The sequence below is a fragment of the Muntiacus reevesi genome, chromosome 6, assembly GCF_963930625.1.
Source record: "Muntiacus reevesi chromosome 6, mMunRee1.1, whole genome shotgun sequence".
Lineage (NCBI taxonomy): Eukaryota > Metazoa > Chordata > Mammalia > Artiodactyla > Cervidae > Muntiacus > Muntiacus reevesi.
The window spans coordinates 45,829,533-46,406,248 of NC_089254.1; the positions used below are offsets into that span (position 1 = coordinate 45,829,533).

At 38.2% G+C, this 576,716-nt stretch overlaps 8 protein-coding genes, 1 non-coding gene and 1 pseudogene across 18 annotated transcripts; 8 read left to right on the forward strand and 2 right to left on the reverse strand.

The window, feature by feature from the left end:
- Positions 1–5,550: 5,550 nt before the first annotated feature.
- Positions 5,551–35,173, forward strand: HBP1 (HMG-box transcription factor 1). Of its 2 annotated transcripts, none has more exons than XM_065939838.1 (11): positions 5,551–5,593; positions 15,414–15,597; positions 17,665–17,893; positions 20,656–20,791; positions 21,136–21,247; positions 21,336–21,448; positions 23,562–23,718; positions 24,389–24,533; positions 30,527–30,844; positions 33,078–33,219; positions 34,087–35,173. In XM_065939838.1, exons 1-11 carry the CDS (start codon positions 5,579–5,581, stop codon positions 34,102–34,104), a joined length of 1,569 nt encoding a protein of 522 aa, XP_065795910.1. In that variant the 5' UTR covers positions 5,551–5,578; the 3' UTR covers positions 34,105–35,173. The 2 variants fall into 2 exon arrangements, with proteins under 2 accessions (XP_065795910.1, XP_065795911.1); XM_065939839.1 differs by lacking the exon at positions 5,551–5,593 and adding an exon at positions 5,629–5,751.
- A 231-nt stretch (positions 35,174–35,404) lies between these two features.
- On the reverse strand, positions 35,405–311,438 carry COG5 (component of oligomeric golgi complex 5). Of its 2 annotated transcripts, XM_065939836.1 has the most exons (22): positions 311,287–311,438; positions 304,646–304,785; positions 301,722–301,779; positions 295,700–295,754; positions 295,531–295,600; positions 279,402–279,522; positions 186,481–186,611; positions 161,097–161,262; positions 147,928–148,040; positions 147,383–147,460; positions 126,923–127,004; positions 107,815–108,019; positions 100,494–100,655; positions 98,077–98,176; positions 77,773–77,883; positions 76,317–76,379; positions 68,891–68,994; positions 65,594–65,831; positions 57,594–57,670; positions 44,973–45,099; positions 44,399–44,478; positions 35,405–36,164 (listed from the first exon to the last, which is right to left on the reverse strand). In XM_065939836.1, exons 1-22 carry the CDS (start codon positions 311,378–311,380, stop codon positions 36,050–36,052), a joined length of 2,490 nt encoding a protein of 829 aa, XP_065795908.1. In that variant the 5' UTR covers positions 311,381–311,438; the 3' UTR covers positions 35,405–36,049. The 2 variants fall into 2 exon arrangements, with proteins under 2 accessions (XP_065795908.1, XP_065795909.1); XM_065939837.1 differs by lacking the exons at positions 301,722–301,779; positions 304,646–304,785; positions 311,287–311,438 and adding an exon at positions 299,646–299,723.
- On the forward strand, positions 196,833–196,915 carry LOC136171334 (U4 spliceosomal RNA; annotated as a pseudogene).
- On the forward strand, positions 239,264–242,261 carry GPR22 (G protein-coupled receptor 22). Of its 2 annotated transcripts, XM_065939932.1 has the most exons (3): positions 239,264–239,335; positions 240,409–240,420; positions 240,947–242,261. In XM_065939932.1, the coding sequence occupies exon 3, from the start codon at positions 240,960–240,962 to the stop codon at positions 242,259–242,261; it is 1,302 nt and encodes a 433-aa protein (XP_065796004.1). In that variant the 5' UTR covers positions 239,264–239,335; positions 240,409–240,420; positions 240,947–240,959. The 2 variants fall into 2 exon arrangements, with proteins under 2 accessions (XP_065796004.1, XP_065796002.1); XM_065939930.1 differs by lacking the exon at positions 240,409–240,420 and having other exon boundaries at positions 239,264–239,339; positions 240,936–242,261.
- A 20-nt stretch (positions 311,439–311,458) lies between the features above and the next one.
- On the forward strand, positions 311,459–327,833 carry DUS4L (dihydrouridine synthase 4 like). 2 transcript variants are annotated; one of them, XM_065939841.1, is made up of 7 exons: positions 311,459–311,662; positions 316,911–317,047; positions 321,683–321,804; positions 324,067–324,184; positions 325,236–325,358; positions 326,338–326,564; positions 327,256–327,833. In XM_065939841.1, exons 2-7 carry the CDS (start codon positions 316,932–316,934, stop codon positions 327,513–327,515), a joined length of 966 nt encoding a protein of 321 aa, XP_065795913.1. In that variant the 5' UTR covers positions 311,459–311,662; positions 316,911–316,931; the 3' UTR covers positions 327,516–327,833. The 2 variants fall into 2 exon arrangements, with proteins under 2 accessions (XP_065795913.1, XP_065795914.1); XM_065939842.1 differs by lacking the exon at positions 325,236–325,358.
- Positions 327,834–330,595: 2,762 nt separating this feature from the next.
- On the forward strand, positions 330,596–381,054 carry LOC136171141 (B-cell receptor-associated protein 29). 2 transcript variants are annotated; one of them, XM_065939844.1, is made up of 8 exons: positions 330,596–330,741; positions 331,202–331,308; positions 336,323–336,423; positions 345,034–345,184; positions 346,608–346,743; positions 351,169–351,277; positions 371,740–371,840; positions 379,297–381,054. In XM_065939844.1, the coding sequence occupies exons 2-8, from the start codon at positions 331,217–331,219 to the stop codon at positions 379,327–379,329; spliced, it is 723 nt and encodes a 240-aa protein (XP_065795916.1). In that variant the 5' UTR covers positions 330,596–330,741; positions 331,202–331,216; the 3' UTR covers positions 379,330–381,054. The 2 variants fall into 2 exon arrangements, with proteins under 2 accessions (XP_065795916.1, XP_065795917.1); XM_065939845.1 differs by lacking the exon at positions 371,740–371,840.
- On the forward strand, positions 354,189–354,312 carry LOC136171313 (small nucleolar RNA U109). The gene has a single exon (XR_010663852.1). It is a non-coding gene; the product is annotated as a small nucleolar RNA U109 (small nucleolar RNA).
- Positions 381,055–411,404: 30,350 nt separating the features above from the next.
- Positions 411,405–465,250, forward strand: SLC26A4 (solute carrier family 26 member 4). Of its 2 annotated transcripts, XM_065938752.1 has the most exons (20): positions 411,405–411,569; positions 413,315–413,454; positions 421,499–421,609; positions 423,305–423,489; positions 424,028–424,192; positions 430,942–431,094; positions 431,199–431,281; positions 434,734–434,881; positions 436,751–436,864; positions 440,537–440,614; positions 440,752–440,847; positions 442,201–442,307; positions 444,330–444,399; positions 450,099–450,191; positions 451,228–451,323; positions 451,957–452,187; positions 453,928–453,982; positions 457,294–457,439; positions 459,590–459,673; positions 461,484–465,250. In XM_065938752.1, the coding sequence occupies exons 1-20, from the start codon at positions 411,406–411,408 to the stop codon at positions 461,505–461,507; spliced, it is 2,343 nt and encodes a 780-aa protein (XP_065794824.1). In that variant the 5' UTR covers position 411,405; the 3' UTR covers positions 461,508–465,250. The 2 variants fall into 2 exon arrangements, with proteins under 2 accessions (XP_065794824.1, XP_065794826.1); XM_065938754.1 differs by lacking the exons at positions 453,928–453,982; positions 459,590–459,673; positions 461,484–465,250 and having other exon boundaries at positions 457,294–457,433.
- A 19,660-nt stretch (positions 465,251–484,910) lies between these two features.
- On the forward strand, positions 484,911–503,046 carry CBLL1 (Cbl proto-oncogene like 1). Of its 3 annotated transcripts, none has more exons than XM_065938683.1 (6): positions 484,911–486,953; positions 491,728–491,895; positions 494,797–494,894; positions 495,294–495,377; positions 496,378–496,451; positions 498,774–503,046. In XM_065938683.1, exons 1-6 carry the CDS (start codon positions 486,941–486,943, stop codon positions 499,810–499,812), a joined length of 1,476 nt encoding a protein of 491 aa, XP_065794755.1. In that variant the 5' UTR covers positions 484,911–486,940; the 3' UTR covers positions 499,813–503,046. The 3 variants fall into 3 exon arrangements, with proteins under 3 accessions (XP_065794755.1, XP_065794754.1, XP_065794756.1); XM_065938682.1 differs by having other exon boundaries at positions 484,913–486,953; positions 494,794–494,894; XM_065938684.1 differs by lacking the exon at positions 484,911–486,953 and adding an exon at positions 490,487–490,632 and having other exon boundaries at positions 494,794–494,894.
- Positions 503,047–504,079: 1,033 nt separating this feature from the next.
- SLC26A3 (solute carrier family 26 member 3) lies at positions 504,080–533,247 on the reverse strand. 2 transcript variants are annotated; one of them, XM_065938715.1, is made up of 20 exons: positions 533,117–533,247; positions 532,499–532,638; positions 531,171–531,281; positions 530,510–530,679; positions 528,560–528,724; positions 526,878–527,030; positions 526,059–526,141; positions 522,434–522,581; positions 522,210–522,323; positions 522,025–522,102; positions 518,796–518,891; positions 517,489–517,595; positions 516,150–516,219; positions 515,969–516,061; positions 514,295–514,390; positions 513,746–513,979; positions 512,193–512,247; positions 509,415–509,557; positions 509,223–509,291; positions 504,080–507,486 (listed from the first exon to the last, which is right to left on the reverse strand). In XM_065938715.1, exons 1-20 carry the CDS (start codon positions 533,245–533,247, stop codon positions 507,463–507,465), a joined length of 2,280 nt encoding a protein of 759 aa, XP_065794787.1. In that variant the 3' UTR covers positions 504,080–507,462. The 2 variants fall into 2 exon arrangements, with proteins under 2 accessions (XP_065794787.1, XP_065794786.1); XM_065938714.1 differs by having other exon boundaries at positions 504,080–509,291.
- Positions 533,248–576,716: the final 43,469 nt, after the last annotated feature.

The window sequence follows — 576,716 nt, forward strand, 5'->3', positions numbered from 1 at the left end:
AACCTTTCTGTGTCCTGTTTCTTGTTTGTAGGAAAAAGCTTCAGCTTCCTAGACCTTTCCTGATTTTCAGAGGGCAGATTCAAAGTTACTCATGAGGGAAACAAAGGAATGCCAAAAGAAGGGAAAAGCAGTGAAGAAATAACAGTGCAGAGGAAGGGCAGGATTGTGGTTTCCCTTGAAGAGATACATTCATAACCATCTGATCCATCTCTTGAGTTCTGCAGGAACTAGGGCTCCCACGCAGGGGGAGGATGGTAACTTCAGGCTGAACCCAAGATTCCTGTTACCTCACCGCCAGCAAATCAGTGGAAAGTCACACACCCTGTGTCCTCACCCCACATCTTGCCCTTAGAGACTCTTCCCTGAACCCCACCAGGGAGTCTGGGGCTCTTTGAACATGAGGTGCCCATTCTCCTTGCTTGGCCTGCAGTAAATCTAAACCTTTCTCTGCTCCCAGCCCCTCTGGTCTCACTGTGCATCAGGCACTTGCCTTTGGGAAAAACTGGAAAAAATGGTTTTATTCCCCAGGCACCAGGGGGTTAGGGTGGTTTAGTTGTTAAGTCTTGTCTGACTCTTGTGACCCCATAGACTGTAGCCCGCCAGGCTCCTCTGTCCATGAGATTTCTCAAGCAAGAAAACTGGAATGGGTTGCCATTTCCTTCTCTGGATCATCTTCCTGACCCAGGATCAAACTTGGGTCTCCAGCATTGCAAGTGGACTCTTTACCTACTGAGCCACCAGGGAAGCTCAATGAGTTGGAAATGGACTCTGAAATAACAAAAGCTGCCTTTACTTTTGACTGTAACCACCCAGAAATGGAACCCTCATTGTCTTATATTTCACATGATAAAAGCTTACCAAGTAGAACCTCTGAATGAGTTCATGAGTGGTAAATATGCTCAGGCACAACCTTGATAAAGTTGCTGCTAACTGCTGATTTTCCATCTCTGCCCTAAACCTTACCACGATCACAGTCCTGCTGAGGAACAAGAGAGTGAGTCCTGGACCCCTGGAGCTGCACTGCCGCTTTTAGGTGGAAGGCTGACATTTAATACAAGTGAATCTCTCATTACAAAATGACTGTATTCTTGAAATGTATACAAATGACATTTTTAAAAGTCAAATAATTAGGAGAGGTGCTCACTATAAAGACATCTTTGACAAGTCTTTTCTTTCTTAATTGCTTTTCAAAGTTGAACCGAAATATCCTCCACTTTTTTACTATAGTGCACATTATGATATGCTATGTAATTTGAAGGAACTGGAGTGTATTAATTAGACAAATATTGCCTGCTTTGTGTGACTGGTACATAAGGGAATCAAAACAAATTACAAGATCGTTCTTATGAGAGTAAGATGATATCTGTTCTCAAAAAAATGGTGATGAGTGGACACAGCAAGTGACACAAAGCATATGGAAACTATATTTAATGGGGTCAGTGTTCAAAACAACTTATGACATACAAAATAACATATATTAATAAAATGTATCTTCTTATTTCCTTTTATTCATCTGTTCAGCAGGTATCTATAATATTTATTGACTGCCTGGGCAAAACGATGCATATGATGTGGACCGACAAAAAGATACATAAGAAATATAGAAGAAATAATGTGAATTTGGAGGGAGGTAAATCTAAGAAAAAAAGGTTACGTGTAGCACATTTAAATGGCTTGCTAGGTGGCTCAGTGTAGTTGTAAAGAATCTGCCCATCAATGCAGGAGACAAGAGAGACACAGGTTCAATCCATGGGTCAGGAAGATCCCTTGGAGGAGGAAGTGGCACCCCATTCCAGTATTCTTGCCTGGGAATCCTACAGACAGAGGAGCCTGGTGGGCTACAGTTCACGGGGCTGCAAAGAATCAGACTGAGCACTGAGCACACACCACACATTTAAGTACATGTTACTCTGTGATCTCAATGGCTTTTTATCTAAAATTAGCTACCTTGGACTGGTAACTAAAAGAAAATACACAGAGAAAGGCCTAGCATACCAAACAGACATGAGAGAAAATGTGTTGAAATTTGTGTTCCATTTCCTAATTTGAGTACTTGACTTCATTTGCTTGCTTACCTTCTAACATTTTGAACAGCAATATTTTAAATATTTAAGCAATGCCATGTACTTTAACTTCTACGTTTCTTAGCCCAGTAGTCATTGGTATGCCAACTGTGTTGGAATACAGTAATTTCACCCCTAAATAAGCTTTATCAAGTTTTTAAAAAACAGAAATGGATGTTTCCTTATGAAAACAGAAGTATTTTACAAATTGCTGAAGACATTTTTATCTTGGATGACAACTCTTGACATATTTGGGCATAGTGTATGTGGAATATGTATGTGTGTATATGGTATTTGCACTGACCAGAAGTATATTTAAAGAAAACTTTATTTTTGAACTTTCTTTTGGTTACAGCTTGTAGGATTTTCATTCCCTGACCAGGAACTGAACCCACACCCTTGGCAGTGAGAGCTTTGAGTCCTAACCAGTGGACTGCCAGGGAATTCCTAAAATTGATTTTTTAATGTCAGTTTTATCATGGAAGTATGTTATGAACAAATGTTCTTTAGTATATAAAAATCCCTTACAGGTTCAGTTGTGTCCAATTCTGCAAACCTATGAACTGTAGCCCATCAGGCTCCTCTGATCATGAGACTTCCCAGGCAAGAATATTGGAGTAGGTTGTCATTTCCTTCTCCAGGGGGGCTTCCTGACCTAGGGATGGAACCTATGTCTCCTGCGTCCCCTGCATTGGCAAGCAGATTCTTTACCAGCCCAAATATTTTATATTATATAAAATATAAATGTCATTTTATATTTTATCATATACAAGTAAGTAATTGGTACAAAAATTATATATATTTCAGTGAAGTAGAATTTATATATGTAAAGAATTCTGAGGCGATCTTACTGGTTTTGTACTTTGATCTTTGTTCTGGCTAAGTTGGCTGGTATTCTTAGTCACCCAAAAATGAATAGTGAGGTTCCTGTTAAATATACATAAGGTGCACAAGGTAAGCATTTAGCTTCCCAGGGGAGTCCAAAGATGGACTAATTGTCCACTTAAAGGTACAGAGATTCTAACACTGACATTTAATCAGTTATGACTGAACTAACTCAGAATTTTACTCTTCTTTTTAATGACATGGACAAAAATGAGAGTAGGTGAAAATATTTTATATCTTTGTATCCATATGAATTAGCACAGTGGTCAACCAATAGTAGGAACTAAATAGGTATTTCTGAATGAATGGATAGGAAAACCTTTATAGTGCTAATAAGAGATCATCTTTTCTAATAATGTAATAATAATAATGCTCGATCTGAAGGTGCTATTCTTCCTACCACTGTGTTGACAAAAAAAAAAAATTCTCCACTAAGGCTTTTAGTAAACGCTTTGAAATAGAATAGAAAACCTTTTAAAATAAGTTAAGGTTCAGCCAAAACCAGATCTCATGGTTCATGCAGTGTGTGTGCGCTAGGGGGTTGGGGGCGGGGGGAGTGGTACCAGCTCTTGAGAGTTCATTTTTTGGGTGGTAGGAAAGGTTTTTAGTTTCCTGGAGGGAGCTAGTCATTAATAGCTCAGATTTTAGTTTTCAATGATCAAGTGAATTCCACGGATTTTTCTTTTTGTCAGGAAATTAAACACTGGAGAGTTCATATTTTCAATTTTTCAATCTGAGGCGCAATGAACCTCCACTATAAAAAAAAAAAAAGTGAAGAAAGAAAATAAAAATACACAAAAGAGCAGGGCCACAGTTGAGTCTTGGGGTCACTCCATTAATCTCTGAACTAAGATAAATACAAATATTGTCCTTTTTACTTGGGGAAAAATTCAGGCATTTTATTGGCCCTCTGGATTATTTTTAAGAAACAAAAGAATAATTTGATTGCTATTTGTGAATACAGAATGTGCATCTTTGATCACATGGTAGGGAGGACTATTCTATAAATAATTCCCTTTAAGGATTCAAACAGGGAATCCATAAAACAATTTGAAAACTTGATTCAGTACCAGAAAGTTACTTTGGATTTCCATATTTGTTCCGTGGGTTTCAGATTTAAAAATTCAAGAAAAGTAGGGATTTTTAAAGGAATCACCAGCAAGGATTTAAGGCTCCTTTCCAAAAGTTTGACTTTATAGATTTCTCTCTAGTATGTCTTCCTCCTCTTAAACATACATATAGTGATCTAAAGGTATAAAACCTAAAACATAGCTTAAATGACTAAACACTAAAAGTTCAAAGGGGAAGAAGCTTAATAATGCCTTTGTAATGAGAATGGTAAAAACATCAATTATAGATTAGGAACTGGACAGCCTTGTTTAAAATGAAGGTAACTATAAAGCCAGAAAAGCCATCCTCCTCCCCTGAGTCAGAGAATTCATAACTTAAGGAGGAACTCCTAGTTGGAAACGAAGTAGGAAGACATTCTTTCATCAATGGGAAGACCTCTGGAAGAGGAAAAATGGTTAAACAGCAACTCACCAGAGAAACCCTGATAACGATTCACAAATTACATCAGTTTACGTCACACATTATACCCCTCCGTATTACCTTAAACAACGAGTAAGCTGGTCAATATAGAAAACATCTTTTTGCCTTTCCTCAATTCCAACGTCAACAGTAATGACCCCACCTCCCGCTTCACAGTTTTGTAAATTGTCCAGACCCTCGAGCTTCTCTCTCATTGTTCACCCCCAAGCTTCTCGGTGCCTGGCACGCAGCCGGCATTCAAAAAATCTCGGGTGAACTGAACAGAGTCGGCAGAGAAATTTCAAGCTGTTGTCTAGGGAGGGGTGAAGCCAGGCTCAGGATAAAGGAATGTTAAGTCTTCCCACTGGACTCCAGCACCACCTTTATTATCCCTATCATGCCTGGGGCCGTGATTTCTGGGTGACTGGGTCCCCCTCGAAGCACTGCTTCCGCTTGTGCAGTCATCTCCTTCCCCTCGCACTAAAACAATACCTTGGCCTCTTGCCAAAATCTGAGCCGCAAGCGACTCTGGCTGTTTATGGCCCGGAATGGGTGCTGCGAGAGGCTTGAGGCTGCTCTGAGTGCTAGCACAGGCCCAAAGGAAGAGAAGAGGCAAAAGCTTTAAAACACTCCCTTCCTCCGCCCCCTCCTTTTTGTCCCAGACACCAAAACAAACGAGCTGATACACGTGTCCCTATGACTCTTGTTTACTATCAAGACTGCACCGTGCACGCACTTCTGGGATACGTAGTCCAACTCGTTCCTCCGACGTGCAATCTCGGAGAGAAACATAGCCAGACCCAGACTACGAACCCACAATCCATTTCGGAGGCAATGTTTGGCTGGGGTCCCGGGAGTCTCGGCAGCAATCCAATCCGAAGCGCTCATCCTGGTGATTGACACCCCGTCTTCCCCAATAAATACAACACAAAAGTCAACACAAGCCCGCCCACCGAGACGGACCACGGTACCACCCAATAGGAAGGAGAAATGAACGAATGGCAGTGCCGCAGGCCAATAAGAAGGCGAAGGAGCAGGGCGGAGGCTCAACCCCCCGGGGGTTTGAGGGGAGGGGGAAGACGAAGCTTGAAAGATTGGTAATGGCGACGGGTTTGGTAAGTAGGAAAGTTTCGGTGGAGGGCTAAGAGCGGCGGCAGGAGCAGTAACGCGCCCCGGGGAGGCCGGCGTCAGTTGGAGAGGGGATACGCGAGTTGCTGGTGGTGTTGTCGCGGCCGGGGTGGCCCGCGCCGGGGCAACTTACACTCCGCGGCGGGTTTGTTGTCTTTCTGTTCGGGAAGGGGTGGGGGTGGGGAAGGGAGGGGCAGGATCCCGAGGGTATCTGGCGACCGGGTGAACTCGGGTCGGCTCTCCTCTTCCTGACGGCGGGGGCAGTTAACCGTCCGATACCGGCCTGCGGCGAACCCACCGGACTGGCGCTTCCCGCGAGCTCACCTGGGCTTCGCGTTGGCGCGGTCCGTGGGGGTCTTGGGGCGGGGGCTTGGGAGGCGTCGGCGAGGACGGCGCTCTGGGCCGGGTGGCGCGGTGGGTGGCCGGGCCGGGTGAGGAGATGGGGCGGGCCTGAGCGGGGGGAAGGGGGCCGACGCGACTCTGGGGCTGCCCAGGAAAGTTTGACTTCAACTCCCCGCGAGTGGGCGGAGGGTCGGAGGTTGGCCCGGGGTGGGCGGCCGGCCGCGGGTGGAGGACTCCTGTGAGGCGCCGCCTCTTTGGGGGCCGAGAGGGGCTCGGGCCGAACTGGGAAGCTCGCGGAGCCCTTGGGCCCCGGGGCTCATTGTTACGCAGTTCGAATGAATGGACTCCTTGGCGCCTGCGCGGTGGAGTTGAGCCGAGGGGAAAAACAAGCCTGGAGTCCAGGCTGCGGTCACATGATGGGGGGAGGGGAGGGGAACGCTATGAATGGCGAAAGAGGGTGGGGGATGGACTTGGCGTGAACCGGGAGGCACTGCCTCTGTGTGACCGAGATCGAGGCTTGGCAGGCGGTTTCAGTCTCCGCCTTCCAGCCTATGCTGCTGCCCCAGGCGGATTAAAACAAAAAAGACAACTAGCGAAATCGACTGTCGGGGCCGGGTTTTTGTAGTTCCTTCAAACGCTGCCTGCTGTCTAGGGGAGTTCGCTCGCCGCCGTGCATTCTTTTGAACACATCACCTAGAGTGAATTCTTTAGTAGGAGTTTTCAGCAAGAATCTTTTGTAAAGGGAGCTCTGACTGCGGGGAAACACTCGAGAGTCTTTAATTCTGGGAGCCAATGATGCTAAAGGGAGGAGGTTAAAAGTCAGTTGTGTATATACCAGGAAGTGTTGGAGTCCTACCAGCAATTCCGACTGAGTGTATAGATTTATTTCCCTCTAACTAGCAGTAACAGGTGATTCCTAACAATGATTTAGTGAAATTAAAGTTACTTTTGGATAATTAGAATAGTTGTAACATTTGTAAATATTTTCCTATTTCTTTCTATTGATAATGATCTACATTTGTGATGTACTGCTAGTTCTTTCAGTCTCTGCTTTTTGTTGTTACTGTTTCTGCTGTTTTCCGATTTAACTTGCTGAGTACTAGGGTCAACTGTTGAATTTCCACGATTGAACTACTCAGTTCTTGCTGAGTAGGTAATATTTGACACAGTTTTAAGGAAATTTGAATTATAGTCAAAAGAATTCAATACACCCAATGTATTTTGGAGCTTTTATACTTTTGAGAAAGCCAAAACAAAATATTTAAATTATAAATTGACAGTACATTATTTATAGAGTGAAATTTTGATTTCACTTCCTGGTTTTCATTTTACTTAGTTTTATAAGCGCATTTACTTATTAAAAAATTCAAAGATTTTATTTATTTGGCTCCCTGGCCAGGCCAACCAGGGAACAAACCCTTGCCCCTTGCAGAGGAAGTGCGGAGCCGGAACCACTGGTCCCCCAGTTACCTTTTTCAACTTAGAAAAATCTTCCCCTTAGTTCAAAGTTACCTTCTCCCGGGATTTCCCACAATTTTCCATGTTTCACAATGCCTGCTTCTCAGACTTCAAAAATGGTACTAACACTTTAAGAGTTGTTTCCTCCACTGTATTTTAATTTTTTCGGACCGTTTCCCCATTACCCAAATGACCAGTGATGTAGGCAAATATCCTGGGATTTATGAGGGAGGAGCTAGCTGGTCTCCTGTATTTCTGTTTGAAATGAAAATATTAGTACTTTTTTTTCTGCCGTAAATTATCATGTTAATGAAACGATACCAGGTATTTTACATGTATTATCTTTTAAGTATGAAAGTGAATATTTCCCTGGAATGAGAAAATAAATCACACCAGATATTTTTAAGTTGACAAATACTTTATATATCACAAAATTCAGGAAAAATGATTTTCTTTTATATTCTTGTTTGTGCCTAACTCATCAACAGTAATCATATACCTTCATATTTTGACCTGCATTTACTTTGGTATTTCATATCATAGTTTAAACTGTCATTTTCTGTAAATAGAAAAAATAACTTTCTCCTCTAAAGTTACTGGTAGTTTAGAGAAGCTTTTCTCACAGGGTGTTAGACGTGAGGTGAAGATTCCCGTGATTCACACAGTGACTTGTTTGCGTACTGTCTGCGCTGACGGCGCTCTTCAGCAGGTTACAGACGGCTTTAGTGGTGTGTGCGGTGTTCTCTTCAGGTGGCAGTATTTTGGGTCAGATCAGCAGAAAACGAATACGAACGTCTATAGATGTATTTAGCACTGGGCAGCAGTGACTGAGGAGAAGGCATTGGCAGCCCACTCCAGTGTCCTTGCCTGGAGAATCCCAGGGACGCGGGAGCCTGGTGGGCTGCCGTCTATGGGGTCGCACAGAGTCGGACACGACTGAAGCGACTTAGCAGCAGCAGTGACTGATAAGTTAAGGGAATGCTTTGGAACCATTAAGAGGGTGTGTCACATAGTGTCTTTAATACTTCTGATAATTTTGATATAGGTAGATACAGGTAGACAGGTAGACTGGTCCCATTTTACAAAAAAGAAAACTGAGGCATAGAAGTTAAACTGTTCATAGTCATATAACTTTTCTAAACTACTACCAGTTAACTGTAAAATATTCAACCAATTAGGGAAGAAAATTATTTTTTCTATTTTATATGTAGAAATGACAGTATAAGCAAGTGATACTCTACAATAACATTTTATGGAAAGAATACTACCCACTATTGGGATGTGCTTTTTTTTTTCCCCTATTAACATCACGGCAAACTACAGTTGTAGAAATCTCTCTGAAAGAACTGCATAGAGGCCCTCAACTGCTTTTGGTGTCGTTTGTGTTTAATCTAGTTTGTTATGGAGGTTCATTTTAGCTTGCAATTGCGTAAAGTAAATAAAGTTGCTCAGTCGTGTCCGACTCTTTGCGACCCCATGGACTGTAGCCTGCCAGGCTCCTCTGTCCATGGGATTTTCCAGGTAAGAATACTGGAGTGGGTTGCCATTTCCTTCTCCAGGGGATCTTCGCGACCCAGGGGTTGAACCCAGGTCTCCAGCATTACAGACAGACGCTTTACCGTCTGAGCCACCAAGTAATACATTTTAAATACCACTTCAGTTTCTCCTGTTAGAGATGTAACATAATTGCAAATTATCATTTCTTCACCTCCTTCCCCCAAACAGTTGGCGCTTCATACAGAAGTCCTTCGGGATTATGGGAGGCCCAGAGAAGATCCTTTTCCTTTTTCCATAATGAGGATGAAAAGATAAAGATTCAGGGAAGGCCAGGCACTTGAATGTAATTGAAATTAGATGTCTAATCTGTGTTGGTCTATATCTTTTGTCCTTTTTCTCATTTTGGGGAGTGGGAGGCAGGGAAAATGGTCTGATTCAATCATCAGAGCCCTGTTTTCCTCATCCAGAATATTACTGTTTTGAGGGGGTTACACCGCACACCATGTGAGATCTTAGTTCCCCGACCAGGCGTTGAACCCTTGCCCCCTGCAGTGGGAGCACAGAAGTCTTAACTCAGCCACTGGATTGCCAGGGAAGTCCCTCCTCATCCAGAACAGTACTTTGTTCTGAGCTTTATATGATTTGAAGTTTATACAAAATTAGATGAAGTATGTGGAAATGCTTGGCAAATAGCAGGTAGGCATTTTGTAAAACCTAATTTCCTCTTTCATTCACTGAAACTCGGTTATTTCTAGTCATCTCTTCTTTTCCTTTTATTGAGATTTTGTGGATATTTACTTCTGAAAGTTTGCAAAACAGATGGAATAGGGCTGTCTCATCTCCAGCCAGTAAAAATTTGTAACATTGACCATGACATTTCAGAGTACAACTGCTGGAGAATTTTAGTCTTTTTGAAAATCACCAGTCTAGTGAGAATTGACATGTGCAGAGATAACTAAAATACAGTATGTGAAGTCGCTCAGTCGTGTCCAACTCTTTGCGACCCCATGGACAGTAGCCTGCACCAGGCTTCTCCGTCCATGAGATTTTCTAGGCAAGAGTACTGGAGTGGGCTGCCATTTCCTTCTCCAGGGAATCTTCCCAACCCAGGGATCGTACCCAGGTCTCCCGCATAGTAGACAGACGCTTTACCTCTAAGCCACCAGTGAAGCCCTAAAACACAGTATGAGCTATGTCAAATCCTATAATACCAAAGCAGTATACAATAGCATGAATGAGCAATAGTGTTAGCTCTACCAGGAAAAAGTTGAAAGAGAAGCTTGTTTCTCAAAATGAATGTTTAATTGGTGTGATGTATGTGAGGAGTTATTTTGAATATGGATTCTCTGGTGTTCCTTTACTGTATCAGAGACTTTGTTTCTCCCAAATAGTTTGCCAAAAACAGGCAAAAAACTTACATTTGGTTTGAATTTTGATTTCGTGTGTGTGTGTGTTTCCCTCGAAATAGCTCTTGTGAAATCAGTAGAGGTACCTTGAGATTAAGCGACCTACCTCAGATTACCTTTTTCTCATTTTTCTTTTTTTTAAGAGAAAATGGTCTGATTTTCAAGTCTGTTGCTCCTGTTTACTGTACAGGTTTAGAGAAGGAGAATCTCCACTATCTCAAGACCAAACTTTTGATAGCTCTGAGCAATAAGAGGTACAAACAGTGAGAGGTACAAACACAAAGAACGCAAGTTCAACAAATATATATTTGATACTTTTGTTGTTTTGAAACCAAAATGTTTTTTCCAACTTCATTTAAGGTGTGTTGTGATGGGATGTTGGTAGATTACTAAGAGTGCTGAAGAGATGCTAGAAGTTGCAAGGAGATGTGAGTGCCCTCTGAATGGTAACTGGGCACTTGGGACCTGCTGAGGGAGAGAACAGACCTAGCTGGGAAGAGTTCTGCAGGTGGTGGGACACAGCAAACTAACTGCGGCTCTGCTGAGGAGGTATACATGTCCAGAGCAACTCTGGGAAAAAGAAATTTTTCATGTTTGAGATGGCAGCTTGGACTGATTTATGCTGATCATGTCTGTGTGTGAAACATGTCCAGTAGATGTTCATATGAAATTTGAGTCATTAAATTAAATCGTGTTGTGTATCCTTAGGATGTCAGAAAGTTTTCTATGGAAAGGGTTAAAATCAGCTAAACTTAATATTAGCTGTGCCAAGAACCCACATAGAATAACTAGTTCTTATTGGGGCATTACTAAATGAGGAATCTGCACTGATACTACCAGTTAGTTATTTCATGGGGTAGGGGGAGCACCTTGCTGCTTTTCTGGAGGGAACTTTCATTGGGGGGCCTTATTTCGCCTGTTTTTTTTTTGGTGGGGGGGTGGCCTTGCCCTATAGCTTGTGGGATCTTAGTTCCCTGACCAGGGATTGAACCCATGCTCCCTGTAGAGGAAGCATTGTCTTAACCACTGGACCACCAGGGAAGTCCCTCATGCGGACTCTTGCAAAGGAAGCTGGGAGTGAGTAGCATAGACAGAAACTGGGAATGTGAATATATTATGCTCTCAAAACACTCTCCCTTAAGGATTTATTATAGATGTTCTTGCATACTCATTGTGTTTCAGTATGATTTTTTAAAATAGACAAAAAATGTTTGAAGTATAGTTCTGATTATGTTAGACTTCTGTTCAAAAATTTGCAGTGGTTCCCATTGTTTGCTAGTCACTATGAAAATACTGGCCACTCTACATTGAGAGTTTGCTCTTTTAGGTACCATTATAAGCTTTTGACATTTATGAGCTCACTGAGTTTTTACAACAACCTATGTAGGTGCTTTTATTATTTCTATTTTATGAATAGGGCATGAAGATTTTAAATTGTCTAGGGCACGTAGCTGGCAGGTAGCAAATATATAAACTCAGGAGCCTAGTTTCAAAAAAAAAAAAAAAAAGCGGCAAACCAGTTTTCCTAAACTAGAATTGAAGATTGTGACCTAAACTAGAATTGAAGATTCTACCTTACAGTCTTATTATTGACAACCAGGAGATATCCTAGCCTCTGGCTTCTATGTTCTTCTGATTTTATCCAGTACTTTGCTAATTCTGAGTTTGCTCATGTGAGTTTCTCTCATTAGGAGCCTCCCTTCCTTCCTTTTTTACCCATTCATAGCCAAGCCCTGGCTCCATAGAACTGCAGTCGTTTGCTTCTGTCTTTCTACTCAAGTGTAGGTTCCATGAGATTCATGATAAACTGTTCATCATTGAGTTTCAACATTATACCTAGTAGAGTACCTTGTACATAATATGTATTAAGTGACTGAATATATTATACATATATACACACACATTCACACATATGTTTAGATAAAAAAGGAATATGGCAATCATTTTTAGCCTGCTGGTTCTCCCAGTGCACCAGGAGTTTGTTTGAATGAAAACAGGTAAAAACCAGTGCACAGGATTGTATCTCAGCTCAAATAAATCACATGCTCTGGAAGGCAGGGCCTGGACATCATTGGTTTGAAGCAGACATGGTCCTGTGTGCCTCCAGGGTTGCAGATCACAGATCAAGCTAAGTTTGCTGAGCTTTTGCAATGAGAAAGTGGAGGCTCAGAATCAGGATTTGGCCACATATGCTTGAGAAGTCAATTTGCGTTACTAGCCACATCTCTTGTGGCCACCAATTTTGCAGGAAGCTATTTGTTATACACTAGCATATTTGCTGTAATTATATCATAAGACTGTGATTATTACATAATAGATTGTACTTAATTTAAAAGTGTTCATTTCTTGGGAATGCCTCAGACATCTTTTAGATAAACTGTTATTTGCTTAATGGTATGATCTGTGACTTTTACTGAGATGTGTTGGATAATTTATCATATTTTGCAGGGAGGAAATTACCAAACTGAATAGCTAGCTGTCTGGCTCCTATTGTTAATTATTTTCAGTAACTGTTCTGTTTAGGACATTAAGTATCCAAAGTATGTGTAATATTGCCCTATGTCAGTCTAGGGATAAAAATTTTTTAAAGATCATTTTACTTTTTTTTTTGGCTCACTTTGTTTCATCTTTACAACTGCTCTGGGAAGAAGAGAGAATAGGTGTCATGAGCCCTGTTTGCATATGGAGATACTGAATTAGTGAGAAGCTCAGTCATTTAGGTCATAGATTTAGTAAAGTGATCAAGCTGGAATCAAACCCATGTTTCCTTACACCTAGCCCAGTGCCCTCTTCACTACTCCATAGTACGTCTTACAGTTTATGTTGTGTAAGTCTCCAAGTGTCCAGGAAATGAGTCATATTTGAGGAGTACAGGCAGCAAGCTGAAATAAAACACTGGAAATAAAGTAAGGCAATGGTCAGTTCAGCTGTATGTGTCAAAAGCCTTCAGTTCAGTCGCTCATTCGTGTCCGACTCTTTGCGACCCCATGGACTGCAGCATGCCAGGCCTCCCTGTCCATCACCAACTCCCAGAGTTTACCCAAACTCATGTCCATTGAGTCGGTGGTGCCATCCAGCCATCTCATCCTCTGTCATCCCCTTCTCCTGCCTTCAATCTTTCCCAGCATCAGGGTCTTTGCAGATGAGTCAGCTCTTCGCATCAGGTGGCCAAAGTATTGGGAGTTTCAGCTTTAGCATCAGTCCTTCCAGTAAATACCCAGAACTTCCTTGCAGTCCAAGGAACTCTCAAGAGTCTTCTCCAACACCACAGTTCAAAAGCATCCATTCTTCAGAGCCCAGCTTTCTTTATAGTCCAACTCTTATATTCATACATAACTACTGGAAAAAACAAAGCCTAGACTAGACGGACCTTTGTTGGCGAAGTAATGTCTCTGCTTTTTAATATACTGTCTAGGTTTGTCATAACTTTCCTTCCAAGGAGTAAGCCTTAGAAGATGTTTAATTGCCATCCAACCACTAATCTGTCTCCTGGAAGTTTAAAGAAATAACCAGATGTAAACAAATACTTAAAAAAAAAAAAGAATGTATAAAGTAAGAGTGCAGAAACTGGGAACATGTTTAGTAGTAGGAGGGATAAGTAAATTTTGATAATTCCTGTGATTATACATAATTTTTAAAAATAGATCTTTGAAAGAATTAATGCTTATGAACAGGCAAATGCTTATGAACTTAATGTTAAGAAAAGGTCTCATTTATATATAATATGACGTATGAAGAAAAATAAATGATTTTGTTTAGGTAAAATGTAGATGTCTGTGTGAAAAAAAGATTGGATTATTAGATAGTAACATCAAAATGTCCCAGTAACTTAGGTTGGTGGAATTAGAAATAATTACTGTATTCCTTCCTTCTTTGCTAAGAAAAGCTTTTATCTCCACCCCCCCCCCCCACAGTGATCGTATGTTTTATAGTCAGGATAATGTTTCATAATAAAAAGAAAATTCGTGAAAAAAAGCCTTTGTAGAAAAAAATGTCAGTGTGTGTTGGTGATTGTGTCATGACTTAGCTTTTGGTTTAAATATTTTTTCACTGCATTTTTTGATTAGCCTGGGCTATGGTACTTGACTTTTAGTTCCTGTTTTTTTTTTGGCCATGCCACGTGTGATTTGTGGGGTCTTAGTTCCTTGACTAATGATTGGACCCAGGCTCCTGGCAGTGAAAACACCGACTCCTAACACTGAACCAGCAGGGAATTCCCAACTTTATTTTTTTAAGTGACTTTTAACAGCAGTATATTTTATTGTTTTATTTTGAGGAAAAAACTATGTTATGTTAGAATTTTGTGTGTTGGTATATTTCATTAGAACTTTTAAAAATGAAATTTGGGGTAGAGCCTGAGAAATCAGGAAATCTTCCTGCTGCTGTCACTCATATTAAATAACTAATTTGATCATTGTTCAAAGGCAAGAATGTAAAAGGTATAACCACATTTTAGTTTCGTAACAATTTAATTGGTAGACATAGTTGAGAAATTATTTAGGTGTATCAGTTTATATTGTTTTCTTCATTGTTTCAATTTTGTAAGCTTGAGATAATGTTATATTTACTGTTTGTTTAGCTAAATTTCCCATTATTATTATATATCTTTGTAAAAATAGTAGCCTTTTTATTTTGATTAGATTCCAAATTCTCATTAAGAAAACATTTTTATTTTTATGAGAAGTATAATATATGTCCACTTTAAGAAACTCTGTTTTACTTTATGTTTTTGTTTTGGCCACGAGATCTTAGATCCCCAACCAGAGACTGAACTTGTGACCCTGCAACGGGAGCGTGGAGTCTTACCCACTGGAAGTCCCGAGAAACTCTTTCTTAAATGTTCTTCAGAGACTGTAGCATTACACTTGTTCACTTTCAGAAGATGAGAAAACAAAATAGTGAACACAACTGATAGAGAAATTAGAATCTTCCAAAAAAGGTGCCAAAGAGAGTGGACCTTTAGTCGTCCCATGTGTAGCAGTTTTGAGGGGGATACAGATAGCAATATATGATTAAAGATAACAACTTTGTGATGTCTCTGATTTTATACTTTCGTTATTCCAGATCACATGACTTAACTGTTTTCTCTTGTATTATTTTTAAGTCGGAGCACCATAACATGGTGTGGGAAGTGAAGACAAATCAGATGCCTAATGCAGTACAGAAACTCCTGCTAGTAATGGACAAGAGAGCTTCAGGAATGAATGACTCATTGGAGTTGCTGCAGTGTAATGAAAATTTGCCATCCTCACCTGGATACAACTCTTGTGATGAACACATGGAACTTGGTAAACAAAATTAAGTTTTTAGGGATCTTCACTGAGATTCAGATTAATTTTCATGTTTAGCTAACTTTTCCACCCACCTTGAATTGCTAAAAAGTATGTTAAGTTTTGTACACTAGGAATTTTCAGTGTTCTCTTGTTACTGCTTGTAAAGTATTATTTAAACCAACATAACTTTGGGCTATTTATGGTTATCATAGAGATTCATTTACAAATTCAAACTCAGCTGTCTTTGTGGGTAAAGATGAGCCTTTAAACACCTTATGAAAACCTATGGTGTGGCTTTTCAAAAGATGTTACTTTTGAAATATCCTTGTAAGCTCAGCAAATTATGCTGGCTATGCCTTTATGCCTGGTTTGTTGGTATGATGGGGGAAATTCCAGTGGACACTTGAAACTGGAGGATTAGACATTTGTAATTATCAGTACTCTAAACATGCATGATGTGTAGAACTGTGTAGGTTTGTTGAGATATGACTTTGAATGTTACTGCTTTGAGGTAAGTGTTGAAGAGAATAAACAGCCGATGAGTGAGCTTGTCTTGCTGCCCACTTTTCACCTTGGCTTTGTCCCCATTTAACATGAGTTTTCCCCTGATGTTCACAAAATCCGAGATGTGATTGTCCTCATTTTATAAATGATGAAATAAAGGAAGTTATATGGTAGAGTCTTTGGGAATTTGAAGATCTTAAATGTCTTGAGAAATAACCTGTTGGCATGCTAAGGGTTTGCTGAGCTCAAAATACTTATTGAATGGTGGTTACTGTTGAGTAGGAAAGTATCATTTCAATCAAGTACTTGGTTCTCCATTGTTACATTTTAGTTGGTTTCAGAAGGAAATCAGGAACCTAGGGCTCAGGAGGCCAAAAACTTTTACAGCCCCTCATGACTTCAGTTTAAAAGTAGATTCCTTAACTTGAAAGACAGATATGAACCCTTCACTGTAAATACAGAGGTGATAGTCTAAGAATGATGTTGGCAATGAGGGAAGGAAAATAGCTCCACCACCATGGGCATTACAGAGTGGAATTATCTTAAGTTGATGTACTTTGGCTTCTTTGGGAAGGGAGGGATACCTTCTAGTAGGTTTTATGAATGGATATCCTGAATCAGGACTTGGCAGACATTTCTGTTTTAGTGAGTTATTCTGGGATGTTTCATGAATAGGAATGAGTATGTGCTTTTACTGTGACAGTGTAGGAGAGCTCTCAAGTCTACAAGAGCTTCTGGGTTTATATATTGAAGAGACCCATTGGATCCATAGAGTTTACAGGCGTGTGGTTTCACAAAGGGATTTTGTTGTTTTTAAGGCCTGCAAGAGGCTTTTTTTCCCAGTTCAGTTTTTTAGAATTCAGTCTACCTTACAGTGTAGTTTTGGCATGAACGAGAGTGGTCCTTGGGCACTCTTTCTGGTTTTCTTTCTTGGGTAGCTTAAAGTCTGTCATGAACTACCTTTTGAGAACATACTTTTGGAAAATAATAAATATTACTGAGTTTAGACTATCTCATTAAAAAGAAATAATCTGGTGTCGATAAAGTTGAATAAGTAGTACCTAAAAATTCCTATGATCTAAGTTTCATCTTTGAAAATTGTTGTTTTCATTTATTGTAGTAATCTTGTTTAACAGATTCAGGTGTTATGAACAATAAGTACATATATGCACCCATAAAATGCCTTTTTCCTCATTAGCGTGGTAACATAAAAATGTCTGAGTAGCATATGGAGTATTCCCAGGGGAACCTGTGAAAAACTGGGGGTGGGGAGTCAGAAAACACAAACAGAAAGTTTGTGAACAGTTGTGGTAAATACATGATTTATATAGTAAAGTCATTAGTCCATTTACATTTAAGTTTACTTTCCTATTAGGCTTTGTTGACCCTTAAATGTATAAGATGTCATTGTTTTTTCAGTTGAAACTTGTTTATTTCAAGAAAACATTTTGAATTTACAATTTTCCTCTCACAAAATTAACTAGCTAAATTTGAGGCCCTCTTTTCCAGCAGTGATTACAGTATTGTCCCCTGTATTAGTAATTTCCTTCTGATAATCTTGAGCATGCTTATTTGCAGATGATCTTCCTGAACTTCAGGCTGTTCAGAGTGATCCTACTCAATCTGCCATATACCAACTAAGTTCAGATGTGTCGCATCAAGAATACCCAAGACCATCTTGGAACCAAAATACCTCAGAAATATCAGAAAACACTTACCGTGAAAATGAAGTGGATTGGCTGACAGAACTGGCAAATATCGCCACCAGCCCACAGAGCCCACTCATGCAGTGCTCGTTTTACAACAGGTGGGGCGCTGGCTGTGTTTAACTGAAAACTTCGTCATCACAAAACACTTTCCTCCCTAGTTTTTAAAAGTAATAATGCTGTTGATCATCTAAATAAATATTTTTTTTATTAAAGTCCTTAAAATTAAGCTCTTTAATCTTAAAATGATCAAAGAGGTATTTAACCCTGTGTCGTCATTTCATACTTTGAGGATTAGATAAAAGTAATATGAGAACAGAGTCTTAAATGGTTTAAAGTCATCAAGAAATACATCAGACCAAGAATACTTAAATTTTTTAATTAGAGAAATGAAAGTTTTCTAAAGAGCCATAATTAAAATAAACATTATATTTTAAACTTAGTCAACCTTGAATTTGGTTCCTTTTGGTCTAATAAGTTTATTTTTCTTTTTCACAGTGTCTGTGGCCTTATGTTATGTGTATGTTTGCTGATACTGAAATCTTGAATTTCTCAAAGTAGACTCCCATTGGTAAAAAAAAAAACCCACTGTTTCGTATACCCAGACCAGAGTTTAAGAAAATGTTATTGTGCTATAAAATTATGGAATCTTCCAACTAATATTCCTAGAGAGACCTAAATGGATAACATTTTATTAATTATCCCTCAGATTATAAAGTTGACTATTTAAAAAGACATAGATAAAAAGATAGTTTATAAGGAAGAGAAGTAACCCAGATTTGCACTCATGTGGGTGGGTAGACCAGGGTCCATATACAGTGATGTAGGAATAACTGAATTTTGGTAGTGTTTGTAAGTTAATGTAATTCTTTGCTAAAAAATAAACTTATTAGGTGTGGAGCCTTGGTTTTCTTGCATCCCGGCAAGTTATACTGCTTTTCTTCTATTCTGCAGGATATTGATCTTGATTAGAGCAAATTCAATTTAATTAACTTTAGTTTAAGTCCATGAAAATTTCCACAAGGATGAAAAGTTAGACTTTTCAAAGTATTTCTTCCTTTATTGTCCCAGTTTTTATTTTATTAAGTAATCTTTAATAGTCAAAAAATGAAAAATTCTTTTATAATTAAAAGAAAATCCAGATTTTACTATTGGACTTCCTTTTGTTAGTTGAGATGGTAATTTTCATTTTTCACAACAAACTCAAGGCTTAATAATTCATGGAAAGCTGAGTAAAGTCCTCAGAAGAAAATTAATGTTAAAAAAAAATAACTAAAGGAGTAGCTCCTTAAAGGTGTGAATTACCCACCGCATTTTCTGTGCTTCCCTTCTTCCTTGGGAAGAAGACAAGGTAACGCTCTGCTGTTTTGCCTGGCTTCTAACCCCATCAGTGGTCCATGGCTATTCTCTACAACTTCCTGTGGATTGTCAGACTGTTAGTGACTGAGCTTTTGGGTGTCTGAAGTTGTAACTGTATAAGAGTGTCAAGGGGTTGAGGACAGATGAGATTTATATTATGCTTGCATAGATAGAGGGATGAAGAGACCATGGTGTTAGTCGTTCAGACACATCTAGCATGTTAATTTTTATAGAGCATTTAGGTCATACACATTTTAGAACATTACGTTGTTCTCTCTTAAATGGTTATACAGAAGAACTGATAAACTTAATTTTCTTTTAAGGAAGCAGGGACAAGCTTAATGAATTTTTAACAGTTTGGCCACTCAATAAATATGTAAATGTGTAATAAAAGGAAGAAATAAAAGATGAAACATTTAAGTATTTATACTTTGAAAATTGGTTGGAGAGCATGCTAAAATACATGAAAACTAACTTGGGTTTTTACTTAAGTGATGAAAACAAAGTATAGTTTTATATAGAGAGTAATTTCTGCAAAGGTATAATAAAAATGTTAATTAAGATTAGAAAAATCAAGAGACTAATAGATTTTTTAATGGAGTAAGGGCAGAATTGGAAAGTAAGATGCCCTCCTCTTGTTAGAAAGAGGATTAGTACAGACACTGTAAACATTTTTCTGTTAAAGACCAAATCCCTAGTTGACATGGAGAATTGTCCTGATTTGGGACCTTCAGTTGAGCCTAAGTCTTCGCTGCTGCTTTCCAGTCTCCTGAGTCGGTGCACATTAGCGCCTGCCCTTTATGGGCCTGCTGCTTATTCCTACCCCTCCCATAGGTTTGTGGGGGAAGGATCTTGGTGTGTCCTTGAGAGCCCCATGTACTCTGAGGGGAGTGCTGCCTGGGAAAGAGACCTTTGACAGGAAAGGGGGGGAAGAGGTAGCTTACTTTTTAAGGTGATCCTGGGGGTTGAAGTAGCTGGCTTTATGTGTAGATGCTTTGCAAATAGGCTGTTTTCTACTATAATAAGTTTAAACATTTCAGCTTCAGGTAATTCATTGAATCTGCAGGTGGTTGGTAGCTAAAGAGTTCCGAGTTTGTCACATAGAGCTTGGAGGCCCTGTTCAGATTGAGATTTAGTGACCACATCACAGTAAAACAGAAAGGGACAGACAGCCCTGCATGAGGGGACATCATCCTTCATGAAAGAAACTGTATATTTGTTTGTATTTAGTGATACAAAAATGAGTGAATAAATAAAGGAAACAGTAATTTGGAATTTAAAGTATGTTATCTCATCTGAAAAAAAGTGTTTAAAATGTGTGAAGAGGGAAAGAAGTTATACAACAACATACTATAGATGAAATTTTTGTATCTTCACCAGTGTTTCCCATAGGTGTCTTACACGTGATAACACTGGTGTGGTGAATGTGAAGTTCTTTTCATCAAAAGGAAAGCCCTAGTTTAAGGACCTTTGCTTTGTAATTAAAGTGCCTGATTTATTTTAGATCATCTCCTGTACACATCATAGCTACTAGCAAAAGTTTACATTCCTACGCACGCCCTCCACCGGTGGCCTCTTCTAAGGGTGAGCCGGCCTTCCCTCATCACTGGAAGGAGCAAACACCAGTCAGACATGAAAGGGTAAGTTCATTCATGAAATTAAACTTTCATGACACTTGCACAGCAGCTGGAAAACATTAACTTTTCCCTCACAAAGAGTGTCTTCTGAAGTACATACAGATGGGAAATAGTCTGTCTCATTTTTCTGCTAGTGATCTGAGTTCGATTTTATATGTACAGCTCTAATAACTGTTAGAAAAATTCATTACTAGTAAGAAAATGCATTTAACTAAACTTCGCAAAACTTCAGAAGGCAGTTTTTTCTCCCACAGTTTAAAATAAGTAAGTTACCTACTAATAAAGTCTGAAGACACTTTAACAAAATACATTGAAAATAAAAAAGTTTGTAATACTTTTTTCCACAGGCAAACAGTGAGTCGGAATCTGGCATTTTCTGCATGTCCTCCCTCTCAGATGATGACGACTTGGGGTGGTGCAATTCCTGGCCTTCAACTGCGTGGCACTGTTTTTTGAAAGGTTAAAAAGGGGCTTGAATTCTTGAGTTTACTTGTGTAGCAGACACACTGATCACATATCTAATATTTGTTTTTTACTTCAACTTTAGGCACACGACTGTGCTTTCATAAGGGAAGCAATAAAGAATGGCAGAATGTGGAAGATTTTGCTAGAACCGAAGGCTGTGATAATGAGGACGATCTTCAGATGGGCACTCACAAGGTTGATTTAAAATTCTTTAAACCTTTCCAAGTCTTTCAAAGGGAGCACAGGTTTTTTATTAATCTACAGACGTATCCTCCACTTGCTTTATGTTAAATGGCATCCTGTGTTTTGGGAGGAGCTTTTGTGAATCCTCTTGGTGAGAACAACAGTGACTTGAGATCTTACCTTGATAATGAAGCTTTCTTAGATGGGAAAAAGAGTATTTCTTAGCACTTTTTACACATTGCATTTTGGGGAAAACTAAACTGGCATTAAACATAAAATGAATAAATAAACTACAGCCTTATCTTATGTAATCTACAAAGTGGTTAATTCCCCCGTGGATAGAGAGTTGTTACTTTTAAAATGACCCAATAAAATGCTGGTATTTTCTGAGTCGGTAAGCAAAGGCAGTAATGGGTAGCAGCGGATAACCGGTGAATCCTTTATCTTTGAAATCTTCAATTTCTTCATCTCCACTTTGGGCAGAGAAAATGGGCCTGTTAAGTGTGCTTGTTTAAAAATTCCTCTTTTGATCCTGCTGTCTGTTCCTGTTGAGTCCTTGGGAAAGACAGTCTTGCAGCCTTCAGTTTTCCCTCATGCTGTAGGCACTGGATAGTAAAGTTCGCTGTAGTCTTTCTTTGGCCTCTGTAGCTCTACTAAAATTGTGTCAAAGGTTACTAGCTTCTTTCTGATTAGAAATCTGCTTGTTCTGCTTGTAATTTCTGCAGCATTCTGCACAGTGGATTGTCTTCTTTTGATTTGTGTAGCATGGTACTGCCTTGATTTTCCTTCTGATGTCTTGGGGTTTTTTTTGCTATTAACTTGTCTGCCCGTGATGTTGAATGTTAGATAAGGTTCTACCCCTCCTCACTCTATTTACCACTTCCTCACTGATGATAATGTTCAAAGCAGTTCCTTGCAGCCCGTGGAAACTGCCCTGGTCTTGGAGTCAGGAGAGCTGTGCTCTTCTTTTTTGCTCTGCCAGCAGCTATTAACATTTGCATGACTGGCTTTGGGCAGTTTGTCTGCCCCACTGGGTGTTGGCTTCCTGTTTTGTAAGAAGGAATTGGATTGATTTTAAGTTCTTATAGCTCTAAGAATCAGAAGATTCTTTAATCTAGTTATTAGTATAACCAACACTGAACTGCCTTTTTCTTCCCCTCCTTTCTTTTCCTCCTTTCTTTTAGGAGTATTATTATCTTTTCTTGATTGCCAGATTCAAAATCTTTCTTGGTTGCTTCATTCAAAACATCAAGTTGACTATTTCCTTTCCTCCCTTCCTATTCAATTGATCCATTCTATTTCCTTTAAGATTTTTTACGTTTATCACTTTCTTTCATCAGTAACTTTGACTGGATATTATAGCTAGCCATTGGCATGTCTGTCTCCTTTGTCTTCTGTGAATTTAAGGGTGGGGATCATGTGTTTTCAGAGCCTAGCACCTAGCATCTACTACACACTCAATAAATACTGGTTGAATTTAAATTTAGCCCAGTTCTACCACCATTGCAGTTGTCAATTCAAGACTGTAGTGGGTTTCTCCTGTGAATCTTCAAATACATTGCCTGCTAAAGATAGCTTTTATCTGTAGTCTTTGTTATCATCATAAAATTGAGTCATTAATAAAAATACTTTCATTGACTTCCCAGTTCCTTCTCAAAGAAAAACTTGAGCACTTTGCCAGTCTTTAAGACCCCTTTACTTACTTACTAACTGGGCCCTTCTTTGCAGCCTTATTTGCCCCAACTCTGAATTCATCTTGTATTTTTAGCAAATACTCGGCAATCTCCAGAGAAGTTGCTAGTTAAAACTTTTCCTGGTGTAAGGAGAGTGCTTCTAGATTCCATTTCACATGGGAATTGAAAGCCCCCTTAATCTCTTGGAGTTAATATCTCCCTTTAAACTCCATATGGCACTACTTATTTTTACATTGAAGCACTGATTCCAGTCTGCTTTATATTGTAGTAATTTATATATCTGCCTTTCTTCACTACTGGGTTGATAGCTCCTCAATGGCAGGAATCCATCTTATTTTTACCTTCTCTACAAAGTCTTACACGTAATAGGAACATCACTCCATGTTGAACTGAACATTGCCAATTTATTTGCTCTATGCGTGTATTTCCAGGGCTATGGTTCTGATGGTCTAAAGTTGTTATCACATGAAGAAAGTGTATCATTTGGTGAGTCTGTACTGAAGTTGACTTTTGATCCTGGTACAGTGGAAGATGGTTTACTTACTGTAGAGTGTAAACTGGACCACCCTTTCTATGTTAAAAATAAAGGTAGGGCTTCAATTTGAATTTGTCATAACTTTTAAAGAAAGCTTCTTAAATCTATAATTATGTCTTATGGCGTGATTTTTGATGATTAAGAAAAAACTTTTGAAGGGAAATCTTCTTTCACACTAATACTACCGTAGGAAATGCCTTATAATACCTACTGATGTTTAAATCTCTTGGCAGTAGTCAGGTGGAGCTCTACTTCCTGTGGGTATGAACTTGTGGATTCATGTAGTATATACTATAATAAGCTCTGTATTGTCTTGATATAATTTGGAGAATGAAATATTCTGGTAATTGAAATTTGGTTTAGGCCAAATATGCTTTATATCTGAGTCACATTAATACACTCAAATGTAATGATTCAGAGACTCTTTCATGGTCTCAATCATCATCATTTATCGCTTACTATCTTGTAGGTAGACGGAGTACTGATTGATAGAATTGATACATTAGTAAAATGCTGAATTAAACTAGTTTTGGAGGGCTTTTTGCATTGCTTAAATAAAATATTTGAGTTTGTTTTATGGCAAAGATACATGACTTGTGTTATAAATCTCTGAAATACTAACTTTTTATTTTTAAGACTCAGAGGTAACATGTCTAAGAAATAACTTGGGTGCTTTCTGTCTGTCTCTGTCCTTTATGTAATGATCGTTTGATTTAACTTTAGGTTGGTCATCATTTTATCCAAGCTTGACTGTGGTTCAGCATGGCATTCCATGTTGTGAAATTCACATTGGTGATGTATGTCTACCTCCTGGACACCCCGATGCCATTAATTTTGATGATTCAGGTGTTTTTGATACATTTAAAAGGTAATAGTAAATCTTTTTTTTCCTCTGTTAAAGCTAACTCTTAATCTCCCTAATGATTGCTGTTTAGGAGGTTAAACCTGTAAAGATGTGAGAATTAAAAAGGACTACTTAGAAGAAGTATGTACAGTCAACCTTGAACAGCACAAGTGTTAGGGACGTTGACCCCACACAGTTGAAAATCCACATATAACTTATAGCCAGCTTTTCATGTAGGCAAATTCAACCAACCATGGACTGAGTAGTAGTTACTATTGAAAAAAATAAATCCATGTTTAAGTGGACCCATGCAGTTCAAACCCACATTGTTCAAGGGTCAACTGTATAAGAATAAATGAAAAGATACTTGGTAATTAAAGTAAAATAGTAATTCTAGAGAAGTTTTACAAAGGATGAAAAATGCCATTTGGAGCAACATGGATGGACGCAGAGATGATTATACTAAGTGAAGTAAGTGAAAGACAAATACCATATGATATCACTTATATGTGGAATCTTTAGGAAGAAAAGATACAAATGAACTTATTACAAAACAGATAGACTTACAGACTGAAAAACTTACAGTTAGTTACCTGAGGGGGATGGGGAGAGATAAATTAGGATTTTGGGATTAGCAGATACAAACTATATACATCTAATAGATAAACAACAAGGTCCTACTGAAATAGATCAGCTTTGATAGTTAAAAAAAAAAATTTGTTAAATCTGACCAGTTGTTTTGAACTGGTTCATTAATCTGTTAATTGTATCCTTTTTCCTTTAGTTAACTCTTTAATACTCAATTTGACCAAGGTCTTTAGTTGTATGGATTAACAATTGTGAGAACAGCAAAAATGTTGATATTTGGAAAGACTTGAAGAAAGTGATTTTTTCCTGAGATCACCTTGTTTAATAAGTTGTAGAATAGGATAAGAACCCACATGTGCTGACACTCAAGAAGGTTGACCAACTGCCTGAACTTTTGTGGCACTTTTCTGGTTTTAGCACTGAAAGTCCTGCATCCCTGGAAACCCCTCAGTCTTGGGAAGACGGGGGCAGTTGGGTCACCCTTCTCCCAGAAGGAATGCAGAGAAAGTCTGAATATAATATCTAGGATTTTAAGACCCGTTGTTTCTTTGTGATAATTATCAAATTCATAAGCATTTAAGTAGAGAATTCTGACGAGTTTTTGCTGGGCTGACGATTTTATTTCATTCAGTTTAATATAAGATTAATGTTTTTATTTCGAAAGCATAAGTGAGACTGTCAAAAAGGAAAAAAAAGGTAACCAGCACAGGGCCAGGCCCAGGCCCAGGCTGTATGCTCATTAAACGTCCCTAAGATTGGAATCTAAATGCTGTTTGATTCTTTCATATACAGTCTTTGAAAAATGAGGCAGTGTTAAGGTCTGATACTCAGTATTCTTAGGATGTAGATTCATGATACTTCTAATGTTTTGGTGAGAGTGTAAACTGATATAAAAATTTTGGAAGATAATTTGGCTTTATTGTCAGCCACTGAATATCAGCAGTTCCATTCCTCTGTATGTACACCAAAGAGAGTAAATGCTTGTAGACGTGTACTAGGAGATGTGTGAAGCTCATAACTGTGTTGCTCATGATAGCAAAAACATGGACTCAGTACTCATTTACTGGAAACTGGATGTGATATATTCATGCAATGGAATTCTTTTTGTCAGTGGAAAAGAAATGAATCTTGTGTGTGCTCATTCGTGTCTGACTCTTTTGCGACCTCCTGGACTGTAGCCTGCCAGGCTCCTCTGTCCATGGATTTCCCAGGCAAGAATACTGGAATGGGTTGCCATTTCCTTCTCCAGGGGATCTTCCCAACACAGGCATTGAACCAGCTCACTAGTGCCACCTTAGACATACATTTTTAAACATGGATCAACTTTAGAAATGTTAAGTAAAAATTTATATAATCTTTCTATGACTCAGATGGTAAAGAATGTGCCTGCAATGCAGGAGACCCAGGCTCAGTCCCTGGGTCAGGAAGATCACCTGGAGAAGGAAATGGCAATCCACTCGAGTATTCTTGCCTGGAGAATCTCATAGACAGAGGAAGCTGGCTGGCTACTGTCCATGGGGTCACAAAGAGTTGGACGCCACTAAGTGACTGACACATTGTATATAAAATACACATTATACAGTTGGGTTAGGGATCCTCAAGTTCACCCCCAGGTTCAGTGTCTTACCAGGAGGACTCACAGGATTCAGTACTGAGTCACAAGCACAGTTGTGATTTCTTACAGTGAAGGGATATGAAGCAAAATTGTGAAAAGGAAAGGCGTGGGCTGAAGTCTCGTGAAGCCTGGTTTCCAGGAGTCCTCTCCCTGTGGAGTCACACAGGACAAGCTTATTTCCCTCAGCAGGGAGTTAGGACAACACGTAGGAATTGTCATCTGCCAGGAAGCTTATTAGACATGCAACACTAGAGGTTTTATTGGGAACTGGTTGCACAGGCTGTCTCTGCCTGGCATGTACCAAAAGCTTCCAGAACAAAAGCAGGTATTTAGGGTAAACTGTATTTTCAGTACCCACAGTTTAGGAACAGTGAGCCACTTTACCAGTTGTGGGAATGAGGGGAACCCTCTTGAAATCCTAATTCCAAATGCTAGTCATTGCCAGGCTGTAAGTAACACTTTGAAAGGACAGCAAGCCTGTGATGTTCCTTTTTCTGCACAATGAAACATTCTAAGTAACATCACATGTTAATATAGTTGCTGTTTTAACAGTGTTGTTATAGTTTTATTGTTTATGAATGTATTTTATAATAAAATTACTGGAAGGGGGAATGATAAACAGTTCAGGAGAGTGGTTATCTCTGGGGGTGGCCAATGTAGAACTTCAGTAATATTAGAAATATCCTATTTCTTTGTTACTAGTACCCAGCTAGACATTGCTGGCAACACAATAGGTGCTTTTGGGTCATGCTTGTTCGGGAAGGGCATTTAAGTCGATGTTAGCTTGCAGAGGAACAGAAGTCAGCAATAAACTGATGAGCTCTTAAACAAGTTTGTGGCTTTATTGTAGAAAGGAAGCTTCCAGAGAACTTGAAGAAGCCCATTTGAGAATTGCTGGCACACAGTAGGTGCTCTAGGGTCATGCTGGTCGGGGAAGGGCATTTGAGTAGATGTTAGCTTGCTGAGGATCAGAAGTCATCAATAAACTGATGAGCTCTTAAACACAATTTGTGGCTCTGCTGTAGAAAGGAAGCTTCCAAGTGAGAATTTGATTTGAAGCAGCCCATCTGAAACAGTTGGGCATTGAGGCCAATCTTCTAGCATCCCTGGGCAGGTTTCAATAATAACTGATACTTCACTTGAGTACCTGTGAACTTGCCTCTGTCTTAAATAGTCTGTTCTTCCAACTGTGCGGCCTTGCCCAGCATGTACTATCTTCATTTTAGAGACGAGCAAACAGGCTACAGGATTGCCTGCCCAAGGTTGTATTACTGGTAAGTGGCAGAGATGGGCTTTGAGCCCAATTAAAATTTTATATTATTACGTTCTCCAGATTTGTTTATTTTACTGTCTTGGTCAGTCATCAGACATTTTGAGAGCCTAGAATATGCTGGCATTGGGGACTTTAAAATCAGTTAGAATATAAGCTTGCCTTTCTGCGTCCAGTCTAAAGACAGAAGCGGATGAATGGGTCCACGTGTGTGGTGTGTGATGTGCTGGTTGAGAGGCAGCATAGTCTGGTAGCAGCTTGGTTCTGGAGCTGACTGCCAGGAATCAGGTCCTCGCTTTGTGATAGATTTGCTGTGGAAATTGGGGTAAGTTAATTTTTGTGTGGGTCTTTGAAAAAAGAAAAAAAAGCTGTAAAAGGGTTAAGTGAGTTAATATTTGTGGTTTGCTTAACATACACTACAATATTGTGGAGTTTTTCTTTAATAGACAATGATGGTGGGAAAGAGGACATTGTAAGCTTGAATGGCATGTAAAAAAAAGGTGTGAAATAAAAGCATATTTTAGGAACTACACATCATGAAGGCAGTGAATGTTCAGTAGAGCAAAAAAATTAAACTTGAGATTGATTTTATGTAATATTGTAATGCTATGGTCATAACAAAATCTGAATTCTGTGATTGAATATTTCAAACTACAGATTTTATCCATAATGGAAATGGATGGTTGGTTGTACCACTAGATGGTGGTATTTTCAAATTTCAGTTGTCAGTTAGCTTACCCTATTTTTAAATCTCTTGGTATTTCAAATTGTAATTAAATATTTTCCTTGAGTTAGGGATTTGATACCTGGGATGGGAAGATTGCCCTGAAGGGAGGGCATGGCAACCCGCTCCAGTATTCTTGCCTGGAGAATCCCATGGACAAAGGAGCCTGGTGGGCTACAGGCCCTGGGACCCCTAAGAATCGAACATGACTGAAGCGACTTAGCACACAAGCACACATAATTTTGTGTCAGGTTCATTTACAATGGTTAGGTTTGCTGTTTTAAGAGGGGATTAAGGTAGCAAAAATTATTTCTCTGGCATAATACTGACTGCTAAGCATTTATCGGATGATTTTGGAGTCATACTTCTTCAAGTACACTTATTTCATGTAATACTTTTTATTTCCTTAATATATTTTATTGAGGTACAGTGATTTATAATGTTTCAGGTACACAACAAAATGATTCAGTTATATACTTATTTTTCAAATTATTTTCCATTATAGGTTATTATAAGATATTGACTAGTTCCCTGTGCTATACAGTAAACCTTTGTTGCTTGTTGTAATACCTTTTAAAACAAATGTTGTGATAAATGGTAAAAGTAATTTTTATTGTGTACAGTGAATGGTGTGGACCTCACTCATGTAGCTTTCCATCTGTGTCTAGAATCATCTATAATCTCATTGTTTTACCTATAGACAGATACTGTTCCTGTAGCTCATATCAACCTGTTGATGTATTGCCAGAATTTATGTTTTCAGGGGGAGAGAGAGTTGGGTTTAGAGTAAAAGATTTTCTGCTAAGATTAAAAATGTAAGTGGTAAGTTAAACTTTACACAGTTGGAACGAGAGAGTTCTTTTGATGTTATCTTTAGGCTATGGTCCTCATTATCTCTAATTTTCAGACAATGTTTTCAGTAAATCTGATGATTATTCACCTTGAGGTTTGCAAACAATGGTACAGAGTACTGTGGTATTGCTGAGGCAACCTGGGGCTTTGGAGACGGACAAACATGAGGATTTAGAGCTAATAGCTGCAAGGCTGTGGGTGAATGATACTTTACCTTTTTTAAGCCTGTTTCTTCATATAGAAAGGATAATAATCACCAAGCAAGCTTGGTAAGAAAGTAAGAGATAATATGGAGAACTTACTTTGATACCTGTATGAACTGAATATATCAGACGAAATGTAGCCTTTCTGACAAATGTGGATGTTTTAAGTTTTAGGCTGTGTTATGTGGATCGCCTTTAGGGGAGATTTATGCATGTATGACTGCTTATACCTAAACAAGTGATTGGGCTACTGTGCATTTTAAGTTCCTTTAGCTACATTTAACCAATTCTCCCTGTCCTTAGCCAACACCTTATCTTCTGTAGCAGTTAGTCCTTAGGTCTGGTATATATGCCTGCTACTGTTTAAATTTTTTTAGTTTCAGGCTTCTGTAGGTCAACAAAATAGATTATCAAATTTGTCCAAAAAGTAGGAATAAGTGAGTTGTATGGGATCTGAAGGAAGTGTTTTTTATGAATAAAGTATGTGGATTATAATAAATTCCTTTGGGGTAGGGAGGGGTGAAGTACTTTTAAAAAAAAACAACTTTTTGTATTCTCAAGATTAAAAGAACCAATTTCAGTAAATGCACAGATAAACTTTCATCTTATAAGCAACTGTCAAAGGTGAAGTTGTTAAAGTAGTGTTGGTAGTATTTAAGGTAAAATACACTTTTAAGTTTCCAATCAGGTCTTAAGGATACTTTTTTTTTAATCCTGTTTTTACAAATCAGATAATTGTACTGAATTAAACTTATTTATTTATAGCTATGATTTCACGCCTATGGATTCTTCTGCCGTTTACGTGCTAAGTAGTATGGCTCGTCAGCGTCGTGCGTCTTTGTCTTGTGGAGGACCTGGAGGTCAAGACTTTGAAAGATCTGGATTCAGTAAAAACTGTGGCTCACCAGGATCATCACAGCTCTCTTCCAGTTCTTTGTATGCTAAAGCTGTCAAAACCCACGGCTCAGGGACTGTGAGTGCCACTTCTCCTAACAAGTGCAAAAGACCAATGAATGCCTTCATGCTTTTTGCCAAAAAATACAGAGTTGAATATACTCAGATGTATCCAGGGAAAGATAACAGGTAAAAATAGTGATGATTCTGACTGTGATAATTGAATAATACTTCTATGGAGTTCACAGGAACTGGAATAATTAAATCAACTTATTCTTCAGTAGCTTTCATTATTGAATTCTGTTGTACAGGTTGGCTTTAAAGTAAAAGTTAAGACATAATTAGGTTACCTAAGAGGTAACGGTCTGCCTTCTAAAATAATATTAAATGTCACTTGCCTGTTAGAGGACTTAGTTTTAACAGCTGTTCCACTTCTATAGGAAAGACTAGCACCTTTTGTCAGACCTCAAGGAGGTACCTCACAACTGTGTCATACCATGGAGTGTGCAGGCGTCGGCAGTTTCTAATGACTGCCAGATTTGCCAGAAGACTAAACGCAGAGGTATCCCCAGTGGAGCTCAGGAATAAAAGTTAATGCTGGTCCTTCCTACTGCTCCCTTGTACCCTTACCTCATCTTGGAATCCTCTACTAGTCACTTCCTCAAACCAAGGTCTCCACAAATTTTGTTTCCCATTCTTTCCTAGTTCCCTTACCCATATTAATATGACAAAAGTCAAATGATTATGCGCATAGAATAATTCAGCTTTGAATCAGGTTTGAATGACTCATCTCTTTTTATAGACATATATTTGAGATGCTACTGACATATTACATACTAAGTTTCAGGTGTATAGCATAATGCTTTGCTATTTGCATATAATAAAATGATAGCAACAATAAGTCTAATTAATATACATCACCATGATTAGGAACTTTTTTTCTTGTGATGAGAACTTTTAAGATCAGCTTTCTTAGCAGTTTTCAAATACACCACAGTATTTATTACTCACTGTGCTCACCCTTCTGTACATTATAGCCCATCACTTATTTTATATCTGGAAGTTTGTACCTGTTGAGCAGCTTCACCCATTTTGCCCATCCCAAATACTTTTATTTTTATTAAAAAGAGAAGCTTCTTCTACCAAATATATCTGTGACTTGGGAACTGATACATATGTGAATACTTTGTAATCAAGTAGTACATGTATCAACCATTATATGGTACCTTTAACCCAGAGACTAAAAATTTGTTTTTATTTTAATCAAAGACACAGTGTTTAATTGCATCAACTTATTAAAAAATCCATACATTTAAAACATTTTAAATTTCAAGGAGTAGAGCATCTGTGGTGACCGTTTTTCTAAAGCTTAGAGGCCAGTTTTCCAGCCTCCACATCAGCCATTGTGAAATCTTTTGTATGTACTACACACAGTCACTGCAGACTTCTTTTTCATGTGAATGTCATGAAATTGAGAGTTAACTAAGGGTTAAGCTCTTCACAGAAGGAAAATAGTTACGCCTGCTTGTCCTGGATGAGACTATTATAGTAGGTTTGGGAGCAGATTAGTAAGTGAAAGTGTTCGTCGCTCAGTTGTGCCCCACTCTTCTCGACCCCATTTACAAGACTCCTCTGTCCATGAGCGTCTCCGGGCAGGAATCCTGGCGTGGGCTGCCGTTCCCTTCTCCAGGGGCTCTTCCCCACCCAGAGACTGGACCTGGGCCTCCTGCACTGCGGGCAGGTCCTTTAGCATCTGAGCCACCGGGGAAGCCCTTTGATGAGTAAATAGGAAACAGCTTCAGATTTCAATCCTGATGTCTTACCAGTTTGATTTTTTCCTCCTTGAATTTATCCATTTTAAAGTACAAATGATGCCTAAGGTTTATTTAGTGGTATCTTTAGGAGATAAGCAGTAAGTGCATAGTTAATGCCATTCTATTTTCACTATGGTTGCAGGAAAGGAAAAAGACTACCTGAGGGATTAGGGCACAAAGAAAAGAAGAGCTTTTAATAGAAGGTGGCTACTTTATGCTGCTGATACCGAACACTGCCTTAATACCTCAAACATTTTTGAGAAACTGATGTACCCAATGATAATTTAAACTGTTTCTTTGAAATACTTTTTTTCTTCGTCAAATCAAGCTGTATAAAATACCCAATTTTAAGCCATTTTAGATGTTCTCTGACAATCGGAAATATTGTTCCTACTCCAGGAGGCTTTAACTGCCAAGATTATGATGAATGGACCATATGACTTAGGATTTTACTGGAAATGACTACTACAGTCTTGACCTTTCCTATTCTCTGTGTTGGACAAGATTTTTGTTTTTCAACTTTGTATTTCTTCTTGAAGTAGGAGCACTTGACATGAGTTTTCTGAAAAATTCTTGCCTTCAACATTGTGTAAATGTTTATTTTATAGAGCCATAAGTGTGATCCTTGGTGACAGGTGGAAGAAAATGAAGAATGAAGAGAGGAGGATGTATACATTAGAAGCAAAGGCTTTGGCTGAAGAACAAAAACGTTTAAATCCTGACTGTTGGAAAAGGAAAAGAACCAATTCAGTATGTTTCAACAAGTAGTTCCTTAAAGTGATCCTGACTTACCTGTAAAACTGTACTATCATATTGGAGCATTTGTTAGAACCTTTAAAAGGGTGTTAAAGCTGTTTCTCAGCCTTTATATCTTTCAGAGCCTAATAATGTTTGCCTATCACCATGTAAGGCAGGCTGCCTTTCATCATTAGTGCCATTCACTCTTTTAGCATGGAAAGTTAAAATGTTTGCTGGAGATGCCGAAGTGGAAAGATTTGGAATGTATTTCTAGTTGGGTTGAAAGATAAGGATTATTAATTCGTTAATATCACAGCAGAAAATTTCTCTAATTTGGGGTGGTATGTCTCAACAGCTTTTCTTAGTTGGTGATGGGTAAGGACGGTGGAGGTAGAGATAAGTTAACCAGCTTTCATAGGGACTTCTGACATTTGCAAGGGACAACAGTATTTTGCAGCAGGAGTGCTGGCCAAGGATGTTCTAATTCATCCCGTGTATCTGTCTATTTCTGTTATAGTAACACGTAGTTCACATCCACTTAAGAATTCTTTTTAAAAAGTAGTCAGATTCCAATATAAGACGATGACTGGACTGGGTTTTTTAAGTTATTACCTTAGGATTCCATGTGGTAGAACTTTGCCTGGATCCCTTTTCATTTCTGCTCATCCTAGTCCATCTCTTGCGTCTCATTTTCATAAATTTTCTGGTTGCTTGGACCACTGGGTATTAGCAAACTTTAAAAAATCTACCACTTTTGAGAAAGCAATCTTTTTTAATAGTATGGTTATTAATATGTGTTATCCATCTTAGTTTTCATTTGTAAAATTAATTATGTATTGATTTGTAAACATTCACTGAGTTTTAATTTTATCTCCACAGGGCTCACAACAACATTAAACAGGATGCTTATGTTCTTAAGTCTGTATTTGCTTAAACATTGACTGTTGATGGAAAGATTTAAGAAGATGAAGATCTCACCATTTGTCCTGAATCCGTGTGACCATAAGATACCGATAGCATTGAGTCTTGAAATGATTTGATAATATGAGTGAGGATTTGCTTTCTCCATTAGAGCATTAAGTAAGCTAAAACTATCAACATTGTAAACCAAATTGCCTTATTTTTCTTCCAAACTTCATATATGTCTATCAGGTAATATAGGCTTGAAAATTGATATCCTGTGGTGCTAAAGTACAGTAGAAAAGAGAGGAGAAGTGTATACATGTTTTATTTTAAATTGTACAAAAGGGGAATTTAAAAATATGTAACTGCTGTTTATACATTGGCTCCTTACTGCTTATTAATCTGTATTGTACACATAATGGGTTGAAGCGGAAGCCGGGAGTTGGCCTTCCTTGAGCAACCACCACATGGCCCCGCATCTGTGCCAAACATGGGGGCTCCTAGTCTGGCCAGTGCCAAGAGGCTGCCAGGACACAGGGCGGCGGGCGGTGTCAGCGCAGCCTGAGGGCCAGCGCCGGGGCTCCTGGAGCTCGCTGCGTTGGACACACCCACCCTGTACTTCAGTGGAGACCTAGCCCAGGCCAAGGTAAAGTTAGTTAATAGCATTGGGATATAGTCACTGTAATGGTGCTATTAACAGTTGACACCATTGTATTTTTAATTTTGTGTCCTATATCTCCTCAGCCACGTATCTTAATATCGTTATTTGTCATCGTATCTATGGTGGGGGCGGACTTTGCACTTAAGCGGTGCAACACTTGCACTTTACTTTCCTCCAGCTGTCTACAATGAGAGCAAACACATTGGCAATAGAGCTGCTTTTGCTCTGAGCTACAATCATGGCTTTTCATGTTACTTACCAAGTGGTGTTTCTGGTTAGGAATCACAGCTATAAGATTGATTTCAGTTCATTACACTTCTTCATGATGTTGCCCCTAAATTTTGCACACTATATTCTTGTATATTATTTCAAATAAAATGAAAAAAAATTGTTTATCCCTGACTTCTGGTTTATCCTGACTGAACTTTATGAACGAGTCATCAGAATAATAGATTGAGGAAATGGAAAATATTTTACAAGTGGCTTGTGGGATTTTAAACTTTAAAATGTTAAGGCAAGGGCAATAGAAAGAAGGACCCAGATTACTATTTATAAGACTCCTTTCAGAGTAAAAGTTAATTTTTTTAACTTGACATCTCTGTTATAAAGTAGAACAGCCCCCAAAGTCTGCTCTTAGAGCAAGTATGTCACTTTATTATTATTAAAGATACAGTAAGACGCGGTTAAACAGCATTGAGCCCTACATCTCAGCTTCGGGATATGCCAGCGGTTCCCAAACTGTTGCACATTGGAAACATTTCAGGATATTAAAAATAATGCATGGTTCCTACCCCCATACATGTTAATATGGAGTACAAATTGGGCATTAGGATTATTTAAAGCTACCAGTGATTCTAATGTGCAGCCAAATAATGGAAATTACTGGGTTAACTACTTATCCAGCAAGAAAGAATGCCAGTTGGGGAGAAGCAGCATATTTACTATATAACTTGACCCTATCCCTTAAGCTGTGGGGGCTCCGTGATGGGAAAGAAGTTTTAGACAGGCTCATAGAAAAACCTGATGGGAGAGAAGAGTTTGGTATCTTTTTGGAAAAATAAGCTATGCAGAGTTTAAAGGTGGTGATCACGAATCTATTTTGACATTTTATGCTACTTAAGGTAGAAGGGCTTATTAAGAGGTAAAGAGGTCAATAAGGAAATAGAGAAAAGTCAATTACATTCATGAAACAGTAGATGGTAGCTGTCTTTTAGAGTATGTATTTGCCACCCCTGGATGGGTTAGCACAAAATGGAGATTAAGAAATACTTCACATTCTTACTGAAGAGCAGACATAGCTTTCTGAAGCAGCTGAACCATAATTGGATAAACCGGTGCAAATTCTTTGCCTTCTCTGCTTCTTACTGATTGAACATAAGCTTCCAGGGCACCCCTGAAAACCAAAGGAAAACAATGTCAGAAGGCTATACAAATGAAACAAAACAGCTTGGAGGATGCCAGCGTTTAAAAGAAGCTCATTTCTGCTTTGTTCAGTCAACCAATGACCCTCAAAACGTTTGTCAGTAGGGTCCCTGTGGTTAAGGTGCAGAGTTGTGCACAATTTTCAACCTGCATTGCACTTAGTGGTCTAATCACACAATCGGAGACTCTGGCAGCTAAGATTCCTACTGCAGACTTCTGTGTCTGCACAGAGCTCACGGGGGCGCCCTGCACCGCGGAGTGGACTGCACTGGGTGGGGGGGGTGCCCTCACTGCACACTAATGCTGCGGGGGCTTTATATTCCGTTACTTAAAGAATGTGAACCCACAAATAGGGTAAACTGTTTGTATTTTCCAGTTGTTGGCAGATTGTGATAAGACAGCCTGAATTTAGCAACAGGTATGATAATGTTCTCAATTAGATCAGGGGGTCAGCAAACTATAGCACAGATCAAGTCCAGCCCTATGCTTGTTCATTTATGCATACTTTTCATTATTGGTCTATTTAAGTTCCAAGTAAAACACTCAAATTTTTGTTATAATCATGAAATCGCACACTCCAGAGCATTTCCATAGCTATCATAGCTCACATACTCTCTCATCTAATACGTAATTCTGACCTGTTTTATTTGCTCCCAAACACTGAAAAAAATAGTCCTCTGTCAGGTTTGGTCATTATTTTCATTCAACCACAGGGACTATATTTGATGGGAGTGTGGCCAGTTCAGTGCTCAGGCCCTGGCACCCCTCAACCTCGCTACCCACTGTCATGGTTTTATATGGAACTGAATTAAGAGATTGGAGGATCTCTTAATTTCCTGTCCTGACCAACCTCCTCATCTCTGCATTCTGGACATCTTTATCTGATTCCTGCCAGGATTCTCAGACTCACCTGTCAGAAACCTCGGGCCATCCAAACCCACAAGATGCACACCACCAAGAGGGGACCCCAGTGTCAGCTGTGGACCCCAGATGACAGTGTCAGCATGGGTTCAGCAGCCGTAACATGAAGGCCACTGGAGGGTGCTGATAATGGAGGAAGCCGTGCATGTAGGGGTAGGGGGCATATGGGAAAAATCTCTACCTTATCAAATTGGCTGGGAACCTGAACCTGCCCTAAAAAACAAAATGCCATAAAAAGGAAAAAACACAAACCTCTGGTAAAAAACCTACACGAAGAGTAGTATTTACCCCCTTACTATTTCAGTAAAGTGACCATCATCTCCCCATAGTCTATATCTAAAACTGTTTCAGTCCTACAAATAACCAGTTTTCAAGTTCTATTAATTTACATATTACCACCTTACCTGTCTCCTGAGAAACCTGTATGCAGGTCAGGAAGCAACAGAACTGGACATGGAACAAAGGACTGGTTCAAAATTGGGAAAGGAGTGTGTCAAAAGCTGTATCTTGTTACCCTGCTTATTTAACTTACAGCCAGAGTATATTATGCAAAACACTAGGCTACATGAATCACAAGCTGAAAGCAAGACTGCTGCGAGAAATATCAACAATCTCAGACATGCAGATGATACCACTCTAATGGCAGAAAGCAAAGAGAAACTAATGAGCTTCTTGATAAAAGAGGAGAGTGAAAAAGGTGGATTAAAACTCAATATTCAAGACAAACTAAAATGGCATCCAGTCCCATCACTTCATGGCAAATAGATGGGGAAAAGTGGAAACTGGCAGATTTTATTTTCTTGGTCTCCAAAATCACTGCGAGTGGTGACCAGCAGCCAACACTTGCTCCTTGGAAGGAAATCTATGACAAACCTAGATGTATTAAAAAGCACAGCCATCACTTGCCCAAAAAAGGTCTGTATAGTCAAAGCTATGGCTTTTCCAGTAGTCACGTATAGATGCGACTTTATGGACCATAAAGAAGGTTGAGCACCCGAGCACCCAAGAACTGACGCTTTCGAATTGTGCTGGAGATCAAACCAGTCAGTCCTAAAGGAAATCAATCCTCAACATTCACTGGAAGGACTGATGCTGAAGCTGAAGCTCCCATACTTTGGCCACCTGATGAGAAGAACCCGCTCATTGGAAAAGACCCTGATGCTGGGAGAGACTGAGGGCAGGAGGAGAGGGGTGATGGGATGAGATGGCTGGATGGCATCACTGACTCGGCAGACAGGCGTTTGAGCAAACTGAGGGAGATGGTGAAGGGCAGAGGAGCCTGGTGTGCTGCAGTCGGTGGGGAAACAGAGTCGGACATGACCTAGCAACTGAACATGTTACCACATCTGGTCCATCCTCTCACCTCATCTTCAGTCTGAATCCTGCCGTTTCGTGCCCTAATACTGGCGTAGCCTTGTGGGTGGTGGTCACCCCAGTGCCATCAGCCCTGCGCTAGAGGACCTGCCACACTATAGCCAGGGCGGCCGCCCGTGGTCCACCACCTGCCGCGCCCTCCTGCTCCCAGGACAGTGTCTACGTTCACAACCCCACTGCACACCAGCTTCGTCGTCAGCCTTCCCCAACTGTGTCACTGCTGGGTCCCAGACTCTGCTGTACCTAAAAAGACCCTCAAATCATTAAGTTCTGTGGTCTGTGGTCTCGACACAGCAGAGCCCAACCCCCACGGCCACCCACTGAGAGACTGGGAGCCTGTGCAAATACTCTAAAATAAAGCTCCCAAAAGAGGCCTGTTTCCCTTCATCCACACTATCTCATTGTTAGTGAGAGTCAGTCTTCAAGTTAGGGAGAGCCCTCCTCGGGACCGGCTGTCCTTATCTTTGGAATGCCAACACACACCACCCCTCCATCCCCCCATCCCACCCCCACTTCTTCCTTGTAGAGCTTTTACTTAGGACCAGCTCAAGTGCCTTGTTTTTGATAGCCTTTCCTAACTCCAGGCAGTGCAAAACAAACCACCCTGGAGTCACAAGAAGTGAAAAAGTCCAGGACTTCTGCTCCAATAGCACAGCTTAGCAGGACCCCCGCATTTGGGGGTGGCTCTCTGAAAGCCGGCTTCATACTTCACTACTCACAATAAAGTAAGCAACCCAGAAACCAACAGCGCAGGGCGTGGGGGCGGGCAGGAGTGGAAGCCTGGCAGGCACAGCTGGGGACTTCCCTGGAGGCCCAGTGGTTACGGATCTATCTGCCAGCGCAGATGCGGGTTCCATCCCTGGTCCGGAGGATCCCACGTGCCGCGGGGCAACCCCGCCTGTGTGCCACGGCTACTGAGTTTGCACTAGAGTCAGCGGGCCACGACGAGAAGCCGCAGCATTGAGAAGCCCAGGCACCGCAGCTAGAGGGCAGTCCCTGCTCGCCACAACTACAGAAAGCCCAGGCACAACAATAAAGACCCAGCCCCTGCCATAAATAATTTTTTTAAAAAAAGCACAGCTGGTACATTAGGCTCTGCCCCCCGACCAAGCTGTGTGATCTAGACCATGTCTTGAGCCTGTCCATCGGCGAAGTGGGAAGAATACCCACAAGTTTTAGTTAGCAGTAAAGGCTTGTCCTGTGAGGTACACCTCTGAACCCATGCAGCCCTCCAACACGGTTTTCCCCACTGCACTTCTGCATTGGGAGCTCAGAGTCTTAGCCACTGGACCACCAGGGAGGTCCCCCCACTGGACTTCTGATGGCCTCAGATTCTCTATGCCAAGAGCAGGTCTTTACCCTTCTGCCCACACGATCACACTGCACTGTAAGGATCTCTGTGCTGGGGAGTTTCGCTCTTACGATGTAACAACTGCTTCATGCATGAATGTAGCCCCAGGACTAGTGCTTGACAAATGCACAGTGAATGAATTTTTAAAATGAATTAGATACAGGAAGATAGGACTATGATGAAAAGGGCAAAAGCACTGAAGAAAGTAAATATAAGAGAAGCAGGAGTGTAGGGGATCCTCAAAAGTACATGCATGCAAAATGGAATCTACTGAATGCCCTTAGAGAACAACGTTCTGTGAGATGCCTTATTCATGTCAGAGCTGAGGCTTAAAGGAAGCTGTTTCTCTGTGAGGAAAACGTGCTTCTTTTAGTGATACTATTCAAGTTGCCATGGCATCCCAGGCACTTGGCCCACTCCCACCATGCAGGCCCTGCAGACTGGCACACAGCAGAGAAACCCCCAAAGGCCCACTGTCTTTGAAACAATGGTGTGACTGTATCAGTCTAAGATATCACAGCACTGAAATTCACAGAAACTGTCATCATTCTGCAGTGATAGGTTAGAGGGTTAGAGTCACTTTAATATTTGGACAAAAATCCATGCAGCAGTTTCATCTGCTTTCAGAGCAGTAAGACATTACATAAAACCCACACAGTACGTGGAAGAACAGAAATCTGTGTGGTTAGTGCTTTTGGTTTTGTTCATCAAAAACTATGAGAAATATGGAGAGAAAAAGGACTAAAGCTGCCCTCCCACGTAAAATCAGAGCAAGATTTTCAAGCAATTATTATATTACTTCATTTGCCTGAGCAAAAAACATCAGCTTTCTTGGAAATTGGGCCAAACATTATGTAAGACTCTCAACTCTGGTTTGTATCCAAAATAGGAAGATTATTAAAGCTATCCTTATTGAAAAAAAAGTAGCATAGGAATTCTGCAAACATTTAGTAGAGGAAGGGGTTGTGTTGACAACACTGCATTGTGGTATAAATGGAGGTTTTTATAGAAAACAAAACTGATTTTTGTCAGCCATGAAATATCAGTGTGCTTAATACTAAAACACACACGACTTAAAAAACTACCAGTGCCTTCACAGGCTCTCCCTTGGCTCCATCCACCCCAGGATCTCATCTTAGGCACCCAGTTCCCAGAATGGTTAGGGATCTCGTGCCACCAGATCATCAGCTCCTATGAGACCAAACTTCACCTTCCATCCATAGGGGTCCTGTGGTCCTACAGAAGTGGAGGATCTGAGGGAATGGTTCCCAGTCTGTGGGTCCTGCATGCCTGTGGGAGGGTGCCGGGGTGGGGGGTGGTAGTGCTCCAAGGATGCACTTGGCACAAAGAACTGTCTGACGATTGTACAGATGCAAAGTATCAATCAGCAAATAAAGTCTGTAAACAGTTGTGACACCATAAAGGTGCTCTCCTACTGAAACTCAAGAGGAGCAAAAGCGAGGAGGCCACAGTCAGAAGAATTGCTGCCCCACTGCCAGTATCAAGAGTTGGTGGGTTTGCAGCCAATCCTACCTCTTCTGCAGAGCTTGAGGAATCTACATTAAAACCTCAACCTTCATCTTTGCAGAGAATACAGGCAACCCTTGCAGGCTCTCCCGCTGCCGCCCTCCCCCCAAGAGCACACGTGCCTGCCTGCTGGGGGCTGGGGAGGTGCCATCTTCCCCACTTTCCCCGTTTACCCCACATGGCCCCAGGAGTCACTGGTTTCTTAAGTTGACTAGGATTCATTCAAGCTCTAGAGAAATATCTGGCGTCAAAAAGAAGCAGAAAGGAAGGCAGAAGAGAGGTCATTACTTGCCATTAGTTCTGCAGTAGTTGCTGTACCCTCGATCTGCCCTACTTATGAGAACCCAACACACTGAGCCGGGAGCAGCAGATGAGTCTACAGCAAGGTCTGCCCCAAAGCTAAAACAAATTTACCGACATTTAAAGGACAGTACTCGCCCTGAGCTTATCTACAGGGGCAAGAAATTCACCCAGTGGTGCTTCGGTATGCAGGGACGAAACCAGTTTTGCAATGACAGACAAGAGTGTACTCTAGGACAAAGCGCCCCTCCCTGCCGTTGGCCGGGGCCAGAGGAGAAGCAGTGTTCTGAAACCCCTCAGGAGGGCTTCGTGCCCCGCTCAGGGTGCAAGGGGCTACTAGCAGCCATGTGTGCAGTGATGGGCAGGCTTCTTCAGAAAGCATGACAGTATTTCTGAGCGTGATTTTCGGTTGCTAAACATAGGCTTAGCAACAGCACTGCTGATGATATCACTCAGGAGACATTTTTAAAAAGAAGCAAAAGAAAACAGATCTGTGATGTGCCCACAGCAGGACAACTGTTGCAGACGAACTCCATCCAACTCTTTAAGGAGACAAAAATGCACCCTGCCCACTAACTGAGTCCTGCGTCCTCTTCTATCAGCTGGTGCGCGGCAGCTGGGCGAGTCTGTGGGCCTCAGGGGAGACTCACAGACATCACAACCTCCACGGCAGCCCCAAGCAGAGTTCCACCGGAAGCCTTTTCTGAAACCAGTTTAACCAGACACCACGCTGACACTGACAGGACCACCGCACGTCCTGCCCGGTTTCTGGATCAGATGCTCTTAGCTGAGAGGGTAACTAACAGACCAGCAAGGAAGAAGAGCAGGTGCGGGCCAACCTCCACTTTATCCACACAGGCGCTGGCGGGGGGCTCCCCTGGGCTCCAGTCATCATGCTTGAGCTCGGTTCCCCTCCCAGGACCTGGCGGGCTGACGTTTCCTCCCGTGACCTCCCACAGCTCCCTTCCTCCGTGGGGTCTCTCACCTGGCAACTTGGTTTTAGTCCTGGCTATGCTGTAAAGAGCTGCCCAGCCACTTTAAGAAACCCTGATGCCAGGGCCCAACCCCGGAGATTCTGAGGGAGTTGAGGGTGTGGTCTCAACACCAGGATTTTTCAAAGCTCTGTAAATGACTCTCAGGTGCAAACACAGTTGAGAATCGCTTCATACATGAGCCCCACACTGCCCTTGGACAACCCAACTCACCCCGAGTTCAGGCCTAAGCAAACGTGTTCGGTGCTGTTCCCCAGACCAGCAGCATTAGGAGCCCTTCGAAGAGCTGAGGATGGCTCCCAGAGTGATTTAAGAGGTACAGCTGACGGGCTTTGAAGAATGAGGGTGACCAAGGAGGTGAATGATGGCTTAAAGGTTTTCTAACTTGGCTGACTACAGGTGACAGTGATACCCCAACCAAGACAGTGAGTCTAGGAAAATGAGCAGGTTTGAGAGGAAAAAAGATATAACATTTTGGGGTTGAGATTTCTGTGGGATTCTGAGTGGTGACATGTAACAGCAAGTTTGCCGGCCTGAGACCCTGAGTATTCAAGGTGAGCCACAGGCCCAGGGTCACAGGACAGAAGAGTCACTAGTCACTGTCTGAGTGAGCTCACCGGGGAACCGAATACAGACTGAACAATGAAGGAATAGGGGCCAGGGATACACTGGGGGAAGCGATGGCATTCAAGGAGTGGACAGAAGACAACTCAGCAAACGAGACTGAGGGAAAAACAGTCACAGAGGTCAGAGCAGGAACAAATGGCCCAGGGGTCAGGGAAGACCCGAGAAGGCGGGGCCTGTCTCGGCTGCTTTGTGTCCTAAGGGCCGTGCACACGGTGGGCATTCATAAAAATGTGTGGAGTTGGTCAGGGGATGAGTTTTAAGAAGGAAGTGGTGGTCACTTTCAGCTCAAGCTGCAGAGTGATACTGAGAGAACAGAAACATTGGGATTTGGTGGCTAAGAGATCTCGGCAGGTCCTGGTGAGAGAAATGTCAAAGGAGCGGCACTGGTGCGAGAGAGAGATGCTTAGTAAGTTACATGTGACAGTGGAAGCGTCCCTCCCTGGGCATGGTGTGTGTGTGTGTGTGTGTGTGTGTGTGTGTGTGTGTGTGTGTGTGTGTGTGTGTGTGTGTGTGTGTGTGTGTGTGTGTGTGTGTGTGTGTGTGTGTGTGTGTGTGTGTGTGTGTGTGTGTGCGCGCGTGCGCGCGCGCGCTCATAGAGTGTGTGCGCACACACATGCAGGGGCGTGCGGTATCTGTGTATACGTGACAGTGGAAACATCCCTCCCTGAGCATGGCAGGTGTGCATGCGGGGTGTGTGTGTCTGCATGTGCCTGCTCATGTGCATAAATACAGCTGAGAGGCACCAGGCTACTGGGTGTCTACTAACAACCGCACCACATTTACTCACATCTGTACTCCACCACTTCAGTAACTGCCCCACGTGGAAATGAAACAGAAAATGTAGAGCCAAGGCCAGGAGTTGTTTCATAGCTGAGGATGGTTTTCAAAGTGCAAGGTTCTTGGGTCTGCATCAGACACAGGACAGCACTAGCAGATGCAAGGGACCCAGAAAGCAAACCCTGACGGGCCCACCAGCTCCCCTGGCGGCGCTCTGGCAGGTGAGGCCCGGGGGTGCACCATGGGCACACACCTACCTGGGCCCCACTGCTCCCCAGCGCCCCAAGGCCCTGGGCTTCGAGAACACCCAGGTGCGCCTGCCACCGGTGGCCTTACCTGATGAGGAGGAGCCTGTCCTTTTCAGAAGGGTGATCATCCAGCCACTGGGAGAAGCGTGCGTGGGACCACTCCGCCCTCTGTGGATGGAAACACAGTCAGAGGAGCGGGGCTACACCCCGTCCTGTTCTGTGGGCGTTTGCGGATTTGGAGAGCATCTCTGGGACTCCTGGGGTCAGAGGACCCCAGACAACGGCCCCAGAGGCGGGCAGCACGGCCCCTGGTGCACCTTCCCAACCCCAGGGAGCCATTCGGGTCTGTCAATTGAAGGTGGGTCGGCAAAAGAAATGGGGCCTCTGTCAAAAAAGCTTTATGAACATAAATTACTCGCGTCACTGTTATTTAAAGGGCTAATTCTAGATGCGGCAGGTGATCTATACATTGATGAGAAAGTAGGGCCTGGGTAGTGGGAATCTTCCCTCCTGAATCATTCACTACTAAGACACAAATTCATGACTTCTCTCGGCAGAACGTCAGAACCTTCAGTGAGTTAGAGGTGGGGTGGGGGGAGTCCCCCACATTCACTGAGTTCAGAAGGAAGACGAGTAAGAGGATTCTGACTTCACCTCCTTACCTGGAAAGGGGATTTCAGCTCAGGGGGTGCTCTTGTGAACAAAAACTGAATAATGATGCTGAATGGAATTATGTCCCCCAGCGCAGGGCTGCTGGCCACATGTTCACTTGTCTGGAAGAGCAGGGGTCTAAATGAAGGAAATGCAGAAGTCATTTAATGCTGTTCAATATGGAAAGAGGTGATTCAATAGAAGAATCATAATAGCATATTAGCATTAGTGTAATAGCATAATACATAATAGAATGAATAATAGCAGTCTTCCTAGGCTGGATAATTCTTAACCATTTCTTAGCCTCACACACACACACACACACACACACACACGTAGGCTGACCCTCCCTTCAGCTCCTTCCTTGGCCCCCAGCTCACTGCCTTTGGGTCTGACTTTACTTCAAAGTGATTCAGCAAAACCTCCTCTTAAAGCTCATCTGAAAGGCTAAAATGAAAGCACATAGTTAAAGCCTTCAAGCAGTTCTAACTAAAAGATTCTAATGGTGGCCAAAACTTTCAGCTTTTAGTTTGTATATAATCCTTCCATGGACTATAAGCTAATATGGATAAATTCAACCATTTTCTATGCAGCTTTTCAAAGAGCAATTATATCCTTATATATATGAAATTATTACCTCCTGGACATCCCTCTCTTGAAAACACCGTGTGTCTAGGTGTCACCATCCAAGATAGGCTTGTCTCATTTTACTGTGCTTCACAGATTTGGTGGGGGTTTTTTTTGTTAGCTTTTTTTTTTTAACAAACTGAAGGTTTGTGCAACCCTGCTCTGTGGTGTCAGATGATGGTTAGCATCTTTTTTTAGCAATATTTTAAATTAAGATATGTACTATTTTTTTGGCATAATGTTACTACATCCTTAATTAACTAGAGGATAGTTTAAACATAGCTTTAATATGCACTGGGAAGCCAAATAATTCATGTGATTGGCTTTACTCTGAGAGTTGCTGTGAGGCAGTGGGCTGGAACCAAACCTGTAATATCTCCAGTGTATGCCTGCTTGCATTTTACAGGAAACTGCAGGCAAATCTACCCTGTTAGTAACCATCTACTACTTTGTCAAAATGCTGGCAAAAATAATTTGAAATTTTCACTGACTCCTCCTTGGCTTTGGGCTCGGATAAAGGCCAAGCTGTAGAGACTGAATCTCAAGAGGTAAGATGGCAACATCTGACTGAGCAGAGATTCTGAATCCTGTACACTAGCCCTGTATCCTGGCCTCACACTTCACCCCATGCTATTTACTCCAGTCTACAGCTGAGGGCCTGCACAAAGCAGGACGAGCTTCTTCACCACTCTGACGGCTCACTCAAGAGTCAGGAGAGCTCTCACCAGACAGCTGGTTCTGGCTGGGTCCAGAATATTAGTGGAAAGAATGTCTTTATATTAAATATTCTGTAAGTAAAATCTGGGGCTTCCAAGGCAGCTCAGAGGCAAAGAATACGCCTGCCAACCAGGAGACATGAGTTCAATCCCTCAGTGGGGCAGATCTCCTGGAGAAGGAAATGGCAACCCACTCCAGTATTCTTGCCTGGGAAATCCCATGGACAGAGGAGCCTGGTGGGCTATAGTCCATGGGGTCCCAAAAGAGCCAGACATGACTGACTAAACAATCAGAGTGACTAAACAAGTAAAATTTATCCCTTGTAGGAATTTTTCTAATTTCAACTGTTCTATAAAAATAACTTCATTCTGTAATTTATAGTCTTTAGCTACTCTTCACTTCACTTGTGCTGTTAGCAGACATCCATGAAGCTCTGAACCAGGTCCTCCGTGGGAGTAGGACTAGGGTCTTCCCACGGCCTCGGGCAGTACGCTCACCTCAGAGATTCTCAAGGTCAATCATCTCACAGGGTTCTATGCTGCAAAGCTGTAGGCAACACATTCAGCACCTACTCAGGTATGAAAATGTTGCTGCAGGGACTTTTGGTTTGCCCGCAGGCGTTCCTGTAAGCTGTTCTCTTGTATATGGAAGATCCCATCTCCATAGGAACAAAGCTCCCAGTTTTAACTACATAGAGCACTTATGAAAAGCTTTATAAATGTGAATGCGTTTATTCCTCCAAACAACCCTATGAGGAGGCACTGTTACATCCCCACTTTACAGAAAAGTAAACTCGGAGGCAGAGAGCAAGTAAACGCCAGGAAAGGGTGGAACACAGACTCAAACATCTTCATTTTGCTAGGCAGCCTCTTTCAGTACATCAACTGGAACGGCTATGCCTCTATTTTTATTTTTTTATTTTTATTTATTTATTTATTTTTTTTAAATATTATTTTATTAGTTGGAGGCCAATCACTTTACAACATTTCAGTGGGTTTTGTCATACATTGACATGAATCAGCCATATAGTTACACGTATTCCCCATCCCGATCCCCCCTCCCACCTCCCTCCCCACCCGACTCCTCAGGGTCCTCCCAGTGCACCCAGGCCCGAGCACCTGACTCATGTATCCCACATGGACTGGTGGTCCGTTTCACCATAGATAATATACATGCTGTTCTTTCAAAACATCCCACCCTCACCTTCTCCCACAGAGTTCAAAAGTCTGTTCTGTACTTCTGCGTCTCTTCTTCTGCCCTGCATATAGGGCCATCATTACCATCTTTCTAAATTCCGTATATATGTGTTAGTATACTGTAATGTTCTTTATCTTTCTGGCTTACTTCACTCTGTATAATGGGCTCCAGTTTCATCCATCTCATTAGAACTGATTCAAATGAATTCTTTTTAACGGCTGAGTAATATTCCATGGTGTATATGTACCACAGCTTCCCTATCCATTCATCTGCTGATGGGCATCTGGGTTGCTTCCATGTCCTGGCTATTATAAACAGTGCTGCAATGAACATTGGGGTGCACGTGTCTCTTTCAGATCTGGATTCCTCAGTGTGTATGCCTAGAAGTGGTATTGCTGGGTCATATGGCAGTTCTATTTCCAGTTTTTTAAGAAATCTCCACACTGTTTTCCATAGTGGCTGTACTAGTTTGCATTCCCACCAACAGTGTAAGAGGGTTCCCTTTTCTCCACACCCTCTCCAGCATTTATTGCTTGTAGACTTTTGGATAGCAGCCATCCTGACTGGCGTGTAATGGTACCTCATTGTGGTTTTGATTTGCATTTCTCTGATGATGAGTGATGTTGAGCATCTTTTCATGTGTTTGTTAGCCATCTGTATGTCTTCTTTGGAGAAATGTCTGTTTAGTTCTTTGGCCCATTTTTTGATTGGGTCGTTTATTTTTCTGGAATTGAGCTTCAGGAGTTGCTTGTATATTTTTGAGATTAATCCTTTGTCTGTTTCCTCATTTGTTATTATTTTCTCCCAATCTGAGGGCTGTCTTTTCACCTTACTTATAGTTTCCTTTGTTGTGCAAAAGCTTTTAATTTTCATTAGGTCCCATTTGTTTATTTTTGCTTTTATTTCCAATATTCTGGGAGGTGGGTCATAGAAGATCTTGCTGTGATTTATGTCGGAGAGTGTTTTGCCTATGTTCTCCTCTAGGAGTTTTATAGTTTCTGGTCTTACATTTAGATCTTTAATCCATTTTGAGTTTATTTTTGTGTATGGTGTTAGAAAGTGTTCGAGTTTCATTCTTTTACAAGTGGTTGACCAGTTTTCCCAGCACCACTTGTTAAAGAGATTGTCTTTTTTCCATTGTATATCCTTGCCTCCTTTGTCAAAGATGAGGTGTCCATAGGTTCGTGGATTTATCTCTGGGCTTTCTATTCTATTCCATTGATCTATATTTCTGTCTTTGTGCCAGTACCATACTGTCTTGATGACTGTGGCTTTGTAGTAGAGTCTGAAGTCAGGTAGGTTGATTCCTCCAGTTCCATTCTTCTTTCTCAAGATTACTTTGGCTATTCGAGGTTTTTTGTATTTCCATACAAATTGTGAAATTATTTGTTCTAGTTCTGTGAAAAATACCGTTGGTAACTTGATAGGGATTGCATTGAATCTATAGATTGCTTTGGGTAGAATAGCCATTTTGATAATATTGATTCTTCCAATCCATGAGCACGGTATGTTTCTCCATCTGTTTGTGTCCTCTTTGATTTCTTTCATCAGTGTTTTATAGCCTCTATTTTTAGAATGGACTTATTCTCAGAGAGAAACAAAGACCCCTGGAGAAAGCACAACTTCAAACTGCCAACAGCTCCTATGCGATAACCTGAGCAAATGAATGTTTCCAGTACATTGTCTAAAGGCTGTGCAGTTAGTATCTATTTAGGAACCCCAGATTCTCTCTATGGGTCAAAGTGGATCTCCAGTCACCCACCTACTAGAACCATCTCATCACACTCTCTCATGGAATTATTTTCAGCTGGCATGACCTGAAGGTCCTGTGGGGTGATGACTGGCATGGTCTCAGAGGTCTCTGAGGCTGACTCTGGGTAGAGGGGATGACACTGCCCCAGAGCTCCACTCCTTACAGCCGGCAGGCCCCTGTTCTGGCAGGGGAAGCTGAAAACACCTCATAGCCTGAGGTCCTCGGGTGCTGAGCAGTTGACACTCCCATCCTCCAAGTCCAGCCAGGAGTCAAGAGCACCACTGACGTGACTGCTTCCAGGTTAGAACTAAACAGGGGGAAGAGCCAGTCGGGAGGGACTCCTCTACTGGGTCATGGGCTCACCCTGCAGGTCCGGCACACGTGAAAGGCCACCCAGAGCCATGTGCCGAGACAGGGGAGTTCATGCCTCCCCCTCTCTCTAGCCGCCCCTGGTCCGGTGAGGGCCCTCCCCTGCCCCAGTAACGCCTGCTCTTTGCTATGGCATGTGACACGGTAGGATTCACCCAGAACCCTGGGTGATGACGGAGAACCAGGGCAGAGGCCAGTCCTCAACTCGCTGAAAAGCAGCCAGATGGAATCCTTTCTGCCACTGTGACAGGAAGATGGCCAGGCATTTTGGTCCTCAGTCCCTCTCGGAGCTATCTGAAGCCTCACGTACAAATGGTTTAGGATGAAACACTAAGAAACACGGAACTGTTTTCCAAAGAGCTGATACATTTTCCTCTTTCCGGAAATGAGAATTACATAGCTGATTCTGTTCCTCTTTTATCTTCGGCTTCAGGAAATTTAAAGTCAAATTTGAAACTTATCTACAGCAATTAAATTAGTTTTGCAATTTGAATATCTGTGTTCGTACACACACACACACTGGCTGGGCCATGTGGCTTGCAGGATCTTCGTTCCCTGACCAGGGATTGAGCCCAGGCCCAGAGCAGTGGCAGTGCTGAGTCCTGACCACTGGACCGCCAGCGACGTCGCATCCCTCAGTACAGACACTACAAGGGCGGAAAGGGAATACGGTGAGCAGGGGAGTGGGAAGGAGGCAGGGAGGGAGAAACAATCTGAAACGCGCCCCGTCCAGCAGCCCAGCAGAGCTATGCACCGTGGCTGCTGTTGGTGACACCAGCATAGGGCAAAGCCTGGGAGAAATCAGCTCGTTTTGAAATAGCATCTTTTGGTCAATCATCTGTCCCTTTGGAGCTCTGAGTCACAGATGTTCTTTTTCTGCCAAGACCAAATGTAGCCACTAACAGGACTGCCAAAAAAGCCATGGGAAGCAAAACTGGATTTGATTTGGTATTATGCCTCACTGACACAATTACTTGTAAACACTGACCGCAGACATTTTGTTTCTGGTGCTTGTTTTAAGAAGCCAAAAGAACAGAGCATGAAAAGCCCCATCCTCCCTGACTGCAGGTGGGATCTGAAATACCAGGGAGTTCAAGAAATGCATCACCGTCTGAGGTGACACAAGGAACAAACGGAAACAAATTAAGGTGTTACAGAATGCAGACAGCCCGATGCCACAAAATCATTCTAAGAAAAAATACTCCAAATAGCAGTGCTTTCAAGGTTAAACTTCAAAGGCAGCTAGTAGTCTTAATTAATCAAGCATTAGGTTAATTAGAAAAATTAATTATGCTTCTAGTAGAGATCTCCACATTTAAGGGATCTGTGCAGCTGTCAGTCTTCTGAAAAGTCCACTTCAGAAAGTGGAGTAAGACCCACGTCCTCCTGCTAGCCTGTCCACAGCCAGTGTCCGAGGTGGTCTGTGCTGCATGCTGCCTGCCGCTGCCCCCACTCCAAAGCTGCTTTTGGTGAGGGGCCAGGAAGGAGGCCAGACTCCTGAGATTCGGAATCAGCAGAGAAATGAGGCGGCAGGGAGGACACAGGCCTTCTCCCTGCACTGGACATGGTGGGGGTTTCAGAGACGGGAAGAGATCCACATATGGTGGCTGGAGGGGCCATGTGTGTCCCAGGAGAGAACAAAGCAGGAGGCTGACGCCTGGGGGTGAGTCAGGGCTCAGAGCAGAGAGGTGAGAGGCCCCCCAGGTTCCTGTTTTGGAGGTCAAGGTTGTCTGTCCCAGGGGACTAGGATGGAAAGGAGGCAGGGATTTCAGACATTCTCTAGGAATAAAAGTGCATACATGGATCAAGGCTCCTGAGGCATCTCCTGGCAGGCTGTCTGCGGCGGAAGTCAGGGAGACAGGGGATTTCAGATTAGGAGGGCACGGCCAGAGTGGGGAGTCTAGATGGTCTGTAACACTTTCCCATGTTTTCCTGGATGTTTCACATCCAGGACCATCCCCGTGAGAACGAATGAGAACTTCTGGAATAAGACGTGGGGCATGGTGGCTGTGAGCATGGGCGGGAGTCTTAAATCCAGCCCCAAAGCTCACAGCTCTCACACGCGCAATCTGAAAACTGACCCCTCAGAACTGAATGAGCCCCCAACTCTCAACTGTTGTCCTGAAGATGGAAAGAGAAAATCCCAGGACAACGCTCAGCACAGGCTAACATACAATAACGACGAAACAACGACTGCTAGAATGAAGACGACAAAAATGAAACGTCCAGCCCTGCATGTTCACCCGGGAGCTCCCGGCACTGCTGAAGTACTGGCAGACAGCAAAGCAAACGAAGCCCCAGATGTGGCTGCCTTCTGGCTTCAACGCTGACATTAGAAACTTGGAATTAAGAACCCAGAAACCATGCGGAAATCGTGACTGCAGAGCGTGGCCCAAGTGGAAAGGAGGAACAGAACCCATCTGGGGTCCTGGGTCTGGGAGCGCTCATCCTGGAGGCTGTGGAGACAGCCACCCTCGGGTCTGCAGACTCACAGGCCAGGCGCTGCTCTGAATCTCAAGCATCAGGTGATCAGGGAGGTAAAGTGTAGCCATGGGAACCCCTCACCACCACTCCAGCTGAAGACAGCTGACGTGAACGCTATACCATCAGAGTTACTGACGGTCTCCCTTCTCCAGCGCCCCGCGTGCTCACAGACCCATCAGAACAGCCCCTATCTCCTGACAGCTCTCATTGCTTTTTCATTAAACCTGAGGAGGCTTTCAGCAGAGCGAGCTGTGGATGTAATTCAGGGACCAGGCTGTTCCCTGGGGAGTGGGGACGCTGGGGCCTGCTAGAAGGCAGGGTCTTTAGTGGTCTGCATGGACAGGCCCCTGGGCAGGAGGAGGGAAGGTAACCTCCCGCACGAACGCCACTTGGGGGACACACCATGCTGCAGAGGGATGGACGGAGATGGGGGCTCACGTGTCCTGTGTGCACCTACAACGCAAACACCCAGGGGCACGTCCCTAATGTCAGCAGCGTTCTGAGGCAGCCTTCTCTCTGGGGTAAAAGATTGCTGCTGCCTGAGAAACTCTGATGCAGACAGGAAAATGCAAATGCATGCAAGAAGCTGGCCGGCCTAATTAAAGAATCCACTAATATCACCATCAAGGAGGATGCCCTGAGGCAGATGGCGGCCTGATGGGGGAAGGGGGTGCTTGCCCAGACCAGGGCGTCTGGGGAGGGGGAGGGAAGGCTGCACCTGAGGTCCGGACTGGCAGCCCGGCTCTGTCACCCTCCCTGGCACTGCGCCTGCTGCCCCTCTTGTGGGTGTCTGGCTGTCTTTCTTGCCCCCCAACCCCCTACTATATAATATTTTAGTATATTTTATGTTATTTTTAGGCTCACTTGTTATTTTTAAATGGGAGAAATACTGTAAGAGGAATTTTTAAATATACTTGTTGACACTTCTAACTACAAATATACAAGAACCAAAGCAAAAAATTTGAAAAATTTAAGAAATTTCTTTTTAAAAAAACCACTAGAAACAATGCTACTCTCCAAAGGTAATAGTTTGATGCTCGTCCTTGACTTCTCCTCTCCAAAGCCACAGGTCATTATTTTTAAAACAGTAGGGATGCCTATTGTATATACTGGTGAGTAGACTGTTTTTTCATTTTGTGATACATCAGGAAGTATTTTTCTTTTTCTTGGACATTAACTAACAGTATAAATTTTTAATTGGCTGCATATATTTGATCCGATGAATGTGGCCTGTTTTAGCCAGTTTCCTACTGATGGCCACTGAGCTGGTTCGGATATGACTTAGAACCTTCAGTCCGGGAACAACAGTCCAGATCAATTATGGAAATGACCACTAGATGATGCCTTTTCCTTGTCATAGCAGAGACAAGAAGATGAACAAGAGTGGGCTCTGCCACTGCAACTGCTCAAGACTAAATTCTGCAGACGAGATGGACCTCTCAACAAGTTTTTGCAGGAAGCAAGAGGAGGCCCTAGAAGTGAGTTACTGGAATAAAGACGACTCTGTACTGACTGACTCCTCTCTAGGAAGGGCCTCTGTGGGACTTCCACATGGGCATGCTGTCCTAAGTCAACTCCCCTCTCAGGAAAACTGCAGAGAAACTGGCAGGGCCAGGGCCTTGCCCAACCACGTTTATAGGCAGAGGCAGCAGAACTGGCATCTCTCTTCTCCAAAGACAGGTCCTAAAATCCTTCCAGCCAGGTTTAGATTTGAACCCCAAAGTATACTATGCTTTCACTTTATTTCCTGTTCCACTTAATCCTAAAATCTTTATCAAACGGTGTCCAAACCGCCCAAACAACTGAGAAAGCACTAGAATCAATCCAAAAGATTTCTGTAGGTTCAATATATCTGTAGGAATCAGTTCAGCTCAGTCGCTTTGGCCATGTCTGACTCTTTGTGACCCCATGGACTGCAGCACATCAGGCTTCCCTGTCCATCCCAACTCCAGGAGTTTACTCAAACTCATGTCCATTGAGTCGGAGATGCCATCCAACCATCTTAGCAACTGTCGTCCCCTTCTCCTCCTGCCTTCAATCTTTGCCAGCATCAGGGTCTTTTCCAAGGAGTCAGTTCTTCGCATCAGGGGGCCAAAGTATTGGAGCTTCAGCTTTAGCATCAGTCCTTCCAATGAATATTCCGGGCTGATTTCCTTGAGGGTGGACTGGTTTGATATCCCTGCAGTCCAAGGGACTCTCAAGAGTCTTTTCCAAACCACAGTTCAAAAATATCAATTCTTTGGTGCTCAGCTTTCTTTATAGTCCAACTCTGCCATCCATACATGACTACTGGAAAAACTATAGCTTTGATTAGATGGACCTTTGTTTGCAAAGTAATGTCTCTGCTTTTTAATATGTTGTCTAGGTTGGTCATAACTTTTCTTCCAAGGAGCAAGCATCTTCTAATTTCATGGCTGTAGTCACCATCTGCAGTGATTTTGGAGCCCCCCAAAATAAAGTCTATCACTGTTTCCATTTTTTTCCCAATTATTTGTCATGAAGTGATGGGACCAGATGCCATGATCTTAGTTTTCTGAATGTTGAGATTTAAGCCAACAACTGTAGGAATACACTGGTAGGTAAGTCCATTTTAGAATTTTTCAATGAATTAAAGATATAGAGAAGCCTCCATAGGCAAGATTCAACTACTCTGATTATATCTGTGCCAATGCCTTGGGAGCTGAGGAATCTGTGGGAGGAAGCTCAGGTACCATCATTCCAGGAGAAAAGGGCGCACATCTTTATAGATGGAGAAAGGAACAAAACTCAGCCCCTACCACTGGAACAGCTCAAGTATAAGAATAGAGGGCCCTGAGAGAAGGGTGAGAAACCACTGGATGCAAAACATTAGTGCATCATGAAACCAATTAAATGGGTTAAAATAACCAAATGCAAAAGAAACCAGAGAATATCACACGAAGGAAGAGTTAATTTGTTTCATGGCACACGTTTGTGTGCATGTTTGTATGCATGGTTTTGAGGGTGCTTGCATGCAAGTATATGCTAGATGGTAACATAAAATCTCTCTTATTGTCAGTCAGGGTTGAAGTTTTGAAACACATCTAGATTGACCATTGCCGCATGACAGAAGGTAGCTATAAAAAATCCAGGATTTAAAAAAATTATACACTAATCAATCATTAAATTTTTATTCCCTAAGTAGATAGTAGAAGGTGTTACTATTCAAACTTTAAACACTCCTTTAAAGATTCTTTTTCTCATGTGGAAACTGGGGTGGGTTGACAGAAAATCTTAAATGACTTAAAAAAGAACTGTTCTTATATGAAACCCTCAGAACATGTATCTCCATGCTGTGACAGAACTTTAAAAGCACTTGGATAGGGACTTCCTTGCTGACCCAGCAGCTAAGACTGCACTTCCATTGTAGGGTGTACAGGTTCGATCCCTGGTTGGGAAATAAAGTTCCCACACGCTGCGCAGTACGGCCAAAAAGTTAAAAAAAAAAAAAAAAAAAAAAAGCAAGCACCTGGATAAAGGTTGTCTTGCATTAGCAAATAGGAAGATAAGCACTGTCTTAATACATGCACATGGAATAAACAACCAAATATGGGAGGTAGGACTATCAAAAATATTTATCTAATCTTAAACTAGCAAATTCCAAATCATGGTTTTTCCCATGCCTTTTAAAATGAGTAGTTGGTTAATGTCCTCTAGCATGCTAAGATTCTGTGACTCAGGGCAGCATTTTATCATCCAACTGGGACTGCTGTGTTTCCATCTTACTCAGAGTAAGTAACTTTCAGTTCAGTTCAGTTCAGTCGCTCAGTTGTGTCCGACTCTTTGTGACCCCATGGACTGCAGCACGCCAGGCCTCCCTGTCCATCACCAACTCCCGGAGTTTACCCAAACTCAAGTCCATCTTTGTGACCCCATGGACTGCAGCATGCCAGGCCTCCCTGTCTGTCACCAACTCCCAGAGTTTACCTAAACTCATGTCCATTGAGTCAGTGATGCCATCCAACCACCTTTTTATAGGAGTTTTATTAAGGTTGTTTTTAATGGTACATAGAGATAACTGGAAGATCAGTAAGTTCAGTGCCTCTTAATCTCTCAACTTGTCCATATTTAGTAGTGCCAAACCCAAAGGCTTCCAAAATATTTAAATACTTATAAAAGGTTTGAGCTAATCCAAAGAAGGTATCTGAAACACTTGTGACCCCACTTTTTCTGCAATCCAACTTTGTACACATAAGGCATTTGAGAAAAATACAAATTCAGGCTCTTGTGTTGGCATTAAAAATATCTTTGCCAAGTACACATAGGTAAAGTAAAGGATAAGCCTCCTCTTTCAATCAACAACCTTAGGTTTATGATATCTCAAGTGCTATTATACCTGAATTTTCTACAAAGATCTTGCGTGACATAAGAGAGTGAAGCAACCTTTTAAAGAACATACTACTTATTGATTACTCGAGTTTCTAGCACTGAGTCAGTTTATAGAAAGTCACATGCCTGGACTCTCTCACCTATCTTTAGAAAGAAATATTAGAAAACATCACGCTTCAGGATATTATGGATAGCTGACATCAAGGCTTCCCATCTGGCATGCTTCAGTCACAAGTTGTAACTATTACGTTGATCCCCTTGGCTCTCAGGGTTGGTCATCTTTTTTGTACATATATGTTTTCTGTGTGCCATGATGTGAAAAGTTTGGGAAGTCTGGCTTGAATAAACAGCCATATGCACAACTTCTTTTTATTTTCTAAAATCTGATACTTAAGACCTATACATTAAACTATTCAATGGTCCTTAAAATTTGAGTTGGTAAAAGGTCTACCTAAGCATTTAGCACTAAAAAGGATTTTCCTGTTAAATTGATACATTCTTAGATCACGGGTTTGAATTAACTCATTTTTATTTTTGAATTGATTTCTAGGAAGCTCAATTCCCAAATTTTGTGCTCAATTGCATTAGCCATGGTTACCTTAAAGTATCTACTACATTTACAGTCATTCTCTGCATTTCAACACTAAACTCGGTCCTTCAAATACTCTATTTAATAGTTTGTTTTTGTTTCTTTAATGGCATGCAACCTATGACCTTTTCAGAAGTAGACTGGGTTGGAAATGATAAATGAACTAATAACATGTTCAGAAAAAGATGTCTATATAGTTATGAACTGCCTGGTGTTATTCCATATACTTCTGTAAGAATGGAGAATTTTAAAAATTACCCTAGAAAGAGCATAATAAAAAATTTAACAGCTCAGTCTGGTGAACTGCAACTAAATTGCAATACACACACACACACACACACACACACACACACACATTATTGCATATAACATTATAAATTTCTGGTTTGGATAACTTTCAAGATGAACCATATGAAAATGCCATTGTTTGTTGTATATCACAAAATGGTTGAATAATGGCAATTTCATGTAGATCAACATGAATAAGAAAGGATTTATCTGCTAACAAGGTATGGTTATATTAACAGTGATAACAGAATTATGCCTCACCTGAATGACCTCAGCATTCGATAGGACTTTCCCAAATCAGATACTCTTCGGCAGAATGGACCCACAGCCAACTCCATCTGAAATATTAAAAGATATCCCATAGTTTTTTATATCAGAATCTTGACGTGTACTGGGGACCCACTTGGATCACAGAAAGTTGTAGCTTGAAGTAAACTTAATTGGATCTGCACTGTAAGGCAGTTTTGAATGTCAAGTTTATTAAAAGGCAAGAACTTAGATAGCTTTTGCATTTATTTACTAAAAAGGTCACAAGATAATTCCTTCAAGAATAGAAAAGCAGTTTTTGTGGTATATAAGGAGGTTTAGATTTTTTTTTCTCCATTGAAAAATAAGAAAAAGAAATGTTTTCAAGACTGCCTATGTGTCTGTACTTTAAGCTAGCATCACAGGTCTTTTTCTATTAAACAGAAATGATGACCGTTTTCACCAAGCTGAAAAGTGATTAAAAGCACTGACTCTGGAGGCAGCACATGTGTGTCAGTTTCTGATCTCCAGTGACTAGTTGTGTGGCTCTGGGCTTAACCTCTTTATGTTCCAAGTTCTGCATCTGTCAAAAACAGATAATACCCATCATAAAATTATGCAAACAAAATAGATAATTTCACAAAGCACTATGTGCACAACATATAGTAAGTGCTTATTAAGTGTCAGCAATTACTATCATTTTTTAAAAAAATTCCCCCCCTTTAAATTATTAGTTAATGGATTAATTTGCTTCCTGACTGAAGAATTCAGCAACTACTACTTCTCTTTATTTTCCTCCTTTGACTGGAAATTTTGTCATTAATTGGAGTTTTAGGTTACCTGTTCTTTATCTACCAAGTGCATACGCAAAGTTTTTGCATATATGGCAGATGATAAGCCATTTCACTATACTCGCTATGAACAGAGCCCTGGTAAAGAACAGTTTAGAAAATTTCTGAGAAAAGCCTGCTCCCTGGTAAATCAACATCTTTCTTCAAGATAAACATATGAACGAAAAATGGGGTATCTGTCTTGCTGGCCATCTTTCTGAGAAACTGTTCTAATCTTCTTGCCACTGGAAGACCATGGAGACGTAATCACTCATTTGAGAAACATTTTTTACTCCCTACTAACTGTCAGGCACCAAACTAGACACGGAGATAAGAAGATGAATTAGATGGTCTTACCTCTGAGGAGCTCTCAAATTTATTGAAGAGGATACATATTTATTTAAATACTATAATCTTCACTAATCTAGCTTATGAGAGATCTCTGTGTGTAAACAGAGACACACACACATGTTGATTATTATTAAGAGAAACAACAAGTGTGAAATCAACTGTGTGAACTGAGTGTCAGGGGAGAATTACAAAGCAGTTTCCTTTCTTCAGATGGTCTTGAGGGTGACTCATGACTGGTGGATTTCTCTCTGAGCATACAGAGGAGACAGAGTATACTGTATGTCCTGAGGGAAACCGTACATGGTCAGCAAACTTTCTAAAACACAAAAGAGTAAGTAAATAAAAAGAGAAATCTGAGGAAGAAAAGTCAGATTCTTTCCAATGTTACAAAAGAGAGCAGTTTCAAGCCAATGTTCTTGAAGACAGTGGGCGATGGGCTGTTCCTTCGGACCTATTTAGTTTACTCACTAGATAGGAGTCTCTGGTTTCCTACAGAAGGTAGTACTTATTTTACAGTGAGCACAAAGTAAAAAGGTGATTAACATGTACCTATGCCTGTCTGTTTCTCTGTGGATGTGCATTTATAAAGGTTAATTACACACTGAAATTATATAAAGTATTTTTATGAAATATTTTTGTCAATTTTTTTTCAGTTACCCCAGTGGGCTTTATCATTTTCAAAGATGACAGCAAACAGCCTTTGCCTTAGCACTTGAGCAGGACTGAATGTTAAATAAAACAGCTAGGAGAAAATTACAGTATGAGAATATGACCTCGAATGGCTGTGTCATCTCTGATGACTGCAGGAGATTTCTATGCCATACGACCATTTCAAAATGTTAAATGTTTAACATAAATTTTTCATCCATGAAGGACCCCTAGGGTACTAAAAACCATCTTCTTCTGCCAGAGTTCCACTAAACAATAAAGGCCATGCTTCTGAAGGGCAGGCGTGTTCCTTTTAGAGGAGATGACTCTGCCATTAGCTGTGATACAAAACAGCACCTGCAACTGCCTCTCTTCAGCTCTCCTGTTTGGAGGCAACAAACAGTTAGCAGCAGGCACGGTTAACTAATTACATAGCTGCTCCATGCCCACCGCAGACATCTGGCTGACCACAGGGCATCTTCAGATACTCCTGGGCATTCCTGCCCTGACACAGTTCAGAAGAAAAGGCAACAGGAATTAGAATCTTGATTATTTGTGGATTTTCCCCCTAAATTTATAATTTTCAGGCAAAAAGCAAGAGAGAGGTATGTTTAAAGGAAACCAGAAATAAACAGAAACTGCTCAGAGTGCCAATGAGCAAATAATTTAATGCTAATGTGAAAAGTCATCCTTCTTTAGGAATTCCCTGGTGGCTTGGTGGTTAAGAATTTGTGTGCCACAATCAGAGCAGAAAAAGAAGTAAAAGGAATCCAGATAGGAAAAGAAGAAGTGAAACTCTCACTGTTTGCAGATGACATGATCCTCTACACAGAAAACCCTAAAGACTCTACCAGAAAATTACTAAAGCTAATCAGCGAATATAGTAAAGTTGCAGGATATAAAATTAACACACAGAAATCCCTTGCATTCCTATACACTAACAATGAGAAAACAGAAAGAGAAATTAAGGAAACAATACCATTCACCATTGCAACAAAAAGAATAAAATACTTAGTAGTATATCTACCTAAAGAAACAAAAGACCTTTACATAGAAAACTATAAAACACTGATGAAAGAAATCAAAGAAGACACAAACAGATGGAGAAACATACCGTGTTCATGGAGTGGAAGAATCAATATTGTCAAAATGGCTATACTACCCAAAGCAGTCTATAGATTCAATGCAATCCTTATCAAGCTACTAACGGTATTTTTCACAGAACTAGAACAAATAATTTCACAATTTGTATGGAAATACAAAAAACCTCGAATAGCCAAAGTAATCTTGAGAAAGAAGAATGGAACAGGAGGAATCAACCTACCTGACTTCAGACTCTACTACAAAGCCACAGTCATCAAGACAGTATGGTACTGGCACAAAGACAGAAATATAGATCAATGGAACAGAATAGAAAGCCCAGAGATAAATCCACGAACCTATGGACACCTTATCTTCGACAAAGGAGGCAAGGATATACAATGGAAAAAAGACAACCTCTTTAACAAGTGGTGCTGGGAAAACTGGTCAACCACTTGTAAAAGAATGAAACTAGAACACTTTCTAACACCATACACAAAAATAAACTCAAAATGGATTAAAGATCTAAATGTAAGACCAGAAACTATAAAACTCCTAGAGGAGAACATAGGCAAAACACTCTCCGACATGAATCACAGCAGGATCCTCTATGACCCACCTCCCAGAATATTGGAAATAAAAGCAAAAATAAACAAATGGGACCTAATGAAACTTAAAAGCTTTTGCACAACAAAGGAAACTATAAGTAAGGTGAAAAGACAGCCCTCAGATTGGGAGAAAATAATAGCAAAGAAAGCAACAGACAAAGGATTAATCTCAAAAATATACAAGCAACTCCTGCAGCTCAATTCCAGAAAATTAAATGACCAAATCAAAAAATGGGCCAAAGAACTAAACAGACATTTCTCCAAAGAAGACATACAGATGGCTAAAAAACACATGAAAAGATGCTCAACATCACTCATTATCAGAGAAATGCAAATCAAAACCACAATGAGGTACCATTACACGCCAGTCAGGATGGCTGCTATCCAAAAGTCTACAAGCAATAAATGCTGGAGAGGGTGTGGAGAAAAGGGAACCCTCTTACACTGTTGGTGGGAATGCAAACTAGTACAGCCGCTATGGAGAACAGTGTGGAGATTCCCTAAAAAACTGGAAATAGAACTGCCAAATGACCCAGCAATCCCACTGCTGGGCATACACACCGAGGAAACCAGATCTGAAAGAGACACATGCACCCCAATGTTCATCGCAGCACTGTTTATCACAGCCAGGACATGGAAGCAACCTAGATGCCCATCAGCAGATGAATGGATAAGGAAGCTGTGGTACATATACACCATGGAATATTACTCAGCCGTTAGAAAGAATTCATTTGAATCAGTTCTAATGAGATGGATGAAACTGGAGCCCATTATACAGAGTGAAGTAAGCCAGAAAGATAAAGAACATTACAGTATACTAACACATATATATGGGATTTAGAAAGATGGTAACAATAACCCTATATGCAAAACAGAAAGAGAGACACAGATGTACAGAACAGACTTTTGGACTCTGTGGGAGAAGGCGAGGGTGGGATGTTTCGAGAGAACAGCATCGAAACATGTATATTATCTATGGTGAAACAGATCACCCAGTTCAGGTTGGGTGCATGAGACAAGTGCTCGTGCCTGGTGCACTGGGAAGACCCAGAGGGATCGGGTGGAGAGGGAGGTGGGAGGGGGGATCGGGATGGGGAATACATGTAACTCCATGGCTGATTCATGTCAATGTATGACAAAGACCACTACAATATTGTAAAGTAATTAGCCTCCAACTAATAAAAATAAATGGGAAAAAAAAAAAGGGATTTGTGTGCCAATGCAGGAGACACAGGCTCAATCCCTGATCTGGGAAGATTCCACATGCCACGGAACAACTAAGCCCATGCCACAACCATTGACCCTGTGCTCTAGAGCCTGGGAGTCACAACTTTTGATCCCACAAGCTGTATAGCCTGTGCTCTGAAGTAAGAGAAGCCACCAAAATGAGAAGCACAGCAATTAGAGAGAAGCCCCCGCTCAACACAACTAGAGAAAAGCCTGTGCAGCAACAAAGACCTACCACAGCCAAAAACAAACAAATAAAATGTTAATGTTTTAAAAAAACAGCATCCTTCTCTCTGGGAAAGAAACACAACTGAAGAGCAGAGGGGAATGTGTGGTTCAAAGGACAGTGTGGACAGGTCCCCAGAGAGATTCTGAATCAGCAGAACCCCAGTGGCTTGGACAAGCCTAGTGCTTGAGGACTGCTGTGTGATTAGTGTAAACCCAGAGACCATGTGGCCACAGTAGGGAATTAATTACCATGAGGAAAACACCTCATGCCGATGACCTGATTCCTAAGGGGCCATGCGCTGGGCACGTTCCTCAACATGAACCCACCAGATGGCTCCCTGAAAACATTTTCTCTTTCACCTGTGTAATGTTGCCAGTGAGGAGTTAGGATTCCTACATAAATCTTTAAAAATATATCATTATCTGCCTTTGCAAACTGGACTTGACAACAAATAATCAGTAATCCCCAACTACTCTCTTCTGAATCCTTTCTCTTTCTGTTATTTATGCCAGAATAGCAGGCACTTTTATCACAAGAATTTTTTTTGAAACCCATGAAGGATAAGTGTGTTCTTGATTCCAACAGTCGCTATGGTTTTGTTTAATTTTGAATACAAGTTGATAGAACTTTCAGTAATGAGGCAGCCAAAAGGCTTTCTAGTTCCAGGTGATGCCTGTCGTGAATATAAATGTCAGGGTAATGGCATCTAAGTGTTTTGACTTACCTCAGAAAAATGCTTCCAACCAAGTACAAAAGCTGAGGTAGAATACCACATAATTGTAGTTGTGGTAAGAAACTACATTAAATGAAATGAAAGCCCCAAACTCACTTTAATATTTTTAAAATATAGGGGAAGATACAATCACTGGACAATATTTGCCAAAGCTACCAGCCACACCCATGACTAACTTCCAAAGTGCCTATGCCTATCATTCCACTGCCCACGACCCACCGGGCTGCGAAGAAGCCGCACAGTGAGGGGCAGGGTGTTGTGAAGCAGGGACACCGTCCAGGAGTAAAGGAATCAGCCCACAGAAGGTGCAGCCACCAGTGTCACTGCAGGGCTGGAAAACATACTCTAACACCGAGTAAGAGATGGAAAACAGAAGTGACCTTGGTCATAATGAGTTAGTATATAACAATGATTGATGAGTTTCATTTACCATAAGAGAAGGGACCTGGGAAGAGGTCTGATTTATAGGCAACATGTCTTCAGAAAGAAGGAAATGCCAAATAAAATTCTGAATGTGTGGTTCTAAGGAAGGTAGACACTCAATCCTGCCCCTGGAAGCTAGGCATTTTAAGCAGGTGCCGGCTGCGATAGCAAGGGTCACAGGATAGCACTCGCCAGCTCTCAGGACTCATAAGGGGATATATCATTAAAATAAAAAACAAAAAGCCTTCTTCCCGCACCACTCTCATGTCGGCCATCTCCTGCTCGTTTGCCACTCTAATTGGACTTGAAGTGCTGCCTCCAGGAAAGTGACTCAAGAACCAGCTGGAGCAGAATGCAAATAAACCAGTGGGGGAGGGAGCCCAGGAGAGAGAAGAGGACAGGGAAAGAAAAACAAAATGAAGGAGGAAAGGGGGAAAGAAGAACAGACACTCACTGGGGTACAGCTCACAGTGTTTTTAACAAGTAAGAGCAGGTCTTGGTACATCACTGTGCTTTCATTTGCTAATCAGCCTGTAATCCCTGTAACCCCAATAAACTTGTCATACCCACAAGTATGACACAACATATAACTCTCTTTAAGCTGACGTTTACCTGTAACAATAAAATGTACAGGTGCCTAAGAATTAAGTTGACAAAAATGGGAAGGATAAAAGGAGCCACACAAATGGTGATATTTGTAAGTATTCTCACGCTGAGGCTACTAAAGGCATATTTCACAAAGGAAGGCTTCTTACTCTGACTTAGTGGTCTTGGGCATATCATTTGGGGATGAAAATGACTAACTCTAGACCAATTAACATGCAGAAAGCCTGGTTCTTGAAACAACAGGCTATGTACCTTATTGTAACTGCTGGTGTGGAGGAGCCTCTACAACCCCTGCCTGGTGTAAGTAGCCCACCACACTCTTTCCTGGGAGCAGGAATGATGAACCAAGACTTGCTTCCAGATACACACAGGAATAAAGAGGAGGGACATTACAACTTGTCTACCTTTATAAACCAGGAGGATGGGGCACACCACTGGGAATAATCCATTTGGATTACTGTTTAGACCAGTAGGGCTAACAGCTTTCAAAGGCTTAAAAAATGAGTTCACCTTTGACATGCTATGTAAATACGAATTATTTGTTTCTGAATTTTTTCTTTAATGAAAGTAGATGTGTGAGGTAGTTCTTATCTACTTCTGATACTATATTTATAAGGCTTTATAAAAGTCTGTCTAAAGGACAAAGGGAAAAAAAACCTTTCTGTGAGAGCTGATTATTGTTTTGCTATTTTAATGTGACTCTACTTCATTCACGTCAGATAGCGTGGAATGACTTTCAGACTGGCCGTGCGTAAGAAAGGTATTCTTATTTAACAGACGAGGATCAAACAATCTACCTGGATCTCTGTACATGTAAATGAATTAGAACCTGCCCTGGAATGCTGAGCTGACCCTGGAGGACCACACATGTGTTGGAGCTCCTCTTTACATGAGAGCAGATTGCCCTTTCCCACTCTTTGAAGGATAAATTTCATTCTCTTCATTCTTTTCCAACAAGGTTAATCAGTTATTCTTATCATTACTGACCTGGTAGGATAATAAAATTGTGAGAAAGACCCATATTATGAAAAATGGGAAATGCTACTCTACTGTGGAATGAGCTACTTAATGTACCTTGAACTATCAAAGAGGAGTGACGACTCTTTTGTTAAAGTAAAAAAATATCTTGTAAGAAAGTACCTTTAAGTTCTTTCCTTTTTTACCTATTAGGTTTAGGTTTACTTTTCTTCATGTTTCAACTCTTTAAAACACTGAATAATACACAGATGGTCTTTTATTTAAATGGATAATATTGAGGTTGAAATATTTTCCCTTTTTACCTGGGCAAAATCAGCAGCAAGTCGCATTTTCCCACCTTCACCAAGAGGTCTAATGAGACTGGCGTTGCGGATAAAAAGTTCGATGGCTCTTTGGGCAATAGCTTCAGTGTTGTCAAAGACAAAATCCGAGCATTCAAAGTGTTTAAAGTAGTCACTCATAACTCTGGCAATGAAACCTTGAAGCTCCTTCATGTAGAGAGAACAGGGAACATCAGGCTTTCCTGAACTGGGTAATGATCTGCAAAAGAAAAAAAAAAATCAGCCAGTTCACTAAAAGGCACTGTTGGACATTTCCTTTCCCCCACTGCCTGCTATTTCACTCCTAAGCAATTTTTTTCCATAATGGTAGAAAAGGCATTGTTTATTTTTGTTAAGAGTTAAAAAGCATCATACAATGTTTAAATCATATTTTAAAGACTGATTTAGGATGCTAGGAAGATGACTGAAGGAATCTTTGAATCTGTTTACTGAAAGACTATGAAGAATGAAACCAACAACCATCTGTCTTGGATGATTCACAGAATGCCTTATGTACTCTGACCTCTCAAGGACTCTTCCAGCTTTACAATTCTCCATCCACTCACATGGTTTGCCTGATTAGTGAATAAATCAATATTAGGTACTGAAACAGGATTTTACACTCAGTAGCAACAGAAAACACTGCCTTCCCCAAACAAATTCTTGGCAAAAATATCTCTGCTCTTGTGCTATTTAATCCAATCAGTCCAATAGTAGAATTCTGACTGTGGAACTGGTTATGTAACAATACACATGGTATGCAATTTTTTCCTCCCAGAAGATGTTTGGAAAGGCTTTAATTTGGATCAACAGATGATGCCAGCTGATGCTCCATGAAATACTATTTATAATTCATAAGTGTTTATAATTGCTCTTTAAAGAATATATGAAAAGAATGTGCAATATTTATAGGAAAGAAGAGTTATGCCAAAATTAGAAATCACCTGATATTAATTAGAGAACCAATGAGATCACTGGCTATATAATGCTGAATCTTTTTCAAAAAATAAATCATATTCTGAGAATGATGTAGCGAAATTGGAAAGGTTTTGGGAAGAACAACAGACATGATTCAAACGCCGAGAACAAGAGAATGAGGTGAACTTAATTATTTTAAAATACAACAATGGTTATTGTAAGTGGAATGCTAACCGAAGGTCTTGCACTTCCAGAAAACAGATAAAAATAGAGCAAACAGGCTAGGTTCTAGCAGGAAGAGATTTTCTTTGGGTTTAAGAAACAGCATCCTAACTATGGCAAGGCCACGGAAGGGGCCCAGTACAACACTGGTGTTAGCAGTATCACAGGCAGAGTGCTGCTTGGAACACAGCAAAGGGGCAGCTCCAGTAGGTGACGGCAACCTTCACATGGGGTTCGGTTTTGCCAGACTCAGACCACCATGGCCTATCTTTATTCAGATTTTGTCAGTCTAAAAGGCTATGTTGGGGGCTGGGGGGAAGGCACCAAATCTCTTTGAACCTTCTTAAGCATTATCAAAAGCGCTGTCATTATCTTGGTACTACTCTGGAGGACTGCTTGAAGAATTTTAATCTGGCCAGGTGATATGATTTCCTTGAGGATTAGAAAATAACTCACTAAAACAAGTTTCATAAACATGTGTCAATATATGTAAAATGCTCTATTAGACAAAATCGTGAAATATGTTATCACCAATTTTCAATGTGGATTAGAAACCTGATTTAGATTTAAATTTAATAGAATATAAACCTTGCCTGGAGATTGCTAAAACTCAGTTTTCCCATTATGTTAAAATTTTTTGTAAGAGGTTCTGAAGTAATGAAGTGCAGCAGAAAGGTGAGCAGCAACGTCAGGGTCCTTGCAGTAAGAGCCCGCACACGAGGCAGAAGGCAGAAGGCCTCTAAACAAGTGCATGCCTGAGGAGCAGCGCCATCATTCTGGGGTCTGTGTGTGCTCTCCCTCCTGCGAGGTGCCTGTCCAGCACGCCAAGGACCTAGGGTCCGCCTAGGGGCTGTCAGTTAAAGGGCCAATCTGGTTTACTGGTATTTAAGCAAACTAATAAAAACATATCTCTTTGGGAAACCAACTCTTAATGTCTAATCAGTTATCCACAGGCTCCAGCCGTGGCTCATCAACACAATTACTGAAGGAAGTATCTAACCACTCTTATTAGAACAAGCCTTTAAAAATTACTTCAGTTTGCTTCCTTTTCAGAGGCAATGATGACTGGTCTAACTGGGATATTTCAGATCACTTTGAAACAAAAATCATTTATTTCCAAATACTAGTAATCAGTAGTTTCATATTTCTGTATCCAAATATTACAGCATTTTTGTGTAGAACCCACTTTACCTTTCTGTGCTTCATATTATTATTAAAAAGACTGACCTTTTCACCTTTCAAAAGATACTTTCTTAATGAAATAAGAAGTGATCTGAAAAACTAAAAGACAGTGCAACAGTCACATAATTTTTCTATAAACAGATAAACCAGTGGCTTGAAATTCAGTGAAGTAGATACTCTATTAAACAACATGAATATAAAGAAACAGGGCAATTTAAAAAAATTAACTATAAACTAGAAATAATAATATATATCTACATACAAAATACATGAATGCTTAGTTCTAAAGCATGTTTTTTTTAATCACTTTGAGCATGTGCAAACTGTTTCAAATTCTCCAGTTTTCTAAAACACTAAGTCAAAACCATTTTACTTAAAAAAATTTCAGTAAACACTAAGCTAGGAACTATGATTTTTATTCTCAAAACACATAGATATGGATAATAAGCAGTTCACATATGAAATAGCTATGGAATAATACCAGTGTTTATGGCTAGGAGTGATATGATCAGATTAGACTGCACTGAGGGTTGGGCAGGACCTTGCCTTCAAAGGAATCAGACTAGCACAGCGAAAGAGACAGGACATTTTATACAAGGATTGCCATACCAACACCAAAGGCTCAAGTACAGAGAAGTAAGGAAAAAAATATAATTGCAAAAGCAAGATGGTACCGAATGTCCTGAAGTATTAATAACAAGCTGAGTCCCACAGATGTTAATGGTTCCATGTCTGAATAACAGGAGACGAATGATGACAAGAAGGACTGAAAAAAATCAGTTAATGGTGGCCAACGAATAAAGTAGGATAAGGGTGGAGGCCAACTCCACCACAAGAGGAACAAGGTTTAAAAGTTTAGATGGTTTAGATGGTAGAGACTTAGAGAGTAGAGGTGGAGGCGGGAATGAAAAACAAATGCTATGAAGGTTAGCAAAGCCTTTGGCTGGAAGTCATTACCCAGAAAAATCTTCTTGATGCATAGTGATGATGATAGCCTCAATGGCATCACCCACGGAAGTCAGCAAGGGTTGCACAGCATTTCCCATAAGAACACAGATTGCCTGAAAAGAAGATTAAAAAGAGGCAAAATTTAAATAGATCAAACACAAGGAAATCTGAGATGTGAGAAGCATTTTGACTAAAAGTTTTCACATTATATCAAATTCAGACTATATACAGTTTAACTATAATAACCCAACAGAAGTTTGCTCTTCTCATAACTGTTGTCAGTAATGATTTTTAAAGTTTAAAATATGTGGAACATGGCACTGAAAAATTTCAACTCCCCCACTTATCTCATATTTTCAAAAAGTTTAACACTCAAATGAGCCTCTGGAGAAAGGAGAAGAGAGGGGTAATGTCACTTATGAAGCAAAGATAATATGAACACATTTTTTAAAGTTTCTGGAAAGACTGAGGCAAGACCAAAAGTAATTCTTCAAAACTGGAGCAACATCATATGCTTTAGACCAAACTGGATATAATAAATATATTAGTGACTCTCAAAGGGCAGAAGAAGAGTTAGGCATTTCGTAGATCAGATTTCTATTTAGAGTTTGACAGCAGTGAGTCTCAACTGGGGGCAATTTTGCTCCCCAGAGAACACCTGGCAATGTTTACAGACATTTCTGATTGTCATGTCTGGGGTGGGGGAGGGGTATGCTTCCAGCATCCAGAGGACATGAGACACTGCTAACCACCTTACAATGCAACAGACAGTCCCCCATGACAAAGAACCATCCAGTCAAAAACATCAATGGTGCTAAGGTTGAGAAACTGTTCTACTGCGAAGTATACTCATCAGTTATGTTATGATGCTAGGCCACAGTTATGGTTTTTATGTGAAAATATGACTGGGCCTCAGTAAACTCAAAGTCTAAATTTTAAATATATTATATATGCTTCAATCATGATTACATACAAGGAAGATGGATGACTTTGGCTCATACAAATAATTGAAATCAATGAAAAAAGGTTATTCATTAGATTCCTAAATGTTATCTCAAGCCTTAATTTGCTGATAAAAATAAAGATATGTATACAGGATTGACAGAGACATGGGGTGTGTGTTTTCTCTCTAAGCCTTCTGCCCCACAATCCCTTGGCTCTCCTTTCGGAAATAAAGGATGAAAATGAAACAAGATAAAAGAGAGAGTGTGTGTGTGTACACACACATACAGCGTGTGCTCAGGGAGCTCACAATCTAGTGACAACAGGTAAGCTGTGGTGATATCAGTGCTCTGAGAGTTAGGGAACACGGGGGAGACACCCAAATTATACTTAGAGGATTAAGAAACAAAAGGTGTTGGTGAACTTAATTTCAAAGGTTAAAATAGGTTAAAAGCCAAGTGTATGTGCTGGGAGGGAGGGTGTGAGACTGGGGGGGGAGCATACGTCAAGAGCACAGGAGCCTGGGGAAGGTTATACATTTGGGGAACTGTAAGGAGTTTATGGCAACCCACTCCAGCATTCTTGCCTGGAAAATCCCATGGACAGAGGAACCTGGTAGGCTATATTCCATGGGGTCGCAAAGAGTCGGACAAGACTGAGCGATTTCACTTTCAACTTTCAACTTTTCAAGGAGTTTAACAGAGTATGCGGTGGCTGCCGATGTGGAAGAGAGACAGAGCAGATGTACTCTGTGCAGGCTGCTAAGGAGATAGGAACATATCCTGAAGGGACTGGGAAACCAACGATGGGTTTTAAGCAATGGGGAAAAAAAAAAAAAAAACCTGGTTAAAGATTTGAATTTGGGAAAAATCATGCTGGGACAGCAGACTGGGTAAACTAGATTAAAGGCAAGAGGACACAGTAGCATGCAAAGTGGTGAGTGCCTGAACCAAATCAGAGGCAGCAAGAACAGAGATGAGGAGATGAGGTAGAGACACTGGGAAAGGAGAACAGATGTGAGAAATACGGAATGGAAAGACAGAAGGGTACACTCAGATTTTTTTCTCCTTTAATGACTTGGTGGCATTATCAACTGAATGTGTAAATGCACAAGCAGCTGGTTGATTTAGGGATGGAGGAAGGAAATACTGAGCTCAGTTTTGGACACAAGTTGGAAGGACTTACGGGGAAACCCACATGGGCTCTCCAGCAGGGACTGAGGGCTTCACAGTTGTAGTTTCTAACACGTTTTAACCAGATATGGTTGTCTTTGGCTTTTAAGAGAGAAGACAAAGCCAAATGAGTCACTGAGATCCCAGAGGACAGTTCATAGAGTAAGGAATTCCATTTTCATGTCATGCAGAAGAGGGGCCCTTGACAGATTAAGAGGGGTAGTGGTACTTACTTAGTACATGTCACGTGCTGGCTACTGTGCTTTGGTTTCATAGGCAACCATGCCACTGAAAACTCAATTGTTCCTTCCTCTAAGAATCCAGAGAATCTCTAACTTACTGGTGTGGAATTTAAAGTAATTTGTAGACAGGGAAACTAAAGTCAAGTTAAGAAGGTTGTCCAAAGCTATCAAGTGGAAAAGCTGGGTTTTTCTAGGTGCAATTGACTCCAATGAGCTTTTGGTTATTCTTTGCCACTGGGCAGAGAAGTAAGAAGAGATCCTGGAATATAGTGAAAATAAATAGACAGAGGAGATTTCAAGAAGGAAGGGCAAGTTTTCTACACAGTATGAAGGAGTGAGTGCCTAACTACAGATCCTCCTACACATAATTGTGGAAAAATACCAAAAAAAAAAAAAAAAAAAAAAACCCTACTGGAGGCTTCTGGAGATGGCAAAAAAGCAAACAGTTTTAGAGAAGTGTGGAAATACATAACAATCAGAAGAGAGTGAGTTTTCCTTTTTTGTGCCTCTGCAATGAGAGTGATTTTAGTCATGGTAGTGGCAAGCCTAGGTGGCTAAAATTCTGAGAGAAAAATAAAACCAAACCTGCAGTCTTTCAGGTCAAAGGAACAGGGGAAGGGGCCCTGGTTCAACCAGGGCTGCTGAGAGTAAGGGGGGAACTTCAGAGATGAGAGAGCCAGAGAAGAAACAAGCCTATTTTTCCATGTGTGAACTCAGCACTAGTCTTCAGCTAATTCAAACATGTGTGTGCAAAGCAAACAAGTGGCTTGCAACTAAGGCTGAAAGAACTGAGATCTTCGACATGGTCAACTGCAGGTCTGACAGTGTACAATTTGAATCTCAACAAGCTACTTATCTGCTAAAGAAATGGTCAACATATTTATAGGAGCAATATATAAAAATACTGAGTCTACAAAACATAATGTTTACATTGGCTAGGATATATGAAAATGACTAAATAACAAAAAGCTAGATGGTTGGATGGTATCACCAACTCCATGGACATGAGTTTGAGCAAGCTCCAGGAGCTGGTGAAAGACAGGGAGGCCTGGTGTGCTGCAGTCTATGGGGTTGCAAAGAGTCAGACACGACTGAGCGACTGAACTGAACTGAGGAGATGTTATCAGTTCTAAAGGGAAAAGACAATCAATAGCTGCCAATTCTGAAATGATCCACTCTACAGTTGTCAGGCAAGAACCTCAATGAGATAAAGAAAAAAATGCCCATCATAAATAACAGGAAATCTCCACAGAGTGACTTAAAATGTAAAAAAGAACCAACATGGAAATTTTAAAATAAAAAAATGATACTCCATGCAAGTAGATGTAAATGTACTTCAATTAATGCAAAGTTTCTAGATTTTACATGACACCGTACAATATTAACTCTAAAAGACTGTGGGAAGTTAAGAATGCATATATACACAGAAGAACAATGGGGGAAAAATCACAAAGAAATATAGACAAAGATTTAAGAAATACATTTAAGTGAAATTCAAAAAAAATAACAATCAAATAATCCAAAAGGTGGCAGAAAAGGAGGAAAAGAGGAAATAAAAAAACAAAGAGAACAAATAAAAAACAATAAAACTATACACCTAAATAAAACCTTATTGATAACTGTATTATGTTAACAGACTAAACACTCCAATTCAAAGGCAGAGATTATGGGAACAGACAAAGGCAAGACCCAACCCTATACTACCTAAAAGAAATGCATTTAAAACTAAAGACACAGAGGAGTTGAAAGTAAATGGGCAAAAGAAGATACATCTTCTTCTGTAAACATTAAGAATAAAAGAGACTGGAGTAATTTAATATCAGATAAAATAATGCATGACAATAAGTATTAACAAAGCTAAAGAAGGATATCTCATAATGACAAAAGGGTCGGTTCATCAGAAGGCATAAAATGATAAATACTTACAGAACAGAGTCTCAGCACAATTGGTTATATAGCTTCAAAACGGAAGAGTCAAGAATCAACAGAATAGAAGGGAGATATAATCAAGTCCACAATCATGGAAAATTGTAACTCCTATCTTTCAGCAAGTGATAGAACAACTATAAAAATATCAGTAGAGGCACCTGAAATCTGAACACATCACTACACTTTGACTTAATGGATATTTACAAATATGATACTAAACAACTGAGGATTACAAGTTTTTATCAAGCATACATGGTTCGTTCACTGACAGACCACATGCTAGACCATAATACTTAATAAATTTAAAAGGACTGAAATCATACAGAATATGTTTCCTGATGATAACAGAATTAAATCAGAAATCAATATCACAGATCAACTATACTTCAATAAAAAAAATGATAAGCAAGAAATCAGTAAGATATCTAGAAATACCACAAATAATTAGAAATTTTAAAAAATGAATCACAGAAGAAATCACAAAGGAAATAAAAAATATTTCAAAATGAATGAAGATGAAAGCATGCCATATCAAAATTAAAGTTCGAGGGAAGTTTACAACTTTAAATTTAGAGGATGGGAGGGGTCTAAAAATCAATGGTATATGGTCTCCAAAAACCAAACCACCAAAGGCAAAGAAAATTCAAAATAAGAAGGAAATTAAAAAACCTAAAATCAGAAATCAGGGAAATAGAAAGACAAACAGTAGAGAAAATTAATAAAGCCCAAAGATGTTTCTTTAAAAAGATTATGAAATTGTTAAACCCATGACTAAACTGATTAAAAGAAGATAAGAGAACACAAATCATCAGTAAGAAAAAGAGGTTATCACTATAGGTCCCATAGACTTTAACTAGACAGTTAGAGAATATCATATACAGCTTTATTCTGACAAATTAGGTAATTTAGATGAACAGACAAATACCTAAATCACAAAGAATCAAAGCTCAATCCAGAAAAAAAACAAACATTATCTGAATAGCCTTCTATCTACTAAACAAATTAAATTTGTAGTTATAAACTTCCTACAGAAAAAAACCTACAGGCCCAGATGACTTCACTGGAGAACTGTATTAAGCATTCAAGGAGAAAACAATACAAATTCTACACAAATTCTTTCAGAAAATAGAAAAGGAGGAAACAGTTTCAAAACCAGACAAAGAATTACAAAAAAGAAACCTATATACCAGTATCACTTATGATTACAGATACAGACATCTTCAACACAAATTAAGTAAATCAAATCCAGAAATAAATACATAAAGAGGGTAATACATCATGATCAAAGTTGGTTTGATATTTGAAAATAAATTCAGTATTTTATTAACAGAATAAAGAGGTAAAACCATGTGATCATTTTATACAGAAAAGGCTGTTTGATGAAACACCACCACTTATAACGTTAAAAAAATCTCATTAAATCAGGAATAAAAAAGAAACTGTTTAATCTCATAAAAGCCATCTAAGCAAATATCCTACTTCAAATAGTAAAATAAATACTCAGTGCTTTTCCCCACATTAGAAACAAACAGACAAGTCCACTCTCACCAGTTCTAGGCAACATGGTACTAGGTGTTCTAGGAGGTGAAAAAAGCGTGGAAAGTAGGCATCAAGATCAGAAAAGAAGAAATAAAACTGCCTCTATCTGTATTATAATATGATGGTGTACAGTCAGGCGAGGTTTCCAACTCATGGAAAACAGAAAACAGAGAAGACAGCATTATTGAGAATGCCTTCATGGAAAGGATGGGTACAGGACTGATAACTGCCAGAGGAAACTGAGAAAGGATGCTAGATTATATTTCACAAGCTCTTTACAAAACAGTGCTTTTTTTGGTAAGCGAAGTACTTACCTAAAATAACTAAGATTACAAAAATACTGAAGTCTCGACAATGCAAAATATTTCAATATAAAGAATATCAAGCCCACACAATAAAAACTTATATAAACAACAACAACAACAAAACTTTATTAACTTAGTAACATACTATCTGTGCAAGATGATCTCAGTAATAAATGTATCAGAACTATTGGCCTAAGGTGTTTAAATGCTACTTATAGCTGAGGTGGTTATAATGAAATGACTTTAAATGTATAATCATTAATTATATCATTCATGACATAGGAGTTAATGCTGGTAATATGAGATGATGAACTCTGAACCTAAAATAACATTTAATTTTGGATAAAATCTCAACAAGAGAGAGAAGACTACTATGTGTCTTTATATTCTGTAGTAAGTAAAAAAGTATGTTTAATATCTTTCCTGTCAAATAATAAAAGCATGGAGATTTTTCATCCTTGGGTTGCGTTTATGCACCATAACATCCTAAATCAAAGTGACGTAGTAAGCTTCCTACAGTCTTAGGAAAATTCAAGATTCTCTTTTTCCATTTGAGTCAGAGGATTCTGTTTGTTCTTCACTTATTATGCCATAAAGATTTTTAATGAGCTTTAATTAAAAAGCAAGGCCAAAACTGTTTCACGGAGGCCTGTTAACAAAAGCAATTCAGTCCATATTTGGCAGGGTCACTGCAGGAAGGCTTTGGACTGACTGCATCTTCTCTGACTCTTCTCAAGGCAAAACTTACATTAGTACATTAAAAAGTGGGAATGTGCGCTGGTGTCACGCCTCACAGGTACACAGTAGAGTCTCCCAGCCGTGGCATCGCTGAGATATGGGGCATGGTAATTCTCTGTTATGGGGACTGTGCACTGCAGGATGCCAGACAGAATCCCTGGCACGAGAGGCCAGTAGCACCCTGCTCCCAGTCAAAATTGTCCAGATATCACTCAATGCCCCGAGGGGACAAAATTGCCTTGATGGAGAACCACTGCTTTGTTGGGATAATACCGGGCAGCACTGCCCTAAGACACAGTGAATATTTATAAGACTCTTGCTTCTCTTGCTTATGATACAATTATCATAACTGGAACACAATCTGTAGACACCGACAGGGTCTATTTTTGAATTCTAGAAAATATAAACACACAAGTAGCCTCTCTCATTAGGATAATCATCAACATGCTACTTTTGGCATATGGAGAAGATTCTAAATTATTTTTAAATGTGACATCTCCCACTCATCCAAACAATTCTAAAACTGACTCTGATCTACAGAGTCAAAGATTAAATTAAATTCTTTTACCTTTAGGGCTGAAATTATAGTCTGCTCAGCTGCTGGTGGGAATGAGTTCTGACTGGAAACCACCTAGAACAAATTCAGTTATATTTTGAGTAAGTTATCTATTTTTATAAATAATTTTGATCATAACATGATAAAACTGTTTTCACATTATTGTTACTTTAGAGTAGCATCTCTTACATGTTTTAAAAGTCCATTAGTATGCAGTAGATAGGTTTTAAAATGTTTTCCTGTATAAAGCAATTATCTACTTAAAATAATTAAAACATTTAGGAATTCTAAAAGCTAGCTTTCCTTAATGATATAGTTTTAACTTGAAAAGATCAGTTTAAAGCCATATTTATTTATTTTTAAAAAAATCACCTTTTCTAAGTTGCCTATAATTTTTAACAAGTCAAATGTCAAATGTTTCTACAAATCAATACCAACACTATGAAAATTCTGAAAGTATCAATGAAGACATTTAAATCAGGCTAAATAAATACAACTTTTCATTGCTTGTGAGTTTGTAGAGTAATAATGAAAGGAAATGGAAAATACATATTCTTTTTATTTACTTTTGTTCTTTACTTTTCTGACATTTACCTGTTGTTAACTCTTTAAAAATACATTTTGCTTAGCAATGACTTGCTAAAAAATTTAAGTAAATGGAAAATATACTTACAAGTAAGTCATTACAAGTACTCTAAAATACAGTCTAGCATATAAGAGCTCATACTAGAGGTCAAGTTTTTAGGAATATCAACTAACCTTTGGCTTCTTTATGTCTTCTAACTATCTCTCTACTTACCAAATGTTTTGAAAATCATTAGTAGAGTAAACACAAGTGACTCAAGAATCAAAAGATGGGGTTGAAAAGGTTGCTTTCCTAATACTTAATTATGTTTATAGTTCATCTTAGACATAATACATGATGGCCAACAAGTTAAAGTTCAGTCATTTTTTAAAAAGTGTTAGTAGAACAATAGCAACATTTTTTTTCTACTCACAAGTAGTCTTCAGTGATTATATATCAGAAGATTATATATCACTGTTTTTAATGCATCTTCTCCCTCATTTTTTGGGCAAAGATAGAAGTTTTCTGACATGTTAGGGAGCATATGAGTTCTTATATTGTTACTACCTTTGCTATAATTTGCTACCACCCATATGGTATCAAATTACATTTTAGTAGGTATAAAACACATAAAATTTACCCTTAAATCAACTGTTCAATAAACTTGACTATATCAAGCAACCTTGAGTGCCTCATGTATTTTATACTAACTGTACAGACAAATAATAAAGGCCAGGATCGAAGACTGTTTAGAAAGAATTCAGTCCTCAGCTTTGTTTACAATCACATTTTCACTGTATTCCTTGGCAAAAAACTAAATAATAATCCATGATTGTCTAAATTCGAGGAAAGAAGAAAGAACTTGAAATTAAGTCAATGGAGCTTAATTAAAATAAAGGTTACCTTTGTTACTGACTGGTGCAACTTATATAGTGAATTTACTACTGCCACATTTCTTCTCTGTCCTTCGGTAAGAGGTCCAATCACCTGACTTGCATCCCCTTGTGTGGAGAGCTGTAAGAATTCAACACAAAAAGAAATTACCAAAATGACAGCTCATATATAACCAGGGGGAAGTTTATGGTCCTCTGTCTGACGAAGCAAATGTTAACTGAAAATATTCAAGTCAAGCTCTGGACTTCAGGCATAGCCAGGAACCTCTGTAGAGATAACATGATGAGCCTAGAAGCCTAATTAGTCTCACACAGGAAGAACACCCTTCATCAGTCCTTCATAGCTGGTGGACTCCTCAGGCAAGTGTGACCCAAAAGTCCAGGATGCGCTGTTATTCTGATACATCAGCATAGTGTTTCTAGGGAACACCTTCTGTCAACCATCTTTTTTTCTATTCAAAAACTCAGAAAAAAAACCCATCCTCCAAAAAAAGAAAAAAGAAAGGAGATAGGGTGGGAGTAACAAAAACAAACCTACATCCTATTTGACATTTGACAGTCATAATAGTCTAATGAAATGAGAGATAAACAGAGAGCATTACACTCTTTATTTTGTAGATTAAAAAGAAAGTTGTGTAGGATTATACTGTGTATGGATAATCAGTAGAATTGGTACTAGTACATGCATATTAGGGAAAAGGACATGAAATTTTTATCGAATCAAATCTAAAACTATTATAGTCCCATAAAAAGCCCACGTATAACCATTCTCATATTAATGGGATTTTAATCCAATCCCCTTTAACAATTATTAAAGGTCAATTAAACTTGATTATGAAAATAAAACATGAGGAAATAAGTATATAGGTGGATGCACATATCAAATATGAAAAACTGACCTTTTAGGAAACATGAAACTAAGATCATCTTCCCTTTGTTAAACTGAGACAAATAAAATATGAGTGAAAGAAACACTACTGTTTTTTCTATTCTCTTTGATACTCACACATACATTTTTCAAAATTCAATTCAATTCCCACTTTTACAATTCCTACTTATGGCAATAATATTCAATTCCAAAACATAAAAACTCCAATTAGAATAAGAGAATGATCCTTCATTAAAGTTTTAATCCACAATGATGGTTTAAGTCAACATAAAGCTTTCTGACATTAGGTTAAATAGTTTCAACTTATTTTGCCTTTCTTCATGGACAAATAGTTATCAAATTATAATCAAGTTGTGTTCTAAACAATCACTTGTAAGTTGATGGGCTGAAAAAAAAAATGTCGTATTTTCCCTGTAGAAACCATGCTAAAAATCAATGGTTAGACCTCAGATGAACTCAGTTTAGTCCAGTTTAATCTATAGTGTGGTGAACTAATCCTAACAGAAGCTCTGAGCTCCCAGAAGAAGGCAGATGATAGGCTCCATGCTATGGCGAGGGTGAGGAAGGACACCCAAAACCACTGTGGAGACTTCAGTGGCAGCGGTATTAATGTTTACAACAGACTCAGGGCTTAGATGCTAAATATGTATTTGATTATAACAGGCATTTAAAATCCGTGAGTTCTAGCTCTACAATTTTTAAAACTCTAATCTCTGTTCTCTTGAGATTTTCTCCAAATAATTTTGAAATACTAACAAAGAAATGGGAAAAGAATTTCTCTGATATTATCCTATTTCCACTTATTATATGTATTCCATATTTAATAAAGACGCTCACTGCTAGAAATGGGTGGAGACCATTTTATTACTACTAAGACCTAATCATACTCATACGGTTTAAAAATTGAGAGAGGCCCACTTTATACCTATTAGGATGCTTTAACAAAAAAAGACAGATAATAACAAATGTTGGCCATGAAATTGGAAACTCGTATGCATTGATAGTGGGAATTTAAAATGGAGTAAAGGCTCTGGAAAACACCCTGGCCATTCCTCAAAGGTAAACAGAAGTGAAAATATACCCAGCAATTCAACTCTTAGATATATATACACAAAGAAATAAAAAGCACATCACACAAAAATGTGTACACAACTCTTCACAGAATCATTATTCCACAGCATAACAGCCTCAAAATGGAAACAACGCACATGTCAACTAAAGATGGATAAATGAGATTAGTATATCCATACAATGGAACATCCCTCAGCAAAAAAAAAAAAAACATTACTCCAACTAAAAATCAGTCCCTAGCTAAGTAGATCACCTGAGTTTCCCTCCCGCACCACTCCTGTCTAATCTTTTGGGGGAAAGTAATTTCAAACTTACAAAATGTTATAAAAATAAAAATAGTGTAAGGAACACACATTTATGCTTTACTCAGATTTACCTGTTGCTAACATTTTATCTCATTTGCTTTATTATTTGTAGTCTCTTTCCCCCTTTCATACACATATACACACATGTGCGAGGATAATTTTTTCTGAATCATACATACATTATGACCCTTTGTCCCTAGCACAAGCTGGAATCAAGATTGCTGGGAGAAATATCAATAACCCCAGACATGCAGATGACACCACCCTTATGGCAGAAAGTGAAGAGGAACTAAAAAGCCTCTTGATGAAAGTGAAAGAGGAGAGTGAAAAAGTTGGCTTAGAGCTCAACATTCAGAAAACTAAGATCATGGCATCTGGTCTGGGAAACAGATGGGCAAACAGTGGAAACAGTGTCAGACTTTATTTTTGGGGGCTCCAAAATCATTACAGATGGTGATTGCAGCCATGAAATTAAAAGCGCTTACTCCTTGGAAGGAAAGTTATGACCAATCTAGATAGCATATTAAAAAGCAGAGACATTACTTAACCAACAAGGGTCCGTCTAGTCAAAGCTATGGTTTTTCCAGTGGTCATGTATGGATGTGAGAGTTGGATTGTGAGGAAAGCTGAGTGCCGAAGAATTGATGCTTTTGAACTGTGGTGTTGGAGAAGACTCTTGAGAGTCCCTTGGACTGCAAGGAGATCCAACCAGTCCATCCTAAAGATCAGTCCTGGGTGTTTATGGGAAGGACTGATGCTGAAGTTGAAACTCCAATACTTTGGCCACCTCATGAGAAGTGTTGACTCATTGGAAAAGACTCTGATGCTGGGATGGACATGAGTTTGAATAAACTCTGGGAGTTGGTGATGGACAGGGAGGCCATCACCAGGTGCTGGGGTTAGGGTTAGGGTTAGGGTTAGGGTTAGGGCTGCGATTCATGGGTCGCAAAGAGTCGGACATGACTGAGCAACTCAACTGAACTGAACTGAAGCATAGTAATATTCTATTATAAAACCTCAGTTCAAAAAAAAAAAAAAAACTCAGTTCAGTCATCAATTTCTTAAGTTTACACTGATACAATTCTTCTATCTGTAATCTGCCATGTTTTCAAGAAATTCTGGTTTCTTTTAGTGAGAAGTGGTATTAGAGACCAAGATCTGGGCCCTGGGTGTGTTCATTGCTACTTACTGCTGCAATAACTCTTAATTCAATATTTACAAAAAGTGATTACTTAGGTCCTTGTCTTCTTCTCCATCAGATAAGAACTATACAGTAAATTCCCATATACTAATAAACTAGACTTCACAATTAACATTCTACAATTTGTTTTATATCACATGTGTGCGTGCTAAAACATTTCAGTTGTGTCTGATTCTTAGCGACCCTGTGGACAGTAGCCCGCCAAGCTCCTCTGTCCATGGGATTCTCCAGGCAAGAATACTGGAGTGGATTGCTGTGCCCTCCTTCAGGGGATCTTCCCAACCCAGGAAATGAATTCACGTCTCAGACATTGGCAGGCGGGTTCTTTACCACTAGCGCCACCTGGGAAGTCCTTTATATCACATACCTATCACCTATCCTCAACTCATTTTTTAGACATCAGTATACCTCACCCCTAAACATTTATGCGTGCATATAATTAATTGGAATTCAATATTTACTTTCAGGCTTCTTTTTACTTTTAAGGTAAAATTTATATGATGTAATGTAGACAGAGTGTCATTAGTTTTAATAAATTGCTTTATTTGTGTAAAACTAACCACGTCATTCCAGGAGGGTCTTTCATCCCAATTTCCACTCAACACCACTCTTCTGGCGTGGTAAGTCTTAACTTTTAAGTGGGGCTACATTCACAGACAATATGGAAGTATATCTTTAATGAGTTCCAAAGATATATTTCACATATCAGCCAGTATTTTACCAGTTCCTGCTACCTCCTGTGTATTTTTCTTGGGGAAAAATTTTATTTTTACTAACACATATTATTTTCAAAACCACTAAAAGTAATGAAAAACTTTTTTCTAACATTTTATTATGAACATTTAAAGACTTGTACAATGAACACCAGTATACTTACTAATTAGATTCTATAACAGCATTTTATAAACTTGTTTATCTTATTCATGTCTCCATCCATTTTATATATTTGATGCATCTCAAAACAGTTTATAGGCATCATTATATTTGTTACCAATGATTTCATCTCACTGATCACTTTTGTCTATTCTATATCTTTATAAAAAGTTTTTGTGTATATAAGTATAAAGCTTCTTTCAGCATAGTATTACTGGTTTTCATCCATTTTTGTTCCTATCTATTGCTGTGTGCTATTCCACTATACGAATTTATCTGATTTTATTTTACCCATTCTCTTACTGTTTCTAAAATGTTTACAATAAAATGAACACTAGACTTAGGAAGGTGGTTCATTGGTAAAGAATCCCCCTGCAATGTGGGAGACGTGAGGTCAGGTTCGACCCCTGGGTCAGGAAGATCCCCTGGAGAAGGAAATGGCAAGAATACTGGAGTATTCTTGAGATCCATGGACAGAGATCCCATGGACAGAGGAGGGACAGAGAAGCCTGGTGGGCTACAGTCCATGGGGCTGCAGAGTTGGACATGAGTTAGCAACTATATAACAACAACAGACTTAAGGCATCTAGACTTATTTCTACCACTTGCTAGCTCAATATATGGCTTCAATTTCTTCACTGTAACATGAAACTAACAAACTGGTCAATACCAAAGTATGCTTTGTAAACCGTAAAGTGTCTTAACAATGTGAGGCATTACCACTTTTATCTGCAGACAGTTCTGTCTTGTTCTCATTTCCTCCTCACCTGTCCTGTGCTTAGTCCTTTCCTCCACAACCCACTCCTCCAAGCTCTACATATCTCAGTACTGGCAAGGGACCACAGGCACACACTAGGGTTGAGGAATCAGAACCAAAAGTCAATGAAACTGTCTGGAAGTACAGACTGAATTAAATTATTCTGCTTCCTTTTTGGTTGTGGTAACAAAGTATCTTGTACAAAGCAGACATTCTCTATTTCAGAAGCCTCCACTCATCTTAAGCCCTTTTAATTTTCATTCTTTCAAACTATTTCCTTCAGGTGATCTCCTTAAAATTCACTTTTCAGGAATGTAGAAGATGCTTGGTAGGTATCTGTTGAACAACTGAAGGGTCAGAGTAATGGTTTCTCATTGTTGCTTTTTCAAAGTCCACCTTATTTGAGGTGGATAAAATCGTATGGAGGTGCCAAAACACAGTTTTGGCTGTGAAGCATTAGGAATTAGGGAACTAGAAAGGTAAACACAATAAAAGAGTCAATATTCTAAACTATGAGAAATGTACATACCACTGCATTAAGTTATACTATTTAATACAGTCTGGAAAGATGCAAGGAAGCAAAAGAGCAGCATCTGAGTTTTAAAAATCACATACACACAATGGAAAGAAAGGGAATTCAAAGGCTAAAGGAATTCTTAATAAATAAAATGATTCCTATGTGCTAATGACAAGATTTATTATTTCTTTTTAACTATCTGAAGAAAATATTTTTCAGAAATTCTGTAATATGCTCACTAGAAACTTTGTGTGAATTCAATGAAATGAATTCACTGAAACAATGATAAGTTATGTTAACATGAAGAATATTTTTATATCATTTTTAACTTGTAGACGAAATGATCCCAAGACTGCCCTATGATCACAGTTGAGGGCTATAAGTAAAAGAAAGAAAACTGACAATTCAAGAGATGAGTTGGATGAGAGCTTTAAATTTCTTTCAGATAATGTACTCTTTTGGGGCATTATAACATTGGTGACTTAGAAGAATGTCTAAAAAGAACAAGGAAATATATTATGGATTAGTTATGAATTTCATACAGTTAAGTTACTTTCCAGATATTCTATCGTTCTAGTGTTCTTTTCATCTGTCATTTCTATTACTGTTAAGGATATGTCAAGGGTTCAGGATAACTTTTTTTTAAAATATGGGTTTGGTCATAATAATTTAAAATATTTCTTTGAAATCACATGTAAAACAAATGAGGAAAATACGGTATTAGAATTTCACAGACTTAGAACAATGCAAAATGTATACTAATCTACAATGCTTCCTGAGTGAAAAAAAAGTCAAAACATTTTTATATTAAATCAGATATTTTTAACAAAAACCTGAAACAAGTTCTGATGAACCTTCAGTTATAGTTACATCTACACTAGTTATTCTGAAAGTGGTGAATGTACTTGGATTACAATTTCCAAATTTAAAATTTAATGTGAAATTTATATTAAAACACATTCTCAAATTCTCTTGAATTTGCTTTTTATCCAATTTTGGAGTTCACAGCACACACAAAAAATTTTTTTAATTACACACAAAATTATAAGTATCATATGCTATTGCTTATGTGGGATCTATAAAAAGGGTACAAATGAACTTATCTACAAAACAGAAATATAGTCACAGAGGTAGAAAACAAACTTACAGTTACCAGGAAGACAGCGAAGAGAGATAAAGTGGGAGACGGGGGTTGACACAGAAACGCTACTATATATAAACGAGATAACTAATAAACAGCTACTGTACAGCAAAAGGAGCTCGACTCGATGTTTTGTAAAGACTTGTAAGGAAAAGAACCTTAGAAGAGTGAAAACAAGTATATAAGCGTAACTGATTCACTTCGCTGTATGCCTGAAATCAAGACAAAAACTATACCTCAATAAAATTTTTTTTAAAGAAGGAAAAAAAAACTCACAAAAGGCAAAGTATTATTACTACTGATATTTTTAACAACAACAACAAAAAATGGAGTGTATAAAGGGCAAATGTCTTGCTCTCAGATTGTTACTCCCCACTCCCACACAGAGAAGACATTAGCAATTAACTGTGGTCCTGTTATGACCTTGTAACACAATGTTCCAGCCAGTCACTACAGATCTCTTAGACACAGGAGATGAAATCTATCTGTAATCCCTGAATGATGTCATATCAGTTTTTCTGGATATATGGAACAGTGAGTCTAAGTGTATCCTATGGTTCATCCAAACACTTTTGAGGTTAAAAGATGCTGATGAGCAATATATTCCAAGAGTCTCAAAACTGCTGTGACCCTTCATAGCCCACTATTAAACGCATCCCAAGAAAATAATACAACTGTATGCAAAAGGATGATGTTATTTTTAAAACAGAAAAACTAGAAAGCCCTACACGTCTAAGAATAAGAGAACAGTTGGGTGTATCAAGCAATTCACAAGCTGGAAAAAATAACAATGGAAGATACTTACATTATAGTGTTAACTGTATAAAACAAACAAAAACAAAGATCTGTCTGTGTAGCAGTTTGCTCTCACAAACACACACACAAAAAAAACTGGAAAGAAATAAAGCAAAAATGTTAAACAGTAGCATGAGGGATTATATAATGTTTAAGGTTACCATATAGTAGTAAAAGGCACTATGGAATTTCATAGAGTATCTAAAAGCTTAATTTACAGAACACACTTCAAAATTGTCACACAATTTCCTCCACTGTAAAAACGAAAGATGTACAATTCCATTCCTGAAAGATTTAATATAATAGAAAATAAACTGCTTTGGTTACTGTTTACTTCCCCAGAAGGTTTTTGGGAAAGATAATCTCATTTGATCTACTTATCTGTGACGCAGATTAAAATAACTAATTTTTATTTATATTTACTTATCAAATGCTTTCATTATAATTACCTGGTTTAGAATAAAGAAGAATCATAATTAAATATCACTAAGCTTATTACAACATGCCAATTATCTTATTAAAAATCTATACACAGATGCACATTCAAAATTAAATTATCTAACATCCCTAATACTACATAGCTTGTAATATATTAGAAACTGTATTGTATTTGAAATTCAGAGATAGGGCATGTTTCTGCAATGTATACAGAAAAGGACAAACCCACAGGTTTACACAGCAATTCTTCACTTTCCTGGCACGTCAACCGAACTGAACTTGTTAGACAAATAAAATTAATTTTCTTAGGTGTTAAAACTATCAGAAAATATTTTCATGAAAATCTTGCCACACTTTCTGGTTTCATAAATAAGACGGGACCATATACCTTAAGAAGGCAAATTCTACTTTCCCTTTCTGTACGTTCACTAGTGACTGGTATTTTTGTGCTATTACACATCTTTGTTTTAAAAGTGACTCTATCAGATCTTCATAGGGTCTATATGGCTGCTTGCCTCTTCACTCATTAAACAGCTTTAGGCTATTACATCTTTTGAGATTTTGTGTTTCTTTTTCCTTTTAATTTGATGATTTTACAAATCCTTCTCTTACTCTTAAGATGTAAGTTTCCTCTTTTTGGTCCTCTCTCCCCTCCTCTTGGTCTAACTTGCTTTAAATTGGGAAGCAAGAGGACAGACTACACACAACCTGAGAGACTTCTCCATGAAGTAAGTTTATACTTTACTGCAAGAACATTGTGACATCAATTCTAGAAGTTCAGAGGATGGTTTTAGTTCTTTCCTGGTTCTTTTATTTCAGACTACTGAATTTTTCAAATATCTGACTACTTGATTAAAAAAAAACAATTACTACACATCTGTTTAGCTAAAAATAAGAACAAGTCTATTCAACTACAGAATAGATTCAATGGTAATGTTACATCGTGACATCAGACTAGAAGGTCACACAGATCTGATAGCAAAGAAATGACAACTTGAGATGGGTTCCCTTTTGGACAGTTAACATATAACTAAAAAGCTGGAAATCAAATCTTGTTTATAGATGAGTAAAACCAGCACACAGGAATCAATCATAGCTTTGTAATTCAAAGCTGCATTGCTCAGACACTCTGGATTACTTTAAGACCCTTTTACCAATCTACCTTTCTCATCAACCTCCTCTAGATCTGCTCCCATGCTCCTGTCCTTTTAAGTCAAAACCTTCACCCAACACATGGGATTTTGTAACTACAGCAGGTCGGGAAGACAAACACAATTTGCTAGGAATGGATCACTTGGAACTTTTACTTTATTTTTCTTCAAAGAACCTTATGCTTTTGAACAACAGATGGAGTTTCCACCTACCCATGCCCAATCACTGGCTCCTAAAGCACTGGCTTTGCTAATTAAATTTAGAGTTATAAGTCTTAATATTTTTAATTCTTTGAAGAATAGAAAACAGTTTACTGTCAGTTATACTGAGCTTTTTCCACTTTCCAATAATAAATACTAAGACTAATTTATTAATTGACAGAAAACCTCTTTGAATATATAAAGTATAGAGAATAAGATCTCTTTGATTTACGGTAGTTTAGGTTTAGTACAGACTGAAATTCAAACCACAGAATTTCTAATAAAATGTATTACCCTTAGGGATATAGGAAAACTAAAATTTCAGCATCCAGCTATTAAGACCTAAGCAGCTGCTGCTGCTGCTAAGTCACTTCAGTCGTGTCCGACTCTGTGCGACCCCATAGACGGCAGCCCACCAGGCTCCCCCGTCCCTGGGATTCTCCAGGTGAGAACACTGGAGTGCGTTGCCATTTCCTTCTCCAACGCATGAAAGTGAAAAGTGAAAGTGAAGTCGCTCAGTCCTGTCCAACTCTTGGTGACCTCATAGGCTGCAGCCCACCAGGCTCCTCTGTCCATGGGATTTTTCAGGCAAGAGTACTGGAGTGGGGTGCCATTACCTTCTCCAAAGACCTAAGTTAGTCACTAAGATTTTTAAAATAATTAGTTTATTTATTTGTATATTATAGACTACTATTTTCACAGTTTTTGACAGATATAAAGCCTAATTAAACCTATAATCTTATATGCATTATTAATTTTCATAGCAAAAAGTTCTTTATATGGTCTACAGATAACTTTCAATTTAACTGAAGCCTTAGTAGTAAAAAAAAATTGTATTACTGAGCTCCAAGCTAATGAGGCTCTCTCTGAATATTAATCTTAATAGCAGTGTTTATAATGTCAAACCAGAAAAATTAAGTTTAATTACCTGACTGAGGTAATTATATTTACTGTGATCAATGATACAGTTAGAATTCATCTTACTATGAACTTTCATATGACTTTTTCTTTTTGCTTTTTATTGTTTACTTTTCAGCATTTTACTGAACTGGTATTTGTCTTTATATACATTTTTTCCATCAATTATCTCTGAAGATACACATTCTATTTCTATGTCTTCAGTAGGCATAATTAAACTGTTAATATTCATGCTCAACTTAGGTCAATGTATCTATAGACTTATAGTCCTCCTAAATAACACAAACATTTAGAATGCTTTCAAACTCATTATCTCTTCACCACTATAAACTTTAATGTGAATTTGTCTTTTAGGGGTTTTGTTTCCATGTCCCAAATTAGTCACTATTATTTCTCAGTTCATGCAATTAAGGCTTAGATTTACCTATATATTTACCAAGTGTGCTTACTATTCCTTCTTGCATTTCAAACCTTCCTTTACAGTTAGATTTCCTCCTTCAGGGTTCAACCATTACAGGGCTTCCCTCTCACTCATAGGCAAAACAATAAACAACAGAACTACCATATGATTCAGCAATCTGAAGAAAATGCAATCACTAACTGGAAAAGACCTATGCACCACAGTGTTCACTGCAGCATGATTTAATCTAGCTAAGACATGGAAACCACCCAAGGGTCCATGAACAAATGAAAGGATAGGGGAAAGGTGTGCATACGTATCATGGAATATCATTCAACTGCAAAAAAAGCAGGAAATCCTGCCATGTGTGACAACATGGATGGACCTTGAGGGCATTATGCTAAGTAAAATAAGTCAGATAGAGAAAAACAAATACCACGTGATTTCACTTATATGCAGAATCCAAAAAGTCGAATTGATAGATACAAAGAACAGATTGGTGGTTACTAGAGATGAGGTGTAAGGGATGCGGTAAATGGGTAAAGACTGTCAAAATGTAAAAACTTCCAGTTATAAGATAAGTAAGTCTGGGGATCTAATGTACACTAGGGGGGCTACAGCTAACAAAACTGAATTGTATTAGCTCAGTTCAGTAGCTCAGTCCTGTCCGACTCTTTGCAACCCCATGGACTGGAGCACACCAGCCTTTCCTGTCCAACAGCAACTCCCAGAGCTTACTCAGACTCAAGTCCATCGAGTCAGTGATGCCATCCAACCATCTCAACCTGTCGTCCCCTTCTCCTCCCACCTTCAATCTTTCACAGCATCAGGGTCTTTTGTATCAGGCGGCCAAATTATTGGAGTTTCAGCTTCAGCATCAGTCCTTCCAATGAATATTCAGGACTGATTTCCTTTAGGATGGCTGGTTGGATCTCCATGCAGTCCAAGGGACTCTCAAGAGTCTTCTCCAGCACCACAGTTCAAAAGTATCAATTTTCTGGTACTCAGCTTTCTTTATAGTCCGACTCACATCCATACATGACTACTAGAAAAACCGTACCTTTGACGAGACAGATCTTTGTTGGCAAAGTAATGTCTCTGCTTTTTAATATAGCTTTTCTTCCAAGGAGCAAGTGTCTTTTAATTTCATGGCTGCAGTCACCATCTGCAGTGATTTTGGAGCCCCCCAAAATAGTCTATCACTGTTTCCACTGTTTCCCTATCTATTTGCCATGAAGTGATGGGACCAGATGCCATGATCTTAGTTTTCTGAATGTTGAGTTTTAAGCCAGCTTTTTAATTTTCCTCTTTCACTTTCATCAAGTGGCTCTTTAGTTCTTCTTCGCTTTCTGCCACAAGTGTGGTGTCATCTGCATATTTGAGGTTATTGATATTTCTTCCAGCAGTCTTATTTCCAGCTTGTGCTTCATCCAGCTCAGCATTTCGCATGATGTAGTCTGCATAAAAGTTAAACAAGCAGGGTGACAATATACAACCTTGACGTACTCCTTTCCCAATTTGGAACCAGTCTGTTCTCCATGTCCAGTTCTGTTGCTTCTTGACATGCATACAGATTTCTGAAGAGGCAGGTCAGGTGGTCTGGTACTCCCATCTCTTAAAGAATTTTCCACAGTTTTTTGTGATCCACACAGTCAAAGGCTTTGGTGTAGTCAATAAAGCAGAAGTAGATGTTTTTCCGGAACTCTTGCTTTTTCGATGGTCCAATGGATGTTGGCAATTTGATCTCTGATTCCTCTGCCTTTTCTAAATCCAGCTTGAACATTTGGAAGTTCACAACTCATGTACTATTGAAGCCTGGCTTGGAGAATTTTGAGCATTACTTTGCTAGCGTGTGAGATGAGTGCAATAGTGCGGTAGTTTGAACATTCTTTGGCATTGCCTTTCTTTGAGACTGGAATGAAAACTGACCTTTTCCAGTCCTGTGGCCACTGCTGAGTTTTCCAGACTTGCTGGCATATTGGGTGCAGCACTTTCATGGCATCATCTTTCAGGATTTGAAATAGCTCAACTGGAATTCCATCACCTCCACTAGCTTTGTTCATAGTGATGTTTCCTAAGACCCACTTGACTTTGCATTCCAGGATCTCTGGCCCTAGGTGAGTGATCACACCATTGTGGTTATCAGGGTCATGAAGATCTTTTTTGCATAGTTATTCTGTGTATTCTTGCCACCTCTTCTTAATATCTTCTGCTTCTGTTAGGTCCATACCTTTTCTGTCCTTTCCTGTGCCCATCTTTGCATGAAATGTTCCCTTGGTATCTCTAGTTTTCTTGAAGACATCTCTAGTCTTTCCCATTCGGTTGTTTTCCTCTATTTCTTTGCAATGATCGCTGAGGAAGGCCTTCTTATCTCTTCTTGCTATTCTTTGGAACTCTGCATTCAAATGGGTATATCTTTCCTTTTCTCCTTCGCCTTTATCTTCTCTTCTCTTCTCAGCTATTTGTAGGCCTCCTCAGACAATCACTTTGCCTTTTTGTGTTTCTTTCTCTTGGGGCTGGTCTTGATCACTACCTCCTGTACCATATCGTGAACCTCCGTACGTAGTTAGTTCTTCAGACACTCTGTCTACCAGATCTAATCCCTTGAATCTATTTGTCACTTGCACTGTATAATCGTAAGGGATGTGATTTAGGTCATACCTGAGTGTGGCAGGTTTTTTGTTGTTAAAAGAGTAAATCTTGAAAGTTCCCATCACAAAAAAAAAAAAAAAAAATTATGTTCTGCTCCTTAAAGTAACATAATGTTATATGTCAATTATATCCCAATACATACATACATGGTATCCTAAAAATGTAATACACATTACTAGGATTCAAGTAGGGAGATTCGGCAATTGGTGATTAAAAAAGAAAAGTTAATGAACTCTCTTTTTCTTGCCAAGTTGCCAATCTCGCTTTGTGATAAGACAACATAACTGGCCCTCCATAACCCTCCATCTCCTCCTGCATCCACATCCTGTGCTGTCTGATACTGCACCTTGGCTGGGTGGCTTTGGTGAGCCAGACTTCGGGGGCTCCTTTCTCTCTTGTGCCTCTGCCTTCACCATGCGATCAAGATCAGAAAAGCCTGCTTCAGGATCAGACACGTGAAGAACAGAGGATTAACTATGGTTAAAGCCAGCCTGATCAGCAGCCAGTCTGCTCTGGAGTAAACCCAGCCAAAACTGGCAAAGCCATCTAGCTGCCGCTCATTGGTCCCAGGATGTGTGAGCAGTAGATGCTTCCTACATGCCACTCAGATTTTGGGGCTGTCTCTCACGCAACATTTTTGTGGCAACAGATAATGCAGACTTTCAGACTTTAAGAGACAACTGAATTGCTTACTTTCTCCTGAAAATATTTCCTAATTACAATAACCATTACTTGATATTTGTCTCTGTCTTCACCATGCATGGCCGACTGAATCTTAGACAACTTGACCATTTACTACTGATCTGCCACAGCCCCAGAAAATCAAGGTCTTACAAGTCTGGGAAGCAGGTCAGAAGGCTACCTTAAAGAAAAGAAGTCCAACATAAGAACAGAGGTAGAAAAGAGCGGAAAGCTGTCTAAAGAATAAGAAGCCCAAAGGGATCAGTGTATTTGTATCACAGCTAAACTATATTTGGTCCAAGAGAATCTACTGGTATGTTTCCTGTTGGCACATAATATGAAAACTCTTTCAACCAAGTGATTTTCTATTTTAAAAAATCTTTTACTTGAATGTTAATAACATAGGCTACTACCATATGAAGGCTATATGGAGCAGTACCCAGGTATGTCATCCTTTTGAATCTAAAATAGTTAAACTCCTATGCTTCTATATCATGTAGACTTTCTTTCATTATAAAAATGTCAAGTATCCAAACAAGTTATTAACTATACAAAGAATAAAGCATATATTTACGAAGCTTTTAAAAAACCCTACTGCCATCTAGAGCTACTGACCTCATCATACACAGCTACTGACCCAGACTGAAGTTGAAACCTCCCCTTAAATGTCATTCCTATTACTGTTTCAAATGGTCTGTAGCTTAATTAAATGCCAATCTACTTTTTTACAGTTTGTAACATTTGACATTTACACTAAGATTCTATATGTCATTTTTGGAAACTATCAGATAATAGTTATCACTGGAAAATGCCCTAACAATTTACCTTTTAAAAACAATGTTTGCCTATAATTTTGTTATCACAATAGTTTGTAAGTCTATAAATTATCAAGGTGCCATAAAAATTCCTTGTAAACTAATATTCTAATTTCCTTTAAACATAACATGATTCAAACTTGAGATAGCAAGGTCTAGTGACATTTTCTACTAATGGTCACACTTCAGACCTATATAAGTTATCGCTACATTACCATTAAAGAATCAATTTGTTCAAATCAACCATAAGATATAATATAAACATATACAGGTGTGTGTAAATTTGGAACATAAAATTCTACTTAGATTAATAAATTAATTATAACTTCATAACTGCTGTCAAGACAAATGAATAAGAATTTTTAAATGAAGACAATTTAAAACACTGATCTCATTTTCACAAAAGAGCACCTTAAAGGCTGATACAGTGGGCTACAGTCCCAGGTGTGTCAAAAAGAGTCACGGCTGACTGACTAAGCACCCACGCAATTCACATGTTGAAACCTAATGCCCCAAGGTGGTGGAATTTATCAGGAGGTGGAGTCTTTGAGAAGTGACTAGGACTTGAAGGCAGAGCACTCATGAATGGGATTAGTGACCTTATAAAAGAGGCTTAAGACAGCCACGTTTGCCCTTTCCACCCTGTGAGCTTACAGAAAAAAAGACAGGCATCTATGAATCAGGAAGGGGTCCTTGTCAAATACCAAATCTGTTGGTGCCTTGATCTTGGACTTGCCAGCCTCCAAAACGGTGAGAAATAAACTGCTGTTGTCTACAAGTCACGCAGTTTATGGCATTTTGCTATAGCAGGCCAAAAGGCCTAAGACACTATCCATTAAGAATGAAGAAAAACAACTGAAGCGACTTAGCAGCAGCAGACTCAAATGTGAGTCTGATGCTAGTTTCAAGACTTGCTAGCTGGCACTGTTTTTTTAGCAGTCTATAGTGGGCAGGCTACAACACTTTCTCAGCCTCAATTTCCACATTTTGCTGTGACAGATACTTTCATTTCAAGGGTTGTTGTAAAATAAATGGCACAATCCAAGACACTGTAGATGTCTAATAATGGCAGTTATTTTTATGGCCCAACTCTAACTGTAAAAAATGAATTCTCTGGTATCATTTAAGAGTCAGAAAAAAGGATGTAAGAAATTGTCCCTATAGAACTTTAGGTTCTTATAACACATAACTCTGGTGATTAGTAAAAAAGAAGGTTTAGAAAAAAAAATAACACATCCGTAATGATAAAAAAATTTCATATTATTATAAGCAAATACATGTACTAAGCATATAATCCATACATGATATATTCTATTATATCCTAAAACATTCAAACGATAAGGTTGATAAGAAACAACATATAGCTTTTTTAGGCATATGGAAAAATATATCCAAATACACATAGTGAGTTTGCTGCTGCTAAGTCGCTTCAGTCGTGTCCGACTCTGTGCGACCCCATAGACGGCAGCCCACCAGGTTCCCCCGTCCCTAGGATTCTCCAGGCAAGAACACTGGAGTGGGTTGCCATTTCCTTCTCATGAAAGTGAAAAGTGAAAGTGAAATCGCTCAGCCGTGCCCGACTCTTAGCGACCCCATGGCCCGCAGCCTACCAGGCTCCTCCATCCATGGGATTTGCCAGGCAAGGGTACTGGAGTGGGGTGCCACTGCCTTCTCCACATAGTGAGTTTAAGTAAGTAAAGTTGCTCAGTCGTGTCTGACTTTTTGCGACCCCATGGACTGTAGCCTACCAGTCTCCTCTGTCCATGGGATTTTCCAGGCAAGAACACTGGAGTGGGTTGCCTTTTCCTTCTCCAGGGGATCTTCCCGACCCAGGGATTGAACCCGGGTCTCCAGCATTGCAGACACTTTACCATCTGAGCCACCAGGGAAGCCCAATAGTGAGTTTAGATAACCATAAATATGGTCCACAGAAAGGACCAACTTGAAAAATCATTTCATGATTCTTTCTCCTGTTGTGAATTAAGGCTATGGTTAAGCATACTAAAATGTTCTGATAGCCAAGAAACTTCCACAACTAACCTTTAGGAAAATAAACTTAGGATCCTGGAAAGCTGTTCATTTTACATTTCAAGTTTTGTATTTTCAAGTCACCCTTTTTGGAAACACACTGTCATTAAAATTCTAGCTTTCCTTTATCTATCTCAACACTTAACCATTTATTAATGATCTAATTTTTGTCTCTTTCAACCTTGTGGACTTGAGGCCTAAATATCTCATCTATAAAAAGAATTCTCCATTTATAGACTTAGTTATACTAAATTTCAAGTTGACATTTCCACTTATAGATAGATATTCTACTTTAAAATCTGTTTCAATTTTTCTCCCACGAAAGATTTAATACTTGTCTATTTTCTGCTAAACGTTTTCAGTGAAATACTTATAAAGAGAAATATGGCAAGATCAAAGAATAAAACCTGTCAAATTTAAAAGCACAGAGGACACAGACCACGTAATACAGACCATCTGTAGACTGAGCACAGCAGCACAGTGCAGACAGGACAGTGGGAGGGGCCTGAGTCTAAGAACATGCACTTGGTTAAGATGACTTTCTTCTGTTTTACTGAGGGTGAATAACAATGCAAAGGACGTCCTCAAGTTCAAGGATATAGTGAGTGGTTGAGAAAAATAAATTACTTAACTGAAATGCTGGGCTGGATAAAGTACTAGCTGGAAATAAGATTGCTGGGAAAAATATCAATAACCTCAAATATGCAGATGACACCACATTTATGGCAGAAAGTGAAGAACTAAAGAGCCTCTTGATGAAAGTGAAAGAGGACAGTGAAAGAGCTGGCTTAAAACTCAACATTCAGAAAACTAAGACCATGGCATCTGGTCCCATCACTTCATGGCAAATATGGGGAAACAATGAAAACAGAGACAGACTTTATTTTGGGGGGCTCCAAAATCATTGCAGATGGTGACTGCAGCCACGAAATTAAAAGACGCTTGCTTCTTGGAAGAAAAGCTATGACCAACCTAGACAGCATACTAAAAAGCAGAGACATTACTTTGCCAACAAAGATCCATCTCGTCAAAGCTATGGTTTTTCCAGAAGTCATGTATGGATGTGAGAGTTGGACTATAAGGAAAGCTGAGCACTGAAGAATTGATGCTTTTGAACTGTGGTGTTGGAAAAGACTCTTGAGAGTCCCTTGGACAGCAAGAAGATCCAACCAGTCCATCCTAAAGGAAACCAGTCTTGAATATTCATTGGAAGGACTGATGCTGAAGCTGAAACTCCAATACTCTGGCCACCTGATGCGAAGAACTGACTCATTTGAAAAGACCCTGATACTGGGAATGATTGAAGGTGGGAGCAAAAGGGGATGACAGAGGATGAGATGGTTGGACGGCATTCACTGACTCAATGGACATGAGTTTGAGTAAGCTCTGGGAGTTGGTGATGGACAGGGAAGCCTGGCGTTCTGTGGTTCACGGGGTTGCAAAGAGTCAGACACAATTGAATGACTGAACCGATACTGAAATAAATAAAAACATAAAGGAGTGGCAGAAATAATGTTATTATCAGCCAAAAAATAAGAGATGAACATTAAAATGTTATTTGTCAATGCTCAATAGCATTAAAAAAAAATAAAACAAATGATGTTCTTTGTACTATTAAGTAATATTTAAGCTTTTTTAAAAAACTAAAATGAAAGTAGAAAAGTAAAACTACTTTAAAAAAAAAACCAGAAAAAATTAACTTAAAAAATTTTAATTCAGTGACTTTCTCTTACCCTTAGTTTAGCACTTTAGGATGGTAGGCCTCAGTAACTTAGGATCACACACAATCTGGCCAAAAACATCAACTCAATCAAAAGTTTTTGATATATTTTAATTTTTTTAAAGCTTTTTGTCATTACTGCCTTAACTGAAGTCATATGTTCCATTTACTACTGCTCTTGCCTGACATGGAAAAGTGAAATATTTTCTATGTATATGTTGGCTGTTCCTTATGTTATCTTCAGGTGGGATCATCTCGTGAGGTTATTTTTTTTCTGACACTTTTAGTAATTACATTGAATTCTATTGGATATAATACTGAATTTCATTTATAATAATAAACCATATTTTTTAAAGTAATAAACATCATAATAAGGCTTTTATAGCAATGACTGAAAGAAAAATTAACGATCTAATTACCTACAAAGAGCTTCTATGGTCTGTGGGGCTAGTTCTCAATAAACAATGTTTAAAAAAAATGCTTGTAAATTATCTGTCAAGGTTGCAAGAATAACTGAATAGAAGACAACATCATATTAACATGCAAACACAATGGGGCCACCCACTGGAACTGAAAGTAGGAAGCCTCAGGATATGACTGTTAGCACCAAGGATCATTCTATGCAAATTCCTTCAGTTCAATCTGTTACCAACCAACTCTAAAAATTATACCAGAACCAACTGAACCACTTGGATATAGATAAAACTGGACTACAGTTGATCCCTGAACATTTGAACTGCAATAGTCTACCGACATGCAGATTTTGTTCAATAGTAAATACTATGGTACTTAGTAAATACTAAATACTAAGTACTAGTAAATAGTAAATACTACACACTCCATAGTTGGTTGACTCCACTGAAGTAGCAGGGATGATAAGGAGGAACAATGAAAATGTTATAAATTATATGTGGATTTTTTTTATTGCAGGGAGTGTAGGTGCCCCAAACCCCCAAGCTGTTTAAAAGGTCAACTGTACTTCATTTTACCATGTTTCAATTGGATCAGTAAGGGAAGCCACACACAAAAAAAAAACATAGTTGGTGATCCCTACAATGACAGTAGAGATATCACATTTCGGCACATTATCTAAAATTCTTCCGTCAATGACAGTTAAAGATATACTAAAGTCTTATTCCTTGGATTTCAATTAGCATACATACCTACTAGCTAAATATGTGTAGTTAACTTTAAAACATTAATGTAGAGAATTAAGATTATGATTCAGTCATGCAGTTATTATTTTAAATACATGCAATCATCTATCTCAAATAGAGTAATTTTAGAGTTAAACTTTCACAGTCTAGAAACTTTAGAAAGTAAATCAATATTTTTCTTTTACAGTTTAAGCACTTAACATCCTCCAATCATTTTCTAATGGTTCAACTTAATTTCACACTAGTAACAGTATATAAATGATACCTGGAGTGAGTGATCACAGAAGAGGATATTGACCAATTTGAAATAATTATTAATATACTTAAAAGTATACATAATTTAACTCATAAAGTGGCACATAGATTTCTTAAAAAGTCTTGCAAAATCTGCCTGCATTCTGTAAGTGTAGCAATGATAGGAGAGCCATTTTTTAATAGATGTAATACTTTTTTCTGATTTAAATTCATAAGAAAGTTTCAAAATTTCACTTTAAAATTTTACAGTAAATTACTATTCAGTCAATTCAATATTTATAGTCAAGTACTGTATAATTAGTTATCTGAAACAAAATCATGAAGGTTTACAGAAGTGATTATCACTTACCAGCTGCTCTGATTTTACCCCATACAACTGGATGGTCTTTGCCACATTTTTTGATACAGCTAATGTGAGGTTTGAATCAACAGCAGCTACATTTAGTTCACTGAAGAAAACAAAAACAGCCTTTACCATTACAGTTTATCAACAAAGACAAGTATATGAACTTAAACCCACTAAACAACAAGGTGATTCTTTTTATAGATTTCCCTGGTTGCCTCCAAGAATTGATCAGATTATTTCACTTTCCCTCCTAAATTCAGCATTAAAAAAAAGTGCCCTGAGATGGTTTGGTTAAAGATCAGCTTCTCATTAATAAAAGCATGTCATGTGTGGGTTCAGGCTGTGATTAAGAAGAGTAAATTGTGTACAGATTTTTCAAGTAGCACTCTTGTTCATACTGATAAGTACAATTAGAGACACTGCATATCACAGACATCTGCAAGGAAATGACAGCTCTTGAATGGAAATGATGACCTTGGAAGGACATAGGCTAAAAATATAAATTACACGATATATCAAGATACTAAGTTTCTGTAGAAATTATGCCAATTCACGTTGTTTTGACAGCATAGCTTTTTTATATCAAAAGCACAACAAGGATTTAAGTGGAAATTTAAAAAATCTAGATTCCTAAAGTATTTCTTTGCCATGCTTATTTTCAATTTTTTACACTGGATTATTTGGGACACTTCTGCTGACTGCTCCAAAAAAAGTAATTATAAAGAGCATGTAAAGTATACCAGCAGTTAAAAATGGCATGAAAATGCATATACAAGTAGAAAGCAAGAAAAGTAATTATTGTCTCTGAAGTAGCAGAAAGAATCTTGGTATTTCCCAGATTCCCTTTATGAAGAAAGCAAAAGACTTTAACATTAGTGTTTACTATGTGCATCAAAAATGCCCCTTCATTTAACAGTGAGACATAATCTTATTAACCCTGGTATTCACATTCTATTGAACAGTGGCATAAGTATGGTTTTTTTTTTCTTTTTTTTTTTTCATTTATTTCTATTAGTTGGAGGCTAATTACTTTACAATATTGTAGTGGGTTTTGTCATACATTGACATGAATCAGCCATGGAGTTACATGTATTCCCCACCCTGGTCCCCCCTCCCACCTCCCTCTCTACCCGATCCCTCTGGGTCTTCCCAGTGCACCAGGCCCGAGCACTTGTCTCATGCATCCAACCTGGGCTGGTGATCTGTTTCACCCTAGATAATATACATGTTTCAATGCTGTTCTCTCAAAACATCCCACCCTCGCCTTCTCCCACAAAGTCCAAAAGTCTGTTCTGTACATCTGTGTCTCTTTTTCTGTTTTGCATATAGGGTTATCATTACCATCATTCAAGTCCCACCTTACAACTGATCACAGTGTGGTCAAGTTGCACAGGGGAAAAGGAGTTACTTCTTTAATATTTTCATAAAGGTCAGAGATCAAGATGAATTCATGACTGGTTTGATCACAACTATACTAAACAAATAATGGAGATAAAATCAGGGTTTAACAATCCAAAGTCAGGCCTTTGAAAGCCAAAGTAACCGTAGAGAGATTTAGGATCAGGATTCTAGGCTCTCTAAACACTGCATACATAGGAGATGTGCCTCTGCAGATTATACCTGTGGCTTTCTAGTCTTACTCTCACATGCCTCAGAACCATTATCTGATGTATAATCTAAAAGAATTTAGACTTCTATACCCTGGTCCTATATGGCCTAACAACTAGTTTTACTCATAAAATGTTCACCTATAAATGTACAGACTTACTGTTATGACAACTTATATACTATGACAGGAACCAAGAGTCTCAATTGCAGACTGGGTCACCTGGGTGACCATAAAATGTCTAAAGACAACAGTATAACTACATTGTCTGCAAGCATTCAAGTGGCACCTCTGCTAGGATATCTTCCCTTTTAAGAGTTTTAAAAGCTGTCACATTCAACTTAGAAAGCTTAAAATAGCAAACACGAGTAGACTAATCAGGATTGTGATACTTGTACACCATGATGTACCTTCTGCATTTAAGATTAAAAAAAAAAATTACTCTCCACGTTTTAGCTTCTCAATCTGTAAAATCAATTTTATATTTACTGTCCTACGTACGTAATACCAAAAATTTTGGTACGTAATACCAAAAAATTTACTATGGCATAAAGAATTAGGTTGGTTTACTCTGCATCCTTGACAAGATAAAGAACAATTATAACTGACTATTTTTAGACTGTATTTAAATGGTTTTATTAACTGGAATCTCAAGTACTTAGGACATGTGCACTCATTCACTGCAAAACTCTTGATTTAATTGCTGGACTAATTACTTGAACAACTGAAGATAAATTTAAAACGTATTGCCATCGGACATCACTAACAAATGTGGTGGGCATTTTATGGCATGCCATTATATAAAAACACATACCTTGCTATAGTTTTAATGATACCTTCAAGTTCATCAGCAGAAGGAGGATTACGCCCACCAGGGGGGAAAACCAAGTTGATAGGATCAAAGAGTCGAGATAATGATTTTGATAGATACGCAGCCTCGTAGGGTTGTAGTGAGTCTTTCAAAGCCTTTTCTGGACTGTAGGGACAAAGTTTAATAAAAAATGACTTAAATTATACAAGACTAAACACTATGGTATCTATCAGGTTGTAAATACCTTTCTTAACAATATATCCTCCATAAGACTCAAGAAAAAGGGAGATATATATATACTTATGACTGATTCACATTGCTGTACAACAGAAACCAACACAACATTGTAAATTATCCTCCAATTAAAAATAAAAATAAATTAAAAACACATCTCCTCTATAGAAGGTAACTTTATATGGACAAAAGAAAATTTTGTTTAAAAACGTATAAAAAAATGTATAAATACATTTATATACACTTGATAGTTAAAAGTTTATTAACAATTAAACATTTTAATTTATACATAATTCCTGGGTATAAATGTAAAATAATATGCCCCAGTACAACTATAGTAAGTTTGTCACTTGAAACTATAAGAGTAACGCTGTAAAATCTTATTAATTCTAATGGGGCCATGTCTTCACTTAGCATGTTTCTACACAACGTACAAAAGAGGCAAGTCTGCAAAGACTGGCTCCCACCAGTCCACCAGTTCAACCCTTTTCACACATAGATGCACTCTCATAAGCTCAGCGTCTGAGAGGGAAGTATATAAATGTAGGTTTTTATCAGCTTTCTGATACCTAAACTGATACTAGCAAGAATGAGGATAAAATAAAAAGTGTTTGTACAAGTCCCACAAAATCACGAAAAATCTCCCAACTGGAGTTCTTACTTTTATAACATTCTTCACAAACTAAAATTTAACCTACTAAACATTTCTTTCTCCCCCAGACCTCCAATGTTTTCAGTTATTTTTGTTGATTTTCATTTAGTTGTTCAATTATTGGACCTTATATTTTACCTCTGAAAATTATCAAATGTCTATAACCATATAATTAACTCTGTGTATTCTCATATCACCCCTGATTATGATCCTTCTACTAACCTTTCCATTATCTTAAAAAAAAAAACATCAACACACAAATCCCCCTAAATTCATCTTAAATGTTCATCTTGAAAACATCAGACCTGCTCCTTTGGTATCAGAAACTTGGCTTTCTCCTTTTCCACCCTTGTTGGTCAAATGACAAGACCTAGAGGTCAGAACGCTCTTGGCTCCTACATCATAATTCCACAGTTATCTCTCAACACGTTCTCATTCATTGTTAAGTATTTCAGTCAACACATAGTTCCTGAGAATCCTATGTACCAGCCCTTGTTAAGTGCTATGAAGTAAGAGATGAAATTTGCTTTACAGCCCAGTGAAGAAATGTGCAGGTGGAGTGCTAACTATAATAATTTTTATAATAGATGGTGAAAGAGCTCAGTAGGAACAGGGAAGAACTAGTGCCTAAATCTCTCTGAGTCAGTCCTCTACTGAGGTCCACACCAGCTATTTAAACGTCTTCCCTAATTCTGCTCTGATCATTTACTGCCCTTAAGAAGCCTCTTCCTTCTTCCGCAGAAATTTCAGCACTAAATTATAAGTACTGACATTCTTCTTGTTCTCCAAGGATTCACCCAGAAGGCCCTACAGTTTTACTCCAGAAACAAAGCTGCCAGGGCTTAGGTGGCTATCCGCCAGCAGCGGATCTGTGAGTGGCCACGCAGGAGAAGCAGCTCTGTGCTCTATGTCTGAGAGGCTGGCGAGAGGGAGAGCAAGGCCAAGGCCTGTGGTCGCTGCAGGAAACCAACCACTGGCACAGAGATGTGACAGAAGAGCGATGTGACAGGGCCCAGCCCCATGTGGAGGCAGAAGCCGAGCCTCACCCTGGCCCTGCTACCAAGGCAGCCTGCCTCCCCTGCTCCCTACCCTATTCCACCCTGACAGTTTTGGAAAAACTGAAGAACTAGGCATGGGCGGGGTGGGGGGGGAATGTAGGATCCTTGGTGATTATGTCAAAACAGACAGCTTTTCTAAAACTTATCCTGTGCTTGCATGTGTGCTAAATCACTTCAGTTGTGTCAACTCTTTGTGACCCTGTGGACTGTAGCCCACCAGGTTCCTCTGTCCATAGGATTCTCCAGGCAAGAACACTGGAGTGGGTTGCCACTCCCTCCTCCAGGGGATCATCTCGACCCAGGGATCAAACCCGTGTCTCCTGCATTTCAGGAGGATTCTTAACCACTGAGCCACCCAAGAAGCCCGTCCTATACTAGACATCTACTTTTATTTTAGCTTTATTATGGAGTTTCCATATTGGAGTCATCATTTTGAACTGCTCCACCTCCAAGGTCTCCAAGCTTGAAGACAACTTTCCATACCTCCACTTGCCCCTAACCCCTTCCCTCCTACAAATTCTCTTTAATGTGTACAATTTGCCAGGTACTTCCTGGAAGTGAGGAATGTAGCAATGAAGCTACAAAAAATTTCCTGCCCTCTTAAAGAGATGACACACAAAAGAAGAAATAAAACTTTTAAATGACTTAATTGTGGAATATAAGGAAGAGTAATAAATTCTAAGAGAAGAAGGAAGCAAAGAAGCCAGACAGCAGTTTTTATCCAACTTTAGACAGAGTGAGGCAAGGCAAGGCTTCCTGGGAAGATATGAGGAAAAAGGAGGGAGCAAGTTACATAGATTTCCAGAGTAGGCACTTTTATGAGGAGAGAAGTACAAAGGCCCTGAGAGGGGACTTATACCTGGCTGAGTTTGCCAAAGAGTGAGAGGAGCAGAGGACTTAAGTGACAGGAGAACAGTACAAAACGAGGTCTAAGAGAAAACAGATGGAACAAAACATGCTGGGGTTTTGTGTATCAATAAAAGTGCTAGATTTTACTCAAAAGAAAGTGCTCTTTGACTGACTGTGATCAGTGGTGTGAAATCCTTTCCTGTGCTCATCCTCCATCAGCCCAGCATTTCAAGGTGCTCTCACGAGCATCCTGATTTTTCTAATTTACCTTCCTTTCAAAACTGTAAGAAATTTCTCATTTAGATGGTCTCTGTACCTGCTGCTAAGCTGCCCAAGCATTCCAGAGAAAAAGGAAATTGTTTCTATTGAACACTGATACAAACCCCTTGATTTCAAGAGACCTGAAGCTCAAGGTATTAAAACCCTTCTTTGCAGTCCTTCAATTTCTATAGCGGATCATTTGTTTCTACACGAAGACCAAAACTACTGCAATGATCTTTGTCAACTTGATACCAGCTTTTCTTTTTCCTTTGTAATTTCATTTACATCTGATTTTCTTCTTATCCCAAAGAAAAAGTAGCTTTATTCCTTTGTTGATATCAAAACCTCTCAAGATGAATTGAACCTACCTCCTCCTTTCCTATTCTTTTTTAGAAAACTGTTTTATCAAGATTTACATTCAATTCAACCATTTAAAGTGTATAACTTGATGGTTTTCAGTATATTCATGGGTATGTGCCACCATCACCACGCTCAAACCTAGAACATTTTTATCATCCTCAAAAGAAACCTCAAACCCTTCACCTTTAAAACCTTTACCCTCCTCACCCCATTCCTAGCTCTATGTAACCATCAATAGGCTTTTTATCTCTAGAGATTTGCTGTTCTTGATTTTCATATGGATAAGATCATACAGTATATGCATTTGTATCTGGACTTTTTCACTTAGCATAACTTTTTCAAAGTTCAGGCATGCTGTAACAAGTGTTAGTACTTCACTCCTTTTTATGGCTGAATAGTATTCCACTGTATGGATATATCACATTTAGTTATCCATTTGTCTGCTGATGGACATTTGGCTTGTTTCTATCATTTGGTAACTATGAATACTGCTATAAACATTCATTAAAAATTGTGTGTGAACATACTTTAAAAAATTCACTTTATGTGCCTTGTTTTTATTGTGATAACATACATAATACATGAGTATTGTGCACAATAAGGAAGCACCCACATATTGATCTCATTTGTCTGACACCTGGCTTCAGCTCACTGGCAGCTGAGAGCAGCATGAGGAATGCTGCAGTGCTCTTCTTCTTAGGCAGAAAGCCCTCTGGTTGGAAATGGTGGGAGAGGGAGCCCTTGGTTCTTGGCTGCCCCAATTTGGAGCAGAGATTGTGCCTTGCTGAGGTGGGAAGAGGAAGGGAGGAAACAACTGTCCTGGTTTTAGTATCACAGACTCTAATGAAATTCTTTCTACCAAATTTTAACTTTTTTGCATTGATGGTTTTTTACTTACTGTTTGCTTTTAAAATCGTTTCCAGAGGCATTGAGTTGTTTGGTTTTTGTTGTAATAGTTTACACCAGATTCATTGGGGATGGGTCAGCAGAGTGGGGAGTGCTGTCGTCCCAGAAGTCAATCTCCTCCCATTCTGCCTTTCATCAATTCTAATAATGCTCTTGTATCCACCATTCCACACTAGGCCTTGAACCTAAGTGTTTTTGCTATAGCAAGAGGTCAATTCTCAGTCCTAAGTTTCTTCAGCTTTTCAACAGCATGTTACACAGTTAACCATTCTTCCTCTGACTTAGATGAACTCATTCCTTAGAGTTTCACACAACTTTGAGTTGTCCTCCTATCTTACCATTTTTTTTCTGTCTCAGTCCTGCAGGCTGCCAATCCTCCAATAAAGTTATAAATTCTGGAGTGCATACATTGGGCCAAAGTTCCCTTTTCTCTTTATTTATGTCTCCCCTATAGAATCTCCTCCAGACTCATGATTTTTAAAGATCTGCATAGTGATGATTCTCAAATATGCATTTCTAGTCCTGATTCACAGTCAACTACCTTTTCAAAAAGTCTATAACATCTCCATTTGCATCTTTGATTCAACAGTTTCAAAAGAAAAACCTTTGTTTAACGCTACTTCATGAGACAATGGCTTCCAATCTTTGGTCTCCTCCCAACTTGTCCACACATATCCTTGATTCTTCTTTTCCTCTCAAATCCAATTCTACTAGCAAGTATATCTCGAATCAACCTGGCCAGTTCTCACCACCTCATCCACTCATCTTGTTTTAGGCCATTGTCATTTCTTGTCTGGATAAACAAAACAGCTTCCATTTCCCACTTCTCTTTCCCTGTGGTGATGCTTTCCCTAGTTGTCCACATTGAAGCCCTAGTGTTAATTTTAAAGTGTTTATCAGTTCATATCATTCCTCTGTTTAAAAGCAATGGTTTGGAGTTTTGAATAAACTCCAAATCCCATACCATAATGAATAAAGTCTTACATAATCTTACACTTTCCTCCCTCTTTGAGCCAATTTTATAGCCCCCACTCTCCCTCTTTCACTGTGTTCCAGCTTTCTATTCCTCAACATCTCCATCTTAGTTTTCTCAAAGACTCTACATCTGCTGTTCTCTCCGCCTGCAGAAATCTCACTCCAAATCTTCCATGGCTGATTTCTTCCTGAGGTCTTGAGTCAAAGTTATCTTCTCATAGAGGTCTTTCCTCACCACCTCATATAAGGCACTCTATCATGTTGTCTTGTCTTTTTTTTTTTTTGGGGGGGGGGGAGGAGGCGTGAGGGGGCATGGTTGTAGGACCTTAGTTCCCCAACCAGGGATTATAGCCAGGTTCCAGCAGTGAAAGCACTGAGTCACAACAACTGGACCATCAGGGAATTCCCTTGTTTTATTTCTTCATAACAAGAACAGCTCTCGAATTCAGCATGAATACTTAAAAGATGAAAAATGCTAACCAGGTTATTTGTGCCTTGATTCTACTCAGATTCTTCCAAGATCTTGTTCATTACCTCTTGCTCTCTCCACTGGCTACTTCTATCTATAAACACTCTCAGTTTTCCCTCTATAATAAAAAACAACAAAAAAACCTTCCTTTGGCTCAGCTACCATGGTCAAATTTATGTTTGACTCTTTGCCTCACTCCTCAAAAGAATATGTAAAACATAATTGCTCCTTACTATTCTCATTATTTTTTGGTTTCTTATGGTACAGGCCACAACTCCTCTTCCACATCAACTATTTTACTGAAGTTAGTCTCCAAAATGTGACAATGATATCCCACTAGTCAAAATAAAAGGTTTTTTTCATTCTGATTTTTTTCTCTACATTGAATTTACTGTCTTTCCTCTACCCCCATGAGTAACATATGCTCATTTTAAATAAAAGCAGGAATACAAAATAAAAACTCTACCTATTGGAGATAAAGCATTACTGCTTTTTGCTATGTATGTTTCCAGAGCTTTTCAGTACAAGCATATGAATTTAAAAATAAAACTAAGCCAGGAATAGAATGATACTATATATTTTACTTCATATACTTTAAAGAAAAAAATCTTAATATATTGGACTGGCCAAAAAGCATGTTCGGGTTTACTTCATGTTTAATGTTAAAGAGTAACTGAAGAAACAAAGTCCCTTCTATCACTTCAGCCTACTCTTAGGCCACTTACTCTACCAGTCAAAACTTATACAATCTGTATTTTACCAGTCAGAACTTCTTACTACAGTGGATACAATTCAACTATAAGTATTCAGGAAAAAAAAAAAAGTTGAAACAAACATTAAAAAAGCACTCATAAATCTATCATTTTTCTTAGAAGGTAGGTGATAAGAATCTGAGTCAATCTCATCACAATAAAAGATTCAAGTGTTTCAAGGAAGTGTGCAAACCAATCAATTGATTTGGTACTTGTAGAGAAATATGAAAACAGTACTTCTTTTCTATTTAGGAGGAAAGCTGGCAGGTTTAAACTTATTGAGTTGGTACATTGTTTTCCAATGTGGCTTATAAATATCACTACATATACTATACTTCATGACTCATCTAAGAGACTTTCAGGTTTAATTTCGACAGTACTTAGTTTTTGCCCACCAGACTGAGAACCTACCCCAGCATGAGATTTGTTTCCACTATAGTTCCTGAACATACCAATCCCTTTTATATCACATTTATGCCAGTAGCCCATCAATAATGATGCTATATAATTACAAATATAGTATCAATTGAAGGTCATTGACTACACATGCTCATCTCTTAGCTTCTATTCACCTTACTTGTTGATATCCTTTAAGACAAATTCTCAGTAGAAATCAGGCTGCTCAACTAAGGATAAAAGTTCGACTCCTTAAGTTAAAAGTATTGTGAAATCTTTTGGGTAAACAAATAAATAATAATCATTACAAATACTGAGAAAGATTAACATTTCCCCAATTTCTAACGTGTAATAAAAATAAAGGAAAAAATCCTTAACATGCCAACAAACAGATTTGATTACACAAACATACTCATAATCTGGCTTCTTTGGTATGAATACATCTTGTGTATCATCTTCCATGTGTTGTAAGTCAGCATAGAGGTCTGCAGTTCCACTTGAATTAAAATTTCCTTGAATATTTTGGCTGTACTGTTGAAGACGCTTCCATAAGTCATTATAAAGCCGCAATAATTTTGGGTATTCTCCTTCAAATGCCTGTTTCAAAAACATAGAAGCTGCCGAGCAAAACAAGAAAATGGATTAGATAAATGATAAAACAATAAAATGTAGCAAATAAAAGTTTCTTTTGTACATGAAAACGGTGCTACAAATAGCCTATACGGCAGGACAAAACAAAGGTGTGTTTTAATAAGGTTTTTCAAAATAATGCCGGTAACAGCAATTTTCCTCCCAGACTATTTACTGCATTTGATATATGTACCATTTATTGGGTTGGCCACAAAGTTACTTTGGTTTTTGAAACTTAATCTATAAGGAAACAACACATTGATGAATAAAGTTGAAGACTAATTTTTTCTTTCAAAAACTGATAAAATATATAGAAAATCAGGAAGCATAAAAAAACCCGACCACCACCCATGATTTACTTAAATTGACATTTATAGAATACTTCATCCAAAACAGCAAAGTAGCCACTGTTCTCAAGTACACATGAAATATTTACCAAAAATGACAACTGTTGATGCCATGAAATCATCTGAATAAATTTGAAAGGTTTCAAATCATACAAAGTATGAAAACCAAAATAGTTTTAGATAAGGAATCATAACAGAAAGATATATTTAAATGATCCTGGATATAAATCCTAAAGTAGAATTGTTACATCAGTTCTATATTTAATTTTCTGAGAAACCTCCATACTGTTCTTCATAGTGACTGCATTAGTTTATTATATTCCCACTAAGAAGGTACAAAGGTTCCCTTTTCACTACAATCTCACCAGCACTTATTATTTCTTTTCTTTTTAATACTAGTCATTCTAACAGGTGTGAGATGATATCTAACTGTGTTTTTTATCTGCATTTTGCTGATGATTAGTTATGCTAAGCATCTTTTCATATACTGTTGGTCTTCTATATGTTGTCTATAGAAAAATGTCTACTTAGATCCTCTCCATTTTGTTTTACTGGATACTCTGTTTTTTTGCTACTGAGTTGTATGAGTTCTATATACATTTTGGATATTAATCCCTTATCAGGTATGTAATTTTCAAATATTTTTTCCCATTTAGTAGGCTGTCCTCTCATTTTGTTGATAGTTTCCTTTGATGTATAGAGGTTTTTTGTTTGATATAGTCCCACTTGTTTAATTTTCCTTTTGTTGCCTTTGCTTTTGAAGTCAAATTTTAAAAATCATAATGAAATATGACTATATACCTGTTAGACTGACTAAAATTACAAAAATCAAATGTTGGTGAGTACAGAGATACTAAAACTCTTATATACTGTTGGTAGAAAAGAAAAACTTATCATTTTGCAAAGAAGTCTGGCATTTTCTTAAACTGTTAAAGATATACCTACCATATGGTCAAACCATTCCTCTTCTACATGTTTATCCAACAGAAATAAAAATATATGTCCATATAAAGACTTATATATGAACACTCAAAGCACCTTGATTTGTAATAGCCAAAAACTGGAAACAACCCAAACTGTCCATCCACAAGTGAACGCATGTACAAACTGTAGTATACTTGCACAACGGAGTACCACACAGAAGTACACATTACAATATGGATGATTCTAAATGCAATCATGCTGCATGAAAGGCAAATAAGAATCCATAATACATGCTGTATCATTCAATCTGTACATAGTTCCAGGAAAAGTAAACTAGCTCAAAGTGACAAAAAGCTTGTCAGAATTTGCCTGGGGAAAGAGAAAGGAGACGGCAGGGAGAGGAATTATAAAAGGGTACATGAAAACTTTTGCTGATGACAAGTATATTCACTGATCTTCACTGCTGCGATGCTTTCATGGTGTGCACATATATCAAAACCTAACAAAACTGTGCATATTAATTATGTTCAGGTTATTGTATACCAATTATACTCTAGCAAAAAAACTGTTCAAAAAAATCTCAGTGAGGACTTCTTTGAAATCCCTCCTCCCCAATGAAGAAGCCATTCACCATGGCCCGGAGTGTTCCCACATATGCTTGCAGGGTATGTCAACAATGAGAGGCCCTAGTTGCTCTTTATCCAGGCCATTTATCTGTAGCAAGGTTTGCATCTGTAGCAAGCAGCCTTGAAAGATGAAGTAACTTCGTCAGCACACAAAGAGCAGGCTTGCTTACTGCTTACAGCAAAATTGGCAGATTCTCCCAGCTTAAGGGAGACAAACTCACGGCATACTTCCCACTGAACTGCGTCTCCTGTGAGACCTGGAGGTGTGGGAAGCCAACAAACAAAGAGACCAATGCTCACGCAGCTTGGTATGCTGTGAGTAACAAAGTCCTTCTGCTCTGACCCAGGAGTCTCACGTCTTCTGACAATACCCAAAGCACTTCGGCAGGCTACCCTTTCTAAGTAGGGTAAATATCTCAGATCTTTCACAGTTCTTGAGCTCCTCAAAGCTAAATCATATTCCTTTCATTACAGGAATGTGCTTTTTGCCTTCCCATTTACCACAATGTCCAATTTTATTTATGTACCGTATGTTTCCCATACTGGACTATAAACTCGATGAGAAAAGGATGACACTTTGTTTTCTTCAATGCATATGTGGTACTCAACACAGTGCTTGACATAGTAGAAATCAAGTTAGTATCTCTTAATGACAGAATAAATTAAGTTTTGCTTTTCAATGGACAGTATGCTCACTTTGATAGAAATCTTATCTATGCAGAACAATCCACTGTTGAGGGTTTCAGAAAGACAAACTTTGACTATATTATCTCAGTAAATGTGTCTGACTCATCGATTCTAAGTTACTTAAATACATTTAAATACATTTAAAGTTTACAAATAAATAGTGTGTGGTAATTCCTGAAGTTAAATTCTACTTTAATTTCTTTTATAAGTAGGTTTAAAATGTTCACATCAATTACCTATAAACTTGATTACAATAAATTATTTATTTGATAAATGTCTGTAGAACTTAACTGCATATCTTAATAATCTAACAAATCATTTACAGATAGAAAATGACAGGTTACTAATTCCCAGTTACTAAGTAATTCATTACTCAGATCATGCCTTCACATGAGCAACTGAGCAATATTGCTCAATTCTTTTTGAGCAATAACTAGTGACTCCAACATAGACACTAACATGGAGAGGAAACTCATCTTTATTTCAGTACCTTGTTTTATGAAGATTTCTTCATAGCAATGAACACTCTAAGAAATTATTTATTAGTTTGTGTTGACTGTCTATGTTCCCTCTTCAGAATGCAAGTTTAATGAGACAGGGATACTATTTGATTTGTCTCTGTATTTCCTTTACCTAGAATAACACCAGGCATTGAATTACTGAATGAACAAACTGAAAAAAGAATGAAGAAGGACCTAGGTATGGAATTAAATCTTTTCCCTAGATTCTAATAGTCTAGACTTCATTACCTCACTCCTTCTAGACCCCCTGGTTTATCCCAGAGCTGCCGCTCTCACAGATCCTGGCCTTAGTCTTGAGTGGCCGTGCTAAATCTCAGCCTGTGTGTCCGACTCTGCCAGCACATCTTCCTGTGTGAAGATGCAACACCTCATCTCTCAGCGGTTGACTGGAGTCCTGACCAAAAAAGGACATCACTCCTGAAAACTCCCATCAATCTCCAGACAACCAAATCCTAATCAGTGATGAAATCTGGAAGGTAAACTAATCAACTAAACAAGTATTTGCTGATCATTTACTATATGACAAATGCTGTTGCAAATGGTGCATATGCAGTAGTGAACAAAAGAAGCAAAGTTCCTACCCACGAGAAGCTTACGCTCCAATGAAGGAGAAAGACAGTAAACAAATTAGAATGTAACATAATATCAAGGTTAGTGAATAGTGATGTTGTTGTTCAGTTGCCCAGTCATGTCTGACTCTGCAGCCCCATGGACTGCAGCATGCCAGGCCTTCCTGTCCTTCATCATCTCCCAAAGTTTGCCCAAGTTCATGTCCACTGCATTGGTAATGCCATCCAGCCATCTCATCCTCTGATGCCCCCTTTTCCTTCTGCCCTTGATCTTTCCCAGCATCAGGGACTTTTCCAATGAGTCAGCTGTTCACATCAGATGATCAAAATACTGGCGCTTCAGCTTCAGCATCAGTCCTTCCAACAAGTATTCAGGACTGACTTCCCTTGAGATTGACTGGTTTCATCTCCTTTTGGTCCAAGGAACTCTTAGGAGTCTTCTCCAGCACCACAGTTTGAAGGCATCTATTTTTTGGCATTCTGCCTTCTTCATGGTCCAGCTTTCATAACCGTACGTGACACTGGGAAGACCATAGCCTTGACTATATGGGTCTCTGTCAGCAGAGTAATGTCTCTGCTTTTCAACATACTGTCTAGGTCTGTCATCGCTTTCTTGCTAAGAAGCAATTGTCTTCTGATTTCATGACTGCAGTCACTGTCCACGGTGATTTTGGAGCCCAAGAAAAGGAAAACTGTCACTACTTTAATCTTTTTCCCTTCTATTTGCCATGCAGTAATGGGGCCGGATGCCATGATCTTAGTTTTTTAAATATTTAGTTTTAAGCTGGCTCTTTTACTCTCCCCCTTCACCCTCAACAAGAGGCTCTTTAGTTCCTCTTCACTTTCTGCCATTAGAGTGGTATCATCGGTGTATCTGAGGTTGCTGTTTCTCCTGCCTATTCTGATTCCAGCTTGTAACTCATCCAGCTCGGCATTTCTTATAATGTGCTCACGTACAGATTAAACAAACAGGGTGACAGGAGACAGCCCTGTTATACTCCTCTCTCAATCTTGAACCAGTCAGTTGTTCCATACAGGGTTCTAACTGTTGTTTCTTAACCCACATACAGGTTTCTCAGGAGACAGGTATTGGTCTGGTATTGCCATCTCTTTAAGAACTTTTCACAGTTTGTTATGATCCACACAGTCAAAGGCTTTAGCCTTTGTAGTCGATGAAACATAAGTAGATGCTTTTGTGGAATTCCCTTGCTTTCTCTATGATCAAGTGAATGTTGGCAATTTGATCTATGGTTCCTGTGCCTTTTCTAAACTCAACTTGTACATCTGGAAGTTCTTGGTTCACATAAATCTGATGCTGAGCTAGCAAGATTTTAAGCATGACCTTACTATTACGGAGATGAGTGTAGTTGTCCAATGGTTAGCACATTCTTTAGTACTACCCTTCTTAGGAACTGGGAAGAGGACTGACCTTTTCAAGTCCTATGACCACTGATGGGTCTTCCAGATTTGCTAACATTTTGAATGCAACAGGTTGATGGCATCATCCTTTTGGTTCTGAATAGCTTTACTGGAATTCCACAGCACCCACTAGCTTTATTAACAGCAGTGCTTCCTAAGGCCCACTTGACTTCATACTCCAGAATGTCTGACTCTGGGTGGCTGACCACACCATCATGGTAATCTGGAGATAGGCAGCAGCATTTTATTTACTGACGACAGGGAGGGCCTCTCTGAGTGAAGTACGGATGTGATCCATTTGGATGCCTGGGGAAAGACTGATTCGGATGGAAGAAATAGTAAATGCAAAAGATGTGAGGTAGACAATCCCAGCAGAGGTTGCTGCTCTTATTTTAAAAACCTGTCATGCTCTTGACCTGAGAGAGTGAGTCTCCATAGCTAAGTTAAGTCTCTCCTTTTTAAGTACACTGCTACTCATTTCTAGTTCATTCCTTTCCTAATAGGCTCAGTTCCCAAAACCTGTCTTGCACCTAAATCATCTAGTACTATGAAAGTAAAGGAGGGTTTGGTATGTCTTGGAAAGTATTTTCTGTTTCATAGTTGCATTAGATATATATTGCTACACAATAAACTGCCACAAATGTAGCTGCTTATTTTAAAAAACATACATTTATTATCTCACAGTTTCTATGAGTCAGACATGCCAGGTCCTCTGCTTCAGGGTCTCTCATAAGACTCCAATCAAGCTGTCAGCCATGGCTGGAGTCTCATCAGAAGGCTTAACTCGGGGAGAAGATACCAAGCTCATGTGGTTGTTGTCAGGATATAGTTCCTGATGAACTGAACTGGATTGAGGGTCTCAGTTCCTAGTTTGCTGTTGGCAAGGGGTCAACCATACAAGTGGACCACTCCAATATGACTGCTTATTTTATCAAAGCTTGTAATCCAAGAAGGCAATAGAGTGTGCTTGCTAGTAAAATGGAAATTACACTCTTATGTTACCTAATCATACAAGGGACCTCTTCTTTGCATGATCTATAGATTATAAACAAGTTGTACCTGTCAAGGGGAAAACATTACACAAGGGTCTAAATATCAGGAGGGAGGGATCAATGGGAGCCATCTTACAATCTATCTGCCCCGATAAAATAAACGATACTTCATTCACATCAATAAAAATTATAAAAAGGCAAATGCTGAGGGCCACCAGCAGTCTGACAAAGACCTACTTTTCAAATACAGATACATTATAGACCTGGTGGCTCAGGAAGTAAAGAGCCGCCTACAATGTGGGAGACCTGGGTTCAATTTCTGGGTCAGGAAGATCCCCTGGAGAAGGGAATAAAAACCCACTCCAGTATTCTTGCCTGATGATTTCCATGGAGAGAGGATCCTGGTGGCTACAGTTCATGGGGTCGCATGGACCCCATGGTTAGTTAGTCGACTGAGCAACTAACACAAACTATATTACTCTTTCCTAATTAACAGTTTTATATAAAAAATCGTTTACAGTATTGTTGAAAAATAGACCAAATATACTACAGAAATAGTTCCAGAATAAAATAATGGTAAGTCAATTGCACCCAAGGTAATGAATTTTCCCATTACTCATAAAAAGAACTTTTCCTTCTAAGTTCCAGAAATGTATGGTCCAAGTTATATATTAAAAGCAATCAATGTTTATATGACCTAAAACTAATTATAAATGCATTTTATTGAGGATTAATATGTCTTTTGATTTAATTTTAAAGTTATGATTTAATAAAACTAAAATCAGAATAGAAAACAGACCTTTTTAAAGCTCAGAGAAGCCCTATTCAAGATAAACAGATATTAAAATGAAAGCTTTAGATGGAAAATCTGACCAAAGCCTAAAACATTAAGCTTTGAATGAAGAAACTGAGTTTAAAAAAAGCACACACAATCTAATATTAGCCACTTGCACAAACTATACTACACACACACACACACACACACACACACACACACACACACACACACACACACAATTAAGATGCAATAATGTCTGAAATATCTGTCTGCCTGAAAATATCCAGATACAGCGCCAACGAGATTTTTTTAAGATTTTGTTTTTTCATAATAACAGCAATACAAAGTATGGTATCCAATACCAACTGGGTATGTATTCTATACCATACCCTTCCCTTTTAACAGGAATACAAAGCATACACATTCTTCTCCAAACTCTTAATTAGTTAACTTTGAATCCATTTATGATATGAAGATGACCACCCTCATTATCTCACAATAAAAGGTGCAACAAAAATAAAGGTCACCTTCAACTTCTTACATTCTTCCACTATTCCCCTAAAAATGTTTGACTTTAATTTTCTTCATAGGAACAAGTGTCCATTCTATACATGACCAATTATTCAACTTCCACACTTAATCTCATTCTATTTCAGCTCCTCCTCTATTACTCTCCCCTGTATTTTCAGCCTCCAATTAATTTTTTATAAAAAGACTGAACAATCTCTGATTGTATAAAAAATCAAAAATACAAATAATATGGCAAACACTTCCCCTTGACCTTCCAACAGTTAATGAGTAGCCACTGTCCTGTCACTGCTTATAATCATAGTCTACATACATCTTCTTGCCTCCTCCAGGCTATAACCCAACTTCCAACTGCCACAATGCCACTGAAACTATTTTGGTTAAAGTCACAGTATCAAATGAACCTATCTACAAAACAGAAACAGACTCACAGACATAGACAACAGACTTGCAGGTGCCAAGGGGGAGCAGGGAAGGAGAGGGATAGACTGTGTGTCTGGGGTTATCACCACTTACCAGCTTGATGCTGTTTTATCTATCATAACCCTAGCCAATTTTCCTTGACTGCTGCCAGTTACTTTGGAGCAAATGACAACATCGTATTATTTCATCCATAAATACTTCAGCATGTATCTCTGATAGTAAAGACTATTTTAAAAAAGTAACCATAGTTCTCTTATCACACTTTACAAAATTAACAATCAGTGACAGCATCTGTATGACTGACCTGTGATTTTTTTTTTTTAGCTTGTTTATTTAGGACCCATAAATAGTCCATATATTATAATTATCTGATATATCATCAAGCCCCATCTATAGTTCCTCTCTTTTTTATTCCTTTTAATTCTTTATTTAAGAAATTGGGTCATATATCCTCCAGAGCTTCCCAGTCTGAATTTTGCTTACTGCACACCTTGGATCCCTGTATTTCCTGTAAATTACCAGCTGAATCTAAAACAATACATTTCAACCTTGGCTGCACACTGAAACAACTTTGGAAGCCTAAAAAAAGTCCGTATGCTTGGGTCTCAACTCAAGAGGCGTTAATGCAATTGCAGCATAGACTGTGAGATTTTTAAATACTCTTTAAGTGATTCTAATATGCAACTAAGTTGAAAACCACTGCAGCAGTTAAGAGATTTGATCTGTTTCCACAGTCTATAATTTCTGATAAGCCTACTACATATGTATCATATGAATTTGTATGGCAATATGATGTGTACTCAGTTGTGTCCGACTCTTTGTGACCCCATGGACTATACAGTCCATGGAATTCTCCAGGCCTTAATACTGGAGTGGGTAGCCTTTCCCTTCTCCAGGGGATCTTCCCAACTCAGGGATGAACCCAGGTCTCCCGTATTGCAGGCGGATTCTTTACCAGCTGAGCCACAAGGGACACCAAGCAACTGCTTATATAATTTTGTAGGTCCTTATCTATTTTGTTAGATAATTTTGTTAGAAATTCTTCTCAGGTTTGGATGCTAATGAATAATGTGTGAGAGTGACTATTTCCATACAGGCTTGCCAGCAGAGTGTGTTATCAAACTTCTTTTTACTTATGGCTAATTTGATGGGGTCACAAAGAGTAGGACACAACTGAGCGACTGAACAATTGATAGATGAGAAATGGTGTTTCTGTATACTTTTATTTTGCATTTTTCTATATATGATAACACTGAGAATCTTCTACAAACAAGATGTATTTATACTATTTTGGTAGGGTTGTTGGTCTTTTTTCTTATTTTAGAAGATTTTTTATGTACTAACTCTTTTTCATTGAGGTAAGTTATATTTTTCTCATTTGTTATTTTATTTTGCTTAAGAGTTTTTTGGTCATGTGAAATTTTTAACACAGTCAAATTATCAATTTTCTCATCATTGCTTCCAGAAATTAAATCAGAGAAATTTCCCCTAGACCTAGCTTGCTCACTTGTGTTTCTGTTAGCATTTGAATAGCTTTATATTTTACATTTAATTCTTTGGTCTACTTGAAATTTACCCTGCTATGTGAGGTAAAGTGGGGATTTTCTCCTCTGAGCTCTTTTTTATCTCAATCTACTCTTCAACCCTGAGCACTTCACTCATTTCCATAACTACAGGATCACACTTATCCATTCAACAAATTTTTATGGAAGATTTAATTAAGTAGCCTAGCCTTGTTTTAGCTCAATGAAAACTGTTTCGCATTTTATAACTAATGATATAAAGTACTTTAAAATATCAAATAAATGAAGGAATAAGGAAAAAAGTAAAAAAATATCCTATAATAATCATGCTTTTGTATCCCTGTTTACCCCATATACATACTGTTTGTTTTCTAAAAGTATTTCATATTTTAGGGTCTCATTTACCTTATATGTGCTATTTTTTTAATGAAAAGTATTTCTATTTTACTGTTTGCATTTTCCTCAGATTTCCTAACACATAAAGCCTTTACTCTTAAAGTAACACTTTAGGAATCCATTTCAACAGGATTCTATTTTGTATTGAGCACTGTGCCATGTGAGTGACAGGAATATAACATGGAACAGAGGCACAGAGAGATGGTTTCTCTACAGCCTAGCAGGAGATACGGACAAGCAAGGAGGTTAGCCATAACAATGTGGTGAGATAAGGATTAAAACTGGGAACATGTTAGAGTTTTGTGGGAGCAGACAGAGGATGCCATACCCATATTTGAGTGCAATGATGAAGAGGGAAGAATCAGGAACACTGAAAAGATGAATGTGAATTATCCAGATAAAGAGGAGGATTACAGACAGGTGCTTCAGTATTGGTAAATACTGAGAAGAAAGAGGGTGATTCATTCAAGAACTAAAGGTCCAGGACGAAATTTTTTTTAAAAATTAGAAGGGAGAAAAATAGTGCTAAGCGGATAGGAAGGAACCAAAAAGAACATCACGTTGGGACTGTATCCTGAGGGAGACAGGCAAGAAGAGCAGCGACAGACCAGTGCTCCCAAGGTAACAACTAAAGAAGGCAGACATATTTTTAAAAAGTCAAGCTTGCCCCATACAGAGAACCTTTGCTGGAGAAGACGAAAACAGGAAAGGCTTTTGGTGATTTATGAGACTGGAATGAACATTTTGAAACTTAACAAGTCTCAACCTGAGTAGCTTATAGAAGACCTACTCAGTTATATAGTTGCAAGCGAGGTTAGGGAACTAGGTCCAAAGCTTCAAAGAAAAGAAGTTAAAATATCCTTCATATTTGTGGAAACATATCATAGGAAACCTAAGATGAGAGAACACGCCTACCAACAGAGAGAGGCAGATCTTCCTTGCCATGAAGACATCCAACAGATTCTGGTGGGAACCTAAACAGCTTGTCTGGAAACCTCTGGAGAACAGAACTATATCAACTTTAATATTTCAGGGCTGAGGGGACAAAGACCCTCCAATCTCCCAATTAAAAGCCTGGGACAAGGGACTTCCCTCACAATCCAGTGGTAAGACTTCACATTCCACAGCATGGGGAGGGAGTTTCATCCCTGGTTTGATAAATCACAGCCAAAAAACCAAAACATAAAACAGAAGCAATACTGTAACAAAGTCAATGAAGACTTCTAAAATTGTCAAAAAAACAATCTTAAAAAGAAAATTTTAAAAAACTTGGGAGAAGCATGCCTAAGTAAAGGGGAGAATTAGAGACAGACTGTCTCATTAAAACAGCAATTACCTGTCAGCCAAAGGGAGAGAAAAGAAACAAACAAAATATTTCATAATATGTAAATGAAACCCTATAAATCAGTTAAGACAGATAATGCTATAGAAAATAACATTTTTAAAACAGTATATGCAGATGGCCAATGTACATATGGAAAAGTGAGTAATATCATTAATCACAAGGAAATAAAAATTAAAGCACAATGTGATTTGACTCAACATCCACCAGAATGGTCAACAAAACACAGAAAATACAGATGGCCAACAAACACTTGAAAAGATGCTCAATATCTCTCATTATTAGAGAAATGCAAATCAAAACTACAATAAGGTACCACCTCACAGTGCTAAGAATGGCCATCGTCAAAAAATCTACAAACAATAAATATTGAAGAAGGTGTGGAGAAAAGGGAGCTCTCTTGCACTCTCGGTAGAACTGTAAAATGATGCAGCCAGTATGGAGAACAGTATGGAGGTATCTTAAAAAACTAAAATTAGAACTACCATATGATCCAGCAATCCCACTACTGGGCATATACCCTGAGAAAACCATAATTCAAAAAGACACATGTATCTCAAAATTCACTGCAGCACTATTTACAATAGCCAGGACATGGAAGCATTCTAAACGTCCACTGACAGATGAATGGATAAAGAAGATGTGGTACATACATACAATGGAATATTAGTCATAAAATGGAAAGAAACTGGGTCATTTGTAGTGACGTGGATAGACCTAGAGTCTGTCCTATAGACTGAAGTCAGAAAGAGAAAAACACTGTATATTAATGCATATATATGGAATCTAGAAAAAAACAGTATAGATAAATCTATTTGCATGGCAGGAATAGAGAGGCAGACATAGAGATGGACATGTAGACACAGTGGGGTAGGCACAGGTGGGACAAATTGGGAAAACATTCTAACATTTTTTAAATCTACATTAAATAAAGTATTTATAAATGCATAGCTTGTTTATCCCTCTATTTCCTGGCAAGATTATACTCCTGATTTATTACTGTGTTTTTTAAAAGTAAAGGTAATGAGTTTTAGCACACATTTTAAGTCTGAAAGCTTCCTAAATCTTCAAATGTGCATATCTCCTAAAGTATCTCTCCAATTTACGTATGATTTTCCAAAGCACTAGAAATATATACTGTGTAGTTCTCTTAATTCTATGACACAAGTCTTTCAGTTGCTAAAGACTTCTATTTTTTTTTTTTTTTTTTTTTTTGCTTAAGACTTCTGAGAGACTAAAACTGCACAAAGGGCTTTAAATATTTTAAAACAGAGTTACTTGCCAGAAGATTTTAAGCATATTTCAAAAAATCTTTTAAAGGTTTTATAAAAGGGCACTAGCATCTTTTCGAAGTAATATTTATTTTGCTTGCTTCTAATGAGGCTTGAAAATATGTGTACCATAACCCAACAGGCTGGTAAACAACCGTTATTATCTGGAAACTACAATAGAGAGGTAACAGACATAAATCTTAGAAATCATCTTGGAAATAACTACCAGCCATAGACAATTAAAGCTGCACATGTCTGGCAGAAGCTATTCTGAATCTTCTTAATCACAAATTCAGGCCCCTTTCCTTTTTAAAAAAGTAAATTCATTGTCAAACCCATAGATATATCTTATTATATCAAGTAGAAATTCTTTTTACTAAGCATGAACATTTATAATCAGAAAGAACATGTTCCTAACTAGGAAATTTTTCCTCTAGGTATTTTCTGCCAAAATCTTACTTACTTATACAATCTGTTAAATTGTGTATAATATTCAACTCTGCAGATGGTTGCATTTTCTTAATATTGCCTGTCTATAATTTTAACAATTACTACATTACATTTCACGGACTGTTTGTGCTATATAAACAGACTCCAGCTCTCTCTTTAGTCTTAAAACTAAGCAAGCACAGGCCTTGTAGGCCTGCAGGGTGCAGCCCAACAGCTTCTTAGGTGTTTCTCACTTTATTTTAATTTTGTAATATTTTCCTCAAACTTTTATTTTGAAAAAGTTTTTTTAAACTTATTTTGTGTTGTGTTAGTTGCTCAGTTAAGTCTGACTCTTTGCAACCCAGGGACTGTACTCTAACAGGCTCCTCTGTTCATGGGATTTCCCAGGCAAGAATATTGGAGTAGGTAGCCATTCCCTTCTCCAGGGGATCTTCCCAAACCACAAATAGATCGAACCTGAGTCTCCTGCACTGCAGATAGATTCTTTACCCTCTGAGTCACTAAGAGTTCTCCCAAAGGAAGTTATTACAGTAATAATGTTAATAGAAGCAACTAACTACTCCGAATGTAAATATTAATGGGGTTTTCTGCCTAAAATATTGTATTTCCTCTCACTAACTTCTTTGACTACACAAGTCAGATAGGTTCCATAGGATAAGAAGTGAAACATATCCACTGGATTTGGTAATTAAGAGATAGGTCATTGCTTGCTTCATTGAGAGCAATTTCAGTAGAATGCAAGAGTTCACCAAGTTGAGAAATCAATGGAATAAAACTGAAGACAAAAAATGTAAACTACTCTTTTGAGAAGTTTGACTAAAAGAGGAGAGATTAGACAGAAACCAAAAAGAAACTCTATAGCTTTAATTAGATTAGAGCACTGAAATAGGTTTATATCAAAGGGGGAAAGATCAAAAGAAAAGTGGAAATGCAAAATCAAAAAAAGAATAATGCCACTGAGAGGACGGGTTTAAACAAAGGATCAGGTGTCCATCAGTAAATGGGTGGCTTTGAAGAAGAAAGTTATCTTACTCTTCAAGGCCCACAGAGAGGAAATCAGGCTTTTCTTTGGAGGACAGTTACAGACTTCTGAGTTTCTTAATGACATTAATTGTCCTGCTGACCCAGGAGAAAAGGTTAGTTACTCAAAGTGAGCACTGGGGAAAAGGAGGGCATGTGGAAAGAGCCAAGGGTTTGTAATGGTTACAGAAAATAAGAAAGCAGATGACCAAAGATAAGTAGATAATGGTACCATTAAGTGTGCGTGCACACACACACACACACACCCTACGTAATATTGGGTTGGCCAAAAAAGTTCATTTGGGTTTTTCCATAACTTCTTAAGGAAAACCCGAATGAACTTTCCGGCCAACTCGGTATTTTGAAATGCACTTATAAAAACTGTTCTTAAAGCTAGATGACAGACTTCTGCTGCTGGTAAGATGTGGTAACATGAACGAGAATTACTCTCCTCTCTGAAATAACCAAAAGACAAACAAGGTGATGATATGATATGATATAATGATTTTTAAAACACTGAACACAATGTGATCCTTGAGAAACAGGAAACAAACGAGTGGACCCTGTGACTACTGGCAGTTGTTTCCAGGCTATGGCACAGGAAAGTGGAAGCAATCTTTCTCCCTCTATGGTCCTCAAGACCAAGAAGACAATGAGAATTCACAAGACAACATGCCAGAGAGAGCTGCACAAAAAGAGAACCGCAAAGATCTGCAAATGATTCACCCTGAGTATTCAGCAAAACACTAATCAGTATACGTGAGAGAAAACTTCCAGAGTTTGGGGGTAAAAACAAGCATAAAGATTAAAGAGAATATACCTGCTCCTCATGCAAGACTGAGAAGAGTGCCTGTTCCCTAATGCCAAACTGAAAAACCAAAACTATTTGGTAGAGTAATACAAGTCTAGCCTCAGCAGTGGGAAATAATTAGTAAACACTGCTCAGGTTTTGCCAATAAATCTAAAAAGCAAGACTCAAAGGGATCAAAATTATTTTTCAGCAAATTGACAGTATCCAAGAGTAAGAATATTGACTGGAAGACAAATGTATCTAGTACCAAACGAGGTAAAATTCATGTCTGATACTCAATCACAAATTATTAGATATACAAAAAAGTAGAGAAAAATATCAGTGATGAGAAGAAAATTCAATCAACCAGACCCAGAAATGACACAGGACTGAATTATAGACAAGGGCATTTCCATTCCAGTTCCACTCCCTAGAGTTGAAAATGAGCAGAAGCATGTGGGGCTCCAACGCACGGAAGACTTTGGATCCCGCATTCTGTGTTTGTAGGGAGCAGACTCCTGCTTTTCTGACCTTCCCTGAGTTCCAAAGGGTGGATCTGAACAGTGGCTAATCAGGAAAGGGAGAAGATGCAGAGACAAAGGAGGAGCTTCCAAGAAACAAACATGCACATGTGAAGCATGGTCTGCTTTAAAAATCATACATGTAACAGTATCTTTGAACTCTTCTACAGAACTAAAACACCCCAAAAATGGAAGATGAACTACTCGATGAAGCATTCTTCATTGCAGAAAGGTCACAATTTGATAACCTCAAGAACCACAGCTTAGGACTTCCCTGGTGGTCCAGTGGTTAAGAATCCACCTGCCAATGCTGGGGACATGCATTTGATTCCTGGCTGGGGAAGATTCCACATGTTGCAGGATAGCTAAACATGCCCACCACACATGTAACAGTGAAGACCCAGTGCAACCAGAAAATAAACAACAACAAAAAAGAACCATATCTTATGGGGAGACCACCTGAGACCACCATATTAAAGGAATCCAGGCCCTGCACATACCCTGACCCTTACCAGCAACCCTGCTCTCTTGAACCACTGCTATAAAAACTCCTCACCAAGTCCCTCCAGGTCGGGACACAAAGTTTCTCAGGGTATGAGCCCACTGTGTTGCCCTTTGTCGGACAAAGTAACAATGCTATTCTTTCCTACTTCACCCCAAATTCTGTCTCTCACATTTGATTCAGTACAGGTGTACAGAGGCTGAATTTTCAGCATCAGAGTTACACTCTCTTAGTATTTGTGTGATTTTTGAGATGACGCTTACCTTATACAGTTTCTACTAAAAATGTGATAAGTAAACCAATTATAAACAATACTGGAAGATGTAATGATTAAAGGTATGAAATTTTTCAATAATGCTAAGGTTATTTCTTTGGTACACTCATTCCATATTGAGAGAAAAAGTATTATAAATGAAATTTAAATTTACTCATTAAATAAAGAAAGTAAAATACAGTCTACAACAACTCCAAGGTTTCTGTAAAGGCTTTAAAGTGATAAAGTACATTTTCAGTGAATGCCTGAAAGCAGAAATATTGTAATAGCCATAAATGAGCTTTTACATTAGCCTTCTTTTATTCTGAAAACCAAGATTTTAACAAATTTTGTAATTATTATTACATATTTTGTAGGTAGATTTACATCTTTGTGTTTCCATACTGGTATGTAAGTATTAATAAATGTATTTCTTTAAACATAATTGGCTTACAGTGTAAAAGTATTAAAGAAAATTTCATGATGATATTTGGTTTCATGAAAAACAGTTTCTTTCATGCATGGAGTAAGAAACTAGAATAACCAAAACTATTAAGTAAATAAATAAAGATAATTTCTACTTTAGTGACTGAAAATCATATGTTATTTATACAAAAATGGATGTGCATTAAAAAAAAAAAACAAAGCAGGGCCAAAAACAGTCTTACACATATATAACCACATGACGTCCAACTAAAGTGCCAGGAAGGTCAACAGGCAAAGCGTAGCATTACAGATCCACATGCAAAGAAATAAACCTTGACCATGATCTCATACCACACACAAAAATTAACTCCAAATGAATCTAGTAAAACTTCTACAATAAAATACAGGAGGAAGTACTTACAGCGTTAGGTTAAACAAAGATTTCTTAGGTCAAAAAATCCTCCAAAAGTTATAAAAGAAAAACTGATGTTATACTGGTTCAAAAATAAAACTTTTGTCATTTGGAAGATACCGTTAAGAAAATGAAAAGGCAAACACAGACAGATGTATTTGCAAAACAAGCATCTGAGAAAGGACTCTGAATCCAGATATATGAAATTATCTTAAGACTTAATAATTAGAAGACAGTGAAAGTGAAAGTGTTAGTCACAGTCGAGTAACTCTTTGTGACCCCATGGACTATAGCCCACCAGGTTACTCTGTCCATGGAATTCTCCAGGCAAGAGTACTGAAGTGGGTTGCCATTTCCTCCTCCAAGGGATGTTTCCAACCCAGGGATCGAACCCGGGTCTCCTAAATTGCAGGCAGATTCTTTATCATTGTGCCACCAGGGAAGTGTGAAGAAGAGGACAAGCAATAAGCTAAAAAATTAAATAAAGCTAAGAAGTCAATACTTTTTAGAAACACTTGATTAATAAAGATATACAGATGGAAAATAAATGTGAAAATATGGTTATCACTAGTCTTTAGGCCAGTGGAAGTTAAAACCACAATGAAAATCTACTAAACACAAGAATGGCTAAAAGTAAAATAACAATAACATGGATTGATAAAAAGGTAGAGGAATTATCATACATTGTTGATGTGGATGAAAAATCATACATTCATCTTAGGAAACAGTTCAGCAGTTATTTGAAGGTAAACATATACATATCAAATGATAAGGAAATTCCACTCAACCATTTACCCAAGAGAATGAAGACATATGTCTACAAAAGATCTGTATGTAAAGGATTACAGTAGCTTTACTCATAATAACCTCAAACTTTAATAACCCAGTTATCCTCCAACTGGGGAATAGACAAATAGCATATATCTATACAATGAAAGTTTAGTCAGAAATAAAAATAGACTCCTGGAACATCCAACAACATGAATAAATCTTAAAATAACTGTACATTGCTATAAAAGTTCTCATACTGCATGAGTCCAGTTTTATCAAAATCTATGAAAAGCTAACTTTTACTGACAGAAAACTTACCATTAGCTGCCAGGAGCCAAGACACAGGAATAAGAAATTGACTATGAGTACATGAAGGACATTTGGGGGTGATGAAAATGTTCTATGTCTTATAATGGCAATTATAAGGATGTGAACACTTGTCAAAAACTCATAGAATCCTCTGCTCAAAGTTGATAAATACATGTAAACTACATATTAAAAAAGATGACCAAACAGATACATAAAGCAGAGAAAAGCACAGTGTTCCCGGAGTAGAGTGATTTGTAGGAGAAAATGGAGAGAATCAGTCCTAAATAAACCCTCTGCATAAGTTCTCTCCGGCCACACAGGGATGAAGACCTCTGTGGTCTCTACCTTGCTGCACAGTTCTTTGCAAATAGAAGCAGGAAAGCAGGTCCTGCGGTTACTCAGCCAGGACTGCCGGGGACTCAGTAATGCTTACGTATACTAGTATTCAGTAAATGTTTGTGAATAAAATTTAACTACACACAAACTCTCAAGTCTTCTAAAAAGTCTCCATACACTTAATGCTCTTACACTCAGTGATTAGACAAAAACACTTCCATGATATTAGCTAGTTTGTATATTTCACTGTTTAGAACTACCTTGTGCCATTATTTCATGACAAAAAGAAACTGAGAGAAAATTTTTGGATCATATTTGGTTAAGTAACTTTTAACTCGTGGGCATTTCATCTGTTCATTCATCAAATCTTCATTTTTACAAAAAGAAAAAAACTATAAGGTCTCTGTGTCTTAATATCTCTTAGTTAGGAACTAAAATACTCTAATTAAAATACTCTACAAGCATTAATAAAATTCTTCAACATCAAACATCCTTTCACACACAAAAAATTCAGAGTTCCCCTGGTTGAATTATGGAGAATTAACTTATTCTTCTGAAGAATTTCATTTCATATTCTAAGTATTTTAAAAGTAAAGAAAAGAACTTATTGCTTATATAACTGAACATACAGGTAACATAAGTGACAATTACCCAGAAGTTTCTGAAAGCTATGTTCTATAAACCAATAGATCAAAACTTCTTGAAGTAACTGAAAAACTTTTAAATCAATTTGCAAAATAAATACTATACTTACAATTTGTTGCTGTCTGAAATTGAGAAGAAAGTGCTTGAGTAACTGAATTCCAAAATGTATATAAAATTTCAGGCTGTCCATCCTGTGGCCCAAAAAAAGGGGGGTGTATTATTTTTTTAATGATAATGGATAAGATATAGCATTGACAATGTATTAAAAATGTATTTAAGTCAAAATTCCTAAGACATCTATCAAACAATGAAATTATTAAGTAACTACATAGAAATGTATACATGATTCAAATCACGACTCATGTTCAGATAATCAGTCACCATCCTTCTCTGCTACTTACTAGCTGTGTGAGCTTGAGCAAGTTGCTAAATCATTGTATGACTATGGTAACAGTACCTACACTGCAGAATTATTAAGAGGATTTTTAAAGTTTTTAAAAGTGAACTCTTGGGAGGGGGGATCGGGATGGGGAATACATGTAAATCCATGGCTGATTCATGTCAATGTATGACAAAAACCACTACAATATTGTAAAGTAATTACCCTCCAACTAATAAAAATAAATGAAAAAAAAAAACTTAATGGGGAAGAAATTCAAAGGAAAGAAAATATTTCTATATTTATCAAATTTAAGTTCACATTTAATATATTCAGCAACATTTGACTTGTACTCATGTTGGTGCCATTTACTACTTAATTTAGATAAAAATTGTTACTTAGAAGAGTTAAATAAATTTTCATATGTTTTTAATAAACTAGTGGTCCTCACCCCTAAAAGTTAAAAAAAAAAAAAGTGAACTCTTGGGACAGTTCTTAACATGTAATAAACCCTCAGTGAATGTTAGTTATTACTATAACAATTATCATCATCATTTTATATACAAAAGGTAATTTGTGTGACCATAAGAAAATGAGGAACAAGCATACTTAGATTAAGACTGACCAGCAGGATATAATTCACCAACTACAAAAGAGAACTGCCTGAATAATAGATATAATTTTGTGTTTTCTTTTTTAAGTCACAGAAATTACTATTTGGAATAAGAAATGGCAACCCACTCCAGTATTCTTGCTGGGACAATTTCATGGACAGAGGAGCCTGGCAGGTTACAGTCCATGGGGTCACAAGAGTAGGATACGACTGAGTACAAATTACTATTACTTGGCCTAGCAGGATACTATCATTCAACTGTTAACGCATATTTTAGAAAGTAATTAGTACAAGAAAGGATAAACATTAGTTTAAGTATCATTTGTTAAAATAAGAAAGCATTTTAATACTGTTAAAGCAAAATGGCACTTCTAGAAATTTTACCAAGTCCTTTAATGTACTTCTACATGTATGGTATATAATGTCAAATTGCTGATATTCTATTTTTGAAGTACAAGAATGCCAATTTCACATGGCTCACTTTAATCACATAAATATATATAATGCTCAAATATCAATACTCTCATAAAAAAGAATAATTAAGAAATTCATTAATTCTGTTTTAGTTTTGCACTTGCAAAAATGAAATTCTACTTTTCAAGGTTATAAAGAAAATGAACTATGAAAAATACTGATTTCTCACTTCTATATCTACACATGTATCTATTTTTCCTTGTTATTTGTTTCTTTAATAAGTCTTTTGTTTTGATTTCAAATGGGTATTGTGTATCAGAAAAATAGGAAAATCAAATAATTGCTAGTTTCTTACTCAGGGATCAGAAAGCAGATTCAGATCACCAAGATTTTATGCAATATGTATATTGTATGTGTGCATGCTCAGTTGCTCAGTGGGGTCCGACTCTGCAACCCTACGGACTGCAGTCTGTCAGGCTCCTCTGTCCATGGAATGTTCCAGGCAAGAATACTGGAATGGGTTGCCATTTCCTCCTCCAGGGGATCTTCCGGACCCAGAGATTGAACCTGCATCTCTTATGTCTCCTGCATTGGTAAGCAGATGCATTGTATATCATACAGCCTAAAATGGATGTTTTTCCAACAAGGACCTATAATAGCACAAGGAATTACATTCAATATCTTGTAATAACTTCTAATGGAAAAGAATATGGAGAAGTATCTATATATACTATATATAAAACTATAACTGAATCACTTTGCTGTACTGTAACTAATGCAACATTGTAAATGATTATAAACTTTAGTTTAAAAAACTTTTTCATCAAATTAAAGAATCACTATAATACATCACATTAACCAAATGAAGGACAAAACCACATGATCATCTCAACTGATAGACAAAATAGCATTAGACAAAGTTCAACACACTTTCATGATAAAACCACTCAACAAGCTAGGAAATTATCACAACATAATAAAGGCCATATATGACAAGTCCACAAGTAACATCATAATGGTAAAAATCTGAAAGCTAAGATGCAGAACATTTGATGACTATATATATATATATATATATATATATATATATACACACACATACACGAGCATATATATATATATGCTTCTATACACACACACACACTTAAATAAGAAAATAGGTCAATCTTGCTTAAGCATACAAATACAAAATTCTCAGATATAATAGTAAATTGACTTTGTTTTTTGAATTATCTACCTAAACAAGTTGGATTTATGTCAGCAATGTATCATTAAATATGATGAAATGTATTAATGCAATAGCCCAATGTTTCCAATAAGGAAATCTACAGAATCATGTAGCTGAGTGAATAAAAGGCAATTAATGACCTTCATTTAAATTAACAAAATACTTAATATCCAGCTCTCATTTTTTAAAAAAATTCATAGAAAACAATGCATAAAATGATTCCTATCCTTTTAAAATTGCAGTTAAAAAACACAAATTTACCATCTTAGCCACTTTGCGGATGACAGTAGTGTTAATTCCATGTACATTGTTGTGCAACAGATCTCTGCAACTTTGCCACTTGCAAATCTGAAACTCTATAACTAATGAACTACTCCCATTTTCATTCTCCCCCAGCCCTTGCGAACTACTTATCTACTTTCCAAGAATGTAACTATATAAAATATGTGTGTTTTTTGTGATCAGACTGTTTCGTTTAGCATGATGTCAAGTTTCAACCATCTTTAGCATCTTGTTTAAGACTAAACAATATTCCATTGCATGTATGTACACATGTATGTCTGTGCCTGTAACATATTTTCTTTTTTTTTAAGCAACATTTTTTTTTTAATTTATTTGTTTTAATTGGAGGCTACTTACTTTACAATATTGTAGTGGTTTTTGCCATACATTCACATGAATCAGCCATGGGTGTACATGTGTTTCCCATCCTGAACCCCCCTCCCAACGCGCTCCCCATCCCATCCCTCAGGGTCATCCCAGTGTACCAGCCCTGAGCACCCTGTCTCATGCATCAAACCTGGACTGCCAATCTGTTTCACATATGAAAATATATATGTTTCAATGCTATTCTCTCAAATCATCCACCCTTGCCTTCTCCCACATAATCCAAAAGATAGATCTATACATCTGTGTCTCTTTTGCTGTCTCGCATATAGGGTCATTGTTACCATCTTTCTAAATTCCATATATATGTGTTAGTATACTGTATTGGTATTTTTCTTTCTGACCTTCACTCTGTATAATAGGCTCCAGTTTCATCCACCTCATTAGAACTGATTCAAATGTATTCTTTTTAATGGCTGAGAAATATTCCATTGTGTATATGTACCACACCTTTCTTATCTGTTTGTCTGACGATGGACATCTGGGTTGCGTCCATGTCGTTGCTATTATAAACAGTGCTGCGATGAACACTGGGGTAGACATGTCTCTTTCAATTCTGGTTTCCTCGGTATGTATGCCCAGCAGTGGGAATGCTGGGTCATCAGTTCAGTTCAGTCGTTCAGCCGTGTCCAACTCTCTGCGACCACACGAACCGCAGTATGCCAGGCCTCCCTGTCTATCACCAACTCCCGGAGTCCACCCAAACACCATGTCCATTGAGTCGGTGATGCAATCTAACCATCTCATCTTCTGTCTTCACCTTCTCCTCCTGCCCTCAATCTTTCCTAGCATCAGGGTCTTTTCCAATGAGTCAGCTCTCCACATCAGATGGGCAAAGTATTGGAGTTTCAGCTTCAACATCAGTCCTTCCAATGAACACCCAGAACTGATCTCCTTTAGGATGGACTGGTTGGATCTCCTTGCAGTCCAAGGGACTCTCAAGAGTCTTCTCCAACAACACAGTTCAAAAGAATCAATTTTTTGGTGCTCAGCTTTCTTTATAGTCCAACTCTCACATTCACACATGACCACTGGAAAAATCATAGCCTTGACCAGACAGACCTTTGTTGACAAAGCAATGTCTCTGCTTTTTAGTATGCTGTATGACCAATAGGTTGGTCATAACTTTCCTTCCAAGGAGCAAGCGCCTTTTAATTTCATGGATGCAGTCACTATCTGCAGTGATTTTGGAGCCCAGGAAAATAAAGTCAGCCACTGTTTTCACTGTTTCCCCATCTATTTGCCATGAAGTGATGGGACCGGATACCATGATCTTAGTTTTCTGAATGCTGAGCTTTAAGTCGACTTTTTCACTCTCCTCTTTCATCAAGAGGCTCTTTAGTTCCTCTTCACTTTCTGCCATAAGGGTGGTATCATCTGCATATCTGAGGTTATTGATATTTCTCTCAGCAATCTTGATTCCAGCCTGTGCTTCCTCCAGCCCAGAGTTTCTCATGATGTAACTCTGCATATAAATTAAATAAGCAGGGTGACAATATGCAGCCTTGATGTACTCCTTTTCCTATTTGGAACCAGTCTGTTTTTCCATGTCCAGTTCTAACTGTTGCTTCCTGACCTGCATACATGTTTCTCAAGAGGCAGGTCAGGTGGTCTGGTATTCCCATCTCTTTCAGAATTTTCCACAGTTTATTGTGATCCACACAGTCAAAGGCTTTGGCATAGTCAATAAAGCAGATATAGATGTTTTCTGGAACTCTCTTGCTTTTTCGAGGATCCAGCGGATGTTGGCAATTTGATCTCTGGTTCCTCTGCCTTTTCTAAAAGCAGCTTGAACATCTGAACATTCATGGTTCATGTACTGCTGAGGCCTGGCTTGGAGAATTTTGAGCATTACTTTACTAGCGTGTGAGATGAGTGCAATTGTGTGGTAGTTTGAGCATTCTTTGGCATTGCCTTTCTTTGGCAATGGAATGAAAACTGACCTTTTCCAGTCCTGTGGCCACTGCTGAGTTTTCCAAATTTGCTGACATATTGAGTGCAGCACTTTCACAGCATCATCTTATAGGATTTGAAATAGCTCAACTGGAATTCCATCACCTCCACTAGCTTTGTTTGTAGTGATGCTTCCTAAGGCCCACTTGACTTCACATTCCAGGTTGTCTGGCTCTAGGTGAGTGATCACACCATTGTGATTATCTGGGTCATGAAGATCTTTTTTGGACAGTTCTTCTGTGTATTCTTGCCACCTCTTCTTGGTATCTTCTGCTTCTGTTAGGCCCCTACCATTTATGTCCTTTATTGAGCTCATCTTTGCATGAAATGTTCCCTTGGTATCTCTAATTTTCTTGATTTCATATGGCAGTTCTATTTCCAGTTTTTTAAGGAATCTCCTACGGTTCTCCATGGTGGTTGTACTAGTTTGCATTCCCACCAACAGTGTAAGAGGGTTCCCTTTTCTTCGTGCCCTCTCTAGCATTTATTGTTTGTAGACCTTTGGTTAACAGCCATTCTGACCGCTTGAGATGGTACCTCATTGTGGTTTTGATTTGCATTTCTCTGATCATGAGTCAAGTTGAGCATCTTTTCATGTGTTTGTTAGCCATCTGTATGTCTTCTTTGGAGAAATGTCTGTTTAGTTCCTTGGCCTAGTTTTTGATTGAGTCGTTTATTTTTCTGTAATTGAGCTGCAGGAGAGGCTTGTATATTTTGGAGATTAACTCTTTTTTAGTTGCTTCGTTTGCTATTATTTTCTCCTGATCTGAAGGCTCTCTTTTCACCTTGCTTATAGTTTCCTTTGTTGTGCAAAAGCTTTTAAGTTTAATTAAGTTTAATTAATTTGCTTATTTTTGCTTTTATTTCCATTACTCTGGGAGGTGGGTCATAGAGGATCTTGCTATGATTTACATCAGAGATTGTTTTGCCTATGTTCTCCTCTAGCAGTTTTATAGTTTCTGGTCTTACATTTAGATCTTTAATCCATTTTGAGTTTATTTTTGTGTATGGTGTTAAAAAGTGTTCTAGTTTCATCTTTTACAAGTGGTTGAGCAGTTTTCCCAGCACCACTTGTTAAAGAAGTTGTCTTTTCTCCATTGTATATCTTTGCCTCCTTTGTCGAAGATAAGGTGTCCATAGGTGCATGGATTTATCTCTGGGCTTTCTATTTTGTTCCATTAATCTGTATTTCTGTCTTTGTGCCAGTACCATACTGTCTTGATGACTGTGGCTTTGTAGTAGAGCCTGAAGTCAGGCAGGTTGATTCCTCCAGGTCCATTCTTCTTTCTCAAGATTGCTTTGGCTATTTGAGGTTTTCTGTATTTCCATACAAATTGTGAAATTATTTGTTCTAGTTCTGTGAAAAATACCGTTGGTGGCTTGACAGGGATTGCATTGAATCTACAGATTGCTTTGGGTAGTATACTCATTTTCACTATATTGATTCTTCTGATCCATGAACACTGTATATTTCTCCATCTATTTGTGTCATTTTTTATTTCTTTCATCAGTGTTTTATAGCTTTCTATATATAGGTCTTTTGTCTCTTTAGGTCAGACAGTTTGATTGCTTCTATATCTTGGCTATTACGAATAATGCTGCAATGAACATGACAGGGTAAATCTCTCTTTAAGATCCTGTTTACAATTCTTTTGGATCTCTATCTCCAGAAGTGAGAGTGCTGAATTATACATTAATTCTATTTTTACTTTTTTTGAGAAAACTCTACACTGTTTTTCTTAGCAACTGCACCATTTTACATTCCTAATAACGATGTACAAGGGTTCTGATTTCTCCACATCCTCACCAACACTTGTTTTCTGTTTTGAAAAGTCATGCTAACCAGTGCATGTGATATCTCATTATGATTTTGATTTGTAGTTCCCGATGATTAGTGGTGCTGATGATCTTTTAATTTGCTTGTTGGTCATTTGCATGTCTTCTTTGAAGAAATGTCTACTTGTATGTCTATTCAAATCTTTCACACATTTTTTTAGTTGAGTTACCTGGCTTTTTGTTACTGTTGCTGAGTTGTAGGAGTTCTTTATATATTATGAACATCAATCCGTTACGAAATAAATAGCTTGCAAATATTTTCACTCATTCTGTGGGTTGCCTTTTCATTCTATTGTTTCCTTTGTCACAGAGAAGTTTCAAAGTTTGATGTAGTCCTATATTTGCTTTTCTAGCCTGTGATTTTGGTGTTACATCCATTAAATCACTGCCAAGTGCAATGTTATGAAGATTTCCCCCTGTTTTCTACTATGAGTTTTAAAATTTTAGTTCCTATATTTAGGATTTTAATTCATTTTGAATTCATTTTTTAATACAGTAGGGTTTTAATTCATTTTGAATTGATGTTTTAATACAGTTTAAGGTAAGGGTCTAATTTCTTTATTTTGCACATGAACATACAATTTTCCAGCATCATTTCTAGAAGAGACTAGTAATAAAAAGTCTGTATGACCCGCTTTATTCTACATACCAATATTTGTCTTTTTTTAATCTGAAATTAATACTGTCACTATTGCTTTCATTTGAGAAATGTTTATCAATCCATTTATTTTATTCTTTCAAGTTGTTTGTTTTTTGGTGTGACTCTTATAAATCTATTTTATTTTTAAACATTGTTTTGTCTTTTAATAAGGAAACTACAAACCAAATATGTTTAACTAATAGGTAAATATGTTTAACTAATAGGTTGTTTCAGCTTTTATCATCTCATTGTGTTTCCTTTGTCTTCTCTGTTTGTTCTGTGGGTTATTTTTGTTTGCTTTTATCTTCTCTAGAGGCTTTTCATTTATTCATTTTGGATGCGTCATTATCTATTCCTACAACTAACCATAAATTTCTTTGAGGCAACTCATCTCTATAATTCTACAGAATTACTGAAATAGATTCCTAGAAATAACAGGAAATCTTCAAGGCTTTTTAGAATTGCCAAAGTAAACAAGAAAATTCTAAGACACAGACATGCCATTTTAAAAGAAAACATAGGGTCCCGGATAATCTGGCTACTTCTTTCTTTTTAGTGACAAGTCACTTAAAACTTCAAAGCCAGAAAGCATGTACTTTTAATTTATTCAGAGAACTCAAAGTGTCCATACTTAGAATGTGTGTGAACCTTGGCTAAGAAATTAATGTTTTCTGAATATCCATTATGTAACAGGCATTGCTGAATGTTATCTCACTTAAATCTTACAACAACCACTAGAGTATAAGCTCCACAATAGTAGAGGTCTCATTTTGTCTTTTTTACCATTCTAATTATAACATTGAGAATGTGACCTGGACATAAAGGCACACAATAAATATTTATTTTGAGAATGAGCGGATGACATTTTTATGTCCCTTTTCAGAGTAAAAATAAAGGTAAAAGAGAAAACGTGACTTGCTTAGAATTACACAGAAAGTGGTAGAGCTGGGATTTGATCTAAAGTCTGTTTGGTTGAAAGTGTTGTGTGTGCTAAGTCAGTTCAGTCAGTCATGCCCGATTCTGTGCAACCCCATGGGCTGCAGCCTGCCAGAATCCTCCATCCATGGGATTCTCCAGTCAAGAACACTGGAGTGGGTTGCCATGCCCTCCTCCAGGGGATCTTCCTGACCCAGGGATCAAACTCACGTCTCTCATGTCTCCTGCATTGGTAGGTGAGTTCTTTACCACTAGTGCCACCTGGGAAGCCCCTATTAAAGTATTAGTCGCCTTTAACTTGACTTCCAAAACCTTATATGGTATGATTGTGAGAGAGTCAACTCCTAGGTAGATTGATAAGAAGTCCAAGGGTCCCAAGGGGAGAGGGGTCTGGAATTCTCAAGGAGGAGAAAAGGACAAACTTTTTTTTCCCTCTACTTTCCTTAGTCTTAGGCACATAAAAGCTTTTTATCTTTAAGCCTGGAACTGATGATTACACAACTAACAACTGGGTTTGGACTAAGGATTATATAGCAGGGATGTATCCTGCTTGAGGACAGTTTCTCCTTCCTGAGGGCCTTCTGGCTAATCCTGTTATCTTGAAATGTGGATTGTGGGAGTGGGTCTCTTTGCAACCTCTGGACATTCTTTTGACTCACTGTAATAACTAATTGGAGAGTATATAACTCCATTGCTAATACTAGCAAGGGGGCACTCTTTCTGCCCCCTTCTGATGTCTATGTCAGAAGCTTTCTCTATCCCTTTTATCTTTAATAAAACTCTATTGCACAAAAGCTCTGAGTGATCAAGCTTCGTCTCTGATCCCGGATTTAATTTTTCTCTTCCGGAGGCCAAGAATCCCAGCATCTTTTCATGGGTCAACAATAAGCTTTCAATTGTCCCAGTCTATTTCTCTTGTTACACCCCACTGAGATCAAAGATTCAACCACAGTCCAATTCTTTCAGGTTCTTGAAGGTTCTTTTGTAGTTTCTCCCAGTTATTAGCCTTTAAACTAGAACCTTCATCAGTTAATTTAGGTATCATTTCTCTTGGTTACTCTATGTTTGGTGTGCTCTATTAAATATATCTATTGCACCCCACATTCCCCATCATAATTACATTTTCCCATTTAAATAAAGGAACAGAGCAGTGGTCAAGAAGAGGAAGCCTGAAAGTAGGGTATTAAAGTTCAAATCCAGACTCTACCACCTCTACTGATAGAACTTGTGGGGCATCTGAGTGAAGATGATCTAGGACATGGAAAAGATACAATTCTCTTGCTTAAGAATAAAATCTAAGCTGGAGAAAGAAATTTAGGTGTTATCACCATTTGAAGGTTGTAGAAACTATTAGAATGTGTGAACTTTTCTATAGATTGTATATGGCAAAAGAAGAAAAGGATAGGACCCAGAGGAACAATACTACTTAAAGGTTGGGAAATAAATAATTTAGAGTGGAGAAAGAGAAGTGGGTAGAGCTCGGGTACAAGTTAGTGATTGATGAAACTAAATGATAGATACATAGGGAGTCACTGCCCTATTTTAGGTTCTATTTTAGCTTTTGTTTGAAATGTTAATAATAAAATGTTTTTAAAAGAAGGGCAGGTGGAGGTAGACGAACTGATGAAGGATTCTGAAAAGATGCAGTATTTGTGAAAGGGGAAAGCAGAAGTCATTACTACCTCAAAGGAACAAAGTGGAGTGAGCATAAGGATCTGATAGTTGGGGCATTATAATTCTTTTAATAAGAACTGTTTCAGTGGAGCAGAAGCTTGATTTCAATGATTTGGAACAAAACAAGTAAGAAATAGAGATACCAAGTAGTTGATGGAAATCTTGGCATGAAGGGAAGAAATGCTTACAGAGAGGTAGAGGACCAAGGATTTTGCTCCGGTTTTGGGTTTAAATGGTAGGTCCTTGGGAGGACGTAAGTGGGAAAGGTGGATATTGGAGAAAGCAGAGAATGCGCCAGACACAGATAAAATGTAGAAAGCAAACAAAAGTAGAGGGACAAATCTGAGAAAAGAGAAGATACAACCAACAACCTAATACAATTCAAAGAAGATGATACAATCTTTGGTACAGAAACGGAAGGCAAGGAACAATTCAGGGAGATTTTTTAAAGACAGTAAACTCTAGTTCATAGGGTCACAAAGAGTCAGACATAACTGAAGCGATTTAGGACAGACGGACAGATGAACTGGATGAGACAAGGTGAGAGGGAACCAGGGGTAATTAAGTTATAATCAAAGGACAAGAGGAAGTCAAAGGTTTGGCAACAAGTCTGTGCCAGAGACTTCTGTGGAGAGATCACATTGTAAGAAAGCCTGAAGACTCGATTAAAAAAACCAAACAGATATGAGTTTTATATTAGCTCTTAACCATCTTCTGGGTGAAAGCAGAGGGAGCCTAGAGAAGCAAATATAAAGCAAAGAAAAAAGTTATATTTACTGGAAAAGAGCCTTCAGGAAGCAACATTTTGCTCTGATTACAAAAAAGTAAAGTATAGAAATTCAGTAGGGGCTTTAAGATGAACACCAAAAAGCAAAATGAGAACACCTATGCAACCAAAAGAATTCCACTTAAAATCAAAATGTTGGCTTTTATATGCATATTGTTCTAAAATAAAAGAATATCTGTGGTCAAATCTACTTGCTGTTTTAAGAAATGGGGGCTTAGATAAGGTGGCAGTGGGAGAAGTGAAAAGTAGACAGATTTCAGTTAACTTCTGATGACTGAACAGACAGGACTTGTTAAAATGTATGAAAATGTAGAGCTAAATAAAAAAACATACACAAAATGTTAACATAAGTTATCTCTGGGTGACAGGCTTAAACATGATGCTTCCTTTATTCTTTTTAATTTCTTGGAGGAGTAATTATGATAAACTAACTTAAACTCCGGGAGTTGGTGATGGACAGGGAGGCCTGGTGTGCTGCGATTCATGGGGTCGCAAACAGTTGGACATGACTAAGCGACTGAACTGAACTGAACTTAATTCTAAAGGCAAGAATAAATTCTTGATGTAAAAAATTCAGTACTGAAATACACATGGCAAAAACTTAAAGTTCCTCTTCAAATTCAAATCCCTTATCCCACACTTTTCCTCTAGAGATCATCAAGTTAAAGAGTTTTAAAGTTATAGGAGCTAAAAATAAAATAAAATAAAGGGTTTTAAAACCCTTTCCACATAGTTTACTGTAGTGTTTCTCAACCTTTCTTTTCATTATTTCCCCTCCAAAATGGAAACTAATTATACATATGTAATATATATTATACTAAAATTATTATACAATGTAACTGAACTTAATTTAAATTTAACTTAGTCTTTCCCTAATGACAGATACTAAATACTAAGGAACAAGATTTGGTGCAGTAGAATTGAACTCTGGAGGGCACTCAAAACCATTGTAATATATGATTATGTTTATCCTTTTCCCCAAAAAAACAGAACCATTTCTTCCTCTTGGGGTCAATACTGCCCTTGTTGAGAATGCATGGTGGACCGGTGTTTAAATAGACTGTCAGTCAAATTAGATTTAGTATGAACCATATTCTCCTTCAAACTTTTCCCTTGGCTTCCTTTATCATATTCCATTTGACTTCATTCTCTTGAGGTACTCCCTGTGGCCTCTTCTGTTATGTTTCCTAAACTTAGTGAATGTAAATATTTTTAAATACACACTCTAATATATGTTTACTTATTTGTTTAAAATTATATATCTGTTGTTGTTGTTTAGTTACCACATCATGTCCAATTCTTTGCGACCCCATGCACTATAGCCCACCAGGCTTTCTTGTTCATGGGATTTTCCAGCCAAGAATACTGAAGTGGGCTGACATTTCCGTCTCCAAAATTATAAATACTACTATATTAATAAGATATGTGCAATATAAAATGTACAAAAAATAGTTTAAAGGATGAAACTTAAAAAAAGGATGGGTAGAAATTATAACTGTCTTTTTCCATGTAAAACTGTATACACACTTTGGAAAAAACAGAGCTCTATATAAATTTTATACATTGCATTTTCAAGGTACATTTCTTTTCTCTCCATAGCCAATTCTACCTATTACTATGGCTTTGACCACCATCTATGAGGTTTAGTTCAGTTCAGTCACTCAGTCGTATCTGACTCTTCGTGAACCCATGGATTGCAGCACACCAGGCTTCCCTGTCCATCACCAACTCCCGGAGCTTACTCAAACTGAGGTGAGCCATCCAACCATCTCACCCTCTGTCATCCCTTTCTCCTCCTGCCTTCAATCTTTCCCATCATCAAGGTCTTTTCCAGTGAGTCAGTTCTTCGCATCAGGTGGCCAAAGCATTGGAGTTTCAGCTTCAACATCAGTCCTTCCAATGAATATTCAGGACTGATTTCCTTTAGGATGGACTGGTGGATCTCCTTGCAGTCCAAGGGACTATCAAGAGTTTTCTTAAACACTACAGTTCAAAAGTGTCAATTCTTCAGCACTCAGCTTTCTTTATAGCCTAACTCTCACATCCATACATGACTACTGGAAAAACGATAGCTTTGACTAGATGGAACTTTGTTGGCAAAATAATGTCTTTTTAACATGCTGTCTAGGTTGGTCTAGGCTGGTCTAGGTTTTCTTCCAAGGAGTAAGCGTCTTTTAATTTCATGGCTGCAGTCACCATCTGCAGTGATTTTGGAGCCCAAAAAAATAAAGTCAGCCACTGTTTCCATCGTTTCTCCATCTATTTGCCATGAAGTGATGGGACCAGATGCCATGATCTTAGTTTTTAGAATGCTGAGTTTTAAGCCAACATTTTCACTCTCCTCTTATACTCTCATCAAGAGGATCTTTAGTTCTTCTTCACTTTCTGCCATAAGGGCGGCATCATCTGCATATCTGAGGTTATTGAGTTTTCCCAGCAATCTTGATTCAAGCTTGTACTTCATCTAGCCCACCATTTCTCGTGATGTAACTCTGCATATAAGTTAAATAAGCAGGGACATCTCCCAAATTTATGTCTCCAGTGGATGCCTCTTCTGAGCTCCAGACTCATATGCTAAATTGTCTAACTGAATCTTCCCTTGAATGTGGCATGAGCACCTGAATATCGAACATATCTTCCTCCTTCTCTATCTCACCACTTCTAATCTATGACTAAGATGTGTCGGTATTATCTCCTGAATAATTCTCAAATCAATGCAACTGTCTCCATTTTCACTGGCATCAATGTAAATTATTGCTGTAGGCTATTTAGTCTTGACAAAATTAATATGTTGAAGTCCTAACTGAAACCACCCATACATGAAAACATAATCATATTTGGAGATTGGGTCTTTAAAGAAGTAATTAAGTTAAAACAGAGTCATTAGGGTGTCTTTATAAGAAGAGGAAATCTGAAACACAGACACATACAGAAGGAAAATGATGTAAAGACACAAGGAGAAGACAGCTCTATGGACATTTGCCTACAAGTCTTTGGATATATTCTTTCATTTCTCTTGGATTAATAACAAGGAGCATATTGCTAAGTCATATAATACATGTATGTTTAACTTTTTAAGGAAAAGAGAAATTGTTTTCTAAAGTGGTTTTCTAAATGTAAAATTTTCTAAAATTTTACATTTTCCTTCAGCAGTATATGAGTTACAATTGCTCCATATCCTCACCAACACATGGTATGTTTAGGTCTTTCAACTTTTAGATATGTACTTAAATGACAAAGACCATTTTAACTTTTTACTTCCCAACTGGAAGCTTTTATTTCTTCTTCTTTATCATTGCACTAGTTAAGAAAATGTTAAGCAGAAGCAGTGAGAGCACAAAGAATACTTGTCCTCCTACCTGATCATTTCTTAATGGCCACTTCTCATTTTTTTATTCCATCTTTATTTCTAAAACCTATGCAGGTACTCTAGATTCTTTATCAATTAATTCTAACATCTGAAGTCCATAGCATCCTTGAGAAGCTCTTTAGGAGTCTAAAACCTGTTTTGCATTGTGTTTATTTTTCCTGCTAACTCTCAATCACAGATTCTAGTCTATTTATATGACTGGTGATTATCAACTATGAGTTCATAGTTGGATGACCTTAACATGTAGAGAATTCTGACAGCTTAAACTAGAAATGCTTTCCTCTACAGAGGATCTGCACTTGCTTTATGTGATAGTAGGTACTGTTACCAACCAAGGAACATGTTAGCCACAGTCACATGTCTCAAGATCTCAGGAGCTTTAATGCAAGGTTCATTCTCCCACCATGCTAGAGACCCAGAGCTTAGTGGACGGACCCCATCATTGACATGAACATTTGACTGCAGAGCAACTTCAGCATTTGCAATGACTTAGAGCTCACACATCTCCACTACAGTTTCAACTACTTTATCTGCTTATGTGTATCTGTATATGCATATGCCCCTCAGAGATTCTCTTACATTTTAAAAGTTATGCTTTTCTAACACCTAAAATTTATTTTAGCAGGGAGAGGGCTCTTAAAAATAACTCATCCTCCATGGAAGCAACCTAGATGTCCATCGGCAGATGAAGGGATAAGAAAGCTGTGGTACATATACACAATGGAATATTACTCAGCCATTAAAAAGAATACATTCAAATCAGTTCTAATGAGGTGGATGAAACTGGAGCCTATTATACAGAGTGAAGTAATTCAGAAAGAAAAACACCAATACAGTATATTAACACATATATATGGAATTTAGAAGATGGTAATGATGACCCTATATGCAAGACAGCAAAAGAGATGCAGATGCAAAGAACAGACATCTGTACTCTGTGGGAGAAGGCGAGGGTAGAATGATTTGAGAGAATAGCATTGAAACATGTATATTATCACATGTGAAACAGATCACCAGTCCAGGTTCAATGCATGAGACGGGGTGCTCAGGGCTGGTGCACTGGGATGACCCGAAGGGATGGGATGGGGAGGGAGATGGGAGGAAAGGTCAAGATGGGGAACACATGTATACCCATGGCTGATTCATGTGAATGTATGGCTAAAACCACCACAATATTGTAAAGTAATTAGCCTCCAATTAAAAAATTTTTTTAAAGTAAAAAAAAAATGTATTTATATCATGAAAAAATAAATAAAAAATAACTCATCCTCAAGCTAGTAAAGCAAAAATCTTCTAAACCTTTACAGATAAGAGTATTTATTGATAATAAATGACTTAGACATGTAAATTGGCTTACTGCCACCTGTTTTTTTAATCAAATTGGGATGCCATTGATAAATGAGTTAAACATTTTGCTCATTTTTCTCTCTAAAATATTTCATATTTGGGTGTCCTAAAATTTTTTTGAGCCTTAAATGCTATTATCAAATCATTTAATACATTAAAAAGGGCAAAAGAAAATACTCTTTTTCATAGTTAAAATCCTTGGTAGTACTACAGCTGCTAAAAATGCTGAATACATTCCAAATATAGCCTAGTGCATCCTACACACATGATTATAAGATTCTGTTCAATGATTTTAAAAAAATGCTGGCTTAGAAAATGAAGGTATCATACCTACACCCTCACATACAGCTAAACTGGTTTAATACTGCAGATAACAATCTGTAACCTGTTTGCTACTGTTTGGATCCTGAATAATTTGTCAATATCTTGGTACACTCACTTTCAAACAAAGTGCTACATATAATATTGATGAGTATACAATGATACTAGAACTTTTTAACTTTAAAAGTTTTAAAAGTTTTTAAAAAGTTGTCAAAATTGGATTTTTGATGTCTAATCAACAGTCTAGAAGTCTTACTTGAACTGAGAAGATATATCCATTCAACTAACCTTTGGAAATAAAAATAATAAGAGGAAAGAAGCATTTTCCACAATTAAGTCATAAATAATTAATACGACTGTAAGTATAAATGTCTTTTCAAATTTACAGAATGAACTGAAATTAACAGGCTAATTTTAAAGTTAACCAGAACATTCATTAAATTAAGCAGAAGCAGAATTAGTTATCTTAATTAAGGAAAAGTATTCAAAAGGCTCTACATTAACTATATATTCTTAAGATTCGTTATACCTGATATAATTGGCCCAATTTTATTTTATACTCAATATGTTTATGCCCTTTTTGACACTATGATGTATTATTTATAGCATGATGAACATTTACTGCAAAACATTCTGAACTAATAAAGCATTCCAGAAACTATGTACAGGTCTATCAACTGAAATCAGATAGCATAGCAAACAACAAAGCACATTTGGCAATATTACCTTCAAAACTTAAAGTTTTAAAAGTAAACCCTTTTTTGGGTTTTTTGCCTAATAAAATATAAACAGTTTAATAATTCTCACAATATCTCACAGAACTGAATGAAGGAAAATCATCACCACTCTTTCTACAACTACAGAATTACCAAATGTTAGATCATCAACTCATGATTCTTTAGTAAAGTGAGGCATGTAATCATGACACATTTATAGTGAATCCTTGCTATTGTCTTATTTAAGGAAGCAATATTTCTTAAATTTCTGACACTCAGCATAAACTAATATACTTGCATATCATGTTATCAGAACTGTTAAAAAAAAAAACCTGACCTTCTTGCACACTAGAGTTCTTTGTTACCATGCACATAGGAAATGTCTAACCCCTAAATAATTTAACTTTTAAAGTTTAAAAAAGACTGAAATAATAATCAGGATAGCAAATTATTGAGCCAATCTCTGAATTAAGTCTACATTATCTAATTTTCCCTCAGAAAACCTCAGCTCAATGGGTAATATTATCACCCTCATTTGAAATCTGACATTCTGAAATATTATAAGACCCACCCAAAGTTGCATAATCAACAAAGGAAATCTTAGTTCTGTCTGATACTAAAGTCCAAGGACCCAGTTCTTAATCACTGTATGATCCTGCCTTTAACATTATTTGACTAGATGTTCAGAAAGGTAAACTTTAAATTAAATATCTGGCTACTCAAATGATTTTAAAAAAAACTATACTTAATCCAATAAAAATTATTTTAGAAAATTTTAAGATTTTTAACCACTTGTATTGACTATAAGAGATAAATTCTAAATAATGAACATGGCAATGCAGTTCATTTTTCTTCAGATAAAGTCTTAGAAACTTAACTAATCAAGTTTTTCCTATAAATATAATCTTTTTAAAATTCATAGGAAATACAAAATAAATCAATGGCATACCACTACACACCTACTAAAATAGCTAAAATCCAAAACACTGACAATATCAAATGCTGACGAAGATGTGGAGCAATAGGAACTTTGTTTCTTTGCTAATAGGTATGTAAAATAATACAGCCACAATGACAGATAGCTTGGCAGTTTCTTACAAAGCTAAAAATACTATAATATACAGCAATCATGTGCTTTGGTATTTACTCAAATCAGCTAAAGTTTATATGCACACAAAAATCTGCACATGAAGGTTTATAACAATTTAAATCATAATTGTCAAAAAAATGGAAGCGACAACATGTCCTTCAATAGGTGAATGGGTAAATAAACTAGGTCTATGTACAAAGTAAAATATTATTCAGTGACTAAAAGAAATGAGCAATCAAGCAACAAAGACATGAAGAAACCTTAAGTGCATGTTACTAACAGAAACCAGTATGAAAAGGCAACCTACTGTATGATTCTAATTATATGATATTCTATAAAAGATAAAACTCTAAAGACAGAAAAAAAAATCAGTGGGTATCAGGGGTTAAGAGAGAAGTGTGGAAAGGATGCAAAGTTGCAGCACTGAGTATTTTTAAGTGTACCTTTTTTGTATGATACTATACACCCACTAGATCATAAAAAAGCAAAAAACATCTACTTCTGCTTCATTGACTACACTAAAGCCTTTGACTATGTGGATCACAACAAGCTGTGGGAGATTCTTAAAGAAATGGGAATACCAGACCACCTTACCTGTCTCTTGAGAAACATATATGCAGGAAAGAAGCACCAGTTAGAACTGGACATGGAACAATGGATTGGTTCAAAATTGGGCACCGTATATATCAAGGCTGTATACTGTCACCCTGCTTATTTAATGTACATGCAGGATACATTCTGTGAAATGCCAGGCTGGGTGACTCACAAGCTGGAATCAAGACTGCAGGAAGAAATATCAACAACCTCATATATGCAGATGATACCACTTTAATGGTAGAAAGCAAAGAGGGACTAAAGAGACTCTTGATGAAGGTGAAAGAGAAGAGTGACAAAGGTGGCTTAAAACTCAACATTTGGGTGGAGAGGGAGGTGGGAGAGGGGATCGGGATGGGGAATACATGTAAATCCATGGCTGATTCATGTCAATGTATGACAAAAACCACTACAATATTGTAAAGTAATTAGCCTCCAACTAATAAAAATAAATGAAAAAAAAAAAAAACTCAACATTAAAAAAACAAAGATCACGGCATCTGGTCCCATCACTTCATGGCAAAATAGATGCGGAAAAAGTGGAAACATTGACAGATTTTTCTTTTCTTGGGCTCCAAAATCACTGTGGATGGTGACGGCAGCCATGAAATTAAAGGATGCTTGCTGGGCTTCCCTGGTAGCTCAGTGGTAAAGAACGTGCCTGCCAAAGCAGGAGATACAGGTTCAATCCCTGATCCGGGAAGATCTCACAGGCAGTTGGACTTGTGCCACAACTACTAAGCTTATGCTCTAGAGTGCGGGAGCTTCAACAACTGAAGCACATGTGCCTAGAACCCGTGCTCCACAACAAGAGGAGCCACTGCAATGAGCAGCTCACTGCATCACAGGAGAGTAGCCCCCGCTCGCCACAACTAGAGGAAAGCCTGTGCAATAAAGACGTAGCACAGCCAAAAATAAAAAAATAAAATTATTTGTTTTTAAAAATGATGCTTGCTCCTTGGAAGAAAAGCTGTGACAAACCTAGACAGTGTATTCAAAAGCAGAGACATCACTTATCCAACAAAGGTCTGTAGTCAAAGCTATGGTTTGCAGTAATCATGTACAGAGGGGAGAGTTGAACCATAAAGAAGGCTGAGCACCAAAGAATTGATGCTTTCAACTGCTGTGCTGGAGAAGACTCTTGAGAGTCCCTTGGACAGCAAAGAGATCAAACCAGTCAATCCTAAAGGAAATCAATCCTGAATATTCATTGGAAGAACTAATGCTGAAGCTGAAGCTCCAATAATTTGGCCACTTGATACGAAGACCTGACTCACTGGAAAAGACCCTGATGCTGGGAAAGACTGAAGGCAAGAGGAAAAGAAGGCAACAGAGAGTGAGATGGTTGGATGGCGTCACTGACTCAATGAACATGAGTTTGAGCAAACTCAGGGAGCTAGTGAAGGACAGGGAAGCCTGGCGTGCTGCAGTCCATGGGTCAGCAAAGAGTCAGACATGACTTAGCAACTGAACAATGAACAACAGTAATGAACAATAATAAATAATAATGGTGGAGACAGGAAATTACATATTTGCATAATGCCTTATGCATCCTGCATTGGTGTGGTGCATTTGTTACAACTGATGTCTATGAAGCCAGGAGAATGACAACTGACAGAGGAAACTTTACAATATGAAAATATAATACATTAATGTGCTTCATAGGAAAAACCAACAACTGAATGGATCATACCATATTCAGAGAAGGCATTATATGACAGTTTAATAACCTCTAATTAAATCTCTCATACACCAAAAATTTTCATCTTAGTCTCTATCAGGACTTTGAAAACTTTTTAATTAATTAATTAATTTAATTGGAGGCTAATTACTTTACAGTATTGTGGTGTTTTTTGCCATACAATGACATAAAATCAGCCACGTGTGTTCATGTGCCCCCATCTGACATGTAGTCTCTCTGTAAGACAGGAATACAAATAATACTGGCTCATTGTCTTCCAGTATTCCTTAATAAAGAGACAAAAATACTTTCATTTAGACATACCTTAACTATTTCTTCAATGAAACAAATGTGAGAGACAGGATCCCTCTTCTTGGCTAATATTTTTTGTAGATGTTGCACCTAAAAGGAAGGAAAAGAGGGAAAACATACATAACTCAGTATTTTCAAATGAAACAAGCATAGAGTACAGGTACTAGAAACAGTAAGGGAAGGAAAAAGGCATTTTGCTAGAGCCCTTATATACATTATAATTAGTTAAGGAGGTATTTTGAACTTTCAGAGATTTTAAGAAAGCTGCCCAAGATCACACAACTTTGAATAACTAAGAACTAATCCACAGCTCAGCAGGCAGATTCTGCCTGCAAGTGCAGGAGACACAGGAGACGCAGGTTCAACCCCTGGGTCAGGAAGATCCCTGAAGGAGGAAATGACAACGCAATCCAGTATTCTTGACTGAAAAAAAGCCTCCTGTGGACAGAGGAGTCTACTGCACTGTAATCCAAAGGGTTGCAAACAGTCGGACACAGCTAAGCACATAGCACGCTAACCCATAATTCATGCTATTTTTCATTCTCTCAAATACTTACCTGACCACAAACAGTAAAAATATGATCCACAAGTTTCTCCATATTGGTCCAGAGGGAAGCACGAAAAGCTGCAGTGTTCCCTGGGGTTGGCATGGTAGATCGTCCAGGTCCCCCTGTTATGAGAGACAAAAAAACAAGCAAAATAAAATGCTTCAAATTTAACAAAATGTATGTTATTATGAAAAGCACATATATGCTAACAAATGAGAAGTTTCTTTATGAAGAAACAATAATTTATCATGAGTGATATAAAAAAGAATCTTAACCTTTTGTGTTTAAGAAAGGAAATAAAATCACACACGCATGCACACACACAGACACACCCCACACACACACCCAACAAAGATAATACACAAAATAAGAATTCCCTGGAGAAGGAAATGGCACCCACTCCAGTATTCTTGCTTGGGAAACCGTTATGGACAGAGGAGCCTGGAGGGTTACAGTCCAAGGGGTCACAAAGAGTCAGACACGACTGAATACACATTCACTAACACTCTCCACAAAAAGAACAAGATACTGCAGCTTAGATATCTCATTTGTTAAAGGAAAGTATTAATCTTGACTCTATAAATTACTTGATAAATGTAACATTCTATAAATATTTTTAATTTGAATATAGTTGATTTATTCTATAATTCTTTATAGCAGTTTTTTCCCCCAATCAGAATAGCCATCCATTACAAAATACTCTTAAAAGGAATCGTAAAACCCCTGCAAATTAAGACGATGCTCCCATTTTCTGTAACTTCTCCTGTTTCCTCTTACCTGACATCCCATGAAGGGATATGACATATCTGATTTTCTGCTTAATTTCAGATAATGTCATCTCACTGTTTTCCACTCACAAATGGGTTGAAGCCTTGCGGATCTGAAGTGTAATCAGTAGAAATATATTGGTACTTACTCAAAATAAAGGAAGGTATTAAAAGCCACAAAAGCTATAAAATAAATAAGAATTTTCGATAGCTGTTTTTTTCTTCTTTGGGATCTTCTGGCCTTTAACATAAACACTGAACAAACCAGAATCTTAAAAGTTTAGAGGAAGAGAAAATTTTTTAGTAAAACAAGTGAGAAGATCGCTATCACGGGTGAGAGAGTTTTAAATATAAGTTTGCATTGCCAAAGCCATAGATATATAATAACTTCATGAAAATGTGACCAAGGATACTAGCAGTGGTATCAGCCTCCAACACATGTGAGTGAAAACTTATCACGTATTTTTTTAATCCATTTGAATATGCCCCAGCTCACCATTCTGTCATGTCAAAGAAACAAAAACTCAGTAACACTGATAGAGAACATTTTCCATTCCATGATATTCTACAGGAGCCATTAATTTCTACTATTCAAAAATTTGGGAAACCACCTCTCGTGTTTAGTTCTCCATCATACCAGGTTCCTTGTTATTTAGAAGCATGCTTGTTTTACACATATACATACATACATAAACAAAAATAAATATGTGTATATGTATAACTAAGTCAACTTGTTGTGCATCTGAAACACTGTAAGTCAACCACACTTCCATAAAATATATACATTTATAAAAAGAAACGATCTTGGACACAGGCGGATTCAAGTCACCAAGTATAGTTCTAGCCTTCTCAGAAGCTATCTTACTTGAGCTATGTTCTTTATTTGTGCTTGACCTAAAAGTGCAAAGTACAGGGACAGCAAGTATGGCACATTAATCAAGTGAGTTTGGTTTCAGGTTATTACCTGCTGAATTTGTATGTGGTTAGTTCTACTATTCAGTATGTTGCTGGTATGAGGAAGAAGTCCCTTAATGAAGTCATGTAGGAATGAAAGATGCCCTTGCCATTATGTTCTTAGAAGGAATATTTCCATATTTGTTCAGACTTCAGTTATGTTCTACGTACAACACACACCTATAGTTTCAAAAATGCAGATTTTTCTTTGTATTTTGTCTTTATAGAAAGGAAATAACTTACTAAATCACATAAATTGATATACTGTGTGTCTAACAAATGCAGAAAATATTTCTTTACCCCCATTCAAAAAAAAAGGAAATAATAAAAATGGTTTCCTAGAGGGGGCAGTCGCAGTGGCAGGAAGTAGGACCAGGTGAGAAGAATAGAGATGGAAGCAGTGAGTCTCTGTGAATCAGACAATGATTTAACATGTTTCAAAGTGAATTTAAATTTACAGGAATGAAAAAAGCAAACACAAACAAATACAGAAACACATAAAACTAATGGTACGTCAAATTAGTAAGATAACCATACAAAGGAAATTAATTATTTCAAGGAATTTTTAATTACAGCACTCTGACTTTAATAAGATACATTTTAGGGGCAAAAAGAGTTGCATGTCTATTTGCTTAACAGATGTGTTACTTCACTGATCGATGAGGAAGACTTTCTTATCTCTCCTTGCTATTCTTTGGAACTCTGCATTCAGAAGCTTGTATCTTTCCTTTTCTCCTTTGTTTTTCACTTCTCTTCTTTTCACAGATATTTGTAAGGCCTCCTCAGACAGCCATTTTGCTTTTTTGCATTTCTTTTTCTTTGGGATAGTCTTGATCCCTATCTCCTGTACAATGTCACAAACCTCCATCCATAATTCATCAGGCACTCTGTTTATCAGATCTAGTCCCTTAAATCTATTTCTCACTTCCACTGTATAATCATAACGGATTTGATTTAGGTCATATCTGAATGGTCTAGCAGTTTCCCCCACTTTCTTCAATTTAAGTCTGAATTTGGCAATAAGGAGTTCATGATCTGAGCCACAGTCAGCTCCCAGTCTTGTTTTTGCTGACTGTATAGAGCTTCTACATCTTTGGCTGCAAAGAATATAATAAATCTGATTTCAGTGTTGACCATCTGGTGATTTCCCTGTATAGAGTCTTCTCTTGTGTTGTTGGAAGAGGGTGTTTGCAGTGACCAGTGGGTTCTCTTGGCAAAACTCTATTAGCCTTTGCCCTGCTTCATTCTGTACTCCAAGGCCAAATTTGCCTGTTACTCCAGGTCTTTCCTGACTTCCTACTTTTGCATTCCAGTCCCCTATAATGAAAAGGACATCTTTTGGGGGTGTTAGTTCTAAATGGTCTTGTAGGAAGGTCTTCAAAGAACCATCTGACTTCAGCATCTTCAGCATTACTGGCTGGGGCATAGGCTTGGATTATTGTGATACTGAATGGTTTACCTTGGAAACAAACAGAGATCATTCTGTCATTTTTGAGATTGCGTCCAAGTACTGCATTTCGGACTCTTCTATTGACGATAAATGGCTACTCCATTTCTTCTAAGGGATTCCTGCCCACAGTAGTAGTTACAATGATCATCTGAGTTAAATTCACCCATTCCAGTGCATCTTAGTTCACTGATTCCTAGAATGTTGACGCTTACTCTTGCCATCTCCTGTTTGACCACTTCCAATTTGCCTTGATTCATGGACCTAACATTCCAGGTTCATATGCAATATTGCTCTTTACAGCATCAGACCTTGCTTCTATCACCAGTCCCATCCGCAACTGGGCAGAGTTCCAAAGAATAGCAAGGAGAGATAAGAAAGCCTTCCTCAGCAATCAATGCAAACAAATAGAGGAAAACAATAGAATGGGAAAGACTAGAGATCTCTTCAAGAAAATTAGAGATACCAAGGGAACATTTCATGCAAAGATGGGCTCAATAAAGGACATAAATGGTATGGATCTAACAGAGGCAGAAGATACTAAGAAGAGGTGGTAAGAATACACAGAAGAACTGTACAAAAGAGATCTTCATGACCCAGAAAATCACAATGGTGTGATCACTCACCTAGAGCCAGACAACCTGGAATGTGAAGTGGGCCTTAGGAAGCATCACTACGAACAAAGCTAGTGGAGGTGATGGAATTCCAGTTGAGCTATTTCAAATCCTATAAGATGATGCTGTGAAAGTGCTGCACTCAATATGTCAGCAAATTTGGAAAACTCAGCAGTGGCCACAGGACTGGAAAAGGTCCGTTTTCATTCCAATCCCAAAAAAAGGCAATGCCAAAGAATGCTCAAACTACCACACAATTGTACTCATCTCACACGCTAGTAAAGTAATACTCAAAATTCTCCAAGCCAGGCTTCCGCAATACATGTACCGTGAACTTCCAGATGTTCAAGCTGCTTTTAGAAAAGGCAGAGGAACCAAAGATCAAATTGCCAACATCCACTGGATCATCGAAAAAGCAAGAGAGTTCCAGAAAACATCTATATCTGCTTTATTGACTATGCCAAAGCCTTTGACTGTGTGGATCACAATAAACTGTGGAAAATTCTGAAAGAGATGGGAACACCAGACCACTTGACCTGCCTCTTGAGAAACCTGTATGCAGGTCAGGAAGCAACAGTTAGAACTGGACATGGAACAACGACTGGTTCCAAGTAGGAAAAGGAGTACATCAAGTCTGCGTATATTGTCACACTGCTTATTTAACTTATATGCAGAGTACATCGTGAGGAACACTGGGCTAGATGATGCAAAAGCTGGAATCAAGACTGCCAGGAGAAATATCAATAACCGTAGCTATGCAGATGGCACCACCCTTATGACAGAAAGCAAAGAGAAACTAAAGAGCCTCTTGATGAAAGTAAAAGAGGAGAGTGAAAAGGCTGGCTTAAAACTCAACATTCTAAAAACTAAGATCATGGCATCTGGTTCCATCACTTCATGGCAAAGAGATGGGGAAACAATGGAAATAGTGACAGACTTTAATTTCTTGGGCTCCAAAATCACTGCAGATGGTGACTGCAGTCATGAAATTAAAAGACGCTTACTCCTTGGAAGAAAAGCTATGACCAACCTAGACAGCATATTAAAAAGCAGAGACATTACTTTGCCAGCAAAGGTCTGTCTAGTCAAGGCTATGGTTTTTCCAGTAGTCATGTGTGGATGTGAGAGTTGGACTGTTAAGAAAGCTGAGCGCTGAAGAATTGATGCTTTTGAACTGTGTTGTTGGAGAAGACTCTTGAGAGTGCCTTCCTTGGACTGCAAGGAAATCCAACCAGTCCATCCTAAAGGAGATCAGTCCTGGGTGTTCATTGGAAGGACTGATGCTGAAGTTGAAACTCCAATACTTTGGCCACCTGATGTGAAAAGCTGGCTCATTTGAAAGGACCATGATGCTGGGAAAGATTGAGGGCAGGAGGAGAAGGAGACGACAGAGGATGAGGTGGTTGTATGGCATCACTAACTTGATGTACATGAGTTTGGGTAAACTCCGGGAGTTGGTGATGGACAGGGAAGCCTGGCGTGCTACAGTTCCCAGGGTCGCAAAGAGTTGGACACAACTGAGTGACTGAACTGAAATGAACTGTGTTGCTTCATAGCAATAATGAAACTAGATGTATTTTAGGATGGTGCAAATGAAGGTTCTCTCCATAAACAGAACAAAGACAGGTGTGTAATCGGAATTAGAGGTCTTTCCTACTGCTGCTCAGTAAAGGAGAGAGGTAAGACAACTCCTCACTAGAAATGAACATGTCTGAGACTCAAATTCTCATCTCTATGCAACAATCCTCAATAAAAGAATACAAGACTTATTGAATAAAAAAGCAATTCTGTACCCAGAGCAGTTAAAATAGAAGGTCAACCTGGAGCACAATGGGCCAGAGAGCAAAAAAGTGTCTAAAGACCAACGGAGATTAGGAAGCTTCCACAAAACAAATCTGAGAGTATCTGATGAGTCAAAATAATACCAATGATAATAGTTTCTAAAACATTGATTTAAAAAAATATTCCCTGAGCTCAGAGTTAAAAACTCAAATGTTTAAAAGGGCTGGGAACTGCTGTTTAAAGAAGACTGTCAGTTAATAAGTGCAAAAGAAATGATAATGTTATGGAAAAAAAATCACTATTTTGCAAATACCAACTAGTAAAATAATGAAATGAGGGAATGTTTATCAGTGGGTAAAATGTTATGGGGAACAGGATATTTCACATGGTGCAAAGTATGCACCCAAAGTTACTCACTAATTACTAAGAAAAGAGTACTTTTACAAGCAGCAATCTGGCATACACTATAATAACAAACAAGCAACAATGAGACAGACTGACATAATTCTGGTGCTTCCTGATATGATGTAATGGGAAATACACATCATCTTACCAATTTTTTACCTTGAATGTAATAATGAAGAAACAAACAGACAAATTCTGAGTGTGGGGTTTGCTGAACATGTTAATGCCTTTATCCCCCCCATAATAACAAACATAATAAATATAATAAATAAATATAATAAAAATATAAAATATATTTTTATTTTATATTTTATTTTTATATTTTATTTTTATATTTTATTTAAATATACAAATAAAAATATAAAAAATAAAAATAAATAAATATAAATAAACATAATAAAAAATAACCAACTAAACATAGAATAGCTGCATAAAGGGAGCAAGAATAACTAAAACGAAAAACTAATGCCATTATCCACTAGCTTTATGAACCTCAAAAAACAAAATTAAGTGTTTTAAACTAAGTTTTATTAATGTGATAGAAGAAACTAAGAGGTACTCAAAGAAACAATACTTGAGTAACTTCTAGTTAATGGAATAAAATCATTTTCTTGCCTTTGTCCCTTAAAGGGCAATGGAAAGAAGAAAAAAACGGTAGGAAAAAAATGTCAATTTCAAAGATACAAAAAAATCCATTAAAAACTTCAAACTTAAGATTATGAAGCATATATGCCAAATGCTATAGATAAATCAAAATGAACAAGGAAGCAGATAGCTGATATCCTGGATCATTAGCAAGGAACAATCTGCTCCTAAAATCAACTGTAAGAATTTAGATAAGCTATCCAACTGATTCTCTGCTTACAGTGAAAAGGGACAGACATAGATGGGACAGGAGAGAAGCCAGAAAAATGCTCAATGTTGCAGAATGGTGAAGAGAGAAAAGCAGGAGGAGAAACCATTATAAAATGACATTTACAGTGTATGAGAATTATGCATGAAGCAGGGCACCCAAAGCCAGTGCTCTGGGACAACCTAGAGATATAGGGTTGGGAGCGACAAGGGAGAGCAGTTCAGATTGGGGGGACAGATGTATACCTGTGGCCAATTCATGTTGATACATGGCGAAAACCATCACAATGTAGCAATTATCCTCCAATTAATATAAATTAATTAATTAAAAAAAGAATTAGCCCTCTAGCATAAGGAAACTGAGCTATTTAAAATTCTAAAAGATGGTATTGTTAAAGTACTGTACTCTATATGTCAGCAAATTTGGAAAACTTAGCAGTGGCCACAGGACTGGAAAAGGTCAGTTTTCATTCTAATCCCAAACAAGAGCAATGCCAATGAATGATCAAACTACCATACAATTGCCCTCCTTTCACATGCTAGCAACGTTATGCTCAAAATCCTCCAAGCTAGGCTTTAACAGTATGTGAACTGAAATCTTCCAGATGTATAAGCTGGGTTTTTAAGAGGCAGAAGAACCAGAGATCAAATTGACAACATTTGCTGAATCATGAAGAAACCAAGGGAATTCCAGAAAAACATCTACTTCTGCTTCACTGACTTTATGAAATACTGACTGTGTGGATCACAACAAACTTCAGAAAATTCTTAAAGAGATGAGAATAGCAGACGCTTTACCTGTCTCCTGAGAAATCTGTATGTGAGTGAAGAAGCAAAGTTAGAAATAGACATGGAACGATGCATTAGTTCAAAATTGGGGAAGGAATAATACAAGGCTGTATACTGTCACTCTGCTAATTTAACTTACATGCAGAGTACACTATGCAAAGTGCCAGGCTGGACGAATCACAAGCTGGAATCAAGATTGGCAGGAAAAATATCAACAACCTCAGATATGCAGATGATATCACTCTAACGGCAGAAAGTGAAGAGGAACTAAAGAGCTTCTTGATAAGGGTGACAGAGGAGAGTGAAAAATCTGGCTTAAGATTCAACATTAAAAAAACTAAGATCATGGCATCCGGTCCCATCAGTAAGTCAATAAGTGTTAGTCATTCAGTCGTATCTGACTCTTTGCAATCCTATGGATGGTAGCCTACCAGGCTCCTCTGTCCATGGGATTTCCCAGGCAGGAATACTGGGGTGGGTTTCCATTCTCTTCTCCAGGGGATTTTCCCAGCCAAGGGATAGAACCCAGGTCTCCTACATTGCAGGTATATTCTTTCCCATCTAAGTCACCAAGAAAGCCCTGATTCCATCACTTCATGGCAAATAGATGAGGAAAAAGTGAAAGCAGTAACAGATTTTCTTTTCCTGGGCTCCAAAATCACAGTGGACAGTGACTGTAACCATGAAATTAAAAGACGCTTGCACCTTGGAAGTAAAGCTATGACAAATCTGGAGAGCATGTTAAAAAGCAGAGACATCACTTTGCTGGCAAAGGTCTGTATAGTCAAAGCTTTGGTTTCTCCAGCAATCACGTACAGATATGAGAGTTGGATCATGAAGACTGAGTGCTGAAGAATTGACACTTTCAAATTGTGTTTGGAGAAGACTCTTGAGAGTACCTCGGACTGCAAGGAGACCAAACCAGTCAATCCTAAAGGAAATCAATCCTGAATATCAATTGGAAAAACTACTGCTGAAGCTCCAATAATTTGGCTACATGATGTGACGAGCCGATCACTGGAAAATATCCTGATGCTGGGAAAGACTGAAGACAAAAGGAGAAGGAGGCAGCAGAGGATGAGATGGTTAAATAGCATCACAGACTCAATGAACACAAATCTGAGCAAACTCCAACAGACAGTGGAGAACAGAGGAGCCTGGCAAGCTACAGTCCATGAGGTGGCAAAGAGCTGGATGTGACTTTGCAACTCTACAACAACAAGGTAGGAAAACTATGAGAGATAAAATGAGGTGAAAGAGGAAAGAAAGAAAAGAATGTAAGGTTTCCACAAGAAACTGTCTGAATGGCTTTACTGAGAATCACAATAAGCTCTAGAATGGTTCAAAATTTGAGGCAAGAAGCACTCCAAAAGTAGTAGAAAATGACAAGATGGTAAACTGTTATTCTAGACAATAAAGATATTACAAAAAAATAAAACTAGAGACCACTGTCTAGTGGTCTGTCTGAGTTTTACAGATGTAAAACTCAACAAAATACTAGCAATTAAAACCCAAGAATGCTTAAAAAGAATTTTATACTATAATCAACTGGGATTGAAAGACTCAGGAAGAATAGGCCAAAGAGGTCCTGGAATTAATCAATTATTATACCAAGGTTGTAAGAGACAAGATTCATAAATATAAGTCAACTGTTTTCATATATACCAACAATGAACAAGGGGAACTTGAATTTGATAACAAAATGCCATTTACATTACTCCCTGTTCCAAATGAAATACCTAAGTATAAATAAACCTAACAAAATACGGACAAAAACTATATGAGGAAAACTAGAGAACTCTGATGATAAAAATCAAAGAGGAACTAAATATATAGAGAGATATTCCATGTTCATAGACTGAAGAGTCAATATTGTGAAGATGTCAGTTCTTTCCAATTGGATCTATAGATTCAATGCAATCAAAATCCGAATTCTAGAAAAAACATTTTCTTATATTAACAAACTGATTCTAAAGTTTATATAGAGAGGAAAAAGAATCAAAACAGCTAACACAATATTGAAGAAAAAGAACAAACTTGGAAGACTGACTAGCCAACTTCAAGACATTCTATAAAGCTTCAGTAATCAACACAATGAGGTGGTATTGGCAAAAGAAGAGACAAATAGATCAATGCAACAGAACAGTCAGTTCACAAATATACCCACATAAAGACAGTCAAATGCCCTTTTACAAAGAAGCAAAGGCAATAAATTAGGCAAAGGAAGAATCTTCAACAAATGATGTTGGAATAAAAGGATAACTGCATGCAAAAAAATGAAATCCAGACACAAAGACTAGACACAAACTAAGATCATGGCATCCAGTCCTATCACTTTATGGCAAATAGATGGGAAAAATATGGAAACAGTGTCAGATTTCATTTTCTTGGGCTCCAAAATCAATGCAAACAGTGACTGCAGTCACGAAATTAAAAGACACCGGATCATTTGGAAGAAAAGCTATGACAAAACTAGACAGTGTATTAAAAAGCACTTTACTGACAAAGGTTCATATAGCCAAAACTATGGTTTTTCTAGTAGTTAAGTATGGATGTGAGAGTTGGACCATAAAGAAGGCTGAGTGCTGAACACCTGATGCTTTCAACTGTGGTGCTGGAGAAGACTCTTGAGAGTCCCTTGGACAGCAAAGAGATCAAACCAGTCAATCCTAAAGGAAATCAATCCTGAATATTCTTTGGAAGGACTGATGCTGAAGCTGAAACTCCAATACTTTGGCCACCTGATATAAAGAGCTGACTCGTTGGAAAAGACCCTGAGGCTGGAAAAGACTAAGGGCAAGAGGAAAAGAGGGCAACAGGATGAGATGGTTGGATGGCATCACTGACTCAATGGACATGAGTTTGAGCAAACTCAGGGAGTTAGTGAAGAACAGAAAACCCTGGCATGCTGCAGTTCATGGGCTCGCAAACAGCTGGACATGACTTAGCGACTGAACAAGACAACACAGACCTCACATACCTCACCAAAATTAACTCAAAACGGATCACAGACCTAAAAGTAAAAATGTAAAACTGTAACATGCCTAGAAGATAACATATGAGAAGACCTAGATGACCTTGGGTATGGCAATGACTTTCTGGATACAATACCAAAGACATGATATGAAGGAAATAACTGATAAGCTAGACTTAATTAAAAACCTCTATTCTGGAAGATACAAATAATCAAATCTGCAACTTGATTTTCAATATAAGGATGCTGAGAATTATCTATATTGATAAATTTATTACCATAAATATTATATAGTAGTCTAATTAATAAATAAGCCAGCTTATTCATTTCCCAATGAAAGAGAGACTGTTTCCATTGTTTAACTATTATGAATAACAATAAGATAAAAATTCTTATACATATGTGACAGAGTTTCTTTAGGGTATACTCTTACAAAGCCAATTATAAGATCATATAAGGTACACCCATTTTTAACCTTAGGATCAGTATGATAAAACTAAATAAAGTGGTTGAAACATTTTCTTCTACAATCAGAGTATAATAGTTTCTGCTCTCATTGGATATTTAGTTCTGGTCTTAGATTTTGCCAATCTCACAGAGAAATAAAATCTTGAATCATTTGTATTTCTCTAATAATTAGTTCACATCCTCTAAAAAGACGCTAAACATCTTTTCATGTTTATTGGATGTGTTCTTCTGTGATTTGCCTGTTCATATTCATTATCTATTTTTCAACTGAGTTACTTATCTTTTTCTTAGTGGATTACAAACTTTCAGGTACATCTTGGGTAGCATATTTTCCCATGTAATTATAATAATGTTATTTTTTAAATTTTGAAACAATCTTAAACATACAGAAAATTTGAAACTATAGTAAACATTTTTTTTGAATCATTAGGGAATAAGTTACTGACATGATGCACTATCACCCCTGAAGGTTTTAAATGTGTATTTCCAACAAAAATGACATTGCTGTACATAATCTCAATAGAACCAACAAGATTAGGCAATTAATATTAACCCTGCCAATGTAATATCTTTAAAAATAACAGTGATTATTCTTTTAAAAACAATAAAGACTAGGATTTCTACACTAAATCATGGTATTCACTCTTCAACAGATGACAATAAGACTTGAAAACACTTCATTCTTTCCAAAAAGGGGAGCATACATTAGGACAAACAGCAAGTGAATAATTGCTTTCATCTTTTTTCCCCCATTCTTGACAACACAATAGAGAATGAGATTAAACTCCTTCTGGAAATTTAAACATTAGATCAAACTTTCTGAGAATAATTGCTGGGAAAAGCTGAGAGGGGAATCTCCTCTGGCAATTTCTTTTCAAAGCTGTTCTCCTGGGATGGTCTTAATACAGACCTATTCAGAGGCTAGGGCTAACCTTTAAAAATCCCTTTAAGATCAAAGATTCTTTTATCTCTTTTTATCTTGTACAAATTATTTATGAGGGACACACTCTGTTATTTAAAGTTATGTTTATATAGCAAACATAAAAATAATAATCAATGGCTGAAAATGTTTTAGTATTAGCTCTGCATCAAGAACTGTTATTAAGTTTATACGGAAAACTATGATACTAGAGTATCCTGTTCAATACAAAAACGGGAAGAGGAGAAAACTTTTTTAATAGACATTAAAAAACATTCTGGGGAATTTTTTCAATAGTCTGAATAAAATAAGGCAGTAAAATTGAAGAAAGAAATGGAGTCAAGACAGATTTGTTGGTCTTTAAGTAGAAGAAAGTAAATAGTATGATTGTATGTGATGGGAAAGAGATACAATGAAAAACTGATGATGTGGTAGAGAGAAGGGATCTATGAAAGCAATGCCTTTCTTTGAGTGATGGGATCTAAGGCAAAAGTAGAGTATTTGCCTCTGTTAGGAGCAAGTACAGTTCATCCATATTAACAGGAAAGACAAAAGATTTTAAGGAGAGAAATGCAAAGTTAGGATTGCTTAGAAAAATGAGAGGCACCCAGAACATGCAGTTTCTTCCCTCTATGAAGTGTGTTATATACATGAATGTCACCATCAGGCATGGTTTTACAGGAAAAGGGTCGGGGACTGTTGTCTTGAATCAACCTGCTTGGGTTTTCCTTAGATTTCGATATAGTTGTAATGTTCCCAAACCTTTATGAGCATCTACCTATCTCCACACTCAGCTGTTATTGCTCCTGAGTACCAGAATTATACATGCCCAGAAAGATAAAGTATAATAGAGATTGTATTTCCTTAAAAACTATTTTCTGCCTCAATAAGAAGTACATGTGAGGATAAGAATTTCAGAAAGAAAAATATGTTCCTTTTTTTCCCTTGCATCTGTTTCCTCTGAACTAAATAAAGCCACAGTTTATAGTTTTTATCTAGAAGTTCTGAATATACCAATTGGCCAGTTCAACTCACTGATTAGACAAAAGTTATAAATAAATTCTAAAACAAAATTTCTTCTCTCATTTTCTGTCTACTAAAAAGTGAGTCATTAGATTACTTTGAAACTTGAATGCTTCACATACTATTCAAAGGACTTTTCAGTTATAAATAAATAAATGAAGCTAAATATAAGCCACATTCATACCTCTCACAGCTGACTGAGAAGGCTGAGTCAAAACTTTGATATCTAATGCACTGTTGATATTTTCTTCTATTGCAGCACAATATCCATCCACAACATTGGTAATAGTGTCCTTCAAAGTTCCAAGATTATGGAAAACCTGAAGAGCAGTTCCGACCTGGGTTGGATTCTTTAAAGAGGTGGTGGTGGGGTGGGGTGGGAAAAGATAAAATAAATAGGAAAAGAAACAAAATAAATATAAATCTACAAATCTAAGTGGTACTTGAACAGTTACTATAATGTTTTTTTAATTATTACAAACAAGAACAAAAATAATGCATCTGGAACAAGTATTATTTTTAGTTATTACTTATAAGACAAAGTTAAATATCATGTGTATGATTTCCTCCCTTTCCCTTTTCCTCCTCCTTTAAAGGATAATCACAAAATAAAGAATCTTTATATTATTGGAGCTTACTTGAAATTCCCCATTAATCTCTATGAAGAGAGCCATGTAAGAACTAACAACCCTATATTTGTTTAGAAAGAAATAAATAGTGCAGAGTAAACTGTGGGCTAAGCCTTGTGAACTGATACTACTATTCATTGTATTATCTTCCTTCATTCATTCACCGAAACTACGAATATACATATAGAGTGCCCACTACGGGGTCTATCTTGCTTCTATCTGCTACAACTATAATAGTAAATAAAACCAGTTGAGTTTCTGCCCTTATGGAACTTATATTTACTGAGACATATATAAACAACAAATATAAGAGAGTATCAGGTAGTGATAAATGCTATAATAAAGAAAGCAGGGAATAAAAATAGAGAATGATGTGTATTATTATAGAGGGAAGAGTCAGAGAATGCATCTCAAAGGTAGTATTTAAACAGAGATCAACATCTGGGAAATCTAGGGAAATACAGATCTGGGCAGGGGCATCAACAAAAGAACCGAGGTGGAAATGTGCTCGGTAGCTAGTGAAAGAGCAATCAGGCCATGGTGGTGGCTGGAGTAGACAGGGGGAAGCAACGAGGGGGAAGCAGAAACGCTACCGGTGAGTAGATTCAGTCTAAAGTGATATAAATAAGCTGCTGGATTTGTCATTAAGTAAATGACTGAATTAACAAGGTAGATCTACATCAACATAGTTATAGGTCCAAATAGCTGAAATTCCTCTTTCATTTATGACTCAGCATCTGTCATTAAAGGCACACAGCTAAAAAGTGAGATTATTTCATTAACATTTTCTTGACTGTTGAGTATATATAACACAAAATGTTATTTCTTAAGTCTACTGGTGATAGCAAGAACATGTAGCACACACACTCAGCAGCAGGGTAGGGTCGTTTAGAGACAAGATCAGGAAACACGGCTGGTGAACACCCATTTTAGATCGTTTTGTAATTAAACAAGAACGAGTAGCAAATGGACAGTGTTTCATATTAAAACATGCTTTTGCTTTTAGTAGATATCAAGGATGAAAATTAGGCGGCTGTAAAGACATTTCCCTTATCACTATTCAAAAGTCTATATAATCTAAGAAAGCCTACCTGACCAATGTCAAAGAATATCTTCACCTTAGAAACTAGAATACAGACACATATTATAACATTATACTTATTGCCTTTATTATCCTCAAAGGATCCAAATATCAGTTTCTCAACATACAGGTTTTCAGTAACTTACAACAATTATGTAACTTCAACAGCTTACAAAGAATGTACATTGAAAGTTATATGCATATGTTAACTGAAAACATTTGGAGTCTTATTTTACTTGAGAGATCTAGTCAAAATTGGCCTTCTTAAGTTTCTACTCCAAAAATTAACTACCAAAAATTTTCAAAACAGTAACATGTACAGGGCAACATTAAAGAAGCATCTAGTATCAGAATGGTTATCATCAAAAAGACAACAAATAAGTGTTGGCAAGGATGTGGAAAAAGGGGAACCTTCATGCACTGTTGCTGAGAATGTAAATTAGTGCAGCCACTATGAAAAACACTATGGGGGTTCCTCAAAAAATTATGTAACTCTTGAGGAACTCAGCTCTCCCCTCTGTATCCTGAATTCATAAATTTTAAAATGATAAGGATAGATAGATTTCCAAAGATGGCTGAAGTTCCTTTTTTTTTTTTAATAAAAATGTAGCCAACAAGATCCCAACTCTAAAATTCTGATTCACCTGGATCAGACTGAGGCCTGGTTATTATATTTTAAAGCTCTTCAGATGCAGCCACCTGGGAACCAACATTTGGAAACCACTTGACTAGATGACTCTGCCAGACTTTGAAAAATGAGAATCATTTGTTCATGTGAAAGATAGGATTTTCTGGTAAAAAGAACCAAATACACAGAGAAATGACAGAGGAAAATTACCGAGTATGCTGAAGGAGTGGTACATAGATTTTACTACCAGAAATTCTGCATATGTGGGGGGAAGAAAAGATAACCTTGAACAGGCAAATAAGGGTCTGGTCACTGACAACCTTGAACTGCATTCTGTGAAATTTCTATTTAATATTACTGGTAACAGAAAAATGATTCATTTAATAAAATTATCATAATCTAAGATGTTTGAGGAAATAAAAATAATTATATCAACTCTGGCAATAGTTTTTAAAAAAAGAAAAGAAGGAAAAATAGCTTGGACTAGGGAGGTGCAATGAAAAACAAAGGACAGGACAGACAGGAGAGATTCTGAAACACTGAAAAGAAACTGTCTACTGACTGACTATGATGGACAAGAGGGAAGGAAGAGTCTACCATATATGGAAGTTTCTTCAAGTGTGGGGGCCTGAAAGGACAGAAAAAGAAAAAAGAAAATCAAAAGAAGATCATTTGGGCAAGTGGGTGGAGGAGTGGTGGGATGAGAGGCTGAACGGCTGTTGTTAATGAAGTGCTCACTGTGAGACATGCGGAGTCTCAGGTGCCAACGGGGCGTTCTCAGTTGGAGATGAGAACACTTTTGAACTGGATAATCATAGGAACCTAGACTGAGTAGCAAGCTAAATTGATGTAATAAATAATAAAATACAGCATGTTGGAAACTTTTAATCACAAAGGGAATAAAGAACAGAATTGGTGAGAGTGAGAGAATAGAAATGGGGTGATAGAATACTCTTAAGCAGAATAACAACTCGAACATTAGAAAAACTGGGAATGAAATCATTTCGTCTAGCTATGATTCCAGCAAAGAATACCTCCTAAATATAATAAACATTAGTGTTCTTTTCTCATCATTCTCTCTCATCGCAGACAAATACCATATATTTTGACCAGTAGGTTTTTCTAGGTTCTTATTAGTAATAAACATCAGACTTTCAGTTCCCTCATCTGTAAAATGAGGGGACTGGACTAGATGAATTCTAGTACCCTTGCCAATACTAACACATGATTGTACGATCATTCAGTGTACATAATTTACTCATGCTAGCACTGGGCAAGGTACTGGGGATTTAAAAAAACTGAAGCAAATACTGGACCGTCTGACCTTTCAATATCTATGGTCTGATGGGCGATAAAGACAATTAAAGCAGCAATTAGAATGTACCATGATAAATTAGAGGAGAAATGGATAGTTTAATAGGAGAGGTGATTAACTTAGAATTGGGGAGGTAAAGAGGGATAGAGAAGTCAGGAAATTCTCCTTAAAGGAAGAAGGCCCAGCCAAGACCCAAAGTGAAGTTGTCATGGGAAGGTGTTGGGAGCCGGAGATGAGGAGGAGTTGAAGATCTACAGAAGGAGTCAGGAAAGCAAAAGGAAAACAACTCCAAGCAGAGGAATAGCACATACAAAAGTCTGTGAATGAGCACACTGTGGAAATTAAATCGACTAATATAATATCTGATAGGTAAGAGAACTACACAAATACCTAAACCAATGCAGGTGCCCCTATCAGTCAATCTCAAACTTTTGGTACATAAAAGAACTACCTGAGGGAGCTTGTTAACTAAAAAGGGACACATAAGGAAGACCTGAGATTGCTGGTAAGTTTTCATTTTTTTAATCTGAATGCTGGTTATGTATGTTTGTTCACTTTGTGAAAAATTCATTGAGCTGTCCTCTTATGAGGTATGTACTTTTCTGTTAATTACATTTTCACCATACAGTCTAAAAGAAGAGGGTTAAGAGCATCAGGAAAAAAAATGCACATGCTTCCAACCCACGTGTCCACGGAATGGATGAAGAAAATGTGTTATTCAGATAATGAAATAATATTCAGTCTTAAAAAGAAATCCTGTCACATGCTATCACATGGGTGAACATATCAAGCTATGCAAAATAAACCAGTCACAAAAAATTACTGTGTGGCTACATATTATGAAGATAATATTATTATATAAAAAGCAGAGATATTACATTGCCAACAAAGGTCTGTCTAGTCAAGTCTATGGTTTTTCCAGTGGTCATGTATGGATGTGAGAGTTGGGACTCTGAAGAAAGCTGAGCTCTGAAGAACTGATGGTTCCGAACTGTGGTGTTGGAGAAGACTCTTGAGAGTCCCCTGGACTGCAAGGAGATCCAACCAGTCCATCCTGGAGGAGATCAGTCCTGGGTGTTCATTGGAAGGACTGATACTGAAGCTGAAACTCCAATACTTTGGCCACCTCATGCAAAGAGTTGACATTGGAAAAGACCCTGATGCTGGGAGGGATTGGGGGCAGGAGGAGAAGGGGACGACAGAGGATGAGATGGCTGGATGGCATCACCGACTTGATGGACATGAGTTTGAGTAGACTCTGGGAGTTGGTGATGGACAGGGAGGCCTGGCGTGCTGCAACTCATGGGGTCGCAAAGAGTCGGACACGACTGAGCGACTGAACTGAACTGAACTGATATGAAGACTGTACATATACAGACAAATTCATAGACAGTAGAACAGTGGTTACCAGGGACTCAGGGATAGAGAGGGATAAGAGTTGTCAAATAGACACAGTTTCAGTCCAGTGAGACTTCTGGAGACTGGATGTGTGACATGAACTAACATGAACATACCTAATGCTACTGAACGCTGATGGTGATTGATTTCACTTTACGTGTATTTCATTGAAATTTAAATATACATATGCTTGGATCTCAACTTCAGATACGCTAATTTGATAGGTTTAGGAATGAGGTCAAGGAATCTGGATAATTATGATAAATCTAATTTTTCCACTGCAGTCATCCAGTAAGGCCTTATTATGAACCAAGCATTATTTTAGGGGCTTTTACACATGTGAGATCTAATCCTCTCCAACAAAATATTCAAAGTAGCTGTACTGTTCTCTACTGAAAGAGAGGGAAACTGAGGAATAGAGAAGTCAGCAGAAGCTCCAAGATAACAAAGAATAAATGGCAGAGCAGGGATTCAAACATTAAAACGTATGGATTTTAAAGTTCATGCTTTTTGCAAATAACTTTAGTACCAACTAAAGTTTGACTTTCCTTCGGTTCAGTTCAGTTACTCAGTCATGTCCGACTCTTTGCGACCACGTGAATCGCAGCATGCCAGGCCTCCCCTGTCCATCACCATCTCCCGGAGTCTACTCAAACTCATGTCCATCAAGTCGGTGATGCCATCCAGTCATCTCATCCTCTGTCGTCCCCTTCTCCTCCTGCCCCCAATCCCTCCCAGCATCAGGGTCTTTTCCAATGAGTCAACTCTTCACACGAGGTGGTCAAAGTATTGGAGTTTCAGCTTCAGCATCAGTCCTTCCAATGAACACCCAGGACTGATCTCCTTCAGGATGGACTGGTTGGATCTCCTTGCAGTCCAAGGGACTCTCAAGAGTCTTCTCCAACATCATAGTTCAAAAGCATCAATTCTTCGGCACTCAGCTTTTTTCACAGTCCAACTCACATCCATACATGACCACTGGAAAAACCATAGACTTGACTAGACGAACCTTTGCTGGCAAAGTAATGTCTCTGGCCTTTTAATATGCTATCTAGAATGGCCATAACTTTCCTTCCAAGACTTTCTTTAAGCAGTAAAATAAAATTTGAAAGTAACTAACGAAAATGGCCAATAAGTGCTGTTACTTTGCTAAGTAAGTGAAAGTTGCTTAGTTGTGTCCAAGACTTTTTGCAATCCCATGGATTGTAGCCTGCCAGGCTCCTCTGTCCATGGAATTCTCCAGGCCAGAAAACTGCAATGGGTTGCCATGCCCTCTTCCAGGAGATCTTCCCAACCCAGCGATCGAACCCAGGTCTCCCGGATTGCAGGCTGAACCACTAAGGAAACCCAAGAATACTGGAGTGGATAGTCTACCCCTTCTCCAGGGGATCTTCCCAATCCAGGAATCGAACTGGGGTCTTCTTGCACTGCTTGCTAAGTAAGGACATTTTAAAAAACTTTACTATCTACTATCATCACTTTATAAAAGAAAGTTTGTTTAAATAACAAGGAAAATAAAGGGAAATTCTCAGAGTAAGCAGTTGCCTTGTTTTCACTTTGAATTTTAATGGGAACTGATAAAACCTCAGCATGACTGCTACCAATACCTACAGTGTTTGGAAATCAGTACCTCTGTTATCTTTCTGTACAAATAAGCAGGTTAGCCAACCTTGCTTGCATACAATATCCTCAAGTTTCAAGTTTCCCTGAAAATTGCTCATAAAAAAATTCCTTCTTTCCTAGTACCCAGGGCCACTGTGTTCTCTGTGAAGTTTGATAGTTTAAATACCACTTCTGGGCATACACACTGAGGAATCCAGATCTGAAAGAGACACGTGCACCCCAATGTTCATCGCAGCACTGTTTATAATAGCCAGGACATGGAAGCAACCTAGATGCCCATCGGCAGATGAATGGATAAGGAAGCTGTGGTACATATACACCATGGAATATTACTCAGCCGTTAAAAAGAATTCATTTGAATCAGTTCTAATGAGATGGATGAAACTGGAGCCCATTATACAGAGTGAGGTGAGCCAGAAACATAAAGAACATTACAGTATACTAACACATATATACGGAGTTTAGAAAGATGGTAACGATGGCCCTATATGCAGGGCAGAAGAAGAGACGCAGAAGTACAGAACAGACTTTTGAACTCTGTGGGAGAAGGGGAGGGTGGGATGTTTCGAAAGAACAGCATGTATATTATCTGTGGTGAAACAGACCACCAGCCCAGGTGGGAGGCATGAGTCAAGTGCTCGGGCCTGTTGGGCTGGGAAGATCCAGAGGAATCGGGTGGAGAGGGAGGTGGGATGGGAGACCAGGATGGGGAATTCGTGTAACTCTATGGCTGATTCATATCAATGTATGACAAAACCCACTGAAAAAAATAAAAAGAAAAAAAAGAAAAAAAAAAAAATTCAGTGGCAAACAGTTAACTCCTTGCCACACTCACCTGGCTCCCCATGCTCTGCTGCAAATTGCAACTTCAACAAAGTTGAAATCAGTAAAATCATAATATGATTTTATGACACCTTTAAATCATGATTTTTTTTATTTCTGGTCAGCTCAAGAGGCACCCACTTACCAAGTTTTTTCACCTTTCCAATTTGCTTCAAATGCCAAATGATCATAGAACTGTGGACATTGAGTTCTTAGGCAACACTTTCTCATCCCATAGGCAAACTGTGCAAACACAACATGAACAATTCACTGCTCATCTCGGAGCTGCCTATTCTTTGGGCCTATTTTCCCAATGTTCCAAGATTAGCTCTAGGACTTCTCTGTTTCCTTACACCATCTACCCAAATCCCTCTTTACAAAATCAGACCCATTCCTGGTATTTCTTAGGAGGTCTATATTCATTCATTGCCAGGTTCCACCCTGATCTGTGGAAATAGTATACTACATGAAGATGCCTTCTCCCCTAGTAATGTTTAAAGGTATTAATGTTTAAATGTTTAAAGGTAGTAATGTTTAAAATGGCCTCCATATCCACTTATTTTCTTTTGTCAACACAACATAAGTAGAATAAATATTACAAAGCTCATTTTACAGTTAGGTAACTAAGGTAGTAAGAAGACAGAACCAAAGTGGCTTACTAGCAGGCCAATTTTAGGCCTCAGTCCCTTCACTTCCTATTCTATACTCTTTCACAGCTCACCCTGTCGCCATCTGACTCTAGACCTCCAGATATACCAGTTTTTTGGCTTTTGTAAGAGATCTCAAAATAAAATGAACACCTTTGCAAAATACCATGCTTTCTAGAAAGAAATAAGCTACTGACAAGGAGGAATATCTCCTATTAGGTACAAAAGTAATTGCAGTTTTGGACCGTGAATTTTAAATCATTAAAACTAGGCTCAAACATATCTTTACTAATCAACACATTTTTGCCAATGAGAAATAAGTTGATTTATTCCTGCAGTATAAAAATCCATGCTTCAGGACTCGAAGAACTCTTGGAAAGTATTTTCTGTCTCCTACCGGTTGAGGAAGCGTTTTCCCTGCAAGAAGTTGTCAAGATGCTTGAAGAAGTGATCAGGTATATATGGCAGATGAGTCAAAACTTCATTGCCCAATTCATTCAATGTTTGAAGTGTCATGTGACATGTGGCCAGGCACTGTCATGCAGAAGAATCATGCCCTTACTGCTGACCAATGGCATCTGCAGGTGTTGCCACATTCAATGCATCTCATCCATCGGCAGAGTATATTTCTCAGATGTAATGGTTTCTCCAGGATTCAGAAAGTTATAGTGGATCAGAGAGGCAGCAAACCACCAAACAGTGTCCATGACCTTTTTTTGGTACAAGTTTGGCTTTGGGAAGTGCTTTGGAGCTTCTTCTCTCCCTAGCCACTAAGCTGGTCATTGATGACTGTTACATAAAATCCACTTTTCGTCGCACTTCACAACCTGATCAAGAAATGGTTCGCTGTTGTTGCACACAATAAGAGAAGATGACACCTTTAACTAATGATTTTTTTTATTTCTGGTCAGCTCAAGAGGCACCCACTTACCAAGTTTTTTCACCTTTCCAATTTGCTTCAAATGCCAAATGATCATAGAACTGTGGACATTGAGTTCTTAGGCAATTTCTCATGTAGTGTAAGAGGATCAGCTTCAGTGATGGCTCGCAGTTGGCCACTGTCAACTTCTGATGGCCAGCAGCTACACTCCTCACCGTCAAGGCTTTCCCTTTCTTTGCACAGTACATTTGTTAGCAGTTCCTGGGCCAAATGCATTGCTGAGGTTACACGTTGTCTCTGATTCTTTACGATCCATTTTGAAGTAAAAAAAAAAAAGCTCGAATTTGCTTTTTGGCTAACCTCATTTCTAATAGTCTAAAATAAATATAAAATAAATAGCAAATAATAAGTCATGAGCAAAAAACAAAGTGAGAAATGCACATTAAAATGATAAATAGCATAACCATATTTATCTAAGAATGTACTCTAATATCAAGTGGCCAAGTTCAACAACACAAAATTGCAATTACTTTTGCACCAACCTAATAGACAATGTCTTCTCTTTAAATGGGAGTCAATATTCTAAGAGTAATTTTCTATAAATTGTCAGTGTGACCTTCAATAAATCACTTAACCATGTATGAAATTTTCCAACTTCATAAACTGTAATACAAAATGAGCTGAAAGACAATATAATAAACTAGATCTATTTCAGAAGTAGATCAAAACAGATTTCTACCTTTTCAAAAACATTTCAGAAGATTGCATTTTCTTATTAAACTAAAATTATTTCTTCTGCTTTGGAAACAAATACATATGATGTAAGTTTTTTTCTTTCTTTTTCAACATCTCCATAGCATTATATGGGAGAAAAAAAAAACCCACAAGAATACAATCAGAAAAGAAGCATAGTTGTTTAGGATCCCTAAAAATCTTGCCAAAACAGGAACATTGCAACCAAAGTAACAGCTGGTGCTGAGCTAATGGAATGGAGAGATAGCAAGACTGCTGCAAAGATTGTGCCATAAAATAGCAAGCAACGTTCTCGTGTTAACTAAACTATAGATAATACGAGATGACCTCTGTGAACATAAATACAGTATTAAATCAAAAGTACAACAGGATTTTAAAAGCTTCATACAACTGAAATTAGAAATGGAAAAGGTGACAGAGCTTTATTTATCTGAAAACAAAATGGAAAAATCATATAACCAGGATTTCACTCTGCAAGAATCAAATAATCCTTGTGCCAAAAAGACTAACCATCACATTTTACTTTTTTCCCTAATGAACTAACTCTTTAGCAGTTAACTTCTCTTTCTTTAGGTTTCATATAATTAATAGATGTGTTTAGTTACTCAGTAGTGTCTGACTCTTGGCGACCCCATGAACTGTAGCCTGCCAGGCTCCTCTGTCCATGGGGATTCTCCAGGCAAGAATACTGGAGTGGGTTGCCATGCCCTCCTTCAGGGGATCTTTCCAGCCCAGAAATCAGATCAAACCCAGGCATCCCACACTGCAGGCAGATTCTTTACTGTCTCAGCCACAGGTTTAATATATAAAAAAATACAATCAGCCAAGCGAAGGAAAAGGACAAATAAAGAAAATAAAATTTCCCGCTGCTATTCTGTTTTGGTTATTAGTGTGGTTTCAGGACTACAGGATTTCCTCAAAGTTTCATTAATAAGCCATCTCATGCTTAACTAAAATAAGACAAAAATAGGAACTCCCAGAATCACATTTGAAAGGGGGAGTGAAATAGAAAGGTGGGGAGGGAGGTGGGGAGGGAAATCATCAACATGTCCCCAGTCTCTGAAAAACACAGAGGTTATAGTGAGAAAAATGCAAAGCCAGTTCAAGCAAAAATTTAAAGAACAAGTATTTTCCACTATATAGAAAATCCTTACTGCTGGAAAAAAAAAAGTTTATTATTTTATTTTTATAGCATAGAAAGGATACAAATTTAAGAATTTTTATCGCTAAGCAGATAATTCTTTAAACCACTCCCTCAGTAGAATACGTATTTAATAGAAGTAGGCTAGTTTTCAGATAACTTTAATACAGTAAAAAGCACAGCAACTTAATCATGCACAATAACTGAGGAATTCTAAAATCCAAATATTTTCTCAAGACTAATGTTAATAAATTCACAACACTTTATACATAATAAGTGTATAGCAGGTCAAAATATTTATAGCGATTTATAATATCTCTATATCCTAACATGATACATACATTGGATACTTTTTTGAAGCTATGGCTATAACACTGAAGACTTAATGGAGCCCCAAGGGAGATTACAAGTATTGAAGGAAGAGAGAATCACATTAAATAATGCAATTTAAAGGCAAGAATTATATTAACTATCTCGGTTGTGATCCAGAGCTTACCAGAGGCTTTTCTGATTCAGTAGCATGCAGTCCACTAATGCTTGATATGTACTTCTCAACTAACCTAATATAATTATTTCAGAACCTGTTAACAATCAGCAGTCAACAGTGCATAACCCAAATGAAATTAAGAAACTAAGAAGAACACTTAATAGTGCAGTATGATCTTATCAACCAAAAATCAACTTTATTCTAGCCTTTTTTGAGAAGCAGCAGGGAAAAAGGACTGGGGAAAATAAGCATAAGAAGAAAAAGGAGAAAAAAGAATGAAAGTGAACATGCACTGGAAGAGGAAGGTTCTACAAAAAAGAATAACACAGAGAGGGCCTTAAAAAATGGAGAAGGCAAATCAATATACAAAAAAAGGTCCTTTTAATTTTCAGATTTTTTTTATCAAATGAATCTGGAGTGCACAGTCCACACTAATTATAGTTTGGCATTAAGTAAAAGTTTTAAAGTGATGCCAGTACTCAGAAAAATATTCTCATCACATTAAATAATAGCAAATAATATTTCAAGGACACTAAAAATGTGTTCAATAATAAAATGAATTTTATAATAGGAAAACAAAAGCAATCATGAGACATTAATGCTGCAAGCACCCAAATCTTACTCAAACACAAATTTTTAACTTAAATATGCATATGTGGCTTACTTTTAAATAAAGCAATACAATATAATAATTCTAGTCATTCCTTATTTTACCAAATATATTTATGGCAGCCATTATTAGGTATTCCCTAAAAATTCCTTCCCTCCTTCTTTCTTATTATTGAAACCTAATTTTCTCCATGGATGTCAACGTGCACACACTTCATGAGTAGCTTAAGCCAACACCGACAATTTTGTTCCTCTTTGTCAGGTTCTTGTTTTCATAGTCCTCCTGACACTTGGGGTGACTGTGAGACCTATCTGGTCAATGAGACATAACAAAACATCTGCTGAGGCAATTTTGAAAAAAGATTCTGTAACATGCCTTTGGGCTGGCAGTTGACACTGCTCCGTCTCCACACTGTGAACATGGATTACTGCCTGCAGTGTGACAGCTATCTTGTGACCATGATATGACAAGCAAGGGGACACTAAGGAAGGCAGAATGGAAAGAGAGACTGGCATGCTTGTGAAGTAGCTGAAACAATGTCAGCACCACCCACATCCACACAAACCCCTGTTTAAAACACTGTTGGTCAAGTTTGTTGCTACAGTACTCTCAAGCTTCATCCAGCACCAAATTGATGAAAACACAATACATAAAAACACATGAATCCATATAATACTTTAAAAAAAAATAAAAGAAAAACAGAAGAGAACAAAGTTATACCCCATTTACTACCAGGAAGGTGACTTAATATATAAACTCCTTACTCTGTAAGTTGGTAATAAAAGTGCAAAATCTAAATATTTACCCATCATTTTAAAAAGTAACTGCAGTTCAAGGTAACCAAGTGCCCTTTCAATTAGTGAGAAAAAATTCTTCTTTACAAAAGAATCACAACTAACAAGTACAAACTAATAATAAAAACAGAATATCACTCTTTCACAATCTCTACTGAAAAAAATAAAAAGATTTGGGCAAAAATCATCAATAGATATTAAAACCATTAGCAGAAAGACTGTGAATTAAATGTTCTCAAGGTGCCAAAATACGTTCAAATTCACAATGAAGTAGTTCAGTGGAAGAAAAAAAATAACCTTTTTCAACAAAAGGTGCTCAAACAACTGTGTATGTCTGTAAGAAAAAATTAACCCTTAAGCACTGTACATAAAAATTAAACTTAAAACAAAAAATTATAAACTTCTAAAAGAAAACACAGGAGGAAAGCTTTCCAATATTAGAGTAGGCAAAAATTTCTTATATAACATGCAAATGAAAGCATGGGTAAACTGGCTTTTATCAAAACTAAAAAAATTTGCTCTTTATAAAAGATTAAATCTTTTAGAAAAAAAAAGTTAATAAAAGCCTGATCAAGTAGGCCTGATCAAGAAAGAGGAAATAGCAACAAGGATATACTATACAGAATAGGGGAAAATAGTCACTATTTTACAATAAATCTAAATCAAGTATAATCTATAAAAATACTGAACCACTGTGTTGTATGCCTGAAACCAATACAATATTATAAATCAACTATACTTCAATTTTTAAAATATTTTTAAAAAGAAACAGCATGAGAAATGCTGGGCTGGAAGAAGCACAAGCTGGAATCAAGATTGCTAGGAGAAATATCAATAACCTCAGCTAAGCAGACGACACCACCCTTATGGCAGAAAGTGAAGAGGAACTAAAAAGCCTCTTGATGAAAGTGAAGGAGGAGAGTGAAACAGTTGGCTTAAAGCTCAACATTCAGAAAACAAAGATCATGGCATCTGGTCCCATCACTTCATGGTGAATAGATGGGGAAACAATGGAAACAGTGTAAGACTTTATTTTTGGGGGCTTCCAAAATCACTGCAGATGGTGATTGCAGCCATGAAATTAAAAAACGCTTACTCCTTGGAAGGAAAGTTGTGACCAACCTAGACAGCATACTAAAAAGCAGAGACATTACTTTGCCAACAAAGGTCCGTCAAGGCTATGGTTTTTCCAGTGGTCATGTATGGATTTAAGAATTGGACTGTGAAGAAAGTTGAGCGCCGAAAAATTGATGCTTTTGAACTGTGTTGCTGGAGAAGACTCCTGAGAGTGCCTTGGACTGCAATGAGATCCAATCAGTCCATCCTAATGGAGATCAGACCTGGGTGTTCACTGGAAGGACTGACGCTGAAGCTGAAACTCCAGTACTTTGGCTACCTCATGCGAAGAGTTGACTCATTGGAAAAGACTCTAATGTTGGGAAGGACTGGGGGCAGGAGGAGAAGCGGACGACAGAGGATGAGATGGCTGGATGGCATCACTAACTCGATGGACATGGGTTTGGGTAAATTCCCAGAGTTGGTGATGGACAGGGAGGCCTGGCGTGCTGCAACTCATGGGGTCGCAAAGAGTCGGACACAACTGAGCGACTGAACTGAACTGAACTGAAAAAGAAACAAGAAACAGGGACTTCCCTGGCGGTCCAGTGGTTAAGAATCTGCCTTGCAATGCAGGGGACACAAGCTCGTTCTCTGCTCTGGGAACTAAGCCTTAGGGTCTGCATATCTCAACTACTGAGCCCAATGCAGCCAAAATAAATAAATATTTTTAAATAAGAAGAAGAAACAAGACACAATCCAAATTAAAAAAATAAAAGATGATGTCAAGGGGAAAAACAAGACAGCATTATTCTTAACAGCCCAAAAGTGTAAGAATTACTCAGCAGTAAAAAGGAGTACTTACACATGCAACAGTGGGAAAGAACTGTGGCTCAGGTGGTTAAGAATTCATCTGCAATACAGAGGACCTGGGTTTGATCCCTGGGTTGGGAAGATCCCCCTGGAGAAGGAAAGAGCAAACCACTCCAGTATTCCTGGCTGGGAAATTCCATGGACAGAGGAGTCTGGCGGGCTACAGTCCATGGGGTCACAAGAGTTAAACATGACTTAGCAACTAAACCACCACCACCATACATGCAACAACATAGATGAAGCTATATAAACATACTAAGTGAAACAAGCTAGATACATAAGATGACCTACTGTATCGTTCCATTTGTATGACACTTTTAGAAAATGGCAACTATGTAGAGAGACAGAAAGCAAATCAGTGATTCCCTGGGCTTGGGGACAGGAGGAAGAACTGACCACAAACAGTCATGAGGGAACTACTTGGTGGTGACAGTAGCTTAAGAAAAAAAATATACCTGAACTGTGAAATAGTTGCACAAATGCAAAAATTTAGTAATCCATCAAACTATATGTTTAAGTGCACAAATGTTATGAAATATAAATTATACCTTAATAACAATGTTAAAAGAAAAAAGGCAAGCCAAAGGATGGGAGAAAATATTTACAGTTCACATGTATGACAAAAGACTGGTACCCAGAATACATTAAGAATTCTTACAAATCAATAAGAAGACAATAAAGTCTTTAAATGTTAGGCAAATACCTTTCACTGTTAGGCATTTGAAAAGTTGGTTACATTATCAATTAAGAAAAGGCAAATTAAAACTACAGTGAGAATCTTATACCTCCATTAAGATGGCTAAAATTTAAAAAGACTGCCAGCATAAAACTTTGGTGACCATCTAGAGGAACAGAAATTCTAACCTCCTTATGAGGGGCTGTAAAATGATGGAACCACTTTGGAAACCTAGCAGTCTCTATAGAAAGTAAACATATCATTCCTTGCAAAATCCCAATCATTTTGCCTTAGATGTTTACTCAAGGAAAAGGAAACATGCTGACACAAAGACATGCACCTGACTATACATGGCCACTGTGTGTGCAGCAGCCCGAAACCAGAAATTACCCAGTGCCTGTCAGTAAGTGAATAGATAAACGTAACTTAAACACAATGCAATGTTAATTAGCAACAAAAATAACACAAAACTACCAATATACACAACAGGAATCAATCTCAAAATAAAAATATTGAATGGATAGAACCAGACACAAGAAAGAACACACTGTAGGCCTCCAGTTATATAAAACTATGGACAATGCAAATTAATCCACAGTGATGCAAAATGGTTATCTGGTTCTGGTTCTTTGTAGTTTCCAAACTACAAAATAAAAACTTTAGTATTTACAACTCTAATAAAAAGTCAGCATAAGACTGTTTAAATTGAGTAAAATAAAATAGAGCTATCCAAGTACAAAAATTCTGAATTTTTGAAGAATAGACAATTACACATAAAGAGTGATTACCAAATTTTAAGCAGAGTAGTGATAGAATTCCATATGAAATACAATAAAAATTCAGGTAGTTATTGAAAAAAATTATTCAGTTTAGTCAACTGAAAAACTATGGAAAGCAATAACACCAAAAGACCTTAAGGCTGAAAGCAGTTAGTTAGATATGAATCTACACTGCAAAATAGCAGTAAAATAACAAAGTAACCAATGTTACTGTGGGTTGTTCATGACAAGAGATTATATCAAAGAATAAGAAAAGAACATGACTGAAAAATATAAAAATAAGAAAAATACTACCACTTTACATTTGACAGAAAACAAAAACAGAGAAATATCATGTGATAATTAAAATATTGTAAAAGAGGAAACAGAGTTGGAAGGATGTAAGGACGGAACATGATAAAGCACCCAGCATGAAGATAAGATAACCATTTAAAGCAGGGATCAGCACACACTTAAGGTCCTCAAAAGGCAAGACAGCAAACAGTTCATGTTTTGGCGGCCACACATGCCACATACAGTCACTGCTGTATATTGTTCTTTCATTTTTTCCCCCAACCATACAAAAATGTAAGAACAATTAGCACTTGACAATACAAAGACGGTAGTTTCACCAACCCTTGATTTAGAAAGTTAAGAGTTCAAGTTAGTGTCCACTCAAATTTAAGGATAAAATAGCAAATATACACTAAACAAGACTTATTAAGCTTTAGGGAAAAAATTTAGATGATGAGTTTAAACCCTAAGGAGAGCTTACAGTGATAGGAGCTAACAGATGAGATGGGGTGGCAATTTATCCATTGTGGCTGGTAAAATAAAGAAAATAAATGAAATCTTTGGATCTGTGTAACTTGAAAAGCTCTTACTGTAATCATATCTTATATATTTTTTAATTTGATATATAACTGCCATACATTAGTTTCATGTATATAACATAATTTGATAATTGTGTATATTGCAAAATGATTACCACAATAAGTCTAGTTAACATGTTACCATACATAGTTAACAAAAATGCTTTTTCTTGTGGTGAAAACATTTAAGATCTTAGCAACTTTCAAATATACAACACAGTATTAACCACAGGTGCCATGCTGTACATTATATTCTGACTTGTCTATTTTATAACTAGAAGTTTTTGGCCCCCTTCACCCATCTCATCCATTCCCTCAAACTGTTTATCGTGTGTCAAGAAAAATGCTTCATACATTTTTGAAAAATTACTGGAACTGTATATTTAGCAAACAGCAAAAACATTGGGACCAAATATACAAAAGGAGCTCCAGTAAATTCAAATAATGAGATCTGTTCTGGAATTCACGTGACCAGCCAGGAAAACTAGCAACAGTAGGAAAGCTAGCCCTCGCTTTTTTTTTTTTTTTCCATTTATTTTTATTAGTTGGAGGCTAATTACTTTAAAATATTGTAGTGGGTTCTGTCATACATTGACATGAATCAGCCATGGAGTTACATGTATTCCCCATCCCGATCCCCACTCCCACCTCCCTCTACCCGCTCCCTCTGGGTCTTCCCAGTGCACCAGGCCCGAGCACTTGTCTCATGCATCCAACCTGGGCTGGTGATCTGTTTCATTATAGATAATATATATGTTTTGATGCTGTTCTCTCGAAACATCCCACCCTCGCCTTCTCTCATAGAGTCCAAAAGTCTGTTCTCTACATTTGTGTCTCTTTTTCTGTTTTGCATATAGGGTTATCATTACCATCTTTCTAAATCCCATATATATGTGTTAGTATGCTGTAATGGTCTTTATCTTTCTGGCTTACTTCACTCTGTATAATGGGCTCCAGTTTCATCCATCTCATTAGAACTGACAAATGAATTCTTTTTAATGGCTGAATAATATTCCATGGTGTATATGTACCACAGCGTCCTTATCCATTCGTCTGCTGATGGGCATCTAGGTTGCTTCCATGTCCTGGCTATTATAAACAGTGCTGCGATGAACACTGGGGTGCGTGTGTCTCTTTCAGATCTGGTTTCCTCGGTGTGTATGCCCAGAAGTGGGATTGCTGGGTCATATGGCAGTTCTATTTCCAGTTTTTTAGGGAATCTCCACACTGTTCTCCATAGCGGCTGTACTAGTTTGCATTCCCACCAACAGTGTAAGAGGGTTCCCTTTTCTCCACACCCTTTCCAGCATTTATTGCTTGTAGACTTTTGGATAGCAGCCATCCTGACTGGCATGTAATGGTACTTCGTTGTGGTTTTGATTTGCATTTCTCTGATAATGAGTGATGTTGAACATCTTTTCATGTGTCTGTTAGCCATCTGTATGTCTTCTTTGGAGAAATGTCTGTTTAGTTCTTTGGCCCATTTTTTGATTGGGTCATTTACTTTTCTGGAATTGAGCTGCAGGAGATGCTAGTATATTTTTGAGATTAATCCTTTGTCTGTTGCTTCGTTTGCTATTATTTTCTCCCAATCTGAGGGCTGTCTTTTCACCTTACTTATAGTTTCCTTTGTTGTGCAAAAGCTTTTAAGTTTCATTAGGTCCCATTTGTTTATTTTTGCTTTTGTTTCCATTACGCTGGGAGGTGGGTCATAGAGGATCCTGCTGTGATTTATGTCAGAGTGTTTTGTCTATGTTCTCCTCTAGGAGTTTTATAGTTTCTGGTCTTACATTTAGATCTTTAATCCATTTTGAGTTTATTTTTGTGTGTGGTGTTAGAAAGTGTTCTAGTTTCATTCCTTCACAAGTGGTTGACCAGTTTTCCCAGCACCACTTGTTAAAGAGGTTGTCTTTTTTCCATTGTATATCCTTGCCTCCTTTGTCAAAGATAAGGTGTCCATAGGTTCGTGGATTTATCTCTGGGCTTTCTATTCTGTTCCATTGATCTATATTTCTGTCTTTGTGCCAGTACCATACTGTCTTGATGACTGTGGCTTTGTAGTAGAGTCTGAAGTCAGGCAGGTTGATTCCTCCAGTTCCATTCTTCTTTCTCAAGATTACTTTGGCTATTCGAGGTTTTTTGTATTTCCATACAAATTGTGAAATTATTTGTTCTAGTTCTGTGAAAAATACCGTTGGTAGCTTGATAGGGATTGCATTGAATCTATAGATTGCTTTGGGTAGTATAGCCATTTTGACAATATTGATTCTTCCAATCCATGAACATGGTACGTTTCTCCAACTGTTTGTGTCCTCTTTGATTTCTTTCATCAGTGTTTTATAGTTTTCTATGTATAGGTCTTTTGTTTCTTTAGGTAGATATACTCCTAAGTATTTTATTCTTTTTGTTGCAATGGTGAATGGTATTGTTTCCTTAATTTCTCTTTCTGTTTTCTCATTGTTAGTGTATAGGAATGCAAGGGATTTCTGTGTGTTAATTTTATATCTTGCAACTTTACTATATTCGTTGATTAGCTCTAGTAATTTTCTGGTAGAATCTTTAGGGTTTTCTATGTAGAGGATCATGTCATCTGCAAACAGCGAGAGTTTCACTTCTTCTTTTCCTATCTGGATTCCTTTTACTTCTTTTTCTGCTCTGATTGCTGTGGCCAAAACTTCCAAAACAATGTTGAATAGTAGTGGTGAGAGTGGGCACCCCTGTCTTGTTCCTGATTTTAGGGGAAATGGAAAGCTAGCCCATAAAGCAGGTATTCAGCTTGACTCAGCTGACACTGAGTCAACTATGGTGTTTGTTGGGCACACAGAGAAGAAAAGAATAATAATAATAAAAAACCGGTTGCAAACTGAACTCCCATAATTAATTATGATAGTAGTCAATGAGTTCAACTTTGCCAAAAAGTTCCTTTTGTAGCTTAGAAAAATGGTTAACTTCCATAAATCTTCAACACAATACATCTGAATTGGCAGCCTCTTTGTGCTGGAAGGGGCTTTCCTGGTAGCTTAGTTGGTAAAGAATCCACCTTCAATGCAGGAGACTCCAGTTCGATTCCTGAGTTGGGAAGATCCCCTGGAGAAGGGATAGGCTACCCACTCCAGCCTTCTTGGGCTTCTCTGGTGGCTCAGATGGTAAAGAATCCACCTGCAATGTAGGAGACGTGGGTTTGAACCCTGGGATGGGAAGAGCCCCTGGAGGAGGGCACAACAGCCCACTTTAGTACTCTTGCCTAGAGAATTCCATGGACAGAGGACCCTGGTAGGCTACAGTCCATGGGGTCGCACAGAGTTGTACACAACTGAAGTGACTATGCAGCAGCAACAGCTGTGCTGGAAACACTTCAGAATTTTTAACAATGTAAGTTAAAAGGGTTCATAACATCATTATCAGTTACTGTATGCTATGTAGATATTTATTTAGTGAACTTCAATTCCACATTGTCCTCTTAGAGAGACTTTGTCTGGATCATGCTGTCATGGTACTTTTAGCTGACAACTGATAAGCACCAGTACTTTGTGTGGACCTGACCAAGGAGGCTTTCTGACTCAGAGAAAAGGCAGATTGTGGATGTTACCTCCTAGTACTGGCAACAATTACCACAGGGGAGATTCCAGCCTGGCATCGAGCTGAGAGACTCTTCCTGATAATCTTAAAGACAAGTTAAGCACATGATCCCGTTCCACCCTAGAACCTCGAGAAAGCCCTGCACTTGTTTACTGGAAAAGCTTGCAATTCACAAGCTAAAGCCATCTTTCTAATTAAAATGTCATCATTTCACTGTGGGGGCCTAGTATCTATGGTGATGCAGGAACTCATCCAGATCAAAATCTCTGTCACCTATTTTGAAAGCTAGTTATAGCTTGAGATAATGGAGTCTGTTACAATCCTGAAAATACCATAAGGTTCTCTTCTTCTTTGTCTGGCTTCTTTCAACGAAAGATTTTCAGGATCAGTAACAAAGAGAAACAGGAGTCAAGGAGGAGCTGCAGATGGCCGTTTACCTAGCCCCACATTTGGAACAAAAACTGCCTGTCAAAATGAAGAATGTTCTTTCTTGTGTGGTGATAATGGTATGCTTCACCAGAAGAAGTACTCTGGGTCATCAGTCCTAAACACTGCAGAAAAGAATGTGGCAGTGGTATCACTACGAATCCTTTCCATACAGAAATAGCATGACTTTGTGAGGTCACCAGTTTACAGTTTTGTACTGTAAGAAGAAAACACTGTTCCTTAGTATGTAAATAATTATTTAGTTTATGTCTTCCAAGACAAACATTTTGTAATACTGTAGTAGAGACTTGTAACACCACAAAGCTATTAAAACCTACAAATGAATACAGAATAATTAAGCAATTAACTAAGGAAAAACAGTAATGATCAAAAAGAGGTCACCTGCATTTATTTTAAAAATTTTGGTTTCAGAAAAAGAATGCTACAAAAAGAAATTACCCTAATTTTCTTTTAGTAAATTTAACTTTTACAGTTAATTGATATTAAAAATGATGGCCACCAACTATATACTCAATAAAAGAAGATAGCTAACTTTTCTGAGGAACCAAATTAATGTCAGAAGTTGATTATTAAATGCGAGTAATGACACATGTTTACTGAACACCTTGATTCAGGTTATGAGCCCATAAACTAAGTAACAGTTCAGGTATGCAGTATTACATCAATATTAAAATGCTGTAGTTATTTCAGTCTATGTTTGTAATAAATATTAACAATAAATTTAACTATTTCAATGATTTCTTATAGATGGGAAAATATATTTTGAGAATCCAATATATATAACCTGCAGCATCTGTTTTAATGGGAAGTAGAAAGAGTGTTCCAGGCATAAAAAGAACTCGAAATCCCTAGAGGAGGAAGGAAAACGCACATGTGGAAAACTAAAGAAAGCTTTTGAGACTGAAAGACAGAGAAAACAGGGGAGAGTGGCATAAAAGGAGTAAAATTAAATGCTGATGAGAAGAAATAGAGTAAAAAACAACAAAGACACGAGAGACAGAAATATAAAGGAGATAGGTTTCCCAAGAAAATGGGATCCAAAAAATAGTATATAGAGAGGCACCTCTGTGAAGCAGAAATTAAGAGCATCTGCCTTAGTTGGTGTGTGGGGTGAGAGGGGAAGGTTGACAGAAAATGGAGAATCTAAAATAGTCATTTCAGAGAATGGAAAAAAGAGAGCTGGCCAGAGAAAAACAAAAGTTCTGAGGAGTTGGTTTAGATGAGTCATTCCATGGAGGCTTCCCAAAGAAACTTTAACACTATAAAAATTACTGTTTTTATATAAATTGCTTCACAAATTGTCAGATGATTTAAAATGTAATTATTTAACATAATTGGAATAAACTGCTTGGTCCTATTGAAGAAAGAGGAAAAGCAGTGACCCCAGACCATGACTCTACTACTTAATAGCTGACTCATCTGCAGCTAATTTCCTAACCTTTCCAGGCCTTTGTTTCCTTAACTTAAAAAGTCGATAATTATGTCTTCCTCACGTATTTGTTACTGTGGTTGAGATAACAAATCTAAAGTGACTAACACAAAGCCTGGCAGAGAAGGAGCATTCAATAAAGGTTAGTTTCACCCTGAATTCCTAAACTGCCTGCTGGGACAGCTGTAGGACACCTCTGACTTGCTGCTTTCTAAAAGGAAAAGGAAAGAGGCTCCAAAACACAGGCACTTTCTGCTAAGACATCCTGGTTCCTGAGAACATTATCTCAGGGACACTGTTACTGATAAGGGTATCATCCTGCTAAGCCAGAAATCTGACTTTGTAAAAATAACCCAGAGGACCCAGGTCTGAGGGAGACAGACACACATGAATAAATTCAAACATAAATAATGCTATAAATACAAATATCAATTTACACATGAGGAATGTTGTAAAACAGAGAAGGCAATGGAGGGCCATTCCAATACTCTTGCCTGGAAAATCCCATGGACGGAGGAGACTGGTAGGCTACAGTCCATGGGGTCCCTAAGAGTCAGACACGACTGAGCGACTTCACTTTCACTTTCATGCACTGGAGAAGGAAATGGCAACCCACTCCAGTGTTCTTGCCTGGAGAATCCCAGGGGCGGGGGAGCCTGGTGGGCTGCCATCTATGGGGTCGCAGAGAGTCGGACACAACTGAAGCAACTTAGCAGCAGCAGCAGCAATGTTGTAAAAGTTGTGAAATGAACCAGAATGTTAATAATGGCAAGACAGTATATTTTCTTCCTTTAGGAAAATTATGGAGAAGGCCAAATTATACTCAGAAGGTTACTTTATATCTATGGAATTTAACAAGAAAAAATGAATTAAAAAATATTAATGGTTAATGTCAGCAAACTATAACATAATTGGTGGCTCATATGGTAAAGAGCCTGCTTGCTATGCGGGAGACCTGGGTTCAATCCCTGGGTCAGAAAGATCCCCTGGAGGAGGGCATGGCAACCCACTCCAGTATTCTTGCCTGGAGAATCCCCATGGACAAAGGAGCCTGGAGGGCTACAGTTCACAGGGTCGCAAAGAGTCGGATGTGACAGAGGGAGTAAGCACAGCACAGACTTAACAAAGAGACAATATTCCCATCCACTAAGCAGAATCTATTTTCTTCCAAATCACACTGAAACATACAGCAAAATTATAGTTCTTTAGTTCCATGCAGATCATTCCACATCTACCCATGTAGATGCACAACATTTAAAAATATTTTCTTCTTTATCCTCGTAAGTTCATTGATTAGATGTAGGCAATTGGCCAAACAACAATATTTACCCACTTAAATATCTTTTGATTAACTCCATAAATCTGCATATTTAACACTACCAATATTTAAGGAATATTAATTTCTTAAAGTTGATCAGTTTAACTTCAATGTGATTTAAAAACTGAAGCAAAGTCATATTTGACAATTATTAAAATGGACATAAAGTAACAACATACATAAAATTGAGTTTGCTTAGGAACTACTATCCTAGAAAATATTTTCCTGCTTTAAATATATGAGAATATAATAAAACAAATTAGTCTTTAAATGATAATCATTTCCCCCATCTCTATTAAAAACAGCATTTGAGTTCTACAAACTGTGATACTATTTCCTTTCTACCATAAATCAGAGACATGCATACATATACAGATATATATAGCAATAAAAACTTCACAGGTAAAAAATATTAAGCAGTACATATAAATAAAGGTTTGATCTCTGATGTAGTGATATTATGACCATTAGAGGAATACAAAAATTCTGTGACTCTGTCCTTTCTGAAATGTTAGATTACTTCCTTTCTTGTAACTAAATGAGCTGGGCCAGCACCAATTTTCTATAGAAATATTCATGTTAATTCAAAACTGACTTGGAATTCCTTGAATATTTCTTTAAGAATGAGGCATCCTCTCTTATATGATGCAGACAAGTATTTTTCAACAGTATGAGCATTTTATCTTCATAGTGAGACCAAGAGTTAACACATAATTGGTGGCAGATAAAACTAAACTCCAGGGTTAGAAGTTAGAATCAAAGTTATCTGTAGGAAAGGAGAGAGTAGTGATTGTGAGTGAGAGTGAAGAGACACCAGGAGTGCTGGTAATGTCCCATATCTTGACCTGTGTTTTGATTTCACAAGTGTGCTCACTTTGAAGTATTTCATTCTACCTGTGTGTCTATGATTTGTTCACTTTTCATTATACATATATGATAATCAACTTTAAAAGTTCATTTAAACATAAAACTACAAGAGCTGAGAATCAGAAATCAAATATTCCCTGATTTAGAGACTGAAGAACTGAATATTTATAAAATTAGTTCTGTCCAATACAAATGCACAAAATGAAATTTTTTTTTCAAAATGAAACTTTGGGTTTAAAGAATATGAATTAAAAATTTGGGTCCAGTACAAATGGAGCAACTATCTGGATGCGATACAAATACAGAACTGAGATTTATATTTAATTTTCTGATTTTACGACATCAATACCATTAGGCTCTTCTAATTCAGAAAATTAAGCATCAGGAAAATGGTATCTTAGAAATCTCGAGAAGTTTCTTAAAAAATTTCTGGCACTGTGATTATAAGAGTGGCAAACTAAACCATTTACCAGATGTATGACCTCTGACCAATTATTAAGCTTTCAGTTTCCCCATTTGTAAAATGGAAATAGCAATAATATCATACTAACTGGGTCACTGAAAAGCTTAAATGAGTATCAGTGACTTGGACAAAGGAAGCCTACTCAATATCTGTTAACCGTCTATCTACATATACATATGATATTTAAAATACAATCCACACTATATATAATACACATTAGAAATCTTAAAATCTATTTTAAGTAGAATTAAATAAACATACTTTTAAATTTTTTCTTGTACTTACATTATGCCTACTCTCGAATTAAAACCATAGACATAGTTCTTCAGTAATAAAGACAAACATTATTTTAAACACGAAATCAAATGTTCATCTATATTACGACATTTTTCACATTACAAAAGTAATACTATTTTTATTACCTGAGTCTCCACACCCTGCTCCAGTAAGCGCTTAGCTTGATTTTCCACTTCAAGTCGAGCTCTTGCAACAAAAAGTAGATCATTTTCTATCACTTCTATTCCAGAAAGGTCTATTCCTTGAGAAAGATAATCTATTTAAAAAAATACACACATTTAAATATTTCAATACTGAATAAATATAAAGGTATCAAACCATCATGTCTAACTTCTGCAAAATGTTAAAAACTTGCTGTTGAACACTATTCCCTTTTAAAATCTGTATTTTAAGAAACAGAATTATCCAAACATTCTCTACCTAATGAGAACTTTACTCTGGAGGAAAATGTTTCAAACATTATAGAATTGGTAAAGCAAGAATTGAATTATGATTATTATAAATTCAAAATAATGTCAACAGGTTACCAAAAAACTGTGCCAAATTACTATAAATAAATATCCTGATGAACTTTGAAATTTCTCAAGTTGCAAGACAGGGAATGGCTACCCACTTCAGTTTTCTTGCCTGCAGAATTCCATGGACAGCTACAGTCCATGGGGTCACAAAGAGTTGGACACAAATGGACAACTAACACTTTTCACTTTCATTCTAAGTTTAATAAATTTTTTGAAAAAGTAACATGTAAAAGTTTTAAAATACATAAAATGTGCTAAAATGCCAAATTTTCAAATATGAGACCACTACTCACACCTACCAATTAAACCTTAATTAAGTGTGGAAATAGAAAGCCAGAACTACCTTTCTAGCCGCTTAGATTGAATCGTTATATGTACCAAGAATATATGTGAGAAAACACAAGTGATCTACTTGGGTTTAACATATTTATCCTCTCTTTAGTAAGAAAATGATAAGACTAGCAATTTTAGCAGAAAAGAAATGATACTACTCAACTCTATGTTTACTTAAATTGAGAAAATCTAATTAAAAGACTAAAGAAAAAGAGATTCAACTGAATGACCTAACATAGGTATCAAAAAAATGAATAAGACTTTTATTTAATATAGTTTGGAGGTCTATCCATAGCAATCAGAGAAGAAAAATAAAAGGAATTCAAATTGGAAAGGAAGAAGTAAAAATGTCACTGTCTGCCAGTGACATGATACTATACATAGAAAACCCTAAAGATGCTACCAGAAAACTACAAGAGGTTATCAATGATTTTGGTAAAGTTTCAGGATACAAAATTAACATACACAAATCTGTATTAACCAATGATGAACTATCAAAACAGGAAATAAGGAAACAATCCCATTTACCACGGCACCAAAAAGAATAAAATACCTAGGAATAAATCTACCTAAGGACACAAAAGAGCTAAACTCCAAAAACTGTAAGATGCTGGTAAAATAAATTGAAAGATGTATGGAAAATAGATGGAAAGATATACCGTATCCTTGAATTGGAAAAATCAATATTGTTAGAAACTATACTATCCAAGGCAATCTACAGGTTCAAGGCAATCTCTATGAAATCACCAACGGCATTTTTCACAGAACTAGAAGAAAAAAATTTTTAATTTGTATGGAAACACAGAAGACCCTGAATACCAAACAATCTTAAGAAAGAAGAATGGAACTAGAGGAATCATACTCTCTGACTTCAGATTATACTACAAGGTCATAGTAACCGAAACAGTTTATGTATGCATGCCTGCTCATTCGTGTTCAACACTTGCAACCCCGTGGACTGCAGTCCACCAGGCTCCTCTATCCATGGAATTTTCTAGGCAATAACACTGGAGGGGGCTGCTATTTCCTTCTCCAGGGGATCTTCGCAACCTAGGGAGCAAACCCTTGTCTCTTGTGTCACCTGCATTGCCAGGAGAGAACACTTAACCATTGAGCCATCTGGGAAGTCCAGTATAGTTCTGGTACAAAACAGACACATAGATCAGTAGAACAGGATAGGTAGCCCAGAAATAAAACCACACACTTATGGTGAATTACCCTACAACAAGAAAGAAAAATGTACAAAGAGGAAAAGACAGTCTCTTCAAAAAGTGATGCTGGGGAAACTGGACAGTTACATGTAAAGGAATGACATCAGAACATTCTCTAACATATTTGAAAATAAACTAAAAATGGCTTAAAGACCTAAATGTAAGACACGACAACATAAAACTTCTAGGAGAGGACAGAATCAAGATGTTCTTTGACATAAATCATAGTAATAGTTTCCTAGATAAGTCTCCCAAGGCAAAATAAATAGAAGCAAAAATAAACAAAGGGGATCTAATCAAACTTACAAGCTCTGTCCAGAAAAGGGACCATCAACAAATGAAAAGAAAACCTACAGACCAAGAGAAAATATTTGGAAACAATAACCAACAAGGTATTAATATCCAGAATAGATGAACAGCTCAAACAACTCAGTACTGTAAAAACATACAAACCAATAAAAAAATTGGCAGAATACCTAAATCAACATTTCTCTAATGAAGACATACAGGTGGTCAACAAGCACATGATAAGATGCCTCAACATCACTAATTATTAGAGAAATGGAAATCAAAACACAATGAGGTACTTTTTGATGGTTAGTCATTCTTACTCATCTTGTTCCACTCCCATTTAAGGAATCTATGGCTTCCTTAGTGACTAGTATTATCTCCTTCCACAAATCCTCCTCTGCAATACAAATCCCCTCTAAGATTTCAAAATTCTTACTGCTTCTTCTTTTACTAGCATCCTCCTCTGTTTAAAAGAAAACAAAAATTAGGGTGATGGTGGCCTCATAGAATGAGTTTGCAAGTTTACCTTCTTCTGCAATTTTCTGGAAGAGTTTGAGTAAGATAGGTGTTAGCTCTTCTCTAAATTTTTGGTAGAATTCAGCTGTGAAGCCATCTGGTCCTGGGCTTTTGTTTGCTGGAAGATTTCTGATTACAGTTTCAATTTCCTTGCTTGTGATGACTCTGTTAAGATCTTCTATTTCTTCCTGCTTCAGTTTTGGAAAGTTATACTTTTCTAAGAATTTGTCCATTTCATCCAAGTTGTCCATTTTATTGGCATAGAGCTGCTGGTAGTAGTCTCTTATGATCCTTTGGATTTCAGTGTTGTCTGTTGTGATCTCACCCTTTTCATTTCTTATTTTGTTAATTTGGTTCTTCTCTCTTTGTTTCTTAATGAGTCTTGCTAATGGTTTGTCAATTTTGTTTATTTTTTCAAAAAACCAGCTTTTAGCTTTGTTGATTTTTGCTATGGTCTCTTTAGTTTCTTTCGCATTTATTTCTGCCCTAATTTTTAAGATTTCTTTCCTTCTGCTAACCCTGGGGTTCAACTATATGGCTGATTCATGTCAATGTATGACAAAACCCACTGAAATGTTGTAAAGTGATTGGCCTCCAACTAATAAAATAATATTTAAAAAAAAAAAAAAAAAAAAAAAAAAGAAGAGAAATTATAGTTTGCTAAATAACTCAGCTATGCATTTACTTTTCCTAATAATGTTAGCACTTGGGATAAAAGAGATGAGGGAAGAGTACACATGTGAAGTTTGGATGGTGCAGGAAGCTGGAAGAAATAAAGGAGGCTAAATTTTCATGTTTTAAAGTGGGAAGCCAAAGAAGATAAAAATTAAGAAGTGGAAATACAGGCAGGTGATTTAGAGCTATGGAGGTAAATACCAAAAAATCAGCAAAAATGCTGAAAATGGTGGCCTCCAGGGAAAAGTAAACGGGGCAGAAACAAGACAAGGGATAGCTATTTTTAACAATAAATTTTGTAGAATTATTTGAGTATGTTACACATGCATAACTTTCATAACAAATAAAACATGTTAAGAGTACATGGTAAGTCAAGAAAAACAGAACTTTAAAAAAGAGGGCTAGTTAATAAAAAAAATGTACCCTCTAAATTAATGATTCTGTTTCTAAAATAAATAATATTTAAAAAGAAGAAAAAAGTGAATTTAGACAAAAGATGTTTTCTACTATGTTAACTGCAACCATAAATATATACATACATATATGTGCACATGCATGTGTAAATGTGTGTGTGTGTATATATATACATATATATATATATATATATATATATATATATATATATACGTGAGTGTATATACATATAAAAAGAAACATTGTAAATGAGATAAAACCACTTTGGAAATCAACCTGGATAATCTAGTAAGATTCCATATGATTCCAATCTAGTAAGAATCCATAAGATTCCATATGATTCCACTCCAGTAAGAATCCATAAGATTCTAGTAATTCCATTACTAAAATATACAATTCCTAAGCTCATTCTATGTAACTCAGAGAAATTCTTAGATTTGTACACTGGAAAACAAGTACAAGAATATTCATAACAGCACTGTCAAAACAAAACAAAGTTACATATAACTGAAATGGAAATAATGAATATGTACTGAGATAATGTGTATAACTGAAATCAATTGGAGAACGAACAAAAGCATTCCTTCAAAATACTACTACAGAAGAGTAAAACCAACGACAAGTATATACGTCAATGTGTCTCTCAATAACATAATATTAAGAAAGAAGAAAACATTTCAGAAGAATACACATAGCCAGAGGTAATTTACAGTAAAATATGTATGATTAAACAATATACTATATACACATACAAACAACAACATTTAGAAAAGTTACAGAGATAGATGATACAACATGCTTATAATATTCTAAAATAAACTTAATATGTAGTATTTGTATTTTGTACATGTTAAGTGTTTTTTGCATTTTTACATTTTTCTATTGAATATTAAAATACATGAACCAACGGCACAGATTACAGTACAACAAACAAGAACTTAGAAGAGTTATAACTGTATTTCATGTATTCAAAACAGAAAAGACTAAACATGTTAGTAAAAACACAGGTAATAAAGTAAGGCGCAAACTGAACTTCTAGAGATAAGTTCAAATTCTAGAGGAGATTAATGGCATATGAGACACTGTAAGAAAAACAGAATATACTGTCTCATGAAGAAGAGTTTGATGCTACAATACCTAACTGATAACTGAAAAAAGGGTTTTCTTTTCCTTTAAAAATAACATGCTCTTGAAAGAATTTTTGAAAATCAGGAAACTATTTCAAAAGGGGGAAATTACATAACCCCAGAACACAGAGGCCACAACTGCCAAGTGGATTATTGGAATATACATGAATATGTCTGAGAAATTTATGAATCCTCAAATTCTCCAGCAGCATTAAAATAGCATATATCCTCCCCCCAGGATATTTATGTAAAAAAGAGCAGAAAAAGCAAAACTTGACATACAGGGACTGGGTAGCTGGCTACACTGATGAAAGTGACTCCCTCCTACACACCAACTTTACAAAGAGCACAGTGCAGATAAGTGCCTCAGAGAAATTTCAAGCAACCTTCAGATGTTCCTAAAATACTTAAAATCTTATTTGTGCTTAAAATAAAAGGTCTACTATATTCCTTTAAATTCTTACCCTACTTTTTAAACCACCCACAAGTTATTGTGTTCCTGTTTTTATCTGTAATTATATTTATTTACAATGTCTTTATTAACAATGTTATAAACATTCACCCATAATATGATAATACTTATAAATATCAGCTCTTAATGACTGCCCAATATCTCGTCAAACAAATGATCAAAAATTACTTAATCATCTTCCTAAATGTAATAATTATTTATAATAAATACATACAAAAACTTTAAATATCTATAATTATTTCCTTGGGAAACGAAAAAGAATTAATGGATCAAAGTAACAATTTTAAGCCTGTTGACACAAATTATCAAACTACTTCTCAAAATGACTGTACTTCTTCAAACATTCTCCCAATAATCTATGGGAGTTACTTAATCATGGATGGCACTGGATATTACCACTGTATTGAGTATTTCATATGCTGCTGGAAGGTTCTTATTGATGGTCTGACATGAATTTCTAAATGATAAGGCTGAGTATCTTTTACTATCTGTATTTTCTTTGGGGAATCTCTATGTAATCTTTACTCCCTATCTTTTTATATTACATCACTGAATATTAATTACATAATATTCGCTGTCTGCCTATGATATTTGCTATAAATATGTTCCCAGCCTGTTGGCAACATGTTAATTTATTTATTTATATGTTACTTCCGAACACCATTTCCAGAACACAGTCATTCAATTGTATTATCTAAAAAGCTCTGCATTAGATTTTTTTACAGAGCCCTGATTATTTAGAAACTTCAGATTAAAGCCTGTCTTTTACAAAAGCAAACAGCAACATGTAAAGCTATGATTTATAAAGAGTTATCCAGCACACTGATGAATAATACTCTGGAGAAGAAAGCTGTCATTGTAGACTCCATTCAACAAAAAGTTTATCTTTAAATTAAAATAAATAGTATTGTAAGATCAGGGCTTATTACAACTACATTTTAACTTGTTCTGTTAAAAACACAGTTCTTAGAGAATACTGAGTTCAATAACAAATTTAAATTAACACAAAATAAACAACCTCCACAAAACACTGAACAATATGGATGCTGCAGGGTTACAATATTAATAAAATTAACTTGTCCAAACAATAATGAGACCTACTGTCCAGTTAATGAGACCTACTGTCCAGTTACTGAAGGTATCATCACCATCATCATAATAAACACAACATCATCATCTTCATCACAAAGTACTAGTATTTCACTTGTTACAAATGGCTAAGTCTAAGATAGGGTTGTTTTAAAAGTTGCTCCCTCCTTAATTAAGAAAAAATCTTTCACTAAAGAATCTTAGAAAAGACATAAAATTAGAGGAAAAAGTAAAAAACTCCAACTAAACTTCAACAATGACATCTACATACACATATTGATTTTCATTGATTTGTTTATATTTGATGTATTTTAATCATATTTGCTTACATCATGAATCTGATGACAAAACAGGTCTACAAGAAAAATTATTTTCAATAAAAATGTTTAATACATACATACACAGTGATTTCAATAATGTGTGATATTATATTATTATGATATATTATTATATATCACTATATCATTAATATGATATATTATCATGGTTTCAATAATATGTGAAAACATAATTATATCAAAATATGAAATATCTGAATATATGAAAATATAATTGAAATTATAAAGCAAAATTTTTCAAAAGTAATGTGGGATTTGCATAAAAGTAAAACTGACAGAACAGACAACAAAATAACACAGGTTTAAAGGTATAAGATTTTAATATATAATAACCAAAATACAACTAAACAGATAGGGAAATTTAATTTTAAAATTTATTTTTAAAAAGTTATCTCACAATATATAACACCAATCATAGAAAAAAAAATTTAAATAATTTAAAATATTTGCTTCTATTATAGAGGAAAGTAATTACTGAACCAAACAAATTACAAGAGAAACTTTACAAATACTAACATATACATTTTCTAACTTTTTCTAATATAAAAATAAAATCAGAAAAAGAATAAAAATAATTTGAAATCAACACATAAAGGTAAAAACATGTAAGAAGTCATAGTTATCTATGGGCAAATAATCGAAGGATATCTAAAAACAAGTTCATGTAAGAGAAAATTCAGGATGAGGTCAATGTCTGAAAATTTATTAAACCTTTCTAATCATCTCTGAAATTTATTCTTATGTAAAATTAAATATTATAATACATGATCATTGGAGTACATATAAAATCAATATAATATAAAATATAAATAAAACATACTTTAAGTAAAGTCAGTTCTATTCAAGAAAACAGATATATCCTTTCAAAGGCAGAGTATCACAGAAAGAAGGCTAATTAGGAATGAGAATATCTTAATTTTACTCTACCCATTTTTATGACCTGAGGAAACAATCACTTAACCTTTTTGAGATTCCAAAATTAAAGAATAAAGAACCTGTGTTACAAATCTCACAGAGCTGTATGAATCGAATGAGATAATTGTAAACCACCAAAAACATGTAAATATTGATAACTTATTATTTGCATAAATGGGGTGTTAGTCACTAATCTCTTTTTTTCTTTTTAAAATGAAGGGGAAAAGGCCTTGAGAAACATAATCTAAAGTTTGGTATTACCCCAAAAAAAAAAAACCAACTCACCGAAAAACATAAATGAGAAATTTATATGTTTCTAACGAATCCTCAATGCAGACTACTGCTTGAACTATGCACAAAATAAGTCTCACGCTTAAGTAAAGGTGAAATCTTTCTACTTTAAGTCCAAAGCACTTCTCAGGGCACATTGATCTTTCTTATTCTTCAAAGCTTCAGGAAAATTTATTATCAAATGCCTTATTTTTGTTCTGGCTCTCACTTTAGGGTGGAGGAAAACCTTATTATTAAAATGGGGATTGGTTTTTCCCTTTCAAAGTCCTACCCCTCTTTTCAGCTAGCACCAAAAAATTGCTCAGGGCCTAAGTAAATAAATAAGACAGTATATTATCTTTCTTTTGGACATAGTCTCTTTTTTTTTCTTTTTCCCTTCCCCTGACTTTCTAACCATGATGCTCTTGATATGGTGTTAGAATTTTAAAACAAGGATTTATAGAAAACTAACCTTTTTTTTTTTCCCTTCCAGAAAGGTATTTCAGGTGTTATATTTACTGCCTACCTTCCAATCAGTATCTAACCAGAGGTAAGATTCAATACCTCTCCCTCAACAACTGAGAAGCACTAGACAAAATCAACAAGGAACAGAAAAAATGACCACCATAAACCAAGGGAATCTAATAACACCAACAGTGCATTCCAACCAATAAAAACAGAATATACATTCTGTTCAACTACACACGGAACATGAATCAAAGCATGTCCTAGGTCACAAAACAAACATTTTAAATTTAAAAGAACTGAAATCATACACCCAATTGATCATAATACAATCAAACTAAGAATCAGTAATAGAAAAATACCTATAAATTTCCCAAACATTTTGAAATCGAACAACACATTTCCAAATAATCAAGGGACCCCAAAGGCTCTCAGAGGAAATTTTCTTTAATATTTACCTACATGCAAATGAAAAATCAACATTGAAATCTCTGGGATTCAACTAAAGTGGAGTTGAAAGAAATTTAATAATAAAGGTATTCTTAGAAAAAGATTTATTATTAGGGGAAAAAATTCTCAAAAATGCAATTATTTATTTCCTTAAACTAGAAAATGGAAACAACATGAAAACAGGAGTAGCAATACTCATATCAGACAAAACAAACTTTAAAACAAAGGCTATAAAGACAGACAAGGAAGGGTACTATAGACTGATAAAGGGATCAACACAAGAAAAGAATACTTCTTGACATATATACACCCAATACAGAGCACCTAAATTTATAAGGCAAATACTAACAGACATAAAGGGAAAGATCAACAATAATACAATAACAGCAGGAGACTACACTCCATTGACATCAATGGACATACAGACATAAAATCAATAAGGCAACAGAGGTTCTAAATGACACAGATATGTTGTATTTCATTGATATGTCCAGGACACAACATAAAAAAAAAAAAAAAGCAGAATATACATTCTTCTTAAGGATGCATAAAACATTCTTTAGGATAGATCACACACATGGTCACAAAGCAAGCCTCAACAAATTTAAAAGGATATAAATTATTTCAACCTACTTTTCTGATCACAAAAGTATGAAATCAGAAATCAACCACAGGAAAAAAAAATGAAGAATGAACAAACACACAGAGACTAAACAACACACTACTAAGAAACAATGGGTCAATGACAAAATCAAAGAATAAACCAGAAAATATCTTAAAAAAATGAAAATGAAGACACAACTTTACAAAATCTCTGGAATACATCGAAAGTAATTCTAAGAGGGAAGTTCATAGTGATACAGGCCTTCCTCAAGAAACAAGAAAAATGACAAATAACCATCAGTTCAGAGAATTACAAAACAAAGTCCAAACTCAGCAGAAGGAAGGAAATAATAAAGAGTAGAGAGAAATGAATTTTTAAAAAAGTAGAAATGATCAATAAATCAGGAGCTGGTCTTTTAAAAAGATAAACAAAACTGACAAATTTCTAGCTAGACTCACCAAGAGAGAATCCAAATAAACAAAATAAGAAATGAAAGAGGAGAAAAATCAACTAATACCACAGATATAAAATATCATAAGAGAATACTATAAACAGTTATATGCCAACAAACTGAACAACCTAGAAGAAGTGAAAAGGTTCTAGAAACACAGTCTGCCAACAGTGGGTTACAAAGAAAACAGATAATGTGAACAGACCAATCACTAAAAGTGAAATAGAATCTGTAAACAAACTTCCTGCAAACAAAAGTCTAGGACTGGATGCCTTTATTGGAGAATTCTATGAAACATATAAATAAGAACTTGTAACTATCTTTCTCAAAACTATTCCAGCTTTGCACAGGGGCAGTATCGTAGCCAATGAGGTTTATCCAAGTCATGATTATTGCTAATTGAAAACTTTTCTCAAAACTATTCCAAAAAATTAAGTCACTGAGGCCACTATCATCCTGATAGAAAAGTCAGACAAAGACACTATTAAGAAAATAAAACTACAGGCCAGTTATCTTTGATGAATAGAGATACAAACCTTAGTAAAATATTAGCAAACTGAATCCAACAATACATAAAAAGGATCACACAACATAATCAAGTTGTATTTATTCCAGGGTCACAAGAATGGCTCAACTATGCAAATCAGTCAATGTGACACACAACAATAACAAAAAAAAGACAAAAACCACATGATTATTTCAATAGATACAGGAAAAGCATTTCACAAAAATCAACACCCATTCATGACAAAACACTAACCAAAGTGGAAAGAGAGGCCATATCTCAACACAACAAAGACCATTTATGACAAACCCACAGCCAATATAACACACAACAGCAAAAAGCTTCAAGTCTTCCTGCTAAACTCACAAACAATACAAAGATGTCTCACTGCTACTATTCAACACAGTATTGGAAGTCCGAACCACAGCAATCAGAGAAGAAAAATAAAACAAAACAAAAAAGGAATTCAAATTGAAAAGGAAGAAGTAAAACTGTCACTCTTGGCAGATGACATAATAATGTATACAGAGAATCCCAGAATCTCCACACAAAAACTAGAAGAACTAATAAATGAATCATCAAGGTTGCAAAATACAAGATTAAAATACAGAATCCAGTATACTTCTACACACTAAAAATGAAATATCAGAAAGTGAAAGTTAAAAAACACATGCATATAAAATTGTGGGAAAAAAAACCCAGGAATAAACTTCACTATGGAAGTGGAAGACCCATACTGTAAAAACTATAAAGCACTGATAAAGGAAACTGAAGATGATTCAAAGCTCATACTCTTAGATTGCAACAATACTGTCAAAAGGGACACACTACCCAAGGAAATCTACAGATTTAGTGCAATCCATACCAAAACAGGACATATTTTTTATAGAACTAGAATAATCCTAACATTTATATGGAATCACAGAATACCCAGACTTACCAAAACAAACCTAAGAAAATACAACAAAGGGAGGCATAAGCCTTCAAGACTTTAGATTATCCTATAAAGCTACAGTAACCAAACAGTATGGTACTGGTACAAAAACAGACACAACAGATCAATGGACTAGAATAGAGAGTGCAGAGGTAAACCAATACAATCACAGTTAATCTATGACAAAGGCAGCAAGAATATACAATGGAGAAAAGAGTCTCTTCAACAAATGGTGTTAGCAATGCTAGACAGCTACATGTAAAGCAATGAGTTTAGAACATTCCCTCATGCAATATAAAAAAATAAACCCAAAATGGTTTAAAGACATAAATGTTAGCCATAACACTATAAAAGTTCTAGAAGGGAACATAAAATATAGGCAAGACATTCTTTGACATAAATCACAGCAATATTTTCCTACATCTGTTCCCCAAGGCAAAGGAAATAAACACAAAAATAAACAAAGAGGATTTAATCAAACTTAAAAGCTTTTATACAGCAAAGGGCAAACTCCAGGAGAAGGTGAGGAAAGGGAAGCCTGGTATGCTGTAGTCCATGGGATTGCAAAGAGTCTGACATGACTAGGCAACTGACAACAACAACAATAAAAGCAAAGGAAACAAAGTAAAAAGACAACCTACAAACTGAGAGAAAAACATCTGCAAATAATGCAACTGACAAAGGATTAATATTTAAAATATACAAACAGCTCATACAACTCAATATCAGGGGGGAAGAAAAACATACAATCCAATCAAAAAAATGGGTAGAAGACCTAGAGAAACGTTTCTCTAAAAAAAACACACAAATAACCAAAAGGCACATGAAAAGATGCTCTGGTTATTTTACATCAATTATATCACAATAAAGCTATGTTGTTGTTTTTTAATGAAGAAAAACTGCAACAGAAATACATCAAACAGAATTAAAGGGCTTATTCAACAGCCAAAAAAATCATTTCCTACCTTCATCTTACTTATGAAAGACATCAAGAACTATCTATACGACTTTGATTTTTTTTCCTCTCAAACTGCCATCTAAATGATTCCTATGTGGTAAGTTTTGCATACACATAGAAAACAGACACTAATCCTACCTTCAAAACATTTACATTATAGCTTTGCTGACAAACTCCAAAACAGAACTACAATCCAGGCAGTTCACTTAACCAAAAAGTTTAACAATAAACTTACACGTTAGAAGGATTTTTCCCCAGAGAGCTAAAAATAATTACATAATTCCTAATTATGGATATAAGAGGTACTACTTCTCTAGGGCCCTGGGACTCCAAAAGATCAAATGTTTGGTGTACAGTGACTTCACTATATTAGTAGATGTTATGATACATTTAGGAAATACTGAGTTAAAAGCAAAATAAAGTTGGCTTCTTCACTACACTGTTCCTTGTAACTATTCATATGTACTAAGTCATCCGAAAGAGGCATATACAATAATATATAATATTCCCCAATCTATTTGTTTCTCATCCCCCGCCCCCCAAATTACATAAGATCTAGTAGGACTAGCACTCACAGAACACACTTAAGAAAATACAGTAACTTGACCATAGTGGTTTGGGTACAATACTAAAGAAACAAAATCCATCTAAATCTACTGATAGAACTTTTTCATTCACCCTTTAAAAATCTCAGTAAAGGACCTTATTTACACTGTATAAAGCACAAAGAAGCAATAATATAAATAAGGATGATACATAACCATGTATTCTATTCTTGTATGACTAGAGTATCCATTAAATACTCTAGTAGGGGAGAGGCATATAACATTCTTCCCTCAAAGTCCTAGTAAGAAATGATGAAGGAAAAGATCAGGGTGATGCTTCCACAAGCCAAAGAACACTAAAGATTGCCATAAACCACCATAAGTAGGGGAGAGGCACATAACATTCTTCCTTCAAAGTCCTAGTAAGAAATGAACCCTACCAACATCCTGATTTTGGACTCTCAGAGGGACCAGAACTCGTGATCCCAAAATGTGCCACCAGGCATGTGGATCATTTTGAGCTGAAGGTGAACAAGACCTAACAGACTAGGGAAGAGTTTATTTTACCCTTCCCTTAACCACCTCAAAGGATTTAGGCAGAGAGTCTGTACCCAGAAGAGAGTTAAAACCAGACATAACATTTTACATCAGAAGGACTTACCTGCATGGCATGGGAAACATTTATTTGGCAAACATTTGCTCTTCCCATCCTCCTATTAACTGCCTTCCTCCTGTGAAGTCTCAGACCTCTACTCTCTCTCCTCCTTAGCTAACAATGGCATATAAGCCTCAACTGCCTGATTTAGAGCCTCATACCTTTGAGGGTCTCTTATATATGAAATTAAATCTTTCTCCTATAAATCCCCTGTTCTATGCTAATTTAATTGTTAGACCAGCCATAGAACCCAAAATGAGAAGGGAAAAATTTCTCTCTCCTACAACTTCTAGCCTCCAGATCTGTGAGACAATAAATTTCTGTTGTGTAAGCCACCCAGTCTGCAATACTGCTAAGGTAGCTCTAGCGCAGCAACATACGATACCAGGCGTCCAGACACTGTTACAGGAACTTGTATATTGCTCATTTAATGCAACAATCCTCCAGTTAGGGATCTTCATCTATCTCACTTTATAGACATCAAAACTGAGACACAGAGCAGTTAACTATCTTGCCCAAGTTCACATTTATTAGGTTTCAAACGCAGGATTAGGGAAGTAACACAAATGGCGGTGTCCTGTAGCATAGCAGAATATTTCAACTCTCTGGCTAACAACATCAAAGTTCGAATCTCTAGCCCTCTAAAGCTTTGTTCTCGTAATATACTCTCTAAAATCTTCTAATTATTACTTTCTACTTAAAAGAGTAGGAGTAGATTCAGTTGGCTTCAAAAGGAACCCTAACTGATAGATAAGGAGACTTCCATTAGGAACTGGAGTGACAGTGAAAGCTGAATTACTTAGAAAATCTGGCAGTGGTCACAGACTCAAAAATTATCCAAATGATTTCTAACTACAACTTGTCATATAGGTTTTGAGTTTTGCAATGAGGTAGCAAAGGGCCTATCTGACAAACCTGGCCACAAAAATTAGTTCCTCATAAGACATCTTAACAACCCAGATAATCACGATAGTGTGATCACTCACCTAGAGCCAGACATCCTGAAGAGCGAGGTCAAGTGGGCCTTAGGAAGCATCACTATGAACAAAGCTAGAGGAGGTGATGCAATTTCAGTTGACTATTTCAGATCCTGAAAGATGATGCTGTGAAAGTGCTGCACTCAATATACCAGCAAATTTGGAAAACTCAGCAGTGGCCACAGGACTGGAAAAGGTCCGTTTTCATTCCAATCCCAAAGAAAGGCAACGCCAAAGAATGTTTAAACTACCACACAATTGCACTCATCTCACACACTACCAAAGTAATGCCCCAAATTCTCCAAGCTAGGCTTCAAAAGTACATGAACCGAGAACTTTCAGATGTACAAGCTGGATTTAGAAAAGGCAGAGGAACCAGAGATTAAATTGTCAACATCCGTTGGATCATCAAAAAAGCAAGAGAATTCCAGAAAAACATCTACTTCTGCTTCACTGACTATGCTAAAGCCTTTGACTGTATGGATCATGACAAACTGGAAAATTCTTAAAGAGACGGGAATACCAGACACTTTACGTGCCTCCTGAGACATCTGTATGCAGGTCAAGAAGCAACAGTTAGAACCAGATGTGAAACAACAGACTGGTTCCAAATTGGGAAAGTAGTATGTCAAGGCTGTATATTGTCACCCTGCTTATTTAACTTATATGCAGAGTACATCGTGAGGAACACTGTGCTGGATGATGCACAAGCTGGAATCAAGACTGCCAGGAGAAATATCAATAACCTAAGCTATGCAGATGGCACCACCCTTATGACAGAAAGCAAAGAGAAACTAAAGAGCCTCTTGATGAAAGTAAAAGAGGAGAGTGAAAAGGCTGGCTTAAAACTCAACATTCTAAAAACTAAGATCATGGCATCTGGTCCCATCACTTCATGGCAAAGAGATGGGGAAACAATGGAAACAGTGACAGACTTTAATTTCTTGGGCTCCAAAATCACTGCAGATGGTGACTGCAGTCATGAAATTAAAAGACGCTTACTCCTTGGAAGAAAAGCTATGACCAACCTAGACAGCATATTAAAAAGCAGAGACATTACTTTGCCAACAAAGGTCCATCTAGTCAAAGCTATGGTTTTTCCAGTACTCATGTATGGATGTGAGAGTTGGACCATAAAGAAAGCTGAGCACCAAAGAATTGATGGTTTTGAAATGTGGTGTTGGAGAAGACTCTTGAGAGTACCCTGGACTGCAAGGAGATTAAACCAGTCCATCCTAAAGGAAACCAGTCCTGAATATTCATTGGAAGGACTGATGCTGAAGCTGAAGCTCCAATACTTTGGCCACTTGAAGTGAAGAACTGACTGACTGGAAAAGACCCTGATGCTGGGAAAGATTGAAGGCAGGAGGAGAAGGTGACGACAAAGGATGAGATGGTTGTATGGCATCACCAACTTGATGAACATGAGTTTGAGCAAGCTCTGGGACCTGGTGATGGACAGGGAAGCCTGGTGTGCTGCAGTCCATGTGGTCACAAACAGCTGGACACAACTGAGCAACTGAACTGAACTGACTGACTGACTGACTGACTGATCTTAAAGCACTTCATCTATTTTGACCATAAACACTAGATATCTCTTTAAAAGCAAGACTATATATACATAGACCAATTGAGAGGAGGAGGGTAGGGAGCAATAGAGAATAATGGAGAGTTTCACACTACCAGGGGAGACTAAAGATCAGTGTTACAGCTTGGCTTTTCCTATACAGCAAAGTTGACAATGGCCCAAAGTTGATAATTTCTTCTCTTTTTTGTCTTAAATGCTCTTAATCTAATTCACTTCATGTTAACTCCCTGTGAAAACACTGTGCCCACAAATTAGCTCACAACTTGACAGTTAAATATATTTTAAAACAAAACACATTATTCCATTATAGTTTGAATTATGTCCCACAAAAAGACATGTTAAAATCTTAGCCCACAGTACCTATAAATGTGACCTTATTCAGAAACAGGTTCTCTGCAGATGTAATCAAGTTAAGACAAGGTCACAACGGATTAGGATACGCTCCACTCCGATGACCAGAATCCTTCTAAAATAAGGGGAATTCAGACACAGACACACAGAAAGGAAAATGCCACATTAATACAAAGACCCACAGGGAAGAGGTCATGTGAAGACAGAGGCAACGAAGAGAATGACACATTTATTAACCAGGCAAAACCAAGGGTTTCCAGCACCAACCAAAAACTAGAAAAGGTAAGGAAGAATCTTCAGAGACAGTGTAACCATGTAAATAGCCTTGATTTCAGACTTTTAGCTTCCAGAAGTCTGAGAGAATAATTTTCTGTTGTTTTAAGTCACTTGGTTTGTGGTAATTTGTTAGAGTAGCCCTAGGCATCTAATACATCTTCTCTCCAATATATTCACTTTTTCTCATCTTTAATCAAGCCTCAATTTAGGCCTGAAGCTATAGACCTAACAAGTTAATTAAGAACTGAAGTCAACGAAGGTTTCACAAGCAAAGCAGCTGCAGGATGAGCCATTTAATCTTCTACACAACGTTCACTGGCCCATTACCAGCAAGTTCCCGTATTCTTAGTTTAAGAGCTCTTGAGCTACTGAATACAATTTTCACAATGAATGAATTATGCTTGTAAAAAGGAGTTAGGAAAATGGAACAGAAAACTGTTTAGGCTTAAAACACAAAATATCAGACACTTTGCTACATAAAATGGAGATCATGATCTCAATTCCACTACTAGTGTTTCTTGTCCATCTGCTTCATACTGCAAGAAAATATTCAACAATTATGCATAAAAAACCAACTGGAACAATGACAGATACTAAGTACTAGAATATACTACTAAATGCATGCCATGCATGTTAAGTCACTTTAGCAGCAGAATGTTTCTAATTACAAAAGTCCTGAATTAGTCCTCCAATAGTCCCAGGAAATAGATGATACATTAAACCATGATCATATCAAGTAAACTATGTATACAAGTTGTTATCCATTATAAGAGGTAAAGAAAATTCAAAAACCAAAATATTCTAATGATTCCTCCACTTTAAGAATGAGCATAGTAAGATTTAAAATGGATAACCAATAAGGATCTACTGCATAGCACATGGAATTCTGCTCAGTGTTATATAGCAGCCTGGATGGGAGGGGAATTTCAGGGTGAGCGGGTGTATATACACACACACACACGTATGGCTGAGTTCCTTCACTGTTCACCTGAAACTATTATTAACAACATTATTAACTGGCTATACCCAGTACAAAATGAAAAGTTTGAAATAAAAAACAAAAAAAATGAGTAAAGTAATGGTACAGTTTCCAGATGATTTTATAAAATAATCTCTCAGGTATCTTTGGTTTTGTTTTTCCTATTTATTGAGATTTATGTCACAAACCATCAAATTCACCCATGTAAACGATATGTGTGTATATATAACACAGAGACTATATATCCAATATTTACATATTCAGAGCTGTATAACCATCACCACAATCTAATTTTAGAACATTGCTATCACCTCCAAAAACAAACTCCATGTCGATTATCAGTCACTTCCTATTTCTGCTTTCCCTCCAACCTACTCTGCCCCAACCTGAAACAATCTACTTTCTGTTCTTATGGATTTTCCTATTCTGGATATTTCATATAAATAGAATGATACAATTTGGTCTTTTATGATTGGCTTCTTTTACTAAGCATAATGTTTTCAAGGTTTATCCACAAGGCAGCATATATCTGTACTTCATTTCTTTTTACTGCCAAATAATATTCCACATATGAATGTAACATGTTTCTTTATTTACCATTTGATGTACATTTAGACTGTTTCTAATTTGGGACCATTATGAATAAAGCTGCTATGAATATTCATGTATAAGTTTTTGTGCAGACTTACGCTTTCATTTCTCTTAGGTACTATGAATGGAACTGACAAGATGTATGGTTACTTATGTTTAGCATCTTGAGAAACAAGCAAACTCTTCTCCAAGTGGGTGTACCATCTAACACTCCCATCAGCAGGATACGAGAGTGCCAATTTCTTCACATTCTCACCAACACTTACTAGAGTATGTCTTTTTAATTTTGGCCATTCCAGGGAGTATGAAATGGTATTCTATATGGCTTTGATTTGCATTTCCCTAATGACTAATATTGGCTAATGTCAGCTAATTGGCTAATATTGGCTAATGACTAATATTGGCTAATTCCCTAATGACTAATAATGGCTGGATGGCATCATCGACTTGATGGGCATGAGTTTGAGTAAACTCCGGGAGTTGATGATGGACAGGGAGGCCTGGCGTGCTGCGATTCATGGGGTTGCAAGGAGTCGGACACGACTGATCGACTGAACTGAACTGAACGACTAATAATGTTGAGCATTTTTTCATGTGCTTATTGGCCATTTGTGTATCTTCTTTCAAGAAACATCAGGTCCTTTGGCCATTTTTTAGTTAGATTCTCCTTTTTAACTTTTGAGTTGAAAGGCTCTTTATATTTTCTGCATACAAGTTCCTTGTCAGACATATGATTTATAAATATTATATCACATTCTATGTGCTGTTCACACTTTCTTTTTTTAATTAATTAATTTATTTTAATTGGAGGCTAATTACTTTACAATATTGTAGTGGTTTCTGCTATACATTGACATGAATCAACCATGGGTATACATGTGTCCCCCATCCTGAACCCCCTTCCCACCTTCCTCCCCATCCCATCCCTCAGGGTCATCCCAGTGCACCAGCCCTGAGTGCCCTGTCTCATGCATCAAACCTGGACTGGTGATCTGTTTCACATATGGTAATATACATGTTTCAATGCTATTCTCTCAAGTCATCCCACCCTCACCTTCTCCCACAGAGTCCAAAGGTCAGTTCTTTATCCCTGTGTCTCTTTTGCTGTCTCACATATAGGGTCATCATTACCATCTTTCTAAATTCCACATATATGCGTTACTATACTGTATTGGTGTTTTTCTTTCTGACTTACTTCTCGCTGTATTATAGGCTCCAGTTTCATCCACCTCATTACAACTGATTCAAATGCATTCTATTTAATAGCTCAGTAATATTCCATTGTGTGTACGTACCACAGCTTCCTTATCCATTCATCTGCCGATGGACATCTAGGTTGCTTCCATGTCCTGGCTATTGTAAACAGTGCTGCGATGAACACTGGGGTACACGTGTCTCTTTCAACTCTGGTTTCCTCGGTGTGTATGCCCAGGAGTGGGATTGGTGGGTCATATGGAAGTTCTATTTCCAGGTTTTTAAGGAATTTCCACTGTTCTCCATAGTAGCTGCACTAGTTTGCATTCCCACCAACAGCGTAGGAGGGTTCCTTTTTCTCCGCACCCTCTCCAGCATTTATTGTTTGTAGACATTTTGATAGCAGCCATTCTGACCAGCATGAGATGGTACCTCACTGTTGTTTTGATTTGCATTTCCCTGATAATGAGTGATGTTGAGCATCTTTTCATGTGTTTGTTAGCCATCTGTATGTCTTCTTTGGAGAAATGTCTGTTTAGTTCTTTGGCCCATTTTTTGATTGGGTTGTTTATTTTTCTGGAATTGAGCTGCAGGAGCTACTTGTATATTTTGGAGATTAATTCTTTGTCAGTTGCTTCGTTTGTTATTATTTTCTCCATATTCTGAAGGCTGTCTTTTCACCTCGCTTATAGTTTCCTTCGTTGTGCTTTTAAGTTTAACTAGGTCCCATTTGTTTATTTTTGCTTTTATTTCCATTACCCTGGGAAGTGGGTCATACAGGATCCTGCTGTAATTTATGTCAGAGACATAAATTTATGTCAGAGATCCTGTGTAATTTATGTAATTTATGTCAGTGTTTTGCCTATGTTTTCCTCTAGGAATTTCATAATTTCTGGTTTTACATTTAGCTCTTTAATCCATTTTGAATTTCTGTGAACAGTGTTAGAAGATGTTCTAGTTTCATTCCTTCACAAGTGGTTGACCAGTTTTCCCAGCACCACTTGTTATGTTTATCCTTTCTTAATGGTGTCTCATGTTTTCTGTTCCTTGATGCTATCCTTTGATGGACAGAGGTTTTTAATTTTGATGAAGCATAATTTCTCTATTTTTTATTTTTTCATTAACCTCTTGGTATCTCATCTAAGAAACTAAGGTCATGACAATTTACTTCTGTTTTCTTCTAAAAGTTTTTGGCTTTAACTCTTATATTTAGGTATATGATATATTTTGAGTTCCTTTTTTGCATGGTATAAGAAAGAAGTACATATTTGCTTGTTTGCATAGAGATATCCATTTATCCTTGGTGGCAAATGGTGACTATCCAACAGTCCTTGGTAAAGAGACTATTCATTACCCATCGAATTGTCTTTACAGCTTTGTAAGAAATCTGTAAATGTAAGAGTTTGCTTCTGGACTTTAAATTCTACTTTACTGATCTGGAGTTCTATCCTTATGTGCCAAACTATCTTAATTACTGTAACTCTGAAGTAGGTTTTTAAGTCAGAAAGCTCAGGTTCCCCAACATTGTCCTTTTTCAAGTTTATTTTGACTATTCTTTTTCAAACTTGTTTTACCTATTCTGGGTTGCTTGCATTTCAATATGAATTTCAGGATTATTCTGTCAATTTCTGCAAAAACATCAGCTGGGATTTTGATACAGATTGCATTTAATCTGTCAATTAATTTGGAGAGTTTGACCATCAGTGGTGTCTTAAAGATATCCATATCCTAATCCTCACAATTTGTAAATATGCCACTTTCCACAATAAAAGGGACTGTGCAGGTAACTGTGATAAATTAAGAACCTTGAGATGGGGAGATTATCTTGATTATCTGGGTGACCCCATGGTAAACACAAGTGTCCTTATGAGAGGGAGGCAAAGGGAGATTTGACTATAGAAGGTAATGTGAGAATGGAAGCAAGGGGAAGCAAAGGTGATGGGAAGCACTTTGATGAGCTAAGGAAAGAAGAGAGCCTCCAGAAACTTGAAAAGACAAGAAAACGGAGTCTCTCCTTTAGCATGTAGAAAGAACTAGCAGCTAAAACTTTTAGTTTCGTAACACTCATTTTCAGCTTCTTCAGAATTGTAATAAATTGGTGTTGCTTTAACCCACAAAATTTGTGATAATTTGTTACAGCAGCCCTAAAAAACTAATACACCTAACATACTCCAAATGTTTTTGCACATAAGAGTTCAATATACATGTAACCAAAACTAATAAAAAAAACTACAGCTATACTTAGATGTTCCTATATCCTTTTCTCAGTAAGTGATTGACCAGGCAAATGGAAAATCAGTAAGGATATCTATAGAGAGAGAGACAATACAAACATTGTCAATTTTTTATAATTGGTAAATCCAGGTTATTAATAATAAAGGCAAAAATATAAACCAAATATTAACTATAAAGGGGACAAACCTGACAGATATCATCTTAATCTCATGATCAAGGTTAACGTTACCAGTAATTAGATGGCAAATAGTTGGGGAAATAATGGAAACAGCGACAGACTTTAATTTCGTGGGCTCCAAACAAAATCATTGTGGACGGTGACTGCAGTCAAGAAATTAAAAGACGCTTGCTTGCTCCTTGGAAGAAAACCTTTGATCAACCCAGACAGCATATTAAAATGCAGAGATGTTATTTTGCTGAAAAAGGTCTGTACAGTCAAAGCTATGGTTTTTCCAGTACTCATGTATGGATGTGAGAGTTGGACTATAAAGAAAGCTGAGCACCAAGAATTGAGGCTTTTGAACTATGGTGTTGCAGAAGACTCTTGAGAGTCCCTTGGACTGCAAGGAAGATCAAACCAGTCAATCCTAAAGGAAATCAGTCCTGAATATTCATTGGAAGGACTGATGTTGAAGCTGAAACTCCAATACTTTGGCCACCTGATGTGAAGAACTGACTCACTGGAAAAGACCCTGATGCTGGGAAAGATTGAAGGCAGGAGGAGAAGGGGAAGAGAGAGGATGAGATGGTTGGATGGCATCACCGACTCAACGGATATGAGTTTGAGCAAACTCCAGGAGCTGGTGATGGACAGGGAAGCCTGGTGTGCTGCAGTTCATGTGGTCACAAACAGTTGGATACAACTGAGCAACTGAACTGAACTCAACTGAAATCCAGGTTATAAAATAAGGGGACTCATTTTATCATTTCCTCAATTTTGCTCTAGTTTGAAAACTTTCAGAACAGTACAATGAAAAACATTCACTGAATTAAAGAGAATATAATATATAAAAGACAGCCTACTTTCATTTTGAGCAACATCAAACTCAATTATCTTACCACTGAGGTATTGTTATTTACTATAAAAGTCCTACTATTTGCTATACTAATTTTTAAACAAGGTTCAGCTTCCAAACAAAATCTAAAGAAGTGCTATTTTGGACAGCAATTTGGTGGATTTTAACACTTTATCATGAAAATTCTTAAAAAGAAGAGAAAATGGTATAACAAGCCCCCTGTTTCAGCAACTCTCATTATCTAACCAATTTCATTTTGTCCATATCCCCGCTCCATTATTTGCTTTGCTGAAGCATTTTAAGCAAATCTAAGAAAGCAAGTTATTTCTCCCATATATACTTCAGCGTAAGCATTAAATATTATGTACAAAAAGAATTATCAAGAAGAATATGTCAAGTGAAAAGCCCAAAGTATGCTATAAAACTAGTTGTTTTTTAGTCAAAGAAAGTTGAAAAGTTAAGCACAAGGAGAGCAGGCAAAAAACACTGCTAGAAGAAAATAAAATTAAAGCTGATAAAATACACCATGCCAGGAAACATTATGTCAGTTCAAAACTGACATATCACACACACACGTGCACATATGGAGTAAACAAGATGGAACCATCAAATGCACTAGGGGTATAATCTTAGAATACTAAAATAATATAACTGGAAGATAGCCCAGAAGGCAAATACTATAATACACATACTAAAATGCAAGAATTTCAGTGTACATATCTCAAGTTAATCAAGAATTACTCTCAAAAAAGATATACAGGCTCCTCTGTCCATGGGATTTCTTCTTTCTCCATGGCAAGAATACTGGAGTGGGTTGTCATTTCCTTCTCCTGGGGGATCTTCCCGATCCAGGGACTGAACCAGTGGCTCCTGCATTGCAAGTGGATTCTTTACCATCTGAGCCACCAGGGAAGCCCAGAGAAAGAACAGTCTTCACAGTAAATGAAACTGGGAACACTGGACATTTACATGAATGATGAAGCCAGTCCCTGATCTTACATGATACACAAAAATTATCTCCAAATGGATTAAAAACCTAAAGGTATGAGCTAAAACTATAAAAACTCCTAAAAGAAAAGAAAGAATAAAGCTTCACGACACTGGATTTGACAATGATTTCTAAGATATGGCACCAAAAACAGAGGCAAGTAAGAATAAAACTGGACTACATCAAAAATAAAAACTTCTATGCATTAAAGGACACAATGAACTAAGTGTAAAGGCAACCTACAGAATGGGAGAAAATATTTGTAAATCCTGTATCTGATAAGGAATTATTATTTTAAATTGGTAAAGAACTCCTACAACTGAACAACAGTAACCAAAAGATACTCAATTTTAAAAAGGACAAAGGACTTAAGTAGACACCTCTCCAAAGATGATATATAGATGGCCAACAAGCATATATAAGGATGTTCAACATTATTAACCATTAGATGACTATAAATCAAAACTACAATGAGATATCACCTTATATTCATTACAATGGTCACTATCAAAAAACAGAAAATAAGTGTTGGCAAGTACGTGAAGAAATTGGAAACCTTGTGCACCATTACTGGGAATGTAAAATGGGCTGCCGCAATGGAAAATGGTACAGAAGAGCCAAAGAAAAATTAAAAATATAATTACCATATGATCCAGTAATCTAATTTCTGGAAATATATCCAAAAAATTGAAAACAAAATCTAGAAAACAAAATCTAGAAAACATATTTGCAAACTCATATTCACTACAGCCTTATTCACAATAACCAAGAGGTAGAAGCAATTCAAGTATTCACTGATGGATGAATGGATAAAGGAAATGTATTTACATATACTAAAATATAAAACAGACTTTAAAAAAAAATGAAGGAATTCCTGTCGCATGCTACAACATGGATATAGTTTGAACATTAAGACACAAAAAGACAAAAGCTGTATGATTTCACTTACAGTTAAAAATCATAGAAACAGAAAGAAGAATGGTGGTTGAAACAGAAAGAAGAATGGTGGTTGCCAGGAGGCTGGTAGGCTGAAATAAGCTGTTTAATGGGTATGGAATTTTATTTTGCACAACACTGAGAACACAATTAACACTACTAAACTATAAACTTTAAAATGATGATGATGGTAAATTTTGTGTTACCTGTTTTTTATGACAACTTTGAAAGAAAAAAAAACAGAAAATAACAATTGTTGGAGAGGATATGGAAAAACTGCAACTCTTCTACATTGCTGGTGGGAATACAAACTGGGGAAGCCTCTGTGGAAGATAGCACAGCAGTTTCTCATAAGACTAAACATAAAATTACCACATAATTGACCAACTATAGTATAAACCCAGAAGATTCTAAAGCAGAAACCTGAACAAGTATTTGTATACTTATGCTCACAGCAGCATTATTTACAATATTTAAATAGTGAAGCGACCCAAATGTTCAAAAAGATAAAGGAATAAAGAAAATGTGGTATGTGCATAAATATTATTCAGCCTTAAAAAGGAAGGGTGAGATGTATGGAGAGAGTAACATGGAAACTTACATTACCACATGTAAAACAGATAGTCAAGGGGAATTTGTTATATAACTCAGGGAACTCAAACAGGGGCTCTGTAATAACCTCGAGGGGTGGGATGGGGAGGGGGGTGGGAGGGACGTTCAAGAGGGAGGGGACAAATGTATACCTATGGCTAATTCATGTTGATGTTTGGGAGAAACCAACAAAATTTTGTAAATCAATTATGTTTCAATTAAAAAATAAATCAATTTTTAAAAAATTTTCAAAAAGGAAATTCTTACCCACACCCAATGTGAATGAACAGAAATGAATATGTCTTTCCTTTCGCAGGATAGCCACTGTGTAAACACTGCAACTCCAGATCTCACTGTTGAGATGGAAGCTGTAAGGTTTTAACATGATTTTATATGCCTGTTTTCTTTCTTTATCATGTCTTAAATATTATATATTAGATTAAAAGCTTCATTTTAACATGTATCCTAAAATGCTTTGTTTAAAATAATAACAGAATCAGATATTCCTCATGGAAATGACAATTCCTATTTTCCCATAATAGTAGTATACTAAGTATTGATTTCTGTTAACTGCAGTCACTGCAGGTTGCCAAAGCAATATCTACTTTTCCTTTCTTCATTACTAACAGAACTTCAGTTTTGTTCAGGGCAGTGAGTTACCCAATCTGTTAAAGATTTCTGGGCAAGTTTTACTTCCTCAGATAGACTATATACCTTTTCCTTTGTAAACTTCTTTTTTCCTGCCTGGAACAAAGATGTGATATTTGGAATTGCAGTAATCTTACTGAGGGCTTAAGGATAAAAATAAGAATGGTGGAATAGAAAAGCAGAAGAAACTTGGTTCCTTGACATTATCCACAGTTGCTTTACACCACTTTTGAACTACATGAAAATGATGCACCTGTTACTTTTAAGCCATGGTATGTATGGCTAATGTTCAAAATCCTTCAAGATAGGCTTCAACAGTATGTGAACTGAGAACTTCCAGATGTACAAGCTGGCTTTAGAAAAGGCAGAGGAACAGGAGATCAAATTGCCAACATCAGCAGAATCATCAAAAAAGCAAGGAATTCCAGGAAAACATCTACTTCTGTTTCATTGACTACACTAAAGCCTTTGACTGTGTGGATGACAACAAACTGTGGAAAATCTTAGAGAGATGGGCATACCAGACCATCTTACCTGCCTCCTAAGAAACCTGTATGCAGGTCAAGAAGCAACAGTTAGAACCTTACATGGAACAATGGACTGGTTCCAAATTGGGAAAGGAGTATGTCAAGGCTGTATATTGTCACCCTGCTTATTTAACTTATATGCAGAGTACATCATGCAAAATGCCAGGCTGGATGACGCATAAATTGTAATCAAGATCACCAGGAGAAATATCAATAACCTCAGATATGCAGATGACACCACCCAAACGGCAGAAAGCAAAGAGGAATTAGTCTCTTGATGAAAGTGAAAGAGGAGAGTGAAAGGCTGGCTAAAAACTCAACATTCAAAAAACTAAGATCATGGCATCCAGTCCCATCACTTCACGGCAAACAGAGGGGGCAACAATGGAAACAGTGACAAAGTTTATTTTCTTAGGCTCCAAAATCACTGCAGACAGTAGCTGCAGTCATGAAGTAGCTTGCTCCTTTTAGAAGAAAAGCTATGACAAAACTAGACAGCATATAAAAAAAAGCAGAGACATTACTTTGTTGACAAAGTTCCATCTAGTGCAAGCTATGGTTTTTCCAATATTCATGTATGGATATGACAGTTGGACCAGAAAGAAAGCTGAGTGCTAAAGAAAGATGCTTTTGAACTCTAGTGTTGGAGAAGACTCTTGAGAGTCCCTTGGACTGCAAGGAGATCAAACCAGTAAATCCTAAAGGAAATCAGTCTTGAACATTCATTGAAAGGACTGATGCTGAAAGTGAAGTTCTACTACTACCTGATGCAAAGAGCCAACTCATTGGAAAACGCTCTGATGATGGAAAGATTAAAGGCAGGAGGAGAAGGGGACAACAGAGGACAAGATAGCTGAATGGCATCACTGACTCAGTGGATATGAGTTTGAGCAAACTCCGGGAGTTGGTGATGGACAGGGTAGGGTGGCGAGCTGCAGTCCATGGGGTTGCAAAGAGTCAGACTTGACTGAGCAACTAACTGAACAACAACAATGTCAAGGTGTATGTTATCCAGAGCCAAACAAAGTGTTGAGTGCATATATATTTATAATTGTTATATCTTCTTCTTGGATTGATCCTTTGATCATTATGTAGTGTCCTTCTTTGTCTCTTTTCACATCCTTTATTTGAAAGTCTATTTTATCTGATATGAGTATTGCGACTCCTGCTTTCTTTTGGTCTCCGTTTGCAGAAATCCCTTGCATTCCTATATACTAACAATGAAAAATCAGAAAGAGAAATTAAGGAAACAATACCATTCACCATTGCAACAAAAAGAATAAAATACTTAGGAGTATATCTACCTAAAGAAACAAAAGACCTATACACAGAAAACTATAAAACATTGATGAAAGAAATCAAAGAGGACACAAACAGATGGAGAAACATACCGTGTTCATGGATTGGAAGAATCAATATTGTCAAAATGGCTATTCTACCCAAAGCAATCTATAGATTCAATGCAATCCCTATCAAGCTACCAACGGTATTTTTCACAGAACTAGAACAAATAATTTCACAATTTGTATGGAAATACAAAAAACCTCGAATAGCCAAAGTAATCTTGAGAAAGAAGAATGGAACTGGAGGAATCAACCTGCCTGACTTCAGGCTCTACTACAAAGCCACAGTCATCAAGACAGTATGGTACTGGCACAAAGACAGAAATATAGATCAATGGAACAGAATAGAAAGCCCAGAGATAAATCCATGAACCTATGGACACCTTATCTTTGACAAAGGAGGCAAGGATATACAATGGAAAAAAGACAACCTCTTTAACAAGTGGTGCTGGGAAAACTGGTCAACCACTTGTAAAAGAATGAAACTAGAACACTTCCTAACACCATACACAAAAATAAACTCAAAATGGATTAAAGATCTAAATGTAAGACCAGAAACTATAAAACTCCTAGAGGAGAACATAGGCAAAACACTCTCTGACATAAATCACAGCAAGATCTTCTATGACCCACCTCCCAGAATATTGGAAATAAAAGCAAAAATAAACAAATGGGACCTAATGAAAATTAAAAGCTTTTGCACAACAAAGGAAACTATAAGTAAGGTGAAAAGACAGACCTCAGATTGGGAGAAAATAATAGCAAATGAGGAAACAGACAAAGGATTAATCTCAAAAATATACAAGCAACTCCTGAAGCTCAATTCCAGAAAAATAAATGACCCAATCAAAAAATGGGCCAAAGAACTAAACAGACATTTCTCCAGAGAAGACATACAGATGGCTAACAAACACATGAAAAGATGCTCCACATCACTCATTATCAGAGAAATGCAAATCAAAACCACAATGAGGTACCATTACACGCCAGTCAGGATGGCTGCTATCCAAAAGTCTACAAGCAATAAATGCTGGAGAGGGTGTGGAGAAAAGGGAACCCTCTTACACTGTTGGTGGGAATGCAAACTAGTACAGCCACTATGGAAAACAGTGTGGAGATTTCTTAAAAAACTGGAAATAGAACTACCATATGACCCAGCAATACCACTTCTGGGCATACACACCGAGGAATCCAGATCTGAAAGAGACACGTGCACCCCAATGTTCATCGCAGCACTGTTTATAATAGCCAGGACATGGAAGCAACCTAGATGCCCATCAGCAGATGAATGGATAAGGAAGCTGTGGTACATATACACCATGGAATATTACTCAGCCGTTAAAAAGAATTCATTTGAATCAGTTCTAATGAGATGGATGAAACTGGAGCCCATTATACAGAGTGAGGTGAGCCAGAAACATAAAGAACATTACAGTATACTAACACATATATACGGAGTTTAGAAAGATGGTAACGATGGCCCTATATGCAGGGCAGAAGAAGAGACGCAGAAGTACAGAACAGACTTTTGAACTCTGTGGGAGAAGGGGAGGGTGGGATGTTTCAAAAGAACAGCATGTATATTATCTATGGTGAAACAGACCACCAGCCCAGGTGGGAGGCATGAGTCAAGTACTCGGGCCTGTTGGGCTGGAAAGATCCAGAGGAATCGGGTGGAGAGGGAGGTGGGATGGGAGACTGGGATGGGGAATTCGTGTAACTCTATGGCTGATTCATATCAATGTATGACAAAACCCACTGAAAAATAAAAAAATTAAAAAAACAAACAAACAAAGTGTTGATACACGGTACTGACAAATGAGTAATTACAAACTATGACTTAAGTACTTGAAAAGACCATGAGAGGAAATAGAGAGTCACAAACTGTATGAAGAAAAAAATTTATACCTTATTATTCCAACTGAAACTTAGCTCTCCTCCCATTTGTTTTACAGATATTCATCATAGATTAAGGACGCCCCATACTATTTCTTGTTACCATAACTTTTTATTTTAAGATGCTAATATATTGAATAGTTTTTCTCCATCTATATAACGTTTTACTTTGTCATTTTAATTGTTAGATGTAATGAACTGATTATTCCCAAACTGAATTAAATTCACAGTCCTCAAACTCAACTTTCCTGTGATGATGCTATGTCCTTTTTAAACACTGCTAGATGCCCCACTATTCCCCTCTCACTCCCAAAGCCACAGTTTCCAAGATTTCTAACCCAAGGAGAGAGTTTTCTGGGCTATCAAGTATCCATAAGGCATCCAATACAGGCAGAATGTTTTATTCCTTTCCTTTATCCACAAGGTTTCCAGAAAGTAGAGGCTTACAGTATTGAGGCCAGAGAAAATGTCATTCTAAACTCAAGGCATTAATTAAATCACAATGGGTTTCCCAAGTGGCTCAGGGTTAAAGAATCTGCCTGCCAATGCAGAAGAGCAGAGACATGGGTTCAATTCCTGGGTCGGAAAGATTCCTTGGAGAAGGACATGTCAATCCGCTCCAGTATTCTTGTCTGGAAAATTTTCATGGACAGAGAAGCCTGGAAGACTACAGTCCATGGCGTTGTGAAGAGTCAGACACAACTGAGCACACACACGGTGGTAACAGGTTGGAGATTATGAGGCACGGGATCCTGCATGGGGGAGTAGTCAGAATGGGTTGTACTTTACCAGAATCTAAAAAACTGAGCAAGAGAGGAAGTGTGCCAAAATGATTTCAAAATGAGATAGGCTGGAAACGAGGAGGAGAGGGGAAGGGGAGGAGGAGGAAGAGCAGAAAGAGGAGGCTGATGGGAAGCAAAGGAGCAGCAGTCCTAGTTTGGCCAAGTGAGCTGTAAAGGGGAGAGACCACGGACATGGGGACCAGAAAAGAGACCTAAGCTCTTGCTGGGGAAGAGCTCAGCTTCCAGGATCATTACCATCCACACACCACCGACCCTAAATTTATATTCTCAGCTCAAAGCTCCCCACTGAATTCCCTTACTGAATCATCTCCTCTTGGGTAGCTAAAAGGTATTCCAAATTTAATTACGTCTAAGATGAACTGTCATTTCCCCATACATCTGCTCCTCCCTCAGTATTCCCCATATCAGTAAAAAGCACCACACTGTATTATTTACTTATCAAACTGCCCCATATATCATGCCTGTAATCCCCTTGAGAGTAGAAATGTGGCTGTGATATTCCTAGTTATGTTAGTCGCTCAACCAAGTCCAACTCTTTGTAACCCCAGGGACTGTAGCCTTCCAGGCTCCTATGTCTATGGAATTCTCCAGACAAGAATACTGGAGTGGGTAGCCATTCCCTTCTCCAGGGGATCTTCCTGCCCCAGGGACCAAACCTGGGTCTCCTGCATTGCAGGCGAATTCTTTACTGTCTGAGCCACCAGAGTATTCCCAGAGGTTAGGACTGTATCTAAGAGAACTTTGATAAATACTTGTTTAAATTAATTACTAGATTAATTCTGGTAAGAATTAATTCTAAACTCTTCCACAGAAATCAGTAAAGGAATTAAAACTTCTGGAAGCTACAAGATAGACAAGTTTTAGTTCTTCCTTCTGGTAAAAGAAGCAAAGAAGAATGTGTATGCATATGCTCAATATGAAGCAGAGAGGAAAACAGGGTAGAAAAGTATGAAGAAAATAGAAGTTTCCTTTATTACACACGCACGTGCACACACACACACCCCATCTCTTTCCTACACATCTCTCTCAGACATACACACTTATAAAGTGACTGAAATATATTTGTGGCCATTATCATGATGGATGAGCCCAGAACTGCTTTAACAAGATTATAGTCTTACAACACACAATTAGAGAGGAGACTTACCATGCAAACACTTTATTCAATGCAGATTCTGGTAAGAAGAAAACCCAGGGCTAAAACCAAGAGGGCTTCGCCATTAAGGAAGAGAAATGATTTACCCACAGGGAACTAAAGAGTGCCAGATGCTACTTCATTTTCTTTTATCTTCCCTAGATTTAGAGCCACCATCCTATTTTGCATCCCGGGTAGCTCAGCTGGTAAAGAATCTGCCTGCAGTGCAGGAGAGGTGGATTCAATCCCTGGGTTGGGAAGATCCCCTGGGGGAGGGCATGGCAACCCGTTAAAGTATTCTTGCCTGGAGAATTCCCATGGACAAAGGTACCTGGCAGGCTACAGACCATAAGGTCACAAAGAGTCATACACGACTGAGCAACTAAGCATACAACATACCTATTTTGCAGTTTTCCCATATCTGTCCTGATGACTTTCAAATAACCATACGAATGGATCTTAGGGAATGTTTAGTTTTGCTAATGAAAGGGAATATTACTAGTCAATGCACCTATTTTCCAACACCAAACTGCTTTTCTCTAAGTTTTAAGTGGTGACTTATAAAAAATTCAACATAGCCCCTTCTTTCTAGTCCCACCATCCCTCACTCCATCCTCAAGAGCTAGGTCATGTCTAATCCTGAGTCTCGCAGATTTCTGTGGGTTGACAAGCTTCTTCCGGGCTTCATCCTTTGCAGGTATTTACATTTCCACTTTATACCCTTTAAAAATTCAATCACCCCTCAGCTATCTGATTTTCATACTTCAAAATTCTTTAATTTCTCTCTATGGTATCACTTTTTGCATGCCTTGTCCTTGTGAGTTTATTTCTTTTTAGTCCTTTATTGACATTTTAATGAATTTTAAGGAGGAGGCAGAAATAGGGGGGCACATTCAATCCACTATCTTTAACCAGTAATCTAGAGATTACATTTTGTTCAAACTAGAATACTAAACACTCTAACCCTAAATGCTTACATCTTTCCAATTTCCAAAATCCTGATAAAATCCTATCTTTGGTGTTAACTACACATATCTTTTCTACTCTCCTAAACTGTAAATAATTTATCTTCTGAATTTTCACAGCATATTACTTGTATTTCTTCTGGCATTTACTTAAAACCATATGTGCTAAATTTTAATGACTAATGCTGAAAAATCTCCCCCATTGCCCAAAGTTATTCACTCACTAAAACATTTTAAATTCCATCAGTCAGAAATTTACTTAGTAAAATAAGTGAACTTCTAAAAATTCAAAATACTCCTCAAAATGGTATCTACCATTATATTAATTTAATAAGACTCTTTCCCTCTACATCAAACTATGACCCATGATCTGAGCAAATGTGTTATCCGACATGTAAAGAAAAGAAATTTTGCACAATTTCAAGGATTAAGTCTCTGAAAAATGAAGAAGCAGGACATGGATAATTTAGAATCTCTACTGACTCCAGATGGGACAGGTTCTTCACTTTTAAGGGTTCATGTATTAAACTGAGTCTGTCCAGATAATCCAGGATAATCTTTCCGTCTCAATGTCAATAATCTTATGCATATTTGCAAAGTCTCTTTTACTAGGTAATGTAATATATTCACAGGTTTTGTGAAATATAACATGAACATCTTTCAGGGGCCGTTATTCTGCCTACCACATCCCCAGAAACAGAGTGATTTGATAAATGTTGATGGTTTTAAACTTTTAGCTAATTTATTACACAACAGAAAACAGAGAAAAGTACCCTGAAATTACTAACCAGTATATATGATTACATGTAAGGTGGTCAATATATCACATATTTACATACACACATATACAACTGGTCAGGCATTATGCTAACTATTTTTTCATATATTATTTAACTTATGTCAATAATCATATATTATTATCTATAAAACAAGTCTCAGTCATTGGTAGGGTTAGATTAAATTTCAGTTATTACAAATCCAAATTGTATTTATGACATCTATATGTCTTTTGTAAAGTTTTAAATTTGATCATTTCAAGAATCAGATTTTTATTCTAAGTACAAAGTCTTCAAAAATAATTTTCCATAAACTTACTTTATTCTGACACCACTCATGAAATGCTTTACAGCTGCACTTGACAACTGAAATGACTCTTCCACTGAAAGGATCATATGGAAGTTATGAAGTTATGCTTCCACCAGAGTTCAACTGACCTCATGCCTGTGCCTTCTAAGTGCCTCTGTTTCCTCTGTTGTCTTCTGTTCCTATATCCACCCCTTACATACTATAATTTCTCAGAGGTGTGGCTTACTTCCACTTCCTCTGGGGGATCCAACTCCACACCTCTTCATATTCAATCACCAGCTATATGTAGAATTAACTTTCAGATCTGTGCCTTATGCCCTCCCCCTCCCCGCCCCTGGGCTTCAAATCCACACATAGGATTCCCTATTGGATACCTACATTTGGATGTCCAACAAGCACCTCAAATTTAGCAAGTTCCAATGTACACTTAAAATTACCCCTCAAAAAACCAAGAGTCACAACTGAGTGAGTAGCCCTACTACCCAGTTAACTTGGCAAGATAGCCCTACTCCTCTCACTAAATCTCAATGCTTCTATGTCTCCTTAAAATGGATCCTATTACTTTGTTCCACCTTTAATACTCCAATAATTCTTACCACCGTCAACTCCTGCCTAACATACTACATCTCCCTGTCTCTAATTACACTCCCAATCTTCACCTTCTTATTCACTTGACATTGCCATCTAAAATCCAAGTCTGACCACGTTATTCTTTTTTTGTCGTGTTATATTAATACTTAGAGGCCTTTACTGAAGTCCACTGTTCTCCTGTAGAAGTTCAAATTCAAGGCTTGCAGTTTACATGACCATTTACTTCTATCTGGCGTTATCTCTCACCACCTTCCTCTTCCTCTCCTCTTCCTTTGTCTTCTCTTCCTCTAACCTCTTCTAGGAAAGGCTGTCTCTTTTGTCTGGTATGCTTTCACTAATCTGGACCAGTACCCACTGCCTTGATCTGACTAACACCTGAATATCCTATGTCAGCTTATCCACTGCCTCTGGAAAGCTTTCTCTAATCATCTTCCACCATATCACCACCCCCCTTATGATTCCACAGTACCTCACACTGGAACTTTAGCACTACACGTACTTTGTACCATCATGGTGTATTTTATTTGTCTTTCTTACTAAACTACAAACTTCTTATTGCTTCCCTAGAACTTTATGTACTATTTGACAGACAGAAGGTACTAAATAATATTTGTTAAATGTCTAGCTGAGTTATCAGACTTTCCTATGGTGATTTTGAAATCATTTAAAATAACCTCATGAACAACAGTCCAGTCCAGTATCCATGAATAAAAGTAATAATTATAGCTCAAAGTACAGGAGTAAAATCTCTCTTATTAATATAGTACATTCAAAAGATATAAATGATAGGAACTTTAAGAAGTCCCTAGTTTTTTAAATATGACTCTTAGGAGAGTTACTACATATAATATCATTAATGAAAATTAGACAAACATAAAGAACTAACCAAGATGAGACTGGGTAGGAAGGCAGGGCTAGGCTCGCATATTAACTGAAGTGCCTTCCAGGTGGCACCAGTGGTAAAGAACCCACCTGCCAATGCAGGAGACGCACACATATTAATAACAAATGACTCCCCGAACGTCAGGAACTCCAACATGTGTTTCATACACTTGTCTCAATAAAGAAACAAATCAGTTTAAAGTCAACGAATCTTCCAAGACAAGTAAAAAACATTTACAACCTAATGTGTTAAGACATCTAATGTTCTCACAGAGCAATTTCCCCCAGGTAACTTAAGCCTTTTACTGGTTTCCTTTTGAAAACTAGTGAAGACAACCATATTTTTAACTTAATCTGAAATATCTTCAGTACCTCACATGTTCAAAAAAAGAGCATAACAGCATGGCACACATTTTGATTCTACTAGTTTAAGAGCGCATCTGTGAGTCAACAGATTTAAATATCTGACACATCTATTACAATATTGGTAAATGTGTTTCTTTATTCTAGGCTCAAATACTCTCAAATCCAAGAGTAAGGTCAAACATGCATTTTAAAACATTAAATTATTATCTTATGATTCCTTTCATGTCACTCAACACTTATCTTTAATTTTTAATAACTTGGAGTTATATTTACATACCTAAAACATCTAATTCAAAGCAAATTTTAGAAATTTACTCAAATATATAAAATATTCATAAACAATGCTATTATCCATCCATTAAAGAAAAATACAATCAAATAAGACAAAAGCAAGCCATCAAAATTGAAAAGACACAAAGCATTGCCAAACTGTAGTATATATGACTGCAAAAGATGACGAATAACTACACCTGACAAACACAAAATCTTACTACAAAGTATAAATAATCACTCTATGAGGTAGTCACTTAAGACAACAACCTAACATAAATACAGCCCTTGAAAGCTTAAGATGATTTCAAATTTTAATTTAACACAAAAAAAATGACATGAAATCTGAAAAGTAACATCTACAGATGGAAGTCTAGTACTGTGTGTTTTACCTCTGGGAGTTGCAGGCTGAACCACGATTCTATTCTTACATTACAAATCTGTTGTGTGGGGAGCGGGGGAGGAGTAACTGTGTTACAGAAAAAAGAATAGAACAAATTGTTGTAAGAACATGTAGTTTTTAAATGTGTCTTCATTCTTTATAAGCAACCTTATTCTTTAATGTTTATTCTTTACATTAATGGACTCATGTATATTTAAAACACCTAATGCCCTTCATGTTTCTTAGCATAAGAATGAGCTGCTAATTAACTCACATTACTATTTTTCTAAAACCTGTAGTATCATAAGAAAAATGAGGAAGGGATTCTTCTGTATTTTTTCTTTCCCTATCATAAAAACACCAATGCAATCTACTACCAAGAAGAGGGAAGAAGAGAAACTGGTGGGGACAGCAGCTGTGTTGAATCTCAGAAAGGACATGCGTTGGCAGATTTGTGAGGTGATGCTTGCAACACAATGTGCCTAGATCTAGTCTGATTTCAAATTTTTTTAATAAAAAATTCTGTACTTGATGTTTTGCTTTTTAAAGAACTATATCCCTACCCATAACAGAACATTTTTGCTTGAGATGTTCTAATCTATTAGTCTTATGTTGTCACTGGGGGAGCAGGGAGGAGCTGTTAATTTACAAAATGAAGAAAAACATGGTCAAAATCAGCCCAGAAATGAGTATGTATCATAAAAACACCTTATATCTATATACATTTTTACCATGTAAAAGCAAGTTTTTTATATTTTCAATTTAAGTTCAACTAAAAGTACCTAAGATAAACTGTTTCAATGGTTTGGATTTTTCCCTTAAAAATCAACATTTTTAGTATATAAATTCAAAACAGCAGGATAGATAGCAAATATGCACATACTGATTAAGTACAATTGGAAGAATGAGGGAAGATAACATATATGAGAGCAAGATGGAACAAGATATAAATGAACTTGGAAGAGGATCAAACAGGAACCCACATAGTAGGTTTAGGCTTAGTAATAATAGCATAATTATTCTTCGTTTGACACAGAATGAAAGGTAGACAAATAACTGAAGATCTAGGAAGGCTTTTAGATGGATGGAAGAAGGTGACAAAGTTCAAGTCTCCTTTTTTTTTTTCCAGTGAAGAAGTAAGGTCTTTTGGTAAAAAATGAGGCAGAGGGAAAAGTTTCTTGAACAAAGTTGTGGTGGTCCATGTCCAGAGTGATCAAACTAACACCCATGGGCCAAACATATAAGCTAAGTTTTTACATCTTTAAAGAGGCAGCAAGAAAAAAAGAATACACATTACAGACTGTATGCGGCTCCAAAAGCCTAAAATATTTACCATCTGGCCCTTTACAGAAAAAGTATCAATCCCTGGTCTATCTAACAGTACCTGTGAAAGCAGGGAAATGACTAGAGATTAGAAGACAGAAATCTGCAAAAGCATCAATCTCTATAGCTTTGTGATCTCTTTTCCAGCAGTGTTATCTTCTTCTCCAACAGTGAAAAAAATTAACAGAGGCACTTATGAAATAAAACTGTGCAGGAGAGATACCTTAAATGGAAAGAATCTGAATTACATGATACAAAATATTATCAGCCTATAATTTAGAATATAATTTAAGAAATTAAGCATGAAAGTAAAAATCAAAGATTTTAATAATTTTAAGACCGTGATAAAAAGAATGCCACAAGACAGTTCATAACCAATTACTAAAAGAAAAATTCCATGATAATTAACATTAAAACAAATTTGGAACTTCTGCTTGCAAGCTAAAGAGTAATTAGTACAAGGATTACCCTAGCAACTAGAAAACAGGACAAAATTTATGAAAATACTATCTTCAGATATTGGACAACAGCAAATGCAAGACTATACTTCCTGGAAACAAATGAAGTGAAACTATAATGATCGAGCCTTTCTGCCTAAATACACTTCCCTCTACAACACAAGAGAAAACCCTAGTGGAGTACATTGGGTCTAGAGGAGTTGAAGGGACGAATCTGAGTTAAGGAAGGCTGAGGCAGCCAGAAGCTGAGGCAGAAAAAAATAAGCTAAGCAGAGAGACAGCTCCAGAAATTTCTATATAGGGCTTCTTGAATATTCAAAGGAATATTATGCTATGAATATATATGGTAAGACTCAAAAAGGTCAAGTGAAGAACTATTAGAAAATTTGCAAACCGATCAACTCTACGGGCTCAAAGAGATATTTGAGCAAGATATTCCAGCTTGGAAAGCCAAAATGAAAAGACATCACTGAATACAGAGAAATTCATTACAAAGCTATGAAGGATTATGCCTTAGTGGTAAGGCTAAACAAATTACCAATACTGGTAATGAAAGAGAAAGTATCAGTACGATCCTACAAATACTAAAATATGAGAAAACGTTCCTCATATGCTCCTCAAATGTTCCTTTAAAAGTTCCTCTAAATGTTCCTTTAAAGGTTCTCAAATATTTCTTTAAAGGTTGCTCTAAAACTGCCTCAGTATAGCTTAAAAACAAACCTCTAAAGAATTAAGTTGATCCATAAATAACTTGACTACCTGAAAGAACAAAATATACCATTCACTAAAAGAAAACAAAATCCATTTACAGTGTTCAAACACAATGGCCAGTATCCAATCAAAAATTATTCGAAATACCAAGATGCAAAGGAATGGCGAAATTAAGTGATAAAAGATCTTAACATATCTATTATAATTATGTCCACAGGTTTTTTTTAAAAAAAATATGAACACAATGAAGAGAAAATGGAAACTATAAGCATTGATCAAATAAAACTTTTAGAGCTGGAAAAAACAGTATCTGAACTGAAAAATTCACTAGAAGAGCTCAGCACAGATCAGACACTACCAGAGAGGAGACCACTGAAACTAAAATCAGAGCCAATAAAACCACCAAAACTAAAGCTGCAAAATACAAGCGAACAGAACCTTAATAACATGTGGAACACCAGTACACTTGCCTGGAGAATCCCCATCGACAGAGGAGCCTGGCGGACTACAGTCCACAGGGTCGCAAACAGTTGGACACGACTGAGCGACTAACACACACACCAAGAGCCAAAAATCACGTTATAAGAGTCCCAGAAGAAAAGAAAAGATATAAAAAAGAAAAAGTACTTGAAGACTGGATTTTTTTCAAATCTGATGAAAAAACAACAAAGAGCAAAAACAGCAGCAACAACACAAAGCCAAGAATATAAGCAAACCCAAAAGAAGGTAAACGCAAAGAAACTACACCAACATAAATCACAGTGAAACTATGGAAACAATGAGATAAAAAGAAAATCTTAAAAATGGCCAGAGGAAAAAAGACAAATTAATAACAATGTACAAAGGTAAGATCCATCATAGACCTCTCATCAGAAACTATGCCTACAGAAAAGAAACTTTTTTTAATGACAAAAGAAAAAAAGTCAGTATAGCTCTCTATGTAAAATGAAAATATGTAAAAAATGAGGACAGAATAAGAACCATAAGAACACTATTCATTAAGAAAATGAAGCCAAAAGCTGGTTATTGAAAAGATTAAGCAAAACTGATAAACTTCTAGGCAAACTGACCAAGAAAAAAGAAGATACAAAATTTCAATATTGGTAATGAAAGGGAAGGTAGCAGTACAATGGTACAAATATTAAAATATGAGAAAAACAAATCAATGTCAATAAATTTGACAAATCAAATGATACAATAAGTTACTTGAAAGATACTTATCACCAAAACAGACAAAAGAAAAATAGAAAATCTGTATCTATTACCTATTAAATCACTTGCATTTATAATTAAAATCTTTAAACAACATAAAACCTCCTGGCTCGTATGTTTTCTTTGTTTTGTTCAGTCACGAAGTTGTGTCTGATTCTTTGCCACCCCATGGACTGCAGCACGCCAGACTCCTCTGTGTTCCACCATCTCCCGGAATTTGCTCAAATCCTTGTCCATTGAGTTGGTGATGCTGTCTAACCATGTCATCTTCTGCCACCCCCTTCTCCCTTTGCCTTCAGTCTTTCCCAGGATCAGGGTCTTTTCCTGTGAGTCGGCTCACATTAGGTGGCCACAGTACTGGAGCTTCAGCTTCATCATCAGTCCTTCCAGGGAATATTAAGAGTTGATTTCCTTTAGGATTGTCTTCTCTATTGAATTCTATTAAACAATTAAGGGAAGACTAGCACTGATCTTACATAAATGTTTCTAAAACTAAAGGTAAAGGAAACATTTTTCAACTCATTATGAACCCAACATTAAGTCCTGATTCCAAAACCAGACAAAAAAATACAATAAAAGAAAAAAACAAACCAATAAACCTTATGAATGTCCAGGCAAAATACCTTGTCCAAGTAACTATAAATAAAATCATGCAATATCTAAAAGAGTAATCTACCAAGTACAGTCATTAAGTTAATCTATATCATCATGGTAAGTAGCTGCCAGGAGAGCTGAGGTAACAAGGTAACCAACAAACCAACCCACCCAAACTCTAAGGAAAAACAGGTGCCTTGTAGAATAAATGTTAACATGAGCACTTGAGTACCTCGGGAAGACAATCCTGGACACCATTAAGAATAATTCAGCTAAAGTTGTTAATAAATTCCTAAAGGCTGAGTGTGTGCCAGCAAGAAAACACAGTCAGAACCCATGGAGGCCACAACTCGTTCACAGGTTCTTCAGAGCCTCACCAGGTTTGCATCAAAAAAAAAAAAAAGAAAAGACCAGGTGCAGAGTGAGAGGCCTAAGAAAGCATCCCTCATGCTTGGAATGACAAGAGCAGCTAATGAGAGAAAGGCATGAAGTTCAGCCTTGATCCTTTCTTCCATCTCTAATATAAGGGAGAATAAGCACCTAAAACCATTGAGGTACAAAAAACCTCTCATTTCCTGAACATTGTTGAAAACACATTCGAGACAGGAAAAGGAAATAGCAAAAAAAATAAAATAAAATAAAATAAACCCACTATTTTCCTAGGAGAGGAAAAAGCAGATATCTTGCTGTTTCTGATAACAGATCCAAGTGGAAATGACAGCTATTGGGATGTACACACTCCAGTGACCAAAACTGACTGGTGGTTGCAATTTGTTTCCATAGTTTGCAGTCCCAAAGAAAGATGCTTTTAACCTATCTTCCAAGTGGTGCACCTGAAGACTATGCTATAGGCAACAGTCCATGAGTCAGTAAAAATACAACATTAATCAAGAGGAGCACTGGTCAGAGCTATGAGAATGGAATAGAGAGGTCATATCCAGTCTCAGTTTTCTGGAGCTGGCACTGAGGTTAAACAGCTGCAGCAGCACGATGAATATCATCAGCTTATAACTTGGCCAAACTTTCAGTGAGACAGGCCCATGTACTTACAGGAACTTCTGTGCATCAAGGGCCCCAGGGAACAAGTGCTTTGCTTCAGGTGGTGGAATGAAAGAAAAGGTTTCCCCCAAAAGGGTTCACTTCTATTCCTTTATGTAAAACCAAAAGTACACTAAGACCAGGCCAGCTGCACCCGTGAACAAACCACTTTCATTTGTTTCTTTCAGTTAAGTCTACTGGACCTTGTTAGCTGTCAAGTCTGAGTTAACCTACCCCCTAATGGTGACACTGGACCAGAGAGTCACAAGGCAACTATGAGTCAAGCATCTGGTTTTAACAAGACCTTAAGCAGTAGGCCTGTTCGAAAGAGATGCGCTTGGCAGCTGGGTCAGGCAGCTGGCACCGCTGTGCTGAGAAATGGCCTGAGCACTTTAGCAGCCTCAAATTCTTAAACTAAAGCCAAGGTTTTTTCCCCTCCTCCTAGGATGATACATTGTGCCAGATCACCAGGGAGGGCACCGTGCAGGAGTCCATGAATGGATCAATCTCCTATGAATTTATAATCACTCACAACATAAGGATGTAAAAAATGTTCATAACAAATACACATTTGGCACAGGGAGCCAGAACAACAGTACACTAAATAAGACCAGAGGCTCCACCCACACTTTAGCTTTCCTTCAATTTGAGTGTCGTCGTGCCCCCCTACACACACTCAGCACCGTGCAGGAACACAAACCAAGGAATTAAACACATACACAAAAGAGACTACAGCCTCAGCTGCCAGGAGACAACACTACCTTCTGACCAGGAGCAGGCAAAGTGCAGGGCAGGGGAGGAAGCAAGCTTGTAGAAGCAGCCTGAGCTGGTGGGAGGCTTTTCTTCTGCTTGGCTCCTCACCCCAGAGTCAAGGCCGCCTCCTCCCACCTACCTCCAAACTCTTTTAAGCCCCTGAGCCTAGGGGCTGTTAATCCGCCCAGGTGCACACTGCGACAGCTCCACCCTGCAGTTCTCAATGCTTTCAGCCTCCCTGCCACCTACTGTACTTTCTCCCCCACAGGACCGGGCTGGAAAGTGCTTGCCACCTCTATCCAACAGAGCTATGAAAGTCTGAATCTCTCCCCTCTCCCTGAGATCCCTGCCACGCTTGGTGTCTACTTTAAGCAGCTGAGGTTGGAGTCGAGGCGGGAGACGAATCGAAGAACACAAAGGGAAAAAGTAGCTCTGCCCCCTAAGACTTCACAGCTACATTCAATTTCAAGTAGCTGCCTACCTAGACTCAACAAATGAACTTAAAATGTATTAAGTCTACCCAAAGCTCTGTTCTCACTGCTGGCACCTTTTATTTTAGCTCTAGGGAGCCCTTAATCAGCAGCTACAGCTATATTGCCTTTTGTCTAGGCCAAGAGGCTTGCGGCCTCATTGATATAATACTATTCTTTCTTCCTACAGCCTAGAGCCTGAGCAAAAACCAAAGTACCATTTAGGCAGCTTTGTTTAGTTCTCTCACTGCTTAGCCTCTAAAAACTCATTAACAGGTAAGACAGTAGGGGCTAACCCACCACTTAAACAAGAGCATTTGCTACCAGATCTCATACTCTCTCAACCAGCCACAAGGGCCCTTGTCTTCTCTTTTGTAGGAAGCCATGTTTCAGTCAACATTATGCTCTTGTTCCCAAAACTGTCAAACACCATGCAGGGTCTAGATTTTACCCTATTTGCAAGCTATGAAAGCTAGCTTGTTTCTGTCATGTATGCTGGCAGAAAACTTCAGATGCCTGGATCAGACACAAATGACTCAAAACACAGCAAGAAGCATGAGCGACCATGTCACTGACAGTTTACCTTCCCATCCAACTCTTCCTGCCAGAGGAGCCTAGGCAGATACTCTGGATACAGTGGCTTTGCATCACAGCCAAAGAACACGAAGCTGGACAATGTACCATTTTTATAACAAGCAGAAGAAAGTCTGCTGTTTGCGGAGTTATTATTGCATCGCTTAAGGATGCCAGCTTCTGTGGTACATATACACCATGGAATATTACTCAGCCGTTAAAAAGAATTCATTTGAATCAGTTCTAATGAGATGGATGAAACTGGAGCCCATTATACAGAGTGAGGTGAGCCAGAAACATAAAGAACATTACAGTATACTAACACATATATACGGAACTTAGAAAGATGGTAACGATGGCCCTATATGCAGGGCAGAAGAAGAGACGCAGAAGTACAGAACAGACTTTTGAACTCTGTGGGAGAAGGGGAGGGTGGGATGTTTCGAAAGAACAGCATGTATATTATCTGTGGTGAAACAGACCACCAGCCCAGGTGGGAGGCATGAGTCAAGTGCTCGGGCCTGTTGGGCTGGGAAGATCCAGAGGAATCGGGTGGAGAGGGAGGTGGGATGGGAGACCGGGATGGGGAATTCGTGTAACTCTATGGCTGATTCATATCAATGTATGACAAAACCCACTGAAAAATAAAAAAAATAAATAAATAAAATAAAAATTAAAAAAAAAAAAAAAAAAAAAAAAAGGATGCCAGCTTCGAACACAACTCCTTGATCCTTGAGAAATGGATCAAGGAAAGAACAGTCAAGTCTTTTCATTCTTAGTATGCCCAGCAACATCAGCATGTCTTAGGACCTTCAGGAATGCTCAGAGCCCATGGCAGAGTCCTTCTCCTAATATACTTTTATAAATCCTAGTAACAGATGTCCTACACAGCATAAGGCAAGATAAGAAATAAAAGTTATACATAGTTCAAAAGGGAGTCAACTTCCTCCATTTGCAAATGATGCTGTCTGTATAGAAAATACCATGCAATTCACAAAATAATTTCTCAAGACTAATATATGAGTTTAGTAAATTTGCAGGACACAAGGTCAATATACAAAAAATAACTACATTTCTCCATACTAAAAAAAAAAAGAAGACGAAATAAGCAAAGGACCCATAACAGCACAGAAGAGGGGATCTGCCATAGCTCTGCTAAATATAGCATCTAGTTAATCAACTGACTTGGTTTCAGAACACAGAAATGAATTTGATTCTGCATAACCTACAGAATTACAAGAATATGTGAAGCAGCAACAGGGAAGAAAAAAGAAAGACAAAAACCGAAGTGAAAAAAAGCACAAATATGTAATTCTTTGATTGAAATACAAGAGAAAAATGTCAACAAAATCCATAATATTTAAAGCGGCAAAAAGGGATACAGGCAGTGAAAAGAGTAAGCCAGAAAACTGGGTCAGAGGTGGTAATGATTTGGACAAGGCCTCCAAAACAACATGCCAACAGTAGGACAACAGACGGAGATTAAAAAGTAGTAATAATCACAGGGTCCAAAATCAAGGTTTGGATAAGAAAAACAAAAAGAAATGCCACATATTTATTTTTATAATAAATGCTGGCAAATGACTTACATATTGTGAAAACTAAAAATGAAAAATTGAAATGCCCAACTTAGGTGAGGTAGGGAAGGAGGGGAAAGAAGGCTTTGTGGAGTTTTTCAGTTCAGATATATAATTCTGATACATATACTTTATTCAATTATAATCAGTTTTCAATTATCCTCCTTTGTAAGTAATGAATCACCAATATTGTTGACTTTCTACTACCCTGGTTACTTCTCATTTGATGGGGAGTTTTCAGCAGATGGTCTATTTCTATTTTTCTGATAAAACATTTGCTGTGAAAGAAATTTAAAGTTGAGAAGTCAAATGAAAATTTTGAATTAGCTGTATATACTGAAATAATTCTTTCTACCTTGGCCTCCAATATTAGAGAGTTGAGAGTTAGCTACATTAAGTATTCACTGAAAAGTAACCTTGAAACAATACAACTTAAAAGTGATTTTTCAGCAATTAGAAACTGCTATGCATACATAAACAAAGGCCACAGTGACATCAAGTCCTGTGAAAGGCAAGGGGAAAGTGGGTCACCCCATAGCTTCAAAGGCTCAAAGGAAAAGATGACTCCTCCCAAAGAAGAAGATGAGGAACCAGAAAGTCCTCTGGAGGAGAAAACATCTTCAAGCGCTACACCTGAGAAATCTGGGGATGAAGGGTCTGAAGATGAAGCCCAGTCTGGGGAATATTAAAAGTGATGATGGTTTGGGGAGAGATTTTATTTAAAAAGAGAGAGAGAGAGAAAAGGAAAAAGAAAAAAAAGAGGGAAAAAGAAAGAAAAGCTACTTAAGATAGAATATGGTTTGACTCATGGGCTTTCAATGCTTTTTTCCTCTCTTGTTGAAAATAACACTTTTTTCTTAAAGAAAACCACTGTGTGTTTACTTTTTGTCTATTGGTCTCCTCTTTGTCAGGACCCCCGCATCCCTCTCCCCCCTTTTCTCAATGAAAGCCATGTTAATCACTGGATTGACTGCTTCATCTTTTTTTTTTTAATGGACAGTATGCCACAGTTGTAAAGCAGTAAGATCTGAAGTAAACACTATGAAATTTTGTTTTTTGCTAAATGGTAGCAAGTTGGATGGCAATCAAAAAATGTAGACAGTTTTAGTTAAAAGTTATTGCTTCTTTCTCTACCTGAATTTTAAAAAAAATCAGATGTCATCTAATACAAGTTTATATTCTATATACAAAAATATGGATGTCTAAAAAAAATCATGTCTTTAAACTTCCACTGATGGGGCAAGCAAGATAAAAGATGAATTCTGAACTGCTACTAAAGGTACTCATGTTTTTTTACTGTAGGGCAGGGCAGGGAATTGAGGTTACTTGACCTTGTTTGGGGATGTGGATTTATTTGTTTTTAGTTTCATCACTTGTAATCTCTAGGAGACTCAGAGCCAGTGATCCTTTTATTCTGCTACAGTCTTTAAAGAATTTAAAAAAAAAAAAAAAAAGCAAGGGCCGCCAAAACTTAAATCCTTCTTGATTTCCTATTTCATTCTCTAGTGGTTCATGTTTTTAAATATATGTAAGTATCTATTCTGTTTCTTGGATGAAAAATTTTACCAAGGATCAAAAGAAGAAACCCTAGAATTAAAACAGGGAGATCTATATATCACAGTGGATTTCTTCTCAAACTGACAATGTTTAGGTTTTAAGCAAAATAAAGTGCCAGTTAATCTGAAATTCAATCACAAAGACTTGAGATTTTTGCTTTATGAAATCAGAGAACTGAAATACCTTTACACCATAAATGTGCATTCAGAGTCCATGAACCACGCTGTTTTTACCTAGGGACAGAATGTTTCCCTGTCAGACCCCGTTCTCCTCCCTTCCTGGTAGAAACATGGCATGGTGTGCATCTCGTGACTTCCCGCCAGGGCACAGGGCGCGCTGCACAGCCCGCTCGCAGTGCCCCCAGCCCTGCTCCAGGACATGATTCCTCCTGGCTCTCCTCTTCACTGACTTCACACCCTGTGCTTGATGGGAGTATGTGAAATGCTGCTCTGACACTATTCAATTAGCGTTGGTCTTTATACCGGTGCCTTGCTTACTGCATGTGTTGCTTACAGCAGCAGTTTAAGGGGCTCTGCAGGGCTGGAGAAACCATGCCTTCAGGAGGCCTGTGTGCAGTTGATAACAGACCAGTTACATGCCTTATGAAGGTAGTCAGGAGACAGATCTATAGGCTTGCTTCTCTATATTCTGATACCATGAGCTAATGGAAATAAGGTTTAGGGGGTCTCAATGTGCTAATGGGTCTCCCAGGTGGCTCAGTGGGTAAAGAAACTGCCTACAAATGCAGGAGACGCCGGAGATATGGGTTCAATTCCTGGGCTGGGAAGATCCCCTGGAGGAGGGCATGGCAACCCACTCCAGTATTCTTGCCTGGAGAATCCCATGGACAGAGGAGCCTGGCGGGCAACAGTCCATAGGTTGCAAAGAGTCAGACACAACTGAAGCGACTGAGCATAGCACATTGCATACATACTTTGCAAACAGTTTCAAAGCACCATCAGTTGTGGTTAATTCCAACATTTCACAAAACTGAGTTTTTTATTTATAATTTCAAAATCATCAAAAATTCTGCAGCATCAGAACCAGACAGAAGCTAGATAAGAATGATCTGATATGAACAGTAAATTTAAATGTGAACAGTAAATTACTCTCTCATACTCAAAGTTGTCCAAACTTAAGGAGGCAAATATATAAAACTAGAAATCAAAGACTCTCATATCAGGAATTTTAGTTCCTAAACTAAATAAAAATCAAAATGCTTTTAAGCAAAAGAAAAATACAACTTGTGAAAAAGGATTTTAATAGAACTATTTCAAGGTTAGATTCATATCTGTTGCTTAGTTATTATTAGGAAAGTTAAACTGCTTTCCAAGGTTATTAATTAACTAAGTAATCTATAAAATGATTTTTACAAAATTTTACAAATTTTATATTTGGTGTTAAATCACTAATTGCAGCATTTTTCAAAATTAGTATCCTATATGAACACAAAAATATTAAAAATAAAACTGAAAGTCTGCTGCTATGGAAATAAGAATCCTGTAAATTCTGACATTTATAATTTGATGTTCATTTTATTCATGAAAAAAATAAATCTGATTCTCAATTCAGGAGTTTAGATATTTTCTCCTTTGTTAAAAACAAAGGAACTTAGAATTATCCTGCTAAGAAATCAGAGAAACTTATATTCAACAAACCAATTTGTAGTTTTTAAAAAGAAAACTATAGGGGAGTTTTCTGGTGGCTTAGTGGTCACAATTTCGGCCTTCACTGTCCTGGCCCAGGTTCAGTCTCTGGTAGAGGAACTGAAATGCCACAAGCTGTGGGACACAGCCAAAAAATAAAATAAGAAACAAAAAGAAAAGTATACCAAGTAATGTATGCAGTAAGAAGTAATGATTATTTGTAGTATCTTGTATATCCCTAACCACAAGTCATAGGGAATAAAAAGTGTTGTCTAGACCTGAACTTTCTTGCTGCCACTATGTCTTAGCAAGATTCCAGAATTTATTTTTTTCAAAATAGTCTGAGTGTAACTTAGAAATACTGTCTCATAGAGAGCTAAACAAAGCACATAAATAAACATTAATTTAAAAAGTAAAAGCTATATGGTGACACAGAGAATATGACTTGAAAGTCATGTAACTATTCAGTAGTAACTGAACCCAAATCATCCAATTTTAAGCCAAAAGAACCCTCATAATTTTCCAAAGAGAGAAGGCCAGCTATATTCAGTTAGAGGGGGGTTTGCAGAGTTCTAACATCAGCTCTATTACTAACTTTCCTTTCATGTCATTAAATTTCTCTATGCCTTTGTTTCCTCTACTTCATGGTGATATTGTGAGGATACATATAAACAAATACTTCAATTCTCTGGCAGGAAAGCACTATATGTATTCCAGTATGTTAGTAAACTTCTTAGCTCTACTGTAAGTTTCAACTGATGCTACCTTTTCCATGGTTTTAGGTTTAAGCTTCAAACAACATTGCCCGTTTATGTGCACTCCTGCACAACCTTTCAACATGGCTGTCTTTCTAAGATCCTTTTCTCCATCTTTCAAAATGCACAAAGTGGCACAATATTTTAATTTTTATCATTATCAAAGTTCTGCCACCCAAAGCTGTGCAGAAAACTTTAGAAATTCACAGCAAGATTTTCTACCACATTACTCTCAACTTCTATGGAAATCCAACTCACAATCCACATATTATTTAGCCAGCTCCATATGCAGCTTAAACACTAGCAGTGGAAGATTATTAAAATGTACACTGACTTTTAAAATTATAAAGAATAATTTCAATTATAAATTAAAAACCTAGTACACATTTTTTTTTAATGTAGATCATTAACATTCCTAAAATAATGGAAGCAGGTAATCAATATTCTGATAATTCAATGATTTGAAACATGCCTTCTGTCTTATTGAGATACATAATCCAGCCATATTATATATTCAAGACTAAAAAATAGTTTTCCTCAATAAAATATGTTCAATATTGAAAATAGAAAGTTATTCAGTCTGACACGTCTTTGCAACTGAACAACCAAAACTAATATAAATTTAAATATTTTAAGTTACTTACATCTTTTGATAGAATATCCTAAAAATAATTTAGCTTTGTAACTTATGAAGATACGTAATTAATTTCCTTTACCAATATGTTCACCCAATAACTTTAACATGCAGCTGCATATAATACTAAGGTACAGCAATCCACTAAAAGAACACATGTTAAAAACAGAAACAACCAGCTGAAATAAAGTACAATGGCACATGACCAGTATGTATCTAATGAGCAAAATGGGTTACCAGAGGTGAAGGCTGAGTAGTAATAACAAAAGTAATGCCTGGGATTAAATCTTTACATATTTTTTAAAATAGCAATGGAATTTTAAAGAATATTTGTAGGGTATAACAACCTTTAATCAAGTTTTATTGATAATTTGAACGAATGAATGAAATGAATGAATACCTCAATGAAATGAATGAATACCTGAATGAATGACTGCTGCAGTCATAATAATGTTTAACACCTTGAGATGTTCACAAAAATTTGGAATACACAGAGAAAATGACTTGAATACAAACAAACTAGTTGAAATTCAATGTGGTTCACAGTAAAGATGCAAAGGCTTTCTATTTGTAGAACAAAGAATCTCAACCTAAAACATATATACAACTAAAATATTTTCAAGTGCAATTATCCAAGGCTTTAAAAAGAATACATACATTTTACTATGTAATTCTTTCTTACCCCCTCCCCCTGCCACCTCCCTATATTTTTTAATGTTTGGCATAAGTGAACAACAAACCAGAAAGGAATATGCATTTTTAAAGACTGATTTACTCATGTTCTTTTAAGAGCAACACACAACCATTTATAAATATAGCCTTTTAAAAAAGCACCCTTATATAAAACAGTGGGGGATGAAAAATCCCTGCTATACATATGAAGCACAATTTAAGCCCAATACAACTGACCAATCAAAATTAGTGAATGCACTGCATCTCTCTGCAGTGGAGAGAAGCGACAAGGTAGGCTGTCATTCTGCAAAAGCTGCCCAGAACAGGCTTTCCTCTGAAAAGCAGTGCCATTCCTTTTTAGAAAGACTGAATCTAAGTGTTGTCTCTGGAGACAAGAAGCCTTCAGTATGTTAAATTACTTTCATTATGTATTTTCAGATGCTTATTGACTCCACAGTAGGAAGAGTGAGAGACTGCAGCAGCCTCCAAGCAGCACTACATGCTCCATACATTAGCAGCACTGCTGAAACAATGGCATGGTACAGACACACATCTTCATTAAGGTCTCTTCCAAAGAGGTGTTTATGACCCTCTTTCCCGGTCCTCTACTAACCAGTGAACAAAATGAATCAATCAACACTGGAAACGCTTCAACTACATCAAGAATCTTTCAAATCTTTAGCAGAGGTAAGCTGTGCTCCTTATTATAGTACTCGGCTGCTTTTGAACCAGCATAGTGGGGTAAAATTACTTTGAAAAATTTCAGCATAAATTTTAAGAGTTTATTTGCTTAATTCTACTTATTGCTAAGCATGTATCTTTTAGATCTATTTAAGATATGGTATGTTTTAAATGTAATTTTTTAGGATGGTATGTTAAATATAAAGAATAGTCTTTGTTGAATCACGATGAAAATACCAGCTTTTTAAGTCACTTCAGACTACTAAGTATCCTAATGTCATTACTAGTCTTTCTCAAGTGTTCAAAAAATTATCATATTTCTTGAAAGAATCAGGTTTATTATTTAGCTATTGTTACTCAATTTTAGGTTAAGTTTATTACTGGGCATGTTCACTGAAAATTATTTAATTTGCAGTTACATTTTATATCACCCTTTATATTTCAACCACATGAACAGTTCAAGGAAATTTATAGTATTTATCATGCAATTTGTTTTAACCAGTTAAAATTCAAACCCTGTGCTAATAATTAAACAAGCTATAATATTTTACAGCAGGAAATACTGTTAAATTATTATAAAGACAAAAAGGAATGACAGTACTTTCAATGTATGCTAATTGCTCATAATCTCTAAAATACACGTTAACTTCTAAAATGAGAGCAGAAATTGGTTTAAAAAACACAATGTCTGTAATATTAACTGTTACTGAATAACATAATATTTAGTCTTCGTTAGGAAGAGAGAATATTTTTATTTAAAGAAATCTTTAAATTTATGCATAAGCTATGGCTCTAATAATACATACAGTTTCCTTACTTTGATAACAAATACTGTGTATGGTGTTAAATAAGCACAACTAAAGTAACTTTCAATTAATTGAAAATTATTAGGAACCCTATTGCTTAACTACTTTTTTCTTTTTCACAAGGGCTCAAAGCAGCTAATTCAGTATTTACAACTGACAATATGAAGAATGCATCTGATCCATCATCTCCCTAGCTGTCTGAACCATAAACTGCAGGATATTCTTGCAACACATGATTTTAAGACATTAAAGAGTTAAAACCGGAGAATAGAGGTCTACACGACTGCTGGGATTATAACACATCAATAATAATAATCCTAAGAAGATGCCATATAAAACAGCCACAAAATGAAAAGCAATTTAACTGAAAAACCCTGAAAACAAAATGGTGAGCATTTTTAAAGGAGAATTTTATACTATAACATTACCAGAATCGTGGAGCCACCAATTCTTGAAGAAACAATGAAACATGGATTGCCAAAAGAAATGACATACATTACCAGCAAGCTAATGAAGCTTTACCAAGTATTTTTCTGCATTAAATATTCAGATATTCATATCAATTAATATTACTAAAGAATTTTTCCATCTGAGTTTCATGACCAATTATGTGTCCTCTTCTAATGAAAACAAACCAAATTAAATAGCAGATGGTTTTTATCAAGAGAACATGGACTGGACTTACAAAGCAAGTTATGTGACCAAGAAATCGTTTCAAAGTAATAAGGACTGCTATAGAAACAGATTTACATTTGTAACAAAAGGATGTCTAAAAACATTTTAGAAGCTAGAAACTTTATGTTTCCTTTTTGTTTTCACATGTTCTGGAAAATAAAGAAACATCATCATAAACTCTCTCAATGGGAAACGTAACACCTACCATTTGAGGAAGTTTCTCTCGGTTGTGACTTTTTAAGGTAAAACAAACACAAGTATTTTGTACTGGTCTTTAGAAATCCATCAGTCAACTAAATCTTACAATTCATGCAGCTGAAGTACTGAAGAGAAAAATGAAAGAATTCCTACAAGACATGAAATAAAACACAGCTACTTCACTGTTGTCAGGTAAAAAAAAAAATCATGTCCAAATCTGTCAATGACATCATGTTATCATATTGTGGAAAACTGCTATAGTGAGCCAAAAGGCCCATAAGGCAACAACAAACAGGTAGGTCAGAAGATGCATGCAGCCCACAGCACTGTTTAACATTTACAAGAGAAAAGAATCTTGATCTACAGTTCAATGTATTTCCCTCAGTTATTGTCTAAAACTGACACTTCTAAATGCTATGACAAAGGTCTGATGTTTTAATCTGTCAGTTCTGAAAATCTGGCACACTTTAAAATTTCTCATTTTTATAGGATTTCAATGCTGGCTAAGACTTTCACTTACTCAAATATATGCCTTTAGTAATACTTTATATCAAGCTCAAAAGAAATTAATAATGTTATCGGCATTTGTATTTCTGAAATACTACCTCTAAAATAATATGCATAAATAAAACTGTATTCTAAAACTTGTCAAAGGTTACAAGTGAAAAGCTAACAAGTTCTGAAAATTGTTAGCTTTTATAATTTGTTATGATTTTACAGGCAAAATGTTGTATTTGAAATGTGAAATACAGTTGGTTGTATCATTTATATTTTAATATACAAATTACTGACATTTTAGCCCAGCAAATCAGACATTATTTTTATAAATTACTCTAAACTTCTATATTAAAACATAAATATGCATGAATTAGCAAGAGTTGTTTTTTTCCTTAATTTTCCTCAAAATGATATATACTGGGTGATTTATACAAAAGGTTTCATAAGGAATGTGTAAATTTAATAGATTCCTCAGAAAATGGGCTTCAGATACTCCTTCTTCCCTAAAATTTCATTTTTTGTTTAAAAAAAATCTGCTTAATAAAATCAATTGATATATTCTTTTAAACCCTCACAAAAATGGCTATTTCTTAAGTGATATTAAATTTCCATTTTCTCCTTCTACATGATATGAAAGGGTGTGGTCACAAAATAAATCATTCATTCATAGGAGTGATTAGTGCTCTTTAACCAAGGTTTGTGGTGTTTTATTTCAAAATACTGTCCCTTTTCTTTCAATTTTTGCTCGTAAAGTTCAATGAGCACTTTCACTGCAAAATATGAAATATTTATCATTTTCCTATTTCGGTGGGAGAAAACTCCAGATATCCCCAAGCACACTATAGACTTCTGAATGTGAATTTCAATCAGGAAAAGGACAAAGTGATTTAAAACAAACTAGGGCTCTGTGCCATTTATCATTTTAAATGAACATTTGTCCTGTTCACTTGAAAGCTCATGGGAATAATTACACCTACACTAATTGTGCCACAACATGTTAAAACAGCATTTATTTTCCACCTACTCACAACATTTAAAATTAAATCTTAAAACACTGGGCTAAAATTACTTTTGCATACTGGGTAGTTTTATTATACAAAAATACACTGTATATCAAATAATAACCTTGAAAAACCCTAATAAGGAAAACCTTTTTAGTTTATTAAATAATTTCAAACCATATAGAAGCAATCCCCAATAGTTATTTCTTCAAATGGGCCAATTTCCTTTTACATCAAAACAATGTAATCTTGATGTTTCTACATTTTCCATTAACAGTTTATAAATTTAAAAATTAAACTAAGTACACAATAAAAAATTTTTTCACAATGAACACAGGTTTTGTACGTCATTTAAATTGCTGAATATCAAATAGTTTATTCTATTTCACTTTCTAGGGGAAAAACAGCTGCTCCAAAAGAATGTGTTTTTCTCCCATTCTGGAAATCAACATGCAGTCTGAATCTAACATTACAGTGCGAGATGACATTGATGACATCAACACCAATATGTACCAACCACTATCATATCCATTAAGTTTTCAAGTGTCTCTCACCGGATTTCTTATGTTAGAAATTGTTTTGGGACTTGGCAGCAACCTCACCGTATTGGTACTTTACTGCATGAAATCCAACTTAATCAACTCTGTCAGTAACATTATAACAATGAATCTTCATGTACTTGATGTAATCATTTGTGTGGGATGTATTCCTCTAACTATAGTTATCCTTCTGCTTTCACTGGAGAGTAACACTGCTCTCATCTGCTGTTTCCATGAGGCCTGTGTATCTTTTGCAAGTGTCTCAACAGCAATCAACGTTTTCGCTATCACTTTGGACAGATACGACATCTCTGTAAAGCCTGCAAACCGAATTCTGACAATGGGCAGAGCTGCAATGCTAATGATATCCATTTGGATTTTTTCTTTTTTCTCCTTCCTGATTCCCTTTATTGAGGTAAATTTTTTCAGCCTTCAAAGTGGAAATACATGGGAAAACAAGACACTTTTGTGTGTCAGCACAGATGAATACTACACTGAACTGGGAATGTATTATCACCTGCTAGTACAGATTCCAATATTCTTTTTCACTGTCATAGTGATGTTAATCACATACAGCAAAATACTTCAGGCTCTCAATATTCGAATAGGCACAAGATTCTCAACAGGGCAGAAGAAGAAAGCAAGAAAGAAAAAGACAATTTCTCTAACCACACAACATGAGACTACAGACATGTCACAGGGCAGTGGTGGGAGAAATGTAGTCTTTGGTGTTAGAACTTCAGTGTCTGTAATAATTGCTCTCCGGCGAGCTATGAAACGACACCGTGAACGACGAGAAAGGCAAAAAAGAGTCTTCAAAATGTCTTTATTGATTATTTCTACATTTCTTCTCTGCTGGACACCAATTTCTGTTTTAAATACCACCATTTTATGTTTAGGCCCAAGTGACCTTTTAGTAAAATTAAGGTTGTGTTTTCTAGTCATGGGTTATGGAACAACTATATTTCACCCTCTATTATATGCATTTACTAGACAAAAATTCCAAAAGGTCTTAAAAAGTAAAATGAAAAAGCGAGTTGTTTCCATAGTAGAAGCTGATCCCATGCCTAATAATGCTGTAATACACAACTCTTGGATAGATCCTAAAAGAAACAAAAAAATCACCTTTGAAGACAGTGAAATAAGAGAAAAATGTTTAGTACCTCAGGTTGTCACAGACTAGGGAAAGTCTAAGTTTCACCAAACCCACATTCAAAATTTTTAAATTGTAAAAAATGAATTACTGCCAAATATAAGAAAAACAATTTAAGTATAGGTTATGTTGTAAACTTTCAATGTAAATGTCAAGATTAAATTAGGTCATATATATTCAATTTCTTCATTACTTAATGTATCTGTTGCATGGCAGTTTGTTAAGGTAATATCATGTGTATATTTTGTCAATATTATGTCCATCAGAAGATATTCATGTAAGTCATATTTTCTAAAGAATAAATACATAGCCTTAAAACACTGTATAACTTTAAAATATAACTGATACAGATATCCTTGCATTTTTTTATAAAGTGTATTGTTTCTAAGCCACAAGCTATAGATATATTTATATGTTAATAACTGGAATAGCAGTTTTAACATAGAAACCAAAATTATGGGTTCCAAACAATCAAAACAACCCAGGATTTTCTATACTGCTATATTATGTTTTCTAACATAGTCTACTTGCTATAATGTTTGATGCATCAAAAATAATGACCTATATATGAAACTTTATCCTTTTTGGAATGTAGGAAATTGCAGGATTTATTAGGATTTTAAAATTCAAAAAGCAAAAAACAAACAACTCTATATGTACATCAAGACAGGGAAGCTTTTGAAATTTAAAATTTATTATGAAGAAAAGTTTGATTTTTTTAAGATCAAGGGCACTATACCTACAATATACAAACAAACTGACAATAAAAAGGAGGAAGAAAACCAAAGCTTCTTTCTTCCTTCCTCACTTTGGTTGAGTTAAACAAAATGCTCTGGATTAATACAGTATACAGGCAAAAACCAGTACATTAAAACAAACTGATATCCTAATTTTATATTCAAGTTGGACTTTTTGTATAACAGAAATTAACTACTGAAATCTGAATTCTAGGAATGAGGGAAAAAAGACTTTATGTCATTATAGAAAAGTCACCAACTTATAATTTTAGATACATAGCAACTTTAGAAGTAATAAAATTTATACAATGTTCCTACACTATCAGAACTCCCAAGTGTTTCAAAATACCCTAGTTCTTTTCAACTCTGAAAATCATTAAAGTGGCAATAAATCTTGTGAATGTTTTTTACTCTACAACACATAAACTTAAAAGCATTTGCCTCCAATCCTCAATTCATATTAGGAAACTATGAAATTACTAATCCCAACTATAGATATCAGGTTTGAGAATCTTATATCAAACAAGGATTTTCCAATTGTTATAATCTAATAATCTATCAGTAAGTGCTAATTATCACTGTATATGAAAACTAGCAATAAGTTATTTAAAGTAGGCAAATATAGGCAAATACTTGCTACCTTGTAATTGGTTAACTGGACAATTCTTTATTCTGTTTTTTCATACTGTATTCACTAAATCAAGTAGCAACTCATTTTTAAATAAAAAAATTTTGTCAAACAATTCAATAATAATCTCTCATTGAAAGAAACTGTTTTCATCAGGTGGTCTTCTATAATTAAAAATTAAATGTTGGACTGTTAAGGAAAAAAACAGTGATACACCACTTTTGTGTAAATAAATGAAATTCACCCAATCTAGTTTACTGAACTATCTTATACACTGGGGAAATGAGCACCATGCAATAGCTTGAATTCACTGAGATTACATGAGAAATTTAATAGTGATATATTTCTGATAATAATTTTGACATAATGTCAAATCTTAGAAAAGGAACAGTTTCCTTCTGCCTTACTTTGTACTTTTTAATAGAATTAAAGAAATGTCTCAATTTGACAATATGAAGCATAAACAAGGAGGACTAATATTTTGAAACTCTAAAGAGATATCAGGATTTCATAAAGACATCAAGAAAATTTTTGTTAGATAAGTATATCTAGCACAGAGTATCTTCTAACATACTCTTTAAAATTTTTAAACTAATTTTATACTTGGATTTCTGAGCATAAATATTTTAATATCGAGTTTTTAACCTAAGTGAAAATCAGATTATTTTTGAAGTTTTCATATTAAGAAAAACCCTTTATGTTTTAAATATTTTTCATCTTCAAGTCTATAAACATGCCAAAAAACTCAGTTAAAAACCATTTTTCTAATAAATCTGTCTAAACTGCCTTATTGCCTTCTTGTTCTCTGTAATAAGAAAACAACAAAATAAGAAATACACAGCAAATATTACGTTTCTCTCTAAACTATTACTATTTCTACACTTGACACGACAACAACTAACAAGCATTTCTGCCCACCTGTATTAATCTTTCAGATATATAGAAGTATACCCAATGATCTATAATCAAGAATATTCATATTTACCAGATAACCTCTGATAGCTTGTTAGTGTTAAATAATATGTAACTTGTAAACTACAATAATATTCATGTTAAAACTTCAGTTTTTAAAAACAAGTCACAAATATGTTTGCAACAGCTGATCTCAGCTTAAAAAGAAAGAATGAGAAGCTTAGACAACCTTTTTTTAAATGCTTATTCAACGAAAAGGTGAATTATTTTTATTCTTCTTACAATGGCTCTTACCATAACATGTAAATTTTTTACTTTACTTCAAATAATTTTATTTTTAAAAACATTAATGCAAATTTTTCATGTTAGAATGAAGTTTTAAATGCAAAAGCAATAAAGGTAACAATAATTTCAATATGGGATCTTCTTAAAATCAAATTTTTTTTACCCACTTGCCACAAATCACATTCACAGGTATCAATTTCTATACAGCTAACTGTGTTAGTTCTTAAAAACTACAGAAACAACTATTATTTTAAAAACTAACTAAAGAAGAGCACTCAACAAGATATGGAACTACTGCTTTTTGATTTGTTTCCTAATTTAAGGTCATTGTTATTCTACCAACTTGTACTCAACAGATGTTCAAACATATTAAAAAAGAATTAACAATAATGCTTTAATTAAAAATGCCTTTCATAATAATTCTGTACTTCTCACTCATAATAAGTCAATCTTTAGGTATGTGGTCTGTTTTTTTAATCCCCCAAATAAAGTTATAGCAAAAATCAGCTCTCTGGACATTAAAAAATCAGACTCGTGAGATTTCACTGAGATTAGACTTTTAAATGCAAAAACCTAAAAGTATAAGAAAGCAAGTGCTTTATTCGTAGGGCTTTCTTCAACATGTAACTTCTAGACTACTTTCCAAAGCCAATAAAACTTTTGGCTTTATTATATTTTATGACTATACATTCAAGTAAGCTTTGTAATTCAATTAACATTTGAATCCTTACAAAGTAGAAGGCATTATGGAAGATACTTATATGGCAGAAACTTATGTATTACCCTCAGAGCTTAAAAAATAGAATCAAGATAGTAAAAAGTATGAAAAACCTATAAAAAAATCAGAATGTGATATTTTAAAAGAGTCAAATTCTTAATAAGAAAAGAGTTATGTTGGCTTTAAGAACAGTATAAATAAAAGGATTGTTGAGGAAAGCTACTAAAGCATATACTGGAAACAGAAAATACAGTTCCCTGTAGAAGAAAAGTAATACAGCAGTGAGAACTTATCTGGTAAGTTAAATTAGAACCAAAAGATAGAGGTCTTCAATGCCAGCAGAGAAATCTGAGCAGGGGAATAATGCAGTAGGCAGTGAGCTACAAAAACCAAACAGCAACAACAAAAAGCACTATGTAGAAGAGCTGCTGAAGACACAGCAATGGGAAACCGAAAAACCAAGTGGCTGGGTAAAACAGAGGGGAGGAAGCGGCTGCATCATCTTGACAGGTAAGGAAAGGCCTGGCAAAAAGTGCTGGCAGCTCTGCAAAGGAGCAGATACATGTGACAGGCAACATAAAGGCAGAATCAGTGAAGTATCCAACTGACTAGAAAGCCAACTGGTACAAGAGACTGAAGAATTAAAAATGATGGCCGTAAGAACGACCACAAGAAATGAGATTTCCTCAATGATCTAAGAACTTTTTAAACTAGGCTTTGAATAAAGCATTAATACATAGGTAACAAGGACAAAAACAAGAATTTCTGGAAAAGCAGAAAATTCAATTAAGTAAAATAAATAATATTATTCAAGAATGTTCTAGTTATTATAAATATTAAAAATGAAAACTCCAATTCAATGTTTTATATTATCTACTTTGTATTTTTCACATATTGGTTTATTGAGTTTTTCCATTAAACATTGTCTTCTTCTTTGGTAGTTTTTTTAATTAAAAAAAATTTTAAACACTGGCAAAATTTGACATATACAAAGTAAAGAATATAAATATGATCCTTTGTGTCTTTCCTAATAATTTATTATAAATTATCCATCCAACTCATTATATACATATCACCTTCATTCTTCGTTAATGGCTACATAAAAATAATTTTTAAAAATAAAAAAAAATCATATAAGCAAGGTTTCTGAAAAATATTGATAAAATATCAAGTACTTAAAAACTTTTTATAATATAATAAAACAGCTTCAAGTTATATTTCAAAAAGTAAAAAAGATAACTTAACAAATTGTGGAACAGCTTAGTTTTCTAAATGGAAGTTAAAACCAAGGGAAAAACACATAAAATAATCTATTTCTTTTCTTCATTTCTACTCTGTAAGGTAAGAAATATAAAAACCAGAGAAAACTTTTGGCAGTTATTTTTTTTACATTTCAGAGATGGACACCCATATATACCCCTTCTGAATGACAGCTGCCTATGGGACCGAAGTGAACTCAAAGAAAGCTAAACGTAAGATGACAAACAATAAATGTTAGGGAAGAGAGAAGCTCAGATCCTATTATAAATTAGAAATACAAGGAGATAATTAAACTCAGAAAAACTAGGAAAAAGATCCAAAAAAACTCAGAGATGCTTCACTCTTAGAGAAATACAAAGAGAACATAGAATTATAGATTCAAGTTCACAAAGGACAATTAATTTGAAGACGTTTTCTAAAAAGCATTCAAAACAGTGAAAGAATTAAAATGCAGTCAATAGACTAGACAGATCAGTAGTAATATGATAACTTATACTACATTATAATAAGTAGAATGAAAGAATATTGTAACAATTCACAAACATCTGGAAAAAAATAGCACTGAGATGTAGAAACAAAAGGAACACTGGGTTCGTCATTTATACGAAAGCTATCACCTTCTAAAGAATACTCATTTTTGTGAGAGAAAAAGATGAGCAAATTTAACACAGTAATATTTCTCCCCTGGCCCATGATAAAATAACGTGTGAAAATAACCCTAAGTATCTCTACCCTTCTATTCACACTTCTCTTTTTTTAACAGACCTCTATACGCTATATCTATGGCTTTCAAGGATGACAGCTTTTTATTTACACCAACAAGTGGTAAAAAGTGCTGTCACTCCTGTCAGGGCCACCAATATTAACTTCATACCAGTATCAAACCCTGAAGCATCAAGTAAGATAGAAACGGAGAGCTGAGTTTGTCTGGGATTGAGGTCATTTTCCTCACCCTGCTTCCATGTAAGCAATTATTTAATGTCATATGTTTCTGAGAGGCATTCAGCAAGGCAGACTACCAAAACACATCACCAACTTTTCAGAGAGAAAAGAAAAATGGAACAAGAGAAGATAATAAGGTTATGAGGAATCACTTTCCACAGAGACAGTTTAGGACGTACAATACTAGTAGGTAATGCAAAATGAAAACATATTAACATAAAATTTTTTTAATGTTAATACTAATAACTCAGAGTTCGGGCCATATGAGACACAGACTGTAGGAATGAGAAATATATTAATATATGGAACTGACACATATACACAGCAGCCATTAATATTACACACAATCCCACATATCATACTATTTGTGGAATACTGATTGGGTAGAGAAGAAACAAAGATATGTATTTCACTGTAATATTGTTAATACCACACTCAGGGCAGGCTGAAATGTAAAAAAATCAAACTATATGTCTACACTTTAAGAATTTTCTTTCCAATTCTTAAAAACCTTCGGTCTCATTTGCTATTAAATTTCTTCAAAGCATCCCTTCTTACAAACAACAAAATGCTAGCAAACTGTAGCTACCTAACTTTATAAACTGTCTTTAACTCACATAATAGAATAACAGTCTGTAACACTAATGTAACCTTTCCTAATGCTTGCCTAGAAAAAGTGACTGATATACCAATGGATAAATAAATATTTGAGAAATTGAAAGAACAACTTTTAAACTTATTAATCTTGTTTCAGTTTCAGTTCAGTTCAGTCACTCCGTCGTGTCCAACTCTGCAACCCCATGGACTGCAGCACGTCAAGCTTCCCTGTCCATCTTGTTTAGAAGAGAGTTTCTCAAAATACAGCCTCCTTTATCAGAATTTCCATGGTGTTTATCGGAATACTCCAATTACTGGGCCCTACTTTTACTTAATAAAGCAGAACCTCTAAGGCTGCACCCAAATAACAAGTTTTAATAAGTTCTCTTAGATGATTTGTGTGTTAAAGATTAAGAATCATTACTTTACATACTAGAAGATAGACTATCACGCATCATTACTTTATATACTAGAAGATAGACTATCACAGCGACAGACATTCAAATGACTATTATACGAAAAGATACAGAAGCAACTCTGAACTCAATTCAGGCCACAGTGCCTTAAGGAAAAAAAAGTTAAGCACACTTCATTTTACCTTATAAAATTCTTAGCTGGACCTATATACAGTTAGGGGAAGCCCACTGACTGAAACTGCCCACCCTGGCCAGGCACCATAGTACCCATTTGCAAGAGGTCCTGGTAAGGAACGCGGAACTAATAAGCCACCACCAACTGGACAAGTTCAGGGAAGGTCAGAAGGAGACACCACATGTCTGACCACCTCCCAGAATCCTTCTCTCTTGCATCCATCTTGGCTGAACAAGGCGTGTACCACCAGGAAGGACTCTGATCAGAATAATTGGCTAAAGACAACCCAGAAACTAATCCCATCACCATAAAACCCTAGACTGTGAGCCACTTGGCAGAGCTGTTCTCTTGGGTTCCCTTACCCTCCTATTGCTCTCCACCCGGGTGCCCTTTCCCAATAAAATCTCTTGCTTTGTCGGCACATGTGAGAGTGTCGTCGGATAATTCATTTTTGAGTGTTAGACAAGAGTCAAGTTTCTTGGAAGGGGTCCCTTTTCCTGCGACAATACTACAGTTCACCAGGACATTTGATTCCTTAAGAACTAAAATGTGGGAATTCCCTAGCGGATCAGTGGTAGGACTTTGTGCTAACACTGCTGTGGGTTCAGGTTGAATCCCTGGGGCAGGAACTAAGATCCTGCAAACCGCGCTGCATGACCAAGGGGGAAAAAATTTATTTTCTTTTTTTTTTTTTTTTTTTTATTTTTTATTTTTTTAAATATTATTTTATTAGTTGGAGGCCAATCACTTTACAACATTTCAGTGGGTTTTGTCATACATTGACATGAATCAGCCATATAGTTACACGTATTCCCCATCCCGATCCCCCCTCCCACCTCCCTCCCCACCCGACTCCTCAGGGTCCTCCCAGTGCACCAGGCAAGAGCACCTGACTCATGCATCCCACCTGGGCTGGTGGTCCGTTTCACCATAGATAGTATACATGCTGTTCTTTCAAAACATCCCACCCTCACGTTCTCCCCCAGAGTTCAAAAGTCTGTTCTGTACTTCTGTGTCTCTTTTTCTGTTTTGCATATAGGGTTATCGCCACCATCTATCTAAATTCCGTATATATGTGTTAGTATACTGTAATGTTCTTTATCTTTCTGGCTTACTTCACTCTGTATAATGGGCTCCAGTTTCATCCATCTCATTAGAACTGATTCAAATGAATTCTTTTTAACGGCTGAGTAATATTCCATGGTGTATATGTACCACAGCTTCCTTATCCATTCATCTGTTGATGGGCATCTGGGTTGCTTCCATGTCCTGGCTATTATAAACAGTGCTGCGATGAACACTGGGGTGCACGTGTCTCTTTCAGATCTGGATTCCTCAGTGTGTATGCCTAGAAGTGGTATTGCTGGGTCATATGGCAGTTCTATTTCCAGTTTTTTAAGAAATCTCCACACTGTTTTCCATAGTGGCTGTACTAGTTTGCATTCCCACCAACAGTGTAAGAGGGTTCCCTTTTCTCCACACCCTCTCCAGCATTTATTGCTTGTAGACTTTTGGATAGCAGCCATCCTGACTGGCGTGTAATGGTACCTCATTGTGGTTTTGATTTGCATTTCTCTGATGATGAGTGATGTTGAGCATCTTTTCATGTGTTTGTTAGCCATCTGTATGTCTTCTTTGGAGAAATGTCTGTTTAGTTCTTTGGCCCATTTTTTGATTGGGTCGTTTATTTTTCTGGAATTGAGCTTCAGGAGTTGCTTGTATATTTTTGAGATTAATCCTTTGTCTGTTTCCTCATTTGTTATTATTTTCTCCCAATCTGAGGTCTGTCTTTTCACCTTACTTATAGTTTCCTTTGTTGTGCAAAAGCTTTTAATTTTCATTAGGTCCCATTTGTTTATTTTTGCTTTTATTTCCAATATTCTGGGAGGTGGGTCATAGAAGATCTTGCTGTGATTTATGTCGGAGAGTGTTTTGCCTATGTTCTCCTCTAGGAGTTTTATAGTTTCTGGTCTTACATTTAGATCTTTAATCCATTTTGAGTTTATTTTTGTGTATGGTGTTAGAAAGTGTTCTAGTTTCACTCTTTTACAAGTGGTTGACCAGTTTTCCCAGCACCACTTGTTAAAGAGATTGTCTTTTTTCCATTGTATATCCTTGTCTCCTTTGTCAAAGATGAGGTGTCCATAGGTTCGTGGATTTATCTCTGGGCTTTCTATTCTGTTCCATTGATCTATATTTCTGTCTTTGTGCCAGTACCATACTGTCTTGATGACTGTGGCTTTGTAGTAGAGTCTGAAGTCAGGCAGGTTGATTCCTCCATTTCCTTTCTTCTTTCTCAAGATTACTTTGGCTATTCGAGGTTTTTTGTATTTCCATACAAATTGTGAAATTATTTGTTCTAGTTCTGTGAAAAATACCGTTGGTAGCTTGATAGGGATTGCATTGAATCTATAGATTGCTTTGGGTAGAATAGCCATTTTGACAATATTGATTCTTCCAATCCATGAACACGGTATGTTTCTCCATCTGTTTGTGTCCTCTTTGATTTCTTTCATCAGTGTTTTATAGTTTTCTATGTATAGGTCTTTTGTTTCTTTAGGTAGATATACTCCTAAGTATTTTATTGTTTTTGTTGCAATGGTGAATGGTATTGTTTCCTTAATTTCTCTTTCTGTTTTTTCATTGTTAGTGTATAGGAATGCAAGGGATTTCTGTGTGTTAATTTTATATCCTGCAACTTTACTATATTCATTGATTAGCTCTAGTAATTTTCTGGAAGAGTCTTTAGGGTTTTCTATGTAGAGGATCATGTCATCTGCAAACAGCGAGAGTTTCACTTCTTCTTTTCCTATCTGGATTCCTTTTATGTCTTTTTCTGCTCTGATTGCTGTGGCCAAAACTTCCAACACTATGTTGAATAGTAGTGGTGAGAGTGGGCATCCTTGTCTTGTTCCTGATTTCAGAGGAAATGCTTTCAATTTTTCACCATTGAGGGTGATGCTTGCTGTGGGTTTGTCATATATAGCTTTTATTATGTTGAGGTATGTTCCTTCTATTCCTGCTTTCTGGAGAGTTTTAATCATAAATGAGTGTTGAATTTTGTCAAAGGCTTTCTCTGCATCTATTGAGATAATCATATGGTTTTTATCTTTCAATTTGTTAATGTGGTGTATTACGTTGATTGATTTGCGGATATTAAAGAATCCTTGCATTCCTGGGATAAAGCCCACTTGGTCATGGTGTATGATTTTTTTAATATGTTGTTGGATTCTGTTTGCTAGAATTTTGTTAAGGATTTTTGCATCTATGTTCATCAGTGATATTGGCCTGTAGTTTTCTTTTTTTGGAAAAAATTTTTATTTTCTAAAAAGAAGTTTTCTAGGCAACATGTGCATACGTGCTTAGTCATGTCCAACTCTTCGTGACCCACTGGACTGTAGCCCACCAGGCTCCTCTGCCTGCGGGATTTTTCAAGCAAGAATACTGGACTGGGTTGCCATGTCCTCCTCCAGAGGATTTTCCTTAAAAAATCATACACTCAGAAGATAAAAGAATACCAAACACAAAGAAGACAATGTAAAGTATGACTTCATTCAGCCATTATACTCAGTTAATTACAAATCGCACAATTACTGTCATAATGTTACCTTATTCTGACCAGAAGGTAAGCATTATACTTGCATGTTTTTACTCATTTCAATACAAAATTTATTACTTCTAAAATAAGTTCACAAGAAAATACTAAAAAATTCATCTTGTGTATCTTTTGAACAGATGTAATTCAAATTAGGTAGATGGTTTCAGTCAAATATTTTTCCTTTATTATTGAAATTTCCTGTGTTTGTACCATCAACACAATTTAGGATATATCAGCTACTCTTTGGTACTTTATGACAACTTTAATTTCCTATTTGGTTCTATAACAGTTTAAATAACACTGGTAACCAGTGTTATTCAAATATTTCAAAGAGTAGAACAAAAACTACTCTGGGAACTTTTCTTATTAACCTTACACTAAGAATTCTGTCCAAAAACTCTGATATTATCTACTGCTATAATTCTTTTGCTTTTTAGCACTTTCAGTGAATCACAGAACTCCAGAGCAAGGTAGCATTACTGAAAATGGGCTGCTAATGAATACAATTTAAATATACAAAGAAAGTTCAGGTGACTGAACATAGCCACCATACAGAAAAACATCTCCCAAAAAAATACATTTCAGATAAACAATGACTTTGGTGCAGGATTTCCTGGAGTCTCTTAAGTCCCTTGAAATTGTGTGCAAAATTTAATAGGCATATGTATGCATATGTTTCTCTGGAATAAATCTCTACAAACTCAAAAAGATTCTCACAAAAGCAAGTGACCCAAAACTAAAACTATGCTTAAAGTCAGTTCAGTTCAGTTCAGTCACTCAGTCGTATCCTACTCCTTGCGACCACGTGAATTGCTGCATGCCAGGCCTCCCTGTCCATCACCAACTCCTGGAGTTTACTCAAACTCATGCCCATCGAGTCGGTGATGCCATCCAGCAATCTCATCCTCTGTCGCCCTCTTCTCCTCCTGCCCCCAATCCCTCCCAGCATCAGGGTCTTTTTCAATGAGTCTCAACTCTTCGCATAAGGTGGCCAAAGTATTGGAGTTTCAGCTTCAGCATCAGTCCTTCCAATGAACACCCAGGACTGATCTCCTTTAGGATGGACTGGTTGGATCTCCTTGCAGTCCAAGGGACTCTCAAGAGTCTTCTCCAACACCACAGTTCAAAAGCATCAATTTTTCGGCACTCAGCTTTCCTCACAGTCCAACTCTCACATCCATACATGACCACTGGAGAAACCATAGCCTTGACTTGATGGACCTTTGCTGGCAAAGTAGTCTCTGCTTTTTAACATGCTATCTAGGTTGGTCATAACTTTCCTTCCAAGAAGTAAGCTTAAAGTTAGGAAGTAAGAAAGGAAAATTGGTAAATATTTATATCCTATGTCATCCTAAGGAAAATACAAGACAAATTTTAAAGCATCCAACTTTAGATACAATTAAATGAGGAAATAAAAATCAGAGCAAACAGAATGAAAAAAGTTAAATTAAAATTAATCCTGGTATAAAATAAAAATGCAAAACACTAATCATTAAGTCTTGCATTCTTACAAGAGGTGGGTAAAAGGTTGTTCCCTTTATTTCCCATTAGGTCAGATAAGAGAGAAAAGGGTTCAATTACTTAAATCAAATCCCATACGATTATACAGTGGAAGTGACAAGTAGATTCAAGGGATAAGATCTGATAGAGTGCCTGAAGAACGATGAAGGAAGGTTTGTGACACTGTATAGGAGACAGTGATCAAAATCATCCCCAAGAAAAAGAAATTCAAAAAGGCAAGAATGGTTGTCTGAGGAGATCTTACAAACAGCTGAAAAAAGAAGAAAAGTGAAAGGCAAAGGAGAAAAGGAAAAATACACCCATCTGAATGCAGAGTTCCAAAGAAAAGCAGGAGAGATACGAAAGCCTAAATGATTAATGCAAAGAAATAGAAGAAAACAACAGAATGGGAAAGACTAGAGATCTCTTCAAGAAAATTAGAGACACCAAGGGAACATTTCCTGCAAAGATGGGCAAAATAAAGGACAGAAACGGTATGGACCTAACAGAAGCAGAAGATAGTAAGAAGAGGTGGCAAGAATACACAGAAGTACTATACAAAAAAGATCTAATGATCCAGGTAACCATGATGGTGTGATCACTCACCTAGAGCCAGACATCCTGGAGTGTGAAGTCAAGTGGTCCTTAGGCAGCATCACTACGAACAAAGCTAATGGAGGTGATGGAATTCCAGTTGAGCTATTTTAAATCCTAAAAGATGATACTGTGAAAGTGCTGCACTCAATATGCCAGCAAACTTGAAAAACTCAGCAGTGGCCATAGGACTGGAAAAGGTCAGTTTCATTTCAATCCCAAAGAAAGTTCAAACTACCACAAAATTGCATTCATTTCACATGCTAGCAAAGTAACACTCAAAATTCACCAAGATAAGTTTCAACAGCACAAGAACTAAGAGCTCCCAGATGTTCAAGCTGGATTAAGAAAAGGCAGATGACCAGAGATCAAATTGCCAATATCCATTAGATCATAGAAAAAGCAAGAGAGTACCAAAAAAAAAACATCCACTTCTGCTTTACTGACTACACCAAAGCTTTTGATTATATGGATCACAATAAACTGTGGAAAATTCTTCAAGAGATGGGAATACCAGACACCTGACCTGCCTCCTGAGAAATATGTATGCAGGTCAAGAAGCAACAGTTAGAACCAGACATGGAACAATGGACTGGTTCCAAATTGGAAAAGGGGTACGTCAAGGCTGTATATTGTCACCCTGCTTATTTAACTTCTATGCAGAGTACATCATGCGAAATGCCGGGCTGGATGAAGCACAAGCTGGAATCAAGATTGCTGGGAAAAATATCAATAACCTCAGATATGCAGATGACACCACCCTTATGGCAGAAAGCGAAGAGGGACTAAAGAATCTCTAGATGAAAGTGAAAGATAAGTGTGAAAAGATTGGCTTAAAACTTAACATTCTAAAAACTAAGATCATGGCATTCAGTCCCATCATGTCATGGCAAATAGAAGGGGAAACAATGGAAACAGTGAGAGACTTTATTTTCTTGGGCTCCAAAATGCAGCCATGAAATTGAGATGCTCGCTCCTTGAACGAAAAGCTATGACCAACCTAGACAGCATGTTAAAAGCAGAGACATTACTTTGCCAACAAAGGTCCGTCTAGTCAGCTACAGTTTTTCCAATAGACATGTATGGATGTGTGTTGGACCTTAAGGAAAGCTGAGAGCTGAAGAATTGATGTTTTTGAACTGCAGTGTTGGAGAAGACGCCTGAGAGTCCCTTGGACTGCAAGGAGCTCAAACCAATCCATCCTAAAGAGAATCAGTCCTGAATATTCATTGGAAGAACTGATGCTGAAGCTGAAAGTCCAATACTTTGGCCACCTGGTGCGAAGAACTGACTCACTGGAAAAGATCCTGATGCTGGGGAAGATTGAAGGCAGGAGGAGAAGGGGATGACAGAGGATGACAAGTTGTATGGCATCACCAACTCGACGGACATGAGTTTGAGCAAGCCCTGGGAGTTGGTGATACACAAGGAAGCCCAGAATGCTGCAGTCCATGGGGGTCGCAAAGAGTCAGACATGTCTTAGTTACTGAACAATAACAACAATGGAGCCGATCAGACCAGCTGGAAGAGAAAGATGGCACCTCCAACTGATAAGAAAACAGATATTCTTAAAAACAAAAACAAAACAAAAAGGCACCCCGGTAATTATGATGTACTTATTCCTTTCATCCTCACTTCACAACTTTCAAAGATTCACTGATTAAGAGAAATGGAAAAGCCATTAACCTTCAGAAAAATCTTTCATAAATATTCTCTCTCAACAAAGTTCTAGAAAAACCCGGTGGCAGAAAAATGGTTATTTGCAAAACCACAAACCAAAAGAGCCACCTGAGCTAAGGCAAAGACTAACATCAGGAGAATGATACTTAGCAGAGATGGTTGCTAGAAAATTCCAAAATGAAGAGTTAATAAACTGAACTTTCATCAACTAAGTTTAAGATACATCTATTTTACCCAAAATTTCTAGTCCTAATTAAAACATCTTACCTATCAATGATTCAAAGATACAATATGAATAATCACAATGAACTAAAAAAAAAAACAAAAATAAAACTGCACTTTGAACACACAATAAAGGACACCATTAAATATTTTATTACTGTTGTTGAATCCAAGAAAGAAGATGAGAAGCTTTTACTTCTTTTCTTCTATCACTATCATTTATATTAACAAATAGACTTACTGGTTCCACAACACAACCAACTTCTCAAACTACATAAACGTTTTTAAAATCTTAATGAGTAACATATGTTACAGGATCTAGTAGACAGGTCATAAAATGCCCAGTCAAAATTGGCAAGCAGCAATAGCCATAAAATCCTAGTTGCCATGATAAATAAGTCACCTATCTTGTAAGCATTTTTTTTTAATCATAAAAGCACTTTTATAAGGCTCATTATAATAGCACTTAGCCCTCACTTGCCCAAACATTTCGTAAAAGGTTAGGGTTGCAGGCACTTACAAAAGTAGTGGCCATAAGACTAAACTGTCAGCATTAATATCACAAGGCAAAATATAACTACAGAGGGCGCAAACGGGACTCCCTTGGTGGAGCAATGGATAAGAATCCACCTGCCAATGCAGGGGACCTGGGCTCAATCCCTGGTCTCGGAAGACCCCACAAGTCTCAGAGCAACTCCACTGGTGCACCACAGCTACTAACTCACACTGCAGAGCCAGTGAGCCGCAACTACCAAACCTGGGTGTTGCAACTACTGAAGCCCATCTAGGGTCCATCAGCCGCGACTGCTGAGTCTGTGTGCACAATAACTGAAGCCTGCATACCCTAGAGCCCACAGGCTGCAATGTCTAAAGCCTGCAAGCCCAGAGCCCATGCTCCACTACGAGAGAAACCGCCGCAATGAGAAGCCCACACAGGACAACGAGAAGCAGACCCCACTGCTTCCAACTAGAAAAAGCCTGTGCAAAGGAACAAAGACTCAGTGCAGCCAAAAATGAAAACAAATAATTTTTTTTTAAAGAGCGCAAACGAAGAACAATGGAGCACATGTCCCTGGACAAGCAGCAGAAAGGAAACAGCCTTGAAATAACTGACGAATAAGACTGGCTGATAGACAGTAACAGGTGTAACTATAAAGTTGTAAAAATTATACTTAAAAAGAGGAAAGAGTAGGATAAACTGGAAAATATACTTATAATCTATAAAGCAGAGCAATTTTACCTATATTTCGTAAAGAATACATGTCTACAAACCAATACAGCAACAGGAAAACAGGCCAGTAACAACTAATTCATCAATGAAAAGCAAATGACAAACACAGCAAAAACAAAATGCAAACTAGAATAAGTTAAAAAATAAGTTAATATACTGTTTTTCACATATGTGACTGGCAAATAATCTTTAAATGTTAATGTCTATCAATGATGACAAAGTTATAAGTATATTCTCTCACATTAGTTCAAGAAAGAAGTTTCATTTTGAAACATTAAGCAAAAACTTTAAACATAACCTCTGACCAGGAATTCAACTTCTTAAATTTATCCTAACAATGAAATAATTGTGCAAAAATATATCTCCAAGCATGGTCATCAAAGGATAGTTATACCAGTAAATAATATTAAAATGACCAAAGCAGTTAACAGTAATAGACTATTTACAGAAATTTTTAGAAAGTTTTCATCTGAATATTACTTAGCAATAAAATGATATATTTATGTTTATTAACATGGAAGTAATATAATATTAATATAAAAGAATATATATAATAGATGTTGTAATGTACAAGGAAATAGTTGGGAGATTTCCCAAAATGAATTCCTAGGTGGTATCTACCTATACATTCTAGTTTTTCAGAAATTAACATATACTTGAACTTTCTGGTTTTCACAAATAACATAGTATAACTTTAAAGATTCAAAAATTATTCTACTAAACCATTGATAGTAGTATGACAGTAGAACTTAGTTTTTTAAATAACACTAGAATTGAGCTGATTATTCTGAAAAAAATAAAAATATATAGCCTATGGCAGGCCTTATCAAAATTCCTTCCTCAGTCAAATTTAGGAACTTAACAGTCACCAAGCGTAAGTATAAAATCACATTACTGCGTCGTGGAGCAATTAAGCCTGTGCCCCACAACTACTGAGGTTGTGCTCTACAGTCCGGGGAACCACAACTTCTAACCCCACACACCTGCACCCGGCGCTCCGCAACAAGAGAAGCCCGTGCGGCACACCTGGAGAGGAGCCCTGCTCTCCACAACCAGAGGGAAGCCTGCGCAGCAATGAAGACCCAGCATATCCAGAAATAAATGAACAAAAATAATAAAATTATTTTTTAAATATTATTAAATGAAACTTATACAAGTAAAATTGAGACTATGAAAGTCAAATTAATTGGTCATTAGGATGTATTAAAAATAGTCTTCACAAAGGTACTATGCAGATTGAGACTGCTTTTTTAATATTCAGATCTTGTTTCTCTTCAGCTTTATGTTACCTTAATTTACGAGCATACTTTATAAAATACTCCTACATTTAAAACAACCTATTTTCCCAAATTTAAAATGTTCAATATATGAAACATGTTTCATTTTTAAAATTCTGAGCAAATCCATAAACATTGCACATTAATTGCAATTTCTCCAGCCTTTGGTATGTTCCTTTTATAAGTTTTCTGATATTACCCTGTATTTTTAATTAGGTCAGGCTATCGAATCTAAAAAAATTCATTAAAGTGTATACTTTGTGCATCTTTTTTATACTTTAATAAAATGTTAAAAATAAAACCGAGATCTCTTTAAATGATGCCTCTTTTACGTTCTTAAATGTTCTCTAGAATAACCAGAAGCAAAAGACAAACCCCTAGGATATATTTTTGTTTTCTTAGAATACTCAGAATGAACACATTTAAATCCCAGATCAATCTCATATCTCAAAAGAAAAACGTAGGCAGCATCAATGAAGAAGAGGGACCATTCCATTAAAACTCTTTAAGTTGTTTTTAAGCTGTGAACGCCCTTCAACTTCTACTCACAAACAATATTGTAAAGCTGCTGCCCAACGGTGCTAGGAAATCAAACCAGCCAATCCTAAAGGAAATCAGTCCTAAATATTCATTGGAAGGACTGATGCTGAAGCACCAATACTTTGGCCACCTGATGCAAAGAACTGACTCACTGGAAAGACCCCAATGCTGGGAAAGATTGAAGGCAGCAGAAGAAGGGGACAACAGAGGATGAGATGGTTGGATGGCAACCCCGACTTGATGGGCATGAGTCTGAGCAAGCCCCGGGAGTTGGTGATAAACAGGGAGGCCTGGCATGCTGGAGTCCAAGGGGTCACAAAGAGTTGGACACAACTGAGCAACTGAACTAAGCCTGTAACCCAAAATTTACAAAAGTCCCAACTTGACAAATTTCTTTTGTCTTATAGCACTGTGGTTCTCATTAGCACCTCCACCAGAGAACAAGTAGAAAAAACAAATAGGTGAAAGTCGAAATCCTCTTCTTACTAGCTGTGTGATCCTAGAAATGCCACTTAATCTCATCGAGGCTCTGTTTGCCCATCTGCAAAATGATAGAATCTACCTTATCTCACTGAGGTTTCTCAACCTCAGTGAGATAAAGTATATATAATAGTTAGTTTAGCACAGTACTTGCCCCAAGCAGTCAATGACAGCTTTTATCATTTTTCTGAAATTTTATTTTTTAATGTGTTTTCAATTATGTGATGTATTACAGTTGTAAAAAAAAAAAAAAAAAAACTATGTATTGATTAGTCTAGTTACTCAAAAAAATACTTTTTCTCATCTCAGTATATGAGACTTAATGTGTTTAGATATGTTTATTCACCACATCAGTGGTGCTAGTGATAAAGAATCTGCCTGACAATGCAGGAGACCCAAAAGAGGCAGGTTTGATTCCTATGTTGAGAAAATCCCCCAGAACAGGAAATGACAACCCATTCTAGCATTCTTGCCTGGAAAATTCCATGCACAGAGGAGCCTGGTAGACCACTGTCCATGGGGTCACAAAGAGTAAGACACAACTGATCACACAAACACATAGAGACATACAGCCCATCCTCAACTTGAAACGTTTTATAGTAATGCTTCACTATTTTGTTAACAAAAAAATGCATAAGAAATGTATATTCTGTGATTTTTTAAATGAATGAAAAAGATGGCACTTTTGAACATGTAAAAGTGGAACACAAAACCACAGATAATGATGAATAACCAATGTGACTTCAAAATATATATTAAATTCATCCTTTAGTCCTATTTCTAAAGAAAGAAGGATAAAAGGAAAGCAATACTGGGGGGCCTGCTATATGCTAGGCAAGGTCGAAGACAATCTATAAATGTGTCTCATTAAATCTACCCAACAGTCCTTTGAAAACTGAGAGAGAATTTACCTTGTCAAAACTAACATAGTTAGCAAGAGGGATGGAAATGGGATTTAAATCAAGCTCTAGATGGCTTCAAGGCCTACATTCTCTTGTCTCTTAATCATGAACTATATACATAGCAGAAACAATTATGTTATTTTATGGTACAATTTTAGGATGTTTTGAAGCCTCTAAAGTGTCAGTAAAGAGAATATTACTATGATGAAAGGAAAGCCTGTGAACACTATGTTGTTCCAGTTACTACATTAAAAGAACTAGCCTCCAAGTGCCCATTCAGTAAGATTTGTTCTCAAGTCATTTATCCTCAGAAGAAGTCTTCCCAGCTACTTCTTTTCAGTTTTTATTTTCATTGCTATCCACTCTGGAATATTACTTTCATTTCTTTGTTTTAGGTAGAAAGTCTCTACATCAAATAAATGACTATTCTTAAGCACCACCAAACTTTTTTAAAACAAAAAATACCTCTCTTCCTCCTCCACCCTCTGTCCAGCAATTACCACAACTCAGCATTTATGGAGAAGACCAAGCACAATTCCTCATTTCATAGTTTAAAAGCAAACAAGATTTCAAACTGCTAACTTTACTAGGAAATTAATTCTATGCAAAATGCCTTGTTCATTGCATTGAGATCCTGACTAAACGTTATTCTTATTTCTGTTAGAAGTAACTATGTCACATAACCAGGCTCCATCATGTGCCTATAATCAGATCTGGAATAACATCCTACAAGTATCCCAAAGACCAAGAATGGATTTATTAATCAGTGCAATAACTCTAAACAGTCTTAGAGGCAAGCACATATTAAAACATTTATCAGTATAGAATTGATTATGTAAGCCTGTATGTGTTGTGTGTATGTGTTAAGTTGTGTCCAACTCTTTGCAACCCATGGACTGTAGCCCACCAGGCTTCTCTGTCCACGGGATTTTCCCTGCAAGAATACTGGAGTGGGTTGCCGTATTCTCCTCAAGGGTATCTTCACCACCCAGGGATCAAACTCACATCTCCTGCATTGCAGGCAGATTCTTTACTGCTGAGACATAAGGGAAGCCATTCATAAGCTTGATTAGAATAATAGTAGCTTTCTTTTACACCCAAATTATTTACCTATAAAATCTTTAATGTGGCCTGAGGCCATTATTTGTTTCTTAAGAGCAACAGGGAAAAAGATGTATCATTAGCCATGATATCAGAAGAATATGCAGGATATTTTACAACCCCTATTCCATTACAGCTGTTAACTGCAACATCAGTTAATATTTCATATCTATGTATAAAGAAAGTACCTGTTTCCTGTCAATAAAAAGTTATATAGTTTGGCACTTCTGTGCTTGTATGTGTATTTTATTTTGTTTTGACTCTAAGGTCTTCCTAGTTCAGAACTTCACAGATCAGCCACTCTCTTTCCTACAATACACAAATAATCCTTCATCCAGGCAGCTGATATTGTACAGATGCATTTGCTTTTTATTTGCTACCAGAACAAGTTACCACAAACTTAGAAGGCTGAAAACTACAAATTTATTATCTTCCAGTTCTGAAGGTTAGAAGTTCAAAATGAGTCTCAATGGGAGAAAAATCAAGGTGTTACCATAGCTACATTCCTTTCTGGAAGGAGCTATCCCTCCTCTTGTTCATTCATTATGTTGGCAGAATTTAATTCCTTCAGGTTGTAGCACTGAGGTTCCCATTTCCTTGTCATTCGGGGACAGTTCCCAGCTACTAGAGGACATCTGCATGTCCATGCCTCCCTTCCTTTAACTTCAAAGCCACCTATGGTAGGTTAAGTACTTTCACACTTCAAATCTCTCCAGCCTCCTCTTCTAGTGGGTTAAGTACTTTCATGCTTCAAATCTCTCCACCCTCCTCTTCTACCATTCCATTTCTCTGGCTCACTCTTCTGCTTTCCACTTTCACGTTCAAAAACTCACATATTTAGAATGGTCCCATCTGGATAATCAGAATAATCTCATCTCAAGGTCCACAAGAAACTATATTTGCGAAGTTCCTTCTGCCATATAAGGTACCATATTCATATGTTCTAGTGAGTAAGATAAAACTATCTTAGAGGAGACACATTATTGTGCCTACCATACAATGGGTTTCCCTGGTGGCTCAGAGGGTAAAAAATTTGCCTGCAATGCAGGAGACCTGGGTTAGATCCCTGGGTTAGGAGGATCCCACGGAGAAGGAAATGGCAACCCACCCAATATTCCTGCCTAGAAAATCCCATGGACAGAGGAGCCTGGAGGGCTACAGTCCATGGGGTCACAAAGAGTCGAACACGAACGAGCAACTAGCACTTTCCCTTTCACCATACGACACCATACTTGTTGAACTGCACTGACTTAAAGCAAGGAACAAAACAGCATGTACCCATCCTCTGGCTAAATGAAAAACTTCCCAGACTAAAATACAGAGTTCAAAACACTCAGCAATCTTCATCAAATACTACCACTATCGAAGAATCCATCAACTTGGACAGACATTATCACTACATCCCTACCTCTGCTTAAATGGAAAACTCTAAGTATCTCAACAACTCAACAACAAAATATCTAAGTATCTTAACAACTTACTCAAGGCTAACTATAGTTCTCACTGTGAAATAGCACTGGTTTCTACCACTGGCACTAGTTTCTACCACTCTCTGTCTTCACTCTGTTCCACAAATCTTTATCTGGAAGAAAGCTTCCCATAAAGCTAAAGATACCCTGAAAGACACACAGAGTTGAATGAGAACTTCTGGAAAGCATAACACTTTTCATAGCACAGAAACAAAAATCAATTTGTTAAAATAGTGATAAGACCCATCAGTGCAAGACACAACCATCCAAAAACTTAGAATCCTCATATTAAATATATCTGAAGACTAGAGAAAGGGTATTGCTGCTTTTAAACTAGCTTTGGCTAAAAGGAAGAATAACTTCTATGGGTATAGTTCTCCTGTTTCTCTTCTAAGTAAACAAAAGACTTGTCTCAGAGAACTTGCCTTAGAGAACTAACTTGTCTTAGTTAAAAAGACAGAAAAAAGATCCCATAAAACCTTAGGTAAAAATTTTCACAAAATATGTCATCCTTTCAAAACAGAGTAATAACTTTTAATAGCAGTAGACTCCAAAAGGCACAGTAAAGATAAAATGATTTGGCAACTTTATTGTTCTATATCTGCACATTACTTAACACTCCATGAATCATTCTTGTATCCATTCACTCTTTGGGAATACAGAGATTTTGTATACATAAAATTCAAGTCTGCACTGAACATTAATTCTAGTCATAATAAAAAACTAATATTAATGCATGGATTCTCAACCTACAGAGATTTTTAGCAAAGTGATTCAAATTTACAAAGTTCATTTGACTTTATGGACTTTGACTGCATATGCGTAAAAGGCAAATACAAATTATTTTAGTCTAGCTTTCACTAATGGCAGAGCAAATTGGTCAAGTATAGTTTCCTACAGATAATTTCTAAATTTAGATAAGCCATTTTATGTCTTTATTTTGTAATTGGAAGAAAACTGCTCTACAATGTCGTGTTGGTTTCTGCTATACAACACAAACCAGCCATAACCATCCACATATCCTCTCCCTCCCGAGCCTCCCGCTCCTCTTCCCGTCCCACCCCTCTAGGTCATAACAGTGCTATACAGCAACTTTTCTCCAGCTATCTATTTTACACATGAGAGTGTACAGATGTTGATGCTATTTTCTCCATTCATCCTACTCTCTCCTTCCCCTACCGTGTCCACAAGTTCATTCTCTACATCTGCATCTCTATTCTTTCCCTGCAAACAGGTTCATCAATACCACTTTTCTAGACTCCAGATATATATGACTTAATATATGGTATTTGTTTTTCTCTTTCTGACTTACTTCACTCTGCATTAACAGGCTCTAGATTCATCCACCTCACTAGAACTGACTCAAATGCATTCTTTTTTATGGCTGAGTAGTATTCCACCACTATTGAGCTATTCCAAATCCTAAAAGATGAAGCTGTGAAAGTGCTGCACTCAATATGCCAGCAAAACTGGAAAACTCAGCAGTGGCCACAGGACTGGAAAATGTCAGTTTTCACTCCAATCCCAAAGAAAGGCAATCCCAAAGAATGTTCAAACAACTGCAAAATTGCATTCATCTCACATGCTAGCAAAGTAATGCTCAAAATTCTCCAAACCAGGCTTCAACAGTATGTGAACTGAAGACTTCCAAATGTTCAAGCTGGATTTCGAAAAGGCAGAGGAACCAGAGATTAAATTGCCAACATCCACTGGATCATCAAAAAAGCAAAAGAGTTCCAGAAAAATATCTACTTCTGCTTTATTGACTACATCAAAGCCTCTGACTGTGTGGATCACAACAAACTGTGGAAAATTCTTCAAGAGATGGGAATACCAGACCACCTGACCTGCCTCTTGAGAAATCTGTATGCAGGTCAAGAAGCAACAGTTAAAACTGGACATGGAACAACAGACTGGTTCCAAATTGGGAAAGGAGTACTTGAAGGCTGTATATTGTCACCCGGCTTATATGCAGAGTACACCATGAGAAAGCTGAGCTGCAGGAAGCACAAGCTGGACTCAAGACTGCTGAGAGAAATATCAATAACCTCAGATATGCAGATGACACCACCCTTATGGCAGAAAGTGAAGGTGAACTAAAGAGCCTCCTGATGAAAGTGAAAGAAGAGAGTGAAAAAGTTGGCTTAAAATTCAACATTCAGAAAACTAAGATCATGGCATCTTGTCCCATCACTTCATGGCAAATAGACGGGGAAACAATGGAAACAGTGACAGACTTTATTTTTGGGGGCTCCAAAATCACTGCGGATGGTGACTGCAGCCATGAAATTAAAAGATGCTTGCTCTTTGGAAGAAAAGTTATGACCAACCTAGACAGCATATTGAAAAGCAGACTCTACTTTGCCAACAAAGGTCTGTCTAGTCAAAGCTATGGTTTTTCCAGTAGTCATGTGTGGATGTGAGAGTTAGACCATAAAGAAAGCTGAGCACCAAAGAATTGATGGTTTTGAACTGTGGTGTTGGAGAAGACTCTTGAGAGTCCCTTGGACTGCAAGTAGATCAAACCAGTCAATCCTAAAGAAAATCAGTCCTGAATATTCATTGGAAGAACTGATGCTGAAACTGAAACTCCAATACTTTGGCCACCTGATGCGAAGAGTTGACTCATTTAAAAAGACCCTGATGCTGGGAAAGATTGAGGGCGGGAGGAGAAGGGAACGACAGAGGATAAGATGGTTAGATGGCATCACCGACTCGATGGACATGAGTTTAAGTAAGCTCTAGGAGTTGGTGATGGACAGGGATGCCTGGTGTGCTGCAGTCCATGGGGTCGCAAAAAGTCAGACACGACTGAACGACTGAACTGACTGAATATCCCACTGCATACTGTATCACATCTTCTTTATCCATTCACCTGTAGATGAACTCTAGGTTGTTTCCATGTCCTGGATATTGTAAATAGTGTTGTAGTGAACACTGGGGTACATGTATCTTCTAGAATCGCAGCTTTCTCAGGGTATATAACCAGTAGTGGATTGTTGGGTCATGTGGTAGGTTTATTCCTAGTTTTTTAAGGAAGCTCCATACTATTCTCCATAAAGACTATTTCAGTTTGCATTCTTACCAACAGTGTAAGGGGGTTCCCTTTTCACCACATCCTCTCCAGCATTTATTGTTTATTTTTTGATGATGGTCATTCTGACTGATGCAAGGTAATACCTCATTTTAGTTCTGATTTGCATTTCTCTAATAGTGATGTTGAACATCTTTTCGTGTGTTTATTGGTCTAGATAAGCCATTTTAAAAAACACTTCTTTGAAGGCCCTGGAAAGAAACCAAAGGCAGGAACATACCAAAGGAAGGGTTACATTTAAAGTACATAAATTGCAAAGGATAAGAGTTCTAAGTTTGGGCTTTTTTGCCTAACAGCACTGACTGGCATTACTGCCATCAACTCCCATTCCAAAGCCCATAGCTCTTGCAGCAGAAAAATACATGTTAACAGTCCAGAGATGGTAGAGAACGAGAATTAAGGTAAACAGATTAACTATAAATTTAGAAACAAAAATCCTAAAAAGAACAGACCCACAGCAGAAGCAAGACCCAAATCCCTCTTAATAGCTTACCATTAAAATAACACATGTGGGCGAGAAGGATCCAGGAGGATGCAGGGAAAAGCAAGCAAAAGTCAGAGGGATGTGTACCCTTTAAAGATAGGCAAGACATGTGAGTTTACTCCATCTTTTAGACAGATCATTCATGCCATGTGCTCAGTCCAGAGATGGTAGTCGCAAAAAGTCAGACATGACTGAACGACTCCATCATGTCTGACTCTTTGCAACCCTATGGACCACAGCCCACCAGGCTCCTCTGTCCATGGGATTTCCCAGGCAAGATAACTGGAGGTTGTCATGCCCTCCTCCAGGGGATCTTCTCAACCCAGGGATTGAACCCATGTCTGTTGCATCTTCTGCATTGCCATATAGGTTCTTTACCACTAGCACCATTTTGGAAGCCCCTTTTTAGACTGACGGTTGTCTCCAAACACTACATGGCTCAAGCAGCAAACCTGGAACCTTACTATAACTTGAGGTATTACAGGACAGAGCTCAGAGCTGAAAGAGCAGCTGGAAATTTAGGAAGGAAACTTTGAAGGAAAAAAAAGAAACAAAAAAGTTGAGGTCCATGATCTTAGTATCAACTCTGCCAAAATTCTTGGTGACATCTAAATAGAGGTACAAGGGAGACCTGTAAGGTACCAAGTTAATAAAGCAATAGCTATAAACCAAAAGAACACAGCAGAGATGAAGATCACAGTACAGAAAGAAGACTGTGTAGTTTGAGATCAACAAGTTAACTGCCAGTTGTAAGAATAACAACAACTTAAAAAGCAATCCTCACAGAACATGACAGAATCTAAAGTGACAAATGTATTATCCACAATGTCTAGTTTTCAACCAAAAATTACTCCATATGTTGGGTTAATGGTACAAAACAGACAGTCCAGAAATAAATCCACATATCTATTTTTGACAAAGGAGATAAGAACACACAATGGGAAAAAACAGCTTCTTCAGCAAGTGGTTGGGGAACGCTGGACAACTGCACGTAAATAAATGTAGAATACCTTGTATCGTATACAAAAATAAGTTCAAAATGGCTTGAAGAAAAATATAAGACACTATACCATAAAACTCCTAGAAGAGAACATAGGCAAAACACTCTGACATAAATTGTACCAGTGTCTTCTTAGGTCTGTCTCCCAATGCAACAGAAATAAAAGCAAAAACAGGGGCTTCTCTGGTGGTTCAGTGAAGAATTTGCATACCAATGCAGGAGGCACAGGTTTGATCCCTGATTTGGAAGGATTCTACATGCCACAGAGCAATTGAGACCATGGACCACAACTACTGAGCCTATGCTCGAAAGCCCAGGTGTGGTAACTACTGAAGCCCCCATATCCTTGAGTCCATGCTCTGCAACAAGAGAAGTCACCGCATTAAGAAGCCTACACACAGCAACTAGAGGGTAGCCCCTGCTCTCCACAACTAGAGAAAAGCCCACACAGTAATGAAGATCCAGTACAGTCAAAGAAATGAGTTTTTAAAAAATGAACAAATGGAAAATAAACAGTTAAGCTTTTGCACAGCAAAGGAAACCAAAAGACAACCTACAAATTGGAAAAAAATATTTGCGAACAATGTGACCGACCAGGGCTTAATTTCCAAGATATACAAACAGCTCATATAACTCAAAAACAAAAACCCAAACAATCCAATCAAAAAATAAGCAGAAGACTTAAACACAATTCTCCAAAGAAGACATACAACTGGCCAACAGGCACATGAAAAGATGCTCAACATTACTAATTAATTTAAAAAAAGAGAGAGAAATGTAAATCAAAACTACAATGACGTATTACCTCACACTGGTCAGAGGGGCCATCATTAAAAAGTCTACAAGTTAAAAAAAAAAAAAAAAAGTCTACAAGTAACAAATACAGGAGAGGGTGTGGAGAAAAGGAATCCTCCTACACTGTTGATGGGAATGTGAACTGGTACAACCACTATGGAGAATTGCTTAGAGGTTCCTTAAGAAACTAAAGTTACCATATGATCCAGCAATCCCACTCCTGGGTATTCATTCAAAGAAAAGTATCATTAAAAAGGAACACGCACCCCAATGTTCACGGCAGCACTATGTACAACAGCCAAGACATGGGAGCAGCCCAGATGTCCCCTGACAGAGGAATGGATAAAGATGGGGTGTGTATATGCCCAATGAAACAATACTGGGTAAAGAAAAAAAGAAAGAAAGCCATTTGCAGCAATACAGATGGACCTAAAGAATACCATACTAAGTGAAGTCAAAAAGAAAAAGATAAACACTGTGTCACTTATATTCAGAATCTGAAACACAACACAAATGGATTCATTTAGAAAACAGAAACAGCCTTGCAGACACAGAAAACAAACTAATGGTGACCAAAAGGGAAAGGGGAGGGCAGAGGGGTAAAGTAGGAGTTTGGTATTAGCAGATATAAACTACTATATATAAAATATATCGCTAGCAAGGGCCTACAACATAGCACAGGGGACTATATTCAGCATCCTGTAATAAACCACAACGCAAAAGAACATTAAAAAGAATATATTTTATATACATATAAAACTGAATCATTTCTCTGTACATCAGACACTAACACAATATTGTAAATCAACTATATTTCAATTTAAAAAATTACTCCACATGCAAAGAAATGGGTGTACATAACCCATACTCATGGGGAAAAAAATTAAAAGGCAGACCATAGGAATTGACTCTGCAAGTGGACTCACACAAGAGATTTAGTAGACAATGACTTCAAAACACCTGATTTCCCCTGAAGTAATTCAACATAAAGTAGATTGTGCTAAATTAAAGATGCATGTTGTAATCCCTAGAGAAATTCCTACAAAAAAATAACGCAAACCTATAGCTAAAAAGTTCAGAGAAAAACTAAAACGGAATATACAAAGCTATCTGATGAGCGCACACACACAAAAAAAAACCCAAGAAATTCCAACAAAGAAAAGCCCAGGACCAGACAGTTGCACTGATGAATTCTAAAAAACATCTGAAGAAGAATAAAAAACAAAAACTTCTCAAACTGTTCTAAAAACTGAAGAGAAGGTAATACTTCCAAATATCAAAGCCAAACAGAGATACTACAAGAAAAGAAAACTGCAGGCCAATATCTCTAATAAGTACAGATGTGGGAATTCCCTGGTAGTTCAGTGGTTAGGACTCCACAATTTTACCTGGGGCAGGGGGGGAGATGGGGGGTATGTTTGATCCCTGGTCGGGGAACTAAGGTACTGCAAGCTGCACAAGGCAGTCAAAAAAGGGGGGGGGGGGGGGGGCAGGGAAAAAGAGGAAAGAATAGACTGGGAAACCTGGAAAGAAGGGGGAAAATAAGGATGATGAGAGAAGAAAAGAGAAATGAAAGAAGGGAGAAAATTTGGTAAGACTACATGAGCGAACATATGAAGATCATACCAATATAAAGTATTACTATTATTAATAACATATCCAGAAGATTTTTTTATTTTTCTTAAGTTTGTGAAATAAAGTGAGAGAATTGAATGAAATCGTAAAGAGATCTGGAAATTATTTGGTGCAAATAGTTAAGGAGAATATCTCAACTTTTAAGTTTAGAAACAGGAATAGTGTCTAGTCTCCACCTAGTTCCTCCTTTTCATCTGCATTTACTTGCACAGGAAACCTTTCCAAAAAGTTTGGAACTTTTCAGTTCACTTTCCTCAAGTCTCCTCAGCCCAGATGAGGCCACATGTCTACATCTAAACAATAACAGAAAAGAATGAAACTATCAGGACCAATCATGATTTAAGTCCTGGAGCAGGGGGGTAGTCCCATCCTCGTTGTCAGTGTTACCAAGAAGATGAAAACTCAACAAGTACTGAACTCTGCCAGAAAGGATGAATGAGAAAGAAACTGGGAAGTCCACCAGTAGTGTTATGTTAGACTGACCAAGTGTAGATTCATACACTTTGGAAACCAAATTAAAATGTAAGGGCTGATACGCTGCTTTGAAAAATAAAGATCCTATCCAATTGTTCTTTCCTGCAATATATGAAGGAAGTCTTCAGTTGCTGATAAATTCAGCATTGTCTTCAGGAAGCTGCTCTGGATAAACTTGAGAAGTGATGCAGAACATATAGACATGGAGATTTTTCAAAGCAGACTGAATGTTATCAATCCTTATAAACGCTGCAGGAAATTCTTTGTAAATCTCTATGTATCACCTCATTCTGACCATCATGATTTTCTGATGTACTCACCAGAATAAACTAGCCATATACATAAGATATATCCCTAGATAACTAACTTGGCCTTTTTGAGCTATATGCTGTAATTCACCTGGATTTTAGAGAACGATTTGCCAGATAGAATGACTTGGGAATTCCTTTTCCTCAAAGGGAAATTATTTCAGTTTTAATATAATTAATATGAAAATAATACAGATCATCACCACTTACCTCTGAATATATTCCTAATTGTGATAATAAAAGTGTACTATCAGCATTATCTTCTATTTAGATACGGTTAAAAAATATATATTTCTAACTTGTTGAAACAGGTTTCAAGTCCCTAACCAAAAATTAAAACAAATGACTAAAACTGTATCCTGTCCTGCCAAACATGTCTCTCAAAAGATCATACCTGCCTACCTGCCCTGTTGTTTACATGGTATTAAAATGAAGAACTCTAGAAGTATAACTATGATCATACAAATACATTGAACCTCTAAATTCGCCTAAAGCCAATGTCAATTTACTAAACCTAAGATTGATAAAACCTGTTTACCATAGTTCTTAGAATTTTTATATATAAAGCAATCAAGTATAATGGAAATGAAAAGTAGAACAGCTCACCTAATGTTCTCCCAAAATATCAGATTTAGACATTCAAAGCTGAAATTCACTAGAAGCAGGCTGACGCCATTTTTAAGGAACAATCAATAAAATAATCAATAAAAAGGAACTGTCAATAGAATAAGATGTCGGTATTTGGGGCATTGTTTATATTCATTTAAGATACACTGCCATTTAAAAAATTTATATACTGTGGTTTAAACATCCAAATAGGAAATAAATCCCTAAAGAACAAAAAAATAAAAAATTTAGTACAAAAATTTTACCCATTGAAGAATTTTACACTAAATTAATTTTTCTCAAACAATGATGAATATTCCAACATGGGGTGACAAATAATAAGGCAAACTACAGTTTCCATAAGCATTACTTGACCATATGAAATAAATTATACCCCCAAAAATACTACTTTGAAATGCACAGAAGCTTTGAAATGTTACAAATAACATACTAAAGTTTACAAAAACTAAGCTGCCGTTTTTGTCTGGATGTAATTCTTGTTTTTTGACACTATGTGATGAAAGATAAAACTAGTAAAATAAGATATTAAAATGCTGTATGGGTATTATCTGTTAAATATAAATTTGACTAACATTAAATTCAATTAGTTAAAAAATGAGGGTTTATCGATGTGTAATTTTATTGATAACACGCATATGTCTTCACTACTGGCAACCCTAGACATCAGCATAAACCCATGATTCTGGATTTAAGCACAGCGTCACCCCCATCTGGGGGTAGCTGAATCCAGTCACATATGGGAGTATTTTCCCTGGTGGCTCAGACATTAAAGAATCTGGCTGCAATGCAGGAGACCTGGGTTGGACCCCTGGGTCAGGAGGATCCCCTGAAGAAAGGAATGGCTACCCACTCCAGTATTCTTGCCTGGAGAATTCCACGCACAGAGGAGCCTAGAGGGCTACAGTCCGTGTGGTCACAAAGAGTTGGACACAACTGAGTAACTAACACTTTCACATTCAGAGACCATCTAAATCATTGGAAAAGACCCTGATGCTAGAAAAGACTGACGGTAAAAGAAGGGAGCAGCAGAGGATGAAACAGTGGATAGCATCACCAACTCAATGGACATCAATCTGAGCAAACAACAGGAGACAGTGGAGGAGAGAGGGGCCTGGTGTGCAGCAGCCTGTGGGGTCACAAAGAGTCAGACACAACCGAGTGATCCAAAAACAATAAATCAAACACAGTTACTGAAGACATCTGTCATCATATGTGACTAACACTGTAGGTTTAAAAAGGCATTTATTGAATTTGCTATGTTGAAGCTATATATGCTTTAAATGCATTTCAGATATCATCTCACCTAAAGATTATCATATTAAGTGAATTAAGTCAGAAAGAGAAAGACAAATATCATTTGATATCATTGAGAGGTTAAATCTAAAATATGGCACAATGATCTTAGCTATGAAACAGAAACACACTCACAGACATAGAGAACAAACACTGTTATCAAACCGGAAAGGGGATGAGGGAGGGATAAAGTAGGAGTTTGGGGTGAGCAGATACAAACTACTACATATAAAATAGATAAACAACAAGGTCCTTCTGTGTGTAGCATAGGGAACTATATTCAATAAACCATGATGAAATAAATCATGATGGAAAAGCATATTAAAAAGAACACGTGTGTGTGTGTATGTATAACTCAGTCACTTTGCTATACAACAGAAACTAACACAACATTGTAAAACAACTATTTGTTGTTGTTGTTGTTGTTCAGTCACTAAGTCATATCCAACTCTTCTGCCATCCAATGGACTACAGTCTGCCAGGTTCCTTTGTCTATGGGATTTCCCAGGCAAACCAACTATAGTGAGTGAAGTTGCTCAGTTGTGTCCGACTCTTTGCGACCCCGTGGACTGTAGCCTACCAGGCTCCTCCGACCATGGGATTCTCCAGGCAAGAACACTGGAGTGGGTTGCCATTTCCTTCTCCAGGGGATCTTTCCAACCCAGGGATTGAACCCGCGTCTCCCACATTGGAAGCAGACGCTTTAACCTCTGAGCCACCAGGGAAGCCATCTTAGATCTAATTTAATCCTGGAAACAGTTACACGGACTGCTTACAAATTTCCCACTAATAAACAATTTTTAAAAACCTGAAATAAAACTCCCTAAAATTTTCAGCAACTACATCATCTTACAGACATCTCAAAAAAATTAATTAGTTCATTAATCACCTATTATGTGACAAGACCATATAAAACACTTTTTCCCACCTATGAATAAATCAAAAATGTTTGCATATAAGTACTGTTTTATCAGATCGAGAAAGTATCAGTTATAATAAGAATATTAATTGATAAAATAAACTTAGACTATCTGTTCCTTCCATAATAAATATTTCATAAAATGCTTGTGATAAATTTGGTTTTAAGAATATTTTCTCATGATATATGGTGCTAATATGCTGCAATTTAGCAACAAAATTATAAAACTCAGAAAACAAACCAGACACAATGAAAATTAATGGAGGATATACTTTCTTTTTTTGGCTGTGCCACACAGCATAAAATACATTCACTGTATAAACATGGTATATCTTAAATGTGATTTAAGTGTATTGCCTTAACTAATGCTCAAAAAAAGACCTAAATTATCTACTCCCAAGACTTGTCCTGAAGAAATCACAAATTATTGTGATACAATTTAATCCTGAAATCTGCACTATGTAGTTTTTTTTAACCATACATAATAATCTGAATGTTTAGTCTGCACTAAACAAATTCTGCTTATTCTGTCAATAAGTTACCAGTTTGAGTTTAATTTTTACTTCCCTAAGGCCTAATGATGTTGAGTATTTTATATGCATATTTTCCATTCAGATACATTCTTTGATGAAGTGTCTGTTCAAAAATTTGCCTATTTTTTAATTGGGTTGTTTATGTTCTTAGCAATGTGCAAAGTTTTTCATATATTCTAGACACAAGTCCTTTATCAAATATATACTCTGCAAACATTTTCTGTCTATGGCTTGTCATTTCATTCCTCTAACAGAATCACTCATAGAAGTTTTAAAATTTGATAACATCTAATTTACCAATTTGTGTGTGGTGGTGGGGGGAGGGGACTGTACTTTTGGTTATACATCTATGAAATCATTTTCTAATCAAAGTCATAAAAATGTCCTATGTTTCCTTTCAGAACTTTTATAGTTTTAAGTTTTACATTTAGGACTATGATCCATTTTCAGTTTTGCTTTATTTTTTAATATGAAGTAAGGTCTGAATACAAGTTCCCTGTTTTACATATGGCTATCCAATTGTTCCAGTACCATCTATTGAGAACACTATCTTTTCTTCAATAAATGTGCCAAAAATCCATTTTTCTTACATGTTTGAATCTTCTTCCGGGCTCGCTACTCCGTTCCATTGACCTGACTATCTCTTTGTCTTGGTTAGTAGAAGTCATTGCAATAGGTCTTCCAATCAGGTATGGTTAATGCTCCAACTTTGCTTTCTTTTAAAAGTTTTGACTATTCTAGATCCTCTGTATTTGCATATGAATTTTAAAATCAGTTTGTCAATGTCTAATAAAAGCCTGCTGGGACTCAGACTATAATTGTGTTGAATCTATACAAATCAATTTAGAGAGACTGGGCATATTAAAAACAATCAAGTTTTTCAATTCACAGACAAAATTTACTCACTTATTTAGGTCTTTTTCTATTGTTCTCAATAATGTTTTTAGTTCTCAGTATACAGGTCTTGTGTTCAGTTCAGTTCAGTTCAATTGCTCAGTCGTGTCCGACTCTTTGCAACCCCATGAACCACAGCACGCCAGGCCTCCCTGTCCATCACCAACTCCCGGAATCCATCCAAACCCATGTCCATTGAGTCGGTGATGCCATCCAACCATCTCATCCTCTGTCGTCCCCTTCTCCTGCCCTCAATCTTTCCCAGCATCAGGGTCTTTTCAAATGAGTCAGCTCTTCACATCAGGTGGCCAAAGTATTGGAGTTTCTGCTTCAACATCAATCCTACCAATGAACACTCAGGACTGATCTCCATTAGGATGGACTGGTTGGATCTCCTTGCAGTCCAAGGGACTCTCAACAGTCTTCTCCAACACCACAGTTCTTTGGTGCTCAGCTTTCTTTATAGTCCAACTCTCACATCCATACATGACCAATGGAAAAACCACAGCCTTGACTAGACGGACCTTTGTTGACAAAGTAATATCTCTGCTCTTTAATATGCTCTCTAGGTTGGTTATAACTTTCCTTCCAAGGAATAAGTGTCTTCTAATTTCATGGCTGCAATCACCATCTGCAGTGATTTTTGAACCCAGAAAAATAAAGTCAGCCACTGTTTCCCCATCTATTTTCCTCTTTTGTCAAATTCAACCCTAAGTATACGGTCATGTGTATCTTTTGTCAAATCAACCTTAAGTAGTTCATATTTTTTATGTTATTATGAGTGGTATTTTTTAACTTCAATTTCCAATTGCTTGTTAATACTACTACATAGAAATAAAAGTAATTTTTATATATTGATCATATATCCTGAAATCCTGCTAGATTCGTTTATTAGTTCTACTAACTTCTTGTGAACTCAAAGCAAGATGCTGCTGCTGCTCCTAAGTCACTTCAGACATATCCGACTCTGTGCGACCCCATAGACAGCAGCCCACCAGGCTCCGCCGTCCCTGGGAGTCTCCAGGGAAGAACCCTGGAGTGTGTTGCCATTTCCTTCTCCAATGCAGTAAGGTGAAAAGTGAAAGTGAAGTCACTCAGTCGCATCCGATTCTTCGAGACCCCATGGACTGCAGCCTACCAGGCTCCTCCATCCATGGGATTTTCCAGTCAAGAGTACTAGAGTCAGTTGCCATTGCCTTCTCCAAGCAAGATACTACTACATACCTATTAGAATGGCTAATATTAAGATGACTGACTGTGACAAGTGTTACCAAGGATGTAGAGAAAGTGCAGTTTTCATCAACTTTGGGTGGAATACCTGGACAATTTCAGATCATATACACTTAGTATATGATCTGGTTGTTCCATACCTATATTTTTTATCAAAGAAAAATGAAAGCAAATGTCTATAAAAACACCTTTATATGAATGTTTATGACAGCCTGATTCGTAATAACCAAAAATTAGGAACAACTCAAATATAAATCTACAGGTGAATGAATAGACCAACTGTGGAATATCCATAATAATGGAAAACTACTTAGCAATAAAACAGAACAAGCTATTGATACACACAACACAGATGAATCAAGATAATTAAGCTGACTGAAAAAAGCCAAAAAAATAAAAAACAACAACCCACACACAAACTATCTGATTCCATAGAAAGCAGATCCATAAATGCACAAGAAGATATTATCAAGGGGCATAAGGAAACTTTGAGGGAGATAGTCATGTTCACTATCTTAATATTGATGGCTTCATGTCACAACTTGCCAATATGTAAATTTTCAATATGCTGCAGTTTACTGTATATCACTTAGACCTCAATTTTTAAAAAAAGAAAATATAAAAAAATAAAATAAAACTAAGGATAACTACCTAAAAAAAAAAAAAAAGAAAAAAAAAAAAAAAAAAAGAAAATATGCCAGCATGCTAGGTCCCAGAATAGACTTTTTAATTGATAAATAACTTTAAATTGATATATAATTCACACAGCATAAAATTCAACCTTTTGAAGCATACAATTCAGTGGCTTTTTGTAGTGACAGAAAGTGTGCAACAATCACCAGTATTTAATTCCAGAACATTTTCACCAACCCAAAGAGTGGCACCCATTAGCAGTCACTGACCTTCCCCCCAGTCCCTCAGAATATAATTAATTTCCAGATGACAATGTATTTCATCTGATCACTACATTTCAAGCCTTAAGACATTTCAAATTTGAGACTAGTTTTAAGTTAATTTCAAGTACCTGCTACTGTTTATCACTGTATTCTTTCTAATGAGAACCAGAACCATACAAATATAAACATGATAATTTCACAGAAGTTCCAATGATAGAAATGTTGTTTATAGTGTACATGTGTACCTGTAACAGTGATTACTAAATTATTAATATTATTAAAACATTAATACCAAATGTAGAAACTTTATCTCCCTCTTGATTCTCCTTATTATCAATGCTAGGACTGTCCAAGAATAAACTACAGTGGTGAATGATGAAGACGTGATGCCTCTGAAATTTTTGAATAGCACATAATCTGCAAAGCTTTAAAAATTTAAATTAATACAATCCATTTTGAGATACCTCTAACATTTACTACACTTTCTCAACAACTCGTCATCATTTAACATTTATAAGACTTTGGGTAAAGCCAAAGCTTCATTGGAAAGATAATGAGCTTATACTCTGCACTGTACCAACTTAGAACATTATGATGAATAACTGTGCCTTAATGAAGAAAAAAGAAGACATCACCATTTGCCTCACAGCATATGTTGTTTCTAGAAGAGATGATAATCAAAATCAAAATCTAGCAATTTTTTATTATGGAAGAGAGTCAGTGATGATAAATATAATAAGCCTCGGAATAATGTGTGTTTGCTTTTTAATGACTCTATCACCCTACAGTTTATTTTTTGGAGCACAGAAATTAAATGTGACAAAGCAAAAAATAACAGCTGATACTAGGATTTTTTACACTTTTATATTTAGCACATATGGTGAAAAAACCCTGAAGTATTTCTCACTGCTTAAAAATTAACTTTTTATGTAATATATTCCAAGCACACTAAATTACAAGTTCAATATATTCCCAATGATGTGCCTAAGCAATGTATTTGAGCATTATGAACTGAAATGCTGTTGAAGCATGATTTGTGAAGGATATTACCTTTCTATAATCAAAAACAAGCAATAAGCATTACAGTATGACTACATAATTGAAATATCAAAGACAGGAAAATTCAAAAAGAACATAAAATGCACATCTTTCTGATATTCTTTTGGCACAACTACTTTCAAAACACATTACTGAGAGTAAGGAGACTCTTGATATTTGAGATGGATGTAATCAAGGACTTTCTGAACCTAAAATGGTACAAATTCCACTAAGCACATCCACTTCAGAAAAATTACTGGGTACCCAGTGAAAACAAGAAAGTCACAAAGTCTCATTAAAATGCAGGTGTTAGGTGGTTTTGTGTACTTAGAAGATATTCAAAATTTTGCCTAAAAAATTATGAACTCCTTCATCATGGACCTTGCAACTTGTTAATAGTCAAAGCTGTGACTGTTAAACCCTCAAATGTCAAGAGGCTGCTCTAAATGTTTGAGAAAGGAATGATGAATGAGAAATGAATTCAAAAGATGTTCTAAGCACCGTATCAACATGAGACTTGTGACCTAAGAAACAGCACTTCTCCTGAACATTTCCCCCTAGGGAATGAAAACTTAAGTTCGCATAAGACCTATACACAAATGTTAAAGTGGCTTAAATTTATAATTACCAAAAACTGGAAACACAAATATCCTTCAACCAGTGAATCAAAGAACAAGAGGACTTACCAAGTTCATTGAGACTCTGAGCAGCTTTTGTTATCTCTCTACTTCCCCCCTGCAGCTGTCCTTGGAGTCTCTTACTGAGATATAAGATGCGAATGATTCTCCGAAGCAAATCACAGGCAACCTGTGAAATATTAAGTAAGTAAAGTCAATCCATGAAGTTTTATGACTATGTGAATCTGTTTAATCTTTCCAGATGCTAGAGATTCAATGTCCAGGCAAGACAGAGCTCTGACCAATTAAAGCAGAATCAGTTTTTTTGTTTTTCTTAATATCCTTATGCAGACCCAGTGCATAGCCAAGGTTGACAACCACTGTGCTAGGGCTGCTTAGCTGCCGACTACTGTCCCTTACTGCTTCTTAGTTTATTGTTCCTACATCCCTAGGGGAACAGACTTACTAGACCTTGAAGAATAAGCATGCCCTTAACTGATTCTTCCTAATTTATCATTAATGACTAAATGTAAAAGAGAAAGCTATTTTAAAAACAAACCTATCATTTGTATGTCACCTTCTACTCCCTTTTCTGTTATTACGTCCAATCCTGGGTCTTTACCTATCCAAAAGACTATGACATGAAATAATGACTCATGTATTTCTAGACAGAGGTAATCCAGGGTGACTGCCAGGGGAGAATGACAAGAAAGGAGATTGATGGAGTAACATATATGTAATTACCTTCAACTTCAGTGGTGACAATAAAAAAAAAAAGAGAGACAGTCTATGTTGCTACATCACAGCCATCTTTGCATGATCCTGAAGCTGGATGAAGCAACATCTCCCATCTAAGGAGGAAAATCCTAACTGGTGGCAATAATAATTAAAAGCTCTAGGAAGACAGGGTCCCTGAGGCGTCAACTATAAACATTTTTTCTGAATGAAACACACATACACCTCAGAGCCACACACAGCCCCACTTGTGCACGTACAACATACACAAATGTACAATCAAATATATGTTTACAAACATATGTAAATCAAAGCAGCCAAATACTAAACATGTTTACCTGACTGCTTTTCTGAGTAACAACAGTCTGAAATACTTAAAATAATAAAATAATGTCAAGAAAAATCCCCCCCTGAAAACTGGAAGATTTAGGCATCTTAATCTTTTAGTTAAATTTGATTTATTTTCTGAATAGGCCATGGAAGCATATAATTCAAAATTCAAAAGATCAGAAGATAAAAAGTCACCATCATATTTCTATGTCTCAACTATGTAGTCACCAAAAACAACCACTATTATCACTTTCTTGCTTGTCAGAATTCTATTTTTAAATGTACTATTTGGAATGTAACATCCCAAGCAATCATTCCTCTTTTAAGATTCTAAACACATCATGAGGAGAAATACCAGATCTTATTTTAGCCTAATCAGCACGAACTGTCCTTCCAGAATTCTGTAATACCTAAACCAATAAAGGATATGCCCTCAAACATGAAAGCTTTGAGCTTATTTCTAATGCTTTTCTGTTTAACCATACTTAATCTGTCACCAAGTCTTACTGATTATTCTTTTGTTGCATAATACAATAGTTACTTTACCTCTATTCCCAAAAGCATCACCCTAATCCAAATCTTTACCACTTTTATCTTAACACTGTGGTCTCCTGGGTAGCTTTTCAATCTCCTGCTAAAATCCATCTTGCTGGCTTTATCATCTTAGAAACAGTTTTCAGCACTTTAGCCCCCCTTTTAATAAATTTCAGTGGCTCTCTACTAACAGATTATGTTGAATTCAACAGCATTTAATAAAATCCTCAGTCATCACATCTTAGATAATCTATAAGGCACCAACTCGCACGATTTCCTAATATAGTTGCTTTCACTCCAATCAATTTCCTTTTCTTCTTTATTACTTCATACTTTTATCAGCAAACATAATACAAACAATTATTCAGCATTGCCAAGAAATGATCTATCAAGACAGAAAAAGACACAGAGGAATCCTGAATGCATTTTACTAAGGGAAAGAGTCAATCTGAAAAGGCTATATATTATATGATTCCAACTTATATGACTTTTGAGAAAAGACACAACTACGGAGACAGTTAAAAAGATGAGCTGTTGCCAGGAGCTGGGAGAATAAAGAGTCAAAGTATAGAGGATTTTGAGGGCACTGAAAATACTATATAAAGATGGATGTGTGCTATGTCATTTTAGTTGTGTCTGACTCTTTGCAACCCTATGGACTGTAGCCCACCAGGCTCCTCTGTCCATGCAATTCTCCAGGCAAGAATATTGGAATGGGTTGCCACACCTTCCTCCAGGGGATCTTCCCAACTCAGGGGATCGAACTCACATCTCCAGCAGCTCGTGCACTGCAGGCAGGTTCTTAACCACCAAGTCACCAGGGAAGCCCCATAGTGATGGATATATGTCCTTATGTATTTTGCAAAAGCCATAGAATACATACTAAGAGAGAACTATGGACTTTCATAATGATGTGTCAATGTAACTTCATTTTTTAACAAATGTGCCACTCTGGTGATAGATGTTGATTAACAGGGAGGCTATGCTTGTGTGGGGGCAAGGGATACATGGGAAATCTATATCTTCCTCTCAATTTTGCTATGAATCTAAACTGTTCTTAAAAAAAAACAGTATTTAAAAATATATTTAGATATAATATATATAGAAAATTACATACAGAAATTAAATAAAACCACTTGGAACTACCATGTGGATCAGGAAACAAAACGCGCTCTGCCACTACATAAGCCCTCCATGTGGTTGCTGCTGCTGCTCAGTCACTTGGCCAGGTCCGACTCTTGGCGACCCCATTGACTGCAACATGCCAGGCTTCCCTGTCCTTCACGGTCTCCCAGAGTTTGCTAGAACTCATGTCCATTGAGTCGGTGATGCCATACACCATCTTGTCCTCTGTCGTCCCCTTCTCCTCCTTCCTTCAATCTTTCCCAGAATCAGGGTCTTTTCAAATGAGTCAGTTCTTTGCATCACGTAGTCAAAGTATTGGAACTTCAGATTCAGTATCAGTTCTTCCATCAAATATTCAAGGTTGATTTCCTTAAGACTGACTGGTTTGATCTCCTTGCAGTCAAAGGGACTCTTAATTAAGAGTCTTCTCCAACACCACAGTTCAAAAGCATAAATTCTTTGGCACTCAGATTTTTTAAGGTCCAAACTCACGTCCATACATGCTGCTGCTGCTAAGTCGCTTCAGTCATGTCCAACTCTGTGCGACCCCACAGACGGCAGCCCAGGAGGCTCCCCCATCCCTGGGATTCTCCAGGGAAGAACCCTGGAGTAGGTTGCCATTTCCTTCTCCAATGCAGAAAAGTGAAAAGTGAGAGTGAAGTCGTTCAGTCATGTCCGACTCTTAGCGACCCCATGGACTGCAGCCTACCAGGCTCCTCCGTCCATGGGATTTTCCAGGCAAGAGTACTGGAGTCGGTTGCCATAGCCTTCTCCACATCCATATGTGACTACTAGAAAAACCACAGCTTTGACTATATGGACCTTTGTTGGCAAAGTAATGTCTCTGCTTTTTAATATGCTAAGTTTCTCATAGCTTTTCTTCCAAGGAGCAAGCGTCTCTTAATTTCAAGAATGCAGTCACATTCTGCAGTGATTCTGGTGCCCAAGAAAATAAAGTCTGTCACTGTTTCCATTGTTTCCCCATCTATTCACCATGAAGCGATGGGACCAGATGCCATTTTCTTATTTTTTTCAATGTTGAGTTTTACACCAGCTTTTTCACTCTCCTCTTCCATTTTCACCAGGAGGTTCCTTAGCTCCTCTTCGCTTCCTGCCATAAGGATGGTATCATCTGCGTTACTGACATTTCTCCCAGCATTCTTAATTCTAGCTTGAGCTTCATCCAGCCCAGCATTTCACATCATGTACTCTGCATATAAGTTAAATAAGCAGGGTGAAAATACACAGCCTTGACGTATGCCTTTCCTAATTTGGAACCAGTCTATTGTTCCATGTCAGGTACTAATTGTTGCTTCTTGACCTGCATACAGGTTTCGCAGGAGGCAAGTCAGGTGGTCTGGTATTCCCATCTCTTGAAGAATTTTCCACAGTTTGTTGTGATCCACAGAGTCAAAGGCTGTGGTGCAGTCAATGAAGCAGATGTTTTTCTGGAACTCTGTTGCTTTTTCTATGATCCGATGGATGTTGGCAACTCAGACTCTGGTTCCTCTGCCTTTTCTAAATCCAGCCTGAACACCTGGGAGTGCACAGTTCACATACTGCTGAAGCCCAGCTTGGAGAACGTTGAGCATTACTTTGCTAGCATGTGAGATGAGTGCAACTATGCTGTAGTCTTTGGCCACCTCATGCGAAGAGTGGACTTATTGGAAAAGACCCTGATGCTGGGAGGGATTGGGGGCAGGAGGAGAAGGAGACGACAGAGGATGAGATGGCTGGATGGCATCACCGACTCGACGGACATGAGTTTGAGTAAACTCCGGACGCTGGTGATGGACAGGGAGGCCTGGCGTGCTGCGATTCATGGGGTCACAAAGAGTCGGATACAACTGAGCGACTGAACTGAATTGAACTGATGCTGTAATCTGAACATTCTTTGGCACTGCTCTTCTTTGGGACTAGAATCAAACTGACCTTTTCCAGTCCTGTGGCCACTGCTGAGTTTTCCAAACTTGCTGACATTTTGAGAGCAGCACTTTCACAGAATCATCTTTCAGAATTTGAAATAGCTCAGCTGGAATTCCATCACCTCCACTAGCTTTGTTCAGAGTGATGTTTCCTAAGACTCACTTGACTGCACTCCAAAAGATGTCTGGCTCTAGGTGAGTGATCACACCATCGTGGTTACCTGGATCATTAAGATCTTTTTTGTATAGTTCTTCTGTGTATTCTTGCCACCTCTTAATATCCTCTGCTTCTGTTAGGTCCATACTGTTTCTCTCCTTTATTGTGCCCACCTTTGCATTAAATGTTCCCTTGATATCTCTAATTTTCTCGAAAACATTTCTTAGTCTTTCCCATTCTATTGTTTTCCTCTATTTCTTTGCATTGATCACTTAGGAAGGCTTCCTTATCTCTCCTTGCTATTCTTTGTAACTGTGCATTCAGACGGGTGTATCTTTCCTTTTCTCCTTTGCCTTTCACTTCTTTTCTCAGCTATTTGTAAGGCCTCCTCATATAACCCTTCTGCCTTTTTGCATTTCTTTTTCTTGGGAATGGTTTTGATCACCACCTCCTGTACAATGTTATGAACCTCCATCCCTACTTTTTCAGACACTCTGTCTACCAGATCTAATCCCTTGAATCTATTTGTCACTTCCACTATATAATCCTAAGGGATTTGATTTAGGTCATACCTGAATGGCCTAGTGGTTTTCCCTACTTTCTTCAATTTAAATATGAATTTTGCAATAAGGAGTTCATAATCTGAGCCATAGTCAGCTCCCAGTCTTGTTTTTGCTGACTGTATAGAGCTTCTCCATCTCCGCTGCAAAGAACATAATCAATCTGATTTCAATATTGACCGTTCTGGTGATGTCCCTATATAGAATCGTCTCCTGTGTTTTCGGAAGAGGGTGTTTGCTATAATCAATGCATTCTCTTTCAAAACTGTTAGCCTTTGCCCACTTCATTTTGTACTCCAAGGCCCAACTTGCCTGTTACTCCAGGTATCTCTTGACTTCCTACTTTTGCATTCTAGTCATGACATCCTCCATCCAACCTCCCTACTTCCCCCAGCCCAAGAGAGACATCATTCTGGCTTTTGTGGTAATCATGTCCTTATTTTCAGTTATAGCTTCATCACTGAAGTGTATATACCTAAATGCTATAGTTTAATTTGGCTCTTTTTAAATCTATATAGGTTCCCTTAGCATCTTTTTTCCTTTGCAATCTGCTAAATATGTTGGATCATCTGTCCTATACAGTTTCCCACAGACTGGCTTTAGTTGATTACTGTCTTCTAGCTTAACAAGTCCCTGTATCTTCTATATTCCCTAAACATTAGTGCTTGGATGTAAGCCGCTTCATCAGATTCAGGTTAGTACTCTGGGCAAATTTATTCATTACTGCTGTTAGCAACACCGATACTCAACATCAAAATCCATTAAAACATAATTTACAACAGACAACAGATGTAGAGAACAAACATATTGATACCAAAGGGTAAAAGAGGGGGTGGGATGAGTTGGGAAGTTAGGAGTAACACATGTATACACTACTAGCAGATCACCTTTGAGAACCTACTGTATGGCACAGGGAACTCTACTCAGAGCTCTGTGGATGCCTAAATGGGAAGGTAATCCAAAAGAGAAGGGACACAGTAGGAGACACAGGAGATGTGGGTTCAATCCCTGGGTCAGAAAAATCCCCTGAAGAAGGAAATGGCAACTCACTCCAGTTTTCTTGCGTGGAAAATCCCACCAACAGAGGAGCCTGGCGGGTTACAGTCCAGCGGGTCACAAACAGTCAGACACAATTTAGCGAATAAACCCCCACCACCAAGTATATGTAGGGCTGTCATTTTGCTGTACAGCAGAAACTGACTGCAGTATAAAGCAACTATACTTCAATTTATAAAAAAAAAAAATAGTAATAATTATGACTGCAAAATGGTGTTACTCCAGTTTTATCATTTTGTCTTCATCTGCTAGCATATAAAATGTCTCTATTAGAAGAAGCTTTACCTCATCTATATTAGCTTATCCAGTGGTACTGTTCATACAGAAAAGTAAGAATTATCACTGGGTTCCTTCCATTGGTATATCAACAGTTTATCTTCCTAATAGCCACAAAAGATGAACAAATAAGTTCACTGTTTTGGATATCATTATGAACTCATAGATTTAAAGATAATAAAAAGATGTGAAGTCACTGTAGCTCTTACCCCTACAGGCGCTCACCATGTCCCAGTTGTGGCCCTGGGAGCCCCCGAGGCTGGTCGCTGCTATGACCTGTCTGAGACTGAGAGGTTTCCTGGGATACAGGTGCTGCAGCGTTAAAACTGACACGGCTGGTCAGCCTAGCGCCTACTCAAGGTGGCTCCTGAATCCTTTGGTGATGACTCTACTTTAGTGGTTACTGCTAGTTTCCTCGGGATATACAGGTATAAAAATAGTATAATGTATATTGCATGTCCCAGATCTGGAATCAAAGATTTATCAAAGAAGCCCTAATTTCCTTTAGAAGTCAGCAGCATTTGAATACCATGTTGGGGGAACCAGATCTGCTCATTTCTGAGACTTCGGAGTAGACATAGTTAGGAAATGTTGAAATAAAAATACCACATAAATATTCATTTGCTTGATTCCACGATACACATAAAACAGTCCCAGATTAACATTATACATATATACAAAAATATACACATATGATGTGTACACTATTTTAAGATAAAATTAGAACATCTCATGAGTTTACACTGATACTTCCACTTAAATAGAAACACAGAGTATTTACTTAATCTTCTAAATTACATCTGTAGATTATTTCTTCCACAGAGACTCCTGGCTCCAGAGACATCAGAGATAACAGAATTAGAATATGTATAATTATTCATTTGCTTTGCTGCATGGTACAAACATTACCTGAACTCCAAACTGAAACTACAAATAAAAATATGACTGAAGAAAATTTTAAAAAACTGTTCCCCACATACTCTCCCCACGATGTCTTACAGTTGAATTTTATTTGTCAAAACATACAGCCAGGGACTTCCTTGGAGGTCTAGTGGTTTGGAGTCTGCCTTTCAGTGTGGGGGACGGCAGTTCGATCCCTGTTAGGAGAACTAAGATCCCACATGCTGCAGGGCAACTAGGCCCATGCACCACAACTCCTGAGCCTGCTCACCTTAACTAGAACGAAGCCTGTGCACCGCAAGGAGACATCTCACGTGCCACAAGACCCAATGAAGCCAAAAATAAACAAATAAATATTTTTAAAAAGTAACATACAGCCATTACGTACTACTTTATATCCCTCATTTAAGCCTCGTTCTTATTGTCATTGCTAGTTTTTACTTTGAAACTTCTCTAGTCATTTTGATTGTCTCAAGTATATCATCTATCTGAGTCCTAAAAAGAGGTTATAGGAGAAAAAGTCCCTGGATTCTATGAGGATGGCAATCTCTATAAATCAGCTCAGCTATTAAATCCATTATCTTTTGCTACATAAGAAACCAGCCCAAAACATAGTGGTTTAAAACAATTGGTTCTTCCTCACAACTCTGTGAGTCAGGAATTCAGGCAGGGCTCATGTGCTTCGTGTGGTATCCCCAGGATTACTCACTCTGCTACCCCCTGCTAACCACAAGGCTTCCCTCCCCCGTCGGTGCCTCAGCACTTCTCTGCCTTGTCTCCCCACCACCAGCATGTGCTTTCTCACACCATGATGGTCTCACAATGACTGGACTCTCAACGGAGAGTGGCTCTCCCAGAGCACAGACAAGCTGCTGTGCCCCTTGAAAGCTAGCTCCCAAACCAGCCCAGCGTGACTCCCCCCAGCAGCGGTTCTCCCGTTTTGCTATCCTGCCTACTCTCAGTGCTTTCAAAGTGTTTAGAGACACTGGCGTCTTATGCTGCTGTTGTTATCGTCCCTCTTCCTTCCTTCCTTCGTTTCTAGTATATTACTTGTTTAGTGAATAATTATTTACAAAGCCAGTTAACTAAATCATCAAAACACAGAACAATGCAGATAAAATTATTTGACATCATTATCAATTGAAAACTAAAAAGAATCCTATAAAAGTATATGGTGAAAGCCACATATATGTAAAAAACATGAACATAAAAAGAGAAAAGGTTTTATGAACCCTTTCCTCCTCCTCCATACCAACATTTTCTCAAACTTTCTTACTTATATAATTTCAAACTCAAAAAACTAAATTAAAAACCTTAAATTGGAAAGCTAATATATGTGACTTAAAAAGTAAGGTGATAAAAAGTGAAAAAAATTAAAAAAAAAAAAACTTATATGCACAAATGTGAATTATACCCCAATAAAGCTGTTGTATTTTTCAAAACATGTGATTAAAAGTGTTAAAAACATAAGATTTGAAAGTTTAAAAACTCATTTTCTTATATAACGTTAAAGTTAAAAAAGCTTATATATTCTATGTAAGGGATAATAAGCTCTTAAATTTTCCTTTCTGAAAAACTCTGAGGCAGTTCATAAGCAAACAACGTTACTAAAAAGAGCTAAGATAGAGATGATTCTTGGGGTGATAATTAAATTCAACTCATGTTTTCATGTATATAGATGAAGTCAGAAGCTTCTGCTCAGAGAAAGAAAAAGCCTTCTGGAAAGAGTGAAGTGGGGATAAAAAGCAAAAAAAAAATTAAAGGTAAAAGTACTTTCTTCTAATTGAGGGTACAGCATAGTGATATTATGTTCAAGGCAAAAACAAGTTCAGAGCTATTTCTTTCTTCTTCTTCTATCACATGCATTTAAATGAATTAAGAGCTCAAAGAATAAAAAGATTAAACAGGAACATTAAAGTTTGTCCAAAATTTAAAATGGAAATGTCTAGACAAAGTAAACAGAATAAAAATGGTTAAAACATAAATAAAATTCCAAAGAGCCCTTGGACTTCAAAGCAGTTTGAATTTCCATGATGAACATCCCTCTTACAGGTAAGACTCATCCTAGGGTAGGAATCAATTTAAGAAAAATTAAATACTATAAATAAAGATATCAAAATGTACCTGGCATATTTTTCTTTTTCTCCCTTCTTCTCTTTCTCCCTTTATGATAAATTTACCAGATACTCAGCTCAGTTGCTGCTATACAGTAGCATAATATTTTTTACAATAAGAGTATAGAAAATAACTCTAATAAATATAAAAAGTGTTTATTTTAAATACAAATAATCCTGACCTCACACCAACATAACCATAAGAATAAAAGCATTCATAAAAGAAACTATTAGTGTCACAGAATCACAGCGTTTTAGAGCTGGAAGAGAATTCACAGCTCCAGCCCAAACTCTCACCATATAAAGATAACACACCACCAAGAACAGCACAGCAAATACAGTAACTATGCAAAGTGAAATGTGTATTCTAACCTTAGTGTGATAATCATTTTACAATATACACATCTACCAAATTATCACACTGTGTATCTGAAATGTACACATTATATGTCAATTGTATCTCAAAGCTACAAACAAAAAAATTAACTAAAGTTTGTTCGTGACCATGAAGCTAGAAGGATGAAGAGTGTAGTCAGGTCTCATAACGCCTAGTCCAGTGCTCTTCATCCATGCTTTACGAATCTAGATTTGATTTTAACTTTTCCACCTACAAGCAAGTGTCTGAAAACCAGGAGTCATACTTTCTACTTTTTTACATATTCCATAGAATCAAAATCACAAGAATACCAAATTTAACGAAAGAAACTCGCTCTCAGTCTGAACACTGCTGCATATTAGCTATAAGAACTTCAGCAAGTAACTTTCAGAACCTAAGTTTTTATTCACCCATAAAGTGATGAGATATGTAACCTCTAAACACAATTATTGAATTAGAATACTTGAAATTTTTCAAGTCCCACATAAATTTGAAAAAAAAAAATTTTTTATCATGAATAGCAAGTGAGGTTGCAAAAATGAGATTCTTAAAACTCACTGTCAAAAGACTGTCCTAAACAAAGAGGGGAAACAAAGCGCATGATGCTGCATTTCGTAACCATTTAATATGGTACATAACACTATTTCACAGCTTCCCAGGTGGCACCAGTGGGAAAGAACCCATCTGCCACTGTAGGAGACATAAGAAATTCAGGTTTGACCCCTGCATCAGGAAGATCCCCTGGAGGAAGAAATGGCAACCCACACCAGTATTCTTGCCTGGGGAATACCATGGACAGAGGAGCCTGGCGGACGACAGTGCATTGGGTCGCAAAGGGTAAGACACGCCTGAAGCAACTTAGCACACACACGCATCAAACACTGTGCTAAAGTGAAAAATTCCTAAAGCAAACCAGAGGAAATCTCCAGACTACCTTCAAAAGACCAGGTCAAAATGACAGTTTCTCAACAACTAAACTGGAAGCCAGAACAGAATTGAGTTATATATGACACATATAGAAAGTAACAAGGAAGGGAGGGAGGAAGGAAGGAAACAGAAAAATAGCTTAAAAGGGACCAAAAGATTTGAAAAGACATGTCTCCAGAGAAGACACACAGTGACCAACAGGCACAATAAAAGATGCTCAGTACCACCAGTCACTTGGAAAATTTGTATCAAAACAATGAGATACTACTTCATAACTGGTAGGATGGCTATATTAAAAAGAAAACAAGTATTGGCAGGAAAGGAAAAAATTGAAACCCTCATACAGAGCTGACAGGAATACAAAATGGTACAGCTTCCTTGGAAAACACTTTGACACTCCCAAAATGTTCTTTTTTCCAGCTATATTGAGATATAATTAACATATAAGGCATAGTGGTCGAGAATACACCTGCCAATGCAGGAGATGCAAGAGACCCAGGTTCAATCCCTGGGTTGGGAGGATCCCCCGGAGAAGGAAATGGCAACCTGCACTAGTACTCTAGCCTGGAAAATTCCATGGACAGACGAGCCTAGCAGGCTACAGACCATACGGCTGCAAACAATCAGACATAACTGAGCAACTGAGCACACATAATACTGTTTAGGCATATGTACATGATTTGATACATCAAAATAATAAACGAAGAGTTAGCATATGACCTAGCATATCTCAGATACATACCCAATTTTAAAAAATGTACTTATAAAAACTTACACGCAAATGTTCCTAAGAATTCTTACTCATAATAGCCAATAAAAGGAAACAACCCAAATATCAACTGATACATAAGTAAAATAAATGGATAAACAAAAATGTGCCATATCCATACAATGGATTATTTGGTCACAAAAATGAAAGAAGTATTGACACATACTATAACGTGGATATGGGAAAACCACTAGACCATTCAGGTATGACCCAAATCAAATTCCTTGCTATTATACAGGGGAAGTAACAAATAGATTCAAGGGATTAGATCTGATAGAGACTCTGAAGAGCTATGGATGGAAGTTTGGGACAGGGAGGCAGTGATCAAGACCAGCCCCAAGAAAGAAATGCAAAAAAGGCAAAATGGTTGTCTGAGGAGGCCTACAAATACCTGAGAAAAGAAGAGAAGCCAAAGGCAAAGGAGAAAAGGAAAGATATACCCACTTGAATGCAGAGTTCCAAAGAACAAGGAGAGATAAGAACACCTTCCTCAGTGATCAATGCAAAGAAATAAAGGAAAACAACAGAGTGGGAAAGACTAGAGATCTCTTCAAGAAAATTAGAGATACCAAGGGAACATTTCCTGCAAAGATGGGCACAATAAAGAATAGTAATAATGGTATGGACCCAACAGAAGCAGAAGATATTTAGAAGAGGTGGCAACAATACACAGAAGAAATATACAAAAAGATCTTCATGACCCACATAACGATGATGGTGTGATCACTCACCTAGAGCCAGACATACTGCAATGTGAAGTCAAGTGGGCCTTAGAAAGCATTACTACAAACTAAGTTAGTGGAGGTGATGAAATTCCAGCTGAGCTATTTCAAATCCTAAAAGATGAAGCTGTGAAAGTGCTGCACTCAATATGCCAGCAAATTTGGAAAACTCAGCAGTGGCCACAGGACTGGAAAAGGGCAGCTTTCATTCCAATCCCAAAGAAAGGCAATGACAAACAATGTTCAAACTACCGCAAAATTGCACTCATCTCACACGCTAACCAAGCAATGCTCAAAATTCTCCAAGCCAGGCTTCAACAGTACATGAACCATGAACTTCCAGATGTCCAAGCTGGATTTAGCAAAGGCAGCGGAACGAGAGATCAAATTGCCAACATCTGTTGGATGATCAAAAAAGCAAGAGAGTTCCAGAAAAACATTTACTTCTGCTTTATTGACTACGCCAAAGCCTTTGACTGTGTGGCACAACAAACTATGGAAAATTCTTCAAGACATGGGAATACCAGACCACCTGACCTGCCTCTGGAGAAACCTGTATGCAGGTCAAGAAGCACCAGTTAGAACTGGACATGAAACAACAGACCGGTTCCAAATAGGAAAAGGAGTATGTCAAGGCTACATATTGTCACCTTGCTTATTTAACTTATATGCATAGCACATCATGAGAAACGCTGAGCTGGAGGAAGCACAGGCTGGAATCAAGATTGCCGGTAGAAATATCAATAACCTCAGATATGCAGATGATACCACCCTTATGGCAGAAAGTGAAGAAGAACTAAAGAGCCTCTTGATGAAAGAGGAGAGTGAAAAAGTTGACTTAAAGCTCAACATTCAGAAAACTAAGATCATGGCAAATGATCTTAGTAATTCAGTCCCATCACTTCATGGCAAATAGATGGGGAAAGAGTGGAAACAGTGGCAGACTTTATTTTGGGGGGCTCCAAAATCATTGCGGATGGTGACTGCAGCCATGAAGTTAAAAGATGCTTACTCCTTGGAAAGAAAGTTAAGACCAACCTAAACAGTATATTAAAAAGCAGAGACATTAGTTTGTCAACAAAGGTCCATCTAGTCAAGACTATGGTTTTTCCAGTGGTCATGTACAGATGTGACAGTAGGACTATAAAGAAAACTGAGCACAGAAGAACTGATGCTTTTGAACTGTGGTGTTGGAGAAGACTCTTGAAAGTCCCTTGGACTGCAAGGGGATCCAACCAGTCCATCCTAAAGGAAATTAGTCCTAGGTGTTCATTGGAAGGACTGGTGTTGAAGCTGAAACTCCAATATCTTGGCCACCTGATGCAAAGAGTTGACTCATTGGAAAAGACCCTGATGCTGGGAAAGACTGAAGGCAGGAGACGGGGACGACAGAGGATGAGATAGTTAGATGGCATCATCAACTCAATGAACATGAGTCTGGGTAAACTCTGGGAGTTGGTGATGGACAGGGAAGCCTGGCATGCTGCAATTCATGGGGTCGCAAAGACTCAGACATGACTGAGCAACTGAACTGAACTGAAACTCTCCCTAGGCTAAGGACACTCTGAACCCACAGTAACAAAGATTTAAAACCAATCCTCAAAAAGATCAAACTAATTTCAAGTAACTTGACTATGAACAAGAATGAGTCCAACACTACATCAGGAAATTTTTAAAATCCAGGACCCCTGAACACAAAACACACCTTTCCACTATAAAATAAAAAAATATCAAGCATGCAAAGAAGCATAAAAAAACAGAAAAAAGCATAAAAACAAAACCCATAACAAGAAGAAAGGTCAAGTGACAAAAACTGACCCAAAAATAGCAAAGAATAAAATACTAAAGTAGGAATTCCCTGATGGTACAGTGGATTAGAATCCACTTGTCAATGAAGGTGACATAGGTTGCATCTCTGGTCCAGGAAGACTCCACATGCCGTGGAGTTACTAAGCCTGAGCATCGTAACTACCTACAGCCTGTGCTCCACAACAAAAGAAGCCACTGCAATGAGAAGCCCATACACCGAGACAAAGAGTGTTCTTCACTCACAGCAACTAAAGAAAGCCTATGTGCGCAACAAAAACTCAGCATAACCAAAAAAATTAATTCTTTAAAATACTGAAATAAAAAAAACTGAAATATCTATTATATGCGAAAGCCTTTGACTGTGTGGATCACAACTGTGGAAAAAAATTTTTTTTTAATTAGTTGAAGGCTAATTACTTCACAACATTTCAGTGGGTTTTGTCATACATTGACATGAATCAGCCATGGAGTTACATGTATTCCCCATCCCGATCCCCCCTCCCACCTCCCTCTCCACCCGATTCCTCTGGGTCTTCCCACAAACTGTGGAAAATTTTTAAAGAGATGGAAATACCAGACCACCTTACTTGCTTCCTGAGAAACCTGTATGGAGGGCAAAAAGAAACAGAACCGGACATGGAACAATGGACTGGTTCAAAATTGGGAAAGAAGTATGTCAAGGCTGATACTGCCACCCCGCTTATTTAATTTCTATGCAGAGTACATCATGTGAAATGCTGGGCTGGATGAATCACAAACTGAAATCAAAATTACTGGGAAAAACATCAACAACCTCAGATAAGAAGATGATAACACTTTAATGTCAGAAAGCAAAGAGGAACTAAAGAGCCTCCTGATGAGGGTGAAACAGAAAAGTTCAAAAATGGCTTAAAACTCAACATTCAAAAAACTAAGATCACAGCATCCAGGCCCATCACTTCATTGCAAATAAATGGGGAAAAAGTGGAAACAGTGACTGGACTCCAAAACCACTGCAGATGGTAACAGAAGCCAGGAAATGAAAAGACACTTGCTTCCCTTGAAAGAGAAGCATGACAAACCTACACAGTGTATTAGAAAGCAGAGACATCACTTTGCCAACAAAGATCTGTATAGACAAAGCTATGGTTTTTCCAATAGTCGTATAGATGTGAAAGTTGGACCATAAAGAAGGCTGAGTGCTGAAGAAATGATGTTTTCAAATTGTGGTAACTGAGAAGACTTGAGAGTTCCTTGGACTCCAAGGACATCAAACCAGTCAATCCTAAAGAAAATCAACCCTGAATATTCATTGGAAGGACTGATGCTGAAGCTGAAGCTCCAGTACTTTGGCCACACGATGCAAAGAGCCAACTCACTGGAAAAGACGTTGATGCAAAAGAAGGGGATGACTGAGGATGAGATGGTTGGGTGGCATCACTGGTTCGATGGATGTGAGTTATTGAGCAAACTCCAGGAGATAGTGAAGAACAGGGAAGCCTGGCGTGCTGCAGTCCATGGATTAAAAGAATCAACAGGACTTAGTGACTGAACAGCAATCATCTATTATAGAAGTTAAATGACTAGGTTATTTACATTTGACCACAGAAAACTGTAAGGATAAAAGTTAGGTTTCTTCCTATTCTCTATCAAGAGAAATAATTTTGAATTCTAAAAAGTTAGTAAAATGATTATATACTATAATAATAAGAGTGAAAATAATTCACTTGAGTAGTAGTTTTGATTTTTATTTTTTAAAACTGAACATCTTCTTTTAAAGCACGTGAATATTTTCTTTTTCTCTCATATTCTCTTGCTTCCTCAGAATTCATTCTCTTGAAATCTATCCCCTTATAAAGAAAAAATGAACTAAAATTACAAAGAAATGACAAATGAGGACCTACCTGAAGTCTTGCTAGTTGAGCAGTACGGGCTACTATTTTATTGTATGGCTCAACAATTTTTGTTTTCATCCTGAAGGAAAAACAAAAAGAAGAGAGATAAAATCATCTTCAAAATATCAATGGATAAAAATCTTTCCATTTCACTTATTTACAAAATGAACAACAGTACCTATCAACAGCTCCCTGTAAAGCCCCAATTCTTGTCTGCATCATCTGAAGGACACCTAGAAAAACATAATAGCTTACATTACTTTACAAATTTACAAGTGTTTCAAGTTGCGTAAAAAGTTAAGTTAAAAGGAAAAAACTGAAAAAATTTTCCATTTTTTTCTGCTACCATCATAATCGAACCATATCTTTTACCTAGACTATTCAAAAACCTCTAACTAGTCTTCCCCTACTCCAAATCTTCCTTCACTAAAGAGGTCTTACAAGGAATAGGGTGCACACACGCTAAGTCGCTTCAGTCATGTCCAGCTCTTTACGATCGTATGGACCATAGCCCAGAGGGCTCTTCTGAACATGGGATTTCTCCAGGCAAGAATGCTGGAGTGGGTTTCCATGCTCTCCTCCAGGGGATTTTCCCGACCCAGTGATCGAACCCAAGTCTCTGTGTCTCCTGCACTGGCAGACAGGTTCTTTACCACTAGCACCACCGCAAGGAATGGGGAGTGACTACTTAATGGTTACAAGGTTTCCAAGTGATGAAAAAAATCTGGAACTGGATAGTGATACATATTAATAGCACTGAATTAGCATTAATATGATTAAAGGGGTAAATTCCATGTTAATGTGTGAAAAGTGAAAATGAAAGTCACTCAGTCATGTCAGACTCTTCATGACCCAATGGACTGTAGCCTGCCAGGTTCCTCTGTTTATGGGGATCCTCCAGGCAAGAATACTGGAGTGGGTATCTGTTTCCTTCTGACCAGTGGATCTTCCCAATCCAGGGATCGAACTCAGGTCTCCTGCATTACAGGCAGATTCTTTATCAGCTGAGCCACCAGGGAAGCCCAAGAATACTGGATTGGGTAGCATATCCCTTCTCCAGGAGATCTTCTTGACCCAGGAATCGAATGGTGGTCTCCTGCATTGCAGGCAGATTCTCTACAAGCTGAGCTACCAGGGAAACCCATTGTTAATGTGCACTGTACTATAATCACACACACAAAAAAGCCTGAGTGATCTTTAGAAGTGTAAATTATATCTTAACACTCATTTGCTAAAATCTATCCACAGTCTCCCCTTCATTCCTAGGTTAAAACTAAAGTCCACAGCTTGATCTCCAAGGCCCTGAACAATTTGGGTGACGTACTCTGCTCCTGGTATACTCTCTGATCACCAATGATAGAGAAATAATATATACGGAGAACAAGTATATTATTGCCTTTACTCTCTGTTTACACAACATGATTAAGAACCATTTATAAAATTGTAGAACTATTTTCAGGAAGACAGATCTCAAATTTGACTATTTATATGCCTAAAAATGGGCTTTCCACTATTACAGATCTAATTATTTTGAACTCCATTTTTTAAAACTCAGTTTCTATATTCAACTGACATAGTTGTAGTTTTAAAACACAGCATTCTATAAATAAATTTAAGTATAGAATGTTGTCACATATTAGATGAGGTAATTTTAAGGTTAATTAACATTCCTATCAGCATACAAATATGTTTTAATTTGGCCCAGTTCAATAGAATCCTTACTGGATCCAGAGATTATGCTTTTCTGCTGGCTTTATGGTTCACTGACCTGAAATCTCCAAAACTGTACTGGCCTTCCTAGTTATCATTACTTCCTTACATGTTTTCTCCCCACAACCCACTCGTGAGAGCTTTCACACATATTCAGTAAAACAGACCTTGTCAGGGTCACCAGAAATCTCCAAGGTGCCAATTTCTATTATCAATTCTGTCTTAATCCTGTTCAAACTCTCAAAAATTCATTTCACATTGAACCACTCCCTCCCTAAAACATGTTTCACTCTAGCCTTCCAAATCATTACACCCCCTGGGTTCCTTCGGATCACAGTAGTTGCTCCTACGCCTTCTCCATTAGATCTCTAGATGCTGGAGTACTCCCAGAGGTGATCCTCAGTCCTCTTCTCCTCTCCATCCAGAGTCTCTCTCAGTATTTAAAACACGGGGTCTGAATGAAACCTCAATCTATTCAATAAAATACTGATTTGAGATATACACATATGTACATGTATCCATATTTTCTTCCATATCTGCCTAACTATACACACACATACACACACCACAACTCTTTAGTTCAGAACTTTCTCATGACAAATTTAAGACACCCAAGATAACATCTGCCCCAACCATAGTCATGATCCTCTCCAGTCTAACTCATCTCAAGTTACTTATACCATCATCTATCCAATTTTTCAGACTAAAATTTTAGGAATCACTCTTGGTGAGTTTTTTTCCCTCAGACCTTTAATTTCCCATCAACAAATCCTATCAACTCTATTCCCGTCTTATACCATCCACTTCTCTCTCTTTATGTCCACCACTCTAATTCAAGGCACCATCAACTATTATTACTCTAATAACTTTTAAATGGGAACCCCAGATTCTACTCTTGCCTTCCTATAGAACCACCAGATGGGGAGGGAGGTGGGAGCGGGGATCAGGATGGGGAACACATGTAAATCCATGGTTGATTCATGTCAATGTATGGCAAAAACCACTACCAAAAAAAAAAAAAAACATTTTAGAGCATTAATCACATATCTCTAATTAAAATCCTCCAATGGCTTACCATTGCATTTAGAATGAAAATCAAAATTCCTTTCCAAGAACCTCACCTACAATTTCTTTGCCTCATTCACTAAACTCTTAATCGTACTAGACTTTTCTTTCTTTCCTTCAAACATGCCCACTAATTCCATTTGTTGGCCCCTCAGCTTACCACACTCTTCTCCCCAGAGAGTCATGTGGTAGCTCTTTCTCATCACTCTGATCTCAGCTCAAATGCCATCTTCTCAAAGAGACATCCCCTGCTCATCCTAGCTAGTAAGGGACTCCCCTTCTGTCTCATCTATTTTATTTTCTTTTAGAACTTACAAATACCTGAAGTTTCCTACTACCGTATTTTTTTGGTCTAATTTCCTACCTAGAACACAAATATAACATGAACAGTGATTTTGGCTTTTGTTCACAGGTGCCTGGTATCTAACAATTTCTCAATTACTGAGTAAGCAAATAAATTAATAAATTAAGCAATCTCTTTTTAATTAAATAGGCTTAACTGGGATTCCTGGGTGACTCAGTTGTAAAGAAGCCTCCTGCCAATGCAGGAGATGTGGGTTCAACCCCTGGGTCAGGACGATCCCCTGGAGGAGGAAATGGCAACCTGCTCCAGTATTCTTGCAGGGAAAATCCCAAGGACAGAGGAGCCTGGCGGGCTACAGTCCGAGGGGTCACAAGAGTCGGAGACAACTAAGCGAATGACAGGCACACATGCATGCACAATTAAACATACCTCCATAGCGACAGGGATTTTTTATAAGGTTACACGTGCCTGGAATCTAGCAAATTCTCAATTAAAATTTAAATGAATAAATGAATAGAACAGAGAGAGTAAATTTTATTTCATTTTAGGAGATAAAGCACAGTAGATTTTACTGAATGTTTTCTTTCTTTAATTAATTTTATTGGAGTGTAGTTGCTCAACCACGGTTAGTTTCTACAAGGATGTAAATTTTAATAAAATAGGCTAAATAAATATACCTCCAAATGAATAATATATAGCACAAAACTTTAAATATATAGGAGAAAAATCAGATGAAGTAAATAGCTGGGACAATACTCTTTTTCAAATACATAACACACATCTCAAAAATTTTAATATGCTTAGAAATATACATCATGCTAAAATAAATACTGATTCATACCTTGACTTCTTATGTTCAAATAATCTGGAGAATACTTTTAGATTATCATAGGAATTTACAGAAGTCAGCCTTTGTCCTGTATACTCTCATCTAACGGATAATCATTCTAACTCAGTCAAATAGCATATTTTAAATGTTGCAATCACTAAAAAGCATTCAGGGAAAATCAGCACACTACGGAACTTAACACATATAGGGAATTACCTGGCAGTCCAGTGGTTAATGTGGAGCTCTATACCAAAGTCACTGGTGTAAAGCCTTTGACCAAGGTCACAAATGTGGAGCCTTGTACCACGGTCATCTCCGGAACTGACCGAGCCCCACAGCAATTGTTGTCAAGAGCCTCCACTCGTCTAAACCAGCCAGCTCCAGTTCCCTGACCCCATATTAGATTTAAAAAAAATACCCACCCTGTGCTGTGCTCAGTCATGCCCGACTCTGCAAACTTCCCTATAGCACCCTAAACAATCACCTAATGCCACCCACTAAGAACTTGGTCGTGAGGCTATAAAATTGGTTACTAGCACATAAAAGCCATCAGCTCACCCTTGAGTTGGCCTGCTGTTCTAAGTGTCTCCCACTGTAATAAATTCTATTTTCTCATTTTGCCTCATGTCTGAAAATTATCTTCCAATCCATGCACAGACCATGACAATCAGAATTCAGCACTTTCACTGCCATAGCCCAGGGTTCAATCCCTGGTTGGGGAACTAAGATCGCACAAGCTGCATGATGCAGCCAATTAAAAAAAATAAAAAGAACTAAGCATATATACAAAAACCACAGTAAGAAGTATTTTTGTTGTGATGATTTATCTATACATATTTACACTCAAAATCAACATACTACCACAACATCCCTATAGTTTTTATAAAGGAAAAAAATCATTTATCATTTATTTACAAAAATTACCATTAAAAACAAGGCATTGTTTCTTGCTTCCAGAAACTTATAAAATACTATGAGATTAAAAAAATTCATTTCCAATAGTAAGTCAGTACCTAGAGCCTCTTAATTTTCCCATAGTCTAGTATCTATCCTAAATATTCAAGTAACACCAAACTATTATTTTTAAAATACTATGTTCTTCATCAGGATGCATTAGAAACAGTGTACATGCTGAGAATAATACCTATGAGTGTGTGTAAGAAATACTGGGGAAGCATTAAAGAATATTGCCTCACAAAAGGCAATATCCTTCTTCCTCAAGAATTCAACCAACAAAGGGAAAAATCATTTAGCTTTCTTTTGATGTGCAGTGATTAATAATGTAATCACAACACAAGTGGTGATGGAAAATACAGTATTAGCATTTCAGATTTATGAGATGTAGTTTAACAGAATGAAAAATTCATAAAAGAAGTAGTCAAACAACCTCACACAAAAAAAGGTAGTCAAACAAAAACAGAAGAATTCACAATAAAAATCCAATGCATTATTCTACTATACTTTCATTTTTGAAAAGCATTTCAAAAAAGTCAAACATAATGAAAGAATTGAAGCCTATTTCCACTACTTTGGTGGAGCTGACTTTGTTTGGGGGGGTGGGGGGCAGTGGTTTCAGCCCCACAATGTGACTTGCGGAATCTTAGTTCCCTGAGCAGGGATTGAACCTGCACCCTCAGCAGTGAAACTGCAAAGTCCTAATCTCTAACCACTGGAATTCTCTGCTTGCTTTCATTAACTCAGTTATAAAAGCACTAAATATGCACTAGGAATTGTTCTAAGCATTTTGTTAACTCAAATTAGCACCCATATTAGTACATATGAACACTCCTTTATGGATAAAACAGGCACAGAAAGTAACTTGTCCAAACTCACACATCTAGTAGGAGGCTAAGCAATGATTTAAATACAGAGAATTTAGCTCAAAGGTCAGAGAACCTGCTTGCCAATGCAGGAGACGTAAGAGACAGGTTCAATCGCTGGGTTAGGAAGATGCCCTGGAGGAGGGCATGGCAACCCACTCTAGTATTCTTGCCTGGAGAATACTATGGACAGAGCAGCCTTACAAGCTACAGTCCACAGGGTCACAAAAAGTTGGACACACATGCTAATAAAACCTCGAAGTTTTACTAAAGTTTTGTTGGAACACAGCCACACACATTCATTTACATATTACTCGGTTGGTTTCACTCTGTAACAGCAGAGTTTACAAGTTGTAACAGAGACAATATGGCCTGCAAAGTCTCAAATTATTTACTTTCAGATCCTTCACAAGAAAAGTTACCAAGCCCTAGCCCAGCTCTAAATAAAGTGTAAGAGTTAATGGAAACATACCTTCCAAAGACTCAATTCCAGTTGCTTGTGCCAATAAATCTTCATGTCTTGCAACAACCTGAAAATCAAGAATGAATAATCAGCACTGTAAGTATTAGGTATTTTAATTTGTAACCACAATGTAGAACTGAAGGTCTCTCTCTATATGGAATGGGGGGAAAATGCTAATACAAAAGAAAAAAATACAAGTAAAAAAGGTGTGTTTGAGATGTCTGATTGGCAGGAACATAAACATGCTTAAAGCTCGACCTGGTGCCAAAGAAGTCTTTTCATTAGCCCCAGAAGGATGTGCCAAAACTGAACAAAAACCTGCTAATTCTCACCACACTAATTAATACATGTTTTCCTTTTAAAGAGTGTTTTCAAACAGCAGGTTCTTTTAGCTCTTGAACTTAATCAGCATCATCACAACCACATCCTAATTTTCAAAGATAAAACGGAATCAGCACCTCCCTGAACATCTCTCTGTTTCCAGCTTCCCCATGTCACAGCAAATCCTCTTTCCTATGGAAGGCTGCTACTTTTAAGACTATTAGGGCAGTGTGAAATGCTATGTCAAAAAAAAAGTTAGGAATGAAAGGCTACATGCAAGAGAATCCTAGAAACATCAAGATATCAAGCAAATCTTTAGAATAATCCAGGAAGCCTTTATTACAATGCATAAGAAGTTTCATGTCTAATCTATAAACTGATGCTCCCCATTGGCAAAGATTCATTCACTGGAACCCTAAATCCTCCACTCTGTCCAGTGCCAGATGTCACTGTCATTCTAGCAATTTCCTCTATCACATAACTGTTACTTTTGGTCTCCTATGTCTCTTACCTAGAAGACTTCTCAATTTTCCCCAGTCCACTGACATGGTGATTAATGCATCCATCCTAACACAATGATTTTCTTCTAATTCTCTATTCTTTGTCCCTTGTGATGCTGCGGAAAGTTTGAAAAACCTAAAACTACATTGTTATAATCTCCCCTGCAATCAACTGGATGAATTTTCAAGAGATTTAGAAGATAGAAGAGGAAAGCTATTTTCCCGTTACTGTTTCAGCTAGTAAGCCAGATCCAGAGACCTGAGGCTTTAGAGACAGCCAAGAAAGCCCTATTCATCATTCCAGAGTCCAGTTACCAGAGTTCAAGCACCCAGACGCTGAACTTCAGCAGGGACATGGGAGTTAACAGCAGGTGCTTGCAGGCCCCTGGGCTGCATCCATGGTAGATCCTTCCACCCTGTCTATTAGCTGTCCATCCAATCCTCTGTATTAAGTATCTTCCTGCTTTAAATACCTAGAGTGATTTCTGTTTCTTGTACTAAAGTCCTAACTGATACTTATCTCTGTACATCTTTTGTAATTTAAATCATCTCACTGATATTTTAATTTGATTATATTTTATTTATAAGTTCGGTCAGCATTATTCCAACTTTGCTTCTGCAGAAAAACAATTATAGCAGGTTCAGATCTCATACCAGGACTGAGATTTTTCTCAATCCCATATCTAAAACTGCTGTTAGGTATAACTTGCCCTCTCTGGGAGATATTAAATAGTTTTTACTGATTCCTTCAGAGAAGTTACTACATGCAAAGGTTAAGGAAAACGCCAACCACAAAAAGACAGAAAGAATTTCAAGTGGCTTCTGCAAAAAGCTACCCCAAGAAACACAGGCAGAATTAAAAGCGCTATCCCCTGCCCCCATAAACAATGTGTAATACTCTATCTAAAACAGGCATCACTTGCCTGTCATTATTTCTGCCTGTATCTCCCACTGGTCTGTGAATGCTTAGAGAGCAAGGAAATACGTTCATTTTTCTATTCCCACAGACTACAGCAAACCAGACTATTAAAACTGATTATAAATAATTGATCTCTAACTATATAATTAGAATTTTACAGTTAAATTGCCCTTAGAAGTCATCCCAGTCCTAAACAAGTAGCTCTTCTAACTGATTAAAGCAAGACACGAAAAAGTTTAAGGGAACATGTCTCATGCTATACCAGATCTAGGTTTCCTGGTAAATAGACACTTATTCATGCAACTGTTCATTAGTTTAAATGTTTACGTACCTACTCAGAAAAAAAAAGGCAAGACTCAAAGGTATTACATAATATGAAAGGTAACAGCACAACTGAGACTCAGACCTATCTCCTAACTCCCCTTTTGTGTCCTATCCACCACAAATTTATCAACTATCTGCAATCTCATCAAATGTTACATTTTGTGCTCATGAAGTATGAAATCCTGATGGGAACAGTTTTCCTTATTCACACTATTCTGCTTCCAAAACTCCATTTTCTATTATCTTTAACAAATGTTAGTTACTCAGCTGTGTCCAACTCTTTGTGAACCCAAGAACTGTAGCCAGTCAGGCTCCTCTATCCATTCAATTCTCCAGGCAGAAACACTGGAATGGGCTGCATTTCCTTCTCCAAGGGATCTTTCTGACCCAGAGATCGAACCTGGGTCTCCTGCAGTGCAGGTGGATTCTTTACCATCTGAGCCACCAGGAAAGCCCTAAGACATCCTATTTTTTGCCAACTTATATTCCCTCCATATCAGATGAGATGATGGAAACAAAGTATGAACAAAAGGTTTTGGAGAGATGGGATATCCATTTTTCAATTGACAAAAAGTAGCTTCCAGAAAACTTTTAAAAAATGTACTTGGAGGGACTTTCCTGGTGGTCCAGGGATTAAGACTCCATGTTTCCAAGGCAGGACATGTGAGTTCAATCCACATCGAACTGGTTGGGGAACTAAGATCCCACATACTGTGTGGTGCAGCCAAGAATTAAAATATATATATATATACTTGGGAAAATATACATTTGTTCATATAAATATGCATTTATATTACATAATAAAAGGATTATAAAATGATATATAATCACTCTGGGATAAACTGTATGCTCCAGAAGATTGGAATTACCTGTAAGTGTAGTTCTTTATCCAACTGACTGATTCCTTGGGCAAGTTTTGCTAGTTGTTCAGCAATTACAGCTTGATGAATAGATTGAGAAGTATAAGTCTTTACATCAAAGTCTTCATTTAAAAAATCACTATAACACTCTGGGGAAAACATAAAAAAATTATTAATCACATTGCACCAAACCACAGATGGAAAAACAGACTGGTCTAAAATTGGGAAAGGAATTCTTCAAGGTTGTATATTGTCACTCTGCTTACTTAACATATGCAGAGTATACCATGCAAAATGCAAGGCTGGATGAATCACAAGTGGAATCAAGACTACTGGGAGAAATATGAACAACCTCAGATATGCAGATGATACCACTCTAATGGTGGAAAGTGAAGAGGAATTAAAGAGCTTCTAGATAAGAATGAAAGAAGAGAGTGAAAAAGCTGGCTCAAAAACCCAACATTCAACCGAAGATCATGGCATCTGGTCCCATCACTTCATGGCAAATGGATGGGGAAAAAATGGAAACAGTGGCAGATTTTATTTTCTTGGGCTCCAAAATCACTACAGATGGTGACTGCGGCCATGAAATTAAAAGATGCGTGCTCCTTGGGAAAAAAAGCTATGACAAACCTATACAACATATTAAAAAGCAGAGACATAACTTTGCTGACAAAGGTCCATATAGCCAAAGCTATGGTTTTTCCAGTAGTCATGTACAAAAATAAGAGTTAGACCATAAAGAAGGTTGCATGCCAAAGAACTGATGCTTGCAAACTGTGATGCTGGAGAAGACTCTTGAGAGTCCCTTGGACAGCAAAGAGATCAAACCAGTCGATCCTAAAGGAAATCAACCCTGAATATTCATTGGAAGGACTGATGCTGAAGCTCCAATACTTTGGCCACCTGACAGAAAGAGCCAATTCATTGGAAAAGACCCTGATACTAGGAAAGATTGAGGACAGGAGGAGAAGAGGACGACAGAGGATAAGATGTTTGGATGGCATCACTGACTCGATGGATATGAGTTTGAGTAAACTCTGGGAGACAGTGAAAGACCAGGAAATCTGGTGTGCTGCAGTTAACGAGGTCACAAAGAGTGAGACACAACTTAGCGACTGAAAAACAACAAAACCACAGAAATTAAACGACATGACAATTGTAACCACAGTTAACATATTTTGAGATTTTTCTATACACCAAAAACTAACAAAAAGGCTTTCTGTTGTAAAGAAGAAGAGGTGGTGGCAATAGCAGAAGAGTGGCAATATTTACTAAGAATATTCCTACACATCACGTACTGACCTAAGCACTTTATACATACTAACTCATTCTGCACACAGACCTGTTGGAACTCATACTAATTTATTCTATATGCACACAACCCTGTTGGAAATATCATTCTCCCCATTTCACGGGTGAAGACGGGCAGAAACCAGGCATGAAACTTTTACCATTTCATTGTTTGAACCCAAAGCAGTCTAGCTCCAGAGCCCACCTCTGGACCACTATGCATACTCCTAAAAGTTAGTTTTTAGGAGCACCAAAGAATCAATGCCTTCAAATTGTGATGCTGGAAAAGATTCTTGAGAATCCCTTGGACAGCAAGGAGATCAAATCAGTGAATCCTAAAGGAAATCAACCCTGATTATTCATTGGAAGGACTGATGCTGAAGCTCTAATTCTTTGACCACCTGACGGAAAGAGCCAATTCATTGGAAAAGACCCTGATACTATGAAAGATTGAGGGCAGGAGGAGAAGAGGGCAGCAGAGGATATAATTGGAGAGTACCACTGACTCAAAGGACATGAGTTTGAGCAAACTGTGAAACAGTGAAAGACAGGGAAGCCTGGCATACTGCAGTCCATGGGGTCACAAAGAGTTGGACATGATTAGCAAACAACAAAAAAGCTAGTTTTACCAGTAAATTAAAAGAAAATATTGAGAAAAGATTGAAAAAAAAAACTAGCAACAGTTTTTAACGCAAGAAAACAAGGTCAATAACAATAAGAAAATTGACTGTATCTGAAAATTATGGTCTCCAGTATCTCCAGATCGATGCACAAATACTGTTACAATAAAGTGAATCTGAAATTTTAAAAGAAGTAGGCACATACAAACTTGCAGGTATTACTGAAATTTTGGATTTGAGTGAAATAAGTAAAAGGAAGCAGAAACCATGTTGAACGTAGGCCCTGAAAAGAAAGAAAAAAGAGTGAATATAGCTGTTAAGATAATTTTTTGTATAGAAATCCACAAATGTGTGAAAGAAAAATGGAATTATGAGTTAAAAACAGATATACAAAAGTGAAGTCAATGTAGGTAAAAAGGATTATCTCCTAGCCATATGGTAGATATAGGTAAGACTGCCTTGACAAGAGATTATAAAACAAGCTATAATATAGAGTACTTTTACAAAAACTTCAATTGTCTATATTCACTATAATATATGCTCCTCAAGGGCAAAGTCTTTGTTTTCTGTACTACCACACCCACAGAGCCTGAACAATGCCTGACACACAGGTGTTCAATACTGGCTGAATGAATTAACCTATACATCAGCTACAAGTATCATTCTGCTAAAAGCAGAGATTCATTCTCGACTACTCTCGAAGTGGAGTGAAAGGCAGACAAGTAGAGAAGGCTATTTCAAAAGCAAAGGTTTAGAGGCAGCAAATACAATGGTATATTCTGAGGAATAAGGATAATGCTGACTTCAGTATGTCTAGATCACAATGGAAATTGACAGAAAGGGTAAAGAACGGCAGGATTTGAGGTTCCAAAGGAAGGCTGGGTGCAGTTTGAAAAGAGGCTGGTAAAACAAGCAAAATGTTCAGACTATACCCCATTTAAGTTTTACAGCCAAGAAAGAGTGCTGTGAGCCTCAGGTTGTAGAACAGTTTCTGGCAGCAGGATGGAGGATGACTGAAAGGGGATTAGCCACGCAGTGGTGTACTGGGGCTGGCTCAGACTGACTCCTGAGAGCCAACTGCTAAACTTTCAGGAACTGTGTGAGCCAGCTGACAACTCATGTAGGTATCTTTAAACTGACCATGCTAAGGGTATTTATACCATGAAAACTGGTATATAATACAAAAGCAGGGATTTTGCTATTTTCCCAGAAAGCTGGTTTACCAGCATACTCACTGAATAGAGCCACAGGAGCCAGTAGAGTGCTATGTTACCAGCCCAAGTGACAGGATGGAGACCAAACACAGTGGCACTAAGAATGCCAAGGAAGTGACAAATGTGACAAACATTCAGACACTACAATGTACAGGACTTAGACACAAGCTGAAAATGGGTGATTAGGTAGACCAAGAATTAAAAGATGATTTCCAAGTTTCTTGATTAACAGACATGTAATCTTCGAATAAAGATGAACATAAATGTACCCCTGCCTCCAGAGAACTCATAACCTATAGGAGAACAAACACACACCTAACTTACCACATACAATTAATGATAACAGAGACTATTAGAGCAAAGGGTTAGAGGAGAGGGGTGAAAAAAACTGACTTCACTTTTTCATGTGCAGAATCTATACTGGAGGGTGAAAAAAATTAACTTCACTTTTTCATGTGCAGAATCTATACTATCTGTTCATACATGGGCCTTTTTAGCAACTTTTTATTTTGTACTGGGGTATAGCCGATTAACAATGTTGTGAGTTTCAGGTGAACAGCAAAGGGACTCAGCCACACATATATAAGTATCCAGTCTCCCCCAAGCCCCCTTCCCATCCAGGCTGCCACATAACATTGAGAGCTCCATATGCCACACAATAAGTCCATGTTGGTTACCCATTTTAAATATAGCAGTGCGTACCATATGTAGATTTTTTTATATGTAGAATTAGTAGTGCTTGTTCACTATCAAGATAGAAATGTCCAGGAGACAGTGGTTCTATAGCTCAGAAGACAGGTAAGGACCATCTATGTGTACATTTGTGTACAAAGATATTAATAATCAAACGATGGGAAAAAAAAGACCAGATGATTTAGGAAGCCACTTCAGAATGCACAAAAAAAATGGGGACAATTCAGAAGCAGGGAAACACCAAAATTTGGGGGTAAAGATAAAAAATGATGGAGAAGGAAATGGCAACCCACTCCAGTATTCTTGCCTGGGAAAGTCCATAGACTGAGGAGCCTGGCGGGCTGCAGTCCATGGAGTTACATGACTGAGCATGTGTGCACGAGGGTGTAGGGAGATGGGTTGGTAGCAATAAAGTGGTAGAACTAAAAAAAAAAAAAAAAAAAGATAAAAAATGAAAGCGAAGAAATTAAATGTTCAGAGAGAAAGAAAAACAGGAGAGAATGGCAAAACCCAAAATGGACAGTTTAAAGAAAGTAAGTGGCCAGTAGTGTCAAAGATATTACAAAGATCAAACATAGCGAAGGCTGGATACTAATCACTGGTTTTGGAATCGGAGGAGAGAATATCCCTAAAGCTTCTCTTTTATAGTTTTCTCATTGTTACAGGCATCACATCAAAAACTCACAAAATTTTTTAACCCTATCAATCCTAACCTCCATAATTGGCAGATCCCTGACACAGTGAATCACTATTATTGAAGGGAATATTTACTTCTTTAGGAATGTTGTGGGGGGAAGAGTGCAGTGAATCACTGAATTGGGACACAATGAAGATAACAAGGATCTAAAGAAAGCTGAAAAAGAGCGATTAAAGAATAAGGAAATTTAAAAACAAACAGACAAAACAAAAACCATGCTACTAACAAGCCACATGAGTAAAAGTATTTCAAAAGTCAAAACCTTTCATAAGATCAAGTAAGATAAGGACCAAAACTGTCCATTTGATACATCCACGAAGCATAGCAACCTCAATTGGCCCAGAATGAGAGTAACCGGTCCTGGAGGAGGCAGGAAGAAAATCCAGAACACCAAGAGAAGGGATTGTCTTTAGGAAGCAGTACACTTCTTTTGTAATTAAAAATACCATCAAATAGGAGAAAGGATGGCGACAGGTTCAGGCTAGTTCACAGATTTAACGGCAAGAAACTGAGGAAGCTCATATCAGATTCTCTTTTAGGGAACTTGAAAACCATTTGTTGAAGTCAAAGGGAGTGGCTTGAAAAAAGTAAAGAAGATTTAAATAATTACTGTTGAAGATGAGAAAGAGAACTAAATAGGAAAATACAGAAAGCAGAACTGAGGATTATGTACCCTCCAAAAACTGATTACAATTCCTGGAGTGAAACCTATATCAATACCTATGTGTGGCATGTACTACCTCTGTGCACTTCACCTGGAGAAGTTCTATTTATACTTCAAAACCAACTCCAACTAGTCTTTTTTGACATTCTCTAACCACCAACAGTTATCATCCACTTTTATATTCATGTTTTACTTTATATACAATTCTACTGCTACCATTACAATGCTATGTTAAAGTGTCTAACTTTATAACTTTATAGGACTATTTCCCCTACCAAAATCGTAAGCTACTTAAGAGTGGAAATTGTATATGTAACAGGAGCCAAGACTTCGTAAAACTGAATTTAAATTAATATACAAAGATGCATTAGCCAGAGATCCTGGAGAACATGATCTAGTTCAGAAAATGACATTGTTAGTAAATCTTGACAAAAGTATGTAAATTATAATCAGAAGGCAAGAAACTAAGGGCAATAATAAAACATACAACACAGAAAACAGCAATTTAGAAGTTTATTTCATTCATTTATAATCTATTTTGTTCTACAAATGTGTACGTATGTTTCTCAGTGTGATGTTCAGTTTTTAAAAACACTCTGCACCTACCATAGGTAACTCTGCAGAATATAAAAAGGGATTTTACAATGCCGCAGAAAAGACTAAGTACACAAATTATTTTTATACAAGGTAGAACGTGATGTTGATTTGGGAAGGAAATTAAGAACAGATGAAAAGGGTCTTTAGAAATTTGAACTTTATTCTGAAAGAAAACAGATTTGGAGTATGTTAACGTCACTAAGACAACTGTGTGCGCTTCTCAAATGTAGTATGTCTAACTTTTCTTATTCCTAGCAATTTGTCCAAAACTATAAGTAAAGTTGACTGCCATATTCAATACATATGGTTAATCCCAGCTTGAATGAATGCTCCGAACCCTCCCCCCCCCCCCCCCACGTATGGTTGTGGATAAACCACTAGTAACAAACAAGCGAGCTGTAAACGGGGCCACCGGTGCTGTCCAGGAATTTGTCAAAAGGGGCGGATGTTTCCAAATCTACATAAAAAGAGCCCCCCTTCACTAAGCGCTTGTCATCTGTCCTAGTTGTCACACTTTTCATGGGGTTAAACGCTTCACCCTTTGGTCAAGAACTGCGGTAGCAGCAGGTCAGCGGGTGCGGAAACTCGGGACATCAGCAAAGCCCCAGGAGCGTGAAGGGTAGAGCTGAAATGAAGAGCCTCCAAAGTCAGGTGTCCCCAGGGCAACCGGAAAGAAACCGGTCAGCAAGTCCCTAGGGAAACACGTTGGCTAGGCCGGCACCCAGATGCCAGTGGGCCGGGCAGAGGGGAGTGGTCACGTCGAGAACGGAAAACTTTCTGCAAAGCCACGGGTTGAATCCACCACCCAGGCCCAAGTGCGGAGCAGACAGCTCCCAAGCCCCATGGCCCGACCACAGCCCGGCCCCCCTTACCGTCCTGCAGGAGCTCCCGGACAGTGGTTGCAGCCGCTCCGGACCCCGGAGCCCCACGGCCAGTCAAAGAGACGCCGCCGTCGCCACCTTCCATGTTGGCTGGTGCGGGAGTGATGCCGTCACAGCGGCGCGCCCCGCCCAGATGATGACGCAGAATGTCGGCGCCGCACGCTCTGCCCAGTCCACGGTTCCCGGCCTACTAGGAGGATCTGCTCTACTGTGTTGGACCGAACCTGCCTGTGAGCGGCGTGGGGCCCGGGTCTGGTGGGCACTGAGGGTCCAGCGCGTTGAGGAAGCCGAGGTCGCGGGACGGGCGCTTTCCTCCGTGTCCCGCCGCACCCCTACTGCTAGCAGTGTTCTCCGGGCGGAGGAGAAGGTGAGCACCGAGACGCGGCCTCGTCGTTTCCCGCTGAAGCAAGTGTTTAATTAACTTAAGAACAGAGGCCTCTTGATGGAGGCAAGAGAGCGGAGGCTTCTGGGAACTTCGTTTGCACGCCTGTAGTACGGCTGGCGGGTGTTAATAGCTACCTACCTGTATCTGCTTCCCTTGTGGCTCCGCTGGTAAAGAATCCGCCTGCAATGTGGGAGACATGGGTTCGATCCCTGGGTTCGGAAGATCCCCTGGAGGAGGGAAAGGCTACCCACCCCACTCTTCTGGCCTGGAGAATCCCATGGGCTGTACAAGTCGATGGTGTCGCAAAGAGTCGGACACGACTGAGCGACTTTAATGTCACCTGTATCTGCCACTCGCCTTGCTTCGCATTCTTGGAGTAAAGGCAAGTGGAGAAAGCTTGGAGTGGAAAGTTGCCACGAATGAATACTGGGGAGAATTAGGAAGAGCCGAAAATCGGTGAAGTAGGACAACTGAAACAGAAATAAGTGGGACCTACTCTCCCATGAGACAGTATCCTTAGGTTTTTTCTACTGCTTAGCTTCAGCCACGTGTCGTGAGCGACACCAGACTTCTCCTTATTACAAATTGATGAATTTTCCATTTTTTGAGCTGTAAGATCCGGTTAGTTCCCATTACATCGGCACTGTTCACCTCTACTTCTCCCTCGATAAATTAATAGTAAGTTAACAGGTCAGCCACACGTATGCAAGAAGCTTAAGCTTTTCTTTGTAAAATGATCATACGTTTTCCTTTGTGTACAGTGAGTATGTACACAGGGAACCAATTTTTCCCAGTGCAAGAACTACAGGTTCTCTTGATTCTGCTAAAAGATTTTTGAGAATGTGAAATATACTTAACCGTGCCAAAGGCTGTTTGAGGTATTTTATAAATCTAAAAGTATTAGATACTCATAAGAATTCAAGCAAGCAAGTCTCAGCTCACTGCGTTATGCTTAGCCTTGACTTTGTCACAGAGGTTCTTCCCTGATATATTTGATATCAATCCTGGTGTGAATAGGATTGATTGTTCTGAATGGAGGTCTCACAAGTTCCCAAGAGCAATGTGCCCAGAGTCACATTAGTTTTCATTATCAATAATAAAATTCGACTAATAATTTTTAAATAAGCATTGTCTTTGAATTATGGATCATTTTTCCTTTCCTGGCTTTCACATCGAAAAGTTGCAGAATATTCATTCATTCAATGAAGAATTTTGAATCTCTACCTGTATATACCAGCATGAGTGTAAAACATTAGACTCAGTTCCTGTCTTATCCCAAAGGAGCTAACAGGTACATATAAACCCATTTAAACAAAACAGCAGTATCACGTGCTTTGGAGGATGTGGATTTGTTTATTGCAAAGCTTAACTGCACATTAAAATCACCTGGAAATCTTTAACAACCACTGATACCTATATCCTAAGCCCAGATATTCACATGTAATTGCTCTGGGGTATCATTTGGGTATCCTGCTTGAAATCTCCCTACCTCATTCTAATGTACAACCAAAATTGAGAACTACTGATTTCTTCATTTAGCAAAAACATTAAGGGAACTCTTTGTGCCATGTAAGGGAATAAGAGTGAATAAGAATGAAATTATTCCTGCTAAAGTCACAGTGACCTAATTGCCATTGGACTAGCTTTTTAGTCTTTACCTCACCTGACTCTTCTGTGATGTTTAAGATGCTCATCCCCTCCTTCCTTTGTAATAATATACCCCTCTCTTGGCTTCTGAATATCAATGTTTCAAGTTTATTACTTCCAGCTCCCAAGTTCACCTTGCTGTCTCCTTTATATTCAAATTTTTTCTCCCTTTTTACTTAAATGTTGGTGCTTCTAATGATTTCTACACAATATGGTACCCATAAGTACTTTGTCCATGTTTTTAGTTTCAACATATTACCTAGAGGTTCACTTCAGTCGCTCAGTCCGACTCTTTGAGACCCCGTGGACTGCAGCACGCCAGGCTTCCCTGTCCATCACCAACTCAAACTCATATCCATCAAGTCAGTAATGCCATCCAGCCACCTCATCCTCTGTCGTCCCCTTCTCCTCCTGCATTCAGTCTTTCCCAGCATCAGGGTCTTTTCCAAAGAGTCACTTCTTCACATCGGGTGACCAAAGTATTGGACTTTCAGCTTTAGCATCAGTCCTTCCAATGAATATTCAGGACTGATTTCCTTTCAGATGGACTGTTTGATCTCCTTGAAGTTCAAGAGTTTTCAACACCACAGTTCAAAAGCATCCATTCTTCGGCGCTCGACTTTCTTTATACTCCAGTTCTCACATCCATACATGACTACTGGAAAAACCATAGCTTTGTCGGCAAAGTAATGTCTCCGCTTTCTAATATGCTGTCTAGGTTGGTCATATTTTTTTCTTCCAAAGAGCAAGTGTCTTTTTAATTTCATGGCTACAGTCACCATCTGCAGTGATTTTGGAGGCCAAGAAAATAAAATCTTTCACTGTTTTCATTATTTCCCCATCTATTTGCCATGAAGTGATGGGACCAGATGCCGTGATCTTCGTTTTCTGAATGTTGAGTTTTAAGCCAACTTTCTCACTCTCCTCTTTCACCTTCATCAAGAGACTTTTTAGTTCTTCACTTTCTGCCATAAGGGTGCTGTCATCTGCGTACCGAGGTTATTGATATTTCTCCTGGCAGTCTTAATTCCAGCTTGTGCTTCATCCAGCCTGGCATTTCACATGATGTACTCTACATATAAGTTAAATAAGCAAAGTGACAGTATATAGCCTTGACATACTCCTTTCCCGATTTGAAACCAGTCTGTTGTTCCATGTCCAGTTCCAACTGTTGCTTCTTGACCTGCATACATATTTCTCAAGAGGCAGGTAAGGTGGTCTGGCTTTCCCATCTCTTAAAGAATTTTCCACAATTCATTGTGATCCACACAGTCAAAGGCTTTGGCATAGTCAATAAAGCAGATGTTTTTCTGGAACTCTCTTGCTTTTTCAGTGATCAAACGGATGTTGACAATTTGATCTCTGGTTTAACCTAGAGGTTAAAGACGCTCAATCTGTATCTCTAGCTTTTTCTTGAGAACCATATCTATATAACCCATATGAGGCATCACCACCTGGAAATCAGCTGAGTACCTCTTTGATGTGCCCAAGCATTGACTCATGTTTCCCTGCCAAAGCCTGTCTCTTCTTCCTTCTGGTTCTTTGCCTCCTTGATTGCAGTTGCCATCCACCAGTCTCTAAAGCCAAAAATGTTGACATCACCCCAGTATTCTCTCTTACCACATATAACTTGTGCTGTCATCAGGTGATTTCCAACCCTTAAATGTCTTGCTAGTTTATTTTTATTTCTAAATAGCTCCTAAGTGCATTCTCTTTCCTCACTCCTAGACTCCCAGATCAGATACTCATTACACATGGCTTGGTCTACTGCAGTGGTCTCCTTACTGATGTTTTTATCAACACCCGTCACCCCTCCAGTGAAATCTTTCCAAATCAGAAATCTGATCATGCTTCATTTCCCTGCTAAATTTTTTTCGATTATAACTAGTGTACATGGGGGCAGACAACTTACGCAAGAATATATGCCCATGGAAGTGTGTCATATGCACACGTTAACATGTTGAGTGCACATATAAAAATTATCCACAGAGGAGGACAAGTGTCTGACAACCAAGGCCCTAGAGTATAAATCTAAAAAGTCTGAACCTCGTGTATAAAGCCCATTACTACGTAGGCCCTGTCACATCCTGTCTAGTTACAGCTCAAGCAGTGCTGAACTATTAATGGTTCACTGAAAACATCCAGCATTTTCATGCTGCCGTGGTGTTCTTTGTACTGTTCTCTGTAAATGGACACTTCCCCAACTTCAGTGACTCCTCTGGGCAGTTGTTTCTACAATGCTGAAATTGTGTCTGAGTGTGTGTATTAGCATTATCGTGTAAGTTTAATACATTTTTTAAGACACCAAAAATATTTTCATCTGTGTTCTCAGCATGTAGCAGGAACTTAATCTTTGTTGAATGGATAAAAATAAGATCAACTGGGATTCCAAGAACATTGTCAGGGTCCTCGGGATGGAGGATTAAGAATACAGGGACTATGAGCCGATGAAGATGGGCTCAGGGTTTAATTAAAGGTTGACACACCTCTTAGTTGACACACCTCTAAATGTTTGTTGTCAGGTGATAAATGGTGATAAACTGATAAGCAGTGATCAGTAAAACTAGTTTCTTAGTTCACCTGTACATTCTACCTAAGGAAATTAAATTATTAGTTTATATTTAGGTTATATCAATACTTTAAGATTTAGCCAACCAAAAAATTTCATGGTGAGCAATTAGACTTTTCTAAAGTTGGCCAATATTTGTTTTTAAATTACTAAGGCCAAAATTGGAATACAGTAAGCAGCCAACACTATGAAGTGATAAGATTTTAAGTATAATATAGTAACTGTAAAGCACTTAGGAATTACCTAATTTAATCACTTGTCCCTCTGGGTGTAATAGTGATTTACTGTGCAGCTATGTGATTACAATTGAGATTTGCATGAAACAATGTTCACAAAACATTTAAATGTTTAAAAATATAATTAAAAGTTTGTTTACTTTCTGATTCAAATAAAAAGAATAGGATTTGAGAATAAGAATAAACATTAAACATACCAGTATATCTTTTGAAATGCTTGGTACTTAAGATGTTCTGTTACTACCATTTAACTTTCCTGGATTAAAAAAATGATATTTCAAAGTGATATTTCAATATCATTTCAAATGATATTTCAATATCAAAATGGTATTTCATACTTAGTACTATATATGAATTGATTCAATCAAATTTCTTGGTTAAATCAATGCCAAAGAAAGTAAAATGGAAAAACTATAATAACATGTATTCTAGGAAAATATCTTCTAGTTTTCCACATCCTGAACACTTATTAATTTGAGCAGAAATTGTTACTATAGTCAGTTAAGTATAGAATTCAAAAGTGTTAGTTTTTGATTTGAACACGCATAATTTATATAAAATATAAATGTTATAATTTCACAGTATGCTAAAAACTATCCATGACGTATAAGTAAAGTCAGAATTCGGCAGTATCCTATTCAATACTGTGAAAAGAAACTAAGATCCCTAAGCCTACAAAACCTAATGAAAAACTCCTGTTCTTGGCAATTGAAATTATAAGAATGATGGGATTCGAGTGAAAGTGCCTTCCTCCTTGCAAACTAATTGTCTTTTTCAGATTTGAAACAAATCTGTTTTCATGAAGAGTGACTGCATACAAACTACAACATGTCAAGAAAGAAAAAAAGATCCAATAGAAATGTTTCATTCTGGGCAGCTGGTCAAAGTCTGTGCCCCAATGGTGCGGTATTCAAAGTAAGTGTTGTTAAATGGTTAATGAGCTTAGGTTTGATTTCCTTTTTATGCTCTGACTTTTTAAAAAGTAAGACCACCCCACCACGTGGATCTTCAAATGCCTAGCTTTGGGACTAGGATACAGACTTGAGTCCTGATGCTGTTACCTGCCTGGCATGTGTATGATCTAAGTGGTCACAGTATTTGTCTTTTTAAGACTGGCTTATTTCACTGAGCGTAATCCTCAAGGTTTACTCATGTGTACCATGTATCAGAATTTTCTCCCTTTTTAAGAATGAATAATATTCCATTGTGTGTATATTGCATTTTGTTTATCCATTCATTCATTCAGCCCAGCTTGAGTTGCTTCCATCTTTTGACTCTTGGAAATAATGTTTTTATGAACATGGATATATAAATATCTTTTTGAGACCTTGCTTTTTGTTCTTTGGGGTATTTGCCCAGAAATGCAATTGGTAGATTATGTGGCAATTCTGTTTTTAATTTTTGTGGAATTGCCCTGCTGTTTACTACAGTAGCTACACCGTTTTACATTCCTACCAGCAGTGTATAGGAGTTTCAGTTTCTCAGCATTCTCATCAACACTTACTGTTTCTTGGGGTTGTTGTTGTTTTAATAGCCATCCTAATGAATGTGAATTATCTCATTGTGGTTTTTATTTGTATCTTTTTAGTGATGTTAAGCATCTTTTCCTGTGCTCATTGGCCATTTGGGTATCTTCTTTGGAGAAATCTCTTCAAACCCTTTGCCCATTTTTTAATCAAGATTGTTTGGTTTTTTTGTTGTCCCAGTTTTGCTTGCTCTTGAGTTTTAAGAGCCCTTTATGAGTGACTTCACTTTCACTTTTCACTTTTATGCATTGGAGAAGGAAATGGCAACCCACTCCAGTGTTCTTGCCTGGAGAATCCCAGGGATGGGGTCGCACAGAGTCGGACAGGACTGAAGTGACTTAGCAGTAGCAGGAGCAGTTATATTTTATAGACAAATCTTTTGTCAGATAGGTGGCTTGCATACGTGTCCCCCTGGCACGTAGCTTGTTTTCTCATTCTCTTACCATGTCTTTTGCAGAGCAAAGGTTTTTACTTAATGATGAAGTCCATTTTATCAATATTTCCTTTGCAGATTGTGCTTTTGTTTTCAAGTATAACAAGTCTTTATGTAGCTCTAGATATTAAAGATTGTGTCCTACTTTTTTTTTCTTAAAGTCTTCTAGTTTATGTTTTACATTTAAGTTCGTAATTCCTCGTTTCTATATAAGTGTGAGACTTAGGCTCAGGTTGGTTGGTTTATTGTTTTTGCTAACAGTTGTCTATTCCAGCACCATTTGTTGAAAAGGCTGTCTTTCCATTATTGAATTACTTTTGCATCTTTATCAAAACTAAGCTGAGCATGTTTATATGGTTCTTTTTCTGCACTCTCTGGTCTATTGATCTATGTGTCCCTCTACCAGTCCCACACAGTCTTGATTACTGTCAGTTCAGTTCAGTTCAGTTGCTCAGTCGTGTCCGGCTCTTTGCAAGCCCATGAACTGCAGCACGCCAGGCCTCCCTGTCCATCACCAAGTCCTGGTGTCAACACAAACCCATGTGCATTGTGTCAGTGATGCCATCCAACCATCTCATCCTCTGTGGTTCCCTTCTCCTCCTGCCCTCAGTCTTTCCCAGCATCAGAGTCTTTTCAAATGAGTCAACTCTTCACATCAGGTGGCCGAAGTATTGGAGTTTCAGCTCCAATATCAGTCCTTCCAATGAACACCCAGAACTGATCTCCTTTAGGATGGACTGATTGGATCTCCTTGCATTCCAAGGGACTCTGAAGTGTCTTCTCCAATTCCACAGTTCAAAAGCATCAATTCTTTGGCACTCAGCTTTCTTTATAGTCCAACTCTCAGATCCATCATGACTACTGGAAAAACCATAGCCTTGACTAGATGGACCTTTGTTGGCAAAGTAATGTCTCTCCTTTTTAATATGCTGTCTAGGTTGGTCATAACTTTCCTTCCAAGGAGCAAACGTCTTTTAATTTCATGGGTGCGATCACCATCTGCAGTGATTTGGGAACCCAGAAAAATAATGTCTGACACTGTTTCCCCATCTATTTGCCATGAAGTGATGGGACTGGATGCCATGATCTTAGTTTTCTGAATGTTGAGCTTTAAGCCAACTTTTCCACTCTCCTCTTTCACTTTCATCAAGAGGATTTTTAGTTCCTCTTCACTTTCTGCCATAATGGTGGTGTCATCTGCATATCTGAGGTTATTGATATTTCTCCCGGCAATCTTGATTCCAGCCTGTGCTTCCTCCAGCCCAGCGTTCCTCATGATGTACTCTGCTTATAAGTTAAATAAGCAGGGTGACAATATACAGCCTTGACATACTCCTTTTCCTATTTGGAACCGGTCTGTTGTTCCATGTCCAGTTCTAACTGGTGCTTCCTGACCTGTATACAGGTTTCTCAAGAGGCAGGTCAGGTGGTCTGGTATTCCCATCTCTTTCAGAATTTTCCACAGTTTATTGTAATAAGTCTTGAAATTAAGTAATCTGATAAATCCCACTTTTCTTTTTCAAAATTGTTTTAGCTAGTTCCTTTGCCTTTCCAAATGAATTTTAGGATGATCTTTTCTCCACCTACGAAAAAAATCTTAGTGGAATTTTCATAAGAATTGTATTAAATATGCAAATCAATTTGGGGAGAATTGAATTCCTTGTTGCGTTGAGTCTGCTTATGAACACAGCATCTCTCCATTTATTTAGATTTTCTTTGACTTCCTTCATCAGTGTTGTATAGTTTTCAGCATACAAATTCTGTCCATGTTTTGTTAGGCTTACACTCAGTTATTATACTTTTAATTTTGGTGTTCATTTGTTCATTGCTGGTATATAGTAGTAAAATTGCTTTTTGTGTTTTATTCTTACATTACATTCTGTGACTTTGCTATGTTTACTTATTGCTTCTAGGAGTTTCCTCTTATAAATTCCTTAGGGTTATCTAAGTAGACAGTTATGTCACTTGCAAATAGAGATAGTTTTACTTCTTCCTTTCCATCTGATGCCTTTTATTTCATTTTCATGCCTCATTGCACTGACTAAAGTTCCAACACTATACTGAATAAGAATGATGAGAGCAGACATCTTTTCCTTGTTCTTGATCTGGAGGGGGAGTATTCTTTCACCTTTAAGTATAATATGAAGTGTAGAATTTTTTGTCAGAGAAGGCAATGGCACCCCACTCCAGTACTCTTGCCTGGAAAATCCCATGGACAGAGGAACCTGGTAGGCTGCAATCCATGGGGTTGCTGAGTTGGATATAATTGAGCAACTTCACTTTCACTTTTCACTTTCATGCACTGGAGAAGGAAATGGCAACCCACTCTAGTGTTCTTGCTTGGAGAATCCCAGGGATGGGGGAGCCTGGTGGGCTGCCATCTATGGGGTCGCGCAGAGTCAGACACGACTGAAGCTACTCAGCAGCAGCAGCAGCAGCAGAATTTTTTGTGGATGTTCCTCATCAAGTTCAGAAAGTTCCTTCTGTTCCTGTTTTTCTGGGAGGTTTTAGGTTTTAATCCTGAATGCTGTTTTGGCAAGTGCTTTTTCTGCATCGGTTGATACAGTCATGTGATTTTTTTTTTTTCTTCAGCCTGTTAATATGGTGGATTACAATGCTTGATTCTGAATATTGAAACTTCTGCTCTAACTAGCTTTTTCTGATACCACCACAGCAGGGGAAGGATGAGAAAGCACCAACCTCATTATACTCAGGTAGAGGTAGAAGTCTAGGTTTTCCACTTGGTCTCCTTTGACACCCCAGGGGCATAAGGCTCCTCATTACCGCTGAGCGGGGCTGAGTTCCAGCTCCCCATGCAGGGGGTGGCCTGGTAACTGCTGAGCAATGATGAAAGGTCTGGCTCTTCACTAAACATTCTGTGACACTGTTCCTGGGGTGAGGGAGAGGGGTGCCTTGCTATTGCACTGTTGGTGTAGAATTCCAGGCTCCCCACTTGGTCTCCACTGATAGCCTCCTTGTTTCTGGCCAGCAAGGATTAAAGTCCCAGTTCCCCATCTGGCATTCTGTAACACCACTGTGGGACGGGTGTTAGAGAACTTTGTGACAGCTTTGGAAGGCTAGAAGTCCAGGCTCCCCACTTGAGCTTTGCTTGTGGAGGTGCAGGCCACAGATTTTTCTCTGGTGTTGGGCTAGAGTCAAGTCGTTATTATCTAAAAGCTTGCTAGGCTGCCCCCTTCTTTGTCCTTGAGGTAGAATGAGCAGGCTTTTGCTGGGCCTGTTTCTGTCTGCATCCATTGCTCTTTCCAGGTTGCCGGCTTCTTCAGTTTCAAACCTAGGATATTTGAGGGAAAAACAAAACTCGCTGAACTCACCACTGTCATTCCTTAGGTCCTGCCCAAGGTCACTAGCCTGTCTGCTCTCTTCTCTCCCCCTTTCAGAGTGTGCTTATGTTTGTTTTGTATATAATATCCAGAGTTTTTAGTTACACTAAGCAGGAGGAATAGGAAAAGTACATCTACTGCATCTTTCTGTAGCAGAACTTTAATAAATATTTAATGAATAACTAAACTCTGAAGAAGATACGATTATCATGCTTTCTGAATGGCTAATTAAAGTTTTATATGCTCACAGGTTGTCTTTTAGAACACTAGTCAGAAAATACAATTGTGATCTGTGCTATACACCAATGATAGTTGCTGCTGATTTTGTCAGATCTGCAAAAGCCAGAGACAGTGAATTTACCACAAATCAAGGTATGTGAAAGCCAGAGTTTTCTGTCTTTGTAAAACTTAAAAAACAGAACAACAACAACAACAACGAAAACCTCAACACTCTTGTCTAATCAGACAACAGAATTAATTCAGAGAGTTTATTTTAAAGTCTTTCGGTTTTCTGTAAATTTTTAATAAGTTTTTTACAACGTGCTTTTCCTCAGTGCCTTGTAAACTATGAATAATTTATCAAAGTGTCACTCAGCCTTCATTCAGGCACCTATTCTCTCACCTGACAGATTCCTATCTCACTGCCGCCAGCCTTATCGCATCCCAAACTGTCCTGCAGACAGCTCCAAGTGAGCTCTCTGGAACTTAAATTTGATCACTTTTTTTCCCTAACTCAAAATCCTCCTTAGACCTCTCATTACCTAAAGCAGTGGTTCTCAAAGTGTGATTTCCCAGACCAGTTAGCATCAGCATTATCTGAAAACTCATTAGAAATGGAAATTCCAGACTCCACTCCAATCCTGCTTAATCAGAAACTCGGTATGTCACAAGCAGTCTGTGTTTTTGAAAGCCCTTCAGGTGCTTCTGAGCTTGCTAAAGACTGAGAGCCACTGACCTGAAGAGGAGAATTCCCGAAGGTGTAAATAATATGGAAACTTCTTCATGATCTAGAACACTGAACACATGTTCTGCAGCTTTATCTTCCATCAGTTTTTCTCCATGGCCCACTGACTTTATTCTTCAAAATACTAAGTTATTTGAAGTCCCTGAACATGCCTTAATCTCTCACACTGCTCCACCTAGAGCATCCTTCTTAGTCAGGCCTGTCCCCTTAGCCCTGTCTGTCTGGGAAAGGATACTTCATACGTCTTAGTGCTCTAAAGTTTTGACCAAGGAGCTTTCCTAATCATGCTCCATTCATGTCCGTTTCCTAAGCACAGGCATTTTCTTGTACTTAATCGTACTGTACTGTGATTTCCTCCTTAGGTGCCTGTCTCTCCCCCTAGACAGTGGGCATCTTGAGGGTTGGAATTTTTTTCTTGTGGATTTGTATCCTCAGCTTCTAACCCAGCGTTAAAAATATATTTGACCAATAAATGGTTGTTAAATTGAAATTTTATAACTCTTGAGTTACGAAGCAGAAGGAACCCTACCTATATCCTCAAGAAAAAACTTATTCTCCATTCCTCTGATAATCCTATAAATCAGTAGATTGCCATAGAAATTCTGAGTCAGTGGAACTAGAGCCATAGCAAGAAATCTGCATTTTGGTAAATACCCAGTAAATCTCATACAGGTAATCTTAAAAAAAAACCTTTAGAAAAGTCAAAATACATCTATTCAAAATCTATAACATCCAAAGATGAGGACAGTATGTCCTTTAAAACCTAGAAATGTTCTGATACATTTGGCTATATTAAAATTTAGACTGTTACATATAAGAAAAGGGCACAGATAATACTCAAAGACAAACTAAAAACTGGAGAAAATAGAATGTTTTGATGTTTATGATAGATAGCAGAACTAATTGTTTTATTTTTAAATTTAAATAATAAAAAGGGAGCAACCAAAAGAAAAATTGCACATAGAGAACTCTGCAAAAAGTATGGAGAGAAAGGGTACAAATAAAAAATATGTTGTTACATATACAGTGTAGGATAAGTTGTAAGGAAACCAGAACTGTCATCCGTATTGGCGTATATGTATCAGTAAACTCTTCTAAGAAAATTTTGTAGTATCTTTCAAAATGTTAATACCTACCCAGCAGTTATACTCCTAGGAATTTACTTCATGAATATACTCACAAAAATATGTATGTAAGAGTATCTTCATTGCAACATTATTTGCAAGAGTCTCAAATAAAAAACAGTCTGTAGTTCACCCATCATAGTGGAATATGCACTAAAAAGAGGAAAATAGGTCTGTGTATAGATCCCAGGTACATCAGGGGAAAACACCATAGGGATAGCAATGTATTTAGAATGTTAACATTTGCTTAAATTTTACAGGTGTTTGTAATGTTTTAGAATGTGGTATAATCTCACCTTTAGGAAAGGAGTCTGTTTGGCAAAAGTGTTATACTTTTCATTTTATCAAATTTTGTACTGTTTGAATTTGTACCAAGTCTAAATTGCATGTAATAATTTAAAATATTTTAAATTATTTTAATGCTATCTTGTTTGAACACATGCTTCTTAATCTAAAAATAGGATTTTATCCTGTACAAACATTAAAATTTGTTATCTCATGTGTGTGTGTGTGTGAATTTTAATGTTGAGCTGTTCATTTTATCAGGTGATTGTCCATTGATTGTTCAGTTTGCTGCTAATGATGCAAGACTTTTATCTGATGCTGCTCGTATAGTCTGTCCTTATGCGAATGGAATAGACATTAACTGTGGTTGCCCTCAGAGGTAAAGCTCAAAGAAGTTGGAAGAATTTTCAAAAGATTAGGAAAAACTAGTGAACATGGTAAACTATCATTCTGGTATTCCAAAAACTGAAAAGTAAGGAAAATAGACATAAAGAACTTGGGCTCTAAGAAGCAAGAAAAACTAAGGAAATATTATTTAGAAACACACATGCAAAGATATTTTTTGATGGCTGCAACAGTGTATAGACCCTTGACAAGTTTTTGTCTCACCTCACCACTAGAATTTTTTTATGTGTGGATCTGCCTTGAACCTCATCCATAAGTAGTTATGTGAGACTGATGTTTATAACAACCCCTAAAATGTATTTTTACTGCTATATTAGACATACTTGCTCCAAGCACTGTGAGTCTATGATTTCGGAGATCACCACTTGTTTTCTCTTACTTAATTTCAGTTATAAGAATACCTTCTCATAATTACCTTCTCTCCTTATACTACAGTTACTTGGTTGAGTCTGAGTAACTGGGTGTTCATAGAATGTGCTTAATTTGATGATAATATCCTTACCTCTTGGCACCATACTAGATTATCTGTCAATAATTCAAAATATGTTCAAAGAACGAAGTCAAGGTTTTACATATAGCATAATCCAAATCAGATTAGACATGTTTGTATACTCATTAGTAGAGTTCAATAAGCTGTTTAGTGCTGTTGGAATGCTGTAAGCCAAAAATATCTTTCTACTCTTAAGATTAATAAAACTTCTTGTTATGTATAATAAACATCACATTTGGAGTTGAAAAATTCTGAAGTAATTACAATTAATTACAAATACTTAAGTCTGTTTTGGTTGAATGAACTTTAATTTTCTCGCTTGCCAGTGAAAGCCATTTCCCCTAAATACTTCTTGATCTGGGAACATGTTTTCCTAATCTTGATACACTTAGAAATGTTGGATCTATGAAAAAGTATGATTCCATTCCAGATTGCTCGGTAGAGAAATAGATAGATGCACTTACTGTGCTTTTAGAATTGCATCTTCTCTGCCAGTTGTTTACCATTTATTTGTTGTTATGTTTACTTTATGAAGGTGGGCATTGGCAGAAGGTTATGGAGCTTGCTTAATAAACAAGCCAGAGCTTGTTCGAGATATGGTGAAACAAGTAAGAAATCAAGTGGAAAACCCCCGATTTTCAGTATCTATTAAAATAAGGTAAAGGTAATATTTCAATCTCTTGGTATGCTAGTCCGTCCATTACTCAGGAAATAAAAGAATATTCCTTTTGTCTGGAGATGTGGAGATGTCTCCTCTTAGTATGCAGGCATCTGCGTTGCTTCAGTCATGTATGACTCTTTGTGACCTCATGGACTGTAGAGCCCACCAGGCTCCTCCTCCATGGGATTCTCCAGGCAAGAATACTGGAGTGGGTTGGCATGGCCTCCTCCAGGGGCTCTTCCCGACCCAGGAATCGAACCTGCGTCTCCTATGTCTCCTGCATTGCCAGGCGGATTCTTTAGCCACTGAGCCACCTGAGAAGCCCCACATAGGCATCTAGAATATGAAAATGTTGAAACAAAGATGCTTAGTGAATTAATAGATACCATAATTTTAATTCAAAACAATTTCTCCATATTTAACAAAAATTAAAATATCCCTTTATTATTAAAAAACTCACTCCCCAAAGAAACAGCTTTTTCCATGTACTATTGAAATAACTAATGCTAAGAAATATTTCTGATACCAAGAGTGGAAAGTAGGAATAATATTTGCACTAAAATTTCACATCGAAAACTAAAAATTATAGTTTTTTGGTGACAGGTTAAAAACATATTTTGATAAATTATTACAAGTCTCCCACTTGTGGATTGGAGCATGCACATATTACAATAGCAACTTTCACTGCATCTGTGATAGTACTTTGATGAATCTTTCAGTTACCAAAGCCAAAAAAGAGCCACACTAGGTAACAGGTTTTTGTCCTTGTTGCCAGTAGAGAAATAGCTAAATTCAAGATCTTGAATGGGAACTGATACCTGAACAAAACTTCACTGATAGTGGTATGTGGTGATAATATGAACAGCACAGCTAAACTAAATAATGTAGTAGATGAAATAATGTTCTGTTTAGTTTATTGATATTAGCATTAAGATTTGTGTACTATAAAAAGATAAATGTGATTTTGAAATTATAGGATCCATGATGACGTTACAAGAACTGTAGATCTCTGTCGAAAGGCTGAAGCAACAGGAGTTTCCTGGATTACAGTCCATGGAAGAACTGTTGAGGAAAGACATCAGCCAGTTCACTATGAGGCCATTAAAATAATTAAGGAAAGTATGTCTATACCTATAGTTGCTAATGGAGACATCAGAAGCTTAAAAGAAGCAGAAAATGTGTGGCATATTACTGGGACAGATGGTAAGAAATAAGTCCTTTGACTTTTTTGTTTTTTAATTAGAAAAATTTTTAAATGGGGGTGGGAGAGTAATGTTAATGGAATTTTCATTATTTTTCTTTCAAATGGAGCCGTATTTTCCTGTTGTACCAATTTAAGCTAAGCAAATTACTGAAATGTTAATCCTTCAACTTAGGAGCAACAGATTATTTTAATTGGGGGGAATTAGTTCAGTTACTTCTCTGCCACCATCTCATCCACTGAGTGACCGGTAGAGCCTACAGAATAGAAATTATTTGTGAATGGAAGAGTGGCTATAGGAGCCAAAGAAACCCGACTGCTGTGCAGTTTCATTATCCGCCTCAACTTTGGCATATCAAGCCCTGTGATACCTATTGCTAGATGAGAGAATGCAAATAAACTTAACTTCAAGCAAATCCAATTTATAACAATCCAGGTTTACCCTGAAAAGAAGCCCAAAACTAATTTTTAATATAGAAGTACTTAAAATGCTAAAAAAAAAAAAAAAGTCTTACAAGTTCATTTACACTTGATTGGTTTATAAAAAGTATAAAAATGAATTGTTTAATGAGACTAAGGGCATTATAAAATCTTGTAATAAATTATTTTTTAATATTGTTTGTTTCATTGAGTTTGACCCCATAACCATGAGTTCTTAATGTGTGGACAAATGAAATATGCTTTAATTTGTAGGTGTGATGGTTGCAAGAGGACTCTTAGCAAACCCGGCCATGTTTGCTGGATATGAGGAAACCCCACTGAAATGCATCTGGGACTGGGTTGACATTGCTCTTGAACTTGGAACTCCTTATATGTGTTTCCATCAACATTTAATGTATATGATGGAAAAGATAACTTCAAGGCAGGAAAAAAAAATATTTAATGCTTTATCAAGCACATCAGCAGTCTTAGATTACCTTACAGACCATTATGGGATTGACCGGGCTTCCTGAATTATTTTCTATCTGCAGTGAAACCATCGAAGGTCACATCTTGGTTTTTACTTTGAATCAGTGACTCTAAAACATTATTATAAAAACAACGCTCCAACAGAATTTTTAAAAATCACTCCTGGACCACATCCTCAGAGATTCTGGTTCAGTAGATCTCTAGGATAGACCCAAATTTTAATTTTAAAAAAGATCCTAGGTGTTTCAAACATTGACAGACCTTACTCTGTATCCTATTATGAATTAAAATGTGAGAATTTTTTTCCTAAAGGAATCACGTTTTTAACATTTTTAAATAAATAAAACTTTTAATACTAAAAATATGGCTCATATGGTATCTGTTAGTTAACATGAAGTGTTTTAAATGAAAATCAGTGCAGAAAAGTGAGACAGCAAATGCCAACATCTATATGAAATGAAAAGGAAAAAAATTCTGTATAGAATTGCTTTCAGGGCTTAAATTCAAAGTTTAGGTTGGAAAATTAAACTGCTGCTGCTAAGTCGGTTCAGTCGTGTCTGACTTTGTGCGACCCCATAGACAGCAGCCCACCAGGCTCCCCTGTCCCTGGGATTCTCCAGGCAAGAACACTGGAGTGGGTTGCCATTTCCTTCTCCAATGCATGAAAGTGAAAAGTGAAAGTGAAGTTGCTCAGTCGAGTTCAATTCTTTGAGACCCCATGGACTGTAGCCTACCAGGCTCCTCCATCCATGGGATTTTCCAGGCAAGAGTACTGGAGTGGGTTCCCATTCAGGAAAATTAAACTGCTACTTCCTAATTCATGAATTACACACCTCAAGGTATTTGTTTTAAATTGCATGTAACTAATTAGATGTGATATTTTCAGTAATTTAAAACTAAGGGAGACTTCCCTGGTGATCCAGTAGTTAATACTCCTTCCAGTGCATGGAGGTGCAGGTTCAATCCCTGATTGAGAGCTAAGATATCATATGCCTCACAGCCATTAAAACCCCAAATGATCTACATCAAAAATAAAAAATCTTTATTAAAAAAAGTGAAGATTCTGTGAAATTCTTTAAATGACATATTTATTATATTTCAAGACTTCTAAATTCTTAGAAGATTGAGAGCTTGGTAAATATCAGTTCAGTTCAGTTGCTCAGTCAGGTCTGACTTTTTGTGACCCCATGGATTGCAGCATGCCAGACTTCCCTATCCATCACCAGCTCCCAAAGCCTACTCAAACTCATGTCACGTGATGTCACGTCAGTGATACCATCCAACTATCTCATCCTCTGTCGTCCCCTTCTATCGCCTTCAATCTTTCCCAGCATCAGGGTCTTTTCCAATGTGTTGCTTCTTTACATCAGGTGGCCAAAGTATCGGGAGTTTCAGCATCAGTCCTGTATATAAATGATATATTAATTTTTATCTCCTACATCTTAAATATAAAAATTTGGTCAATAGTCTAGAGATAATTACACAGTTGGCCCTTGGAGCTCAAACATTTTATATATAGGACTTAAGCATCCACAAATTTTGGCACCTGCAAGAGTCCTAGAACCAATGCCCCACAGATACCAAAGACAACTGTGTACTTGAAATATTATTTCCTGGAAAAGAGTAACCAGGTTTTATTTAAAACTCTAATTTTCATACCATTTTTGGGGTGGTTATGTTATTTTTATGCCTCCCAGCAGTTGAGGATAATTTTAACTTTAGAGTTCCATGGCTTAGGGAATACCCTGGCAGTACAGTGGTTAGTTTTCCTGGCTTTCACCATGAAGTGTGCTGCTTCAGTCTCCTGGTCAGGGAACTAAGATTGTCACAAGCCAAGTGGCACGGCACAGTCAAAAAACTGAAAAAAATTTTTAAAAAGTTCCATAGTTTGGAGATACTGCTAACAATTTTATTGGCGGTGAAGGTGCTACTGCAAGAATTACCTCGATTTGTTAAAAACAGTTCTATAATTAAGATAGTGGTCTATATCGCCAACATAATTTATAAGCAGTTATCTAGAACTAGTTAATTCACGAATTTGGGAATATGAGAAATCCATTTTAACATAGCACCCGTTGTAATACTTTTTAAGGTACACTCTGTGCTTTCATTTTTCAGTTAATGGATTTTTAAAGATAACTGCTTTTCATTAAATATGAGTACCATATTAGCACATAGGGAGTTACAGTCAAAACGTAGTCATTTGTAAATTTGTTAATTAACTCTGAGGTGAATTACCTGTGTTGTGAGAACAATGGCCATTTTAATTAGAGTAAGGTGCACAGCGTTTTCAAGGAGCCAGTGGAAAGGGCAAGGAGTTCTAGACGCCTTAATTGTTTTTTTCTAAGTCCCTTATGGTTAACCTATGTTGTCTTTTCTATATAATCAAGTATATTTGTGACAGAGAAAACACTGACTTACATGTGTTTTTATATTCAATAACCACCTCTTATTTTTATCATTTATTTAATGTTCCCAAAATAATCCTCTACAGGAGAATACTTTGATGTGCATTTCTAATATGTTGTTAATATTGAGGGGGGGGGAAACTGTCATAATTTGAGTGTATTCACCTAATTTGAATACCCGGAAAAGAGTAATTGAAAAAATGCACCCATACCTACGTTGTTCTCCTTTCCAGTTAGGCCCCAATCCCTAAAGTGTATTTCCTCTTCCGAGCCCGTGGCCAAAACGGGAAACCCTTACACGAGATGTTGGACGCTACCTATTCTACATTTTCAGAGAATTCGGCACAATCACCAGATCCTGGCCTTTCTAATATGTAACTTCTAGCTTGTTCCGGCCAACGAAACTGCCCACGGTGAAATACAGACCAGGAAGGAGTGTTTTAACCACGTTCACTAAACTGGCAGCACCCTGTGCAGCCCGCCCCGACGCCCCCGTCTCTCGCGCGACCCCACACGCTCCTTCAGAACGTCGGTTAACCGCACGCCTCCCACCCAACCACCCTTTATTAGAAATGGTAAGCTGGCTCCCCAGAAGACCTTGCCCTGGGAGCCCCTAAGCACCAGACCGGAGAGTCTTCGTCACCCAGGGGCGCCACCACCCAATTAGAAACGATTAACGCTCCTCCGCGCGTTCGCACCGCCCGGCCGGTCGGCGGGGCCCCGCCCCCGAGGCCGGAGCCCGGAGGGTCCGCGGGTGGCGGGGGGGGAGGGGAGGGCCCGCTCCCTCCCCCGCCGCGGCGTGTGACGTCCCGCGCGTCGGCGGCCGCGGAGCAGCGCGGGGAGCCGGGCGGCCGCAGGCGGGGTAAGGCTGGGCGAGAGCCCCGCGGGCCTCCCGGCGGCGTGGGGCGCGGGGTCGCGCTGCTATCGCCGCGGCTGGTCCGCGGGGCCGGCCCTTCCCTCGGCGCGTTCGCGAGGCGGGAGCGGGCGTGGGGGTGGGGGCCGGACTCGGGCGTTAGGGGAGGGTGGCGTTGGGCAGCTGACGCCGTGAACCTGGACCGAAAGCACGACCGCGGTGCCGCCTGGCCGCTTCCGTAAGGCTCGCCGGGGAGATGCCCACTCGGGCCTCTGGGCCCACTCTCGACCGGCTCCCTCCTCTCTCCCCTTTCCCTTCCCCGCCCCGGGCCACTGCCGGGCGCCTCCCTTTTAGGGGAGTGTCGGACCCCGGCAACCTCCAGGCCGGAAGCCTCGCGCCCCAAGGGCCGCTCCTTAAACCGAATTTTCTTTGAAAGGCTACAGAGTAAATTAAGTGTTTCTCTATTTAGGTGTGAAGAAAAACAATGACACTTCAATGGGCGGCAGTTGCAACTTTTCTTTACGCTGAAATAGGACTCATTTTAATCTTCTGTCTACCTTTTATTCCTCCTCAGAGGTAGGAACCCACCAAATCGTTACAGCCACATATATGATGAGCTCTTTAGACGGTTGAGTGTGTTACAGAAAAAGTTTTCTCTCAAAGAATTCCAGTGCTGATTCTATAAAAGGCGCTCTTTAAAAATAAACTCACACGCCAATTAAGTAATAGCTAATGACCATATTAAAGTATCACTTCATAAAGCTTTTTATTATATGTACAAATTGGAGAAGAGCATGGCAACCCACTCCAGTATTCTTGCCAGGAGAATTCTGTGGACAGAGGAGCCTGGTGGGCTGCAGTCCATGGGATAGCACAGAGTCGGACACGACTGAGTGAATGAGCACACACATATGTACAATAACTTTTCCCCCTCCCTTCTAAAAGGAGAAGGTCTTCGTCCCTCTTCCTTTTGGTTATGTTAATTATAGATGTAATAAAGTGATGGTCATCCTTTTTATATGTTTTGTTAGCTTTTACTTTTGTTTTATTGCCCTGAATTAGAGTAGTGAGCCAAATAAAAGTAAATGGATAAATGATGTTTACAGTACACCATAATGCAGAGAGATTTCACTGGAACAGTGGAAAGACAATTTGGAAACTTATGCCAGTAAATGATTCTTAGTTTTGGTCTTACATAATTCATTTGTATTCATTTAATGGCAGTTTTACTGCTTTATCCCCATGCAGAATTAATGAGTATAAATTAAAAGTGCTGAATATGCAAAGTATCAGAACCATTCTTTAACATGAGTTTCTTAGTAAAAGACCGTCAAAGATCTTTCAGTAGGATTTCAGTTGTAGCCTTAACTCTCTCCACCCCTATTGTAACCTACTTTTTAGGAGTTCAGTTTTAGATCCAGACTTGGCAGTGTGAATGTGTAAAAGTGTTGCAACACATTTGTTCATGTAAAAGAAAATCTTTCATTAATGAGATCCTACAGATAACCCACTGAAATTTAGTAAGATTCCTTGACTTGAAGAGACTTATGAAGGTTTTTATCTTTTTTTTAAATTGGGATATAATTGCTTTACCATATTGTGGTAGTTTCTGGGGTATGATGAAGTCAGTCAGCTATATGCATACATATGTTCCCTCCCTCTTGGGCCTCTCTCCCACCCCACCCCCTTTTCTTACCCATCTGAATCATCACAGAGGACTGAGCTGAGTTTCCTGTGCTTTAGCATGTTCCCACTAGCTAGCTACTTGATGAGTAGTAGTGAATATATATGTCAATCCCGATCTCCCAGTTCACCCCCCCACCCCACTCCCACCCTGACCTTGTGCCCACAAGACTGTTTTCTGCATCTGCATTTCTCTTCCTGCCCTGTGGACAGGTTGGTTCATCTTCAGGGTCCAGTAATCTTCCACAACTTTTAACTTTCTTCCTACCTACCTGGATTTCTACTCACTTCGTTTTTATCTCTCAGCTGTGCCATTACTATTTTCTTGCTTACGAAAGAAAAAATAGAATTATAAGAAGGGTCCTTTGAGATTTTTGAACTTTATTCAACCTATTCATTCTATGAGAAGGTGGCCTAAGTGTCATCTAGTTGAGCTTTGGCAGATTCAGGATAAGAATCTGCCCTTCAGTCTAGTGCTCTGTTTCATCACTTTGTCTCTTATCCTATTGATTTTGTTTCAAATCCTCAGACCCTTTTCGACTTTTTGGTAATACTTGTAACAGTAGAATCCTATATGTAAGAGAAAAAAGATGTTATTTATAAACATCTAACATCTAACTTATAAAACTTTAGGATTTGAAAAAAAAAATTTGTCAGTTGATCTTTTCTCCCTCAAAATGGTTTATAGATTATGGATCTTTTTCTTCCTATCAAATAATATATTTTTTTCTATCCTGATAAAGTAGCTGTTTGGTAGATTTGAGTACATGTACACACATTACATAAATTTATCCTCTTGGACAAATATACACTAGAAAAACATGGTATATATATATGTATATATGTATGTCCACAGATCATTTACAATATGTCCTTACTGTGTGTATTCACATCTTTTTATCCTTTTACATGTGTAATCACCTTACTCTTCAAAGAAAAGGCTTCAGTGTTCATTTATCATACTTTGGCTCTCTACTTTTGTTTTTCTCACATAACCCACTAGTGAAAGACACATATTCAGAGATTAGACTGCCTGGGGTTATATCAAAACTCTGCATACTACTGTATGACTTTGGGCAAGTTATTTACCATCTCTGGCCAGAGATGTAAAATGGAGGTTTACATCTGTAAACCTTCCTCATCTGTAAAATGAAGGTAATACTAGTATCCGCCTCATACGGTGGTTTTGGTGATTAAATGAGCTAAGCCATGTAAAAGTGCTTAGAAGGGAAGTATAGTAAGGACTCTACATAGTAACTGTTATTAGCTTTTCCTTATATCAACCCTTATAAACTGCTAATTGTTCCCTCTGGTGGGGGCGGGTCTCCTTTTGTATTCCCTTTTATATTGTTGACTTACTTGAAATGTGAATTTACATTTGGACCTAGGTCAAGGTATTGCTAGTTCTCTTTCTAAAAATACAAATCTTTGTAATGAAAAATTTGAATAGTATTCTTGGAGTTGGAAGCAAAGAGGCAAAAAAAAACTGCATCCATATCAACTCTGTCTCCCCACAAACTTCAGGTTATTATTAGAGTTGTTTTCAAAACATAATCTTAAGGAACTTCTCTGGTGGCACAGTGAATAAGACTCTTGCCTGCCAGTTCAGGGGACACAGGTTCAGTCCTTGGTCTGGGAAGATTGCACTTGCCACGGAGCAGCTAAGCCCATGCACCACAACTGTTGAGCCTGCGTTCTATACCCTGCAAGCCACAACTACTGAACTCACTTGCTGCAATAGAAAAGCCTGGGGGCAACAGTCCATGAGGTAACCAAAGAGTCGGAGACAACTGAGCGACTGAGCATGCATAGAGCTTCTCCATCATTGGCTGCAAAGAAAATAAGCAGCCTGATTTTGGTATTGACCATCTGATGATTCCATGTGTACAGTCAACTCTTGTGTTGTTGGAAAAGGGTGTTTGCTATGACCAGTGTGCTTTCCTAACAAAACTCTGTTAGCCTTTGCCCTGCTTCATTTTGTACTTTAAGGCAAGTTTGGCCTATTACTTCAGGTGTCTCTTGACTTCCTATTTTTGCATTCCAATCCCCTGTGATGAAAAGCACATTGTTTTTTTTTTGGTATTAGTTCTTGAAGGTCTTCATAGTACCATGCAGGTTCAGCTACTTTGGCATTTAGTGATTGGGGCATAGACTTGAATACTGTTATGTTGAATGGTTTGCCTTGGAAATGAACCAAGATCATTCTCTCGTTTTTGAAATTTCACCCAAGTACTGCATTTCGGACTCTTTTGTTGGTTATGAAGGCCTACTCCCTTTTTTTCTAAGGGATTCTTGCCCACATAGATACAATGGTCATCTGAATTAAATTCGCCCATTCCCATCCATTTTAGTTCACTGATTCCTAAAATGTGGATGTTCACTCTTGGCATCTCCTGCTTGACCACGTCCATTTTACCTTGATTCATGGACCTAACATTCCAGGTTCCTACGCAATGTTCTTTACAGGATCAGACTTTACTTTCACCACCAGACACATCCACAACTGAGCGTCATTTCTGCTTTGGCCCAGCTGCATCATTCTTTCTGGAACTATTAGTAATTGCCGTTTGCTCTTCCCCACTAGCATATTAGACACCTTCCAACCGGGGCGGGGGCGCTCATCTTCCAGTGTCATATCTTTTTGCCTTTTCATTCTGTTTATGGGGTTCTTACAGCAAGAATACTGGACTGGTTTCCAATTTCTTCCTCCAGTTGACCACATTTTATCAGAATTCTTCACGATGACCCGTCCATCTTTGGTGGCCCTTTACGGCATGGCTCGACTTCATTGAATTATACAAGCCCTACGCTTATGTAGTGGCCCGCACACCACTACAAGGCTGTGGTCCATGAAAGGAAATCTGAAGTTTACTTAAGTGCTTATCTTTATATGTCTCCTTTGGACTCAGTTAATGTGTTCCTCATTTAAAATGCCCTCGTGTGAAATTTGATACCTTTTCAGTTTGTCACTCTTTGCCATGGATAACTCATGCTTTCTTACCTATGTGTCTTTGCTCATGTTGTTCATTCCATCTAGACTGTTGCCCTATTTCATTTTCTCTATGTTCAAGTAATGATCTGAATATAATTACTTGGGTATAAACACATAAAAATCCCTCGAGAGAGAGAGAGAGATTTTTTTTCTTTTTTTGCTACGCCATGCATCTTGTGGGATCTTAGTTACTCAACCAGGGATTGAAACTGGACCCTCAGCAGTGAAAGTGCAGAGTCCTAACCACTGAACTGCCAGGGAGGTCCCTTTCAAGCTATATATTTAAGACTTTTGCTCTTTACTATGTATGTAATACAGTATTACACACACATTGTAGAATAGCTCAGTGATTTAATGTGTGTATAATAGTCCAATGATTTTCTTAATTTCCTTATGGTAAAAGTAGAAAAACTTTTTTACTTGGAGTAGCCATTGAAACTGCATCTATTTTTTTTATTATAAAAATAAATAGTGTAGAAAGTCAGACCCCTTAACCCTGAAATGTTATTAGTTGTCAGAATAATAGATCTTTGTTATTTCTGAGTCATTATCCTGATAAGGAAAATGATATAAAGTGATAACTTCTATCAGTAATTTAACATTTTTACTGTGAGAATTCCTATTTAAGGTTTTGATGATGTGTATTTACTTCAGAAGTTACTTTTACTTAAGAATATTTAAGCCACCAGACAGAAGACAGTCAAATGTCAGATTTTTATTAAATTTTAAAGTTGTTCTTTATTTCATGAGATATTCTTGATAAGAATTGACAGTTCTCTTACATGACAAAAAATTAAATTTCCGTAGTTCTTTTCACTCACTACACAATTGCCAAAACGTTAATTTAGTGTTTAGAAAGTATCTCAACGTGTTCTCTTGACTTTTTACACCTGATGTAATTGTATTGCTTTACAGATGGCAGAAGATATTTTCCTTTAGCGTTTGGGGTAAAATTGCAAGTTTCTGGAACAAGGCTTTTCTTACTATTATAATCCTATTGATTGTTCTGTTTCTAGGTAAGTACTAGAGTCCTCCTTTGACTAAGCTTAACTATAATATTTTATATTATTATTATCATTAATGAATTATTATTGATTGGTTTTTAATTAAGTTGGTGCTGCCATTGGTATACAGTTGACTTGGTATAGTATATGATAGTATATGGAGTAGATAATTGATATGTTGATAGATATTATTACTGTTATATATATACAAGTATAAATTGCAGCAGAGTACAGTGGTTCTTAATCTCTTTTATGTTGTTTTAAGATTTAAATGCTGCAATGCATAGCCTAGTTTTCAGAATTAGCAGTTATACAGTCCTTTGTTATTGTGGTGTCTTAGTTATCTACAGGTTTAACTATTTGGGAGACAAACAGAGCAATGGCCCTCAAAAGAAGTTTTAGATGCAGGGTGTGAATCTTGATTGGACCCTGGTTGAAAGACAACTATAGCACAGACATTTGGGTACTACTGCAAAAATTTGAATGTAGACTATTTGTTAGATAATATTGGGGAGTTTTTGTTAACTTTGGTTATGATATCAATGTTGTTATTATATAGAAGAAGTCAGCCACCTATAACCTGCAGACCAGTTGCCTATTTTTGTAAATAAAGTTTTATTGGAACATACCATGCTGTTCTGTTTATGTGTTGTCTGTGTATGAACAACTACAGAGTGCAGTAGTTGAAACAGAGACCGTGTGGCCTGACACACACAACTTGCTCTTTACAGAAAAAGTTTACCAACACCTGTTACCTAGGGTTATGTCCTTATGCTCAGGAATTGCATGCTGCAATACGTAGAAGTAAAGTCTCATGATATTTACAACTTACTTTCAGTTGGTTTAAAAAATAATAAATATGGCAAATGCTAACAATTGTTGAATCTAGGTAGTGGAAATATGGATGTTTATTGTACTAGTTTTTCCACATGTTTGAAATTTTCATAACAAGCACCTTAGAAATTAGAAGCAAGCTTTTTTTTTGAAGTGGAAAAGAATAGCTTTATTTGCTTTGTCAGGCAGAGGGGGCCACAGTGGGCTAATGCCCTCCAAACTGCATGTCCCAACCTCGAAGGGGTAGTGAAGAGTTTTATAGTAATGTTTGAAAGAGGGCGTGATCAGCCTGTGCACATCCTTCTGAGGGGTTGGTGGTGAGGCAGTTGGGAGTCAGCATTATCAACCTTCTGTTTCCAGCCAGTCCAGGGTCTACATGCTTGTGTGCAGCATACAGTTAACCTCTTTCACCTAGTGAGGGGTTCGTTGTCTGCTTCAAAAACGTGCAGATTTTTCCATCATTTCCCTGTTTGATTATAGGTCGTTAGTAGTAGAAAACTCTTAATAGTCAAAATATCTGTCCCTTGATGCCAGGGTGGTTCAGCTACTGGCCGTGGGTATAAATCCTGTCCCTTGGTGACAGGCCTCCTTTATGTTTGTCCAGATGCTGGCAGAGGTATTGCAACATCCCAGACACTACTTTTCCCTTGAAGTAGACTCTTAAGGTTTTTGTCAGATTAGAAATTCCATGAGTCAAAATAATTGTCATGCTTTTTAGGAGTAAATTGCCATGCTTTTTAGAAGCTTTTAAGAACTGAGCTCAGAGAGATTATGTAACTTGTCAGAGATCACCCAGCTACTTCTTGGCAATTCAGCTTTTAAAACCACTGCAGTGTGTTGTCCCTCAGAATTCCCTCAGAGTTGTGTTGTGAGTTAGGCAGGTTTCACAGGTGTCAGCCTGGGCCATAACCACCATGTGTGCCACTCTCTTGTGAGAAAATGTTTCTCATCTTCCATATTACTAACCTCTGGAGGGGAATCCTCTTTATAAACTGGAAATAAATGGCATGAGAAGGTATGAGTAAGTCATTGCATCAGGATGTGAATGGATTTGCACTTCACTTCAAACTGTGTTTGTCTCATGGTATGTTCTTAATGTTACTGACTGAATCTCTAGCCATAGAAGAAATCACAGCAAGCAGGTGAAAAACAATAAGGAAAACCAGGTTCCAACTTTGTCACCAGCTAACTAAATGACCTTTGGAATGTCATTTCATCTCTCTGAGTTTGGTTTAGCCATTTGCAAAATAGAGGAAATAATCTCCACAGCTCTTAGTAGCTCCAAGAGTGTACTGTGTCCTTCTAACTCTAAAATTATCACCAGAATTTCTACTGAAAACTGCCACATAGCCATATAAAGAATGACAACTTTAGCCAAGGTTCTTTTGGTTACATAAATCAGAAACCAGCATCAGCTCACTTGAGCATGAAAGGGAAAATTTAAATAAAGGGTTGTTTCAGTGTGGCCTGAAAAATGAAGGAAGCCAAATTCATAGGAAGTGAAGTGTCCTTTTAGTGTCCTGTATTTCTCCCTTGGTCTACTTCTTCTTCCTTATCTCTACAGACTCTGATACTCAATTTCCAGGCCAGAATTATATACAGCTGCTAAGTTTTGTCATGCCAGCCATATGTGAGGATTAACTAGCCATTTCTAAATTCCAGTTCTAAGGAAGAAAAAATCATAACACTGGGTATCCAATCCTCATCTGAGGAGCTATGGCCAGGGTCCAGGATCACAGAGCAAAATCATGGCTGCTGGCAGGACTCTATATCTATGGGCAGAGGAAGTAATTAACTCCCAGAGAATAGGAACATCATGGATGATTAATGTGGGGCCTTTAACCCTGGATGATAAAGACAGTCAAACAGGGACTTACCCATGAAGTCTCAGTGTTTCCGTCTCAGAACAGGGGAATAACACCTACTTCACTAAGGTGTTGAAAGAATAATATGCACTTACATATGTAAAGTACGTAGTCCACTGTTCTCATTCACTAAAATGACATTGGTGTAAATAATGCAGACCCAGTAGGTTTGAATTACTCAACACAATTCATCTTTTATTTTGGAATTTTTTCCTTGTTGGTGTAATAATCATTACTAGATGTTTATATTCCTAGAGCCAATACTAACTGCAAAGTGTGTATGTGTTTTAGCAAGTTGGAACAGGCAGAAAGGAAGTAGGAAACCCGGGAGAATTTATTTAGTGTCAGCAGAAATGCTTCTCGGGAATTTGAACACTTACAGAATTGATCCTACAAAAAGATGATCTCCATGTGCCTTATAGAAAATTGACTAAGTGTCACATCCTCCTCTTATTGTTGCCCCCCCATCCCACTTTTCAGACACGGTTTCTTTACTATTATATAAGCAATGCATTCTACAAATGGGTTTGTGTTCTTCTGTGGTAGTACTGCTTAATCTTTAGCATTTCTGCATAATGGATCCAGGAGTATTATCCCTGTTTAATTGCCAAGTAGTAATGACATCACACTTCACAGGTGGCTCAGTGGTAGAGAATCCACCTGCCAATGTAGCAGATACAGGTTCTGTCCCTGGTTGGGAAGATCCCCTGGAGAAGGAAATGGCAACCCACTCCAGCATTCTTGCCTGTGAAATCCCATGGACAGAGGAGCCAGGCGGGCTACAGTTCATGGGGTCACAAGAGTCAGACACGACTTAGCAGCTAAACCAGGAAAACAACAATGACTTCAAAGTACTGTTTGGTTCCTCTAGACTGCTCAAAATGGCTCATAAAGACTATTTTGTTTTTAGTTGTTTTGTAGTGGTTGGCATGCTCTTATTTTGAGGCAATCTTAGAAATGACCAAAAAAAAAAGAAATCTTGCCTTTTGCGTCCACATAAATCGACCTTGAGGACATTATGCTAAGTGAAAGACGAATACTGTAAGATCTCATTCATATGTGGAATCTTAAAAAATGAAATCAAGTTCATAGATACAGGGGACAGATTGGTGGTTGCCAGGGGTGGGGGTGGGCAATATAGGTAAAGGGAGTGAAGACATATAAGCTTCCAGTTATAAAACAAATAAGTCATAGAGATATAATGAACAGCATGGTGACTTAGTTAATAATTCTGTATTGCACATTTGAAAATTGCTAGGAGAGTAGATGTTGAAAGAAATTTTGCATCATAAGAAAAAAGAAATTCTGTAAATGCATGGTGATGGACTTGTAACTATTTTACAGTATATACAAACATCAAATTATTTTTAATTAGCAAATTACAAATAGAAGGAAGCTTCCTCATTCTGATGAAGAGCATCTACAAAAGTCTAGAGCTAGTATCATCCTTAGTCAGATGTTGAAAGTTAGCCCCGTAAGGTTGGGAACAAAGCAAGGATATTCACTTTGACTATTTTTGTTCAATTAAGTAGTAGATTTTCTAACCGAGATAATAAGTTAAGAAAAATATACAAAGCATTAAGATTTTAAATTAAAAAGTAAAACAGTCATTTGAAGATGACATGATTATTTATTTAGAAAATCCTAAAGCGTCTACAAGAAAAATACTGTGTCAAAGAAGTATAGTGAATCACAAAATAAAAGGTCAATATACAAAATGAAGTGCTATGCTATTAAGCAACAATTTAAAATTGAAAAATTTTTAATTACTTTTATAAGTACAACAAGAAGCCTAAAAACTTCTTGTTTTTAGAAAAGAACTTTATAAAGGATGTACAAGATCTCAACGCTTAAAGCTACAAAAACATTGTTAGAAGGAATTAAAGAAAATGGAAATAAATTATTTTTTTTCAGTTGAAAAAAACTATCATTGCAGTGAAATAGCACTTCATACTCACTAGGGTAGTTATAATCTAAAAGACAGATAATAACAAACGCTGATGAAGATGTGTGATTGGAACCATCCCAATTTATATAACACTGGGAATGTAAACTGATAAAGCTGCTTTGGGAAAAGTTTGGCAGTTCCTCAAAAAGTTAAACATAGAGTTACCATGCATGCGTGCTGAGTCACTTCAGTCATGTTCAGCTCTTTGCAATTCTGTGGACTGTAGCCCACCAGGCACCTCTGTCCATGGGATTCTCCAGCTAAGAATACTGAAGTGGGTTGTGATGCCTTCCTCCAGGACATCTTCCCAACCCAGGGATCAAACCTGCTTCTTTTACATCTCTTGCATTGGCAGACAGGTTCTTTACCTCTAGCACTGCTTGGGAGTTACCATATGATCCAGCAATTCCACTCATAGGTATATACCAAGAGAAATGAAAACGTATGTCACTATAAAAACTTGTACATGAATCTTCATGGCACCATGGTTCATAATAGCTAAAAACTGGAGAAAATCCAAATATCCATCATCTCTTGAATGGATAAACCAAATGTGGTGTAGCTGTACAACAGAGAATTATTCAGTTATAAAAAGTAATAAAGCAAGTTCATCTATGTAACTTGATGCAACATAGATGAACCTTGAAAATATGTGAAGTAAAGGAAGCCAAACACAAAAGAACACATAAAATATGATTCCATCTATATCAAATGTCTAGAATAGCCAAATCCATAGAGACAGAAAGTAGATTAGTGGTTGCCAGGATGTGCAGGGAGGGCAAGAATGGATATGGGCTTTCCGTTGGTTGATGAAAATATTCAGCTGTTGGTTATACAACTTTGTGAATATACTCAAAACCACCAAATACAATTTTAAGGGTAAATGTTATGTGAATTTTAGCTCAAAGTGCTATTAAAAAAATTAAGTAAGATAGGGGTTAAAATTAGCTGTTTTTCAACTAGAATCTCTTTCCTATAAGGCAGTGACTCTTCCCTAGGAATGTTTATGACTACGTGAAAGGAACAACCTGACTTGCTTATATTCCACTGGTCTTTGTGACATAGAAGGCAGATACCTTCCCAGGAAACTACAAGAATCCAATGACTTAAGAGTACACCAAATAAAGATGCTAATCTGAAATCTGTCTCCCACTAGAGAAAAGTGATTCCCCTGAATCTGAGACTTAACAGAACTGAAAGTATCAAAAGAGCAGCTCTCTGAACATTTTCAGTAACAGGTGCCATCCACAGGACACTTGAGGGATCATATACTACCATAGGTCAATCCCATTTCAACAAATTTTTGCCAGTAGAAATCTCAGTGTAACCAAATACTTCTAACATGTCAATAATTTAAAATAATAGTAGCCTATATATAAAATAGGTAAACAACAAGGACCTGCTGCATAGCACAGAATTATATTCAGTATCTTGTAATAATATAATGGGGAAAATCTCAAAAAGGAATAAAGATAACTATATAACTGAATCACTCTGCTGTATACCTGAAACATTGCAAATCAACTCTACTTCGGTTTTTTTAAAAAGAGTAATACTTCAGTCACTCAGTTGTGTCCGACTCTGCGACCCCATGGACTGCAGCACACCAGGCTTCCCTGTCCACCACTAACTCCCGGAGCTTGCTCAAACTTGGGGCCTTTGAGTCGGTGATGCCATCCAGCCATCTCATCCTCTGTCATCCCCTTCTCCCCCTGCCTTCAATCTTGCCCAGCATCAGGGTCTTTTCTAATGAATCAGTTCTTCACATCAGGTGGCCAGTGGCCAAAGTTATTGGAGTTTCAGCTTCAGCATCAGTCCTTCCAATGAATACTCAGCGTTAATTTCCTTTAGGATAGACTGGTTTGATCTCCTTGCAGTAGAAGGAACTCTCAAGAGTCTTCTCCAACACCACAGTTCAAAAGCATCAGTTCTTGGTGCTCAACTTTCTTTATGGTCCAACTCTCGCATCCATACATGACTACTGGAAAAACCAGAGCTTTGACGAGATGGACCTTTGTTAGCAAAGTAATGTCTGTGCTTTTTAATATACTGTCTAGGTTGGTCATATCTTTTCTTCCAAGGAGCAAGCATCTTTTAATTTCATGGCTGCCGTCACCATCTGCAGTGATTTTGGAGCCCAAGAAATTAAAGTCTGTCACTGTTTCCATTGTTTCCCCATCTATTTGCCACGAAGTGATGGAACCAGATCCAATGATCTTACTTTTTGAATGCTGAACTTTAGGCCAGCTTTTTCACTTTCCTCTTTCACTTTCATCAAGAGGTTCTTAGTTCTTCACTTTCTGCCATAAGGGTGGTGTCATCTACATATCTGAGGTTACTGATATTTCTCCCAGCCATCTTGATTCCACCTTGTGCTTCATCCCGCCCAGCATTTCGCATGATGCACTCTGCATATAAGTTAAATAAGCAGGGTGACAGTATCCATCCCTGACACACTCCTTTCCCAGATTGGAAAGAGTCCTTTGTTCCATGTCCAGTTGTAACTGTTGCTTCTTGACCTGCATACAGATTTCTCAGGAGGCAGGTCAGGTGGTCTGGTATTCCCATCTCTTGAAGAATTTTCCACAGTGTGTTGTGATCCACACAAAGGCTTTGGCGAAGTCAATGAGGCAGAAGTAAGATGTTTTTCTGGAACTCTCTTGCTTTTTCGATGATCCAGTGGATGTTGGCAATTTAACCTCTGGTTCCTCTGCCTTTTCTAAATCCAGCTTGAATGTCTAAAAGTTCTTGGTTCACGTACTATTGAAACCTATCTTGGAGAATTTTGAGCATTACTTTGCTAGTGTGTGAGATGAATGCAATTGTGCAGTAGTTTGAACATTCTTTGGCATTGCCTTTCTTTGGAATTGGAATTGGAATGAAAACTGACCTTTTCCAGTCCTGTGACCACTGCTGAGTTTTCCAGTTTTGCTGGCATATTGAGTGCAGCACTTTCACAGCATCATCTTTTAGGATTTAAAATAACTCAACTGGAATTCCATCACCTCCCCTAGCTTTGTTCGTAGTGGTGCTTCTAAGGCCCACTTGACTTCTCATTCCAGGATGTCTGGCTCTAGGTGAGTGATCACACCATCGTGGTTATCTGGGTGGTGAAGATGTTTTTTGTACAGTTCTTCTGTGTATTATTTCCACCTCTTCTTAATATCTTCTGCTTCTGTTAGGTCCATACCATTTCTGTCCTTTATGGTGCCCATCTTTGCATGAAATGTTCCCTTGGTATCTCTAATTTTCTTGAAGAGATTTCTGGTCTTTCCCATTCTATTGTGTTCCTCTATTTCTTTGCATTGATCACTGAGGAAGGCTTTCCTATCTCTCCTTGCTTTTCTTTGGAACTCTGCATTTAAATAGGTATATGTTTCCTTTTCTTCTTTGCCTTTCTCTTCTCGTCTTTTCTCAGCTATTTGTAAGGCCACCGCAGACAACCATTTTGCCTTTTTGCAGTGTCTTTTTCTCAGGCATGGTCTTGATCACTGCCTCCTGTACAATGTCACGAACCTTCGTCCATAGTTCTTCGTCCATAGTTCAAGCACCAGATCTAATCCCTTGAATCTATTTGTCACTTCCACTGTAAAAAAAAATTATAGTAGATGTAATAAAAATGCTAGTGCAATAAGAGTAATGGGTTAGCCTGGAATTGATTGTAATGGCATATGACCTATATATGTCATTGTCAATAGGTTGAATTTTAATGCAGTGTAGCCAGATATTAGAGACAGTGCAGTGATGGTAACTCATAGATGAGTAGTAAAAAAGCAAAATACTGTTATATTCAAAGTTTACCACTGGCATCTATTTTGAGCATAATATCCTCCCATGTATTATAAAGAGACCCCCTAGCTAAAATTCGTTATCTAAAAGTTAGGTCACTTGGGCTAAATCTACTTTCCATTATATTAATAATCTTATATTCTTAAAAACCAAAAGCAATGTGTTTCCTTTTTTTTTTTTTAATAGATGCTGTGAGAGAAGTAAGAAAATATTCCTCGACTCATACTATTGAAAAGAGCTCAGCCAACAGACCTGCTGCCTATGAACATACACAAATGAAACTCTTCAGGTCTCAAAGAAATCTTTACATTTCTGGATTTTCATTATTTTTCTGGCTGTAAGTTTTTTTTTGCACAATTTTAAAACATGATTTATGTTTCTCATTTTTTCCACTTATAGTGTAGATTTTTCTTCTGTACTATTTAGCACACTAACATCTTTTTTGAAAGAACTCAGATGGCTGACCCAAATAACAAATAAGAATCCTGGCTTGTAGATTTGATAGGCCCATAGGTCCTGCAGGATCTCACCCCTGCTGCTGTCTGGAGCCTCGTCTTGTACTCTTTTCTGACACATGTACCACTGTTGCACCCACACTGTCCTTTGCTGTTCCTTCATTCATTCATTCATTGTTGCAACAAATATTTATTGAGTTCCTTTTGTGTACCCAGCTCCTTCCTACTTCAGGGTCTTCACACCAACTTTCCCTTCTGCCAACACACTCTTCCCTTCCCTCTCTCCCCGGGTAATTTCTACTCGTCCTTCAGCTCCTTCCTCAGGTAAGCTGAGGCCTGTGACCCTCATTTCCCCAAAGTAGGTAGGTCTCCTATTGTACACTCCCATAGAGTGTGTAGTGTGTATACTTTTCTTCCAAGTGTCATTTAATTACTTATGGTTGTAATTAAATACTGTTTTAACTCTCACCTCCCCAACTAAAGCCTAAACTCTTTGAGAGCAGGGCCATTGTCTTGTTTCCAATTATATCCCCAATGCCTGGCACAGTAATTAACACTTAGCAATTCTTGAATTGAATACTTGAAGATAACGATTACTACTAATAACAATGGAGGTTACCCACCAATACAAGTAGGAGAGTAATTTTTAGGTTTAGCCAGCCTTCCATAGTGCTCTTTTTATTTATTTATTTTTACTAAGAGGCATGTGGGATCTTATTTCCACAGCCAGGGATTGAATCTATGCCCTCTCCACTGGAAGCACAGGGGCTCAATTCTTAACCACCGACCACAAGGGAAATCCTGCACAGTGCTCTTTACATAGCAGATTTTGAACTGAGGAGGAAAATTTCTTACTGGCCCTACCATAATGTCCAAAATTCTCTTTCTGCTCCTCCTGGCCAAAGTCCTCTACAGAGAAAAATAATAAGTCCCACTGAACCCATATTCCAAAAGTTAGTCTTCTGGCAAAAAAATTTCAAAGAAATGAAACACAGGCTTGTTTTAACTAGGACTTGGACTATGTATTTGTCTTCTTTAAACACTGGAGGAGGACATGGCAACCCACTCCAGTATTCTTGCCTAGAATGCCATGGACAGAGGAGCCTGCAGGCTACAGTCCATGAGGTCACAGAGAGTCAGACATGACTGAGTGACTGAACACACACTTCTTTAAACATCCTCCCTTGCTTAACATTATCACACTCACACCTGAAGGGGAGTTACTGGATAATTAGTGCTTAAAGTCACAGTTCTTGGAGATTAGTCTAGTTATACACTACTCTGACATTTGTTTGATTTTCTTAGAGTGTTGAGACGTCTGGTTACCCTTATTACTCAGCTGGCAAAAGAGCTGTCAAACAAAGGAGTACTTAAACATCAAGCAGAAAATATTAACCAGGCTGCCAAAAAATTCATGGAAGAAAATGAAAGACTGAAACGGGTATTTAAATTTTTTTTTTTAAACTGGTGTAAATGTTTTTGGTATTCCCAAGGGGTGGTGTATTTTCTTCAGCCTCAAAAAGAGCATTTTTCTATTTTATAAGCAGAAAATGACCATAAATAACAGTATTCTACAATATGATTGTTCCAGAAGTATTTTATTATCTTTAGATTTGCGAATTCTCACAGTTTCCCTCAGTAGTAGACTAATGCCATTGGACCTACTCCCTATGATTCAAGGAGAAAACAGTTCTGGGAATATGAATTTTAGTTCCTTTATTACCATTAATTTTACTTCATAACTTAAAGCAAGTTTTACTAAGTATCTCTTAAGTTTCCATTTCCCGTTCCGTTGAATTACTGTTAAGACTTTATGTGTGTGTGTGTGTTTCTTTAAATGATATTTATGTAAGAAGCAGATAAAAATAGTTGCTACAGATTGAAGACTGCATATAATATTTTCAGTCTCTAATTTGGGTTATGTTGCTAATAATTCATTGAGAACCCAATGCTGTCTTTCCCCTGCTACTCAGGGAGAGTGAAAATCAGGTACTGATGTTTTCCATGTTAAGTAAAAAGAACAAATGAGAAAATGGAAGATACAAAATTACTTCGGGTATTTTTTTTCTTAACTTTAAAATTTAGGAGTCAGATCTCATAGCTTGAGTGCTTTCAGCTCATGTTAAGCCCTGTAACCTATAAGTTTTCCTATTTCTGCTTCTTAGAAAAAAAGTCAAAAGAACCATTCAGAAGTGAAACATTTTCTTAAATAATTCCTAACATAATGCAATAAGATTATTTCCCTATTACAGATTAATGAAGTGCAATCAATTATAAATTACATCAAATTATATTTATGTAAGGGCTTCCCTGATAGCTCAGTTGGTAAAGAATCCTCCTGCAATGCAGGAGACCCCAGTTCAATTCCTGGGTCAGGAAGATCTGCTGGAGAAGGGATAGGCTACCCACTCCAGTTTTCTTGGGCTTTCCTTGTGGCTCAGCTAGTAAAGAATCCACCTGCAATGCGGGAGACCTGTGTTTGATCCCTGGATTGGGAAGATTGCCTGGAAAAGGAAAAGGCTACCCACTCCAGTATTCTGGCCTGGAGAATTCCATGAACGGCATAATCCATGGGGTCGCAAAGAGCTGGACTCAATTGAGTGACTTTCACTTTCACTTTTCATATTTATGTAAAAAGGAAGTCTAACAGTAGAGAGTTACCCAAATCCTAAAGCCTAGCCTCTTACAGAAAAGACTCTAAGCATCACCTTTTATTAATTCTAAAAGAGTTACCTATTAACTAGAGCAATATAAAGCTCTCTAAAACTATTGTTGTTGTTCATTTGCTAAGTCGTGTCTGATTGTTCACCACCCCATGGACTGCAGCACGCCAGGCTTCCTTGTCTTTCACTATCTCTGGAGTTTGCTCAAACTCACGTCCACGGAGTTGGTGACGCTATCCAACCAACTTGTCCTCTGTCGTCCCCTTCTCCTCCTGCCTTCAGTGTTTCTCAGCATCAGGTTTTTTCCCAATGAGCTGACTCTTCGCATCATGTGGCCAAAGTATTAGAGCGTCAGCTTCAGCATCGGTCCTTCCAATGAATATTCAGGGTTGATTTCCTTTATGATTGACAAGGTTTATCTCCTTGCTGTCTAAAGGACTCTCAAGAGTCTTCTTCGCCACCTATTAAATAAGGGAAATGCAATAAGGGATTATTAAATTCTTTATTAAATAAGGGATTGCAAAAAAAATGTTTGATGCTACAGTATCATGGTCACCTGTTCAAAAACGCATGTTTTATTTATGATGTCTGCCTTATTTCCACTACACAAATAGGATTCAGAAATGTTTCTTTGGGTAGATTTTAACAGCATCTTTTAAGGAAACATTTAAAGAATAAGCACTGGTTTGTATTTTTACTTTGTTTTGTTCTGTTTTGAAAAAAGCTTTGGTTCGTAGACGTCATGTAACTTTCCGTTGGTCATCAAGCTGTGTCAGTGTTTCTGTGTTCAGAAGCAAACAGTATGTCACCAGTGTTTCAGCAACACAGTCAGACTTATTTTGTACGTTAATATTATTTGCTTCATTTTTTGTCCTTTGATCTCATTTTATGATGCTAAAAACATCTCTTCATTCTCTATAAGAGACACATTATCTAATGGAAAGTGTTTTACCCTAAAGTTTAAGAGATTTGGGTGCCAGTCCCAAATCTACCAGTAATTAATTAGCATTGTGATCTGTCAAGTCACCACATTTGTTCTGGGTCTCAAGTTTACAAATAATAGCTAACATTTTCACATGCTTCACAGTAAGGTATTAACTCTTTGAATTGTTGCAACCACCCTAGGAGGTTGGTGCTGTTAGTATTTGCATTTTATAGATGAAGAAATAGAGGCACAGAAAGGTTAAGTGTCTTGTATAAAATCATTCCACTAATAAGAGACAGAACTAAGGTTTGAATCCAGGCAGGCAGCCTGCCTCTAGAATCCACACTCTTAACCATGTTGTTTTGTTCCCTTCGATCATATGCTAGCCCATGAAATGAATTGCAGATAATGCATGGGACCCCATTCTGCTATAATATTCAGTTAATGAAATAATTATGAAAGACCAATTAACTTATATATGACGACTTTAAAATAACAGCAGTGATGGAGCTTTACTTCTTAGTTGTTTTTTCCCAGCCACTTACCCAGGTGGGGTAAGGTGGGTAGGACAGTTTACATGTGCATTACTGTAGCTGGTAGCTATAAAATTTCAGATTCCAGGCGTCTTGATCTTTCTCCAGCATCAAGTTACACATAATAATAATTCAGTAATAAAATTGAACAGGTTTATAGGTACATTAGTGAAAGCTTATTTACAAGACCAACACCAAATTCAACTTTTCCAAGTCAGTGGCGTATTAATTCAGGCAGTCAGTGTAAGCATTCCTGTAACTCATTGGTTCTCTTCCAATCTGGATAATCACTGAAGACTGTGTGAAATGAATTCAAGTAAAGTAATAGCAAGGATTGTGTTAGGTGGTCAACAGACCTGTAGAATTCAGAGGGATTTTTTTTTCCCTAGTCTCTGCTCTAAAAAAAAGAAAAAAAATTTTTTATGTTAAAGATGTGAGACTTCTTCGGTTTTAGTAGGTACTTTAGTTCTTTATCTCTTAAAAAATATTCTTGGAATTATATATTCATTCAAGTTTTAATTCCTCCTTTGGATCTGCCTGATCTCTGTTGTAACACAGCAGTATTGTATTTGATCTTGTGCTACAGTAGTTATGCTCATCTCCTCGTTTCCACGGGCCTGAGTTTACCTGAGAGCAAAAGATTGTACTTCTGTTACATTTTTACTCCTTATACTACACAGTATTGTAGAATATTTGCATGTAGTAGTAGCAGTGCTAAGTATAATTTTTTTTTGTTTTGTTTAATATATCAGTGTTTTTTTTTTTTTATATCAGTGTTTTAATATGTCAGTTTACATCAGGAAAGGAATCACCCTGCAGTAGAAATTCTTTTCTATGTCAGTCTATTTTAAATTGTCCTGAGTTAATTTTTTTTTTCCTGACTGTTGAAGTTTTCTGTATCAAATTGCTGCTTTTTTACTTAGTCAAATAACCTATGTCAATATGTACATGTTCTGTTTTTCAAACATTAATTTAACATCTTTAACTAAACATCTTAAAATGTCTTTTTGATGTCAGCTACTTACTTCTATTAACACTGATGATTTCCATCCAGGCTATGAAATTTTTACCCTATGATGTTTTTATTTTAGTCAAATATTTTACTATTCAGATCTTAATTTTTCTTGCCTAGAAAAGATAAGCTATAAACATAAAACAAACACTTTAAAAGCCAGAATAGATTTGAAAATACAAAGAATATTATGAAAGATTAACTGGATAAAAGTAATTTGGAGACCATTCAATGTAAATTAGGTAGAATTATCCAAGCATAAAGGTGGCCCTGTCATACTCCACTTACCCATTTCTATCCTGAAAACATGTTCTTTTACAAATCATCAATATAAAACTAGTCTGAGTAGACAGCTCTGCAGTTGGAACATAAAGGCTTTCCAAGTAATATTATCATCAGAACTATTTTTTTCCTTAGATTAACATCACATATTAAGGAAAAGATATGTTTTATCTGAATACTTTTGAAAATATAATTTTAATTGTAGCCCAGCCAGAAACTCTTGTTATTTTCATATCAGAGGTTTCGGTCATAGAAGAAATTGTGTGTGTGTATTTGCCAAATACCAAGTTTCTGTTAGCAGAAGTTTACATTGTAAAAAAGTATAAAGCACTGAAAAGGACAAAGAATAAAGGCCAATAATTTAAAATACATTATTTAGCTCTTTTCTTAAAAAAATATCTGGCTATTACAATCTAAGATTACTTCTTTCTATAACTCTCTTTTCTGATAGCTCTTGAAAAACTATGGCAAGGAAGAAGAACACGTTTTGGAAGCAGAAAATAAAAAACTAGAAGAAGACAAAGAAAAACTAAAAATTGAATTAAAGAAGGCTTCAGATGGTAACGTTGTATACCTGCACAAAAGTAGAAGTATCATATTTTATGCTGTTAAACTTCACTGCTTTTGCTAAAACAAAACCAGTGGCCACATGTTCTTCTGGCTAAAATACCAAGGGTGACCTATTTATAAATTCCTGCTCAAATATGAAGATAAAACATTGTTTCTGCCAAGAGAAACATGCTCTGTTTTACAGACAAACATGTAGGTGTTTCAGATCTGTGTTGTAAATACAAATGTTCCTGCCTTAGCAAAAGACCTGTGTTCCTGGAAAGTTGCTTGTAAACACATTTGGAAAATTATCACAGTTTTTCATCATAGTACATTGCTGCTAAAAGAAGCAATGACAGGAGGAAAGTTTTGGTTATAAGATAAGGTTATAATATTAGGGCTCGAGATAATCCCTAATATTTTCTACTTGCCAGATATAAGGAAGACGTTCCTTGAAAGAAATGATATGGGCAGAGTAAGCCACAGACTGGGATGTCAGTAGAGAGTTCAGTGTCTTATTCCAAAATGCATTGCAATAAGGACTTGGGGTAGGGCATCCCAACTCCCATTTCCCTGAAGGCAGCTATTTCTTCTGCATTTTTTGGTTTTTTGAAAAACAGTTCTTTTAGTATCTTCTTATTCTTAGACAAGGAACAAATTATTATTGCCTGCAGCTGCATAGCACTGAAAAGTTCTAAATCTGATGTCATCCAGGAAACTGCCACAAAGTTGATGGCTTGACCCCTTAGCAACATTCCAGCTTATGACAGATAGTCCTTGATGTTGTCCAGATACTGGGAACCTCTCAGCCAGAGTCAAGATAGTGATCAATGCATAGGCCTCTCCAGTTTCAGATCTCTTCCACTGCTTTGTGTTGGAAATAAACTGGAGAACGTTCAGTGATTGAATAAAAAATACTTTATGCCGTTTGTAAGTTTAGATTTTTTTTTTTTAATTAGGCCTCAGTATAAGTTTCTGTAATACACCTTGCCATTGTTGATTATGTATACTGTTTGGACAGAGTTGAGTTCATCAAGATGTATTTGCATTTGAAATGGAAAGCCTGAAGATAAAAGCTAATTGCTTAAAATCGGTAGGATATTTCATCTGATATAAAATATATAGTCACTTTCCTACTTATTTAAAGTAAAAAAAAATCATTTAGAAGCAGTAAGTTAAAAAATAATTTACTCTTCCAGACAAAGGGGTAGATGGTGTGTTTGGTATAGTATAGCTCAAAATTCTAAATCTCATAGTTGTTCTTTTGGTTCTTCTGCAGTTCCAAACAATTTGGAACATGATCACGAAGTTTTAACATTTGTATGAAAATAAATTTAGTAATCAGACATTTCAAAAGAGAAATAGTGTTCTTTTTTTACCCAACACAAATATTGCTGGTAATCCTTATGAAGAATGCAAGGGACTATTTCCAAAATACCTTTAATTAGTTTAAAAAATGATTTTAATTTCCTGCTTTTTTAAAAAATATCTGCCAAGGATCCTTTTGCTTAAGTTGTAAGCAGAGCAGGACAGAAATAAAAGGCAGACAAGAGGAGGCTGTGTGCTGCTGCCTTTTAACCCTGGCCAGCTTAACTTTTTTCTCCCTCTGCTTTTTAAAAAATCCAACTCATGTATTTTGAGTTTTAACTTCACAAGTCTGATATATAACTCTAAACGCAGTGTTATTTTGAGTAATATAAAGAAGCTCAATATTTCTTTGACAATTCAGATGTTTGGAGAAAATGAACTCTTTTATAATATAGGCATTTTGTTTACGATCTGATAACAAGCGATTCCAAGTTTCCTATTTGAAGTGTAGGCTGCAGAACTACTTTCAAAGTGAATCAAGGTTGAGGTAAAAGCAGATTTTACCTGTTTGAGTATGTTCTGTTTGGTTTCTGCAAAGAGTGTAGTAGTTTATGAACATGTTTTATTTTAGATAACATTGTTACTGACCTTGAGAAGATTCAAGTTCCATTTCTAATGGAGATATAACCCTGGCTGTATTCTCTTGACCTATACTAGTCTAATTCATTAAGACAAGAACTAAGAAATACATTAGTAGTTCAAGGTATGGATGAGTTCAGCAGCACAATGCTTTGTATATAGTACCATTCAAATAATATTCATAGATTTCTAAAAATTGAGAGTATTAAGACTGATGGTGCTTAAGAAATATTTCAGGAAGTTCTCTTATATTTCAAAATTGAATAGAAAGGCAGTGTGGTGTATTTTTTAAAAGAGGTAAATAGAATATTGTCGTTATGCATGGTCTTACCCTTAGTGTTTCTTTATAATCTTAGTGAAACGTTTTCTCCAAATATATTAGTGGAAGTGAAGCACAGATACAAATATCTATTTAAACTGATTCAATCCAAATTGGGAAGGTATTATTCTGAAAGCAGATATTAAGAGCACTCACTCTATTAGCAGTGCCAAAATCTCCATCAGTTTTTAACCACCAGCTCAGATTTTTCACCAGTTAGTAAATTACCTGTGCTCCAGTGCAGTCATATGACCCTAGTGAGCCAAAGGAGAGCGTGCATGTCCCCAAGCATCCAGTTTACACTCAAGACTAACTTAGTCAGGTGTAAGGACCTGATCTGTCATTTTTAATGATCTGTTTAATGGTAGCTCTGATGTCCCATTGTGTGGAGTAATTGGGAAAGGGCACTGCCATGAAAAATGAGAACTTAAGCTCTGAAGAATTTACAAAGTTCACAAGCCCTCATAAGAAAAATACCTTGTGTGTAGCAAAAAACTTTCTGATATCCAAGGAGACTGACTTCAAAAGATTCTTCCCAGGAGAGATTTCCAGGATTTATTCTTAATACCTTCTCAGTACTTATTCTTAAAACTAGAGGAAATACATATCATTCAGTCATTGCATGCATCCAGGCAATGATTTTAAGTGTGATTGAGTTGTATATGTCTCTTCCTCATTCTTTTAAGAGCAGAAGTATATCCATAGCATGTTACATTGAAAGTTCTCAGGACTGGCAGTCTAGTAGTAGAAGTTGAGTACTAGCGTATGTCTCCTAGATAAAGGGAAAAGAAAAAGAAGAAAAGAAAAAAAAAGTGACTGAGGCAAATTCGTTGACCCTGCCATTATTCTTTCTTCCTTTTCTTCCTTTCTTTTTCTTTCCATCAGCAATTTTGGAGGGAACTATTCAAATAACATTCATTGTAAGGTTGAATGTAAGAATCTGCCACATTGCAGATGAATTCTTTACTAGCTGAGCCACCAGGGAAGTCTGCGAATGCTGGAGTGGGTAGCCTATCCCTTCTCCAGCAGATCTTCCCGACCCAGGAATAGAACCGGGGTCTCTTGCATTGCAGATGGATTCTTTACCAGCTGAGCTACCAGGGAAGCCCATTCAAATAACTTATTTATTGTAAGATCATTTAACATGGAGCATAACTATCCTTAAAAAGCAACCTATTGAGGATACAGCAAATTTTTATTTATTTTTCTTCTAGTTTTATTGAAATATAGTTGACAAATGGCACTGTATAAGTTTAAGGTGTGGAATTCCCAGGTGACTCAGTGGTCAAGAATCCACCTACCAGTGCAAGAGATGCAGGAGACACTGGTACGATCCCTGGGTTGGGAAGATCCCCTGGAGTAGGAAATGGCAAGCTACGCCAGTATTCTTGCCTGGGAAATTCCATGAACAGAGGAGCCTGTCAGATTACAGTCCGTAGGATCACAGAGTCAGACACAACTTAGCAACTGAGCACACATGCATGCAAGTTTAAGGTGTACAGTTTAATAATTTGATTTATCAATACATGCATCATGAAATGATTATCACAATGTTTAGTGAACACCCTTCTTCTCATTACAAAATTAAAAAATAGAAAAAAATTTTTTTCTTGTGTTGAGAACTCTTAGGATTTGCTCTCTTCAGTTCAGTCACTCAGTCATGTCCGACTCTTTGTGACCCCATGAATCGCAGCACGCCAGGCCTGTCTGTCCATCACCAACTCCCAGAGTTTACCCAGACCCATGTCCATTGAGTCGGTCATGCCATCCAGCCGTCTCATACTCTGTCATCCCTTTCTCCTCCTGCCTTCAATCTTTCCCAGCATCAGGGTATTTTCAAATGAGTCAGCTCTTTGCATCAGTTGGCCAAGTATTGGAGTTTCAGCTTCAGCATCAGTCCTTCCAATGAACACCCAGGACTGATCTCCTTTAGGATGGACTGGTTGGATCTCCGTGCAGTCCAAGGGACTCTCAAGAGTCTTCTCCAACACCACAGTTCAAAAGCATCAATTCTTCAGCGCTCAGCTTTCTTCACAGTCCAACTCTCACATTCATACATGACCACTGGAAAAACCATAGCCTTGTCTAGACGAACCTTTGTCAGCAAAGTAATGCCTCTGCTTTTTAATATGCTATCTAAGTTGGTCATAACTTTCCTTCCAAGGAGTAAGCATCTTTTAATTTCATGGCTGCAATCACCATCTGCAGTGATTTTGGAGCCCAAAAAATAGTCTAACACTGTTTCCCCATCTATTTCCCATGAAGTGATAGGACCAGATGCCATGATCTTCGTTTTCTGAATGTTGAGCTTTAAGCCAACTTTTTCACTCTCCTCTTTCACTTTCATCAAGAGGCTTAGTTCCTCTTCACTTTCTGCCATAAGGGTGGTGTCATCTGCATATCTGAGGTTATTGATAATTGCTCCCAGCAGTTTTGATTTCGGCTTGTGCTTCTTCCAGCCCAACATTTCTCATGATGTACTCTGTATATAAGTTAAATAAGCAGGGTGACAATATACACAGCCTTGACGTACTCCTTTTCCTATTTGGAAGCAGTCTGTTGTTCCATGTCCAGTTCTAACTGTTGCTTCCTGACCTGCATACAGGTTTCTCAAGAGGCAGGTCAGGTGGTCTGGTATTCCCATCTCTTTCAGAATTTTCCACAGTTTATTGTGATTTGCTCTCTTAACAACTTTCAAAACTAACATACACCAGTGTTAATTATATTAATCATCTTGTACATTATATCCCTAGAACTTACTTATCTTATAACTGAAACTTGGTACATTTTGACTGCCTTCTCTAATTCCCCCTCGCCCCATATTGCTGTCTTTTTCTATGAGTGTGTTTTTGAAGTGTAATTGACTTATAGCACTATACTAGTTCCTTTTACACATCATAGTGATGTGATGTTTTAAACATTTCAAACTGATCACCACAGTAAGTCTTATTACCATGTCACCATACAAAGATAACACATAATTATTGACTGTAAATTTGCAACTGAAAATTTGTACTTCCTTTTTTTTTTAAGTTTTTTCTCTTCTCATTATTATTATTCTCATTATTGTTATAATGCAGGATGCAGGATCTTAGTTCCCCAACCAGGGATCTGACCTATGCCCCTTGCAGTGGAAGGGCTGAGTCTTAACCACTAGACCACTTGGGAAGTCTGGAAATTTGTACTTCTTAATCTCCTCACCTGTTTCTTTCTTCTCCTTAACTTCCCCCTCCCCCACCCCCACACCTGGCAAACATTATTTATTCTCTCTATATATAACTTTGTATCTTGTTACATTTGTTCATTTGTTTGTTTTTTTATTGCATATAAAAATGAAATAATACAGTATTGGTCTTTCTCTGTCTGACTTATCTGACTTAGCCTACCTTCTAGGTCCAACCATGTTGTAACAAATGGCAAGATCTCTCTCTTTTTTATTTTTTATTTATTTTTTTTAATTTTATTGTTTTTTTCTCATTCTTTTTTGTAGCTGAATAATAATAATATTCTTGCCTGGGAAATCCCATGAACAGAGGAACCTGGCAGACTACAGTTCACGGTATCGCAAAGAGTCAGACACAACTTAGCAACTAAACAATAACAACAAATATTCCATTGTGTATGTGTGTTTGGGTGTGTGTGTGTGTGTCACATTTTTTTTACCCATTTATCTATTGATGGGTGATTTGGTTGTTTCCATATCTTGACTGTTGTAACTAATGCTGCAGTGAGGTACATATATCTTATGTTCTCTAATTGGTGTTTTAGTTTTCTTCAGAGGAGTGCTATTGCTGGAGATAAAGCAAATTTTAAACGTTACTTAAAGTCTATACAAATAGAACAGAAACTGAGTGTAAAGGTCCATTCCGTGTACCAAGTATTGGCAGCATATAACGGGGACCTTAGATTTGAATCAGGAAACAGAATCTTCTAATCCTATTTAAACTTCCAGTTTATTAACTAGTTATTTTATTCAACTCTCAACTAGTTTATTCAACTCTGTTTCTGGATAAATGCTTCCATTTCACCATGACTTTCCTTGAAAAGAAATAACATTCTAGCATTTCCTTTTACAGAGTAATTTCTCTACCCTTAGGCTGTTTGAATTAAAAAAAAAAAAAAATCATCCTCTAAAGCCAGTAATACACAAATCATAACTAACATGGGGACCAGAGAGTAAAAATAGTTGAAGTGCTTTACAAGAGAAATTGAAGATTAAGATAAGAGAAAATTACAGAAAAATTACTATTCTGTATATCAGTAACCCTGTATTGCTGCCTCTTGAGTCTTAAACAAGAATAAGACAGATTTAAAACTGTGGGGTTTCTAGTTTCTTGCAAAGAAACTATTTGAGCCATCTATCTATCTAAAAATAAATTCTCAAAGTCCAAACTAAGCATATCTTACAGTTGAAAATTCTTGTGGGTGTAAACTCAACTATCTTTAACTTGCACTTATATCAAAGCCACCATCTTATTTTTAATTTTGCAGTGCTTTTTTAAAAATTGGTAGGTTTAGTCGTGTTATGTCTTTTGCTTTATGACCTTTTAACAAATGTTTTTATGCTTTGAATAAGAAAATACATGTATTTTCTCCTCTGTTTACTTATCTGGAAATTTCTGCTTCTTTAATATCACTTTCTTTTGCTTTGAAGCAAAGTCCATATTTTAAAAAAATAACAGATTATTTGATGGATATGGCAGTAGACTATATGTTATTAACAGTACCTCAGTTATTTAAATCAAATAGAATATATGACCCATCCCTTTAGTCAGATTTTAACTCTTAGGTTGGTTTTTTAATTTTTAAATAAAGGGCGTATTGCCATTTATTAGTGTATATTATCTCTACATGCAGTTAGTATTATTATCAAACCAGAAGAAGGAGACTTTCTTGTTGTGGACTATTTCCTGTAACAAATATGTCATAGTGATATGTCCTCCTGCTTGGTTCCTGTCACATTCCCGTTTAGTTGTAATGTTTTCCAGTTTGTGAGATTCTTATCTGCTTCCAGGCCCTTTTCGTGTAAAATAAACTGTGTAATTGCTATACAGTGACCAAGAGGAATAGCGCCAGGGAAAGTAGTAACTGAAGATGGAAGCTCCAGGGTGATGTCATGGCTCTGACAGTGTGTGTGTGCTCAGTCGTGTCCGACTCTTTGTGACCCCATGGACTGTGGCCACCAGGCTCCTCTGTCCATGGGATTCTCCAGTCAAGAATATTGGAATGGGGCCCTCCTCCAGGGGATTTTCCCAATCCAGGGATCAAACCCAGGTCTCTCACAATGCAGGCAGATTCTTTTCCATCTGAGCCACTAGAGAAGCCCCAAAATACTGGAGTGAGTAGCCTAAACCTTCTCCAGCGGGAACTTCCTGACCCAGGAATCAAACTGGGGTCTCCTGCATTGCAGGTGGATTCTTTACCAGCTTAACTGCCCGCGAAGCCAGCAACCATAAGTGATGCAACCTGAAGAAAATCTTTCATTAGCTCTACAAAGGGGCATTAAAGAAGAGAAAATATTCTTTTCCCTGGAGAGCTTATATCCTTGATGAATGGATCCAACATATATACATGAAGTGACTACAATTTATTCCTTCCTCTGTGTGACATATGAGTTAGTTTACTTAAAAAAAAAAAAAACTGGAGTAGAGAGTGCTAAATGCATGCAAATAATGGAATGTTCAGATGATTAAAATGTGAAAGTGAAGTCGCTCAGTCATGTCCTACTCTTTGCGACCCCATGGACTGTATCCTACCAGACTTCTCCATCCATGGGATTTTCCAGGCAAGATACTGGAGTGGGTTGCCATTTCCTTCTCCAGGAGATCTTCCCAACCCAGGGGTTGAACCCGGATCTCCCTCATTGTAGGTAGATGCTTTATCGTCTGAGCCACCAGGAAAGTCTGATTAAAATGTAATCAAGTGATAGGCATATTGATTGAATCAGTTTGTTTCAGGTTTATGTGTAATTGCCTAGTGCAGTAGAGAAATTAAACTGGACAACTCTACTCTAAAGACACCTTCGAAATGGATCAAAAGCATTCAACTATGAAAATGAGCTGAAAAAGGAAGAAAACCTTTTCTTCCTAAAGCGAAATCTCATTGCAGCACCCTATATCTATATAGTATTTGTCCTTTCTATAAGCAAAATAGATAAATGGGGAACTTCTTAGGCAGTTTCTTAAAATTTCAAGTGTAATTTGAGTCCTCTCCTCTCATGTTCTGATACTTTATTTTATAGTTCTTTTGAATAAATTGATAATCTAAGAGAATCTGATAAGACTTACAAGTGTGTTTTAGGATAGGTATCAGCAAACTGTGGCCCATGGGTCTACTCCAGCTTGCTGCCTTGATTTTAGAAATTAAAATTTTATTGGAACAAAGCTCTGATCATTCATTTACATGTATTCTGGGCTGTGGAGTTAAGCAAACTGGGCAGACTCTGCATGGCCTAGAAAGCTAAAAATGTTTGCAATCTGGCCCTTTATGACTCCTTTTAAGGGTCTTTAAATAAAGAATACCTTTTTCAGTATAAATGAGATGATATTGAAGAGATTGATTTCTGCTTTAATATTATTAGAAAATTTGCTGTACACCTAAGTACTCATTGAATGAATGTTGATCAGATAATTTAAGGAATTATATATGCTTATATATAGTAAAACTGGTTCTTTTTTTATAGTCAGAGTCAATTGGTTCCTTCAGTTCTGCATACATGATGATTTGTAAATTAGAGATTTCACGTGTTGCTTTGCTTTCACATGAAATTGCTTTTATAAAACATAAAACTCTTTGAAGCAGTATATATAAGCTATACCTACACAGTGCTTTGCCTAAAACATACACCCTGATTTTCAAGTCCAAAACTGGCATATTTATATAATTTGTAATTATTCTTTGCTAAGCAACAGAGCCAAAATTTTCTTAAATCCATATTAGCAACCTAACTTAAGATTCATGAAAGAAGTCTTTATGCATTTATTGTTGAATTTGCCAACAGCATAACATAGACCTGGATTTATTTGTTAAATTATAAAGCCTGCTCATTGGTTCCTTGGTCCAGAGTCCCAGTAATCTTTATAAGTATCATCATGCCTTACATTCATGTCTTTTCTAAAACCCAGAAGCACTTCACCCACAAACCTCATTCATGTTCATAGTCCCCCAGAGGATGGGGCAGGCACTGTACACCTAATGATAGGTAGAAAAATACCTAATGATACCTAACACACACAAAATCATTCATTTCCCCTTTCTCTCTGCATATGAAAAATAGAGCTATTTTTTGTTTTATTCATTAATGTTTGCTGTTTAGTATAATTGTTTTTGCCACTTTGTTTCCATTCCAAAAAATATCTTACTCCTTCTCGTGCAAAGCAAGCAGTCTTCTAAAGCATGTCACTCCTGTTAGTTTGGCATCTTCACTTTGCCACTAGAGTGGCAAACCATCTGGGCTATGGATAGTCACCATCAACACCATCAATTTGATTTGGCTTCTTCAGTGTTTAAAACTCTGTTATTAGTTCCTGTTGCCTTTATAATAGTGCTTCAGGAAGGCACACGTGGTCTTCTGTGATCTGCCCCCAGTTCATTTCCAGTTTTGCCAGCCCCATCCTTGTCCAGTCTTAATTTTAGGATGGCCTGGCGTGCTGCGATTCATGGGGTCGCAAAGAGTCGGACCCGACTGAGCGACTGAACTGAACTGAACTGAATTCTATTAAATATGGGAGCGTGTAGTTGTCCTAACAGTGGTGTTTCATCATCTTTCTCCTTTGACCCTTTGGACTGCAGGTCTGTCTGCCTCTACTGCCCTCATCCTTCAGCTTCCCCATCACCACCTCTAAGAAGCCTCCCTGAAACTCCCTCCTTTCAAGCTGAGTTGAATGGCCTCCTTCTGGACCTCCATAGTTCTGTGTGGATATGTATTTAGTAGTGTACTCTGTAGAAATTATTTTTCATTTTTTATCTTTCTTACTAGATTGTAAGTGCTGGAAAGGCAGGGCCACATCTAAATCAACTCTTTGTCCCTAGCACACTCACAGTATTCCATAAATCTCACCCCCAAATACTGATGCTCTCTCTTTCCTCCTTACCCAAGGTTCATCATAATTAGGTTCTTGCAAACTACTTACCCCCTTTTTCCTCCCATCTCCCCTCCCCTCCACCCCCGTCGTCTGCTTCTCTTGTGTCTCTCAAGGTCTGAGCCTTGGTGATAGTCTACTTATCCATCTACTTTGTACCTGCACACAAGCATCTCAACATGGCTGAAAGAACTAACTTCTTGTTTTAAATATACAGTCCGTGCATTCACATGGTCCATAAACACTGTGACAGTCTTATTGCACGTCTGTAAATTCTCACTTTTTCACTCTCCAGAACTGTTTTAGATCTTTTTGTCTCACTTCTAAATTCTAAATCCATCATACTTCATTGAACTTAGAGGGTTAATTTAAAAAGTCATCTTCTTACCACCAAAACTACCATCCTTCCCCAACTGGACTCAAACTCTGAATGTCATTGGGTTACAAGTTTTAGTTCCTCTTTTGCTGCTGTGACTCTCAACCCCATTATCCTTCTCAAGGGCTCTTTTTTCTGCAATTACTTCCTCACTTCCTATCACCCTACCGGCATCCTCTGACACCTCCTATCCCAAAAAATAAAAGTAAAATCCTCCTTTTGTCTCATGTTCCTTCACTTACTGCCCCATTTCTCTGTTCTGCTTCACAGCAGACTTTTTTTTCCTTTTAACTTTTTAATCAGACCTGGTAAATTCAAATCACAGAAGAGATGCCGAAATACTACCAAGAAGAGCCCTGTAGCCCTCACTCAGTTACCCAAATGATAATATCTTATATTTGCCCTATCCTTTTCTCTCTCTTCATATTTTCCTTACTATTATTTTTACAGTTTCTAAATGGTGATTTTCTAATTTCCTTATTCCTTCTCCATTTTTTAAATACCATTCTATTGTTAAAGGAGGAGCTTTTTCATTTTTCACACTGTTATTTATTGATTTGCCTATTTAATATATTCAGTAGATTTTATTTTATTGTTCAGATTGTCTCAGATTTGGCCAATGGGAATCTTTTCAAGCTGGGTCCCCTATCATTTTGTCATGCCCCCATTCTGTAAGCATTTCCATTCTGGTATAACATTAGATATTCCAAGCTTATCTTGTTCTTTCCTCCTCCATCCTTTGAATCAACCATTTCTCTAGTGAGCCTTAAAGTGAAGAATGGTAGATAGAAAGTAAGATCTGGACCTTCAGTGTGCTACTGGGGTGTCATTGCTTCTGGGTGCCCTTAGCAGACAGAACTGATAGTAGCTTAAATTTCACCACTTCAGAGAAGCTTTTCCTGAGTACTCCATCTCTGTGTGACTGTACGTGCTCCATCCTGGCATTCTGTTTGAACTTCCTGCATGACACTTAGCACTCACTATTGGGTGGGTGGGTGGTTCTTTCTTGTCTTCCTCTCTGACTAGAAGATGCGTATTATGAGAACAAGGACCCTAGCTATCTTTCCATCCTCAGCACTTAGCAGAAAGTCTGATGCCCAGTAGGCATTCCATGTGTGACGCATGGATAGATGAATGGATGACTCCCTTGTCTTACGGCAGTTTCACCTGTGTAAAAGCTTCATCTTCTCTAGTCGTGAAGACTAGGAATCTTTGGAGGGGCTCTTAGGTTTCATGAACTCTCAAATTAGAGACTGGAAGAAACTTTCCTTCTTCATATTCTTGATGTAAATAGTAAAGATTTATCATCATTGTTAAGGAGCTTAATTCTCACCACCCTTCTATATTTGTTGTACATACTGGCTCTAATGTAGATTTCATAAAAACTATTTTTATAAGCCCTAACTTTAAGTATCTTTAAGATGTTTATAATCATACTGTCCCTCAACCCTCCTCTTTTTTTTTTAACCCTCCTCTTAAGTAACTTAAGCCTTTTCTATGTAAGACTTACTCATGAAGATGAAGAAACCTATACTTTGTCATTCTTGAAATGTATGAAGTCCATGCTTTACTAGAATTTTTGCTTTTCTCTACTTCCTCACTCTCCACTCGGTGACTTTTTTAATATTACCAATTTGGTGGGGTTTTTAAATGTATAATATAATAATTTTAAAACATCAGAAGATTTTACACTAAAGAAAAGTTTAAGTTTTTCTTTCTTTAAGCAAGGGAATTTAAAATATCATATTAGATAGGTTCTTACTAAGATATTACTTATATCCTAATGAATTTTATTATAGCATGTCCCATATATATGTATTTTGTGTGGGGTTTTTTCCCACTGTAATTTTTTAAAACTAAATTTTATGTTAGGATGTGTGCTCTGTGCTAAGTCGCCACAGTCATGTCCAACTCTTTGTGCCCACCAGGCTCCTCTGTCCATGGGATTCTCCAGGCAAGAATACTGGAGTGGCTTGCCATGCCCTTCTCCAGGGGATCTTCCCCATCCAGAGATTGAACCTGGGTCTACTGCATTGCAGGCAGATTCTTTACCATCTGAGCCATCAGGATAGTTTAGATTTATACAAAAGTAGGCAGTATATCACAGAGAATTATCATATTCCCCATACTCAGTGTCTCCTAATATTCATGTCTTACATTAATATGTTATATTTATATAATTAATGAATCAATATGGATATATTATTATTGAAAAAATCCATAGTTTATGCAGATTTCCTTAGTTTTCACCTGAGATCTTTTTTTGTATTCTAGGATCTCATTCAGGATACCACGTTACATTTAGTTTCATATCTTCTTAGGTTTCTCTTGGCTACAGTAGTTTTTCAGACTTATTTTGAAGACCTTGACAGTTTTGAGAAGTACTGGCTTTTTGCAGAATGTTTCTCAATTGGAATTTGCTGTTTTTCGTGATTAGACTGGGGTATGGGACTTGAGAGGGAAGTCACAGAGGTAAAATGTCATTTTTACTACATGATTTCAAGAATATATTATCAACATGATTTAGACTGTTGATGTTGACCTTGATTTTTTGGTTGAAGTAGTGTTTGACACTACCTCACTAAAAAAAAGTTACTTTTTTAACCCCTTATTTCCACAGTGTAGTCTTTGGAAGGAAAGTCACTATTTGTAGCCCAAGATTAAGAAGTAGGGGGTTATGCCCTATCTCCTTGAGGACAGAGTATCTGAATAAATGTCTGAAGCTCTTCTGCACAGATTTGTCTACTTACCCCTATTTATTTATATCAGAAAAACTCATGGATATCTACTCTATAGTTCAGATTATAATTTAATACTACTTGTTTTGTTGCTCAGGTTATTTTTTTCAGCTTTAGTCATTGGGAGCTCCTTCAGTTTACTCCTGTGTCTCCTTGATGTATCTTCATCATTGTGGATTTTTTATTTTTTTATTTTTGCTTTATCTTTTTTGAGTACATCATTCTAACTCTACAAGATACTCCAGGCTTATCTTGTACATCTCTTGCCCCATTACTAAAATAAGTATTTCCTGTTTTTTTTTTTAACTCAACTGGATTCCAGGATAGTATTTGCTTTTGGTTTTTAATTCTAAATTAGCACGAGATAATTGTAACAATTATATTTTTATCAAAATATCACAAGTGGTCCATTTCCTTTGTGAATTTCCAGCTAGCCTGAATTTTTTTTCATTAAAGATATAATTGGTTTTAGTTGAAACCAAGATTCCTATCAAGTGATTAAAATGGTCCTCCATTGTTTACCTGACATTTATCATATTTTCGGAACTGAACTGATTTCACACAAGTGGATTTTTCACATGCTTAAAGCTTAGACTTTTCATTTGCTCTTTAATTCCTTCAAGGAACATATTTTAAATACCCAACAAACGCTAGGCACAGTGCTGGGTGCTCAGAATAGCAAGACAAGACACAGCTTCATTTTTTTTCCTTTTAATTTTTAAAAGCATTTTTGGCTACCCTGGGTCTTTGTTGCTGCACTCGGGCTTTCTCTAGTTGTGGCAAGCAGGGGCTGCTCTCTTGTGGAACATGGACTCTGGGATGCAGGGGCTTCAGTAGTGGCACATGAGCGCAGTAGTTGTAGCGCTCAGGCTTATTAGTTGCTCTGCAGCATGTGAAATCTTCCTGGGACCAGGGATCGAACCCATATACGCTGCACTGGCAGGCAGATTCTTAACCGCTGGACCCCCAGGGAGGCTCAGCCTTATCTCTTGAGTAGCCCACAGTCTGCTGGGGACATCGCCTGCTGTTGCTGTTGAGTTGCTACCTTGTGTCCAACTCTCTGCACCCCATGGACTGTAGCCCCAGGCTCTCCTGTGTATGGGATTCTCCAGGCAGGAATCCTGGACTGGGTTGTCATTTCCTTCTCCAGGGATCTTCCTGACCCAGAGATCAAACCTGCTGAGCCACCAGGGAAGCCCAGGGGTATAGTTACACTTCAGCATAAGTGATATAATGAGATTAAACTCAAGGTGAAGTAAACCAACAGAAGAGATCAAGAATACTTTCTTGACATTTTAAAGGATAAATATTAATTAGCCAGATGAAGTAGGAAAGAATGAGTCAAGCAAGGAGGTTAAAGGAGATGAGCAAGGATGGTTTAAGAAAATGAGCAGCATGTAACTGAAAAAGAGTAGTACTTTCTGAAATACTACAAGGAACTGACTGTGGCTGGACCGTAAAATAAGATGGAGGCAGTGATGCAAGTTGAAAAGTAGGTCTCGGATTTATGATGGCATAAAGGGTCTCGTGTGCCATGTTTACCTGTTACATCTGAGGGGCACTGTTGTGGGGTTTTTAGGCATAGGAGCGAGCAGTCTCTTGGACTTGTAGACAATGAACTAGAGTAGCCAAGAAACACGGTGAGGAATCCATTTCAGTAGAGGTGAAGAGAGTGGTAATAGTGACCGAGTGGAGTAGATAGATTGGAGAGATATAAAGGAAGTAGAACCAACACACCTTATCAACATATGGGTGTGGGGTTAAAAGAAAGTAGGTAATGTTTGAAGTAATAAATAAAACAGACCTTACCTGCATGTACCTGACAAGATAGGCACATACAAAACTAAGCATAATAGAATTAAAACCACAACTTACATCCCTTACTGAACAGATGTTTGTGTGTCCTTTCCAAGTATTTTGGAAGTATTACTGTAGATTAGTGGTCCAGTGATGATCCCTGTAAAGGAACAGTACTTACAAGGATTAAGTATACTGAATAGTCTGGTATGTCACTCTCGAGTTCTCAAAAGTAGAACCAAATGGACTGAAAGGAAATCAAAACCAGATTTATGAACACTTTTCAAATTAGTTTTCCTCTAGTGTAGTCCTTATACCTTGTATACCACAGCCAACTTGAGCTCTCTTGCCAATGGGTCTAAAAATGTTTTTTTTAATGTTCCTGGCAGAGTTTAGTTGATACTGCCTGTTATCTCGGATAGAAATCATAGTGATACATTTACACAGTGCATCAGTCTCACCAACTCTTCCCACTGTGCAAGTAGCTCAATAAATGTGTTTGGCACTTGGAAAACCACAGGTATTTTTGGCCTGCTTACATGTCATTTTGCACAAACATTTTGGCTTACTACATGTCACTGTAATATTAATTAGAGTTTTTCTTTATATTAATGATTGGTGCCTCTAAAAGTTCCCAGTGAGCATAACTGAACCTGTCCAGTAATCTCAGGAAATATCTCAATATTTCCATACCACTACTGGAAAGTGATAGCTCATTTTGGCAGATGGGAAGATTGAAATAGTGACTTAGATCTATCACCTCAAGCCTCTTTATCTGATGTCTTCCCTATATATGCTGTTTCCAAAATAACATGGTTTGAAATAAAACGAGAAGCATATTCATATGTCAGATAACAACTTTATGTAATCACTTAGTCACAAAAGCAGTTCCAGAAGGAGGTAGAAGACAACCAAAACAGAATATTGTAGTTTTTATAAAATGAGAGGTAAAGAAAGGACTGGGAAACAGTCCAGAAGACTCCTAGACAGTAATAGCCTCTCCTAATTGGAGTAAATAAGTAAGCTAGTAATCATTAGGTTTACTAATATCCACTGAAATACAGAATAAAATAAGAAACACAGTTCATGCCTTGGCTTGATAAGTGCTAGAAAAACAGGATTTGCCTGCAATTGTTTGTTATAGCTTTGTACTTTCTTCATAATCAGAAGAAACTTCTGGATAGGCTATACACATGGTTTCTAGCTTTTCTGACAGATTCATAGGGTCACCTGATTCATTCTTTCTCCTAACAATTCATAAGAAAATAGTATCTTTTAATAAGGAAGTTGTAACAGTATTTTTTAATGAGTTGACATATGATTTATTAAATCTCCTAATTAATTTATTCATGTCAGAAATTTAAGTATAAGTCATTTTTAACCTTAAGAACAGTTCGATACAAGCTCCTGATCAACATTTTTAAAACCACTGTTACAGACTACTCAGATGTTACTAAGTTGTAGAATCTTCTTTGCTTTTTATATACGCAAGTCCAAACTCTTAAACATTTTTTAGTAAGGAAGGTCCCAAAAATGACACCATGCTCTTATTTTTTCGTGTCTTCTAGGAAATGCCTTATGCCCAAATTGAAAACTAATGCATCGTCTTTACGTTGTGGCTATGGTCCTTATGAAATCTAACTACCAGAAATCTCTCTTCCACATCCAACCCATGCCTTTCTTTACTAAGTGACACATTAAAGTTGTCAAATTCAGTTTTTAATACCTAATTTAGATTTATGGATCTGTAGAAGTAGTGTGAGGAAATTATAAAGCTATGCTATCTAATATCACTAGGCATTAGCTATGTATGGCTATTTAAATCAGAATTTAATTTAAACGTAATTTAAAACCCAGTTCTTCTGTTGCACTTGCCATATTTAAAGTGTTGCACAGGGAACTCAGCCCAGTGCTCTGTGATGACCTAGAGAAGTAGGATGGAGGAAGTAGGACGGAGGCTCACAGGGAAGGAGTATATGTATACATAAAACCAATTCATACAGTGTTGTTGTGCAGCAGAGAGTAACACAACATTGTGAGGCAATTATATTCCCATTACAAAAATATTTTAAATGAAGTGCTCACTGTTTATAATAGCCAGGACATGGAAGCAACCTAGATGCCCATCAGCAGATGAATGGATAAGGAAGCTGTGGTACATATACACCATGGAATATTACTCAGCCGTTAAAAAGAATTCATTTGAATCAGTTCTAATGAGATGGATGAAACTGGAGCCCATTATACAGAGTGAAGTAAGCCAGAAAGATAAAGAACTTTACAGCATACTAACACATATATATGGAGTTTAGAAAGATGGTAATGATAACCCTATATGCAAAACAGAAAAAGAGACACAGAAGTACAGAACAGACTTTTGAACTCTGTGGGAGAAGGTGAGGGTGAGATATTTCGAAAGAACAGCATGTATATTATCTATGGTGAAACAGATCACCAGCCCAGGTGGGATGCATGAGTCAAGTGCTCGGGCCTGGTGGGCTGGGAAGACCCAGAGGAATCGGGTGGAGAGGGAGGTGGGAGGGGGGATCGGGATGGGGAATATGTGTAACTCTATGACTGATTCATATCAATGTATGACAAAACCCACTGAAAAATAAAAAAATTTTTTTTTAATAAAAAAAAAAATGAAGTGCTCAGTAGCCATATAAAGCTAGTGGCTACCATATTGGACAGCACAGATGTAGAACATTGCAGAGTTTAATTAGACAAAATAGTCAAGAAAGTATTGATACAAAAGGTACTTCAGTTGATAGTGACTTACACATTTATATATAAAAATGCCTTTATGATGGCTTCTCAGGAGGGAAGACAATCAAACTGTTTATAAAGAGAACCTAAAATTTAATTTGATTTTGCAAAAAAAGTGACTAAAGTTTTATAAATCCCACTTTCTATCCTCAAATCCTACCCTCAAAGATTTACAAATGCAGAACTTCTGAAGGCTGCATGTGCAGAACTGTGTGTAGAGCTAGTTCAGGATTCCCAGAATTTCTCCAGTCCATCTTATACAACTCTTCCCTTCTGCACATTTGGTCACTAGCTTCTACACAAAGTGTTGACTTAAATGTATATCTTTATATATATATTTTAACTTCTGTCTAATCTTCTGACTTAGGTCCTTGGTAGACAAAGACTAATATATAGCCATATTTGTGTATCATCTTGAAGTAATGTCTTTAAACGCCACTTATACACCCCATATTTTTCTACTTTGTATAAGAAAGTGATCATTCTTAAGGAAATAGGGTCACCCATCTCTTAGTAAAAATGATAAAATATTTTTTCCACCCTCAGTTTTTTCAAAAGCAGACCCTTCTGATAAATTCTATTTGGTAATGCTTGAGTCCAGGCTGAGCCTGGGAAAGGTTAGGGTAAATCTGGAACATCTTGTTCCAGGAACTGTTGGGAGCATAGTCAAAGGGCATAAATGCCAGCCTGAAAGGGGTTCTCCCTGGCCAGACCTGGGGGAAATTAAGTATATTAATGAGTTATAAATCATTTTAAAAAATAGCAATCTATTTTTAGTTCATACTGATGGTGGATGGATGGATATGAAAGAAAGGAAGACTCTTCTTTATACTATAGTGCTGACTGATAAATTTGGATTGCATAATGAAGTTGGAAAATCACTGTTTTGCAATCATCATAGCAAAGATTGGTTTTGGGAAAGAATGATCTGTAGATGCTGAATATAAACTTGAAGTTTTGACAAGAAACAGGATGTTTTGTTGTTCAGTCACGCAGTCATGTCCCAACCCCATGGACTGCAACACGCCAGGCTTCCCTGTCCTTCACTATCTTCCAGAGCTTGCTCAAACTTATTTCCGTTGAGTAGATGATGCCATCCAACCATTTCATCCTCCGTCACCCCCTTCTCCTCCTGTCCTCAATCTTTCCCAGCATCAGAGTCTTTCAGTGAGTTGGCTCTTTGCGTCAGTTGGCCAGAGTATTAGAGCTTCAGCCCAGCATCAGTCCTTCCAGTGAATATTCAGGGTTGATTTCCTTTAGGATTGACTGGTTTGATCTCCTTGCTGTCCAGATGACTCTCAAGAGTCTTCTCCAGCACCACAGTTCAAAAGCATCAATTTTTCAGCACTCAGTCTTCTATATGGTCCAACTCTCACATCCATACATGACTATTGGAAAAACATAGCTTTAACTATACAGACCTTTATCAGGAAAGTGATGTCTCTGCTTTTTAATACACCGTCTAAGTTTGTCATAGCTTTTCTTCCAAGAAGCAAGCATTTTTAAATTTCATATCTGCATTCACCGATTGGAGTGATTTTGGAGCCCAAGAAAATAAAGTCTCTCACTGTTTTCATTTTTTCCCCGTCTATTTGCCATAAAGTGATGGGACCAGATGCCATGGTCTTAGTTTTTTCAATGTTAAGTTTTAAACCAGATTTTTCACTCCTCTTTCACCTCCATCAAGAGGCTCTTATGTTCCTCTTCGCTTTCTGCCATAAAGGGGTGTCATTACATAGTCTTAATTGTCTTACCACTTCTTAGTTACAGGAGGAAAATAACTATAAAAATGGAAAAAACAGAGGCAGATGGGCCTCTGTGATAACTTTGAGATACATTCAGTATCAACATACATTCAGTATTATGTCGTATTTGCATGTAAGAGGGAGGTATAATCTGAATTTAATCAGAGAACACCAGGCAAAATCAAAATGGAAAACATTCTATTAAAAAGAGGGGGCTGTGTTCTTAAAAATATCAGTGTCATTGAAGAGTAGGGAGAAGAAGGCAAGGGGGAAAGCTAATGAACTATCCCAGATTAGTGGAAATTAAAGAGACATGACATCTTAATGCCAATCTTCAATATAGGACTAGATATCTGGACTAGAACTGAAAAAAATGATAAAAAGGACATAAGTGGTATAGTTGTGAAGATCGAAAGTAGATGGTAGATCAGATAAAAAGTATTATATTGATGTTAAATTTCCTAAATTTGGTAACTATACTGTGAATATCTTGGTTCTTAGGAAATACACAGTGATTTCCTAAGGGTAAAGGGACATGAAGTCTGTAATTTGATCTCAAATGGTTCAAGAAAATAATTGTGCTTGTACAGAGAGAATACAATGTCAAATAAAGGCTACAAAGGAGTTCTCTTTGCAACTTTCCTATAAATTTGAAATAATTTCAAATTCAAGATTTTTTAATTTTATTCAATGTTCTCTAGCCCTTTCTAAGGCACAAAATGACGTGATGATAATGAAGATGCAATCAGAGAGACTTTCAAAAGAGTATGACCGGCTCCTGAGAGAACACTCAGGACTTCAGGTGGGTGACATCCACTTTATGAGCCTCAGCTTTTAAAAAATACTTAAGTCAATTATTTGGGCTGTTCACCTTCCCAAGTCAAGGTGTTCTTAATTCTGACTTTGCTAAATGATTAAGCCAATTTTTACTTGAAGACTTAAGAGTGGGACATTGCATCAATATGCAAGATAATCATGACATAGAGATTTACAGCATGCTAACTTAGAGCACTCTTGTTGCAGTGATGTTTTAAGCAAAAGAATTGAGCAGCATTGAAAAAAGGCTGGTCCTGAAATAATTTAGTTTTGACATTTTGAATGTTTGCCATATGCATGTCAAAATACAACCAAAAATCAAAGACCTACATCACACTACTCTTCAGTCCTACTGTTTTAAACATCTTAGGACAAACCCTGCAGCATTCAAATATATGTTTTTCCTCCAGAGTTGAGTTGAAAGATGGAAATAGGGAAAACCTTTTTGTCATTGAAGTCACAAAGTTGGGGCCATGATTTTCTTTCTCTTCCCCTTCAGTTCATCAAGAGCCAGTTCCCTACATTCACCCATGGAATGGGCTTGTCTTCCTTCCCTCTTGGGCTGCCAGGTCATAACCTGAATTGATTTGCCAGCCCACTGGGAAGACCCACCCATTCCAGAGGCAACCCTGACTTTCCTAGTTCCTCCCAAAGTGGACTGTCTCTGCTCTTCTGCTTTCAGGTTGGGCTTTTCCTTAGAATTTGGCAGCGTTTGTGGCCTTCAATCGAGGCTTTTTAGCAATTACAGCTCTACAGTTATTTCACTGTACAAGAAACCTTAGTCTCATTTCCCTGCTTGTCAGTGGTCATTGTATCTTCAGGATCTAGCAATGTGCCTTGTACAAGACAAGCAAGCACTCTACTCATAGGCCTTGATGTCGGACAACTGGAATAACTCTTAACTCTCATGCTAGCTTAGTGATCCCAAGCAGTTTATGTCACCCTGCTGGGGCTCACTTCTCTTCATCTGTAGAATCAGAACAATAATAGCACCTGGCTCACCAGCTTGTTGGGAGGATTAAAGAAAATGTTAGGCCACTTAGCATTGTACCTGGCCAGTAAACACCCCAGGAATGAGAGCTTGTAATTATCACCATTATCGGTATTAATTCTTCTGTAGAAATTTTACTGAAATAATGAATTACTCTTATCCAGGCACTCTGGCCTTGATTAGAGCCAGTCAAGACAAGGTCCAAAGCACATTGGCAATCTGTTATTCCCAGTCGAGTTGCATGTTTAACTAACCTACTTTGACAATAGGACACCCAGAGACAGACAGATACTTTATGTGCTCCAGACCCACGACTCCCAAAGCTCACTTCACAGGGTCTGGAGAAACCAGTTAGATTTTCAGCAAGACTACCCTTTCCCCATCTCTAAAACAGAGTACCTGAAATTGTTGGCTTTATCATGGCATGATGAGATGAGAATTATTCCTTTGCATCCTTCAAGATCCTCCATGGAAAGTGGAGAAACACTTTAGAAGCCTCTCACCTGGAAAAAGAACTTTTTCACCTTCGCATGTGTGAGGTCAGAGTATAGGCAATGAGGATGAGTACCTTACACCAGTGGACTCTGCCTAGGTGTCAGAAACATTTAGATCCCTAGATGGAGAAGCAGCAGGAAGACTCCATCATTGCTGAATATCCCATTATGGCAGCATCCAATGATTCTCTTAATCCCTAAAAAATGTATGTTACTGAGATTCACTCAACCCAAAAAAAGCGTTCCCAAAAAATTTCAGCTTACAGCTTATACATTCTTGATAAAAGTGTTCAAAAGCTTTTATGAGAAATTCACTCCCAAGAAAGTGACTGTTAAATCTGTGTCTTTGAAAAAATGACATCATCCCAAATATTCCAAGTACCAGGCTGAGAGTTGGGCGTTGATGCATTTAGGCCTTATATCCAGGTTTTTGAAATATTTAATGGATAGTACTTACTAAGGATGTGCTCTGGACCGAGCACTTAGTTGATGGCTTCATATAAAAATCCTCGTACTTTCTGTCCTAGCTTATCAACTAAAATGTATATTATGTAAATAAGGAAAATGAGACCTGTAGATGTTAAATAATGTACCCAAAGTCACTAACTGAAAAGTGAAAGCATTCACAACTGGATTCAAAGTCAAGAAATCATCATCATTAACTGTTACGCTCTTTCACCTGCTGGTCATTGGACTTTGAGTTCTGGGATCTGTTCTCTGGCTTCTGGGCAGATTCAGCAGCCAAAGGGAGGCATAGGTAAAAGACCAAAGGCAGGAAAAGGGGAAAGGCAGAAAACTTCCCCTGCTCTCTCAGTTTGGGGCAGCATCTGCCACAGCAGCCTCATCTCTTTCCACAGTCCCAGTTCCCACTGGGGGCTTCCACCTGGTGTCCCTCATTCCTGGAATCTGTAATACTGTCTCCTCCATTGCCTTCCAACCCAAAGAGTGGTTTTCTCCTGTTGCCAATTCCTAAGTTGCCTTGCCATCCTCTTTCGGTGTCTACTCTCTTACCACCTATAAAACCAGTTCCCTGTAACAAACATCTATTTGAAGAAAAAAACTCTTAGCCCCATGGTTAAACAATTCTGTAAACCACGAGTAAATCATTTGACATTCATGCACCTTGGCTTCTTTAATACTTAGATAAGGATTTTAATATCTCATGAGCATTAAATCCTAAGCAAGAAAGCCCTTCAAATATCTTTAAACAAGATAAACTCTCTACAACTGTTCAGTTCAGTTCAGTTCAGTCGCTTAGTCATGTCCAACTATTTGCGACCCTATGGACTGCAGCACGCCAGGCTTCCATGTCCATCACCAACTCCCAGAGCTTACTCAAACTCATGTCCATCGCGTCAGTGATGCCATCCAACCATCTCATCCTATGTCATCCCCTTTTCCTCCCACCTTCAATCTTTCCGAGCATCAGTCTTTTCAGATGAGTTAGTTCTTTGCATCAGGTGCCAAAGTATTGGAGTTTCAGCTTTAGCATCAGCCCTTCTAATGAATATTCAAGACTGGTTTCCTTTAAAATGGACTGATTGAATCTCCTTGCAGTCCAAGGGACTCTCAAGAGTCTTCTCCAATACCACAGTCCAAAAGCATCAATTCTTTCGTGCTCAGCTTTCTTTATAGTCCAACTCTCACATCCATACATGACTACTGGAAAAGCCATAGCTTTGACTAGATGGATCTTTGTTGGCAAAGTAATGTCTCTGCTTTTTAATATGCTGTCTAGGTTGGTCATAACTTTTCTTCCAAGGAGCAAGTGTCTTTAATTTCATGGCTGAAGTCACCATCTGCAGTGATCTTGGAGCCCAAAAAAATAAAGTCTGCCATTGTTTCCCCATCTATTTGCCATGAAGTGATGGGACCAGATGCCGTGATCTGAGTTTTCTGAATGTTGAGTTTTAAGCCAACTCTTTTCACTCTCCTCTTTCACTTTCATCAAGAGGCTCTTAGTTCTTCTTCGCTTTCTGCCACAAGGGTGGTGTCATATGCGTATCTGAGGTTATTGATATCTCTCCCAGCAGTCTTGATTCCAGCTTTAGCTTCATCCAGTCCAGCATTTCTCATGATGTACTCTGCATATAAGTTAAATAAGCCCAGTGACAATATACACAGCCTTGACGTACTCCTTTCCCGATTTGGAACCAGTCTGTTGTCCATGTCCAGTTCTAAGTATTGCTTTTTGACCTGCATATAGATTTCTCAGGAGGCAGGTCAGGTGGTCTGGTATTCCTATCTCTTGAAGAATTTTCCACAGTTTTATTGTGATCCACACAGTCAAAGACTGTGGCATAGTCAATGAAGCAGAAGTAGACGTTTTTCTGGAACTTTCTTTTTGATGATCCAGTGGATCATCCAATGGATGTTGACAATTTGTTCTCTGGTTCCTCTGCCTTTTCTAAACCCAGCTTGAACATCTGGAAGTTCACAGTTCATGTACTGTTGAAGCCCAGCTTGGAGAATTTTGAGCATTACTTTGCTGGTGTGTGAGATGAGTGCAATTGTATGGTGGTTTGAACATTCTTTGGCATTGCCTTCCTTTGGAATTGGAATGGAAACTGACCTTTTCCAGTCCCGTGGCCACTGCTGCATTTTCCGAATTTGCTGGCATATTGAGTGCAGCACTTTTACAGCGTTATCTTTTAGGATATGAAATAGCTCAACTGGAATTCCATCATCTTCATTAGCTTTGTTTGTAGTGATACTTTAAGGCCCACTTGACTTTGCATTCCAGTATGTCTGGCTCTAGGTGGGTGATCACACCATCGTGGTTATCTGGCTCATGAAGATCTTTTTTGTATAGTTCTTTGGTGTATTCTTGCCACCTCTTCTTAATATCTTCTGCTTCTGTTAGGTCAATGCCATTTCTGTCCCTTATTGAGCCCATCTTTGCATGAAATGTTCCCTTGGTATCTCTAATTTTCTTGAAGAGATCTCTAATCTTTCCCATTCTGTTGTTTTCCTCTGTTTCTTTGCATTGATCACTGAGGAAGGCTTTCTTATCTCTCCATGCTATTCTTTGGAACTCTGCATTCAGGTGGGTATATCTTTCCTTTTCTCCTTCGCTTTTCACATCTTTTCTTTTCTCAGCTATTTGTAAGGCCTCTTCAGATAACCGTTTTTCATTTTGCATTTCTTTTTCTTGGGGATGGTTTTGATCACAGCCTCTGAGCTATGATCCTCCGTCCATAGTTCTTCAGGCACTGTCTATCAGATCTAATCCCATGATTCTATTTGTCACTTTCACTCAATAATCATTAGAGATTTGATTTAGGTCATACCTGAATGGTCTAGTGGTTTTCCCTACTTTCTTCAATTTCGGTCTGAATTTGGCAATAAGGAGTTTGTGATATGAGCCACAGTCAGCTCCTGGTCTTGTTTTTACTGACTGTATAGAGCTTCTCCATCTTTGGCTGCAAAGAATATAATCAGTCTGATTTCAGTGTTGACCATCTGATGATGTCCATGTGTAGAGTCTTCTCTTACGTTGTTGGAAGAGGGTGTTTGCTGTGACCAGTGAGTTCTCTTGGCAAAACTCTTAGTCCTTGACCTGCTTCATTTTGTACTCCAAGGCCAAATTTGCCTGTTACTCCAGGTATCTCTTAACTTCCTACTTCTGCATTCCAGTCCCCTATAATGAAAAGGACATCTTTTTTTGGTGTTAGTTCTAGAAGGTCTTATAGGTCTTCACAGAACTGTTCAACTTTAGCTTCTTCAGCATTACTGCTCAGGGCATAGACTTGGATTACTGTGATATTGAATGGTTTGCCTTGGATACAAACAGACCATTTTGTCCTTTTTGAGATTGCATCCAAGTACTGCATTTCAGACTCTTTTGTTGACTATGATGGCTGTTGAAATTAACAAACTAAAATGGACTGGTTGGGTGAATTTAACTCAGATTACCATTATATCTACTACTGTGGGAAAATTATTTCTTAATTGGCCACATTTTTTTCCCATTCACCTACTTAACCCCTCATTATCCAATATGAGAGCCTGAATAATATTCTGAGATTTAGTTGTCATTATATGAGAACCATTTTCTTAAAAGTCACTCTTAAACTTTGATTATTCACTTTCTGAACCCATTTGAGAAGCAAAAGATTGCTCTAGACCAACCACAGTAAAAAGCTGTGCCAAATTGTCCTTCATGAATTTTACTTCTGTTGTCAGACCAACCTCAATAATTGAATTACATCATAAAGTTCATTGGGAAACAACTTTTCAGTTTTATATACTTGATTTATTTTAAATAAAATAATCTTAAAGGACTGTTAAAATATTAAGGAAACAGGTGGAAGAGGGAAAACTGGTTTCTCTATTGTAAACAAATTCCACTTTACATCTTTTAAACCTCTTTGGATTTCCCCATCTGATCCCCTGCCTGTTATAGGCACTAAATAAATATTAGAAAACAGTACCTTCAAAACATGTAGTCTTTGCCTTTCCTTGTTTGCCATGACTCTCTTCTAGAAAAAAAAAAAAAGCACAGCGTATTCAGGGTCATTGACAGCACAGACTTGTCAGCACTATCCTCTTTTAAAGTTTCATTTTGGAAAATTACCCTTCGCTTAAGGGACTCGTCAGGGTAGCAGCTCCATTAAAGCTATGATTTTTATCTAAAGTGATAAGATATATGTGAACGCATAAGAGCTATACCTTGTTATTCAGATGCCTCCTCTAATGCTGTCCTCTGACTCAGTTGCTTTAATGTTACTGTAGTTGCCCTGAAAGCAAGAATGCTCAGCCCAGAAGAGAGCTTGATAGCTTCTCTGTTGCAGCAATAACCACACAACTCCCTTGTTTGATTTTTTCTCAATGTAGAAAATGATATCTTATGTTAATGTCTATCCCATTTTCCTCCAGTTTTAAATGATGTATTATAGTCATCTTATGATCAGCAAAGAGTGTAATTTGAGAAGCCAGTTCTATTGGCAAATGTCAGAAGAATAGCAACAAAAAAAGCCACCAGTATGGATTTTTTTGTTTCCTTCATTCTTTCTTTGCCAAAAATCTTAATTAGGTTTACACGAGGGGAATTTTAGAAATTTTGTTCTCCTTGTATAGCCTGTGAAATGAAAGCAAAATAGATTAAAGCCAGGGAAAAGATGAACTTAACAAGAGTGTTATTTCTTCTCCTTTTAAACACATTAATACATTTTGTAGTTTTTAAAATATGAGACTTTGTATTTTCATTTGATTATCCTTGCAATTAATTACTATACACAGAAAAGAATGTTTTTTTATTTTTTTAATTTATTTTAATTGGAGGCTAGTTACTTTACAGTGTTGTGGTGGTTTTTGCCGTACATTGATATGAATCAGCCATGGGTGTACATGTGTCCCCCATCGTGAACCCCCCCACCTCCCTCCCCATCCCATCCCTCAGGGTGTCCCAGTGCACCGGCTTTGAGAGCTCTGTTTCATGCATCGAACTTGGACTGGTCATGTATTTCACATATGGTAACATACATACATGTTTCAATACTATTCTCTCAAGTCCTCCCACCCTCAGCTTCTCCCACAGATTCCAAAAGTCTGTTCTTTACATCTGTGTCTCTTTTGCTATCTTGCATCTAAGGTCGTTGTTACCATCTTTCTAAATTCCATATATATGCTTTAATGTACTATATTGGTGTTTTTCTTTCTGACTTACCTCACTTTGTGTAATAGGCTCCAGTTTCATCCACCTCTTTAGAACTGACTCAAATGCATTCTTTTTTATAGCTGAGCAATATTCCTGTGTTGTATATGTACCACAACTTTCCTATCCATTCATCTGCCGATGGACATCTAGGTTGCTTCCATGCCATACAACCCAGCAATCCCACTGCTGGGCATACACACTGAGGAAACCAGAACTGAAAGAGAATGTTTTTTAAAAGTTCTTGTCATATTTATGAATCTCTTTCTCTAACTACCCAAGTCATGTTTTTTTCTTACAGGATCGTGCAGGGAAAGACAAGAAATGCCTGTGAACTTTATGAAAGGAGATTGTGAATATACCGTGTCAAGAAGAGAAATTTGTTATCATGTTAGCCTCTAGAAAATTTAAAATTCAGTTCAGAAAAACATACTATGACCAGCCATTATTTTTTAATGCCACACACATAGACTTATCATAATGGCATTATCACAGTATTGATGATGTTTCAGATATATTGTAAAGCCTGTATTCCAGCTCTTAAATAAAATATAAGCATGTTAAACACCTTATTTAGATACTGATAGTAACACTGGTGTATGGTGGCTGAAAGAGTGAAACGTGATAACAGTGACCTTAAGTGCTTTTTTTAAGCCTGATGGTACTAGTTAACTCTTTTAAGACAGCTGTATTGATAATTATATTTTCAGTATTGTGTTTCTGCACCTGTTAAATTATTTTTGTTGACATTTGTGTTAATACATCATTAGTAGGCATTCTGCTTTTTTAATGTTCATCTGGGAATGGAGTTTACATCTATTTGCATAACTGCCATAGCACTGAACTGAAATTACTTTACAACAATGTGGAATTCTTGAGATAGAAAGTTTATGTATAATGTGTCCAAAAAGCGGTGTTCCCATTGCTGTGAGAGTTGCTAACTACACAGATATCACCTCATACATACAGACACTGGTGCCACGGTTTCTCTGAGGCGTTTCTGTATTCTGAAAGCTACATATTAAATACTGTTTTCCATTCATATATTCATTTAGTTTCCTTTAGGAGAAGATGATTGTTATATTAATGTGATTTAGGTTGCTCCAGTGTTTAGACTTGAAAGCTATCTTCCTTGTTTCTTAAAGACCTAGATATAAAAGAAAATGAAAAATAATTACTGGAGTCTTTACTTCCCTGATGTTTGTTTTATCCTTTGTTATGATCATTTTAGCACCAACTTCATGCATAATTAGTTTTTTCATTGTAACGTGGCAAGTCCATAAGAAATGAGCAAGTACATAAGAATTTAATTTCAGATATAAGGAGTTACTGCTAGAAAACAGACATGTAGGAGACATTTAACAGAGTAAGAAATGGGAGTTAGGCCATATGGGCTGACAGAACCATAAATAACAAGGCAAGGGAATGCTGACAGAGGAGAGAACTGAACAAGTAGCAACTTAAAAATATCAAAGTGCCAGCCTACCAGAGTGAGATATAGATTCTGTGTATTTATGATCTTGGCCTAGTCAACAAATCAAGTCTAATGACAGAATAACATACAGAAAAATAGAAATTGCACAGCTTTAGAACTGACAGAACCAGATAAGAATCCTATTCTCACCACTAATTTAGCCTTTGGATTTTGCACAGATAAATCAAACTTGCTAGATTTCCATTTCCACATCACTGAAATGGGAATCATAACATTTAGGTCGGGATTAATATATAAACTGAGATAACACAGTGATTCTCAAAAGTTGTGCAGACTGTACAGCAAGGGGAAAGACCAGGTGCTCTTTGAAGAGCATAAGGATTTGAAAGATTCCCAGAAAGCACTTAATATATTCAAGTAGTCTTGGTCCTCATCTCAATTGTACAGGTTTGCAAACAGTCCTCAAAAGTGTATACAGTTTTCCCAAGTTGACATGAGTAGTTAGATCCAGGGCTAGGATTTGAGTCTAGAATTTAGGTGTCCTGGTTCCCCAGATACTATTCCAGTTTTTATACACAAATTAGCTATAATTTGCTAAATAAAATACTGCCATGTACTAACCAAGGTTTGGACCATGAAGTCTGGCTCCCGAGTGTGTCTATTTTACACCACGCTGAAGGCCTCTTGAGCTGTGCTTGTTCATCCTTTTGACTCTCCTTGTCAGTGAGGGTGCTTAGCAAATCCTATTATTATAAATAAACACGGACCTAGTCGAATTGCAAATTAAGTTCCTCCTGTCAGTGATGACTTCTTTATATCTTAGGCTGTATTATAGGTTCAAACAGAAGGGTTACACTTGCCCTTTTCTATCAGTTAAGAGTTTTGTCAGATTCCCTCCCTCCCTGCAAATATAACTTGAAGTCTCAGGTTATAGAAAGTCACACTTAAGAAGCTCTAGCTGAGGGACTTCCCTGGTGGTCCAGTGGTTCAGACTCTGCACTTCCAATGCAAAGAGCATGGGTTCAAGCCCTGACTGGGGAACTAATTCCCACATGCCACTCAGTGTGGCCAAAAAAAGAAAATAGTTCTAGCTGAGCATCTAGAATGTGGCGTTAGTCATCTTCATTGCTCATCTGACTCTATATTGGGCCCCTGTACTGGTAACTAGATTAAGTCTTGGTGCCACCAACCTGCCTGGATCTGTAAATTCTCATGCTGCAGTCCTGGTGGGGCTCTACTGAGAGCCTTGCCTCCTCAGACCACACAGTTCCAGCCTCCTGGATGCACCTGCTCCCATTACCCTGCTCTACCTCTGTGGCTTGGTCTGGTTCTGCATTCCCATCTGGTTCATTGCCTTCTCTGTCTGTCCCATCTACGTACCACCAGAGCTGAACGGCCATGCCTGCAGCCAACATGTGTTACACCATGTGTTTGAGGACCCATGATGCAATGTGTAAATACAGTGGGCTTTTTATGCCTTGCTTATGTCTAGAATGAGTTCTCTGAAGTCCATGAAGCCCTTTTGAATTTCTTTTATTCTTCAGCCTACCCGGAAGTTCTTGAGCCCCACTATTGAGAATTCAGTTTGGTTTTTGTTTTAGCATTTCTTAAATCAGTTAACTGGGGCTTCCCAAGTGGCTCGGCGGTAAAGAATCTGCCTGTAATGCAGGAGACATGGGCCGGGAAGATCCCCTGGAGAAGGAAATGGCAACCCACCCCAGTATTCTTGCCTAGAAAATCCCATAGACAGAGGAGCTTGGCAGGCTACAGTCCATGGGGTCACAGAAGAGTCGCACACGACTTAGTGACTAAATAATAACAACTTACTAAGTGCATTTTATTATTTCATAGTTCAGCTCTGGTAGTATGTAGATGGGAGGGACCGCCCATCTCTTTCCTACTCAAAGAGTCTCATCATGCCTGCCATTTACATTTGGATCATGATTTTAAATTACATCCTCTACTTTCTCTGCAGTCCAGCCTTTTATATTTAACTTAACTGTTATTAGTCCATCAGCAGCATGCAGTGTGCCCCCACAATATCTGTGCATTTTACACAGGAAGAATTTACAAGGGAAGTAGACTTCTGGTGTCTCCTTTTTTATCTTTACTGTGACTTTCACCACAAGGAGGACGAAGCACACAAAACACAAGAGCTTTCAGTTACCCCTTGTGTACACACGCACACACGCAACATAAGAGCTTGACTTCTGATTGTGACAAAATTAGGAAAGACTAAAGTTCCTACATCACTTCATGGGAAATAGATGGGGAAACTGGAAACAGTGTCAGACTTTATTTTTGGGGGGCTCCAAAATCACTTCAGATGGTGACTGCAGCCATGAAATTAAAAGACACTCCTTGGAAGGAAAGTTATGACCAAGCTAGATAGCATATTAAAAAGCAGAGATATTACTTTGCCAACACAGTTTCGTCTAGTCAAGGCTATAGTTTTTCCAGTGGTCATGTATGAATGTGAGAGTTGGACTGTGAAGAAAGCTGAGCACCAAAAAATTGATGCTTTTGAACTGTGGTGTTGGAGAAGACTCTTGAGAGTGCCTTGGACTGCAAGGAGATCCAACCAGTCCATCCTAAAGAGATCAGTCCTGAGTGTTCATTGGAAGGACTGATGCTGAAGCTGAAACTCCCAATACTTTGGCCACCTCATGCAAAGAGTTGACTCATTGGATGGGCTGATGCTGGGAGGGATTGGGGGCAAGAGGAGAAGGGGACGACAGAGGATGAGATGGCTTGAATGGCATCACCGACTCGATGGACATGAGTTTGAGTAAGCTCCGCGAGTTGGTGATGGACAGGGAGGCCAGGTGTGCTATGATTCGTGGAATCGCAGAGTCGGACATGACTGAGCAACTGAACTGAACTGAAAGTTCCTACAGGGTTTTTTGTTCTTCGTGGTCACCGGTTTTCTAAATTTGAGCAAAGAACATATTTGAAGTTTTGGCTTTGCTCCCTAAGCCAGATGCCTTCCTGGTCAACCAGGTTTCTCCATACTGTATTATCACTCCTTCAGATATCTTTGTTCCTCCTGAAGCAACACCCATGATAAAGAATTTAATTCTCATTCTCAGTGCACTGATGACTTCCTGCCACATCTCAGCCAAGGGCTTCCTGAAATAACACTCTACAAGGATTTACTTCCTGAAAGGTTTTTTTTATTTTTCTCTTGAAACAAAACTGACACACAATATAGAAAACAGAAAAAAATACAGTTCGGTTAATGCTCTTACATACAAATATTTACAAAAATTAAATCATACCATACATACTGTTTTGTGACCTGCTTTTATTCCTCCACATTAATACATATTCTTCTACAGCAGGACCTCCAATAGGATGTATAAAATTCACCCATCACCTGATGGGTCAGGGTTTTTTCAAGTTACATACAGTCGTACCCATATGCCCTGTTCACTACTAACCACCATTGAGAATTACCCACCCAAGCAACAGGACTGTGCCATAACCACCTGTTATGTGAGGACAGAAAAAGGAGATGAAAGCCACTGTCCTGCGACGAGCATGTGATTCATCCCCTGTTGTTGGACATTTAATGAGAAATTTTATAGGCAGAAAATGCTCTACAAGCAGACAAGCATAATTAGTATATGCATAAATCACCTGAAATCAAATCCCACTTTGACTCCTAGTTTCTTCATTTTTAAAGTGAAAGACTACCTCACGACCTGGGGTGGCTCAGGTTAAGAATCTGCCTGCGATGCAGGAGACCACCTCCAATCCAGGAGACACAGGCTCTATTCCTGGGTTGGGGAAAGATTCTGGAGTAGAAAATGGCAACCTACCCCAGTATTCTTGCTTGGGAAATCCCATGGACAGAGGAGCCTGGTGGGCTACAGTCCATGGAGTCACAAAGAGTCAGACAGGACTGAGCAACTAAACCACCACCGAGACTCCACCTCAGGGACTTAGAGGATTAGATGAAGTAAACCAACTTTTTCTGGAAGAAAGCGACTCAATATTATACAAAAACTGGTACCCAATGGAACATTGCCTTCGTGAAGAAAAGAAGAAGAGAGAAGGAAGAAAGAAAGGAAAAGAAAGAAAGATAGGGGGAAAGAGAGGAAGAAAAGGGAGGGAGAGAGAGAATGGGATGGAAGGAAGGAGAAAATGGGAAGGAAGGAGAAAAAGGAAGAAAGAAAAAGATAATCCGAAAGGAGAATTTATACATATGCTTTAAAAGTGGACCCCCTAGTTCTACACAATGAAAATGCACCACAAGGCAGTTTCCAAGAACCTTTTCCTGACAACTCTGGGTTGTTATTCTCCTGACACCTCTCCTCCTGCCCCAGGCAAAGCCCAGCATCTGATTTGCATAGAGATGCAATAAATGTTTATTTGGATTTAATTCTATTTCTAATGTATCAGATTCTCTTCAGATAATTCTTCCCATTCCTTGTCTTTAGAGTATATCCTATTGTTTTAAGATTACCATAAAATTAATTACAATTTTGACCAACTGTCTTAAAATAATACATCCCTGTTCCAGACCAGTGACATATTTCCCTTCAGTTTCCATTGGCAGATTTGATCTTGTGGAAGGGCCTGGGTCTGGGATGTTTTAGTAGCCACTTGAACCTTTATTGCCACTCTTATTTTTCCTTTCCCGATGATTAAAATATATATACACACCTCTGTGCAGGTGTGATATTTCTAACTCTTTGAAAAATAAGAGAAAGGCAGTGGTAGGGCCAGATCTACAGTTGGTGGGGTGTGGGGTTGCCCAGAGCAGATAAAATTTGTGGAAATCTCTGTAAGAAAAACAATATAAAATTACCAAAGCAAAATTAGGTTTGAACATGAGAATTTCTTCAGAATAAGAACAAAAATGACAACAAATTGCTAGAGCCTTGGAGACCCAGCTCCATTTCTACTAAGATATCCCTGGGCAGTTTATCAGGAATGCTTCCTGGCTGCACTTGACCACTCCAGTATTCCAAGAGTAACTGTGTCAGGTGAGAGTCCCAAAGCTTAAACTTCATTAACTCACACAAATCTACCTCTAGGTGGTCAAGTGGCTAAGACTTCGTGTTCCCAATACAAGGGACTTGGGTTCAATCCCTAGTAAGGGAACTAGATAGATCCCACATGTCGCAAATAAGAGTTTGCCTGCCACAAATCAACAACAACAACAAAATTTCACATGCCACAGCTAAGATCTGGTGCAGCCAAATAAGTAAATATTAAAATAAGCAAATCTGCCTCTAGGCAAGAAATGAGAGGGGAAAGTTAATGTAATCAACTGTTTCAAAATTTAGTGGAACAGGCATCACAATCGCTGCTTTACTTCCTAATACATATATTAGTTTTCCAGGGCTGCTGCAATACATTATCATAAATGTTGCTCATAGCAAGTGTATTCTGTTAAGATTCTGGGGATTAGAAGTCTGCAATGAGTGTTCAGTTCAGTCGCTCAGTCGTGTCCAACTTTTTGCAACCCCATGGACTGCAGCACTCCAGGCCTCCCTGTCCATCACCAACTCCTGGAGTCTACTCAAACTCGTGTCCATCGAGTCGGTGATGCCATCCAACCATCTCATCCTCTGTTGTCCCCTTCTCCTGCCTCCAATCTTTCCCAGCATCAGGGTCTTTTCCCATGAGTCAGTTCTTCGCATCAGATGGCCAAAGTATTGGAGTTTCAGCTTCAACATCAGTCCTTCCAGTGAATATTCAAGACTGATTTCCTTTAGGATGGACTGGTTGGATATCCTTGCAGTCCAAGGGACTCTCAAGAGTCTTTTCCAACACCACAGTTCAAAAGCATCAATTCTTAAGCACTCAGCTTTCTTTATAGTCCAACTCTCACATCCATACATGACTTACTGGAAAAACCATAGCCTTGACTAGACAGACCTTTGTTAGCAAAGTAAGGTCTCTGCTTTTTAATATGCTGTCTAGGTTGGTCATAATTTTTCTTCCAAGTGTAAGGGAGCTAAAATCCAAGTGTTAGCAGTGTGGGTTCCTTCTGGAAGCTCTAGTGGATAATCTGTTTCCCACCTTTTTGAGCTCTGCACTTGTTTGGCCCCATTCTATCCTCAGAGTCAGTTACAGCCAATGGAGTCCTTCTTATGTCACGTTGCACTCTATTGGTCTTCTGCTTCCCTCTTTTACATTTAAGGACTCTTGTGATTACATGGTATCCTACCCAGAGAAGCCAGGATAATCTTGATTTTAAAGGCAATTGATTTGCTTACCACCTGGTTTTGATTTAATTCCACCTGCTACCTTAATTCCTCTTTGTCACATAATTTACCACACTTAACAGTTTCTGAGGATTAGAATATGGTCATCTTTAGGGGAGAGGGGTGTTATATTTCTATCTGAGCTCCCCTGGTGGTTCAAATGATAAACAATCTACCTAAAATGCAGGAGACCTGGGTTCGACCCTGAGTCAGGAAAAACCCGTGGAGAAGAGAATACCCACTCCAATATTCTTGCCTGGAGAATTCCATGGACAGAGGAGCCTGGCAGCCTACAGTCCATGAGGTTGCAAGTGTCAGACATGACTGAGTGGCTAACACTTTCACTTCACTTTATTGTTCTAGCTACCACAGTGAGGAAACTATGTGAATGCCAAGTACTTTTGAAAGTGTGATTTGTAATCAGATTCCCATAACATTTTATTAGTTCTTAGTGTGGAGAATTTGGTGGGTTGTGTGTGGGGGGTGGTGGGTGGAGTTTAGAGGGAATTTTATTTTTTTAATTGAAGTATTAGTTGATTTACAATGTGTAAATCAATGTATAGTTTCAGGTATATGGCAAAGTGACTCAGTTATACATACATATTTTTCAGATTCTTTTCCCTTATAAGATTATTATAAAATACTGTGTATAGTTCCCAGGAGAATTTGTACTTTTAATGAGACCATCTATGAGGCAATCCAAAGTGCAGTTGTACGTTTCAAAACTGAAACAGAGTGGGACCCAAGCTCACCATGCCCAGAGCCTGCTGCCTTTGGTTTTCCCTAATGAAGGCAGTTGCAAAATTCTGTCAATATTAGAAGATATCAGATGCAGGATTTTATCTAAAGAAAACAGAATTTCAAAAAAGATAGCTGATTGAACACTCACTTTTAGTCTCTCCTAAACTGCATTAAAACTAAAAGTTTTTAAAAGCGTAAACCTGTAAGAATAAAGTGAGTATGAAAAGGAATAACACCAATGTTCTAGGAGCTGCAGAGCAGATGAATAAGGGGTACTGACTTGGTAGAATTGAAAAAGAATGAATTCTACTTTCGGGGGAGGGAGAAGGTGGGGGGGAAGGAGCAAGTCAAGAAAAGGGCCAAATAACAGAAGCTCTGGGAGTGATGGCACCAGCTACTCCGGGCAAAGGAGGGCAGGCATAGGCTGAAACGAGGAGGGTTAGTTGAAAGCTGTCTGAAAAGCACTTAGATCCCTAGATTCACCAGTTTTCCCGCAGCGCTGGGTGATGGCCCCCCTCACCCCAACAGAGATGATTTGTCTCTTTGAAGAGGCTAAAGCAGAAAATCTCTTTCCAAAAGAGAAAACACATGAGTTAAGTAAACGACACATCATACTAATTGCAGAACTTCTTCCTCAATCCACCATGACAGCAGCCAGTCCCTCACTTCCAGGCAGAAGACCAAACAAGTCTTTTTCTAGGTGGGGATCTCTCGGGCCCTGGAGGAAAGACCTCATGACGCAGCCATGAGTGTTGACATCAGGCATTCCCAGTCAACTCTCCCTGCAGGACACCTCATCCTCTCGCTCAGAGATTCTGGGCGGCTCTTGAGGCCCCTACTTGTAAATACAAGGAGGCAATCAAATCTGAGGAGACCTAAGAAAAGCCTCTGATACGAAAAAATGGAAACCAAAAAAACAAGCTGGAAAAAAAAAGTGATGAAAATACAAAATATGCAGGAGGAAGAAAAGGACAATAAAAAATAATAACAACTCAATGTCTTCAGAGAAACTGGATTCTTATTTCAATACACCCATGAGATCAAAACTAGAAGCTATAAAAAAAAGATCTTTTTTGCAGAAAATAAAAATGAGCCATTTTAGGGAGAAACAGGGGAAAGTTCATTATATCATCATATCCCTAGCATACTGTCTAAACATAGACCTACCCAAATGACCTGAGTTAAAAGAGAAGATTCTACAAGTTTTAAGTGAGAAAACCAACACACAAAGGTGAAGGGAATCCAAACTTCTCAAAAGGAAATCTGGAAGGTAGAAGATGATAGAGCAAAGCTTTCAAAAGTCTGAGAGAAAAACATTTCTAACCCAGAATTCTATACTCAATCAAGTTATAAATCAAGTATGAAGGAAGAATAAAAACATTTTCAGGTTCTTACATTCTCAAAAAATTTACCTCCCACACACCCCTCCTCGGGGTACTGAGGCTAGAGGATGTGCTCCACCTAAGTGATGAGCGAACTGAAAAGGAGGAAGCCAGGAATCAGGAAAGCAGAGATCAGCTCAGTGAGAAACAGAGGGCAGGAGGGTGGTGAAGTGAGATTCTTAGCTAGGAGGCAGCTCATATGACTCTGGAAGAGGTTTTTTCAGGAAGATGTTGTTAATCAAATTTCTGATGTGAATGAACATATTGGATATAAGGAACATATGGAAAGGAGACTTTGATTATGCTGGAGGAGTGTTTGAGGTTAAATGGTGATGTTCTGGTGGTCATGGAAAACTAGGCAAATAACACAAGAGAAGGAAACCAAAAATTACCCAAGAAAATAAAAACTCAAAGCACGGGGCTTCCCTGGTGGTCCAGTGGTTAGGAATCTGCCTGCCAGTGGGGGGAACATAGATTCAATCGCTGATCTGGAAAGATCCCACATGCTCAGGAGCAACGAAGCCCATGCGCCACAATTACTGAACCCATGCGCCACAGCTTTGGAAGCCTACACACACTAGAGCCTGTGCTCCACAACGAGAGAAATCACGGCAATAAGAAGCCCACACACCGCAGCTAGGGAATGGCCCCTGCTCACTGCAGCTAGAGAAAGCCCAGGCCCAATGATGAAGACCCAGCACAGTCAAAGATAAATAAATAAGTCTTTATTAAAAACAAACCAAAAAACTCAAAGGAACACATCCAAAAGAAGTCCAGGAAATCAAAAGTAATAGAAGCTTGCCATATAGTTCATTCTGAATAGAAAACAGAATTATAATAATGTCAATCCGCATTCTTTGGGTTGGATTTGGAGCCTTTTCACTCCAAACGCCACCAACAGCACATATTAGCTGTGTAACATTAGCCAAATCATTTAACCATGGTGAGCTTCAGTTTCCTCTTTCTTAAGTATGAGTGATTGGGTTTTTTTTCAGGTAAGTTAGATATTGCATGTGGTAAGTGCTGGTGCTTAGTTGTTACCACTAGTGCTGCCTGAGAAGTACCCTTGTAGAACTAGTCAATTCCTGAAATCATAACACTGATTAAAAAAAGAAAACAATATTGCTAACTTAGGAATCTATTTCACTCTTCTAGAAGCACTGTTGAGATGAAGGCGATGTTTGTAATGCATTATGAGCTCTTTGAAAGAAAGCCTTGTTTAGATTTGTTTATATTGGTCTTCCGCCCATATTAGCATCTCCATTTGTTCCTAGTGTAATTAGATTAACACTATATCAGCGTATGACTTTGCCTTTTCCAGAACTCTAATTAAGATTTTAGAGAAGATGTATACCAGTGGGAATCTCTCATTCACCCTCTGTTAAACACCTTTCCTATTTGATTATGATTTCACTTACTAATTCGTTCTGGCTTTTGTCTTGCAAACAATTTTTGATTTTTATTACATGAATGAGGTTTGAACTGATCCAGCAAATGGTTTACAAGGTCCAGGTGTCAGATGAATTGGCAAACTAAATAGAAGACAGCCATTGAGTAGAAAATTGTGACCAAGGTTACCTCTGCTGATCTATTAAAAGGACTGTGCTATGAATTTTTCCCCAATTTAAGTATTTTTTTAGGCACCAAATGTACACTGAGTATTATCATAATAGTAACAGCTGACACTGGATGAGTACTCAATGTTTGCTGCGTTTTCATTGCTTTACCCACTACTCATTTGATTATAGCAGAAATCCTATGATGCTAATACTTTTATTATCCCCAATTTGCAAGCAAGAAAAATAAGTCTTGGAGAGCTTAAATATGTCTCCTGAGTTCCTTGGGAACAAGGAATGGCACAGCAGGGTCTCAAACCTAAATCCCTTCCCTGGAATCCATCATGAGCACCGTGGAGTGGACCACAAAACCAAAGCAGAAAGAGAAAGGAATGAACTAACAAGGTCCAGAAAGTTCTCTTGAGCTTAATCATCACAACAATACCATGAAAGATAACTACTTCCTTAAACCTGTGAGACAGGTTAGGAAACTTTCCCAGGGTCACAGATAAGCTTCTGCCCTCAAGAAACCTATTTCTACTGGGAGTTAACACACACAGAGAGACGGAACTGGCTCAACTACCAAGTGAAGTGAAATCGCTCAGTCGTGTCCGACTCTTTGCGACCCCACGGACTGTAGCCTGCACCAGGCTCCTCCATCCATGGGATTTTCTAGGCAAGAGTACTGGAGTGGGTTGCCATTTCCTTCTCCATACAGATGATGTCAAATGTGTGGTAGAAAAAAAATATATAATAAGATCTCCAAAGAAGGAGCACTCAATCCAAGGGAGAGGCTAGGAGACTTCCTAGAGGAAGTTGATGAGCAAAAGCTTGATGGGTCCATTTCTGATAGACAGAGAGAAGGGGAGAACAGCATTGTTTTTTTCTGCACTTGCAATTTTCCTCTTTTTGTAAATGTTCACTATTTTTCATGACAAAACTTTGATGACAAAAACTCATTTCCAGATTCCTCCCTTTTTATAGGAATTTCAAAGCAGAGACAAATGCCTAAGCTTAGAAAATGATAAGCATGAGTGGAATACATTCAAAAATTTTAAAAAAATGAAAAGTATGATTGGAAGAGCAGAATATGGAAACTCAAGAGAAGAGAGGATGTTCTCTTTAGGTTAGAATAAAGGGAGGGAAAGGATACATGCTGAGAAATGAAGGGAGAGAAGAAAAACAAAATTCAGAGTATGGGGGGAAAGGTGCAATTCCCTGAGGGAAGTCTATCTTGAGACAAGAATTGGATTCAAAGCCTTTGTGGCCCAGACCGTTGACCTCCATGCTGTTGGAGAGATTTTCATAAATAATAAAGTGCTGCCACTTTAAAACAAAACAAAACAAAACAAAAAACGGCATTTCAGTGATATAGGGGAGAAGAAAGCTTTTTCTCAGCCAAGATGTGTGCATTTCCTCCAGATAAATGGCAAGTTGTCTCAATCTAGGAAAGTATTGCCACTGCTTAGCATTTGGGATGAAGTCAACAGCAACGTTCAGCAAATATGGGTTCCATCTACTGGAAAATAATTGCCTTTACATCTTGTGACATCTTCCACGGACTCTGCAATGAAAATCAATTATAATCCCTTTTGGTGGGAGAAACTAAATTAGAAAGAGAAGTGATTAGAAACAGAAGGCAGCTTGACGCTTGTGATGCCAGATTTGCTCAACGTGTGATTCAAAAGCCGTGGATAAGTTTTTCTGGCCATTCTCCCAATTAACAACCTTTAGCTTACTTAAAAGCCAAAATCCATGACTCAAAAGAGCGTGCTAGGAAGAAATTTTTGACAGATAAAATTAGCAATTCCTGGCAACATCAAACAGCATATACATACACTCATGTACCTTTTTTTGAAATGAAGCTCAAAATATACCAAGATCTAACTCAAATTGCTCCCCAAGGCTCCAAAACTCAGTTATAAGAGTTAACATTTATCACGTGTTCACTATGTGCCAGGCAGTGCATTTAATTCTCACACTAACATAATGAATTAGGTACTATTCTCACATAACCTTATTTTTTAAGCTATGAGACACAATCAAGGGGAACCTACACAACTGTCCAACATCACAAAGGTAGAAAACAACAGAGCTCTGGCTGAAACTCAATCTGACTTCACTACACTCTGGATAAAGTCCTTACCTTCAAAAAAGTTTAGAATCTAATAGTGAATTCAGACAAGTACTCTTCAGTGTGGTAAGACTGCTTAGGACCAGTGTAGGGAGATCATCTAACCTTGCTTTTGGCTCCTGGGGAAGGATTCATGAAAGGAACAACAAAACCAAGGTAGAAGCTAGGAATGGCCAGAGTGGGAAGGAATTCCAAGTAGAGGAAGAAGCCGATCTCCAAGCTCAGAGATGAAAGAGAGATCAGCATCTTAGGTGTATAAGAGGAGAGGGCTAATGGCAATGAAGAGTTATTTTGAAAGATGTTAGCTAAGGATAGGTTTAACTGGATTTGCATTTCTAGAACTGTTTTTGACTGGTTTGGAGAATGACTTTTGAGAAGAGCAAGAAGAAAAGGAGGGAGATCTGATAGGAGGCTATTGACTTAGGGGTAATCTATTCATCAAGGTGGAAGACCCTGAAAAAGGCACAGGTTCAATAATGGGGTTGAAAGATAATAAATTCCATTTGAACTGTGTGGAAGTTCTTGTGCAACGTATGGATACAAAGGAGGATCATTCTTTTACTTTAAAAAAGGATAACTCATATAAGTCATTTTAATCACTTAGTTTTCCTAATATATTTTAAAAAGCTTGACTCACAAAATTTTGATTATATGGTCTTTCTGATAGAATTTTTTTTTTGCATCTAGTAATCCACAACTATCAAGACAGATATATATATACATATGTACAATATTTCTTACCACTAGGAAATTTCAAACATTATTATTATTATCATTTTGGCTATACTGCATGGCTTGTGGGATTTTAGTTCCCTGTTCAGGGATGGTACTCATGGCCCCTGCAATGGAAGAGTGGACTGCTAACTACTGGACCACAAGGGAATTCCCATATTATTTCTTTTCAAAAAACTGAAAACTTAAAATATGCAACTAAAAAAATAAACTGAAATTGCACAAAACACTGCAAAATAAAAATATTAGTTCACTGTGTATGTGTGCTTAGTCGCTCAAACTTACGTTAGCTTAATGGGCTTCCCAGATGGTGCTATCGGTAAAGAACCCGCCTGCCAGTGTAGGTAAATGTAAGAGACACAGGTTTGATCCCTGGGTTGGGAAGATCCCCTGGAGGAGGGCATGGGAATCCACTCCAGTATTCTTGCCTGGGGAATCCCATGGACAGAGGAGCCTGTAAGGCTGCAGTCCATAGGTTCGCACAGAGTCGGACACAACTGAAGCAATTTAGCATACACGCATGCACATGTTAGCTTAATAATTACAGATGGTTACATATAGGAATATTATATATATATGTCTATATACATAATATCTTTTTTAGGCATTAGTTCTAGAAGGTCTTGTAGGTCTTCATAGAACCATTTAATTTCAGCTTCTTCAGTATTAGCGGTTGGGGCATAGACTTGAATTACTGTGATATTGAATGGTTTGCCTTGGAAATGAACAGAAATCATTCTATTGTTTTTGAGACTGCACGCAAGTACTGCATTTCAAACTAAAACCAAGGAAAGATGTCGTTTTCATCATAGGGGACTGGAATGCGAAAGCAGGAAGTCAAGAGATACCTGGAGTAACAGGCAAGTTTGGCGTTGGAGTAGAAAATGAAGCAGGGCAAAAGCTAACAGAGTTTTGCCAAGAGAATGCTCTGGTCACAGCAAACACCCTCTCCCAACAACAAAAGAGACGATGCTACACATGGACATCACCAGATGGTCAACACAGAAATCAGATTGATTATATTCTTTGAAGCCTATACAGTCAGATGCAGAAGCTCTATATACCCAGCAAAAACAAGACTGAGCCACAGTCAGCTCATGAACTTCTTATTGCCAAATTCAGACTGAAATTGAAGAAAGTAGGGATAACCACTAGACCATTCAGCTATGACCTAAATCAAATCCCTTATGACTATACAGTGAAAGTGACAAATAGATTCAAGGGATTCTATCTGATAGAGTGCATGAAGAACTATGGATGGAGGTTTGTATCTCGGAGGCTGTGATCAAAATCATCCCCAAGAAAAAGAACGCAAAATGGCAAAATGGTTGTCTAGGAGGCCTTACAAAAAGCTGAGAAAAGGAGAGAGCGAAAGGCAAAGGAGAAAGGAAAAGATACATCCATCTGAATGCAGAGTTCCAAAGAATAGCAAGGAGACATAAGAAAGGCTTCCTCAGTGATCAATGCAAAGAAGAGGAAAACAATAGAATGGAAAAGACTAGAGATCTCTTCAAAGCAAAAATAAACAAATGGGACCTAATGAAAATTAAAAGCTTTTGCACAACAAAATAGAGATCTCTTCAAGAAAATTAGAGATACCAAGGGAACATTTCATGCAAAGATGGACACAATAAAGGACAGAAATGGTATGAACCTAACAGAAGCAGAAGATATTAAGAAGAGGTGGCAACAATACACAGAACTATACAAAAACAATCTTAATGACCCAGATAACCACAATGGTGTGATCACCCACCTAAACCCAGGCATCTTGGAGTGTGAAGTCAAGTGGGACTTCACGACAAACAAAGCTAGTGAAGATGATGGAATTCCAGCTGAGCTATTTCAAATCCTAAAAGATGATGCTGTTAAAGTGCAACCCTCAATATGCGAGCAAATTTGGAAAACTCAGCAGTGGCCACAGGACTGGAAAATGTCAGTTTTCATTCCAATCCAAAGGAAGGGCAATGCCAAAGAATGTCCAAACTACTGCACAATTGCACTCATCTCACACAATAGCAAAGTAATGCTCAAAATTCTCCAAGCCAAGGTTCAACAGTACATGAACCAAGAACTTCCAGATACTCAAGCTGGTTTTAGAAAAGGCAGAGGAACCAGAGATCAAATTGCCAACATCCGCTGGATCATTGAAAAAGCAAGAGAGATCCAGAAAAACATCTGCTTTATTGACTATGCTAAAGCCTTTGACTGTGGATCACAGCAAACTGGGAAATTCTTCAAGAGATGGGAATACCAGACCACCTGACCTGCCTCCTGAGAAATCTGTATGCAGGTCAAGAAGCAACAGTTAGAACTGGACATGGAACAACAGACTGATTCCAAATTGGGGAAGGAGTACATCAAGGCTGTATATTTTTGCCCTGCTTATTTAACTTATATGCAGAGTACATCATGCAAAATGCCAGGCTGGATGAAGCACAAGCCGGAATCAAGACTGCCAGGAGAAATATCAATAACCTCAGATATGCAGATGACACCACCTTTATGACAGAAAGAAAAGACGAACTAAAGAGCCTCCTGATGAGAGTGAAAGAGGAGAGTGAAAAAAGCTGGCTTAAAACTCAACATTAAAAAAACAAAGATCATGACATCCAGTCCCATCACTTCATGGCAAAGATGGGGAAACAATGGGAACAGTGACAGACTTTATTTCTTCAGCTCCAAGAGCACTGCAGATGGTGACTGCAGCCAGGAAATTCAAAAGATGCTTGCTCCTTGGAAGGAAAGTTATGACCAACCTAGACAGCATATTAAGAAGCAGAGACATTCCTTTGCCGACAAAGGTCTGTCTAGTCAAAGCTATGGTTTTTCCAGTAGTCATGTGTGGATTTGAGAGTTGAAAAATAAAGAAATCCGAGCGCTGAAGAACTGATGCTTTTGAACTGTGGAGTTGGAGAAGACTCTTGAGAGTTCCTTGGACTACAAGGAGGTTAAATCAGTTAATCCTAAAGGAAATCAGTCCTGAATATTCCTTGGAAGGACTGATGCAGAAGCTCCAATACTTTGGCCACTTGATGCAAAGAACTGACTCATTTGAAAAGACCCTGATGTTGGGAAAGACTGAAGGTGGGAGGAGAAGGGGACGACAGAGGATGAGATGGTTGGATGCCATCACCGACTTGATGGACATGAGTTTGAGTAAGCTCCAGGAGTTGGTGGTGGACAGGGAAGCCTGGCATGCTGCAGTCTATGGGGTCACAGAGTCAGACACAACTGAGCAACTGAACTGAGCTGGTACATAGTATGTTTCATAATATATAATATAAAATGTTATTTAACAGTATAATAAATATGTTTCTTTCTTCTGTCAGCTGAGAGGGCCTGTAAGCAGTGACGTTCTAGTAGCAAAGAGCACAACCATTACCTACATCTTGATTTCTATCACCATTTCCCAATAAAGTGAACCAGAGTTCCTTGGAGAAATGGCTGATTTCAGGACTGACACAAAAATGTACAAGATAAGCCTGGAACATGTTGTAATGCCAGAAAGTAAGAGAATGCTCCAAAAACAAAAAACCACCCTACATTAATGGGGGCATGTTAAAGGAGCACAGGAGCAACTGAAGATCTCCTAATAACCAAGCAGGAACAATGTAATTAACAAATAAGGTAGCATTGGGTTATAGTACAAGGACCTCCCCAGTGTCTCAATGGAAAAGAATCTGACTGCAGTGCAGGAGACGCAGGAGATGCAGGTTTGATCCCTGGGTCAGGAAGGTCCCCTGGAGAAGGAAATGGCACCCTATTCCAATTCTTGCTTGAAAAATTCCATAGGCAGACGAGCCTGGCAGGCTCCAGTCCATAGGGTCACAAAGAGTGGGACATGACTGAAGTGACTGAGTACACACACATAGAGTAAATACGAATAATTCCATAAAGACATCAAGAAATGATTGACTGAATAAATGAATAAATGGGGAAAAGAGGAGACAAACCTCCCTTGCAGAATAATTCCAAATAATTTATGTAGATAATCTGTCCTCGAGGAGGTAGAGTTTAGCTTCCTACTCCTTAAGTGTGTGCTGCATGTAGTGAGTTTCTTCAAGGAGAACAGTATAGAAAGGGGAATGGTGGTGAGAGAGTCATGTTATGGTGGAGAAGCCCAACAAACACCACCTCAGCCAGGTGCTCAAGGTCAATGTCAACAATAAGCCACGTTGATACTATGTAACCTTGATAGGTGATAAAAATGACTATTTGCCTCTGTGGTTTTCCTCTCCCCAAAAAGCATATCCCCCATTAAAGTATGAGAAAAACCAGACAAATTCCAATAGAGGGACAACCTACAAAATACTTGGCCAGCACTCCTCAAAATGTCAAGGTCATCAAAACCAAGGGAAGTCTGTCACAGCCAAGAGTATTATCAAAGGGAACTTGACTCCACTTGCTATACAACAAAGCCAATCTACTGACACGGGGTTGTGGTGAATGAAAGTAGTGAATGAAAGCATTTATTTGCAGGATACCAAGGAAGGACAATGGGTGGTCTATGCTCAAACCCTTCCAGAATTCCCCCTGGGAAGGGTTTTTAAAGTCAACATTTGGCTAGAGGGATGCGGGATGCATGACTTCCTTCTGATTGGTTGGTGGTGAGGTAACAGGATAGTGTTTCAGAAAACTCAATCATCAACTTTCTGGTTCCAACCAATCTAGGCTCTCCAAGTAGGCAGCATCCTCCACCTGGTGGGGGTGGGGGAGTGAGGGATGGTCTCAATTTCTGCATAGGAGCTCAACGATGTGCTTTAAATCGTTGAGTATATCCTTTGAAGAGGAACTAGGACTCTGCTTTATACTTGAACAATTTTTCTTTTTCTTTTTGAATGATTTTCTATTATTTTTATTCATATGTATTTCAGCATCATTGGGACCATGAAAATGAATCAATTGTACTTGTTTGTCAACGTTATCTTTTTGTAAAGCTTATCTATTTCTTTATTTTTGTTGCACTGGGTCTCCAGTTCTGTGCCTGCACTTTCTCTAGTTGTGGTGAGTGGGGGCCACTCTTCCTTGAGGTGTGTGGGCTTCTCACTGTGGTGGTTTCTCTACTTGCGGAGGACAGACTCTAGGCACACAGCCATCAGTAGTTGTGGTGCACAGGCTCAGATGCTCTGAGGCATGTGGAATCTTCCTGGGCCAGGATTTGAACCCATGTCCCCTGCATTGGCAGATGCATTCTTATCCACTGTACCACCAGAGGAGTTTTCAACATTATATCATACCGAGAAAGATTAATATCTAACTCCTTTTCTTTCTTCTTCTTTCTCTTCCAGGCTTCTTCGTCAGGCATCATGAGTCTTTAGAGGTCTATCCTGTAAAGATGAGGTCTGGATTTACTGGGGCTTAAGCTCAGGTATGGGGATTTAGTGTTCATAGTGACTCTGAAACCATCTACCACTGAATGGGACTTGAACCCATGTGCTGGGACTCTAACCCAGCCAAATCCCAGTCTGGGACTCGAACCCACATGGCTGGGACTTGAATCCAGCCAAAAGCCATGGTACCTAGTTTCTGGACCTAATGAAGCTCAGGTTCTTGATGTCTCATCACAGAAAGAATTCAGTGAGAGACAAAGTGATTGGTAAGAAGTGAATTTATTCAGATTCAGGTAGAAGCACACTCCAGAGTGTGGGCCATTGCAGAGGGCAAGAGCAACCAGGAAATAAGTTGGGTAATTTCACATGCTAGTGAGTGGGAGGATTATTCCAACTATTTTTGGGAAGGAGTGGAGAACTCTAGGATTTGTGCCGCTGCCCACTTCTTGATCTTTTGACATTGCCTTGGAACTGTTATGGCACCTCTGAGTGTGTCATTTCACTTGCTGATTGAGGATTAAGGTCTAGTCTTGTCTGGCATCTTGGTCCCAATTCAGTTCAGTAGCTTAGTTGTGTCTGACTCTTTGTGACCCCATGGACTGCAGCAAGCCAGGCTTCCCTGTCCATCATCAACTCCTGGAGCTTACTCAAACTCATGTCCAATGAGTTGGTGATGTCATCCAACCATCTCATCCTCTGTTGTCCCCTTCTCCTCCTGCCTTCAATCTTTCCCAGCATCAGGGTCTTTTCCAAAGAGTTAGTTCTTCACACCAGGTGGCCAAAGTATTGGAGCTTCAGCTTCAACATCAGTCCTTCCAATGAATATTCAGGACTTTAGGATTGACTGGTTTGATCTCCTTGCAGTCTAAGGGACTCTCAAGAGTCTTCTCCAACACCACAGTTCAAAAGCCTCAGTTCTTCAGTGCTCAGCTTTCTTTATGTTTCAACTCTCACATCCATACATGACTACTGGAAAAACCATAGCTTTAACTAGACAGACCTTTGTCGGCAAAGGAATGTCTCTGCTTTTTAACATGCTGTCTAGTTTGGCCATAGTTTTTCTTCCAAGGAGCAAGCATCTTTTGAATTTCATGGCTGCAGTCACCACTTGCAGTGATTTGAAGCCCAAGAAAATAAAGTCTGTCACTGTTCCCATTGTTTCCCCATCTTTGCCATGAAGTGATGGGACTGGATGCTGTGATCTTCATTTTTTTGAATGTTGAATTTTAAGCCAGCTTTTTCACTCTTCTCTTTCATTTTGATCAAGAGGCTCTTTAGTTCCTCTTTTCTTTCTGCCATAAGGGTGGTGTCATTTGCATATCTGAGGTTACTAATATTTCTCTTGGCAATCTTGATTCCGGCTTGTGCTTCATCCAGCCTGGCATTTTGCATGATGTACTCTGCATATAAGTGAAATAAACAGGGTGGCAATATACAGCCTTGACATACTCCTTTTTCGACTTGGAACCAGTCTGTTGTTCTTGGTCCCGTTTGATTTCAGCTGGTTTATGTTGTGTCCTTGGGCTATGTCATTCTTTCAAAAGTTGTACCCTGCCCCTTTTCCTCCTATTACAACTCTAAGACCCTGAGGAAGGAGTAAGGCGGAACAGAGCAGCACAGATTTACACTAGAAAAGGAAGCTATCCTTGAACTATTTTTCTTGACTACTTTTTCTTTGTTTCTGCATTCCCTCCCTTCCAGAATTAGTCATTGTTTAAGTCTGCTTTTTGAAACTCAGGGAAGGTCTAAGAGACCAAATATTTTTCAACAAACCAGAAATGAGGGGCTTAAATGGGCTTTTATATCCAGGAGGGCCCCACGGGATCCTGCTTAGTTCCAAAAGAAGCCTAATGAAACTTACTGCAATGTAGTATCCTGGAACAAATATGGTATTAGCTAAAAGCTAAGGAAATCTGAAAAAACTATTGACTTTTGGTGAAATTTAATATGAGAATTCTTCATATTATCTTCTTAAATTTTCTGTAATTCTAAGACTACTCTGGGACTTCCCTGGTGGTCCAGTGGTTCCACTGCAGGAGACACAGGTTCAATCCCTGGTGGGGGAAGTTCCACATGTCATGTGGTGCAGCCAAAAAATAAATAAATAAAATAAAACTGCTCTAAAATAAAGTATACTTTTTAAAAAGTCCCTTGCAGGAATTCTCTGGTGGTCCAGTGGTTAGGGCTTGGCCTTGCAAGGGTCCAGGTTCAACCCCTGGTTGGGCAACTGAGGTCCTGAAAGTCAAGCCATGAGGAAAAATAAAAAATAAAAAACACCCTTGCTTCCATCAGACCCTAATGTCTTGTGAATTTTTCCAGAAACATTCTACTTTTATATACATGGCATCTTCATGGGCCCCTCCCTATCGTCACTGCAGCTTTCTCTGCTCCACTGTGTGCCCTGGAGGCTAACCTGATGGGTAACGCCAACAGGTTTCTCCTCAGCTCTCTAACTTCTTCCAGTAGAATTGGGCAATGCAGGAAGGGAGGTTGGGGAAGTCCCTAGCCGCAGGCCAATCAGACGGGAGGGAAGAAGTAGAGGTACTTCTGTCCTTAGCCCCTTCCTCCTTGGACCTGGAACCGGCAGGCCTTATTCCTATACTGAAAGCCCCAGGGCCTGAGGAGCAACCCTGTCCAACCACACTGGGTCTGGTAACAGCTCCCTCCTCACCGCCCCCTAAGGCTAGGCCGGCTGACTGCTCTTTTCTCCAGATTTTTAACACTTCCCTTCAGGTAACCCCAAGGGGCGTCACCAAGCCTTATTGGTTTTCCTTGAGCCTACCCCGCACTTTTGTAAACAGTGCCTTCGTTAACTCTACCTCACTGTGTTCTCTCTCTCTTCCTAGGACTCTGATTAAGATCATATGCAAATGTATATGCCCTTCAGGAATGCAAATATGAGTATACTCTACACATTTTTTTGCACCTCGTTTTTCTCATCTACAATACACTCTGGGTTTCTTGCTGTGTTCCTATACATTCTACATCCTATACATTAACACACTTTGTTAGTATCACATGGTATACCATTGTCTGTATATATCATACATCTAAATATCGTATCACAAGGGGAGAATTAGAAGCTGAAATTAGCAGAGGGACCATGAAGCCTAGGCTGCTAATACACAACTAGAAATTCTATGCTATGATGGGGGGTGGGGAGGTAAGCAGATGTTGCTAAAGCCCCAGGATATTTTCACAGAAGTTAAGAGAGTGGTTTTTGGAGTCAAACTGCTTGGGTTCAGATTCCAGCTCAGCTAGGCTGTGTGACCCTTGGCAAATTATTTAACTGTATGTATCTCCTCATCTATATAATGGGAATAACAATATTCATCTCAAGGTAATACTTATGCTCAAAAGCAGTTGAGTTTTCAAATCATCCAGTGGAAAAAATGCCGTGAGTCTCCCCCTCCCATCTCTCTCTCCCATCTCAGTCCTTTGATTCTGTTTCTTCAGCCTCCCTCAGCTTCATCCTTTCCTCTTTTTTTTTTTTTTTTCTCTTCATCAACCTGTCTGTCCCTTGACAGGCTTTCTTTCTGTTGATATTTAAGATTCATTCTTAAATGAAAAATTAGACTGTAGATTCTAGGATTAATTGTGGTGCTACTAATTTGTAAATCAGTGGAGGTAGGAACAAATTTTAAAAGCATATTCTTTATAAAGCAAAGTAGCTGTCAGCCAGTGCCCCTCCCCAGTAAAAGAAAGGTAAATGGCCTCAGACAATAGGCTGTTGTTTTCCACCAAAAGAATCTAGTGTGATTAACTGGATCAATTTCTGTTCAGATCTACAGGAGTTACCTTGATTACTGAAAACTTCCTGAGCATAAGGCATTACCAGTACCCAAAACAATAAAATTATTAATCACACATGCAATAATTAGAAACAAGAGGACACATTTTGCTGGTGGTGGGGAGAGTTCAGCACTGGGTCTAAAGGGCTGTGCCGGGGCTTTCTTTAGATGCAGAGAGCGGGGCTGGGAGGGGGGCGGCTTCTCTTTGTTGCCGCGCTCCGGCTTCTCATTGCAGTGGCTTCTCTCGTTGCAGAGCACAAGTTCTAGATGCACGGGTGCTGCCAGTTGCAGTGAGCAGGCTCTAGATCATAGGCTCAGTACTTGTGACACACAGGCTTAGTTGCTCCGCAGCATGTGGGATCTTCTCAGACTAGGGATTGAACCTGCGTCCCCTGCATTGGCAGGCGGATTCTTATTCACTGTGTCACCAGAGAAGCCCATACATTTTAAATATTAATTTTTCCCGTTTACTTGATATATGTTATTTAAAAACATAGCTACCAAAAACCTCTTATTGAGAGAATAGTTCTCCGAACCGTTCAAAGTATTTTTTCCTCACCACCTGAGTTCAATTATCTGCATTTTACAGAAGAAGAAAAGCCCCTCTCCCTCCTCCTGTGACCTCTCATGGGCTGCACAGGCCTTGTTTCATCTGTCTGTCCTCTCTCCCCAAGTGCGAGTTGTCATTATCACATGCTGCTGAGGTCTCTCACTCTGGTATCTCCAGATCTGCATTATCTGGATCTCAACCACACTGCCTTCCTTTTAGTTTCTCAAGCACATCAGACCCCTTCCTGACTTTGAGTTTTTGCATTTGCAGTTTCCTTTTCCAGAGGGCTGGTCACCTTCTGAGAGGTCTTTGCTGACCACTCCATTTAAATCCTTCCTCCTTCTCCCTCTGCTACCACCAGTAATTCTGTGTGACATCGTTCTGTTTCTCTAACAGATTTTTATCATCACAGAGTATTATCTGATTTACTTATTCGTGTATATGACTGTCATCAACTAGCCTATAAATTCTTTTGTAACCGAGCAGCACCCTCGCTATGGGCCTTCCCAGAACAGACCCCTCCTCCCTCACTCCCCACCAAAGTCCTCTGCCTGCCTTTTGTCTGTATGCTGTGTTTAGTCGCCCAGTCTACAGAAAAACTTTAATCAAAGAATAAATTTAATTAGAGAAGTGAGACAATGCAGGAAGAACAAGTCAAACAAGACAAATAATAATAGTTTAGTCATTAAACAAAGACAGGGACCATTAGTTCCTCCTCAAGTGCTATAGATAATATACTGAGTCATGTCCTTCGAGCTGTTTCGCACACACCAAAACCCTCACCAGGCAGAAGAAATTTACCGTATGCTGCCCACAAGCACATAGACCTCAGATTGGTTGGAATCAGAAGGCTGATGATGTTGTTTCTGGATTATTTCACCACCAACCAGTCAGAAGAATTTCCATGAGCTGATCACATACCCTAGAATCTCCTCCCTAAGTTTTCCCTGAAAACCTTTGGAGAGTTTAGGCCTTTAAAAAAATTTTTTTTTATTATTCATATTTTTGGCTATGCAGGGTCTTTATTGCTGGCTGGACTTTTCTCTAGTTGCAGCTAGTAGGGGCTACTCTCTAGGTGCGATGCAGTGGCTTCTCTTGAGTGGAGCAGGCGCCCTAAGGCACCAAGGAACAGGGGCTTCAGCAGTTGCGGCTCCCTGACTCCAGAACACAGGCTCAGTAGTGGTGGTACACGGGCTTAGCTGCTCCGTGGCATGTGGGATCTTCCCACCAGGGATCGAACCCTGTCTCTTGCATTGACGGATGGATTTTTACCACCAGGGAAACCCCGCATTCAGGTGTTTTAAACTTCAGCTGCCTGGACTCTTTGCTTGGCCTTGCAAGAAACACTGTTCTTCCCTTCATCATAACTCCACGTTAGCAGATTGTCTTTACTGTGAACATGTTTTGGTTTGGTAACGTTTTGAAGGCAGAAACTTTGTCAGACTTGTTCAGTGCCGTATCCCCAAAACTTAAAACGGTGTTTGACAATAAGATATTCACTGAATCAATAAATGTATCTATGTATCTATGGATGAATGAATGAATGGAATTACTTAAACATCCAACTCAGGATAACATAGCACGTTAGTGTTTTCTTGAAACATTTCTCAAGTTTCCCTTTCTTCCCCCATTGACAAACCATGTTCATAGAATAGGTGTGCAAAGATAACTTTAAAAGTTAAAGGATAAAGAAGATGTGGTATTAGATATATAAAATGGAATATTATTCGGTCATAAAAAGGAATAAAATAACGTCATTTGTGGCAACATGGATGGTCCTAGACTTTATCATACTAAGTGAAGTAAGAGAAAGACAAATATCATAAAAACTTGAGTGGGCCCTCGAATTACTCTTTGCTTAAAAAAATGTATAATTATTTCATTTATCTAATGAGAGATAATTTTACTAAAACAATATCAAATTTGGATTTATATTAAAGAATGTGGTGTTTCTTCCACTATCTGAAAATTTATTGAATTATATACAAATAAATTTTTATCAGCAGTGGAATTTGCTTTAAATTGGAATGGACTGCTATATTGGTTTGGAAAGAATTCTTTTGTTTAATAATTTTCTTTTAGAAGCCTAAATTCTCTTCTTTTTTTTTTTTTTAACAAGTTTCATTTCTACCTAATAGTTTCTCAAGATCCTATCATTAAATGATAAATCAATCAATAATTTAACAAATATTTTCTTATCTATTACATTGTCAAACTTTGCCAAGGTATTGTGTAAAGACACAAGACGCATTAAGACTAGCATTATATATTAAAAAAAAAAAAAGACTAGCATTATAATCTTACCTGCTTGAGATATATAGATGTGTGCACATAGGAAAAAAAAGTAAGAAGGAAATAAGCAAAAAACTTAACAGAGACCATCTGGGTGGTGCAATAAGAACAATTGCTATATTATCCAAGTTGCTCATTACAGGCTATATGTAATTTTTTAATACCATAAAAGATATATAAGATACTATTTCTGACTTTAAGGAGCAGATCTTATATCTGGAGAGGAGGGAAAAGGTAACATACAGGAAATAAATAGAAAACAATAGTGTACAAAACTGTATGATTACTGAAAGCAAGCCAAATCAGTTGTTCAGAGGAGAGATCAGAAAAAGAGAAAGTTAAAGTTCTCTTTCTGTTTAAATATGGCAGAAACTTAGCATCCATTGTCTTGAGAAAATTAACAAATGTGATAAAAATAAAACTCAGGATCAGAGTTGAATTTCCCAGGGAAAAATGATTATCCTGGGCAACTGGTTTTTCACCAATGCCAGTGTGAAGAGGGTGTAGTTTCTGTTTGAAATGTGATTAACAGTGGGTGAAATGCTGCATCCAAACAGAAGTGAGTCAATTCAATTCTACATTAAAAAAAAAAAAATTAAGGCATAAGCTACAAACATTACAATTCAAAGGTAGAAAATGATAAAAACCAAAAAAAAAAAAAGAAAAAGAAAAAGAAAATGATAAAAACCAGAATCTAGATTGATTTTAAAAACAGACTTTGGGGTATTATTTGTATGTTTCCATTATTTTTCAATTTTTCTGACTAAAGAAATTTTTAAGTTAAAAAAAAGAGAAGAAAAAAAAGAGGAAAAAAAAAAGAGGAAGAAGAAACTACGTAAAAATTTGCCCTCTAGACCAGAAAAATTTAGCAAGACTGACTGCTCTCAATTTAGACTAACATAGGACTCAAATCATTCTCGTATAACAGGAAATCACTCAAAAATATAGCTTACTTATGATTTTTTATATATTCATATTTTATCAATTCTATAATGCCAATAATTGTAAAACTCACAATTATTTTATGAACCACTAAGAAAAAAAGTGCTAATTGAACTATAACACATCATTAATTATGAGTCCTGATAAAATGTGAAAAATGTGCATTTTATTTTTTATTTAATAGGAGGTTAATTACTTTACAATATTGTGATGGTTTTTGCCATACATTCACATGAATCAGCCATGGGTGTACATGTGTTCCCCATCCTGACCCTCCCTCCCACCTCCCTCCCCATCCCATCCCTCAGGGTCATCCCAGTGCACCAGCCCTGAGCACCCTGTCTCATGCATCGAACCTGGACTAGCGATCTGTTTCACATATGATAATATACATGTCTCAATGCTATTCTCTCAAATCATCCCACCCTCGCCTTCTCCCACAGAGTCCAAAAGTCTGTTCTTTATATCTGTGTCTCTTTTGCTGTCTTGCATATAGGGTCATTGTTACCATCTTTCTAAATTCCATACATATGCGTTGATATACTGTATTGGTGTTTTTCTTTCTGACTTACTTCTCTCTGTATAGTAGGCTCAAGTTTCATCTACCTCATTAGAGGTGCATACAAATGCATTCTTTTTAATAGCTGAGTAATATTCCATGGTGTATATGTACCACAGCTTCCTTATCCATTCGTCTGCCGATGGACATCTAGGTTGCTTCCATGTCCTGGCTATTATAAACAGTGCTGCAATGAACATTGGGGTGCATGTGTCTCTTTCTATTCTGGTTTCCTTGATGTGTATGCCCAGCAGTGGGATTGCTGGGTCATATGGAAATTCTATTTCCATTTTTTAAAGGAATCTCCACACTGTTCTCCATAGTGGCTGTACTAGTTTGCATTCTCACCAACAGTAAGAGGGTTCCTTTTTCTCCACACCCTCTCCAGCATTTATTGTTTGTAGACTTTTTGATAGCAGCCATTCTGACTGGCCTGAGATGGTACCTCATTGTAGTTTTTTTTTTTTCATTGTAGTTTTGATTTGCAAAAAATGTGCATTTTAGAGTCAGTAAAACGTAATATACAATTTGTGACCACGTAGTAATGTTTGCTGCACCTACAGATATGAGACGAGGGTCCATACTTCTTTCTTTGTCATTGTATCATGGCCAATGTAATTCTTAATACATCCTTGAATGAATAAATGAGTGAATGAATGAATGAATGAGTGTACAGATCTTATAGAGGACTCTGTCTTACACTCCAAATGCTTAAAGGATATAAATAAGAAAATGCATTTTAAATCAGCATTAATTGCTAAATAAGTGCTGGAAAGTAACGATAATATTGTCTGACATTTATTTTGAAATGACACATCTATCTCTTTAGAAAGAAGTTCTGGAAATGATTAAATTCTGGTAAATAAGAACCACCCACCTCTGTGAAACAGGTGAATTCTAAAGTGAGTAATTTGAGGTGTTTAATATAACAAATAAATTGGGTGGATAGAGCCAGCTGTTACCACCTCCTACTCTTCTCTGTTTTTAAAGGACAGCCAAATTCAGACCAATGAGAGAAGTAGTTCTTTATTTTTATAGAAACCTGTAAGGGAGAGGCCATTCTGTCCATGCACCGCTTGCTTCTTCAGTAGAAAAGGCATTTAACAAACAAACAAGCAAAAAGGCAATATATGCATCCAGGTACATGCAAGTCTTATTATATTTTGATAATTGTTAAAATGAATCCTCACCTGGAAAAATGCATTTCGAAGAAGAATTCCGTCTATTCTCCAAGGAAAGTTACACCATTGACTCCTAGTGTTATTTGATAGCTTTTTTTGTCCTCTGTCCTTCTGAGACCTCTACCCTATCCCTTGTTCCTTTGAATTGCTACCATCAACCTATGATCACCAAGTCACAAAGTGGTCCACAGAGCTGAATGAAGCAGACTAAAAAATGTTCAAAACAGCAAATGACAGCGAACAGAAAGGCCTATCAGAATGGGACATGGTTTATATTTATATTTACACAGAATGCCTCCAAGTTAAATCATTAAAGAATTGTGAATCATCGAGAGACGTTACCATGGAACTGAGCTATAGTATGAAATCCTAGACAGCTATTAACAAAATTAAGGAATTTCTATATGTACTCACCTGGAAAAATATCTGTGACACAGCCTTTACTACAAAGAAAAAAAAAGTTGTTGACCAATACACAGTATAATTTTTAGTTGTTTAAAAAATATGTTTGGGTCAAAGATTTATCTTTTTAGAATACGTTATAGAAGGTGATATAGGACATATAAGGAGTCATCGTGCTTGCCCTCATGAAGTTTTGTCTAGTGAGGGAGATAAAACTTGTGTGTAAATAAAATTATGGTCCTAAGGTAAATAGTAAGAGGTGTCTTGAGGGAGAAGTTCAGATAAGGTGCCAAAAGAATTTAGAGAAGTAGTTGAATTAATTCTGAGAGCATCAAGCACTGTTCATGGAGGAGAAGGAGCTTTAACTGAATCTTGAAGGTACCTGGTTTGTGTGAGGGTGTGAGGAGTGGGGACATTAAAAAACTTGCCTCTATTTCAGTGTAGTTGAATTTGATATCCAATGATAAATATGCTACTTACAGAAAATGCATGTACACTATAAATATGGAGAGAGATGCACATATTTAGTATACATAATGATTTATTAATAAATATACATTCAAATAACATACAGAAACTTAGGCGGACTGAAAACTTTATCATAGGATGGTTAATAGCATCCCTGGCCTCCTTCTATTAGATCTCAGTAGCATCCCCTGAGCATGACAACGTCTCTAGACATTGCCAAACGTCTTGGGGTAGGGGGAATCCTATATACAAATACATTATTCTCTGCAGATGGATAAAAATTCTAAACTTAATGACCTGGATTTTCTTTTTCTTTTCCTTTTTTTTTTTTTTCTTTTGGCCATGCAGCATGTGGGGTCTTAGTTCCTCAAGCAGGGATCAAAACCACATCTTCATTGAAAGCACAGAATCTTAACCACTGGACAGCCAGGTAGTCCCTGGATTTTCCTTTTAGGTTGTATCTTCAAGGGTTCTTAAACTTAGTCTGTGGTTCTTGTTGTTTAGTCGCTAAGTCATTTCTAACTCTTTGTGACCCCATGGACGGTAGCCCACCAGGCTCCTCTGTCCATGGGATTTCCCAGGCAAGAGTACTGGAGTGGGATGTCATCTCCCTCTCCAGGAAATCTTCCCTACTCAGGAATTGAACCTGCATCTCCTGCATTGCAAGCGAATTCTTTACCACTGAGCCAGCTTAATTTTTTTTTCCCCCAGAGAAGGAAATGGCAATCCACTCCAGTACTCTTGCCAGGAAAATCCCATGGACAGAAGAGCCTGGAGCACTACAGTTCATGGAGTCACAGAGTTGGACACGACCGAGTGACTGAGCACAAGCTTTGGAAGATCTGTTGAAAGCTACTGATTTACTTATTCCTCAGAAACACACACACATGGTAATACTGAGTCAAATACAACTTCAGGGGATTTACAGCAAGGGTCCTCCTGAGAGGATTCTGTTTACTAATGCTTATGAAATTACCACTGTCTGAATTTTCCAGCTGGGTAACTGAAGGTTGGTGTTGATAATCAGGAGAGAATTTTCTTGTTTACTGAACTTCCCCTCATCTTAACCAGAAGAGTCGGCTTTAACAAGATTTATCCTAGCAGAAGACAAAATACTGAGGAGATAGGATAGATTCCTACTCCCCACTCTCACCCTTCTAGTCTTGATTCTTGTTTACTTCAGTGTATTCCCCCTTTCACAGTTCAGATCAATGAGAAGAAAGATACAAGAACCAAAGGGTCAGTCAAGTAAGAAAGGGGGCCAGCTGGGCACTTGATTTTGATTGTGAAGTGAAACACACATAAGCACAGAAAAGTTCGTATCTAAGCTTTATGAATAAATTGCTGAACTGTCTATAACCACCACTCACTGGGGACTACCAAAGAAAGACCTTCTAGAAATCCAAAGCCTTATTAAATGCAAAACTGGCCGCTGCTCCTTTCCTCCTCCCCACTTGGTTTGAGAGCTGTGTGCCAGATCATGGAGCTTCCGGATTCATACAACCTAGGAGTCAAGGCCAGCGCTCCTCGCAGTCACTGACCTCTTCTTCCACGCTGGGCTCTGGTCTCCTGTAACAAGCTCTCCAGGGCCTGCTCCGCCCCTGACCTCGAGGCCCACGTTAGTAATTGAGGGGCGGTGGATTTGGGTGGCCCTTGGGTGAAAGCCAGTAAGATTCTCAGCCTTCCTGTTTCGGGAAAGGGAAAGAATTAGGGAGGGGTAGATTTTTTTTTTTTTTTTTTTTCCTGGTAGGATAGGTGGGGAAAGACCGCTGCCTGTGTGTCCCTTTTTTGGACTAAGGTGTCTCTGTTGCTCCGTAAATAAAACGTCTCACTGCCTTCTGAGAGCGCTATAAAGGCGGCGGAACGGCTGTCCCGGGGGCATTCCAGGCTGAGTCGAAGCAGGTGAGATCGTCGCCGTAGATGCAACGCACGCCACGCCGCCCTGCCTTAACTCCCGGGGAGGCATCGCTGGTTGGGGATGGGACTAGTGGAGGTGGCGGGGGGCGGGGGAGGACATGCTATGGAGCTGCCCGGCAGGGGACAGTACAGTCTTTCTGAGAAGCTGAGAGCAAGAAGGAAGCTAGGAAACAGGCCGAGGTGTGAGACTTACTCCTTTCCCCAAAGTTCTGTCTCCGGGAGAGCGCGCCCGGCTGCTGGAATTTTCCTGCAGCGTGCGCGCAGCCTTGGGACCCGGGGAACGTGGCCTGAAGGCCCCACGTCCGGCGCGGGGGCTGGTCTTCTCTCCCAGGGCTCTCCTGGCTCTGCGCGCTGCTTCGGGTTTAGGGAGAAGGGGACGCTCACAGGGGTCCTTTCCTGCCCTCCGCGCGCGCGTCGCGGGCCCCAGCCCGGGTTTGGGGAGATTTCAGGACGCGGACAGCGCCCTGGCTGCTCATCCAAGGGGACGGGGTCTGGCTCCGGCAGCCCCCCAGCGCAGGACTCACTCTCTTAAGAGTCCGGGAATCCCGGGCAGCAGAAGTAGGCTCGAGACCCGAGGTCCTCAGGGCCTCCTGCAGGCTGGAGATGCGCACCCAGCCGAGGCGGGCCTGGGCGGAGAGTGTGGCAGAGCGCGGACCCCTCTCTCGGGGATCGACTGCAGCAGGTGGGGCCGGGAGGCAGCTAACTAGCGGTCTTCACCTCCTCTTCTCCTCCCTCGCCCCATCTCCTCCCTGCTCGTCGCCCTCCGCCTCGCAGGTCATGGCAGCGCCGGGCGACAGGTTGGAGCCGCCGCCGCTCCCCGAGTACAGCTGCAGCTATGTGGTTTCGCGGCCGGTCTACAACGAGCTCTCCTTCCAGCAGCAGTACGAGCAGCGCCCGAAAGAGCGCAAGACGCTGAGAGAGAACCTGGCCCAGGGCTGCAGGTAGCGCCCGCGGCGGACGGGGCGAGGGGCGCAGTGAATCGGGGAATGTGGGCGCGCAGACCCGCCGGCGTGCCCAGCGGCGGAGAGTGGGATGCCGCGCCCGCCCTGCAGGGACGGCTTCGGTCAGGTCACGGACTCTGGCCTCCCTGGTGGGAAGGTCGCTCCATCACTCTCGGCCCGAATCGACCCTAGTCTCGGAAACTCAACTTTGGAGAGGGTGTGTTCGGGGAGCGCCGTCTCTTTGTGCTGCTCTCTTGAGGGCACCTGGAGTGCGCCTTGGGGTACAGCGGGTCCCTACGGTCTTCTTGTGAAGGCTAGGCTGAGGAGAGTGGGAGAACAAGGGACTTTACTACAAAGAGGTAGTGGGTAACTCGTCACCTGAGCAAGAGTCCTTGAAAGCCCTAAGCTCATCCAGGAAGAATGACACTCAGAGGCATGGCATGAAGGCGAGAACACAGGAGAGCACTGGGTGCTCCGAGTTGCCCGCCGTCCAGGAAGTAGGGCTCTCCAAGGAGAACCTCCATCACTCTCTAAACCCACTCGGGCCACCCGTAAGTAGATATTGCAAGCAGAAGGAATCGTCAGCTGCTGCTAGATTTTTTTTTTCTTTTCTTAAAACATTTCAAACCGTTTAAAAAACATTTCAAATACATTCAAAAGCAGGCACAGTAGTGCAATGAACCCTCTCCCATGTTTTTACCCATCACATGGCTTCAAGGATGATTAACTCAAACAAAGTTAATCTTGTCTTAGCACATACTTGCCCCACTCCACTTTTCTTTTTGGAGCAAATTCCATATAGTGTTTGTGTTTGTTTTTTTTTTTCCTTTGGACTGTATTTATTTCAGTATTTATCTTTAGGGACTCTTTAAAAATGCAACCCACAATTCCATTGTCACACACAAAAGTGAAGCAATTCTTTAATATTAAAAAATTAGGTCAACAAAATTTCAAATTTTCTCATAAATATAATTTTTAAAATAATTTATTTGAATCAAGAGTCAAATAGTGCTTGAAAAACTGAAAATGTTAATTGCTCTGTCATGTCCAGCTCTTTGCGACTCCATGGACTGTAGCCCTCCAGGTTCCCTCCTCTGTCCTTGGAATTCTCCAGGCAAGAATACTGGGGTAGCCATTCCGTTCTCCAAGGGATCTTCCCTACTCAGAGACCAAACCTGGGTCTCCTGCATTGCAGGCAGATTGTCTAGCATCTGAACAACCAGGGAAGTCCCAAATATGTTTTTTCTTTTACCTATAGGTTGTTGAATTTTAAAAACTAGGTAGTAAGGTACAACAAGATATGTATTCATCATGTTAAGAGTTTTGTAAAAACTGGCTCCAAGCTCCTATTGCCAGAATATACAGAGTTTGTTTCTTGAAAGAAAAAGAAGACGCCTAGGTTAGAAGTCCAAATGTAATCTCCATTTAAAGACTCGACATTGATCAATCTGTGGCTGGACCAGAAAATGGGTTCTTGTTTGGGGGTATTTTCTTAGAGGATTAAGGGTAGGGGGGGATTGGTTAACACTTAATCCTGTGTTTTCTAGTACAGTGCATTTAAAAGGGTAAATAGAGTTCTTGGCAAAGACATGGGAAGCCCTTCACTGTTAGTATTTTTTTCATGCCATTCCTATGCTTTTTTCTAAATAGCTAGAGACATTAGCAGACTTCGGTTCAAAACTGTGATTTGCAGTGGGTTGTGACCAAGATTGGATTGGAAGTCTCCTTTTCTCGCCTTTTGACAGTTGTTCAAGAAAGAGAACCCTTCGCATAGTGAAGACTCTCCTGCCCATCTTGGACTGGCTTCCCAAATACCGGATCAAGGAATGGCTACTTAGTGATATCATTTCAGGAGTTAGTACTGGTCTAGTGGGAACACTTCAAGGTAAGATGACGGTGGTCCCCGAAGTGATGGAGAATCACAGCCTCCAACAGCCCTTCCTAACTCCACCCTCCCTCCCATGGGTCTGCACCAAAGGCTTGCTCACCCATCATAGCCTGCATCTTTCCTCCAGAGCCTGCCCCTTAGTGGTGAGATTCACTTCTTCCTCATCTTCCTTACACTTCTCTTCTCAGGAAACCCTGTTGCTTCTCTATCTGCTTGGCTCCAACTAGATCCCTGTCACCTAAGCAGCTGCTTCCCAGTTGTCATTGGTCATAGCTCACAGTAAGAAATCTCTATGACATCATGATATGTACAAATGCATCCCAAGTTTTGTGAAATAATACTTATTCTCACTACAAGTAATACTCTCTAATATTTTCTATTCTGTCCTATTCTATTCTGCTTAGATTTTTTAAATGAGGTTGCAGTTCATTAAATTATTTTACATTTCATACATGGTCTTGACAGGCCATTTGAAACTCTCTTAAAGGAAAGGGAAGGAAGTATGTTAGCCTAGACTACATGCAAATGATTTTTTCTGCTCTTGCCTCTCCCTCCCCATTTTAAATCCATCTCTGTATTTTAATCTTCTGGCAGAATGTTGCAACACAGGACATTTTTTAAACTGCCTTTAAGCCTTATTTCCATGAACATCTTGGAACTCCATCGCAGAGCTGGTGAATAGCATTATGGGCATTTTCCTTTGTACCCTATCCTCATCATCTTGCTTCTGCCCTCACCTCAACTTCACAAAACCTCTGGACTATGAAAACAAAAATCTAGTTTACTTATTATTTTTTTGTGGCATATCTAGTAGGTGTCAGCCTCTAGGTATTCTCACATGAGTAAGATGCACCACTTGCTTTTAAGGAGCTCGTAATCCAATGAGGAAATAGACAACAATTCAATGGAAGGACCGACAGTAGGGGTAGGGGTAATATTGCTTGGGAAGGGAGTGTACACAGGGGCACTCAACCTGGCCTTAGGGAACTGGGAGTGGCTTCCTGGAGGAAGAGGCATCAGAGCTGTTTCCCTGAAGGTTAAGTCTCACGTTGCGATGTGTTGGGAATTACGATGGGGTAGGAATGTGGGTGGAAAGATGACTTGAAATGGACTATCTCAGAAGTTAGTAACAGTGGTTGAGCAATGTCCTGAGCCAAAATTTGCCTATAGAACTCTCAGGATTACTCAGAGCAAGCCAGGGAGAGTCCCACAGAGAAGGAGGATGTCTTGTGGCCCCGTGTGGAGCAGCACCTGTGTTCTCACTCACAGAAGTGGATGGGAGAGCTGGACAGGATGGTATGGTTCATACAGTAAGTGGTGCCACGTGTACACAGGAGACTCTTAAGAACTGCGGCATGGCAACCTCCTCCGGCTTCTGGGGTATGGGAACTGTCTAATTCATGTTTAGCCAGTGTTGGAGAAGACTCTTGAGAGTCCCTTGGACTGCAAGAAGATCCAACCAGTCCATCCTAAAGGAGATCAGTCCTGGGTGTTCATGGAAGGACTGATGCTGAAGCTGAAACTCCAATACTTTGGCCACCTCATGTGAAGAGTTGACTCATTGGAAAAGACCCTGATGCTGGGAGGGATTGGGGGCAGGAGGAGAAGGGGACGACAAAGGATGACATGGTTGGATGGCATCACCGACTCGATGGACATGAGTTTGAGTAAGCTCCAGGAGTTAGTGACGGACAGGGAGGCCTGGCATGCTGCGATTCATGGGGTTGCAAAGTGTCAGACACGACTGAGCGACTGAACTGAACTGAACTGAGCATGATTCTGGCACCAAGTAGGTGGCCCGGTAAACATTTAGTGAAGAGGACTGAATAATGAATCATCCTTATATATGAAAAATGGTATTTCAAGCTGTGTCCTGCAAGTGTTCCTAGACAAGTATCTTATACAAATTAATTTTAACTTTAGTTTTGTTTAAGTATCAGACACTATGCTAAGGGCTTTGGCAAGTTATCTCCTTAATCCTCACAACAACTCTTAATAGCTCTTTTTTCAATAGTCAAAAAATCTATTAAATTCTGCTCAAGGTCATGGAGCTGGTAAATGGTGGAGCTGGGATTTGAACCCAGATTCTAATTCCTAGGGTCTTAATTTATAAAGGACGCAGTTCCTCACTTTATGAGTGATAATGTTTTACAGAGCATGATCTCTATGAAGTTATCTTTGTATGGTGAATGTCTGGGAGGTTAATGTGGACCATTCATAAATCCATTCATCTAATATTTGTAGGCTGGGCTTTCCTCATGGTTCAGTAGGTAAAGAATCTGCCTGTAATACAGGAGATCCGGGTTTGATTCCTGTGTCGGGAAGATCCCCTGGAGAGGGAAATGGCAACCCACTTCAGTATTCTTGGCTGGAGAACCCCATAGACAGAGGAGCCTGGCGGGCTACAGTCCATTGGGTCGCAAGAGTTGGATGCGACTTAGCAACTAAACCACCACCGATATTTATAGGCCAGTCATGGGGATTCAGTGGTTTACTAACAGGCATGGATACTGAGCTCATGGCACTCATTTCAAGTGGGAGACTTCAGGAATTAAATAAGCAGGTAAGCAGAAAAATAATTACAGACTGTGATATCTATAATGGTTGATCAAATAGGCTTTGAGTGAGTGAAGTCACTCAGTCATGTCCGACTCTTTGCAACCCTGTGGACTGTAGCCTAACCAGGCTTCTCTCTCCATGAGATTCTCCAGGCAAGAATACTGGAGTTGGGTTGCCATTTAATAGGGGTCAATTTGGGGAGGGAGTGTTTGCCTTAGATAGAATAGTCAAGGAAGGCCTTTCTGAGGGGGTGAAATTAAATCAGGATTGGGAGGATGGGAAGGAGATAGCCATGTAAGAAACAGAAAGCAGGGTGTACCAGGCAAAGATGCAAAGTCCCTGAGGTCGAATAGAGCATAGTGTTTTCAAGGGAGGAAGAATTCCAATATGGGTGGAGGAGAGAGCAGTTTAGGGGAGTGAACAGGAGGAGATAAGTTCAGGCAGGGCCAGGATTAAAATTAGGTAAGTGAGTCCTCCAGGGACCTTCTAAATAATCGCCCCAGGCACCTCACTTGCCTCTCCCTAGTCCCAGCCCTGAGGACAGACATTTCAGCTTGAAGCTAATCAAGTAAGAGGTAGAGTTTCACAAGTCTGAAATATATTTTGGAGCAGGAATCACAGGTAACATACTGATGGATAGGGACTGGCTAACAAGCAGAATGGGGATGGAAAACCAAGTGTTTCCTTTTGCATGTGCCACATTTGAGATGCCAGATATGGAGTTGGAGCTACTAGAAGCAGGAAGGTCATTGGAGACATTTGGACTAGACATAAGTCAGGAAAGCATCACTCTAGAGATGATGTTCAAAGGAGTGGGAATCCCTGAGACTACCTAGGCAGAAAGGTAGATGGGGAGAAGAACCTGGTTGGAGTACTTAAAGTCGGAGGAGGAGGAGGGGCCACAAAGAAACATGATGTTGGGCTCAGGAAGATAGAGAAGAAGAACAATCTGAAGGATGTGGGTTCCAAAACCAAGAGAGGAATTGTTTTCTGCTCTATTTTAAAGGATGGGGTGGAAGTGGGGTGTCTGTAGTGTGGAATACTCTTGGTGATGGAACACAGGCAATACTTTTAAGAAGGTTTGCCATGAAGCAGAGTAGAGAAATGGCTCCAGAGGCATAAAAGACAATGGTAAAGTGATGGGAGGATTTATTTTTCTTATAATATAAGAGGTACTAGAACATAGATGTAATCCAGTGGGAATGACCTAGCTGATAGAAAAATCTGTGGTCCACAAGGAGGAGGAGAAGCAACTTCTGATAGAAAAATCTGGGGTCCACAAGGAAGAGAAGTGACAAGAAGGGACAAGTGTAGGTGGGTACAAGGATAGAAGTGGGGAGGCTACTCCTTAAAGATACATGGGATATTTCCTCCATTTCCAAAGGAGAAAAGACAGACAAGCACTGCATTGTAAAAAAAAAAACCAATGAGCATCGCATAGATTCTAGGTTTTGGATGAAGTCTAAGGTTCATCTCTGAACCACGTCTGAGAAGGGGGATGGAGAGTTTGAGGAAAGGAGGGCAAGTCTGGGTAGCTGTCTTGAGGAGAGGAAAAGCACACTTGCTGAGGAAATGTAATTGGATGGCCGGTCAGTGTGGCATTCCATCTGAGGCTTGCTATCATGAAATTTGCATGAAATTAGCCAGCCCAAATGTAGAGGTTTTAGTTCAGTTATTCAGCTGTTTGAATGCTGGCATGGAAAAGGGTGATGCTTGAGTTTGGCCAGACTGGAGATTTACCAGAGAAGACAGGAGAAAAAGAGAGAGAGTGAAGCAAAGAAATTCAGAGTATTTGTGAAAATTCTAGGAACAGGGAGGCAAGTGAAGATGGGAGGGTGCTAAGGATAGTGGCTCAGTTCATGGGTTAGAAGCCTCGTGAGGAGAAAGAAATGTTGCACTAAGGATTCTGGATAGGTGAGCGGAAAGGCTACGTGGCTGTAGGTGGAGAAAAGGAGGCTCAATGTTGAAATTTCAGAGCTGCAGTTTCTAGGGATGGCAAAGGCCGCGATATATACAGTGGCTGGGCAGCTGAGGGGGAGGGAAGAAAACTCATCAGTAATGTTACTGAGAAGCCAGAAATGATAAGGATCATGGGTTTTGTTTTGCTTTTTTCTAAGAAGTGGATTTATTTAGAGAGAAACACACTCCACAGACGGAGTGTGGTCCATCTCAGAAGGTGAGTGCTGCCATGGGATCTTTTTCACTTTTATTATTAACAAAAAATTCCCTCCAGGCAGCAAGAAATCAACGCAGCACTTTTATTGCTATTTTTTATTCATAGATATGGGGGACCTGCTCTCTTACTTCCTACTTGTGCCTTCTAGATGCTTATGAATGTTTGTTAGCACCACCTTTATCAATACATGCCACCATCCTACATAGAAGGAGCACCAACACAGAGGTTCCATAGTTTAAATCAATGACAAATTTCTTTATAAATTATGTATAATTTCAAAATTGTTGTACCGAATTCCCTTACGATATGATTACAGTATACTTGAGTAGCAGTTGTCCTGAAATAGGATATTATGTGAAAACTGAAAAAGCCCCCATTCTCCAGGCCTGTGAGGACTGCAGAGCCAGGTTTAGGGAAGTGGAAATTTGAGAAGGACTTGAAAAATGTACATAGGAAATAGGCTGTTCTCATTCCTTGCTCCTTCTTTTCTAATATTTTTTAATTTGGATATTTTCTTTTTTTGCTCTTGTTTTTGCTCCTTCTTGTCTTGTCTTCCCTTTGTGACCTCACCTTTCTACTCTATGTCCGTGGGATGATTGCTTGTTGTAACTTATATATGAAAACAATTGCATCAGTAATACAGACTTTTCTAGAATGCACACTCTCTAAGGGCAGAGACTTTGTTTTGTCTACTCCCATATTCCCCCAAGCCTAGAACAGTGCCTGGCACATGAAGGGTACATAATCAATAATTGTTAAATGAATGAATGCTTATTGTGGGAAACTAGAAAACACATTATAAGGAACATGAAAAATACCTCTTCAGAAGTCTCCTTTGATTCTGCCGTGTAGATAGTCCACTAAACCTAAATTTTAATAAATATCCTACCAGACACATAAATAAGTATCTATTTAAAAGTATAAAAAAATGTCTGAGAATGATAAACACTAGATTCAAAAGAGTGCTGCCTCCTGAGGGTGGAGGGAGGAAAAAGGATGTGATTGAGAAAGAGTATATAGAAAGTTTCAACTGTACAGCAATGATCTAGTTCTTAAACTAGATGTTGGATACTTGGGTGTTTATTATATTATGCTTTTTACATTATCTAAATTGTATGAAATCTTCCCACATTTTAAAATTCATACAACAAACATGTTTACTTTAACAAAAGTGGAGGCATGCATACTGATTACTGTTTTGTGTTGTTGTTTTTTTGGCCATGTTGCTTGGCCTGTGGGATCTCAGTTCCCTGATCAGGGGTTGAATCTGGACCATAGCAGTGAAAGCACTGAATCCTAGCCACTGATCACTATTTTGAATTCCGCCTTTTCTCACTTATTTCTTATATGTCCTATATTGTACTGGAGAGAGGTAGATTACTATTAGTAGTAAATTATTTCTATACAGCACATCAACTTCATTTCATAGATTACAGTATATGAAATATAGTGTAGTTAACCACTTCCCTGATTTGAGATAGGGATAAATATATCATTTGGGGCACCAATTTAAGTTGCTGCCACTTTTTAAAAAAAATTTATTTTTAACTGGAGGATACTTGCTTTACAATATTGTGTTGGTTTTTGTCATACAACAGTGTGAATCACCCATAAGTATACATATATCCCCTCCCTCTCAAACCTTCGTCTTATCCTACCCGCACCCCCAACCCACCCCTCTGGGTTGCCACAGAGGATGGGGATGAACTCTTTGTGTTATATAGCAACTTCCCACTAGTGATCTAGTTTACAAATGGTAATGTATATGTTTCAGTGCTACTGTCTCAGTTTGTCCCACCCTCTCCTTCCCCTGCTGTGTGCACAAATCTGTTCTCTTTGCCTGCATCTCTATTCCTGCCCTGCAAATAGATTCATCAGCACTGTTTTTCTAGATTCCATATATAGGCATTAATATACAATATTTTTCTCCCTCTGACTTACTTTACCCTGTATATCCACCTAGGTTCATCCACCTCAATTCAACTGACTCAAATTCATTCCTTTTTATGGCTGAATAATATTCTATGGTATATATATACCACAACTTTTTTACTCATTCATCTGTTGATGGACATCTAAGCTGCTTCCATCACTTTTTTTTTAAACTGTTATACATATAACCCTTTATTAATGACCCAAAGGTCAAAGAATTTGATGTTCTGTCATTGTGAGTGAGTGAAATGTGGGGAGGTAGAAGATGTGCTGACTCCCTATGAAGTATTTTAAAAAACAACCCACAGGAGAAGGAAAGTACTATGGACTGAACGTTGCATCCCTCCAAAATTTATCTCTTGAAGACTTAATCCCCAGTATGATAGTACTTGGATGTCGGAGCCTTTGGGAGGTAGGGCTTCACATGCGGCTCAGTGGTAAAAGAATCCGCCTGCAATGCAGGAGACTCTAGTTCAATCCCTGTGTCTGAAAGATCCCCTGGAGAAGGAAATGGCAAACCATTCCAGTATCCTTGCCTGGGAAGTCCCATGGACAGAGGAGCCTGGCGGGCTATAGTCCATGGGGTTGTGAAGAGTTGGGTACTACTTTAGCAACTAAGAGCACAGACACGCCTTTGGAAGGCAGTCAGGCAGAGTCTTCATGGCGGGCTTAGCGACCTTAGGAAACCTGTGCCGTGTGAGGTTACAGCAAGCGAGCAGCCCTCTGCAATCCAGAAAAGGGTGCTCACCGGACACTGAATCTACTGGTACTTTGATCTTGAACTTCTTAGCTTTCAGAACCCTAAGAAATAAATGTTCATTGTTTAAGGCCCAAAACAAAACTCCCAACCCCCAACACATTGTTGCCTTCCAACCGCCATGTACAAGGGAAGGCTGATATTCTCCATACAGTGTGACATTCATGGACCTAGAAACCACTTGGGGAAGCCTAGCGAAGGTGTTGATCTCCTAGTGCTATGTACAAAGGTCAGATTTTTTTTCTTTGTTTGGATCTAACTTTTGTTCCCCAACAAGAAAGGAGAAAGTACATATGTTCCTCATGACACAATGAAACACTGAATTCAGACAAAGCCAAGCTAAACCTTTGAACAGAATTGATCAAGTTTTTAATCAACAGCTTTTCCCCCCACTCACCTGAGTGGATGGTTGAATTACTGATCAATTGTGTCAGTTCTTTTAAGTAGGTGATCTGAATCACGTTCTGCATCCTAGCATAGCCACAGACCATGTGCAAAATGAGATCACTCAAGATGAGCTGCAAATTAAAGAGACCTATGAAAAGGCTTTTCTCTGTACAGTAGACACAGAGCATAGCTTTTGTTTCTGAATGTGATTGTTTTGGATGTATTTCCAGGCATGGCGTATGCTCTACTAGCTGCTGTTCCTGTCGGATATGGTCTCTACTCTGCTTTTTTCCCTATCCTGACGTACTTTATTTTTGGAACGTCAAGACACATCTCAGTTGGTAATTATAAGCATATACAATTCTGTTTGTTCACATTGAACGTGTTTGGGCTATATTATGTGTGTTCTGCTTCCATATCTTTGTTACTGTTTTCTAGCAAGATAGGGCTTTTCCTATTCAGTGATGCAAAGGTTTCTTCTTAGCTTTCAAAATACTATGCTGTCAGGTAGCTTTACACCTAACTTTTTTTATAATGAAGAGGAGAAAATTGAAAGATGGTTAAAAAAGTATAGACTACCTTCAAATCTTAGCATGTTTGCCTTTTCAAAAATGTTAATACATTTGACTCTACTGAGAAAGTGTTCTAAAATGAAACATGATAAGGGAAAATAATCTTCAAGAGGTCTTTGAACCTGTTTTACTAGATTAAATTAGTTTTACTAAATTATGTTCATCAAATACATATTCATTGTCTTATTAAAGAACGTAGTTATTTTAAGTCACTAATATTTGAAGACTGGGAAAATTGTGCCAAAACAATTTAGAAGCTAAGCTTGGCTTTCCTTCTTGATATAGCTCCAAAGAGATTTATTTCCTGATGTTCCTAAAATTTGAATTTTCTTCTGCTAGAATGTTCTAGTAAATGCATGTTTTAATGCTATTTTGCAACGTTGACATTTATACTTGAGATAAGTTTTCGCCTACAACCATCTGCTGGCTAGACATGTCTACCTGGGCAATCCTCTTGAAACAAATAGAGCCATCTACTGCGCTATCTCCAACCCTTATCCTTATCCTTAGTTGTATAATATTTCCCCCAGTGTCTGGAATATTTCCTTGTCTATAAAGGGAGATCAGGAGGAGATTATTGACTAAAGAACTTCCTTACCTGGGAGAGTTTATTAGTACAAAATGCATGACAAGGTAAGGAACATGGGAGTTGATTTTTTTTTCTCTCTGGTATTCTATACATTTAGACACTTCAGGTTATTGGATTTTGGTACTGAGTCCTTCTAACTGGTAAAGCCTTCCATGATCAAAGGGTAGGATCCTCATCATCATAGATAAAAATATTAGTAGTGATAGAGCAGCTACTGAAAGAAAAGTACTTTTGAAACGTAGACTCCTATAGAGTGATATTTGATATGAAAAAATCATTTGTCTTGGAAAAAGAGAAACTCTACACTACCTTTGCTATTTTTTTAATTTGTTTTTTACTTTAGCTATTTCTTTAACCAAATTTTGACCTTGTGATATTGATCAAGGTCCTCAGCTCCACAGAGACCAGGACACTGGATGCTCTAGGAAATGAACTTACATGGAATAAAAATAAGATGGAACAAGTGAGGATTCAGCTAATATGCCATTTCTGCCAGGAAGCTTTTCTTGACAACTCCCCCTTCCATCTCCCTGTTCCCACCCATACACAAGAAGATCACACACAGTTTAGACAGCCTTCCTGTGTACTTATAAAGTGTCCGAAAACTGTGTTATAGTGACCCACCTGCACATCTCTCTTGCTCATTACTGGGTCATGAATGCCTTGAAACAACTGCTTTTTAGCTTCTTTTGTGAACAAACAGTATTTTCCCAATCACAGCTAATTACTTCAGATGCATCTTTAATCCTGTGTAGATATGTTGAACCTAAACATTTGCAATTAATAATAATTATTTTTTAGTTTTTTCATGGAAGTATAAAGTTTTTTATGGAAGTGCTTAATAATTATCAACTGATAATGGCTTTTTCCCCCAGGACCTTTCCCAGTGGTCAGTTTAATGGTGGGCTCTGTTGTTCTGAGCATGGCCCCCGACGAACACTTTCTCGTATCCAGCAGTAACGGAACTGCACTGAATACCACCATGATAGACTTTGCAGCTAGAGATGCAGCAAGAGTATTGATTGCAAGCACCCTTACTCTTTTGGTTGGAATCATACAGGTAATGGGCTTACAAGTGATATACAGGTTGACAGAATTTGTATCTGAAAGAACTGTTAAGCATGTGGACTTAAAGATTCATTTAAAAGCAAAACAAATCACTTTAAGACTCTCAAAGCTATTTTTTAAGTTATACTGTTTTAGGTCAGATGCCAAAATAGTCAGCAAGCCGCCACTTATTAAAGCTCACTTAATCATCAAAGTCAGAGACAGAAAAAACAAGACAGAGGAACATGTGTGATTAGAATGAGAATAGGAAAAGGGAGTTGTGCCAGAACCCATAAAGAGACAAAAAATATTCTGGCCACTGGAGTCATGAAACCTAGAGTTACAGGAAAAAAACCTACAGGAATTTTTCTTATTATATATCTAGAAATACTTTAAGGTTCATACTACACATGGTTTTCAAATTTTAGAAGGGTGGATGGGAGAGATAGGGCCAGAGTTTTAGTTGGTATTAAATTTAATTCATTAATAGTTCAAAAGTGTTGGTCCTTCTCCCAGGCAAGAGTTTAATTTCTCCTTCCTTCTTGTTCTAGTTGATATTTGGAGGTTTGCAGGTTGGATTCATAGTAAGGTATCTGGCAGATCCTCTGGTTGGTGGATTCACAACAGCTGCTGCCTTCCAAGTGTTGGTCTCACAGCTAAAGATCGTCCTCAATGTTTCAACCAAAAACTATAACGGAATTCTCTCCATCGTCTATGTAAGTGTTGCTTCTCTGCAGGGATGGCTCACTTTTCCTACTGAACCTGAGTCTGGAGAGTATAAGCTCCTCCATGCCATGCTTTGGGAGCCATTGAAAACATTCTTCTCTGAAAGAAGCAGTAGCATCAGGAGTTACATTGAAAAAGGCAGAGTTTGCAAATCATTGTTTTCAGTGGGTCAATATGGTTTCAGAAGTGTCGTCAATCTTCAAAATATTAATAAAAGCAAAGTTTTATACTGAAGACTGGTTTGGGAGGCAGCACACTTGAGTTGCATTCTCAACCTTGCCTCTCACAAGCTAAGTGACCTTGGACACAGGGTGTAGGATAGTGGCTGAAAACTCAGTTTGGATGACCAAGATTCACATATATCCTGACTCTATTATTTATTATTTGCTCTATTGCATGAGCAAATTGCTATGCCTCAACTTCCTTCCCTGCAAAATGGAGTTGGTAATAATATATACAAGTTAAATTAAATAAGGCTGTATGAGAAGCCCATGGTCTAGGGGCTGGCGAATAACAAAGTACTCAAAAAAAGAGCGTTACTTTGAGGGGCTTTCCTGGCGGTCCATAGGTTTAGACTCTGTGCCTATACTGCAGGGGAGGTGGGTACAATCTCTGGTTGGGGAACTAAGCTGAAATTATTTATTATTTCACATCTCAGGACTTCTTTTTTATTTATAAAGTGAAATGATTGGAGATGTATCTCTAAAGCCTTTTTTAACTCTGAGAGTCCATAAAATGCATAATGTAAATGTCCCAGCAATTATAGATGAAAAGGAATGTTAGATTCGGAGATGATTCAACATGCAAAAGAGATGCAAAAGAAGGATGTATTTCACGCTAATTAGATTTGAAAAAGTTCTTGGATCTAAATATGTGTTCTATATAGAGCATATTATCGATGCTTGAAAAATGGTGATAATAGTAACATGATGTCACCCTAGCTTAGGGAGAATGATACCAAATACAATGTGCTAGCTTTAAGAATGGAGTCCTTTAATGACCCGTGTATTCTAATGACCTTTAATTTCTTTAATAATTCATGTAGCTTTTAAAATGAGGTAAGGCTGTGCATACCTATCTAAAAATTAGTGAGGTGGTCAAGGGTTTGCTGAAGTTTGCAGCATTCCGTAGTTCCATTCAACATTAGCATTACTTTATCCATTCAACAAATGTTACCTAGTGTCTATTATGAGCCAGATATCATGCTGAGCAGTGGGACTAGATGCATACTTGCTCAATAGCTCAGTTATCCCTGACTCTTTGCAACCCTTTAAACTGTAGCTTACCAGGCTCCTCAGTTCATGGGATTTCCTAGGCAAGAATACTGCAGTGGGTTGCCATTTCCTCCTCCAGAGGATTGTCCCAATCCAGGGATCAAGCCTGCATCTCCTGTGTCTCCTGCATTGCAGGTGGATTCTTTACCTGCTGAGCCATTGGAGAAGCCCGAGGTAGAGGCTAGGCTACCTAGCCCTAGGACTAGGTAGAGGAGGCAGTTTAACATAGTGATTAAGACTATGGACTTTGGAGTCTTGGTTCTACCACTTATGATCCTATGATTAAATATGATGTGATTCTGGGCATGTCATATTTGACTTCTTTTTCCCTGCCAAGTCCTAGGTTTGCTTTGAGATCATCTGACTGCCTTTTTCTGACAGGTTATCTCACTTTTGCAGTCTCTATGCACTGTGGGTTTTGTTGTTATTGTTTGTTTTTTGCTTTCTTACTTTCTCTATCAACTGTTTGTTCATTTATCCCTATTGTCATCCATTCATCTTTTCAATAAGTATTTATTGAAACCTACCATGTGCCAGGGACTTTTCAGTCCTTGTACAAACCCACTGACTCCTGAATCCACCAAGACACCCCTGACTGAGTGTGCTCACCTCCTTGTTTGAACATTGCTAGGCCTGCATCCTCACAGATTACAGGAGGCCTAGCCTGATAGGTAATCTGGGTCCTTGGTCACTGTTGGACTTCTGAAGATGGGGGAAATGAAATTTCACAGTTTTTCTGGTCTCTTAGGACATGTTCAAGATAAAGTTTGCTGCAAATAACCCCACTTTCAACAGAAACCAAAGTAAACTGGGAAACGCTAGATAGAACAAGGTCAAAAGTAGTTATTAAACTATTATGTGCCTTATGTTGTGTTGAACATTATTCTTGAAGCTTCACGTTAGAATGTGTTAGAGAATTCTGCAAGCCATTCCTTCCAGGTCAGCCAAATTGGATAAAGATACTTCAATCATCCTTGTGTGAGGGTGAATATAAGCTTGCTTTTCTGAAAAAAGAAGAAACAGCAGGTCTGGAAATAATTGCTTAAGGATTGAATGAGCCTCTCAGTACCTGAACAGAGAATTCTGCTTATGATATTACCGGTTGTGACTATTCATGAAAGAATCCTTCAGCAAATGCAGGGCATTTGTGGATTCCTCCAGGAAAGACTGTAAGATTGTTGTAAGATGGATTTCCCTGGAACGGAGTTAACATCCCTTTTGTTGTAAACTTATGCTTTGGCTCATCTGCCTGCTCCTCTCTCAAAAAAAAAAAAAAAAAGAAAAAAGAAATAATGAATATAAATAATGGGAGGAGGAAATAATGGAAAAGAAAGAAAAACAGAAACTTCAGTTTACAAATGCCAGAGATGCTGGGTATAGGATGCAGAAGGGAGGGACTTCCCTAGTGGTCCAGTGGTTAAGATTCCATGTCCCCAGTTCAGAGGGCACAGGTTCTATCCCTGGTTGGGAAACTAAGATCTCACATGCTCTGTGGCCAAAAAAAACCCCCAAAAGATAGAGGCTACAAAAGGAAAATGACAAGATGCTGGCAGAATTCAGAATTAGTAATACTCAAGCTACCGTGTGGCTACTCAATTATGTAAGTAAATCATGCAGTCCATTTCAAAGTGGTTATGTTTTCCTACCATTCACTCTGAATGGTTTGTCTTGATAGACAAGGGAAGTCTTTCTGCTTGCTGATTAAATTGGCTCTGTGTCCCCATTTCTTCCCTAACGAGAAGGAAGACCACATTGAAAAGTTCTGCCCAGATGGTGAGAGTTTTGAAAGCTACCCCCAAGCTTGATCAGATTCGTTATTTAGAACCTATTTCCGTATGTAAAAATGAAGCCATTATAAAACAAAAGTAACACTTTAAGGGTTTATCTTATATACGCACAGAAGTTCTGGTGGGAGGAAATTCCTGACAGCAAGGGGTTTGTTATATTCATAGAGACAAGATGAATTAAAATAAATTTGGCACCAAAAGTTAACTAATGATTTTCCTCATATGTAATACAGGTATAATTTTTAACTTATGGCTTCATATACCCAGTAGGAAGAAATTCTTTAAATGAAATGGTTCTAAAATTCTCCAAACATAGTAGGAAATATAATAAAATACCCATTTCTGAAAAGTTTTATTATCTTGATTTGCCTGGTCAGAATACTAGGCTGAAATATGGAATTGTAAGTGTATCCATATTTTAAACATATTTTAGTTAGTATTTTAATTTAATTTATTAAAATATTAATAAGTTAGAGTTACTTTTCAGTGCTTTCTTGTCTCATTTCTGTATCTTGGAGTATTAATACAATCTGACTACTTCAGTTTATATGGGTTGGTTTTATTTCCACATATATTAAGCTTTCTTTTGTATAACTTTTCATAAGAGATTCTGAATAAATATTCAATATAGGCAACTGATATATTCATAAGCTTGTTTGATGTAATTGTGTAATGTAAACTGATTTTGGTTTTTGCAACTCACATTACATTTATTTTTTTCATATTACATTTTTAATACAGTTACAGATGCTTTTTATTCAAAGGTCTAAGTGAGTCTCATAGATTACATGAGAATCCTATAGTGATCATTTTTGTAAGGTGAAAATTTTTAGGATTGGGATAGTTGTTCATATTGTTCTTAAGTTTGAATTTTTCCATCTTGTGTTGAAAGTAAACCTTTATTGTGTAGACAGTTAATTGAAGCATTATGTTTAGCTCATGAGGGTCATTATCAGGAAATTTGATTATATAAAGAACTGGATAGCAATACCTTGAAGACTATGTTATTTAGGGCTGTGTACTATGGTGTTCACACGTGTGCTAAGTTGCTTTAGTCGTGTCTGACTCTTTTTGACCTGACGGACGATAGCCGGCCAGGCTCCTCTGTCTGTGGGATTCTCCAGGCAAGAATACTGGAGTCGGTGGCCATTTCCTCCTCCAGTGGATCTTCCTGACCAGGGAATTGAACCCATGTCTCTTACTCTCCTGCATTGGCAGGAGGGTTCTTTACTACTAGCACTACCTGGGAAGCCTGTACTGCTCTGGTAGATGCCTTAAATTCTTGAGTTGTTGTGTCTGCTTGTATAGTTTCTGATTTGTTTTCTTTTTCACCTTGCAATCACTGGCTTCATCTTGTTACTATCAATGTATCTGCCTCTAGCAATTTTTACTGACTCTGGAAAGTGTTCAAAGTAAACATGCTAGTATTGGGTTTAAAACAAGGACAAAAATACTCAGTGAAAATCCAAGAGGCTTCCCACAAATCAGATTCTTGAACTCTAGTTCAAGCACTTGGTGGAATGTATTTTGCTTACACAATGGCTTGTTCTCTCATTCCCTTACTCTTGAACGTTTTCCAAAGAATGAGGTTGCTGGCAAGATGACTCCCACGTTACCTGTTGATCACTATACATAATTGTTACCAGATTGTTGTTATAACTATTTGAAGTAATATTTTATCTTTATTTAAAATATATATCTATAAAAGGACTCATTCAAGGTAAAGTAACCTTCACTGGGAGATTACTTGTCTGGAAGAACCTTCTAAAGTCATGCCTTCTATGGAAGTTCCTATAACAAAGGTATTAATGTTCTCCCTTGAGATTCTTCCTTGCTAATCTCCTTTGATTCCCAGAAACCACCTATTTACAAAACAAAGCTAGTTTTTCTTGAGCTGGATTGTATGTCCACTTGGAAAGAATTCAGTTCAGTTCAGTTCAGTTGCTCAGTCATGTCCCACTCTTTGCAACCCCATGGACTGCAGCACGCCAGGCCTCCCTGTCCATCACCAACTCCCGGAGCTTACCCAAACTCAAGTCCATTGAGTCAGTGATGCCATCCAACCATATCATCCTCTGTCGTCCCCTTCTCCTCCTGCATTCAATCTTTCCCAGCATCCAGGTCTTTTCAAATGAGTCAGTTCTTCACATCAGGTGACCAAAATATTGGAGTTTCAGCTTCAACATCAGTCCTTCCAATGAACACCCAGGACTGATCTCCTTTAGGATGGACTGGTTGGATCTCTTTGCAGTCCAAAGGACTCTCGAGTCTTCTCCAACACCACAGTTCAAAAGCATTAATTCTTCGGTGCTCGGCTTTCTTTATAGTCCAACTCTCACATCCATACATGACTATTGGAGAAACCATAGCCTTGACTAGACAGACCTTTGTTGACAAAGTAATATCTCTGCTTTTTAATATGCTGTCTAGGTTGGGCATAACTTTCCTTCCAAGGAGCAAGCGTCTTTTAATTTCATGGCTGCAATCACCATCTGCAGTGATTTTGGAGGTCCAAAAAATAATGTCTGACACTGTTTCCCCATCTATTTGCCATTAAGTGATGGAACCGGATGCCATGATCTTAGTTTTCTGAATGTTGAGCTTTAAGCCAACTTTTTCACTATCCTTTTCCACTTTCATCAAGAGGCTCTTTAGTTCCTCTTCACTTTCTGCTATGAGGTGAAGGTGGTGTCATCTGCACATCTGAGGTTATTGATATTTCTCCCGGCAATCTTGATTTCAGCTTGCACTTCTTCCAGCCCAGTGTTTCTCAAGATGTACTCTGCATATAAGTTAAATAAGCAGGGTGACAATATACACAGCCTTGACGTACTCCTTTTCCTACTTGGAACCAGTCTGTTGTTCCATGTCCAGTTCTAACTGTTGCTTCCTGACCTGTATACAGGTTTCTCAAGAGTCAGGTCAGGTGGTCTGGTATTCCCATCTCTTTCAGAATTTTCCACAGTTTATTGTGATCCACACAGTCAAAGGCTTTGGCATAGTCAATAAAGCAGAAATAGATGTTTTTCTGGAACTCTCTTGCTTTTTTTTTTTTGAAAGAGTTAGTTTTATTAAATGATCATAGTTCAAGTTTGAACTAAGTACCAAATTTCCAAAATTTCTATTTGACCTATATATCAATTCAATAGCTTTTCTTTGTCATAAAGAATGGACGAGTCCATATGTATCTACATATGAAGAATTTTAGGAATTTTTATTAACATCTGTATCATTCATGTTTAGTGAAGAGTTTTACCTAAAATATTGGTTAACCAGGACTTTTCATTTCTGTTTTTAATCTCAATAATACATATCAACATGATGAAAATTAGGTAACTTAGTATCACCCGTAAAGCTACTTAAGGTATAAACTTTTAAAGCTTTTCTGCAAGCAAAAGACAGTATATAATGATATATTTTCTTTTAAAAGGTCTCATTTTTATTGTAAAAAATACAGATAAGCTAAAATAAGAAAGCAGAAATCACCCATACTTTTGCCACTCCAAGTTAACCATCATTAGTAACTTGGTATTGATATTACAAGGGCTAGACATTAATGGTGTCTGTATTAACAAACACAAATTAAAATTTTTTTAATTTTACATGAAATTCTTAAGTGCTCTTTGATGATGATATGATTTTTCATACAGGAGGTATATGAAATTATTTTTTTTACAGACACTGGTTGAGATTTTTCAAAATATTGGTAACACTAATCTTGCTGATTTCATTGCTGGCTTACTCACCATTATCATCTGTATGGCGGTTAAGGAATTAAATGATCGATTTAAACACAAAATCCCAGTCCCTATTCCTATAGAAGTGATTGTGGTAAGTAGAATGTGTAAATAGAAAATTCAGCATTAATTAGCTTTGTAAGAAAGGAACTGTTCAAACAAATGAACTCTTTTAAAACCTCTTTTGTTTTATTTCAGACAATAGCAGCTACTGCCATTTCGTATGGAGTTGACCTGCAAAAAAATTATAATGCTGGCATTGTTAAATCCATCCCAAGTGGGTGAGTATGGAGTTCCTCTTAGGCATTAATAATAAATTGTCAGTACCTCCTATTTAAATGAAACAAGCTTCATTTCACTGGTGGTCCTTCAATAGTCTCATGTGTATTATCTTAAAGAAATATCCCATTTGTGCAAACTATCAGCTAAAGATCAAGTCATTTGTTTAAAAGCAGACTATATGCTCTTTTGCTTTACACTCTTAAAACATGGCAGGACATGTACAGTTAACTCCAGACTCCTGATTTAAACTCATATATACAATTACAGTATAAGCAGAATCATGGTGTGTAACGCTTATTGTACTGAGAACAATCTGCTTAAAAGAAAAAGGGAGATCTGGCCTAAATTCTCTTCCATATAATCAGCTTAAGATAATAATTATATCATTTGTTCCTATAAATAAAATGGATGATCTTCAAGGAAGGTTTGATATTTTGGTAGTTTGGTGAATTAAGGGAGTAAGGAACTAAGAGTCTTTGTCCTCTATCGTCATCTAGTTCTGTGGCCCTGGGATGGAGGGGGGTTCTCCTATAGTGTAAGTATTAGCCGTTCAGTTGTGTCTGACTCTTTGTGACCTCGTGATTCTAGTCCACCAGGCTCCTCTGTCCACAGAGGTCTCCAGGCAAGAATACTGGAGTGGGTTGCCATTCCCTTCTCCAGGGGGTCTTCCTGATCTGGGGATCAAACCCAGGTCTCCTGCATTGCAGGCTGATTCTTTATCATCTGAGCCAGCAGCACAAAGCTGGTGACAAACCACTGAAGTCTCAACCTCAGCTTCTTGTGAAACACCAGTGAGATCCCTCATGAAGTGCAGAGCGAACCAAGGGCCCTACAGCATAATTTGGTCATATGACAGTGAAAAAGAAACACAAATGTTTATTAGATTTGTAACATGAACTTTCAGCATTCATGACTAGACTTGCTATTAGATGACAAGTGAGTACTGGTTTCCCTCTCATTAAATACTAGCTGAGGGACCTGTAACAACACTCTGTGTTTTTCATGCCCTTGATAGAAATTCCTCAGGCCAGGCCAGCCCCGGGGCTTATTCCACAGGGGACTGCTGCCTTGACATTAGATTAATTGTATGATTTCTTCTAATCTATTTAAAAAAAGGAAAGAAAAGTTACAACTGGCTACATGGGGCTTAATTTATGTATCATCCATTCCAGTGTTTCACAAGCTCACTTTTTTCTAAGAATTACATGAGACCTTAACACAAATTCCTTCCTGGTTCTCATCCTAAACCTAATTAATATTTTTCAAAGGGGCTTCACATGATTCTAATGATTAGTAAGTTTGGGAAACTTTACATTAGAGGATCAACATTTTGATAGTGAATCCTAATGCTGGTATAAATCTAGTAATAAAAAGATGCAGTGTGGCTACTTGAGTTACAGTGTTTTCACCCTAACAACTAGATTATTTGAGTAGTTTCAAATAGCTACATTAAAGATATATTTTATAGATCCACGCTGTCAGGTTTCCTAGGTATAACTCTTAGAGGAGGTCCATGGCAAATGCCCTGTCCCCTAAGTCCAAGGTAGATTCAAGTCCACTAGCTTTTGGGTACTCCCTTTTGCTGCCACAAGTGATCCTTTCTGGCCCGATCAAGAGATTTCCTGGATGCTCTCCTGCTGAAAATGGATCTCTAGCCTCTTGCTGTTGGGTTAGTCAAGTTGAATGCTCTGACAGACCACTTGTTGTGATTGGTCAGTCTGCCTCACCTGCCTGGCCCCCGGGATATATATAAGCTCTTCCCCAAGGGTAGTGATCTCACTTGTCTTGTTCAGCTTTTTGATACCCCAGAAATAAGTATAATAACATTAGCAAACACTGGAAAAGAAAGCATGATATGGAGATTGGAAAAGGGCAAGGAAAGGAGTGTGGGATGAGTAGGATGAAATGAAGAGGAACAAAAGAATGGTTGTGGAACTTCCCTGATAGTCCAACGGTTAAGACCCCTCACTTTCAATGCAGGGGGCGTGGGTTCTGTGCCTGGTCAGGAAAGTAAGATGCCACATGCTGTGTGGCGCAGCCGAAACAAAACAAAAAAAATATAGATTGTGCCTGCCCACTTCTTCATCTCCTCTCCATGTCAATCCCCCAATAAGGGAGTAAAAGCACAGCCATTACTAGCAGTTTTCTTTAATCCCACTGAGAGTTAATGCCATATGTCAGTACTGCTCAGTGTCCAAGGACACCGTCCCCCAAACCATAACCACTTGCCCTATTCCCCTACTGCCTTTCTTGGTCAAATATACAATTTCTCCAAGTGTGGTCAGCTTCTGAGCATCTCACTGGGATTCACCCAAACCAGGGCCCCCTATTCTCTCACTAACTCTTTTTCTTAACCAGCAGACTTTAAGAGGGCAAATCAGATCTGGCTACTCAGGAAATGTCTAACATTCACACTCGGGCCCACTAAATACTTCACTCTTCTGGGCCTCAGTTCTCTAATCAACAAAAAGAGAAAGGTAGATTCAACAATTTCAAGGATATTAGATTTAGGATAATACTTTGGATAATATTAAGATATTAGCAGGTTCTAGATTTCTATGGCTTTCTATAAGAACCTTATTTCTACACTACCACTTCCAACTATAGGGGAAAAAAGTGTAGTTTCCTATGAAAGGAGCTTCAGGTATGAGGTAGGTCAGGGATTTTTTTTTTTTTTTTTTTTTTTGCCAGAGAACTGGCCATACGGATAATCATCAAGATGCAGGCACAAGAAAGGAATTCTTTCTGATGTTCATACTTGGGGATGATTGCATACTTATAAATTTGTAGATTTATTTCTTTATATGGTTGGTGAGTAGCTTTGGTTTTGTCAAATAGTAACTGTTTGATCCCACAACTATAGTGACTGTGGAGCATTCTGATAACCATATACATTTAATCTTTTGGGGGTACTCAAGAAGATTTTAAGTATCATGGCCCTTCGATAAGGATTTTCCACTTCACTGTTTCAGCATCTTACATTCTTTGTCTCTGTAACTGACCTGACCACTTCTTGTACAGGGTAAATCTCATTTAATGGCTAGGATATCTTTTAAAGATATCCTAGATATCAAAGACCTTTGATATTAAGGATATCAAAGACCTCTGAGATGAAATTGTAAGGAGAAACACTAATGTATGAGATGGTGCAGCATAGAATTATGTGGTATTAAAAAATCAGTAATGACAGGTTTCTTCTTGTCAGAGTGTAGATAAGGCAGCATCCATAATCTCTCAAATAGGGGACAAAGGAATCAGCCAGTGAGATAGCACCAGCTTCTGACTGAAAATTGTAAAACAGGTGCTACTACTTATCCATCTTATGTACCTCTTGTTCTCTTGGATTAAATTCTTTCATGTCTGACTTGTGGCTGGGTTGATGTAGCATTTGGTGGGGTGGGGGAAGAGCATTGTAGTCAAATTGTCACAACATTTTTCATTTAAAAACTAGGTTTTTGCCTCCAGCAATGCCATCTGTGAGTCTGTTTTCTGAGATGCTGACTGCATCATTTTCCATCTCTGTGGTCGCTTATGCCATTGCAGTGTCTGTAGGAAAAGTATATGCCATCAAGCATGATTACACCATCGATGGGAATCAGGTATGGTCACCCTTTTGCTGAACTGGTTTGTAGGACTGAAACTAAGAAGAAAATATGGGAAAGACTTTGTTGTCTGTTAAAGAAGGGATTGGTTTCTCCCATCCATCTTTACTGAGTTGGTTTCTCTCCTGCATGTGCTAATTTGAAGTTATTTTCAAATATGCTTGCTGTATCACTTCATTTTAAAAATATATTTTGTTGTTTATATATTCATATTTTATTAAATATCTGAAAGATAGGAATGTAAAAAAAAAATAAGCATGATATACCATTATATTTTTAAAAATACTAGCTATAATTCCATAATATCATCTAATATCCAGTCAGTTTTTAGGTAGGTAACCATAATATCATTATCACAACTAAAAAGATGAATAATAATTCTTTAATAACATTAACTATCTAGTCATTTTTTAGGTTGTCTTAAGTTTTTTGAACAGCTGATTTGTTTGGCTAAATATCCAAAAAAGCTCCATGTGTTATATTACCTAGATATATCCCTTTTTTATTTTACATTTTTCAAAGATTTACTTTTTTAATTGAGGTATAGTTGATGTACTATATTATATAAGTTTCAGGTATGCAACATAGCAATTCACAAACTTTTAAGGTTATACTCCATTTATGGTTCTTAGAAAATAATTGGCTATATTACCTGTGATCTATGCATCACTTTACCTTTTAAGAAAAAAGTCAAAGTAATCCTAATTTTTAAAAAGTTAATTCAGTTAGATCATAAATAACGTTTAAGCTTAACATATTAAGAGCAAGTTGGAATAAGAATTCTTCATGTAATCTAGTATCTCCTGGTAATTAAAAACAATTTTTTTCTTGATAATTTTTTTTAAAGGCAGCTATAATATGGCAAAAGATTACCACAAACATCAATGATAATAGTTGTGACCACTTTAAATTGAGGTAGTTCATTATGCAATTAATTGCAGGTTTCCCCCATATCCAAAAGTAGAGAGTTCCTATGAAAATCTTCTTAAGCTGAAATGGCAGTAAAGTGAAGAAGCAGTTACCTTAAGACACATCTTGCAAACAGATGCACAAAATACACTGAGATGAACAGGTGCTCACAAACACAGTTCAGGGCAATGGCGGCTCCATGCTGAGATGCTGAGACACTGAGATGCTGAGATGCTGAGTGTAGTTTCCCAGGAAGGAGCGTGGTGCTGCCACTCTCTCTGCTTGGGGACCATGCTGCCTCTATTAGGGGTTGCTGCAAAAACAAACATTTTTCGCCCTTTTTCATAATAGCAAAAATTCTCTTGAGATTTCTTTGAGTTAGCAAAAACAGGTAACTAACTTAGATGGGTCTTTTATAAAAGACAAGTGGTGTAAAGCAAACTTTTGAAAAGCAGGGGATACCAGTAACAGATACAAGATGGGTTTTGTAGCATCTGATCCATTACCACGCTGATTTTCCACTGCTTGCAAATCTGCAAGTCTGGTTTGTGTCTATAAACACAGCATAGCAATTACAGTAATTAAATGATTAGCCATCAGAATAATCATTCTCCAAGTCATAATATACTTCCTAGCAAATATCCAACCTCAGAAAAAATATTTTATGTGAGAGTTACAGATAGGCCACTCACCAGGAAGTAAGATAAAGCATTTCAGCAAAAGATAAGTCAATCTTCAGAACAGTTGAGAGCAGTGAAGCCTCTCTTAGGCTTTATGGAGCCCAGATTCCACGTGTCTTTCAAGGTCTCCAAGCACCTTTAATGGTAAGAATTAAACTGGGACTCCCAGGCAGGCTGGGCTTGGGAGTTTGCTTTCTTAATGCTCTTCGCTTGACGAGAGTCTTCCAAAGATTTGATTTGTAGCATCACTACCATTCATTCTCTCTCTCTCTCTTAGGAATTCATCGCCTTTGGAATCAGCAACATCTTCTCTGGATTATTCTCTTGCTTTGTGGCTACCACTGCCCTGTCCCGCACCGCTGTCCAGGAGAGTACTGGGGGAAAGACACAGGTATGGGGCAGCAGTGTGGTCATATCCATCTAGAATGATGTAAAGAATGAATCAGGGGAATGGTGGCTCAGAAAAGCTTGCACAAGAACTCAGTACGATTAGCCTTTGAGAAAAGTAAAACTTGCACATCCCGTTCTGATTCCATCTGGGACCTCTCCATCTCTGTGACGATGATCTACCCCCTCCCTGTGAAGCTCTCTTTATAGTTTTATGATGCAGTAAGTCTCAAACCTTTTTGTGTCGTTGCCCAGCTGGCAGATAGCGCCACTTACTTGCTTTTGCAGGGATGATAACAGTTGATAATGAAGGTGCTGATTTTTTTCTATTTGTTATCTGGGAATAGAGAAGGCCTAGTAAGATCTCTTTGTGGCTTAGTGAGTTATTCTGTTTTCAGGAAAATGAAAAGCTGTCTATTTACATTTCCTTTACCAAGGATCAGGAGCTTCCTCCAGAGGCCTTGCGTCCGACAGAACCACAGTTTGCTAGCTAAGCATATTTCTGTTAAACACTTTGTCATTTCTTCCTGAGAAAGACTTTTGTTCTTGAAGTTCTGAATGTGGTTTGATCTTGCCTTCAACTGTGATTTTAAGTTGCGGCCTTCCCCCAAACCAGCATCCCAGTTAATCTCTGGAAAACTCCTCCTTCACTAGGCCAGGTAGCTTAGGACCTGTACTCAGGCCATCCTTTTCAGCAGGACACGAGTCAGCTATGCCAAACCAAATGGATGGGGGTGAGGGGCAGGCCCAGGGATTGTGTTTCTGTTATGCCTGGGGAGTTTTCTCCTCCCAACACAGAAAGAACTATTATTTAAGAGTAAATAGTATTTTGAGACTATAAGGAGCAACAATTCAAAGTAAATAGTTTAACACACACAGTCTTCAAATAGGATTTTTTTTTTCCAGGTAGAGATGCAAATAAATATAAAAAAGAGAGTAACTGAGAAAATGAATGACTCCAGCAGTGAGTGGCTCAGGGAGAGTTTGAATTGTCTCCAAGATGCTCATGATGCTCCTTTCCCATTCATAACAGATCTTTGTGACAGAGTCAGAGGAATTGGCCTTCTCCAATTTCTTGGCTCCCAATGAACAAACATTTACTTTCAATTTTCAGAATTACTCTATTTAAGACTGAGTTTCCTTCTCCATTTTTCTGAAAACATTTCTAGCTCTGAGAGAGCAAATAAAACAATACAGCCTCAAGCAGGAAGCATAACCAGAGATCTGTGGTAAGGGGAAGAGGTTGGAGGTGATTGCCAAAGCTGCTCCTGTGTTCAGGGGCAGCTGTTAGCAGTGAAGTTTTCTGTGGCTTCCACTGGACATGGAGACTTGACAAGCTCCCCAAGGCACATGGCTGTAAGTGGGTACAGGCAGATCCCCAAGAGCTGATGTTCACTGTCTGCTAACTCCAGGCTCAAATGGGGACAGCCCTCACCCCTCTCCCTTCCCCCCAAGAATGCCCATGCAAAGTGATCCCTTGGCAGAAGGTTTGGGGATAATGGTGTTCTGGTAAGCTAATACCCCCTGCCACACACTGGCATGTATTATATTTAGGAATGAAGGATGCCAGAATTTTAGTACTGAAGAATGAAACAAGCACAGAAACCACTTGGTATTTAATTACTGAAATGTATACTAAGTTCTGGGGTTAAAAGTCTAAGTGTCTGGACTAAAATCCAGGAACTAATGACCAACTAAATTGGCAAGTCTTCCCTTGTTGTTTGACTTTTCCTGGATTTTTCATGTTGGAGCCTCAGTTTCAGAATCTATGCAATGGTGGGTAATCATTGTATCCACCTCACAGAGACTCCGTATAGATTAAATAAGCAAATGTTTGTAAAATTCTGGCACATATATGTTGACTGTTGATTGTTCCAGTCATTAAGTTCTCAAGGTAAGAATAATGCCTTACTACCTATGACACATACATTGTACCTGACACATAAGAAACATATATTTGCTGAATGAATGGATGGAATCATGAGTGTCAGTGGATACTATCAACTGTTTTCAGCACATCTATAGATGCTCAACATTGCCAACCTGTGCTTTCTCTCATCTCCATCTGGCTCCTAATGATTCATGAAAAAGTAATTCTGATGACAAACTATTCTCTAGCCTGGTTATCCTCTCAGTTAACAGAAGAATTGTCTAGCAACTGAATCTGCTCATAGATACAAAATACATAGCATTTCCTGCCAAATAAGTAATTTTCCCTTATAAATTAAGTACAGGTAGTGGGCCCCCCTGCAGATTTTAAAAATAGTAACCAAAATTAGTCTTGGTCCCCATAATTGAGGGCTAATTATTCCCTATCCTCGGTGAGTAGGTGGCCACCCTCCTGGCATGAGTTGGGCAGCTGGCTTTGGTCCCTGTTCCCAAATCTCCATCTCTTTCTCCAATCCACAGAGCCCTACATCCACAGTGAAATGCAAGTGGCTCATGATAGACAATAAATATTGGTTAAGTAATTTCACAGAACTAAAGGAAGGAAAGAAAGGAGGGAAGGATGAAGGAAGGATACCGGATTCTCTGCTTAGATAGGAGAGGGGGGATATCTCACTAAGATACTGGGAACCTCAATGTGTGGTGTTGCAAGATACAGATTACCTAGAAGTGGGGATCTGGATGGACAGAACAGACTTTTCAGTATATCATATACATAATATGGCCTCAGGCTAGCCTAGCTATCCTCTGATCAATTTGCCAGATGGAGTGGATGAGTGTGGCTACTGCAGTTCTTTACATTTTTGGATTTTTATTTGTATTGGCTTTATGTGTCTCCTTGAATGCAAACATCTTGCATTAGGCAGTACCAGGGCCCAATGAAACCTTCTCTACTGCTTCCTCTCTGCTCGTTTGGCTTCTGGCTCCCTCTCTCCTCTCCTTCGTTTTAGAGTTTCTAGGCTTCACCTTGGCCAGGCCCCAGCTGTCTCAGCAGAGAATCCACTGGTCATCTAATCACACCACAGCATAGTCCCCACACCCTCAGCTTCTGTCCTAGCTATTTGTGAATCTTGGGAGAGCTTTTCTGCCAGTGAAGGTCAAGTTTCTGAAGCTTCCATTACTCCTGCTACTGGCCCCGTCACACGGGCTGCTGTAGGAGGAGGATGCTGGTGACGCGGTCCTACCTCTCAACAGGCTCATGTGGTGTTTTTTAACCTGCAGGACTGGTGAATTCATTTTCTCGGAGATTATCATGGCAACTGTGCCTGCAAAGTGTTATTAGAGTCATTATCAGGTTGCCGATTCCATAATGCAGAAGAATCAGTTATGTGCTATGAGAAGTCATTTCCCAAGAATGCTTCAAGGATCTGTTGTCCAGGAACAATGATGGGCTGGGTTTCCTGGAATGACAAATGACTGGAAGATTGACCTCTTAAATTGACACCAGAAAAATAGAGGTCTGTCATGTATCCAAGTGCAATCAAGCCAAACTGACTTTACTCTAGCAGACCTCGCCCCCACATTTTCTTTTAGTTTCTCTGCCATAGCTACTAAAATGTACTTGGTTTTAGCAAATAATTCTTGTTTCTCTCAACAAGGCTGAGCAGGAGGAGGGAGGTGGGGAGCGTTGTGTGCCTGTGAACAGGCTCTTGCACACATGCGTGCAGCAAGCAGACATTCAGAGTGGGAAGCACAGGCCCTGATGATGGGAGATGTGTGTGTCTTTCAGGTTGCCGGCATCATCTCGGCTGCGGTCGTGATGATTGCCATCGTTGCCCTGGGGAAGTTGCTGGAACCCCTGCAGAAGGTATAATCTTGCTTCTTGTCACACCAATTGCTTTCCCTTCACTGCTCTGCTACCCAAGAAATAGCAGGGGATTTAAAAGTCATCACATGGCAAACCATTCCCCTGAATAACCCGGACTTCTCCATCTCTCCTGACAGTCAGTCTTGGCAGCTGTTGTAATTGCCAACCTGAAGGGGATGTTTATGCAAGTGTGTGACGTTCCTCGTCTGTGGAGGCAGAATAAGACTGATGCTGTAAGTTGCTTGCCATCCTTTTTTTTTTTTTTTTTTTCTGAAATAGGAATTACTTATGTGCTTCTTGCCATATTATTATGTCCCCTTATCTCCTGAGTCTTACTTGCATTTTGGGAAGCAGAGCAGAAATTAGAATTTTGTGGATAAGCCAAAAATGTGAAGTCTTCCACATGAGCTACAATTTGTGAAGGTCCTATATCTCTGGAAAGATCCATTTTGTACAAGAATCCTGTATGAGCTCCTTCATATACCACTGGCATTCTAAAGCCAAAGAACAAGTAAAAAAAAAACAAAACCCTCTAATCTAGAAGGACAAATAAAACAAAAAACAAAGCAGAAACAAAACGCAAAACCCCATGTCGATTTTGATTAAAGTAGTCTTTACAACTCTTCTGAGGGATTGTAAAAACAAAGAAGAAGAAGAAGCAGCTAAACCCTTCAGAGTTCTGCTGTAATTTAAACCAGAACAGATAAAAAGAATGGGAAAAAATTCCCTATATATCTGCATGGAAAGATCTCCAAGACAAACTGTTAAGTAAAAAGAGACTGGTGCAAAATGGAAGAGTGTGTATAACACACTAAAAAAAAGGGAAAATAATCTATGTTTTGCAGTGGTATTTGCAAAAAAAAAAATGCTGGTGAAAAATGTGCACCTGTGTACACACACACACAGAGAAATAAAGGAGGATGTAAGAGAGAAAAGAGGGTGGGAATGAATGGAGAAAGGAGAGGGTTGCAACCAAGATTTTTCACTGCACACCTTTTTGGTCACACCACGTTGCTTGCCGGATCTTAGTTCCCCGACCAGAGTTCAAACCTGAAAGCCCCGCAGTGGGTGTGTGGAGTCTTAACCATTGGACCTCCAGGGAAGTGCCTCTGCATACCTTTTTAATACCAATTTAGTTTAAACTATGTTAATACATATCCGGGCTTCCCTGGTGGCTCAGTGGTAAAGAATATGCCTGCCAATGCAGGAAAGGAGGGTTTGATCCCTGGGTGGTGAAGATCCCCTGGAGGAGGAAATGGCAACCCACTCTAGTATTCACTCCTGGGGAATTCCATGGACAGAGGAACCTGGCGGGCTACAGTCTGTGGGGTCGCAAAGAGTTGGACATGACTCAGTGACTAAAACAACAATATATCACCTATTCAAAAATTAAATCTAAAAATATTTTAATGGGACAGTTGGCCTGTATTGGGAAGGCCAATTTCCACTTACAATATGTAAAGACATCAGAATATTTTACAAAGCTGTAATTTGTTCATGGACAATTGATCTTATTATTTTTACAGGTAGTCACTCACCTCATGGTACCCGATGAATTAGCATTTTTCATTTTCATGTTTTCCTAGGTTATCTGGGTATTTACGTGCATAGCATCCATCATTCTGGGACTGGACCTCGGTTTACTAGCTGGCCTTGTGTTTGGATTTCTCACTGTGGTCCTGAGAGTTCAATTGTGAGTAATATAAGATCCAAGTTATCTATAAACAGGACAACACACCCTGAAATTTCTTATACAATTTTGATAAGTATAATAAAACTACTCCCTTTCACAGTAGTTACTATTTATTAGTGCTTCTACAAATTAAACATTATCATAATTAGTCTTCAAAAAAATCCTGTGAATATGTTTTATCATTCTCATTTGATAGGTAAGATAATTGAAACTCAGTAGGTTAAGAACTTTACCTAAGATTACACAGCTAGTATGTTGCAGAGCCAGCATTTCAACCCAGATGTATCCCACCCCAAAATCTATGCACTTACTCACAGGCTCTACTGCCATGTTCACCTCCAAGTCATGGTAAGACTAAAAGATACATGATCAGCAAAAGACTGAGGTTGCTGTGTAGTTTCTTTTTAAAATGAGATGAAGTCTAAGAGACATTGAGGAGCCAAGTCTTGGGCCCAGATAGCTGCTAAATATATTATGGCTATTTTCTTTTGAAGCTAGTAACCCAGAAGTTATGTAATAACCCAGAATAGGAAGCTTTAAGACAGTTGATTATAGCCAAAATTCATTCAAATCTGCCAAATAAGGTATGTACCTAACAAGCCATACCAATAATGTAAAATAGATATAATCAGGTCATCTAGAGAGTGAAAGCAGCAGAGACACAGTTCAAAGTAATAGAAAACAATCTGGGAGGCAGCTTGGAGGTGTGTTTGTTTTGTTCGGACTCTTGAGAGGCCTTCGGTAGGTACCTTTCTATGTCTCTGGCATTTTCTGAACACAGAGTCGAAGAGAGCTTCTCTCGAAGCCTCTGCTATCTTCCCAGACTTCTGACTCCTTCTTGGCCTGCACTTGGGCCATGAAGGAATGAAAAACCTGGGTAAACCTAACACACACAGATGTCTACAGCTCAGCCTAGGTCCACCTTTTCCATTCCACCAAGCAATTCTCCTTCCCTCCCCTGGCATGCTGGAGCCTACCCAAAGGCTTGTGTTTACCATCCCAGCACCCTTAAGTGGTTGCCCAGGGACCTGAAAGACTTCTCAAGCTCCCGAAACACCCAGTTTTCTTCTGGAAAACACCCCAGAAACTCTCCTTGGAAGATGATGTCTTCTGTGCTCTGGCTGCCTCTGTATTTACTGTGACTTGTGTGTGATTGAGGGGGAGAAGGGTTTTTAGAGAAAGACTACACAGTTTCTGAGCTTTAAGTTAAAAATCAGCATGGCACAGTAAGCCAAGGAGAAATGGGTGAAACCCTTTACCTGCAGATTTGGTAATGAGGCTTTGAGCCAAGCAAAAGCAGTATCCTCCCCAGGATTTAATTTCCAATAATTATAAGCCTGGTCCAGAGAGCACGTTGCTGAGAGCACCCCAAACAGACATTCTTTCTTCAGGCATAGTATTTAGCATATGTTCCTAGTCACAGTTGAGGAATCCTGGCATTTTTGTGATTGCATCAGGAACAGGAAATCAACAATCTGGTCCTCCCAGGCTCCTATTTCTATGAAATGAGACTAATTGGATCACTGCAGACTTTCCACACTTCAGAAAGTTGCTATAACTCACAAGGTAGTTCTAGGCATTGTGCCAGGCCATGAAGACCCACAGGTTAAAGATAGAGGCTGTGCTTCTCTTCCCTCCAGAGCCTTTTTGAACTTCTCTAAACCTCAGTTTACTCACCCTTAAAAATGAAGATAATACTGTTGATCATTCAGGGCTCAAATAAGATTTAACATGTGTGAAAGCTCTTTGCTTATCCTATAAAGTGCTACACATATGAAAGTACGATGCTCATTACTTCTTGCAGGCATTGGAAAAGAGGCACACTTCCTTTTTTACCCCCAGGCTTGCACAAATACCAGCTGTTCACTTCAGAGTTAGCTACCAGAAAATGTCATCTGCAATAAAGACAGAGTTCCAAGACATCCAAATTATAGGCTCTTTAGAATCTGTCATTTCTTCTAATGTTTTATTCCAAAATATGCCTGTTCCAAAAAATCCTGACCTCAATTTTCCTTCTTTTAGTCCGTCTTGGAATAGTCTTGGAAGTATCCCTAGCACAGACATCTACAAAAGCACCAAGAATTACAAAAATGTAAGTGCCCTTGGGAGACACTGGCTGGACTTGGGTTTGCTAAGCTGGATTTTCAGAGGTTGCATATTTCTCTTCTAGTGTGTTAGGGATAAGGTAGCCCAAAAGGGAGGCTACTCCTGTTGGGAAAGCCCATAAGTATACTGGGCGTGTTAGGAAAACTTCTGTTCCAGTATGCCCTCTGATATCCTGTGTGTCCTTGGTTGCTCAGCTGTGTCCAACCCTTTGTGACACCATGGACTGCAGCCTGCTAGGCTCCTCTGTCCATGGGGATTCTCCAGGTAAGAACACTGGAGTGGGTTGCCATGCCCTCCTCCAGGGGATCTTCCCAACCCAGGGGCTGAACCCAGATCTCCCTCTTTGCAGGCAGATTCCTTAGTGTCTGAGCCACCAGTGTAGTCCTCTGAGCCACCAGGGAAGCTCTCTGATGTGAATTTTGTTCATGCTAGTTAAGATGTCATTTTAATGTCAAACCACTATAAGAGGTATTTTTTTTAAAAACAGGCAATTCAATTATTCTCAAAAGTTGAATCAAAATTCTATTTCTCTGAGTGAATGGGGTCAAAAGACACAAAGTTCCAGGTATAAAATAAGCCATGGGGATGTAATATACAGTATGGCAACCAAAGTTAATAATACTATATAGCATGTCTCAAAGTGGCTAAGAGAGTAGATCTTAAAAAGTCCTTATCACACAAAAAATTTTGTAACTACATATTGTGACAGATATTAACTAGACTTAAAGTGGTGATCATTTTGCAATATATACAAATATCAGGTTGTACATTTTATGTACAACGTGAACATATGAAACTAATATGTCAGTTATAACTTGAAAAAGACAGAGCCTCAGAGACTTCTAGGACAAAATAAAATATATCAACATATGAGTAACAGCAGTTCCAAAAAAGGAGAAGAGAAAAAAGCACATAAAATATTTGAATAAGTATCAAAATGTTCCCAAATTAGAAGAAAAATATGTACAAATCCGGAATGCCCACTGAACCCAGTTAATGTACACATAAAAATCCTTACCTAGAAACATTACAGTGATAGGGCTGAAAGCCATGACATAAAAAAATTTTTTTAAGCAGCAAGAAGAAAAAAATTTCTATTTCTCTATGTTATCATTATCCTCTATGAAATTGTCTGAAATCCCTGTGAAATCATGTTCTCTGTCACAAAGAACCTTATTTGACATCTTTATTCTTGGCATTGGAAGAAATAATACATAATATAGAAAATAAAAAATGAAGAAAATGAACATTTCATTGATGGGCTTATATTCTCTGCAAAAAAAAAAAAAAAAAAGATTGCTTAGTGACCAGAGGGAACAAAGGTGAAAAAGCAGAGAAAGAAAATTCAAAGGGGTAGTCCAAGATGGATTCCGGAGCAGAAAGATTCTGAACTCCCCTCCCACTAAGGACACACCCAACCTACAGCTACTTACTAGCAACAAGAAAACATATAAAAGTAAAAAACTCACTGGTAAAGGCAAATATAGTAAAGGTAGTTTAACCAGGTATATATTTAGAAACAAAAGTCCAGCAAATAACTGTAAAATTTCTATGGACTCACAAAAGACCCTGAGTAGCCAAAGCAATCTCAACAAAGAACTAAGCAACAGACATAATACTCCCTGATTTCAAGCTCTGCTATAAAGCTATTGTCATATACTCTGGTTTCATTCAGATCATATAAATATTTCACCTTTCTACTCCAAAGTTATTATAATCAAAACAGTATGCTATTAGCATCAAAATACATATAGATCAATGGAATATAATAAATAGCCCAGAAATAAATTCACATAAGCATAGACAGCTTATAATAAGAATATACAATGGAAAAAAGATAGTCTCTTCAATCAGTGATGTTCAGTCCAGTCAGTTCAGTTGCTCAGTCATGTCTGACTCTTTGCGACCCCATGGACTGCAGCTCACCAGGCCTCCCTGTCCATCACCAACTCCCGGAGTTTACTCAAACTCATGTCTATTGAGTTGGTGATGCCATCCAATTATCTCATCCTCTGTTGTCCCCTTCTCCTCCTGCCTTCAATCTTTCCCAGCATCAGGGTCTTTTCAAATGAGTCAGCTCTTCTCATCAGGTGGCCAAAGTATTGGAGTTTCAGCTTCAACATCAGTCCTTCCAATGAATATTCAGGACTTATTTCTTTAGGATGGACTGGTTGGATCTCCTTGCAGTCCAAGGGACTCTCAGGAGTCTGCTCCAACACCACAGTTCAAAAGCATCAATTCTTCAGTGCTCAGCTTTCTTTTTTTTTTTTTTTCTCAGCTTTCTTTATAGTCCAACTCTCACATTCATACATGACTACTGGAAAAACCATAGCTTTGACTAGATGAACCTTTGTTAGCAAAGTAATATCTCTGCTTTTTAATATGTGTCTAGGTTCGTCATAACTTTCTTTCCAAGGAGCAAGTGTCTTTTAATTCCATGGCTGCAGTCACCATCTGCAGTGATTTTGGAGCCCCCCCAAAATAAAGTCTGTCCCTGTTTCCACTATTTCCCCATCTATTTGCCAGGAAGTGATGGAACCAGATGCCATGATCTTAGTTTTCTGAATGTTGAGCTTTCAGCCAATTTGTTCACTCTCCTCTTTCACTTTCGTCAAGAGGCTTTTTAGTTCCTCTTCACTTTCTGCCATTAGGGTGGTGTCATCTGAGGTTATTGATATTTCTCCTGGCAATCTTGATTCCAGCTTGTGCTTCTTCCAGCCCAGCGTTTCTCATGATGTACTCTGCATATAAGTTAAATAAGCAGGGTGACAATATACAGCCTTGATATACTCCTTTCCCTATTTGGAACCAGTCTGTTGTTCCATGTCCAGTTCTAACTGTTGCTTCCTGACCTGCATACGGATTTCTCAAGAGGCAGGTTAGGTGGTCCGATATTCCCATCTCTTTAAGAATTTTCCAGAGTTTGTTGTGGTCCACACAGTCAAAGACTTTGGCATAGTCAATAAAGCAGAAGTCAGTGATGTTAGGGATACTTAACAGCCATATGCAAAGGAATGAAACTGGACCACTATCTTGTGTAATATACAAAAATGAACTCAAAATGGATTAAAGACTTGAATATAAGACATGAAACCATAAAACTAGAAGAAAACTACATCAGTCTTGGTGTTAAAGTTTTGGATCTGAATCCAAAAGCAAAGGCAGCAAAAGTGGGACTACATCATACTAAATAGCTTTTCTGTGCAAAGGAAACTATCAACAAAATGAAAAGGCAACAAACTGAATAGAAGGAAATAACTGAAAATATGTATATTATAATGGGTTAATATCCAAAATATATGAAGAACTCAAACAACTCAATAGCAGAAAACCCCAAACAATTCAATTAAAAATAGGCAGAGGCTCCAATAAGACATTTTCCCAAAGAAGGTATACTGATGGCCAGTAGGCACATGAAAATATGTTCAGTGTCACTAATTATCGGAGAAATGCAAATCAAGGCCACAATGAGATTTTCCTTCACACCTGTCAGATGGCTATTAACAAAAAACAAGAAATAAGAAGTGTCGGAAAGAGTATGGAGAAAACTGAACCCTCACACACTGTTGGTGGGAATGTAAATTAGTGTAGGCATTAGGGAAAACAATATGGAGATTCCTCAAAACATTAAAAATAGAATTATCACCTATTCCACCAGAGGGAAATGAAAACACTAACTCAGAAAGATGTATGCACTCCTATGATCACTGCGGCATTATTTACAATAGCCAAGATATGAAAAGAACTTAACTGTCCACTGATAGATAAATGGATAAAGAAATGAGCATGCATATGCTCGTGGGTACACACACACACACACACGAATACTAATCAGCAATAAAAAAGAAAATCTTACCATTTGTAACCACATGGATGGATCTTAAGGTTATTATGAAAAGCGAAATAAGACAGAGAAAGACAAATACCATTAGAGGTGTAGATTCTAAAAAACAACACAAATGAATAAAAACAAAATGAAACAAAAATCACAGATACAAAGGACAGATTGGTGATTACCAGAGGGGAAGGGGGTTGGAGGTTTGGTGAAACGGATGAAGGGGGTGAAGAGGGTATTTATTGTGGTGATCATTTTGTGGTGTGTATGAATATTGAATTATTATGTTGCATATACAGAACTAATATAGTGTTACATACCAGTTTTATCTCAATTAAAAAAATTCCTCATGGTGGAAAGTAGACCCGCCATGAAAGAAAATAAAGAAAGAAACAACAAAATAATGAAAACATGGATTTTAGCAACAAATAGTTTCTAAAAGCAAAGAAAAAAAAGTTTTTAGATATTAGATACTGACTCTAAAATTCAAGTAGCTGCTACTTCATTTATTTTCACAATCTCTGGCAGTTGTGTTGAGCCAGGTGCTGTCAAGAGCTAGACATGATTCTCCGATGCTCTGAGGCAGGGAACCCTTGGTGAGTTGGGGGTTCTGAGTTCTAGGCTCTAACTTGTGGAGCCCTTGCCCAAGTCAGTCAGCCTCGTGGGGCCTCAGTTTCCTCATCTGAAGGGGCTGGATGAAAACTGCTATGATTCCTAAAGGGTAGAAAGGTCCATGATTCTGTGAGGTTCACTCTTCGTCTGGCAAGCCAATGACATAATAGACTTCAGTTCCTGCAAGTCCCTTAGATTTTTCTCCTTTTTTTCCCCTCACTATTTTAAAATAGTTGGAGAGATGGGGAGAGGGCCAGTCATATGAACTTGAGGCAATTCACATGACGATTTGGAGCCTGTTTCTTTTTTTTTTTAACTTTTTATTTTGTGTTGGGACATAGCCGAGTGACAATGTGATAGTTTCAGGTGAACAGCAGAGAGACTCAGCCACACACACACATGTGTATATTCTCCCCCAAACACCTCTCCTATCCAGGCTGCCATGTAACGTTGAGCAGAGTTCCATGGGCTATGGAATTCTGGTTATCCATTTAAAATATAGCAGTGTGTACATGCCCATCCCAAACTCCCTAACTATCCCTGCCCCCTCCATTCTTCCCCCACATCAACAACCATAAGCTCATTCTCAAAGTCTGTGAGTCTGTTTCTGTTTTGTAAGTTCATTTGTATCACTTCTGTTTAGATTCCACATATAAGGGATGTCATAGGATATTTCTCCTTCTCTGATCTGACTGACTTCACTCAATATAACACTCTTTAAGTCCATCCATGTTGCTACAAATGGCATTATCTCAGTCTTTTTATGCCTGAGTAACATTTCATTGTATATATGTGCTACATCTTCTTTGTCGATGGACGTTCTCTGTCGATGGACATTTAGGTTGCCTCCGTGTCTTGACTGTTGTAAACAGTGCTGCAATGAATATTGGGGTGCATGTCCCTTTTTGGATCATATTTTTCTCTGGATCCGTGCCCAGGAGTCAGATTACAGGGACATACAATATCTGTGTTTTGGAGCCTCAGTTTCTTCATCTAGAAATTAGAGGACTGAATAATTGCTTTCTAAGACCGTTTCTATTCTGACCTTCTCTGGAACTGTGGAAGTTCAGGAATTTGTGTAACTCTGTCTCCCAACTGGGATCTAGGCCCTATTCAAGGAAAAGTTGAGTGCCTCTGCCTAGCTCCTTGGAGCAAATCTAACTCAGCTCCTAGCTGGATAGCCAAAAGCTTAATTGAATATTTAAATGATTTAAACTCAATTTTTTTTTAAATGCTAGATTGAAGAACTTGAAGGTGTGAAGATTCTGAGATTTTCTAGTCCTATTTTTTACGGCAACGTCGATGGTTTAAAAAAATGTATCAAGTCCACAGTAAGTATTTTACCCCTAGAAATTTGGTTTCTAATCACCTTTGAGACTTCATTCATTTTACAGGTATTTATTTGGCCCTATGCCCCGTTCCCTTTGTACAGGGCATTAATAATTATAACACTCTTGCCCTCAAATAACTTTTAATCTATTAATATTTGGGAACAGGAAAAAAACAATAATAACACATATGTTAAAATTTAGGGAGCAATAATTGTGCTGGACAAAACCACAAGAGATGTCTCCAGGCAGAATCTGAGTAAGTTCCAAATAAGTGTAGACAGTAAGTGTTAAGATTTCACTGAAGGGAGCAATCCATGTCAGGTGGACTGATCAGGCTTTGCATGGCAGTTGGGCAGAAGGAAGGAGATTAATGCAGGGGCTTGGGAACTATGTGAGCTGAGAGGAAAATGTGGGAATGTATATTGGGTAAGGGGTGAGGGGCAGTTGGAATAAAGGGTAAAAAGTCTAAGTGGGTATGTAAGCAGGGAATTCTGGTCTTGAATTCTATGCTATGCTTTGAAGGTGGAATTTACCTCTAGAGCAGTGTTTTCCTAAGGTTCAAAGGAATGCTCCTAAATTTTGGAACAAGAGGGCTTTGTTATGTTAAGGAAATTTGTTAAGGCTTAAAGCTGAAAAGGTTATTCTTTGCTGTTTTTTGTTTTTGTTTTTGTTTTTACAGTCTTAGAGTCTTCAATATGCTACCACCTTTCCTGAGTCTCTGGAGAAGGAAATGGCAACCCACTCCAGTACTCTTGCCTTGAAAATCCCATGGACGGAGGAACCTGGTAGGCTACAGTCCATGGGGTCCCAAAGAGTCGGACACGACTGAGTGACTTCTCTTTCACTTTCCCTGAGTCTCTGGGTAGGTGGATTAGAGTGGCCTGGCAGTGGAGACCTCCATCAGACCTCAGAATTTCTTTTTTGGCAGGATATAGAAGGGAGTAATACTGCTTGAGAAATAGCCTTTCCAGATAAAAAGTCATTAATGAGCATTAGAAACCAAATGTTCTAACTAACTTAACATTTATTTCCAAAGGTTGGATTTGATGCCATTAGAGTATATAATAAGAGGCTGAAAGCACTGAGAAAAATACAAAAGCTCATCAAGAAAGGGCAGTTAAGAGCAACAAAGGTAAGGCAACGTCATCCTTTCCACTCCCCCTCTGAAATTCTCTCATTTCTCAGATGACATTAAAGCAGTTAGATTGTCTAAAATTAAATGTACCCTCTTTGGTACCCAGATGTGTACAGGCAGATGACACATGTATGTCAGAGAACAGCTGAGTTGTTCTTTTAGGCAAGAGAGAAAGGGAAAGAATAAAATGACATCAACAGAACTCCTTGGAAACACAGGGCATGATTTATCTTCCTCTTTCATGAAATAAACCTTATTTTTACTGAAAGGAACAAAACAAGTGCTAATTCAATACCAGAAAATTATTCACAATAGAAGACAGTTACAGGTTCATAGACTTTTAGAGCTATGATATTACCTTTTATTCAAACTTTCCTGCCAATTTATCTCTTGCCTAAGTTCCACCATCTTCCAGAAATCACGCATTTCCTGGCTCCACTGCTCTTCTATTTCTCTTCCTAGAGAACATAAAAATTTGGGCTGAGGTAAATCTTATTCCATAAGAGTTCATCCTCTTGATGTTTTGCTTACCAAGGAACAGTGTGTAGGACTGTTAAGTCATTTTAGATTAATTGTTGAAAGACATCTCAGCTAACTGGTAATTAAGTTGGCAATGCTTTCTTTGTTTAGAATGGCATTATAAGTGGTGCTGGTTCATCAAATAATGCTTTTGAGCCTGATGAAGACATTGAAAATCCGGAAGAACCTGATATCCCAACCAAGGAAATAGAGATCCAAGTGGATTGGAACTCTGAGCTTCCAGTCAAAGTGAATGTTCCTAAAGTGCCAATCCACAGCCTCGTACTTGACTGTGGAGCCGTCTCTTTCTTAGATGTTGTTGGAGTGAGATCATTGCGTGTGGTAAGGTTCTGGTATTTCGAATTACAGATTTGGAGCTTTGGTAATAGTAAAATGATGTGGGTTTCCTGGTCTTGCAGAAGGGTAACTGATTGCATGGGTTCCGTAATTTTTCTAGGGGAATGCTTTTGCAATGGAATGTTTTATTAAAGCATGGGTTGCAGAGCTGAACTCCCTGGGCTTGAATCCTGGCTCTACCACTTAGTAGAGGTGTGACTGTGAGCAAATCGCTTAAAATGTCTGTATCTCAGTTTCTCCATCTGAATGTGGGGATAGTGATGGTACATCCTTCATAGGCTTGTTATGAGGATTAAGTGAGAAGAATGAAGAGTGTCTGGTACATGGTCACCCATCAGCAAGCATTACTGTTTGTTATGTTTTCTTTTCCTGAGAATATATATGACATGGAATAAGAAAAGAAAAATGGGCAAAATTTTAAGTATATTTTTATCTGTTATGTGAACAGCAGCAGAATGAGAAACACGGTAAGACTGGAAAAGCCAGGCATTATCAGGGTTAGATCTGCAAGAAGTAGGCCAGACATCTAGGCAGTCAAAGAGTTGAATGAAGAGCATGTGGGACAGAAATGTTCTTATCAGAAAGCAGGTATGCTTTCTGTATTCCTTTAACAAATAGATGTGCAATGCCTCAGGTGTGCCAAGCACTTGGCTGGGGACCAGAAACTATTAATAATTATGAAGTAGCCATAGTTCCTACCCTCCTGGGACTAAGCGATCTAGGGGGCAAGGCAAATGTTAAATAATCTTTTAAATAACAATTGTATTAAGTGCTCAAAACAGACTAATTGGATGTCAACTTGACCAGCGGGGTGGAGGGGTGGGGTGTGATGGTGTCAAGTTTAAGTGAAGTCTCATGTAGGTATCAAGAGGATTGGGCAGAAAAGCAGGCAGGTTCAAGGCACCGACAATCAGGTTTATGTAATAATATCAAACTACCCTCAACTGAGGTTTAACTTAGCTGGGGCTTCTTGTTGCTTTCAAATGCTAAAGTGACAATTTTCAAAACTCCAAACTTTAAACTTGCATAGGGGTCTTGATCTTCTTTCCCCAGAAAATTTAAGCTCTGTTTTATTATTGTCCATGAGTCTTTTGTTTTGTCCGTAAGTCTTCCGTCTTAATTCTTTTAATTAAACTTTTTATTTTGAGATAACTGTAGATCCCCATAAAACTATAAGAAATAATACAGAGAGATCCTCAGCACCACTTACCCAGTTTCTTTCAGTGGTAACATCTTGCAAAACTAGAGTGTAAGAGCACAATCACTATACTGACACTGTCAGTCAAAATACAGAGGCCCTGGTTTTTAGGTCAGTGTTTACACTTGGTGTCTGGTGGCCGCATATCCACAGCCACATCTCTTCCACTCAGAGACATAAACTCATACTCTTCTTTCCAACCAGCAGAGGCTGCATTAGGAAGCCTCCTGTACTCCCTTCTTTCCTTCCTTCCACAAATATTTACAAAGCACTTGTGTCCTATCCAGTGCTGGGCTATTGAGCACTGGATGTTGCCACCTCTTGAGACACGGTCTTTTCATCCCTAAGCGTCATCACTGTATGTTGAAACTTCTGCGGTTTTCCAATTTCCAACAATGAACTTTCTTCAAACTCCTGATTCACCATGAAATTGTTCAAAGTTTCTCCTGAGCAAGTAGTTGAATGCTACTGCGTTATAGGCAGGTAAAGTTACTCATTGTTACAAATTCTCCTTTTTAAATTTTTAGATTGTCAAAGAATTCCAAAGAATTGATGTAAATGTGTACTTTGCATCACTTCAAGGTAATTGCATATATACATATCTATCTATAAGACTTTTCCTTAAGCCTTTTCTCCTACTTTGGAATGTGAGTACATAATGTCCAAAGGCCTTTTTTTCCGAAAACTATTTTTATTGTGGTAAAAGAGATATAAGACTCGTGCTTTTAGTCGAGAAAACAACTAATTCAGTGGCATTAAATACATTCACCGTGTTGTACAATTAATCACAACTATCCTTTCTTGCCTTCTTTCCTTTTTTCTTCTTTTGGTCAGTACGACATTTATTACTGAGATATTTTGCGCTATTTGCTTCTGTTTACATCTTTGAGATCCAGTGTGTATTTTACATTTACTGCACATTTTTTGTTGTTGCTGTTGTTAACTTTTTCTTTTATTGAAGTTTAGTTGGTTTATAATATTATATTAGTTCCAGGTACATAGCATAGTGATTTAGTATTTTTTCAGATTATAATTCATTATAGGTTATTATAAGATAATGGCTATAATCCCCTGTGCTATACAGGATTTCCTCGTTGATTATCCATTTTATACTTAGTAGTTTGTATCAATTAGTCTCCTACACCTAATTTGTCCTTCTACTTCCCTTTTGGTGACCAGGAGTTTGTTTTCTTGCTTTTGTTTTTTTTTTTTTTTTTTCATGTGGACCATTTTAAAACAGTCTTCATTAATTTGTTACAATATTGCTTCGGTTGTTTCATGTTCTGGGTTTTTGGCCATGAGGCATTTCGGATCTTAGCTCTCTGATCAGGAATTGAACCTGAACCCCCTGCATTGGAAGGTGAAGTCCTAACCACCGGACTACCAGGGAAGTCCCATAAGTTTGTTTTTTATATCTGTGGATCTGTTTCTGTTTTGCACACACATTAATTTGTATTTTTTTTAAGATTTCACATATAAGTGATATCATAAAGCATTTGTCATTCTCTGTCTGACTTATTTCACTAAACATAGTATTCCTTAGGTCCGTCCACATTATTGCAAGTGGCAGAATTTCATTCTTTTTTATAGCTGAATAATATTCCATTTCATTTATGCCACATCTTTTAATCTAATCATCTGTTGACAGGCACTTAGATTGTTTCCATGCTACTGTAAATAAAACAAGACCTAATTAAACCTAAAAGTTTTTGCGTAACAAAGGAAACCATCAACAAAATGAAAAGACAACCTTCTAAGTGGGAGAAAATACTTGCAAATACTTGCATATTATGTGATTAACAAGGAGTTAATATCCAAAGCATATAGACAGCTACAAAGAACAAATGCTGGAAAAGCTGTGGAGAAAAGGGAATGTTCCTAGACTGTTGGTGGGAATGTAAGTTGGTGCAACCACTATGGAAAACAGAATGGAGGTTCCTCAAAAAACTAAAAACAGAGTTGCCATATGATCCAGTAATCCCACTCCTGGGCAAAACTATAATTCAAAAACATACATGCAGCTGTATGTTCATAGCAGCACTGTTCACAGTAGTTGAGACATGGACGCAAACTAAATGTCCATGAACAGATGCATGGGTAAAGAAGATGTGGTATTAATACATAACTATAATGGAATACTATGCAGCCATAAAAAGAATGAAAAATGCTACTTGCAGCAACATGGATGGACTTAGAGATTATCCTACTAATTGAAGTAAGTCATAGAAAGAGAAGTACCGAATGATATCACTTGTGCAGAATCTAAAATATGACACAAATGAAACTATCTACAAAACAGAACAGATTTACAGACTAGAGAACAGATTTGTGGTTGCCAAGGGAATGAGGGGGTGGAGAAGAAATGGGTTGAGAGTTGGGGGTAGCAGATGCAAACTACTGTGTATAGAATGGATAAACAATAAGGTCTTACTGTATAGCACAGGGAACTATATTCAGTATTCTGTGATATATATATATATATGTATATAAACTGAATCACTTTGTTGTACAGCAGAAATTAACACAACATTGTAAATCAACTATACTTCAATAAAAAAATACTTGGAAAAATATAGACAGCTCATACAACTCAATATCAAAAAACCAAATAATCCAATCAAAAAATGAGTAGAAGACCTGAACAGGCATTTTTCTAAAGAAACATACAGATGGCTAACAGGCACATGAAAAAATGCTCAACAATGCTAATTGTTAGAGAAATGCAAATCAAAACAACAATCAGATATCATTTCATACCTGTCAGAATTTCTGTCATTATGAAGTATACAGTTAAAAATGTTGATATGGATGTAGAGGAAAAGGGCACCTGGTACATTGTTGGTGGGAATGTAAATTGGTACCACCATTGTGGTAAACAATTTGGAGGTTTCTCAAAAAACTGAAAATAGAAGAACCACTGGATCCAACAATTCCACTCCTCGGTATATATCTGGAAAAAAACAAAAACACTAATTCAAAAAGATTTGTGTGTCCCAAAGATCACCACAACTATCTATTTTCAAAAATACCATTGCCACAAACACAAACTCTACCCCTTAAACAATTACTCTGAAGGTCTTTTTGAATCTAGAAAGATTGTTTCCAATTTGTGTCATAGAGCTGGTAACACCTGGAAACCTATGTCCTCTTAGCAGTGGAGTATCAATGGGGAAAAAACTGTCCTGGGGAGAGCAGAGCTGGAAATGACTCAAAGCCCTGAGAACTAGAGGAACTGTCGATGTACAAGTGGTGTATAGGAATACAGTATTGGTTAGACTGAGTTCTCTAGGAGCAGAGCCTGAGATAAGGATTCTAGCGCAAGTGATTTATTAAGGCAGTACACTGGAAAATTCATCAAGAACTGAGGGGAGCAGGATAGGGCAGGAGGAGAAGACAAAGAGATGGCTTCAGAATCTACTTAGCTTGGTTTCACAGGGAGACTACCTCAAAAAGAGTACCAGATGTTTTCTTGAGGCAAGGGGGCTGGCCTTTTTACCTCCAGATCCGTCCAGCTGTGGCTGCGGGCCACCCAAGGGAGGGGGTGAAACCTCCTAGGCCTTCTTCAGGTGAGACAGTTCCCATTGGCCAAAGAATGTTCTCCAGGGACGGGTATAGCTGTGAACCGTTAGCAGCCAGACTCACAGCAGCAGGAGAATGGGTTCCCTGGAAAAAGAGATATGGTTGGGAAAAAGACCATCTATTAATACCACAACCAGTTATGGTGTCACCATTCCATGTGCTACTGGAAAAGAAACTGACAGAGCAGGATCACATTCTGGAAATGAGGGAAAAAAAAGATTTAAAAGGAGGAGGTTCCAAAACTTAGCATTGGTTGATGTTATAAGAATATCTTTTCCTAGAGACTAACTAAACTTTATCTTTTTCTTTTGAAGATCATTTGATAGAAATGCTGGAGAAATGTGGTTTCTTTAATGATAACATCAGGAAGGACATATTTTTTATGACTGTCCATGATGCTGTCCTCCATCTCCAGAACCAGGTGAAATCGCAAAAGGTTCAAGATTCCATTTTAGAAACGGTAAACATTGAAACTTTCTACATACATAGCTTTCCTAAACTACCATGATTTCTGTAAATGGCAGAAAAATTCCACAAACCTAAATTTGAATCCCAGCCCAGTGACATTTTTAAGCCACCTGCTTAACTTTTCAGAGCCTCAGTTTTCTCATCAGTAAAATGGGAGTAAAACATTCCCCTTGCTGGGTAGATATGAAGACTAAATGGGATGGTTTACAGGAAAGCACCTGGTAGCAACTAGTACATTATTAGTTCCATAATGTGGGGGTTTACTAATATAAGCAGGCAGTAGCTGTAATGACTTTTAAGAAAAAAGGTACTAAGTCTTGGATCTTCTGTGATTTGTATGTAAATATAATTTAAATTCTCAGCAGTCTGTAAACTCTTATCAGTTTTTTTTTGCCTTTGGCCGCACTGTGGGACTGTGAGATCTTAGTCCCTGACCAGGGATTGAACCTGTGCCCCCTGCATTGGAAGTGTGGAGTCCTAACTACTGGACTGCCAGGAACTTTCCCATCAATGTTTTTAAATAGGATTCATTAGGTCATAAATGATCTTTGAAAAAAGAAAAAAAAATTGAAAACCACAAATCATCCTAGAGTTTATTCTCCAAAAAACAGGATAGACCCTGACTTCCCACAGGCCTCCTTATTTTATCATTTTTCCTATAAAATACCCAGGACAGTTGAGGATTCTGATGGGTGTCATTGGGCTGGGCCTACTGCTTAATACAAGAATGTCATCTCTCATGGGCCGTCTCATCATGAATTTGGGAAACTAAAACAAATGTCTATAAAGATGACAACAATAATAATTATTCTGATAATACAGTCCACGATATTTTAAATTGCTTCTCTTTTTTCTAAAAGTAGGATAAGTAGATTCTTAGTGTAGATTGAAAGTTACTATTTGAAGTGAAACTAATTTAGAAAACAATAGTACATTATTCAATTCACCTATTATTAGTAGAAAGATTGTTCTACTTAATGCTGTTGGAGAAAATACTACTTCTAAACACCAAGATGTGGATCTTAAATCCAAAAAAAAAAAAAAAAGGTGCTACACTCAAGATGCTCAGCTTTGAAAACCTGTAAACATTTTTTTAAAAGTCTAAGGACTTCCCAGGTGTCTAGAGTTTGGGAAAGTGAAGTGAGATCACTCAGTCGTGTCCGACTCTTTGCGGCCCCATGGACTGCAGCCTCCCAGGCTCCTCTGTCCATGGGATTTTCCAGGCGAGAATACTGGAGTGGGTTGCTATCCACCTTCTAATGCAGGGGATATGGGTTTGATCCCTGGTCGGGGAACTAAGCTCCTGCATGCCGCAAGGCATCTGAGCCCTTGTGCCGCAACTAGAGAGAAACAGGCGAGCCACAATTAAGACCCAATGTAGCCAAATAAATAAATTAATGAAAAAAAATTTTTTAATATAACTGAAAATTGACTTATTGTTTTCCCTGTAGGTAACAACAACAAAGCAGGATAGTGTAAAGAGAATTGAGTTATTTATTTGTGAGATTAAAAGTAGCTAAAATGAAATGTTACTCTTACCTTGATATACATTTAGAGTTGCTTTGGGAACATGCTTTATGGGTAAGACAAAGTCCAGATTGTTACTGGTTTCCTCTGTGTGTAGATTAAATTACACATTATGGCTAAAAAGCATAATTTTCCTGAATAACCTACTTGGTCCATAGATGTTGGTTTCTATCTCCAATAAAATTAATTCCCATTCAATTCAACTTGAGATTGTTTATTGTCATCAGTCAGGAGCCCTTCACTTTGAGTTCCCTGAATGCTCAATGCTTTACTAAGTGCCCTTAGCTTGGTTATTGAAAGAAAATGACCATTGACTGCAGAATCATTTAGGCCGACTGGATGACTTGCCAAGTGTACACTTCAGTGGTTGGGGAAGTAAGCTACGAAGGAGGTTAGACAATGAACTATACCAGTTCATCTTGAATGTGAAAAAAATGGTGGAGGGGGAATTCTAAGTGGGAAATATGAAAGAATAAGAAAGTTGATAAGGATTTTGAAGTATATAGATTTTAGATGAGAGGCACCAGCAAAGCTGCAAATCATTTTCAGTGAAGAACCAGGTAGGTTAATGCTATTAGGCCTCTAATAAATAGTCTCTGTGTTCTCTTTGTCAAGATCGCCCTCATCCAAGACTGTAAAGATCCTCTTGAATTAATGGAAGCAGAAATGATTGAAGAAGAACTTGATGTCCAAGATGAGGTATGATCATTATTTTTGTTCAAAGAAAAGAATTTGAGTTAAACAGAATAATACTTGTAGTATTAAAAATATTTGATAAAAACTATCCAGGGAAAATAATTTTAAGAAAATACCAAGAGGGTAAAATGGAAAACAAGGATTCTCCATTGAAGACATTAAGAACTGGGGGATGGGGAGGTGCCTTTTGCCCCAAACCTACAGATATGATCAGCAACTGGAAGCAGCCAACATATTTGTCTTGATTTTATACCTAAACTTCTGCACACTTTCTCTTTCAGAGACCTACGACCAGTGGGATAGGAGAAAGGTGAATGGAGGGAATTTTTAACCCAGGAGTTTCATAAGCCTCAGAAATATTGAGTTGGCCAAAAAGTTCATTTGAGTTTGCCAGCTCTTATTGATAAAACCAAAAGAACTTTTTGGCCAACTTAATTGTATATGAAGAGTAGGAACCTCTTCCTCTGATGATGGCTTTAGAGACTGATTCAAGTTGACAGATGTTTCAAAATCAAGTAACCCCACATCCTCAGCTCTGCAGACATCCTTCCTACCCCATCTCTAAAGATGTTCTCTCAGCTTTTGTGTGAACGTTTCTAGACATTGGCAACTAGTAGCTTTTCAAGGGGGTTTGCTACATAGCTGGAAGTCTTCAGGTCTCAGCCATGCTTACAAACTAGATTCACCCTTTCTCTAAGAATCATCCAGTGGACTGAGATCATTCTGGTTGCCTTCTCTGAATAGTCCTTAAATATTTGAGAGCAGCTTTCATGTTTATAAGAGACTCTACCCTGGGTGAGACTCCTTCTGTTCTCTTTACTGTTCCTCACAGATCAGAGATTTGTTAGTTCTTCCCTGAACAAGAAGGGGATACAAAATCCCAGACAGGGTCAACTATGATGTCCCTTGGTCTCATCAAGATATTTACATTACTGTGACTTAAGAATGGGTTTATTTTCATAACAGCTACATCAAATTTTTTGCTTCTATTGAGCAGGGGTCCACTAAAGACTTGAGCATTTTCACATGAACTGTGGTCTAGGTGGGCGCCCCATTTACAGTTATAGAATTGGTTTAGACCTTAATGCAGAACTACGTATTTTCTGCTAGATTACAGGCAGAGAAGATTTTTAGGGAAGAAATCACTAAGTAGAGTGAAAATCAGGGGTTCTGCATTTTAGCCCATCAGCTTAATGAGCCCAGGAACGTCATTACGAAGCTGTGAAGTCCTTCCAGCTTACTAGTTTATGATTAAGGCTATGGGGACAACTTAGTGGAATGAAAACTCATATATCACAATTGGAACTTAAGAAGTTGCCATGCTATAGAAGTATTTTTGATGCCACATAAAAGCATCATTCAGATAGGGCTCCTGTAGCTAAGGAAACTGTAAAGCAGAGTGGTTTTAAGGGGCTGAACTTTAGACCAACAGACTTGAGTGCTGGCCCTGATTCTGCAACTTATCATCTGAGTAGCCTGGGACAATTTACTTATCCTGACTTCATTTTAGTTTCTTCATGTAAAACAGAAATAATACGTTACAGAGTTGTGACCGTTAATGCGTACATGTAAAGGAATAAAACAGTCTTGTACATAGTAAGTGCTCAGGAAATAGTAATGATTGCTTTTAAACTACATCCAATTAGTGTATGATGAGGTACAAAATTAAGTTTTTACCCTACTTTTATTGTGGTACTAAACACCTGAGTAAATGTAAGCAACCAACACTACAAAGACATATTTGCAAAAAAAGATAAGGTAGACTTAAGGAGAATTCTGTTGCATCAACACTGTTTCCCCCTTGCTTTCACAGGCTATTCGAAGACTTGCTTCCTGAAATTGAGCTCAGGAGGTCACTCTAAGCAAAGACTGACTGCGTGGCAGAATTTCCCCACCGTGTAATTCTATGCAAATATTTTCTGCATTGACTATTTTCTTTGAACTTGAAACACTCATTCTTTTTCCAGTAGACTTTTAAAATCTTCTTTTTTAACCTCTTAACCACTGAAAGAGAAGCACAAAGATTGTTTCTAGGCTTTACTTATAAAATGAGTAGTTTACTTCTAAAATGTCCAACATGGTCAAGAGAGTTTAGCAGTTTGCAGGATCTGAGGGAACCATGCTGCTGCTCCTACAACAGATTTGCTAGGAGTGTTCATGTGGGTACATGTGTACTTCGGTGCAGCTGGGGAAAGGGTCACCCAACAGTCTCTGTGGGCAGGTGAGTCAGGAACGGTTATCCTGTAAATCTATTTCTGATTGACCTTGATACCTATGAGCTGCTCTGATCACAGTGTAAGGTCACAGTGAGTAAAGGCTGAATTATTAGTGTACTTATCAGTAAAGGTCTTTAGAAATCCCTTTTGGTAAATGCATCCAAAAAGTTTTAAAAATACAAACTTGGTTAATGAAGTATTACTATATATGACCAGATATGTAGCTAGAATAAAGGAAATGTTTATTTAAATGCTATAGAATTGACTCAGAGAAGTGAAGTGATAAGATTATTGTGGTTTATTGATATCATTTTTCAATATAATAAGCAAAGCTCCCAAATAAGATCCAGTAAAAATACATGATACACTATCTTTAGTTGAAAAATGCAGTTTTAATTTACCTTAGTTTATAGAAATGAGCATTGTGTAAAGTATATTTAAGTATGGTCTATTTAAAATCTAACAGAAAAAGTGTTATTTTGAACAAAAATCAATTTTAATATGTTCATAAGACCATGATGACTAAAACAAGTTTATATTTTTTGTTAAAATGTTAGCAAGTATGTGAAGCAATCTGTAACTAAATTCTAAACACCTTTCAAAAAATCTAAAAAGTGAACTGCTTATGTGTATATATATGTGCATATTGATTAAGACAAAGCATTCTAAATGAGCTTAGTATCAAAGGAAAAAAGTTGGTTTGGAATATACACATTGAAAATATATGTTTTTAAAAATCCATATGTTAAGCCAAAAAATATTTTTTACTTAACCTTTTCTGAGGGCTAACAATTTTCTAGGCATTGTGTATAATATACTGGCTTTGGTCCTGTGGACAGGTTGCATGTATTTTACACTGAACTGAATGAAGTTGTACTTCATTTCTAGAGAAAAATACTCAGGTTTTCAACTGAGATAATGTCTTAACTTGACTGAGAATGGTATTGTATTTCTGGCACAGATGTGTGAAGTTCCTAAAGGTGTTTGGCTATCCAAAGGCAGCATATCTTATCTTTGGTTTTCTTAAATATAATCAGAAATAAGGTCTCTATCTACTTCTGAAGAAATGTCATTAGTGATCAGATCAAATTGGTTGACTAAAAATCATCCTTCTCTTCCTTCTACCCCCACTACATATTAGAATTTCAGTGAGTTATAGTGGCCTGTGATGTTACAATAGTCTTTGATGCTCATGAGTTATACTGTCTTTAATTGATAGGGAACAGATTTCTCACTTAGTTGGATACAACATAACCAGGATTGTAATGTTATCTCATTTTTATAGTAATACTTTTCTATAATGGCAACAAGTCATAGCTCTAAAGACTGAATGTAATAGTCTTGCAGAAAATGGATGAATACCTCTGTTCAATAGAGGAAATATGCACTGCTCTCTCTCTTTTTTTTTTTAAGTCAAAGGAAATACCAAAGTTACATTTTAAAGGCTAGAGTTTTGTAAGATCTTGGGTCCATTTGTGGCTATATAAGACCACAGTCTATTTGACTTGTTTCCCAAGCACACTCTAGTAATTTCGTCTCTTTATGCATCTTGTGAATAGTAAACATAATTTTAATTCTATATTTTCAGTAGAAATTTTACTTGAAATTAAAGCTTTTGTTATGTTTTTAATCTATAGGATAAAATTCTACTATTGTATATGAATTTCAACAAGTGAAAAAGTCAGATCATGTACATATGGAAATATTTGCACATATTTTTTATGAAAAATAATGTTACCTTTTAAACTACTCTGATCTGTCCCTTCTGAACAAAACTATTAAATATAATAAAAATGTTAAATTTTAAGTGTGCCAGTACTTTTTTTTAAATTGGGATATAGTTGACTTACAATATTATATTAGTTTCAGGTATACCATATGCTGGTTCAAAATTTTTATAGAATACACTCCATTTAAAGTTATTATAAAATATTGGCTATATTTCCTGTGCTGTGCAATATATCCTTGCAGCTTATATATTTTATACATAGTAGTTTTTACCTCAGAAGTCCCCACCACTATCTTGCCTACCTTTCTACTCTCCCCACTGGTAACCCCTAATTTTTTGTCTTTATCTGAGTCTGCTTCTATTTCATTATATTCATTAGTTTGCTTTATTTTTTAGATTCCACATATAAGTGATAACACGCAGTTTTTGTCTTTGACTTTATTTCACTAAGAACAATACCTAACAGGTCTATCCATGTTGCTCCAGGGGCATTTTTGCATTCTTTTTTTTACAGCTGAGTAATATTCCATTATATATATATAACTTTATATATATATATATATTTATATCTCTCATGTCTTCTTTATCTCTTCTTGGACATTTAGGTTGCTCCTACATGTTGGTTATTACAAATAATGCTCCTGTGAACACTGAGGTGCATGTTCAAGTTAGTATTTTCATTTTCTTCAGATAAATACCCAGCAGTGGAATTTCTGGGTCATATAGTAGTTCTAATTTTAATTTTTTGAGGAGCCTCCATAATGCTTTCTACAGTGGCTGCACTTATCTACATTCCAACCAGCAGTGTAAAAATGTTCTCTTTTTTCCACAACCTCACCAACATTTGTTATTTATGGTCTTTTTCACGATAGTCATTCTGACAAGTATGAGGTGATAGCTCACTGTAGTTTTGATTTGTGTTTCTCTGATGATTAATGATGCTGAGCATCTTTCCATGTACCTACTGATCATCTATATATTTTCATTAGACAAAATGTCTATTTGGGTCTTCTACACATTTTTAAAAATATGTACCTTTCATGCCCCAGTTTCTTTCCTTTCTCTTTCTTCCTTCCTTCCCTCCTTTATTTTTGGCTGCAGTGGGTCTTTATTGCTGTGCATGGGCTTTCTCTAGTTGCGACGAGTGGGGCTACTCTTCAGCTGTGGTGCACAGACTTCTCACTGTGGTGGCTTCTCTTGATGCAGAGCACAGGCTCTAAGGTGTGCGGGCTTCAGTCATTGTGATACGTGGGTTCGGTAGCTGTGGCCCATGGGCTTAATTGCCCTATGGCATGTGGGATCTTCCTGGACCAGGGATCAAACCCATGTACCCTGTAACTGCAGACAGATTCATAACCTCTGGACCACCAGAGAAGCCCTTCTGCCCATTTGTTTTGATTGGGTTTTTTGTCTTTTTGATATTGAGCTGTATGAACTGTTTATATATTTTTAATAATAACTCCACTGGATCATATAATTTGCAAGTATATTTTGTCAATGGTTTCTTGTGCTGTGTAGTGGTTCAGTATTCTTATCAGTCATCATTTTGATGTATTCTTCATAGCTCTACTTCCATTTGTTTTGGGTGTAATTTCTTTTTGTAAAAGACTTACTGATGCAATAAACAATGTCACATAAATATCTCGGTTCAATCTTATAATTCTTACCCAAATATTTCCAACTTGTTCTGTGCAATGATTTTCATTATTTTAAGCAAACGTTTCTTTCCGGTACAAATACACATCAAAATGATGGAAAGCCTAGTGTACTGCATGAATTTTCACAAAATAAGCACACCAGTGCAGCCAGCACCCAGATCAAGGATCAGGAAATAGCCAGCTCCCCAGATGCCCTCTCATGCTCTCTCCCAGTAGTTGCCTCAATGGATAATTGCTGTCCTGACTTCTAACACTTGTTCTTTGAATTTCATATAAATGGAATCAAAAAGGACAGATTTCTATCAAAATCATAAAATTGTTTCCCTTTCTCTTGTGGCTGTCTTCTTGCACTCAGTATTACAAATATAAGACTCATCCATGTTATTGTTTATAACAATCTTTGTTCATTCTCATTGTTAAACGGTATTCTTTTGTCTGGGATTCCCTGGTGGCTCAGATGGTAAAGAATCTGCCGGCAATGCAAGGGACCTGGGTTTGATCCCTGGGTTGGGAAGATCACCTGGAGGAGGGCATGGCAACCCTCTCCAGTATTCTTGCCTGGAGAATCCCCGTGGAGAGGAGCCTGGAGGGCTATCTACCTAAAGAAACAAAAAACCTATACACAGAAAACTATAAAACATTGATGAAAGAAATCAAAGAGGACACAAACAGATGGAGAAACATACCGTGTTCATGGATTGGAAGAATCAATATTGTCAAAATGGCTATTCTACCCAAAGCAATCTATAGATTCAATGCAATCCCTATCAAGCTACCAACGGTATTTTTCACAGAACTAGAACAAATAATTTCACAATTTGTATGGAAATACAAAAAAATCTCGAATAGCCAAAGTAATCTTGAGAAAGAAGAATGGAACTGGAGGAATCAACCTGCCTGACTTCAGACTCTACTACAAAGCCACAGTCATCAAGACAGTATGGTACTGGCACAAAGACAGAAATATAGATCAATGGAACAGAATAGAAAGCCCAGAGATAAATCCACGAACCTATGGACACCTTATCTTTGACAAAGGAGGCAAGGATATACAATGGAAAAAAGACAACCTCTTTAACAAGTGGTGCTGGGAAAACTGGTCAACCACTTGTAAAAGAATGAAACTAGAACACTTTCTAACACCATACACAAAAATAAACTCAAAATGGATTAAAGATCTAAATGTAAGACCAGAAACTATAAAACTCCTAGAGGAGAACGTAGGCAAAACACTCTCCAACATAAATCACAGCAAGATCCTCTATGACCCACCTCCCAGAATATTGGAAATAAAAGCAAAAATAAACAAATGGGACCTAATGAAAATTAAAAGCTTTTGCACAACAAAGGAAACTATAAGTAAGGTGAAAAGACAGACCTCAGATTGGGAGAAAATAATAGCAAATGAGGAAACAGACAAAGGATTAATCTCAAAAATATACAAGCAACTCCTGAAGCTCAATTCCAGAAAAATAAATGACCCAATCAAAAAATGGGCCAAAGAACTAAACAGACATTTCTCCAAAGAAGACATACAGATGGCTAACAAACACATGAAAAGATGCTCCACATCACTCATTATCAGAGAAATGCAAATCAAAACCACAATGAGGTACCATTACACGCCAGTCAGGATGGCTGCTATCCAAAAGTCTACAAGCAATAAATGCTGGAGAGGGTGTGGAGAAAAGGGAACCCTCTTACACTGTTGGTGGGAATGCAAACTAGTACAGCCACTATGGAAAACAGTGTGGAGATTTCTGAAAAAACTGGAAATAGAACTACCATATGACCCAGCAATACCACTTTTGGGCATACACACTGAGGAATCCAGATCTGAAAGAGACACGTGCACCCCAATGTTCATCGCAGCACTGTTTATAATAGCCAGGACATGGAAGCAACCTAGATGCCCATCAGCAGATGAATGGATAAGGAAGCTGTGGTACATATACACCATGGAATATTACTCAGCTGTTAAAAAGAATTCATTTGAATCAGTTCTAATGAGATGGATGAAACTGGAGCCCATTATACAGAGTGAAGTAAGCCAGAAAGATAAAGAACATTACAGTATACTAACACATATATACGGAATTTAGAAAGATGGTAACGATGGCCCTATATGCAGGGCAGAAGAAGAGACGCAGAAGTACAGAACAGACTTTTGAACTCTGTGGGAGAAGGTGAGGGTGGGATGTTTCGAAAGAACAGCATGTATATTATCTGTGGTGAAACAGACCACCAGCCCAGGTGGGATGCATGAGTCAAGTGCTCGGGCCTGGTGGGCTGGGAAGACCCAGAGGAATCGGGTGGAGAGGGAGGTGGGATGGGGGACCGGGATGGGGAATACGTGTAACTCTATGGCTGATTCATATCAATGTATGACAAAACCCACTGAAAAAAAAAAAAAAAGAATCTGCCGGCAGTGCAAGGGACCTGGGTTTGATCCCTGGGTTGGGAAGATCACCTGGAGGAGGGCATGGCAACCCTCTCCAGTATTCTTGCCTGGAGAATCCCCGTGGAGAGGAGCCTGGAGGGCTACAGTCCATGGGGTCGCAAAGAGTTGGACACGACTGAGAGATCAAGCACACAGTACAGTACTTTCCACTGTATAAATTTACCACCACTTATTTATCTGTTCTACTGTTTGTGAATAGTTGGGTTGTTTCCAGTTTTTAGCTTTCATGAATTATGCTGCTGAGAACATCGTTAAATTTGTTTTGTAAACATATGCAGACTATTCTATGAAGTTTATACCTGGGAGCAGAGTTGCTGTGTCATATTGTTACGTTCAGGGCTTCCCTGGTGGCTCAGTGATAAAGAACCCGCCTGCCAGTGCAGGAGATGCAGGTTCGATCCCTGGGTTGGGAAGGTCTCCTAGAGAAAGGGCAACCCACTCCAATATTCTTGCCTGGGAAACCCCAGGGACAGAGGAGCTAGAAGGGCTGCAGTCCATGGGGTTGCAAAAGTGTTGGACACGACTCAGTGACTAAACTACAACAACAACAACACATATGTTCTACTTCAGTAGACACTGCAGTAGGTATCTACGGCAGACTATTTTCCAAAGTGATTGCACTGACTCACACCTTTATCAGCTAGGAGAGTTTCAGTTGCTACATGTTTTTGTCTACACTTGGTTTGTGTGTCTTTTTCATCTGAGCTATTCTTGTGGCTGTGTATTAGGATCATACCGTGTTTTTAATTTGCATTTGTCTGATGACTAAAGAAATTGAACACCTGATGATGTTTATTATCATTTAATACTTGAGGGAGTCATTGACCCAACTCATTTGTGTATTTTTCTTTTTGGACTAACTTCCTTTTTTTCTTTTCTTTTTTTTTGGCTGCACTACATGGCACTTGGGATCTTGGTTGCTCGACTAGGGATCCGCTTGTGTCCCCTGCATTGAAAGCAGAGTCGTAACCACTGAACCACCAGGGAAGTCCTGGGCTTTCTGGCCTGTTCCTGTGATCTACACAACTCACCTGCCTGTCTGCCTGCTCTCCCTACAGGTCTTCAGAGAAGCAGCTGGGGATTCACTAGTATTCTTACAGAGCTCCAAGAAGCTGAGGACCTATCTAGACTTTATACTAATTTTAAATCTGCTAAGGTAGCCCACTTCATCCCTTTCTTCAGGAACATCTTTAGGCCTAGACACAGAGGAAATATTTTTGCACAAGATCCAACCCACTTCACTGCTTTAGACCAAGTGCTCCAGTATTCTGAATCCCTCCCCATTACATTAAAAAAAAAAATAGACCCTTTTATTTTGAAATGATTAAGATTTGTAGGAATTTGCAAAGACATGTACAGCAAGGTTCCTTTGCACCCTTCACCCAGCCTCTCCCAATGTTAACATCTTGCACAATTACAGTATAATACAGAACCCAGGAAATTGACATTGGTACAAACCATAGAGCTTATCATGTCACTGTGTGTGTGTGCGTAGCTCTATGCAATTTTATCCCAAGTATAATTTCATGTGGGGCTTCCCAGGTGGCACTAGCGGTAGAGAACCTGCCTGTCAATGCAGGACCTGCAGGAGATGTGGGTTTGATCCCTATGTCGGGAAGATCCTCTGGAGGAGGGTATGGCAACCCACTCTAGTACTGTTGCCTGGAGAACCCCATGGACAGAGGAGTCTCATGGGCTAAAGTCCATGGGGTTGCAGAGGGGGACACGACTGAAGTGACTGAGCACGCGTGGACACACATAGCTCTGCGTACACACCATTGCAATCAAGATGCCCAGCTGTATCACAGACACACAATTCCTTCTGAAGGGCCTTTAAAAAAAGTGCAGATACACCTCTCCACATCCCACCACTCCAGACCGAGCAAGGACCGAGTTGGAGAAGTGCCTCTGATATTACACTTTCTGTGACCAGGATACATTGACCACCAGATACTCCACTTTAGAATGTGCTTGAAGTTTTCTCCATTTTTACTCATGACTATCCCAGCATGAAGGAGCTCTGGGCCATACAGGAGGGGCATGTAAAAATCACCCTTTGGATGTAAAAGAAGGATACAAGTCCTTGACCAACCAGTACTACAAGTTGGCAGAGACTCTTCAGGATGGACAACAGGTATGGTTCTTGTCCTAGTCAGTTCAGGCTACTATAACAAATTACCATAGATGGAGTGGCTTAAACAACAAATGTTTTTTCTATTTCTCACAGTTCTGGAAGCTAGAAGTCTGAGATCTTGTGCCAGCATGGTCAGTGAATGCCCTCTTCCCGGTTTACAGAGGACACTCAGGGGGTTGTCTTCTTGCTGTGTCCTCGCATAGCTAGCTCCCTACTTGGAAGACACTAATTCCATCACGAGGGCTCCACTCTCCTGACCTAACTACCCGCCAAGGGTGCCACCTCCAAAAACCATCATTCTGGTACACTTTCAACATCTGAATTTGGGAGAGGGACACATTCAGTTCATTGCAGCTCTCTTCAAGAGACCTGTGAACTCGATGGCATTGCTACACATCTGAGGATGGGTCCTGATCTCTGTATGCTGATCAGAGTAGTCAGCCCGACCCCTTCCAGGTGAATTCACTTCTGAGCTCATCAATTCATGGTGAGTATAGCACTTCAGGATCCTTTAACCCACTCCCCCAAGCTTACACTATATACAAAAGGAAGCCTGGATCTCCTTCGATTCCCTGGCACAGAAGTATTCGGGTGACTAGGAGCGGTCTGGACCAGTAGGACAATTGCTGTGCCCATGCCCTTTTCCAGTAAGCTCCCAGTTAAGCGGGAAGGAAGGAAGTGGTGAGAACTAAGGCTGAAAGGTGGGCTGGGGCCGGATTACGAGGGACCTCGTGTGCCACATTAAGAAGCTTGGGTTTTATCTATCCTCAACTCTGGTAAGAGATAAAAGCAAAATGGCTGGGTTAAATTACCTAGCTAATCCAATCAGCTGACCTGGATACCTAGAAATAAATTCAGAAGGTGAAATTAAAGTAGAGATGAATGAAGCTTTTGTTGTTGGTTTCCAAGGACAGAGTAACAGATGAAGGATTAACCTTAGGGATTTTTAAAGACAATTTCAGAATTCTATCATCTACAATGATATGAGGCATTACTTTTATGATTAGGAAGGTATGTGCTATATTAAAACATTTAAGGCAGAAGTACATACTGATTTGAGATTGAGGAGTCAATGTTTCTTCATAAACATGTTGCAGGAGTCCCTGTCTTTTCTGGTTTTACCTGCTTTTTTTTTTTTTTAAGAACTTTTGATCCCTAAAACAAAAGAGGAAGTGATTGCTTAATATTTATGTTTAAAGCAGTTGTTAAATGTCTGTGACAAAATACAAGGGTGGCAAACAAGTACTCTGTGCTGGCTGTTCCGGAAGAAGTGAAGGCTTCCAAGCTGCGGGGATGAAGTCTGCTTTCTTATTCCCTCACCACCTCTCCTCTACACTGAGTGGTGGCCCAACCAGAGATACAGCCAGCCACTCTGTGAGAAGATGCTCAGGATGAAGATCGGAGAAACAGCATGCAGGCCTGATCTGCCTGCTAAAAGATCTGAGGCTACTTTCTTTTTAGTTTCATCTTCCTTTATTTTGTTCAGGGTACTAGCTTTTCCATCAGCTCCTTATTCATCAAGTGCCTTTTCTGTGACATGTACGGAACTAGAAGCTGGGTAGACATTCAGTGGGCAACAAAATCGAGCCCATCTCTATCATCCTGGGCTAAAGTCTAATGTGGGAGATGGTCGATAAACAGGCCAAGAGCATTGTAAATAGAGGCTGACCACTTTACTTGTGGTAGAGGCTTGAAGGCCACACACAAAAGGCCTTCTGTCATGGGGGATGACTGGCTGGGGAAGGCTGTGTGTGCTCTCCAAGGAGGTAATGCTTCAGGAAGGAACTAGCAAGCACAGACCTGGGGGAAAACTGCCCAAGCGGAGGGAACAGGTCAAGAAAAGCCCCGGGGCAGGATTAATCTCAGTTGAGAAGCGGTCATTTGGGACTGAAAGATCGGCAGGATGGAGGAAGGTCCTAGATACTCAAGAGTTTGTAAATGGAAGGCTTTCAACTGGGAAAGGGATGGCCAGCTTTGTTTTCAGATTACTCTGGGTAAATTGTTTGTTTCCATGTGCAGAGTATCTCTAAAGGAATACACGACCTCTCAACCTCATCCTGGTTCCCTTCAGGAAGAGGGACTAGGAGTGACTGAGGGCAAGGGCAGAAGGAAGAAGTTTTGTAGACCCTTTGTTCACTTCTGATTTTGAAGGTATTGTATATTCTAAGACTAGACACAGGAATAGGAAGAAAGCTATTGCAGATGTCTGGGACAAATCTGAGACAGATGTAAAAAAAATCTAATAATCAGACTCTGGGAGTGAGGAACAGGGAGGAATTAAGCTGATCTGTGTTTTTGGATTTAGGACTGAATGACAAAGTAGATGGTGATGATAACAAATTGGGGAGATTTGAAGACGGACAGTTTGGGAGCACTGGCAGCTACAGAATTTCTAGTTAAAAGAGGCTTAGGAGTGCCCAGCTGGTTGAAGTAGTGGCTAGAAGAGATTTGCCTTAAACAATGAATTTTAATAGCATTTTTTTTTAATCAGTCAGCATATGTCATATTATACGTAGTAACCCCAAGATACAGACAGGTACACACACATGAGAACTAAAAAAAAAAAAAAAGAAAAGCAAAACGTCAGTGACTTATATAACAAAGGGTTGTTTTGTTTTGTTTTGTTTTGTTTTCCTTCTTGATCAAAGTTTGCTGCATGTCCAAATGACTCTCTGGGCAATTTTCTTCCACGTGATGGCTCAGCATTCCAGGTTGCTTTAATCTTAGGTATCTTTATCTCAACAAATGATAAACTTAAAACAAAGAAGGGGGAAAAAAAGACAGCAAGGACAATTGAACACCTAATCTTAAATATTTTCCACCCGGAAGCAGCACATGTAATTTTCAACCAGATTTTAGTGGCTAACATAAGAGCCGGAGCTAAGTCTACCTTCAAGGAGGTAGATAAACATAATCCTTTTATATGAATAAATATGATGTCTAGGAAAGGAAGGAGAGCCAGAAGTGCTGGTGACTCTAGTAATGCTTACTATTGTATGTTACATAAGAATAAAAACACTTCAAAGATCTGTATCGAAGAATGGGGGTAGAGGTCAGAGGAGAGGTGGAACTTGGGTCATCAATGAGCACCTACGACTCTGTAGTGTGCTGTGTATGGAGAAGAATCCCGCCCACTCAGGAACCCCAATGTATTTTGCATACATTAAAGATACCTCTATCCAAGTGGAAATGTCAAATCAGCAGCTAAATCAGGTCAGAGGACAGGTCTGGGCTGGAGCTATAACTTGAGAGATTAAAATATATCTACCTGCAGTTGGATACGAGAAGCCCACGAGAGTGGTATAGGCATGAGAGTGTCTACATAAGGAAGATTCAGAGAGGATGACTGGGAGACAGTCATTGGTGGAATCCTGCTGACCCTGAAAATTAAAGGAGGGTCTGGAAAGGAGACTAAAAGCTTTAAAAAGTATGCACATTTCTGCTCTTATCAAAGCAAATACTTCCACTTTCATGATGGAACCCCACCCCTTCTGTACCTCGATTCCTGTTTACTGAATCGATTCTGTTAGCTCTTAAACATCCTCCAGTGAGATAGCCACTGTCATCACTAACCTCTAGGCAAATGGCTCTCCTTTCAGTCTCCCAACATTCCAAGTTCTGTGGTGCCTTCGCACTTACCGTTCCCTCTGCCTAGAGGCTTCCTCCCAGGGTCTTCTGAAGATTAACTCTTTTGCAACTTTTACATTTCAGCTTAAATGGCATCTTCTCAAAGAGGCCTTCTTTGTCCATACTATGTAAAGCAGCTCTCCCTATGCCATAGGTGCTTGTCTTAGTCTGTTTGGGCTGCTGTCACAAAAACGCCCAAAACTCAGTAACATGGAAACAACACACATTCATTTCTCACTGTTCTGGAGACCGGAAAGTCATAGATCATGGCTCTGGCGGGTCAGTGTCTGGTGAGGGCTCACTTCCCGGCTCAGAGAAGGTGCCTTTTCACTGTTTTTACATGGGGGAAAGGGGCAAAGGGATCTCTTTAAGGAGTGATCATTGCATCCTAAAATATCATGTTTTCAGCAATTTTAAGATACTACGTTGATAGGAGAGTTGTTAAGAATAGGATGAGGGATGTCACTGGTGGTTCAGTGGCTTAAGACTCCATGGTCCTGATGTAGGGGTGGGGGAAAAGGAGGCTTCAGTTCCTGGTCAGGAAACTAGATCCTGCAATTAAGAGTTCACAGGCTGCAACGAACATCCTGTGTGCCACAACTAATACCAGACACAGCCAAATAAATAAATAAAAGGAATATTAAAAAGAATGTGATGAAAATAATATTTGAGCAAGTGGTCTGAAAGGCAGATTTCAATGCAGAGAAGTGAGTTAAAAGTGGGCACCTTTATCAGAGCTTGCTGTCCTATTCATCCAAATAGTGGGGCTCCCCTGCCCAAGCCCAGGGCCAGATATCTGATGAATGTACTAACCTGGCTGCACCCTCAAGACAGAGACCTATCGAGCTATACATCATAGTGCTCAGAACAGTGTCAAATGCATAGCAGGTGCTAGATAATTATTGGATAAGTGCTAACAGCTGCAAACATTGCATCTGGCTTCCTTAGATCAGCACTGAAAACCACCCAAAGATCTTGACATGAGGAATTTCACTGGTAACCTGCGTTGGGGCATTTGCAATTGGGTGTTGGCAAAATGGCCTGATTGCACGGAGGGCATAGAAAGAGAGGAGAGGAAGGGGAGCCAGGGAGATTGCTCTTTCTAGAACTGTGGCTGCAAACGGAAGAAAGGAGAGGATAGCAATTACAAGATGCTAAATGAAGAGTGAATTATCTTTCAAATGGTCGAGATTTGATACACTGCATCAGAATCTCCTGGAGTCTGGGAATCAAAAACCAGAACACATTTTGACCTGTAACTATTTTGGACAGCTGCTTTAATAAATTATTATGGATCAAATGCTTAGTTTGGGGGGCACAATATATGTACATTGCCTTATTACCATACTTTTACTTCTCTTTCCGTAGGACTTCCAAACTTGTGATGAAGACAGTATGTCTTTATTTACCTGTGACTAGTGCCATCTAGTGGACATCATCTCTGAAACAGCTTTGAGTTCAGGATTTTTATCTCCCTGGCTAAGGTGGCGATGAAGATCTCGAGAACGTTCACCACATGCTTATCATTTATTAGTTGGAAACAGCCAACACCATTGTGCAGACTATGGAGATTGAGGCTGCTCAGGAAATAAATTTCAGGGTCCATGTGTTAATACACTGGGAGGTGAGTGGATGGTGGTGGTGTGATTTAGCACATGGGAGATGACTGATAGGTTCCAAGAAAGCAGCTCAGCTATCCCCTGGGGCAATACAAAGAGACTACAGATATGTCCTGCACTGGACACTGGGCAGACAGGGTTCATTCTGAATTCCTCTGGTGCTCTAAGCAAGAACACAGGTGGGCCAGGCCATCACTTTTATTGCCTTTCATTGCAAGAGATAAACAAACACAATAAATGGGATAGCTGAAGTAGGGCAAAGTCTGGCACTTTCCCTCCCACCATATCCAATTAGAAAGCTCAGATTCTACCCTGACCATCTGGACTCTTTTTTTCCTGATGAAGGAAGAGTATATATCTCTCTAGCCTCTTAGTGAGAAGTTCAGTACACTTCTCAACTCTGAAGTCTAAAGTCCAGAGTCTCACCTAAGTATCATCTAAATAAAATATCATCTAAACCTAAGTGAAACTGTAGATAGGATTCATCCTGAGGCAGAATTCCTCTCCAGCAGTAAAACCAAATAAGTGCTCCCAAAATATAGTTGTGGGACAGGCATAGGAGAGACACTTCCATTCCAAGAGGGAGAAATAATTAAGAAGGAAGGACCAAGCAGGTCCAAAACTCCACAAGGCAAATTTCATTTGTCCCAGGTCTTTGTTGTGACATGCAGAATTCTTAGTTGCAGCGTGTGGGATCTAGTTCCCCCACCAGGGATCGAACCTGGGCTCCGTGCATTGAGAGCCCCTAGTCTTAGCCACTGCACCACCGGGGAATTCCCTGCATTAGATCTTATGACTGTTTGGTTTGATGCTCTTGCCCTCCAGCCCCACAGCTCAGGGGGAGAGCCCTGCCCTCATGCCTCTCTGGGAGGGACCTGTCTACGCAGCTCTGCTGAGCAGCAGTCCTGCCCTTTGAAACCAAGATGGAGGTGGCCTTGCTGACTTGTTCAGCCTTGCCTTGGGTGCACTGGATCTGTGATGGGCGTGGCAGCCTTGAGAATCTGTGTGGTCACCTAAGGGGTCCTTCTTGCTTCTTGAAGGATAGTTTCATGATCCCAGCCTCTGAAATCCAAGTCCAACAATCTTCCTTCATTCCATCCCATCTTCTCTATTCATTTTACTTCAAACTGGCAGTTTCTGCTGTATAATCCCATCTTTCTGCCTGGTTCCTGCTGAGATGGCCGACTGAGTCCATGACTCTACCAGATTGTTGTTCAGCCATAGACTTCGTGTTCTCTTCAGAAACAAGCTTTTTCATTTTTTGCAATATGAACAGGCTGAAGATTTTACAAATCTTCAAGTTCTGGCTCCTTTATTTGCTTAACAATTCCTTCTTCAATTCAGTTCTTTCCTTTTGCATTTTACTATATGCAGTCAGGAAGAACCAAGCTGCCCCTTCAATGGTTTGCTTAGAAATCTCCTTAGCTAAACGTCAGTTCTACCTTCCACGAAGCACTACAGTGCAGCCGGGTTCTTTACCATTTTATAATGAGGACTGCCTTTTCCTGTAAGCATGTTTCTGCAATAACATTCTACATTTCCTCTTAATGTCTGTATGCCTAGTACACATCTCAAAACTCTTCCAGCCTCTTCCAATCACCCATTTTCACAACTTTAGGTATTTGTGGCAGCAGCAGCCCACTCACTGGTACCAAACTCAATCTCAGACAGCTTGGGCCACCACAGCGGGATACCATAGATGGGGTGGCTTAAACAAGAGAAAGTTATTTCTTCACAGTTCTGGAGCCTGGACCTCTGAGGTCTCTGACAGTGCCAGCATGGGTGGATTCTGCTGAGAGATCTCTACCTCATTGCCTTCTTGCAGTCTGCTTACACGGTCTTTCCTTGGAGTGTGCATACGAATAGAGAGAGAACAAATTCTCAGCTGTCTCTTTGCTCAGTCACTCAAGTCACGTCTGACTCTTTGCGGCCCCATGGTAGCCCGCTAGGCTTCTCTTCCCATGGAATTTTCGAGGCAAGAATACTGGAGTGAAGTGCCATCTCCTGTTCCAGAGGATCTTCCCAACCCAGGGACTGACATCTCTTGCATTGGCTAGCGGATTCTTTCTGACAAGGGCACTAATCCCATTATCAGGGTCCCAACCTCATGACCTCATCTAATCTAATTACTTTCCAAAGGCCCCATCACATTGGGGTTTAGGGCTTCAATATATGAATTCTGAGAAGATGCAAACATTCAGTCCATAGTATCAGATATTTAATTTCTTTTGTGTACATTTATTTTTATTGCAAATGAGTCTTTCCAGAGCATTTATCCAACTTATATTTTTATCTACATGACTTTATGCCTATTAGCTATATATTTTGTTTAAAGTACCTTGCTGACATGACAGTCAATCTCCAACTATGACAGCATGCATCTCCAAATCAGAATACCATTAGTACTCTGAAGAAAATAATTACCCCTCCCCCCAAAAAGAAAATAATTCCCTTATGTCATCTTCCAGTCAATCCATATTAAAACTTCCCTAATATCTTTTATAGCTGTTTTCCAGAGTTTGGATCCAATGAAGCTGCAAGAATTCCATTTAGTTATTATAGTTCCTTAGTCTTATAAATCTAGAAAAGTCCTATCCCCTTTTTCCCCATGACACTGACTTTCTCAAGAGACTAAGGCATGATAATGGCATTGTGACTTTATCTCTTAGAGATCTGTACAGAAATATTGACCAATAGGGGAAACGCTGTTACAAATATACAGTGGATAATTAATAGACCTCAGATTTAAACTTCTTACCTGAGTGGAATCAGAAGGTTTATCAACTGCAGTAGTTAACATACTGTGATATGGTGACAATACTAAAGAACACGGTATGTTCATAATTCTAGAACTCTGCCTAAATTTACCATAGTTTTCAACTTATGTTCATTAATGATTCAGCTCACCAAACTATACGGATGACAAATTTTTTTAAATTCCAACTAAAACTTTTCCAACAATACAAAAAAAAATACAAGGACAAAATTTTGGGAATCAATCAATATCCGTTTATACAGAAATAATTATTATTAATACAGCTGAACAGCTTGCTCAGCTATCTCTCTCTACACCTAGTAGATCAGTAGCAATACTTTCATAAAGACAATACAGTAGCCTATATTCAATGCAAGGCCTGTGTATCCATTTCTTGCCCTGCCTTTGCTCCATCAGTACTGCATTTCCCCTGGTTCCTGCAACAACTGACATACAGCAAGGACCAATTAAAGGTGGGAAAGCTGGCTTAAAAATCAACATTCAAAAAACTAAGAACATGGCATCCATTCCCATCATTTTATGGCAAATAGATGGGGGAAAATGGAAACAGTGACAGATTTTATTTTTTGGGGCTCCAAAATCAATGCAGATGATGACAGCAGCCATGAAATTAAAAGACACTTGACACTTGCTCCTTGGAAGAAAACTATGACAAACACAGACAAGCATATGAAAAAGCAGAGACATCACTTTGCTGACAAAGGTCCGTATAATCAAAGCTATGATTTTTCCAGTAGTCATGTACAGATGTGAGAGCTGGACCATAAAAAAGGCAGAGTGCCAAAGAATTGATGCTTTTGAACTGTGGTGCTGGAGTGGACTCTTTAGAGTCCCTTGAACAGCAAGGAGATCAAACCAGTTCATCCTAAAGGAAACTAACCCTGAATGTTCATTGGAAGGATTGATACTGAAGCTGAAGCTCCAATACTTTGGCCACCTGATGTGAAGAGCTGACTTACTGGAAAAAGACCCAGATGCTGGGAAAGACTGAGGGCAGGAGAAGGGGACGACAGAGGATGAGATCGCTGGATGGCATCACCGACTCAATGGACATGAGTTTGAGCTAACTCTGGGAGATAGTGAAGGACAGGAAGCCTGGCGTGCTGCAGTCCACAGGGTTGCAGAGAGTCAGACGTGACTGAGCGACTGAACAGCAACAAAATGTGTATATGTTTAAACAAGCACACACCTACAGTTTTGTTTTTTTCATTTTTATTGGAGTATAGTGGCGGGCTGCCGTCCACGGGGTCGCACAGGGTCGGACACGACTGAAGCGACTCAGCAGCAGCAGCAGCTGCCTCACGATGTTGTTAGTTTCTGCTCTACAGCAAAGTGACGCGGCTGTATGAATGCACATAGCCCCTCTTTTTTGGATTTCCTTCTCACTCAGGTCACCACAGAGCACACAGTAGAGTTCCCTGTGCCATACGCCGGTTTCTCATGTGTTATCTATTTTATACACAGTATCAACAGCATATATATGTCAATCCCAATCTCACAGTTCATTCCCCGCCCCCAACCCGGTGTTTATATGTTTGTACTCTATATCTACATCTCTATTTTTGCTTTGCAAATAGGTTTAACTGTACCATTTTTCTAGATTATATATGCATTACTATTTAATATATTTTTTTCTCACTCAAGGAAACCTCAGGCTCGCTGTACTGCTTGAGTTTCTTCATGTTGGCAGATATGGGTTGCTGTCTTCTGGCATTAAATGTTCTTTGCTCATTTTATTGAATGAACTGTGAAAATTGGTGTAATAAATTGTCACTAATTCTTTACAATTCTAGTGGTCATTTCCATCCTATTGCAGTTATTTTTTTATTGCAAGGTTTTATCCAGTTGTTTGCAACATCCATTTGTGGTCAAAAGTTTAAATTTTTTTTCACAGGGTCATATTATGTTTGATGGCATTCTTCAGTAAGTCAACAAATATTTTTGTGAGCGCCTTCTGCTAAATACTCTATATTATACAAATATGAACTACTAATGGATGCTATCCTCTAGGGGCATACTTGGATAAAATATGTTTCTAAAATAGGAATTAAGACAGTGATGTCTTAAACGTAGATCTGAAAGAGCAATAATTACCAAGAGGAATGAAGGAAAGGAACCCTTATTGAGGGCCTGCTATTTAGCAAGCAATAAGAAGCAAAGGAGAAAAGGAAAGATATATCCATTTGATGCAGAATTCCAAAGAACAGCAAGGACAGCTAAGAAAGCCTTCCTCAGGGATCAGTGCAAAGAAATAGAGAAAAACAATAGAATGCAAAAGACTAGAGATCTCTTCAAGAAAATTAGACATACCAAGGGAATATTTTATGCAAAGATGGGCTCAATAAAGGACAGAAATGGTATGGACCTAACAGAAGAAGCTATAAAGAAGTGGCAAGAATACAAAGAACTATACAAAAAAGATCTTCATGACCCAGATAATCACAATGGTGTGATCACCCAACTAGAGCCAGACAAACTGCAATGTGAAGTCAAGTGCGCCTTAATAAGCATCACTATGAACAAAGCTAGTGGAGGTGATGGAATTCCAGTTGAGCTGTTTCAAATCCTGAAAGATGATGCTGTGAAAGTGCTGCACTCAATATGCCAGCAAATTTGGAAAACTCAGCAGTGGCCACAGGACTGGAAATGGTCAGTTTTCATTCCAATCGCAAAGAAAGGCAATCCCAAAGAATGCTCAAACTACCGCACAATTGCACTCATCTCACATGCTAGTAAAGTAATGCTCAAAATTCTCCAAGCCAGGCTTCAGCAATACATGAACCGTGAACTTCCAGATGTTCAAGCTGCTTTTAGAAAAGGCAGAGGAACCAGAGATCAAATTGCCAACATCCGCTGGATCATCAAAAAAGCAAGAGAGTTCCAAAAAACAACTATTTCTGCTTTTATTGACTATGCCAAAGCCTTTGACTGTGTGGATCACAATAAACTGTGGAAAACTCTTAAAGAGATGGGAACACCAGACCATCTGAACTGTCTCTTGAGAAACCTGTATGCAGGTCAGGAAGGAACAGTTAGAACAGGACATGGAACAACAGACTGGTTCCAAATAAGAAAAGGAGTACATCAAGGCTTTATATTGTCACTCTGCTTATTTAACTTATATGCAGAGTACATCATGAGAAACCCTGGGCTGGAGGAAGCAGAAGCTGAAATCAAGATTGCCGGGAGAAATATCAATAACCTCAGATATGCAGATGACACCACCCTTATGGCAGAAAGTGAAGAACTAAAGAGCCTCTTGACGAAAGTGAAAGAGGAGAGTGAAAAAGTTGTCTTAAAGCTCAACATTCAGAAAACAAAGATCACAGTATCCAGTCCCATCACTTAATGGCAAATAGATGGTGAAACAATGGAAATAGTGGCTGACTTTATTTTTCTGGGCTCCAAGATTGCTGCAGATGGTGACTGCAGCCATGAAATTAAAGACACTTACTCCTTGGAAGAAAAGTTATGACCAGCCTAGAGAGCATATTAAAAATCAGAGACATTACTTTGTCAATGAAGTTCTGTCTAGTCAAGGCTATGGTTTTTCCAGTAGTCATGTATGGATGTGATAGTTGGACTATAAAGAAAGCTGAGCGCTGAAGAACTGATGCGTTTGAACTGTGGTGTTGGAGAAGACTCTTGAGAGTCCCTTGGACTTCAAGGAGATCCAACCAGTCCATCCTAAAGGAGATCAGTCCTGGGCGTTCATTGGAAGGACTAATGTTGAAGCTGAAACTCCAATACTTTGGCCACCTGATGCAAAGAGATGACTCAGTTGAAAAGACCATGATGCTGGGAAAGATTGAGGGTGGGAGGAGAAGGGAACGACAGAGGATGAGATGGCTGGATGGCATCACCAACTCGATGGACATGGGTTTGGGTGGACTCCGGGAAGTGTTGATAGTCAGGAAGGCCTGGCGTGCTGTGGTTCATGGGGTTGCAGAGTTGGACACGGCTGAGCAACTGAACTGAACTGAACTGAACTGAAGAAGGCTTCACAGATGCATCTCCTATGATCTTCAGACCAATTCTCCAAGGAATGTTATTGTCCCCATTTTACTGACACAGAAACTAAACTTGAGTAATCTTCCAATATCACACACCAAGAGTTGAGATTTGAACCCCATTTTGCCTGATTCCAAAGCTCATGCTCTTTCTCTACTATATATATTACGTATTGGAAGCATGAGTCAGAGAAGCCTTGATGGGAAAAATGGCATATGAACAGAAACCTTGATGGGTAGGTAGGTTTTAAGGTGGGAGTAAGAACTACAAATTCATGCCTAGTATTTTTCTCAACTGAGGGAACAGGTGTTAAATCTACTGTCAAAAAACTGTTTTTATGCCCTAGTATGACACACTGTTTGCTCAGAGTAGTGTAAAACCACTAAACATTCTCTTAGGTGTGAGCTGAACAGAGATGTGGGGAGAAAAACACAAGACAAAAATCTTTAAGTAGAGGAGGAGTTGGGAGGAGCAGGCCTATAAGCTGAAAGGATATCCACTGCAAAACTGTCCTCAGAAGAGCAGGAAGGCGGCAGGGTTCTCTAGAACAAACGTTTCCATTCAGATGGGTAAATACATAGCTAGGCTTCAAAGAACAGAGTGGGGAAGTGCCTTCAATCAGTAATGTTCAGTCTTTGTGGTCTTGCTTCCTTCTTATTCCCCAAATCTGTCTCTTGCCCAATTTTTGAGTTTTTGGAAAGCTGGGGGCCACACTTAATAAGGCTCAGCTGTGGTAACATGTTTGGGCCATTCCAGCAGCTGGTAGGGAGAGGACGCAGAGAAGGCAATGGCACCCCACTCTTGCCTGGAAAGTCCCATGGACAGAGGAGCTTGGTGGGCTGCAGTCCATGGGGTCGCTAAGAGTTGGGCACAACTGAGCGACTTCACTTTCACTTTTCACTTTCATTCACTGGAGAAGGAAATGGCAACCCACTCCAGTATTCTTGCCAGGAGAATCCCAGGGACAGAGGGGCCTAGTGGGCTGCCGTCTATGGGGTCGCACAGAGTCGGACACGACTGAAGCGACTTAGCAGCAGCAGCAGCAGGGAGAGAAGGAAGCTGGGACTGTGAGAGGCTGGAGTTAGTTAAGTCTGCTAATGATGCTTGAAAGCCGATCACTCAATTTACTCCAATAAACAAAAGTCAAAGAGCCTTGGCTAAACATCAGGCTTGCTTGGTGTGTGCATTAGTATGCTAAGAGGTCTAAAACTGCCCTACTGACCCTATCTTCAAAACCTATCTCCAATCCCTGTTTATAGGCAATAATGAAACTGCAGCTAACATTTAACACTCATTTTAATAATGAGCCAGGTTCTATATTGTTATCTCACTTAATCACCTCATGAAGCAATGAACATAGTAACTACTCTGGTAATAAAAACTATCATTTTATGAGGGCTTACTGGATGTCAGTAGGTACTAAATGCTTTTAGATAGAAAATATTTAATTCTCAAAGTAGCCCTAGAGGTAGATACTATTACCATCCCCACTTTATAAATGAAGTCAGCCAGCCACAAGATTAGGTAATCTGCCTAAAGTCTCATAGCTGTGTTGGGCTTGGAACCCAGTTTTTCACGTCCAAGTCCATGTATCTATCACTATAGTCCACTACCTTTCCTATTCATATCTACTTATCAAACTTGTTCACGTTCAGTGGACACTGTCCTGATCGGTTCTCTTATTAACAGATCACTCACATTTGCTGGCATTTTGGCCATCACGGGGAGTCTCAGGTTTCCTGGTCAATTGTTCTTACAGGTTAATAGTATTGACTTCCTCCTTCCCACACTTAAGATCTGCTCATTGTTTCTGAATCTACCTTGCTGAATTGTGTTGTTTTCATAGACATATCATGCTAGGTTTTGTTTATATGCTCTTTCTGAACTGCTACTCTGAAATCTTCTTTTCAAGGTTCTCTATAATCAAACCTTATTTTTCAGTATTCCCAAACATGGACCAAAGTGAAGCTGATCACTATTCTCTATAGAAGCTATGACATCTGTGACCTTGCTCTTTCTGGTTTGAGGTGCCTCTTTCATTTCTCTCCTCACCTTCAAATGCTATCCTATTCATCAAAATAAAGTCAGTCTACCTGACTGCCCTCAGCTCTGCTGCTCATAATTTTCTCTGAATGTAGGTAGCACTGCATTTTCCTCAAAGACACAGAATGTAATTCCATGTTTTTAATTATTTCTATAAATGCTAGGCTATATGGTTCTCCATATAGGAACTGTTACTTATACGCTTTTTTCCTTCTGCGGTCTTAGGCACTACAGTGTTAGAATTAAAAGAGCATTAAGGAGGGGACCTCACTGGTAGTTCAGTGGTTAAGACGGCATTTCCACTGCAGGGGGCAGGATTTGATATGTGGTTCCAGAACTAAGATTCCATAAGACCTGTGGTGAGGGCAAAAAAAAAAAAAGTATTAAAGAAATGAAAGTTATTGCCCTTGATCTGGTATTGAGGAGTCTCAAGCTTTCTGATACCCATCCTATTTTTTTTGTAAGTAAACAGTGCTATGTATTTAAATGCAAGGTCAACAAAACACCTTGAAGAGCACTGACTAGCAGATGTCTGTCAATAAGATGAAAATATGATATACACCTTGGTGCTTCTGATTGTCCATTACCATGATGTTTCATTTTTATAAACTTTAGGACAGTACCAAGCTATAAATTATAAATGTTGACTTTCAGTAAAACTATGACTGCTTACAGCACAAAGGTTGGCAACAATGGATACCAGAGGGCAATAATAAAATGTTATATACAGTTTCTCTTATCATTTAGAGGAAGAAATTAATTTGTCATATTGCCACTGTACTAGTAAAGTGAGGCTATAGTTAAGGGGAAAGTGAATATAGAGCACAGATGCTATAGCAATGCATAAAAGCACGAGGTCAAATCAAATAATTTAAATGTTTATTTAATATTTTAGCAATAAGAAATCTAAACGTGAGTTTCCTTTTAGTAAATTTTCATAACTTGATGCACCATAAAATGCTGACATAACTTCTGACTTACATATTAAATTACATAAAACACAGTTTGAAGACTTCTTTAAAAATTCTAATTCTCTAAATATTAGCACCAGCAGACACTAATATTATTATTCTGAATCAATCTGAAGTATGGCTGACTCTACAGCCATACCCTGAATGCAACTGACCTTGTCTGAAGGATGATTGATAGGCTAAATATGAGGATCGAAAAAATTAAAAAAAAAAAAACACAAAACCACTTTCTAGGTGACAACTACTTTTATACACAAAATTGGTGGAAAATGCTTGATTTTCATATAAAGTATTATATTTACAGGAACAGGGAGGTATGGAAGAAAGGTTGTTTCCCCCAATTTGCAAAACACAAAAAATGCCCAGCAATTGAAAGCATCTTGAAAACCACTTAGGGATACAGAAACTTACATTTTAACAAAAGCAGGACTAACTCTGAATCACAATTGTCCTTAGTTGTGAATGCACCTAAAAACTTGTTTATAAAGCTGCACAAAAGGTAAGTCTTAAAAGATCCCACCAAAACATTCACCAAATAACACAGAACACTTACAGTATTACTCATCATATTATTCCAAGCTCTCACTGGTTAACTATACAGATAGAGCACATCGCTACACAAACTTGACTCCGAATTCAGCACCATGAAACCGCTTCTCTAAGAGGTTGACACAATAATCTTCATTTGATCTAGGAACTCTGGCACTGAAAGCGTGCATAACACAAGGTAATGATGTCGTCACCGAGGGACGACAAGAATAGAACCCAAATCCCTTGACTCCCCAGCTTGTGTTTTCCACTAATTGTGCTCCTTTCTACTCATTCGAGAGCATCAAGTGTGAAGGGCTGGAGAAGGGAGTGGACACATGCGCCAGGGTCGCGAGGTGGAGACGGCCCAGAAGGTCCTCAGGAATCACTCCTTGGCACTTGTCTTTTGTTTCGGCTGAGGACGATGAAAGCTACAGCAACCACCAACCCTTGGGACCAAGAACTGGAACTAGGTACTGCCCGTGGCGGTAACTTGTCTCTTCATTTTAGGCCTTTCCGCTTTTTCACGGCTCCCTGGCGGCCAGCCCTAACGTTCTCTCCCCATCCTCAGCTCTACTCCGCACTGGAGTCCCCGCTGACCTTTGTAAGAGGCGGCTGCGCTGCATCCGTCCTCCACCTGGCCCGGCGTACAGTCCTTAGGACAGGTGTTCTAGGGGAAGGGGGAGGTTTCCCTAGAAAATGAGTGCTAATCAAGCGTTAGAAGTGGGTTTCAACTGTTAGCAACTTGAGAAGTGGGAACCGGGGTAGATACCCAAGTCAGCTCTGCGTGGGTCTGTGCAGCTCATCACGACAAAGCAAAATGTAGACATGTAGGCACAGAGCTTTTCTCTCTAGCTGGGAGCCTTATACAGCTCAACCGTCCCCTAGGCAACCTCCCGCTGGAGGACGCTTTCCGGAGAGCGCCTGTTTACACTCTTCCTGGACCGGGGGTGCCGGAGAACGTCGCTCGCGGACTCTGGGGGATTCCAAACCGTTACTCCGCCCGCCGGGGTGGGGACAGCCCAACGGCTGAGCCTGCGCAGTTGGGCTAGGTCGGCACCAGGGTCCCGGCGCACTACAAGTCCCAGAAGGCAAAGCTCCGCGCGGAGTCGGGGGTGTGCGGGGGGGCGCGGCGGCCGCCTTACCTGCCGCGAGCTTAGTCCTCCGGTTTCTACCGGCTCTTCCCCTCCCCCGTTCCCGTCAGTGTCCTCTCCGTATTAAAAGGCTACTTCCTCTGGAAGCAGATGAGAGGAACCCTTAGTAGCCTCTACACTGACGCTCCCCGCATACTCGCTTTTTCTCTCTCTGCCCCGAACTGAGCCTGACTCCCTCACTGGAGTCGGCTAGCGAACGCAAGAGAAGGGAACTTTTGGAGGCACCAACCTGGGCCACCTGATCACACTTCCGCCTCCCGGGCTACGGAAGGTACCGCGCACGCGCTCCCTGCGACTCCGGCGCGGTTGACTTCCGCTCCCACTGTGCCCTGCGAGTCGAATCATGGATCACACTGGTAAGGAGGCGGAGGCAGTGGGGGTCCAGGTTCCATGCCCCCTTGGCCGGCCTGGGACTAGTCGCCCAGCGAACATAGAGGGGTTACATTCGCCTTACAGCCCTGGGGTGTGGCGGCGAGGAAGGAATCTCACAGACCCCCTTCCCGTGTCCGGCCAGGGCCTGCTACTTCCTGGCCTACCCTCCGATGTGGTACCTACAGCCTCGGTGCCGGCAACGGCAGCTCCTGAGCCCGGAGCCGGCACCGCGGGAAGCGCGGGCTTCGCGGAGAGGAGAGAGCGCCGGCAGTTTTTCCCCTCATTTTGGGCTCTCTGCCCTGCGTTATGGGGACTGGCGGGTAGAAAGTCTGGGAAGTCTCATTACACTGGGAGTCGATGTGCTAGAGTGGGTTAGAGACTTCCTGCTGTTTCAGTCCGCTTTGGGCGGGTGCTGCGGTGGTCACTGCCTGTCGTTGTTGTCTCTCCAATCTTTCTTGGACTAGAGGTGGGAGAAGGGAGCCGGATATGGGTTTTGGAATGATACCGGGAGCAACTTTTCTGCTTAAGCCTATAGCATGCCCCGCGCGCGCTTCAGCTGTGGTCCTTAACCATCAGTATTGAGGTTAAAATCAAGATATTCTCATTACTTTCTCCAAGTAAGAATGGCTCCACTCTTTCTTAAGTGTTTTTTGTCTTTTGCTTCCTTGCAGTTTTTGGCTGTTGAATGAGTGCATTTGGAGTTGGATACAGATCCGTTCAGTTATATCAGCCGTGTTACTAGTAGAGTGATAAAAGGCTTTTTCCAGTATCAAGTATTAGTTAGATTCCTCAGTCATCAACTGTTTACTTAACTTCATACACACACACACACACACACACACACACACGTATGTATATACACATACTCTTCATACACACACACACACACACACACACGTATGTATATACACATACTCTCCTAGGCTTGGAGGTGGAGTGGTAAACAAGATGAACTGAGTCCCTGTCCTCATGGAAGTTACGTTCTATTGGGAAAACCACAATGAACAAGTTTTTAGAAATACAGATTATTATGAGGGCTTTGAAGAAGACATATGGAGCTGTGGAAGGTGGAAGCTTCAGAGAGGATGGTCAGGAAGAGTCTTTTTAGGAAAGTAACATTTGTAAACTGTGATCTGATGGATGAGAAGAATCCAGCTTGGCATAAATCACGTGGAAAGCATTTATAGCACGTACTAAGACTCTGAGGGAGGAAAATATAGAGAAAACCAATCAGCTGCACTTAGGTAGAGGGAAAGAGCCCTAGGATAAATTGGTAAGGAAGGCAGGAGTCGGGCGGTGCAAGACTTTGAAGTCCATGGTAAAGATTTGAGTATTATTTTAAGTGCAATATGAAGCCATTGAACAGAAGTGGAGGAGGAACATAGTCTCTTTTTAAAGTATAATAGGTAGTTGTATGAAGAATGGTGTAAGAGAGGGAGGCAAGATAAATAGAAAATTTAGGAAGTGATTGCAATAGACCAGAAAAGAAGCTTGGTTTAGTGACGGTGGCTTGGTTTAGTAAAAACAGGAATGGGCAGATTCAGTGAATCTTTTGGTGGTAGAACTCAGGCCCTGGTGGATTGGTTTGGAGGCATGTGAGAGAAGGGAAAGGTGTGTAGGGTTCTAGTTTGAGTGGTGTCCTTTATTGGAAGACTTGGGAGAAAAATACCTTTTTTTTTTTTAAATGGAGTAGAGGTGACAAATGGAAATTTGGCAACAAGACTTTGGACTGCTAAGTATGAGGTGTTTGTTGGGACATAGAAGGGGAGTTGTCAAGTGGAAATCATAGGGCAACTTGTTTGGGACTTGGTACCATATAATGATTTTAAGGCATGAGGATGGATGAGATCACTTAAAGAAAGGGAAAACAGTAGAGAAGAGGGCCTAGCAGTAGGGAACTCTAGTGTTTGGAAGTTTATAGAATTGAAACCATGAAATCTTGGTGTTAGAGAAGCAAACGTGCCACATTAGTGAAATATTTCTCATTTGAGCCAGTTACTGGAATTGGGAGTCAAGCACTTTTCACAGTTTAAGGATGTTACGTTAGGAAATTGAAATGTGGGTTGGTGTGTATCTTGAGTATTTATTATCCTACTTTTCTAAGTTAAAAGTTTGCCTAAGAAAGTAAAAGTCATCCTAACATGGAAATATTCACTAATGAACTGACCACTTGAAAAAATAGTTCCTACTCAGATATCCCAGATACTTAACATGAGCCTCTTTTCTTTTTCTTTTTTTAAAAATTTCCTTATAAGGCAGTGTCCTTACCAGTTTCATGTCAGAAAATGGTATCAAATGTTGTACACTGATTGTGATTACAAATCTTACACAATATTCAAGTTTTCATCATATTCATAAATGTGAATTTGGTGATTGTTTGAATCACAAATAAAATCATTGGGAAATGAGGACGTGCCAGATAGCCAACAAATTGAAGACATTATGTCAGGATAGGCATCTCAAAAGGAAAATTCTAATCTCAAAGGATTAAAAGAGGCCTGTGGGGAAATTGATGGAACGCTTGAATGTTATGCAAAAATGATTGGTTTTGTGAACGTGCTGAAATTGTCAGTCATAAAATGAAGGCTATCCTGTCGTATTGTAATAGAAAATTACTCCAAGAAACTCCTAATACTTGATTGAGTCTTTGGCCATTCTAAAAATTAGCACTTAGTTGTAACTGTAACCTAAATTTTGTAAAAATATTTCTTTATTCCTTTAATTCAAGATAAAATTCTACACAAATCTTTTTAAAACCTTTATAATACAGTATTCCGTTTTAGGCCTTTTGCAGTGGATTTCACTTCATATGGGCGGTTACATCCTTAATTCTCACTTTCTATAATATCCAAGGACTTACGTTGTTAGGCCTTTAGGGTTTTTAGTTGTGATATTCAAAAGGAAATAGTGCTGTATATTTTGACTCTTAATAAAATCCCCCAAGCCCCAAGATAAACCCAGAGTGATGTCACTATTAAAGCTGTACTTTGTACTTGGAATCTGAGGCAGGAGTTAGAGGGCAGCAGGCTCTTGAAAGTCATAATCATGACCTCAGGTGTCTAGGTAGTGTGAAAAGGACTTGTAGTAATGAAATGTTGTTCACCAAGGTAAAACTGTTCAGAGTCCTTTTACTGTCGGAAAGATGTCATTGAACTGTCTCTGATAACTTGCTATTTTTTTAATTCATTTTTTAATTTATTGAAAAGTCAGGAATACCTTCTAAGCAAAACAAAAATCATTCTGTCATACCTTTTTGCTATTACATTGTTTGTAGGTATTTTAAACAGCTAGAGTCAAAGCAGATGAAATACATTATCTTTTTGCTGCTTCATTGCTTGTAGATATTTAGCAACTAAATAAGCAACTAGAGTGAAAGCAGATGAAAGCATTATCTGATTGTTGATACATTTTGTGAAGCATTGAGAGTTAAATCAAGATGGATTTATCCTAGTTTAAGTCTTAACTGTCTATGTATTCCCATTCTCATGGTTTTTTTTTTTTTTTTTTTGCAGATTAGCTGTTATGAAAATAATAATAGAAAGCAGACTGAAAGATATTTAAATTAATAGCTAAGGACCGATTTTGAATTTTGTTCTGTGTATTATTGAGAAAGAGTGCAAATCAATGTGTAATTCTAGTATCCTTGGAGATCATTACTGCTGGGTAGGATACTACTTCCAAATTTGACTTTAGTGAATTTAATGTGGATAGTTTGGTTGTGTCTCTGATTGTGCTGTCTCCTGCAGGGGCAATTACACAGTGTTGCTCACTAATTATCATCTTGAAAATGTTGCTATTTTAAATTATTTGCATTTCCTACTTTAGGGCATTTCCTTTTCTGTTTTTAGCAGATAAAGGTAAATATTTTCTAGATTGTACTGTGTCGTCATGGACTTGAAAAAAGGTGGCTTTTAATCTTAAAATAGAGTCAGTTCTATGAAATAATGCTTGTATTACTCATAGTATATGAGTAAATTTATTTCATAAGCTAATAACAGAGACATAGAAAGTGTCAGTTATTTAGGCCTAGTTGGAAGTACAGAAATCTTGTATCCTCCTCACCTATAATTTACCATTACAGTGCTGACTAAGAATAATGCAGTCACCTGTACATCTAAGAAATGTTCTAGTATGTTAGTGTGTGTGTTTACTGCTAAATAGTGTGGTAATTTTTACTATATTCCTGAATGCTTTTTAGAAAAACTGTTTTACACCGAAGAGGATAATCACATCCCTAAAACTAACTTCATTTTCAGGGCATTATTTATTTAATTCTACCATTGTCAGTGTTAGTTTTGTGTTTCCAATATTATTGATTGCCCTGATGTAGATGCAGATTACTAAATTCATTGAGTGCCTATTTTGCATGCTTGATGGAAATGATGGTTTTCTTTCTTTTTGCTGTTCTTTCTTTACCTTTTTTTCCTTCTTTAAAAAAAAATCTTACAGTTGTTACACAGAAGGATCTTATGTTTCTATAAACTGCTCTGGAATTACATGGAAAATTTTATTGTCCATCCTCTTAGGGAGAAGTTCTATAACATTTGTCAACTTTTTAAAGGGCTCCATGTCTTTAAACGCATTGCTTTAAGAGTTTATCCAAAATAGAGAAAATTAGTACTTGAACTTACATAGCATAGTATTTAAAATCAGATACTCAGCCCTTCATAATGTTGAGTATATTGCTTTAATACCTGTGGCAGAATAACCTTCAAAAAGAAAACCTAAAAGAAATTACAACTTTTTTTCCTAACACAGACAATGAGTTACAAGGCACTAATAGTTCTGGATCATTGGGTGGTCTTGATGTTCGAAGACGAATTCCTATAAAGCTCATCTCCAAACAAGGGAACAAAGCCAAAGCTTCACCTCGAACTCCAAGGACTATAAACAGGATGCCTGCAAAGGCTCCAGCTGGTGATGAAGGTAATGTGTTTAACAGGTCCAAAAGTCTTTCTTTTACATCTGATTCCACCAAATAAGCAGTGTGATTTTATTTACTTTTAGCCACCTTTTTTTTTTATCTTAAATACTCTCTTCTTCAGTCTTTTGACTTCTCATTTTGGCATATTTTACTTTCCCTTTATAAATATTTTTGATTTATTTTCTTTTGTTGTTGAAAGTAACACTATTGTTTAGAAAAATCTAAACAGTATCACAGAAAACAATGCTAAAGTAAAATTGCCCTCCTCCCATTTTTATTCTCCCCTCAAATCCTGGTATGACTTTCATAGTTGCTTTATAACTGCCTCCTTTTATTTTGTAAGATGCATGTGAGATTCTGCTTTCTCAGTAGATTCAGATGTATCATTTAAGAAAATGGGTTTAGGTATTTCACTTATGGATATACCATAATTTATTTTAACAATTTTTAAAAAAACATTTTGCTGTTAAAGACAATTTTGCAGTAAATGTCCTTATTTATTTAGTATGTATATTTTGTAGAATACACACCTTAGTATGTATATTTTGAAATTTAAATTTTGCATGAATTTGGGCATTTTAGAACTTAGTGGATTTAGAATTTATGCATTTTAGAATTTAATAGATGTTGTCAAATGGTTCTTAAAAAATGGTACATCATTTTATACTCCCACACCAATATTGGTACTATTATCCTTTACAAATTTTTGTACTGATATACATTTCTTTAATTTATGAGCAGTGCTATATGTTTCCATAGTATTGGTCATTTCTTTTTTCTAGGCTCTATCTGTTCATATCCTTTTCCCATTTTTTTCCTGTTTGATTGTCTTTCTCTTGATTTTTATGAGTTCTTTGTTGATTAACAAAATTGGCTTTTGTTATATGTTGTGTATATTCCCTATTTGTCTTTTGAATTTTATGTATAAAATTTTTATTGTAGAGAAGCTTGACAATTCTTTGTAGTCAGACGTTCAGTGTTATCTACTGAACTTCTGAGTTTTATGTCATCCTTAGAAAGGCCTTTCGCCATTTCGTGAGTATTTTATGGCCTATGGGCCAAATCCAGTGCTGTTTTTTATCAATAAAGTTGTATTGGAACACATGCATGCCCATTCTTTTAAGTATTGTCTGGCTGTTTGCGGGCTTCCCAGGTGGGTCATTGGTAAAGAATCCACCTGCCAGTGCAGGAGACTCAGGTTCGATCCCTAGGTTGGGAAGATCCCCAGGAATAGAATATGGCAACCCGTTCCAGTGTTCTTGCTTGGAAAATCCCATGAACAGAGCAGCCAGGTGGGCTGTATATAGTCCATAGGGTCACAGGGAGTTGGACATGACTGAGCTTAGGGCACACAACACATGGCTGCTTTCACACTGTATTGGTATAGTTGAGTAATTGCAGGTATGGCAGTATTTACTTAATTGGTCTTTAGGCAGATAAAGTTTGCTGATCACTGCTTTGGAACTTTTATGGATGTATATTTGGTTGTTAAAAATGGGGTGTGACCTGAAGTGGGAGGGGATGAAGAGATATCTGAGAGGAAAGGGCTAGAAAGGGGATTTTAGCTTTTTTGCATTGTTTTACTGTTAAACAATAATTTATTTATACATTATTGTATAGTTTTAAAAAATTATTTTAAAACTAGAAAGGCCAAAGGCAGAGTACCCTAGGTTATTGATGGAGCAGTAGCTGCTGCTTTGTTATCTATACAGATATATGTATAGTTTAATGATGGGAGTATAGGTTGAACCACTCTGGATAATGATAATGTGCTCATGATTTTCTTGGCTCTTGTTCTGCTCAATAATTTTCTGAGTTTTAGGTAAGTAGAAAAATTAACTTTCCTCATTTTGAGTTTTCAGTGACAGCAGCTTTTATAAGGCATAAATGGGCCGACTAAGAGCCTAGGGTCACTCAGATATAACTTAGAAGAACTCTATGTTTGTGTTGCAGGTAATTAGATAAGCAGTACACCAGTGTATCAGTATCAGCTTCAAGAGATTATTGTATCTGTGCCTGTGTGTCTGTCTGCAGATGTTAACCAGTTCTAGGGCCAAAAGTCCTGAGAAGCCTGACATATTGGAGGGATAGATTTGTCTTCTCAGCTTTACCTTAGGTAATTGGATTCTACTTAGAATCCCTATCAAACTGTTCACTGATTTTATTTTCTTTTGTCTAAGATGAGAGGATTGCCATCAACTTTTTAATCAGGTCAGAGAAATTGAGCCCATTTGATCTTCATCTTGAAGTTTATTGATATTGATACATACAGTGTAGGGGAGGAGACTTGTAGATATGATATAAATTTTGCCGTTTGGGTGAATAACCAGGGAAAGATTTTAATTGAAATGATGAGGTATAAGTATGTTGTTTCTAAAGTCAGGTTCAGTTTAAAGCTGAAGAAGAGGTTACCTAATTTTCTAAGTCATAAGAAAGCCTGCAGAATTCTTTGTTAATCCTTTGGCACTAATACCAATTACAACGTAATACCACTTTTATACCATGATCAGAATAAATGACAATCAGTATCTTTTGTGTAATAATCATGATGATAATTATTAGTAGTTTTATACCAGAAATAGTCTGGTGGGTTAATATGAGCTGTTGAATAGGAGTGAAGAGATCAGAGATCCCTTCCTAGCTCCGCCTCTGTGTGTTGTTATGGTCTCCAGTACTGCAGTATTCTCAGGCATGAGAATTGGACTGCATGGGTCCCAGGATCATTTCCAGCAGCTGTTTATTAAGACTTGATTATACTGTTCTTAGAGGAGCTTTGAAAGGTGTCAGTGAACCGGTCTATTCTGTCCATGTACAAAATAGAAATACAGGTCTATGTACCTGTATTTCCAAAATGAAATTTGAGATGTGAAAAGTTAATAGGTAACATTTTGTTTTCTCAGAAGGATTTGATTATAATGAAGAGGAACGGTATGACTGTAAAGGGGGTGAACTGTTTGGAAATCAACGAAGATTTCCTGGACACCTGTTTTGGGACTTTCAGGTATAACTAAAAATAAAAAAAAATATTAGAACAATAAGATATTTTAAATACTTTATTAGGACAATTTAGATTGCATAAAGAATAGTGTGAATTTTTATTATAATTATATCTTTCAGTACCCATAAATCATTTGTTAATACCCTATTTCACTGTTTCCAAAAATAATCTGAAGTAATTTTCAGTGACGTCAAGTAAAATCAATAAGTAATAACACTGTCAAAGGGGGAAAAAACCCAAAACTGATGGTGGCTCAAATAATGTGGCATATGTGGGAATTATATCAAGAGACCTTCATTTCTAATTGTTTTGGTAACTTTTATACTAACTAATTCATTGTGTAATTTATAGACTTAATTTTTAGAAATGCTTAAGGAAATTTTAATTATATCATTTCAACAGATAAACATCTTAGGTGAAAAGGATGATACTCCAGTTCATTTCTGTGACAAATGTGGATTACCTATTAAAATTTATGGGCGAATGGTAAGTATAACTAAGTTAAATTCTGTTTTTATAAATTTATATATTTGTGTAGAGATGAGGACTCTGAAATTTAAGTAGATAGATTTATTATTGTTTAACAATAAAGTTTATAATAAGTATAAAATAGCTAAGGAAAGTTTGGGGATAATATGCATTTAATAAAATTATCTTGACAGATTCTTGGATTTCTTGTAAAATATTAATTAAGGAAACTAATTGTGAAAACTAATTTCTTTGGATGGTTCGATCCTTAAGGAAAAAAATTATTTTTCTTTAACAGAATAAAATCAGTTATTTCTAAAGGCTAAAATTTTTAATATAAAACTGAATTAAATATTATTTATGATTTCTGAGAATTAAATTCTAAGCACTTAAAATACAGCACTAACTGTAATTTTATAGTAATTTTGATATATAAATAGGTAGTTTTACATTTTGGTTGGAAAAAAATTGAATTCACTGTTTAATCTGTGGTAGAAGCCGTGGAATCTGCACTGTCGCTTTGCTGTGTGGCATAACTAAACAGTAATGAATTGTGAGTTTTTAAAATAGTGTAGCATTACTTTACTGTGTCCCTCTGATTTATTTTTAAATATTTGTAAGTTCATTAAGGTAAGACTACCAGGGAAGAAAGCTACTTGTATTAAATGTAGAAGATACTTGTTCTTTCACTGCCATGAAATACTTTCTGAAGATAACAGGACTAGGTGAAACATTGTACAGTATTCTTCAGGAGCTTTTAACCTGTAGGGACCATGAATGTGCATGTGTGTGTTTTTTGGGGGAAAGGGCCAAAGTTTTCATTGCATTCTCACAAAGAGCTTTGTGACTGAAAAAGGTTAACTGTTGCTTTTATGTAATCAATACTTAATAAATGTTCATTTTAATAAACAGTTCTCAAGTGCCTTCTATGTCTAGGTCACTGTGCTTACTGTTGCTTTTTATAGAAGTATTTTAATTTGTTCTAGAATACTTAACTGTAACATGTTTCTGTTCACAGATTCCATGCAAGCATGTTTTTTGCTATGACTGTGCTATTTTACATGAAAAAAAGGGAGATAAGATGTGTCCGGGGTAAGATCATCCTTAAATTTTTAAGGATTGTGATACAATGATTTGTAATTTAGGTTAAAGGTGACGATATGATATAGACCAAGGGCAAGATGGCAAGTGTGTAGACCTGACTAATGTTTATCTGTGAGCCTAGAGTTGACTGTGACCTTCTCCTTAGGATGGGGCTAATTAGCTATTATCAGTTAATTCACATTGGCCAAAATAACAATAAAAAATACATCACAAAGTTAGCATTATAATCCAAAGATATTTTCTTATTTTAATGGGATGCTAGAGAGGTAGTATCATGTAGTGATTTAGAGCAAAGACTCTGGAATTAGAATTCCTGGATTCAAATCTCTATTTTGTGATTTATTAGCTATGTCACATAGGCGATTTCTTTATCTGTAAAATGGAGCTAATAATAGTACTTACCTCCCTGGCTTGTTATTAGAAGTAAATGAGTAGCAGATAGCAAGTACTATGTAAGTATAAACTATTTATTGCCTTCAAATCTGATTATGTCTTGAGTACATCTTAGAACACCTTCATGGTCTAAGACAGGCTCAGACAAGTTAAGACCATCGGGAGGTGTTGATTGATAGTGATCTATTTGGGGATGGTCTTAAAGGATCCAGAATAAACTTTGAATTTTTATATCAGTTCAGAACCCCTGATAGAAGATTTAAGAAAAACTTTGAGAGAAACTTCTTTGGAACAACTGTACGCTTTCTGCGTTACTTATAACCTAAGTTAGAACCTATCCCAAGGGTTGTAGTATTAGTTGATAACAAAATTGTGGACAGTTGTAAGGGATAATTTTCTTTTATGGTGTAGGAAGATTGGCATCTGTGGTAGAGAATGAATTAACAAACCAGTAAGAACTAATTCTTCTCTTAGCATATAAAAGGGACTTTAGTTTTCAAGTTTTTCAGTGTAACTTCAGTAAGCATATCACTGGTTGGCTGTTAGGTATATTAAAACATAAGCTTATCTGGATTAATAGAGCTGGGTCAGGAAGTGAAGAGATGACAGTCCAAATTAATGTAAATATTATATACTAATGCTTAAGCATCACCCAAAGAAATGTCCGTCCCCCCCCCCCGCCGCCATCCTGTTACTGTGGAACTATTTCAGAGTTTACAGCAAATTAGAAGCAAAAAATGAGAAGTGTGCCAAATGGCCACTAAAGGGAAGCCTCCTAAGTATGAAGAAGTAGTACCAGCCTACAGTGAGGAAGGAACACCAGCCATCACTCAAAATCAAGAATATGGAGCCATTTGATACAGGGCATATGACCTGACCCACATATTCAATGATGATAGCTTATACATGTTTAGTGCTTAACTACTCATTAAGTCCTATTATTTTCACTGTTTCATTGATGTTTCAAATGTTCTTTTAAGTAGGGTGAAGTGTGTATAAAAACATTATGAGTTAGGTTAGCTGTTATAACCCATTTTACAGATAAAGAAACAAAGTTTAAATGACTTCTTCAAGATCTCAGAGCCAATACTAGGTCCATCCCAGTCCCAGTTCCTAGTTCAGTCTTTCTACTGTTTCAAGAAGCCTTCTAAAGGCAAAAGTGGATTAAAAAACAGTGAATGAAGAATAGTTACAATTTGATCATGACTCATTCAGAAAATAATTGAGTTAAATTTAGTGTTTTTAATTTAGAAAAATAGGGGTGTGTAATACTTTGTAGTCGTAAATTTGTCTGACAATTCAGGAAGACCCCCTCCTTGAAAGGACTCTTGGCATTCATGGTTTGAATTTAAAATATTGTTTAATATTAAGAACCTTAATGATTAGGATGATGCTGTTTATTTTTGTAGTTCTTACAATACCTTTCACTTGGTATCTTCTACTTAGTATTATTTGCTCAGAAAATTGCTTACTGGTCAATAAATACTCTACAAGCTTGCATTCTCTGATTCTGACAGATCCTTTGGTTTGCTCTTACTGGATTTTTGGGGTTTTTTGCACACAGATGCAAAACATAGAATTTTGGGGGATGCAAAACATAGAATTGTTTGTGAAATCAGATAAATTCTAAATCTTGGTAAGAAAAGGTCTTTGCTTCAAACATACTCTGTTTGATAAACAGTTTAAATTTTTTTCTTAAGAGTTTTGATGTTGACAGAAATGCTGATGCTTAATAGCAAACAGACCACAAAGTGGAAAAGATTAAAGGTTGACTTACATTAACTATAACTTTTAATTGAGAACTTTTTACAGTGTTTTCCATAATAAAATTTAAAACTAGTCATATCTTTGAAATTTAGTGCATTATTTTTATAGTCTGTTTTTAGTAAATCAAACTTTTTTCCCCTTCTAATTTAGCTGTAGTGATCCTGTGCAGCGAATTGAGCAGTGTACACGAGGTTCTCTCTTCATGTGTAGCATTGTTCAAGGGTGCAAGAGAACATACTTGTCTCAGAGAGACTTACAGGCTCATATCAACCACCGCCATATGAGAGCTGGAAAACCTGTTACCCGGGCTTCACTTGAAAATGTTCATCCTCCTCCTATTGCCCCACCACCAGCTGAAATCCCCGACCGTTTTATTATGCCGCCAGACAAGCACCATATGAGCCATATTCCGCCAAAGCAGCACATCATGATGCCACCTCCTCCTTTGCAACATGTGCCCCACGAGCACTATAATCAGCCACATGAGGATATTCGTGCTCCTCCAGCTGAGTTGTCCATGGCTCCACCTCCACCTCGCTCAGTCAGTCAGGAAACCTTTCGCATTTCAACAAGAAAACACAGCAATTTAATAACTGTCCCTATTCAGGATGACTCAAATCCAGGTGCTAGAGAACCACCACCTCCTGCCCCCGCACCTGCTCACCATCATCCTGAATATCAGGGTCAACCAGTGGTCTCGCACCCTCATCATATTATGCCTCCACAGCAACATTATGCACCACCCCCACCTCCTCCACCACCAATAAGCCATCCAATGCCACATCCTCCCCAGGCCGCAGGTACTCCTCACTTGGTGTACAGCCAAGCTCCACCTCCACCAATGACCTCTGCTCCACCACCAATTACCCCTCCCCCTGGACATATTATTGCCCAGATGCCACCTTATATGAATCATCCTCCTCCAGGACCTCCCCCACCTCAACATGGTGGTCCACCTGTAACTGCACCCCCTCCTCACCATTACAACCCCACCTCTTTACCCCAGTTCACTGAAGATCAAGGAACTCTGAGCCCTCCATTTACACAACCAGGGGGAATGAGTCCTGGTATATGGCCTGCACCGAGAGGGCCACCTCCTCCTCCACGAATGCAGGGTCCGCCTTCTCAGACCCCACTACCTGGACCACATCATCCAGATCAGACAAGATATAGACCGTATTACCAATGATAATAGTATTCTGAACTGATGATATGATGAGGAAACAAAACTTATACGTATAGTCAATCTTTTCTTTAAGCTTTGACTGTTCGGGGAAGGAAAAAGCACCTCTTGCTGAGGTGGCTGTACAACACTTAGGGTCTTGTCTCCTAAAATGGTTTTAAGCCTTGACCTTAGGATTGATTTCAAGTACTATACTGTAGCGCAGTGAAGTGGCTCCGTTGAGCACGGCTATATTTTAAGAACTTTGTTCCCCTAGTGTGGTAAATTGACCCAGAGGTGACCATTTGTAAAAAAAAAAAAAAAAAGAAAAAATTCAAAACATTTTTCCATCGTTCCACTTTCAAAAGTATGTCTTTTGTTAAACCCAATGTTTAAGTTTTTCTTGTGATACATTTTGTTAACCTGTGTAAAAGGATTAAATTTCAATATGGTTGTAAAATGCTATTTTTATGTGAACTTAAGTGCAGCCACATACTGTTTTTTAAACCATATGTTTTACCACTAATTTCCCAAAGTTACAATAAAATCCTAAAAGTAAAAATCTAATAGAATTTACTGTAAGGCAGACTGTTAAATGGTAGAAAATTATTTCACATTTTAGGCACTGAAATTTTGAGGTATATTAGGTATATAATGCACTTCACTTGGATGCCTTTTCCTTTATAGGCAGCCTCAGGAGCACCAGAATACATTGAAATTCCAGTCTAAAAATATTTATGTCTGTAATGTTAAGAGGCATTGCTTGTATTTTTGGAAAGATAGGGCCAAAGTAATCAACTCTATAGGCTCCAAGCTGTTGGGGATACTGTTACTCATTAATGCTTTTTACTGAATGGTTGGAGTCACATGATGCATCACACTTATTAACCTTAAGTAACATTTTATAGAACTGTATCAGTGGTATTCTTTAGATGAAGTGTGTTCCTCTCCGCTCATTGTCTGAAACTAAATATTTAGGGTTGAATAGGCTTTATGTAATTCCTCATTTCATGGTAGAATTTGATCCTGTGCTTAAGTGGTTTCTTGTTTATTGGGTTTTAAAGTATAATTTGAATGCCATGGAGGAATTTGAATACTGTATTAATGAAGGATGTTCTTGTAATCACATACTTGCGTTGCTCAGGTTTCATTACTGTATGATAAGGTGTTTTTCTCTAACTTGACATTTAAAAACTATTACTGACTTCCTGTTTCTTTTATTGGTTAAGCAGTCTAAAACTTGGAACGTTTTTTTAGCATAGAGTCAACAGTGAAGACTACCAGATGATTTTGTATTGAAGAGAAAAGTAATGTCTAAATTGTGAATTTCAGTGCATTATAAGGTGCCTTCAGAGTCAGCTTTTGCATTATAGGGGCTTGTTACAGTCCAGCTAAGATGACCACTTACAGTTTATACAGAATTCATATGTATAAATCAACATTCTTAGGATATTACTATATATCCTTTGAATACACCCCTGTGAAGTACTTCCTCCCCCCTAAAATGGTGCATAACATAAACATGAAATGTGTAGTATACAGATACCATTTATTATTAAATAGTTTGTAGTGTATAAATTTAGAACATTTCTTTTTGACAAGAGGTGAACTGATGGCTAATTTACCATTTAATTCTGTCAGGAACAGGCAAAGCAGTTTCTCACTTTGGATAATCTGATGCAAAGTCATCTATAAATTTAGAGCTGAAATAATATAAATGGCCCTTTCAACCATGACCAGCTGAAAATAATACACTTTTTTTTTAAGTGAAAGTACGTGATTTTTCACACCTAGCAATTTGAGAGTTCAGTGTTAATTTGGTGTTTCTAATGAGAAATGGTTATTAGAAGCATAGGAGTGAAATAGTGTGAAATGGTGGTGAGTGTGTCTATCATATTACTGTAGGTACTTGGACTGGTGCAAACTTGATTACCTTTAATGGCCCTCTTTAGGAGCTGTTAAAATATTATTGAAAATTCAGTACCAATATTTTGGTTTCATGTAATAGGAAATAACAAAACTCACTTTAAAGCTTCTCAGCTATTTATGAAGAGCTCACCTGATTTAATTGAAATTCACTAGAATTGAATGTATTGAACAAAAAAATGTTATCACGGTAAAATTCCACATGTTAAGTCTCGTAGGCTTTAAAATTTTTTGGTTAGGTTTAAGAAATATGTGTTACACAGGGAGGCAGTTCAAATGAATGTGTTGTAGCAGACAGTTTTTTTTTAAATGGTGTTAGACTTGAATTCATCCAGTTATTGTTTGAATGAGGGTGGGTGGGTAGAAGGATAACAAAATTATTGTTAGTGTTTCTTTCCTTAAGGAAAAAGATGTGAATCCCAGCCTTATTTCAGGGAAGCCTTTGAAGCTATGATGGACATAAGTCTAAATTAAATGTATGTATGTTTCATTATATTGCTCTTAAAAGACTACTGAGGTGGCAGTTTAATTCTTAAAAACAATAAAATGAAAGCATAAATACTATTTTGCCTAGATGAATTTTTACCTAATGATGACACATTTGGGAGAATGCAGAATTTTTCACATTGATACAACTTCTACAGCAAAATTTCACATTTTTGGAGATTAAAACCAGCAAGGTGAACGTTAATATTTCTAAAGTGACATGCTTGTTCAGAGTATAATGTATAGGGGAAAATTATCAGTTGCAAAGATTGTAAGAAACTACTTAATATTCATTTTGCCCTGTAAAAAACCACTTGCTCAAGTTATTGTATAAGAGACTAACACTAAAATACAAATGGAAAAGATAATTTGACCATATTTTTAAACTTGAAATAGGTCATTTTATGATATGAAGTATACAGAGCTGCTTTTGGCTTTGTTCTGATGTACTGGAAGAGTATCTTTCATACATCTTTTTGGAAAAACCATGTAAACTTATTTTTTAAAAAGCGTTAATGGAAAAAAAAAAGTATGTGGAAAAATCTCAAGTACCTGAAACAAAAATACATTTTTCTGATTATTAGATCAACCATCAAATTGGTATATTGATGTTAATTGAGGCTTGACACAATCATACTCTATTCTAACTGAAGTGCATTTATTTTTCTTTACTGGTTTGTAATTGTAATCTGTTCAGTTGTGGCCTAGACCAAGCAGACTTTACTTACTACAATATATGCACAATCTAATAAAGCAATATTGGATATACTACACTTACAGGGGAAAGAGAGGTAAGCCAGTTAAAATACTTGGTAATGATACTAATAAAAATATTTGAATTTTCAAACATTTTTTGTTTTGATTCATGCCCCTTCAGTTTTCTATTTTTGAGGGGAAAAGCGTTACGGCAGAATTGTTAAAGCAACATTTTAATATTAAACTTTAATTTCCTCATCTCTCATTTGAATTTTTAGGCATTACAGAATCACAGGAGTTAAATGAAATGGTGGGTCATGAGTTTTTATCACTTGGGCAGGACCAAGTCTTTCTAAAAATCTAGCCTATGTCTTCAGAATATCTTATTTCTATTCTAAGTTAGTTGTAAGCACCAACTTTAATACTGTATTTAAGTCCATTTCTTATTAATCTAGTCTTCCTTGGTGGCTCAGTCAGTAAAGAGTCTGCCTACAATGTGGGAGACCCAGGTTCAATCCCTGGGTTGGAAAGATTCCTTGGAGAAGGAAATGGCAACCCACTCCAGTATTCTTGGAGAATCCCATGGACAGAGGAGCCTGGTGGGCTACAGTCGGTGAAGTCACAAAGAGTTGGACACGACTGAGTGACTTAACACTTTCACTTTTTCCTATTAATCTACCTTTGAAATTGTCCTCTGTCTTCACATTGGAAAATCTTACTCCCTTTTACTTTTCTTTCTATGTGTTGCTTTCAAAATCTTTTAATTTTTTTGTTTGTTTTAAAATTTGTATTCATTTCAGTTATACAAGCAGTAAGCTTTCGGGAGAAATATGTCATATTACAAATAAAGATCCCCTTGAGCACTACCATAATTTTCCCGTCCAGAGATAACCACTGTTAAAACTTTGGTGTACAAATCATGTTAGTTGCAGAGCTGACAACTAAATAATGGGCTTCATGCTCTGGTTAAGCACCTTAATAATCCATGGTAAATGTAGTATTTCGTGGCCTATACTCAGATATGTACTGAACATCCACCATGTGAAATATATTCATTCATTTATATACTAGATGCCATTTCAAATTTTAAAAATTTTATATTGGAGTATTGTTGATTAATAGTGTTACGTTAGTTTTGAGTATACAGCAAAGTGATTCAGTTAAGTGATTCAGTTACATATATACATATATCCATTTTCAAATTCTTTTCCCATTTAGGTTATCACAGAATGTTGAGCAGAGCTCCTGTGCTATAGAGTAGGTCCTCGTTAGTTATCTGTTTTAAGTATAGCAGTGTGTACATGTTGATCGAAGCTCCCAGTCTGTACATACCCTACCCTTCCTGGGCTTCCCTGGTGGCTCAGCTGGTAAAGTATCTGCCTGCAATTCGGGAGACCCAGGTTCAATCCCTGGGTTGGGAAGGTCCCCTGGAGGAGGGAATGGCTACCCACTCTCGGTATTCTGGCCTGGAGAATTCCATGGACTGTATAGTCTATGGGGTAGCAAAGACTCGGACACGACTGAGCAGCTTTCACTGCCCTTCCTCACTGGTAACTGTAAATTTGTTCTGTTTCTGATTTATAAATTCATTTTTTCTATTTTTAGGTTTTGCATATAAGTGATACATGATATGTATGATATTTGATCAGACACCATTCTAATCACTTGGAATGCACAAGTCTTTAGAGACATGACCAATAAATTTCATTAAATTATATAACATGCTAACACTTGTCAGGAAAATAATAAAATGAAAGTAAGAATAATGTGTTGATAGGTTTGCGATTTTAAATTGAGCAGTCTGGATAGAATTCATTGAAAAGTTGACATTTGAGCAAAGATTTGAAGTAGGTAAGAGTTAACCACATATATTATGTGTAGAAGAAATTTCCAAGCAGAGGACAGAATCTATGAAGGCTTTAAAGAAGCCTGGCATTATAGCAAGGAATAGCAAGGAGATTGGACTGAAATGAGTGAGTAGTAAGAAGAGGTCAGAGGTAACGACAGCGGAATGGAAACATCCCAGGCTTCCTAGGCTGTTGTAAAGACTTGGACGTTATTGCTCTGACATAGCAAGCCATTGTGAAGTTCTGAGCAAAGGAATCAGGTTCGATTTCTACATGTAAATTAAACACTTATATGATGGACATGGGTATATAATGATGAACAAAATAGATATGATCCCTGCCAATTAGGAGCTTATATTCTAACCCCTAAATTTAGTAACCCCTAAGTTTTCCTCAAAAAATTTTATGTTCTTTTTCGAAATACAGTGGCCAGGTGGAAAAAAAACATTAAAAAATGTATTACAAAAATGTAATATTACATATATACAACCATAAAGAGATAATTTATTTGATTCTGGAATTAATGTTTTCTAATTGCTTTTCTGGGTATATTTAATTGTGCAATGCTGAGTAAGTGACTTTGGAACATATCTGTAGAATGCATCTATTTTGTTCCTGAGTTTAGTCCTGCCTTGTGCTAGATCAGATTTTAGATAAGTTTTTGTTTCTCTGGAGAGATATTACCTAAAGATTAAGAGCCTGAGCTCTGGAGTCAAGACTGTGTGGACTGAATTCTGGTTCTACTACCTATAGAACTAGCAAGTATATGCAATTTAGACTAATTACTTAATCTTTAAGCCTTGATTTATTTTGCTTTTCTGAAAAAAGATAAACATAGAACCTACCTTATGGAGACTTGATGAGAATTAAATGAGTTGATTCTAGATATGAGGTAGAGTCAGTTGAGTTTCCTGACAGATTTTTCGGCTTGACCAGCTGGAAGACTGTGGAGTTGGCATTAACTGGGGTGTAAAGATGCTAGTAGAGGTGATGAGGGGGAGAAGATGATCACTTTTGGCATGTAGATGTCCAGGTGAAGATGGCAGGTAAATATGAAATATTCCTCTTCTCTGTTCTTGTTTATGCAGTGTGTGGTCAAGCTTACATTTAAGACATTACGTTTCTCAGTGAGAAATTATTGTGTTTAAACAAGAATATGTATCATATGCACAAGTTAGTATTAGAAAATGATTTTGAAGATAAACCTGCTCGGCATGTATGAGCTCCAGCCTTTGTTAATTTCAGTAATACAGCTGCTTCTTGACAAGAGGTTCTGTCTCCCAGTTGATCATTGGATGTCCTCTCCCCTTCAGTCTTGCTCTGATTTGTGTAAGTTTTTTTTGGTGTGTGTGTGTGTGTGTGTGTGTGTGTGTAAGTTTTATATCTCCCAGGACCAATCTCTTGGCCTCTTCCTAAACCAAAGATCAGAGTTTTTATCCTAGTCAATTTCCAGTATTTGCTCTGAGGCAGGCAAGTCAAGGCCCGGCTCCATGCATACCCCTTACTCAAAGCATATTCACCTTAGAGGCCTTGGAGAAAATAAAACATTTAAGGATGAGGTAAGTGAACCTCAAGATATTATGGTTGAATGGGTTGTGATGGGGGTGCGGTAATTGGAATGCTTGTTCCTTCTCTATGATATTTTGGTTGGCAAGAAGAGCATAGAGGGCACCTTTGCTTGGGAAGATGCAGACATTATGTCAATTCTATGTAAGGCATTTGTCCCACTTCCAAGGCAAATGATCAATTAAATAGGCTCATGTTTTTAATTTCTACTCCCTGCCCTCTCTAAACGAAGAGCTCTTAACCTGAGATTCATAGAGCATCATACAGAAATGTGTATGTGTATGTGTATTTTTTCCCCAAAGTTCATAGGGTACATGAGACTCTATATGTCCATGACTCAAAAAGCTTAAGATACGTTGCTATAAACAGTGTTGAGATTCTAGTTTTTTACTGAGAAGATATGTAAATAAGCCTTTGTTTTATCTTCCTGTAATTGGTTTTAAGTCAAGTAGATAAGCCCTCTCAGTAAGACTATTAATAAAGGATGAAAGAGTACTTTGACAATAAACATTAGAAGTGAGATCTAAAACAATTGGGACAACTTTTCCCATTAACAGAGTGGCTTTATGTTGAACAGAGGCCACTGAATCTTTTACTGTTGGTGACGATGTTTAATTTCTGTTACATAAATAACAGATTTATAAAATACAAGTTTCATTGCAGAAAGGTTAGAAGGATTCTCATGTAGCAGGTTTCCAGTCAGATCACTGTAAAGAGCACTCAGCAAGCATGTATCAGAAAGCTAGTAAGAAACTTAATAAAGCAAGACACACCTATTATACAATTGATTTTTTTAAATGAATATATATTAGTGTGAACTATATAAATTACAAGATTGAAAGCAATGGTGCAAGTGCACTGCAAAATATGCACAAAAGTAGTGACTTGGATGGAAATCTGTCAGTGCTATAAAAATACTTATAAACAAAATAATTTTCTTTTGATAAATCTACAAGGTAGAAAATTAAAAGTATTTACATAATTGGTTACTAGATATGTGAAAAATATACCATGCTAGAACAATCCCGTTCCAAAGTTTGAAACATAATTTCTGTCAGAAATATTCTTCATACAATGTATGAACTTATCAATAACTTTCTGGGTATAAAGTTCTTCTTTATGTGACAGATGAGGATCTCTCTGAATTATATTTTGTTTAGAATTTTGTTTCAATTGATACCTGGAAGAAGAGAGAAAGTTATTGTTTTAAAAGACTTGTTAAGTTCTCTACCATTTAATAATCATATCTTGTATTTAAAAGGAGTAAACATGATCAATCTGATTAAAATTGGGGAGCTAGAATTTACCAGATTCACCAACAAATTTGTCTTCAATTTTAATGATCAAATATCTTCCAGGGATATTTGGTTAATGTAGACCCATGTGATACTATGTTGTTGTAGAAGTGTATTTTTCAAAGGCCTAATTTAACCAAAATAATATAATGTGTTGTAATAATTATTTCTTCACATTTGTTTCAGGGGCCACACAAACTCCAAGGGCTTATGTGTGCTGGCCAGGGACACTCAGCTTTTACATGAATCACCACTGGTGGCCTAACCACAACCGTCAATTTATCTTCCTCTAAGTAATGCAAGGGGCTTGTGTTAAATGCTTGTTTTTGTTTTTGTTTTAATACAGGGAAACAGATACAGGATGGTATTGACTACATTCTGTCTGACAGCTGGTTCTAAAGCTTTGATCAGACATTGGATTGATATTCTGTTCCTTTACTTTATTCCTTAAAACTTGGTGACAATTCTGAGTCCAGCTGCTGGGCAGAGGGTTTCTGGTAAGGCTGTCTTTATAGAGTCCTCAGACAAGGTGCTAGGTGTGCGTTTCCCTGGAAAACAGGCCTGGGAAGCAGAATCATGGTTCCCCTCACCCCTCAGGCCTATCTAAATTTCTGGAATGGCTTTTTTATCTAAGGTTTTTCTATTTGAACTCTTAATAATCATGCAGGGTTATCTTATGCTATACATTGCTTCTAATTTAAATTCCTTTTTGATACTCTTCTTAGACCTTTCTTCATATGAGAGAAGAAGAAAAGCATTGGATTCTTCCTTGGGACCCTCACTTCTGATAGTTTTTCACCAAAGGATAGAGCCAGTATAATATAGTCTGTAGAGCATAGATCTTGACATCAGACAGATCTTGCTTCAAATCCTGTTGCTGTCAATTTGGTGCATGACCCTAAGCAAATTAGTTTAACTCTCTGAGCCCTTCTAATTTCCTCATTTGTGAAATGAAGATATCTTCTTTGCATGTTGTTGTAAAGATTGAGATCATGAATGCAATACACCTACCATATACTTGCTTTATAGGGGATACTCATTTTGATTTGTAGTTCTGCTTTTCCTAAACTAGGGACAGACCTTTAAAGGACTGAATATTCTAGAAATGAATGTTCTAGAATGAAATGGCACTATACAGTTAAATGATTCAGCAACTCTTTCTAGTAAGGAAGTGAAGGAACTAACATTCAGCACTGAGCTAGATACTGGCTAGGGGCTTCCCATGCCTCTAGGGGTCAGGAGGTGTACTTAGCTTCTCAGCTCCATCACGAATTCATCTGTAGGTAGAAATAGTTATTTCCTTCTCTGCCTCATAGATTATGACGAGACCAGAATAAGATCTTGGTTGTAAATACTTTGAAAACATAAAATATCCTCTCTCTATATGCTAAGTATTACACTAAGAGGTCTAGTATCACTGTTTTCCATCTGTTTTTGTATTCTGAGTTTATTTTCCCCTCATGTCCCTACTAGATTGGGATTGCTTCCGTTTTCTAGGAATGAGGCACAGAGGCTCAAACAGGTGCTGGACTTCCTGTAGCGTGCTGGAAGAGGCCTCAGCATTTTTGAAAGTTCGCCATCATACTGTCTATGTATACATAAACCTGCTGAAGATTCTTACCTGACATTCCCGATTACGTAATCCTCCATCTGTATTGATGGTGAAATCATCAAATTTTGCTTCTACTTCCTGAGAAAACCAGGATGGAATTAAGAATTAAGAATATGCTTTTTAATGTTGAAAAATAAAGAGAAATTTAAGAAGTACAGGTGGTTATTTATACAAATGTGAAATTTGCCAAAAAGTTGATACCTGACTGGGGTTAAACTTTGAAGTACTGTAATCTTTCTTCATCAAAATATGTAAAACAGCATCATGGATTGTTAAGAAAAATATTGAGTCCTTGACTTCATCATCAAAAAATTCACACCGTGTAAGCTTCTCAATGAAGTCATCTGAAGAGAGGAAAGAAAGAGTAACAGAAAGAAGTTAAGTGTTTGACCATGGGTTTCTCCTTGAGGTTGGGGACTTGAACTTCTGTTTGCAAACGTGCATTTCACTGATGTTTGGTAAAATGTTTGGGAGTTGCAGCAGTACAATATTAGTGCACCATTAGTATAATGTCTTCTGGAACTGAAGGGCATCTTTCTAATAAAATTACATGTAGAATACCTTCATGTAAACAAAGAGGATCAAATGAGAAACAGTTTTAGGCAGGAACCTTGTGGGTTAATTTCTCTTGTTAATAACTAGAGCTTCAAAGGTGGCTTATCACTAAAAATGGAGATTCTGCCAAAATAGAACATATAGTCATGGACCAATGTCATGGCTCTGGATTTACCAATTAGCTTACTGTAGTCCATTTTACCAAAGCTTCTGGGTACCATCAGAAAACATCTTCCTTGGCTCCCTCCATTACCTCTCCAGTAATCTTTGAGGAATTACTATTCTTGGAAGAACTAACCATCATCGTTGGCTCAGATCAGTCAATCAGATATTGCCTCATGTCTGTTATATGCAAAGCTCTGGCTGGGTAGGATCAAAAGATAAATTAGACATGAATCTTGCCCTTGAAGAAGACAGAAAAAAAAGGAAGACAGAGCACATATATACTATCTTAATGAAAAGTGTTGTAGAATCTTAGAGGCAGGAAGCAATATAATTTTTTAAATTAATGTTTTCTTGGTTCTTAAAATAATGCCTAGCATATAGTAGGTCCTCACATTGTTGTCGAATGAATAAGAGGGGCACAGATCATGTGCTATGGAAATTCAGAGCGAGAAGGGTAAAGATTGTTTCCTCTTGGCAGGATTCTGGGAAAGTTAATGAAGCAGATACCATTTAAAAGAATGCCTAGGATTTGGAGAAAGAGGAGGAAGAAGAGGTATGAAAGCGTGGAGGTGGGGAAGTCTGTTCACAGGGAAACTTTCAACATGGGCAAGACCCAGCAGTAGCTGCAGTGGAGGGAGATGAGGGCATTGTGGTTGTCAGGATACAACCTGTTGTTCACTCAGTGAGCAAGGGTGATGATCTTAGTTAAGGACCTAGAAGGATGCCTGGAGAAGGAAATGGCAACCCACTCCAGTGTTCTTGCCTGGAGAATCCCAGGGACAGGAAGGCCTGGTGGGCTGCCGTCTATGGGGTCGCACAGAGTCGGACACGACTGAAGCGACTTAGCAGCAGCAGCAGAGGGATGCCAGGCAGCAGAGGCAGCAGGATGAGAAGCTTTCAAGAGACTTGGGATGATGGAGGAGTAAAATTGTTTAAGATTAAAGGATTACTGAGAGGATATTTTTAATTATAAGGAACCCTTGAAACTAGAGTATATCTGTAGATTTTATGGACAGGAGCCAATACAGAGAAAAAATTAATGCCAATTTCACACCTCCCTCAATTTCACTTGTCCTCCCCTCCCTAAAATGTTTTCTCCCAAGACACTGTCACGATTCCTTCACTTCATTCCAGTCTCTGCTCAAATGTTGAGTTTCTGGACATCCTTGACACCCTTGTAAAACAGCATTACCCCTGTTGCTCTATGTCTCAACTCTGATTTTTTTTCTTCACAGCATTTATCATTACCTGAAATATCTTTGTTTATTACCAGGCTTTCCCACTGGACTATAAGCTTCATGAGAAAGATTAATGGGATGAGTCAGAAAATGGGATGGGAGAACATTCTAGGGATGGACAAGGACACTGATTAGTTCTTTCAGAGGACTTAGATGAGAAATGATAAGGAGCTGGATTAAGGCTGTAGAAATGGAGAGGAAGAGACTGATTCAATATGAAATATTAATGGTGACTCCCCGAATATAGAGGAATGGAGAGGAGAGATTAAAGATGGCTCCAAAGTTTGTACTTGTGGGTATGTGGCGATGTAGTGACCAAGATAGAAACGGAGAAGTAGTAGTTGAGGGGATGTATATATTTAGTTTTGAATATGTGTATCTTAGGTAATTGGAGGACATCCAGATGGTTGAATACATGGGTCTGCTGCTCAGAAAAAAGGTCTGAGCTGGAGATAACAGTTTGTGGGTTCATTAACATATAGATAGCAGTGTGGATAGGAACCAATGTGAGATACTGCAGAGCTCTGAGAGTGGTGGGAAGGGACTCAGAAGAAAGGTCTTTCCAAAGTCAGGGAGACAGAGGCTAAAGAAAGAGCCCACTGTTAAAGTGCAAAGAGAATAAGGCTGGGATGGGGGTGGTTGATATTTGACAACGGGGATATCATTGATGACCTTGGCAAGGGCAGTCTCATCAGTGAAGTGAAGTGGAAACCAGGTAATTATGGGCTGCTAATTCAATGGAGGCAAGGAAGAGAGTAAAACAAACCTACTTTTTTAGGAAGTTTAGAGTAAACTGTGGTTACATATTCACTCCTTTGCTGCCTGTTAAACTAGGATTCAAATTGTAAAGTTAATTATGTGTCAACACAACTCAAATATAAAGGTGCTGTTTCCCTGGAGATTGCTGTTGAAAATCTACAAATTAGGCCTTGGTGATCATAAAAAAATGCCTGTCCTTTGGAGAAGCTGTCTAGATTGAGAGCTAGCAGTAAAGGGATTGTCAGAAAATAAAACAACTTACCGTCAGTCCCAACAATGTACACATCCACCTGGATCCTGATAAATTCTTGCAGAATCTGTTAAAAAGAAAGCAGATCTTCCTTACAGAACAGTTTCACTTGTCAGAAACGTAAAGAAAACTATCATAATTGTGTCTTATGGTAATATGTTGCTTTCAGAGCCCTTTACATTTTGAAAAAAGATAATACTGTAGAGATACTAAAATTAATAACAAGGCTCTATGACAGAAATCTAAAGGAAAGAACTCTCCTCTTCAGTAAAAAGTTAAAGACAATCATTCTTGAAGGAAGTATAATGAAAAAAATGTCTGCTCTGACTCACAAGAGGAACTCTGATGTAATTTTTAAACAGTTTCTTCTATGGAATGATCTTTACTAGAGCTTTCTATCTATATAAAAGTTTAAAAAAACCCATAACCCATATGTTGTTCATTATTTCTGTCCACAGTGCCTGAATGTGTCTAGCACCAAAGAATCTTTATCCATTTTCCTGGTCTGTAGGCTCAGAACAAATGCCAGTGGTGATACGAGTAAGGTTATAAAAGGTAAGGAAAGTAGCTTATCCCATTTACATTAATATCAGTAGTGATCATTAATATCACTATTATCATCAGTATAAACTTTTGGAGGCTCTACTGGGCTGAAGTAAGAATTAGGACCTTCAGGAAACCTAAGGCAGAGTCCCTGTCCTTTGCACTATATGCCAAGATCAAAAAAGAAATGTTATGTGTATTTTCTCCTCCAAAACAAAAATAAATAGATAAAAGCGAAGAAAACAGTCTCAAAGGTCATGTGATACTAAGATTTTTTTTAAAGTTTAAGTTTGAAGGAGATGAAATTAATTCTGTTTTCTAATTTTATATCCAGTTCACCTATACTTAATAGATCTTAGCTCAGTTTTTATGTAGGCAGATTTCTGTTTTAAAAAAAAGCAAAAGAGGGGGATATGGCATTCTTAAATTTTCTGTATATCTATTTCTGCATGTCTGTTAGAAACTCTTTTAGAAACATTGACAAACCTGTGGTAAGAAAACAGCCTGCAGCCAGATTGTTATAGTTCTGTTTTTTAAAATCATATGTGACATATATTCTTTCATATACCTAACTTAAAAAAAAAAAAGACAAATTGTTATATAGCCAAGCTAAAGTTCATTGGCTTATGGCAGATGAGGATAAAAATAAAAGGACCACTATTCTACTTTCTTACAAGATCTCTATTTCAGGACAGTTTAGATAGAACACCCACAAGGATTTGAAGCACAGTAGAATTGGAATTTAACAGTATGAGCAGATATTATATGTGATTTAATATGTGAGCAGTATTGTCTATAAGCATATATTAGAAATTATATGCAGTCTTATGGGAAATGCACTATTAAAGTGTTGGCCAAACACACCCCACCTGCACTCCCTCCATGAAATATTCTATGATTAAATTTTACTTCTGCTTAAGCATGCATGTGTTATATAAAGGATCATCCATCCACAAATACAACTTTTTTTTTTTAACCTTTAGTCACTGATTCATTGCTTTCATTCAGAAAAAAGAAATTACCGTTTTGAGACCCCTCATTGAAGAAACATCAAGAAATGACACTGCTGAAAAGTCAAGAATGAGGCTGTGGAGGTTGATTTTAGGGACTGCAATGTTGAGAGGAAGATTAGCATTCCAGTCTATTTGGAAAGGCAGGTCTGTGGTATTGATGGGCTGATCCAGCTCTTCTATCTTATCATTGTCCAGCTCTTCATCAGAATCTTTAAAGCCATCAACAGTACATATAAATCCTTTCTGCAAGAGAGGATACTAACATGCATAAAAACTCTGACCAAGAAAAGAACTGAATGTCAAGGTTAACCAGTGAATTTTTGAAGCATAGAGTCAAAGTTGGCTCAAGTGATGGGATTATAAACTCTTTTATTTGGAGAATAAAAATTTTCCCTGGAGAATACAATTTTAAAGAGACCCCTAAAAATGTGACACTAATCGACACACGAAGTACCTTGTTTATCTGCCACTTCATTAAAAGGAATGGAACCAACCACTTGAACTACATTTTACTCAGCTTTTAGCTATAATATGTAGAAATGTAGGAAAGAAACTTACTGGTGTCACTTGTAGCAGGCCTTTCTTCTGCAGTTTTCGGATTTTCTTCAAAGCCTTGTTCCGCTTGCGAAGAATTCGAAGTGGACGAAAGCCAATCTGAAAAACCCATTGCTGTGTTACAAGAATGCTGAATATTCTGCTACTTGCATAGCATAATTCTACTTATATAACCTAATTCTAGCTATAGCATAATTCTGCTTAATTAAATGGGATAATTATAGAATAATTAAATGGGATGGGTTGAGGGACTGGGACATATATGAAAGATATTTACATTAAAATTTGAATTTGCATTGAAATTCAAAATTTAATATCATCGTTGAGGGCATTGTACCAGACCTATCTATGGTCTGCTACTCTGTATGCAGTTAACTAACATTCAAAAACCTCTGTACCATCCAGGTTTTATCCCTAGAGTATCCACAAATGGATCTAAACTGTATTTGAAGTTTATGTTTTTATTCCACACTACCTTAGGGAATTTCACTTTATTTTTTTTCCATTTGTTAAATATGAGTGGAATCTAATTAGTATCCTGCTTCTAGATATTTTTAATTCTATTAGAATTTATACAATTATACTTTATAATATCTATTATATGAACTTTTATAATTTTAGTATTAGATCTGAGGGTAACCTTCATTTTCTCCTTTCCAAAACAAATGTGTTCTTACTGCAGTAATATTTAGCTCCAGAGTAATAAGTATGTGTGTGCGTGCTAAGTGGCTTCAGTCTTGTCTGACTTTGCGACTCCATGGACTGTAGCCCGCCAGGCTCCTCTGTCCATGAGATTTTCCAGGCAAGAATATTGGAGTGGGTTGCCATTTCCTCCTCCAGAGGATCTTCCTGACCAGGGAATTGAACCCATGTCACTTATTCTCTTGCATTGGCAGGAGAGTTCTTTACCACTACCACCACCTGGGAAGCCCAGAGTAATAAGGAGGATCAAATTATGTAATAAAAAACCCTTGACCAAAAAATGTAGTGAGATGAAAAGATACTAGATTAAGTGAAAAGAACAGTATCTAAAGTCAGATAGACAATCTGATCTCATTTTTGTGAAAAAAAGAGTTGGGTGGAAAGATACTTGATGCATAACCGATGACTAAAAATAGGGCTTAAGGTAAGCTCTCTGTGTGGGATAGAGTGGAAGGAACGTGAAAGAGTGCTGAGCTTTTGTTTCTTAACCTTAAAGTCTGCTTTTTTGTCAGTTTCTTTCCAGTCCACCAGGGACACTAGTTGTTATTTAGTGTTAAATATTCATTTATATTTTATTTATTAATTTCTCTTATAAGTATTCACTTGCTTTCCTGAATCTCTTCAATGATGCAGTCAAATATTAAAGACTCCTATTGTTTCTGAAGTTGATTCCCAAGGAAAATCTATAGGAGACCATCTATCTTACGGTAAATCTTTTTACTTTACAGCAATATATAATAAAAAGAGTCTCTATATTGGACCTTATATAAAAAGTCTTATTTCCTAACATGTTAATGCACCCCTTACAAGATAGTTCCACCTACTTGTTCCACCTGGGACAAAGGATACAAAAATATGAACACTACCCATCTGTAGTATATGTGAAATCAGTGACCCTCCTCCTTGTTATAGAACAAGCATTTCATTCCTAATTATTCAGTGAAGTTAAAAAAAATTAATAACCCCAAACCTTACAGCATCGATAAGCTTCTGCTTAAAGAAACTAATGTTTGCAAAGTAGATAGGAGATGGACATCTGAAAATCTTCACGCCTTCTGGTTCATATACCTGTAAGACAGATAAATCATATTAGATGGTGCCCATTAGATTTATGTTAATATTACTTAGCAAATAAGAGTAAAAAAATGAACCTTACTTCAGAATAATCTTTTCTATTCTTATAGATGTTGCTCCTTCCAACATTGGCCAGTGTGCTGCATTTAGGACTGTAGGGAAAATCAACACCAAGTGAATCATTCATGCATATTTATTAGGCCTAAAAGGCTAACGCTGGTGTTTTCCTAGCATCCCAAAGCAGGCTCACTTATCCAAAATTTAGATTTAGAATTCTCATGCCATCATGCCCTGGAGGGCAAACACCTTGTTTGACTGACCCTCCCACAACTCCGAAACTGTGCCTCCTCTCCCATCTCCCACATCCAGTTTACAAAGCACTTCCATATCCCTTTGCCATTTTGATTCTGAATATTACAGTTATTGGGTGAAATAAGGCAGATACAATCACCTTGTTGTATAGATGAGGACATGGAGAAGTATTATGACTTGCCTACAACCACTCAATTTGTCTCTTAGGTTTGATGAGTCCCAAAGAAATGAATGAAAATATAAGTGAAGAGTGTGGGAACATCTCAATGTAAATGTATTCCATCAGTCCATCAAACTTCAGTATGATAACACCTTCTCTTCTAGAACACCTTGGATCCCAAGAAACCTCTTTCTGTCATGTCATATAATCATCAAAGCCTGAGTGACCACACGGTGGTGATATTATATAACAGATGTAAGAATCCAGAAGGTGTTTGGGTGGGAAATCTGTTTGAATTCTGTTAAAAAATCAAGACTTCTAAGTGACTTTTGTGGCATTTTAGGTTGAAAGGGGCCTTTCAAAAGTTCTCTAATCCAGCTCCATGATTTCCAGGTGGGAGTCCAATCTAACAAACTGCCAGAGGAACAACCCTCCCTCAGACACAGAGAATCTCAGAATCTTCTCAGGAACACTTGCCCTGTGTTTAACAAGTCTGAGGCAAAGACAGTAAACTTGCTCAGAATTACTTCCAGTTTATAGCTGGGTAAACAGACTCAGAGATTTATGATTTCTTTGAATTGTTGTCAAAGAAGGAAGCAGACCAACAACTGGTGGGATTCGGCTAATGTAAGGTTGGGCCATCTTTTGCCTTCAAGCCTTGGAGTGAGGCAGAAAAGACTGGCCAATCATCTTTTCTCTTCTTTTAGAGGGGTGGGGTTTGCATTGTAAGGCTTGTGGGATCTTAGTTCCCCAACCAAGAATCAAACCCACACTCCCTGCGTTGAAAGTGCAGTCAACTGCTGGACCACCAGGGAAGTCCCCGTCTGGCCAGTCTTGATAGATTTGCATACCTATCAACTAAACTGCTTTCCCCCTGACCAGTGACAGGTATTTTTCTCCTCTGACCCAGGCAAGTCAAAGCCTGCAAGGATGCACAATGAGCACTTACAATTGAGTCCTGAAGACGATAGTCAGGAGCTGAAATGCCACGCTAGCTGCCAGGCCTAAACCGAGCCCCAGGACAACGGCAAAGATGAAGGTCATGACCCAGATTAGCTGTCAAAAAAAAGCAACACATACACTACCATTTACTACTCTGATTCAAATACACTGTCCTAGGTTCAGAGCTATAAGAAAGCATGAACTTCTAGGGCCCAAAGCAGAGGTCAGGAGTACACAGTAGAAGAGATCTGCCTTCTGGTCATTCTGCTGGCTCAGGATCAGAAGCTGCAGAAGCACAAGCAAACCTTTTCAAAAATCCCAAGAGAGTGTATCCATTTTCTAATCCCATCCCTGAACCAGTTAAGGAAATGACTGAATCTGTCCCAGCTAAAATTCCAGAATCAGTTGCTGTTTGTTATCAATCGGTAGACTCTGGACTAATATCTTACTTTTGGTCTGCTGATTTAAGGCTACTATCTCTGCTGGGGGGCTTCCCTGGGGGGCCCAGCTAGTAAAGAATCTGCCTGCAATGCAGAAGACCAGGGTTCGATTCCTGAGTCAGGAAGATGCCCTGGAGAAGAGAATGGCTACCCACTTCAGTATTCTTGCCTGAAGAATTCCATGGACAGAGGAGCCTAGTGGGTGGGCTATAGTCCATAAGGTCACAAAAAGTTAGATATGACTGAGCGACTAGCACTTTCATCTCTACCAGACTCCTAGCATGCCCAAGAAGTGTAAAAGTCCCTAACACTGATCTTGCAGCAGCAAAACTAAACTTGGCTTATTACTTTATGCTTGTTAAGAACCATAGGCTATGTTAACAAGCCTTTTTACACCACAGACTTTGACCCTGATATAATTAGGGACACAGTTTCTCAGAGCATGGTTTGTTGAGAGTGAGGGGAGGCTTTACAGAGTGTCTCCAAAAGGAATGTTCAGAATTTGAGTTCTTCATAGATTCTTTGGACACTGCCATATAAGGTAATGAACAGGAACAATGAATACCCTAAGATTCAGAGAGTTTCTGTGGCATTAGAGATGACTACAAGAATTTTTAGAAGAGATCTAAGAAGTTCTCTCTTTGTGCTTCATGGACTATTTCCTACTTGTAAGTAACTCATCCTTTTACATTAAAATCCCAGAGAATAATCATTAGAGTGTGCAGTGTCAAGATAGCAAATAAAACAAACTCAGGTTATTTGAACAGGTAGATAGAAACAAAATTTCCCTTTGTTTACAATATAAATGTACATTTTACATCAGCATGAAAATGCAATTCCAGTTCCTCTCTGAGATAATATCACCTCTACTCACACAATCATACTTATCCTTTCGCCACAATCTTCGTATTTCTGCAAACTGCATCAGCATTCCTTTCAAGTTTCCAAGTGCTAAAGCTGCCAGGACAGACTGAGGAAACAGAAGAGCAGATGTACTTTGAGATAATCCAATCACCATATAGAAGCAAAGGTGAAGGCTGTAGATAAGTGAATCCTTTCAAGGGCCTCAAAGCCTATCAAAGCACACCCTTTTCCGGCCTGCAATGCCATGCACAGCACAGCGGCCCTGGATCTCTGACCTATCCCGAGGTATGATTTTGGCTCCACCAGTCACAGGGACATGCCCATCTGATAGCACTTACTCATCTGTACCTGGAGACAGAGAAAGGCAGATCTGAAGACCTGTGACTGAAAGCAATTCTTTCTAATCAGAGATAGTCTAGTGTGTGTCTATTTACTGTAGTAGAGAGTGGGTGTTGCTCTTTAAAAAAAAAAAAAAGCTTCAGGGAGCTTGGGGGTCTTGGAATAGAATTCAAAGCTTCACTTCAGTTCAGTCACTTAGTCGTGTACAACTCTTTTCGACCCCATGGACTGCAGCAGGCCAGGCTTCCCTGTCCATCACCAACTCCTGGAACTTGTTCAAACTCATGTCCATTGAGTTTGTGATGCCATCCAACCATCTCATCCTCTGTCATCCCCTTCTCCTCCTGCCTTCAATCTTTCCCAGCATCAGGGTCTTTTCCAATGAGTCAGTTGTTTGCATCAGGTGGCCAAAGTACTGGAGCTTCAGCTTCAGCACCTGTCCTTCCAGTGTCAGTGTACTGGTTTTGATATTGCAGCGTAGTTGTGTAAGATGCCACACCTGTGGGAGTTGGATGAAGGGTTCATAGAACTCTGTACAATAAACCTCCTGCTTTGGGAAACTTTAGTATAAAACAAGTCAAGTGCAACTTGCAAAAGAGACATGTTATTTTTATCTTTTCATTCATACCTAGTCAGTATCCCGTGGAAAAACAAAATCTGAAACTAGGTAAATAACAAAGGGGCTTCCTGGTGGCTCAGTGGCAAAGAATCTGCTTGCCAGTGAGAAGACTCAGGTTCGAACCCTGGATCAGGATGATCCCCTGGAGAAGGAAATGGCAGCCCACTCCAGTATTCTTGCCTGGGAAATCCGATGGACAGAGGAGGCTGGCAGGCTATAATCCACGGGGGTCTCAAAAGAGTCGGACTTAAACTACTCAGTGACTACTTAGTGACTAAACACCCACAAATAACAAGGACCTACTGTATAGCACAGGGAGCTATGTCAGTATCTTCTAATAAGGGAGAAGAATCTGAAAAAGAACATATATGTATAATTGGATCACTTTGCTATACACATGAAACTAACACAGCATTGTAAATTAACTATACTTCGATTAAAATTCTTTTAATTAAAAAAATTTGTAACAGCTTACAATGAAATACATACACAATAACTCCTCAAAAAAAATAAAGATTACAGAGCATTGAGAAGCCATAGGCAGGAAAAGGGGGATCATTTTACCAGGAACCGGCTCTCCAGACTGTAATTGATACTAAGGATTAACTATAAAAAAAACCCTTAGAACTCTGCTGATACTTAGTAAGTGCTAAAGGAGTATTCATTCTTAGCTATCACGAAAGGTTATTTTGCCTTCATATGATAAAAGCAGACCAATTATTTAGATGAAACAAAAACATTATAGACACAGTGATCTAAGAAGTAATTGTCAGATGGATGCTTTACAAAGTAGGGCCTTTGATTAACATTCTGGCCAGGGTTGTTGGTGTCGTTTATTCATGAAGGAGAGAGGATTTTAAGTGGCAATTGCTTTTTTTTTAGTTTCTCCAAATTGAAGTGGGTGAAGTAGAGACCAAGGATACACAGAGGAAGAAGTACACCGGGCCGAATTCTCTATGTAGGGGGGTTGTGTGTGCATTTATTTTTATTGATATATACATTCTTACACATAATATTTCTTCAAGGGTGACTTTTTGACTCCTTTTATGCCATTCCTTTGGAAATCAGGTTAGCATAGTAAGAATGCATAGTTTGGACAACAAGTACTGTTCACTGTTTGGCCAGGTTTGGGATAACCATATCAGAACACCAGAAACCTGGGGTAAAACTCACGTTCCAGCTACCAACCAACAAAGAAAAAGGCCTAGATAAAAACAACAGACTTCGGTGGACTGTGTCCTATGTCTATGTCCTCTGTAGTCAGAGGTATAATCGGATGTTAGTAGAAAAACAATAATAGTCTTCCCAATAAAGGGTATCATTGGTTATGTGTTTATCATGTGCCACACCCTGGACTAAATACTAATACTTCACATGCCCTATTTCATTTAATTTTTACAACAACTCTGTGAAGTGGGTACTATTTCCCTCTCTGTTTTACAAATGGGCAACTTGAGGTTCAGAGAGGTTAAGTAATCTGCCTAAAGCACAAAGATAATAAGCAGCAGAGCAAGATTGAAAGAAGGTCTACAGGACTAGAGCCAGTGCCCTCTGTACTACCTCAAAATCACGTTAACACCGCAAAGAACAATATATTGACCATCATTTGGTTTCCTACAGATTCTGTTTCTAGGGCCCTCTGTTATTTTTGTAACCTGGGTACTGCAGTGGTGGACAAAGCATAAAACTACACCCTCAAAAATTACAGCTCTGGAGAAGCAGGCGGAGGAGCAGGAGGGTAAAGTGCAAGGTCAAAGTTGAGCCGTTTGCTCACATTCATCAATCTGACAATTTTGGTCTTGGAGTCAAACCACACTCTGGGAGCTGCAGGGCGTACCCCCAAGAACAAGTTGTGTGGTTGGTAGTACCATCCTCTGAATTCCTTACAGGCCTCAATGGCATCAACCTTTAAGAAAATCTTCACTTTAGTCAACCCATATGGAAGCTTCAGTGCTGGGGTGCCTTCCAATCTAAACATTAATCATATCTGGGGTAAACACATAGAGACTGAAGAGTCAAGTTGATCAGCAGAGTAGAACTGATAAGGCAGTGTAGAGTTTTAAGAGTAGTGTTGTTGGGTATTTGCATTCCTAACATTTATAAAATAGTGCCAGGAGAGAAAGAAATATTTTTGGCCCATAGAATATTGGCTAAGAAGAGTACTCGAGAGTTTGTAGATACTCATTTTCCCTAGCTTAGTTTATGCCTCCTGAGTTTAAGAACCAGGGTCCTCGATTCATCACCCAAAGGAGAGAGATGTCAGCCCAATGGGGAGTGCTACCTTTTGTAGAGGCTCCAGGAGAAATCCGATGGCAACGATGACAATCAGCACAATGATAGCAGAGATAAGGCCAGCTATCTGTGGAGAGGAGAACATTCTCATCACAAACTCAACTTCCCCCCAGGGTTCCGAATCCCCAATGACTCATGCAAGGATGGGCCTCTTAGCCAAAGACCCTCCAGGACCTGAGTTTTGCCTCCTGTACTCTCCTGGACCCCCGATCTGGAGAGAGCGGTACTTGCTGCAAATCCTCTGAATGATCCACCGAATATGTTACTCACTCCCAAAGCGATCAACTCCTGACAGGAGAGCAAGGAGGAATCTTTTTTAGACACAGCACCTCAATATTATATATGCAAAGTAGCATTTCAAGTTGCCTAATTAGACCCATTGTCAGTTGTATACTTACCTGATTGCCATCGATGGGATAATCATACTTGAGGGAGTAGACGCTGGCCACAGAAAAGGCCACTGCAAAGCCAACAACGGCAACGCCAAAGCAGTCTCCGATGGTATCTTGGAAAGTCTGCCTGCTAGGTGTGATAGGGGCCTGAAACCTGCAATTGAAATTAAGCAAGTCAGAATGTTGCCCACCTGGTTAGAAGCCTTCAACAGCATCCACGTATCCTCAGGAAAAAGTCCAAATCCCTTAGCAAGGCCCCAGTGGCCCCTTCCCCGACATCTTGCTTAATTACTACCACTTCTCAGAACTTAGACTCTAGCTATAGCAAGTTTTGTTTGTTTCTCATCACCCATCATCTCCCACCTTGGAAGCTTCTAATTTGCTGTTCCCTCTGCCTGAACCATTCCCTTCATTCCCAGCCTTCCCTCCAGAAAGTCATTTCTCATCCCTAAGGTCAGGGTTAGGCGAGATTGTCTGTGCTTCTCCAGTTTTTGATACCTCCTGTTTCCATCCTCCCTCCCAATGGAAAACTCTCCACCCAGACCCAGAGCAGGGACAATGACTAGTTCACTGTTTTATGATCAGGATCAAACACTTTTCACAGCATGTATCAGGTAGTCAGTATTTGTGGAGCAAGTCAATGATTGAACGAATGCATTCTAGGCTGAGTTGTGCCTTTCAAGTGTGACTAGCAAGAATTTAGCACCACTGAATACCTTGCAATCTGTTATCTTAATGTTGAAAAGCAATGCTGCCTGGATTTGATATAAGATTGTAAAACTAGTCTAATGATAGTGATAAATCTGATATGATTTTGCTGGGATAGCTACATTACAGTGTACATTGAGATCAATATAAGCTTCCAGCAAAACATCTCAGATCCCAGTTGTATTGTTACATTGGGTTACAAAGCAAAGCTCATGATGCCTCCAATAGTTATCCATGGATGAAGGCTCTTTGAGCAAACACAGTTCTGAGACAAGGAAAGCAAGATATTCTTCCCTCCATTGATAACAATAACCTTTCACAGAAAACTCTTAGCAAACAAGTGCTGGACTCTGCCCTGAGCTCCACTATCGGCTACAGCCAACTGTGACTGTGATGGAGGGTGGGTTTCAATTAAAGTGAGATTGTGTCAGGGAAACATTGAAGTCACAGGTGATATGTCTGTGTTTATACTGCATGGACTTAGAGCAGTTAAATAATATTTACAAAAATGTTCAGCTCCTATAAACATCTGTTTCTGATGTAAAACTTATTACAACTGGGTTAACTGGGTCCATTCAATTCTTTTTTAATTGCTGTTCATGTTTTGTAAGTGTTAATACAATTTTAGCTCTAATTTTGAAGGAGTACTATTATTTTGTATTCTGCAGCTTTTATAAATCAGAAAGTTAGCTAGGAATATTATATATGTAAAATATAAAATGAGTGATACAATTTGCATATTATATCAAAATACCCAGAAGCCTGCTATTATTATTTTGTTCTAGCCTCTAAATGCCATAGGCAGAATGATGTGATGGGGATTTGCAGTCCGAAAACTGGACTGATTTCCTCGCTTGCTACTTACCCAGGTTCCTCAATCGTAAAGTGATGATAAGAACACTTGTTCTCTTTTCTTCATAATTTTTGTGGAAGGGTCAAATAAAACAATGAATGTGAATACTATTCACACACTGTAAAGTACAAAGTGCCTCTTAGCTACTCTTCCAGTGTCCCTCTGAAATCTGAATATATCCTTTGTGTTCTGTTTACTATTTCCATGATCTCTCTCCTTTAGCCAAGTATTTGCATTCAGTGTACATGACTTCACAAAGTCACTTCTAAGATGTCATATTCATTAATAGCACATTAGCAATAATTAATAATCATTATCTTTCACTTATATTCTATTTGCAAACACCAGTGGGCGTTTAAAATGTTCACTCAATCATCACGCAGAAAAAGTGGGAGTGAAAAAAGCATGTAAAGTGTCTGGTACAGTAATTTAGGTGACAAGAATAGCAGTAGTGCAGTTTGAACACTTACAGTGGGCCAGGCACTTCAGGACATCACATGTATGAACTCACTTAATCCTTACAAGAATCCTATGTAATAACTACTATTTTTAGCCCCATTTTTTATAGCCAAAGGTAATAAGGCACAGAGTTTAATTATTTGCCTAAGGTCAGGAAGTGAGTCTGGAGTAAATTCCAGGCACTCTGCCTCTCGAAAGCATGAATTTGCTTACTGGGCTACACTGCCTCTCTGTAGAGTGTGATGATCTATAAATATGTCACCCCCTCCTTCACCCACGCATGCTGTGGAGAGAGGTCCATTGGCATTTAAAATACATTTACTAAGTAATGTCACTGTAACTCAGTGATCTTAAGTTTATCTTTTTTTTCCAAAATCCTTCTGATAAGATAAAGTATAATCACTTGAAAGTTGCTGAGTGGAGAGAAACCCTAGAAACAGTCTTTCAACTTCAGCCTAATTCTACCATTTAAAGTGATATTTGTGATCTAAACATTACAAGTATAACACATTTTTATCTGGTGATAAAAATATTTTTTGCTTTAAAATATATATTTGCTTCTAATAGAAGTTCCCTGGTGGCTCAGACGGTAAAGCATCTGCCTACAATGCAGGAGAACCAGGTTCAGTCCCTGGGTCCGGAAGATCTCCTGGAGAAGGAAATGGAAACCCACTCCAGTATTCTTGCCTGGAAAATCCCATGGATGGAGGAACCTGGTAGGCTACAGTCCATGGGGTCCCAAAGAGTCAGACACGACTGAGTGACTTCACTTTCACTGTTCACTTTCTATTAGAAGTGTTATTTTTAAATCAACAATGCAATGCATATAAATTCTTATTCCTAGAATAATTCTTAAATATTCCTAGGTATGGGAAGGAGGGAAGGTTTTCATTTTTGGTTTGTTTTCATTTTGTTTCATTACCAGGAATACAACGTTTCCTTGGTAAGCAAGCTGGAAGAAACTGAGGCGATGGTCAGAAGGCAGAGAGAGGAAAGAGCACAAAACTGGATCTCCCTCAACAACTGAATAAAGGCAATGGGCTACATTTTCAAACTCCTTGTACAAACTGCACCTCCCAGACTTTTGGAGCGGTAAGAGTTCCTCTGGGCTTGTTTTGAACTTGATCTTGAGAAAGGACAGAGTGTGCCCATCTGGATTGCTCAAGCAGTTTGTGGCAGGTATTCCTTCAGCGTCTCCTTTGAACTATTGGAACTTGGCTCCAGTAACTTCAAACAAAACACTACATAGTGTTTATGGTAATTAATGACCAGGGAAATCTGGTTTCTCTCGGTTCTTTTTTACGAGAAGGAACAAGTTTAACCTCTTTTTCTACTTTTACTATCTTGCTTTTATGTGCATGTGAGTCCCTTCTCTGATCTGTGAGTTCTTTCACATGGAGACACTTTCTGATATTAAGAACTGCAGACCTGATGTCCTTTGTGACTTATTCCTAGAAGGACAGAAGTGAGCCTTACTTTTGGATGCGTGATGGATGTCAGATACAGGGAGAGTTCTGAGCTGGGTTAATGCATTTCAGCTTAGAGTCCTCTGTCACTACTGCTAACTCTCCAGTTGGTGCTTGGAGATGCCATCATGAGAAAGACACTTACCCAGGTTTCATCTCCCCAATCACAGCCACATTAAACCTGGTTTTGAAGTCAAAGCCATAGGACACACCTGCTGCGATCACAGTCTGCAAAGTTGCAAATTGTCCAAGTTAGAAATGGGAAAAGTCACTAGGAGTCTTGCTTTGAAAAAAAGAAAAAGTACCATTGCCAAAGGCCACCCTTTGACCTATTACATAGAAATCTCAAGCTCAGGTTTGGCTACTTTTTGAAAAGTCCCAAGGCAATTCTAATGTACTACTGAAACAGAACCACAGCTTCATTCTAATGAGTCTATCACCAGACCTCTCAGAGGGCTGCTCTCTTGCCTTACGTGGAAAGAATAAACCCCAAATCATCAAAGCAAGTTATTAAATTATGAATGAAGAGAAATACCATACTAAATGTCATACCAGAAACTGCAAAGAGATTGCCTGTCTCACTAAAACCTCCTAATTTACAGAGAGGGAAGGGCTTTCAACAGAAAAACACAAGGCAGAAGGTGAGGGTGGGATGATTTGCGAGAATAGCATTGGAACATGTGTATTACCATATGTGAAATAGATCACCAGTCCAAGTTCGATGCATGAAGCAGGGCACTCAAAGCCGGTGTCCTGGGACTACCCAGAGGGAGGTGGGAGAGGGGTTCGGGATGGGGGACACATGTACACCCGTGGCTGATTCATGTCAATGTATTGCAAAAACCACCACAATATTGTAAAGTAATTAGCCTCCTGCTAAAATAAATTAATTAATTTTAAAAAAAGAAGAAAAAAAACACAAGGCAAACGAATCATGAAATGAAGCCATAAGATGATCACTTACCACAATGAGTTCAATTGGGATGGGCACTGGAAGCTTGGCTTTGAAGCGCTGGTTTATTTCTTTAACCACAAATACCACCAACAGGATAATCAAGGATGTCACAAGGTCTGCAATATTAGTCTTCTCTATTTGTGAGAATACGGACTCTAGGACCTGAAAGTATAAAAATTGAAAAACCCAAGTGCTATATTAATGTGTAATTTGGATGCAACAGTTAATTCCAAATACATAAAAATAAATGTAAGACATGAAAGGACTGATAGATGGATAGCATTGCCTGTTCTGCTCATGTTAAATACTAGTAATTGTAGAGACTAGCAAGGAGATGATGAGAAGAGTAAGTTAGCATAGCATTGTCATCACACTGGTTTAGCGATGCTCTTCATCTAGTGTCAAATTTTCTGGAATGCTTTTCACATTTTTATAACTGGTCTCTTCTACTCTTAGGTCTCATTGCCATTGTTTTTTTTGTTTCTTGTTTTTATTATTGGAGTAAAATTGCTTTACAATGCTGTTAGTTTCTCCTGTACAACGAAGTGAATCAGCTGTATGTACACTTCATTTTTAATTTCATAATCAACACTATTGCTCTGTCACCTTTCACCTCTGACAGTTTTTCTTAGCATGTATCCCCTTAATCCCTGGCTTTTTTTTTTTTTTTTTTAAGGTTCAGACCCCTTATACTGCTTCATTGACTCTCTCTGTCTCTTTGGAAAATAGTTTCCTGGCTAGCTGTGCACTGTTTACAGTCTTAATTCTCAAGGCCAGTTGGATTCCATACCTATGGGATCTGGACAGCTCAAGCAGGCCCAGACTGGATCCCAAATGACTCCCAAAAGATTATACTTCTGGAATAGCTCTGAATGGGAGTGAGAGAGGTCTGGTTCCAACTTGGAGCAAGTTTTGTCTCAGACTCCCAAATACTGTCTTGATAGAAGCACTAACAAGCCCCAAAGTCAAGAAAAAGAGGCAATAACAAAGAACAGAGGGGGAAGAATTGAAGCAGAGACTAAAAAAAAAAGAAAGAAAGAAAGAAAAGATCAATGAAACTAAAAGCTGGCTTTTTGAAAAGATAAACAAAGGAGACAAACCTTTAGCTAGACTCTCAAGAGAAAAAAAAAAGAGTGAGGACATAAATATATAAATTCAGAGGCGCTAATAACACTGTTCTATAGTACATCCTCTAGAGGAGAGAACACTGTTCTATTTACATATTGGCCAATTTCCTTTTGCTTTATTAACAAGGATACATAAGAGTCGAAGAATTTCAATTCTAAGAAAACAAGACATGCTTTTTTAGAAATAGGGAAGCAGTGCCATCCAATTAGCACATTTCTTTCACCATAAGATTTTGAGAAAGATTTTAAAACTTGGGACAAAGATTTTCATTGTGTGCACCATCACTTTTTTTTTCTTTTAAAATATACAGAAGAGTCAAATCTAAAAGAAGTGGTACTTAATTTCTGTTGTTTACATCAGCTGCATGGGAGTTGTGATAGATTTTCAGGGTTCTCTTTGCCACTAACTTTTTTCTTCGTGTGAATACATTTCACAGCCTGTTGATTTCCTGGAAGTTGTTAGGTAAGCCCCGCAGCAAAGGCACAATAGGAAAGTTCTCTGGGAAACATGATAGTGAATTTCGTGTATTCCTTCCTTATCTTTGAGGCAAAAAAAATACTCACTTTAAAAAGTGAAAATGGATCAGTGTGTGCCGGGACTGTCAGCTGAAACATAAATTTGAGCTGGGAAACCAAAACATGAATAGCGGCAGCGGTGGTGAAGCCACTGATAAGGGACTCGGATAGATAAAGTACCACGAAGCCCAGCCGTAGAACCCCCATCAGCAACTGCAAAGAGAAGGCAGAGCCTTGTTAGTGTAGATTCACAATACACCTCGGCAGTCTGAAAGATCAACCACTGAAATGGTTCAAACTGTGGAGGTTCAGCCTCCACTCTTGAGTCTGGAAGAAAAAAGTGTCTCAACCTCCTGGAACACCTCCCTTTAAGGTACCTCCCTCTGCGTCCCTCATCCCTGCCCCTGCTCCAAATGTTACATGGTGTTCAAATAGCACATCATTTCAGTATACCTCCAAGAACTAGCATGTTTCTTTTCTTCCCTCTTTTGAAGGCAAGGTATTTTTAGGAGACTCACCCATAAACTTTTCATAGCAGAATTTTATCTAACATCAGTCCTCATAAATTTTTCAGTTTTTTGGTTGCTGTCACATGCATGGGCAAGCATCCATTCAGATTCCCTCAAACAAATTGGTCAACTTTTGTTGGAAAATACATAACTGTTTATGACATCAAAACTGCTTGATTTTAACTGAGGGCAAAACTGATTCATTCCCCCAAAGAATTAGGATTTTGCAATGATGTAAATGGATATAGAAAGGTGACCCGACTCTCCACTCCTGTCACCAGAATGCAACCTGAGCTGTGAGTTTGCAAAAGCACTAGAATCGGAGATGCACTCGGACCCCATCATTGAACTGACATACCACTATGTCTTGGTTTGAATTGACTTTTTTTTACCCTTTTGTCTTTAGGCAATACCTTGAGGAGTCTGACATTATCACTATCTAACATCTTGAGAACAGGTACATTTTTTACAAGCCAGTCATGGTGGTGGGGGTGTGGCTTGGGAGTAAGTCTTTAAGCCCCTCCCTAATCTTTGTGGACTATAGAATTCTCCAGTTAAGAATATTGGGGTACATAGCCATTCTCTTCTCCAGGGTATCTTCCCGACCCAGAGATTGAACCCAGTTATCCTACATTGCAGACAGATTCTTTACCATCTGGGGCTTTCCTGGTGGCTCAGATGGTAAGCTTCAGGGCTTCCCTGGTGGCTGGAATGATAAAGAATCTGCCTGCAATGTGGGAGACCCGGGTTCTATCTCTGGGTCAGGAAGATCCCCTGGAGAAGGAAATGGCAAGCCACTCCAGTATTCTTGCCTAGAGAATTCCATGGACAGAGTTCATGGGGTCACAAAGAGTTGGACATGACTGAGCAACTAACACTTTCACTTTCAATAAGAAATTGGGCTTCCCAGTTGACTCGGTGGTAAAGAACTTGCCTGCCAATGCAGAAGCCACCAGTTCTATCCCTGGGTTGGGAAGATCCCTTGGAGTAGGAAATGGCAACTCCCTCCAGTATTCTTGCTGGGATAGTCCCATGGAGGAGTCTGGCGGCCTATAGTCCATGGGGTGGCAAAGAGTCAGACACAAATGAAGTGACTGAGCACACACACAATGTGAAATGAGAAAAAATTTCCAAACTGCCAGTTTCTCTATTACTTGCATGCAGTTCTTTTTAGTAAGAACTGTGAGTGTATCAATTCCCAGGTATTTTATTGAATTCAGCATTTACTTGTCATCACATGTGCCTCCATGTTCTCATTCTTCCTACTCTCCAGACCCACGTTCATTCCTCTTTGCAAAGTAAATCTGTCCCTCCTCTTATGGTTGCCATGAGTGACTCTTCTTAAATTACTTCCAATGGGCCACTAAAGGAGGCACACAAACTAACAGGAAGAGTTGGGAGGGGTGGCAAGAAGAAGAAAAACCAGAAAGATGTGTACCAGTCAGGACACACAGATTGGGGAGGGTAGATTATGTGACAAAATGCTCACCTGGATGATTCCAGAAAGAATTGTAACGGTTGCAGCCACCATCACCTTCTGCTCATCTATTGATGAATCATTCGTTACGTTATTCGCGATTGTTGAATCAGCTGTATTGTCTGTTGGGGTTAATCTCACAACTATTGCTCCCACCATCATACTTAGAACTGGAAATGGACCTAATAAAGAGAGGGTGAATTGTAGTCATTATGCTTCCCCATTGCACAGTTGTCTTTCAACCAAAATGTAGCATGTAGAAAGACTACCATTTGGAGTTCTGGTCTCCTTCCCAAGTTCCAGTTCTAATTTGTAATTACAAGAAATTATGACTCCTCTTCTGGATGCTGTACAATATGGAATTGACACAATTCATGACTGGGGCTTCCCAGGTGGCACCAGTGGTGAAGAGACCTCCTGCCAGTGCAGGAGACATAAGTGACGTGGGTTTGATCCCTGGGTTGGGAAGATCCCCTGGAGGAGGGCATGGCAACCCACTCCAGTATTCCTGCCTGGAGAATCCCATGGACAGAGGAACCTGGCAGGCTACAGTCCATAGGTTTACAAAGAGTCAGACACAACTGAAGCAACTTAGCACACACACACAATGCATGGCTAATGTCATTCATAAAGAAAAAGCAATGAGCATTAATCAGCCCAGTAATTCACTTACCCACAGATATGTGTCTAGAAGTGCCCAAGAAAAAGTAGATGATGACTGGGAAAAAGGCTGCATATAGCCCATAGCCTGGGGGGATGGTGACTAGCAGAGCAAATGCTAAACCTGTAAATATACAAGCATCAGTGTTTTTATTTCATGCAAAGGGATCATAGAAGTTTTCATTAGGGTCTTCTAGTATTTAAGATTGCACCTTAAAACTTGTTTTATTAACTCAAATGTATCAAAGATGTAAATGTTAAGAGCTAAAGCTATAAAACTATTCCAGGAAAACTTAGGTATAAACCTTTGTGTCCTTGAATTAAGCAAGGGTTTCTTAGTGACACCTATAACATAAGTGGCCAAATTTAAAACACATAAACTGGACTCCATCAAAATGTAAAAATGGGTACTTCAAAGATACTATGAGAAAGGAAAATGACATTCCTCAGAAAGGGAGAAATTATCTGCAAATCATGTGTTGGATAAAGGTCTATTACCCAGAATGTGTAAGCAACCACTGCAACTCAAAAATAAAAGACGCATAACCTAATTTTAAAATATACAAAAGATTTAAATAGACATTTCTCCAAAGATAAACAAATGGCCAGTAAGCACATGAAAAGATGCTCAACATCATTAATCATTAGAAGAATGCAAATCAAAACCACAATGAGATACCATTTCATACTCAGTAGGATAGCTAACATAACAAAGGCAGACAGTGACAAGTGTTCACAAGGATGTGGGGGAATTTGAATCTTCACCATTGCTAGTGAATTATTATATGACACAGCAATTATACTCCTAGGTATATACCCAAGAGGATTAAAACATACGTTCACACAAAAACTTGTGTGCAAGTGTTCGTAATAGTATCAATGTTATTCATAAAAGCCACAGGGTGGAGACAACCCAATGTCCATCAACTCATGAATGGACAAACAAAATGTGGTTTATCTATAGAGCAGGATCTTATTCATCCATAAAAGTGCATGAAGGATTTGTACATCATGGGAGAAACTTGCAAACATTATGCTAAGTGAAAGAAATGAGACACAGAAGATTGATATGTTCTGTGATTCTGTTTGCATGAAACGTCCAAAATAGATAACTCCAGTGAGACAAAAAGTTGTTGTCAAGGGGCTGGGTGGAGGGAGGATGGAAAGTGATTTGCAAGAGATTTGGGGGGATGGATATGGTGAAAATGTCTCAGAATTATTTAGCCGTGATAGTTGCACAACCTTGTAAATATCCGAAACAAACAAACCCAATACTGAATCTACACATTAAAAGGATGAATTCTGTGATATATAAATTACATCTCAAAAAAAAAAAGTTACCTTGCAGTACAGCCACCAGCCCTGTGCTGATTCCAGAAACAATGTCACTGAGCAGCCATTCCTTTATGCGATATGCTGGCAACCAAGATGCTATGGGGAACAAAGAGAAGGCAATATTCTTGGCCTTTTGTGCAGAACAGCTGAAACAAGGAAAACCATAGGTCAGTTAATTAATATCCAATTTTAAGTTTAGTACCTACTGTAGATGGAAATTTGGTAAAGATGATATCATTTCACTAATCTTCCCACTAATATTCACCTCTTTACACATACTAGCTGCCCTTGACTACCACCAAAGGATTTTTTTTTTTTAAGAAAAATATTTCTTTTAGCCACAATAGAACTTATTTGTCATCCTCAGCTTGACTTGTACAACACTTGACAGAAAATTTTACTCTCTCCTCATCTATCAGTTTTCTGATATGGAAAGGTTGTGTCGAGAGCTGAGATGGTGTTCATTTCAGAGACTACCTCTCTAGCCCTGGAGCAGAAGGTTTGGAAATCAAAGATGAAAAAGCCTGACTCTGGAGACTGGGCTAGAAAGAACTTGGAAGCTTAAAAATTTCAGAGAAAGTGCTTCACTTACTCCTAATGCCAGTACTTCAGAAAATATCTTACCTGCACAATTTTTTGAGATGGTCCAGAGGTGTCTTATGATGTCTTTCTTTCTTCTTATGTTCTTCCCCAAAAGCATTTGCAGAATACACTGGCCTAGCCACAACGTACTGATTCCCGATGGGTTCGATCATTTTGCTTTCTCTGACGGTTGTAGTAAGTGGAAGACCTTTGAAATTATGTGGCAAACCCTTCTTGCCTTTAGCAGGTTAAAATGCCTGAAACCAAACAGAGCTTGCTTCTTAAATAACTCAGAGATAATGTGATGCAATTTACAGATGAGTGAGCTCTGAACTGAATGTTACCACCTTTTGAGATCAAAAGAGGCTGGATTAAGGGACCTAGACTGTGTTTTGTGACAGTGATATCTCTTTTTACTGCAATGAGCTGGACATAGATTCATTGGGTAAGTAAACAAGGGTTTTGATTGATTGATTTTTAAAAGATTGCCAAAGAACAATAGGAAGTGACTCAGTTTACTAACCAGTTGGTGCGTTTTTGATTTGTAAAGTGAGATCTCAAGAAAAGAATTTACTCAATTTTTTTTTTCAGTAAAGTTTCCAAAGTTATGGCATGTGGGTACTGGGACAAATAAGATTTAAAATCAAAGTCTATTCATTGCTGCTAACTCGAGCCAAGGCTATTTCATTTTATCCATCAGAATTTTTGTAATATCATTTAAAATGCTTTTAATCTGTGAAATTCAAGGCATAGTGCTCGTTTAAGTTATTTTCTTATCATTTCTGCCCCAAGTTCTGGCTTGACCTCTAGCATTTGAGTCCCTGTGAATTTTGTTATGACTGTGAGACCCGCTTCGCTATTCTTTCATTATGTGGACCATTTTAAAAATATTTATTGAACTTGTTACAGTATTCCTTCTGTTTTATGTTTTGAATTTGTTGGCTGCAAGGCATGTGAGCTCTTAGTTTCCTGACCAGGGATTAAACCCGCGCCCCAGCATTGGAAGTCGAAGTCTTAACCACTAGACCACTAAGTTCTTTTCAGTTCAGTCACTCAGTCGTGTGCGACTCTTTGCCACCCTGTGGACTGCAGCAAGGAAGTCCCATAAATAAATTTTCTCTCTCTTTTCTTTTTGGCTGCCCCACGAGGCATTTGGGATCTTTGCTCCCCAACGAGGGATTGAACCAACACCCCTTATGGGGGAAGCCCCAAGTCTTAACCACTGGGTTGCCAGGAATGTCCCCAGTCTAGCCAACCTTAGAATGAAGATGACTCAGGTACTGTGCATTCTATTTATGGCAGATGCTGCCATAGATTTTTTTAAAAAGCCACCATTTTGTTGCTTTACTCATATTTTCACCAGCTTGTTGACGGAAACACATTAGTTCTTTTCCTTAGTCGTGTTTTTTTTTTCTCCTTCCTTTTGCTGTTGTATGTTTTCTCTCTGCTACGTCACAGTCTAATCTTTTTTTGCCAGGGACAAGGATGGCAGATATGATTACATCTCCATCTCCATGAAGCTTCCTTCCCTAAGGAGGACCATGCCTGGCTCTTTCATAGGTCAAAGGCTCAGACTACAAAGGGAGTGCTTGAGGGCAAGAGTCAGGGTTGCTTAAGGAATCCTTACAGAATTTAGGGTGAGAGAGCTTGAGGGCCACAATTCCGATCTTGTGGTTCTTGCCTAGGCGGCCGTCACTGCTCCCGAAAGCAGCTGTCTCATAGTCCACGTGTAACCAACCATCCGAGCCACTGAATCATTCCCCCTGTGCTGCCTCTGCTGAAAAAAGCTCCTGACACTCATAAATTAATGTCATTCCTCAGTCCATCATTTCTGGGATTCTTGAGAATGACCTAATTTAGTTAGGAATTCAAAAGTGATTTTTCTTAATTTAAAAACAAAACAACCTGAACATGTTGCCTTTACCTCAGAAATTCCTGGAAAACTTTTTTTATTGGTGCCTAGAGTCACAATTCCAGTTTCAAATATGACACCCATATTAATGTACAACATTTTCATGTTCTGTTTTATCTTCATGCCTCAGATTTTTCTCTGGGTTCGTTAAGGTGTCAGTGGTTTGGGGGGATTGAAATTCATTCTCAGGCACTTTTCCTCCTAATGATTTTTGAACTTTAAGTCTCATTTGTATACATTTCCACTCTTACTTCCTTCCCTATAATGTGTTCTTTTTAATTTTTTTGGCTTTTATTTCATACCGATTACATACACAGACACACATACACATATGTACATATATCTACCTTCTTTGGTCCTGTGACTTAGGCATAAAAGTTTGTCTTTCTCAGCAATCCCCACCACCAATCCCCAACCCCAAGCACAAATTTAGTCCTGGGGTTACTTTATAGAGTCCAGTTTTTTCCAGTTTAACTATTTGATTTATTAATAACACTGGTGTTTATAGGAATTCCCCTCCACCCCACCTAAACTCCACCCATCCACAATGGGCTGCGCAAAATTAAGTGTCACCGTTGGGCTTCCAGCTACCTGGGCACCTCCATTCTGCCTGCCCCGCTCCTCTGAAAAGTGTCCATAGCCCTAACCTTTGCATATCTCAGCATTTATACATTTATCCATTCAGTGTTTTATCCTTTCAGCGTCTGCCCTTCCTGTGGGAAACTAATTTGAACCAAGATGCGAATAAGTCATGCTAGTATTTTTCTTTAATTGGTGGTCATTTGAATCCAGGAGGCAAGCAGGTGTGCTGAATATTTCCTGGCCTCTCCCCAGTCACGGTAGATACCTCCACCACCCTTGCACAAAGTTGACTGTCATTGACTCCACCCCTGAGCCAGATCTCAAAATACCGCTGTGCCAGTCAGCGGAAAACCAGAGGTAAGCCAGCCTTATTTCATGAATTGGTCTTTGGACAATGGGAAATACAGCCATGTCTTGATAGCTACACCTGGGGGAGAGGTGGGAGAACAAGCAGAATAATGGGTCCAGTGAACACTTTCAGAGGGACCCCAGTCCACAGCCAAAGAAGAACCAGTGCGCCAGAACTAACGAGCCTGCAATCTGAAGCGTCTGCAACTACTGATCCTAAGCCACAGCTACTAAAGACTGCACGTCCCAGAGCCTGTGCTGCGCAACTAAAGAAGTCACTGCAATGAGAGGCCCTTGCACCCCAACTAGAGAGTAGCTCCCCATTTACCTCAACTAGAGAGAGCCTACACGCAGCAGTGAGGACCTAGCACAAACAAAAATAATAAATATTATTAAAAAAAAAAAAAAGGCAATGGGACTGGAATGAGGATCCTGAGGGTGTGGGGCAGTATCTCTAAAGAGTCCCAAAGCAAATGGCTATAGAAAAATATTTTGGATGTATTTTCTGCTAAAATAATATGGATGATGCACACAACTGTAGTTCAGTGGGCAAGAATGTAAGAGCATCCTGTATTGCTTAGTCAAGAAGTTCGCTTATGTTACTGCTTTACAGTGGTCTTATAACACCTTCTAGGAACTGAGTTCAGGCACTAAACATTATTATTATTGACAGCTCTTTTTATTGGCAATCATTATTATCAGTCTTATTGCTGAGAAACTAAGTCAAGCCTAATTCAGTCAGGAGGTGCAGCAGAAAGGAGTGAGAATTTGGCAGCTAAGTAGACCTGCCTTCACATCATTACTTGGCCATAGTTTGAGTTCCTCTGGGCAAACACTTCAATCCTTAGTTTTTCTCATGGTGAAAGGGGATGTCATTACCTTCCTTGTAGGGGCATTGTAAGGGCTTCCCAGACAGCTCAGTGGTAAAGAATCAGCCTGCCAAGGTGGGAGATGCAGATTTGATCCCTGGGTGGGGAAGATTCCCTGGAGAAGGAAATGGCAACCCATTCCAGTATTCTTGCCTGGGAAATGCCATGGACAGAGGAGCGTGGTGGGCTACAATCCATGGGGTTGCCAAAGAGTCAGACAGTACCTAGCGACTAAACAACAACAACAAAGGGGCATTGTAAAGACTGAAATTAAGGTATTTAAGGAGAGCCTTCTTAGCTTTAATTGGTAATAGTTTCAGGACTGAGTTTAATATTGACCAGTAGACTCTACATGACACAGTCAGCAGGAACCTGTCTGAAAACATTAGTGCTACCATCTTTTCTATGACTTCATATTTATTCTGAACTTCTCCAGAATTGGCAGCTTTCCATTCTCATCCATTTATTTCAACGTAATGTTAAAGTGTCTACCTATCTAAGCTTCCTAGCATGGTATACAAGGCCCTGTATATTTTGGCTCTGGCCTATCTCACAAACTTCTTCACTCCTCCTTCATAATTACAGCAGTTTCTTAACAAACAAATGATATTTAACATCACTTCCCCCCCCCATTCCTTTCCATTTCCTTTACCTGTGTTTTTCTCCTCCAACACCTGGTAAATTCCAATTCATCCTTTACAATATTTGGCTGTCAATGACCAATGATTTGTTCCTTCAACAAGCATTTATTATTCTATTGTTTGTTAGGAAAACTTCCTAACATAACTGTATAAGATAAGATGATGCTATAAAGCCTTCATGGAATCCTCTAAAAAGAGTTAATCATTTCCTTCTGTACACATCTGGTATGCTTTTCTCTTCCATGGTATACTCTATTGTCATTTTTTTTTTCCAGTGGGTTTTGTCATACACTGATATGTATCAGCCATAGAGTTACACGTATTCCCCATCCCGATCCCCCCTCCCACCTCCCTCTCCACCCGATTCCTCTGGGTCTTCCCAGCCCACCAGGCCCGAGCACTTGACTCATGCATCCCACCTGGGCTGGTAGTCTGTTTCACCATAGATAATATACATGCTGTTCTTTTGAAACATCCCACCCTCACCTTCTCCCACAGAGTTCAAAAGTCTGTTCTGTACTTCTGCGTCTCTTCTTCTGCCCTGCATATAGGGCCATCGTTACCATCTTTCTAAATTCCGTATATATGTGTTAGTATACTGTAATGTTCTTTATCTTTCTGGCTTACTTCACTCTGTATAATGGGCTCCAGTTTCATCCATCTCATTAGAACTGATTCAAATGAATTCTTTTTAACGGCTGAGTAATATTCCATGGTGTATATATACCACAGCTTCCTTATCCAGTCATCTGTTGATGGGCATCTAGGTTGCTTCCATGTCCTGGCTATTATAAACAGTGCTGCGATGAACATTGGGGTGCACGTGTCTCTTTCGGATCTGGTTTCCTCGGTGTGTATGCCAGAAGTGGTATTGCTGGGTCATATGGCAGTTCTATTTCCAGTTTTTTCAGAAATCTCCACACTGTTTTCCATAGTGGCTGTACTAGTTTGCATTCCCACCAACAGTGTAAGAGGGTTCCCTTTTCTCCACACCCTCTCCAGCATTTATTGCTTGTAGACTTTTGGATAGCAGCCATCCTGACTGGCGTGTAATGGTACCTCATTGTGGTTTTCATTTGCATTTCTCTGATAATGAGTGATGTGGAGCATCTTTTCATGTGTTTGTTAGCCATCTGTATGTCTTCTTTGGAGAAATGTCTGTTTAGTTCTTTGGCCCATTTTTTGATTGGGTCATTTATTTTTCTGGAATTGAGCTTCAGGAGTTGCTTGTATATTTTTGAGATTAATCCTTTGTCTGTTTCCTCATTTGCTATTATTTTCTCCCAATCTGAGGGCTGTCTTTTCACCTTACTTATAGTTTCCTTTGTTGTGCAAAAGCTTTTAATTTTCATTAGGTCCCATTTGTTTATTTTTGCTTTTATTTCCAATATTCTGGGAGGTGGGTCATAGAGGATCTTGCTGTGATTTATGTTGGAGAGTGTTTTGCCTACGTTCTCCTCTAGGAGTTTTATAGTTTCTGGTCTTACATTTAGATCTTTAATCCATTTTGAGTTTATTTTTGTGTATGGTGTTAGAAAGTGTTCTAGTTTCATTCTTTTACAAGCAGTTGACCAGTATTCCCAGCACCACTTGTTAAAGAGGTTGTCTTTTTTCCATTGTATATCCTTGCCACCTTTGTCAAAGATAAGGTGTCCATAGGTTCGTGGATTTATCTCTGGGCTTTCTATTCTGTTCCATTGATCTATATTTCTGTCTTTGTGCCAGTACCATACTGTCTTGATGACTGTGGCTTTGTAGTAGAGTCTGAAGTCAGGCAGGTTGATTCCTCCAGTTCCATTCTTCTTTCTCAAGATTACTTTGGCTATTCGAGGTTTTTTGTATTTCCATACAAATTGTGAAATTATTTGTTCTAGTTCTGTGAAAAATACCGTTGGTAGCTTGATAGGGATTGCATTGAATCTATAGATTGCTTTGGGTAGAATAGCCATTTTGACAATACTGATTCTTCCAATCCATGAACACGGTATGTTTCTCCATCTGTTTGTGTCCTCTTTGATTTCTTTCATCAGTGTTTTACAGTTTTCTATGTATAGGTCTTTTGTTTCTTTAGGTAGATTGTATTGTCATTATTTGTAAGTTTCTCTTGCCAGTAAGACTCAGTTCCTCAAGGACAAAGCCCAAACTTAATCATATCTTTCCCTTTTGCAGAGTACCTGTAAAGTAGTCATTACTCAGGAAGATTTTTTGAGATAAATTGAACTATAAACAAAAGATATAGAAATGATGTAGCTCTAAATTCCAAAGTTTACTTGCATAGAAGGAGTGCCCAATATGAGTGATACAGATAACAAATTGTAAGAAGAAGGGATGTGAGTGTGCATTGGCATTGAGAAAGATTTCATCTAGGAATTGTGTTAGAGCTTAAAGAACAGATAAGTTTAAAAGAGATAAGAAAACAATGGGGTATTAAGACATCATGTTCAAAGACCAGTGAGACAAATACCGAAATAGAGGTTTTTGTTGGCCAAAAGGATGAACTACTAGGAAAAATGTTAAGTGTTAAGTTGTTAAGAAGGCATCTCAGACCCATGAAGCTGACAAAATGAAAGAGAATCCCTTGACTTTCTCTAAGGCTTTGCATTTTTCTAAGTACTTTCACTTTTCTCCCTTGAGCAGAGAAGGTAGAAATTATTATCGTTAACTTACAGATCAAGAAATTGAGATCAGAGAAGATAGAAGACTTCCCCAGTTTCACAGCTAAGCAAGTGACAGGGCTCGGACAAGAAGCCAGGTCTTATACTCTTCTCTGCCTTTGATGTAGGAGCGCCCATGAGCCCTGAATCACTGAGAGACAAGAGGACAGAGTTCCAGATGAGACACATACAGTGCTCTTGTCCTTGTCCAGAAGAGCCCGTCTGCCACGATCCCGCTCTCAATATCACATACACAAAATGTGAGCCTGAGTAACCTGGAGTTCAATCTCATTGAAGTGAACCTGATTATTCTCCCCTTCACTCCCCAATAAAGTGAAACAGAGGTTGGAGGGAGGCTCTTTTCTTCTTTTTTGGAGAACCAAGGACCTCCGTCATGGAGAGAAGCTGAACCAGGTTATTACTCATTTATTCAGGAATTTAAAAACATCCTTTCTGATTTTGTGAATTTTGTTCCTTAGTCAAATATAAGCTGTTTAGTAGACACTGAGACATTTGTTCATTTATTTATATACTTACTCATTCATTTATCAAGATGGAGGAGGCAAGATATGTGTTAACTCACTGTAAAACTAACCCACTCTAAAACTACTTTTGTCTGAAATAGAATAGTTGCTTCCTCATTTCTCAGTAAAAATGATCTTTATGTGGCCAACTTTCATTACACTGTTTTTCTGAATGACAAATTTTCTTTGGAAAAGAAAATTATTTAATCCAGAAATTTAATAAGTTGTTTCTCAAGCTCACATTTAGGAGAATATTGTGTAATCTTCTGACATTTTAAAGAATGAAGTGAATTTTTTGTTAGGACTGGTTATCCATAGGAAAAATACTGCTGCACAGCATAGCATTAATCGTGGCATATGACACTACGCTGCTTTCCAGTGGCAATTTTTTTCTCTCTCTCTTCCTTTTTGCTATCTGTCCTACTTGTTTCTATTCCCTTTTTGCACCACCCCCCAACTCCCATTGGAGAAGGAAATGGCAACCCACTCCAGTATTCTTGCCCAGAGGATCCTGTGGACAGAGGAGCCTGGTGGGCTGCTGTCCGTAGGGTCGCATAGAGTTAGACATGACTGAAGTGACTTAGCATGCATGCATGCATTGGAGAAGGAAATGGCAACCCACTCCAGTATTCTTGCCTGGATAATCCTAGGGACGGGGGAGCCTGGTGGGCTGCCGTCTAGGGGGTCGCACAGAGTCAGACACTACTGAAGCAACTTAGCAGCAGCAGCAGCTCAACTCCCATTTTCCCTTCTTGGGGTTTCTGGGGAGTTTGGCGCTTAAAACCCTCACTTCTGGACCAAAAGACTTCTCTGAACACCTTCTAATAGATCATCCTATCTCCTGGAAAAACCTTTCCTAAAAACCTGCTTTATTTGCTAAACTGCAGAACAGATGGTCTACTAATAAAATCAGGTTAGGGTGTAGAACAAAAGGAATATGGGAATAATGAATACAAAAACCCTGCTATCATCGAAAGGGCTGTTTTAAGTCCTAAAAATGCATACAAGTGTTTACTCAAATGTCATATCAAAATCTACTCAAATATTTACATCACATTGCTATGGCTCCAGACTAACATTTTAAGCCTATTGTTAGGTATAATTTTTTTTTTTTAAGTTCTACCAGTTTACTGCTACCAACCCATCTACCTCCACCCTCCTCATACATGCATACTCAGTCATGTAACCCCATGGACTGCAACCCGCCAGGCTCCTCTGTCCATGTAATTTTTCAAGCAAGAACACTGGAGTGGGTTGCCACTTCCTTATCCATAAGCCTATTGTTAGGTATGATTTTAAATATTCCTGATCATGAAACAAACTCAAGAATGCCACCCTAACTTTTGAATATGTTTCAGTCAGAATATAAACCATTTGCAAGAAATAGAAAACCAATTTGAGTAAAATAATCATAAATGTATTTCCTACCTGATACATAGTCATTGAGGCCCTTCAGCGATGGTGGAATATAGCCCAGTTCTAAGAGGCAGTGTCCATCCACTTAGTTTTATAGGTTCTGCATGCATCCATATGTATATTGATGACTATATATAGGTTATGTAAGGCAGTGGGGAAATCACCTTTCTGAGAGCTTTAATAATTAACTTTCATTAACTTTTACAACAATGGAAAGACTCCAATGTAGTCTTGACCTTTGAGACTCTGATCAGCAGATGGGATGATTACAACAGCTTCCTCAAGTTCCCTGTGAGATTATACCTCTCATTGCACTTGTATGTGTGTGTGTGCATTTCATTGGTTTGCAGAGATTTGCACAGCAGATGTGTATGTAGAAGTAAAAAAAAAGAAGAAAAATCTCAGTGAGGGTTATCTTCCTGACACTTTTCCTAGCAGTTTGGATGGGAGTTCAGAGGTATTACTGCTTGGCTGGGTCACTCCATGGAATGTTCATGAGCTGCAAGAGAGTGGTGTACAGGCTAACTTGTGGTATGATAAAGGTCCTTGTTAGGAAACTCTCCTAACTCCAGGCAGCAGGCCTCTGTTTTGTCTCTAACATATGTCCGGCCCATTGCTCCTACTAAGAGCAGCAAACCCTATGTTGCTGAACCCAGTGGGTATTTTGAATCCTCATCTTACTCAACCTCTTAGCTTTTGATTGTACTGACTACTCTTCCAAGGAATTCTCTCTTTTTAAAATGTTAATTCTTTTCATCATACCTGTCTCTATTTTTCAGCTGATGTGTCTTTGTCAACTCCACCTTTATCCAGCTCCTTGCTTGTCATTCCCTTCTGTCCTGGACTCCCTTTTCTTCTTATTACCAGTTGGAGGCCTTGGACTCTGGAATCAATAGAAACGGATAAGAGGCAAGGTGAGAAATTCAGGCAAGCTTTATTGGGATTCGTGCTGCTGCACGAAGGAGTGAGAACAAATAACGGGTTCCTTTGCTTGCTCCCTGAGGAGGGTGGGCTGGTTCCTTAAGTGGGGTGAAGGTAAGGGTGAGTTGATGCATCCGGGTCAGACCAGAGGGCTGGCTTAGGTGGTCTGCCCACCCCGTTGGTGGTGCTATTGCAGGGATCATGCATAGTAGTACCCTGCTTTTATTCCCAGCACCTTGGAATTGGCAGTTGGTTTGTGGCCTTTCTCTGTATCTTATTGTTCATAATTTGCCCCAACTGTGCATGCGTGTACTTATTTTTAGTTCCTTATAGTTTCTTTGTATTCTGCCACTTGAGGAGGCATTTGTTCAGGTGCAAGTGCAAGCTCTCTGTAGAGAGTTCCAGGTCCTCCTGCCACCCACATGTCATTCTCTCTACTCTAAGTAAGAGTCCCTCAGCTCTGAGGGACTTTCATGTTTCTAACTTCAGCCCTCCAGATCCACATATTTAAACCGTGTACCCAGTATCTCTCTTTGGAAGTCCCACAGGCATCTCACACTTGACATATGTGGATCTGAACTCTTGATCTTTCCTCCCAAATCTGCTTCATCTCTAATCTTCCCCACTCTAGTAAAGAACACCCCCTCTACTCATGTCAGAAATCCAAGAGTCATATTGCTACTTTCTCATGCAAACCCTCGCCTAACCCCTAGCCAATGCATCATCACCAAGTCCTGCTGAACCTCCAAAATATATTACAAATTTTCATCTCACTCTTGCCTCCTAGCCTAAATCACCACCATCTCTCACAATAGACTCGTGCTGTACTTCTCTCTTCCTCTCTTAGCCCTTCCAGTCTTCTCCCTACCCAATAGTTGGAATGATTTTTTTCATGCTAGGTCTCGTCAGAGAGTTAATGGTGGTACTTAGGATAAAAAGCCTCCAAAGTCTTGCATGATAACTCTTGCCCAACTCCACAACCCTATTTAGCTCTGCTCTGCCTATTGTTTTCTTTCCTCCATCCGCAGTGACACCTTCAGTGCCCTGAATTCGCCTGCCCCTTTCAGACATGGTTTCCTCTGCTTCAGTGTTCTTTTCCTTCCACTTCTGACTGGCTGTTTCCTTTCTGTCTGACTGTTAACTAGCTTCAACATCACTTCCTCAAAGAGAACTTCTAAAATCCCAAATCCAAGTGAACTCTTTTCATGATATTCTCTCATAGTGTCTTGTACTTTCATAATGTGGGGCTTCTATGGTGGCTCAGCGGTAAAGAATCCATCTGCAAGTGCCTGCCAATGCAGGAGACACAGGTTTGATCTCTGGGTCAGGAAGATCCCCTGGAGAAGGAAATGGCAACCCACTCCATTAGTCTTGCCTGGGAAATTCCATGGACAAAGGAGCCTGGTGGGCTACGATCCATGGGGTCGAAAAAGAGTCAGATGTTACTTAGTGACTAACCAACTTTCCTAATGTAGCATCATAATTAAAAAATAAGCAATTTTTTTTTTTTTTGTGAATGCTTGTTTAGTGTTTGGCTCCCTCATTAGAGTAAAAGCTCCATACAGGCAGGGATCTTGACTATCTCATTCACGACTCTATCCCCAATACCTAGAATGAATCTACCACAGAACTGGTTGAATGACGGTTCAATGAATGAATTATATGTGGTACAATTTTGGAATTCCAGAAGAATTTGAACAAATCATTAATGCTTACTCTAAATTAATCTAACCTGTATTTTAACTTTGGTTCAAACATGCACTAACTGTGCAACTGAATTAGTTGTGGCATTATTTAAAACACAAAATACTGCTTTTTGTTTTAAAAAATATACAGAGTATAAACTACTATGTATAAAATAAATAAGTTCTAATATATTATACAATATGTCTATTGTACAATACAGAGAATATAGCCAATTTTATAACAATAAATGGAATACAGCCTTTAAAAAACTGAATTACTAAGTTGTACACCTGAAATTTATTTAATGTTGTACATCAATTACACTTCAATAAAAAATGTACAGTGTTTATTCAGAACTATTGTGCATTGATCAAATTATGTTTTAGGTTTGGTTGCTGAAAGAACTGGAAAACATCGCATGTAAAGATAAAAATCTCAGAGCCACTGATCTAGTTTAAAATTATTTATTTCAGAACAAATAAGAGTTGTATAAGGTTTTTGGATACAAGCTCAACAAAGACAACTTAAAAGAATTCCTTTACTTAACCATAAAAAGGAATGAATTTGAGTCAATTCTAATGAAGAGGATGAAACTAGAGCCTCTTATTTAGAGTGAAAGCAGAAAGAGTAAAACAAATATTGTTTATTAACACATATATATGGAATCTAGAAAAATGGATGAACTTATTTGCAGAGCAGGAATAGAGACTCAGACATAGAGAACAGACTTATGGACACAATTGGGGCAAGAGAGGGTGGGATGAATTGAGAGAGTAGCACTGAAATTTATACATTACTGTGTGTAAAATAGATGCCTAATAGGAAATTGCCGTATAGCACAAGGAACTCAGCCTGGTGCTGTGACAACCTGGAGGGGTGACATAGGGTGGGAGGTGGGAGGGAGGTTCAAGACGGAGCGGACATGGGTATTGCTATGGCTGATTCATGTTGACGAATGGCGGAAACCAACACAATACTGTAAAGCAATTATCTTCCATTTAAAAATAAATAAATTTTTTAAAAAAGAATTTAAGAGAAGAGCATTCCTGTATACCAACAATAACCAAATTAAAAAAATATGAGAGAAAGATACTGTTGGTCATAGAAATAAAAGATATGAAAGATAAGTAGGAATAAATTTTAATCTGAAGACATATCAGAACCTTATGGACAAAAATCATTAACAACCTTATGGACAAAACATCATTAACACACAAAAAGGAAATCTGAGAAAAATATGAAGCCATACATCATGGATGTAAGGACCTAGTATCACAAAGATTTTTTTCCCATATTAATTATATTAAATGCTATTGCAATGAAAATCTAAAGGTTTTTTTAATAGGAAATCTTCATCATAAGACTTATATAAAAGTACAAAGAAGCAAGAAAGTCAAGACAATTTTGAAGAAGAAAAAGCAGAGGCTTATCAGGCAGATGTAGAGTCCTATTACAAAGCTTTAGTAAATATGACAATGCCCTATTGTGCTAGGGGAGACCAATACACCAGTGGAACAGAAGGCCCAGAAACATATTGAAATTTGATATACAATTGATGTATTTCAGTCACGAAAAGATTATTATTATTAAATAATGTTCAATAATTGGTCCTAAGACAACTGGTGATCCACATGGAACAAATCAAACTTGGATCAAATTTCACACACAAAATTCTTCAAGTTGACTAAAGATCTCAATGTAAAAAGCAAGTTTTGATAACCTTTATAAGAAAAAAGAATACCATTATAATCTTGGGCTAGCAGTATTTCTTAAACAAGTCATAAAAATGTGCTCATCATAAAGAAAAAGATTGATAAATCCTACTTCACTACAATTAAAACACAAAAGACACTATAACAATAGTGAAGACAAGCTCCAAAATGGACAATTAAAAAGGATGAATGTCCAGCATATATAAAGAACTCCTACAAGCCAATAAGACAAAAAGCAAAAGCCCAGTGTGCTTAGTCGTGTCCAACTCTGCAACCCCATGGACTGTAGCCCACCAGGCTCCTCTCCACGGAATTTTCCAGGCAAGAATATTGGGATGGGTTGCCATTTCCTTCTCCAGGGAATCCTCCCAACCCAGAGATGGAACCTGTGTCTCCTGTGTCTCTTGCATTGACAGGTGGATTCTTTTATCACAGAGCCACCTGGGAAGCCCAAAAACCCAGTACAGTCAACTTACAGAAAATTTGAAGTGCCAATTAACATATGAAAAGATATTCCATTTCACTAGCAATCAGGAAAAAGTAAATTAAAAGTACAGTGATATCCATTTTATATCTGTTATCAGTAGGGGTGGAGCTAGATTTGGCAGAATCTGAAGCTTATGCAATTTATGAGGTTCATTTTAAGAAAAAGAATATAAAATCACAAATATAAAATTAATTATGCACCTCTTAAAGGAGTCTAAGCAAAAGGGAGGTCCTTAAGCTTCATTTGCTGCATGGTAGATCTGAGCTGAGCACTGTAGAATTAATGCTTTAGCACTGTGGTGTTGGAGAAGACTCTTGAGAGTCCCTTGGACTGCAATGAGATCCAACAATCTATCCTAAAGGGGATCAGTCCTGGGTGTTCATTGGAAGGACTGATGTTGAAGATGAAACTCCAATACTTTGGCCACCTGTTGCAAAGAGCTGACTCATTTGAAAAGACCCTGATGCTGGGAAAGATTGAGGGCAGGAGGAGAGGGGGAAGACAGAAGATGAGATGGCTGGATGGCATCACCAACTCAATGGACATGAGTTTGGGTGGACCCCGGGGGTTGGTGATGGACAGGGAGGCCTGACTTGCTGCAGTTCATGGAGTTGCAAGGAGTTGGACACGACTGAGCAACTGAACTGAACTGAACTGATGTTAGGAAAGATTGAAGGCAGGAGGAGAAGGGGACAACAGAAGATGAGCTGGTTGGGTGGCATCACTGACTCGATAGACCTGAGTTTGAGCAAGCTCTGGGAGTTGGTGATGGACAGGGAAGGTGGGCGTGTTGCAGTCCATGGGGTTGCAAAGAGTCAGACACGACTAAGTGACTGAACTGAACTGAGATCTCTTACCTGACATGCCTGAAAATGCCAAAGGTTACAGAGAATGTGGAGCAATAGGAACTCTTGTACTACTGGTGTGAATGTAAATTGGGGCATCACTTCAGAGGGACTCTTGGCACTGTCTTATCAAGTTAAAGACACAATTTCTAAGACTTGGCAATTCTACTCTTTAGGTATATATCTTTATGAAACATGTGTTCAAAGATGTTCATAGCAGCAAAAGTCTATTGACAAGACAATGAATAAAAAATTATTCTTTGTTCATACAGTGGAATTCTCCATAATAAAAATTAATGTATCAGATCTACACATGATGACACAAACTTATCTGACAAGCACAAATCAAGTGGGAAAAAGTATGAAAGAATAAATACAATATGATTCTGTTCATATAAAGTTTAAAGACACACAGAATGTCTTTATGATTCACAGATACGTGGCAAATATATTAAAAAAAGCAATAGAATGATAAATAAGAAATTAAGGATAGTGGTTAACTCTGTGGTAAGAGGAAGGAAATTCACAGTGGGGGCAGAGAGGACTATGAAGAGGGCTTCAACTGAATCTGTAATACTTTTTATTGCCGATTTCTTTCTTTTAAAATATGCATTAGTTTTCTAGTGCCACCTTAACAAAGTACCACAAACTAGGTGGATTAAAACAACAGAAATTCATTCTCCTACAGTTTGGAGGCCAAAAGTCTGAAATTAAGGTGTTGCAGGGTTATGTTCCCTATGAAACCCTAGATAGAACTCCCCCTAGCCTCTTCCAGCTTCTGGTGACCTCAGTCCTTGGCACTCCTTGTCTTGAAGCTGCTTCACTCAAATCTCTCCCTCTGTCAACACTTGGTGTTTTGTGTGTCTCTGTCTTCTCTTTTTATTTTTAATTTCTTTCTTTGTTTTTTTAATTTTTACATTCTGGCCATGTCATGTAGGGTCCTAGTTCCCTGACTAGGGATCAAATTCATGCCCCTTGCATTGGAAGTGCAAATTCTTAGCCATTGGACCACCAGAAAAGTCCCTTCTCCTCTTTTTATTAGGATGATATTCACTTTGGATTAAGGGTCCGTCCTATTTTCTATGACTTCATCTTAACTAATTACATCTGCAATTATCCTATTTTCAAATATGGCCATTCTGAAGTTCTGGGAGCCAGGACCTGAACATATCTTTTCAGGTGATACAATTCAGTCTATCACAAGATATAATTTACATGCAGTTAAACATACAGATCTAAAATGTGTATTTTGCTGAGTTTTGACAAATGCATATACCCATTTGTATTAGTTTTCTAGTGATCCTGTAACAAGTTACCTCAAACTTAATGGCTTAAACAACTCAAACTTATCTTATACTTCTATAGGTCAGAAGTGTGAGAGTTCACTGAGCTAGAATCAAGGTGTTGACTGGTCTGTGTTCCTTTCTGGGTGTTCTAGAGGAGAATCTATCTTCTTACCTATTCCAGCTTCTAGAGACCACCCACATTCCTTGTCTCATAACTCTACTTCATCTTCAAAGCCAGCAATGTTACAGCTCTCTGCTCTTTCTTCTATTGTCAATCCCAACCAACCCCTAGAGGCAAACACTGTTCTGATTTCTATCATCTTCAATTAGACTGGCCTGTTCTAGAACTTTATTTAAGTGGCACTTATAGTATCTTTGCTTTTGTGTATAGCTTCTGTCTCATTGCATAATATTTTTGAGGTTCATCTATGTTGTACATGCATCAGTTGCTCATTCTTTTTTCTTGTTGAATAATATTCCACTATTTGAATATATCAGAATTTGTTTATACATTCTGTTTTTTGATAAACATTTGCATTTTTTTTCCAGGTTTGGGGCAATCATAAACTTTCTTGTACAAATCTTTTTTGGATGCATGTTTTAATTTCTATTGGGTAAAAATCTAGGTGAATTGCTGAGTCAGGGGTAGAAATATATTTAGCTTTATAGGAAACTGCCAAATTGTTTTCCCAAACTGGTTTCACCAACTTAAACTCCCATTATTAATGTATAAGAATTCCAGTGACTCCTCATCTTTGTCAACATTTGGTATAATTGATCTTTTCACTGTTAGCCATTAGGTGGGTTATATCTTGAAAAAAAAGAAGAAAAAGTTTCCCCCTCAAACAACAAAATTAGGAATATTTCTCAAAAAGTTTGTCCAAGTTTCATTACGTAAATCTTTAATAGTATATATTAGCAAACTATTTTTATAGCCATTGTATGATTGTAACATAGAGGCAGTCTTTAAAAAATAAATAACAGTTGAGGTTTAACATAACAAATGTATTGATATACATATATCTTAGGAAACGAATCTTTTTCTCTCCTGTCAAATTTTATTCTCTTAATTGAGCTGATGCCTTGATTTAAATACTTCTGGTATTTCAACATTCTCCCATTCCTGAAGATAGGCTGTGTTTTATTTGTTTGTCTTTCTATCTCTAGTACCTAGCACAGTGCTCAGTTAAAGCTGTTGAGTGTATAAACAAGTAAATAAACATGCTGATGTAAAGTTTAAACATGAAAGACTAGAGTTATTATATTATATTATCATAACCATGCAGTTATAATTATAATAATCATGACTATTATACTTGATTATATGAATTTATAATAATTATTAATTATATAATTATAATATTATATAATAATTATTAATACTTATCTCTGTTTTAATAGAAAGCCAGTTTCAAATTTGTGCTTAAATCTTAGTTTGACCTTAGCTACAAATTTGGATTGAGATAAAATGTTTTTTTATTCTATTTCTCATTTAAAGTCAAAATAAATTGCTTAAGAAGAGAATCGAGTGCTTAGTTGCTTCAGTCATGTCCAACTCTTTGCGACCCCATGGACTGGAGCCCACCAGACTCCTCTGTCCATGGGCTTCTCCAGGCAAGAATATTGGAGTGGGTTGCCATTCTTCCCTTCTGCAGTAAGAAGAAAATTAGTATTTGTAAAAAAAAAAAAAAAAAAAAACAGTGATTTGATGTCCTTCTCCTAAATCATCCATTTTCTAGCCACAAGGCTGTTTCATGTATGATATCTCATGACTCACAATGTTTTTAAACGGCTGTTGTTATTTTTAGTAACCTGGAATCACCTGACTCTACAACACCAAAAGGCATGATCTTCCAGTTGTATTGAATTCTACTAGAGGTAAAAACCTCTGGATAAAATTTTCATGATTCAAACTCAATCTAAATCCTAGTGCTCTGGCTGATACCTCCAGATATGTGATTAGAACTCAGAGATTCTATTAAAGTTCTACAGAAATGTGTATGTGTGAGTTTTCCAGGGATGATTGTCCAGTTTTCATCAGATTTTCAAAAGACAAGAAATATGAAAAATTACAGAGCAGAGTTAATGGAATTAATATTGTGGCTGCATTGACTTGTCAGTGATGTCAGTATACACATTCTGTGCACAGTGAGTTGTGCACACTCAACAGTGAGTTGACTCATTACATTAAGCAATTAATTCGATTCTTCTTCGTCTAAGTTGACCATTCGAGTGTTTGCCTGAATAAATCAAAACAAATTCCCTGGCATAGTGCAGGTGCATCCCCAGTCATCATTGATAAAGTGGAAAGAAATTATACCACGAGGCAAATCTCTTGGTAATGGAGAGAACAACAAAAGTTCACCTCCCTGAGATCTATTGTTATGTCTAGACATCAAATCATTCTGATTCTAATAGAACCCCAGGCTGCCTTTTCAAAGTTCCAATTAGCCCATGCAGATCATCTTTTTCTGTTTCCTTGAGGAGTTAGGAAATGAGACTGTCTTGCATTTCATAAAGATTGACCCCAAAAGGATTCCAGTCCATCAGGGAAAATAATTCCTGATATAATATGAATCTCTATTTATCCCTCTTAGTGTCAAGATGAGACAGACCCTAGAAGGAAGCTCAAATTTTAGAACAGAGAGAAGAGAATAAAACAAACCAGTGATCACCAATCAGATTTAGAGAAGAATACAGAAGGAAAAAAGAAGCAATCCTGTAGAATATAATCCTTTGGAAGATTTTCGATTAGGGTGACCTAGTGGAGCAAAGTCATCCTCAGATATAAATAGGGGAGGAAGGGGTGGTAGAAAAAGGGAGTGGGAGGTGATTCTGAAATGTTTGCAGGAAGTACACTTTGTACAAATTTGAGAACAGTCACCTAGGGTTCATGACTCTCATTTCAAGCATAAGTCACATTTCCTTCATTGCTTATTGTTATTTCAACTCATTTTATTATGTGTGGTAGTATTCGATTTCTTATAGCAATATTGGATTGGAGGATTGCATTTTATGTGTTTAAATATAGCCTTACAACCTTGTGTCCTCATCATTTTCAACCTCCCTCCCATGACTTGTCTTCATTTCCAAGGTGGGACTCCCAGTAAAAGAATGAGTGTGTGGAGTATATTGGGATAGGATGGCCAAACTGGTCATTTGGAAACTATATTCTACTTTATTGCCAACATTATTGAATGTTTTGAATATGAGTCAACTTTGTCTTTAGGGGAGTTTAAAGAGCTGGCTGGGTTTTGTACCAGCTTCATCAAGTTTCCCTGGTGATTAGCTGGTAAAGAATCTGTCTGCAATGCAGGAGACCCAGGTTCAATCCCTGGGTTGGGAAGAACCTCTGGAGAAGGGAATGGCAACCCCACTCTAGTATTCTTGCCTGAAGAATTCCATGGACAGACAAGCCTGGAGGACTACAGTCCCCAGGTTGCAAAGAGTTGGACACAACTGAGTAACTAACGCTAGAAGTTTCTAGTAAAGAGTAAATGTAATAACGTGTTGTCCACAAGAGTCACAACACCTGAATAATAACAAGACTGAATTAATCCATTTTCATTTGTCCGTCAAATCAGACAGAGGCACCTCTGTCCATGAAATTTTCCAGGCAAGAATACTGAGGATTCTACTCCAGAGGATCTTCCTGACTCAGGGATTGAAACTGTATCTCTTGCATCTCCTGCATTGATTGGCAGATTCCTTACCACTGCAACACCTGGGAAGCCCACATATAACTTGTTGTTTATCCATTTTATATATAATAATTTGCATATGGTAACTCCAAACTCCCACTCCATCTCACCACCTCCCCTTCCAGCAACTGCAAGTCTGGAGAGAACTTTATTCTTTGCATGGTTGTGATTCCAAAATTAACATTTATGCTGACTTCCCACTCATTCAAATGCAGATCCTGGACTCCTAGCCACCTACATGAATGCTCCCTTTAAGTGACCCCGCAGCTCCCGAAACTCAGAATGTCTAATATTTCACACAGAACTTAAAATTATAATACAGTCACATTATTCCTGCATCAGTCTGCCAAGACAAAAGGCTTGAAAATATTCATTCTAATGAGAGTGTGGAGAATTAGGGCTATCTGTGCTCTGTGAATACAGGTGTTTATTAGCACGTGTTATTTATTTGACAGTACTTATCAACATTTAAAAGATTATTAAAATTTTAAAAGGAAATTCTTCTAAGAACTAATTCTTAGAATTAGTTCTAATTCTTCTAAGAACTTAGCTTAGTGATATGTATTTGTAAATAAGTAAAAATAATTGCATACAAGAATTTGCATTGAGGAATGTTGTGTAGTAAGGGGGTGGTTTGAGGTGGGGGAATGATGTATATTGACAGTTTGGGGTTAGCAGTTGCAAGCTATTATATACAGAACAGATCAACAACAAGGTCCTATTGTATGGCACAGGGAACTATGTTCAATAATCTCTGATAAACCATATTGGAAGAGAATATGAAAACTGATACTTATATATGTACAATTGAGTCATTTGCTGTACAACAGAAGTTAACATAACACTGTAAATCAAATATACTTCAATGAAATAAATTTTTAAAAATAGCAGCAACAACAACCTACCAAAGCAATCCCATTAAATATAGGTAAAGTACTAAACAGGAAAGACTGATTAAATATAGTATGTCCATAGAATGATATACAATATAGCTTTTAAAAAGAATAAGGCATCTCTGGAAAGCTGTCTTAAAACTATACCATTCAAGGCAATGTAAAATAAGAATCTAGAGTATGATAATATTGAAAAATAAAATTACTTCATTCTTTCTTACAAATGCATCTCCTGGTTCCTCCAGCTTTGTCCACATCACTCTTAAGAACCTAGCTTGAAGGCTGCGAATCAGCCTTTACTTCTTTCACTTTGCTTTGCCAAGTCCCTTTCCTTCTCTCCATTGTCACAGCTTGTCTCTCCCCCTCCGTTAAGACTGACTGCCCTGGTCCTGATTCTTTGCCACTCATTTCCTATGAGAATCTGGGCAAGCCACTTAAATACCTCATATGCAAATGGAAATAATAACCCTCATACTGGAAGGGAGGAAATAGTTTAGCCCAGGCCAAGCGTCTAGCTGTGTGGGGACACAGTCCTACCCACCAGCAGAAAGGCAACCTTGGATTCCCTCAGCTACCTTGGCCACACAGAGAATCTGACCTTGCCCACCAGAGGACTCAGGACCCAGCCTCACTTAGCAGTAGGTTAGCCCTAGTCCTGAGACCCCTGGGGCCCCCCACAGCCAGCAATCTGACCCAGCCTTGCCCATCACCCTCAGTGATGCTCAGCGTAACTAATCATTAGGGAAATGTAAATCAAAACCACGATGAGGTATCACCTCACACTTGTCAGAACGGCTATTATCAAAAAGATATCAAATAAAAGGTGTTGGCAAGGATCTGGAAAAAAGGGAACCCCCATACCCTCTTGGTGGGAAAGTAAATCAGTACAGCTACTATTGAAAACAGCATGGAGATTGATCAATAAACTAAAAGTAGAACTACCACGCAATCCAGGATTTCACTTTTGGGTTTTTATCTGAAGAAAATGAAAACACTAATTTGAAAAGATATATGCACCCCTATATTCATTATAGCATTGTTTACAGTAGCCAAGATACAGAAGCAACCCTAAGTGTCCATCAATAGGTGAATTGGACAAAGAAGATACGGTACATATACATAATGGAATTCTACTCAGCCATGTAAAAAAGTGAAATCCTATCATTGTGATAACATGAAATAAGTCAGAAAAAGACATACTGTATGACTTATACGTGGAATCTAAAAAAACAAAACAGAAGAACAAATGAAACAACTCTGCAGAAATGGAATCATAGATACCGAGAATAAAGTGTTTGTTAGAAGGGAGAAAATTGGGGGGAGGAGAGAAATAGGGGAAGGGAATTAAGAGGTACAAATTTTAAGTTACAAAATAAATGAGTCACAAGTCTGAAATGTCGGCAATTTAGTCAATAATTAAGTAGTATTTTTGTACAGTAACAGATGACAACTAGACATTATGGTGATAATTTTGAAATGTATACCAGAAACTAATATAATGTTGTAAGTCGATTGTGCGTCAAAAACAAATAAGCAAACTCATAGAAAAAGAGATCGGATTTGGGGTTGCCAGAAGTGGGGGTGGGAGGAAATTGAATTGGATGAAGATAGTTAAAAGGTACAAACTTAAAAAAAAAAAAGGTACAAACGTCCATTTATAAGTATTAGGCATGTAAAGTATAACACACTAAATATAATTAATATTGTTGTGCATTATATATGAAAGTGTTTTTAGAGAGTAAATCATGAATTCTCATCACAAAGAAAAATTTTTTTCTATTTCTTTTATGTTATATCTACATGAGATAATGAATGTTCGCTAAACTTACTGTGGTCATCATTTTGTGATGTATGCAAGTCACATCATATTGCTATATCCCTTAAACTGATACATCATCTCAATAAAACTAGAAGGAAAAAAATCTTGGTTTATCGTGTCTATCTCATGTTCTTTTAAATTTTCCCTTAATTTGGCCCTAGTCAATCCATTTCTATCTTCTATTTTTATTTCCTGTGGCACAAAGTTACACATGCACATGGTAAAAAAATATATATACATTTGATGAAAACATACAGAATAAAAATTCTAGTCCTCTTCCACCACCCAAAGTTTACTTGTTAACAAACAAAGCCAATCAAGAGATAGTAAAGATGGAATTTTTCGTTGTTGATAGATTTAGATAAGAAGAGAAAGTATAAGAACCTTTTTTTTACCTTTTGTATCTGTTTAAATAGCACTGACCTTTGAAGATTTTTAAAGGGTTTCATGGATGTGATGCAAACATTCCATTTTTCCTCCACGTGTGCTCATGGCAGAGGCAGACGTGGCTATTTCTATTGCCCAAAAGAGGACCCAGTGGCAGGTAAAATGAATGAAGCAGAGAAGCTTTATAGGGGAGGTTCTCAAAAGCAACCAGCGCTTGAGTGAAAGGAGACACCATCTGGTGTGACCATGTATTTAAGACCTCAGGTTCTCTCTCCCTTCCTCATGCCCCCTCACCAGAGGGGGTGAGAACCTCAATGAGGGGGTGTTCTCTCTCCTCCCCTCATGCTCCCCATTCTAGTGTGTGAGGCTTACCTCACTGGACATAGCTCATTTCTCAGAAGACTGTCTCTTGAGTCCCAAGAACAATCATTTCTAGGCATGCTCAACTGTTCTGTCAGAGTCTCCCTGCTCATCTTGCCAAAATTCTCCATCGGACTTCATGAATAAATACAAATCTTATACTTTGGTTATTGGACTGCATTGGCAACTGATTTATGTACACATCAAAGTGTACTATTGTATTGTATATAGGCATATAATTCAGAATTGATTAGATGTGATACTGGGGTCATTTCTTTCAAAGGAAAAAACAATGTATTGCATGAGGCATCTGGTTACAAACACAACCCTGCTCTTGAAGCATTGTTCCTATGAGAAAATCAGATTTGATTCACAATCTGCTGATTTATTATGCCTTTCTGAATAAAACAGCCCATTGTAAGTTTAAGAACTGCTTCTTCTAGTATGGTTAGTATTTATCACCATTGGATGTTTTTTGAGCTCATTATGAAGAGATTGAATAGGCAAGTACTGCCAAATTCACTGTGTTCTTTCCCACGTAATCAACATATTAGAAACAGACGGAAAGAACACATAAATCATGGCCAACTGGGTATGAAAAGGAAGGAAAAATGACTTCTTTTATTGAAAAAGGTCTTTTCTTGACAAAATTCACTAGTCCTAATTAATGATTGACTTTGCTCCATTGTTCTGTTTCTCAAAATAGGAACCAGGACTCCTGTCGGCTTTTCTCTTTTGTTCCAGTAACATTAAAATGTATTTTACCGTTGCACGCTTCTGATCTAAGCTCACCCAGCACATATCACAGCCATGATCAGAGGAGAGACTACTGTGAACCATAGAGACATAGCTGTTAGCTCAAAAGTTATTTAGCTTACATTTAATTTAAATTAGCTATCAACCCCAAACATCATCTTCTACTTCTTTGAACATTTATAGAACTTTGAAAAAATTCCAAACTATGTGTGGTCCCACTGGCTTCTCTTTTCACTCTCCAACGTAGTGTTGTTATAAAAGAAGTTTTGACTATGTGGTCCCTTCCCCAGAGCCTGCTATCTTAATAGATATCCAATGAGGAAAATGAAGGGCTTTCCTGGCGGTCCGGTGGTTAAGACTCCATTCTTCCACTGCATGGGGTGCAGGGTGGCCCCTGGTTGGTGAACTAAGATCCCTCATGCCTCAGGTGGGAGGGACAAAGTGGGGAAAAAGAAGGCTATTAAGTGAGACCAGGCTCAGGGATGAAGGTTAAGAACAATTTGTTAACTTTGCCTGCCTGCAAATGTTCATTTCTGTCCTTATTGTCTTGTTAACCTGAGAAAACTTATTTTCTCCTATTCAGGTTTTTAGACATTTTCTTTCTCTGTGTCTGCAGAGGGAAAAATTTGACATCCAAGAGTGTGAACTGGACATCCCCATATCTATTGTGAGTTTCATGGGTACCAGATTCGAGATCTGCAGCTCATTTAACAGAAATCAAAATCTCACTATTTGGGTGCAATTTTCTAATAAGTTTGCTGAGATTTGTCTCTTATTATCCAATGTTGTATCTTACTATCCAATGTTGTTTGACTGCCTAAAATGTGCCTTTATCTCAACATTTGCCCATATCTATTGTAATTCAATATTTTATTTATAGCTTTGAGAATAAAACAGTATTTTAAAATTCAAAAGAAATTATGTAAGTGATCAACCTCATCTATGTTCTTATGTATTTTCTAGTCAAACATAAAGGACTAGTAGTGATATATGATTTTGCTTGATAATGATTCATGCCCCTTAGAGGGCCAGGGAATGATTTTCCTTTCGTTTTTTCCTGCTGGGGAGACTTGAGATGTGATGGTGAGTTGGTCTGGATTATGTGGATACCAGCAGCTACTTTAGGGAAATAGAACAAGGTGGAAGGAGTCCAGGTTCCTAATACCACAACAAGACTGCGTCAGCTCCAATAACATCCTTAGTTTTATGCTGAATGATGCCACTTTATAATTGTACAGCTTATCCAGGTAAAAAAAAGTTTGATTCACTAATCCATGCTGTTCAAATCATCTTAAAAAATTCAATGGTTGGAGTTTCAGCTAGTGAGGAGCCTGTGTTGCAACTAGGATTAATAACTAGTGAGTATCCCATCCTCTATCCCTGAATTTTTTTTTCCCATGACTCCAATTTCAAATCACCTGTCTCACTGTTCTTGTAGTGCAGACGAAACTATAAAATCCTGTATTTCCACTTTTTGGTTAGGAAAATACTATGCAGTTACTGAAGCAGATAACTCTTGGCTGCAAATTATAGAAACCCCAAGTCAAGTAGGTTTTATCATTAAAAAAAAAAGTAATAGCCCAAGTAGTTGAAAAGTTCAGAGGTAGGACTCAGTTAAGGTTTGGTCTGGCTTCATTTGTTTGGCTCTGCTGTCCTTCATCATCAAGTTAGATTTTCCTTACGAGAACTGAAGTAGAGACTACCCGATTCTAGTAGAATTTTTAGCTGGATCCATGATGACCCCACCACAGCTACTTTTCCAAGCCCCCTGGTAGCTGGGTGTGACTACATGAACAGACCAGATCTGGCCAACAGGATATGAGCAGAACTGATGTAGGTGATTTCTCAGTCTTACTTTTAGAAGTGGGGGTGGGAAAGTGGATCGAAATTTCTTCATGGTAACAAGTCACTGAATTAATACAGAGGAAGGCAACACTTGTGAGGACAAAACTATCTTGAATCCTACAGATTATGACAGAATCAGAGGAAAGGATCCTGGGTCCCTGAAACTGGAACTTCCATGAAGGTTTTGAATTGCTTATGCCTTAACTAAAATATGGGGTATTTTGTTTATTCCAGTGGTCCCCAATGTTTTTGGCACCAGAAGCATGGAAGATAATTTTTCCACAAATGTGGGTGGGGTGGGAATGGTCTCGGGATTAATTCAAGTAAATTACATTTATTGTGCACTTTATTTCTATTATTACTATATCAGCTCCACAGATCATCAGGCATTAGATCCCAGAGGTTGGAGACCCATGGTTTATAGCCTTATTATTATTTTGAGCAGCTCTGTAGAATCCCTGGGATCCCCGAGACCATTTTAGTGGATCTCTGAGGTCAAGTCTATTTTTGTATTAATGCTGTTATAGGCTGAATAATGATTTCCCCAAAGATGTTGACATTTTAATTCTTACAACCTGTGACTATGTTACTTTACATGACCAAAGGGATTTTGCAGGTGTTATTAAGTTAAGGCTATTAAGCTGAGTCAGTTACTTTGGATTATCCAGGTGGGATATATATATAATCACTGAGGGACATAAGAGAGCAGAGTCAGAGCAGATGCCATGATGATTCAGAGTTGCTGGTTTTGGAGAAGGGGAAAAGAGCCACAAGCCAGGAAATGTGGGCAGCCTCTGGAAGCTGGCAAAGGTAAGGAAATGGAGTGTCCACTAGAGCAGCGGTCCCCAAACTTTTTGGCACAAGTTTTGTGGAAAATAATTTTTCATGGACAGAGGTGTGGATTGGGGGAAGGTTCAGGCAGTAATGCAAACAATTGGGGGTATAGTGCAGGCAGTAATATGTCAGCAATGGTTCAGGTTGCTGCTTGCCTCCTGCTCTTCAGCTGGGTTCCTAACCAGGAGTTGGGGAGCTCTGGGCCTCAAGAAGTTACTATCCCTGATGACATCATGTTTTTAGCCCAGCAAAGCTGATTTTGGACTTAGTAGAAGGTAAAATTTGTTGTTTTAAGCAACTAAATTTATGTTATTTTGTTATAGTAACCACAGGATACTGACACAAATGCTTAGACATTGTTTGTCTTTATCCCAAGCAAACAGTGGAGTTATCCGGAGGATAGATATCAAAGTATTGAGTGCATCAGCTATGAGAATCCAGCTGTCTTTCATTAAGCTGAATACTAAAGAGGTTTAAAAAATATATAAAAACACCACTCTTCTCACTGATTTTTTTGTTTTGGAAATTTTCGTTTTTTTAAGTTTAAAACTATGTTCTTTACATTAATCTCGAAGAAATATTTTTATTGTTATTTATGTGAGTTAATAGTTATCAAATTCTCAGTTTTAAGTTCTAATACAGTGTATACTGATAAATGTTATCCACATACATAAAAACTCTCATAAAAAAGCTCTCTGTGGTTCTCAGTTTTTAAGGATGCAAAATGATCCTTAACCAAAAAATATTGAGACCCACTAATAGGTCCTAAATAATATAGTACCAAAATTGGCTGGTGCAATTTTAAATCACAAGTTCATTCACTATACTATACAAAGAAAAGAGAGAACTTTCCCCCCAAAACATCAGATAGACGTTCCAACTTTTATTCTGGTTGAACCAACTTAGAATCTCTGCCTACTCTTAAACCAATCACTCTGAGAAGGGGCTGATTTACCCTGATGTATTCAGTAATCAGGACCCATGCCTGGGTTTGGGTTTAATTCCACTTAAACTGTGGTTGCTACTCAGTGGGAGAAAGGAGCATACAGATGCTAGGGAGTCAGCCAACAATATTCATCATAATTACCATAGAAAATAATGATGATGATGATAGCAAACATGTAGCACTTCCTGCCAGGCTCTGTTCTAAGCCTCAATTCTCATAGCTGCTCAATGAGAAAGGTATTATTATTTATTATATAAGTAATATATGTTATATAAACAGATTATACACCCTCTGTCCCCACTTCAACCAAGAAATATACTTGGAGAAAGTTAAAACATTTCACTTTCCTAAGATTTTGACCAAACCTTTACCATTAGCATATACTGGCCGTAAAATGTGATGGTTCAGAGCACAGGCTGTGGGGTTGGGCAAATTTACTCACACTATGCCCAGATTTTTTGATGATGAAAAACAACCTACTTGAGATCCTCAATAATCCCTCATGATGAACCTATAACCTGTATGCTAGTCTTTATAACCTCCCATAGTATATATGTGAGTGGGGAAAATTCTACTTTGCATTCAACAAAACTATTTTAGTCTCATTAAATAGTCTCTTTAGACTTACACATTCTGGTTCTTTGGGAACAGCACTCAGTCCGTCAGACTTCTATCCCCCCTCTTCCAGATGGTGCTAAGTCTTTTGGGTTACTGAGTATGGCGTGTGAAGGAGTGTCTGCGATGGAGAAGGGGTCCTTAGAGCCACATCCTGGCTAAGGGTGATGGGCCAGCACCCCAGTACTCCGCCAGTGTCCCAGCTGAAGTGGGGGAGGGATCTTCTCTCTGGGCTTGGTTAGGCAGCCCTTACCGCAGCTACCACCTGGACCCTGCCTTGGTCTTCACTGGGCCTGAGGGGCTTTTGCACACCAACACTTTTGGCAAATTCCTCAACCAGTCTCTAAACTCATATCCATAACACACATCCCTGTCCCCCAACCCCCAAAATATCATGCGTGAACTGAAAACCTTGTGGAAAGTGGAGTGGGGCCTTCCTGCTGTCTAACCGCGCCACCTCCTGAATTTCTTTCAACATGGTGGCCTCCATGCGGCTGCAGGGCACTTCATAGGCGGTTCCGCCTCTCGGCGCTCTCAGCAGAAAGCAGAAACTCCTCAAATTCAGACTTGCCCTTCACGTCATCTACTACTAGTCTTCTTATAGGGGCATTGGCACAGAGGGGGAAGAGTGTCGTTGTTGTTCAGTCACTAAGTCATGTCTGACTGTTTGAAGCCCCGTGGACTGCAGCACGCCATGCTCCCTGTCATTCACTATTTCCTGGGATTTATTCAAATTCACGTCCGTTGAGTGGATGATGCTATCCAACCATCTCATCCTCTGCTGCCTACCTTCTCCTTTTGCCTTCAGTCTTTCCCAGCTTCAGGGTCTTTTGCAGCATCTTTCCCTGACTCTATACCTCTGCTTTTCTCTCCACAGGCCACTGAGAGAAAAGACAGAGGCTTTTCTGATTTACCTACACCTCTGTTAAAGTTGTGTTAAAGTTTCAGATACAGTTCTTGAAGAGGTAAGATAATTTAGAAAAATACTTTTCTCTTGGTAAAGTCTGCCTTTAAACCTGTTGTCGTGCTAAGGAATTGAAAATCTGATTTTGGGGTATTGGAAGCTGAATATTAACTCTCCCACTCTTTTTTTTTTTTTTTTTTTTTTAACTTCTTTCTGGCATAACAATCCCAAACTCACATTCTCACTTGCTCCCTAACTCATTCATGCCCTTGATATTCCCTAGGTACTGTAGGAGGAAGGTTGTATACATATGAGAGAAAAGTATGCAACATGAAAATACATATGTGGGGGAAGAAAGGACACATTCATACAGTTAATAAGGTTATCCCAGGACATGGACAAACCTAGCTTAGAATCCTGACTCTCGGTTATCTATGAGTTATGTGCCCTTGGGTAGGTTGACATCTCTAGGTTTTGGCTTCTTTATTTGTTGTGCAGAGAAAACAACAGTATCTACCCTATAGATTTGTTGTGAGGGTAATACTAATTATAACTATTATTAGTGCATATGTTTATCACATTTATGGAACTCATAGTAGGTATTCCATAAATGTTTATAAGTATATTATTAGTCCATATGCTTATCACTTGTTGGCCAATCCCATCTATGTACTCACTCTGCACTTACCCTGTGAGCATACATGTTGCTGATTCTATCCATATTGTTTCTGAATTAACCATGTAGTGTCTCCTCAGGATTAGGTTAAGTTGATACCATAAGAAAATATTACTCGGTGATTTGTTAAACCACTTTTTCAAGCATTTTGCTTCCTAACATTTCCTTACAATTCTTAGAGACTGCATAATGAGATCTCTGCATCTTTGGGGACATCTTTGTCAGGTGGAGGTGGTCGTACTCCTCTTAGAGCTGTGGAGAAGCTAGAACGGAAAGAAAAGGAGGAAAAAGGAAAAAATGGAGGGAGGTAGAAAGGGAAGGAGAAAAGGAGGTAGATACAAGCTGCATAATCTATTACAATCTTTGGTACTAGCTTGATTGACAAGTATGAAGACTGCTGTAATCCTTACATAGAAACATCCTTCTACACATAATGTGGAGGCAGTGTGGTTATTGTGGGAATCTTTGATGGGCAATTTAGATGTTTACATAATTTGTTCAATTAACATTTTCCAAGTTTCTATAAAATAGTCATGAAATTATGATTCTGTGATTAACACAGACCTGTTTTGTAGCACTAAGAAAAGTGCTTTTGATGTACAACTGTATACCCATAAGGAGCTGATGTGGGCAACCACGTATACCAGGGCTCAGCACACTTTTTTTGTAAAGGAGCAGACAATAAATATTTTAGGCTTTGTGGGCCATAGGGTCTCCATTACAAATGCTCAGTTCTGCTGTGGAAGCTGAAAGCAGCCATAGACAATATGCAAATGAACAAGCATGTCTATATATCAATAAAACTACGGATGAGTACTAGTATCTGAATGTCATGTAATTTTCACTTGTCACAAAATGTTCAGTTCAGTTGCTCAGTTTTGTCCGACTCTTTGCAACCCCCATGGACTGCAGCACGCCAGGCCTCCTTGTCCATCACCAACTCCCGGAGTCCACCCAAACTCATGTCCACTGAGTCGGTGATGCCATCCAACCATCTCATCCTCTGCGGTCCCTTTCTCCCCCTGCCTTCAATCTTTCCCAGCATTGGGGTCTTTTCAAATGAGTCATTTCTTTGCATCAGGTGACCAAAGTATTGGAGTTTCAGCTTCAATATTCATCAGTTCTTCCAATGAACACCCAGGACTGATCTCCATTAGGATGGACTGGTTGGATCTCCTTGCAGTCCAAGGGACTCTCAAGAGTCTTCTCCAACACCACAGTTCAAAAGCACCAATTCTTCAGGGCTCAGCTTTCTTTATAGTCCAACTCTCATATCCATACAACTGGAAAAACCATAACTTTGACTAAATGGGCCTTTGTTGACAAATTAATGTCCTTTTTAACGTGCTGTCTAGTTTGGTCATGGCTTTTCTTCCAAGGAGCAAGTATCTTTTAATTTCATGGCAGCAGTCACCATCTGCAGTGATTTTGGAGTCCAAAAAAATAAAATCTCTCACTGTTTCCATTGTGTCCCCATCTATTTGCCATGGGACCAGATGCCTTGATATTAGTTTTCTGAATGCTGAGTTTTAAGCCAACTTTTTCACTCTCCTCTTTCACTTTCATCAAAAACTCTTTTGTTTGTCTTTACTTTCTGCCATAAGGATTGTTTATTTTAATCTGTGATAGTTTATCTTTCATAACCTTGAGACTTTTAAAGCATTCTGGTCAGTTATTCAGAACATCCCTCGGTTTGGTTTGTCTGATATTTTCTGATATTGTTGATATTAGGCATAGATGGAGGTTATAACAAATGTCTGTCTAGTTAAGGCTATGGTTTTTCCAGTGGTCATGTATAGATGTGAGAGTTGGACTGTGAAGAAAGCTGAGCGCCAAAAAATTGATGCTTTTGAACTGTGGTGTTGGAGAAGACTCTGAGAGTCCCTTGGACTGCAAGGAGATCCAACCAGTCCATCCTAAAGGAGATCAGTCCTGGGTGTTCATTGGAAGGACTGATGCTGAGGTTGAAACTCCAATACTTTGGCCACCTCATACAAAGAGTTGACTCATTGGAAAAGACCCTGATGCTGGGAGGGATTGGGGGCAGGAGGAGAAGGGGACAACAGAGGAGGAGATGGTTGGATGGCATCACCGACTCAATGGACATGAGTTTGAGCAAGCTCCGGGAGTTGGTGATGGACAGGGAAGGTGGGCGTGCTGCAGTCCATGGGGTCTCAAAGAGCAGGACATGACTTTGTGACTGCACTGAACTATTTTTAAAACTTTACTGAACTAGACCTAACTTTGAGCAGTTGAGAAAATTATAGAATTAAAAATAAGTAAGCATCTGTCTTCAATGCTCAGCCCTCCTCTATAGCAACCCTTCTTCCGTGTGGCTCCCCCACCCCAAACCCTTAAGCAGTGAAACTTCTGTGTATTTATTTGGTAACAGAAGCAGATGACTACCTTTCTCCTGCCACCCCATCCTTTGCCAATTTGCAATATTATGCTCTCATTCTTTTCTCACATCAACAATTTCTTGCCTGTACCAGCCTCTATATTCAATCCTTGTATTCTTTCCTAAGATGCCTTTTTATGACATCATTGTTTCTCAGTGTAACTAGAAATTTGGGGGTTCCAAAATAAAACGTTTTATCTTTTATATTTTGTCCTACCTCCTTTCGAAGACGATGAGCTGCTTTTCTGGGTGTCTGATGTCCTCTACTAGCGATCAGAAGTTATTTTGTGGAGTTTGCTCAGCATTCAAGTCATCTTTCGATGAATTTGTGGGGGAGAAAGTGGTCTCCCCGTCCTATGCCTCCACCATCTTAGTTCCCTCCCAAAATAAAACATTTTGTAAAAGGTTTCTAATTTTGATGAAGTCCAATTTAGCTATTTTCTCTTTTGTTTATGCCTTAAATGTCACATCTACAAATCCATTGCCAAATCCAGGGTTATAAAGATCTATCCTTGAGTCGTTTTCTGTTTGTAGCTTTCGCTGTTACATTTAGGTCTTTGATTATTTTGTGTAAAATTTTTATGTGGTATAAGGTAAGGGCCCAACTTCATTTTCTCACCTACAGAAATCCAGTTGTCCCAGCACTTTTTGTTGAAAAGACTATTCTTGCCCCACTGGAAGATCTTGAAGACCTTTTCAAAAATCATCAGACCTTAAATATATTGTTCATTAACTCTACTCAGACCAGAGGGACATGGGAACTTCACCTTAAAAAAAAACAACCCATCATTTCTGGTTTAACATGTGAAGCTTATCTATTGTACTTTCAAATATATCTCCGGTCTGTGTACTTCTATCCTTACCAGAGGCTATCACTCTAGTCCAAGCCAGCAGCAGCTCTCACTGGATCTCTCCAGTGGCCTCCCCACATGCCTTCCCTCTACTTTCTTAGCTGTTGCGATCAGTCTTCAAATCAGCAAGCAGAGACAACTTCTAAAACTAAAATATGGCCATTTCATCACTGGCCTTAAATTCTTACTGTTTCAAGGATTAATTCCAAATTGTTAAGACAGTCTCAAAGCCTGCATGATGTGCCCTGCCAACATCTTCCCCATCTTACCTCTAGATGATTACATTCCAGCCTCTCTGGATCCTGTTTCTTGAATTCACCAAGCTCTTTACTGTGTAAAAATCTGTGCATATATTGTTCCCTCTGCCTGGAATAATTGCACCCCTACTCCTGACTCTTCACCTTCCAGTTACCCATTCTTTGATCTCAGCTAACAATGTTACTTCCATAAAGAAGCACTTGCTGATATGCACTCCTTTTTCTTTCTTGTTGATCCTTGCTCTTTCCTTTCCTGACCCTGATTACACTCTGTAATTATGTATTTTGTAATAGCTGCCCCTCTTTCTTTGGCCTCAGTGTGTGGCTAGATATTCTTAGTTCCCCAACCGGGAATCGAATCCATGATGCCTGTAATGGAAGTATGGAATCCTAGTCACTGACCTGCCAAGGAAGTCCCAATATCTGCCCTTTTTAAATGCCTATTTCTTCCACTAGAATATAAGTTCTATGAGACGAGTCATGTTGGTTTTGTGTGGTCACTGTACTTCCTGTGTAGTATCTGGTACATAATAATAAATGCTTTGTTGAGTGAATGAACAGCCATTATCTGTAAGATGAGAATGTTGAATTCTGTTTATTCCCTAGTCATTCAGTAAACAAGTATTGAATTTCTATTAGTGCTGGGAATAAAAAAGAAATAAAATATATCCTCTACCTGTTCTGAAGTCCCAGACTATTGGGACAGCATAGTAGCCTAAATGTTGGTCCCCAAAATATTAGACCCAAATTCTTAAACCTTTCAGTGTTAACTTATTCAGAAAAATGGTCTTTGCAGATATGATTAAGAAACTTGAGATGGGGAGATTAGCCTGAATTGTCCAGGTGAGGTGAGCACTAAATGCCATCACATTATCCTTATAAGAGGGTAGTAGAGGGAGATCTTCCAACACACAGAGAAGATGATGATGTGAGGGTGGAAGCAGGGATTGAGGTGATGTGGCCACAAGTCAAGGGGTGGCAGCGGCCCCCAGAATGTGAAAGAGGCAAGGAACATATTCTCCTCTAGAACTTCTGGAGAGAGTGTGGCCCTGCTGACACCTTATCTGAGTCCAGGTGTATGCACTTTGGACTTCTGGCCCCAAGAACTGAGACAGAGTACACTTCTGTTGCTTTAAGCCATCCAATCTGTGATAATTTGGTACAGCAGCCCCAGGAAACCAATATAAATGATGACAAAAGTAAATAAATCCTTGAAAAACAGCATCTTATGTGGAGATCCAGGTGATGTATGTTTGCAGAGAAAAGAGCTGTCTGGGAAGGTGTCCCAGAAGAGGAGACATTGAATTGGGTTTTGAAAGATAAGGAAGCATTTTCCAGGCACTGCTAGGGCTGGAGCAAGGGGAGGTCATTCTTGGCAGAACTGCATCATGTGTGAAGACCTGAGGATAGGAATTCCCTGGCAGTGGAAGACTGCCAGGGTTAAGTGGTTAAGACTGCACTTCCACTGCAAGGGGCACAGGTTTGAATCCTGGTCAGGGAACTAAGATCTCACATACCATGTAGAATAGTCAAAAAAAAAAAAAAAAGACCCAAGGATACACAGAGTATGGCATTATTGTGGAGGGGAAAATATCCCCCTTTATCACTCTTAGGTTCTGGTAGCTGGACCTAATAAAGTGGACACAAAACAGGTTAACAGGAAAAAAAGAAATGAATTTTAATTCATGCATATGGAGGTATTATAGTAATGAGGCCTGAGAACTGACCAAAATGGGCAAGTTTTATACTTTTTAGGCAAAGAAACAATGCATTTCTGAGGAATTGACAGGACAAAGAAACTTAAGTTTGGGGTATGCAGTTAGTGAAGCATCTAAACAGAGTTTGGGAATGGGTTAATAAATTAAAGAAGTAGCAAGTTTTGTGTACATAAGTCCCTTTGGCCTGAATTTTCAACCTCTGGTTACAGGGGTGTCCTTTTATCTCCAGATACAGTGACTGTACTTTTCACTTGAGAGATTGATTTCCTGCTTTTGGGGAGATGGAAAGGTCAGAGTGTCCCTCTTTCACTGACCATTTCTTAAGTAACTTTAATTCAGAATAATCAATATGCCATTGAGGCATGTTTTGGGGTCACCTACTGGCCCCAGCAGCATGCTCAGGGAACATCTGAGTTCATTCAGCTGGATTGTCAGGTAGATGGAGAAGAATGATGGAAAATAAGGGAGGAGGGAGAAAATTAAATTGTAAACAAGTTGTGAAGGGCCTTGCATGCCATATCAATGTACTTCACCTTTTCTTTAAGTGATAGGAAACTAATGGAAATACAGGGATAACTTATGTGTGGGAAATAAAGTTCTACAGTGTCATGAATAGTGGGCTAGAGTGAGGTGAGGTCAGCTCAGTTCTGCTTGTAACTGTATCTCAAGGTATACAAGACAGATGTAACTAACTTAGAGACTGTGAGATGAAACATACAGGGAAGCAAAGACACACTCTGTCCCAGATGCATAAGACTGTGGCAGTAATCCTGGAAGAGATGAAAATTGAAGGCCATAACAGTAGGAATAGAGAAATGGAGATATTTGGAAGACATCTTGGTATTTAAACTAACAGAATCTGGAGACCTACTGAATATGGAATATAGGAGAGGGAGGATTCAAGATGAATGAAGGATTTTAGCTGTGTGGTAGAGAAATACTATTAGCAGAATTGTATGGGGAAAATTCTAGAAATCTATTTCTGGGTGAATTTCAGATGCAAAGTAGCGACTTCAGTTCAGTCACTCAGTCATGTCTGACTCTTTGCGACCCCATGAACTACAGCACGCCAAGCCTCCCTGTTCATCACCAACTCCCTGAGTCCACCCAAACCCATGTCCATAGAGTTGGTGATGCCATCCAGCCATCTCATCCTCTGTCATCTCCTTCTCCTCCTGCCCTCAACCTTTCCCAGCATCAGAGTCTTTTCAAATGAGTCAGCTCTTCGCTGAAGTATTGGAGTTTCAGCTTCAACATCAGTCCTACCAATGAACACCCGGGACTGATCTCTTTTAGGATGGACTGATTGGATCTCCTTGCAGTCCAAAGGACTCTCAAGAGTCTTCTTCAACAACACAATTCAAAAGCATCAATTCTTCAGTGCTCAGCTTTCTTTATAGTCCAACTCTCACGTCCATATATGACCACTGGAAAAACAATAGCCTTGACTAGACGGACATTTGTTGACAAAGTAATGTCTCTGCTTTTTCATATTCTGTCTAGGTTAGTCATAACTTTCCTTCCAAGGAGCAAATGTCTTTTAATTTCATGGCTGCAATCACCTTCTGCAGTGATTTTGGAGTCCAGAAAAATAAAGTCAGCCACTGTTTCCACTGTTTCCCCATCTATTTGCCATAAAGTGATGGGACCAAATGCCGTGACCTTAGTTTTATGAATGTTGAGCTTTAAGCCAACTTTTTCACTCCCCTCTTTCACTTTCATCAAGAGATTCTTTAATTCTTCTTCACTTTGTGCCATAAGGGTGGTGTCATCTGCATATCTGAGGTTAGGATATTTCTCCCGGCAATATTGATTCCAGCTTGTGCTTCAACCAGCGCAGCATTTCTCATGATGTACCCTGCATATAAGTTAAATAAGCAGGGTAACAATATACAGCCTTGACGTACTCCTTTTCCTATTTGGAACCAGTCTGTTGTTCCATGTCCAGTTCTAACTGTTGCTTCCTGACCTGCATACAGATTTCTCAAGAAGCAGGTCAGGTGCTCTGGTATGCCCATTTCTTTCAGAATATTCCACAGTTTATTGTGGTCCACACAGTCAAAGGCATTGGTGTAGTCAATAAAGCAGAAATAGATGGTTTTCTGGAATTCTCTTACTTTTTTGATGATCCATTGGATGTTGGCAATTTGATCTCTGGTTCCTCTGCCTTTTCTAAAACCAGCTTGAACATCTGGAAGTTCACAGTTCATGTATTGCTAAAGCCTGGCGTGGAGAATTTTGAGTATTACTTTACTAGTGTGTGAGATGAGTGCAATTGTGCGGTAGTTTGAGCATTCTTTGACATTGCCTTTCTTTGGGATTGGAATGAAAACTGACCTTTTCTGGTCCTGTGGCCACTGCTGAGTTTTCCAAGTTTGCTGGCAAATTGAGTGCAGCACTTTCACAGCATCATCTTTCAGAATTTGAAAGAGCTCAACTGGAATTCCACCACTTCCACTAGCTTTGTTCGTAGTGATGCTTCCTAAGGCTCACTTGACTTCACATTCCAGGGAGATAATTAGAATTATTGAGAGTCTAGAGACACTGATTTAGAGGTCATCAGCAGGAGATGGGACTTGAAGGCATGAAAGAACATGAGCAGATAGAGAAGAGAAGATCACTGTCAAAGTCCTGGACAGATCTAGTCCTTGAATAGGAGAAGAAATACATACTGTTCAGTTCAGTTCAGTCACTGTCATGTCCGACTCTTTGTGACCCCATGGACTGCAGCACACCAGGCCTCCCTGTCTATCACCAACTCCCAGTTACCCAAACTCAAGTCCATTGAGTCAATGATGCCATCCAACCATCTCATCCATTACCAAGCATTAGGGTCTTTTCAAATGAGTCAGCTCCTTGCATCAGGTGGCTAAAGTATTGGAGTTTCAGCTTCAACTTCAGTCCTTCCAATGAACAGTGATCTCTTTTAGGACAGACTGGTTGGATCTCCTTGCAGTCCAAGGGACTCTCAAGAGTCTTCTCCAACACCACAGTTCAAAAGCATCAATTCTTCGGTGCTCAGTTTTCTTTATAGTCCAACTCTCACACGCATATGTGACTACTGGAGAAATCATAGCCTTGACGAGACGGACCTTTGTTGACAAAGTAATGTCTCTTCTTTTTAATACACTGTCTAGGTTGGTCATAGCTTTCCTTCAAAGGAGTAAGCATCTTTTAATTTCATGGCTGCAATCACTTTCTGCAGTGATTTAACAGCCCCCAAAATAAAGTCAGCCACTGTTTCCACTCTCTCCCCATGTATTTGCCATGAAGTGGTGGGACCGGATGCCATGATCTTAGTTTTCTGAATGTTGAGCTTTAAGCCACCTTTTTCACTCCCCTCTTTCACTTTCATCAAGAGGCCCTTTAGTTCTTCTTCACTTTCTGCCATAAGGGTGGTGTCATCTGCATATCTGAGGTTATTGGTATTTCTCCCAGCAATCTTGATTCCAGCTTGTGCTTCAAACCACCGCGGCATTTCTCATGATGTACCCTGCATATAAGTTAAATAAGCAGGGTGACAATATACACAGCCTTGACGTACTCCTTTTCCTATTTGGAAGCAGTCTGTTGTTCCATGTCCAGTTCTAACTGGTGCTTCCTGACCTGCATACAGATTTCTCAAGAAGCAGGTCAGGTGGTCTGGTATTCCCATCTCTTTCAGAATTTTCCACAGTTGATTGTGACCCACACACTCTGTATAATATACTAAAAAGGTTATGACATGAATGAGTATTATGGAGTCTTTGAGGTGTTAATGAGTTCTATAAATGCCTTTATTTGAAACACTTGTGGGTGTCTTAGAAACTGTAGCTGTCTCCAGTCCAATAAACTGGAAACTTGTTGGCATTCTGTACATCTGAGCCTGCTGGCTTCGTAGGATCTGGCCTAAGGGTAAGGATGTGTAATTTTGTTCATGTGAACACTGACATCAATAACTAAACCCTTGATAGAATCATTAAACAATACAGTGAGCATGTAATGATCCATCTAATTGGTCAATAGGTTGAACATATTAAAATTCAAAATGCCCCTTTTGTCACAACAGTTGGATTAATTCTCCATATACATGTTTCTTGAGATAAGCATTTAATTTTTCATTTTAGATTCTGGTCAGATTGTAATTACTCTTAACCTTGGTAAGCTGGGATAAACTTATGAGGTCGAAGCTTAGTAACCTCTTGTGTCCTCCTTTCCCTTTCTGTATGTTAGCTGGCAGACTTGAGCAAGAAACAGTGGGGGGGGGAGGGGGGAGGAAAAACAAGGAAAGGAAAAAATACCAGAGAAAAAGAGAAAGGGGGAGAGGAAAGTGGAGGGAAGAAGTGAAGCAGAGAGAAGAGAAACAAAAGAGGAAGCGGTGTATCTGAATTTGTTCCTCGAGGGTAGGATGAAAACTTTCCTGCAACCACAAGACCAAACTGGAAAGATGTAGTAGGCGTAGGTAGCAGAAATGTATAGTAGGAAGCATACATTCTGATGCCAGACAAACTTGGGCTCTGAGTCCTGGTTCTGCCATTCTAGCTGTGCAATACTGAACCAGGTAACCTCTCTGAGCATCCTGAGAGGTAATGTGGTCCAGAGAGGAAGAGTTGTGTTTCTGGAACTAGGTTTAATTCCTGATTCTAACACATACCAGCTGCAGGACCTTGGCCAAGTTAGTTAACCTCTTCATTTTCCCGTGTTTTAAAGTGAGGATAACAGAATCTGCTCTATCTAGTTGTTGTGACTCTTAAATGAGTCAATACTTGTAAAGTACTTAGAAGACTGTGCTAGAAGATGTTAGCCTTGAGCTGTAAAATTGTAAATAATTAGATTGTAAAATATTTGTAGAAGCTCCTAGCCCAGTGCCTGGCTCATGGAGGGACTCATAACCTGTGGCTCATCTTCCACTGTCTCAACTCCTCAGATGCCCCAGATGAAAAGAATGACAGTTTCCTTAGCTCCCTTTTCTCCATCAGGGTACATGCAAGTCCACTTGGACTAGGCTCTTCCAATCCCTCATTCATAGTCTGCTTTCACCAAAGCAAAAAACTTTTTTTTCTTCTAAAACAATCTTAAGAGTAGTGACGAATGGTCTAATAATTTCATAGTTAACTTTTTAACAGCTTCCAAAGCTCAAAACTTCTGGGATGTCCATGTGGTATATGCTTGGTATGTTGATCAAAACCTTAACCCAGAAGAGAGGTAAAGGGGGACAGAAAATACACTCAGTGTTGGTAAAAGATCAGGAACTGGAAATTCACTGCCATCTTCACCCTTTTGTGTGTGAACTGAGTGCAGAGTGTAGAGAGTGCTGCTAAGTCACTTCAGTCGTGTCCGACGGACCACAGCCTACCATACTCCTCAATCCATGGGATTTTCCAGGCAAGAGTACTGGAATGGAGTGCCATTGCCTTCTCTGGGGTAAGAGAGTGAGGCAAGTGTTTTTGCCCCTTTCCAAACTAATGGAGGTGGAACACACCCTTTCTTTTCACACAATTCATTAGCAGTATGAAACCAAACTTCATGATTTTAAAAAAGTTATTCTTCCCATATTTGGCACAATGCTTACAATCCAAAAGTCAAAAATTGGATAGGCATAAATCCTGGATGGAGAAACATCCATGAATGACAGAGGAGAGCTGTACATGAGGGGAAAACAAGAGTCCTCCCTCCACTTCTCCCAGTCTCCAGATCACCTCTACTCTTCTGTGATTTTAACTTAATTAAAAAATGTTTTATTTTATTGAATTATAGCTGATTTACAATGTTGTGCTAATTTCTACTGCAGAACAAAATGATTCAGCTGTGCACACATACACACACATACAGACACACACACACACGCACACACAGTTTTTCATATTCTTTTCCACTATGGTTTATCATAGGATATTCTTTTTGTGAAACAATTTGCCTTTATTTTATTTTATCTTATTATTATTACTATTATTTTTTGCCTATGCTGTGAGGCATGTGAGATCTTTGTTCCGTGACCAGGGATCCAGTCTGTGCCCCCTTCATTGAAAGTGCAGAATCTGAACAACTGGACTGCCAGGGAAGTCTCTATCAGAGGATATTGAATACAGTACCCTGTGCTATACCGTAGGATCTCGCTGTTTCTCCATTCTATATATAATAGTTTGCAGCTGCTAATCCCAAACTCTACTCCATCCCTCCCCGACTTGCCTTCCCTCTTGGCAACCACAAGTCTGTTCTCTATGTCTGTGAGTCTATTTCTGTTTCATAGATAAATTTATTTGTGTCATATTTTAGATTCCACATATAAGTGATATCATATGGAATTTGTCTTTCTTTTCCTGACTTATTTCATGATAATTTCTAGGTCCATTCATGTGGCTGTCAATGGCATTATTTCAATCTTTTTTATGGGCTACCCTGATGGCTCAGTGGGAAAGCATCTGCCTGCTAATGTGGGAGACATGGGCTCAATCCCTGGGTTGGGAAGATCCCCTGGAGAAGGAAATGGCAACCCACCCCAGTACTTTTGCCTGGGAAATCCTACTCATAGAAGGAACCTGGTGGGCTATAGTCCCTGGGGTCCCAAAAGTATTGGACGAAACCTAGCGACTAAACAACAAGAAGTATTCCCTTGTGTACAACATGTACCACATATTCTTTATCCTTTCATCTGTCATGGACATTTAGGTTGTCTCCATGTCTTGGTTATTGTAAATAGTGTGGTTATGAACATAAAGGTACATGTATCTTTTGGATTATAGTTTTGTCCAGAAGTATGTCCAGGTGTGAGATTGCTGGAGCATATGGTAGTTCTCCTTTCAGTGTTTTTTTGTTTGTTTGTTTTTGAGTAACCTCCATACTGTTTTCCATGGTGGCTGCATCCCATTTACTTTCTACTGCCCTGAGTTCAGGGGACTGGAAGAAAGCACAGCAGATCCCCTCTAATGCCAGCAAATATAGATGACCCTAAGTAATTTCAAGGGGATGAGCACATGGATCTGGCATCAAACTCCCTGAGTTTGATTCCCATGTTCACCACTTATTAGGGGTATAAAATGCACAAGTTTTAAACCTTCTTCTTGTCTCATCTTTTTCATCTCTAAAATAGAAATGGTAATAGAACCTACCTTCTATAGTTACTGTGTAGAGTAGTCAAGACGAATAAATGAGACAAAGTGGTTAGCCCAGGCTCTGACTCATGCTTACCAGTTAATCCCTAGTTGCTATTGTTTTCAATAGCTCGAGGTGAAGGCCACGTATCAGGCCAACTGTGCACAAAATCTTTTGCCTACTTTGGTATGGGTGAACACTTTTCTTAAGGTGCGGGAGAAATAGAGCTTGTCATAACTGCAGCAATGTGTTAATCACGTGGACTTTATCAGGATATGGCTATCTCTTTTAAGTATTTACTGTGTGCCAGGTTATCCTCCAATAATTGCTGTCAAGGTCACATGTCAATTAGCTTGGAATTACTGATTAACCATTTTAGTAAGTATCTGTCTCTTTCATCTTCCAAGTGGAAGCCTGAGCTGCCCAAAGAAGGAGTGAGGAAACTTGACATTTTCTGGAGGTAAACTCCAAACAGGAGGATTATTAACACTTGCCAAGTCCAAACGAGGGTGTGGGAGGTGGTAGGGTGTTACTCAGCCCCTTGTACTGTTCTGCCTCCCAGCCAGCCTACTGAAACCTCTGGCCAGGGGAGCGTCTCCTCGCTCTTAAAGTTGGCTTCTGCTTCTCTCCTGGGGATATCCCAAGGTCACCTGCCCGTGAGGTAGGAGCGCCAGTGGAGTGGTAGTAGTCAAGAATTGTCAGGTCTTCAGGGCTTTGACCTCAGCAAGGCACACTAACTTCATGTACTCCTGACACCACATTTAGAGATAAGATCTAGTCAGAGGGGAAGTGAAAAGATATTGTTGGAGGCTTGGAAAGAGTTTGGGGGAGTAGAGTTGGGGGCCATTCAGGTGATAGGATGTCCTACCAGGCTAACAGTGTGTTTTGGTTTCAGTGAGGTGGTACTAGTGTTACAGAACCTGACTGCCAATGCAGGAGACATAGAGACAAGGTTTGATCCCTGGCTTGGGAAGATCCCCTGGAGGAGGTCATGGTAATCCACTCCAGTATTCTTGCCTGGAGAATCCCATGGATAGAGGAGCCTAGGGGGCCACAGTCCATAGCATCCCCCAAAATTGGACACACTGAAGCAACTTAGTGTGAATACATGAGGTGAAATTGGAATTGAACTGATGCTTCAATTTTATGCATCAAAATGTCTTTTGCAGGAAATTCCATGGTGGTCCAATGATTATAGCTCTGCAGGTTCATTGCAGGGTGCACGGGTTCAATCCCTGGTCAGGAAACTAAGATCCTACAAGCCACAAGGTATGGCCACATAATAAATAAATAAATACCTTTAAAGATAAGCCTCTTGCACATTTCCTTTGTTTCTGTGCCCTGTATTCCTTTCATATTCTCACCAAATGAATGTGTCATCATGGAAACTTTATTTGCAGGGAAGAGATCAATGTTGCCCTAAAAAAAAAAAAAAATAGGGGCAGGAGATACTTCTGTGTCTCACCACAGTTCCCATAATCTAAAGACCCTGGGAGGAAGTTGGTGATGGTAGCTTGGGGAGAGTAGGCGTGAGCAGGGGCAGATGTCTGGAGAGTCTGCCTGCTCCACCTCACCTGACGCTGCTCTGCTTTCTCCAGCCACGCTCTCCCTCACTCTACCCCCTCTCCTTATCCCTGCCTTTCATTCTTAGTCACTCAATTGCCTGTGTTAATTTCTCAGCCATCTCAGACTCTTTGCAACTCTATGGACTGTAACCCACCAAGCTCT

Excerpts from the sequence above, each read along its gene's own strand:
- HBP1 (XM_065939838.1), top strand. Across the intron at positions 20,792-21,135 it reads CACCAGTCAGACATGAAAGG|GCAAACAGTGAGTCGGAATC; the intron begins GTAAGTTCATTC and ends TTTTTTCCACAG. Across the intron at positions 21,248-21,335 it reads GTGGCACTGTTTTTTGAAAG|GCACACGACTGTGCTTTCAT; the intron begins GTTAAAAAGGGG and ends CTTCAACTTTAG.
- GPR22 (XM_065939930.1), top strand. The coding sequence starts at position 240,960 with ATGTGTTTTTCTCCCATTCTGGAAATCAACATGCAGTCTGAATCTAAC.
- COG5 (XM_065939836.1), bottom strand. The coding sequence starts at position 311,380 with ATGGAAGGTGGCGACGGCGGCGTCTCTTTGACTGGCCGTGGGGCTCCG. Across the intron at positions 100,656-107,814 it reads CCAAAGAAGCCAGATTATGA|TCCAGAAAAGGCTTTGAAAG; the intron begins GTATGTTTGTGT and ends TTGTCCCTACAG. Across the intron at positions 98,177-100,493 it reads ATCATTAAAACTATAGCAAG|TGAACTAAATGTAGCTGCTG; the intron begins GTATGTGTTTTT and ends TGTTTTCTTCAG.
- DUS4L (XM_065939841.1), top strand. The coding sequence starts at position 316,932 with ATGAAGAGTGACTGCATACAAACTACAACATGTCAAGAAAGAAAAAAA. Across the intron at positions 325,359-326,337 it reads TCAGTATCTATTAAAATAAG|GATCCATGATGACGTTACAA; the intron begins GTAAAGGTAATA and ends TTGAAATTATAG. Across the intron at positions 326,565-327,255 it reads GCATATTACTGGGACAGATG|GTGTGATGGTTGCAAGAGGA; the intron begins GTAAGAAATAAG and ends TTTAATTTGTAG.
- LOC136171141 (XM_065939844.1), top strand. The coding sequence starts at position 331,217 with ATGACACTTCAATGGGCGGCAGTTGCAACTTTTCTTTACGCTGAAATA. Across the intron at positions 345,185-346,607 it reads TTTTCATTATTTTTCTGGCT|AGTGTTGAGACGTCTGGTTA; the intron begins GTAAGTTTTTTT and ends TGATTTTCTTAG. Across the intron at positions 346,744-351,168 it reads AAAATGAAAGACTGAAACGG|CTCTTGAAAAACTATGGCAA; the intron begins GTATTTAAATTT and ends CTTTTCTGATAG.
- SLC26A4 (XM_065938752.1), top strand. The coding sequence starts at position 411,406 with ATGGCAGCGCCGGGCGACAGGTTGGAGCCGCCGCCGCTCCCCGAGTAC. Across the intron at positions 421,610-423,304 it reads GTCAAGACACATCTCAGTTG|GACCTTTCCCAGTGGTCAGT; the intron begins GTAATTATAAGC and ends TTTTTCCCCCAG. Across the intron at positions 450,192-451,227 it reads AAAAATGTATCAAGTCCACA|GTTGGATTTGATGCCATTAG; the intron begins GTAAGTATTTTA and ends TTATTTCCAAAG.
- CBLL1 (XM_065938682.1), top strand. Across the intron at positions 495,378-496,377 it reads TTAAAATTTATGGGCGAATG|ATTCCATGCAAGCATGTTTT; the intron begins GTAAGTATAACT and ends TTCTGTTCACAG. Across the intron at positions 496,452-498,773 it reads GGAGATAAGATGTGTCCGGG|CTGTAGTGATCCTGTGCAGC; the intron begins GTAAGATCATCC and ends CTTCTAATTTAG.
- SLC26A3 (XM_065938714.1), bottom strand. The coding sequence starts at position 533,247 with ATGATCGAACCCATCGGGAATCAGTACGTTGTGGCTAGGCCAGTGTAT. Across the intron at positions 514,391-515,968 it reads AGCAGAAGCTTATCGATGCT|ATTGGCTTTCGTCCACTTCG; the intron begins GTAAGGTTTGGG and ends TGGGTTTTTCAG. Across the intron at positions 509,558-512,192 it reads GTACATTGTTGGGACTGACG|ATGACTTCATTGAGAAGCTT; the intron begins GTAAGTTGTTTT and ends TCCTCTCTTCAG.